Source organism: Perognathus longimembris, chromosome 1, assembly GCF_023159225.1.
Source record: "Perognathus longimembris pacificus isolate PPM17 chromosome 1, ASM2315922v1, whole genome shotgun sequence".
Classification (NCBI taxonomy): Eukaryota; Metazoa; Chordata; class Mammalia; order Rodentia; family Heteromyidae; genus Perognathus; species Perognathus longimembris.
Window position 1 is genome coordinate 61,815,279 of NC_063161.1, and position 518,646 is coordinate 62,333,924.

Sequence of the window (518,646 nt, forward strand, 5' to 3'; positions counted from 1 at the left end):
ATGATCCTTCCATTCTCAGCCTCCCAAGGATTTGAGATTACAGATGTGAGCCACCAGATTGGAAGCACTTAAATTCTTAAACCTTCCCCAGCAGTGTTCCTTTGCCATGCCAACACCTTATGGTTTGTATATATGTCCCTCACAGGCTTCTGTACTGGAGGTGTGGCTGTCAGCGGCTGGTCTTTTGCCATGTGACTGGCTCATGTGGTCTCTGAAAGAATTCACCCAATGATGAGTGAACGAATTCCCCCATTGATGGATTCCCCCATTGATGACATTATTGTTGATGACAGAAACATAGGATATGGGGCCTGGTTAGGAGGAAATATGTCCCTGAGTGTGTGCCTTTGGAGGATGCATCTGGTCCCCTGCCATACCCCCCTCTGTCACCTATCTCTAACTCCTGTCCACTATGTTGTTTTGCTTTCATCATGGCCCAGAATCAATCGAACCATTCATTAGACTGAATGGACAGAAACCTCTTAAACAATGAACCAAATTAAAAATTAAGTTGTTTCTGTCAGATGTTTTGTTACAGTGATGAAAATGTCTTATCTAATACACTGTATATGTATTGTGTGTGTGTGTGTGTGTGTGTGTGTGTGTGTGTTTAACAGTCATGGGGCTTGAACTCAGAGCTTGAGCACTGTCCTTGAGCTTTTTTGCTCATAGCAAATTATCTACCACTTGAGCCACAGCTTTACTTCTGGCTTCTTAGTGGTTAAACTGGAGGTAAGAGTCTCATAGACTTTCTTGTCCGGGCTATCTTTGAACAATGATCATCAGTTCTCAGCCTCCTGAGTAGCTAGGACTATAGGCATGAGATAGCAGTGCCTGGCTTTCAGAGATTCTCTTACAGTTGGTAAATCATTAAAATCTCTAAAGCAAGAGATGTAGGAGCTGAGGATTTAGCTCAGTGGAAGAGCACCTGTCTGGCAAGTGCAAGGCCCTAAGTTCGGTCCTCAGCTCTGGAAAAAAAAAAAAAAAAAAAAAGCTATAAAAGAGTTGCAGTGGCTCTTTCCTTTCTGAGAATAAGTATTTGTCTTTAGATTTCCCTTCATAAGCCAAGTGTGATAGTATACATCTGTAGTCTCAGCGACTTAGGAGGTTGAGATGAGAGGAATACTGAACCATCAGTTCAAGCCAACATAATTAGCCCATCAATGATAGCAAAGCATCAACAATTAGACATCAGTAATAGCAACAAAAATTACCCTCATAAATTCATTCTCTAAGACTGTTACTCAGAAATACTTCTGGAAGGAATGGAAGAGAAATGAATCTCCTAACTCCTAAAAATAGAGCTTAAAATTCAAATTTGAAAAGGAGAAAACACACATAACATAAAGAGAAATTGAGATGTATTCTATAATTGACTCAAATTCTATGTTTCGGATTATGGAAAGGGGCTTGTAGAGAAATGGATGGACTAAATGGTGGAGCTTTTATTAAAGATCACTTTGGCAACATCTCATCTCAGGAAGCATGAAGAAATTTCCACTACAGATAACTTTCCCTACTTTAATGTCGGTTATAGTATCAGCTTTAGGAGCAAGAGCCAAGCAATTATTATTTTCTTCCACCAGTCTAGAAATGGTACCATGCTCTCTGCCCTCCCTAACACTTGCCATTTGTCTAAACATGCATGTTTGACATGGTTTCCAAGAATTGCCTCTCCATTATTCCCCTATTGAAATGATCTCCAAGTCATAAATGTCGCTCATTCTTGGAACTTTTTGTCAACTTGATGAACAACTTTGAAAAGTATTGAATGTGAATGTTTTTGAACCTTTCACCTAAACATCCTTACTTTACTTTGTTCAGAGTTTACAGGTAGACACTTTACTAGACAACAATAATCCCACAAAAGGTTTTTAGTGCCAGGCAACTATAAAATCATGAAAAATAATCTCCTTCAATATTACTATTCAACAGGAGAAAATGTAGTTACTGTTGCAATAGAATTTTTGGTAAACTATATAATTAGTGTGCTAAGCATCTACTAAGTGAACAATAAATATTGATGAAAGATTTAGCTTATGGGAAAAGAAGGCCATTCATGATAAGAATACACATGTTTGAAGGTAAAAAAAAAATTTCAGGAACTTGAAGAAACAGCCAAATGCTAATATATTTTGAAATCATATACCAAATACACAGTTGAAAAGTTACCTCTTGATTATGACAAGCCAGTTCAAAGAGGCAATGAACCTGTCCAGATGTATCTGGAGATACATTTGCATTGTATGTGTGAGTGTGTGTTTGTACGTGCATGCTTGCCAGCACTAGGGCTTGAACTCAGGGCTTGGATTAGCTTCTTCAAAAATTCAAGGCTCCTGCTCTAATACTTGAGCCACATCTCCATTTCTAGCTCTTTGTGCTTAATTGAAAATGAGAGTCTCACAGACTTTCCTGCCCTAGCTGTATTTAAACCTCCCCCTCAGATTTCAACGTCCTGAGCAACTCAGATTGCAGATGTGAGCCACTAGCACCTGGATTATATCCACAGTTTGATAACATTGTTTTATGACTTTGAGATACAAACAAAAGCAGAACTAGTTTGGTCTACTCAGTATAACAGGGTGGGTTTTAACCCCTTGTACAACTACTTAAGGAGCAAAAATATAAAACTTTTAAAAATAATAATTTTAATAGATTTTAGTAGCCATTGAGAGCTTACACAAAGAGGATCACTTTCAAACATGTCTCCAATCCAATTTCCTGCAAAAGGAGCACAGAGTGAGATTGTGACAGACACAAATCATGGCAGCAACAGTAACAGCTGCATGTGACTATGGCAAATAACCTTGAGCTTTTCTCTTCTTATTTGAAAAATAGAGGCAGTAATATTTACCCATCAGGATTATTTCAGGTTTAATGATTGCTACTAAATAGCAGCTATTCTCAAAATTAATAATTTTGAAATGAGTGAATCTTCAAACTAAGACAAAATTATTGAAAAAGTATTGGCTTAAAAATAATAACACTCGGGGGGTATGAGGGACAAGGTAACAAACAGTACAAGAAATGTATCCAATGCCAACGTATGAAACTGTAACTTATCTGTACATCAGTTTTATAATAAAAACTTAAAAACAATAATAATAACACTCATCCAGGTGCTGGTGGCTTATACCGTTAATCCTAGCTACTCAAGAGGCTGAGATCTGAAGATAGTGGTTCAAAGCCAACCCAGGCAGAAATATCTGTGAGACTTTTATCTCATTTAAGCACAGAAAAAGCCAGAAGAGAAGCTGTGACTCAAGTGGTAGAGTGCTAGCCTTGAGCAAAAGGAGCTCAGGGACAGTGCCCAATCCCAGAGGACAGGCCCCAGGACTAGTAAAAATAAATAATAATAGTAGTAACACTAAAGTTAAGCCCAATATATTGCTACATACCTGTTGTTCCAGTTATTTGAGGCTGAAACAAGAAGATTGCTTGAGCTCACAAGTTCGAGACCAGCCTAGACAACATAGCAAGACCCAGTCTTACAAACAAAAATAAGGGCTGGGGATATAGCCTAGTGGCAAGAGTGCCTGCCTCGGATACACGAGGCCCTAGGTCCAGCACCACATATACAGAAAACGGCCAGAAGCGGCGCTGTGGCTCAAGTGGCAGAGTGCTAGCCTTGAGCGGGAAGAAGCCAGGGACAGTGCTCAGGCCCTGAGTCCAAGGCCCAGGACTGGCCAAAAAAAATAAATAAATAAAATAAAAATAAATAAATAGCCCTCAAGATACTACTCCTGAATATAAAATGTAATCTCAAAGAAAAAAATAATCTTCCCACTCAATATACTGATTTTTCCCTATCTGAAGGGGAACATTCAAGCACAGGTATATATGATTCCTATAGTTAACATTAAAGTTGTTAATGTTTTCTCCTTTTTCTCTGTGAACATTCTCTCTCTCTCTCTCTCTCTCTCTCTCTCTCTCTCTCTCTCTCACACACACACACACACACACACACACACACTCTCACAGGACATTTCTTAAACCTTTTAGGAATACGTTGAAAATATCATGGCAATTCACTCTTAGGTAACTCAAGCCATTTATTTTAATATATAAACTGAGAAAATTAAGTATATACAAATTATAATTGTCATACATGAACATGCATTTTCTTGAGTTGCAAATCTGTGCACTTTTCTCAGAATTAATACATAATCATGGACTTGGATCAATGTAGATGTTGAAGTCCTACTAATTTTTTTGGTCAATTGTGGGGCTTGTACTCAGGACCTAGGCACTGTCCCTGAAGTTTTTCCGGCCAAGGCTAGTGCACTACCACTTTGAGCCATAGCGCCACTTCTGGTTTTCTGGTGGCTAATTGGAGGTAAAAGAGTCTCACAGACTTTCCTGCCCCAGCTGCCACCTAACCACAATCCTCAGATCTCAGCCTCCTAAATAGCTAGGATTACAGGCATAAACCACTGGTGCCTGGCTCCTACTAATTTTATATAATCCAAATGTATGAAGCGTACTCTGGTTTCTCTTCAGATTGTATAAATCTTTCACCTTTTACTAAAATGTACTAAGTAGCCTCACACCTGTTATGTATTAAATCGGGTTTAATTAGCTACAATACCATTTTCAAAGACTTGTGCAGTTTAATATGGTAATATAGTTCCAGGAAGATGTCGGTGACTAATATAGACACACTCAAAGACAGGAAACCCAAAGTTTCAAATTCTGTTCCACATTGCTACTTACCATTGGGCTTTGCCTCCAGCTGCTCTGGGCAGTCAACTGTACTGAGCTCAGGACCGTCACATAATTTCCATCCCTCTAGAGAGGAATTTTAGAGAAACACCCTTTCCCAATATTGTTCTTTCCCCTCTGTCTTATCTCTCTGTAAGTAACTTTATTTTCTTCTTTGGTTGATGTACACAAAATTTCAGTCAGCTGTACCTAAGGCAACTTTTCAATATGCAACTGTCACAAGTATTAGGAAATTTGCTGTCTCTTAGATTTTCTCTCTTCCAACTCTTGCTCTCAGTTATCACAAAAATATTTCACTCATTCTACATCTTTAACCTCTCTCAGTTGTGGGGCTTGAACTCTGGGCCTGGGTGCTATCCCTGAGCTCTTTAGCTCAAGGCTAGTGCTCTACCACTTGCTTCTTATCCTCTAAGCAAACCTACTTGTCACCAAAAGGTCCACTAAGAAAAGGTTCTGAAATATTAAAACAAACACACAAACACTGTCACTGTAAGAAGTGCTTAAAGATACTTTTGCTACAGAAACACTGACTTCTTACTTGGGTTGGTGATTTAAGCAGAGCAGGACAAAAGGTAGGTAATCCTACTTTTTTCCATTATGGTATCTATGTCCTTTAAACCAAGCCATTCTCTCCTGCAGTCACTTTGTAGACATCTTGGTAGAAAAAAGGAGTGGACAGAAGACTAGACTAGCTGCCACCAGCCAATAACTCTTTCTATAGCTAGGCTTCACCTGAATCAACCTGAGTCAGTGAACTGACCACCCCAGTCACCTCTGATCACCTTCCAACATACCCGTGACTTGGAACTGTCTTAACTATGAATGTCTGTTGGCCTCTGTGCCCACTTCCCTGTTTATTTAAGTGTATAGCTTATGTGATAACCTGAGGTGCGGATATCCCTCCCCACACTGACATCATTGCCACGCCCTTCCCCACGTAGAGGGGACAGGAACCACCACTCCCGACTGCAGGCAGTGTGTGTGGGGGCGGGGGGGTGGGCGGGAGGGGGCGGATTTCTGGAAAGGGGAGAGATGCAGAGAAAGCCAGGCGCCAAGATGTACCTCATGGAGCTGAGCAGTGCCTAGGCTGTCCTTGGGCCTGAGCGCCCCCTGCCCCCCTCACCCCCCAGGGCCTACAGACAGAAGAGGCCTGAGCCCAGACCAGCTGCGAGGAGAGGCCGGAGTCCAAGCCTGCAGAGAACCAAGGCCAGAGCAGCCTGAGCTCCGGGCCAGCGAAGAGGAGAGGCCTGTGGTGCTGAGGCCAGCTGAGAGCGGACGTCCAAGGAGAGCCAGAGGCCAGTGGAGAACCACGTGGAGAGTGGAGGACCTCGGAGATAGGAGAGGACTATGAAGAACAGAAGCCTGTGGCGGACAAGAGGCCTGCAGAGAGGCCTGGGAAAAGGAGAAGCCTGTGGAAAAGAAGAAAGGGAAAAAAACCTCACCCCCAAGGAGGCTGCAATTGCTCCTAGTTTGGGGGTATCCCGGAGCAAGGCAGTTGCAGACTATCTAATAAAACCCTTTTGCCACCTTTAACCATGCCTCAGTAGATTTTCTGGCTCCTCAGGTCATAACACTTATAGCTGAGGTATTGTCTTCCCATGACATGCCCTCTTCTCTTCATCATGTATTTTTATTTGGCATGTGGAGGCCAGTGTCTGAACTTAACTTGAGACTTATGGACTTTGGGCATGAGGTCTGAACTCTAGTATTCTAAAGTATGATGAACAGCAACAACAACAACAACAATAACAAAAACCCTATGAAGAAGACAAGGCAGAGTGTTCACTAGAATGTTACTTTGCATGAGACAGGAACAGAGAGACAAGATGAAAGGCGAACTAGGTAAGTGGTTAAAATTGAGTAACTTTAGGTTATCTGTTTACATGTATGGACTGAGGCAGAGGGAACTTCATTATCTTGCCAGTTGAAACTGGTATGTTTGGGATCTTTGTTATCTCCTTAATCCTGAACTCTCTTACTGTCAGATTAAAATTTTTTTAAAGCATAGTTATAATTGGCTGACTTGAAACTTCTAGTATAACTCCATTTTTATTTTAGCCTGGTTTCTTGGGGTGTAGTGCAGAAGCAAACTCCCAAATAATCCTCTTTGGCAATTTATATTAACACCAGCTTCTCATTTTTATCAGTGTATAGATTTCCACAAGTTAAAAAGACATTCTCATAGTTGCCAGGGGCTGTTGGCTCCTACCTGTAATCCTCGCTACTCAGGAGGCTGACATCTAAGGATCCTGGTTCAAAGCCAGCCTGGGCAGGAAAGTCTGTGAGATTCTCCAATAAGCTACTCAGAAAAAAAACAGAAGTAGCATTGTGACTCAAATGATAGATCACTAGCCTTGAGCAAAAGGACTCATGGATAGCTCCTGAGCCATGGATTCAAGGGCCTGGGTTCAAGGCCCTGGATTCAGTCCAGGACTGGCACACTCATACACACACACGCACACACATATATACACAGAAAGAGAGAGAGAGAGAGATTGCGATTGCTAAGATCATTTAAACACTAATCAATATCTTTCAGGGCAATACAGTCAAAACTCTGGGATTACCCTTTCTGCTAGAAAGATAACTTTGATACAGTTACTAGTAGGTGATCTGGGAAGTGTTTCACTAACATGCTATGGTTTTCCTTAAACAACTTAGGCCAGGAAAAAAAAAAGAAAAGCAATTATGTTATACAAAAAAAATAATATTTCCAGTGGTGCTTGCAGAGGTGAACATCCCAGATTCCCAGAGCCTCCAACAAAGCAGAATGCAGAGAGATGCACAAAAGTGTCAAAGCAAAGAGCATAATAGAATGAGAGAAAGTACACCATTGAGGGAAATGGCGGAAATCAACCTGTATCGCTTGAGAACAAACACATGGTTAAGAGTTTTCTGGTATTTAGCATGTGGAAGAAATTTGTAGTAGTGACAGTGGGCTTTCCTTAGTGAAACAAGAAACTATGACTTGGCAGAGTTTGTTTTGTTTTTTTTTTTCAAATTTTTATTATCAAACTGATGTACAGAGAGGTTACAGTTTCATACATTAGGCATTGGATACATTTCTTGTACTATTTGTTACCTTGTCCCTCATACCCCCCTCCCTCCTTCCCCTTTCCCTCCCCCACCCCGGAGGTGTTCAGTTCACTTACACCAAACAGTTTTGCAAGTATTGCTTTTGTAGTTGTTTGTCTTTTTTTTACCCTGTGTCTCTCAAACTTGGTATTCCCTTTCAATTTCCTGCATCCAATACCAATATACACGGTTTCCAATATACTCAGATAAGATTACAGAGATAGTGTAGGTACAACCACAGGAAGGTGATACAAGAACATCATCAATAATAGAAGCTACAGATACACATGGGACGTTGAAAGTAGTTACAACTGTGATATAACAATTGTTTCCATAACATGGAGTTCATTTCACTTAGCATCATCTTATGTGTTCATAAGGGTATAGCTATTGGGCCTTGTGATGCTCTGCTATGACTTGCCTAAACCTGTACTAGTTATTCCCAATAAGGGAGACCATAGAGTCCATGTTTCTTTGGGTCTGGCTCACTTCACTTAGTATAACTTTTTCCAAGTCCTTCCATTTCCTTACAAATGGGACAATGTCATTCTTTCTGATAGAGGCATAAAATTCCATTGTGTATATGTACCACATTTTCCTGATCCATTCATCTACTGAGGGGCATCTGGGTTGGTTCCAGATTCTCGCTATGACAAATTGTGCTGCGATGAACATTGTTGTGCTGGTGGCATTACTGTGATTTTGTTTGTGGTCTTTTGGATAGATACCCAAAAGTGGGGCTGCTGGGTCATAGGGGAGTTCTATGTTTAGCCTTCTGAGGAATCTCCACACTGCTTGCCAGAGTGGCTGAACCAGTTTACATTCCCACCAACAATGAAGTAGGGTTCCCTTTTGGCCACATCCCCTCCAACGATTGTTATTGTTAGTTTTCTTGATATAGGACATTCTCACTGGGGTAAGATGGAATCTCAATGTTGTTTTGATTTGCATTTCTTTTATGGCCAGTGATGTAGAGCATTTTTTCATATGTCTCTTGGCTATTCTCATTTCCTCATCAGAGAAGTCTCTTCGTAAGTCTTTAGCCCACTTGATGAGGGGGCTATTGGTTCTTTACGGTTTTGTTTTGGAAAAAGGCAATTTTTTTAGTTCTGCATATATTTTAGATATGAGGCCTTTGTCTGTTGAATGTCCGGTAAAGATCTTCTCCCAGTCTGTGGGCTGTTTATCTTGTGAGCTATGTCCTTTGCCGTGCAGAGGCTCTGCAGTTTGATGCAGTCCCATTTGTCCAACCTTTCTTTGATTTGTAGCATTTCTGGGTCATTGTTAAGGAAGTTCCGTCCTGCTCCAAGGAGCCCAAGTGTTTCTCCTACTCCTTCCTTTAGTGTTTTCAGGGTGTCTGTTTTGATTTAGAGGTCTTTAATCCATTTGGAATTGATTTTGGTGCAGGGTGATATATAAGGATCTAGTTTTAGTTTGTTGCATGTGTTGAACCAGTTTCGCCAGCACCACTTGTTAAAGAGGCTATCTTTCTTCCATACTATTGTCTTAGCTTCTTTATCAAAGATTAAGTAGGCGTAGTTCTGTGGGTTCATTTCTGGGTCTTCAATTCTGTTCCATTGGTCTTCAGGCCTGTTCCGGTGCCAATACCAAGCTGGTTTTTATTACTATAGCTTTATAATACAGCTTGAAGTTGGGTATTGTAATTCTTCCAGCACTGTTCTTTCTGCTTAGGAGTGTTTTTGCTATTCTAGGTCTTTTATTGTTCCAGATGAATTTCTGGATTGCTTCCTCTATTTCATTAAAAAATGGTGTTGGGATATTAATGGGTATTGCATTGAATTTGTAGATAGCCTTGGCAATATTGCCATTTTGATTATATTAATCCTCCCAATCCAGGAGCATGGGAGATTTTTCTTGGCAGAGTTTTGGAAGGGATCTGTGCATGTACAAGGTTCCCATGCCATAGTTTAAAATATATATTTTTAAAATATAATATATATTTAAATTTTATATATTAAATATATATATATCGTGTGTGTGTGTGTGTGTGTGTGTGTGTGTCTGATGTGAAGCATATGCATGAAGCCTTAAGTAGGAGTTTATTGGCAAACTTCAGGCTAAGGAGTCAAAAGCTTCTATTGTCCAGGTGCCTTAGATTGGCTAGGAGTGACCTCAAGTTTTTCTAGCCCTTGGCAAAAGTCCTAACTTGTGATCACTACACTGGTCTACTGGGTAAAGACCTTAGAGACAGGTGAGAAAGGTGGGCTGCAGTTGGGTCCAGATGTGAGACAAAAGCATAGGCATACTAACTGGGTGTTAGAAGGCTCCTGGCAACTTTTCATCTCTGATTCAATCCTGGAGTAGAATCCCAAGGGAACTGAGTCCAAGAGTCCTCTCTTATGGGAACCATAGGAAAGGGTAGGAGAGGAGTGGTAATTAGAAAGTGGATACAGGACTGGATCAGGTATCATATCCATTACCAGGACCAATAACTTTCCAGGAAGGAATGAAGGAGTTGTGGACCTAGGGAAGTCTTGAGGGACTTGATGGCCAACACCTCAGAGGCAAATTCTAAGACATGAAAATATGGGGCCAAGTTGTGAACTAAGGAAAGGGCCTATAAAGGGACTATCCCTCCTACCAAGTACTCACTCACCACCTGGACTCTGGGATCTTATCGCCCAACCCTGGTCATGAGAGTCTGCAGCACTAGAGGGTCTAGGGCAGTGACCTGACAGTGATTCAGTGACTACAATTGTGTGATGGAGGTCATGGTCATAAAAAGTCTTCCATACAGGGCTGGGAATATGGCCTAGTGGCAAGAATGCTTGCCTCATATACATGAAGCCCTGGGTTCGATTCCCCAGCCCCACATATATAGAAAACGGCCAGAAGTGGCACTGTGGCTCAAGTGGCAGAGTGCTAGCCTTGAGCATAAAGAAGCCAGGGACAGTGCTCAGGCCCTGAGTCCATGGCCCAGGACTGGTAAAAAAAAAAAAAAAAAAAAAGGTCTTCAGTACATCTACATAGGATCCCAGCTGAAGCTGGCCTACCCTGCCCCTGGAGAGGGAGGGACTGAGTAGGGGAGGGGCCACAGGAGTAGCTCTCATCCTGAATGCATCGTGCTTGGATCACAAGATTCTCACCCCTTATCTTTCATGTTTCTCTTTGGCCAATGGGACACAAGATTTGGGGCCACACCCACATTCCATGCTGCCAAGTAACACTGGGATCCCCTCTATTGGCTACACCACTAGAGTAGTTGAGGGAGGTAGAGGTAGTAAGTGGTGAATGCATGAATCGAATTGATTTTGGAGATATAGTTGGAGGTTTATTGAGTTATTTGTGATTGTGAGAACAGAGTTGATTATAGAGAGCCTGGGAATGTGGCCGCCCCACCTTCGCCAGCCCAGTGCTGGGTCTGAACAAAAAAGACAAAAAATATTAGCTGCAGGAAGGAGACTACTGCGAGAATGCCAGCAGAGGAATTGTGGTAGTGGACCTGCAGAATCCAAGAAAAAGAAGAAAATGAAAGAGGGAGGTAACCCCAAGACGAACACCACGGGGACTGTACTTTACTCAAGGGTGTGGCCAAGAACACGCAGACCCTGAGCCTCCCCCTCCCTGGGCACTGTCAGAGCTGCCAGGGTCCAGAGTGTCACAGGTCCCAATAACACCGAGGACATGGAAAGGCACTGTCAATGCCTGGTGCTTGCCCTGGACTCCAGCAGAACACAAAACCAGCAGCTGTACAGTGAGATCCAACAACTGAAGCAGGAAAAGAAAGACCTGCAACATCAACAGGGGAAAGAGAATGAGAAGATGACCTGCTTGCACAAAGCACTGAAAGCAGAGCTGGAGCAGCACAGGCTATCCATACAGATGTTGGCATCAGAAAAACCCAGTTTACAATCTTCCCTGGCCCCCACGCAGCAGGTGGCCAAGGAAAGCGCCCTGGAGCAGGAGGCTCTCACCAGCCACCTGCAAGCTGCACAGCAGTGAGTGACAGAGCTCGAGATGGAGTTGTCTGCAGTGCCCACCATGCAGAAGGGGACCGAGAACAACAACATAGAGCTCATGAAAGCCCTGAACCGCATGCAGCTGCAGCTGCATGCCAGAAGCTATGAAGATCTGGAGGACGAGAACACCGAGCTGCAGGAGAAGCTGGAAGTGCTTCTGACACAGAAGGCTGACATGAAGATCCAAATCCACGAGTGCTAAGAGGCACTAGGGGAGCAAGAAGAGTTGGAAAGACAACTAAACCACATGAAAGAGTTGGTGACAGCATTAAAGGTGGAGAGAGACACCTTTGCGGAGGAGCTGAGGGCAGAGAGCTCTGCGGGGAAGGAGAAAGTGCAGCAGCTCTCAGAGCAGGTGAGCCAGCTGAGAGAGGAGAAAGAGCTGGGGGTTAGGCAGGTGTGGGAGCTAGAGAACAACCTGGTGGAGCTGAGAGCACAGCTGGCAGAGCTGCAGCCCCCCACAGGGCCATCTGAGGCTGAGCAACAGCTGCAGGCCCAGGCCCTGCAGTTGCAGAAGGAGCTCAAGAGCCTGGAGGAGCAACTGCACATGCAGCTGGAGGAGAACCAGAGCCTCGGCCTCCAGAACTTGGAGCAGCAGCAATGGCTGTGGATCCTGGAGAAAAAGGCCGAGGAATGGGACCAGCATGCCAAGGCTCAGCTGAAGATCCTCGAGATGATGGAGAAGGAACAGGAGACCAAGAGGCGCATGCTGGTGTGCAACCAAGAGCTGAGAAACGAGCTGGCCCAGCTGCAGGATGCCGTGCAGAGGCTGAGTGCTGAGAAGGAGGAGCTCGCCAGCCTCCTGCGCTCAGAGCATCAAGAGAAGACAAGCCTTCAGGAGAAGCTGGAGGAGAAGGTGGCAGAAGGCAAAGAGATGGCTGAGTTGGAGAGCCAAGTGGCTGAGGACCTGCAGGAACTGCGTGACAAGTACCTGGCCCAGGTGCAGGAGGTCATAGTCACCCATGAACAGCACAGGGCCTCCCACCAGCAGCTGACCTCCGAGAAGGAGGCCCTGCAGCAGTACCTGCTGAAGCAGAGCCATCTGCTAGAGCAGCTGAATCAGGAGCAGGGGCGGCACGAATTGCTGACCCAGATGGAAAGGAAGAAGTTCCAGGACACTCTGAAGTGTCTGGAAGCCACAAGACGTGAGAATGCTCAGCTGCGGGCCCAGCTGAGCGCCCTCGCTTTCCTGAAGGAAGGGGAAGGCCTAAGCAAAGAAGGAGACAAGGGTGAGGAGGTGACTCCCCCCACTGGGACTGTCGCAGAGGACGTGGACAATCCGCAAAGCATGTGGGATTTTTACGTGGAAGCACTGTCCATTGCAGAGTGCAAGAGGGCGAGGCTCAGCCGGGAGCTGCAGGAGCAGCAGGCCTACTGTGGGTGTCTGAGCCAGCTGGCAGCCCAGTGCCAGAGAAAGCTGGAGCACCAGGCTTCCTTCCCCAAGCGCTGGCTCCATGGCCTGTTGGGCGGGAGGAAGCAGGAGACACAGGTGCCTAAGAGGAAGCTGCACATCTGCTTCCCCGAAGACCTGGCCGACAAGGTGGACGCCATGAGTCCAGTGGATGACCTGCAACATCGCTGCAGCCAGCTGTCCCAACACATGGCTGCAATCGAAGAGACTATCGTGTTCTACAAAGAACAGATGGACGTCCTGGAGTAGCTGTGTCAGGAGAAAGATGAGTGTGTCAACCAGCTGCCGGAGGAGAAGAGGAAGAAGATGAAGGAGCTGAAGGAGCTGCTGCTGCGCCTTGCAGGGGAGGGCACGGAGTGCTGGGACAACATGCTGGCAGCCGCCCAGGTCCCTGCTGCCGTGGCCCCCTCACACCTCTCGGGCCCCCTCAAGATGGAAGTTGTGCAGGAGCAGCAAGAGTTTGAAGACATACATGTTAAAGAAAAGTTGGGACCTGTCCCTGCAGAGGCTGGTGTGCATGTGCCCCTGGAGAACCCTGGAGAGCCTCCTGTGAGGCTGCTGCCTGCCATCCAGCCCTACCAAGAGCCCACAGGCTCGGGCCAAGAGCCCTGCCTCCCTTTCTTCTACAAGACTGAAGGGAAGGATGCATTTGAGATCGTTACCATCTAAAAACATGGACTTCTATTGCCGAAAGTGTACTTTTAGCATGATGCTGGGTGGCATTCTCTAAAGCCTTTAATGAGTGGCATGGGGGGGGGGATATATCCATAGCCCAGAGAGAAAAAGCTGCTGGGAGGTGGTCCAAACTTGAAGGACAGCTAATAATCCATTGGTTGTCATGGAAGGAATCCAGATACTGGTTACCATTAAAAGAATAATATCTATGAAATTGGGAATGATGGTATAGTTTTATATTTCATGTTTAATAGTGATATTACTTTATGAAGTGCTTTGATATTCATATACTCCCTGTAATGTTTTCTGATATGAAGAACTTCTCATATTTGTTTTATTTGTGTAAAAAAGTTTGTTATTCTCTTACATGAGTTATTTCATTATTTAACATTACACGTTTGCATATTTATGCATTTTTCAAAATGAGCTCTGTACCAGCAACAGTGGATTTTCTTCTTTGGATTGTAACATACTACAATGTGATGAACATTGAGGTGAAAAAATAGTAATTACTGAAAAAGAAGAAAACTATTACAGCTGAAAATTTGAAAAAAGGAGAAACTGAGTAGAACAAATTAAGATTTGCTGTAACTGAAAATCAGCAAGGAGGGCAGAAATGGTATACAAAAATTAATACTGAATTATAAAGTATCTATGGCATGTCAACTACCTTAGTAATATTTCAGTAACACATACTGAGATGATATATGTTGGATATCATTCATTGAACAAAATTAAATATTAAAATTCACTTTTCTGGTTCTTTTTAAAATTTGCTGATTGTAGGTATTAAAAACTTAAAAACTATTCTGGGTGCAAGTAGCTCATGGCTATAATCCTAGTAAATCAGGAGGCTGTGGTCTGAGGATTATGCTTCAAAGCCATCTCTGGCTCGAAAGTCCTTGAGACTCATCTTACTAAATTACCCTACCCCGAAGCCAGAAGTGGAGTTGTGACACAAGTGGTAGAGTGCTAGCCTTGAGCAAAAATGCTCAGGGACAGTTCCCGGGCCTGGAGTTCAAGTCCCAGGATCAGTAGAAAAGGAGGAGGAAGGAAAGGAGGTCAGGAAAAAAGAAAGGAGGGAGGAATTAAGAAAAGAAAGAGAAATGAGAGAAGGAAGGAAGGAAGGGAGGGAGGAAATAAGGAGGAAAGAAGGAAGAAAAGAAAGACAAAAAGAAGGAAGGAAGAAAAGAGAGAGGGAGGAAGGAGGAAGGAAGGAAGGATAGAAAAAAAGAGAAAATTACATATGAACCTCTTGTTTGTGATTTACCACTGGTCTAGCTTGTGAGAACATGACACAAAACTCTGGTGATGCAGAAAGGAAAAAATTGTACAAACCTGATATAACCACTGTCACTCCAGTCTTCACACTGCAGAAGAGATGAGACCAGGATTGCCTGTATGCATTGTGATTGTCAACTTCCATGCTAGCCAGAATCCTGTGAATACGCCAGTCTCTCCTCTCTCCAGAAGGTGGAGTCCATTCTTCCTTTCTTTGAATGTGTGCTGGCATTGCAGCCTGTGCTGAACAGAAGGAAGTGTTGGAAATGTTGCTCTTCTCTTTATTTTTCCCCAAACTAGTTTTATTAGTATACATTAGTTGCACAAGGAAGGGGGGTATTTCATTGTGTGATTTCCTATCACACACTTCATTTCTCTCCTCTCTTACCCATTACTCCCTTCTGTAATTCAAAAATGCTACATTGTTCTATTTTTGTTCATGCTGACAATCTACTTCAACTACATTCATCCTCTTTTCCCCTTTTAGACCAAACCCCTCTCAGGAGTTCCTCCACACAGAACCTGTTTTTCTACTCCATCCCTAACCTCAACAGCTTTCAGGGTAGTTCTTTATATAGTTCTCATATGTTTTGTTTTGTTGTTTTTTTTTTGTCAGTCCTGGGGCTTGGACTCAGGGCCTGAGCACTATCCCCGGCTTCTTTCTGCTCAAGGCTAACACTCTATCACTTGAACCACAGTGCCACTTTCTGCGTTTTCTGTTTATATGGTGCTGAAGAATCCAACCCAGGGCTTCATGCATGCAAGACAAGCACATTATCACAAAGCCATATTCCCAGCTATAGTTTTCATATGTATTTGCAAAGTATTTTAAAAATTTCACCCTTTGTTATCTTCCTTTGTTCCTCAGTAGGCCCCTAGTTAGACTCGGTTATCTATATGTGAAATTATGTATACAGGTATATATAAATTTGTCCATGAATATGTGTCTATTTTATGTCCAGGTTCCACATATGATCAAAACCAATATTGTTTGGTGTTTGTGTGTGTGTGTGTGTGTGTGTGTGTGTGTGTGTGTGTGTCCACGTGTATGCCTGCTCATGTACTTGTGCATGTGTGTCTCGGTGCTGGGGTTTGAATCTGAGTCTGTGCTGTTTCTTAGCTTTTTCCATTCAAGGTTTTTTCCAATCTACCACTTGAGTCACACCTCCACTTTCAGGTTTGTTTGTTTTTGTTTATTATGGGTTTTTTTGGTGATTAATTGGAGAAAGAAGCCTCCAATTTGTCTACCTGCACTGGCTTAAAACCTGAATTCTTAGATACTAGCCTCTGGAGTAGCTAGGATTACAGGGATGAGCCATAGCCACCTGGCCCTAGCTTGTTTTAGGAGCCTCGCTATTCTCAATAGAATGTTCTCCCATTTTACCCATTTTCTTGAAAATTACATGATTTCATTTTTATCTATGACTTTGTATAATGTTCACACTTTGCATTAGTATATTTAAAATATATGGTAGTGCATATACATAGTATTAGTATGTAGGTGTACATATGTGTGTGTATACGCACATATATTCTTTATCCACTCATCTTTTGTTGGGTCCTGCATTGCTTCAAGTTTCCCTTACTAGAAAGAAATAGCCTAAGTCCAAATATACAGAAGGAGCTAAAGAAAAAGACAACAAACTCAAAGTTTCAAATGTTCTGACCAAACTAAATGCCTATTCAAATGACAGGAAGGGCAAATCTAATTGTGAACTACTGAAGAGAACATACTGAGGCTGGTTAGCTCTAACAGGACCAGTGCTGCCAGATGTCTCTCATAGTCAACTAGGAGACATTCATGAGTCCTCTATCTTTCCTTGTACCTCCCATAGCCATTGTTCACTGAGGGTAGTTACTGGTCAGTTTGCAGTTAGAACTCCCTGAGGTAGAATAACTCAGGGCTAGTTCTGATGAAAATGATCTGGCTGTGCAGTAGATTCCTTCATATCCTTCACCTGACCTTGGCACAATAGATTCCTTCTTAGGGTTTCATGCCCATGCATTGCATCTCATACATTTAAAAGTATTAAAACTACGGGATGGCAACCTTACATAAGCCAAGATTTTTCCCAAACCCTGCCAAGTCATGACCCCTCATTTCCCTAATATCAGCCACCTATCAATACCATGAATGTCCCCCACACTCTGTAAACTCTAGAAAACTGGACATCTTGACTATGTGTGTGTTCTTGAGTCACCTCTCTGGACTGGCCTTCTGGCTTTGCCACTGTGTGTGTGTGTGTGTGTGTGTGTGTGTGTGTGTGTGTGTGTGTGTGTGTGTTCAGTTCTTTGGTGGAGATCGTAAGTATATGGGCTTTTCACTTCTGTGACCACCCACCAGAACTATACTTGTGAGCCATTCTGGAGATTTTTTTTTGCAGGTCTGATCTCTGACACCTCTGTAACCCAGATTGCTCCAGTGTCTGCTAAGAAATTCCTTTTCTTGAACAGTTTGGTTTTCCTTCAATATTTCCTAGGCCATGCTCTCTGAGGCTTCCTATGTTGGTTATAACAGCATCCTTGGTGATCTTTTATTAAATATTATTTTTCACTTCTTGGATCCTATTGCAACAAGGGAGGGAATTAAGAATAGAAATTAGAGCTGGGCGTCCGTGGCTCACATATGTAATCCTAGCTAATTAGGAGGCTGAGATCTGAGGATTGCAGTACAAAGCCATTGGGCAGGAAAGTCTATGAGACTCTTAATTCCAATTAACTCCCCCCAAAACAGAAGTGGAGCTGTGGCTCAAATGATAAGAGTGCTAGCATTGAGCAAAAAAGGTCAGGAACAGTGCCCAGGCCCTGAATTCAAGCCCCAGGACCAATACAAAATAAATCAAGGAATTGAAGGCTAGGATGTAGCTCAGTGTAAGAGCACTTTTTTATCCTGAGTTAGGCCCCATGTGTGATTTCCAGCACTACAAACAACAATAAAAACAAAAGAGTAGAATGGAAAGAGTGCTGCTTTTGCTGATAATTAACAAGCTACCAAACAGCAAACACCATTTTTTCCCAAAACTGGATTTAAACTCAGGACTTTGTGCTTGCTTAGCTTGCTTACTCTGTTGTTGCTCTATAACTTGAGTCACACCTCTAGTTCAGCTTTATGCTGGTTACTTTGGTGATGGAGAATTGCAGACTTTTCTACTCTACGTCTAGCTTTTATCTACAATCTTCTGGATCTCAGCCTCCTGAGTAGCTATGATTATAGTAGGAGTTTTCATTACTTGCCTAACAGACAATATTTTATTTACTTTATATCTCACAGTATCTAATGCTGTAATTTATGCATGAACTATGATTCAGTATGCGGTTTGTTGAATAGGGCAATTACGAAATACTTACTGTGTAAGCACTTTGAGTTCTACCTTAATCTCATCAAAGATTTTTTTTTCTGAAAAGCACCTGTAATGTCTAACATGGACAGAGAAGTCCTTATTTATTTGTATCTACTTCATTTTCTAATGTAACTAGTTAATTTCATGTAATTACATAGTTTCATTGGCCCAGAGTGCCTACCATAAATGTACAAAGGATAGCTTCAATAGTAAACTGAAGGTGAAAAAATGAAGAGAAGGAAGTAGTAACTCTTACAGAAAAAGGACAATAAACACACACTCACAAAAATACACACTTGCAGCTGATTGATGACTTGTCGTTAAGAATCAATTTCACTCAGGTCTCTTAATGCCTCTGCACTTCATTTCCATTGATTGATTCCATTAGCTATGGAAAAGGTGAATAAATACACTAGTGGTGAGGATGAACTGGTATGGTCTGTAGAAAAGATATGCAGACACTATATTTGAGGCAGCAGCATCTTCATTATTACTATGATGCCAAGACAAGAGAACACTGTGCTGTAGGAAACATCCTATTTACCCACATCTGTGTTTTTGTTTGTTCGTGCTGATAATGGGGCTTGAACTCAGGCTCTTGCTTAGCTTTTTGCTCAAGGCTTGACCTCTACCACTTAAGACACACTTCCACTTCTGGCTTTTTCCTGTTTAATGGAAGGTAAAAGTCTATTGAATTTTCCTAGGCTGGCTTTGCAACTCTTACATCAGTTCTCAACCTTCTGAGTAGCTAGGATTATAGACACAAACCACTGGCACACAGCTAGTTCTAGTTCTATAGAGTGCTATGCCTCCTCCTCCTCCTCCTCCTCCTCCTCCTCCTCCTCCTCCTCCTCCTCCTCCTCCTCCTCCTCCTCCTCCTCCTCCTCCTCCCCCTCCCCCTCCCCCTCCCCCTCCTCCCCCTCCTCCTCCCCCTCCTCCCCCTCCCCCTCCCCCTCCCCGCCAGTCCAGGCAGGAAATTCATGAGACTCTTATTTCCAATAAACTACAAAAAAAAAAAAAAAAGCTGGAAGTAGAGCTGTGGTTCACATGGTAGAGTGCTTGCCTTGAACAAAAGAAGGTCAAGTGGGCTGGGAATGTGGTTTAGTGGTAGAGTGTTTGCCTAGTATGCATGAAGCCCTGGGTTCAATTCCTCAGCACCACATAAACAGAAAAAGCCTGAAGTGGTGCTGTGGCTCAAGTGGTAGAGCCTTGAGCAAAAAGAAGCCAGGGACAGTGCTCAGACCCTGAGTCCAAGCCTCAAGACTGGCCGAAAAAAAAAAAGAAGTTGTTCAGGAATACCACCCAGGCCCTGAGTTCAAGCCTAAGAACCAACACACACACACACATACACACACATACTCTTCTACCTATGATTTGGCATGCTATAGACAGACACACCAAGAAACCAGGGCATGGTATCTAGTCGTTGGCCCATGAGCCAGAGAAGTGAACTTGCAAAATTGTAAAGATCATCTTAATAATTTACAATGATTTTCTTAGACTATGCAAGTTTCCATATTTAAGTTAATGTGATAGTTTGAGAAAATAACAGACGCAAAGAAATGCAACAGGCAATAAGATGAAAATGTAGCATCTTCAGAAGTTCAGTCAAGCCATCAGGAAGAGTTAGAGCTCAATCCATATCTAGCAAAATGAAAAGAAACCCAACAGCTTAAGAGCCTTTCCCAACAGGAACCCTGAAAAACATAGTTGACAATGTGAACATATGCCAAGGTTATATCATCACTTAACAAGCATAACCTAATAAAAAATATACTGATCTTGATGAAAAATTGTGTTTAGATGCAAAGATATGGTATACATTGATATAGATCAATAGATATATATCAATGGAAGACTTGCAGATTTGATCCTGAGCAAGTTAGGGATCATCTCTTAATTCTATGCATTTCATTTGCATAATAATTGCTCTCATTTACATAAATCCATATTTTATAATAATACTATTATATATTGTTGACTACAATAATAAATATAAGGTTATATTAGAATAATCTATACTCAGAAATTTCCAGTAGATCATAACTATTATATGAATTTATTTAAATGACAATAATGCCCCCTACTCTATGCAGTCACTGTAAAGATTTAATTAGCTAAATGTAAGTGAAAAAGCATATTATATTCTTAGTTTTCTTTATATTTCTTCTTTCATGTTTCCTGAAGTTTGGTTAGAGCAATCCTGATTCAAAGGGCCAATGTGTGTATTCCCTTTTGTGGAACTAAGGTCGTTTCTAGTGAGATTTTACTCATTCTAACTCTGTAAGTTCTCTATTCTCATTAAAATATGAAACCTTGTAGCTTGTGACATGTATAATATATACCAACTCCAGGTCTCAAATTCTGACACTGCCACATGAAAAATTCCTTCTAGAAGCTCATTGAATCAGCATCCTTCCCACCCCCTCAGTATCACCTAGGAAGGTAGGAGCTTACATAATGTAAAGTGGTTGCCTAGCAACCAAGTTATCAAACATGTTCATCCCACCTCTTCTAGATTCAACCTCCCAAAAACCTAATGGAATATTTTCAGCTCACAACAGTCTTTAACCAGAGAGAAGCTAAATTTCCAGGCTCCTGATTTGGATTTTTTTTATTTACCTCTATTTTTATATCCACAAGGCTTGTGTGAAAATAAAAACTAAAGTGCTTACAAATGAAAAGGTGATAAGCATGTATGCATACCATATGCCAAGGGAGAAATACTGCTGCAGCCACCCAGTGTTATCTAGGTTATCACTGACAAATGACTTCCTGCAGAACATGAGAAATAGAAGGCCACCTGCTCCTTCTTGGCTGGTAGAAGGAAACAGATTTTATAGTCTACTGGCTCAGCTAGATTGTGAATTACAGGTGAGCCAATGCCATTCTGCCAGTCACAGAAGGAAAGATGTCTTCACATAGCAAGTGCACTCTCTTGCCAACAGAAAGGAAAAAGGACTTCAGAAATCATTCTAAGACCCTCATTGTACAGGGCAGAAATTCAGGTGCAGTGATTTGTCCAAAGTTATAAATAGTTATTTATATGAGCAGAAAAAGAGCACCACTAGGCAATCAGGGCAGAGGTCTCTTCCCATAGAGGCTCTGTAAACATGGGCCTGAGCTGTCCCTTGTGCAGACCCCTAGACATCTCATCACCATGACCCTGAGCAGTCCTGTGTGCAGACCCCGGACATCTCATCACCATGTCCTGGAGCAGTGCTACATGTGAGCCTCTGGACGTCCTGTCAAGACACTTTGTCCCTGGAAGACTTACATGTGACTGGAGACTGATTGGCCCTGAGAGGTGTGTCCTGCAATGAGTATCCAGTCAGAAGGCTCCGGCTGGCTGTGTGGAGCCTCTGATTGGGTCTGGGAACTGCTATGGTTCACAGACTGCCCAATGAAGTTGTGAGTCATGGAGCTCTCTCCCAGAGACAACTTATTAACCACTGTACAATGCACCTCAGGCAGTGCCCTCCTCTGGGACACTTCCTAAGGAGGGCCACTTCCCAAGTAGGGCTTACCTCCTTTAACACATTTTTGCCGTTTTATTTCTCCCTCCATATCCATGTGGAGTCATTCTTTGAGACCCCAGAGACAAAGGACCTGATTGGAAGGACTTGGAAAAAAATCATACTAAGTGAAGTGAGCCAGACAAAAACATAGACTCTATGGTTTCCTTCACTGGGAATAATTAATACACGTCTAGGATAATCCTAGCAGAAGATCATAATAGCTCAATAGCTATGTCCTATGAACACATAAGATGATGCTAAGCGAAATGAACTCCAAGTTATGGAAACAAGTAGTTTATCATTGTTGTTGTTATATTCAACATACCATGTGAAATTATGCCCTTTTTCTTTTATTTTACCCCTGATATCACTGTAACTGGTTTTAGTACCCTGGATATTGTATATATGTGTATTGGAACTAGGGAAGGGAAAGGGAATATCAAAATCGAGAGATAAAGGATGAAAAGACAAACCAATGCAACAGCAATACTTACAAAACTATATGGTGTAAACCAACTGTATAACTCATGGGGGGGAGGGAATGGAGAGGGGAGAGGCAGGAGAAAAATGAGGGAGGAGGTAACAAGTTGGATAAATGTACTCACTGCCTTATGTATGAAACTGTAACCCCTCTGTATATCACTTTGACAATAAAGAAATGAATTAAGAAAAAAAAGGACCTGATTCAAGTGTTGCCATTTTCAGTATTAGCTGCAAAGATAGTGTAGGGGGCTTTCCTACTCCAAGCAGAGACTCTTCCAGGGCAGAGCTAGGTATTGCATTGTATTTTAAGAGCACAGAGAATTAAATAGCCTTTTTTTTCATGTTCCATTTCTGGTGATAAACTAAAGTCAATCTTTAGTGAATGCAATTCCTTTAGTGTTTACATGGTTGTTCTGAAGGGTACCGGAAGCCACTCCACATAATATCTATGTGATTTCATTTGTAAAAGAATTAAGTACATGTTCGCAACTATTATTATTGTGGTGTTGGGTTTTGAACTCCTGGTCTTGTTCTTTCTTGGCTTGCCTTGTTTGCTTGGCTGGTACTCTGCTTGAACCATGCCTCTAGTCTAGCTTTTTACTGATTACTTTGGAGTCAAATTCATAGACTGTCTTCTGGGACTAGTCCTTAACCTCTGTCCTCCAGATCTCAGCCTCGTGAGTAGCTAGGATTAGAATCATAAGCACTGGTACCCAGCAAATTACTATTACTATTATAATAATAATAATTACTATCATTATTATTCAACAGTCTAGAAAATTCAAACCTATCAGTTCCAAAAGCTAATTTATCTATATTTTTAGAACATCAGAACATCCTAAATTCAATGGAACTATAAATTAAAATAATTTTTTAAATTTAAAATCACATCTAGTTCACCAAACATTCTATCACTTTAAAATTCTCTTCTTCCTGTGTTTTGAAAATGAATCCTAAAATTTCAGCAAATGCAGCTGATCCAAACCAGCAATGACAGACTTAAGAAATAAGAGTTTTTGTTTCTACCTAAAATTCCTACTTGAACCTTTAAACCAACTTGACTCTTTAAACCAAATTCTCTTCAAGTGTAAGAGGAAAGAAGATAAAACAAAACAGTAAAGGAACTCAGCCTAATTTGAGGCTTCAGTCAAGGCTCAAACTTTCTTTCTTTCTTTCTTTTTTTTTTTTTTTTTTTTTTTTTTTTTTTGGCCAGTAGGGCCTGAGCACTGTCCCTGGCTTCTTTTTGCTCAAGGCTAGCACTCTGCCACTTGAGCCACAGCTCCACTTCCGGCCATTTTCTGTATATGTGGTGCTGGGGAATTGAACCCAGGGCCTCATGTATATGAAGCAGGCACTCTTGCCACTAGGCCATATCCCCAGCCCCTCAAACTTTCTTCTTTAACTTGTACTTTTACTGGAACTTGAAGTAAGGATCTTGCACTCTCAGCTTTTTCTGCCCAAGGCTAGTGTTCTACCACTTGAGCCACACTTCCACCACTTCTGCTTTCAGCTTTTTACTGGTAATTGGAGATAATTATATTTGTCTTCAAGGAGTGGCTTTGAACTGAGTGTCTAGGATCTCAACCTCCTGAATAGTAGGAATAATAGGTATGAATCACCATTGCCCAGCTAAGTACTTTCTTTTAAGTAGGTTTTGTTTGTTTTGTTTTGTTTTTCTTGGTCCTGGGGCTTGAACATGGGTCTGTGTGCTATCTCTGAGCTCTTTCACTCAAGGCTAGTGCTCTACCACTTTAAGCTACAGTGCCACTTCCAGTTTCCTAGCAGTTAATTGGAGATAGGAATTTCGTGGACTTTCCTGCTGGGACTAGCAGTGAGCTGTGATTCTCAGATTCAGTCTTGAGTAGCTAGGATTACAGGTGTGAGCCACTGGCACCTGGCAGTAGTCTTTTTTTTTTAAATAAAGTTATTGCTTCTAGGTCAAGTCAAAGTCTCTTCTGTAATTGTATTTTTCCTTGCTAATGACAAAGTCTAATCCTTCGTCCTATCTAAAATAATAAATATGAGTGTACATCTTCAGGTTGTGCCTTCCTGACCTCTCTGATACTAACTCTATTTTCTCCAATGATTCCAAGAGTGACTTTACCATATGTGTAACAGCAGGAACCATGAGAAGTGGCTGGGTCCAAGCCACTGAAAGTGGCTCTGTGCAGAATACCTCAGGTGGCTAGGCCAAGCCATTGGTCTGATCTACAGCCTCCAGGGCTTACATCCTTCTTGAATAATTTTCTTTTTTTTTTTTTTTGCCAGTCCTGGGGCTTGGACTCAGGGCCTGAGCACTGTCCTTGGCTTCTTTTTGCTCAAGGCTAGCACTCTACCACTTGAGCCACAGCACTACTGCTGGCTTTTTCTATATATGTGGTGCTGAGGCATAAAACCCAGGGCTTCATGTATAGGAGACAAGCACTCTTGCCACTAGGCCATATTCCCCCACTTCTTGGATAATTTCTTGATATCCTCAAGCTAACCTCATTATACTTACATAATCCTAAAAATTATTTCTTCCGTTTTCTTTTATCTCCCCTTTGCCAGTACTGGAGATCAAACCCAAGACCTGAGTGTTGACACAGTTTTTTGTGCTCAAGGTTGGTGCTCTACCACTGGAACCACACCTTCACTTCTGACCTTTTCCTGGTTAATTGTAGATGTGAGTCTTGTGGACTTTTCTCCTTCAGCTGACTTCAAGACATGATCATCAAATCTCATCCTCCTGAATAGCCAGAAGTACAGCTGTGAGCCATCTGCACCTGGCCTTGCCTTGCATTGCCTTGCCTTTCTTTTCTTTTCCTTTCCTTCCCTTCCCTTTTCTTCCCTTCCCTTCCCTCCTTTCTTTCTCCCTTCTCTCTTTCTTTCCTTTTTTTCTGGTCCTTGTGTTTGAACCTGAGCTTTTTTGCTCAAGGATAGCATTCCACCACTTGAGCCACAACTCCACTTTCAGCTTTTTTGGTAGTTAATTGGTGATATTAATCTCATGGACTTTCCTGCCTGGGCTGACTGAACTGTGATTCTCAAATCCAGTTTTGACTATAGGATTACAGGCATGAGCCACCAATGCTTGGCTTCTTTCATTTTCTTAATGGAAGACTAGACCTCAAAGGATCTGGTATTTTTGTGGTGTTATTTACTTGTCTTTTCTTAATTCTTTTTTCTCTTGTCTATGTTAAAATGTTTACTTCACTTTTATTTTATTCTATTGTGTTTTGTTTAATCCTTCCATCTAAACGGATCTAGTATGAGGTGAGCAAACTCTCAAAAAAACTTTAATCAGACAATGCCACCACCCTTCCTCCCCAAACAGTTATGATTGTTTTATTCAGGTACATTATTCTCTGTTATGTTTGCTTCTTTGTGCTATCTGAGGAGGTGTCTATAACTTGCTATGATGAACAAATGAAATTAGTAAAGAAAGTGGGCTATTAGATGGGAGCTGGTGGCCCACCTATAATCCTAGCTACTCAGGAGGCTAAAATCTGAGGATTATTGTTTGAAGGAAGCTCGGACAGGAAAGCCTATGAAACTCTCATCTCCTATTAACCAGCAGAAAGCCAGATTAGAGCTGTGGTTCAAGAGGGAGAGTAATAACCTTGAGTGAAAAAGCCAAGCAATAGTTCAAGGCTCTGAGTTCAAGCCCCAGTCTGGTATTGGGGAAAAAAAACAGAAAGAAAAAAATAAAATAAATTGGTTGGTAGGATTTGACTTACTGAGCAATGGTGACTCAGTAAGTTGAAGAATAAGTCTCAATCAATAAATATCAAGTGCAAATACAGGCATGCCAAGAGAATGAGCAGATAAACTAAACTGAGCTTTTCTCTATAACTTCTGGTGTTTAGGAAGGTTAAAGAAGATTCCTTAAGAATCATCTAGAACAAGATGAGTGAACTTTGAAAAAATGATACTAAATGAAATATAATCCAGTCCACTTAGATAAGATACCAAGAGTAGTCAATTCCTTGACATCCCTCTCGAATACTAAAATGATGGCTCTCAGGGTTGGGGATGGGGAAAGTGGAGAAATACTGTTGCATAGGTACCATTTCAGTTTGGGAAAAGGGAAGAGTTCTGGAGGTGTATGATAATAACAACTGCACACCAATTTGAATGTACAGAATGTCTCTGTACACTTTGAATGGTTTCAGTACGGTGTTTTATAGGTGTACGTTTTACCACGGTGAAAAATGCAATCACCCAAATAAAGTTAGCAATGGAAGAACCTGATTAGGATGATATAATTGGAGATTTCTTAGGAAAAAGTTAATACTCTATACCCTGACCACAAACTGTTTTTAACCTTAAAATAGGTACAATGGGAACGGAAAAAAGGTAAAGGAAAGATCAGCGAAGTAGTGCCCCCTTGTGGATCTCTTCAAGGAGGCAACATGCATATCAAATAATCCTGGATGGCCCTTTAAAATTATACAGATCTAGCTGTGCACTAGTGGCTTAGGCCTGTAATCATAGCTACTCAGGAGACTGAGATCTGGGGATCAAGATTTGAAGCCAGCCTGAGCAGGAAAATCCTTGAGGTTCTTATCATCAAGTAAGCCCCCCCCCGCGCCCCCCCCTCTCTCTCTCACACACACACACACACACACACACACACACACACACACACACACACAATGGAACTGGCTCAAGTGGTAGAGTGCTAGCCTTGACCACAAAAGCTCGGAGTAAATTTATTAATTTAATTAATTAAATAAAAATTAGACAGCTCTAGGTTTTGTTCATCATTCCTATACTTGCATTCCTTGATGGCAAAATCAGCAAACGCTTCCCAAAAGTTAATATAAGATCAGAGATTAAAAGAACACAGGATGGGGACTTAGCTCAGTGGAGGGGAAGTTGTCTGGCAAGTACAAGCCCCTAAATTCAGGCCTCAGCTCTAGGTAAGGACACATATAATCTGGATAGATTATTCATGTTAGGTTTCTGGAAGAAGGCTCTCTTCAGGACAAAAAAAAAAAAAGCTCTATAAAGGGTTTTGGAGTTGAGAATATTTTCAAAGATAATTTTGTTCTGTTTCTTAGCAAAAAGTACATTTTTACCATCCATTATAGAAAATAAATATATCTGATATTCACACAGCAGTAATACTCATGCAGAGCAGATACTTTTAATATTTTTATTGCAAGTAGCTATTGGTGATTTTTTTGATGATTTTGTAGTTGTTTCTCTACAAGCCCCAGTGGCTCACACCTATAATCCTAGCTACTCAGGAGGCTGAGATCGAGAATATCAGTTTGAAGGCAACCCAAGAAGAAAAGTATGAGGCTCTTACCTCCAGTTAACTAGCAACAAGCCAGAAATGGAGATGGAAATCAAGTGATAGAATACCAGCCCTGAGCCAAAAATCCAAGCAAGAAAATTAAGTCCTGAGGTCAAGGTCCAGTACTGATGAGCATACACACACACACACACACACACACACACACACACCCTTTTTAAATTGACCTCCAATAGTGGCTAAGGAACATTTAAGGTCTTGAAAAAAATGATTAACATTCTGATGTCCTATTTTCCACACAAACATTAATTGATTGCTAACTTTGCTGCTCTAAAATAATGCATCTTCTTAAGTAGAAGCATTTTTCACTGGTATGTTTCAAGGTAACACTGTGATTTGTGAGGGAAAATGGCATAGAATTTAATTTTAAAAATCTGTTGTAGACATAGAGATTAATTGCACTTGCTAACAGCTTTCACTTGACCTTAAAAAGGTTACACCGATGCAGAAATCTCATTAAAAGTGCTATTTAGTGAAAAGTTCACATTCAATATCTTTTTATACTTGGCTTCTGTTTCTATAGAATTAGGGACCTTAATGGGTCAAATAATAACATAATCATAAGTAGCTTAAATAATCTGCAATTACCTGCTCTGAGATGCAATAAAGACCATTCGTTGTAAGTTGATAGTGTTCTAACATTAGCTGGCTGTATTGTTTCCAATTTAACTATGTAGGTATTTTAAAAACTCGTTCTGCAATAGTATTTTGGTATATTTGTGTCAGTCCTGGGGCTTAAATTTAGGGCCCGGGCATTGTTTCAGAGCTTTTTTGCTCAAGACTAGTTCTCTACTGCTTGAGCCACAGCTCCACTCTGATTTGCTTGCTTGCTTGCTTTTTTCTTTTCTTTTAGTGATCAATTGGAGACAAGAATCTCATGGACTTCCCTGCCTGGGATAGCTTCAAACCATGATCCTCAGATCTCAGCTTTCTGACTAGCTAGGGTTCCAGGCATGACCCACCAGCGCTCCATTTGTTCTTGAATAATTTTAAATTTACAGAAAAATTGGAATGACAATATAAGGAATTATATCTATACCTTATTTTCCTATTATATACTTATCAAAAATGAATGAAATTTTAATGGTATATTACTATTAACTGAACTCCAAAATTCATTCAGGTTTCATCAGGTTTGGAGAGGAGGTTGTTTTTTAGTTTGGTGCTTGTACTAGAGCTTCAACTTACAGAAGGCTAGCACTCTACCACTTGAGCCACAGCTCCACCTATGGCTGTTTGCTGTTCTTTGGAGATAATAGTCTCACAACTTAGTCTTCCAGGACTGGCTTCAAACCTGGATCTGGAGATCCAGAAGAAGCTGAGGCTTCTGGAGTAGCTAGGAGTATAAGCATGAGTCACCAGTATCTAGCCAGATTTCATTAGTTTCCTCGTGATTTTTTTCTTTGTATTTATTTATTTTTACATTTTATTTTTAACATCAATTAGTTGTACAAAGGGGTTTGATTTTATTGTATCTATATACAAATATAATGTACTTTGATGAAACTCAGCAATTTAAATTTTTTTTAATTTCAATATTTTGCCAATCTTGGGGCTCGAACTCAGAGTCTAGATGCTGTCCCCGAGCTTTTTTGTTCAAGGCTAGTGTTTTACCACTTGAGCTACAGGTCTACTTCTGCCTTTCTTTTTCTGGTAGCTTATTGGAGATAAGAGTCTCACAGACTTTCCTGCCTGGGCTGGCTTCATACCACAATCCTTAAATCTCAGTCTCCTGAGTAGCTAAGATTAAAGGCGTGAGCCACTGGTGCCCAGCAACTCAGCTCCTTTGGCCATTGTTGTCCCTCATCACCCCACTTTTCCCTCTCAAGTCAGTCTCAAGTCTACAGAAAAGATGAATTTCATTTTTTCCAATACCAGATTTCCATCTGTGATGTGGGTACCCAGTGCATTGAATCACTGAATCTCCTTTAATACCCTTTATTCTGTAATTGTTTATCAGCCTTGCCCTATTTTGTATGACCTTGATAGTTTTGAGGAAAATGTATTTCTTAGCAATGTTCCCAAATTTAGTTTTGTCTGACATTTGCCTTGTGATTAGATGGGAATTCATGGGTAGTTGTGTAGAATATTAAAAAAAGAACAACAACACTTTTTCACCACCATTACAGAGGGAGAATATCTTGATAGCTAAGTTAAGATAGTGCCTGCTTTTTTTTTTTTTTTTTTTGCCAGTCCTGGGGCTTGAACTCACGGCCAGAGTACTGTTCCTGACTTATTTTTTCTCAAGGCGAGCATTCTACCACTTACTTGAGCCACAGCACCACTTTTGGCTTTTTCTGTTTATGTGGTGCTGAGGAATCGAACCCAGGGTTCATGCATGGTAGGAAAGCTCTGTTGCCTTTTTTGTATATGTTTGCTGAACCTTGAGCTTGAAATTGGGGCCTGGATGCTGTACCTGAGCTAGTGTCTACCATTTGAGGCACAGCTCCACTTCTAGCTTTTTTTTCTTTTTTTTTCTTTTTTGGTGTTTAATTGGAGATAAAGAGTCTCATGGACTTTTCTACCAAGCCTGGCTTAGAGTCATGATCTTCAGATCTCAGTCTCCTGAGTAGTTAGGATTATGGACATGAGCAACCAGTGCCCAGCTCAGTTGCCATTGTTTTCTTTCATTATTATTTAATAGATAATCAGTAAGACCAGCCCATACTCAAAGTGGAGCAGAACAGGAGAATTAAGCCCTCCTTCCTCAAAGTATCTTGTGTATTTTATTTTGATATTTTTGTATGGAAAATTGGTCCCTTCTCCCTCATTTATTTATTCATTCAATACTTTATATCAGTATGGACCCAGATGTGTAAAATAAATACTTTTTATTTCATTACTCAAATTGATTCAGTTTGGACCACTGGGATTCTTTCAGGTTTGTCTCTTTGATGTTTTGTTTGGTTTGGTTTGGTTTTGTATTTGAGACAGAATCTTGCAGACTGGCCTGCATCTTACTATGTAGTTTAGGCTGACAAACTTAAAATCCTTCTGCCTCAGCATCCTGAGCATTGGAATTATATGTATGGGCCACCATGCCTGGAAACTAGTTAACATGTGTGTATATGCACGTGCATGCATGTGCTGACATTGGAGCTTGAACTTAGGGTCTTGTGCTCTCATTTGGCTTTTTTGTTCAAGGCTAGTACTCTATCACTTGAGCAATACTTCTACTTCTGGCTCTTTGTTACTTAATCAGAGAGAAGAATCTCTTGGGTTTATTTGCCCAGGCTGGCTTCCTACTGCAATCCTCAGATGTCAAACCTCTTAAGTAGTTAGGATTAGAGGTGTCAACCAGTCCTAAAATCATCATTTCCCCAAAGAGCTCTATTTACTTTTACTGGTAAGTGGTATGTAGAAACCAAGATCTGGATACAATTGTGTGTTACAATTGGCTATTACTGCCTTTAGACTCTTAGTGGACAGAATGAGGGGGAAAAACATATGTGTATATATTAATTCAGACATGTCTATATGTATTTCTCCATCTAGAAATAGAAAATAGATAATAGGGAGACAGACATACAGACAAATAATTGATAGATACATATATACATACATAGAGAGATATATAGATAAAAATACATATATTCATCATATATACATAAAGGCAGATAGAAGAGCAGTTAAGTAGATACACAGATCATCAGAAATTCACATGAAGCCTCTGACACTAATCCAGTACCACAGAGTTTATTGTAGCCTTTGCTGAGCATTTTTAAAATCTTGAATCTTATTTCCTCCTATTAAGAATCCCTTCGGTAGCATATTTTATATGCATAAATAATATTTCCCCATTTGGCTGCTCACAGTGTAGTTTGGGGCACCATAATACTGAGGTATGATTATCTGTAAGTGAACATTTCTTGTTCCATTTGACAGACACTGATGATTTTCTACCCTAATACCTACTTGTTTCTTCCTCATTCTCAACATTTTAGGAGGCCATAATTGTGTTGAATTTTAAAGATCCACATCCCTAGACTCTCTGTAAACTAGGGTTGTTCCTATGTAATCTACAGTTACACAAACAAGAGGAGATTTCTGAGTAAAGGTTTTGGGAAAGCTTTTTTTTTTTCTTCTCCCAATAAACATTCTCCCCTTTGCTTTGCCCTTCAACACAAATGAGATATGCATGTGGCATCCAGAAGTAGTGAAGTCATGTTTTAACCAAGAGGGCAATTAAGAGCACCCATTAAGAGCAAGGCAAGGGAAGACAATGAATGGGTTTCCTTAGAAAATGCCCAGATTTAGAGAACTCACTCTCACATTTCTGTGTTCTTGTTGAACCAGGGCCTCATTTGGTAGCCCAGGATAACCTTGAACTCATGATCCTCCTAACCTAGACATGACAAATTTTAGTATTACAGCCTTGGGACACAGCACCTGGCCCTTGAGACTTCTTGTTGTGGGGTGGGGTGGGGGAGTATTTAGCTAAGCAACTATTGCTTGTTGTCTGGTGATAAAAAAAAAAAAATCTGTCTTAAATGATATGATCCATTTTGAACCAAAGATAATTTTCTTTCATTCAAAAAAAAATTGGTCTACTATTGTAATTCTCTGAGCTGAGAAATGCCAGTTAGTGTTTGTTTGGCATACAATGTTTACACGTAGTGAAGCATATTGCAATTTCAAGAATTGGTTTCAAACCAGGAGCTGCTGGCTCTTGCCTGCACTCCTAGTGACTAAGGAGGATGAGTTGCAGAGGATGGAGGTTTGATGCCAGACAAGACAGACAAATCTGAGAAAGTCTTAGCTCAAATGTATTCTTAAAAAGCCAAAAGTGGAGGTGTAGTTGAAGTGGTAGAGTACCAGCCTTGATCAAAAATACCAGCCTTGATCAAAAAGGCTAAACAAGGGGCTGGGGATATAGCCTAGTGGCAAGAGTGCCTGCCTCGGATACACGAGGCCCTAGGTTCGATTCCCCAGCACCACATATACAGAAAACGGCCAGAAGCGGCGCGGTGGCTCAAGTGGCAGAGTGCTAGCCTTGAGCGGGAAGAAGCCAGGGACAGTGCTCAGGCCCTGAGTCCAAGGCCCACGACTGGCCAAAAAAAAAAAAAAAAACAACACAAAAAGGCTAAACAAATCCTGAGTTCCATCTCTAGTAACAGCACAAAAATAAATAGATAAATAAATAATATTATTTAATTGAAAAGTAGTCTTAACAAATAAAAACCATTTTTAACACGTATGATGAAGGCTTTCTAGTTTGCAAACTGCTTTTGTTTATTCTCAATAGAAATCCACAGTGCCTATTATAATCTATTATCATCTATTATAGATTAACATAGACACTTCTAACTGTTGTCTTGTGAAAATAAAGAATTCTTGAACTGCTTATGGCATCTGTGCGCTGAACTGAATAAATTGCTTAAAATAGTAATTCCAGGTATTGGCAGTCAGAGCAGAGGAATTTTATCTCTGGCAGCAACCTCTGAAATAACATAATTCTTATATCAATATATGGCTATATAAATCTTTATTGATTAGAGAAAATAAGTGACAAGTTTTGCCAAAAATGGTTTCAGCATATGAGTATAGGTTCTTAAACACAGACAGCTATACATCAATACAATTGCAGAAGAAGCCTCTGGGGCAAAAAGATGGCTTCATGAAATATGTATTCTCTATGGCACCCAGGTGCAATGTGGACCTCCACATTGTCTAAATAAATTGTATCCATCATCCCATTCCTTGTGTCCTGTCAGTATAATACTCTTATTATTTTAGAAAAATAACTAGATCTTATATTTTCTTCTTCCTCTCTCTCTCTGTCTCCCTTTCTTTTTTCTTTTCCTTCCTTCCTTCCTTCTTTCTTTCTTTCTTTCTTTCTTTCTTTCTTTCTTTCTTCCTTTCCTTCTTTCTTTCATGTGTGTGTGTGTGTGTGTGTGTGTATGTGTGTGTGTGTGTGTGTGTGTGTGTGTATTTGCCAATCCTGGGGCCTGAACTCAGAGCCTGGACTCTGTCCCTTTGATTTTTCTGCTCAGGGCTGGCATTCTCCTACTTGATCCACAGTTCCACTTCTGTTTTTTGGTGGCTAATTGAAGATAAGTGCACAGACTTTCCTGCTTAGGCTGGCTTTGAATTGCAATCCTCAGATCGTAGACTACTGAGTAGCTAGACATGAGCCATCAGAGCCTGGCTATTTTCTTTCCTTGGTTCATTTGACTCCTAACCTTTGACTTCTTAATTAATTTAGTTAATTAATTCCTTGGGAGGGGGAAGCAGTACTGAGGTTCAAATTGAGAGCCTCCAGCTTGCTTGGGTGACATACCATACCTGCCATGCCTCCAGCTGGCTATGTGGATTCTTGTGGACTTCTTTTTTTGTTTGGCCCAGGCTGGCTTTCAACCTTGAGCCTCAGATCTCGCCTTCCTAGGTAGCTGGGATTACAGATGTGAGCCACTGGGCTCTGATGAAGTTGATCTTCTATTAATGTATTTATGCCTCAATCATCGGAGGAACTTCAAGTATTTTCCTCAGTTTCCTTTGTTTTCCCCTCCCTCAAGTATTCATTTGTACTTCATACACTCTGAATATTAACAGTTTTAATTATATTTCTTGAAAATATCTTCCTTTATTGTGATTTGTTTGCCATTTTTTGCTATCTTTTGATAGATGCTCTTATTTTTTATATAATTGAACTTATCAGTCTTTTTCTTTGTAATTTAAGTATTTTGTTTCTGAAAACTCCTTAAGACTCTATCTCCAATTAACCAGTGAAAACACAGAAGTGGAGCTGTGGCTTAGAAGCTATGTGCATAAAATAATATAAAATGATCTTCAAGTAATAGAACAGATTCTCTATTATACACTTTGCACTTCTTTTTTATTTTTCTTTTCTTTTTTCCTTTGGCAAATTCACTCTGTCACTGCTTTTTATTTCTATACCCTTTGTCCTGTATATAAGTTTATCTGATTTGGGGAGGGGGAGGGGAAGCACAGAAACTGTGGGACAAATGGTGAACTAATTCAGCAGTGAAACCCACTAGATACTATGTTGGAAATGAACTATGCAACTTTGGGGAGAGGGAAGGCAGGAGGGGAAAAACTGGGGGAGAATGAGGGAGAGGGTGACAATGTTCAAAAGGAAATGTACTCATTACCTGAATCATTTAACTGTAGCCCCTCTATATATTATCCTTACAATAAGTTTTTTTAAAATAGTGTTTGACTTCTGAGCTAAGGAACTGAGAGCTGTGCAATTTCCGCCTTGCTTTCTCTGTTGTACAACCTGCTCCAAGGGAGCCAACTTCCATGCCCTGAAGACACTCAGGGCAACACTGTAACAGCCTCTTGAGCCAAGCACTACTGAGAAATTGAAAGAGAAGAGCCAGCCAGGAGAAGGTCCACTCCAAATTGGACCCTGAAATCACAGTAAGTCCTTCTAAAGATGCAGCATCTTGGCCGATATCTTCCTTGTAGTTCCAGAAGACATCCACAGCATCCCAGACAGCATGCCCCTGACTTCCAGACCACAGACTTCTGGGTGCCATGGCTCTCACCTGTAATCCTAGCTACTCAGGAGGCTGAGATCTGAGGATCAAAGCCATCATGGGCAGGAAAGCTCACGGGACTCTTATCTCCAATTAACTACCAAAAAGCTGGAAATGGTGGTATGGTTCAAGAGACAGAGCTAAATGCTCAGGGACAGACCCTGACTGAGTTCAAGCCCCAGGACAGGCATACATGCACGCACATGCACACGAGCATGTGTGTGTACACACATGTACACACACACACAAACCAGCAGACATATGAATGGAAAATAAATAGATGAACTGTTCTCAGGTGACCAGTTTATAATCTGTAAACTATCCTTTGCAAATATCATTCTATCTAAATACTCAATAATCCCAATGGATTTTTCCCTCCATCAGAAGATATCTTGATGTTTCTTGTTCTTCCCTCTGTATGTTATCAACAGAGTAATGAAAGCTTGAAAGAGATGCAACTCGATGTTATCCCAAATAGCATTTTTGTTTCCCATGACTCTGTTTTGTTTGTTTGTCTGATTGGTTTTTGTGCCAGTCTCTAGATGTGAACTCGGGACCTCAGCCTTTTTCACTTGCAGCTGGTACTTCTTAACTGGACCCACATAGCTACTTTCACCTTATTGCTGTTTAAATAGAGATGAAAAGTCTGCTTTGTATACCTGGGCTGGCTTTGAACTGTGATCCTCAGATCTCAGTCTTTTGAGTAGCTAGAATTACAGGCGTGAGCCACCAGTGATTTCTATGTTATTTCTTGCATGTATAATTGAGATCTGCGGACAATTACATTTAATTAAACCTATTGTGTTTCACTGAAACCTTCAAACTCTTTTTTTCAATTTTGATTGTTATTATACTGATGATGTACAGAGGGGTTACAGTTATATAAGTCAGGTAAAGAGAACATTTCTTTTTGGACAATGTCACCTCTTTCCTTGCTCTTTCAAACTTTTATTTGTGTATATGGAAAATGCAAATTGAATCTTCTTTTATCTATAATTTATTTCATTGTTGTTATTATTGCTTCCTTTTTTGTTATTTACATCAACCTCTTAGTCAATGGAAAATATGATCCCAATAAAGTTTCCAGAAATGACAGTCAAGCATCATTATTGCCACAATAATGACTGGACTTACTAGGAATGAAATGTCTCAATATTTCCACATGCTCCACCCTAGACATAATTTCACTGGTACTTTTTAAATGTTTCTTAACTTTCTCAGTAATTTAACAACTTCTCTTCTACTTCCAAATCTTATTAAGAGATAATGTAACTGGGCCAGTAGTGTATGTTTCTCCTGTGGATGAGCAGAATTTCATAAAAAAAAGATCCAAGCTGATGTTCATCATGCAACTTCTAGAAAAAGCTCTGGGAATCACCATGATGAAAAGAAAAATCTAATGTTTGGGAATTTCTCTGCCATATGCAGACATTGTGTCAGTGTGTGTGTGTGTGTGTGTGTGTGTGTGTGTGTGTGTGTGTGTTAGTTCTGGGACTTGAACTCAAGATCTCATGCTCTCATTCAGCTGTTTCACTCAGAGCTGGTGTTCTATCAGTTGAGCCACACCTCTACTTCCAGCTTTTGGGTGGTTAATTGGAGATGAGTCTCACACACTTTCTTGCCTAAGCTGGCTTCAAGCCTTGATCTTCAGATGTCAGTTTTCCAAGGAGTTAGGATGATAGCCATGAGCCCCTAGCACCTGATTAGTATCCCATTGTTTTTGAAGTATTTTTATAATATCCTAACCTTGATGTAAAAATACTTTTGGAATCTTGACTGATTATTAGATGTCTAATATGAATTTTGTGGGAAATAGGAAGTAGATTTGGACTTTTATTTTCTCCTTTAATGAATCACACATGTGTATATATATATATATATATATATATATATATATATATATATGGGATCTGCTGAGACTCAGTCACAGCTAATTTCTTGTCACTTCCTTCCTGAAATCCTGTTGTAATCATATAAATTGGATGTATCTTAAACATGCTGTGTTAATTTCTACCTCTGTGCCTGCACCCTTTCCCCCCTAGAAGACTCTTCTACAGCTCCCAGTACGAAGATCCACCAGGCAAATACAAACTATGTTTGTTTTCAGATTAAGCTAACATCACTTCCTGGGAAACCTGCAATGACCAGCCATTCCTATCCTACAGGTAAAGTGACTATTTTGTTGATGGTTCTGTCCAATCTAGGTCTTTCTATCCTGGTATCTATGATTATATTGTTTTATTTGCACAGGTGTTTCCAACTGAACAATCCAGAAATATTTGTAATCTGGACACCAGTTGCTCACATCTGTAATCCTAGCTACTGAAGAGGCTGAAATCTGAGGACATCCAGGTTAAGCAAATCCAAGATACTCTGATTAACCAATAAACAAATTTACCAATAAATAGCTGGACTTGAGGCATAAATCAAGTGGTAAAGCATCAGCCATGAGCAAAAATGTCAAGTTAGAGGTAAGGCCCTGAATTCAAGCCCCAGCACCAGCATAAAAAAAGAAAAACTGTTTTTTTTTTTTTAATTTGGAAATGGTATTGCTCATCTTTGAATTACTAGCATCTAATAGCCAGGCACTAATGTCCCATGCCTGTAATCCTAGCTACTCAGGAGGCTCAGATCTGAGGATAATGGCTCAAAGCTAACCCAGGCAAGAAAGTCTGTGTGACTCTTATCTCCAACTAACAATCAGAAAACTGGAAGTGGTAGAGCACTAACCTTGAGTGGTAGAGCACTGTACAGTGCCCAGACCCCAGAGTTCCAGCCCCACAAACGACAAAAAAAAATAGCATCTAATAATGTATAATTCAGAGGCTACCCAATAAATTCTTCTTGGAAAATGAATGAATGAATGCCTGAATGACTACCACTGATTCACTACATCGTTTATATATCAATAAATTGTATTCTCTTATATTCCGATATTCAGACCTTTTAAAAATTATTCATGTTATACGCATCAGATATAACATTTTCACTTCTCCCTAGCATTTATAGGATGTATCACACCTCTAAGACAAAGGTAACACATTGACATAAAACACAATAAAAGCACTTCTAACAAAATAAAGGCATATCTCACACAATATGCTAGAGTTCCTTTATTTCTAATGTTTTAATGTTTCTAATGTTTAATGTTTCTAATGTTGATGATGGAGTCAAATTTAAAAAATCTTGGAATTGCTTGGCACAGGTGGTTCATACCTGTATTCCTAACTCTACTGAGGAGGCTGAGATCCGAGGATACAGGTTCAGAGACCACGTGAGCAGACAAACCCATGAAACTCTTATCTTCAGTTAGCTTCAGAAAGCTAGAAGAGGAAATGGGCTCACATGGTGGAGTGCCAGCCTTCAGCAGAAAAGCCAAGTGAGAACATGATGCTTTGAGTTCAAGTCCCATGATTGGCACACAATTTTTTTTAAAAGGCATCTGTGGCTCATATCTGTAATTCTAGCTATTCAGGAGATTGATATCTGAGTTCAAGACCAGCCCATACAGGAAAGTCCATGGTACTCTTATCCCCAATTAGCTACCAAAAATCCAGAAATAGAGTTGTTGCTCAAAGTAGTAGCATACTAAACTTGAGCACAAAGGAATAGCACCTAGACCTTGAGTTCAAGCCCAGGACTGGCAGGTACACACACAGACACACAGACACACAGACACACAGACACACAGACACACACACACACACACACACACACACACACACACACACCTCGAAAAACAGAAATACTTAAAGATATTACTAGCCTAGTGGTGCACCATTTATATTCCCGTAACTGTATGGCAATTGTTACATTATTTATTTCTATAATTAATTAGTCTTGGGGTTTTTTTGGTTTTTGGTTTTTTTTCCCCAGTACAAGGTCTTTAACTCAGGGTCTTGCACTTACTCAATTAGCATTCTACCACTTGAGCCATGTGTACATCCCTACTCTTTTGCTTGTTACTTTGGAGATAGAGTCTCACTGAATTTTCTGTCTAGACTGGTTTCAAATCATTATCCTCATATCTCAGCTTCCTGAGTAGCTGAGATTAGAGGCATGATATCAATCACTCAGGCCCAACTACATAATAGGCATGCAATGAGAATATTTGGAATAAATGAATAAGCTGTACTCCAGTAGGCTCACCTAGGCAAATTCAAAGGGAGCATAGAGAATCCAGTACATCTTATGAAGCTTCTCAAATAATTTAACTCAGGAGATTTTTAAAAAATTTATTGTTATTATAAAAGTGGTATACAGAGGGGCTATGGTTACATAAATAAGGCAATGAGTACATTTCTTTTTGGACAATATTATTCCTTCCCTCTCTGGAGATTTTTAAAGAGCCAAAACCTAGGCCCGACTCCTACAGATTGTGATTCAGATTAAAGAGAAAAGAGAAAACAAAAATATATATTTAAAACTTCTCGGGGTTGGGGATATGGCCTAGTGGCAAGAGAGCTTGCCTCCCATACATGAAGCCCTAGGTTCGATTCCCCAGCACCACGTATACAGAAAATGGCCAGAAGTGGCACTGTGGCTCAGGTGGCAGAGTGCTAGCCTTGAGCAAAAAGAAGCCAGGGACAGTGCTCAGGCCCTGAGTCCAAGGCCCAGGTCCAGAAAAACAAAAAACAAAAAAACTTCTCCCATGTTACTTTAAAGATTTATTATTTTGGCGGGGGGGGGGGGGGCACTGCTAGTGGATTTGCAGCTAAGTGAGTTCATTAATGAGATGATGAAAATAAGTTAAAATTTAACAGATGTTAACAAATGCCTGGCTATTATTGCTAACCAAAATTCTACTACAATCCTCTGTCTCCAGCGCATGATTTCAAATCCTAAGTGTGCCAAATGCACGTTCCATTTGTTTGTGTGTGTGTGTGTGCGCGCACGTGTGCGTGTGTGTGTGTGTGTGTGTTTCTGTGCCTACACTTCTGCTAGAACTCAGAGCTTTTTGGTTTTGCTTGGCTTTTTTCCACTCAAGGCTAATACTCTACGACCTGAGACATCTCTCTACTTCTGGCTTTTTGTTGGTTCATTGGCGATAAGGGTCTCTCAGATTTGTCTTCCCACACTCGCTTCCAATTGAGATCCTCAGATCACAGCCTCCTTCCTGAGTAGCTAGGGTTCCAGGCAGGAGCCATCAGGGCCTTACCCTTGCTGATAAATTTCTGACATTGCTATGTTGGGAACAGTATTTAAATGTATACTATACACTTGTATTTTCCTTTTAAAACCCAACAATTTCCTTGAAGGTTTCATACTAATAGTAAATGCATTGATCCATCATGAGGCAGATTATAGATTAAGAATATTAAATGTTGGGCTTGCTACTCTAGTTTTATCTGAAAAAAAAATTCTCCTAAGTCTGAAACAGATGTTGATAAGATAACAGCAGCTTGTGTGTGTGTGTGTGTGTTTCTGTGCCTACACTTCTGCTAGAACTCAGAGCTTTTTGGTTTTGCTTGGCTTTTTTCCACTCAAGGCTAATACTCTACGACCTGAGACATCTCTCTACTTCTGGCTTTTTGTTGGTTCATTGGCGATAAGGGTCTCTCAGATTTGTCTTCCCACACTCGCTTCCAATTGAGATCCTCAGATCACAGCCTCCTTCCTGAGTAGCTAGGGTTCCAGGCAGGAGCCATCAGGGCCTTACCCTTGCTGATAAATTTCTGACATTGCTATGTTGGGAACAGTATTTAAATGTATACTATACACTTGTATTTTCCTTTTAAAACCCAACAATTTCCTTGAAGGTTTCATACTAATAGTAAATGCATTGATCCATCATGAGGCAGATTATAGATTAAGAATATTAAATGTTGGGCTTGCTACTCTAGTTTTATCTGAAAAAAAAATTCTCCTAAGTCTGAAACAGATGTTGATAAGATAACAGCAGCTGTGACAGAGAATATATTTTCATTAAGGAAAAATAACAATATGTTCTTTAATAGGTGAGATTATTAATAGCTGTTTGGTAATATAACACAAAAAATGTTATGTGATTTCTAAAGCAAATCTTTGTAATCAATAACCCAACTACTATGTTTCTTTCTTTCTCTCTTTCTTGTGTAGTACTTGGGCTTGAAATCGGGGTCTTTTAGCTTTTTCACTCAAATAGAGTTAGCACTCTACTTCTTGAACCATAGCTCCACTTCTGGCTTTTTGCTGGTTAGTTGAAGATAAGAGATTCAGGAACATTTCTGCCTGGGCTAACTTCAAACTCTCAGATCGCTCAACGTTCTGAGTAGCTGGGATTACAGGTGTGAGCCACGAGTACCTGGCTCCATGTTTATTTTTGTGGTTCCACTGCTACTATGTGTTTTCTCTTAAGAAGACGCCAATTTCCATTTCTACCTAGTCATATCAGACTGATCAAAACGTAGTGTTCCATCTACTAATAGAATTATTCAACAAAGACATCATCCTTGGTTTTTCTTTTCTGTGCCTCCTTCTTTCTGCCTCTCTTTTATCTGTCCATCTTAGACCTAAGGGGATTCCTATTTACACATATTCCTTTCTGGGTTTTTATCTTCAAACTTATATTTTCTGCCCCACAGTTTGTAAAGAAAGAATTTAAAAATTCCCCTTTCCTGTCACTCATACTCAAATCTAGTGTGTGTGTGTGTGTGTGTGTGTATGTGTGTGTGCACATGCACACGAGTGTACCCACTGAACCTAGGAATTTATGCATGTTTGCAAGCACTCTACCTGTGAGATGTGCCAACTAGTATTCTAGTATTTGATTCTCTTTCAAACTAAACAACTCCTCTTCCTTCTTCCTCCTCTAGCTTGAATTCAGGGCTTGGGCCCTGCTCTGAGCTTTTTTGCTCAATGATAGCACTCTACCCTTAAGCCACAGATCCACTTCCACTTCTGGCTTTCTTTCTTTTTCTTTTTTCTTTTTTGGTAATTTATTGGAGATAAGAGTCTCATGAACTTTCCTACCCTGGCTATCATTGAACCTAGATCCTCAGATCTCAGCCTCCTGAATTGCTAGGATCACAGGGATGAGCCACAGGCACCTGGCTTATAACTAAACTTCTTTGAAGAAAAATTCACATTCCTTCCCATTTTCTCACCATGACTCACTCCTGAATTATGTTTTTTTCCATTGAAATGGCCTTTGTGATGACAATTAAGACCAAGGCACATGCTTTTGTCTCCATCTGGCTCTCTGACTCTTGTCTTTTCTTGGACTCTTGCTCTTTAACCTTCTTCACTGGCTATGTAACATGACTCAATTATCCACATTTCTTACTCCTTTCCTTTCCTTGGGAATCTGCCATCTCTGCTATTTGCATGGCTATGTTTTTCATATATCCAATTATTTACTAAGCATTTATTAATGGGCACCATATCTTAAGCTCTATTACAAAACTCATGATTTTTTTTTCTCCAATCTCCTTCCCCTCATTGGGTGTTTTCTATTTTAATGAGCTACACCACCACTGATTAGTCCTCTCCTCATGCTGGGCCTCATGTTCAGAAGTGACTTACCAAATACCTAATAAACTATTATCCTGTTGCATAATTCCATCTTTCCCCATATTTGGTGACTCATTTTTCTAGTATTTAGATGATTATGTCGGTCCTTGTCCTTAAACATTCATCAATAAGCTGTACCATGATGGCTCAAGTATGCAATCCTAACTATTCAGGAAGCTGAGAGTTGGAGGATCCTGATTTGAAGCCAGCCCTGGCAGAACAGTTCACTAGACTCCATCTCCAATATAACCAGCTAAAAATCAGGGTTGGAGGTATGGCTCAGGTGACAGAGCATCAACTGAGCAAGCACAAGGTTCTGAGTTCAATTCACAACATGGATAAAAACAAAATGAAACGACAGCAAAAACAGTAACAGAAGAAGAAAATAAAATACAAACTATCCTGTAAGCTCTAATGTTATTTGGTTCCTACTTTTATATCTTACCTTCAATACAATTTTCTAAGTACTCACCCTTCCCTCTAGCCAAGTGGAACTGAATGGATTTTCCCACCTACAGGGCAGTTTTCCTTTCATTAGAATATCCTTCTAACTGTCCCCTCATCCCTTCAAAATAACTGAAGTGCTACTTTCCCCCAATAAAGTATTCTTTGGGCCTATCTTACCTTACCTCAGCTAAATTCTTAGTCCTAATTAGATGCATTTTATTTATTTGCCTAAAGTTGCTTCTCTGTACCTCTTCTTATTTAACCATATATTGCGATCCTAGATGTATTTTTACTTTCTCCATTACTTCTATTCCTCTCTTGGTGTGTGTGTTGCACACACATGTGCATGAACACCATCCTGGGACTTGAACTCAGGGCTTGGGTGCTATCCTTAAGCTTTTTGTGTTCAAAGCTAGCACTATACTACTTGAGCCACAACTCTACTACCAGCTTGTTGGTGCTTTATTGGAGATAAGAATCCCATGAACTTTCTTTCCTGGGCCTGCTAAATCAGATCTCATCTTCCTGATGAGCTAGGATTCGAGGCAATAGGCACCCAGCTCTCTATTAACTCTTCTTTTCCTCATGCATTTTTTATTGTTATCATAAAGGTGATTACAGAGGAGTTACAGTTACATAAATCAGGTAACGAGTACATTTTTTTGGACAATGTCACTCTTTCCCTTGCTCCTCCCAGTTTTTCCCTCCCACCCCTATCCACAAGTTATAGCTCATTTTCAACATAGTATCTAGTGAGTACCACTGCTGCACTTGTTCACCCATTGCCCTTCCATTTCTGGACTCCCCTTACCCTCCCAAAGAAAGATAAATAAGACAAAAGGGAAAGACAACCAAAACAACAACAAAGAAAAAAAAAAACCTCTTGTTGCCACCTCCTGGAACTCATGTTGATAAATATTTTATATGATCAGATGCACATAGGTATTGCACCTTCTAGAATGTGCCTATAAATCTACAAGTAAATGCGTTGGGTGGTAAGAAAAAATACACTGGGACATGATAAGTTACACAGGTCTCTAGGCATACTGTTAGAAGAACACAAAAAGTGCAATATCTGCATTAACTCTTGAAAGAAAAGAATATGTCTTCTTGCCTCTGCATTCCTAGAATACTGTTTGGCCAAAGCAGTGAGAAGTAAATTTGCTGAATAGGCAAATAACGTAATCAAATCTGAAAGTTTTGACATAAGTAAATAGCCAATTACACTAGAATATAAGAACTCGTAACTATTGTTCACTGATGAAAATATTTTGTAAGAATATCATGATCTCCTTCTAATACACTTAAGTTTAAGACTTTTTTTTGCCATTTATTGTGCCAATACTAGAGATTGAACTCTCACTTGATTTTTTCCATTCAAGGCTGAAGCTCCATAACTTGAGCCACATTATACTGCCTCCTGGTTTTTGCTGGTAAATGAAGGATGAAAGTCTCTTGGATTTGTCTTGCCCAGGCTGACTTTACACCATTATCTTCAGATCTCAGCTTCTTGAGTAGCTAGGATTACAAGTGTGAGTTTCCAGAGTCCAGCCCTATTTGTTTTTTGAGCTTTAGACACTTGCTATTCTAAAGGACTAAACAATATGTAAATGCAAGCCACCAGGAGGGCCAAAAGAGAGGGTGAATGAGGATGACTATGGACGAAGTACTTGATATGCATGTATGAAAATAGAATGATGGGACCTATTGAAATTGTTTTAAAAAGGAGAGAGGAGAATAAGACAGAATGATAAGGGGATGAGGTTTATGGAGTATATTGTGTGAATGAATGAAATATCAGAATGAAATCTCTCTTGTACAACCAATATATACTAACAAAAGTTCTTTAATTAAGTAAATAAATAAATACAACCCACAATGGTGCTCTTCAAACACATGGCACGTGAAGAGTCCACACCACACAATTCAGTGTCAATGTTCTCTCCTCCTACTGGGAATGTGGACTCCCTGGCTTGTGAACTACCTGGGTGTTCTTATTATAACTTTTTGGTATTCCTCTCATAATACAAGACTCATATATGTACAATTAACTAAATACGTGGATATGTTGGAAGGTAAATTATCAGAGAGGCCAAATATTGAAAGATCGAATCTTGGAGTCTTTATTAGAGCGTTAGCAGTCTGCAGACAGCCAGTTGTTACCACAAATACACTTAACACTGTTAGGAAACAGGCCAGAAAGGAAAGAAAGAACAAAAACAGGAGAGCTGAATTGGGACACCATGGTGACTAGAGACGAGCCAGGAAACAGGACACAGAATGGAAACATGGAGACATGTGGCATGGCATAATGGCACCTGATCTGGTCTGTGCCAAATTGGGTCAAGTAAGGGGGCAGGGTCACAGGAAGCTCCCAGGCCCAGGCACTGGACTGACAGGTTCAGTAACCTATAGGCCAAGGGCTCACCCCTGTCTCCAGGGATTCAGGTACACCCATCACCTGGGGGTGGGACTTCCCTTCCTCTAGGAATTTGGGCACACCCATGAAGACAAGATACTAGATCTTACAATTCATCATGTAGCCAAGATGGGGCCAGCCAGATCTGACATCCCTATTTCAGATAGACCTTTAAAACATATCAAGACGCCAAGGGCCAGTGGCTCATGCCTGTTATCCTAGCTACTCAGGAAGCTGAGGTCTGAGGAACATGGTTGAAAGCCAGCCAGGGCATAAAAATCCATGAGACTCATCTCTAATTAACCAGCAAAAAGCCAGAAATGAAGGTATGGATCAAGGGGTAGAGTACCCACTTTAAGCTCAAAAGCTAAGTGAAAGCACAAGGCCCCAAGTACAAGCCCAATACTGGCACAAAATAAAAACAAAGTGACATAAAAATAGTATCTTCTTTTTACCAGCACTGTTTATTAAAAGTATCAAGAAAAGTACCAAGAAGAGAACTATAATTTCTTGTTAGATGCTGTCAATGTAACATTTGCAACAGCTTGAAAATTGTAGTTCAATGGCCTCTTTTTCTCTGCTTGAAGAATATAAACAGTTCATTTCACAAACACTCAGTAGGGAAGGGTGATTAGTTTTAGTATACTGAACCATCCAAGGAGAGCCTGTTGAACTGCTGGAGTCATTCTGAAATTTGAATTAAGACAATTGATTTGTTATTTTCAAGTCATAGCTGTTCTTTACTAGAATATTGAGCAAAAGAGAAAGAAAAGTTCTTCAGGAGAAATGTTGAGAATTTTAGAAAATAGTAACCATTCAGGTTGAATACTGTAATGTCTACTGTTTTCTCTTTGCTTTGATCCACCTAAAAGCCTTCATTTTAACAAATACAAAAGGAAAGATCACTCCATCCCCAAATCCCTACTGTGCTTTCTTTCATTCTTATGATTTTTTTACTGAAACTTTTCTTAAAGAATGTCATTATGATAAAGTACAGAAAAATAACTAAGCTAAGCATACCTTTGAAATAACATTTTCTGAAAGTTGTAATAATTATCTGGGAAGTCATTTCACTTTGAAGGACATTTATGATGTAAATTCCTACAAAACATTGTTAAAAGCTAGGCATGGTGGTGTATGTGTGTATTTATGTATATGTATGTATGTATGTATGTATGTATGGTGCTGACATGGGGCTGGGTACAGGTGGAGACTTGAGGATCATGGTTCAAAGCCAGCCCAGGAAGAAAAGTCTGTGATACTCTTATCTCTAATTATCCATAAAAAAAAGCCAGAAGTGGAGTTGTAGCTCAACTGGTAGAACACTAGCCTTGAGTAAAGCTCAGGGACAGCATCTAGAGTTCAGACCCTGAGTTCAAACTCCAGGACTGGCACAAAAAAAATAAATTTCTGTCATGAATCCCAGTGCTTATCATGGAAGGCCTGGGTTAAATTCCCAGTATCCTCAAACAAAACCAACAAAAAATATCTACATTAAAATTATTTGAAGTCTGGGTGTTGGTGACTCATATCTATAACCAATCTTAGCTACTCAGAGGCTGAGATCTGAGGATCATGGTGTAAAGCCAGGTTGGGCAGGAAAATCTGTGAGACTCATATCTCTAATTAATCAGCAAAAGATATCAGAAGTGGAGCTGTGGCTCTAGTGATAAAGCATTATTTTTTTAGCAAAAAAGCTCAGGCAGTACTCAGTCTCAGTTCAAGCCCCAGGTCCAGCACACACACACACAAAAACCCAAAATATTTGAGGAAGCAGGCACTGGTGGACCATGATTACAATCCGGCTGAGACTTTAAAATTTATGTTTCAAAGTCATCTTGTGCAGAAATACCTTTGAGACCCCCACCTCCAATTGACCAGCACAAAGCAGAACAGAAAGCATGGATTAAGTAGTCCCATCATGGAACAAGAAATCTCAGCAACCATGCAAGGTCAGAGTCCAAGGTCTGATGCTGCCCCCCTAAAAACATTTGCTTGAGAGGTTAATCCAGGAAATAGAGAAATATCAAAAGGAGCTGGGTTAGACTATGGAACCAATAAAAATTTCAACAGCAAGAGAGAAATCTTCCCTTGCCACCACCCCTTAAAAGGTACCAGGAAAGGCCATGCCATAAAAATATAATTTTGGATGGCTCTACTTCTTCTTCTCCTCCTGATCCTCCTGCTGCTCCTCTTCCTTTGCTTCCTCCTCCTCCTCTGCCTCCTTCTCCTCTCCTTCTTTGTCCTTGCCTCAGATATGCTCAATTTGCTTGCTCCTGGCTGGCACTCTATCACTTAAGCCATGCTTTCAGACTGGTTTTTGCTAACTAATTGGAGACAGAATCTCATGGATTTTTTTTTTATGTCCAGGCAAGCTTTGAAATGCAAATCTCCAGATCTGAGGATCCTGAGTAGCTAGGATTCTGAGCATGAGCCACCAGCACTTGGCTCTGGATAGTTTTCTTAAAAGTATATCCTTCTGCTGGGTGCTGGTGGCTCACACCTGTAATCCTAGCTACTCAGGAGGCTAAGGTTTGAGGACCACAGTTCAAAGCTAACCTGGTCAGGAAAAGTCCATGAGTCTCTTATAGACAATTAACCAACAGAAAATCAGAAGTGGAGCTGTGGCTCAAAGTGGTACAGCAGTGGCCTTATGCACAAAAACTCTGGGGCAGCATTCAGGCCCTGATTTCAAGCTCTGTGACTGACAAGAAAAAAAAAAAGTGCACTGGAAGTGCCGGGAAGCTAGAAGTTCTTCAGCTGTAAGATAGATCCATGCTTGGTTGCACCTCTAGTAACTAAAACCAGACAAATTTGTCACTGCATGCTTTTGGAGGATAGTCTTGGTAGAAATAGCAGGGGTGCTGAGTAGGAAAGAGTGGAGTATGTGCTTTCCATTTTCACCCTATGCATACCTTATTTTCTATAAGTAGCAAGAATTAATATACAAGTTATTGATCAACATACTTTTCTCTCTTCCACACATACAAATCTGCATATCAAAGATTTATACTGTACAAATGTACAGTATAATATACTTAGTACATTAGTCAATGACTGATGACAATTTTTACTTTTCCTGCAGGTATGTATTTGTTGTGTTTGGCCCTACATTACAAAATAACAGAAATTCCACCTGGAAAGGCACTAGTGCATAAAGTAACAGAAAATTGAAACATCTGGCATTCTATTCTCGTCCTTAGAAAGAGCAATTACAGAAAGCATTCTCAGAAACACAGTGCCATTAGGAGGATGCTTAAGAATAAAGAAGTATGGGCTAGGTTACTGTGGTTTATTTCTGTAATCCTAGGTATTAGGAGACTAAGACTTAAGGGTCTTGGTTTGAAGCCAGCTTGGGTGGACAAATATGAGGATAGAATCTTATTTTCATTAACCAGCAAAAATACAGGCTGGAGTAGTGTCTCAAGTGGTAGATCACAAGTTTTCAATAATAAGTCCAAGAGAAGAGATCCTGAGTTCAAACTCCAGTACCAGCAACACACACACACACACACACACACACACACACACACACACACAATCTATTTCTCATATTTTCTCTTCAAAGTTTTTTCTTTCTCAATAAAAAAGTCACGATTCTTATAATAGAATCTCTGTAGTACTATAAAAATAGGGTTTTGCTCCTGTAGAGAGCTAGCAATATCATTTGTAGGTAGATGTGTTTATGAGACTGCTGGCAAGTAAGAAACCTACTTGTTTATGGAACTGTTTCAAAGTCCTCAGCAAGATAATATACTGTACTTTTTTTTTTCCAGATAATTGGGTGGTTCTTTACTTGCACTGAAGGAATGCAGCCATAAGCAAACTCTAACTCCATGGAAATATATAGGTCAACCATTCCCTTCTCAACATCTAAGAAATATCACTTCTCTTAACTTCTCCTCAGGCACTTTTCTTTTTTCTTAATAACAGATTGGCTGACTAACAGCAATGGAAATGCTTGGACACAGTTAAAGTATCACTAGGTCATCCAAAGATTGAAACTGGAAAGGTCAGGCTTGCCAAATTAAGCAAAATGACAAAGGAAGACACAGATTTCCCTTTCTTCCAGGCTTGGGTATGAGCAGATGAGCTGGAAGCTTCCAGCTGCTGACTGGGAAAGTCTTATCCTCAGGGCAGTTTTGCAAAGGATTACAGGGAATAAAAGATTGCCTAAACTAATTAAGAAATGCAAGCGGTAAACCAGTGTGAGCCAGTGGCTCCTATCTATAATCCTAGCTACTCAGGAGGTTGAGATCTGGAAGACTATGGTTCAACACAAGCTAGGGAAAGATAAAATATTGTGGACTTTATCTCTAAAATAAACACTTTAAAAAACTAGGCTACATTCATGGCTCAAGTGGTAGAATGCCAGCTGTGCAAGTATCAAACTGAATAAGAACAAGGTCTTGAGGTCAAACTCTGATACCAGAAAAAAGAAAGAAAAGGGGGGCTGGAAGGAAGGAAGGAAAGAAGGAAGGAGGGAAGGGAGGAAGAAAAGAAGGAAGGAAGGAAGGAAGGAAGAAAGGAAGGAAGGAAGGAATAGGAAAATACAAGTTTCTGCTCATTTTGTTTATTCACTACATTACATATTTCTATGTGAATGGTTAATATCATAATGTTTTATTACTTTATTGAATTGAATGTAAACTTGGTATGAAAATCATGCAGAGAATAAATCTGTTTAACTGGTAGTTTAGAAATGATTAACACTCAGGATGTTTTCTTAATTACTATTTTATTTTCAACTTCTGATGCCCACTGATCTTTATAAGTTATTATGAAAAGTTAAACCATTTTATTTTATTTTAAAGTAGAAATACGTTTGTTAACATGAAGTAAAGCAAAAGGGGGAAAACACACCTTGGGTAGGCGCAAGGAGAGCTGTACTGAGGGTACAGACCTCAGGATTTTATGGGGTTTTTGTGGACATGGGGATCAGTTTTTGTAAACTTCACTAGTGTGTCATTTATTATTATACATCATGACTTTTCCCATATCAGATGGAGGAGTTCTTGGCCCTGGATGGTCCAATTGTGTCTGTCATTTCCACAGGCTATAAAATGTCAAGAAATCTAGGATGTGATTCTTGCATGGTTTGTTTTGGTTTGCTTTTGACAGTATTGGAACTTGAACTCAGAGCCTTGAGCATGCTTGGCTGCTGCTCTATCACTTGAGGCACACTTCTAGCTCAACCATTGGCTGGTTATTTTGGAGACCATCTCATGGACTTTTCTGCTCAGGCTAGCAGAAAATAACCAAATAAAAGGGCTGATCTTTTTCCACTCAAGGCCAGTGTTCTACCACTTTGAGCCACAGGTCCATTTCCAGATTTTTGATAGTTAATTGGGGATAAGAGTCCCATGGACTTTCCTGCCCAGGCTGGCTTTGAATTATGATCCTCAGATCTCAGCCTCCTGAGTAGCTAGGATTATAGGTGTGAGCCACTGGAAAAGCTACTAAGACAGTACATCTCTTTTCTAGGTCTCTGTGGAGTTTAGAGTAATTTTCCAAGATGGCAGAGTATTGATAGATAAGTATATTGACTTTAGGTTTTAACTTCAAAATTGTCCAAGTTTGCATTGATTAAGTACTCCTACTAGATGTTTTGGGCTTTATACATTGTTTTCTATGTGACAAGTTCTCTTTAGAATAATGTGCAGAATTTCAGTGTGATTGGTGGTTTGTGGCTGGATAAGATATCTATTAAAATATGAGGTAGAACACATAAACATTCTGCTTCAGCACATCACCCATAGCTTTCCAAGTTGATGACAAAATCACTAATAAGCCAAATAAATGTAGAAATAAAGTAGATTATAATCCCCAACCAGATTTAAGTTGTTTACTCTTTAGTATGACTAGTTGGTATTTCAAAAATCATTTTATTATCAATTAGGAACAGAATAAATAATCTCATAATTTTTATATTGTCTTATACTGTAGAGAAAAAATATTACTTGTTTAATGGCTTACTTTTGCCAGTACTGGGGTTTGAACTCAGGGCCTCATGTTTAGCTTGGTTATGTAGCTGATGCTCTACTGCTTGAGCCACACCTCCAGCCTGGCTTTTTACTGGTTATTTTGTAGATGAAATCTCACAGACTCTTCTGTTTCAAATAGTGATCCTAAATCCAGGTGCCTGTAGCTCATGCCTATAATGCTAGCTACTTAGGAGGAAGAGATTTGATGATTGCAGTCCAAAACCAGCATAGACAGAAAAAAAATCGTTGAGACTCTAATCTCCAATTAACAACCAAAAAGCCAGACAATGAGCTGTGGCTCAAGTGGTCAAAAACCGGTCTTGAGCAAAAAAGCTAGGGGGCAAATGGATAAGCCTTGAGTTCAAGCCCACAAACAGCACACACACACACACACACACACACACACACAGAGAGAGAGAGAGAGAGAGAGAGAGAGAGAGAGAGAGGTCCTCACAATTTCAGACTCCTTACTAGGAAGCAAAAGCACCTTTCTACACAGTTTTGCCAATGCTGTGTCAGTTAATGTACAGTGATAGCTGTGAGCGACCAGTGCCCAGTTACAAGTTTTAAATTTCAATCAGTCAGGAACTAGGATATCTCCTATATTTCAGTGGAAGAGGGCTTGCCAGGGTGTGTGAGATGCTGGGTTCTGTTAGCAGGATTCAGGGGCAGGAGGGAACAATTCACCCATTCAGCCACCTTCCCCTGTGAACTCAACCAGACTTCATCTACTGTGACCTGTGGAATCTACTAGAATTTTGTGTTTAATCAATTGTTTGGTATACAATGACTTATAATGATCAGTTGTTTTTTTTTAAAGTAACAGCTTTATTTAGAATATAATCCACAAATTATATAGTTCACCCACTTAAAATATACAACTAAATTATTTTAGTAGATTCACAAAAAATTTTCAGGTGCATGTTGGGATACAGTGTTTTCCTAATAAAAAGAGAACAATTGATGAAAGTGCAAAGTTGCCTTTCATAAAGTAATCACTTAGAGATAGTATATTAATTTTTACTAAACCTGTAGTCTATGCTATATGTTTGTTACAAAGAAACATGCAGTATATGTACACCATATGTGATCTTTGCTTAAGCTATATATAAGTAGGGTCAGAGAGCAAGCTACATAGGCACTTGCTATTATGTCAGCCTTAGGTGTGGAAAGCGATGACTTATATACCCAAGTCAAACACATTCCAGACTGATGCCTCTTGTTCATTCATATGTTCTGCAATAAATATTTGTTGAATGCTGTACTGGAATTGAGGGACATACTGTTGGACATAGGACATGCTGTCATGTACTAAGGACACATTCCTTTAATGATATGCTGAGTTGTTGATAAAACCTCTGTAATTGCATTTATGAAGAGAGGTCTTTAAGGACTGAAGAGATAGCACAGTGCTAGAGCAAGGGCCTAGAGATTGCATGGTCCTGGGTTAAATCATCAGCACAGGAAGAAAGTATACTTGAAAAGAACCTCATTTTAAGAAAATCACAGTAAAACAATAGTGAGTACTCCTATATTTCTTTCCCCATACTCAGCGATTCTGAATAAGAAAATAAAATGTGAACACTAAATATTGCTCAAAGGACATTTAGTATATTTTAAACATGAAAATAAAGTTGCATTGTAAAGTTGGGCCAGTTGGGAGGGAGGAAGCAGTGTTCTTTTGAAAACATTGACGCTAGCCATGCTTGTGGAAGTGTTCTTTATGTATAAATTTAAATAAATAATCATTATATTTTGCATATGTAAATACTAAAGGCTGGGAAGCCAAAGCATCCTTCCAAAGAGGGAGATTGAAATGCCACAACTCATTCAACCAACTAACTTATAAATGCCAGGAAGTTGCAATGTATATTGTCAGAGGTAGAGGAGGTCAAGGGGAAGGAGGGAAAATGATTGGAGAGAGGGAAGGTGGGCAAATATAGTCATAATTTTAAATGTACATATGTGAAAATGGAACCTGATAACATGAGTGGATAGGTGGAGTTGGGACAGAAAGGGGAGAATGATTTTTTTAAAAAAAAGGTGACATTGATCAAGATGTACTGTACTCATAAACTGACATGTAGAGTCAAAACTTCTTTGCATAACTACTTAAAGACAATAAATAAACAAGAAAAAAAAAAACTCCAAAGAATGGTTGTCAGATTCATGTCCCTCCCTCCCTTCCCTCCCTCTCTCTGTCTCTCTTTCCTTTCTGTCTCTCTCTTTTCTGTCTCTCTCTCTCCTCTCCTCTTCTCTCTCTCTCTCTCTCTCTCTCTCTCTCTCTCTCTCTCTCTCTCTCTCTCTCTCTCTCTCTCTCTCTCGCCAGTACTGGGGCTTGAATTCAAGACCTGGGCACTGTCTTTTGCTCAAGGCCAGCACTCTACCACTTGAGCCACATTCCCAGCTCAGTCTGGACAGTGAGTTACACAATTTATGTTATTATAAAATCAAACATTTTGCACAGAAATGGAGGGGAAGAGGGTGAACAAATGCAGCAGTGGTACTCATCAGACATTATGTGGAAAGTGAACTATACAACTTGTGGGTGGGGATAAGAGGGAAAAACTGAGAGGAAGCGAAGGGGAGACACTGTCCAAAAAGAAATGTACTCATTACCTGACTTACATAACTGTACATCACCTTCATAATAATAAAATTAATCTTTAAAAAGATAAAAAGTAAAAAAAAATTTGAGTTCTCTTGAGTTGAAAGGATAGTTTAAGAAAGCAGAAATTTATTAATTTATCTGACATCATTAGTCAAATAAGGCTGTTTGTTTCAGTTGCACATTCTGCTTAATTTGATCAATTGAGGACAGTGCAAAATAAATTGCTTCTCACAAACCACAATCTTAGAGAGACTATACTAATTTCTACTAAATCTTCAGTTTCTGTCATATGTTTGTGAGGAACACACACATACACACACTGTATACATGACACATCCACTCAGTTTGACAAAGCAGGGTCAAAACTGTGCCATGCTTATACTTTCAGAATTGATGTTCCAATTGACTTTATCATTTGCACACAGAATACAAAGCTAAAGATAAATTGTTTCAAGCAGAGTGATTATCTAGGGCTTCATCATGTTCCAAGATCCAGTTGAAACATACTCTCCAGTAACTAGCCCAAAGATTGGAACCTCACACCCAACTGATTACTTGTTAATTAAAGAGAGTGTGTTGTTAGTTTCTTTAGTGACTCTGCTTTGAAACAAATACTTCCCACTGGTCTCATTCCAGACTACCTAATCCTGCTTACTTTAAGGATTTCTTGGACTTGCAAACACAATTTTTTCTTGTTGTTTGATTTCCCCCCTTCCCCCCTCCACCCGGCCCCCCAGTCCTGGGCCTGGGAACTGTACCCAAGCTTCTTTTGCTCAAGGCTAGTGCTTGACCACTTGAGCCACAGTGCCACTTTCAGCTTTTTTTTGGTTTTGTTTTGTAGTTTACTGAAGATAAGAATTTCACAGAATTTCCTGCCCTGGCTGGCTTTGAACTGTGATCCTCAGATCTCAGCCTCCTGAGTAGCTAGGATTACAGGAGTGAGCCACTGTCACCCAGCTTTTTGCTTGATTCTTATCATGTACAGTTATTCAGTAAGGAATATTTAAAACTGTTGTTTTTAGTAACCATTTGGCACAAAATGCTTTATACAAGTAGGTTTAAAAAAAAACCACATATAGTCCTGTGATCTTTTGTTACTTGTAATGCATTATGTTCAAGGATACAAGACTTTCCTTTGTACACCAGTGATGTCTAGAGGCCCTCTTATTTAAAAGACAATTAAGCGCAAAACCAACACTGTAAAACTACCAGATGAAAGTATGGAACTTGGATTCTTGGTGTGTGTGTGTGTGTGTGTGTGTGTGTGCACATGTGTGAGTGCTGCTCCTGGGGCTTGAACTTGGGGCATGAGTTCTTTTTGCTTAAGGCTGACACTCTACCATTTGAACCACATTTCCACTTTTAGCTTCTTGCTGGTTCATTGGAGATAAAGCTCTCTCAGTCTTGTCTATCTGGGCCGGCATTTCAGTCTCCTGAGTAGCTAGGATTACAGTTATGAGCCACTGGGTTTTGTTTTTATTGATTTTGCCAGTTCTGGGGCTTGAACTTAGGGTCTGAGCACTGTCCCTGGCTTCTTTTTGCTCAAGGCTAGAACTCTACCACTTGAGCCACATAACCACTTCTGGTTTTTTCTGTATATGTGGTGCTGAGGAATTGAACCCAGGGCTTCATGCATGCTAGGCAAGCACTCTACCACTAAGCCACATTCCCAGCCTACCACTGGGTTCTTGATAACATTTGTTTCTCTGAAGTAACCATACGTTGATGCTGCCCAGCATCTGGTCAGAATTGTATAGTCATATATGTCTACAATGTTTCTAGCAACAATTTAGTAATATATATCTACAATGTTTTTAGCACTTGGAATGCATTATGTCCAAAGACAGAAGGAGGTACAGTGCTTTTCTTTGAACACTGGAAACAGTGGTGTCTAGAAATGCCAAGGCCCTCTTATTTATTACTCAGGAAGACAATGAAGGGCAAAAACCAATTCAGCAGACTTTCTGTTGGCATTGAAATCACCTAATCATAGGCATGAGATTGTTATCCCCTTTTTGTACAAAGCTTATGAAGAATAAGTTGCTAAAAATAGCATAGCTAAGGACAAAACAGAAGAAAGATATGAACTTGAGACATTCTGGCTCAGATGAGGCTTGACCAATCCCCCATACCAATGGAGCACTCTCTGTCTCATATATACTTTTTGCATATGTGCCAGTCCTGGGGCTTGAACTTAGGGCCTGGGTGCTGTCCCTGAACTTTTGTACTCAAGATTATTGCTCTACCACTTGAGCTACAGCTCCACTTCTGGTTTTGTTTGGTGGTTAATTGGAGATCAGAGTTTCAAGGACTTTCCTGGTTGGGCTGGTTTTGAATTGTGTTCCTTAGAACTCAGTCTCCTGAGCAGCTAGGATCATAGATGTGAGGCACTGAGGCCCAACTGACTTCTTTTAAATCTCCCAGGCTCTTGAATTTCTAGTTTCTTTTTACTTTAACATCTGAATAAATTCCAATCACACCTAACTTCTGCCCTCATCTTTTCTCTTGATCCTGATAACTCCTTAAGCTATTGTTTCTTTTATTATATCTGCCTACACATGCTATTGGCACTCATTTGCTTTTAATTGAAATGACTTTCTTAAAACACTAGGAGGGAGAAGAGGAATCTCAGCACCCTTTTCTAAGGGAGGAGGAGGTGATGTTAGTTGGGCCTTCTTTGTCAGTGGGTAAGTCAGTGTGTTTTAATATGTCATCCATGCTGGGGGATGGGGGCTCAAGCCTATAATCCTTGCTATTGAGCAAGCTGAGATCTAAGGCAGTCTGGGAAGAGAAATCAAGAGACTCTGTACTAATAGACATTAGTAGCAAGAGAATAAATGTATAATAGCATTCATATTTAGGAGGGTAACTTTTGTGTCCCATGGTTTGTTGATGTATAGGAAGTGTTTAGGTAATCAGTATTGCCCTCCAAATCTTACCTCCTTTTACCTCGCTCTGAGAAGGAGAAGGAAAGAGATGGGAGGAGGCAAGTTAGAGTGGAGGAAAAAGAAAAGATGGTCAGTATATTAGGTGTGGAAGTTATCTTTTTTTTTTTCTTGTGCTGATACTAGGGCTTGAACTCATGACCTTGGGCTCTTGTGCTTTTTCACTCAAGCTGGCACTCTACCACTTGAGTCACATCTTCACTTCTGGTTTTCTGTTAGTTAACTAGAGATAAGAATTTCATGGACTACTCTGCCAGGGTGACTCTGAACCAGGATCTTCAGATCTCAGTCTCATAAGTGGTGAGGCTTATAGGCGTGAGCCACTGATGCCTGGAATTACCTGGTTTCTGGTTTCTTGAAGGCAATATCATCAAAACATTCTAATTATTATATTTTTTTTGGCTGTCCTAGGGCTTGGACTCAGGGCCTGAGCACTGTCCCTGGCTTCTTTTTGCTCAAGGCTAGCACTCTGCCACTTCTGGCCATTTTCTGTATATGTGTTGCTGGGGAATCGAACCCAGGGCTTCATGTATACGAGGCAAACACCCTTGCCACTAGGCCATATCCCCAGCCCCTCTAATTCTTAGTAGTTACCACATGCACTGACTTTTTAGTAGACAAATTCAGTGATTTTTTTTTAAATGAGTCTAAATTCTCTTTGCTCTCTGGGTAATGAAGTTGATTTTGCTAGCCAGCTACTCCTCAAAATGCCCCACTTCTTCTTTATCAGATACTTGTTACCTCATAGCTATGTGATTTTTCAGCATTTGTTTGGCTTTCACTGGCCAATTAATACATTGAATTTTTTAAAATGGGAACTGCCCTATAATCTGTGCTCAAGAACAAGATGAGGGCATTGATTGGTTCTCAACTCTATCATCTTCTAACTGAAATCTATCAGCCACAGTAACTGGGTCAGGAATGGTCATATAATTGGCAGATTCAATTAGATACAATAGGAATTTGGCTAGAGTTTTAGAAAAATATGTTCTTTTTTCACCAGCACCCCCACTCCCCTGCCCAAGACTTGAGTAAAGGATATAGTTTGGAATATGCTATATAGTATTTGGGGGACCATAGGAGGTTTGAGAATGTCACTTAAGTTGCAAGAAGCAAGGTGAGTAATGGTGAATAATGTCTTGATGATATCCATTTTGTTTTCAAGTTAGTTTCAAATAGACTATCCAGGGGCTGGGGATCTTGCTCAGCGGAAGAGCCCCTGCCTGGGGAGTGCAAGGCCCTGAGTTCGGTCCTCAGCTCAGGAAAAAAAAACCCAAACTATAAAAGATCAAATAGACTATCCAGAGATTATAAACAAACCAAACCAAACAATAATTACTTCCTTCCCCTCCCCCCACAATACTGCCTTAAACCCATTTGATTTGTAATTTTTATCTCTAGCAACCAAAACTATAAAGAAAATAACCTATTTTCCTGTATATGCATGCAGATGTGTATATATATATATGTCAAGAAAATTGTGGACAGGAATCTGAAAGTGGATATTTCTGAGCAAAGGGGTTTAATATGATGGGAAAGAAGACTGGAAAGTTTTTTGCATTGTCTTTAATGTCAAACTGCTTTAAACATTACATTTACTCATGTAATTAAAAAAAAATCATCCGATAAGCACAAAGAAAATATTTTGTTCCCAACTCCTCCATCCATTCCTCCAAACAATTTTCTTCCTCCCTTTTCTTCCTTTTAATTAATTATTTTTTTGTGCATTACTGGGCCTTGGGTTCTCACTTGGCTTTTTCATTCAAGGCTAGTGCTCTAACACTTGAGCCACAGCTCCATTTCCAGCTTTTTGGTAGTTAATTGGAGATAAGAGTCTTACAGACTTTTCTGCCCTGGGTTGGTTTCCAACTATGATCCTTAACTATGATCTCAACCTTCTGGTTAGCTACAGTTACTGGTGTGAGTCACCAGTGCCAGGCTTAATTTCTTTTTAGATGCAACCCAATACAAAGTATATAAATATTCTGATATGGGACTAAACAATTTCAAATAGACAGTTTGTGTTCCGGCCTCTTAGAATTGAATTTCTAGGTCCTGATGACTGGAAGCCATGGAGTTTATGCACAACTCCAGCTAGGTTTGAATCAGTCTTTCTTCCCAGCTGCTTCCCCTTCCTGGGGAGCTCAGCCCTTCCCTTTCAAGCCACCGGAGAGGCTCGCCACGAGGAGGCGCAGGCTCGCTACAGTGGGCCAGGGAACAGCGTGCTCACCTCAAACTGTTAAATCGGATTTTTTATTTCATCGCCTCTGGTCCCTAGAAATGGCGGTAGAGACACTCCAAGCTCATCAATTCATTTTTTTCCTGAAAAGTGCTCTGTTAGGGAGATAATCGCGACTGATAAATCTAAATGAAAGAACTTGACAGATTCTAATCTAAATTTTATTGGAACAGGCACGACAAAAATCACTTTCCCTAAAGGTGAAAGTTTGAGACTGCATAAAAAAAAGGCCCAGGCTAAGAAACCTTTTGCTCAAATAAGGAAAATAAAATCACACTGGAATTATAGACGAGAATATACCATGATGTTTTACCTGTGGCCCTCAGCCTGAAGAATGAAAACATCTCAAAGAGAGGTGTCATCGTTTTCTCGTGGAGTGGAATAGTATTAAATAATTTGCAGACTATTCAAATCAGAGGGGATATTCGCCTTCAATAATGTTTGTTTCAAGTGAATTAAAATATTTTTTCAAATACAGGGTGACAGTGATTTTCCAGGGACAGAAGGTATTTTTCCATCTGGGTGGATCATTGAAGAAAAGATTATCATCACCGGTCAAGCTACAAAGCAGGTATCTCACACACTGGCTAATGTTACCATACTATTAAAGGAAGGTTGCCTGCTACATACATGTCATACAGAATAATTTGTTTTTCTCCTAGGTCTGACTTAGAAATCAGGTCAGTTGGGCTTAGGGGGCTCCTCCATCCTCTTCCAAACCCCACAAACATAGTGATCAGTGTATCTGGGTTAGATTAGTTATCAGCATCCTCCTTTTTTCCTTCCCGTCCCCTCTGCTTCCCCAGGTGCAACCCATAAACTATACTTAATCCAGCCCATTTTCCAGAACTCTCACTCACTCAGCGGTTGCCTTTCTTAGTGGGGTGGGTGGAGCTTTGGTGCCAAGGCCACGCCCACAGAGGAGGAGGAATGTTCCGATTTCCCCACGCGCAGACGGGGCGGGGCGTGAGCTCTGCCCCTCCCACTATAAGGCGGGGACCCCGGAGGTTCCGCCCCCGCCTGGGTGCACGTGACCCCGGCCCCGCCGCCCCCCCCGCCCCCCCCGCCCCTGGTCGCTCGGCAGCGCCAGCTCGGCAGCTGAGAGAGGCGTGAGGTGAGCTGGGCGGCGGCGGCGGAAGCTGTAGCGGCGCGCAGTGGGGCGGCCCGCGACGAGGTGCTGCAACTTTGTCGCCTCGGACCGCACCCGCGGCAGTCGCAGCGGGGACCGAGAAGAGGGAGACAGCGGCAGCAGCAGGGGCGGCGGCTGTTCCCGCCCGCTCGGGCCGTCCGGTCCTCGGAGCCCATCTTTCTTTCACCGTTCCGGGCCACCCCGGGTCCCCTTTCTCGCCCTATGTCCCGCAAAGCGAGCGACAATGTGGAGTACACGCTGCGGAGCCTGAGCAGCCTGATGGGCGAGCGTCGTAGGAAGCAGCCGGAGCCGGACGCGGCGAGCGGGGCGGGGGAGAGGAGCCTCCTGGCGGCCGAGTCCACCGCGAGCCTGCAGAGCGCGGGCGGCGGGAGCGGCGGGGCCGGCGGCAGCGGCGGCATCGGCGGCAGCGGCGGGGACCTAGAGCGCGCGGCGCGCAGGCAGTTCCAGCAGGACGAGACTCCGGCGTTCGTGTACGTGGCGGCCGCCTTCTCCGCCCTGGGCGGCTTCCTGTTCGGCTACGACACCGGCGTGGTGTCCGGGGCCATGCTGCTGCTCAAGCGGCAGCTCAGCCTGGACGCGCTGTGGCAGGAGTTGCTGGTGTCCAGCACTGTGGGGGCGGCCGCCGTCGCGGCGCTGGCCGGCGGGGCCCTCAACGGGGTCTTTGGCCGCCGCGCCGCCATCCTCCTGGCCAGTGCCCTGTTCACCGCCGGTTCGGCTGTGCTGGCCGCCGCCGCCAACAAGGAGACGCTGCTCGCCGGGCGGCTGGTGGTGGGATTCGGCATCGGTGAGGTGGTTTTTTAAATTTTTTCAGGGAGGGGGCAGGGTGCGCGGGACCCGGGCATCCCGATGCATGAATCCTCCACCGCTTCGCGGGCCTCCGGAGCCCATCTCGTAGCGAGGTCTTAAAAGCTGTCATGTTGTGGGTGGACACCCAGGGTTGCAAAAATTGTATCCTGGCTGAGAACTTCCAGATCACCAGTTTGTTCCTCAATCCAGCCTAACGCGATGCAGCTTCTTGAGCTGATGGAGGTCTTTCCCCCGGCGCGGCGCCCACTGATTCCTCTATTTCCAGGGTCTCTTACCCAGCACCCAGCCAGCGGTAATCACAGTACAATTTTGAGTGAAGTAGTTCTGATTTTTTTTTTTTTGGTCCGTCGTGGGACTTGAACTCCTGTCCCTGAGCTTTTTTTTGCTCAAGATTATAGCGCTTTACCACTTCGAGCAGCAGCTTCACTTCCAACTCGGAACTCTTTTTAAGACCTTTTACTTTAACACTCGTTCCTTCTGTAGTCATTTCCTATTTCTCTTTTACAGGGATTTCTTCCCCTCTCTTTGCTATTTGTGTTTCAACTTTCACCCTGCTCCAAAGTGTATTCACAGACCTCTTGTTTTTATTCCTTAAAAAATCTGTATTTTTCCTTCTTATGCTTTCTAACTAGTGACTGAATTATCTATAGAAGGTCATGTTAAATTCCTAAATTCATTTATGAGCTACTTTCGTGGATAAATGGATCCATCCCAGTGGTGGGGGTTTGCAATTTACTTTTAAAACTAAAAGATTAAGCATCCCAGGGCATTGATTTTTTTTTTTCCCACCCTGGTTGCTGAGCAGGGGAGGGCCAGTTGGCAAGTTCTTGGCGGATGGAAGCTATTTGGAGTCTGCCCAGTATTATTAGAAAGCACTTCTGAGGGATGGAGGAAGGTGCAACTTAAATCTCACTAGTGATTTTTTTTTTCTAAGAGTCTTGGTGGATATTTTAAATGTTTCTCGTTTTTCAGTGTGTTTGTGTGTCAGTCAATCCTGGGGATTGAAGTCAAAGCCTGTGTGCTGTCCTTGAGATTTTTGCTCAAGGCTAGTGCTATACCACTTGAACCACAGCTCTCCTACTGGCTTCTGGCAGTGTGTGTGTGTGTGTGTGTGTGTGTGTGTGTGTGTGTGTGTGTGTGTGTGTGTGTTTTGCTGGCTAATTGGAGATCAGTCTCCTGGACTTTACTGTGGGGTCTGGCTTCAAACCTAGATCTTCAGATCTCATCCTCTTGAGTAGCTAGAATGACAGTGTGAACCATTGGTACCCAGCATAATTCAGTTTTTTTACATTGCCCTTAGGGCACTGTTGAAGTGTTTCTCATACTGTATGGGGCTTGTTATTTTATTTCTTTTGTGCCAGTCTCTGGCTTGAACTCAGGGCCTGGGTGCTGTCCTTGAGCTTTTTCACTCAAAGCACTGTACTACTGGAGCCAGAGCTATACTTCCAACTTTTTGATGGTTGATTGGAGATAAGACTCTTGTCTTGTCCAGGCTGGCTTTGAAACATGATCCTCAAATCTCAGCCTCCTGAGTAGCTAGATATATGGGCTGCTGCTGTGGACTAGATTTGTTTCATGTGAATGTTCTGACCCCTTCTCCAAGGTTCTGAGGAAAAAGCAAAGAACCTTGCTCAACTCTTCATGCGGAAAAAGCAAAGAACCTTGCTCAACTCTTCACGCAATGCTCTGAGCCTGACACCTACGTTGAGCCTAATACCTGGCTCACTGTACTTGATATCTTAAAGCTGTCATTACCGATCTCCCTTTTGTGTGTATATTGCACTGCTAATTGTTGAAAATAGAGCCAGGCTCTAAGTAAAATGTGAATTTGGCAAATAAAGTTCAAAAATGATCAAGAATAAAACAAAAAATACATGTGTTTTTATAGGAGAATGAACCATTTGTGCCATTAGGACCCCTCAATCAATAGCCTGCCTTCAGGTCAAAGGACCAGAGTGGTGGTGGTTATTATTTTGTGCTGCTACAGGATCTTGAACTCAGGGCTTAAAGGCTCTTGATTTGCTTTTTCACTCAAGGCTGGTATTCTACCACTTGAGCTATACCTCCATTCCCAGATTGTTTTTTTTTTTTTGCTGGTTATTTGGAGATAAGGGTCTCACACATTTTTCTGCCCAGGGTGGCTTTGAACCTTGATCCTCAGATCTTAGCCTCCTGAACAGCTAGGGCTTACACATGTGAGCCACCAACTAGGACCAAGATTTTTTCCAATCCCCAGGTTCCAATGCATCCGATATCTGAGTGTTTTGTTTTCTTGTGTTGGAGGTGAGACACATGGCTTTGGCCATAGTAGGCAAGTGCTCTACTACAGATCAACATTCTCAGTCTTGCTTTTTGTTTTTCTCTGACAGAGAAGTGACATTTTAAGGTAGCAAGATTTGTTCAACACAAGACCCCCTTGTGGTTTTGAAAGTGGTATTTTGGAGAGGGCTCTCAGTGAAGCGTCTAAGAACTGAATGGACATTTCAGCACTGTTTACTCTTTCCTAGCTGGAACACTTGAACTTGTGTTGTGCATCAGGTCCTCATCCAGTGTGTGCAGAATGATGAGGAGAGGATAATGGCTGTAAGACCAGGCAGGTGGAACCATAGTCAAGTGGGGCCACAGCCAGATGAGACTAACTTCTCCTTAAGGGAGGCTCCTAGAGATGGCCAAAGAACTCAGGGGTACAGTTATTTTCAAGAGAGTGATATATTAACTGGGGGTCGGGGGTGAGGCAAGCACTATCTAAGGAAAGGAGTGAATACAAAAGGACAAGGTGGATGCAGCAAAGAAATTGAAACAGAGATTGGAAATACAGACCTATAAGAACTGTGGTGTCTGGGTTTAAAGCCTCTTTCTGTGGTCTGGTCTCCAGAATAGGACTGATTCTTATCTCCTCTGGTCTTTCCCACTTCTGAAAGAAAGCATTCCTTCCTTCTTCCCCCCCCCCCCCCATGCCTGGATACAAAGTTTCATAAAGCTCTCTGCTGTTTATAAAGGAACAGTATTCAGTCATAAGCAAACCAGCACAGAATACATTAAATAACAAAACCAGTTAATTTCTTATTTGTGATCAGAAAAACCACTTCAAATTAGGATCAGTGGTGAGTATGTAGCTGTGTACATAAATAAAATCCTTACAAACTTTCAAAACATCAGCCTTCCAAAAGAGAACTGTTATTCCTTACTACAGGGAAGTGGATTCCTAGCATAAACATTTTGTTTGTTTCTTTTGTTATTGTTGTTTGGCCCATCCTGGAGCTTGAACTCAGGGCCTGGGTTCTGTCCCTAAGCTTCTCAATACTCAAGGCAAGCACTCTACCACTTGAGATACAGCTCCACTTCTGGCCTTTTCTGTTTATGTGGTACTGAGGAATCAAATCCAGGGCTTCATGCATGCTAGCAACACTGCCACCAAGCCACAATTGCAGTCCTGTTTGTTTCTTTTTGAGAGATGCTAAACCATTTTTGTTTATTAAAGACACTAAATTTCATGCAATCCTTTTTTTCTTTGGAAGTGGTTAACTTTTATGTGGGGTCTGTTTTTTTTGTCCTTTGATAATTTAGTCAGTGTTGGTTAAGAAAATATGACTGGTGGTACTTTTTCAGATGTCTGTGCTATCACAACTTATTTCTTCCATAAGTTTTACCTTGCAGGAAGAAGGCTTATTAGGGACAGGGAGTTTTGTTAATTTTGTTTATTTCCTAGGACATAGCTGAAACTTGTTGAACATATGGATGAATATAGTATGAAGAAATACTGCAAAAAAGATCAGTTGGTGGAATAGTCTATTAAAACCAAAAATAGCCCTCCCAAAGAGCACATTATTGAAATATTTGAAAGGCTTTCTAAAGGTTCTAATTGTAAGAATTTAATGCAATCATTTACCTCTTCAGCAAATGCTAATTAAGTTTCCCTCACTGGCTGATTCTGCTAGGTTTGAGGTAAGCAGTAATTAGATTGGGTAAAAACCCTGGAGGTGTTCATTCCAACACCTGCTAAAGAAGCAATCAAATGCAATGGAGAATTCTCTCCATTTCTCTGCTAGATTCTCTGCTAGAGAATTTTTCTAGAAGATCTGCTAGAGATTTCTCTGCTAGAGAAAATATAGGTGATTGTTTCTTTTCAGGGGAGTAAATAGGACACTGGATTAGGGAAGGTTTTATAGAAATGGATATTTCTGCTAGGTTTTGAAGGTTAAATAGGAGTTTGGCAAATGATGTAGAGAGAGCCAGGGAAAATGCATGGGTGTGTGGTAGGCACAGTCAGAATACTTGATGTTATCATATCTCATCTTTCTGACTAACCAGGTCTCAAAGTGGAAACATTTTACAGCAGCTAAACAGGTCACTGATACTGTGTCAAGATTCTGTAAGCAAGACTTTTAGCTTGGTAGGGTAGCTCCTACTTGTAATCCCAGCTGCTGGGGAGGTGGAGATGAAATGGCTCGCAGACAACCTGGGTAAAAAGTTAGCAAGAGTTCATCACAACCAGTAAGGTGGGTGTGGTGGTGTATGCCTATTTGAGCTATTTGCAGCAAGTGGAACTATTAGGTAAATGTAAATGTGGAGTATATTAGGATAATAACTAATGAAAAAAAGGTCTAGAGGAGTGATGCAGGTGTAGCAGGTACAGGACCCAGAGTTCAAAGAAAGAAGAAAGCAATACCCCAAAGAACCTCTTTTTTTTTTTTTTTTTCTCTCTTATTTTACTGGGCATTTAGGGAGCTAACAGCAGGCAGGGAAGGAGACATAGCTAGGGTATTTGGGGGTTGGTAAAGCTTAGGGGGGCTTATTTAAACCATGTCTATCCAGGGACATCCTTGGGAAGTTTTTAACCTCTGGTAACAAGTGTAATTACATTAAACATCCCTTGAATTCGACTTGACTTTTTTTGGTCTTTTTTCCAGTCTGTTTTTAAACTCTTCTGCCTTCCTCCAAACATTCATAGGATCCGTGTGTGTGTGTGTGTGTGTGTGTGTGTGTGTGTGTGTGTAAAAGCAATGCTGTGGCTGTGACTTCCTCATAGGAAGAGCTGCTAGGGCCTTCAGTTAATAAATGGAGCAGTAGTGTGCTGTGGTGAATCCATGTTAAATGAGTCATTCAGTGAAAGACAGAGCATCTGAAATGGTGACCATTTATGTTTGTGTTGACTTCTGGATTCCATTTTCTTCACCAATTGCAACAAAATAGTTCCAGTGACTTGTGAGCAGGGGTTAGCTTAGGTTTTGTTTTTGTTTGTTCTTTGCTATTGTTTTATTTTGGTGGGAAGATGTTATTGGGGATTTTAAGTTATGGCTTTGTGCTTGCTAGGCAAGAAATCTTACCATTCGAGCCACACCCCAGAGCAATTTTAGTTTTCTTCATTTTGCCTCTGTTGGTCTTGAGAACAGTTTTTATTCATTGTCTCTACTAATTACCACTACCAACTGAACTTTTACAACTTGAAACTTCAGATCTCAAATAGCATTTTTAACCCTCGAAATTATAATCTCACAGGTTAATCTTATTTATTTAATTTATTTTTTAAAGCAGATGTTATTAAAACATCTTTTTATTTGTTTGTTACATTATTGGGGTTTGAACTCAGGGCCTTTTGCTTGGCTTTTGCTCAAGGCTGGTATTCTACCACTTGAGCTATACCTCCACGTCTAGCTTTTTGCTGGCTAATTGGAGTTTGAAGAGTATCTTGGATTTTTCTATCTGAGTTGGTTTCGAACCCTGATTCATATCTCAGTCTTTTGAGTAGCCTGAATTACAGGCATGAGCCACTGGTGCCGGGCTCAAATACCATTTTTTATCCTAAAAGTTATTATTGATTTTATTTTATTCTTTAGAAGACTTTTCCTATATTTCTTTAAAAATCTGGCTAGTTATTGTAAGATTGAAGAAATATGAGTTTGCTCAAGTTTGCTGTAATTATTTTCTGTGATTCTGTATCTCTGGTGACTAATACCTAAAGCATGCACAGAAAGGGCAGAGTATAAGAACACAGCCATTGGTATACCTGTTGTTATGCGCAGTCAGGAAAAAGGCACATAAATGAGCCCCACCTCCCTGGCATTGGCATTTAGTGCTCATTACAAGTGGTAATTGTAAGGTCCACCCCAGGGAGGGTGCTATGCAAATCCTGCTTAAGTCTACCTGGCCATATCTCCCACCTTTTCCTATATAATCCGGCTCGACACAGTCCTTGCTCTTTCCTTTTCTCTCTTGCTCTTTTCTCTTTTTCCCTTCTTCCTTTCCCTCTGACTCCCCATGCATCCATTATGTGTGGCTGGCAGTTTGCTTTCTCCCCAATAAACTCTTCTTACCCTGAAACATGTGGTGGGTTTCCTTTCTGGTGAACCTTACAGTAATTCAGTGGCTTCATAGGGAAGGAACGTCAGGGTGTCTAGATTCTGGTATTCACTGGTAACAAACCTTTCCTTAGGATTGACGTATACATTCTGCATCACTAGATTTGCCAGAATCATCTTATATTCACATCAGTTGCTGCTGTCAGACTCTGCTCAGTACTCCCTTCACTGGCACACAATTTACAGCTACTGATCATGGCTTATAATTGACATATTAAAATCTGCTGGGTGATTCTTTAAGAAATACCACAATAAATACTACAAATTTTCAAATCCTTTAAATCTTATTTAAAAAATAATATTTATTTTGCTGTTTCTGTGACTTGAACTCAGTGCCTTTTACTTTTGCTTAGCTTGCTTGGCTGGTGCTCCATCATTTGAACCAGGTCTCCAGTCTAGTATTTTTGCTGGTTAGCTGGAGGAAGCTCATAGACATTTCTGTCCAGAATGGCTTTGAGCCTTGAAGGAGGTCTCAGCCTACAGAATAGCTAGGCCTCAGGGACAAGTGCTTGCCTCATCAACTAGTTCTTTAAATCTTACCTTTTAATGTAAAGCAAATGGAAAATCTTATTTGATTAAAAATTCATACAATATTGACATTAATATCAATAAGGACTTTAACATAAATGTAGTTAGAAGCAGTCAGATTTTCAAATGAGCAGTTAATGTGAAATTTCTGGGAAAAGAGAAATAATCACATTGTTCGCTCTGCTCTCCCATTTCCATTTCTTTGTGCTTTGTTCTTTTATAAGCAAGGCTTTTGAACTAGATTGGTACTCTGTAATGATATGAAACTGGTAGGTAAAATGAACCTTCCTTTGATTTTTGTTTCCGTGTTTTGCTCCCTTCCAACTGGTACTAGAAGGGTTACCTGTTGAGGATTTATGGTGTGGACTATGACCCTTCAGTGAGTTATCAGGCCCATGACTGGCTTCTTCATGTGACTTCTGTAGAACACATTGCCATGTTTCCCACTTCTGTGTTAAAGATCAAAGAACTCCAAGTTAACTAATGGTCTTTGATTTTAATACCTTTTAGTAGAGCCTGGGACTCTCACCAGTGATGCTCTCTAGGGGTATGGGTTTGTTTCTCTGCCAGTTAAAGAATTAAGAGGCAGTGCAGTGGATGTGCATATGATCATGTGAAATATTTTATGAAGAAAAGAAAACAAGTTATTTAGTTGCTGTTGTTGCTTCTTTTTCCTTTTATCTTGTTTGTTTGTCTTTGGGAGGGTAAGGAGAGCATAGAAAAGGTGGAACAAAGGGTGAACAAATACAACAGTGGTACTCACTAGGCAATATATGGAAAATGAACTGTACATTTTCTGGGTGAGGATGGGAGAGAGGGAAGGGGAAACATGGTTCAAAAAGAAATATGCCCATTATGTGACATGTAACTGTAATCCCTCTGTATATCACCTCTACTATAACAATAAAATAATGTTTTTCGGAAAAGAGGCAGTAGAATAGTGAATTGCAGTAAAGCTCAAGTTTATTAAAAGTAAAAGAGTAGCTATATTAGACCTAGAGAGGTCCCAGAGCTTGGAATCTGTTGCAGTCTTTTTGGAGGGTGGGTGTTACAGCTTTGTGCTGATTGCTTGATAACTTGTGCATGCACTGCCTTGGTTCTTTTTACTGGTTGAGTGGAAGCCCGGGGCATTATGGGAAAAAGAAACACCATGAATGGCCACTGTGAAGTGTTTTGTCTGCTTGCACACTCTCTCTCTCTCTCTCTCTCCATCCCTATCTACCTGAAGGAGGAGTCCTAATGGCAAGCAATCTTTATCTCATCTTTACCTTTTTATCCTGTAACCATCAGAGATAATAAATAGCCACACTTCTAAGAGTACCTGTTTAACTAGTATCAGAACATCCCTTTGTGCCAGCCTACCCCTTCCCCCCCAAAAAAACCCCTCAAAACTTTATCTAAATCTTCAAATGTTCCCCATATTAAGAATTTGCTTTTCCCAGGTAAAGAGAGAAAATATAATACAGGTGCTTTTTAGCAGCCTTTTATTAAATACTAGCATCACTATGTGGATTGGTTTGGTCTGCAGTTCATTGTCTTAAGCCACATGGCAGAGCCAGGTGTCAGAGCAGGGCAGTATGATGTGACAGTGTGTCACCAGTGGGCACCATCCTTGTCGTGGAAGTGATTTCTGTATCTCAGTGTTCTGATGTAGGTGTAACTGATTGCTCAGCGGTTCAGTTGCCAATACTTCAGCCTGCGAGTATCTCAGATTTGTGGAAGTTGACATATGCTAATGAAGCCTTCACAGTAACCCCTGGGTAGGTGGTGAGTACTCATTTCTAAGTGAGGGAATATTGAGGCAGAGAGCTAAAGTAAGTTTTTCATGGATGCGACAACTCCTGGTAAGAACATGGTTGGCACTCAGGAGGTCTGATTTAATGATTCTTCTCCCTAACTAGGTAGGAGGATTGTCCTGTGCTATAATATATTATAGGAACATTACTCTTGGTTTGAATAGAGCCTCCCTCTCAACTCCCCCTTCCCCTCCCTCTCATTTTTCCTCCCTATTCTTCCTCTTTCTTGTCAGTATTCGAACTTAAACTTGGGACTTCATGATCTCACTTGACTTTTTCACTCAAAACAGGATCTATACCACTTGAGCCACAGCTCTACTCCTGGCTTTTTGCTGGCTAGCTAGAGTTGTCAGGATTTGTGTGCCTAGGCTATCTCAGACCCTGGATCCTCACATCTCAACCTCTTTAGAGCTATTGGAAGCCAACACCACCACTATGTTCCTTTTCTCTTCTCTCTCTTCTACCTTTCCCTTCCCTTTTTTCCTTAAGTAGTTGTATAAAGACATTTTGTTTCTTACTGATTAAACAACATTGAATTTACTATGTCAGCCATTTCTAGTCATGTTAATATGTTGTACAAGGTATCTCTAGACTTTTCTTATTGTAAAACTAAAATTCTGTATGATTTAAACATGACTTTCCCCTTTTACTTTCTCCCTTGGCCATCACCTTTGCACTTTTTATAATTTTGAATCCAAATTGTTGCTTGAGATAGAATTTTCTTTTTTTCATCGTCTGTATGCTATTCCTCTTACCTTGCCTTTGTCTATCTTGTCTGCCGTGTGTGTGTGTGTGTGTGTGTGTGTGTGTGTGTTTTGTGCATGTATGTGTTTACACTGCATTTTATTTATCTGATCACCTATTGATATGAGTTGATCTTCCTGGTGTGGGTAATAATAGAGGGCAGATATCTCATTGAGAACATGCCTTGTATTTTTTTTTTATATCTATTCATGAGTAGAGTTGCTGGAACATTTTTAATTTTTTGTAGGATCTCTATGCCCTTATCCACAGGTGCTGTACCATTTTACCTTTATACCAGCAGTGCACAAGAGTTCTAGTTTGCATCTTAGCCCTTCTATTTTCCTCTGTTTTAAATTATGGCCTTCTGATGGAGGTGAGGGAATACCTCATCATACTTTGCATTTCTCTTACACTGCACTTCTGAGCTGAGCATCTGTGTATCTTTTCATATGCATGGTGGCCATTTGTGTACCTTTTTGGGATAATTATGTAATCTAATTAGTTACTATTCCTTTTTAGGGAGTGGTGGTGATGGTGGGGGTGGTGGTGGCTTGAACTCAGTGCCTGGGTGCTGTTCCTTTATTTTTTTTTCCACTCAAGGCCAGCACATTACCACTTGAGCCAGAGCGTGAGATAAGAGTCTCATGGTTTTTTCTTCCCTGGGCAATCATCAGGTCAAACTTCAATCCTCAGTCTCAGCCTCCTGAGAGTAGCTAAAATTATAGGAATGAGCCACTAGTGCCTAGCCCCAATTCTTTTTATTTTATTTATTTATTTTTGATCATGGGGCTTGAAATCTGGGCCTGGGCACTGTCCCTGACTTCTTCAGCTCAAAACTAGCGTTCTACCACTGGAGCCACAGCACCATTTCCGGTTTTCTGGTAGTTAATTGGAGATGAGTCTCATGAACTTTCTTGCCAGGGCTGACTTTGAACCTCTATCCTCAGGTCTCAGCCTCCTGAGTAGCTAGGATTATAGGCGTGAGCCACCAGCGCTTGGCTCCCAAATTCTTTTTAAAGCAAGTTATTTTTGTTGTTGTTTTTTTGTTCTGTATTCTGAAATTAATATTGACCTGAAATGATATATATATCATATATATGATTTGCAAATATTTTCTTGAATTCCTTAGGCTGCCTTTTCACTGTTGTTTGCTCCCTTTAATATGTAGTTTTTAAATTTGATATTGCTCCCAGTTGGCTATTTCCTTTTTGCTGCTTAAGCTTCTGGTATCATAGCAAGAAATCGCATCCAGTCCAATATGTCTTGGTGCTTTTTCCTAATGTTTTTAATTTTATTTTTTGCCAGTCCTGGGGCTTGGACTCAGGGCCTGAGCACTGTCCCTGGCTTCCTTTTTGCTCAAAGCTAGCACTCTGCCACTTGAGCCACAGCACCACTTCCGGCTTTTTCTATTTGTGATTCTGAGGAATTGAACCCAGGGCTTCATGCATGCAAGGCGAACAATACCGCTAAGCCATATTCCCAGCCCCTCCTAATGATTTTTGTAGGAGTTACATGGTTTTAGATCTCCTGTTTAGACCCTTAAAGCATTTGGATTAATTTTGTATAAAATGTAGGTAACATAGTTTGCATGTGCATATGCACTTTTCCCACCTAATTTCCCATCTGATTGTCAGATACATTTTCTTTGGAACATTAAAATATGAACTTTCATTTGGGAGTCAGTAGCTCAAGTCTGAAATCCTAGCTACTCAAGAGGCCGAGATCTGAGGATTGAGGTTTGAAGCAAGCCCAGGCAGACAAATCTGAGTGATTCTTACCTCCAGTTAATCAGCAAAAGCCAGAAGTGGAGCTGTGGTTCAAGCCTTGAGCAAAGGCCCTGAGTTCAAGATCCAGTACTTGCATGTGCATGTACATATACACACAGACCTTTAGTCTGTTTTGGTAATATTTCTAAAATCTCAGCTACAGGGGAGGCTGAGGTGGGAAAATGGGTAGCCTCAGCCCAAGGGTTCTAAGCTGGCTGAAGTAGTCACTAGCCTTCTGTGTCTATAAAACAAATGTTAGCCATCCAAACAAATAAATAAAACCCCTGAATCTTTCAAAGTTTAATTAGCATTTCAATATACATGGATTGTTGAGAAGAAAAGTAAAATTATTTAGAGCAGTCTTGCCATTGCTGCGGGCTTCTGTTCAGGTGCCTATAATCAGCTGCAGGAAGATCCATATATTCTATACCTATCATTCATCAAATATGAATGCTGCTCTTACTGTTTTTCCCTTGTAAGCCTGTGTTTTTTCTCTCTACTTGGAATATGCTTTGCCATAATCTCTTTACCTGTTTTCCCACCACTATTTACTCAATGACGCCTTTGTTGGGTGCTTGATAAAATAATAAAATTCAGTTTCTGTTTTTGAAAGGTCTTAGTGTGGCAGAGGGAGGTAAATAGTACTGCATTGTGTGGATGGGCCTATGATAGGCTGATGAACATACTAGAGCTAATTCTTTCTGGGCCATCTCAGTACCTTTGCTGAGTCACATGCCTGTCAAAGGACCACTCATTCTTTCATTCATTCATTCATTCATTGTTCATTCATTTGTTGGTTGATAAGAGTAGTAGTCTGTAGTCTGTGCGTCCTTCCTCTGCTCTTGGATATTAAGCTCTAAAGAATTTGTGAAAGTTAACACTCAACAGAATACCACTATAGTTCAATATTAAAAACTTAATTGCAGTCTGGGAATGTGGCTTAGTGGTACAATGGTTGCCTAGCACGCATGAAGCCTTGGGTTTGATTCCTTAGTACCACATAAACAGAAAAAGTCAGGAGTGGTGCTGGGGCTCATGTTGGTAGAGTGCTAGCATTGAGCTAAAAAAAAGGGGAGCGGGGGCTGGGAATGTGGCTTAGTGGTAGAGTGATTTCTTCGCATGCATGAAGCCCTGGGTTCCATTCCTCAGTACCACATAAACAGAAAAAGTCAGAAGTGGTGCTGTGGCTCAAGTGGCAGAGTGCTAGCCTTTAGCAAAATGAAGTCAAGGACAGTGCTCAGGCCCTGAGTCCCAAGCTCCAGTATGGTAAAACCCAAAACCAAAACAAAAACTTAATTGCTAGGAACTTAATTGCTGCATGGTTAATGGAGAGGATGGAGAAACAAGGTGATGGTGTAATTAAGTCTCAAGCTGAGTGTCTTGTCTTTAGAGTGTCTGGCCACTTTCTTAGCTGGTGAATGCATAGCAGGTTAATCTCTAGTGCTTCAGTTTCCTCCTTTGTACATTGGGGTAATATTTTCTTGGCAGGGTAGTTTTGAACATTTATGTGCCTCAGTTTCTGACTGCGTCAAGTGAGTGTTACAGAAACAACTAAAAATGTTGTCTTGGGAATTAAATGAGCTAAGGCATGTGAAAATGTCTCACCCTTAATAAGGGACAGATGTCTGTCAGTGCTTCAATACTTTTTTTTTAACAGATATATGAAGTCTTTAAATTTCAATGTGTATCCTAATGAGTTATTATATTTATATTAATCCACAATATAAATTGAATAAAATTGGAAGACAGAAGTTAGTCATTTAGAAGCTAGACAGTGCTGTGCTGTCTTTCAGGGTTCAGTTTATATCACATATAAGGTTTACTTCTATCAAAACAGATGGAAGTTTCAAATGAATCTTGGAAAAAGTTATAAGCATAGGTGGAGTGAGGGGAGAATATGGTTCTGGGGGATGTGGGGTTGGAGCTTTACCAGAAAAGCATCGAGGTATGCACACAGTCCCTTGGTGATATGGAGGACTCAGAAGTAATGATGTGACCATATTTATCAGAGAGTCATGGGCATAGGAGATAGTCAGGCCTGTGATATTCTACCTTTCCTGTCCTGTACTTGTTTAATATGTCTGTTTATAAGCAAAGTAGTTCAGCCCTTCACTAGAGAAGATACATTTCCCTTTTAATAATGACCTTAGCAAAAAAAAAATTGAAAATAATAGCTGAAGAATAAAGAGAGTTTTAGTAGTTGCTTTCACACATCAGCCTACCTCCATATTTGAAGTTTATGACTTCTAGTCAGGAACTCACTTTAAAGAGAAAATTGGAAACCAAAATTATATGTTGATATTGAGGGACTAATCAATAACCGTTTAATATTTGAATAGAAGCTACTTGTAGTCCTCTCCTCTCCCCCAGGGTTTGAACTGAGGTTCCTATACTGTTCAGCTGCTTACCTGGTGGGTACTCTGCCACTTGGGTTACATCTCCAGCCTCACTTTTTGCTGGTTATTTTAGAGATGGAGTCTCCTGGACTTTTTTTTTTTTTATTCATTCATTTGTTTATTTTGCCAGTCCTGGGACTTGGACTCAGTGCCTGAGTACTGTTCCTGGCTTCTTTTTGCTCAAGGCTAGCACTCTGCCACTTGAGCCATGGCACCACTTTTGGCTATTTTCTATATGTGTGGTGCTGGGGAATCGAACCCAGGTCTTTGTGTATATGAGACAAGCACTCGTGCCACTAGGCCATTTTCCCAGCCCCTCTCCTGGACTTTCTGCCTGGACTGGCTCTGAACTTTGATCCTCTGAATTTCAGCCTCCTAAGTAGCTAGGATTATAGGTGTGTGCCACCAGTGTCTACCTCTAACTGCTTGTAGTTTCTGAAAGAAACTTACATAAGTTTCTGAATGAAACTTACATAAATTATATATAATCATATAATGCATTGGAAGTGAGTTGGAAGCATTGGACTGTGGCTTTTAAAAGATTCTTGAAACATAGGTGTCATCTTAAGTTTATATTAGGATAACATCAACATCTGGTTCAGTAATTGGCTTGCTCAGTTAATTTTAATATTTAGGTGCATGTATGAAAATAGAACAATGAGATCTTCTGAAATAGTTTTAAGAATCAGAATTAGGGAGGTATGATAGAAATGGAAATGATGCTGAGTGCCAGTGGCTTACGCCTGTAGCTACTCAGGAGGCTTGAGATTTGAGGATTGTGGTCCAAAGTCAGCCCAGGAAGGAAAGCCCATGAGACTCTTATTTCCAAGTAACCACCAGAAAATTGGAAGTGGTGCTGTGGTTCAAGTGTTAGAGTGGTAGTCTTGAGCAAAAGAGCTCAAGGACAGTGTCCAGGCCCAGACTTCAAGCCCCATGACTGACAGAAAAAAAAAAGAAAAAGAAATGGAAATGATGCATTTGATTGGGGCTACATTGTATGCATATTTGGAAATGTCACAATGAAACATGCCCTTGTACAACTAATACATGATAGGAAAAATCTTGAGACAAAATTTACTAGATGGATATAAAGAAAGTAGCTTCTAGTCTGAGACCAGTGGCTACTCAGGAGGCTGAGGTCTGAGGATAGGATCAATAGGCAGGAAAGTTCTGGAGACTCTTATCTCCAATTAAGTAGCAAAAAGCCAGAAGTAAAGATATGGTGTAAGTGTTAGAAGGCCAGCTTTGAGCAAAAAACTAAGTGAGAGTATGAGACCCTGAATCCAGCCCCAGTAGAGAGAGAGAGAGAGAGAGAGAGAGAGAGAAAGAGAGAGAGAGACACACACACACACACACATACACACACACACACACAAATGAATGAAACAAATTTCAGTAGTGGATCTATTTTTAAATGTTGATTATTATTTAGTGTTTACTTATTTAGTTATTTCGTATTTAGTTATTAGTGTTGACAAACCAATACAACAGGAAAAGGAAAGAATGATTAATGAGTTAAGATGGGAATGAGTATGAATAAAAATAAGTGAAATTTAGATGTCATATTGTTAGTAATACACTTAAGAAAATGAAGTGATTTTCTTTTTATCTCTATAGGTGGTATCTTCTATGTCATTCATATCTATCTACCTATATTTGTTTTAATTTTTTTTTAATTTATTTTGTGCCCTCCCAGCTTTTGAACTCAGGGCCTGGGCAACTGCCCCTAAGCTTTTTAAAAAGTTCAAGGCTAATGCTCTCCTACTTGAGCCACAGCTCCATGTCTGGATTTTCATTGGTTAATTGGAGAAAAGAATCTGACAGACTTTCTTGCTTGGGCTAGCTTCAAACCTTGAACCTCAGATCTCAGCTTTCTGTGTAGCTAGGGTTACAGGTGTAAACTACAAGTGCTCAGCTCATAATTTTTAAATTATCTAAGCAAGAGTTCTTAAAGCTAGGTGAAATAGACTATTAATAACAAGAGAAAAAATAATAAAAAGAATTCTGGAAAAGTGTTTTATCCATGTTAATACTTTCAAGTGAGAATTAAGAGAACATCCTACTTAGCAAATTAAAAAAAAAATCAGACCTAGTTTTTCCCTAGACAAACGTGACAACAGATTTTCTGGTTGTAAAATGGAAAATATTATAGATACTATGCCAGATAATAACCAGACATATTTAATATGCTCTGTTCATTTGGTCTTTATTCAACAAACTGAATTGGAATTTTTGGTGCATATTAAATACTTGGATATGGAGGTTAACATGGGAGAGGTCTAGGCTTCTGAAGTTCATTGGTAAAACTAAGATTATTTGGCCTAGAAATTTCATGGGAGGATTATAATGCAAGGAAATAAAAACTCATTTTGCATAGATGCATTTATTGCTATATAATAGTTCTAAAAGGTTTGGAGAAATTGTCCAGTTGCTAGTGGTTGAGAAATGATAAGGTAGACCACACAGTGTGGTAGGACATCCTAACTGTCTTTTAGCTTGATCTGTAGACCTTAGAACCTACAAAATTCACAGTAATCCTGGAGAACAGAACCCAGTTTTGTGGGCACATTGACAGCACTGACCTAAGAAAACACAGCTGGACATAGCATTTGGAACAAGGCATACATTTGCATATGTGATTTCCATGTGGTAGAAGGGACTCTCCCTGACGTTTTTTGCTTTTTTATATTGGCCATTATCTTTTACTTGTAGCTCAGATTTTTTTGTTTTAAAATACACAGACATGAAACAAAGGACTGAAAGAATGGATTCTTTTCCACGTTAAATTTTGCCTGTTAATCTATATGGAATGAAGTTTTTTTTTTGGCCAGTCCTGGGCCTTGGACTCAGGGCCTGAGCACTGTCCCTGGCTTCTTCCCGCTCAAGGCTAGCACTCCGCCACTTGAGCCACAGCGCCGCTTCTGGCTGTTTTTCTGTATATGTGGTGCTGGGGAATCGAACCTAGGGCCTCGTGTATCCGAGGCAGGCACTCTTGCCACTAGGCTATCTCCCCAGCCCTGGAATGAAGTTTTTAAGAAACAATAGAGAATCTAATTATATGAAAGCTGTGTAGGTATATTTTCCCCCTTGAATTTTAATTCATTGCCTGAACTAGTAAGGCATCATGAATGAAGTACTGTTCTTGGGGTTTATTATTATTTTTAAGTTTATCTCAGGGTAGTATCTTGAATTGCTTTAAAACTGAAAGTCTGAGCTTCCAAAGCCCAGGCCCCTATCTCCTTTATGTTTCCTTAGATGTCCCTGTCTGTGCCCCTTCTCCTCTAGCTTGTCTGCTCCTGGCTAAGAGTAGCCTTCTTGTGCTAGTGCTTGCTGTAATTGTGACAAAATACATAAGAGAGCTGGGTGCCTATGACTTACATCTGTAATCCTAGCTACTCAGGAAACTGAGATATGAGGATTGCAATTTGAAGCCTGCCTGTGTAGTAAAGTTTGTGAAACTCTTATCTCCAGTTAATCACCAAAAATCTGGACAAGGAGCTGTGGCTCAAGTAGTAGAATGCTTGTTAGCTTTGAGCAATAAAGCTCAGGTATAGTTGCTTAGGTCCTGAGTTCAGGCCCCAGACTGGCGTGCACGTGCACACACACACACTCACACACACATTCACGTAAACACACACACATGTATATACACACACTATAGGAGAAATCGTTCCTTTGGGCCAGGGGTGGCCAGAGTGTTAATGGTATAAGGAGTGCATGTTGGAAGTCTGTTCATCTCTTGATAACTGGGAAGCAGAGGCATAGGGGGCCAGGGTCACAGTAACCCCTTTAAGGGCATGCCCCCATTGACCTAACTTGTCACCACTAATAGACAACCACCACTTCCTGACTTTTCCATCACTTTCCACTAGTATGATAGGCTAGTGACCAAATCTTTAGTACATGTCTGTGTGGTATTATTTAAAATGCAACCTACAATACCCTTCTCTTAAACCTATCATTCTGTGGCTACTTCTATTTTATAATCATAACAGTTTCCCTGCTTCTGGCTCATTCTCCTAAACATCCACCCATATTGTTATTTTTGCTGTCTTTTGAAAAGGAAATGCCTTTTAGTCAGCTTCATGTTGCTATGACCAAATTGCCTTAGATCACCAACCTAAAAGGCAGAAAGGCTTTTTTTCAGAGCTCTCAGTCTATGGTTGCTTGACCCCATTGCTTCAGGCCTGTGGTGACACAGTATATCATGGTAGAAACATCTGTGGAGGAGGTCTGTTCATTTCATGGGGGCTTGGCAGCAAAGATAGAGATGGTGGTTGTGGTCCCAGTGTCCACTTGAAGGGCATACTCATGATGACCCAACTTCCTCCAACTGGGCCTTATTTTGACTTTATCTTTGATTGGAAGGGACAATGGTTCCATCACTTCCCAGCCACAACCTGATGATGGAGCCTTTACTAATTTGCTTTTGGGAGACACTGAAGGTCCAGATTAAGACTGTGCTTGGTGGCCAATTCCTGTAATCCGAGCACCTGTACTGCTGAGGTAGAAGAATGAAAAGTTTGAGTTCATCCTGGACTAAACAGACCCTGTGGAGAGAGAATGGGGGAAGGGAGATAGAGATGGAGATATCCAAATTATAGCACATCTTTTACCTCCCATTTCATCTTTCAGTTACTGTCACCAATATCCTTTTCTTTATATAATACAGTGGCCTATAGTCCTTTCCTTCCACCATCTCCTCTATGCTTTTCTCCATCCTTCCCTGAATAGGTTTCCTTCTGCCACTCAACCAGCATTGCTTGTGTAATGATCACTAAGCCCAGTGTTGTTCAGTCCTCCTCCTGTGGTCATACCAAAGGCAGCTGACAGCTTAGCAGCCCTGCTGGAATCACATTCTTGGCTTCCAGGCCACCATACTCCCTTGTGTTCTTCCTTAGCTTGCTCTTTCTCAGTCTCCCATGCAGATTCCTTCCTCATTTGCAGACCACAGCCTGGACAGTCCCAATGACCATGTTCAAAGCTGTAGCCTCTACACTACCACCTTTGCTGATCTCACCCTATCTCATGGCTTGAAATGGTTGTGTGTGCTTGTGTGTGCATGTACTGATGCCCAAACCTAGATTTTTGGCCTAAACCTATCTCTGAGTCTCCAAATTCTTGAGCCCAACCCTCACATAGGATGAGCCTCCTTCCTTGTGTTCAGAACAAAAACCATGGAGCCATTTTTGACTGGTTTCCATGTCTGCCCCAGCCAGTCTGCTAGGAAATAACTTAATCTAGCTTCTAACTCTCTCTAGAATCCATTTCTCATAGTTATTATCCTGATCCAAAATGGATCATTGGCTTCCTTCCTATTTCTTTGTCTTCTCTGCTTTTCCATCCACCTTGGCCTCTCAGAAAACACCAGGCATCCTTCTAGGCCTTTATAAGCCTTTGCTGTAAAAGGTATCCCAGATATCCATAGAATTCTCTTTTATTTCCAATGTGTTTGCTCACACATTTCCTCTTGGTGAGGTCTGCCAGCCTTCCTCCCCTCCTCTCCTCTTTCCTCTGCTTCTCTTCCCCTTCCCCTCCACTTTCCACCCCTCTTTCTCTCTTTGCCTTTCTTTTTTTCTCTTTCCAAGGGGTATTACTATTTAAAAAATTTAAATATATTTATTGTCAAAGTGATGTACAGAGAGGTTGCAGTTTCATACGTAAGGCAGTGAGTACATTTCTTATCAAACTTGTTACCTCCTCCCTCATTTTTTCTCTCACCTTCCCTCCCTTCCTAGTCCCCCCCCCCGAATTGTACAGCTGATTTACAGCATATTGTCTTGAAAATATTGCTGTTGCATTGGTTTGCCTTTTACCTTTTGTCTCTCCATTTTGATGTTCCCCTTCCCTTCTCTAGTTCCAGTAAATGTATATATAATACCTAGTGTGCCAACATCAGTTACAGTGATATCAGGGGTAAAACCGTGGGGAAGAAAGACAAAAAGGCATAATTTTACATGGCACTTTGAAAATAACAACAACAATGATAAACCACTTATTTCTGTAACTTGGAGTTTATTTCACTTAGCATCATCTTATATGTTCATGTGTACTAGCTTATTAAGCTATTGTGATCTTCTGCTAGGACTGTCCTAGACATGTACTAATTATTACCAGTGAGGGAAACCATAAAGTCTATGTCTCTTGGAGACTGGCTCACTTCACTTAATATGATTTTTTCCAAGTCTTTCCATTTCCTTACAAATGGGTTGCCTTTCTTTCTTTCTTTTCCCCTCTCTTTACCCTTTCCTTCCTTTTTTTTCTTTTTTTTTTTTGGGTCTTGAACTCAGGGTCTAGACACTGACCTTGGTTTTTGTGCTCAAAGCTAGCACTTTCTACTACTTGAACCACAGCTCCATTTCTGGTGTGTTTTTTTTGTTTATTTTGTTACTGAGGATCACACTCAGGACGTTGCATTTGCTAGGCAAGCACTTTGCCATTGAGCTACATCCCAGCTCTCTGGGTTTTTGGTGGTTGATTGGAAGTTCCCTCCCTTAGTTGGGTTTTAACCACAATATTCAGATCTCAGCCTCCTAAGTAGCTACTATTAAAAGTGTGAGTCACAGGAACCTGACTTTGGTGAGGACTTTCTTGATTCCTATGTTTAGTTGGAGCCCCACCACTGTCATTCCTGTTCTCCCTGACTTATTTTTCTCTACAGCACTTGTTGCTAGTTGATAACTTTTTCTACTGGAGTGTACTCTGAATGGAGGCAGAGTTTTATTTTTTGGTTTTGTTTTCCTGGGTTCTTCCAGTGCCTGATGCAAAATGGATATCCACCAAATATTTAATGAATAAAGACAGAAACAGTGTAACTGTGGGGGGATTAACTTTTGAGATGAGATGTGTGCCTCACAGATGGGATAGGTAATTGATGTAGATGTTGGGGACAGTTAAATTTTCTAGGATTTCTTCTGATTTGTTGTTGTAATTTACTACTTTCTCAAGTAGTTGGGGATAAAGACACTGTTTTTAAGTTCAGTTAAGATATTAAGTCTAACATTGTTCTTAGCATCTTGGGAAAAACATCTTCAGTCTTTCTTAGAGGTTTCAGCAAAGGAAGTTGACTTATGTATGAAAAACAGATATTCAAGGAGAGACAAGAGTAATTATTCTTACACAACAGTGGAGTGGCTGGAATGAAAAAATACCGTGTGTGTATCCTTTCCAAATGCGGCCAGTGCTCCAGTGTCTCCTTTCTCTTTCTGGACAGGGAGAGAGCTTGCTGTTCAGATAGCTGCATGTTTGAAGCTAACTTGGCATTGAAGGTGGAGGGATGTTAGAGTAGGATTTCACCTGGTCTGGGAAGAGGCCTGATCCATTACCGTTGGCATTTCCTTCATCTCTCTAATGACTCACCTCACACCACAGTGGTAGGTATAGCAGCCATGCTGGTAGGGTATCCTCTGATACTGGCTATCACATCACATCACATCACTGAGAGCTTATGCCTTTTAGGTACCAGTTTTTTTTTAATTAAATTTTATTGACAAGGTGAGGTACAGCGGGGGTACAGTTACATAATAAGATAGTGAGTACATTTCTTGTCATACTTGTTATACCCTCCCTCATTTTTATTTCCCTTCCCTAGTTCAGGTAAGCATATATACAATATCCAGTGTACCAGAATCATATACAGTAACCACATGGGGTACGCCAAAGGAAATTCACCTAGTACATTAAACGTAACGACAACAATAAAATCCTCCTGTTTTCTTTTCTTGGAGTTCATTTTGCTTAGCCTCATCTTATATGATCATATATACATAGCTGTTGAGCTATTGTGAGCCTCTGTTAGGTCTATCCTAGACCTTTTTATGTTTGTTTGGTAATTGTTTTTAGATACATAATATAAATCCGCTGACCCAAACATGTGGAAATACCATTTGAAAAGAAGTTTGTTATTTTGCAGACCTGGTCTCTATTGTTCTCCCTCGCCCTCTCCCCTCTCCCCCCCAACAATCATATATCAAGGAGACCACGTGCCTTTGTGTTCTAGGCTTGTCTCACTCAACATTATTTGTTCACGATCTGACCATTTCCCTGCGAATACCATTATTTTATCATTTCTAATCGCTATGTCATATTCCATTGTGTACAGGTACCACATTTTTTGGATCCATTCAATGTAGTGGGGCATCAGGGTTGTTTTCATATTTTGGCTATTGTGAACTGTGCAGCGATAAACATGGATGTGCAGATGTCTTTATGGTATCCTGGAACCTGTTTTTTTTTTTTTTTTTTTTTTTTGCCAGTCCTGGGCCTTGGACTCAGGGCCTGAGCACTGTCCCTGGCCTCTTCCCGCTCAAGGCTAGCACTCTGCCACTTGAGCCACAGCGCCGCTTCTGGCCGTTTTCTGTATATGTGGTGCTGGGGAATCGAACCTAGGGCCTCGTGTATCCGAGGCAGGCACTCTTGCCACTAGGCTATATCCCCAGCCCCATCCTGGAACCTGTTGATGCCTAGGAGTGGTATGGCTGGGTCATAGGGTATGTCTATGCTGAGTTTTTTGAGGAACCTCCATACTTTTATCCAGAGTGATTATATTAGTTTACACTTCCACCATCAGTGGAGAAGGGTTCCCCTTTTTCTGCATACCCTCTAGCATTTGTTGTTGTTTGAATTCAGAATATAGACCATTCTAACTGGAGTGAGGTGGTATCTCAGGGTTGTTTTTATTTGTATTTCCTTTACTGCCAGGGATGTTGAACATTTCCTCATATGTTTCGTTGCCATTTTTATCTCTTCTCCTGTGAAGTCTCTCTTTAGCTCCTTTGCCCATTTCATAATTGGTTTACTGGGTTTGGAGGGGGTAGTTTCTTGAGTTCTCTATAGATGATGGATATTAGGACTTTGTTGCTGTGCTGGTGAAGATCCTTTCCCATATGGTTGGCTGTCTTTCTAGTTTAATGCCTATGTCTTTAGCTCTGCAGAAACTTATTTATTTATTTATTTATTTATTGCCTTTTCAACAGTCTATTTTAACTTCCATTATAAAAACATTGTCATATTACAGATTTCCTGTTTTACTGTTTGAGCAAACTCTGATTGCTTCCAAGATAAAAAGTCTCTAACCTAATAAGCACAAATTTATTTTTTTATCTGAATACATTTTTTAATGAAGGTCCAAAATATGAATTTACTCTTCAGAGGGTATAAGTAAAAATTGTGTATCTATTCCTTTTAAACAATGAAGAAGAAAATGCCCAACCAAGTGGCATGTAAATTCAAATTAAAAATATATTATATATTAAAATATTAGAAGTTTATAATAAATTATTTTATAAAAAGCTGAACGCATTCCAGAAATGATCTTAGAAGAGAACAAGGCCAAAGAGCTAAAATAATTTGTTTTACCAATAGGACAAACTATGATAAATTAAGGAATACTGTATTTCTGAATCACTTAAATACATAGCTGGATGGAGTTACAAAAGATTTCTGAGTGAACAGTAGAGAAAATACAGACATAAGGAAGCTACAGTACTGGCATGTTACTGTGCTATCGAAAGATAACACTTTCTGATGAGGTTGAAACTAGTTTGAGACTGCTCAGCCTGAAATGACACATGGACTCCAGACTGCAACAGCAGTGGCAAGCTCCACAGACACTTCTGCAAGCTCCTGTAATTTTTCAGAATTGCTTTTTAATTATGAAATTCCATTTGGTCTAATTTTTAAAGTTTCAGGGAAAATATTTACTCATAACTTTTAAAAAGTCTAAAGATTAAAAAAAATTAACTTAGGATGCTTGTAAGAGTGAAGACCAGGGATGTTTTCAGGTGAGCTGGCTCACAGGTGTGAGTGTGGGATTGAATCCTGAGCAGCAGTTCTGCTGGGCTGAGCTGCTTACCCATAACATATTCATGTAGTCTGTTACAGAGCTTAGAAAATTCACCAGTTGATGGTTATCTTCTGAGGAAACTTAATACACCCATCTGTCTGAAACGCAAAAGTATGGATAAACACCCCTGTTTAAGATAATAAATTAGTGAAAATAGAGCACCTTTTAATTCATGGCGTTTTATGGGAAATGAGGAAGACTCACGATTTCTTTGATAAGAACATCTATTAAAGGAGAAATGACTCCACTTCAGGAGGAACAGCAATCTCCAAAAGCTGTCTTCTCTAGCTGTGCCAGGGAATGTGGTTTTCCTGTTTTTGCCAGACTAGGTCAAAATGGAAAGCATTTTCCTCTTAAGAATATTAGCAAACACACTTTTACACTGACAGTTACCAGAAAAGAAAGGTGCTTTTCTCCTAAATTATGTATTTTTATCTCAATTTTGACTTCTTGATTTTGGTTTGTCCTACCATTTTTCCTATGATCAGTATTATGAGTGAAACAATCCACTTTTCTGTACTGAACAGAAAACAAAAGAATGTTTTCTATGTATTACTAAGACTATAAATGCAATTCTTTTCCTGCATACTATTTTATATTTGCAGATATGAGATACTTTCCAAATTTACAAAGGAGGTAAAAACCAGAGAAAGCATAATCCAATGAAAGCAAGTGAGCTCTTCACACTTACAGTTGCTTTTTACAGTGTTTAGAAAGGTAGAATTAAGTTACTTCGTGAGTTCTAGTCATAGTTCCAAGTTTACATGTCAAAGTGAACATGCCCAAATAACGCCTGCCTGCAATGGAATGATACCCTAATGAATTCACTGAAAAGTTAATAAGAAGTTGGAGGTGTGAAAGTGTCAGATACTGAGTTCTAGTCCCAGTCTTAGAACAAGCCAAAAAAAGTGAACACAACTTAAATTTGCCACCAAAAAGTGTATGCCAGCTGTCATTCCCTAAATCTATGAAACACCATCAAAGCAAATGGCTCCTTACCATTCAATTATTTTAAATAATAGAATCAAATGTTAATTGGATTGACATTTATATAACCTCAGTCACTTGTTTTGAACCTCTCAGTTAAGACAAAATTTAAAAGACCTTAACTCCCATTTCATGTTTCTTTTTTGCTTTGTTTTAAATGTTATACTAAGATAAATCCTCCCTAAAATGTAAAAAAAAAAAAAAAGATCTTAGCAAAGATACCATCTCCTAACCTCTTAGGTTTATACTAAAGCTTTTTTGGCTCCACCAAAAGATATATACCATGAAACTGTGAACATAACTTTACTTGGGAAGAGGTCTTTGTATAAAGGATCTCCAGATGAGATTACAGGAGGCCCAGGACTAGAATGGGCCTCAAACTCAATGGCACTGTCCTATTAAGAGAAAGAAAACATGGAAGACCATGTGAAGGTAGAAGCAAAGTGGAGCGATGTGTCTGTCCAAACTCAAAGCCAGCCACACAGAACATTAGCTGGAGGAGACTCTGGGAACTCTGTGTGTGCCTGCCAGCCCAAGAGCTTCAGCACAGGAACTGGGCGCTGACTCTGAGCTGGTTTTTTTTTTTTTTGTTGTTGTTGTTTTTTCACTCAAGGCTGGCATGTCAGTATGTGTGCCACAGCTCCACTTCCAGCATTTGGGTGGTTAGTTGGAGTCTCATAGACTTTACTGGCTGGGTTGGCTTTGAACTGTGATCTTCTTATCATAGCCTCTGGAGTAGCAAGGATTACAGTGTGAACCACAGGTGCCTGGCTGAGAAGTTGGAAGTTTTTGTTAAGCCATCAAGTTGGATTACATTTTTTCACAGCAGCCTTAACTCACACAGTAATACTATTTCAGAAAGAAAATCTCTTTAAGATATATAATCAACATTACATTACTTATCTTTGGCCTTTATACTGTTCATATTAGGAATTAGTAGAATAGTTTCATCATTTCTAGATTTTAAATAAAACCCCCCAACTTGATCCCTAAACATAATGAGCTTCTGGCTTATATTTTTCTATGCATGCAAATCTATTCTAACTTATGATTGAAATTATATTGACCAAATATGTTAAACAACTTTTCCATCAGAAATATTGCTGGATCATTTGTAAGTATTTTTCAAATACTATTCCTTTTGAAGAGAATTGGTTACATTAGGTCCGGTGCTATGTGGCATACTCACTTTCCTAAATTTTTGCATATAAAAAGTTTCCAACCTTTTGGAGTAGTTAGCAGTATCAGAGATAAAATGAGATAATTGTAAACAATTTTATTTTCCAATTATTCAGGCTTCTCAGGTAGGACTAAAACGTTTCTGAGCTCTTTATAACTAATTACTTTGTATTTGTTAGTGTGCTTATTTAAAACATATGTAAAAAACCTGATATGGTCTGAGAATTACCGTTATGCCTAAAAAAATTCTGCAATGTCTATGTATTCAGTTATTTGTTGTGGAAATAGTCTAAATATTAAGTCTACTTCTAAGGTTCAAAACATCCTTGACATTACCACATAAACCTTTGAATGTCCTGATTATCTGGCCAGTGAAAAGTCTTATTCAGAAAGATATAAAATGTCATAAAATTAACAACTGCATAGAAGCCCAGTTCACAAACAAGTCTGGGCATAGATGGTAGAGGTATGTTAAGTCCATAAATAATGTAAGGTAAAATGAAGTAACGGAATTCTAGAAGTTTCTGAGGAACTGCTGAAGTGACCAAGCATACAAAAAACATTAAATTCCAGAAAACTGATTTAGATCTCAAAGAGTCAGCTATAGTCCAACCAGCAAATATATACATTGGTACTAACAAATATTTTACAACTTCTTATCTTTGAAAAACTCTTTTCCACACATAAAATGTGTAATGTTGATTGTCTGCTAGCAGGTACTGATGAACATAAGTGAACTTCCACACAAAAAATACTGAGACTAAAGTAATCAGAGCAAAGTGAACCCTCCGTTTTCACCCTAAACAAACACCTTAATTTTGGTAGGAGACAGTAAGTGTGGGAAGGAAAAGAGGAGAGTAAAGGAGAGAAAGTAGAATAACTGGGGAAAATGAAGACAGGCTTCATGATTACTACAGTCCCCAATAACAATTCCTCCATTCACTACGATGAAGGTACAGAACACAAACACTAGAAGGACGTAGGGCTGCGTTAGTAAGAAGAGCACGCTCAGGTTCTTAAATGATATGGCATACACCAACAGAAACTGAAGGACTTTGCTGAATTCAGAAAGTGGTCCTTTAATAAGAGGAAGTCTCTCCTTCTTTTGTAGCTCAGTTTTCCAAGGTTCAGTCAACTTATGTGCAATTATGTGCCCTTGTTTCTGGGTTGGACTTTTCAGAAAAGCAAATAGAGTAAATAGAAGTTGCCAACACTGAAGAGAAGATTGACAAATCTGAGCATCCCAATGGAGCAGAGGACATGTTCTGACCATCCGAAGATCCAGCTGGCAGGCTTGACCACTTGAACAGACACCAGTTAAAGACAAGGCAGTGTGGTTAGCATGGGATCCCACTGCGCAGGGGAGAAGCGGCCCTTGCAGTAGCGCTGCGTCTGCGGCAGGTGGAAGATCTCGTCCATGTAGGGCTCCCGCAGCGCCCGGCTGAAGGCAGAGAAGAGGAGGCAAGACACTAAAAAGGTGCACCTCATGGCGGCAGAGAAGTAGTAGCCCTCTACCTGCGCCCCCCGGACCCCTAAGGGAGCTGGAAACCAGCATGCAAGGCGGGACCGGCCGGACTAGACAGTGAAACTTTTTATTTATTTTATCCCATTTGTCCAGTCTCTTCCCTATCTGTTGTGCCCCTGGGACTCTGTTCTGGAAGTTCCTTCCTGTGCCTGTTGTAGTGCCTTTCCTACTCTCTCCTTCAGTCGTTTCAGGTCTGATGTTTGGTCCTTAATCCATTTTGAGTTGATCTTGTTGCATAGTGATAGGCTAGGGTCCACTTTGAGTTTTCTACATATGGCTGCTCAGTTTTCTCAGCACCAGTAGTTGAAGAGGCTATGTTTTATTTTTCCATTGTATGTCTTTAGCTCCTTTGTCAATATCAGCCAACTGTAAGTATGCGGATTTATTTCTGGACCAGTTGTAAATTCCCATCTCTTGAGGGTCTTGCCATCTGTCAGAGAAGAGAAGCCAGTAACTCCAAGTGGGGAAGGGCTGAGTGGAGTTTCTATGACTTATCTTGGTGAAGGGAAAGTTTTGTGTGTGTATGCATGTGTATGTGTATGCATGTTTGTATGTATGTGCCTGTCCTAGGACTCAGGGAGTTGGCACAGTCCTTAAGCTCTTTTTAGCCCAAGACTAGTGATCTGCCACTTGAGCCACAGCTCTACTTCTGGATTTTGGTGGTTAATTGGAGGTAAGCATCTCATGGACTTTCTGCTCAGGCTGGCTTCAAAGCTCAGCTTCCTGAGCAGCGAGGATTATAGGTGTTAGCCACCATCACTCAGCTGCTTTAAAAAAATTTTTTTTAAATGATAATGGTATCTGCATTCAGACTCCCTGTTTGGCAGGTAAGAACTTTTATCTCTTGAGCCACATCCCATTCCTTTTTTGCTCTATTTTTCAAGTAGGGTCTCTAGTTTTATTCCATGGTAGCTTCAGATCAGTAGAGACCACCATCAGCACACTCAATGAGAAAGTCTGCTTTGGTAGCCTGCCATGTGGAAAGGAAAAGGTGAAAGGAGGTCAGGAGAGACTGTTTCCTGAGGCTAAAGCACCCAGCATTCTGGCACATTTCATGGCTCGTAGGTTTAGACATTTAGGAAATAACATCATGGGAGTTAAAAGCCAGGAGCCATGGATGATATATCACAATATTACACCGTGATTCTGAGATAAGTCTGATCCTTCAGTGTTCTAGGCTTTAATTCTAGATGTGAATGAAGTTTCAAGTAAAGGTAGAGAATAGAATAGCACTTTAGTAGTCCCAATTGTCACCACTAAAACACTGATCTATGTATTACATTATTAATTTATATTTGAATGTGAATATGTGTGTGTGTGCATACTCAGAGAAAACCATTAAATTATGTGTGAAGACTGGATTTGAGCCAGATTTTGACTAACCTATTTTCAGATCTAGATTCCAATTCTTCATACCTGTGATACCATCCCTGCCCCCTCAGACCAACTTTACCATTTGTAATGGCACCGACTTGGTGCCATTTGTAAGCTTGCCCACATGTGACACTCATCTGTCACGAACACAGTTGGTAACAGGAACATATGCAGGTCCCAGTGGTACAGAGGAAGACTGCAAAAGTACTTGGCAAAGATTTCCCATAAAAAATCGACCTCATACAGTACTCACATGGATTAATTAATGGAATGTTTTCCATTACAGTTTAGCATAGTTCGTGGTACTGGGTCAAGTACTGTTTTCTGAACATATAGTAAGTCCTCTGAAAATATTTGCTATTGTTATTGTTGTAGGTATATTTTTACTTACTTGTGTTTTCTACCAATTACAAATTTAAACTTTTTTTGTGTTTGTGCCAATTTTGGGGTTTGAACTCAGGGCTTGGGTGTTGTTCCAAAGCTAGTGTGCTCTACCACTTGAGTCACAGCTCCACTTTAGGCTTTTTGGTGGTTAATTGGAGATGAGTCTCATGGACTTTTCTGTATGGTCTGTTTTGAACCACAGTCTTTAGTTCTGAGCCTCCTGAGTAGCTAGGATTACAGGTGTCAGTCACTGGTGCCTGGCTATGAGTCCCATGGGCTTTTTCTGCCATTGCTAGCTTCAAACATTGATCTTCAGATTGCAGCCTCCTGAGTAGGTTTTCAGGCATAGGCTCCCAGTGCCTGGTTAGAATCATTTCGAAAAGAGTTGGACTTAGATAGGGCTTTTGTGGGTTCACTAGGAATTATTAGGATTATTCTGATTACCCAGTAAACAGAATAATCAAGCAAATAAGTTTTGTGGGTAATATTGATATAATAATCTGAGAATTGGTTATATGCACATGTGTATATTATGTGTATGGCTTGTGTGGATTGAAAAGTAGCCTAGAAGAGGCCTCTGATGGGTCTAAGCAGAAGCTTAGGACTTCAAGTTCCATATAGAAGGCAGAGCAGGCCAAATGGGCATTATAATGGTTGAATAAAAAAAAAAGGTAAATTAAAAATTTAGTTTTAATATTTTGAAATGCTATTAAAATAGCAAGAAAATTGAAATGGACACATAATATATTTATTTATTAAATTGACATGTAATATATTTATAATACATTGTATACTTCTACCTTATATTTCACATATATTCTTACTATTTGCTTTGATCCACATGTAGAACTGACTGGCAGAGAGACAAGCTCCTTCCAGAGAATGTCCAGGATAGAATTTATAGAAGTCTACACAAGCCAGTAGTTTACTCAAGGACAGTATGACCTCTGTGTAGGAGTTCTGACTGGAAGTTCTCTAGTATCTTGAATATAAAACTGTAAGGATTTCTTTCCTGATTACAATTAAGTAATTGGTTTTACCATTCCAAATCTGGTAGGAAACTTGACCTTTGAAGTGGTGGAAGATCACCACTATTACACCACGATCACCACTATTGTGAGCTATCAAGAAGAGGAGTGTCCCTTTTTCCTTTCACTTTCTGAATGTTTAGTAAATGCTGCTTGACATATGTTTTATTTTATTACTTTTATTCTATTTTATTACTGCATCATTTTATTTTTATTACTTTATTTTATTTTTTTATTGTCAAACTGATGTACAGAGAAGTAACAGTTTCATACATTAGGCATTGGATACATTTCTTGTACTGTTTGTTACCTCCTCCCTCATTCTCCCCCCTCCCCCTTTCCCTCTTCCCTTATGAGTTGTTCAGTTGGTTTACACCAAACAGTTTTGCAAGTATTGCTTTTGTAGTCGTTTGTCTTTTTATCCTATGTCTCTCGATTTTGGTATTCCCTTTCACTTTCCTAGTTCTAATACTGGTATACACGGTTTCCAATGTACTCAGATAAGATACAGTGATAGTGCAGGTACAACCACAGGAAGGGGATACAAGAGAATCATCAACAATAGAAGCTACGGTTTCACATGGGATGTTGAAAGTAATTACAACAGTGATATAACACTCGTTTCCATAATATGGAGTTCATTTCACTTAGCGTCATCTTATGTGTTCATAAGGGCATAGATATTGGGCTCTTGTTATCCTCTGCTGTGACTAGCCTAAGCCTGTGCTAATTATTCCCTATGAGGGAGTACTTTTGTCTCCTGCTTTTAAAAGTAACTTTGCTTTTCTTGAACTTATTTGGGGTCTGTTCTGAAATGGAGAGCATAACTTTATGTTGTTCTTTTTATGACAAGAGTAACAAACAGTACAAGAAATGTATCCAGTGCCTAACGTATGAAACTAATCTCTTTGTACATCAGTTTGACAATAAAAATTAAAAAAAAAGAATTTGTAAAACATGAAGATGACCATTCTGAGAACCGTATGTCTGCATGCTCTCTGAGGAGGACTTTTGTCCTCTTTTAACTCCAAGTGATTCATTCTGCTGCTCACCTGATTCCTCTCCAGAAAACCAATTAAGTAATGTTCTTGTGGTGATCGACTTGCAAATAGTCCCATGCTCTGAAGCATGGGTGAATTTTCCAATTTCTGAAAACTAGAAATTATTTCTTCACTCTAGTTGTAATTGAGTTTTTTAGAATCAGATGTTTAGAGATTAATAAGACCCTCAAAATAAGTAAGGGCTTATCTGTACTACATAATTTATTATGCACATGCATCTTTAATTTTTTGTTGTCAAAAATGAGTTCTTCTGGGACATTATTACTCTCAGGAACACAAATGCTAGATAGTCATTTTGTCCGAGTTTTCTTGTAACACAGGCTTCCAGACCTCCCCTGTCTTCTTCCCTTTCATCTTCTCTTTACCATCCTGCCACATTTGGTGTTTTAATGTTTCTCTTGTCTCCTCCTCCCCTGCCCTTCCCTCCCTTCCTTTCCCCTCCTCTCTTTTATTGTTATTATTATGGCATCGTAAAGAGGAATTACCATTTGGTAACTCAGGTTATGAGTACATTTCTTTTTGGACAATGTCATCCCTTCTTTCACTTTCCCTCAGTTTCCCCCTCATACCCCTGCCCACAAGTTGCACAGTTCATTTTCAACACAGTATCTACTGAGTATCATGGCTGCATTTGTTCGCCCTTTGTCCCTCCATTTCTATGTCTCCCCTTGCCCCCGTCAAGACTCTTGCCATGTGTTCTGGTATATAACATAAAACATATATAGTGTGCCTTCCATGTTAGCATACCCCTTTAGCGTTTCTGCAACTAGACTAGCACCTCCTCATCCTACTCCACACAAGGTGGGAGATGGGGCAGCTGTGCCTGTTCTCAAAAGGCAGCTTTAGAGCCAGACATGGTGGGACACACTTGTAATCCCAACACTCAGTAGGCTAAAGTAGGAGAATTAATTGCAAGTTTGAGGCCAGCCTGTGCTATATAGTAAAACCCTCTTCTCTTATCAAACAGTCACATGAGAAGCCACTTTATTGATTATTGGATTAAAAATGTATTTAGAAAAATTATGTTTTATATGATTCAGGTGTAAGTTCTTCTTATCTTTAATTACTTTTAAGCTTGTGATATTGCAGTCAGCCAGAAAGGTAGCAATTTTAAAATGAAGTGGTCTAATAAAAACTGGTATTTAAATATCATCTTTTTAAATGTTGACAAAGTGTTCAAGTCCTAACAGGCAAGTTTTGGAGTAAGAACACCCTGTGCTTTTTTTTTTTTTTTGGCCAGTCCTGGGCCTTGTACTGAGCACCATTCCTGGCTTCTTCCTGCTCAAGGCTAGCACTCTGCCACCTGAGCCACAGCGCCCCTTCTTGCCATTTTCCATATATGTGGTGCTGGGGAATCGAACCGAGAGCTTCATGTGTAGGAGGCAAGCACTCTTGCCACTAGGCCATATTCCCAGCCCACCCTGTGCTTTTGGATAATAACCTTTAGCTCAACCTCTTTGAGCTTCATGTCCTAAAACACATATCATACTGTTTTATCTTAGCAAATAGATACCCTCTTTCATCATTCCTTCCTTTACACAAAAATTTTTTTTTTTTTTTTTTTTTTTTGGCCAGTCCTGGGCCTTGGACTCAGGGCCTGAGCACTGTCCCTGGCTTCTTCCCGCTCAAGGCTAGCACTCTGCCACTTGAGCCACAGCGCCACTTCTGGCCGTTTTCTGTATATGTGGTGCTGGGGAATCGAACCTAGGGCCTCGTGTATCCGAGGCAGGCGCTCTTGCCACTAGGCTATATCCCCCAGCCCTACACAAAAATTTTTTAACACACGACATTCCGGGGGGAATAGTGAAGGGCTGGGCAGAGATTGTAGATTTCTTTCTGTCTGTAGTGTTCTGATAAATCTGTGTTGTCTCCTCCTCTTGCAAAGATGCTGTACATTGCTCAAGTACCAGGCATCAAATAATACATGATTTCTCTCTTTGCACGGGTGGCATTAAACAACTAGCTTTAAGGACTAATTTTTGGGAGGCTGTCCAGTTATCTTAGCCTCAAAGTTGGGGGTCTTTTTTGTGTGTGCTAATACTAGGGCTTAAAATCAGGGCCTCCCAGTCTTTCTTGGCTCTTTTGGTGATGCTCTACCATTTCAGCCACAGCTGTGCTTCTGACTTTTTGTTGGTTAATTGGAGATAAGAGTCTTACAGACTTTCCTGTCTGGCCTAGCTTTGAACCATGATCCTCATATCTCAGCCTTCTTAGTAGCTTCATCAAGTTTTTTTGTTTTTTTTTGTTTTTTTACAAACTCCATTGCTGCTTCTCACAGTGGTAAGATTTCCTGCCTTACATTACCTGACCCTTGTAAACATGCAGTACATGTTAGTTGCAGTTTTATTCAGTGTATCCAGAGTATACTGTCTATTTTGAGCTCCTCCTTGAATTTACATAAATTGTTAACCATTTCTTAAGTTCAGGTTCTTTAATAGTAGGGGAAATTGTGTCTCTTTCCTTGTGGTTTTCTGAGTATGAAATTAGGTAGTATTGTGCAAGGGTGACTGGTCCATATACATTTTTGTTTTTCTTCCTTATTGTCAAAGTGAAGTACAGAGGGGTTACAGTTTCATATGTAAAGCAAGTACATTTCTTATCCAACTTGTTACTGCCTCCCTCATTTTTCCCCCATCTCCCTCCTCCCCAGTTCCCTGTCCCCCATGAGCTGAATGGTTGGTTTATACCAATTGGTTTTGTAAGTATCACTATTGCAGTGGTTTGTCTTTTTTATCCTTTGTCTCTCAAATTTGGTATTCCCTTTTCCTTCCCTAGTTCCAGTACATGCCTATACAGTTCCTGGGGTACTAAGATCAGTTACAGTAATAGTAGGAATAAAACCACAAGAAGGTAATACGAGAGAAAAAAGATTTGGTTTCACATGGTATGTTGAAATTAATTACAACAATGATATACCACTTATTTCCATAACATGGAGTTCATTTCACATAGCATTGTCTTATGTGATCCTACAGACATAGCTATTGAGCTATTGTGATCTTCTGCTATGTCTCTCCTAGAGATGTACTAATTATTCCCTATGAGGGAAACCATAGAGTCCATGTTTCTTTGGGTCTGGCTCACTTTACTTACTATGATTTTTTCCAAGTCCTTCCATTTTCTTATGAATGGGGCAATGTAGCTCAGTGGCAAAGCACTTGCTGCCCAGCAAATGCAATATCCTGGTTTCGATTCCCAGTACCAAAAAGAAAAGATGGAAAAAAAATATCTTTCAAGAATTTATACTGGATAAGTGACCACCATATACATTTATACTGAAAGTGTTGGCTTTCTTAATAGGAATCCTTAATATCAGGGGCAATGTTTTACTATCTTGTATTTTGTTCCAGAATCTGTCACGGCTCCTGGACTACAGTAGGTATTTTAATAAATGTTGATAGGATAGGTGAGTGTGAGAATTGAGGAGAAAGAACAGAAGGCAGGAAAAGTTGATGGAAATTTTTTTCTAGAGGCAGCTTTCTTGTGGGGGGTGGTATTTGAAGGCTACACAGATGTAAAACAAAATCTTTTTTTTTTTAACTTAAAAATTAAAATGTGAGCCACATGCCAGTGGCTTGCACTTATAATCTCAAGAGGCTGAGATTTTAAGTCATGCCAGGCAGGAAAGTCCATGAGACTCTTATCTCCAATTAACTAGAGTAAAAACTGGAAGTGGAGCTGTGGCTCAAGTGGTAGAGCTCTAGGGAAAGCTCTAGTCTTGAGCAAAAAAGCCAAGAGACAAAGTCCAGGCCCTGAGTTCAAGCCTCAGGATGGACACAAAAAAATTAAAATGTGATATTCTGAAGTGCTACACAGCTGATATTGTGGCATTTAAGGACAGAAGATTGGTAGACACAGGATGATAAAAGGGCTGAAAGAGGGAGAGGGAAGGATTAATAAGAAGTAGGGAAATGGAAAACATTTAGGATTTAGTAAGCAGGAAAATGGAAAACATTTCCATACTTTCGTAGTTTGGGTAGCTTCAGCATTTATCAGGGGCTCTTAAGAAACTATAGATAATAAACTTGTCTAGCACTGGACATGGGGTCTCTACATGCTTATTAACCTGCAGGCTACACTCACCCCCTGATTGTCTTTTGTTTTAAAAAGTCACTTATCACTTTTCCTTGAGACTTTAGAGAATCTTTCCAGAATGGAGCTGTATTTGGGAGTGAGGGACATGGAAGGAGGGGAGGGAAGGGTAGATGATAGTCACATCACCTGTAGCCAGAGCACACAGGCTGTTATCTGCTGAAGTCTGTCTGAAGACTATATTCTTCACCTCCACTGTCAGTGCTACACAATAGTAGGAGGGAATGTACATTGCATTGCTATAGTTGGTGGTGATGTTTATCTTAAGACCTAATTATGCTTCTTGGGAGGAGTTAGGGAAACTGTGCTTCCTGAGGTTGACCTGGTATAACTGCATTAGAGAAGACTGGCTTGACAGGCCATTCCCTCAAAAGGGCCATTTTTCTAGAAAAATGCTACAGGGTGTAGTCAAGAGCACAAACTTAACATCCATCTTTGGCCTTAGAGGCAACACCTAATCACATTCTTCATCAGCGGGGTCCTGTCACCTGTAATGTGCAGGTCCTGTTACAGGTTACCTGCTTGTTAATAAGAAAGAGTGCCTCCTTGTTTCTTCTCTTAGTTTATAACAGATAAGTGTTTAAGATAGTATTATCTGAAATACTCGCACTGCTGATGTAATAAAAATGTGATGTTTTTCTTTTGTTTGATTGCAGAGCTGGCTTAGTGAATGGCAGACAGGCTTGTATTATCCTACTCTGAGCTGTGCCCTTAGCTCTGCAGTGCTTGTGTTAAACATTGGGGAAACTAGAGTATTTCTTATCCATAGAGAAGAAACATGAGACTGGATTTTTGTTTGAGACTGTCTGGTTTCTCAGTTCAGGTGCGTGTATGTGTATGAGAGAGAGAGAGAGAGAGAGAGAGAGAGAGAGAGAGAGAGAGAGAGAGAGAGAGAGAGAGAGAGAGTGTGTGTGTGTGTGTGTGTGTGTGTGTGTGTGTGTCTTGGTTCTGGGCTTGAAAGGGCCTGGCCACTGTCCCAGGGCTTTTTGCTTAAAGCTACTGTTCTACCACTTGAGCCACAGCTTCACTTCCAGCTTTTTTTTCTGGTAGTTAATTGAAGATGAGAGTCTTATGGACCTTACTGCCTTGACTGGTTTTGAACCATACTTCTTAGATCTCAGCCTCATTAATAGTTAGAGTTGTAGGCATGAGCTACCAGCCCCTGGCTTCACCTTTATTTACTGATTTATTTATTTATTTTACAAGTCCTGGGATTGAACTCAGGGTCTGGGCACTGTGCCTGAGATTCTTTTACTCAAGGCTAGTACTCTACACTTGAGCCACAGCACCACTTCCAGCTTTTTCTGTTTATGTGGTACTAAGGAATTAAACCCAGGGCTTCATGCATGCTAGGCAAGCACTCTACCACTAAGCCACATCCCAGCCTTGTTTTTACATTTTGTAATTAAGTGTCTACATGAAATGCTCTACTGTCTTAAAATAATTTAGTTCATTGGGTCATTTTAGGTTAAAGTAGAGAATTTATAAGCTGTTTGTTTCACCCAGAAGTTTTAGAGCATCTGAGGAGATAGCTAATAGCAGAATTTTTTTTTTTTTTGGCCGGTCCTGGGCCTTGAACTCAGGGCCTGAGCACTGTCCCTGGTTTCTTTTTGCTGAAGGCTAGCACTCTGCCACTTGAGCCACAGTGGCCCTTCTGGCCATTTTCTATATATGTGATGCTGAGGAATCGAACCTAGGGGGCTGCATGTATACGAGGTAAGCACTGCTGCCACTAGGCCATATTCCCAGCCCCTAATAGCAGATTTTTTTTTTTTTTTTGGCCATTCCTGGGGCTTGGACTCAGGGCCTGAGCACTGTCCCTGGCTTCTTTTTGCTCATGGCTAGCACTCTGCCAGCTGAGCCACAGCGCCACTTCTGGCCATTTTCTGTATATGTGGTGCTGGGGAATTGAACCCAGGGCCTCATGTATATGAGGCAAGCACTCGCCACTAGGCCATATCCCCAGCCCCATAATAGCAGATTTTTAAAAGGCAGATTTTACAGGTAACAGCAAGATTTGAGTAAGTTAATAATCTAACCAGAATGCTCTATTTTTTTATAATTTTAGCAGTAACTTTTCATGTTGATAAGTCTTGCTGATGAAGCCTGCCATTGACTAGTTACCTTTTTGACTGGTTGTGCTTTTTGCTCACAGATGTTGATGGTCAGACTTTTCATTTTAGTAGCTGGCCTTGAAGTTTTTCAAGATGAGGTATAACTTTCTGCTGTCATAGGCACAGTGTATACATAGTATTTGCTGAATTAATTACATTTTCTTTGTGTTCTTATGTGTTCTTATGTTAATATGACATTAATTTGGGGTAACATATTTATGTACATAATTACATATATCAGCATGTGTAATTCATGTGTTATTAGTTACGTTTTCTTTGTGTTACTTGGAAGGACATCAATATTCTATTTTAAAAGTGTTTTTGCTGGTCCTGGGGCTTGAGCTCAGGGCCTAGGCTCTGTCTCTGAGCCTCTCTGTGCTTAAGGCTAGTGGTCTACCACTTGAGCCACATGCCACTTCTGGCTTTTTCTGTTTACTTGGTACTGAGGAATCGAACCCAGGGCTTCATGCATGTCAGGTAAGCACTCTACCACTAAGCCACATTCCCAGCCCCTAAAGTATTCTTTTTAATTCATATTCAGTTTTAAGAAAAATTTTTCTCTGGAAAAAATTTATATTGAATTTTAACTTACTTCAATTTTATCATTAGTGTGCAGGTTTTGATGCATTAAATAATTTTGTACTTATCATAGTACCTACTGTTACTTCACACCACTATCTTCCAGCACCCCTGAAAGTCTGTAAAGAAGTAGTTTTGATGAAATATTTTGCTATTTGTTATGGTGGAAATAATCACTGGCTATTCCTGTTACTGTGAGATGATATTGGCTTGTGAAGGATTATTTCCTTTTTTTTTTAGTCAGTACTGGATTTGAACTCTTGGCCTCATGCTTGCTTGGTTTGCTTGTTTGGCTCACACTTTACCACTTGAGCCATACCTCTACTGTGGCTTTTTGCTCGTTAATTACAGATGAGAGTCTCACAGACTGGTCACCTAGGCTGGCTTTTAACCTCATTCCTCCAGAACTCAGCTTCATGTGTACCTAGGATTACAAGCACAAGTCATCAGCATCTGAATTTTGATAATTTTAATAAGGCAGGCCTGGAGGTGTAGAATGCTGTTTAGCCCTGAGTTCAAACCCAGCACTGTCAAAATAAGTAAATGAGTAGTGACCTTTGGCATTTTACTTGTTTGTCATGATGTTCCTTTGATCATGAACAGAAGTCTCTGCACGGTGGGATGGTCTGTTAGTGTTCTTCAGAAATTATTGCCATATTCTTTCTTTCCTTTTACCAATATGCAATTGCTCTATAGTATATAGTTTTATTATTGAAGTATATTAAAATAGCATTTCTACTTGTGGAATCTGATGAAAAGGTCACTCAGGTGTGACAAATGAACATTTCTGTTTAATATGTATTTATATCCTCAGGAAACTGAGATCTGAGGATCACAGTTCGAAGCCAGCCCAGACAGAAAAATTCTCGTGAGACTCTTATCTCCAATTAACCACTCAAAAATTGGAAGTGATGCTGTGGCTCAAAGTGGTAGCAGCACTAGCCCTGAGTAGAAGAGCTCAGGTACAGCGCCCAGACCCTGAGTTCAAGCACCACAATTGCAAATACATATATATTTGAAAATTTTCCCAAAGTCCATTGTCGGGGTCTGGCTATACCTAAGAGACAGGCCCCTTTTCCCGCCCTGGGGCTGCTTGGCTGATTATCCCCTCCTACTCCCTTCTGGGTTCTACTGGAAGAGATGCCAAACCAGCCCTGCCTCTCCTCTGGGAGCACATGTCTCGTAATAGCACCGGAGACCCCAGAGGCCCGGTCCTTGGGGAGCTGTGGTCTCCGCCCATAGAGGAAGTTCCGGAACATCACCGTGATGGAAGTTCACTAGCCAATCGTTAATACCCAGTTAGTCCCTCCTCTTCCTGCTGCCATTACTGTTATATAAACCCTGCCCTTGAATAAAACCCTTGGGAAGCCGGTAGACCATTGGATGGCTCCCCCAAATCTCTGTGTGCAGTGCCTTCTCTTAAACCTAAGGGGGGCTGGGGACACGTGGGGATTTTGCCAGCCCTATCTCTTCTCAGCTTGGCCCGACCGGGACATGCTCTGCCCTCCCGCTGGCATGAGCAGCCTGCAGGGCCAAGTGTCCCCCACAATTAGAGGCTTGACGTCTCCCCAGGGGGGACATGGAGATTAAGCACGACAGTCCATGGGAGAAAAATTACCTGATGTTTATATCTTATATAAGCACTGTTGTTTGGTTTTGACAAGAGAGAAAATAGTGAAATTATGTAGTCACTTTTTCTGCAGTAAGCAGCATGAAGCAGCAAGTTCTGTCTTTAATACTTTTGAGCTTAGATTGATTAATCTGCTCTCTGTGACTTTATCACTGGAGTCCGTCTTCCAGTTACAAATAGCCCAAGCTTGGTAGTCCAGATGAGCATGTGTGGCTATTGTAATTTCATTGTTATGGCAATTCTGTAATTAGTGTGGAGTTGCTGGCACATTTCTGGGTGAGAGTTTTGATGGACTGACTTAATAAAAGTAGACAACACTCTTCTCCCAGCTTGATGGGTGATTCTGAATAGACATAGCAGCTGCTTTTTTCAGTTTTTTTTTTTTTTTTTTTTTTTTTTTTTGGCCAGTCCTGGGCCGTGAACTCAGGGCCTGAGCACTGTCCCTGGCTTCTTTTTTGCTCAAGGCTAGCCCTCTGCCACTTGAGCCATAGCGCCACTTCTGGCCATTTTCTGTATATGTGGTGCTGGGGAATTGAACCCAGGGCCTCATGTATACGAGGCAAGCACTCTTGCCACTAGGCCATATTCCCAGCCCCCAGTTTTTTTTTTTTTAAACTGATTTAGATGTAGCCATTATGCTCTATGAGTTTTGGCAGGAATATCTCTTTGTTCACCTGTCCATCAAAGGGAAAACAAATTTCAATTTCAAGTAAATATTGAAAGTAGCATGTGAAAGTTCCAGAAAGCAGTCCTAGAACTTATTTTTGAGTACCTCTTTCAGCCTTAAAAACAAAATATCACAAATTGTGAAACAATCAAAACTTAAAATTTTCTTTTCTTTTTTTGGTGTCAATCTTATGTTTGTTCTATTTTTTTTGTAAAAAATTAGATGATTGGAAGGATAAATGAAAGGACATGTATATAGGACTTCACATGAACTGGTAAAATAGATTCTGTGAAAAAAAAATAGACTATAATCCTAGCTAATCAGGAGACTTGAGATTTGAGGATTAAGGTTCAAAGCCAGCCTGAGTAGACAAATCTCATAGACTCTTTTCTCCAATTAACCAGCAAAAAAAACCCAACAAAAATTGAGCTGTGTCTCAGTGATAGAGTGCCAGCCTTGAGTGGAAAAAAAAAGATAAAGAAAGATGAGAAGTCTTGAGTTCACAACTCAGTAGTGGCACACACAAAAAGTGTGTGTGTGTGTCTGTCTGTCTGTCTGTGTGAATCAGCTTTCCATTGCTCTAACAAGTTAGCTGGAGGAAATAATAAGAAATCATGTTTTGTCTCAGAGGTTTCATCCCCTGGCATAAAAATTTCATTGCCTTGTGAAAGTGTGGAAGTGGAAGGATGTGCAAAAGAAAGCTTACCTAATGACCACTAAGAGCAAGAAAAAAGAAATGGGCTGGAGACAAGATAACCCTCCTCAAGGTCATACCACCAGTGACCTACCTCTTCTAAGTCCCTGATTAATCTATGGACTCATAAGTGGTATAAGTTACTGATAAAGTTGCCATCCTCAGGATCCAAACAACTCTGAACACTGCTGCATCAGGGGCCAAGCATTCAACACATGAGCCTTTGGGGACCATAGTATCTTATCTGTTGGGTGCTGGTGGTTCATGCCCGTAATCCTAGTTACTCAGGGTGCTGAGATCTGGGGATCAAGAATCAGAGCCATCCTGAGCAGAAACAGCCAGGAGACTCTTTTGTCCAATTTACCAGCAAAAAAGTTTGAAGTGGAGGTGTGACTCAGGTTATAGAGTGCCAGCCTTGAGTGAAAAAGCCAAGTAATAGCATGACATTCTGAGTTCAGGCTCTTGTACTGGTACACTCATGCATGCACATGTGCACACAGTCATGCACACCAAAGTGAAAAACATGAAAGTAAGTGGCCATTAGCATTTTTTAAAATGGCATTTGGGTTGATTTTTTTCTAGTACATAAAGTTCTCATTAAATTAGAGAAAGCAAGATAAATAATTCAAGCTTTCAAAGTGAAGATTTTGATCTAGTATTTTCACTACTCTTAGTCTATAGTCTTACCCAGAGCAACTAGTCAAGAGGAGGAATACACTCAAATACAAAAGGAAAAGGTAAAATTTTCCCTGTATGATTTTATATATAGAAAAATTTAAATTTCAAAGATACCTATAATAATAATTGAATTCAAAAATGTTGAAGGTAACAAAAATTTACATAGGAAAATCAGTGACATTTTTATACGTCAATAATGAATTAGATAAAAAAGAAATTAAAAGAAACCTATTGACAAAATACCTAGGGAAAATTTAACCAAGGAAGTGAATGATTTGTACAAAGAAACACTAATGAAAGAAATTAAAGAAGATATACAAAAAAGACAATAATATAAGCAGTGATTTTTTTTTATATGATTCTCTCCCCCAAAAGGCAACAGAAGCAAAAATAGACAAATGGATTGCATCAAATCAAAAGCTTTTGTACAACAAAGGAAACAATCAACAGTGAAGAGAACTTACAGGATAAGAGAAAATGTTTGCAGAGTACCCATTCCATTAAGCCGTCACGATGGGAATCTGCTTTGATCTCATAACACCATGTTGCATCCTTCTCACCCCAATCTTTTTTATGTATCCAAAGACCCTATATGAAGGATTTATCTCTCCCCTCTCAGCCCATTCTTTTTAGGTATCTAAAGATGTAATATGGAGAATTAACTCCCACGTATTCATCCAGGTCAAGCATAGCACCAGGTCGGGCTCACTTGCTTATCCATGGGCAGGTCACTCCAACTTTGGCTTAGCTGAAAGACCCCCTCAATCTAGGTGGAGCATTCCACTCTGGGCCTTGCCAAGGATACCGCCCTTGGCCCCCAAGATAGCATAGCCAATTTTTCATTTTCTGCTTCCTTGTTAAGACCCATATAAATCCAGCCCCCAAATCCAGTCCCTTGCACAACCCCCAAACCTGTGGGCAAGTCTGTGCCCCTTGTTGGCAATAAACAGTCCTAGCCTGTTGATTGAGTTGGACTATTCCTTTTCCCTTCTCCTCCATTTTCCTAACACTTAATACCCCAAATATGGAAAGAACCAACAAAAACTCTAAACAAAAAGTCCTGGTGGTGTAGGTGTGGCTCAGTTGGGAGAGTGTTAACCAATGAGCCAATGTGTCAGGAACTGAGTTTAAGTCCTGTTTTTGTACAAGCAAAAAGCCCAATTACAAATGGATAAACTAAGCCATGTGCCAGTGGCTCACACCTGTAATCCTGGCTACTCAGGAGGCTGAAAGCTGAAGATCATAGTTCGAAGCTAACATGGGCGAGAAGTGGAGGTATGCTGAAGTGGTAGAGCACCAGCCTTAAGCAGAAAAAAAGTCGAGAGACCATGGGAAGCCCATGTTTCAGCACGAAGGGAAAAAAAAAAAAAAAAGAAGAAAGGGTAAAGTATTTAATGAACATTTCTCAAGAGAAAACATAAAAATGGCCAAAGATCCTATTAAAATCAAAATAACAAGAATGAACTTTTAAAGGCAATAAACTGACCTGCATTTTGACCAAGAGGGAGTATATTCTTTTGAGGCTATATGTAAAACTCTGTTCTGGCAGGAGACACTATCTCTTTTTTAAATGAAGAAATAAAATGTATGTAACGAAAAACATAAAAACAAACAACAGCAATATCTTATTGTATAAAAGTGCAAACTTAAAAAAAAAATCACAATACCTGACAATAGAAGTTGGGAGATAGTTAAAGAGAATTCAAGTGCTTTAGATGGAGAAAAAAAGATGTATAACTTCAGATTTTGTTATTTTAAAAGTTCATGATTAAAAGTTAGTAAAAAACAGGAAAATGAAATACAATTTTCAAAACTAGCTGAAAGATATATAAGGGAAAAAAGGAAAGATACATATATATACATACACTTACAAATATGTGCATATATATATATATATCCGTGTGTGTGTGGGTGGGGGGGGTGTAGGGCAATTCAAAATAGGGGAAAGGAAAAGCATTAAGTGGGAATGTGGCAGTCATGGATGTGTAAATAATAATTATATGCTTTATTGACAAAGAGAAGGCTAGCTGAATAAACTTAATGATTAATTGGAGAAAAAGCACAGGAGTTTATTACATGCATGTTGACCATCACAACTGTGATTAGCCACTAGCTGGACATGACTCAGAAGCTTTTTTTCCTTTTCTCTGGAGGGGAAGGAGGAAATAGGGGATGAAGACTATTTTAAGGAGTTCCAAATGACCATCACTGGGCTTGGAATATGGCTTAGTGGTAGAGTGCTTGCCTTGCATGCATAAAGTCCTGGGTTCCTCAGCACCACATAAACAGAAAAAGCCAGAAGTGGTGCTGTGGCTCAAGAGGTAGAATGCTAACTAGCCTTGAGCAAAAAGAAGCCAGGGACAGTGCTCAGGCCCTGAGTCCAAGCCCCAGGACTGGCTGAAAAACAAAACAACAGAAACCAAATGACCATCAGGGTAGAAATTAGCTTGTTTAATATTCTCTTTGTAATGTGAATGAGTCCAAGACACATGGATTTTTTATTTTTTATTTTTTTATTTTTTGCCAGTCCTGGGCCTTGGACTCAGGGCCTGAGCACTGTCCCTGGCTTCTTTTTTTTTTTTTTTTTTGCTCAAGGCTAGCACTCTGCCACTTGAGTCACAGTGCCACTTCTGGCCATTTTCTGTATATGTGGTGCTGGGGAATCGAACCCAGAGCTTCAAGTATACGAGGCAAGCGCTCTTGCCACTAGGCCATATCCCCAGCCCCTACACATGGATTTTTTATGGTGACCTTTCTCCCTCTTGTTCTGATTTTCTGCAATAGGTAATGGGATTTCAGGGTGAGGATGGAAGTAAATGTTGGTGACTGTTATAGTCCCTCCCCTCCCTTCTTCTTCCTTTCTTTTGTTTTCCTGAGATGTAGCCCAGGCTAGCCTCCAAGTTGTGATCCCCCTGCCTCAGCCTCCCAAATGCTGTGATTATTATTTTCTTTTTGTTTTTTTTTTAGGTGTGACTATTTCCTTGAAGGAGTTAAACTTTTTTTCTTGTTGGATTAAGAAACCTAGATTGATAGTTATTTTTTGTTAGTGTTACAAGTTGGGAACTAATTTTGAGGCTGTCTGTAGGAATCAGGTTTGTCCTGTGGCTGGTGATGTTGAGAAAAGGAATGACTCCCAACCTAAAAGCTTCATCTTGAAGGACAAAGAACTGAGGGCTTCTGCAACCTAGGGAAGTAGGGGAAGAGTAGGGAGGCTACATGCTGAGCAGGGCCTTTACTCTCCCAGGTGTTTCTTTTCTTTCCCCCAGTATGTGACAATCTTAGCCCCAGGAGGGCTAGCTTCTATAACTCCTGCACACATTACTTTCTTACTTGTGTTAGTTGATTAATGCATTAAAATAGGGACTGAAAGCATAGGTATTGGCCATCCCAGAGGACCATGCGGAGATAATCACAGGCCGGAGAAGAAGGTTCATAAGGAGGTTTATTAGTGGGGCCATAGTTCCCACGGGAGAGGGAGCTACATGGTGTCTGCACCTAATCCAGGTGGCAGCTTCTCTCTCTGGGGGTAAAGGGGAAGTAGTTAGGTAGTGAGTAGGGGTGGCTCATTAGGTATGGGTGGATCTGGGGGCTAGTGGGAGGAGCTGAGGACCTGAGGCTAGGGAAATGCTAAATGTGAGCATTACAAAAATGATCAGGGGCTGGGGATATGGCCTAGTGGCTAGAGTGCTTGCCTCGTATACATGAGGCCCTAGGTTTGATTCCCCAGCACCACATATACAGAAAATGACCAGAAGTGGCGCTGTGGCTCAAGTGGCAGAGTGCTAGCCTTGAGCAAGAAGAAGCCAGGGACAGTGCTCACGCCCTGAGTCCAAGCCCCAGGACTGGCCAAAAAAAAAAAAAAGTCTAAAAAAAAAACAAAAAATGATCAGATGTTTTGGGTTCTATAAATCTAAAGATTTATCCATTAACATAATAACTTTTTAGGGGGGGGTTGCTTTGCTTTAGAATGTGGGACACAAAAGGATGTGGGGCGGGGGAGAGGGACAACCTTTCAGCAGAGTAAAAGGAACCCCAAAGGGGGCTGGGGATATATCCTAGTGGCAAGAGTGCCTGCCTCGGATACACGAGGCCCTAGGTTCGATTCCCCACCACCACATATACAGAAAACGGCCAGAAGCGGCGCTGTGGCTCAAGTGGCAGAGTGCTAGCCTTGAGCGGGAAGAAGCCAGGGACAGTGCTCAGGCCCTGAGTCCAAGGCCCAGGACTGGCCAAAAAAAAAAAAAAAGGAACTCCGAAGTGGTAACTCCTTGTGTTAACACAGTGAATATGCCTTATCTTCTGGGTCCCATTGTTACCATGGAGAAGTCATCTATGATTTAATAGCTTTCTTGCTCACATCTAAACCCTTGAACCACACTTCTAGTCAGGCATTTTGCTGGTTAATTGGAGATGGAATCTTGAGGACCCTAATCTTCCAGATCTCAGCCTCCTGTGTAACCAGGATTACAGGTGTGTGCCATTAGTGCCCATGTTTAATAGAGAAATCCCAACAGGAATTATAAGATTGAGGTTGACTAAGATATAAAAGATTCCAGAAATATTTCCAAAACACAAATATGCATGGGATTTCTTTTGTGATTTTGGATCCTTGCCTATAAATGTGAAGATCAAGTCTTAAGTGTTGGAACATACTCGGAGAAAAGGAAACTTCTGAAGACTGGGAATCTTTTCCAATTTGCCACCATTTTTGCATTTAAAGCTCTCCATTGAAACCATTTTTATCAAGTTTCTTTAGCCATTTGAAAATGTAGAATACAAATTATGTTTAGCTATACATCTGTCATCTTACCATTTCCCCACATTTGATTTCTATTTAAGATGGTGAGCTAGATATTTCTACATTTAAATCATTGAAATTATGCCCTCCTAAAAGCTATTACCTCATCACTTGTCAGAATAAGTCACTATTTCTGTTCTGGTTGTATCAGTGTCTCCAAATTCCCAGAGCAAAGTCAATTAATGCCAGTGCCATCAATGCCTAGGTAGTTGGTGTCAGAGCTCACTTCTGTTGGCCGAGTGATGTACAGGTAAAGAGATGTTTGTGAGCCATGGGAAGTAACATACAGGTTCATTTGAATCACTTTATTGCACAATCCACTGGAGAGAGATAACACGGACCTGTGTAGTCATCTGGCTTGTTCATGAAGTAGTTGTTACAAGCCACATACATGGTTAGCCCCTATAGGGAAAAGCAATGTGATTAATTGTAGTCACATGTTTCCCCATGCTTAGTAGGTCCTACCATGTCAAACATTCAGCAGAGCAACCTTAGATATGTGTACTTGGTGTGCTGGAAAACAAAATAGGACCTCAGTTATATCTTCAACTTTAGTTGCATAATGAAGATCACCTACTACTAATGCAAGTAGCAACCTGAACAATGCTCTTTCTGAGCCACGTTAATTGACTAGAAGCTCCCGTCATCGTATCTGTGCCCTTTGATTTGGTCTGGAAGGTAAACTATGCCTCAAACAGGCAATGCCTTATCATTTGAAAGGAAAGAGCCAAACAGGTGCTCACTCCACTTTACAACTTTCATTCTTGTCTCAGTTGTCTCAGTGGCAAAGGACAAGGATAACTTCTCAGAAGTCCATTTCCTCAGACTAAGACTAGATAATGGTCAACCAGGTCATGCCTTGACCCTCTGCTCCCATTTTTTGTGGCTTCTCATTTTTCTTGTGGCTGCTATGTAATACCCTTCACCATGTTATTTTATTTGTCATACAGGAATAGAACAGCTAAACTTAACTCGGGACTCCTAGATTTTGGACCTGGAAACTAAAAGCTGGGTTTCATTGGTGTACAGTTGGAGCTCCTTGAAAGCAGACTTTTCCTTTTGTAGTAGGATGGTTGTTTCAGATTCTTAACACTGTAATTTAACAAACTTTCTATTTTCTTCTGAAAGTGTATTAGAAAATAAGTGCGAAAACTTACATGTAGGGTGGAGGTGTATGTGTCTTTAATTATGTGCTTAGCATACAAAATGAGTCTGGGTTGAATGTTTACCTGCAAAGTCCAACAAACACAACTCTCTTTCTCTGTGTTTTTACTTTAAACATTTTACTAATGATTTTTAAGTGGAAGCAGCCATTCTGTGCCCTGCATGGGAAGATAATTTCTGCTAGTGGGTAGCTTTATTATTTTTACCACATTCCAAAACTCAGTGACCAGTGTCATTCAGTCAAGGTTTTGGAATCATAAGAAATCATTAATGGGCATCTTTGGCCATTCTATTGCTCTGTGAATCAGTGCCTCTTTGAGCATTAAAAAGTGAAAATAACATAATTATTCAGGCATGTTCCAACTAAGTAAAATATTTGGCCATTGCTGTCACATACTAGCGCAGAAACATTCCAGCTAATGCTTTGGAGTAGTTGTCAAGTCAAGGAATTCTATGTAGCTTAAGAATTGTGTGACTGAGAAAATAAGCGACCCATGGCAAGGAAGTTTGAAGTAGGTGGTCCACTTAGGGAACTGGAGCTCTCTGCAAACCGAGAGACTGATCTTCTTAATGAAATTTCCCTAGCCTGGAAGCTGTCATTAATGCTGACATTGGCTTAGAGGTAGTTCCAAAAATAGTAGATGGCTAGCTGATCTTTGATTTTTTTTTTCCCCCTGTCTGAAGGTGACTTTCAGCTGCTCACACCTGAAAGTCAACTAGGCTAGGTATAAAACACTTGTCATAACATTTCTTCGTATATCTAGAACTGTAGCTCCATGGCATTTATCTTGCCTGTTTTCTTTTTTTAAATTACTTTGTGGATAAGTTGCTTTTGTCATCCAGCCTTACATGTAAAATAAGAAAAATCAATTCTGTTAACCTTGAAAGTCATGAATGTTCCTAAGTATTGTATGTTGCTCTTAGCGTTTAATGTGGGCCCGGGAATTTCTCTTACAATGATTTCCTTTTGTATAGTGTATTTTAAAATTTATTTTAATTTTCTTTGCTTCTTAATCCTGGAAAACATCTCAAATTGAAGTTCTGTATTATTGATTCAGATATCACAGATTAATTATAGCTCCTTATTGCAGTGTGATAGTTATTTCTGTTTGGCTTTTCTGCTGCAAAGTTTTTAGTGTTCTTGCAATAACCTATGCATTTCCTGGTTTAACTTCATTCTGGTTGTTGTTGTTGTAAATGTGATTCTCTCCTCCTGTCTTTCTCTCCTTTTTAGGAAAGGTCAGATCTTCCATCGGAGAATAACTTTTAAAAAGTTTGGGGAAGAGAGCTGTGTTTGTTTTTCTATTTCCCTCCGTAATGCTTCTATTTTGCTAACAAGTCCCTTATGTATTGTGTGAATATTTCTTAAGCCAGGTTCTAGTCCTGGGCTCATTTTTTTCCCCTATTACAGCATTCCTTCTACATTGATTTCACTGATACCTATTCAATTGTAATCTGTTTTCAGGTGATTCACAGCCATTTAGCACCTGTTTAGGTCCACGCTGTTTATTTTCCTTAGAGCATTTTACTCTGGGTGTCAAATAGAGTTAAATATGACAAAGTACCTCTAGTGTTCCTGCTTGCTGAATTCACTCCTTGGGGAAAACATATTGATTTCTTATTAACCTTCGTGCATTGCATTTGTCAGGTGGAACGACATACTGCTGCTCTTGTAGCATTTCATATTACTCTCTTCTGCTTAGGTATAGAGAACCTCTTCCACTCTTAACTGTAGTACATTTCTTGAATATATATTAATTTATTTTCTGTCTCTTCCCATCCAGTTCTGTCCTACTGCCCTCCCTAATCTTTGTCTTCCAGGAGCACATCTCCACTCATTCTTCTTGGTGTCTAAATCCAAAATTACTTTAATTCATGAATAAGTCTCCACAAAAGGTAGATCTTCCATATCTGAAAATTTCTGGCTTCTAATTCTATTGTGTATATAAGGGTTACATGTGGAATGAAAAGGATGTGATTACATAAAGTATGTATATCTGAATATTGGAATACTGTACTGTTATTTAAGTTGATTTTATACTGCATGTTCTCAGAACAGTGACCGGATGGTTATATAGCTGTGCAGGAATGTGTCTTGTTTGGCTGTTTTCTTTGGCCTGCAGTGACTGTTAAACCTTAATTGTTTTGCAGACAAGTTAGCATTTGACCTTTTAACATCTTACATTTGCTTCCTGTATTTATAGTTCTTGCCTAGCTGTGAGTCTGTATTTTAGGAAACAATATTTTGAAGAAAAGAAATGAATGTGACATAGTGAGTGAAAGTTACAGACTAGTGTGAAAAAACACTTAAAGTTGTAATGCAATTTAAGTAGTGTAACATGGGTGATTAGAATTATTTTTGGATCTATGTTGTTTGTCTCAGTACAGGGGATTGAACTCAGTAATTTTTTTCTTTCCTTTAGCTTTTTTGCTCAAGGCTGGTGCTCCCTTACTTGAACTATACCTCCAATTTCTTCTTTATGACAGCTAACTGGAGATAAAAATCTCATAGACTATTCTGCCAGGGCTGGTTTTGAATCACAATTCCTCCTGAATAGTTAGGATTATAGTCTCCAGTGCTTGGCATTAGGGATGATTTTAATTTGGGCTTAATTATGTTTTTCCTAATTGATGTCATTTGCAGTTTAAAACCAATCAGTTGACACTAATTTAAGAGAATATGATTTTTGAATATGTGTCGTATAGTACTGATAAATAACTTGTAAGTGCTTCTACCATGCCCAGGCCAGAGCTTGACATTTAAACAAGTCATATATAGTAACTTAAGTACATGAGACAGAATCATTACATTAACAAGCTTGTAGAAAAAACAAACAAAAAACCAACCCTTTTTGTTGGAGGCATGGCTCGGGTAGTAGAGTATCAGCCAGTGAGTGAAAAGTGTCAGATACCAAGCTTGAGCCCCTGTCTTGGACAAAAAACAAAAAAGAACTGCTTGTAGTTCTGTGCAGAGAAACAAACGTGATAATCTCCATTGAGATGTTTCCAGGAAGGGGAGATTTGGGAAGATCAATAGCGTGTCAGGAGAGGTCATTGTAGGTCAAAAGAGATTGCAATGAGCAAAAAGACTAAGGGCATGCTTGTAGTGCTTTGTTAGGGGTGTTTTAGTAATGAAAAATATTAACTTTGCTTGTTACCTTCTAAGACAATGTTTCACATAACCTGATTCTGTTGTAGGTATTTTGTGTTATATTTGGGCTTAGTGCATGTTGAATTGTTTATGAGTATTCCAAGCCTTGTTAGAATAAAGTAAAAGCTAACCTCTAAGCTGGCAAACTCTATACACTTAACTATTTAGAAGAATGTAAACATTTCATCTGTGACAAGACAGCCCAATGGAACCATCCGAGAGAGGGATATGTTTATTGAGATAGATTCTGTTCCTTTCTATTAAAATTTCTTCTTTAGAGATAAGGCAGTAATTTAGAAAATAAAATTAGAACATTATAATCCTTTTTGTTCAAGAAGCTTTATTAGAAGATGGCTTCATGTACTTCTAAGAAGCTAATTAGTTGCTGCATGGCCTTTCATGCTGTGAGACTCCTGTGATTCATGGGCATTTATCCATCACAACAGGATTTTCTTAATGCTGGTTGGTTATGGAATTACTTATATTTCTGACTCAGGCTTTTAAAAAGGGCTTCCAGCAGTTCTTGAAAGCCATCTCCAGTACTCAGGAGCATTTTGGACTGTGGAGATGGTGAATCAGCTTGGCAGCATGGTAGCTGGTGTGTGAATCTGATTGTCTTGTGGTGTCTGAGGTACAGTTTCTAGTGAATCTCAAAGCCAGGCATGATAATGAGTTCTCATTATGTAAGTACATTATTTTGTAAGACTCGAAACTGTGTGTGTGCGCGCACATACACACTTGCACGCAGTACTCCTGGGGCTTGAATTTGGGCATTGTTCTGAGCTTAACTGCTCTAGGTTAGTGCTCTACCACTTGAACCATAACTCCATTTCCAGCTTTTTCTTAATAGTTATAAATAAAAGTCCCATAGACTTTTCCTGCTCTAGCTGGCTTTGAAACATGATCCTTAGATTTCAGCTTCCTGAGTAGCTAGAATTACAGACCTGGTGCCAGGCCAAGAACTCATTTTTAACATCAGAAAATAGTACCAACACATTATTTTTTGTAAGTGTGTATTTATGTGGTTTACTCTAGTAAGCTATTAACAAATTGTGACTGTATATATGTGTAGTACCAGCTCTGAGGCTTGAATTCAAAGCATCACACTCTTACTTGGCTTTTTCTCTTAACGCTGGTGCTCTACCACTTGAGCTACATTTCTACTCCTGGTCCTTTGGTGGTTAATTGGAGATAAAAGTCTCAGATTTGTATGTCTAGGCTAACTTGGAACTGAGACCCCCAGATCTCAATTTCTTGAGAAACCAGGGTTATAGTGCAAGCAACCAGTGCCTGCCTATTTATATTCTTTGTTACTTTTGAATTTTTATTTGGTTAGTGATTGGAATAGGAAAGAAAAATTCCCCACAGAGCCTTTCTAAGCCATACATATTGTTTGTTACATACATTTATGAAACTTTTAACTCTCACAGATTCTGTATTTTTGGTTATAATACCAGAGCCAAAAAAGTGAGTCTAGATAGATTTATTTCCTTCCTCTCTCTCCTCTCTTTCTCTTTCTTCCTCTCTCTCTTGTTGTTTCTCTTTCTCTGTTTCTCTTTCTCCCTCTCGTTTACCTTCTGTTTCTTTCTCTCTTTTTCTTTCTTTATCTCGTTTCCTCTCTTTCTTTCTTACTCTTATTCATTTGTGTTTTCATCTTGGTTCTGGGGCTTGAGCTCAGGACTTGGGCATTGTCCCAGAGCTTTTTTGCTCTACCACTTGGGATGAGTCTCAGGGAGTTTCCTCCTGAACTTCCATCTTCAGATCTCAGCCTCCTGAGTAGGTAAGATTGCCACCATGAACCACCAGTGCCTGGCTTATTTTCTTTCTGTATAATCAAATGGACTTTAGGTGAATAATAAGGAAAGTTATTGCTCATTTATTTGAATGCTCCTGTAACTTAATTATCCAGGGCAGAGTTACATAGACCTAATAGTGATTTAGGCCCTAATAGCTGGTGGTTTTAATTAACCATCTTTCCTCACAATGGAATTTAGCCTCCTCTTCCTTCCCCTCCTTTCCTTTTCCTTCCTCTTTTTTTTTTCTCCTCCCTTCCTCTCTGGCTTTTCCAGTCTGGCTTTGAATATAGATGGTAAGATCTCAGCCTCTTAAAGGTATGAGCTGGGAAGGGGTGAGATTGGAATTGAAGACCACTGATTCCTGAGCATCCTCTTATTCGTGGCTTGACAATGGGTTATGGAATCTGTCAGCTTTGACTTTTCATTCTTCTGCTTTTTGGAGTAAGGTAGTTCTCTATGAAATGGGGATAACTACATGCTTTAATAGAGATACATTGTGACTTACGTAAGTTATCTGGCCTGTTTATAATATCTAACAACATAGGTGCAGTGGTAATGGTATTTGTGTAAACATTGATTGTACAAGATCTTTTGGGGCCCTTTCTAACCCTAAATACAGTGGCCATGGATTTTATAGTGCCTCAGTTTTTTACCTTTTGATTGGCTGCTAGTGTTCGTGTGTGTGTGCGTGTGTGTGTATGTCTGTGTCTGTGTGTGCATGTATGTGCACCAGTATTGGGCCTTGAACTCATGGCTTTGCACTCTCATTTGTTTCTTTTGCTTGAGGCTGACCATTTGAGCCACAACTCCACTTGGAGATTTTTGCTAGTTATTGGAGATCAGAGTCTCTTATATTTTTTTGCCTAAGCTGGCTTTGAAACTCAGTCCTCAGATCTCAGCTACCTGAATAGCTAGAATTACAGTTATGAGCCACCAGTGCCCCAATTTTATCTCTTATTTGAATGCAGTGCTTTGAGGTTCATTTTGGAAATGCACCAGGCTTACTTTACAATTTATTTATTGATCTTCTTTTTAAGGGATGGAGTACATGTCTACATTTCCAGTCAAGTAAAATCTATGAGTTTTGTGACAACCATTTTTGCCCCAAACCACAGTTCCACTTTTCTCAGCTCACTTTTGTGGGTTAGATTGCTGAATAGAGCTAACTGTTTAAAGAGAACAACTTATTCTTTTTTTTTTCTCCAAATTTTTATTATCAAACTGATGTACAGAGAGGTTACAGTTTCATACGTTAGGCATTGGATACATTACTTGTACTGTTTGTTACCTCATCCCTCATACCCCCCACTCTTCTCCGCCTTTCTCTTTCCCCCCATGAGGTGTTCAGTTCACTTACACCAAACAGTTTTGCAAGTATTGCTTTTGTAGTTGTTTTTCTTTTTTTTTACCCTGTGCCTCTCAATTTTGGTATTCCCTTTCAATTTCCTAGTTCTAATACCAGTATACATGGTTTCCAATATACTCAGATAAGATTACAGAGATAGTGTAGGTACAACCACAGGAAGGTGATACAAGAACATCATCAATAATAGAAGCTACAGATACACATGGGACGGAGAACAACTTATTCTTTAAACCTAGAACAATGCATATAATGAAATCCAGATTACAAATTAGTGTTTGATTTTTGAAATCATATTGAGATGTTCACATAGTAAAAGAACAGAAAAGACCGTTCAATTGTCAACATAGGGAGCCACTGTTTATTTTGATTAATCTGATTAGTAGTCAGATGGGACTTTTCAGCTGCTTAGGTAATGATTTTATTTAATACTCATCCTATTGTATCCAACACTTCCTTATTCTGTGTATCTCATAAAATTTCATAAGATGATTATCTCTATAAATGTTGACAGGGACAGTGGCAAGAAATAGTGGAGAACTTTAATAACAAGTAGTTTTGCAACACAATGAATTTTTCATATAAATGTGTGTTACTTAAGTACAATGTGTCTGTCCTTATGTTTATCAAGGAATTAACAAATGTTGGTAGGGGCATTGGCAAGAAATAGTGGTGAATTTTAATAACTTGCAGTTTTAATAACAAGTAGTTTTGCAACACAATGAATTTTTCATATAAATATATATTACTTAAGTACAATGTGTCTGTCCTTATGTTTACCAAAGAATTAACAAAACAAAGTGAATAATTCTTAAAAAAAAAACAGTAGAATTGGAAACTACTTTGGCAACAGGAGAGACTTGAGTGCCCAGAATAAATACCAGGAAGCCTAAAACACAGAGTTGGGCCTCTGTGTCATATAGGAAGGAAGTAGCAGTGTTATTCATACTGGCTGGTTTACTGGGCTTGTGGTTCCAGGTAGAGTATCCAATCTACCTGAGGCTCTAGGGTATCTATCCAACACTGCCAGAAACACATCCACCACTGTTACTGAGAATGTGGAGTAGTAACATGTGTTGTATTTTGTGAGACAGCTATCACCATCCCTTATGCAGAAAACAGAGCATCAGGTTTCTCAGTACTCTCCAATTTTTGGTATTATAAAATTAAGTCATTAAAAGCAATTCTATACGGGCTCAGTTATGCACACTCTGCTTCACAAAGGTAATTATTCATAGTATCAACAAATACTAAAAAGCTTAAATTATTCATTTATTTTTATACCAGTACTGGGCTTGTACTTGGCCTCATACTCAGCTGTCTTGCTCTGCACTGGCAGTTTACTGCTTGAGTAACATCTCTTGTCTTGTTTGTTTGTTTTTTCTGGTTAATTGGAAATGAAGTCTTACAAATTTTTCTGTCCAGTTGATAAGGGAGCCCAAGCTGTCTTGGCCTTATGTATTGCTAGGATTATAGATATGAAACACCAGTGCCCAGTTAGAAAGCTTTAAGCTTTTATGAGTAACCCTGTTTTTTTTCCACTGAAAATTTGGTGATCGTTGGTTAGATCTTTGTTTTAATCTGAGTAATTGGATGTTCCTAGTGAGTGAGATAAGAGGTAGCCACCAGGGATGAGAGTTTCTTTAGGAAATAATTTTGGATTGTCTTGAAGATTTGCATCATTTAACTTGAATTTCTATAATACCACAGTGAGCATCAGGATCACCTCTGGAGGATTTAAATAAAAATTAATAATCTAATTTAAAAGTTTGATGAACTGTGGGAAATGACTTTAAATAGTGTATACTCTGGGAAATGTTTATTCTCCCCATTATCTGATTATATTTCCATATAGAATAAAAATATTTTAGTAATTAAACTTTTTCTAGAGAGCAGTTTTGTTACTTTTAGCCCTTGGAAATTATAAAATCCATTTAGACATGATCAAGTTATCCTAGGTCTGCAGATTTATTAGGGCTGAGCTTTCTGTTTCACAGCTAGTGCTCCACCACTTGAGCTATGTATCCAAGTCTAGCTTTTTTGCTGGTTAATCAGAGATGGAGTCTCTCAGACTTTTCTGCTTGTGCTGGCAGAAAATTTTGCTATCCTCTGATTTCACTCTTCTGAGTAGCTAGGAAGACAGACATGAGTTATTGGTACCTGGATTATTACACAAGACTTTTAAGTAATAGTATAGAAAGTAGAACTCAAATATTAGAATCTCCCACACATTTTTATTTATATTAGCCCCAATGAATCACCAACAAAATCTTCGGGAATGTTGTCTTAGTTTAAAGCAGAGAACCATGAATTAATCAGTATATTGTGTCTAGTATGTTGTAATATGCAAGATGAAAGAACGTCTCTTATTTTCTTTCTTGTGTACTCTCCAGGTATTGCTTCCATGACTGTACCGGTGTACATTGCAGAGGTTTCACCCCCCAATCTAAGAGGCCAATTAGTCACCATCAATACCCTTTTCATCACAGGAGGACAGTTCTTCGCAAGTGTTGTTGATGGAGCCTTCAGCTATCTCCAGAAGGATGGATGGAGGTTTGTAAATAGTTCCTTTGAATTTCTCTGATGAATAATGGGTTTGAGGAATGGGAAATAAAATTGAGAAATCATAGACAAACTATAATTGGCTCTTTTGAATCATAGTTAATTTGTAAGTAGGTGGCATTCAACAAAATTGAGAGGAGATAGGAAGCTGATATTTGTTTTAATGATAGACATGGAACCTACCATTAACTGATATTTACAGTTTTTTTAGCATTTAGGTGACATTTCTCTCACTGTGTGTAATCGTTAGCAATATTTGTTTAAAAATAAATGCAGTAATATGCATGGAGCTCTTGAATTACAGGAAAGATTGACATACTGTTTATCAACTATGGATATAAGTAACATTTTTTTTTTTTGGACTTAGGAAGGTACATTCTGATTTGTAAGAAATTTAGCTTTCAAAGGTACAGATTTAGTTACAGAAAAAGATATATATGTAAATTTAAAACATACAATTTATTCCTTGACTATTTGACTTATCTTGAATTCTGAGTAAATGAGAAAGATGGAATTAAAATCCAGACAGAATATTCTAAATAAATTAGTCTAACGTTAAAGCTTAAAAGTAGAGATTTTGATTTTTTTTTGCTTTGTATTATTCAAAACAACAGAATTATGAAAGTATCCTAAGGAAAATTTTATTATAAGGGACATATTTTTTTGTTTTGTTTTCTTACCAGTGTTCATTATAAAAAATACTTTTTTATTCATCATCTGCTGTCTAAGTCCTAGAGACAGATACTGAACAAGGAAGACTCCAGCCCTTATTGGCATAGTATTTAGTGCAGTTAATCTTCAAAAGCTGAAGGAAATGGGCTTTTTGTGATGGGGATGTAGGAAATTTAACTTCTCTATAACAGCACAGCAAATCATGTGGCTTAGTATGAACTACTGAAGAATTTAAACTGCTAAAGAAGCTTTATGAGAAGTCATTTGTGAAACTTGTTGAAGCCAGCAAGGCCCTGCATTGTCAGGTACATAAAAGAGACCACCATTGCTTCTTTCATAAGCAGAAAATTTCATTTTTTTGTACTCCAAATGTAGGAAAGAGAAAGATACTAGCTGTTAATTGTTATTGCCTGGTATTTTGAGTTTGTCTCACAAACTCAGTGGAATTCACTACACCCATGTGTCCTAAATCCATATGTCTTTGAGACAACCTATGCTACCGAATATAATTAATATAAATGTGTGTATATTTAAACACACAATGCTCAGTGCATAAGCTACATTTCTCAATTTTGAATAGTAATTCAAGTTTTTTAAAAATCAGTTCCGTAGCCGGGCACTGGTGGCTCATGCCTGTAATCCTAGCTACTCAGGAGGCTGAGATCTGAGGATCATGGTTCAAAGCCAGCCCAGAGAGGAAAGTCTGTGAGACTCTTATCTCCAATTAACCACTGCAGGGGTCCCTGCACCCCGGGTGCTCTCCCAACCAGCGGGAGAGGCAAGGAAGCGCACCCTGCTGAGTGTGAACCCAGAATAGGTAACGAGCCGAGCGAGTCGCCCCCACCCAGCCCAACCCAACCTTTCGCTGGCAGTTGGACAATCAGACGACTCCAGAGAGGTTCAAGACTGCTCTCAGTTTTAGTAGGGTAGACCCGATCTTAAGTATGAGCAATGGCAGCAGGAAGAGGAGGGTGTAACATACCTAGCCAGGGGCGATGATTGGCGGTTCAAGCTGTCAGTCAAGGGCGGAAGGCCATGGGACCTCCCTAAGGGGCGGCCTAAGTACTAGCAGGACCACCCCCAGGTTACTGCCGGCAGCCATCTTGCTGCACATGGTCTTAAGGCTGGGAGGCGTGGCCAGCTAGAGCCGCCTTTCCAGTTCCCCAGAAGGCAGGCTGGGCGGGATCCCTCTTCAGGGAGGCGGTGCAAGCAAGCACACCCCCAGGGACTGAGGCAGGTGGGGATCTTCAGGGCCTCACTCCCGAGGTGCAACAACCACACACCTCCGGGGCGCGGACAGGCGGGGCCAGTCAGTGTGCCCCACAAACCACTGGAAATGGTGTTGTGGCTCAAGTGGTAGAGTGCTATCCTTGATTTGAAGAGCTCAGGGACAGAGCCCAGACCCAGAGGTCAAGCCCCGTGATCGACCCTCCCCCCCCCCCCCCCCCCCCCCCCGCCGCCCCACCAAAGAAAAGAAAATGATATTTTTGTTAAGAATCCAAGAAGAATGATATATAAAGTTATGAATATGGTGTATCTGTGTAGGAGGTTGAAGGGGCTTGTCTTAGGACAGGCTTTAGACCTCTTTTTAGATACAGGATGACAGAATCATAGATAGATCCTGAACCAAACCTTATATAATTCATTACTTACAAAAATCATTTAGCTTCATTTTTTTCTAAAAAAATTAGTACCCAAAATACTTTATATGTTTATTGTAGGAGCTAAGTTAATGTACATAAAATGTTTAGCACACCATTTCACACAAACATTTCATAAACAGTAAGTCTGTTGTGATGAATGAGTCCAAGATGGTTGTTACTGTAGTTATGTTGTCGGGGAAATGGAAGGAAACTCAACATTCTGTGGCTTCTTATTTCCTTATTGATAAGTGTAGGAGTTGGAGATTATATATCAGAGGTTAAGAAAAGAAACATTAAATTTTGTCTAGTTGCAATAGGAAGTATATCAAAGCAAACACTAGTCACCAGTGGATTTTCTGGATGCTGTGTCTTCTACTATTTATCATCCTTAGCAGTGAGTTTTCTCATCTGATTCCAAGGCCAACAATAATGTGGTTATAAGCCAATAAAAATTGAAGTGCTACCTTAATATTTATTTTAAACTGTGGAATGATCAGCAGTAGCTAATTGATTAATAGCTAATTAGTCACTTTTGTGGCAACATGTTTCAAACTTTGTAAAATATTGGTCTAAATAGTTCATGTTTTCGTGTATCAAGAGGCTATGTGAAATGCTTTCTAGATATTATTTAAAAGGGAAGTCTATTTGTAAGTACAGTCATACTGAAGAAGTTGTCCATATAATTTAGTGTTAATACTAATTTAGCAATACTGTTCAGTAATACTTGATTATTATGAAGTATTAGATGAAGTTATTCATATCTTAAAAATTATGTAGTGACCAATTTAAGAAAGTGATTTGGACAAAACATACTCTTTAGTGTTTAACAGCCTAATAATGTATAAATATATCTTAATGCCAAAGATTCATCATTGTACTGACACAGCATTTATAAAGATATTTTAGTATAATGGAAGAATAGGTTCAGACTTACTTTCACAGCAGATGAATTAGTCTCCCATCAAATTTTTTTTCTTGTTGGAAGACTATTAATTCCTCAATCTCATTGTGTATCATGGGTCTGTTTAAGTGGTTTATATCTCCTTGGTTCAGTTTAGGCAGCTTGTATGTTTCTAGAAATTTATCCATCGCTACTAGATTTTTCATCTTGTCTGCTCTAACATTTTTATGTAGCTAATGCCCCAGCAGCGGTACACTGTTGTTACAAGGATTAAATAAGCCAATAGGTAGGAAAATACTTAAAAAAGGGTTAATTACTGCTATTCCCCTCCCCCCTAAATATTTCGGTTCACGCTCTATATTTTGTATTTGAGATTGGCAACAGAACTGCCTTTCCCAGATAAAATATAAATATAGTTTGATATAACAGACAAGTTTGCTTAACTATCCTCTTTGATGATGACAGTATGTACAGCAAATTAAAAAAGAATACACACAGCTTCTAAGGGATGGCGCATAGAGGATGTGTAGGGCAGTGAAAATACTGGTGTGATACTTTAGTGATAAGTATGTTATTATACAGTTGTCCAAACTCATGAACTAGTTATATAAGCCCAAGGGAGAACCTTAATGTAAGAACTGTGGGAAGCCAGGCATTGGTGGCTTATGCCTCTAATCCTAGCTATTCAGGAAACTGAGATCTCAGGATTGTGGCTTGAAGCCAGCTTGGGCAAGAAAGTTTGTGAGACTCCAATAAACTACTAAAAAAAAGCCAGAGATGGCTCTGTAGCTAAAGTGGTCGAGTACTTACCTTGATCAAAAGAAGCCCAGAGAGAGTGCCCAGGCCCAGAGTTCAAGCCCCATAACTGACAGAAAAAAAAAAAAAAAGAACTGTGGATAATGCTGTAGGCCCATCAGTTATGAATAGTATTTCTTTGGTACAGGATACTGATTATGGGGAAGACATGCATATGTGCAGACAAGAGTGTGTATATGGTAAATCTCTCCTTCACATCAATTTCAAGGTGAAAATAGAAGATAAGTTGGAAACAATAAATGGAATTACACATTTGTGAGGTGGTACATTTTGTCTCTGGTTAGAATGATAAGTAAAACATGCATGATTTTATCTTTAGAGCAACCAGTAGAAAAGAAAGAACTAAGAAGCCACTAGGAGAACATTGACAGTAGGTTGATAAGCTGAATAAGTTTTAAAAAGGTAAAATCATGGAGTTAGAGAATGGATGGCATAAATAGAGAGCAAATGATAAATAGTATATTTATAACCTAGTTATAGTAAATATAAAACATTAGCATTATATGCCAAGGATATGCTCAAGTCTTCCTTATCTAATAGGTAGATGCTTCTTAAAAATATTACTGTTTTGTAATTCAGGTAACAAGTACATTTCTTCTTGCACAATAGCACCTTTAAAAGGTAAATATCTTTAAAAAATTTTTATTATCAAACTGATGTACAGAGAGGTTACAGTTTCATACGTTAGGCATTGGATACATTTCTTGTACTGTTTGTTTCCTCATCCCTCATTCCCTCCTCCCCCCATCCCCCTTTTACTTCCCCCCCCATGAGTTGTTCAGTTCATTTACACCAAACAGTTTTGCAAGTGTATTGCTTTTGTAGTTGTTTGTCTTTTTTTACCCTGTGTCTCTTGATTTTGGTATTCCCTTCCAATTTCCTAGTTCTAATACCAGTATACACGGTTTCCAATATACTCAGATAAGATACAGAGGTAGTGTAGGTACAACCACAGGAAGGGGATACAAGAAGATTATCAATAATAGAAGCTACAGTTACACATAGCACATTGAAAGTAGTTACAACAGTGATATAACAATCGTTTCCATAACATGGAGTTCATTTCACTTATCATCTTATGTGTTCATAAGGGTATAGCTCTTGGGCTCTTGTGATCCTCTACTGTGACTTGCCTAAACCTGTGCTAATTATTCCCTATGAGGGAGACCATAGAGTCCATGTTTCTTTGGGTCTGGCTCACTTCACTTAGTATAATTTTTTCCAACACCTTCCATTTCCTTACGAATAGGGAAATGCCGTTCTTTCTGATAGAGGCATAAAATTCCATTGTGTTTATGTATCACATTTTCCTGATCCATTCGTCTACTGAGGGGCATCTGGGTTGGTTCCAGATTCTAGCTATGACAAATTGTGCTGCGATGAACTTTGTTGTGCTGGTAGCTTTAGTGTGATTTTATTTGTGGTCTTTCGGGGTCTGTAGCCCCAAACGTGGGGCTGCTGGGTCATAGGGGAGCTCTATGTTTAGACTTCTGAGGAATCTCCATACTGCTTGCCAGAGTGGCTGAACCAGTTTACATTCCCACCAACAATGAAGTAGGGTTCCCTTTTGGCCACATCCCCTCCAACATTTGTTATTGTTAGTTTTCTTGATATAGGACATTCTTACTGGGGTGAGATGGAATCTCAATGTTGTTTTGATTTTCATTTCTTTTATGGCCAGTGATGTAGAACACTTTTTCATTTGTCTCTTGGCCATTCTCATTTCCTCATCAGAGAAGTCTCTTTTTAAGTCTTTAGCCCACTTGTTGAGGGGGCTATTGGTTCTTTGTGGTTTTGTTAGGTAAATGTTTTAATGCTATAGGTAAACTGAAAGTTAAGGAGGAGACTATACAACATTAAACATAAAAAGTGGCTAGATACTAATAATTCTTCACACAAAGTAGATTTTAAGAGAAGCCGTATTATCAAGGATAAAGAAGCCCATTTCATCTTGATAAAAGAGCAAGCTCATGAGAAATACCAGTGATGGACTGGAAGTATGGCTTAAGTGGTAGAGCGCCAGCTGTGTGTTAGAAAGCTGAGTGAGCCCATGTCTCTTTGAGTTTAAGTCCTCAGTATTAGCACACATACACAAAATACCATTGATAATGTGTAACTTACGTAATAGGAGAGTTTCAAAGCAGAGAAAGCAAAAAGGAGCAGATGATGGGTTATTCAATGATGTGAGTACTTAATTCTATACTGTTAAAAATGGCTAAAATGGTAAATTTCATTTGTCTAATTACAATGGAAAATTAGTCAAATTAAGAGGACAGTCCAGCTTTTATGTGAGATGTTCTCTATCCGACCATGACCTGTCCTAATATAAATATTAATAAAGTCCTTAATAAATTAAAAAGTGAAATCTCAAAAAATGTGTTTCTTGACCACAGCAGAATTAAATTATAACTTAATAATAAAATAGTGAGGAAATCCAAGTATTTGGTAAATAAAACAACATGCTTAAACAACCTGTGGTGTAAAGAAGCATCATAAGGGAAATTAAAAGGTAGTCTTAAATGGAAGGAAATGACAACATATCAAAGTTTATAAACTGCAGCTGAAATAAATGAATATATGTAGCTTTAAATAATTATATTTGAGAAGAGGAAAGGTTTAAAGTCATAATCTTTCTTAGGAAGCTAGAAAAATGTTTCTCTGGCCATTTTCTTATTTTAGTTGCTGTCTGAATAAAAAGGAGGTAGGAGGCTCAAATTAAAATTTAAGAATACCAGGACTGTTTGTCACCATCCTGGTGGTGGCAATCAGACACTCTGCACAGCTAAATGAAAGAATCCTAACCCAAAAAATAAAATAAAATTTAAAAACAAACTTTGCACTAAATTATTGTCACTAAATACATATAGGGTGACCATTTACATAAATAATTTTTACTGATATACAATATTCTGTAGAAATAGGAATGGAGGTCTTTATTTTTATTCTGTGTGTGTGTGTTTGTGTGTGTGTGTGTGTGTGTGTGTGTGTGTGTGTTGGTACTGGGGCTTTAACTGTGTCTCCTGCTCTCATTCAGGACTGGTGCTCTTATCATTTGAGCCACACCTTCACTTTCTGGCTTTCTGCTGGTTAATTGGAGCTAAGAGTGTCTCAAATTTGTCTGCCCAAGCAGGCTTCAAGACAGGATCTTCAGATCCCAGCCTCCTGAGTAGTTAGGATACAGGCTCAAGTACCAGCACCAGGAAAGGCTGGAGATCTTTAAAACACCACCATTCATATAGCTATCACTTAAGTATATGAGAAGCATTCCGGGAACTCAAAATGAAAATCCACAGGAAAATTAAACATCGTAGTTCTTATGTAGAATTGAAGGTATGTGATTTGAATGGGGCTTGGTCTCCTCTATTTCTTATTGAAATTCTAGAATTTCCTAGAACCCTAATTTCTAGAACCCTAATTCTAGAATTAGGGTTATTTTCAAATCTTACGCAATCTCTGGGTAAAGTTTACTCATCATCTGTGTGATCAGTTTAGTTCTTGACCTTTAATTCAGGAGATGGAACCAAATACTGGCTTAGACGGATCATAAGGAATTCAGTCATTTTGGTAACTTTCAAGAATCTACTGATACTAATAACTAACACTTTTTTTATTTTCGGTGAATAAAAACAAATTTGCACCTAAAACTTTATTATTTGTAAAAGCATGCCAAATTGAAACTGTAGAGACTGAACATGTAGCTCACTGGTAGTGTGTGCTTAACATGCTTGAGGAGGCCATGTTGTCTCCAGCACCAAACAACAACAAACCCCAAATCCCAACAAAAAGACTCAAAAAAACCTGCAGTTATTGAAAGTAAAGCAAAGCATCTTAATATTTATGAGATTCTTCTAATTCAAGCTCTTTAGAATGGGCTAACATAGAATGCTTTGTTAACCAAAAACAAATGAATATAAATGAGCAAGTTTGGAGCCAGAGAATGGAAATCAAACAACTGGAGATACAAATACAATTTTATGACTTGATTTTCCCCAGTTTATTATAAGACATGTGTGGGTATTATTGATAATAATGCTGTGAAAGCTTGATTATACTTAGGAGGTTGTCCGTGAGCATCAGCTTTAGGGTTTCCAAAAATAACCACTTTTGCTGTGACTAGAAAGATAATAGGCACTAAGTGAAATGAACTCCATGTTATGGAAACGACTGTTATATCACTGTGGTAATTACTTTCAACATGCGATGTGAAACCGTAGCTTCTATTATTGATGATCCTCTTATATGCCCTTCCTGTGGTCGTACTTTCACTATCTCTGTATCTTATCTGAGTACATTGGTAACCGTGTATACAGGTATTAGAACTAGGAAACTGTAAGGGAATACCAAGATTGAGAGACACAGGTTAAAAAAGACAAACGATTACAAAAGCAATACTTGCAAAACTGTTTAGTGTAAATCTACTGAACAACTCATGGGGGGAAAGGGAAGGGGGAGTGGGGAAGGGGGGAATGAGGGAGGAGTTAACAAACAGTACAAGAAATGTATCCAATGCCTAAAGTATGAAACTGTAACCGCTCTGTATATCCGCTTGACAATTAAAACAAACAAACAAACAAAAAAGAAAGATAATAGACAGAGATTTTGTTTGGAAAAATACAAAGTTAAGGTGGAACTGTATTTTCATGAATTATGGGCTAGTAGGATCATTGGACAAATGATCATGGTAAACCTTTTCAGTATCTTCAAGTAAAAGTGTTTCTTTAGTAGAATTTAGCTCCTCCAGAGCTATAGAAATAGTTGCACTTCAAGTATATCCTGTTGTAATAAAGTTCCCTTAGCCATCGTAGTTATCTATTTTAGCCTGCCATACAATTAAAACAATACGTCATATAGACTATACAGTGCCATTGGCAACTTTTTTTATACCATCGAGGAAATTTAGGAGGGAAATAAACAGGAAGAAAAGAACTAAATAGCACATGAAAGCAGAATATAGCACTTTATTCCTAGGCAGTTCCCTTTGGAAGACATGAGGCTGGGGAAGGCCAGTGTGAGACAGAAGTTGAAAAATGAAGTATAGCCAAGAGCTGATGGCAGATGCCTATAAGCCTGACTACTCAGGAGGCTAAGGTCTGATGATTGTGGTTCAAAGTCAGCAAAGACAGGAAAGTCTGTGAGGCTCTTATCTCCAATTAATCACCAAAGAAATGGAAGTGTAGGTCAAGTAGTAGAGTGCAAGCCTTGAGTGAAAAAGTCAAACAGGCTCATGAGGCCTTGACTTAGAGCCCCAATATTGGCACAAAACCCCACCACCACCACCAACAACAACAAATGAAACTGAAGAAAAATGAAATGTAAATAAAAGCAACTTTATATCATGTCTGTCTTGGTAATGTTCCAGTGTTTGATGGGACAAATAGGAGCAGGCAATACTTTCAGAAAGAACATCTGAGTTCTTTAAACATGAAGCCAAGATGAATGAATACTTCTTTTACAAATTCAGAATTAGTTATCAAGTAATCATTGACTATTTCTTGTGGCTTAGCTTGCAATACACATTTTTTATAGGATCAAGACTGCCTGGATTTGAATTGAATATTCTGAAGATTCTTAGGACTCTTAGGAGCTTGGCTTTTTATTTCATTTTTTTTCCCCCTTATGGCAGGCTGCTTTCCTTTGTCTGCCTGGTATACTGTCTTGCTGACAGAACATAAATGTTTTTTTCTTGAAGGTGTGGCCCTTGGGAGTTTGTTGTTTGTTTTTACCCCCTTGGGTGTTTTTTAAACATTTAGATTTGTGGTTCTTGGCTCCAACAGCACATTAGCACCACCTGGAAAGGCTTTAAATGAAATAGAATTCCTGGGCCTGGAGCCCAGACCAATTAATCACAATACTGGCGGAGGGTAGACCTGGACACTGGTGTGTTCATAAGCCCCCTTGATGATTCTCCTGTGGAGTGAGGGTTTAGAATCCTTGATTTAGCTTATAAGAAGGAGATTTCCTATAGCAGGAGGGGCTGCTGCCCTGGTTTATTACAGTATTCCTTATTTATCCAGTTCCTGATTTCCTTGGGTTTGGAAGACTTATCTCTCAGAACTGCTCAGTTGAGTTTCTATCACTCTGCTCCTTTAGTCTCATGTTGAGTTTTTCCTCACTTCTACAGGAAAGCAGCTCTGATTTATACTTCCTGATTCTCATTCTGTACATCAAGAGGAAAAAATATGTTGAGCTACATGACAAGAATTTTCTGGCTAACATACCCTGACCTGGAGTATTAGTTACCTTTCAGTTACTACCTCCAGTAATCCTAGCTCTTCAGGATACTATGGTTCAAAGGCAGTCTAGGCAAGAAAGCCCTTCCGACTCTTAACTCCAATTAAACAGCAAAAAATGCCAGAACTGGAGATGTGGCTCATGTGGTAGAGCCAGTAACTTTGAACAGTAAAACTGAGGTACAGTTCAAGCCTGGGTACGTATACACTCAGGGGAAGGGACAGAAAGTAAAGGAGAAATGGTTTAGTTCACAATTCTGGATGTTTCAGTCCATGATCAATTTCTCTGTGAGGAAGAGAGAGAGAAAGAGAAAGAGATAGGTGAATGGAACCTAACATGTTACTCATGCTAGACTGATGTAAGCCAGTTTTCTTTTTGTCTTCTTTCTTTCCTTCCTTTTCTTTCCTTGCTTTCCTTCCTTCATGTCTGTCTTTCTTGAAATACCAAGGTTTGACTCAGGTCTCTTTGCTCTTGTATTGCTTACTTGCTTGCTGAGCTATACCACCAGTTTAGCATTTTGGAAATTGAGTTTTACAGTCTTTTCTACCTGTGCTGATATTGAATCATGACTAGGTCTTAGCCTCTCAAGTAGCAAGGATTACAGGCCTGAGCCACTGGCCTCCAGCTCTTAAGTTTTTAAGAGAGAACATAATCTTTATTTATAGTAGTACAATCATTGACATAATAGATTTGGCTGTGTAGTTAACAAAGGAAAGGAGAGAAGAAGCCAGAGAGATGTATTTTTTGAGCTGACCTCACAGGTTCTCTTCTAGAGACTTTTCCAGAGAATGTCCAATTTTTGTCTACAGTTCTTAGGCTGAAAGGAATTACTATGCAAACAGGTTTGCAAACCTAACTAATGCAAAGAGTTGCTGCATGAACTATCTCTATGTGAATTTCAATCACAATAATTTTCTCTGTGGCTAATATGCAAACTTAAGATACTTTCATACCACTTCTTAAAACATTTTACTGAGAGCCTGCTGTACAATAGGTACTTTAGTAGGCCTTGTGCTGGTGAGTCAGATAAGTGCATAATTTGTTATTGTACAGTATAAATTGAGGTTGAGAAGCATAATTACATTGACGTTGAAAAACTGAGTTTTGGATGTGGAATTGTGGTTTGGGTGTTAGAGTGTAAACCTTGAGCAAAAATGCTCAGAGACAGCACCCAGGCCCTAAGTTCAATCCCCACAAAACAATAAACTGTATTCTGTGAGCACAGGTTTATTTTGACTCACTATTTCAGAAGTGATAGCCATGCTCTGTTAGTCTGTTGCCTTCGAGGTTTTGGTGTGATGGTATATGGTGGCAAGGGCATGTTGTGGAGGAAATGGTTAGGCATGTTGAATGGCTACCAGGAGAAAGGGACTGGGGTCCCAATATCTCCAGGGCATGTACCCAGTGACCTAACTTCCTCCCATCAGGCCTCGCTTCCTAGAGGTCCATCACTTCCCAGCAGTGCCATAGACTGGCAATCAAGCCTTTAGCACATAGCCTTCACAGGACACTTATCTCAACCATAGCAACCCTACTTTGTGTCTATGAGTATGTGCCAGTCCTGGGGCTTGAACTCATGGCTTGGGCACTGTTCTTGAGCTTTTGAGCTCAAGGCTAGATAGCGTTCTACTCCTTTGAGCCACAGATCCAGTTCCAGCATTTTGGTAGTTAATTGGAGATAAGAATCTCACAGGCACAGGCTTTCCTATCTGGGTTGGCTTTATACTGTGATCCTCAGATCTCAGCCACCTGAGTAAGGATTACAGATGTGAGCCTCCAGCACCTGGCTGAGAATAATTTTAAATTTCAACCAAGTATGAGCTGGGAGAGAGGGCTTACCCAATGTATTTGAAGGTCTATAAGCAGAGTACAGCAGGAAGAAGACAATTCACTCATCCCTCCACCTTCCCCTGTGCACTCAACCAGAATCCATCAGCTGTGACCTGTGGAATCTACTAGAACTTTGTGTCTAATCAATTCTTTGGTATAAAATGATTCATAATGATCAGTTTTTAAAGTAACAGCTCTGTTTAGAAAATAATTCACAAACCATATATACCACTTAAAAGACACAGCTAAATTATTTTTAGTAGATTTACAAAAATTGATTAGCTATATATTGGGATACAGTGTATTCCCATCTTTCAGCCATTTTGTTGCTTAGAGATAAGAGTCTCATGGATTTTTCTGCTCTGGCTGACTTTGAACCACTAATCCTCAGATCTCAGCCTCCTGAATAGCTATGATTATACAGCAGCACCTGGTAACAACCCTACTTTTATATTGTAAAATATAGTTATATTTTGTTTATTTTGTTTAGATAGAGATAGCCAAAGTGGTGTTTTTGTTTTGTTTTGTTTTGTTTTGTTTTTTGTATGTGTGTGTGTGTGTGTGTGTGGTCTTGGGGCTTCAACTATGGGCCTGGGTGCTGTCCTTGAGCTTCTTTTACTCAAGGCAAGCACTCTACCACTTGAGCCACAGTGCCACTTCCTGCTTTTTGGAGAGTTTTTATTGGAAATAAGAGTTTTACAAACTTTGTTGCCAGGGCTGTCTTTCAACAGCAATCCTCAGATCTCAACCTTCTGAGTAGTTAGAATTAAGGGTGTAAGCCACTGGTGCCTGGTTAGAGTGGTGGTTTTTATGTCTTTGGCTTAGAATATGTATATGTAATTGTGACTTTTACCCATTATTTATGGTAATTCATATGAGAGAAGTATTAGATTTTCCTCATTTCTCAATTTTCAACACAGCATGAAAATACCCATTTTGTGGTATGTGTGTACATAATATATGGCAAAAAGAAAATAATTCTAACACTAGATATTGTTGTGATCAACACAACAAATACAAAGGTGTGTGGTAAATATTTACTGAGTGCTTACAGGAGTGTGAATTTCTTGTTTCAGGTATATGTTGGGACTTGCAGCAATTCCTGCAGTTATACAGTTCTTTGGCTTTCTCTTTTTGCCTGAAAGTCCACGGTGGCTAATTCAGAAAGGACAGACACAGAAGGCTCGTAGAATATTATCTCAGATGCGTGGTAATCAGACAATCGATGAGGAATATGACAGCATCAAAAACAATATTGAAGAAGAAGAGAAGGAGGTTGGCTCAGGTATGTGTACTTAGCAGGAAGTACTTTACTTAATATTTGTACATAACAGGAAGTTTAAAAATCCACAATGGTTTTATTTAAAAGTTGTATTTTAGTATTATTTGATATAACTAAAGTGTATATAACTTAGGTATATAACCAAACTGCAGTGAATAACTTTTAGCTTTAAAAGTTACAGAATAATATTGCTGAAGAATGAAGGTAAAGCACTCACAAATGCGACCATAATGCTGCTATTTCATGTAATTACTGTTTTATATTTTTACTAGCTTTTCAGAGTGTAATGATTTATAGCAAATTCTCAGGCAGGGTCTATAATCTGGATAGTCTGATTTGTGCAAATAAGTTTGCAGGATGTAAATATGGATAAAAGTAGAGATTTCAAAAACATTTTTCAGCAGCGAGTTTAGCCTGATTAATTTGTATTCTCTAACTTTCTATTTGAACTACCTGGATCTTCCTTTTGTCTCTATATTAATTGACAGCCCAGATGGAGATACTGATTTATAGTCAGAATTTGTTTTTTATTCTTGAGGAAATGCTAAATAAACCCACCCCTAAAAAGAATATATCATGTCAAACACAGGTGTTAAGTATGTCCACTCATTTTCTCCTACTTCAGTGGACTTGAATGTTGTCTTCTTCCATGGATAGAATGCACACTGCTGAAGCAGATCCTTGTTTTACAGGGTTAGTAGTAGTTACTAAGAAGCTCTGATGGAAAGATCTCTTCAGAAAAAGAGTTCAGGATCAGCCTGAGTACCAAAGTAAAACATCTCCCTGTGTTAGCTACATGTGGCCTGACTTAACTTATGGTATTCAGGTACCACTGTAGCCTGATGGTATTACTTACACACACACACACACACACATACACACACACACACACACACACACACACACACACACGATCATTTTAGCAGGGTCAGCTTTTCTTTCTTCCATTCTTTTTCTTTGCTTCTTTTATCTTTTTAAAAGATATCTTTTTTTAAAAAATTATTTTTCTTTTTATGCTTGTCCTGGGGCTTGAACTTGGGGCCTGGGTGCTGTCCCTTAGCTTTTTTGTTCAATGCTGATGCTCTACTCCTTGAGCCATATCTTTGCTTCTGGTTTTTTTTTTTTTGGCTGGATAATTGGAGATAAGAGTTTCATGGACTTTCCTTCCTGGACCTGTCTCGGGGTCAGCTTGAATTTTGCTTTTCAAAATACTCAACTTACTTCAACAGTCTGTTATTTCTAAGAGTATATAAAGTTATTTAAACTACAAATCATTTTTTGTCCTATCTAAATTCCTGTCTTTGGTAACTCAGTGGAATGAGTTTTTGTTGTTGTTTGGCTTGAAGTTTGGGCCTGGGTGCTGTCCCTGAGCATTTTTGCTAATGCTCTACCACTTTGAGCCATAGCTCTACTTCTGGTTTTATGGTAGTTAACTCGAGATAAGAGTCTTTTGGCTATTTCTACTTGGGCTGGCTTTAAACTGCAATCTTCAACTCTCAGCCTCCTGAGAAGCTAGGATTACAGGTGTAAGCCACCTGCATCCTGCTTGAGTGTGTTTTTCTGTACTCTGTGCTAATTATGTATGAGTCGAAAACCTTGAATTTCACAATATTGAGATAATTCTAAATGTTATTTGGAATTTGGTTTTTATTAATTTATATAAATATGAAGACAGTTTGACTTACTTTTTTAAAAAGCCTGTTTAGAGGCAATGGATATAACTGATCTTTCCTATAGCACATTAAGCATCTAGCTTTATTTCATCTGCTTAAAATACATCTGGCTAATCTAGCCATGCTTTTGTTGACAGGGCGTCATTGAGTTTCATGGCTACTGGGAATTTATAAGCAAATAGACTTTGTAAAAATTTGAATCTCATGAGATGGTAAATACTTCTTTTGCTTTTGTTTTTATCCAAAGTCTTGGACATAGATAATATATTTCCCTATTTACCATTATTGCTTTCTATACACATTTGGATGGTTGGTTGATTTGAGACAAGAATCTTTTTGTACAGCCCTGGGTAATCTTAGTTGTTTCTGTAGCCCTGGTTGGCCTTGAATTCTCTGTGTAAACAGATAGCCTTGAACTCTTAACTCCTCCTTCATTAGCCTCACTATACAGCTATAGTTGTATGTCATCATATACATAGTTTGGACAGGTTCTTAAAATACTATAATCTTGTTTAAATTTTATTATGAAGTAGTTGTACAAAAAGGTTACAGTTTCATAAGTTAGGTCATGAAGATGATGTGTCACCCTTTCTACCATTCTTCCTATTTCTATTTTTCCCATCACTATTTCACCCATGATTTGGGCCCTTCTCCTTTTTTTCTTTTTTGGTACCAGTCCTGAGGCTTGAACTCAGAGCTTAGGTGCTATCGCTGAGCTTTTTTGTTCTAGGCCAGTGCTCTATTACTTCACTTTTGGCTTTTTGCTGATTAGTTTGGAGTTGAATCTCACAGACTTTCCTGCCTATGATTCTCAGCTCTGAGCCTCCTGAGTAGCAAGGATTACAGGTATGAGCCACGAGCACCTGGCCTGGGTCTTGTTTTTATGATTAAGAAACATGGTTAGTATGTTTAGTATGTTTAGTGCCAGTTACTTGGAGGCTGGGATGGGAAGATCTTTTGTTTTCTTTTTTAAATTTTGGCTCCCTCCCCCGCCCCCCCAGTCATGTGCATTTCTCAGTTTGATTGACATGAAGTAAAAATTTGAGGTCATCTCCTGGGCAGTCACTTGAGCAGGGGTTGAAAAGTAGGGGTGTCCCTATCACTAGAGATGACCGAATCTGTTAATTATCTGGGCAAAAGAAGATGGGAGTCATTATCAGGAGCTTTAATTCAGAAACTTGATAATTGTCTATAGCAAGGATAATAAAATCAACCAACTAGAAATAGGGTTTTTCTGAAGGCATCTTGGGGAAGAACCTGGGAATGAAAGTTGTGTGTTCATATACCTTATGCTAGCTTGCTTGATCCTATTAAGTCAACTTCTTCAGTTTCATGGTAGAAATGAAGAATGAATTACTGGTATGACCTGAAAGGAAAGCAAAAGCTGCCACTGCCCTGCCCTGGCCACCATTTTCCCTGGGCTCTGCCATTGGAGCCATTTGAGCAGTGTTTAGGAAAGGCCTCATATGAAATACCACCCGCGCCACCCACTTCTCTGCTTTGCACAGTTTTGTTTTGTTTTGTTTTTGTCAGTTGTAGGGCCTAGTTGCTGTCCCTGAGCTTGTTTTTCTTAAGGCTAGTGGTCTGTCACTTGAGCCACAACTCCATCTTCAGCCTTTTCAGTGATTAATTAGAGACAAGAGTTTCATGGACTTTTCTCAGGCTGGCTTCAAACCCTGATCCTCAGATCTGGACCTCCTGAGTAGCTAGGATTACAGGGGTGAGCCACTGGTGCCTGGTTGCACTGGGGCAGCATCAGAGGAGGAAAAATATGAAGAAGAAACACAGGCCCTCCTATGAAGATGGTAATGTGTGTGACCCTTGCAGAAGGCAAGGGGAAAAGGGGCGAAAGGAGGGTGTCAGGGTAGTACATGTAGGACAGGGAGGGAGGCAGACCTTGGGACAGTAGGAGAGTGTCTTTTACAATCCTGTAGAATTGTTTGTAGCATGTGGTAAATCCTGGGGTGGAGGGGATATTTGAGTTACCTGCCATGTTAAAAAAATATATACATTAAAATTTGTTTTTACAAGAATGCTAGCTAACTAGCTAGAAAGTTGGGCACATTAGAAGCTTAATACAAATAAATATTAATATATTTACTTACCTACATATACATATACCCAATATTTTTGCTTACCAATCAATATATACACACACCAACTGTGTATTTTTTGCAGTGCTGGAGATAGAACCCAAGGCTTCGTGTATGCTAGGCAAACACTGTACCACTAAGCCACACTCTTCCAATCCTCAAATCTTAATAGTTAGGCAATTATGAGAAAGCATGTCAGAAGCAATGTTGGTTGTTGAAATTAAGCCCCATCCTAATATTTGCTAGTTGCTACTGCAGGACATTCAGGTTACCAATAATTTATTTAGAAATATTCACCCCAGCAAGACTTTGGCATTGTGTAATTTTATCAGCTAGTGAACTCAATACACTGGGTGAATGTTGGCTCTGTTTTGCATTTGATGGAGTGCTTAGTTCTTACCCTTCAAAGGAATAGTGTGATAGGGAGAGGAATTTATTCAGGATCTTCCCATGAATTCATTTAAAAACATGATTTCCTTTACCTTCAGCCCTTTAGGGGTCATATTTAACATATACAGGAGCAGAAGGCTGCATCTCTCTTTTATTTTTCTTGTAGTAATTTTGCAATTAGATCATCTAGTCTTCTCATAAGTCATTTTCTTTTTAATTTTGCTTGTGGCCATTTCAGCAAATCCTATTTTGCAGAGTGGTCAGAAAGGGCAAATATTTATCATATTTTGATGGGAATTTTTCTGTAGTTTCTTGAGAAATCCAATTTTGAGTAATGACATTGCAATTGAATGCTCATTGTGGTTGACATCTGTTGCCTTGAGAGGAAAGCAGTCCTTTCCTCCACTCTTTCTCATAGATTGCTTTTATTTTGTTCATGTGGAAGGAAGTGTACAGTATCACCTGACCCAAAAAGCAATGCATATATGTCATTTAGTAGACGAACTTCAGCTTGATATTGACAAGAGAACCCATACGTTTCTGAATATTAGCAAGGAAAACTACAATACAGAGGTTGTTGCAAAATTCCAACGATTATCACAGTGGGAGGTTGTTGCATATGCAGGGTTGACGCAGAAGGTCAAATAGAATAGTGCTTTCATTGAACTGCATGTGTATGTGTGTGTGCGTGTATGTGCGTGTATGTGTGTGTGCATGTGCGTGTATGCTAGACCTGGGGTCTGAACTCAAGGCCTAGTATTCTTCCTTGGGTTATTCACTGAATGCTGATGTTCTATCATGTGAACCACACCTTCATTTTTGGCATTTTACTGGTGAACTGGAGATGAAAGTTTCATGGACTTGTTTGTCTAGGCTTCACACATCTCAGCCTTCTTCATAGCTAGGATTACAGGAGTGAGCCACCAGCACCAGGCCTGGCTGCTTTAATCCTTTAGTGTTAGTTCTATTAAATAGAAATTATACTGAAGTACTAGTAAAGCAATGTATTACTCTATTCAGTTGGTAGTAAAACTTTTTTTTCCCCTAACACATGATGACTTATTTAAAACCAATGGTTTCATCCAATATGGCTTTAAATAAAGGTTGCCATCAACTTTCTAAATCCCCAAGAGGGATTTAGAAATCTTAAGCAGAATTGGAATAGTTCTTTGGTTTTTACATTAAAATGTCACTGAGTCCTATTATATGGGGCTGAAGAACAGCACAGAGATTTTCCATTCAGTGGTCTCATGGGAGAAGGGAATGTTTTTCAGATTACTGGTAGGCTAACAAAACATTTTTTCTTGTCTTATTAAGTACAGAGGTAATACTTCTAGGCTGTGTATTTCTGCTTTCTTAGATGTTCTTAAATCTGAGTCTGATAAAAATCCCTGCTGAAGCAACTTTGATTATGTCAAAGATTTTTTTCTCCTCAATTCACTTTTAATGCTGTGTATTTAATGCAAGCAAATAATGGAGAGGCATAACAATCTCCAGAGGTAGATATTTCACAAAGAATACATAATTCTTGAGTTATTGCTACAGGGTAGTTCATTTGCAACATAACACTAGATCCATTATTCAGTACAGGTAATAGTCTGCTTTGTAAATAAAACCAAGATCTGGTGATTTTTTTTTCCCCCCTCAAGATAATGCAAATGGCTTTGCTCTTTAAAGGTTATCTAGTCTTTGGAGAAGGTTAGAGGAAAATTCTCAAGAAAACTCATTTTCCCCCCACTGTCCAGGGAAAGGGACTTGAGTCAGTCTTTTGGTTGGGGTAATTCTCTTGATGGACCTGACAATCAGTTGTGTTGTGCCCTAGGTGAAGAAACTTGACATGTCACATTTTCTCAAATGTTTCTCAAAAATTCTCAAAATTGTCTCAAGCCTAAAATCCTAGCAACTCTGGGGGCTGTGTGATCTGAGCATCACAGTTCAAAATCATCCAGTACCAACAAATCTAAGACTCTTATCTCCCAATTAATCACCCAAAAGCTGGAAGTACAGGTGTGGCTCAAGTGGTTGAGTGCCAGCCTTGAGCAAAAAAAGCCAAGCCATGGAAACAACCCAGATGCCCCACTACAGATGAATGGACTCAAAAATATGTGGTACCTGTACACAGTGGAATACTACATAGTGATTAGAAATGATAAAATATTGGTATTCGCAGGGAAATAAGAGCTTGAAAAAATAATGTTGAGTGAGACAAGCCTAGACACAGAGAACAAAGGGGCATGGTCTCCATGATATATGACTGTTAGGGAGGTGGGGGTATAGTAGAGACCAGGTCTGCAAAATAACAAACTTCTTTTCAAATGGTATTTCCACATGTTTGGGTCAGTGACTTTACATTATGTATCTAAAACCAAACAACTACTAAGCAAACATAAAAAGGTCTAGGATAGACCTATCAGTGGATCACAATAGCTCAACAGCTATGTATACATGACTATATAAGACGAGGATAAGCAAAAACAACTCCCAGAGAAGGACACAGGAGGATTCTTTAGTTATGAGGTATGTACTTGCCCAGGCAATCAGGAGAAAATTCCTGGTTTCATAAAGCTGCAATTACAATTAGTTTCTGTATTGGTGACTTATATTTTCAAAGTGCTTCCTTGAAAATAAAATGTATGACTGCACATCTTTCTAGATAAACTAACCCTTCAAAATTCTTTCCTTTGAACTGGATGCTGATGACTTAGTGCTTGTAATCCTAACTACTCAGGAAGCTGAAATGTGAGGATCATGATTTGAAGCCAGCTTGAGCAGGAAAGTCCATAAAGACTCTTATCTCCAATTAAACATTGCCCCTCCCCCACCAAAAAAGCCAAAAGTGGAGCTATGGCTTACATGGCAGGCATTAGCCTTTAGCAAAAAGGCTCAGAGACAGTGCCTATGCCCTGAGTTCATTCCCCAAGACTGGCACAATTTTTTATTTTTTTTTTATTGTCAAAGTAATGTACAGAGGGGTTACAGTTACACACATAAGTCAGTGAGTACATTTCTATCAAACTTTTTACCTCCTCCATTTTTCTCCCACTTTCCTCCCTCCCTGGTTTCCTCCCCAACCTCCCCTGAGATGCACAGTTGGTTTACAGCATATTGTCTTGTAAGTATTGCTGTTGCATTGGTATGCCTTTGACCCTTCGTCTCTCCATTTTGTTGTTCCCCCTCCCTAGTTCCAACATACCATACCTGGTGTACCAAAGTCAGTTATATCAGGGGTAAAAGCATAGGGAAAAAAGACAAATGAAAAAGGCATAATTTTTTTTCTTTGAATGGAACCTGATAACCATACTTTCTTGAGACGTGACTTTCAAATCCACTTTATTTTTTAAACAAGATTTCTGTGAGTAGTCCTGGCTAGCCTCAAACTCAGAATCATCCTGCCTCAAGTGCTGGGAGTACAGGCATCTGTTACTGTACCCTTTAGAGCTAACTTTATAAGATAGCAGGGACCTTTTGTATACCTTATGTATTTATCTATGTTTTTATGAGTATATGTATGTTGGTATATATTTGGTGCTAGTACTGGAACTTCAACTCATCTTTTTTGCTCATGGCTGGCACTCTACCACCCAAGTTACACCTCCAGTTATTTTATAGTACTAGTGTAATACTCATTCATATTTGAATAATAATGAGAAGCCACCAGGAAAACTAATTCTTAACTCAGTGCCTGCTACTGTAAATGCTAGACATATTTTCTGTTTCTAATTCTTAAACTAAGTGACTAAAATTGAGAGATTCTGCTCTATATTGAAAGAAGATCATGGAAGGGTGAGCAGGAAGGGGAAGGGAGATCTGAGACCCATGTTCTACCTTGTAGATCTCACTCCATTCCACTCTGCCAGCCCTGGAGCTCCAGCCACATAGTGCTTTGCCTTGTGGATATAAATATTGAAAGAAAAAAAGTAAAAAAAAAAAAAGAGTGAAGGAGCTTAGAATTTATTACCACATGTTCTTAAGGTTATCTTTTTTCTTACAGAAACAAATTCAGAGAAAAGAAGACTTTTTAAAAGTGTATAGAGTAGAATAAACATTAACCTTCCAAGACAGTCGACAAAATAGTTGATTCCATCCTTGAGGATATATTTTCAGTTTCCTTTTCTCTATTCTTCTGTCACTGAATGGATCAGGTATCTGGTGTTTATCCTCCTTGGGTTCTGTGTGGGTTCTGGTGGGTTCCTAGTGTCTGTCCTATCCAATTTCCAATTGGCCTCCAGATTTTTCATCTTAATAATAAAGGATAATATCCTCATTCTTTTGATATACATATTCCTTCACTTCTTATTAAACTACCTTTACCATCCAGTGTTGATAGATTGATAACTAGGGTATTTCATTAGAGTCCAGATCCTTTAACAGACCAAGAGAGGAAAGAAGCTCTCAGGGCCCACTGAAGGCCTCCTGACTCACAGGAAAGAAGTAAAGGATGTGAGTTGGATCTGAGAGGGTGGGATCTTGTCGGCCACACCTTGAGATGCTTCAGAGTTCTTGAGTATCACCATTTAGTTCAGTGAACTCTGCAAAGAAAATGTAATTGTTGTAATTATGGTAATTCACAAGAAGAGTTATATTGAATTTGGGAATCATAATTTATTAATGGTTTTCCATGGGCTAAGAAAGACTTTTTATTTTTATTTTATTTTATTTTTTTGGCCAGTCCTGGGCCTTGGACTCAGGGCCTGAGCACTGTCCCTGGCTTCTTCCTGCTCAAGGCTAGCACTCTGCCACCTGAGCCACAGCGCCCCTTCTGGCTGTTTTCCATATATGTGGTGCTGGGGAATGGAAACGAGAGCTTCATGTGTAGGAGGCAAGCACTCTTGCCACTAGGCCATATTCCCAGCCCTAAGAAAGACTTTTGATACTATTCTCCTTTAGCATAATGTAAGTATTAAGTTTATTTTTGCAATCTTTTTTTAAAGACTGGAATAATAATGTTTAAAGGTTTCTTCCTTCTTAGCTTAATAGATGATGGCATTATATTTTTGTTGTGTTTCCCCAAAGTAGTCAGTCTACAAATTAGGAAAAATCATGTTTCATCGTAAAAAAAACACTGAGAAGGAGCAACAATGACATTTTAAGTGTGCTACTAATAAAATAGGTTTGAAGTTGGCATATAGACATTACTTAATCCTAGGAGTTGGCAAACTTATTTTGTTAGGAGACATGTTGAAAGTACTTAACATTTGACAATGTGCTGTCTGTTTTTTCATTTTATTTATTTACAAAATAATGTCTTTTATGATAGTTATGCAATGTATATAATATACTTTGATCTTAACTCTCCCCACTACCATTCTTGGTTGACCTCTTTTCCTCTCTACCTAGACCCTTCCATCAGTAGTTCTCCATTTAGGTTTGTGTCTTTTTGTTTGTATTTATGGATTTACATTCAGTATATAAGATACATGGAATATTTATTTTTTCTGAGTCTGGCTTATTTTGCTTTAGATAACTGTGTCTAGTTCTATCTATTTTTTTGCAGATGACTAATTTCATTCTTTGTGGCCGAATAAGACTCCATTGTATGTATATTTTCTTAGTTCATTCACATATTGATGGACATTTGAGCTCATTTTGTAACTTGGCTGTTATGAATTATGCCGCAGTAAAAATGAACGGGCAGATATCTCTATTGGTTGCTGACTTAGTTTTTCAGGGATACCTACAAAAGTGGTATGGCTGTGTCTCTGCCTCCCAAGTAGCTAAATAAGTAGGAGTCATTCTACTGGACTATTTTTAAGGAATCTGAGGAACGTCTATACTAATTCTCATAATAGCTGCACTAATTTATATTCCTACCAACAGTGTATGAATTCTCTTTCTCCCAGATTCTCAACAGCATCTGTTGTTTGTTTTCTTGATGGTGACCATTCAGATTGGAGTGAGATGGAATTTCCTGATAATTTTGATTTATATTTCTTTCATAGCTAAAGATAATGAAAATGTCTTCATGTGTTCATTGGTCATTTGTACTTTGCTTTGAAAATTGTCTATTTCATTCTTTTGTCCACTTATTCATTTTATTATTCTATGGCATTTAATTTTCTGAGCTCTTTGTACATAGTGAAAAATTTTTCCCATTCTATAGTCTGTTTCATCACTCTGATAATTATTTCTTTTGGTGTGTATAAGCTTTTTAATTTGATACAATCCTATTTGCTAATTTTTGCTCTTATTTCCTGAAGCTATTAGAGTCCTACTTAGGAATAGTTATCTATGCTTTTGTCTTAACATGTTTCTATTGAGTTTTTCTGCAGTAATTTCTAAGTTTTAGGTCTAATTTTAAGGTCTTATCCATTTTGAATTCACAAAGTGAGAGACAGAGCTAATTTCAGGCGTCTACACATGACTATCCAGTTCTTCACAGTAGTATTTATTGAAGAGGCTTTTTTCTCCATTTTATGTTTTTGGTATATGTCTATGGCCTTATTTCTGGATCTTCTTACTTTATTTCATTAGTCTTTATGTATGTTTTTATGCCAGTATCGTGCAATCTTCATACTTAGTACTTACTATGGCTCTGACTTGTTATTTGAGGTCGTTAATAATATATTGCTCTGATTGCTTTGCCAATTTGGATATTTCTTTGGTGCTTTTATCTTTTGTAGCTCCTTATGTGTGTGGTTTGAGCATAGAAGTAGACATATACAGTATGTAAATGAGTGAGTATGGCCTGCTCAATAAAATGCAAAATTTATTTTGAACTTATTTATGACAATAAGCAGCTGACCAGGTTTAGCCTATATGCTGATTATGTAGTTCATTTTATTTTTTTAATTAAAAATGTTTACTGTTATTCTAAAGATGATGTACAAAGGGGATATAGTTACATAAGTCGGGAAAAGAGTACATTTTTGACGTTACCCTTTTCCTCTCCTGGTTTTTCCCTTCTGTCCCTACCCACAAGTTATATAGTTCATTTTTAACCTAGTGTTTAGTGAGTACCTCTGCTGTATTTGTTTACCCTTTGTCCCTCTACTTCTGTGCCTCCCCTTACATTCACACAGACAGATAAATGAACAAACAAGATCTTTTCTTTTTGCCAGTCCTGGGGCTTGCACTCAGGTCTTGGACACTGTCCCTGAGCTTCTGTGCAAAGCTAGCACTTTAGTCACATTGCCACTTCTGGCCTTTTTGGAGTAGTTTATTGGAGATAGAGTCTCATGGACATTCCTTCCTGGACTGGCTTCATACTGAGATCCTCAGATCTCAGCCTCCTGAGTAGCTTCTGATTACAGGGATCAGCCAATGGTGCCAAGCTTGCTGACTGTTTTTTTTTTTTTTTGCCAGTCCTGGGCCTTGGACTCAGGGCCTGAGCACTGTCCCTGGCTTCTTTTTGCTCAAGGCTAGCACTCTGCCACTTGAGTCACAGCGCCACTTCTGGCCATTTTCTGTATATGTGGTGCTGGGGAATCGAACCCAGGGCTTCAAGTATAGGAGGCAAGCGCTTTTGCCACTAGGCCATATCCCCAGCCCTTTTTTTTTTTTTTTGGCCAGTCCTGGGCCTTGGACTCAGGGCCTGAGCATTGTCCCTGGCTTCTTCCCGCTCAAGGCTAGCACTCTGCCACTTGAGCCACAGCGCCGCTTCTGGCCGTTTTTCTGTATATGTGGTGCTGGGGAATCGAACCTAGGGCCTCATGTATCCGAGGCAGGCACTCTTGCCACTAGGCCATATCCCCAGTCCTGCTAACTGTTTTTAAAATCAATCATTAAATACTTCTAATTGTGCTCCTCAGTTTTACTTTTAGATATCACCTGGATGGTGTTCATTTTTTCCCTTAAAGGCCTTACTAACTTTAGAGCACTAGTGTTTTATGATCACAGTTTGGGACCAATTTGTACAGGAAAATATGTGAGACTTTTTTATTTCCTCCAGTCCTGGGGCTAGAACTCGGAGCCTGGATACTGCCCCTTAGCTTTTTTTGCTCAAGGCTAGTGCTATACCACTTCAGCCACAGCACCACACCTGCCTTTTTCTGACTAGTTTTTTTTTTTTTTTTTTTTTTTTTGCCAGTCCTGGGGCTTGGACTCAGGGCCTGAGCACTGTCCCTGGCTTCTTTTTACTCAAGGCTAGCACTCTGCCACTTGAGCCACAGCGCCACTTCTGGCCATTTTCTGTATATGTGGTGCTGGGGAATCGAACCCAGGGCCTCATGTATATGAGGCAGGCACTCTTGCCACTAGGCCATATCCCCAGCCCTCTGACTAGTTTTTATTGGAGATAAGAGTCTCATGGACTTTTCTGCCTGGGCTGTCTTTGAACTATGATCTTCAGATATCAGTCTTCTGAGTAAGATTACAGGCATGAGCCACAAGTGCCTGTGAGACTCTTATCTCCAGTAGGAACTACCAAAAAGCAGAAAGTGGAGCTGTGGGTCAAGTAGTAGAGTACTAGCCTGGAATAAAAGAAGCTCAGGGACAGTGCCCAGGTCCTGAGTTCAAGGTCCAGGACTGACACCAAAGAAAGAAAGAGAGAAAGAGAGAGAAGGAGAGAAGAGAAGAGGAGAAAGGAAAAAAAAGAGGCATATAATGAAGCCTCTTTACTATTTTATTTACTCATGGTTGTTTCTCTTTTGGCTTCTGTGCAGAAGGTGAAGTTGAATGGATGTATGTGTTCCTCTGCATGTGTACATTTTGTTTAGTTTCAGAAGAACCTATAAGATAGTGCTGCAGGGAAGCTCCTGGTTAGTAGTAGTAGTTGAAGCAATAGTTATTCAGGAGACCACTGCTCAGAGCACACTGCTTCCTCAAAGACTAAGTCATCTGTTTCTGCACATTACTGTTTAACAAGTCAATCACAGTATGCTGACATTTGGTTCTGTGGGCTCCAAGACAGGCACAGTTCTGTAGCAAGAGCTGGATCTCCCCTCATCAGATACTGAGGCTGGCTGCCCTATCAGATCAACTCGATCCCACAGTTCTGTTCACACAGAAACAGCAATTATAGCTCTCTGTCCTTGCATTGTAGTCAAAACAAGGCTTTAAACTTTGTGCAAGACAACATAATATACACTGTATAGTTAGGAAGATGATTTTATAGATGCTACTGCATTAGTAAAGAAAAGATTCATTAATGAGGAGCTTTTCAAAGAAGAGAGAAAAGCCAGTGGGTTTCTGAAGTGGAGTGTGAGAAAAGGTGGAAATGAGTTATGTCAGAATTTGAGGACAGGACACCATCCTTCTGCATAGCCCTTGAGCACATTGCTGATGCATCTCTGTGGCAAGGAGCATCAGCTTGCTATGTCCCTGCCTCCCCTAGTGGCTTGCGCCGCCTACATGTCTTTGTATAGGCCCTGCTCACATTAATATACTCAATGGGTATTTCTCTGACTTTCTGTTTGTGTGGGAGGAAGGGAAGAGGGTTGTTTTGATTCCTGAGGTTTGGAGAGGAAATGGAGTTCTAACAGCATCAGGTTCTTTACTTCTGCATCATTTAGTCATCGTGAAGCCCCAGGAAGTGACTGCAGAGAAGGACGCTGAATCAGTGCACACTGAGTATCTTTCAGATGACCCTGTTTTCAGGGGCATATAGATTTGCTTAGAATCTCACTGGAGTGTCACCAAAATTGTTTGGCATTCATTATACATAGTAGAAGTTATTATTTTCTGAACACTTTCTCTTAGTTGATGACATGTATCCAATTAAAAAACTTAACTTTTGAATCCAAATATTTATATAGATACAATGCAGTTTCAAACATAAAAATCTCATATGATTTGTTCTTGGTCAGAATTAATTTTGAACAGTAAATGTCCACATCTGGGAAATACTGCTTATGAACTAATGAATTAGCCTTCCATTTATAATTACGGAAAACAGATTCCAGTTCACTTTGCACCTTTTTTGGAGGTATGTACCCATCCAGATGTGGTAGGAGCCTGCTTTCTGCTCTGAAAAGGGTGCCTAAGAAATGGCTTTGCATTCAGTAGAGCTACATTCGGCTCAGAACTACCAGGCAAAATGACTGTCTTGATTGTAGAATTGGAGTCAGAATTTGATGCAAAATTATGTTTGTTTTATTTCTGCTACTTTCATCAGACAGACTGCAGGAACAATTAGAAAAGTATTCCTCAAAAATATTCTGTGGGGGCTGGCAATATGGCTTAGAAGTAGAGTGCTTGCCTAACATGCATGAAGTCCTGGGTTCGAATCCTCTGCACCACACAAACAGAAAAAAGCCAGAAGTGTTGCTATAGCTCAAGTGGTAGAGTGCTAGCCTTGAGCAAAAGGAAGCCAGGGAAAGTGCTTAGGCCCTGAGTTCAAGCCCCAGGACTGGCCAAAAATTTGTTTTAAAAGAAAATATTCTGTGGGGGATTATTTTGTTGTATTTTAATTTTTTGGCATAAATGATCAGAGTTTCTGTTCACAAGAATTGCTGAAACACAGATGCCATAATTCTTATAATTGTTGGATTTTCTACCTTAACTCTTAACAGTGCTGCTGAACATTCATATAATTTCTTAAGGAGCAGTTTTATTGAAGATACCTTTTAAGATTATAAAACATATACAATTTCATATGAATAACACAGTCTTTTTCCTATATAGCGCATTTCTGGTTTCAAAGAGGAATTTAAATTCATACTGTTCCTAAAATAGTAAAACTTAAAAAACATGCATATGAATTTCCAGTTTCATGTTTATTAGCAGTTTTTTTTTTAAGGTAGTGTTTTATCTTAGAGTTCTGCATCAATTCTGGGAAATAGTTACTGTTATGATTACATTATTATTTTAGAAATGAGAAAAATAAGGCTTGCTTAATATTTTTGTAATTTGATTTGGCAAATAAATGCATCAGTCTCCTTGGCTAATAATTGGTCAAATTCAAAAATCAAACCAATTTGACTTTATATTCATTTTCTTAAAATATTTAATATTTTTGCATCAAAATATGTTATGTTTTAAAGTTTGCTTTAGGAAGTGTTCATTATAGTTTCATATGTATTGAGTATTTTCCTATGAGGATGTCAGGCTATTATGTTTCTACGGTAGGTTTTCTTGAAGTGTAGAATTATATCATCCATTTTTACTTTTTACAGTACTGGGGTTTGAACTTGCTAGGCAGCCAAACTTCAGTTATTTTAAGATAGGGTCTACCTTTTTGCTTCAGCTAGCTTTAACTGCAATATTTGTACTTATTCTTCCTGTGGAGGTAGGCAGGTGTATACCATCACATCTAGCTTTTAGTTGGTTGAGATCAGAGAGTCTCATGAACTTTTGGCCCAGGATTGCCTTGAACTGCTATCTACCTCTGTATCTCATTTTCCCAGAGAACCTAGAATTACAAGTGTGAGCTCCCACATATGGATAATTAATATTTTCAATAGTAGGCATTGAGTAAATTGAGCCTCCATTTTAATTCTATTACTACTTCATTTATAGTTCATGACATGTTAAATTGAGCTCCCAAGGAAAATTTCTCATGGTTTTGTTTTTCATTTCAGGAACGATTTTTATTTTGTTATGTAAAAGTTGACAAAAAAAAATCACCCACACTGGGTCTGGGAATATGGCCTAGTGTTAGAGTGCCTGCCTCTCACATACATAAAGCCCTGGGTTTGATTCTCCAGCACCACATATATAGAAAAAGCCAGAAGTGGTGCTGTGGCTCATATGGTAGAGTGCTAGCTTTGAGCAAAAGGAAGCCAGAGACAATGCTCAGGTGCTGAATTCAAGCCCCAGGACTGGCCAAAAAAATCACCCATACTGGGGGAGAGGCAGTTAATAATGAAGGCTGGAGGTCATCAGGCAAGAATTATATTTATCCATAAGCTGTTAAAAAAATTTTTTTTTTTTGTCAGTCCTGGGGCTTGAACTCAGGGCCTGGGCATAGGCACTGTCCCTGAGCTTCTTTTGCTCAAAGCTAGCACTCTACCAATTGAATCACAGCTTCACTTTTGGCTTTTTCTGTGGATGAGTTACCGAGGAATCAAACCTAGGGCTTCATGCATGCTAGGTAAGCACTCTACCACTGAGCTACATTCCCAGCCCATTAAAATGTTTTAAAAATACTTACAATTTGTTGAAGTTCTGGGATACAAGTTTTACATTAACAATGGCTACCATTTGTTGCACCATTTCTGCTACTATACTGACCTTATACTATACAAGCCCAATACTGTACTAAGCTTATTATTGGTTAGACAGTAGGACTTAATCTATGCAGTTGTCTTTTATGTGAGCTATAGCCTCTCACACTGAAGTGCACAGGGGCTCCTTTTCTGATGAAGCTCATTGACAGCTGTGCAGTCCTTCACTCATAACAAACAATACATTGTTACCTGGTGTCAGTAAGACTGACATTGCTGGGGGTAAGGGGGTGGGGGCAGGGTGTTGGAAGACCAGGATGGGTAACCATAGACCTAACTCAGAGACAGAGACAGACAGCAATGGGATTACAGTACACATACAGTAATGACAAGACTTAGGTAAAATTTTCATGAAATGAAATCATATAAAATGTTGAGTAGTTTGGTAATTGTAAGCAAATACCATTGTTCTTGTGTAGTCGTGTGTGTGTGTGTGTGTGTGTGTGTGTGTGTGTGTGTGTGTACACATACAGGCATGCCTGTCCTGGGGTGGGAATTCAGGACTTGGACACTGTCCCTGAGCTTTTCTCTCTCAAGGCTAGCACTCTAACACTTGAACTACATACCTGCTTTCTGCTTTTTGAGAGGCAGTTCAATAGAGTAAGAGTCACATGGACTTTCATATCCTGGGTGGCTTCAAACTGTGTTCCTCAGATCTCAACCTCTTGTGTTAGCTAGGGTTACAGACATAAGCCACCAGAGCCTACCTTGTCCTTGCATAGCATTTTGAAAGTAAGTACATTGATACAAATTACAGGGTTTATTTTTTGTGGTGCTGGGGGTAAAATCCAGTCTTGAGTATGTTCGGCAAGTACTCTTATCACTTATCACTTATCAACATCCCCATGCCCTAGTTGTATTTCTCTTAAGTGATTCATTTAAATTTGAATGTTTAGTGGATAAATAAAAAAGCTAATTAAGATAGTGAGGGGAGTTTGTTTTCTTTATTGAAAACCTGATGTGTCCCTTAAAAACTTTGAGAAATCAAGTTTAGGGCACACAATAGATGCAATATATATATATATATATATATACCTGGTGCCAAAATCCTTTCTAGCTTCTATGAAGAAATGATTATGTGAATGGCTCTTTCTGTCCTTCCCTCCCTCCCCAGCACTGGGAATTGTACCTGTGCCTATGCATGCTAATAAGTACCCTACCACTGAGCTACACTGCAGCCCATCATGTGAATCTCTCTATGTAGTCTGCTATGCCCTGTGTGTTTTAAAGGTTGGAGAGAAGGCTTAAGTGGTAGAGCACCTGCCTTCAAAAAGAAGTGGGAGAAGGGAGGAAGAGGAAGAAAACAAAAGTTAAGAGAACTAGCCAAATTAATTAGAACTGAAGCTGGTACATTTCAAACTTGGATCTCCACTGACAGTGGACCTTGAATTTTATTCATCAATTTAGTCACTTAACACATGGGCACCTAGAATATGCTACGCTCTGGTCTCCATGATATGGGATGGATAAATAAAATATTGAATCAATGCATAGTAAAATAGTTCATACACTGAACTATTCAACCAAGAAAAGAATAGAAAGCTGATTTATGCAAAATTTTCATGCTTTGTGGATGAATTTTGAAAAAAAATTATTTGAGTAATTAAAAAAATGCTGTAGCCAGGCACCAGTGGCTCATGCCTGTAATCCTAGCTACTCAGAAGGCTGAGATCTTATGACTGTGGTTCAAAGCCAGCCTAGGCTCCAAAGTCTATGAGACTCTTATCTCCAATTAACCACCAGAAAACCAGAAGTGGCTCTGTGGTTGGAGTGGTGGAGTGTCAGTCATGAGCTGAAGAGCTCAGGGACAGTGCCTAGGCCCAGAGTTCAGGCCCTATGACTGACAAAAATAAGATAAAATAAATAAAAATGAGATGCACAAAAGGCCACATATTGAATGATAAAACATCTGTCTATCTCTGTATATCAGTCAATCATACTTTTTTTTTGGAGGTAAGGTCTTTCTATGTATGTAACCCAGTTTCGTTTTGATCATGAGATCACCTTCTTCTATCTTATAAATGTACAAGTGTGCACTATGAGTATATCTGCGCTAAAACACTTCCTATGAACTACAAATGGACTACATCCTCAATAGAGTATGAGAACTTGATTCTCTCTACATCCTTGACACCACTTAATTTATTTGTAAATCTTTTTGCTAATATACCTTATTATGGTTTTGATGTACATCTTCCTAATGATTAATGATGTTCAGCTTTATTTATCTTTCAGCCATTTGTTTGTCTTGTTTTTGCTTACCCATAGGTCAGGTTGTCCTAGAAATGGCTTTGTAGCCCAGGCTACAAAGTTGTAATCTACCTACTTCCATCTCCTAAATGCTGGGATTATAGGCATATTCATTCATATTTGACTACATGTTGTATTTTCTAGAATAGAAAGTCTATTTTATATTCTTTGCTCATTTTATTGATTTTTTTTTTTTACTGTTAAGTTGATCTATTTATATATTCTTTTTTTTTTTGGCCAGTCCTGGGCCTTGGACTCAGGGCCTGAGCACTGTCCCTGGCTTCTTCCCGCTCAAGGCTAGCACTCTGACACTTGAGCCACAGCGCCGCTTCTGGCTGTTTTTTCTGTATATGTGGTGCTGGGGAATCGAACCTAGGGCCTCGTGTATCCGAGGCAGGCACTCTTGCCACTAGGCTATATCCCCAGCCCTGTTTATATATTCTTTATTCTTTGTAAGAAATACAGTTTGTAAGTATTCTCCCATTGTGTGGTCTATAACTCTTGATTGTCTCCTGTACTGTGCAGAAGCTTTATGTATGTGATATAGTCTTATTTCTTTGTTTTTTGCTTGTGTCTTGGGAGTTTTGCCTTAAGACCAAAACAAAAACTTAGACCAGTGTGCTAGAAATATTCCCCCTATATTTTCTAGTGTTTTCAGGCAGTATATGGAAATATTTAATAGATTTTTCAGTACATTTATATATAAGCTGAGAACTATAGGAATCTTGTTTCATCTCTCATTTGTGGACATCTGTTTTTCCCAGCATCATCTATGTAAGGATGTTCTTGGTATCTTTGTTCAAAATCCGTTGGCTGTAGATGGGTGGATTTACTTCTGGGTTCTGTTGTTTTACATAGATCTCTGCCTGTTTTTCTGCCATTACTATCTATGTTGGTAATATAGCTTTCTAGTATTCTAGTGTGTTTGAAGTTAAATAATGTGACACCTCCAGCCTTGGTGTCTCCCCCTCCCCCCCAATCATTTTGGCTATTCTGGATTCTTTGTGGTTCCATACATTTTTGTTGTTGTTGTTTTGTGTTTTTCCTACTTTTGTGAAGAATGCTATTGAAAATTTGAGGGTTATGTTGAATATGTAGATGGCTATGTCAAGTACCTTAACAGTATGAACTCTTGTACTCCATGAACCTGAGATGCTTTTCCAGTATTGCTATCTTCAGTTTCTTCTATCAGTTTTCATGATAGAGATCATACACTGACTTGGTGGAATGTTTTTAGAAGGGGTGTGTGTGTGTGTGTGTGTGTGTGTGTGTGTGTGTGTAATGTAAATTGAAGTACTTTCTTGATTTTTGTTATCTGCTTCATTATTAGTATGTAAAAGCACTATTGATTTCAATATGCTGATTTTGCATCCTACAGCTTTACTGTATTTGTACATTATTGTATTTGTTTTCTATATTTATAGATGGAATCTCTACATTTTCTCTATGCAAGATATTTTGTTTGCAATTCCTTAAAAATTTAAATTGATTTATTTATTGTCAAAGTGATATACTGAGGGGTTACAGTTTCATATGTAAGGCAGTGAGTACACTTCTTATCAAACCGTTACCTCCTCTGTCATTTTTCTCCCACCTTCCCCCCTCTCTAATTCCTTCCCCCCTTGTTTGCAATTCTTAAGTCTCAGAATTGTATTAGAAAATGTTTCCTACCAGATGAAAAAATGAAGGTTATTGTTATAATATTTTTACATACCCAGACAAAAGTCATAGATATTATAATCATACTAATAAATGATAATAAAATAAGAAATTTATTATTTAAAGCATATCATGCATTTTTCATTACTTGGTAATTTATACCAATAGCAATACGGACATTTTCCTACAAGATATATATTTAATTGTCTTAGATAATTTATCTGTTACCTAAGGCAGTTGTCTCCAAAACTCATTTTTTCCCCAAACATATCATTTGCATAAAATTTTTGTTTTCAGTAATGACCATTGAGATGAAAATTGGATGACTCTACTAGTATGATATCAATCTTACTTCAGATATCTCAGTGGTAATTGAAGAATATCTTCTAAAATCTGGGGTATGTGACACTTGATTTTAAATTATTCAATTGGAATCTTTTTATTTATCAATCCTTTCTTTAAACTTGGTATTTCAGCATACTTGTTTGTTATAAGTTGTAAAATCCTTTATAATGGAAATGTATAGGTCTCCTACTAAGGCAAATTAGGAAGATCTAGGGATCTCCACAGGTGGTAGATTTTGTACTTTGCTTTTTTTGTTCTTGTTCTTGGTTGTGGGGCTTGAACTTTGGGCCAGGGCTCAGTCCCTGAGCTCTTTACCTCAAGGCACTCTCTACCACTTGAGCCACAGCACTACTTCCAGTTTTCTGGGGATTAATTGGAGATAAGAGTCTCATGGGCTTCCCTTCCCAGGCTGGCTTTGAACCTTGATCCCCAGATCTCAGCCTCCTGAGTAGCTAGGATTACAGGCCACCTGGCCAGACCATGTACTTTACTTTTAATTGATCACATCAACATAGCTAGTTCTTTCAGTTTTGCTTATTACTACTGTGCCAGACATACCTAATTATCTGAAATGCATTTATGGAGAGTTTGTAATTGTCTGCTATTGTATTAAATGCAATATGGTATGTGGAACTATTTTTTTTTTTTTAAGATTCCTCTCCAAGAGCTTTCCATCTTCTTTCTCTCTTTTCCTACAGTTGCTATGTGTATAATAGAAGTTATCTAACTTTCTTCATAAATATTAAGTCCTTTCAGGTATAAAATCAGGCACAGAGGTTTTCCCATCATTGTAGGGAGTAGATGGGATGGAGTCTGTGCAGTGCCTGTGTAGAGCTTTGCACAAGAAGAGTTTTTTAAATGTGGCTTCCTTGGTTTTGTGCATTCGTTAATAAGTAAGTCCAAAAGGAAATTATAAGTGAACTTATATTCATTATACCAAAATCTATAGTGTCTGAGTGGTTTATTACCAGTTTTAGGATAGTGAGTTCTTGCATAGCATAATCAGATCAGCTTTGTAGAAAGACAGACGTAAGTGGATTTAAGTTCTGTCTAAGATGCTGTGTGACTTAACATCTACAGATTGCCTGTGTTTTAATCCCAGCTGACCACTTTTAAGGCAATTTGTTTTGCCACTATGCTTCAGTTTCTTTTTGTCTAGTATGTAGTTATATTTGCCTAAAGGAATTACTCTGATGATTGATAGTTTAATATGCAAAGCCGTGAAAACAGCACTGAGCACATTAGAAGCTCTGTGAAAATACTCCTTCAATATTCTACACATGGGGGACAGTCTAGAATATAACCTTCTTTCAAAGATCATAGCCCACCACTTTTTCAGAGTTTTGTAAATTTTAGAGCTCATTCAGTCTTTGTAGAACACAGTTCATGTTAGTAATTTCCCCCTTGTTTACCATTTGGTAAAACCACTTAATGATTGGGGATAGTCTTATTTGCAAAAAAATTTTTGAAGCTGTCTTTTGTATATATGTTTGATTATACAAACTAAAATCTTTAAAAATAAAATGTGACTATTGTTACATATTTCTTAAATATCTCCTTGTATCTGAAGGTTCATAGAAATGGTGAGAGTATTTTTCTTACCAACAAACACATTTGAGCTTAGAAACGTTAAATCAGAGAGTTGAAAGTGACATTTTTCAGATGTTCCTAGTCAGGACTTCTGACATCATTGTCATTGAGGACACGTTTCAGATGTATGCTTTCTTCACTGCCAAAGTGGGATTTCCTGCAGCACTCTTCATTCTGGGGTAGTCAATTCAGATTCTAAGCACTTGCTGGGAAGTTGGTGATTTGTTATTTTGAACATTGCTGAACGAAAGTCAGTAGGTGCTTTGGAAGCTCCCTTTTCTGGGACACTCATTATTGCTGCTTGTTTCCATTTAGAAGAAAGATGAGAATGAAAATGGCCAAGCAGTGAAAGGTAGAGTCAGGTACCTCCCTGTAATCTTCAGGAGGCAGGAACTGACTAATGATATTGGGAAGCACAAAATATAAAAGTATAAACAATACATTCAGCAACTCATACTCTTGACATTTCATAGTGAATGGCAGATCTCCCTGTATCATACTGGAAACAGTACCAGTTTTTATACCTGAAGTTAAAATACTTGCCAAATGGCAAGAATTAATTCAGAGAATTAGTCCAGTGCCAAAGATATTTATTAAAGAAAATATATCTGTTCCAAATGGCAAAAGAACATCATTAACATCTTGTGCATCATTCAAATATAGGCAACAGATGCTACCAATAAAATACTATCTGTTCCTCATGGTTGTTTATGATGAAACATACTATTTCATGGTTCTGTAATTTGAATTGTCAATCTAGTCCAGTAGTTTCCTAGAAAATGGGTTTTAAAAATTAGAGATGAGGGCTGGGAATATGGCCTAGTGGCACGAGTGCTTGCCTCCTACATATGAAGCTCTCGGTTTCATTCCCCAGCACCACATATATGGAAAACGGCCAGAAGGGGCGCTGTGGCTCAGGTGGCAGAGTGCTGGCCTTGAGTGGGAAGAAGCCAGGGACAGTGCTCAGGTCCTGAGTCCAAGGCCCAGGACTGGCCAAAAAAAAAAAAATTAGAGATGAGCAATTTATTCACTATTACATATCCTTTTTTGCTAAGTATCAGAAATATTAGTGACAGGGTAAGAAAGATAAATAAGAAGCCCGAGTACCTAAAACTTCTTGGCTTAACTGACTGTAGTAGAGCTTCATGTGATTGTGGGATTAGTAGTCAGAGGGCTGACGACTCCATTGTACAGCTTCTCACTGCCTGTTGCTAGGTAGCCATTGGAGGACAGCTTCCTGATTGCTCGGGGGCTGCCATTGTCCTGCCCTGTTCACTTATTATTACTGCTTTGCGCCCATAGTCTTGACATTCTCAAATGAGAAGGAGATTCATTTTATATATGTTTTATAGATCCAAAGAAATGGCAAAACTGTGTCTTTTAGTGGACAGTGATGCAGAAATATGGAGGATCAAAGGCTGGGACATCACAGGAAGGCCTGTTGGCTCAGGTTCTTCTTGACTTACACAGTGGACAGGTGTCACACAAGAAAGTTGGTGAGTGGCTTTCCTAGGCTTTATGATCTACTTCAAGTGAAAACAGAAGGGGAAAAATCTAACAGAACATCTGCTATGCTGTTTTCTTTTTTTTTTTTTCTCAAATTTTTATTATCAAACTGACGTACAGAGAGGTTACACTATCATACGTTGGGCATTGGATACATTTCTTGTACTGTTTGTTGCCTTGTCCCTCATGCCCCCCTCCCTCCCCCCCTTCCCCCCCCCCCCCAGTTGTTCAGTTCACTTACACCAAACAGTTTTGCAAGTATTGCTTTTGTAGTTATTTCTCTTTTTTTACCCTGTGTCTCTCGAATTTGGTATTCCCTTTGAATTTCCTACTTCCAATACCAGTAAACACGGTTTCCAATATACTCAGATAAGATTACAGAGATAGTGTAGGTACAAACATAGGAAGGTGATACAAAACATTATCAATAATAGAAACTACACATACACATAGGACGTTGAAAGTAGTTACAACTGTGATATATCACTTGTTTCCATAACATGGAGTTCATTTCAATTAGCATCATCTTATGTGTTTCTAAAGGGTATAGCTATTGGGCCTTGTGATGCTCTGCTATGGCTTGCCTAAACCTGTACTAATTATTCCCAATAAGGGAGGCCATAGAGTCCATGTTTCTTTGGGTCTGGCTCACTTCACTTAGTATAACTTTTTCCAAGTCCTTCCATTTCCTTACAAATGGAACAATGTCATTCTTTCTGATAGAGGCATAAAATTCCATTGTGTAAATGTACCACATTTTCCTGATCCATTCATCTATGGAGGGGCATCTGGGTTGGTTCCAGCTTCTCGCTATGACAAATTGTGCTGCGATGAACATTGTTGTGCTGGTGGCATTACTGTGATTTTGTTTGTGGGCTTTTGGATAGATACCCAACAGTGGGGCTGCTGGGTCATAGGGGAGTTCTATATTGAGCCTTCTGAGGAATCTCCATACTGCTTGCCAGAGTGGCTGAACCAGTTTACATTCCCACCAACAATGAAGTAGGGTTCCCTTTTGGCCACATCCCCTCCAACAATTGTTATTATTAGTTTTCTTGATATATGACATTCTTGCTGGGGTGAGATGGAATCTCAATGTTGTTTTGATTTGCATTTCCTTTATGGCCAGTGATGTAGAGCATTTTTTCATATGACTATTGGCCATTCTCATTTCCTCATCAGAGAAGTTTCTTTGTAAGTCTTTAGCCCACTTGATGATGCTGTTTTCTTAAATGCTGTTGTGGTGTCATTGTTGGGTGGCTGGTCCTGAAACCTGTCAGTAGGCTGTAAGAAGTCAGCCCTGGGGGCAAGTCCCTTAGTGACTGGGGATAAACTGCTCCTGCACCTTAACAAAGTGATTTGTGTTTTTGTATTGACTTGCCCAGTGCTAAAACTATAAGAATAACTGCATTCTTGAAATTCATATATGAAAAAACAGTACATTACTACTCCAAGACTAAAATACTAGTCCACTGTACTGTAGTTTCTTTTTCATCTTACATTATGATTAATATTTATTTGTGTGTGTGTGCTGGTCCAGGGGCTTGAACTCATGGCTTGGGTGCTGTCCCTAAGCTTCTTTTGTTCAAGGCTAGTACTCTACCACTTGAACCACTGCTATACTTCCTACTTTCTGCCTGGACTAGCGTCAAATTGCAGTCCTCAGATCTCAGCCTCCTAAGTAGCTGGGATTACAGGCCTGAGCCACTGGCACCTAGCTAAGAAGGTTTTTATTTTTTTATGGTGTTCAGATTGAACTCAGGGTGTATCACATGTGCTAAACAAACATCCCTGGTTCCTAAATGTGATACACACACACACTATATATATATATACACATACTATATATATATATATATATATATATGATCTATTGTAAAAATATATACATACAAATTTTCTTGGTAATGCAAATTTGGAAAGACAGCAGGATTGATCAATTTGATGAAAGCAGTACTTGTTTCATCTTCATATTTTCTTTTCAATGGTAAAGCTGTCTTTGTGTTTAGCTTATGAGAAGTTGGCTGACAGAGGATATCTTGTAGAGGAGGTACCAACTTAAACGTTGGGTGAAAGTTAAACATTCAGTTATCTGAATGCTTCCCCTACACGATGCCAAATATCTAGACACTGAAAATTGTTCTCAATTTGTATTAAATTGATTTTTATGGGGACCAAACTTAGTTAATAAACATGGCTTACATGAAAACGCCTTTTTGAGCAAAACACTAGCATTTTCATTTTGCACTCAACCCTAAAAATTATGTCCTAAGTGTTGAAACTTAATCTGCATTCCAGAGAAGACAATAAAGATTGTTGCTATATCAAAAATGTGAAATTCTTTGAGTCTCTACCAAGACAAGGACTTAGCAAAGTCTAGGAGCAGCTTAAAGCTCCTGGTAGGCTGTTTGTGGTTCTCACCAGGTGCAGTTTTGCCCCCTAGTGGACGCTTATCAATGTCTGAAGACCATTTTGGATGTCATAGCCCAGGAAATATGCTGCTGCTAGAGTCCTAGAGTCCATTGTTCAGTGTTAGGGATGCACACAACAGCCTCCACAACAAAAAAAGAAAAACTTTTCACCTAAAATGTTAACCCTAGCAATATTGACAAGTCCTATCCTATCACAGATCGAGCATCCCTAATTCCAAATCTGAAGTCCCCCTAATTGGAACTCTTAGAGTATCAACATGCCACAGTGGAATTTTCCACACCTGTCTTCCTGTGATGAGTTACAGTCCAAATGTAAATAAATATGCTAGACATATAAATGTAAATATGCTAGAAGTATTGTATAAAATTACCATTAGACTGTGTTCATAATTTGTGTGGAATATAAATTAAGTTTTTGTATTTAGACATAGATTTTCTCTTAGTATCTCATCCTGTCTATAAATATTCTAAAATCTGAAAAGAATTCAAAATTGAAAATACTTCTGGCCCCAAGCAATGCAGATAAGTGATACTCACCTGTTTTGTGTGTTTAATACTTGGTACTGGTCCATGAGTTATTCAAATGCTCTTTGAGCCAATGAGTGCACTCTGGATTTTAGGTTGTCATATTCTTTAGTGTCTGCAGATTGTAGAACCATCTGGTAGGTTATAAATAAAATGAACATTTTTATGAGGGACAATGCAGAGATGTTCTCCTAAGGCTCTCTGTCACCCACCCTTACTCAATTTAACCCTTTAACAGACCCTAGGCTCTCTTAAAATTCCTTTACCACATGCTGTGTTCACTATTGGTAGATGACTTTGCAGGCCAACTTTTTACTTGTCATGTAGCTTGTTAAGCTCTTGGTTTATCTACCTGTGATCCCAAATATATTTATGTCAATGTATTTGTTGATGTAAATTCATTGTTATCAACTATTATCAGAAAGTTGTAATAACAAAAATATAAAAAAGGGGGAAGTTTTTTAGTGGCATCCTAAGTTGGAATGATTTGAAAAGTACGTCATACATGAGTATGAAAATTATTCCCTGTTAAAATTCTTTAAACAACAATAAGATAAATTGAGAGGACATGTTTGATCAAAGTACATTATATAGATGTATGGAAATGTCTCAATGAAACTCCTTTCTAATGTTTACTGTATACTAACAAAAGGGGGGGAACTGTAGAAATGTTTAAGAGAATAAAAATGATCTGAATATAAATAAAAAGAAAAGATTGAATAAAGATAGCACTAAGATTGCTCTTGATTTAACTCTAGGGAAGATGGTTCCAAATGTATGTCAGAAAATCATTAATATTAGACAGATTCCGTGTAGAATTTGCTAAACTGCCTTAAGTACTTCCTGTCCTTCATGGAGACTTAACAAAAATTGCCTCTGTAGAGTTGACAGCAAAGAGTATTTTGTCAGCTAATTCACACCAAGAACAAATGGCATTTATGTTTCAGTGTCATTTATATGGTATCGGTTGTTTAATTTAAGAATTTAACTTTCACTTACTTTCCTTACATCATTGTACCACATAGAAGAGCTACTACTCTACATTTAATTAAAAGAGGAATTATAAATTTCTCACTTCTAGGACCAAACAAGAGTTATTTAGTCCTGTCTCTGAATGCTATACCTTATTTAATACCATCTTAAGTTTTATGATATCCCTTTATTTGTTGAGCGATAAACACCATCATGAGACCTTCTCTACCTGCATTGAGTAGTGAAGTGTTGGAAAGCTACTTGCTTCCTTTTCAGTTCAGGAATTTTATTCCTTGTGATTTCAATGTTTCTATATTGATTAAGGAGCCTGTAGGACTAATATTCTATTCAGTTCATACTCTTTTAGAATTGAGACAATATAAATAAGTCTGAAGCTATAGCTAAGTACGTTAACTTCAAAATTCTTGTGGAACCTAAGACATTGTAAATCTGAGTTTCAGGATTTTTTTTTACTTTGTGTTTTTACTTTAGTATGGTTTTTATTTAGTCTAATTCATGTTTCAGTTGGACTTGAGAGTAGAATTTTGGCCCTATAGTTGTGTTTGTTTAAAAAAATGAATGTTTTTCTTCTTTTTTCGAGGAGCAAGCAATAATCTTTAAAAAATATTTTAAACTTCTCAAGGTAACTGAATAGTGTGTGTGTGTGTGTGTGTTTTCTTGTTCCAGTCTTGAAGCTTGAGCTCAGAACCTTGACACTGTCCCTGAGCTTTTATGCTCAAGGCTAAGCCTTTTCCATGTGAGTCATAACATAACTCTACTTGGAGTGAGACATGAGTCTCACTGCCTGGGCTATCTTTGAACTGTGATCCTCAGATCTGAGTAGCTAGAATTACAGGCATGAGCCACCGGCTGCATCTAGCCATGAACTTCATTTCTGTAAATTTAGCAGTAGTCTTTGGAACATCAAGAGACAGAGGCTTAGATAGAAACAGATCTGAAATCACTGGTAAGCCATTCAATAAGTCATGTCCCTATCAAGGTATCTTAACAACTGGAATCATTGGATTATAAATTCTCATTTTCCTTTCCATTATGCCTGAGAATAACATGTTTGTTTTTCGTCGGTTATGGGGCTTGAACTCAGGGTCTGGGCAATGTCTAATGTTCTACCACTTTGAGCCACAGCTCCACTTTTGGTTTTCTAGTGGTTAATTGAAGATAAGAGTCTCATGGGCTTTCTGCCTGGGATGGCTTTGAACTGAAGTCCTCAGGTCTCAGCCTCCTGAGTAGCTAGGATTATAGTCATGAGCCATCAGCATCCAGCAGAGTAACATTGTTTTAATTATAGAAATAGAAAGGATACCACAGAGCCTATACACACTCTTCAAGGCTAAACCCCACGCTGCTATCCAACACTTGGGCCACAGATCAAATTAAAGATGAAATCAACGAATTCATAAGCCACAATGACAAAGAAAACACATCACAAAGAAACCTATGGGACACAGCTAAGGCAGTACTGAGGGGCAAGATCATTGCACTCAGCACCCACATTAAAAGAATGGAAGCAGAGCAGGTGAATACCCTCACGATGAAACTAAAACAACTGGAGAAACAAGAAATGACAGAATCTAAAACGACTAGGAGGGGAGAGATCACAAAGATTAAAGAAGAGATAAATCTGATTGAAAATAGAAAGACCATTCAACAAATAAATAAGACTAAAAGCTGGTTCTTTGAGAAAATAAACAAAATTGACAGACCCCTTGCAAGACTTACAAAAAAAAGAAGAGATTCATATTCTTAAAATCAGGGACTCCACAGGAAAAATTATAACAAGTACACACGATATTCAAACAATTATAAGGAGCTATTTCCAAAACCTCTACTCAGCAAAAAACAATAATTTTACAGAAATGGATCAATTCTTAGAGAAGTACAAACTGCCCAAACTGAACCAAGAAGAAATAAATCAACTAAATAAACCAATAACTTATGGTGAGATACAGGAGGTAATCAAGAACCTCCCTACTAAGAAAAGCCCAGGCCCAGATGGATTCACCAACGAATTCTACAAAACCTTTAGTGAGGAGCTAATTCCAATACTCCTCAAACTCTTCCGCAAAATAGAAACGGAGGGAGAAATCCCAAACTCATTCTACGAAGCTAATATCATACTCATTCCCAAACCAGGCAAAGATCCAACAAAAAAAGAGAACTACAGACCAATATCACTAATGAACACAGATGCAAAGCTCCTCAATAAAATATTAGCTAATAGGATCCAGAAACTGATCAAGAATATCATACATCATGACCAAGTAGGCTTCATCCCTCAGTCACAAGGATGGTTCAACATCCGTAAATCAATCAACGTAATTCACCACATAAACAGAACTAAAATCAAGAATCACATTGTTATCTCAGTCGATGCCCAAAAAGCCTTTGACAAAATACAACATCCATACCTATTAAAAGCTTTGGAGAGAACAGGAATAGATGGAACATTCCTCAAAACAATAAAAGCCATATACAACAGACCAACTGCTAATATCATATTAAATGGAGAGAAACTTAAATCATTCCCCCTAAACTCAGGAACAAGACAAGGATGCCCACTCTCCCCACTTCTGTTCAACATAGTGCTGGAATCCCTAGCCATAGCAATAAGGCAAGAGGAGGACATCAAAGGGATCCACATCAGCAAGGAAGAAATCAAGTTATCCCTATTTGCAGACGACATGATCTTATATCTGATGGACCCAAAAAACTCAGTACCCAAACTCCTACACCTAATAAACCAATTTGGCAAAGTAGCAGGATACAAAATCAACCCATAAAAGTCAGCAGCTTTTCTGTACACCAGCAATAGACAAACAGAAAAGGAAATTATGGAAACAATTCCATTTACAGTAGCCAAAAAAAGAATAAAGTACCTAGGGATCAACTTAACCAAGGACGTGACAGACCTATTTAATGAAAACTACAAAAATCTAATAAGGGAAATCAAAGAAGACACAAGGAGATGGAAAGACCTCCCATGCTCATGGGTAGGCAGAATCAATATAGTGAAAATGGCCATATTGCCCAAATTGTTATACAAATTCAATGCAATACCTATCAAAATCCCAGCCACATTCTTCACTGAAATAGAGAAACCAATCCATAAATTCATATGGAACAGCAAAAAACCTAGAATAGCCAAAGCAATTCTAGGCAAAAAAAGCAGTGCAGGAGGTATCACAATACCTGACTTCAAGCTCTACTACAAGGCCATCATAACAAAAACAGCATGGTATTGGTATAAAAACAGATCTGAAGACCAATGGATTAGAACTGAAGACCCAGAAATAAAACCGCACTCTTACAGCCAACTGATATTCGACAAAAGAGCTAAAGACATACAATGGAATAAACATAGCCTCTTCAACTACTGGTGCTGGGAGAACTGGGCAGCCATATGCAGAAAACTCAAAGTAGACCCAAGCCTATCACCATGCACCAAGATCAACTCAAAATGGATCAAGGACCTCAACATCAGACCTGAATCCTTGAAACTACTGAAGGACAGAGTAGGAAAGGCACTAGAACTTATAGGCACAGGAAGGAACTTCCTGAATAGAGTCCCAGGGGCACAACAAATAGGGGAAAGACTCGACAAATGGGACTACTACAAATTAAAAAGTTTCTGCACAGCTAAGGACATAGCCACCAAAATAGAAAGGCAGCCAACGATATGGGAAAGGATATTTACCAGCACAGCAACAGACAAAGGCCTGATATCTGTCATCTACAGAGAACTCAAAAACTAAGCCCCTCCAAGCCCAACAAACCTATTAGGAAATGGGCAAAAGAGCTAAAGAGAGACTTCACAAGAGAAGATATAAAAATGGCAAAGAAACATATGAGGAAATGCTCAACATCCCTGCTAGTAAAGGAAATGCAAATAAAAACAACCCTGAGATACCACCTCACCCCAGTTAGAATGGCCTATACTCTGAACTCAGGAAACAACAAATGCTGGAGGGGCTGTGGGGAAAGAGGAACCCTTCTCCATTGTTGGTGGGAGTGCAAATTAGTACAACCACTTTGGAGAACAGTATGGAGGTTTCTCAAAAAGCTCAATATAGACCTACCCTATGACCCAGCCATACCACTCCTAGGCATCTATCCTAAACAGCAAAATCCAAGATATCAAAAAGGCATTTGTACTTCCATGTTTATCGCGGCACAATTCACAATAGCTAAAATATGGAAACAACCCAGATGCCCCTCCACAGACGAATGGATCCAAAAAATATGGTACTTATACACAATGGAATACTACATAGCGATTAGGAATGGTGAAATACTGTTATTCGCAGGGAAATGGTCAGAACTCGAACAAATAATGTTGAGTGAGACAAGCCTAGAACACAGAAAACAAAGGGGCATGATCTCCCTGATATATGACTGTTAACAAAGGGAGACGGAGAGACAGTAGAGACCAAGTCTGTGAATAATGTATATGTTCTTGATACATTGTATATTGCATATATGTCAACCTGACCTAGACAAGGGATAGAAAAACAGGTCGTAAGATATCATAAGAAATGTACACTCTGCCCTACTATGTAACTGCACCCTCTTTGCACAACACCTTGTAAAAAAATTTATGTCCAATTAATAAAAAAATAAAAAATAAATAAATAAATAAATAAATAAATAAATAGAAAGTTATTTAGACACAGAAATTAGTCTAGCAGCATCAAAAGTGTCTGACTCATTGGCATTTTCTGAGAAAATCAATAAATTCATTTTCCAGTTTTGAGCCTGGTGCACAAAATTCTGTTCTGTTGAGGAGATAGTAAGCCACTGATGGCTTCAGAGTACACAAGTGAAATGCCATGAGAAAGGCCGAATCTGTGACTCCAAAGATCCTGGATGCAATAAAAGATGGGTGATCTGTAGTATATGGTATCATATGATCCCTAAAGTTTGGAGGAAGCAGCTGGCAAAAGCATTCTTCTTGTGTCCACAGGGATGTCCCTCTGGTCTGGCAGGAAAGTCCCACAAGGATGACATAGCCCCACAGCACATCACTGTGCACTGAGTGATGTGGGTCCAGTTCCTTGCCAGATGCCACTGCTATTAATGCTGCAGCTATCACACACCACCTGAGCACCCTCAAAACCCACACATGTCCCCTGGAAAGTTAGAGTGCCTTTTCAGGAGTTGTGTCAGTTGAAGAATGCCGGAAGAAAAGACCTGACATATCACCCTTCCTATAGGTCCAAGCAGCCTAGAGTGGAGACAGCTATCTATATTTTTGGTGGAACTCAGGTTTGAACTCATTCAGGACTTTGTGCTTCCTAGGCAGATGCTCTACTGCTTGAGCCACATCTCCAGATCTTTTTTTGCTCTTGTTATTTTTGAGGTTAAGTCTTAATTTTTACTCTGGCCAGACTGGACTGTATAGGATCCTCCCTGATCTCACCTTCCTAAGTAGCTGTGATTATTTGCATAAGCCTTTGGTGTCCAATGATAATTGTTTTAATGTAAATTGCTCCATAATACTTTCTGTGAACATTTTTATAAATACACATAATCTTACTTTTATTACGTGTCCTAGATATTACCCAACTTATTACAGATATTGTCCAACAGTTTATAGCCAAAGTATTTTAGTAATCAAAGATATGCCTTTTTTTTTCCATGCTGGGGTTTTAAACTGAAGGCCTTGTGCAAGTCTTTTCTTTCTGACAATTTAACATTAAACGTGGAAATACAACCCATTTTCCAAAAGACAAGAACAGTACAGCTAAAACTAAATTCCTTCCCATACCAGTGCATTACTAAATTCCTTTCTATAATAGTACATTACACCATATCCTCCCAGCCTGAGAGAAACTGCTGTTATTCTGTAGTAATGTAGCATACTGTGTTATTAATTTCCACTTTCCATTTTGCTTCAGTATTGATTAGTTCTGTTAATTTATATTTGTTTGACAGGCATTATTACTTCTTTTTAACTGTGCTTGTTTTAGGCTAGTCTTAAAAATAGCTCTTAATTATGTTTTATTAATGTATAGTAATTATACACGTTAGTGGGATTCATTATGACAATTTTACGCACGTATGTAAAGTACTTTGATCATATTTATCCCCAATATGTGTATGATTTTAGAGATAAAACAATGTATATGCTGATTTCTTCTTTATATTTTCCTCATTGGATTGAAATTATACAATCATTTAAGGTTAAGAATTTCAGCACTGGTGAACATTGGAATATGACTCTGGATTAACAAACTATCACATCAGACCCTGAGGTAGGGCACCATCATAAAAGCTTACAGGTCAGGCTAATGTACAGATAAGTTAGAAAACAGTGGACTTCAAATAGCCCTTAGGTGGTAACAGGCCACAGTGTGCATCAGAATCAGGTAAAGAGCGATCTTGATAGAACATTCATTCCAGGGCTCCATGCACAGACATCAGCCAGGACATCTGAAGAAGCGCCTAAGAATTTGTTATCCTGAATAGCATGGCAGTCAACAGGGAATACTCAACTTTCTTTGAGATCCTGAGTGTAGTTCTTTTGAACAAATATCTGGAAGTGATTGCTCAATCATCTGGTAGCTGTATGTTAATTTTTTCAAGATACTCCATTCTGTTTTTCACAGTGACAGTTCCCACCAATGATGTGCAAGGGTTCCTTCTCCCTGAACTTGTCTCCATGCTTTTGTTTATCTGCGTCAAAGGTGAAGTTATTAATTTGATTTTGACGTTCTTTTTTACCTGATGATGAGTGAACTTGAACATCTTATATGTATCTGTTGGATGTTTGTAGATTTTCTTTGGAGAACTGTAGATCCAAGTTATTGAACTCATTTGTAAAATTAGGTCATTAGTTTTTCACTATTGAGTTGTAAGAATTTTACTTTTTATTTTGAATATTTTCACCATGCAAATGTTTCTCCCATTCATTAGGTATCTTTCCCCTCTGCTCAATATTCCTGTTTAGTGTGATGTAGTAGTCCTACTTCTTGATTTTTGTCATGTCTTGTTGATAGGACATTGTGGCTTCTCCATGAAGCCATTGCCAAGGCCAATGTTACAGAGTTTGCTCCATGTTTTCCTTGTAGTTAAGGCTCTTACAATTAAGTTGTAAGTCCACTGTGAGTTAGTTTCCATGTGTGATATGAAATAAAGACCCAGTTTTCTTATTTTTACATGAATTTGCCATTTTCTTGAAAATGTGTGCATTCTTGGCACACTTGTTCACAGCATGTTATAATGTGTTATGCTATAGCTATTTAAGCTACATCTCAGAATTCAGGTATTTCCCCTGTGCTAATCATAAATATTTTAGGGCTATTGGAGAATTAAAGAAATATTACTGAGCTTCCATTTGCCCCTCAGTCAGTTTTACATGTTACTAACATCCTGCATTAGTATGGTAATGTTATTACAATGAATGGACTAATATGTATTATTACCTAAATTTCATAACTTTACTTAGATTTCATTAATTTTTACCTAACGGCCTTTTACTGTTGCCTACATCTATCAAAGATACTACATTACAGTTAGTCATGTCACCTTAGGCTCTTTTGGACTGTGACCATTTTCCAAACTTTCCTTGACTTTGATGACTTTGACAGATAGGAGAACTGGTCACATATTTTGTAGAAAGTCCTTTGGAGGTGATATATCTGATGCCATGATTAATATGAGTCCTAGATTTTGGAGAAGAAAACCAGAGAGATAAAATAATATGGTTTTCATTGTTGTTGTTGCTTTCCAGTACAGGAGCTCTCTTTTGGCTTTTTTATTTATAGCTGTTGTTCCACACTTGAGCCACACCTCCAGTCTGGCATTTTGCTGGTTAATTGCAGATGGAGTCTTGCAGACTCTTCTGCCTAGGCTGGCTTCAAACTTCAGTCCTACAAATTGTAGCTGCCTGAGTAGCTAGGATTACAGACATGTGCCATGGGCACCCAAACTAAAGTAGTATTTTTTTTTATATAATATTAAGTATATATACTGAGAGTCTTCTTATTACTAATGTTGACTCTTACTAATGGTTGTACTCTTTGAAATGATTCTCAGTGCACCCCTCCCTTAAGTGGGATGTGGTGGTCTTCTCCTTAAAGCAGTGTCTACATTAATTTTTAAAAATTCTTCTACCTAGGGCTGGGGATATAGCCTAGTGGCAAGAGTGCCTGCCTCGGATACACGAGGCCCTAGGTTCGATTCCCCAGCACCACATATACAGAAAACGGCCAGAAGCGGCGCTGTGGCTCAAGTGGCAGAGTGCTAGCCTTGAGCGGGAAGAAGCCAGGGACAGTGCTCAGGCCCTGAGTCCAAGGCCCAGGACTGGCCAAAAAAAAAAAAAATTCTTCTACCTAAGAGATTTCCTTCTTTTCCTTTGTTTTTCATTAATTAATTAGGAGATAGGTGGGGATGAGATTGGGGCATTGCACATTAGTGGACATGTTAAATTAAAGCCCATGGAAGTTAATGCTGTCCTAACCCCCTTGGTGATACTTCAGTGGAGCAAACTTTGCTTGCTGAGTTGCTTAAAGGCCTGAGAAGCATTACCAGCATTTGGCTGTGTTTGTTTGCTAGTCAACAACTTCTAGGTCTAACCCTATCCATAGATGATAACAGGAAATTACAATTTCCATTGTGATTTATGTTTTTGCTGATGTGGTAAGAAATGTAAGATATTCTGAAGGCTTACTTCTATGTGGAAAGAACAAAAGTTTTTGTATAGAGGTAATACTGAATTTCAAAATAAAAATTAAGTATGAAATATGTACTACACTTCAGATTATAATCCAATATACTTTATTTAGCTTTAGCCACTGGAAGCTTTTTTAGTCAGTCCATTTGTTCCTTTGGCACACTCTCATTAGTATGAGTATTCTTCATTTTTCCTTGTTTGTTTTTGAGCATTTCCTAAGTTTTGTTTTTTGGCATTACAAAGGTTATTTTATGTGTTTCCCACTTTAGTCCTAGATTTCTATAAATCCTTCTGTTCGAGAAGGGTGGTAGATGCCAAGGTCTTTGGCCTCTTGGTATGTTTGCTGTTTCTGGGTTTACTTTTGTTTCTCATCTGCTTAGCTGCTTTCAGCTGACAGAGAAAGGAATGTGTTCACAAATCCATGTACATAAATATACATCTACAACTATTTCTGCATGTAGCCATATCAGTCAAATCAAACATGTTTTCCCACTGAACCTTTAACACATAGGCTTTGGGGGAGAACATTCCAGATCTCAACTGTAGATCTAGTCTGTATCTTTGAATAAGTCACTTAAGTTTTCTGTTCCTTTTACTTATCTGTAAAATGGAATGATAATTGTTTACATTTTATAGAATTTTTGAATGTGGTTTTATATAATATAATGGAAAACGTTCCCACTGCCCTCTAAATACTAAAATTATAGAGTTGGCATATTTCTTGATGCCTTTTTGGGAAGGAGTTGCTTTTTTAAAAAAATAAACTAAGGTAGAACATAATGGGAACCTGAGGTGTCATTAGCTACTTCAGTAATCTAGTTTGATAGTGAGGTTCAGATTTAGCTACCCTGCCACACAGTATAACCAATGTTTGGATATATAGATTCACAAACCTTTGTATCTATTTTCCTGTGATCAACTCTGACTATAATGTTTCCTATTACTTTCAGCTCCTACTCATTGTTTGGTTAACTGTTCCTTTTGTATTTCCTCTTTTTTGGTCCTTGGAGATAACCATTGCTTGAAGATGCCCAGGTTGCATTAAAAATGACTTTAAGTGGGCTGGGGATAAACCTAGTGGCAAGAGTGTCTGCCTCGGATACACGAGGCCCTAGGTTCGATTCCCCAGCACCACATATACAGAAAACGGCCAGAAGCGGCGCTGTGGCTCAAGTGTCAGAGTGCTAGCCTTGAGCGGGAAGAAGCCAGGGACAGTGCTCAGGCCCTGAGTCCAAGGCCCAGGACTGGCCCCCCCCCAAAAAAAAAATGACTTTAAGTTTCTAGTTGTAAAATAGAGTAAATCCTAACACTGTTGTGTTTGAAGCAAAAGCGGAAGCTGGCATAATTGTTAATTTCCTTCTCTACAGGTATTTCTCTTTTATTTTTTAATAACTATTTTTCTCTCTTTGTATTTTTCTCTCCCTCCTCTCTATCTGTTTCTGACTGTTCCAGTAGTGGGTCTTGAATTCTTGCTTGACTTTTTCACTCAAGGGTGGTGCTGTACCATTTTTGCCACACTGCCATTTCTTGCTTTTTTGGATAAGAACCTCTGATTTGTTTGCTTTGGCTGCCTTCAAACCACAATTCCCAGATCTCAGCCCCCTGCAGAGCTAGGACTACAAGTATGAGTAGGAGAGAGCTGGAAATGACAGATCACAGTGGGGCATGAACACTGGGTGGAAAGCTCTTGTGTAGGCATTCTCTTTCTTGTTCTTGCAGAGAGGGTGAGATGGGACATGAAGCAGGGTAGTGGGCCTGTGACTGTGCCTATTACAGTGAGCAACCCTTTCTCACTTACACATCATCACTTATGTATGTTATTAGTCCCTAGTTTGGATTCTGAATAACAGTGTGCAGATTAGAATCTCATGTGGTATGTTATTTTCTGCTCTGTCCAGTTCTTGAATAGAAGAATGACTTGTTTTTTATGCATTAAATTATATCAACACATTTCAGTTTGATGCGATTTATTTTGAAGTTGGCAAGATTTTGGAGGACACTTCTGCAAAGTTCATTTTATGTTTTCCTTGGTGATTGCAGCCCTCAGAGACCAGGAAATAGATAAATACTGATGTGAGAAATTGCAAAATGAATGAGTTATTTTTAGCTTGTGTCATGTTGGGTGAACAGTTTTGAAGAAAAACCCTAGAATTTCCATAATTAGCTTTGAAGGGCAGAAATATTTCTAACTCCAGTATCTATACTATACAAAGCCCTTTCCTCTTATGCCTCATTATTACAACCTGAAATTGATAATTGCAAAGCATAACATTCTGGGATTCTTTTTATGTATAGTTAATAATGATCTTTACCATTAGAAGAGTCCAAAACATTATGCTCTGTGGATTGCTGTTGGTGTTTAAGGAGATAGCATTTTAATAAATGCTGTTAGAACTTTCATTGTAGGCCAAGAATAAAAGATGTTAATAGCTGTCACAATTTAAAGTTCTTGGAGCTAGCATCAGGGATTCATCTATTATGAAAATGTAGAATTACGTATTTGTAATTGAAATGTAATGGCCCTCTTGTAAAAGTTCCAGATAAGGTAAATTTTTCATCCACATATACACACAAAAACAAGAATTATATATTCATATATATATATTACATGAGAAAAATAGACATATGTAAAGTGATATAAGCATATGCTTAGTAGTATTTGTGAATCATAAGTATGTTAGCTTTTTAAAAGCCTTTTTTAGAACAAAGATTTATAAATAGCAAAAAAAATCAAAATGGTTGCTAGAAAGAACAAAATATTCTTTCTTTGTTGCTTAGCCATTTTTTACAAAACATACAACCAAAAGCAACAACAACCCTCCAGAAATTTTGCTCCTGAAATGTCTATCATAGGTTTCCCTTTGAAAGATGCAAGTTCAAGTCAAGGGATACTGTGATTTGTAAGGCTGAGGATGTTATAAAAATGTCAGTGGTTTATTCTCAACAGTGGTTTACAGTGTTCCATCTTAGTGCAGAAAAGTTAGCCCACGACCAGTGATTTCTTTAGTATGAAATGGGTATTTGTGAGTGTCAGCTGGTGAAATGGAATAAGGCAAATAGGTAGCTGTTGTGCCATATGGTGTTTCATATTGAAAGTGTTTCACTGTGTAAATTGTTCAAAATTGTCTTTCCCCATGAAAATAGCTTATTTTGGTTGGAATGCAGATGATTCTATAGACACGAGTAAATAAATGTGAACAAGATTTTTAACTAAATGATTTCAAGAATGTAGTAAATGTTTGTCTTGTTCTTAAGTATAGTTATTTGAGCATTTGGGATTCAAACTGTGCGACAAAGAAACCTGAGCAGTATCTTATTTCTAGTTGTATAATGCAGTATTCACAGTGTAAACCCTACATGTAGATGTGCCCTCTGTCCATATTCTTGAATAAAAAATGCTGATAAAACATGCAGAAACATATGTTTCGTTTTTATTCCCAATAATAGTACTTGGTCCAACATAATGTAATCATAATATTTTACCCTAATAAGAGTGTTTTGATGATCTTGTTATTGAAACACATATTTGGGTCAGATCAATGATCCGTATAAAGTTGTGGTTAGATTTGGGGTCTTACATTCGCTAAACAAGTGCCCTGCCATTTGAGCCATGATTCACTCCATTCCTGAATTCTGTTCATTTTAGTTCATTTTTGAAATGAGCTCTTAGGAAATTACTCAGGGCAACTGTGGACCATTAGTCTCCTTTCTCTGCCTCCCAAATAACATGTAGTACTATGTCTGGCCTGGATTTTTTTTTTCTTTAAAGCATGACATTGAGACAAATTTTGGTGTTTTATACCTACAATCTTAGCTATTTTGGGGAGGTTATTAGGAGTGGCCTATGCAGAAAACTTCATGACATACTTTCTCAACCCATTGCTGGATGTAGTGAGTGTGCCTGTTATTCCAAGCTACGCAAAAAGCTTAAGGTTGGGAAGATTGTGGTTACAGGTTAGCCTGGGCAGAAATGTCTGAATCTCTAATCTTTCTCCATGAGAGGAAGCTGGTCACAGTGGTGAACACCTGTGATACCATTGAAGATGAGACCTTGAAGTTAGGCATATTACGGTGGAAGCAGGAAGTGAAACCCCATCCTAAAAATAATCTGCAATACTTAGAGCTGGAAGCATAGATTATAAGGAGGTACAGAATCAGCCCAGCAAGCATGAGGTCCTGGGTGGGGAGAATACACAGAGATGTTGACTTATTAAAAAAATAAAAAGCTGGCAAAACTCTGTGTTTCCTTTGATACTGGGAAAGTCACTGCCTGCTGTACATCAGTACCTGTGGCCCACATTAAAACAGAGGACAAGTTAAGCATGTAGATGGGGAGATCAAGTATATGTTCTATCAGGAAGCAGTTGGGTGTATATGCAGGTAGTTAAAAGGACATGTCACCTCCCTCACACAGACCTTGCACGTGCCAGATTTCACCCCAGGTTTTTATGTTCATGGATGTTAATGGAGCTGACAGATTCTGTTACCTAGAGATGGGTCTGCTGCAAGCCATGATATGTTATGTGTTGTGCATATCACTTTCTCCACATAGACCCCATCTCCAAAGTGATGCTGCTGTAGTTGCATAATTATTGTCAGTACATAATGTGACAAGGATTATAAAGAACTATATTACTAATTGTGTATTTACTGTATTCTCTCATTATTTTCTATTGTATTTCTACTTGTGAAAAGAAAATACTTGCCATAGAACATCATACCTTGTTGATATTAGCACCAAACTTATATATCTTGAATTTACTGCTTACCTTGTTTGCATCATTTTGTTTTGTGCCTGACTTAAGCTCATGTTATGCTCTTGGCCCTAGATCATCTGTATTACACATGTGCATATCATACAGATGGTGCATAGGAAGCTTTATTGTATAGGTATTTGTAAGTGCACTTCATGATTTTTAGTGACAAAATTCCCTTGTTACCCATTTCTTAGGACATCCCTGATGTTAAACAATGCAAGACTATATTTGTAAAAACATCTTTGCATTCTGCTGTGTGTGGTAAACGTATGCTCACACATGTACCTATGTGCACATACAAGGTAGATACAAATAAATTAAAATTTAATTATCTAAAAATGTAAACAGCCAGAAACTAGGAAAAGATGATCACCTTATTCATCATGCACATGTGATTTAAGTTTATCAGTTTGAGGCAATTGTGTGTTTTTCCTGATAGGGAAACCAGAGATCCAATTTTCCTATCATACCTGTGCAGAGGTGCTGTAAGATAGAAATTGGCTTGTCAACAAGAGTCTTGTATATATAACTTGAGTTCTCTATTTTCAAGTGTAGTTTTAAAATTATGGTTTTAGGAAAACTCTCGAGAATTATGCAATTTACTTATTAAGTTTTAAAAAATCAAACTAAAATTCACCCTTATCCATTGATGTATTACTTGTTTTTCTCATCATTGTGACAGAATGCCTGAAATCAGCAACAAAAGGAGGAAAGAATTATTTTGCTTATGGATTAGAGATTTTTATCCATCATCTTCAGAAGGGGTAGCTCACTTCATAATGAACAGGACATAGATTGGAACAGTAAAAGGACAGTGCCCAAGGACACACCCCAGTGACCTACTTCCTCCAACCTGAGCCTGTCTGTCCAAATAGTCTGTTTAAATATCAAGTCCATCAGTGGATTAAGCTTTCAGAGCCCTTGTGATCTAGTCATCTCTCATCCTCACATCCTCACATCTTCACGCACTCAGAGCTTTGCTCTGCTAATATCCTAGGCATTTCTCAACCCAATCAAGTTGACAATCAAGATGAACTAACATATAGTTAGGATAAATGGATTAAATTTTATTCGTGGAGTAAATCTTACTATCAAAGTTACTATATTTGTTCTACATAATTCTGAGCCATCAGAGATTTGACTTTTTTATCTAATGAAGTTATCATTGTGTCACTAGCTTTTAAGGAGAGTGAAATAAAATCTGCTTTTTGAAATTCCTTCTCATTTTTTGGAGGCATGTATCTTATACTTAGCTATGTTTTACAAATCAAGATTTCCATAAAAGCTAAGAGATTTTTTTTAATAACCCTAATCAGTATTGCCCATACTGATGCCTTTTGAATTTTCTTTTTCCTTTTGCTGGTCCTGGGGCTTGAACTCAGGGTTTGGGTGCTGTCCCTTAGCCTCTTTGTGCTCAGGGCTAGCACTCTACCACTTGAGCCACAGTTTCACTTCTAGCTCTTTTCTGAGTAGTTTATTAGACATAAGAGTCTCATGGACTTTCCTGCCCAGATCTCAGCCTCCTGAGTAACTGGAATTACAGATGGGAGCCACCAGTGCCTGGCTAAAATATCTTTTGCATATCCACCTTTTTCCATAGACTTTGACTTTTTAAGGCCATAGATTCTGTGCTTTTTTATTCATAAGCTCTATATCCTGGAAAGTAATTCTTGACATATCCTCAACAGTATGCTATGCAAGAAAAAGAATGAATGAATGGAGATAACATCATGTATAGGAAATTAGTATAATACCATTCATCCACTTCATGTTCATTTCTATATTCTGTATGCTACCTTTTGTCGCATTTCTTGGCCTGTTTTCAGTTACCACAGAAACATATCATTCTCTGTATTCACAATCAAGGCAGAACAGTAGAAGATTGGATTCTGGGACTTAGTGTGAATTGGGTTACTGGGTATGTTAGTTTTGCTTTTGTAAAATAAAGGTGGAATAGCACCTACTTCATAGGATAGTTTTCATGACTCTAGAGTGCTCTGTACAGCAGGGTTCTTATCATAGTTGATATTCAGACAAGTTTTTTTTTTCTTTTGTTATATAAACCTGGTTTCATTAACCTGACCAGGCAAAAGTCTTGTCCAGTGGTTCTGGACAATTCCCTATGATTTCAGTTACTACAGTAGATGAAATTTTTAGAACCTACAGAAATTACATGTGGTTAATCAATAAGATCATTTAATTGCTTGATTAAATTACTTTGTATTCATTATGGAAGTTGCTTTTCTTTCATTGACACTTTCTTATGTATGCACAGTTAATTAGCCTCATGAAATAAACTTTCACCTAAAAATTTCCTCTAAAATTTTCACCGAAATAATTGATATCTTACACTTGTTAAATATAAATGTCAGAATTCTCATTTTAGGTTAAATTCATTCTGTGATTTTTGTACAGAATTTCAGAGTCTAGAATTATTGGAGACCTTCCCATCTCAGGGGTGTTAAGTGAAGTAAATTTGACAAGATTGTAGTTTCAGTGCCTTCAGTGTTACTACATCTCAGGAATGAGGATTGCTGACTTAGAAGTCAAAAGATGTGAATTCTCATTCTGATTCTGCTCATGACCTTGACCTGCTTCATTTACCTGTCTTCTTTGTACAGGATAAAAGAAGAATGGGGAATGAGGAAATATATTAGTTTTTCTACCAGACAACATTTAGTCAAGATCATATTATGTTGGCTAACACAGTGAAAATACATCTTACTTTTTATTCCAAATCAGTTTGAGAAATAGGAAGTATTTCTAATGATTTTTTTATGGCTCCCTTTGAAAGAAATTCAAATTCATCATATAAAGGCTTGTTATTTGCATCCTCCCCAGTGTTTGTTGTCAATTCAAATTTTAACAATGCAGTTCTTTTTGTGGAAGGCACTCTTTCAGAAAATGCCAATCCATAGAGTTGAGGAAACTTTCTGAAAACAGCTGAACATGCCAATGTTTATTTTTCTATTTGAGTCCAAGACCCTCTGCTTCCTTGGGCATGTTGATGTTTATGTGTATTAGCATCATTTCTTGTGTATTCCTTACTGTTTCTTCTCTTGATAAAGACTAGGAGCTTTTAGATGTTAGGAAATACGATACCACCAGGTGAGACTAGTAGCTTATTTAATTTAGCTTAATGTTTCATTGAGATCAGCCAGCAGTAGAAATTGAGGAGCTAAATTGTTAACCCTACAAATCCTAAACCCCCAAGTACCTAAGAGTGTGACTGTCTTTAGAAGCCCATTTCTTTTAAAGAGTTTATTACAATTGTATTTGTGTGAGTCCTTATCTAATGTGGCATTGTCCACAGAAGAGGACATATCTGTGATGCATGTGCACAGACAAAGGACCTTGTGTTGTCACAGCAGGAAGCTATCTTCAAGCCAAGGCCTCTGGAGAAACCAAACCCGCCCTCACCTCCATCTTAGATTTCCAGCCTTCAGACCTGTGAGAAAGTAAACATCTGTTGTTTAAAGCACCGAGTCTGGACTTGTGGTTGTAAAACGGAGACTTGACGATCCTTAGTGCTTGGGCAATTTTAGGGACATTGAACAAATTCACACTTTTTTAGAACTTGCAAGTTTGTCTGAAGGTAGATGTGATTGCAAAATTAAGTGTGCAAGACAAGGAGGATAATATGTGAGATACCATTTATGTTTCCTTTATAGCTTTGGTTATTTTTTGCCCTGAAAATTAATACAGTTGCCCAAGATTTTTTTTCTTTTTTGGCCAGTCCTGGGCCTTGGACTCAGGGCCTGAGCACTGTCCCTGGCTTCCTTTTGCTTAAGGCTAGCACTCTGCCACAGCGCCACTTCTGGCCGTTTTCTGTATATGTGGTGCTGGGGAATTGAACCCAGGGCCTCATGTATACGAGGCAAGCTCTCTTGCCACTAGGCCATATCCCCAGCCCCTGCCCAAGATTTTTTTAAGAGACTTCCATGATATAAATTCTTCTGGTTAGTTTTTGTTTGCTTAAGTCCATCTTTATTGACTCAAACTAAGCATTGATTGCATAATAACATTAGAACTGTTTAATTTACAAGTATTTTGCCTTTTTTCAGCTTACTCTTGCATTTCAAATACTGAGTCCTATTTGTATGCCAGTTCATGGAAGTATGCATTTATTAGACACATAAAATAATTGCATACTACCTTAAGTTTGTTTAGCATTATAATATGTTAAATTCTTCTACATGCATCATCTCATTCCATCCTCTGAGGAGATTAGGTGGTTAGCCTGCAGAGGTTAGCATTACTCTTTTAGTTTTCATATGAAGAAAATGATTCTCAGAGATATTCTGAGTCACCTAGAGAGTTTATGAATTTATGTTGTATTTTCTGACACCCCGTCCAGAACCCATTTTCTACTTAACATTTCCTGGTAGACCTAAACACCAAGAATGGAGAAATGTATCTAAGATGTAGAAGGTGTGTGTGTGTGTGTGTGTGTATGCATATGTTTGTGTATTAGTCATGCATGTATGTGTCATGAGAGAAATTGTATGCTTCTCAATTTCTTTCTAGTCTATATTTTTCTTATAATTATGTAGCAAATATATTATTATATTCCTGGTGTGTTTTGTCTTTTTCTGGCTTTTATGTGTCCAGCAATATCAAAATATATAATATATGGAAGCAGTGAGATGAGCTTGTATTTATCTGTAAGTTTGATAGCAAGATAGGTATAACTTCTTATACGGATAAAAAATCAGCTTTGAGATGACTAGTTCCTAATGTATTATAATGAAAACCAGAATCTGTTAATTACAGTTAAAGGATTAGACTTTACATCAAAATCTTCCCTGGAAAACATCACATGTAATCCTTAGCCTCCTAAGGTAGACAACAGTTCATGAAGGCTGTGTGTTACTATTTAGATAAGTATTAGACTAGCTCTTTGTTTCATAGATCTAATACTAAATCCATGCCTTTTGTGTTTCCTAGCAACTGACTGACACATGAAAGATGTAGAAGTAAAGCCATTAGGGACTTGTTCTGGATCTCTCTCAAAGAGCATCTGAAAATTGGTATCCAGACCACAATGTTTCTCTTGTCTTTTATGTTTACCAGCTTCTAAAAGAAGAGGTTTATAAAAGTTTAGCGTGAAAAATTGAGTAGTGGTGATAAAACATTAAAGTCAAATATTAAAGTGAAATTTTTATCACAGGCAATATTTCCTGAATAATCATCGCTATTTATGGGAATTTTGAAATGATAGTTACTGGGAAAAAAAGATGAGATGAATTCTGGCTTATATTTAAGCATTAAGGCATTTTATTATTAAAAGGACATTTTCCTAGATGCCTATGAATTTCATTTACCAACATAAGATGCATCTTATATAGCAATGAACCTTAAATATACATATATACAAGTACATTTAGCTAGACTTGGATTTGTGACATTTTAAGCCTTTAGATTGAAAAAAAGCGACAAATTCTTTCTGAGCAAAACGATTAATTTCATGTTTATGGAAAGAAAAAATAGCAATTTAGTGCCAGTTCTCTTTATCATATAATTTGATGTCAGAATTAGTATATTTTTAAGGGAAAGTATGGATTTGTACTTTTTGTGCTGTTTTTTACTTAATCATGCTACTTAATTTAAATGTAAATTTGTAAAATATACCTGTGCCCACCAGTACTAACTACCACAACAATGTATCTATTAGAAAATGCTTGTTTTCTAAGCTGTTTGGATAACATTTGAAGTGATATCTTTCCATTCTTGACTGTCAGTGTTCCATGTACTATCCTTGACTCTAGGAGAAAAGATGCAAAGGAAGAAAAAGAGTTTTATTAAGCAGCCAAAGAGAGAAAATTGGAAGGAAAGATGAAGAAAGAGTACAGGAACTTGGCTGTAACCAGTACGAGGTAAAGAGGTGGAGCTTAGCCAGGCTGCTGTATCTTTCTCCCTACCCTCACTGTAAAAACAGCATTCCTTCTTCCCCTGCCCAAGAGTGAGTTTGCTGATCAGGCTAAGCACTTACCCATAAGGAAGAACTGATGCTATCCATGGACCATTCAGAGTGAAAACAGAGGAAAGATAGAAAACACAGCATAATCACTTGAGGGTTTCATTTTTTCGGGGTGGTGGGGTGGGTACTGTTCCTGGGACTTGAACTCAGGGCCTGAGTGCTGCCCCTGAGCTTTTTCTGCTCATGACTAGAGCTCTACCACCTGAGCCACCTCCACTCCCAGCTTTGTGTGACATACGTACGTGTGTGTGTGTGTGTATGTGTGTGTGTGTACATGTACACAAGCGCATGCGGGGAGGAGGGGTGGTTAGTTGGAGATAAGAGTCTTTTGGACTTTCATGCCTGGGGGGCTAGTTTTGAACTCCATTTCTCAGATCTCATCCTCCTGAGTAGCTAGGATTGTAGGTGTAAGCCCCCAGTGCTTGGTCCACTTGAGTCTTAAAGTGTGAGCTGAACATCAGTTTCTGTTGTGTGTCAAATGAAAACTGAGCTTACATCAGATATTTTTGAAACCCCATTTGTATGCTTCTATGGTCCGTGGTGAAGTTTTACCTTGAACCATTTGGAAAAGTATTTTGTTTTAATCGAGGTCATTGATTAGTCTTAAATTCATGGAGTTCAATTATGAATAATTTTATTTTTCTCACTGAACCCTGAAAGTTCTTTGTATAGTTGTTTGACATTCTACAGAGATAGCAGACTTCAAAAATTCTGTTTTTGACATATCTATTTTAAAAGTTTATTTTCAGTTTTTATTTGAGTTAAAGCTAATTATTTATCTTAAATGGGTTCAAAGAGTCATGATGGCCCTTTGAAGTGATGATGCAGGATACTCCATTGTTCTCTACTTCTACTGCTTCCCACCTAACCATCACTCTCCAGACATCTTTCCTTCTCAGGTAGACACAGAAGACAGATAAGCTACGATACCTTATAAATAAATACTTGTCCAGATAGGCTAGGAAATACTGATTTTCTAGTGCTTCAGACACCTCCCATTGTTATGGGTTATTTTCTTGGTCTCTTATTGGATGGTTTGGGATATGAGAAAGCTCCTTTCTTTACATAGGTGCTCTATTTACACTGTAGGCTACTCAATTGCCTCTGCTCTACCACAGTTTTGTACCTTATTACTGGCATCAGTTCACGGGGAAACAAAAAGCAGGCATCCCTTTCCAGATGTGTTATGATTCACTGGTAACATATTTGCTTAACATGTGAGAGGCCCTTGGGTTCAGTCCCAAGCTCTGATGATGATGATGATGATGATGGTGATAATGGTGGTGGTGATGGTGATGCCTTTCAAGGATCCTTTGGTTATTTTCATCTGTAGTGGTCTAAGATTGCATGATTTACTTTCTTTGAAATTGCTGTTTCTTATGCTTAAATTCTTTCTGTTTATCTGTCTATCTGTCTTTTTTTTTCTGATCTTAAGGCTTGACCTCAGGGCCTGGGCATTATTCCTGAGCTGCTTTAGCTCAGGAGGGTACTCTACTACTTCAACCATAGTTTCACTTCTGGCTTTTTTGGTAATTTATTGGAGATAGGACTCTTCACAGACTTTTCCTGCCAGGCTGACTTTTGAACCATGATCCTCAGATCTCAGCCTCTTGAGTAGCTAGGTTTACAGGCATGCACCATTGGTGCCCACCATTCTAATAATTTTTGTCTTTGAAAAGTTAAATCATGATAGAGAATATAGTAGTTGCCATATTTTTGTTTCTGAAGAAAAAGTTAAAAGATACAAGATTGCTTATTCTGATTTGCTGAGGCCAAATAGTCTCTAGACATCCTATTTTCTCTTCTTTGACTTTGATTATACTTAAAATTTAAGTGAGACACATTTTACTGTTACCCGAACATTGGTTAGTAAAGGAAAGAGAAATAACAATGTGGCAAAGATTATAACATTGTTCAAAATATAGATCCCTACTAAAATTCCTTAATCTGTGGCTTGTCAGGCCTACATGGTCTGTGCAATGGTGGTACTGTATCTGTCACCTTGTTCCAGGCTGGCTGATGTGCAGCAAGTGGGAGTGAAAGCAGTATGAAAGGGTGGAGTGCTTTGTTTCCCAAAGCTTGCTAGAAGCCCAAGGGGAAAGAAAAGGTACCTGGTCTCTGGATCTTCACAGAAGAAAATCTTGGTAACTGCCTGCTGTGTAACTGGTGAAATTGGTAAGAGTAGAATTTTTCATTAACCATCAATCATTATTTCACAATGTTTAATGTACAGAAAATGCTTTTGGATGATGTTGATTACTGTTTATGAAATGAATACCTTAATGAATGCATAAGTACACAAATGAGTGAATTTTTAGAGTAGGGCACAGAAGATTGAAGGATCAAGGGATACTTGGGTGAAAAGAATAGGATTTGGCACCATGATGCTTGGTTTTCCATATCTAATACAATTGAAACTGACTTGAGATTGTGAGAATTGGGTTTCAGAAAGCTCTATTATTTTGGTGCTGATGACAGCTTTTGTTGGAGAGACAGTGACAATGCTTAACGTTTCTACAACTGTGAATATGTGTAAATTAAATACGGAGTTGAACATATTGAAATTTCCCAATTGCTGCTATCATTTCTGACCCTATGGATGCTATGAGAAAACAGATAAGTGTCTGTTTTAGTAGAAACACTTTTAATAGGAAGATTCTGAGAAATACATTCACATGTGTAAAAACTCCTTCATATAGTGTGAAGAGAATATTTGCGATATGGAATGTACAACCATATGTGTCACTAGAGGAGATGTGCTAAAATAGAACTCTGTTTAATAGTAATAAATCCACCTGGGTGTGGTGGTGCTACCTTGTAATCCTAGCTATACTGGAGATGGATATTGGGAGCATCACAGTTGGAGGACAGCCCAGGCCCAAAGTTTGTTCATCTCAACCAATAACAAGCTATATGGTGACATACAACTGTCATTCTAGCTCTGTGGGAAGCATAAATAGGCAGATGATTTGGGCCAAAAGCAAGGCCCTATTGGAAAAATAACAGGTGCAAAATGAGTGAACTCAAGTGCCTTAGTTCAAAGCCAAGTACTACTAAAAATTATCAATCAATAAATGTATATATGCAAGCAAGTTAGATTTTGAATATTATTTTCTTTTTATTGGCTTCCTTTTAAAAGTCACAGTTACCTTCCCATCATGGAGAATTTCCTGAAGAATGAAACTGAATACTGGGATCATGTTGAGCATATTTACCTATTTGGGAACTTGGTGTATTTTGCAGTAGTTTCTCATATATAAAGCTTCCTGACAAACAATGGCAATTTTCTTACTTTTTGCATACCTTGATCTTCCTCTGTATCATGTGAATTCTCTCAGCTAGAACAATAATAGTCTGTCACACAATGAATTCTTACATTGCCAGATTTTGTGGAAAAAAGTGATGCATATGGCAGTGATATTTTCAGCCCTTTCCATGTAGGGATAAGCTTAATCTTCCTTGAAGACCCAGTTTCATTGTGGCCTGTTTTGTATAAATCCTTCCTTGACATTCTTTATAACCAACATGAACAAAGCCACCCATCTTTAATTACTCACGTCTTCAAAAAATATTTACTGAATGCCTATCAAATAGCAGCACTTTTCTGAGCACCGAGGCTTTGACAGTGAAAAGAGGAGGAAGCCTTCTAGTTTTACCTGTGGGAGTTGGTGGCATATGAATGACAGGTGGTTATAAAAGTTCTTGAACAACAGTCATAAAAAGTCCACCCTGATGAGCAGGTAAAGAGGGTGAGTGATCATGGGACAGTAGTTGCACTTATTTATGGGTTGGTCTAGAAAAGGTCAGAGATCTCTAGGGTAGCCATGCAATTATTTGGGATAGTATGACTAAAGCACAATGACCTAGGAAGTTTCTGGATGTAAGGATAGAAGAGTTTCTCTACAGAGTCTGTATGGATTTGGCTTTTATTCTAGAATGAGAAAGAAAGACAAAGCACAAAAAGTTAATAGCAGCAGACTTTGGTTTACAGTGTTTAAAGAAAGTTGAGCCCGAGTAGCTCATACCTATAACCTTACCTACTTAGAAGGTTGGAATCTGAAGATCAGTCTGAATTAGCCCCAGCAGAAAAGTACTTGAGAATCTGACCTCCAGTAACCAACAAAAAGCCATAAAGAATGGTGTGGCTTAATAAGTAGAGTACCAACCTTAAGCAGAAAAGCCGAGGGAGAGTATGAGGGAAGCCCTGAGTTCAAGCCCCAGTATTTCAAAGGAATGAAAGAGTGAAGGAAGGGGAAGGGAAAGGAGGAGTATTCATCATAGGCCAGAGTGAGGTAGTGGCACCACTGGAGCACAGTCACTAAAAGCTACTGGAATAATCCATGAAAAAGATAATGTTGATGATGTGCATATACAATCACCTAGGCTGCCATGACTTCATGTGATGTGGCAGAACACAGAGCTGACAGTATTGACTGGTGGATGAGATATGTAAGAAAAAGGGATTGAAGATTACCTCAGGTGTTTTTATGTTTTGTTTTGTTAACTTTAATATCTAGAGACAATGAAAGGTTAAGCTTTGACCCTAAAGTATATACTTTATCACTTGCTTTCTCCTTGGACAACTTTTTAAACTAAACTTTCATTTTGAAAGAAGCACAACAAAAACAATGTTCAAAGGTCAATGATCCCCCAAACCATCTACACACTGTTGATTTCCGAACTCTAGAGTTGAGCCTGTAGAAGGATGGGGTAGACATTAATTGAGACTGTGGGAGAACCAGGCTGTTCCTATTATTTCAGGAAAGGGAGCCAGGAGCTGGGATTTGACATATTTAAGAAGTCTTTCACACACCAAGTGAAGAGGTTGAGCAGACAGTTGGGTGAATACATTTTTTTTTTTTTTTTTGGCCAGTCCTGGGCCTTGGACTCAGGGCCTGAGCACTGTCCCTGGCTTCTTCCCGCTCAAGGCTGTAGCACTCTGCCACTTGAGCCACAGCGCCGCTTCTGGCCGTTTTCTGTATATGTGGTGCTGGGGAATCGAACCTAGGGCCTCGTGTATCCGAGGCAGGCACTCTTGCCACTAGGCTATATCCCCAGCCCCGTGAATACATTTTTGGTTCAGGAGTTGGGACAAGTTTGTAGATGGGAATTTAGCAAGCAACTGTATATAGACAAATGATGGTCGTTATAAATGTCTGAGCTATAGCACTTACTTCATTAGTTTGTCATTGCTTGATGACATATCTGTCTATCTACATTAAGATCCTTGAGGAGACAGCATCTTCCTTGATAATTTAATACTTTTCTCTTAGCAGCCTGGCCATGGAATGAAGCTGAAGGTTTGTTTTGTGTGGGGGGAGGAGGGAGGAAAAGGGATGTGGTTCAAGCTGGGCTTAATTGGTAACTTCTCCTGGGAAAGCTACTTTCTTAAAACCAAAAGGTTACTGTTTTAAATTGTCTAAGAGGAAACTAGGTTGTAAAATTTATAATTTATGGCCAAACCTTAAGATTTTATCATCTCAGTGCATTTAAATCTTGCTCTATAAACTGCTTTTATTTTGTGTCTCTAGAAAATACATGCGTTTTGATAGCCGAACTCATACATAGTCATGATGTAGGCATAACTAGGTTTAAGGATTTATTTCTGGATATAAAGCTCATAAAAACTCAGACATATAACTTGATGGTATGGTTTCAGGTATATTTGAGTTTTATTGCTTTTGCAATTGCTTCACTTGATCATTATGACCCAACTATAGTCCAAAGACACTTGCCCATCCCATACATCTTTTTGTTGTTTCCCGTGGATGACAAATATTTTAGAAACCTTTATAGCAAAAGGTTAGAGTAATTTTGCCTGTTTAATTAAATACTTGTTTATTACTTAGTTCCAGTGGTCCATGCCTATAATCCTAGCTACTCAGGATGCTAAGATCTGAGGATCAATGTTCAAAGCCAACCTAGGCAGGAAAGTTTGAGACTCTGATCTCCAGTTAACTACCAAAAAAATCTGAAAGTGGAACTGTGGCCCAAGTGGTAGAGCACTAGTTTGGAGCAAAAAAAGAAATGCTCAGGGACAGTGCTCTGGCCCTGTGCTCAGTCTCCAGGACTCGCGCGTGCACATGCTCGCTTATGCGTGCGCGCACACACACACACATAAATTTCTTCAATAAAATTATTTTGTGTGTCTTTAACAACTTTTATTTTCCTGGTAATTCAATTTACTGTATATAACAGTATCAGTCTGCAACAAACTGGAAATTTTTAAAATGAGGGAGGACCACACAGATAATTTGAGATCACTTTATCAGCAGGCCTATCACTAATGTAGAACTCTGTTAAGTTACACTGTGCTATGAGCATAGTACATAAGCATTCCATGGTCCTATACTATAAAAAAATGGCTATCATTTGAATGTTTGTGTCCTAATTTCCAAAGACATAGAGCCATTAGGAGGTGTTTAGGTCATGGGGTGAACCCATATCAATGTCACTAGGGTCTTTGTGAAAGAGGCCCACGAGGGACCATCACTTCTTAGACATTGTGAGAAGCTGCTGCCTGTTAACAAGGAAATGGCCCTAGTCTCCCAGAAATGTCTTAGATGCCCTAGCCTCTAGAATTTTGAGAAATAACTAGTTGTGTGCATGTCACCCAGCTTGGGATATTTTGTTAGATTATAACCAAACATTTTTCATATAATGATTCACTGATGAAGAAATGCTGTTAAGAGCAGTAAAAGAAGAAAAACCCACTATAAGGAACAATAAAAGATGAGAAACATTGTTTGGATTTCGTTGACTAAAGTGGCAATGTTGTCAACTTTGATATTTTGGTGAGTAGCCTGTACAGTATTCCCCTATTATCTGAGATCTGTACAGTATTCCCCTATTATCCGAGATACTGCTTTTCTGAGACTTCAGTTACCTGTGATTAAATAGAGTCCCCCCAAAATTAAATGGAAGTGAGAGAGAAAAAGAGACCACCTTAATTTAACATGTTACAATACATTGTAATTGTTCTGTCTGCTCAGCCAATATTATTACAATTATTCTATCTCTTACTATGCCTAATTTATAAATAAATCTTTGTTATAAGTTTGTATAGGAAAAACAGTATGAACAGAGTTTGATTAAAAAAAAATTGAGGCATCCACTAAGAGCATAAGAGCATATCCTGCATGGACATCACATATGGTCACTACCACAATAGATAATAAAGTGTGTGACCACTGGCTAAGTATTTCTTATGGTATATCAGTTTATGATTAGTTTTCACATGTTAGTACATTATTTTATGGATTCCTAAAAGCAGCCTCAGGTCTGTACTTAATCTGTGTATCAAATACTTTATCTTCTTAGCCTCTGGAACTTCTTTGTCCCTTTATCATTTGACACTTCAAATAGAAGCTAGGAGATTCCATGAAATAATAATTATTTTGCTCAGATATTGAATACTTAGCCATTATTACCTCCTATGAATAATTTTATTTCACTTTTATTAAATAAGCAGAACTAATCTGCATTACAGTATGCTAACCTCACAATTTCAGAAATAAAAGAAATGAGCAGACACGAGAAACAGAAGTAAAGCAAGGCTGTGAGAATTCTGTCAGACCATTTGATACTAAAACAAATAACATTAGGAATAATATAAAAATACCACACCTAGGAATAGAAAGAAGACACAGTCTTAGTGTATTCTTCAAGACTGAATTTTGTGGTTATTTTCTCTCCAACTTCTCATTTTTCAGAATGGAATTTTTCACTTATCATTTCTTTTATCAATACTACCACGTTTCTATAATACGAATTCTTCACATATATCCTCCTCTCAAAGATAAGTCATAGAGGCAGGTTGGGAGATGTGGTATTTTTGTTATCATGCTGTTCCTTAAGAATGATTGTCAAACTCTTCCTTCTTGTTAATTTCCCCAGTGCCCTCGTACAGATAAATTCTTACACCTTTATAAAGCGGTATGACAGCAAATCTCTTGCCAGTTAATGAGCACGTGAAAGTCTGTCTGTCTAAGGGCTGTTTGTTTTGCTACTTACTAAGCCATAACAAAGTTGACAACATTTTTTAATCCTTTTGAATAGCCTCAATTTTAGTCAGCAGGGACATGAGCTTCTTTAAAAATATCTGAAACCATCAGCCAGACTTTATGTGACATCATCAAGAAAATTAATTTAATTTTAAAATTAAATTTGATATATTCACTGAATGGTACTAATAAAATTTGTGTATTAAATCTTCATAATTATTGATAATGATTTAATAATAATTCACTTATATGTATCATAGCATATGGCACAGATATACTATTTTTAGCACCAGAAATTGAGAGTTAAATTGGAAACACTTTATTTCTTGGAGATAGAACAATGAAATTCTCCCTCCATGTAACTAGTACGGAGTAAAATAAAAATAAAATGACAAATACCCACTTGCATATATAATTATTTTTGTTAAACCTATTGTTACTCTCTACAGACATTTATTATAGCTTTATTAGCATATTTGTAAACAGATATACTGTGAGTGTAAAAGTCAGATTTTTTTCTGTTTTTGATGCTGGTACTGGGGCTTGAAATCAGATCCTCTTCCTCTTGCTCTCTCCCACACCTTACAACTGGTTCTCTGTCACTTGAACCATACCTCCTTAATTGGAGATTAAGAGATAAGATCTTTTTTTTCTGCCTGGGTGTTTTAACCACAATTTCCAGATCTTAGCCTCCTGAGTAGCTGTGGTTGCAGGCCTGAGCCAAGACACCTAGCAAGCATTGGTTTCCTGACCAACCAATAGGTGCTATTCTCTTATGAGAAGGATGATGGAATGTTCTTGGTGATGCTGCCATTTGTGGTTCTGAGGACTCTTAACTTTCATTAGACTTGCCTTGAGAGCCAGTTCTTGAGTCACAGAAAGTATGTTCTCTTCATTCAACAGAAAATTATTTGGACATTAGCCTACATCAGTCCAATGTAAAAGTCATACATAGTTGTGAGAGTGACTACATGGTTACTGAGCTCACTGTGTGTGTGTGTGTGTGTGAGAAAGAGAGAGAGAGAGAGAGAGAGAGAGGAAGAATGCTGCAGGAGTCCCTGCACCCCAGGTGCTCTCCCAACCAGCGGGAGAGGCGAGGAAGCGCACCCTGCCGAGGGTGAACCCAGAATAGGTACCGAGCTGCGATTCGCCTGCACCCAGCCCAACCCAACCTTTCACTGGCAGTTGGACAATCAGACGACTCCAGAGAGGTTCAAGACTGCTCTCAGTTTTAGTGGGGTGGACCCGATCTTAAGTATGGGCAATGGCAGCAGGAAGAGGAGGGTGTAACATACCTAGCCAGGGGCGATGATTGGCGGTCCAAGCTGTCAGTCAAGGGCAGAAGGCCATGGGACCTCCCTAAGGGGTGGCCTAAGTACTAGCAGGACCACCCCCAGGTTACTGCTGGCAGCCATCTTGCTGCACATGGTCTTAAGGCTGGGAGGCATGGCCAGCTAGAGCGCCTTTCCAGTTCCGGACCCGGAAGGCAGGCGGGGCTAACTGGGATCCCTCTTCCGGGAGGCGGTGCAAGCAAGCATGCCCCCAGGGACTGAGGCAGGCGGGGATCTTCAGGGCCTCACTCCCGAGGCACAACAACCATACACCTCCTGGGCGCGGACAGGCGGGGCCAGTCGCTGTGCCCCACAGAATGCTAATGAAAATAGGCTCACTAAAATCTTACAGTAGGTATAAGACTGCTGAGGGTAAGAAACATGTTCATGAAGGATAGTAATTTACCTGGGAGAGGATAGGATGTACAAGGTATGCTTTTTGGATGAGTAGAAAAACCAGTAGCTGGACATAGCTCAATAATTTATAGTCATCTTTCTGTTTCGTCTGAAATGATTTTGCTAAACTTAACCAGTCCTTTTATATATCTCTGTCTGAATTAGGGAAGCGAAGGGGAACATTAAAATGGTGAGACAAAGGGTAAAAGGCAAACCAATGCAACAGCAATACTTACAAGGCAATATGCTATGAAGTAACTATACGACCGGGGTGGGGGAGGGGGAAATTGCCTAGGAGAGAAGGTAGGAGAAAAATGAGGAGGGTGTAACAAGTTGGACAAGAAATGCACTCACTACCTAGTGTGTGAAATTGTAACCCATTTGTACTTCAATTGACAATTTAAAAAATAAACAAGGTGAGAAAGTAAAAAAAAAAAAAAATCCCAAACCACCAAATCCTTTTATAATAAGATTTGCTTCTGGATGCCTCTACTGTCACAAGCCAAATTCCCTTGAAAAGGATGAACATTGGTAATCACTGAGGAGACTTAGAGCATGCTACTGGCTCTAAAGATAGTGGTGAGACAATTTCAGATACAATTTGAGATGGAACAACATTGCTGTAATATGCCTTACCTCCCAAGGAGAGAAAACAGGTTTATAAGTTCTGATGTATTTCTTCAAAAATTAGCCTTCTTATTTACTAAGTATTTTCAATATAATGAGAATAGAAAAGCTGTACCTTTTGAGAGAGGCCTGATGCACTTCTCTCTCTCCTTGGCAAAGTGATGTTTAAGAAAAAATAATCAGTGTAATCACAAGTTCAGATGGTTCAGTTCCTCGTTCATTGATGGAAAGAAATCAGTATACTGTGTAGAAAGAGTAGGAACTTTGGGGTCTTAAATGCTTAGAGAAAGTATTGACCTTGTCTTACTACTCTTCATTCTTTGAAAAATTACTTACCTTTTTTTTTTAATTGTCAAGATGATGTATAGAGGGGTTATAGTTACATACTAAGATACTGAATATGTTTCTTGTCATACTTGTTACCCCCTTCCTCATTTTTCTTCCCCCAACCCCCTCCCCCTTGCTTTCATCATTTTCTTTAACCTTCCTAATGATGGACGTTGTCATTCTAGCCTACAACGCTTATGAAATGTATGAATATTAACAACAAAACAATTCATTCCAGGTCCGGTGATGTATACATTTCTTTCCTTTTGCTTAGTGTAATCTGTTCCTTCTTTTTCTCTCATTCCCTCCCCTCCCCCACTGTCCTTGAGTTTGCTCTCATCCATGCCCATTGCAGCTGTTGGGCCCCCTCTCCTGTATTTTTTTTCACCTTCTTTCCACTCATTTTGTGCCCTTCTCCCAACATCCCTCAGTTGTGCACATGTATACACCATACCTGAAGTAAAGAATGTAGGTCCTTTAAATATTATAAGACTTAATAAGAAAGGTTCTTTGCTTCCTTGTCTTTGGAGTTCTTTTCTAACTGAAGTAGTGTTTGAGTTTTGCTTTTTGGTGCATTTCTCCTTAGACTGTCCTTTTTTGGTGTTGCTGTGAATTGGGATCTTGGGTCCTGTTTACTTTGTCATGTCTCTTCACTATTTAATTCTAATACCCGCATATCAGTAAGACCATGCACTGTTTGTCTTTCTGTTCAAGGCTTGTCTTACTCAACATGATTTGTTCTAGTCCTGTCCATGTCCCTGCAAATGCCGTTATTTTATCATTTCTAATAGCTGTGTAGAATTCCATTGTACACAGATAACACATTTTTTGGATCCATTCATCTGTAGTGGAGCATCTGGGTTGTTTCATATCTTGGCTATTGTGAACAGTGCGGGGGTGAACATGGAGGTGCAGGTGTCCTTTTCTTATCCTAGATCCTGTTGCTCAGGGTAGATGCCTAGGAGTGGTATGGCTGGGTCATAGGGTATGTCTATGTTTTGTTTTTTGAGGAACCTCCAGACTGCTTTCCAGAGTGGTTGTACTAGTTTACATTCCCACCAGCAGTGCAGTAGGATTCCTCATTCTCCGCATCCCCTCCAGCATTTGTTGTTGCCTGAGTTCAGAGTATAGGCCATTCTGACTGGGGTAAGTGGTATCTCAGAGATGTTTTAATTTATATTTCCTTTACTGCCAGGGATGCTGAACATTTCCTCATGTGTTCTTTTGAGAAGTCTCTGTTTAGCTCCCTTGCCCATTTAGTGACTGGTTTATTAGGTTTGGGAGGGATTCGTTTCTTGAGCTCCCTACAGAGAGGCCTTTGTTGCATTGCTGGTGAAGATATTTTCCCAATTGGTTGGCTGTTTTAATAGTTTACTAGATATGTCTTTAACTGTGCAGAAACTTTTTGTTTTAATGTAGTCCCATTTGTCAAGTCTCTCTCCAATCTGTTGTGCCTCTGGAACTTTGTTCAGGAAGTTCCTCTGTGCCTATAAGTTCCAGTGTGTCTCCTACTCTGTCTTGCCATAGATTCAGAGTTTCAGGCCTGATGTTGAGGTTTTTAATCCGTTTTGAGTTGATTTTAGTTAATAAAGCTTGAAATCTGGTGTTGTGTTACAATGCTTCTTTTGGTTTGGCTATTCTAAGTTTTTTGTTGTTTTATATGAATTTTTGGAGTTTTCTCTATTTCAGTAAAGAATGTCATGGGATTTTGATGAGGATTGCGTTGAATTTGTATATCATCTTTGGCAGTATGTCCATTTTCATGATATTGATTCTCCCTATCCATGAGCATGGAAGGTCTTTCCATATCCTGATGTCCTCCTTGATTTCTCTCTTTAGATTTTTTATAGTTTTCACTAAGTAGATCTTGTACACTTTTGGTTAGGTTAATTCCTAGGTAGTTTATTCTTTTTTTCAACTATTGTGAATGGGGTTGTTTTCATGATTTCCTTTTCTGCTTGTACATTACTTGTTTACAGAAAGGCTACTGATTTTTGTGGGTTGATTTTTTTTTGTATATTTTTTTCTTATTTTATTTATTTTTTTGGCCATTCCTGGGGCTTGGACTCAGGGCCTGAGCACTGTCCCTGGCTTCTTTTTGCTCAAGGCTAGCACTCTGCCACTTGAGCCACTTGAGCCACAACGCCACTTCTGGCCATTTTCTATATATGTGGTGCTGGGGAATTGAACCCAGGGCCTCATGTATATGAGGCAAGCACTCTTGCCACTAGGCCATATTCCCAGCCCTGATTTTATTTTTAATCCTGCTTCTTTGCCAAAATATTTTATTAGGTCTAGGAGTTTGGGAGTGGAGTTTTTGGGTCCTTCAGGTATAAGATCATGTCATCTGCAAATAGGGATGGCTTGGTTTCTTCTTTCCCTGTGTGGATCCCTTCAATGTCCTTTTCTTCCCTTATTGCTCTGGCTAAAGATTCCAGCACTATATTGAATAGGAGTGGAGAAAATGGGCATCCTTGTCTTGTTCCTGATTTTAGGGGAAATGTTTTTAGTTTTCCCCATTTGATATGATATAGCTTTTGGTCTGTCGTACATGGCTTTTATTGTTTTAAAGAATATTCCTTCTATTCCTATTTTCTCCAGGGCTTTTAACATGAATGGGTGTTGTATTTTGTCAAAGGCTTTTTGAGCACTGACTGAGATGATGATGTGGGGCTGGTGATACGGCCTAGTGGCAAGAGTGCTTGCCTCATATACATGAAGCCCTGGGTTCAATTCCCCAGCACCACATATGCAGAAAATGTCCAGAAGTGGCACTGAGGCTCAAGTGGCAGAGTGCTAGCCTTGAGCAAAAGAAGCCAGGAACAGTGCTCAGGGCATGAGTCCAAGAAGGAGAAGAAGAAGGAAGAAGAAGAAGAAAGGAGGAGGAGGAGGAGGAGGAGGGGGAGGAGGAGGAGGAGGGAGGAGGGGGGGGAGGAGGGGGAGGGAGGAGGGGGAGGGAGGAGGGTGAGGGAGGAGGGGGAGGAAGAAAGAAGAGGAAGAAAAGAATGAGATAACAATGTGATTCTTGGCCTCTGCTCTGTTAATGTGGTGAATTACATTTGTTGATTTGCATATGTTAAACCAGCCTTGCATTTGTGAAATGAAGCCTACTTGGTCATGATGTATGATTTTTAAATTTATTTCTGGATTCTGCTGGCTAATATTTTATTGCGGAGCTTTGGATCTGTGTTCTTAAGGGAGATTAGTCAGTAATTCTCTTTTATGTTGTTGGGTCCTTGCCTGGTTTGTGGATGAGTATGATATTAGCTTCATAGAATGAATTTGGGATTTTTTTCCCTTTGCTTCTATTTTACAGATGAGCTTGAGGAATACTGTTATTAGCTCCTCTTTAAAAGTTGTATAGAATTCTGTGGTGAATCCATCTGGGCCTGGGCATTTCCTTATTGGAAGACTTTTGATTGTTTCTTCTATCTCATTGTATGTTATTGGTTTATTTAAATGATTTATATCTTCCTGGTTCCATTTGGGCAGTATATATTTCTTGAAAAATTCATTCATGTTGGTTACATTTTCCTTCTTTAGTGAGTGTAGGTTCTGGAAATCGTTGGTTATGATTGTTTGGATGTCCTGGATATTTGTTGTAATTTTTCCTTTGGAATCCCCAATATTACAGATTTGAAGCTCTTCTTTTTTTTTGTTAGTCTTGCATGAGGCCTGTCAGTTTTATTAATTTTCTCAAAAAAAACCCCAGTTTTTTGTTTCGTTAATTTGTGTACAGTGTTTTTTTAGTTTCTGTCTCATAAATTTCTGCCCTAATTTTTGTGATCCCTCTCCTTCTAAGAGCTTTATTTTTTTTCCTTCTTTTTTTTTCTAAGAGCTTTAGATTTAAATTTTTCTTGCTTTTCTAGAAGTTTTAATTGTGTCATGAGGTTGTTTACTTGAGCTGCTTCTGTTTTCTTATGTGTAAGCTAAGGGCAATGAACTTTCCCCTCAGCACTGCTTTTGCTGTGTCCCAGAGGTTCCTTTGTGATGTATTTTGATTTTCATTGGATTGTAGGAACTCTTAATTTTTTCTTGAATTTGTTCTGTGATCCAGGTGTTATTCAGTAATGTGCTCTTCAGCCTCCATGTATTTGAATAATTACTGTGGTATCTTTTGTTGTTAAGGGCTAGTTTGCTTCCACTGTGGTCAGATAGAATACAAAGGATAATGTCAATACTCATGTATTTGCTAAGGCTCTTTGATATGATATGATCTATTTTGGACTATGTTCCCTGGCCTGCTGAGAAGAATGTGTATTGAGTCATTGTTGGGTGGAATACACTGTATATGTTATTTCTATTCGGGATATGGTGTTATTTAGTTCTGAGGCTTCTTTGCTTATCCCCTGTGTGGCTGACCTATCTGTTGATGAGAGTGGAGTATTAAAGTCTCCCACTACTCTTTTATTTGAGTCTATTTCTATAGTTCTGAGAGTATTTGTTTGACATATTTATGACATATTTATGTGGTGAATATAAGTTGATGACTGTTATATACTCTTCAGGGATTGTTCCCTGTACTAATATGACCTTCTTTGTCATTTGAACTGATTTTAATGAGAAGTCTAGCTTCTTAGAAATCAGAATGGCTACTCCTGCCTTCTTGCTAGATGCATTTGCTTGGAAGATCTTTTTCCATCCTTTTGTTCTGGTATTCCTCTCTCTCTTTGATTCCAATTATATGCAGGTTTTATCTCTTGGCTTTGTTTTTCATTTCTTGAACTTCCCTTTGGTGAATTGGAGTGAGTGTTTTTTCCACTTCTTTGAGTTTTTTTTCCAGCTCCTCTGATTTATCTTCTACTCCTGATATTCTATTTTCTATAGCACACATTCTGTTATTGGTGGCTTCCATTGTAGTTTGCATTGTGCAAATTGAACCATTTATAGTTCCTACATAGGTTCTCAAAGTGTTAATTTCATCTTTTAATGAGTTGAACTTCGTATCTATTTTTATTATTATTATTGTTTTTTTTTTTTTGCGCCAGTCCTGGGCCTTGGACTCAGGGCCTGAGCACTGTCCCTGGCTTCTTTTTGCTCAAGGCTAGCACTCTGCCACTTGAGCCACAGCGTTTTCTGTATATGTGGTGCTGGGGAATTGAACCCAGGGCCTCATGTATACGAGGCAAGCACTCTTGCCACTAGGCCATATTCCCAGCCCCTCGTATCTATTTTTTTCCTGCATTTTGTCTCTCAAGGTGTTAATTTCTTATTTTAAAGAGGCACTTGCTGTATCTATCTTGGTTCCCTCTAGGTGACTGGGAGCTCTGATAGTGGGACTGCTGTGAAAGCTGAACTGGTTGTGTTCGGGCATCAGAAGGGCTGGGCTTCCAGTGAGTGTGCTGTGTTTTTTATGACATGGCCCCAGGTTGTTTCTCTCTTAGCCTGTGGCCGGCACTCCATCTCTTGGACCACCTGTCCTATGCGTGTGTGTATGTGTATGTACGTGTGTGTGCATGTGTGCATGTGCGCATGCTTGCACTGCTGCTAGGGCACTCACACACTCCACACTTTTTGGATGAGCGGTAGAGTTAGTGGCTTTCTCTGTGGGCCAGTGCCTTGCCACCACAGTGTGTTGTCTCTAGTGAGCCCCCTGGCAGGGACTAGCAGGTTGCCTATTTGGCAAGACCTGGCCGGTTAGGGACCTTCCTCCCGCTGGCTACTGCAGCGGGAGTGTTCCCTGAGTGTCCCACTGGGGAGCGCCCCACCAGCCACTGGCCCTTGTGTGCTCCAGATAGCCAATACTCTGGGAGATACAAGGTCCTAATGACCACTGTGTATGGGATCCTTTGCCCTCCTTCCCCTGCTGGAAGCCAACCTATGGGCTAGAGGGAGTGGGGGAGGGCTCTGGTCTCTTTGTTCCCTTTTAAGGTGTTTCTTTTTGAGTGGAGGTGGGAGGGATCCAAGTCAAGTTCTGAGGGCCTCTTCCAGAGCTGGTCTTTTATTTGGGGGGGTGGGGGGAGTGGTCCTGGTAGGGTACTTCCTGGTCCTGGGAACTGAATGTGTCCTGATGTGCTATGAGAGCTCTCTGCATCTGGGTGTGGCTGTGCTTCCCCTCAGCTCTCAGTCTCTGTGCTGTCCAGCCCCTGCACTGCTGTCTGGCTCCTGTGCCAGGGGAGTTTTCTGCTCTGGATTCTGCCATGTCTCTGAGTTCCTGAAGTCCCCGGAGGCTGGGACGCTTACTTGTCTTCTTTAAGCCTTTGTTTTCTAATCTGCCCAATGAAATTTCTATGCCTAGGGAGGAATGCTGGTTAATTTACATGGAGCTTGAATCTGGTAGGGTGGGAGAAATAGGAGCTCATGCTTAACATCCTGTCCAGTTTCTTTATCCTAGCCTTTTATTACACCTGACAAACCCCATGAAATCCAATCACTTAACTTGAAATATCTACATTGTTTATATGCTTTCTTTTTTGACTTTAAAGTTTTAAATTTAAGGAAAATAAGTGCATTCTTTGCATGAAATGGAGATGGTAGAGGAAGATAGTACATTTTTTTCTCTCCGAGTTTATTTCATTCTCTAATGTCAGAAGGTAGCTTTGGTAGGTAGAAAATACGCAATGAGAATATCCTACATAAAATATGTGATCTCTTCCTGGCTGCCTAAAGGGGTTAAAAAATCCCCAATTATAAATAGAAATACAATGTTTGTAGCTGGAAGTGAACCACAGAACCAAGAAACTAGTAAATGTGTTTGCATATGGTACCCTTGAGCTGGCATAAGTCTCTAAATTTGGAGGTCATGACTTCACCCCTGTAGTGCTTACTGCTATCTTTCCAAGTCTGTGCCTTCTACCACATAAGTTTCTTGAGGGCAAGCACCATGTGTAATTTTTCTGAGTCCACTAATTTATGCAGAATTCTGGCAATGCTATCAAATTTCATTGATGGTAACTAGAAAGTTGGTGGCCTCGGGGAAAGATAAATAACTCGCCTTCTCTCCCAAGCCATGAATGTATTTTATGGGTGGCTGTGCCCCTGAACTAGTTCAGGGCTGTCATTATGGGTAGCTGGGGTAATTTTTTTTCTTAAGAGAACAGCTATTTTAAGGTCTGTTTTCAGACCTATTAGAAGATTAAAAAAATGAACTCTTCAGCAAAGCTGACACCTATGACAATGGTGCTTTCTCTGTGATTCACATCTCAAATGCTGTTGTTACTGCATAGAGACCTGAGTTACTGTATTCGTACCCATAGCTTGCAAGGGAGCACACCCAATCTGCTGTTCCTACACAGAGCTATTTACTGTTCAAATTTAAGAATATGGTTTGATATTTGTTTACAACTGAAGGTTCACAAGCAAGTGTGCATTAACTGAACATTTATATCCATCTGTTCTTTAGAGTTGTAGCCATTTGTGATGTCTATTAATAGAAAGTGAAATAAAACAGTTGCATTTAAAAAGCTACATGTGCTCTTTGCTGTTTGTTTGACTTTGGAAAGCTATTCTGATCAAATAAATTGGCAAACAGGAAGCTTACTTAAATATTTAAATCTTATTTTGGATTCCCTCTGGGAAGTCTTACAATTGGCTACAATTTCTAACCTGTTTTGTCTGCCACATATTAAGCTTGGTATGGGAAGCCTCAATTAGAATGGATAGGACCTGCCCTAGGAATATTTGAAAACGGGCCCTACCTTTTAGCAGCACAAATACTGTAAAAATGTAGACATTTTCTAAGTATCACTTGAATTAAGCTGTGACATGGACATTTTATTTACTTATTTTACTATTCTTTAAATAATTATACAGAGGAGTTTCAGTTGAACATTTCAAATTATGAGCATAGCGCATCTAGATCAGTGTCACCCTTTCTAATACTTTCTTCATCTATCTCAAATCCCCTTATCTCTTCAAGTTATCAAGTTTCATTTTCACATGTTCATTCAGTCTTATGACTGTATTCACACACCATTCCTTTCTCTGATAATCTATTTCCTTCAGATAAGAATATGGACATATTTTTGTATGGAAACTCAGAGTATAAATAGGTGGTCTTTTTTTTTTTGGCCAGTCCTGGGCTTGGACTCAGGGCCTGAGCACTGTCCCTGGCTTCTTTTTGCTCAAGGCTAGCACTCTGCCACTTGAGCCACAGTGACACTTCTGGCCATTTTCTGTATATGTGGTGCTGGGGAATTGAACCCAGGGCCTCATGTATAGGAGGCAAGCACTCTTGCCACTAGGCCGTATCCCCAGCCCCTAGATTGTCTTTTAAGGATACATGGAAGTAAAATAATTTGTTAATTTACTATTAGGGAATAGAAGGTTTTCTTCCTTGAGTATTATTTTTTGCTTTCTATTTCATAGCAGATTGACAAAATAAATTATCAAGTGTCAAGGGTGATTTTTTTTTTCTTCAACTAGAATTTACCAAAAAGTTTGCCCAATAGCATTGGACATCCAAGTTTATATGCTGTGTGCTAGTCTTTCTAAATTGAAGGCATTTCAAAAAAGCATCACCGTAGTGATTAGCATTTAAGCCCTTTCCAGGTACTGCAATGTGATTTGGCCATGTTGTTTAAATGTAAAATATTGAAGAGAAAGAATACATGCTTTTGGATGCTATTGAGAACTTTAAAATTTTTGGATGGTAGAGTGAAATTGAGTATGTAGATATAATACATCAAATACCTCCATGTAAAACATTTAATTAATTGAAAAATTGGGAAAATTTTGGCATCAGAAATGAATTTTGCCAGAGGCTTCTTTGCACTATGAACAATGTTGTACAATTTATTTAATTGTGATTTCAGGAAAATGTGTTGTTTGAAGAGAGCATTGGAGTATGATTTTCACCTAAGTTTAGAGCTTGGAGTTAGCAGTTCTGTGATCTGTAAGACAGGAATGGTAATACCAGCCCTAGTTTTTGCTGTGAGAGTTAAATGATATATTTAAAGAGGTTAGCCTGGCTTGTGGAATATGAGTGCTGGATAAACGTTGATGTTGTGGGTTGTAGTAGTAGGTTTAGACGAGTAGTGTTGAAAGCTCCTGTAGACCCGGAGCAATGTAATTTCACAGCTCCATGTATTGTTTTCCAGAGATCAGACCAAACATTCTAGAAATGTCCCTTGCATCAAAGTTCTTGTGGTTTTTGCAGGAAAAGAATTCATTCGGCAAATAAGCAAGTTGTAGATATTCTGAATATAAGGAGGTAGACTGGAAGACCCAAAGTGTGAGGAAATTAGAGTCTAGTGGAAAAGGTAAACAAATCAAAAGCAATTCTTTTGGATAGACTTCATTGACCTATGTGAGGAAAGGAGGAGTCTAGTTCTTTATATATATATATATATATATATATATATATATATATATATATATATTTTTTTTTTTTTTTGTTTTTAGTGTTTAAATAGGAGTCTAGTTCTTTAAGCATCTGAGCGGACTGAGGGGCCTGATGTACTGAAAAGTGGAATGAAAAAAGCTATGTGGATTCAACACTACTCTTGTGGTCAGTATGATTCATGTGTGAAATGTAAATGTGGAGTAAGAAGCTAACTGTGAGTAGGTAGCTGGAGGAGAGGCTAATATGACAGTTTTGATTTGGGAGTCATGAGGTTGGAGGATTCCTCAGGGTCTGCTCTCCTATCCTAGCAGAAGAGAGGGCTTCTAGGCCCAGGAACATTCTGAAGTATTTAAGCTGGAAGAGGAAGTAGGTCCAGCAAAGGAGACTGAGCAAAGACCTCCAGTGATACAGATGGAAAACCTAGAGAAAGTGGCTCTTGAAAGTTAGTGGAAGCAGAGGTAGGTAGAGATTTTAATTTTGTGTGTGTGTCCAAGTCCTGGGGCTCAGGGCCTAGGCCCTGTCCCTGAGGGTTCTTTTTTTTTTCCCCTCAAAGCTGGCTCTCTACCATTTTGGGTCACAGCTCCACTTCTGGCTTTTTTGGTAGTTAATTGAAAATAAAATCTCCTGCCTGCCTGGGTTGGCTTCAAACCATGACCATTAGATCTTAGCCTCTTGAGTAGCTAGGATTACAGGCATGAGCCATGGGTGCCTGGCTGAGGATAATTTTCATGGAAACTGCTTAAATGGGATTGAGGAGGGCTTAAGAGGTAAAGGAAATGTATGGATTAATTTAAATGGCTTTTCTATAAACTAGGCAGAAAAATAAGGTCCAAATCAGAGAATGATATAGATGTTTGACCTTTGTTTTATAATGGTTGAACTTCATCAAGACTAGATACTAATAGAAAAGTTCCAGTAGGTAAGGGGCACTGACACTGAGTGGAGACATGGATAGATGATTTTTATAAGACCACTGTTTTCCACAGAAAGAGACAGATCCAAAGTTGAAGAGGTTGAACTTAACAGTTGAAGTGCAGGAAATGAGTCAGTTTACATGGACTTGGGTGTAAAGACTTAGAGAAGGCCTATGTTAAGGGTCTCAAGAACAGAATCTAGCAAATCATTGAAATTTAACAAATTAGAGGAACACAATTCTGTAGTGTCAGGAAAAGGTAAAGAATGAGTGAGTTTCTAAAAAGAATTGGCCTGTGGAATGAAATGTAAAGATCAAGGAAAGTGACGACTTCTTTACTGTATCAATTTAATTAATCATCTTTTGAGAATAATTTTGGTAGGATAGGTGGAGTGAGGAGAGCTTAGAAGTAAACTGATAGCAAGAGAGATTCTGTGTAGGTGTAGGTGGTTGAACTGTAGTTTAGTATAACTAGGACATAGATATTAATCCCAGAGAAGTAGAGTAGACACTGTAATGGACAATACAAATTAAGTTTGGAGAGGAAAGAAATCTTGCATTGAGCTAGACGATGAAGACAGGTAGATAAAGATGCTGAAAAATTCATGCTGAAATGGAGGGAAGATGCAGGAACATACATGATATGAATTCAAAGGTGTTCAAGATTTTAAATTAAAATGCAAAGTGAGGTGAAATTATATGTGAGTAGGAATCTATTTAAGTCATGACCTTTAGGTCAAAATAACATGAATATAATACTTTAAAGGTAACGCAGATGCCCTTTTTTGTCTTAAATATGTTCTTTTTTATTTATTAGAAGTCATTTAGCTTCCTTGCCCTTTTATAAAAATCATTTACCTCCCACAGGTAAAATTTTTCTCTCTTCTTTCCTCCTTTCATTAACAAATGGATTTATACAATGGATTTATAACAATACAGAGAAAGGGCTTTGTACCAGTAGGCTTTTTAGAAAGTACTAGACTTTTAGAAGACTTTTTAGAAAAGTACTAGAAAATGGCTCTTCACTGTTTTCCTAAAACATTTATAGTAACTTGATGAATAATGAATGGGAATAATTTATGATAGCCACATGCTTCATTTGCAACAGAACACTTGTTTATGCTTCTACATCTCAGTTACATCATGGCTGTATTTCACACAGGAAGCTGTTGCTAAAAGTTTCATTCAGTGGAGTCACAGAATTCTTAGTGTTTTAAGGGCTTTGAGAGGACAGTATGTTCTAGAACTTCCTTGGCAGCCATCCATGGAGTTATTTGTTGTTTGTCTAAACTATACATTCAAAATGTCATAAAACTAGAATATAAATTATATAACCTATGAACAAGTTGAATAGCAAAGTAGAATCATTTCTACATCTCTGGTAATGAATATAATTTTTTACTTTAAATAGGTCTATGTATAACTAAGATTCAGCTAGTGGAAATATAAAAAAATTAGTTGTGTTTTGCAATTGATTTTGGAGGACAGTGCCCAGAAAGTATTTTTCAAAGACAACATAAGATTTAGAATTCAGAAAAGGCTGGATCAAAGCATTTCTAAGTGGAAACTCAAATTTCAGTCAGTATTTTAAATAGACACATCCAGACTCCCATCACAGATTGCCATTGACCATATGGTAACTGCACATATGTCTTAAAATAAAACTGCCATATGTAGATTTTCAAATACTGACCTCATTCCCAGAGAGCCATATTTATCTAGAAGAGCATCACAAATCATACCAAATAAAATTTTGATTTGTGTCATCTTGGAAGATTGGAAGAATCTGCCTAATGAAAAACAATCACAAGTTGTTAAAAACCAAAAAAATGCCAAGGAAATAGTGTTAGAGGCCTACAGACATTTGAAGGCAAGGCATCCGAAGGAAGGATTTTTAAATTACTCTTGCTCAGTTCTGTATACTGTTGGAATACCAAAGCAGTGTTAACCGTTCTCTTCAATGGTTGTCAGAATGGAGTTAGGAAAAACATTTAAAGGATGATCAATAAGAGGGCTTGGCATGTGTATCCATCCCTTTGCAGACTAGCAGCCACTGAATGCAAATATTTTCTGTTTTCTAGATGTGCTAATTACAATCCAATATTACTATTTTCTGATTTTTGTTGTACATTATCTAGAGTAGGATATGTGGAATTTGCATTTCCTTGTGGAACTCCTCCTATTTCCTGTTTTAATCATTCTCAGTTGAAATTCTGCCAATTTCTAGATCATTTACATTTGTAGGCCCAGGTCTCTGAATTAAATAAAAACACATTTGGAACAAATGTGTTTGTGTGTTCATGACACCTCTATTTCCTTACCAAGGTGAAGTGGTCCGAAATGGTATTTAGGCAAGTAGTAATAGACACTGTATTGTAAATACCCTCTGTGTGTAATATGTATATTTGTGTATATATATGCACAGTCATGTATGTGTGTGCAGGCATGAATTCATTTGATTTTAATAAAAAAGGAGATTTTAACATCAGCATTGTGGACACACAAGTCCTACTTCCCATACGTGTTTTATTGTTCTAGGATTTTATTAATCATTTCTAAAATTTCTTTGAAAGCTTCAGTTTTCTTTTGCTTGCCTTTTGGGGTAGTATTTTATTGGATTCTCCTCCCTGATGAGTTTATGTTTCAAATACAGTGCTATATCACAGGTCTGTCTTTAGATCAAATGCAGTTGTGATACTGAAAGAAATGACCCTCTTCCACCAGGAACTCTGAAATGGCACTCTCTGTAAAAGATCACTGAAATTTGTGAACTGATTTTTATAAGGCCACTTGTAATCCTGAACTTGTTTTATATAAATCATGGCCTTTCCCCAACATGTGGCACTGGATCTATGAATTCAAAGTTTGTCAAAGTTTATTTCTGAAATCATATATTTGTTTCTTAGTGAATGTATTATAAAATTATTTGCTCTAAGTTAGGTTTATTGGTAGTTTTAAAAAATACATATTTTAATATCTTTAGTTGTATAAAGGAGTTGCCATTCAAAAAAGCAGTTTATAAATACAGTACATCTTGACCAATGTTACCTTTTAATCATTCTCTCCTATTTTGGTAGTTTTAAAATATAATTTGAATCTATCTAGATTTATGTTTCTCCTCTACCTTCTATCTTAATTTGTATTTTTTTCTTAATATAATAAGGTAAGCCTTTAACAGAAAAGCTTACAAGTGTCTTCAATAACATTGGCCGACTGTATGGAAATCCAATGGCATTTTAAGTGAAAACAAATGTACTAATTCATTATAGTTAATAAACTTGATTTTCAGTGCTGATTTATTTTAATTATTGATCTTATTAGAAAGCACTTAGTTAATCAAGTGTTTCAACCATAAAATGTTTTGGAGTAAAGAAAAACAAAAGGTATTACCCTGATATCTAGCAATTTTTACCATCCTTCTGAATAAGTGAAGTTGTGTTTCTGCCAGTTAAATGAAATCTTCCTGCAGTGTAAGTTGCATTATCTGATTATTTTATTGATGATTGTTTCCTAAAAGTTTCTAAGACAAAAAACTAAAGGGTTTATTTTATATAGTTTTCTCTTTCCATCTCTCCCCACCCTCAAAATATAGATTTTGAATCACATTCTATGTAGATCACCCATTCCTTATAGTCTGCAGAGGAAAGAAGCATCCTTTACTAAAGGATAGCAAGATCAGCACCCACTCATAACTTCAGTAGAAAGAGCCTTTTCCATGATAGCCAGTATATCATGTCAGACTTCCCTCCCTCCTGAGAAGGAAGGTTTGTTTAATTTGATAAATACAGGATATTTTGCGATGGCCATGGTAAGAAAGATGGATCAGAATCCACCCTTTACCTTGTGACTCTAGAATTCTGCTACCATTCCTCTTGCTTAGTAGCCAGCTATGCTTAGTGGATCGCTCTTGTAGAGTGTCTAGTCCATTCATGGCATAAAAGACATCTCTGAATCATGGGCCTACTGTAGCTAAACAAGTAGAAGATATAGCTATTGTATTGCTCCCTTTTCAACAATGTTTACATTCTACCACAAGTGTCCCAACTTCTTACCCTTTCTATTTTAAAATTTAATGTTTTTCTAAGGGAAAAAAATGCCTGTACCAGACAATCATGCTCATATCAAAGTACATGCTCATCATGTGCTTTAGTATCTATAAACCCAATACTATACTGCTATATCTTGAAGTATGTAGCAGAACTCCTTTTAGAGAAAATCATTACTTCTTACTTTGTATTTAATGAAAAGCAATGATATATTCTAATATGAAGGAGATGATGCTGTTCTTATTCCTGCTGCTGTGATGGAACTGGTGATCCAGTGCAGGGCCTCACACAGCAAAGGCAAGCACTTGAGCACTGAGCTACACAGCAAGCCCAATACCATACTTTTGTGTTTGTTTTTCTTTCTTGTGCTGGAAATAATTAGAAGAATCAGAAATGAGAATTGAGGCAGGAAAAGAACTACTTTATAACTAAAGAATAAATTTATGACCTATGTATTTGATTGATTTTTTTTATATCTTGTGTCTGCATATTTTTTGAAAAAAATGATTTTTCTGAGGATCATGCTATCAGAAAAAATACTCTCATCTTTAAAGTGTTACTTTTTAAAGCACTTCCTATATTTACAGCAGAATGACCTGTGGAATCTGGGAGACAGTCAGAAATATTTGCATATTCTAATCTACTGCAAGATAATGGGACATTTTATTTATTCTGCTTGATTTTATTTTTTGTACCAATCCTGGGACTTGAACTCAGGGCCTGGGCACTGTCCTTCAGCTTTTTTGTCCTAGGCTAGCACTCTACCATGTTAGCTACAGCTCCACTTCTCATGGACTTTCCTGCCTGGGTTGGCTTTGAACTGTAATCATCAGATTTCAGTCTCCTGAGTAGTTAGAATTACAGGCATGAGCCACTAGCACCACACTTTATTGTAATTTTAAAATTAGTTTTACTTTGATTTTAACTTTTTGCTACCTTTATTCCTGGTATCAATCACATGTAAAACCAAATAAAAGATGATTATGATTAGGTTTTCACTTTAATTCCCAATAGTGTTTATTAAATGCCATATGCTAAAAAGGGATATGCTTGCTAATAGAATATTGTTCAAATATTTACATAAAATTCAGATGTCCATATATTTTTTTAACTGAGCAAGTAATATGTTTAGAAGCATAACTAGTTTATCTCAAAAATAGTAATCTGGGCCTGGGAATATGGCCTAGTGGTAGAGTGCTTGCCTCGTATACATAAAGCCCTGGGTTCGATTCCTCAGCACCGCTTGTATGGAAAAAGCCGGAAGTAGCGCTGTGGCTCAAGTGATAGAGTGCTAGCCCTGAGCAAAAAGAAGCCAGGGACAGTGCTCAGGCCCGGAGTTCAGTCCCCAGGACTGGCAAAAAAAAAAAAAAAAAAAAAAATATTGTAATCTAATAGAGCTAGATGTAAGACCACTCGATATCTTCGGGGTTTAAATGTGATTTAAATGAAGGCAAGGGGATAATTCTGGTTTATCAGTGGTTGTATGAATTGTTTGGTGGCATATTAGCTAGAACTGTGATTAATTACAGAGCCTCTAGTACAGGTCTGATTGATTTATCACCTTGTGGCTTATTAGTAATCTGGATAAGCATATTCTGATCACTATAAGTGAAATAAATAGTAAATAAGCCAAATCTACTAATTTTTCCCATTAATGAAGCTATTGAAAATTGTTTAAGGAATCTTAAAAGTAAAAGGCTGTTTATTAGCTTACAGAGAGGGAAAAACCTATGTGATTTTTTTGAGACAGGTTCTGAATACATAGTCCACCATGCCCAGTTTAACCTATGTGATTCATTGAAATTTCTATTTTAAAACTTAATTCATAGCCACCTTTGAAGACATTTTACCAGAGAGCTGATAATCAAATAATAACTTCAGTGTTTGATTGGGATATGTTTCACGTACATTACTGCTCTTAGCTAGCACCATGCATGTTTCTATGAAATACAATACATCACAGGTAAATTACCTTTCTCAGTGTCTCTCAGACAGGCACTCAGTAGCTGAATTCAGTTCAACCTTAGGTTTCTCTGACTGGGAGAAATCATATCTTTACAGATTGCTTATCATGTAGCCTTTAGCAAGTGGAAGTCATGCATATTCTTCCTAACATGCAATATCCATTGAAGACTTTAGTTGGATATTTTTACCTACTCAGATTTCATAAAATACTGAGAATGACAGATCATGAAAATATAGCACCAGAATATTAGCAAGTATAGAGTACCTAACTTTTCATTTACAAATTACTTTGTCCATAGACAATTAAATGTTCAAAATATAGTTATTTAAGAAACAAATTCTTCAATTTCTTCAACAAAGATTTTTTTGGGCAGTAATTTCATGTATGGGGAGTATGTGTCCCTTTTCCTTAGGAACACACCATCCCTCTTCACTATTTCCTCTACCCATGAGCTTATGAAATTTGGGATTTTCTCATTTGAGCTGATTGGAGGAGTTTTGTGACTGCCTCATTTAGTCAGATACCTTTGGCAAAAATTAATACCTTCAAATTTAGGAGCCTTGGGTAGTAACAGAACAAGATTTTTGAAAACAGTATTTCAACCGTATTAAGGCCTGTCATAATCTATCCTTAAGAAGGAGGAAAAAAACTTGACTTCGACAACTCGCAAGAATAATGACTAGATTTACACAATCCTTGTAAACACAAACCCTAATATACCATGATCAGCTCAGAAGCACACATCTATAGACAACCCATCACAGCATCTTGGCAAATCGACCATCTTGGTGGCTTTCAGAATGTATTGGCATAAGGCAGGAAAGGCCATGAGACTCTGCAATTAACCACTAAAAAGCTGAAAGTGGAGCTGTGGCTCAAGTAGTAGAGCTGTAGCTTTGAGCACAAAAGCTCAGGAACAGCACGCAGACCCTGAGTTCAAGCCTCAGTACTGGAGCACCCGCACAGACAGACATTCAGACAGACAGACAGACAGACACACACACACACACACACACACACACACACACACACACACACACACACACAGTGATACTGATAAAGTAAGGGGAAAAAAACCTGTTCTTCATGCTTGAACAACCTCCTCAGTATTATAGAACTTGACCTTTTGTTTTTATTGGTTGGAGGTATCAGCATAGAATGAATCTTTAGGTGTTACACATGTGCTGGTCAGTATTACACATATAAATGCTTGTTTCTTTTTTTTTTCTTTTTCTTATTTATAGTCAAAGTGATATGTACAGAGAGATTACAATTTCATACGTTAGGCATGGGATACATTATTCCTCTCTCCCCTTTTCCCTCTTCCCCCATGAGTTGTTCAGTTGGTTTACACCAAACAGTTTTGCAAGTGTTGCTTTTGTAGTTGTTTGTCTTTTTATCCTGTGTATCTTGATTTTGGTATTCCCTTTCACTTTTCTAGTTTTAATACCAGTATATACAGTTTCCAGTGTACTCAGATAAGATACAGTGATAGTGAAGGTACAAACACAGGAAGGGGATAAAAAAGGTACATCACTAATGGAATTATACTGGAAGAATTACAGCTATTGCAATGTGATATTAAGTTACTTGTTTCTCTTCCAATGTAGTTTATGCACGTGTCAGTGATAGAAAAAAAATCCGAGTATAGAACTTTAAAGACTGCATTAAAGTATGCTCTTTGGGAACTTCTGTGGTAAGTGAATGAGTATTCAGATACTTCTGATGAGTTTCTGTAAGTTAACTGGAATGTAGAGCATATTTACACATTTGCAACAAAATAAATTACAAAATACATTCTAAAAATGGAGGAGACACTGTAAGAAAACTTAATTGCTTAAATATGAATAAGGGCTTCTACTTTATGAAGCAACTTGTCAGGATCCTGTGAACATGTTTATCTTGATTTCTCACATGTGAAGGTTGAGTAGAAGGAATTTCTCTAGCCTGTTTGATAACAGGTAGACTTATACTTCAATGATTCTTACTGTGATATTTAGTAATGAATTGGAAGGCTATTTCTATAATTGGATTGAGAGCTCCTGCAAACATTAAATTGCTGATATGCATACATACAGCAATGTGAAAAATATCCAAATTGGAATCAATTACAAGACTTTTTCCATTGAATTATCACCTCATGAAAAACCATACTTTTGGTACAGTGTTCATGTACCTTAACTGTATTCGAATATTTGTACAATGTTAATATTTTTAATAAAATTTAACATGTTCAAAAAAAAAAAAGAATGTACTGGCATAAATGCCAGACTGTGAAGAAATGACCGAACCACATGGGGTTGAATTTATCAATAGCAGCAGTCCATTCTTCCAAACAGCACGTGTGCCAAGCACCAGTTTTTAATCACATAAACCATTATCTGCTGCATATTGAAGTGGAAAACAGCATGGGTGTGTTCAGGATCTTAGTCATGGTTTATAATTAATTACAACATTGTTTAGCAACTTGGAGTGCACTCAGATTCCTTCATCTATGAGTTTTTCACCACCAGATTTGCCCTGGTATGTCTTCCTCCCTCGGTTACTTCCTTATATTCATTGAGCCAATATTTACTGAATGCCTTCTATTTGCATGATCCCAGATTGAATAAAATGAAGGAGAAAAAAAGGACAAAACCTGAATCAGCCACCCAACAAAACTCAATACAAAGGAGAGATCAGGTACATAGCCAACAAAACAAACTAGTTAGGAGTGAGCATACAGGAAATCTCCAGCCATCCCAAACCAGAAGAATAGAATCCCAGGTAGAAGGAACTTGACAAGAGACAGAGTTGTAAAACATGTTACTTCTTTGGGAAAAACACATCATCCAGTGATAAATAAAACATTGCTTTCTTCAGGGATATTGTGTGAAATAAATCTTAAAAGCTAGGCTGGGGCATCAGGATGTGTCCCTCATGAAACAGACTCATCAAGGTCTGATCAAAGGTTTTGAGCAGAAAAGAGAAGTAGCAGAGATAGGTGTTCATAATGGGGTGGCAGCAAGGTGGAGAGATACAGAGCAATGATTAGAGATGTAGAGACCATGTATGATGCTTTTTATTGAATACATTGTATATCAGGACCATCATAATCTCTAACTCTTATAACGGGTAGCTTCAGTACTATAAATCCTCTTTAGTGAAATGGAGGTGGAAGTATAAATGGGTCAGAGTGAGCATTGTCTGTATGGACACTTCCTTCCTCACCTGTATACTGTTTACTGCAGAAATAGATAAGCTCCCAGCCTCAGCAGCAGAGATCTGAGAGGCTGAGAGAGTGCAGGTACGGAGTAAGAGAAATCTTTCTGACATTTTGTGGAAGAAATTAGACACACACATTAGTTCTAATTAAAAATTCATGATTTATTAGATACAAAGAAGAAGGAAAAGAGAAGGAATAATCAAAAGCCACAATTGAATTACTTTGCAATTTGATAATGCAGGGTAAGAACAAGTCTAAGGTGAGAGTGATAGTGTTCATTTTGTGTATATTTGACCCGTGGCCCTTGCAAGTCCCCCCTGGGACCTAATGCCATGCTTTATACACACAACTCTGAGAGTACTGAAGCCATGGCAATACAGCTTGTTTTATTCTCCTCACTTTCAATATTACAAGCTCCTCAAGGCTAGGGCCACTTTTTGTTTCTGCAAAGTTGACTCAAGGAGTCAAATTTTGATGTAAGCTTTCCAGGTATAGCATATAGGACAGGGAATACTCAGAGATGCTGGAAAAAATGACAGAAAAGAATGGAAATCCAAGGAATGTGTTACAAATAAAATGAACGAAGTATGGCATACCCAGGGGTGTATCCCTTTGAACAAGTAACTTACTGTTTAACAAAATGAATTCAAGAAGCTGAAATGTGTTTTGTCAGAGGGAAGTAAGGCTTAAGGTCAGGGGGACAGACGACTGGAGAGAGGAAGGGTGGGTGACTATAGTCTTAATATTCAATATACATATGTGAATATGGAACTAGATAATGAAGTGGTGAATAGGGTTGGAAGAGTTGGGTGAGAACAATGGAAGGAGTGACACTGATCAAAATGCATTGTACTCATAAACTTACATATGGGTTGGGAGCCCTTTGTACAACTACTTAATGATAATAAAAATTAAAACATTTTAAAAAGGCAAATTGAGGGGCTGGGAATTGGGCTTAGTGGTAGAGTGCTTGTGTAGCATGTGTGAATCCATGGGTTCGATTCCTCAGCACCACATATACAGAAAAAGCTGGAAGTGGTGCTGTGGCTCAAGTGGTAGAGTGCTAGCCTTGAGCAAAAAGAAGCCAGGGACAGTGTCCAGGCCCTGAGTTCAATCCCCAAGACGGGCTTAAAAAAAAAAAAGTGGGGCAAATTAAAAAAAAAAGAATGGAATAGAATTGGAAGCCAATTAGAGATGAGTGGAAGAAAGACTTCTCTGGCAATGAGGCAGGTCTCACAACTCACTGAATTTCTTCCAAAGTCAGTATGGACCATTTTTCTAATTGTGTTTAACAAATGCTCTACTCAGTGGATATAAGAATAGAGAAAAGTGGTGAATTTCACTGCATATTTTGAAATCAGTCATTCTAGAGTTGAAGCTGGTGAGGTTGGTGCAGATGTGGCCAAGAGAAAGAAAAGTTGAACAATTGAAATCTTGATGAGCACAGTCTGTTTTATCTCCATATCCCGGATGTGCTTTCGTTTTGTGGGCCATTTACTTACACTAGTCACATTGGGTTATTTTATGTTGAGAGAAGTCAGCTTATTTGGGTTTATGGGTTTATTATGGTTTATTTGGGTTATGACCTGTGGAGAACAAGATGTTAGGTCAACCTCCAATTCTATTCACATAGTAGTTAGTGATCTGGGGAGAATCCTTTGCAATATCCATATGGCTTTTCCTCATTTTTAAGACAGGAAAAGCAGTACAAGTGCAGTCTTACATGCTAAGACTTTGGATCACTTAAATTAAAAAAGGTTCAGAGGGCATGAAGAGCTATCGGGATGTTAGATAATATACTCATTGAGATTTGAATAGATGCTTAATATTCAGCCCTACGTGAGTATTAAGCTTCAAGGTAAATTTAAAATATGCTTAGTAACTATCAGATAGCAGGATTCTAATCTTTTTTTGGCTACTAAACCTGAATGGAGGCAAAAGGAAACACTATCATGTGCCTACTGATCCTTCTTTAAAATTATATTAATATGTTTATTTGTTCATATTAAAATAGACTATACAGAAGTTCACTATGCCACCCTCTTCTATTTGGATCCCTGCAAAATACAGTCACAAAGCACTTTATCTATCAAAATTTATTTATTGTTATTTTAATGGTGATGTACAGAGGTACATAAGTCAGTTAAAGATACATTTCTTTTTGAACAATGTCACCCCTTCCCTTACTCTCCCAGATTTTTTTCTCTCATCCCCACCCACAAGTTGCATAGCTCATTTTTGATACAGTGTCTAGTGAGTATCACTGCTGCATCATTCTTTTTTTTTCTTCTTTATTGTCAAAGTGAAGTAAAGAGGGATTACAGTTTCATATGTAAGGCAGTGAGTACATTTCTTTTTTTTTTTTTTTTGGCCAGTCCTGGGCCTTGGACTCAGGGCCTGAGCACTGTCCCTGGCTTCTTCCCGCTCAAGGCTAGCACTCTGACACTTGAGCCACAGCGCCACTTCTGGCCATTTTCTGTATATGTGGTGCTGGGGAATCGAACCTAGGGCCTCGTGTATCCGAGGCAGGCACTCTTGCCACTAGGCTATATTCCCAGCCCGTGAGTACATTTCTTGTTCAACTTGTAACTTCCTCCCTCATTCCTGCCTCCTCCCCTCCTTTCCCCCCACCCCCATGAGTTGTATAGTTGGTTTAGGGATATGTATATATACCACATTTTCTTGATCCATTCATCCACTGAGGTATATCTGGGTTGATTCCATATCTTGGCTATGGTAAACAATGCTACAATGAATATGGTTGTGACGGTAGCTTTAGTGTGGGCATTGTTTGTGGTCTATTGGATAACTGTCCAGGAGTGTGATTGCTGGGTCATAGGAAAGTTTTATGTTTAGTCTTTTGAGGAGCTTCCATACTGCTTACCACCATAGTGATTAAACAAGTTTACTTTCTTATCAACAGTGTATTAAGAACTCCCCTACAGCATGTTTTGAGAACTTATGTTTTTAATCTTTGTATAGCCTATTGATGGTTTGATGTCACTGTGGCCTTGCCATATGTGTGAAGGTCTACAGGATGTGAGAATGGCCTCTGTTGGCTGTCCCCCAAAGGGACCATGATGTTGAGGAAACCTTGCTGAGCTTGATTGCAATTCAGTGTAAAGGCTCTAAATTGGAGTGTGGGGAGCGTAATGTTTGAAGCTGAGCAGTGATTACAGGTTCCCAGGAAAACACTTTGGTTTTTCCGCAGGGGGAATACATCCTTCTAATGAAGATATCTAGACTTATAAGGAATCTAGACTTATAAGAATTTACTGTGCAGATTGTCTAAAGTGGGGAATACTTCAGTTTTCATCTTCTAATTCATTAATCATAAAATGTCCTTATTTTCTTTTTTATATATATATATAGAGAGAGTGAGTGTCTGTGTGCATGCATATGTTTGCACACTTACTTGTGGAGATGAGGTTTCCCTAACTTTTCCCCTAGTTGACCTCAAACCATGATCCTCCCAACTTCTGCCTCCAGAATAGATGAGATTATAGGCTTAGGCTGTCACATGTTTGTTGTTGTTCTTTGTTTTAGATTACTGTTGAGATTATTGCTATAAAATTTCCTCTGTTGTACTTTTACCTCCATTTCACAAATTTTTACATGCAGTATTTCCATTTATCCTCATATTCTTTCTAATTTCCATTATTTCTTAGATCCTTAGAAATGTTTTATTTTATTCCAATCTAGGCATTTTGGAGTTACCTTTTAGTTGTTGGTTACAGTATAAATGTCATTGTTTCTTTTTGAGTCATGTACTTACTGGTAATGTAGCCCAGGTTGGTGGTCCTTTTGCCTTAGCCTCTTGGGTGCAGGCAGTGGTTAGTGGTAGTGACCAAGCCCAGCAAGGGAAAATATTCTCTGTATGATATTAATTCTTTTAAACTAGAATAGTTTTAGAGCTTTGAATATATTCTAGCGTTGGTTAATATTCCAAGACGTTAATTGTACTTTTTTTTTTTTTTTTTGGCCAGTCCTGGGCCTTGGACTCAGGGCCCGAGCACTGTCCCTGGCTTCTTCCCGCTCAAGGCTAGCACTCTGCCACTTGAGCCACAGCGCAGCTTCTGGCCGTTTTTTGTATATGTGGTGCTGGGGAATCGAACCCAGGGCCTCGTGTATCCGAGGCAGGCACTCTTGCCACTAGGCCATATCCCCAGCCCCTAATTGTACATTTTTAAAGAATGTAGATCCCACTCTTGTCTGGTGCACTGCTGTTTAGAGGTCAATTACCAGGCCAGAGTTGTTGATACTGTCAGTTTCTGGCCTATTTGTGCTATCAACAACTGATAGGGTAATGAAGCAACAGGGTATAATTGTGGGTCTTTCTGTTTCCCTTGGGAATTTTGTCTGGTTTTGTTTCAAGTATTTTGAAGCTCTTTTTATACATAAACATTTAGGATTGGTATGTTCTCTTGATGAATTGATTATCACCACAAATTGTGTTATTCCATTTTTTCAAGCCTGACAATTTTTCTCTGTATGTTGGATGTTACACATTTTATGTTATTGTTGAGCTTTGTCTTGGGATGCATCTCAGTCACTTGGAAACAGTTGAATCTTGCTTTCTAGTTGTTTTCAATGCTCCCTGCACAGTGTTTAATCTAGAACAAAATCTGCACAATTGCTAAGGTGAATCCCTTTCTTTATGCTCCCAACCTTTTCACTTTGGTGGTCCTATAGGCACTGTCTTGGCCCTGAGTAAACTCCTGCATCTGGTTTCCCTAGTTCTGCTCTGTAGTTCTTTCCACTGGTTGGTTAAACTCCTCTCATAGTAGATCCCACTGAGTAAACTCCCGCATCTGGTGTCCCTAGTTCTGCTCTGTAGTTCTTTCCACTGGTTGGTTAAACTCCTCTCATAGTAGTGCTCCACTGAGTAGTGCTCAAGTTTTATACTCAAAGGGATCTCTATAGAGTCCCAGTTTTTCTGAATCTCGATTTTCCTTACTCCTCTTGTGTCCAATCTTAGCTGTACCTTTCCAACTCAAGACCACTACATCAGGTCAGTCTATTCTCTTCTTTGTGCTGTGGCCTAGAATTTTTTTTTTTTAAACTAAATGTGCTTCTTGGGGGGAACGTGGGAGAAAATGAGGGAGAGAGTAATAACCCTGTTCAAAAAGAAATGTACTCATTACCTTACTTATGTAACTGTAACCCCTCTGTACATCACCTTTACAATACAAAATTTTAAGTGTGTTTCTTATATTTAGGGAGGTCACTTTTTATGCTTCTTATCCAGCCTCATGAGAAGTGTTGTTTCACACAATTTTGCCTGTTTTTTGGAGTGGGGGAGGGGAAGGTGCTGGTACTGGGGTTTTAACTCGGGCCTTGAGCTCTCCTTTCTCTTTTTTGCTCAAGGCTGCCCCTCTACCACCTGGAGCCACATCTCCATTTCTGGCTTTTTGCCAGTAAATTGGACATGAGTGTCTCACAATCTTTCCTACTTGGGCAGGCTTTGAATCACAATCCTTATATCTCAGCCTCTTGAGTGCATAAGCACTAGAGCCCGGCTTCTAGTGCATTTTAAATTGTACTCAAAGAGGCTTCTGGAAGCCAGCTAACATCAGCCTTGGAGGAAAGCCTGAACGCTAAGTAGGACTGTCACATCTCCCCCGCCCTCGAACTCCCGCCTGCCCAACTCTGGGAAAATGATTAAACAACCAAGTAGCACAGGGTGTTGAGAATGAAGTGATTGGCTCCACACTGTTGTCTTGACTCCAGTGCTTTACTAGGTGACATTTGGAATGTTTAATTTCTAATTTAGCTTGGTTGGCTAGAAAATTTCATTTTTATTGTGTGGAAAAAATTCTCATGTTTCTTACTATGTGTCTACTCTTTTTATTTCTTGTGCCAGTCCTGGGGCTTGAACCCAGGGCTTAGGTGCTGTCCCTGAGCTTTTTGTTTCAAGGCTCGTGCTCTACTACTCTACCCCTTGAGCTGTACTTTTGCTTCTGGCTTTTCTGATGGTTAGTTAATTGGAGATATATCTCACAGACTTTCCTGCCCAAGCAGGCTTTGAGCTACAATTCTCAGATTCCAGCCTCCTGAGTAGCTAGGATTACAGGTGGGAGCTGCCAGAGCCCGGCTTCTGCATCATTTTGTATGAGTAGATTACCAAGCATCATATTCTTCCATAACTTGAAGATTCTGGACTTGAAGCTTAATGGCCAAAAAAGTACAATCTTCCCATCCTCAGCTTCCCAAATAGCAAGGATTGCAGGCATGAGCCACTGGTGCCTAGCTTATTCTGGCTACTTTTAAGGGCATTAGATTTTATTTGAGCCAAGACTTCGACATATTTTGATGGAAAAGATCACAGTAATACAGAAAACAATTTTATTTTTATAGAAGCTTTGCCTAAGACATAAGGTGATAAGTATGTCTTAATTTCATTGCATTCAGAGAACAGATAAGACAAGCTTAGAAATAACGGATACATTCCATTTTATTAGATAAACTATAAAGTTAGTTCTGCTTTCAACAATATAAAAATATAGGCATGTGATAATAATATATAATGCTATCCAAAATGTATCCCAGTGACATATGCCATTTTCAGTTTGTTATAAAGTAGATGTTTACAAGTTGGTGCTGGTAACTTTCCTAATGTATTGTGAGCATCTTTGGCAATGAAGGGGAAAAAATCTCCCATGTTTCAAAGACACAAATGTCTTGAAGAAAATTTAAGGTGAAGCTTTCATATATAAAATTTGTTTTAAATTACAATAGCAAAATAAACTAAGTAGAGCTTAACATTTAAAAATTTTCCTTATAAACAAATATTTAAACAGTTAATACATCTGAGTTTTCCCTTGTTCTTCTTAGCTTCTGTGATATAAAGATTATTAATGGTTTTTTATTTTTTAAGTCAACATTCCTGTTTTATAAATTACTATTATAAATTAGTCCAAACCAAAAGAAAAAAAAATCCTGGTTTTTCAAAAAGTTATAAAATTTATATGCAATCACTCTTCATAATGAAGCAAGTCAAATTTTGAACATAATTTTATCTTTTTTTTTGCTCTCCCCAAACCCTAAAATCTTATCTTTTAATCATCTCATGAAACAGTTTAATAGTGAAAGTGGTTGCATCTCTCTAAAGATAATAATAGAATTTTTTTTTTTCCAGCACTGAGCCCTGTCCCTGGCTTCTTTTTGCTCAAGGCTAGCACTCTGCCACTTGAGCCACCGCACCACTTCTGGCCATTTTCTGTATATGTGGTGCTGGGGAATTGAACAAGGGCTTCATGTATACAAGGCAAGCACTCTTGCCACTAGGCCATATTCCCAGCCCTTCCCAGCCCCTATAATAGAATTCTTGCAAAACAAAATGGCTAGTTTCTCACCTATAGATGTTATTATTTGTTGGTTTAGTTATCATTTAAAAATATTTCCCATGGTACACAAGGTAAAATATTTTCTATCTTCTCTGTCTGTTTGTCTGTCTGTCTAAAACTAAACTGTGTGTGTGTACATGTGTACATGCATACCAGGCTTTGAATTCAGCTTTGTGCTCTTGCAAGATTTCTTGCTTATAGCTAGTACCCTACTACTTGAGTTCTGCCTCCAGTCCAACATGTTGCTAGTTAGCTGGAGTTGGAATCTTGAGCATTTTTCTGCCCAGGATGCCTATGAACTATGATCCTCTAAATCCCAGCCTCTTGAGTACCTTTTATTACAAGGTTAAGCCATCAACTCTCAGCAGTATTTTCATTTGAAAGTTCTGGTTCCTGGGAGCAGGCAGATGTTTGCATGATTCTGCATGCATTCCTTCTGGTGTCATTTATTAAGAAGTACCTGGATTCTCACATGAGCAACTAATTCTGTTACAGTTAAACATTGTTACAGGAAAGCTGTCAGCTTATCCCTGTTTCATAAAACCTTTCTGATTATTTGGCTTTATTATAGCTTATACAAATCTAAGGCAATTTAATACTTACAGTACTCTCAGCCTTTTTTCTAAGTCTGTTGTCATTTTACTTAGCTTTGAATAGCCATCAGTGATTCTCTAATTTAACTTGCGATCTATCTTGCCATTTGGAGATGAAAATGTTTGCAATAAGTCAGGCTTTGTGATTGTAATCACACCCCTGGAAAGACAATATTCTCAGTTTTATAATGTTTAGTTCTAATGAATTCTCAGGCTTGATATCCAATAGTACCATTTATCACTGAGACAGCAGTCTATTCCATTGTGTTTTTGTAAACCATAATATTAGATTTGTAAAAAGATTTCTGAAATAGTGAAACTTTTTTGAATTATAATTTTCTTGACTTAGTTTAGGGTTGAGAAGCAATATGTTGCCTCCAGGAAAAAAATGCATTTAATCAGTTGGCTTTGTGTTGATCACAAGACATCTTTCCTAATAACAGAGATACCTTAGATTTTAGGAGTGGACCACAGTTCCACAAACACCAGATAAAATATTGTTAGGTCTAAGCTGGCAGTGTATGTGGAACCTTCTAAGAATACAAGGAACACTTAGGTAACTGTGCCTCTGCAGTGGGCAGTAGCTAGATTAGTCATCTTATTGGAAGTGTTGGTGATACAGACCCACAGCACTCTAGAACTGCTGCAGAGTGTAACTCCAGAAGTGCTCCAGATCCACACCTCTCCAAAACTGCTTCAAGTCCATATACTCCAGCATGAAACCAGCTAGACCAGTGTTCCAGAACAGTTCCAGAACACTGCTTCAGAATGGATCCAGACCCACAGAATTTCAGAACTGATCCAGTCTTGACATAATGACCAGGAGATCTGTGCCATTTTGAAAACCCATGTATACTTTAAAATGACCACTGAATGCTTCTTAAGGAAGTATTCAAAATCTAAACATGTACATATGTGTATGTAGACACAAAATAGGCATTCATTTGTTTCTTTTATTACCTCATTTTAGTAACTTTTATAAATAATTAGCAGCGTGATTATAACCACACCTAATATTGAGCTCAGATTCTTTAATTTTAGTTGAATAGAATGGAACGAATTTTGTTTCCTGTTTGTTTGTAATACGTGGTATTCTTCTGGTTGATTGAAGCAATTTTGCCAATGGCTTTCTAAGTGGACCCACATAGATACACTTGAAATAATATTTAATTGCAAACACAGAGGAAGAAAAAAGGAATAATTAATAATTGAAGCTAGATTTAAGGCAGAACAATTTTTGACAGTTTCAGCTATGTAGTTTTCCTTATTCCTATAAACTTTTAACTTGAATTCTCTCACTTTGCTATTACAGTGTTTTAACCAAAACTGGTCTGCTTTAGGAATAATACAATTGCATCTAGGTTTTAGTAAAAGTATATTGTTCTATTTTTAAATGCCTAGTAATGTTGATTTTACAGATTTGGGGAAATTTATCCTAATGGGAACAATTCCTATGAAAGCTAAAAGTAATAGATGTGTCATTTTTTTCTTTCTTTCTTTAAAAAAAGCTGGACCTGTGATCTGCAGAATGCTGAGCTATCCCCCAACTCGCCGAGCTTTAATTGTGGGTTGTGGCCTACAAATGTTCCAACAGCTCTCAGGCATTAACACCATCATGTATGTATTTCTTTCTGGCTTTTTACTGAAAAGATTTTAAAAGGATTATTTTACACGGAAAAAGCAATAGTGATTTAGTTATTATTGAGTGAATAGGAGTCTCCTTTGGTGATATGCCTTAGGATATTTAAAATCCTATTGTTTGTAACTTAGAAAGAGGTAATCTATTGCATTGGTTATATAGTTGGATTTGTTTCAAATAATTTTTCTTATTCCATCCAGTACTTCTGTATATTATGAACGAATATGTAATTTTTATAAACCATTTCTCAGTAGTGGTTTGAAGGAAGTCATCTTGCATTGTCAGAAATTATGGGTGATTGAATGGAAGGGATAGAGAAGACAAAAATAGTCTGGTACTTCCTACTTTCCAGAGTAATTGTGAAAGTATTCTCTGTGATGAGGGTATAGTGAATAATTATGTTTTGTTCATTCAGTATTAAAGCCTGTTTTGTACCAGATACACTATTACTAGGATAGAATGTAGCCTTGGTCCTTGGTCTTAACAATATATATATAGGTCCTGGGAGGAAACACGTTATATAAACTCGGTTAAATATAGAACTTAAAATTGGGAGAGCATTCTACAGGACTTCTGTATCTCTACAGAGTAGATTTAAGATCCTAGATAAAAGAAGGCAGGGTAGAGAAGGCCATTCATTTGTGTGTGTGTGTGTGTGTGTGTGTGTGTGTGTGTGTGTGTGTGTGTGAGTGTGTGTGATTCTTTCATTTTTTTGTCTCTTCAAGTTATTGACTTTTTTCCTTTGCATCTGTAACCAGAAGAGAGTTGCTAGATTTCATGGTAGCATTTTTTTCTTCATTTATACTTTTTTAACTTAAAATTTTACTTTATTATCTTTTGTTACACAAATGGTTTCTACTCACATAACTATGAGTACAGTACATCTTGATCAGTGTCATCCTTTCCATAGTTCTCCCTTATCTCTCCCAGTCCCTCGTTAGTTTTCTGAGAAGCCATTCATTGGATGAAACGCAAAGCCTACCTGTTGGTTAAAATTTCTCATCAGTAAAATAGAAATTATATAAAATTAAATATTTCCTGGCAAGCCATTTGTATTTGCAACTTTGATACTTTCCTTTAAAAACAACTCTATATCGTTAAATAGTGATCATTTAAGAAGAATCAATTGGTGAAAATATTTATTACAAAATAAAGGTTAGAAACCAATGTCCCATTAGATTATGTCAAGATTTGCTAAGGCTATAACAGGAATGTCAGACTATAATTTCCTAGACTGTATTTTTTTTAATGTTTTCTTCCCCCTTCTTCTGTTACTACTTTCATTTTTTCCTTGCCTTTCTCAATTCTGTGAAGTCCCAACTTTTGGCATAATGCCAGGTATGTTTGTTTGTTTTCTCTGTGTGACACATTCTGCCCTGTTCTGAGATGTCATACCCTCCCTCACGGTAGTGACACTATAGAAATATAACAGAGCCAGCAATGACCTTTCAAATGATTCCATGCAGTAATAACACAGTATCAGTATTCTAGCTGACCACCCTGATGTGTGTTCTGTTTCTGTAAATACTTCGAAATAATTGTTCTATGTTTTTTTATTTGAGTATAGACACTCGAAGCATTTCCAAGTGGAAGTACTTAAAACTTACAAGCATTTAAACTTCCAAGCATAGAAAGGGGCCAAGGATGTGGTCAAGTTGTAGAGCTTCTGCCCAGTTAGCTTGAAGTCTTTAGTTCAAAACCAGGACTGCCCCTCAAAAGCCTAGGAATGAAGAATTTTTATATGACTCATAATCCTCTTAAACAGGGATCACAAACACAGCCAACTCTGAAGTATATGGTGGATGCTATTAGGTTCCTAGTTAAAATTATTACCATAGCCAATTTGTGATATCCAGTATAAATTATAAGAGCTTTTTCACTATTTAGTGATGAATACTCACTAAATACTAGTACTTAAAAGAATCTTTAAATCCACAAGCTTTTCACAGAGATCAAGTGATTTACGAATCCTAATATTCCTTAAGATTTGTGGAGCCAGTAATAAGCCTTGTTCATCATGAGCTACATGTGTTATATGTAATATTGTGATGGACTTTTTGCTTGCTACTGAGTTTTAATGATGTAAAATAGAATGATAAAATAAATGATGGTTCAACATGCATTGGGTATGGGATGCCAAATACCAAGTCAGTCACCTGAAGATGTTTGATGTGATATTAGTGTCCAGAAGTTAGGGAGTTAGATATGCAAACAGTATAACTGGGTCAAAAAACTGTTGGTGATTCAAAGTACATAATTTCAGACAGAATATAAAACTTCAGTGTCATCATGAGAGATTGTAGTACTGTTTATGATCAGGACAGGAAATGACTGGTATGGTACTGTCATATGGTAGGTGTCTTCTCCCTCTTGCTCTAGTCTGCATGTGTGTATCATGCTCATTTCATTTGTGCTTAGGATTTAGTATACACCTTCAGAAATTTTACTTTTAGTTTAAACTAGTCTCTGTATTAGACCTTAAAGTTTGTGGATTATAGTTGGAAATATTACTGTTTTTCTTAATTTTAAGAGTATTGCTTGGTTATGATTCTATTTTTATGCTTATTTCATCATTATAACAGCATAAAATGTTAATCTCTCTAGCCTTTTCCCTTTTAATCTGAAATGAAGTATGTAGTCCTCTTCATTATTCTAACTTAACCCCAATAAATTGAAATAAGCAAATTTCACACTAAAGTCTTTGTACCTCAGATAATTTTAAAATAATTATATTAATATATCTTATTTAAGATATGTTCATGTTTGTTTTTTTGTTTTTGTTTTTTTGGCCAGTCCTGGGCCTTGGACTCAGGGCCTGAGCACTGTCCCTGGCTTCTTCCTGCTCAAGGCTAGCACTCTGCCACTTGAGCCACAGCGCCGCTTCTGGCCGTTTTCTGTATATGTGGTGGTGGGGAATCGAACCTAGGGCCTCGTGTATCCGAGGCAGGCACTCTTGCCACTAGGCTATATCCCCAGCCCTAAGATATGTTCATGTTAAAATAATACTTTAATTGTATTTCTCACCAAGAAAAGTTCATAGAATGATTATATGGAAAATATTAGATGGGTTACTCATAGTTATGTAATCTTACTATAACTTATCCTTATACCCTATTTAATATCCTATCTAAATCAAGGAACTAGGTACTCATTTTGAAATAAGTTTCCTGTTTCTGCACTCAAGTGTTTTGACTGCATGTTACTTTAAATATGTTCTGTTTGAATAACTTAATTCTTGATATCTCAACCCAGACTTTTCTCATCTACTTTTTGAACAGAGGATTTCTAAGTTCTGGCAATAATGACATACAATGCCAGGAATAGTGGTTTGTACCTATAATCTCATTTACTTGGGAGGTTGAGGCAGGTAGAGACTTGCCCAAGCAGAAATTTGTGGCAAGATCCTATCTCAGAAAATAAAATCCCAAGGGTTTAAGAGTCATAATTCAAGTGATGATGTACAATGGTTGCTTAGTGTACACAAGATCATGGGCTTGGTCCTTTGCACTGAATCCAAAACATACTTCAGATGCTACATTTAACTTTGAAGAGAACCAGTTTTCTAATATCCCTGTGATTACTTAATAACTTCAAGTATGCAGCTGAATAGATTAAGAGATTATTCTCTTCTGGTCACAGAGAAGTAGACCAGATGAAGTACCTTGCCAAACCAGTAACTATGTCACATGTGTCAGTGTAAGGGAAAGAAATGCTGAGATGATGCTTAATGTAATGTAAACTCCCAAGGAACTCTTACTGTGGTCTTTTCTGAAATCTAGATGAATAGTAGTAATTTTCCATATAAGAAAATTTATCTATGATTGCAGTAAATGGATGTTTGCTACATGGTCTTTAGCATAACCAGTATGCATATGTTCATGTGTATATGTTGTATATGTGTGTGTGTGTGTGTGTGAGAGAGAGAGAGGGGGAGAGAGAGAAAGAGAAAGAAACAAAACAAGAGATAGAAAACAGGTAGATGGAAAGAGAGATGATATATCCAGTCCTCTGTGGATTTATTAGCACCTTTGTATTTTGGTTGGTACGCATGTGTGATACTGGAGTTTGAACTAGGATATTACACTTGTTATGCAGATGCTTCATTATGCTTGCCCTTTATCCTTTTTTGCTTTAGTTATTTTTTTCAGGTAGTGTCTTACATTTTTGTCCCAGCCAGCCTCAAACCAAGATCCTCCTACCCATGTCTCTCCTGCACTGGGGTTACAGTCCTATACCACTACACCCAGCCCTACTGTCTTGCTTCCTGTAAAAAAAACCCCATATATATATGTATATGTTCTAATAAATATATAATGAGTCCATCTTGGACAGATATAAAATAGCATTGTTTTTGCCATGAAAGACTAAGTAGTTGTGACTGAAGCACTGAAGGGTAGAACCCAAAGGCATAATGTCTCTGAACATTTAATACTGTTTATCAAAATGAATTCCAAGAAATGGAAACATGGATGTTATCGTTGGTTGTGGTGGTAGTTGTATTGATACTGTTTGTTTTTGTTTTAGTCTTTTATCTGTCTATTGGCGGGGAACAAATGGAGGCACAGAAATGGAGGGAAAGAGGGTGAACAAATTCAGTGATGATATTCAGTTGATACTGTGGAAAATTAACTATGCCACTTGAGTCACAGCGCCACTTCTGGCCATTTTCTATATATGTGGTGCTGGGGAATTGAACCCAGGGCCTCATGTATATGGGGCAAGCACTCTTGCCACCAGGCCATATCCCCAGCCCGCAGTCTTCTATTTTTAATCCACTCTTCTTTCAGAGTAATGGTGCCAGTTTCATCTTTTCTTTGCATTTTCTTGCCATTCCTCCCACTGCTTTTTAAAAAACCAAGTCACAATAAGAATGGGAACAGACAGTGGCTGTGATAATATACAGAACATTGTTTTCTCCACAGTTGCCCCACCTGAATACAGGAGAGAAACTTCTTTCTTTGATTCTATCAGAGAGAGCAAAGGTGTCTGGAAAATACCTCTTACAAATAGTGATGTTATAGCAATCATTTATTGAGCATTAAGTACCAGTTGCTGGCACTTGACAAGCAGATGCAGGAAGAATGTGAGTCAGTCTGGGCTACATAAAGAATTTACTATGTGAGTTCTAGCAAGACCCTGCCTTGAATGAATGAATGAATGGATGGATGGATGAATGAATGGTGCTACTCTTTCTTATAATCTCAATAAATTTCCAAAGAAAAAGGAAGAAGTAGGAGAAAACTGCTTTGAGCAATCCTCTGAAATGTGCTTGTTATGTCATAACAAATACTTTTCTGCTTCACATATGTACATTTGTCATGATTTTTTGAATGTATATTTACACATATAGTATGAGATGTCTTAGATATGGTACTGTAACTCAAGCATGAGTTTCACTGTTTTACATATACTTGAGACTTAATCTATAGTTAATTTTGTACAATTTTTAGTGCACTTGTGTTTTGACTGCTACCTGGCACATGAGATCAGGTGTGACATTTTCTATTTGTGATGACATGTTGGTCCTTAGAAAGTTTCTGATTTTGGAGCAGTTCATTGTAATTTTTTAAGTTGAGATGCTCAACTAGTAATAGAAGTGCAGCTTGCTGGGCTCGTGTCAATAATCCTAACAACTCAGGAGGCTGAGATCTGAGGAGCAGCCTTTGAAGCCAGCCTGGGAAAACAAATCTCTGAGATTCTTTTATCTCTAGTTAGCTGGCAAAAAGCCAGAAGTGGAGGTATGGTTTAAATGATAGAATGCCAGCTGTGAGTGGGAAAGGGTGAGATATTGAGTTCCAGCCTCAGTACACACACACACACACACACACACACACACACACACACACACACACACACACTGCATCCTTCTCAAGAATTATAAAGCTCATCAAATTCTTAAAGGTTTTTGTTTGTTTGGTTTGGTTTGGTTTTTGTTAGTCCTGGGACTTGGACTCAGGGCCTGAGGACTATCTCTGGCTTTTTTTTTTTGCTCAAGACTAGTACTCTATACCTCTTTAGCCACAGTGTCACTTCCAGCCTTTTCTGTTTATGTGGTGCTAGCTAAGGAATCAAACCCAGGGCTTCATGCATGCTAGGCAAGTACTCTACTGCTAAGCCACATTCCCAGCTCCAAATTCTTAAGTATTCTGATACCTAGTTAAGGCTAAGTGTACATGTGTGTGTATGGTGTGTGTGTGTGTGTGTGTGTGTGTGTGTGTGTGTGTGTGTGTGTGTGTGTGTGTGTGTCCTGGGTCTGGAACTCAGGATCTGGGCATTATCCCTGAGCTTCTTTTGCTCAAAGATAGTGCTGTACCACTTGAGCCACAGCTCCACTTCTGGCAATTTGGTAGTTTTTATTGGAGTAAGCACTTCATGGTTATTCCTGCCCTAACTAGCTTCAGGCTGTACCCTTAGATCTGAACCTATTGAATAGCAAGGATTATAGGCTTGAACCACTGGTGCCCAGCTACAAGTCTTTTTTTTTTTTTTTTTTTTTATGACCCTGATCTAGACTTCTTAGCCAAGCCAGCCCGATATTTGAATGAGTCATTTATGTTGTTAATCCTATTTAATTAATTTAATTTTCTAAGTGCAGTATTTCTGGACCTGTTCCATTCACTTATTTTATCATCAACAATTTCTCTTAGTACAAAAAAATATTACTACACAATCAGGAAGCAAGGCACTTGCAATCATGGCCAGATGGTGGGAATTGTAGAGAAAATAATGGTGACAGGAAATAAGGAAAAAGAATGAGTTTAAGGTTCTTAAATCTGATCTGGGGCTAAGGTTGTAATCCCGCTTCCAGTTCTCATCAAGTATTATGAGTAGAGGGAATGAGGGAGGAGGTAACAAACAGTACAAGAAATGTATCCAATGCCTAACGTATGAAACTGTAACCTCTCTGTACATCAGTTTGACAATAAATAAGAGAAAAAAAGGTATTATGAGTAGACCCCAGCAGCTCACTACAGTGATGCATCCCCTCTCTTGATCTCCTCAGTAGGGTTCTAACCAGGTCGAAGAATTTATTGAAAGACAAATTTCTTAGCTTTCTTGACTGTTTCAAGATTAGTATATTTCCCCTGTGTTCATTGGATGAAAGTTTTTGTGTAAGTGAAAATGTTAGGATGAGTATAATACAATGGGAACTCTTTTTTTTTAATTTATTTTTTATTTTTTTGCCAGTCCTGGGCCTTGGACTCAGGGCCTGAGCACTGTCCCTGGCTTCTTTTTTGCTCAAGGCTAGCACTCTGCCACTTGAGCCACAGCGCCACTTCTGGCCATTTTCTGTATATGTGGTGCTGGGGAATCGAACCCAGGGCCTCATGTATATGAGGCAGGCACTCTTGCCACTAGGCCATATCCCCAGCCCCAATGGGAACTCTTAACAGTCAAGAAGATTGCTTTCAAGTCTGTCTTGGAACTTTGGGCATGCAATTAATTGACTTCAGTCAAATGCCCTACAGAGTAAAGTAGATGGACTTTTAATGTGCATTTGAATGAGAAAAAAAGTGAGCTCAAAGTCAAAGCCCTAACATTTGACATAGTAATACTTTCAACCTTTCTTAGATGCAAAACTGCAAGATTGCAGATGATTCATTCTCATCTTAAAAGAAACATTTTGTTTATCATAATTTGAAAAGATTTATTCAATAGTTACCGCACACTGGTCATTGTCCTAGATTCTTAGTTTCATATATATTTAGACCAGATATTTATTTCCCAAGACTACATATGGTTATCCAAAGATTCTGGGACCTTTCACTTGAGGTAATTGAACTTTCATATCATTTAATAACTTGTGCTCATCATCTCTGCAGTCTAGAAGGCCATTGAGCACAGGATCATCATGGTTTTGGTAGCAGCAACAATAAAGGCCCTATCTAAAAAATAACTAAGGCAAAACAGAGCTGGGAGTGGCTCAAGTGGTGGACTACTTGCCTAGCAAGAGCAAAGCCTGAGACCAAATGCTAGTACTGCCCCATCTCAAAAATGAAAAAAAAAAAAATCTGTGTCTTGAGATTTAAGTTAACTTAGTCCGGGACTCACTTCCTTGCCACATTTCATGATTGTAGCAAATTCAGTTCCATGAAAAAAAAAACAAAAAAGTGATTATGGGGGCTAAGCAGTAAAAGTGAGAAATGCATGATAAAAAAGGTGAGAGTATATTTTCTTGAATATTTACATCTATTTTCTTTGTGTAATAAACATATAATTTTTTTCTTGTCACAGAAATCTTAACAAGTTAGAGTATCCATTTATGCCTTCAGACAAAATTTACCACATTGTTATTGTAAGTTCAAAGGTTCATATGCTATAATTTTTGTTACTGAGAAGTCTGTGTTCTACCTAAGGGGAGAAAGATACACAAATAATTATACTGTCATCTCATAAAAGCCAAGTTAATATGCTGTAGGAATACAGGTTAATGAAGAGCAGGGAATACACATAATTTTTGTTACATTCTAAAATTTTTCTTTTGTGGGCATAAATGTGCATGAAATTCTAATATAACTTTTGGTATGTGGTCTAGATATGAATGCAAACCTATCCACCTATGCTGGGTGTGTGAACTCCACAGCTATGAGACTCAGGAATTGTCAGATTCTTAGCATGATTCAGCAAGATAGAATGCCTCATTTAGGCCCATGAAAGGACCAAGTCCTTGTAAACTACCCTCTGCTCACTGTGCTTTGAGTATTAGACATCCCTGGACATTTATGGAAGGCAGAAACATTCCACAGTTAACCTATCCTCTTTGATCGTTACTCAGTCAGGTCAGGATTTAAAGTATCCTCTGTAGATCCTCATTTGCCCTATTTTTGCCTCTCTGTTTTCATAGGAAAGAATCACGGCAGTATTTTTCTTCTAATTTGTAGATATTTGAATAGCATTGCCCCTGCTAGTATTAAGCAAGGTCTTTTCATCTTATATTTAAGTCAGTGAGAAAAGTCCTCACTGACCTTGGAATGTTAAAGCTAATGTTGCTCCATTAAGAGGTGAGTGTCTGAAGCTAAGTTTATCCCACATGTTTAACTTGCACCTTTTGTCAAAAGATTGTCAGATACTTTGGGCATGAATTCCAAATCATGAATTTTAGGGCCTTGGTGATAATTAATGGCAGTTCATCTATCTCCATGGTTTATAAAATGTTAGCAACTCAGGTTTTGGCATTTCCAGGAAACAGCAAGACATAATTTTCTTGCCTGCTCTTTCATCTGGCTCCTAGTTTTACTGAAAGTCAAGAATAATAAAGGAAGCTGGTGCTAATATATTGAAACCGCATGAAATCCAGGAAATGAAACCCAGGAAATAGACTTGCTGTTTCAATAGAGCGGAACTTTGTCCCTGAAATCATATGTAAATTTGAGAATAGCACCATGCTGGGTGATTTCAAGTGGACTATTTTAACCTGGTAGAACTGCTTATGTCTGGAATCTCTTTTTCCACCAACCTGTTTTGAGGACATAACAAGGTACGCAAGTCCCAGCCATGTAAGAGATGCTTAAAAGATGTTGGGAGTTCTGTTTTTCTCTTCCCACATTCACGGTCATCATCCTCTCTTGAGTCAGTTGTCCAGGCTCTAAGCACTTGGCCATATTGTTTCTTTTCTTTTTTTTTTTTTTTTTTTAATGTTTCCCTCCTCACAGCATTTCATGTTGAGTCAGCTTCATACCTTTTCCCACTCTATTTGCAGCTTAGTGATGGATTTCTCCAGGTGTTGTTTCACAATCTCTTCTATTACCATGGTTTCAGTGATCATCTATCTCCATGCTGAAGATAAAACAGTCCACAATACAGAGCAGAACAAACCCCTCTTTGATGCTTTTATGTAACTAAAATTTCTCTCAACAAGTTTGTAGGGAGTAGAGGTCCTCACAAGAGAGTGATCCAAACAGTCTTGCATTGAGGCCAGCTAAAGATAGAGATAGAGAGAAGCACTAAGTTCCAGGATGATCAGTCAGTCCATAGCAGTTACTTAGAGAACTTACAGAATGAAGCAATGTATCCTGAAGACAGTCTGTTGTATCTAGGTATGTCCCAACCAGGGATGTCAGGGTTAGAGTTCATATGTTTAAGGAATTTGGGATAAAAGTTGCTTCCTTTGAGTATTTGGACTCAGAGTCAGTTCCCTAGTTCCCTTTGGGCAGCAAATTAAATACCTTCTTGGGATGCTGGCTTGGACTCAAGCTTGGAGGAAAACCATGCAGCTGACTGGCTCTCAGAGCAGTCAAGGTGTACGTGTGGGAACAATGGAACCTTACACATACACACCTGTATCCAACCCTGGCACATTTCTGCTTGAATATATCCCACTATCACCAACCTCAAAATGCACAAACATGAATCCTTGTTATCCCATCAGTTCTGTCCCTTGCCCTGTAATCCTTGGTTCAATGTATCCACTTTAGTGAGTGGTCACTGTGCTGACAAGCACAAAATCCCACTCACACCTCAGAAAGAGATCAGTTTACCATACACTCAAAGTTGGAAATAAATCTAGTCCTGGCCAAAAGGGGAAACTAGAGAGTCACTTAGTTAGAGAGTCACTTAGTACCCAGCCTTGGTGTCCACAGGACATCTTTTCTTTCCTATTCTCTTTATTCTCCTATTCACTTTATTTTCTTCCTTTATTTTTAGTCATATCAATCATATTGTTACTATAACCTAGGTGATAAAAGACTTTTAAGTCTAATCAGCTACAGTAGGTTGACTGGAATTGTTCCAATTCCCAAGAGAATAAACATGACTATTTCTTAGCTGAAGTAGGTGGGGCAAAGGGGCTGGATGATACTATAAATGGAAGAGTTTTCTCCTGTAACTCTTCCCTCAGTTTGTCCTTCATGTCTCATCTTCACTTAAAATCACGGAATGGCTCTCAAAGCTTTCAGCAGAATTCAATCCTTTCATCCATGGGCAGCTCACAGAACAGTCAACTTGCAAACTGTAGAAAACCATTGTATAATTTCTAGTATTGAATAAACTATCCATGATTTTTGTTTGGTTTTCAACCCTGAAGATTAAAAAAATTCAAGTCATGCCAGACACTGGTAGCTCATGGGCTCATGCCTATAATGCTAGCTACTCAGGGAGTGAGATCTGAGGACTGTGATTTGAGGCCACCCTGAGTAGAAAAGTCTCTGATAATCTTATCTCCAATTAGTTACCCAAGAAAGCTGAAGGTAGAGCTGTGGCTCAAGTGATAGATCACTGGCCTCGAGCACAAAAGCTCAGGACAGCAACCAGACCCTGAGTTTAAGCTCAAAGACTGGCACAAAGAAAGAAAGGAAAGTACCTTCAAGTCAGATCTCTTGGTTCTATCTTTCTTGAGACAGCCAAAGAACTATGTTAGTGTGTTCTGTCCAAGTTGTGATTATGTTCCCTGTGCCTGATAGAATTTGCAGGATTTCAAATGCTATTAAACCACTCCATGCTGAGACAAGTAGTATGATGATATGTCATCCATGGCCAGGAGAAAAATGAACAGTGTCTTTTGCTAGAACATCTTCATTTATTTTGGTGAGTTTATTTTTATGGGGTGTATTGAAATTTAGAGAACTAAATATATGAGGCTCCTTCCTATTTCCGTTTCTTGAGAAAAACTCACTGCCAGAAAATTGAAAATTTATAAAGCAGAGTTAAGCATGCAGTTTAAACTTTCCTGCACAGAATTAACAGCCTTCTGGATTACTGTGAGGATTTCTCTTTAATTTCCCTGACATTCTCAGCTTCTTACCCCATGTATGTTTGAGAAATTAATCAATTATCTAAGACTGTTTGTAAGGACCAAATTCAGCTTCTGGGCACATTGCCTTTAGTGTGGGTAGTTTTAAAAATTCTACAGCAGTGTCTAAATTTTAAGGGTTTGATTGCTTCTCAAGAGTTGACTCCATACACTAGTGCCCACAATTTTTGCTACTTCCCTCGGCCTAGGAGCTTATGCCACCTACTCCAAGGAATGGTCAGTCTGCTTAGAACCTGATATATACATGTCCTGTGGATGGCCAGTTTTGACATAAGAGTTGATAGTTTTGTTGATCTGAGTTTAGGAATGGATCTGTAGTCTAGTGGCTACAACAACAGCCTTGGTCATTCGTAAAGTACTCACTGTCATATTGAAAAACATTATTAGGCACCTGTGATTCATGCCTACAAGCCTACCTACTCAGGAGGATCATGATTTGAGGCCTCTCCAAAGGATCATGTTTGAGGCCAGCCTGAGAAGAAAAGTCTATGAGACTTCCATTTTTTTCTTTTGTTTATGTGGTACTGAGGAATTGAACCCAGGGCCTCATGCATGGTAGCCAGCACTTTGCCACTAAGCCACATTCCCAGCCCTTATGAGACTTTTATTCCCAAAATAATTAACAAAAAGATGAGATGAAAGCATGATTCAAGATTTAGAGTGAGTGCTAGCTGAGCAAGTGTGTAAGGTCCTGAGTTCAATCACAATACTGTCCATCTGTCCATCATCTATCTATCTATCTATCTATCTATCTATCTATCTATCTATCTATCTATCTACCTACCTACCTACCTACCTACCTACCTACCTACCTACCTACCTATCTATCTAATCTTTGAGGCTAAGAAGATTCTGCTGTCATTTCCCACCACCTTGCAAGTCAGCAGCTAAGGAAGACCGAGTTGTAGAAGACTGTGGAATCAGATATTCCTATCTAATATAGTAATATATTAGAATTAACTGAGATAAGTTAATGCAGCCTAATGGCCACCCTGTTATTTTATCTGGCATCAGAAAGTTGAACTCACATTTCTTCTAGTTTCTTGACCAGTTTATATTACCTGAAGTGACTAATGTAGGCATTCTTAAGCCTCAGTTTTCCCAAGGGCAGATGGGGTGATGAAGCATGCCGTTCACAGGAGTAGTTGTGTTTCTTTCTCATTCATACCTTCTCATTGATTGGTTCTTCTGTCTGTCTTGTTACAGAGGCCCCAGATCCTTGAATTACTTATTCCCTACATGTAGTTTTCCATGTCTTAGCTCTAAAACTGTGTCTCCCAGACAGCACAGAGGTACAGGTCTACCTTCACAGGAGAAATACCACCCACTCAAGCCATCAATTACTACAGTACCAGCTTCTTGCTAGTCTTACTTTGATACGTATCCTCCATAAGTTTTCCCCCACAGAACAACCAGAATAGTGCTAAGTAAGGCCATAAAGCTCCATTATTCAAAACCTTGTGAGCTGGTTACTGGCAGCTCACACCTTGTAGGTGTAGCTACTCAAGAAGCTGAGATCTGAGGACTGAGGTTTAAAGCCAGCCAGGGTAAATGTATCTGTGAGGCTTTTATCTAACTAACCAGCAAAATGCTGTAAGTGGAGATGTGGCTCAAGTGGTACACCTAAGGCTGGTTTACTGACTTTAAAGTGTAAAGGCCAAATGAGAGTAGGAGGCCCTGAGTTCAAGTTTCAGTACTGTCACCAGGAGAAACAAACTTGTCACAGGCTTCTGCCATACTTTAAATCAACTCATCTCCACATAGTCCACAGACTCTACCACTTTCCTGCACTCTTCTTCTCACCATCCTCACCTCCTCCCACTCTTCCTTTACCCTTATTTATTGAGACTTAGCTACTCTGGCTTCTGACTTTCATTTCTTTCTCCTCTAAGCCTTTCCTTATGTTAGACACTTGCCATTGCTTTTCTTTCTTCCCAGAAGACTTACTTCCATATTATCCCTGTAGCTGGTCAGTTATCCCAGGTGCCTGAATTAAAGTGTTACCAACTCAAGTAAGGCCTTGACATCATGTGAAATGGTTATTTTCTTCATAAAACATACAACCTCCTGTACTTACTCATTTGTTTGGTTGTATATTAATTCCATGTGTACCTCTTTGACTTTTGTCTAGCACAGAGTAAGCATTTAGAGATATCAGTTATGTGATAAATTGAGGGAAGTGTTAATTCTGTTTCCTTTTTTTAAATGTGTCATTGAGGAACATGCTCTCTTTCTTGCTTTTTAAATAGCAAAGTAAGCCTTGCTGAAATTTTAGAAGATGGGAACTAAATGGGATGTTCTTTGAAACATTGGGTTCTTTGTTTACTTTGCTTTGATAGTCAAGAAAAGATGTGGAGTGATATTGTACTCTTCTTTCATTTGAATTACTTGAGTCTTCCAGGTCTTCAGTCACCTGATTAAACAAGTGAGAGAGAAAAAAATCTCCTATTTCCCACGTTGCTGGAGTAATGTAGTATAAAATCTGAATCACTTCTGTGCACCACTCATCCTGTTGAAACACAAACCTGAAAACATCATGGAAGAAAAGCTGTTAAAAAGTGCTGTTGAGAGGGGCTAGGGATGTGGCTTAGAGGTAGAATGTTTGCCTAGCATGCATGAAGCCCTGGGTTCGATTCCTCAGCACCACATAAACAGAAAAATCTGGAAGTGGTGCTGTAGCTCAAGGTAGAGTGCTAGCCTTGAGCAAAAAGAAGCCAGGGACAGTGCTCAGGCCCTGAGTCTCAAGTCCCAGGACCCGCAAAAAAAAAAAAAAAAGCACCCAAAAAGTGCTGTTGGGTTTGTTTTTTACCTTGTCCCAGGAAGGGATGGCCAGATGGTCAAGTTATATGTTCAAGGCTTGTTTGCAGTTCAGAGAAAAGGAATTTTGTAACAACTAGTGAAGAAGGAAGAAAAACAAACCCATAAGTAACAAAATAAGATTTCAATGCATAGACCTCAATAAAATTGCTAGTACTTTTTATAGAGAAAGAAGTGTGAACATACTATTTTAGTAATTATATTTTATAGATAACACAGCTATAATAATATTTTAGTAATTAGTCCAAAATCCAAACAACTAATTATATTTTATAGATAACACACTTAAACTGTAATAATATTTTAGTAATTAGTCCAAAATCCAAGCAAGTACATTTAGCTATGTTTATGTTCTGGTAGTTCTTAGGGGAAGTTATTTTTCCCTACCACTAGCTCTTAGGGAATCTTTTCTCTACTTTACTAATTGGTGATTTTCTAGTTGGTTTAAAGGATAAAACTTAAAGTCCAGTTAGAAATTGAGAGCCATTTTCGAATAGAAATTGTGTGGATCCTAGTACATGTGTCCAGAAAAACCATGGTATAGGAGAACTTGCCACCTTGGAACTCAGGATTCACGGTGTATGTTCCTCAACTGCATCTAAAGCAGTGACTTCAGATGAGAGTAGAATAAAGGACCCAAGTGCTCAGGAGGCTCACACTTCCCTAAGTGCTGGTATAGGGTGGTAGTTGTCTCTCTGGTCTCAGAATGGGTAAAAGGTTGGTTAGAAGGATGTAGGGGAGGAAGAAAGTAGATGATGTAATTCTGATGGAAGAACGATGTCCGTGTGTATCACTTATTAGTAAGTTCCATATTTGTAAATAAATGATTACCTCTAATATGCATATGTTGAGAAGCCAAGTGATTTCTAAAATCAGAAAAGTAGTCATGGAATTTCTCAGCATGAATCCTACAGAAATACAGTGTTTGTTAATACATATTCATTAGCCAATTTGTTCATTAATTTGGTTATTAAAATTGGGTTGCTAACTCTACTTACATGTTTATAGTGAATAAACAACCAGATGGAAAATGTTGACTAGCTACTTACTTGAATTGTAGAGATTGAATCAGATGACTTGATGGATTGGAAGATCAATCTATTAAAGCACATTGAAACAAATTTGCCTATTTTTCTGATTTTGACTTTCATTAATAATATAGGTAGTTCATGTGGTCAGTCTCATACTTGTTTTGATATCTTCATGTTTTTAGTTTGCATTTAATTTTTACCACAGTATTCCATTTCCAAATGTCAAGATACTATAAGATTTGTTGGGAAAGCATTCTCTCTGACCCTTCCATCTCCTGCTTCAACTTTTGCAGTTACTTTCATTTCTGGTAGACATTTCTTTCAGTATTAACACCTATAACTTTAACTCAAAGACATATAGTTTCAATTGTTGATATTCTGAATTGACTTTCAGTTATATCTCTGTTAAATCCCCTCCTCCCCATCCCCATCAAACACATTGATATTCACCTATCATTCCTGCCCCCATATAATTGTATCTCAAGCTTCTGGCTTAGTCCTGTTCATCATTGTGACTATAAAAATAATGTTGACCATTGTGCAATGTGCTTAGTGTGTGGTGATTCCTTCCTTGTGGTACTATATGTGTTCTGTTTGCTGATATAATAAGCCTCTCCCTCCTACTCCACCCCACTTCCTGTCTTCCCAATTCTTTGGCGGATAGAAATGTGCCAACACTAGATGCTCACCAGTAGTGCAAATGCATTAGCAAAATGCCTCTTGCTAATCTTTTCCATACGTGTTTCAATGGTTTAGCCTATCTTTAAAATTTTTTTATTGTTATTATAAATGTGATGTACAGAGGGGTTACAGTTATATAAGTCAGGTAAAGAGTAAATTTCTTTTTGGACAATGACACCCTTCCCTTTCTATCTCCCAATTTTTCCCTCCCACCCCTATCCACAAGTTGTATAGTTCATTTTCAATATAATATCTAGTGAGTTCCACTTCTACATTTGTTCACGCTTTGTCCCTCCATTTCTATGTCCCCATACCTCCCCCCCCCCAATAAAAACAGATAAACACACAAGAAAAATGCAAAGAAAAATGTCAGCAAAGGTAAAACCTCTTGTTTCCATTTCTGGGAGTTCATTTCAACAAATGTTATTTTGTATGATCAGAGGTACGTAGGCAATGGGTCCTCTATGTACCTTCCTCACTTTTCTATAGTTATACCTAATAGGGAACCTTAGAAAAACCCACCTCAGATCTTTGTCCTATGCCCATTGCCCTGTTCACTCCTCTGATCTGATTCCTGCTCACTTCCAGGTAGATTCCCAGTTTCTGAAACCCTATGTCCTCTTTTCAGCCTTCTCTTTTTAAATTTTTTCTTATAGTAGTTTCTTCATAAAAAGCTCAATGGGAAGAAAAATAACCTGTAGGTTATTATAATCTTATAATACCTCAGACTTGATTTTTAATTTGTCACAGAATTCTTTAGACCATCAATTTTCATTTTTGTTCTCTGCCATTGTACTGGCCATCATGCCTACCCGCTTGGCTTCATTCACTCTTAGAGTTCTGTCACTAGACACACAAAAAATAAAAACCCATCTCTTCCCTGTGTGTAGAAAAGGGCAAGGGAGCACTGAAGACCCAGAAATGAACCCGAAGATTGATGGCTACTTAAATCTTTGATGAAGGAGATTTAAAAAAAATAGGATGGAAGAAAGACAGCCTCTTCAACAAATGGTGCTGGAAAAACTGGTTCAACACCTGTAACAAATTAAAACTAAATCCTTATATCTCACCCTGCACCCAAATCAATTCCAAATGGATCAAAGATCTCGAAGTAAAATCAGATATCCTGAAAACACTATAAGAAGGAATAGGAGAAACACTTGGGCTCCACGACACAGGACAAAACTTCTTTAATAAAGGCTCAGAAATGCAATAAATCAAAGAAAGGTTGGACAAATGGGACTGCATCAAACTGCAGAGCTTCTGCAGGGCAAAGGCCATAGCTTGCAAGATAAACAGAAACACAGATTGGGAGGAGATCTTTACCAGCCATACAACGGACAAAGGCCTCATATCTAAAATATATGCAGAACTAAAAGAATCAAATTCCTCCAAAATAAATCTCTAAAGAACGAACAGGCCTCTTAACAAGTGGGCTAAAGACCTAAAAAGAGAGCTCTCTGAAGAGGAAATGAGAATGGCCAAGAGACACATGAAGAAGTGCTCGGTATCACTGGCCATAAAAGGAAATGCAAATTGAAACCACGTTGAAATTCCACCTCACCCCAGTAAGAATGTCCATTATCAGAAAAACTAACAATAAATAACAAATGCTGGATGAGATGGGGCCAAAACGGAACCATACTACATTGGTGGGAATGCAAATTTGTTTAACTACTCTGGAAAGCGGTATGGAGGTTCCTCAGAAGGCTAAACATAGAGGTCCCCTACAACCAAACAGCCCCCCTTTGGGGCATCTACCCAAAAGATTACAAGCAAGGCCACACTAAAGCCACCAAAATCGAGAGACAAAGGATAAAAAGGCAAACAATTACAAAAGCAAGTCTTACAAAACCATTAGGTATAAACCAACTGTGTAACTCATGGGGGAGAGAGGGAAAAGGGGAGGAGGGCAGTGGGGGAAAAATGAGGGAGGAGGTAACAAGTTGAACAAGAAATGTACTCACTGCCTTACATATGAAAATGTAACCCCTCTGTACTTCACTTTGACAGTAAAGAAAAGGGTAAGGGAACTAGGGCTGAGGAAACTTCTCTAGACGAAGTGTATATGACTAATTGATTATTGTGCAGATTTTCAAACAATGGCTTTGCCTCCCTCAGTGTAGTACTAAGGTTTGAACTTAGGGCCTTGTACTATGGCTCAGCTTGGCTTGCTTGCTTATGGCTGGTGCTCTAGCACTTGAGCCACACCTTCAGCCAGCCTTTTCTAGTTAGAGATAGATTGTTCTAAACTTTGAACTATGATCCTCCAGATCTTAACAACCTGAGTGGCTAGGATCATAGGCATGAAACATTGGATCCAGCTCCTATGCTTGTATTTTACTGTCTGGGATAGTTGGGACCTCTTAGTCTTGAACTTTTCCAGACATACAAATTCTCTTTGTTCTCAGTAGATTTCCATTACAAGTAGATTTTGATTCTACTGTGTTTGGTCATTTACCACTGTTCCATCTTTTTTCCCTTGTCCAAATAGTCTAGTCTATTTTTTAAATTTCTGAAACCTTTATTACTTTACATTACGTAAGTAGATAGATGGAATAAGCCTGTTGGTTTGAACTAGATATCTTTCATAAATCATTTAAAAATCTTGAGACAAGACATAGGCCTGTTGATAAATGAAGTGCTCTCTGAAATTAAAACATTTTTAAGAAGTTCTGCATTTAATATCTTGGGAAGTTTTTTATATTTTCATTTTTGAGCAATTATCTGGGCAACAGATAATTAATTCTCCTTGTGCTTATTTGTTCTTTATGTAGGAAAAGAAGGGCGCTTGGTCCCCCTCACACAAAAAGCAAAATCAGAGCCTAATTGGAAGATTGACAGGCTCTCAAATAAGTAAATTTGCATCTTAGAAGTAGTATGGGTATATAAACATTGTAGACTCCTCTCATATGAATGTGTGGGATTATTCAACTACATTTCTAGGCAAGAACTGGTCCAAAGCAAAGCTACTATTAGTGTTGCTTAACCTTAAGTTTGTGGTTTTTTTCCTCTCTGGGTATAAAGTGTCTAGCATTTTGGTTAATTTAATTATCTGTTTTCCAGGAGCATTAGTACACATATCGTTTTGTCTTTTTACTTTGCCAATTCCATGAGAGCTCCATCTATATGAAAATAAAACAACCATGTTTTGTGTATTGCACATAGTTATTTTGAACATAGTGAAGCTTAATATATTTGCCAAATTAAAGTATATCCTTCAGTTTTCCTGGGTATCTTATAAATCAGAAAAACCTTTGAACTTTAGACAAACCAGACATAGCATCATAAAAACAGTTCTTGGGTTAACAATAGTGATGGCTCATGCCTGGTGAGGCGGAAACCATAAGGATCGTATAGCTCAAGTCCATCCCAGGGGAAAAAGTTAGTAATCTCAACCAGTAAGCTGGATGCTATGGCACTCAGCTGTGATCCTAGCTCCTAGGAGTCCATAGGTAGGAGGATCACAGTCTTAGGCTGGCCTTAGCCAAAATCTTGAGGGTCTACCTGAAAAATAAAGCCAAAATGGGCTGGGGGTATGGCTCAAGTGGTAGACTACCTACTGAGCAACCGGGAGGCCCTCACCTTCAACCCCTATATCCCTCCCCCTCAAAAACTATAGTCTCGTTTGATATTTTTTTGAGGAAAAAGATAAAGCCCTGCTTAATTTAGGCCACATATAATAAATACATAATTTGGAATAGTAAAACTTTCATTACTTTTAATAGATCAGAAAATCCTTTAGTAACTTGTATTATTATATTTAGGGTGTTGTATTTTTGAGAAAGTTCGAAAAAATGTCAAGGTTATGCTTTGAGATGTTTATAATATTTCCAGGAAACATTTTCCCTCATACAACTTAAGTTTTACTTTAGTTTACTTTGAACTTCTATGACTATTTGGTACCAGGAAGAAGATTCTTAAGCATTGGAAGTAGTTTGGTGTCAAGTAGATGTCACGTTGCAGAGTTACGATTTCAAAAATGTTTACAAAGTGTGCTAGAAGTATTTCACAGAGAATGGGAAGGAAATATTAGTGTGCAGTTCATTATGATGCATGAATTGTAGGCAAGAAGGTGACAGGATTCTTAGCTGTTAAAATGCCTAGAGCAAAGCATATAACCATCCTATTTATATGTGAACAAACCAAATGCTATCATTCGAAAGGTATTATAAATTATGTGCAGATACCTTGATGAATTGCTTTACCATCTGGGAGCCTTTCCTCAAGCAAATAGTATCAAAATAATTTTTTTTTGTGAGTAGATGAAACTTCTAGTAAGTTAGAACTCTATTCATCTTGTGGTGGTAAAGATAGTTTACCTGCCATGCCATCTCTTAGTTAATAAACCTATCAGCAGGAAGTATGCCAAATACCATTACAATGTCCAAAACACTGTTTTGTTTGCATCACATTGCAACTATATTCATATTTCTCCTCTCCTTTTTATAGATATAGTCTTCATATATAAATCTCATTTGAACTTTAAAACTTTATAGTGAAAATTTGTTCAACTTCCTTGATGACATGTGCTATTACAGATGATTTGGGTCTTTCTGAGCCTCTGGACTTGAAATTTATATATAACATGTTCTTTTAAAAAAATGACAGAAGGGGGCTGGGAATATGGCCTTATTGGCAAGAGTGCTTGCCTTATATACTTGAAGCCCTAGGTTCGATTCCTCAGCACCACATATATAGAAAACGACCAGAAGTGGTGTTGTGGTTCAAGTGGTAGATTGCTAGCCTTGAGCAAAAAGAAGCCAGGGACAGTACTCAAGCCCTGAGTCTAAAGCCCAGGACTGGCAAAACAATAAAAAATGACAGAAGGGGAACTGGGAATATGGCTTAGTGGTAGAGTACTTGCCTAGCATACATGAAGCCCTGAGTTCTATTCCTCAGCACCACATAAACAGAAAAAGCCGGAAGTGGCGCTGTGATTCACGTTGTAGAGTGCTAGCCTTGAGCAAAAAGAAGCCAGGGACAGTGCTCAGGCCCTGAATTCAAGCCCTAGGACTGGCCAAAAAAAAAAAAAAGAAGGGACCCCAATACCTTGTAAGAACATTTTTCACTCTTTTCACTGCCCATCTCTGAGTGAAAAGAATGATTTAAGTGCCAATGGGTATTGTTTTCGCCTATTTTTAATAGTTTAATAATATCTTGTGCTATAAGGGACATTCTTCTACTTTGCTTTACTGTTATAAACATTGAGCTCTCCATAAAATTCCAAATATTTTTTGCTTCAGTGCTATGAGTATGTTGTTAACCAAATAAAGAGTTCAGCAAATCTATGTCCTAGGAAGAAAATGGGCCTCATTCATAACTTTGAATCTATCTCACTACTGAATGTCCACCTAGGATATACTAGCACAACTGGGTTAGGATCACTAAATAGGTAAACTACATATATATGTATATATAGTATATAAACTAGGTATACATTATGTATTTATATAATGGGAAATATCTAAAAGTTGTGGGATCCTCTATCATTATTGAATTAAAATTCTGCTCTTCAGAAATGATATTGTTTTGTTTTAAGTAAGTTAAGTAATTGATTGAAGTATTGGTGTCGTATAGAAAATCCAGAATGACCCAGTTGTTGGCAGGGATTGTTGTTATTATTATGCCTACTATTATAGTTATTAAAATTACTTGTTATAATTTTATTCAAAGAGATATACTCTTTTTATTCTTCCTTAGAGAAACAGAAATGTTGAAGAAAAGCCCAATGCAAAAATGCAGTATTAGAACTAGGAATTTGTACTGGAAAAGCAAGCAGAATGAAAACAATAGAAATTATTTACTTTCACTCAGGATGTGACAATAGTAGGATCATGGTTCAAGGCTTGCTAGGTCAAAAGCTTGAGACCCCTTATAAAACATAAAACTAAAAGCCTGGTGGGGCTGGTTTAAGTGGTAGAGGGATTTTCCAGAAATTTCAAGGCCCTGACTTCAATCACCAGTACCAAAAAGAAAAAAAATAATAATTCAAGTTTGAAGATGAGAGAAAAAAAGACTTCAAATGAAGTAGAGCCTCTAAAAACACAAAAGCTTTTAAAAAGGACCAACATGTAGGTAAATGAATTCCTAAGACAGAGGTTAGTTGTGCTATATAGCATAAGATAATTATTTCAGGTGATGGGAAATTATGCCAGTTAAAAATTCAAATCTTTCCAAGTTGAAAAGAGCACTGGACATAGTATAGATGTCTAATTACCTTTAAAACACTGATTTCTTTTGAAAATTGGCATTACTGTTTGGAGCATAATAATAACATTGCCATGGGAATTCTATAATGCACTACTTGTATTGTGATGAACGGCACTAAGTGGACATACATGGCAAGGTCATGACCTTTTCCAAGAAATGGTAATGAGTTGAAACATGAACTGAGAATTGACAGATGCAAAGTATTGAGGAAATCCTCAACAAATGATGATAGAACAAATATTTGTGATTTCAGCATACAGGATAGAATCAGTATTCATCCATACAGTATAAGACTCACTTTCTGTGTGTGTGTGTGTGTGTGTGTGTGTGCGTGTGTGTGTGCACTAGTACTAGGACTTGAACTCGGGTACTCATGGTATAGCTCAGCTTTTTTGTCTAGAACTGGTGCTCTACCACTTGAGTAACATCTTCAGCTTGGTATTTTGCTGGTTGGTTAGAGATGGATCTCAAATTTTTCTGCCTGATCTGGCTTCATATTACAGTTCTCTAGATTTCAGTCTCCTAAGTAGCTAGGATTATAGGCATGAGCCACTGGTCTAGTATCACAATTGCTAGATTATAGCCCTTATTGTTTTTATAATTTATGTTAAAATATTTGTAATCTATAATCATATGAGAATCACATTCAGCAACTCATCCCATAGACAACCACTGTCTGAGAGAAGTGTTGGGGGAAAGAGCAATGCTTTATTCATTGGTAAAGAATGGATTATCACAAATCAGCCTCTCAACCCAGGAGGTTTCAGGAGTTTAGACATCGGTTTTGTGCTGCTTCTGGGGCTTGAACTCAGAGCCTGGGTGCTGTCCTTGAGCTTTTTTACCCAAGGCTAGTGCTCTGCCACTTTGAGCCATAGCTACACTTCCAGGTTTTTTTGTTTTTTGTTTGTTTGTTTGGTTGGTTGGTTTTTGGTTTTTTTTTTTGTTGTTGTTGTTTTGTTTTGTTTTGGCCTGTCCTGGGGTTTGGACTCAGGGCTGGAGCACTGTCCTTGGCTTCTTTTTGCTCAAGGCTATCACTCTACCTCTTGAGCCACAGCACCACTTCCGGCTTTTTCTGTTTGTGTGGTGCTGAGGAATCAAACCCAGGCCTTCGTGCATGCTAGGCAAGCACTCTACCGCTAAGCCACATTCCCAGCCTGTGGAGTTATAGACATTGGAATAATGAAGAAGACTAGACTTTTTAAAGGGAGTAATTCATGTCTATTTGGGGAAGAAGTAAAGATCTTTTGGGAACTCACGTACTATCTTTTGTAAGGTGAGAAGTACTGTAGCAAAAAGAAAATGGTGAGGTGGTAGGATGGGGAGGAAATTAAGAGTGCATGGGAGAGCTTAGATGATGTTTGAAGGAAATCTTAAAAGAATTGAGAGAATTGGCTACTAGTTTGTGCAGTGGTAGAACATTCTTCATGGCGAGTGAATGTAGAGGCCCTAAGGAGAAATGCCTGATGTGTTGATTAGTAGAAGACCAAGATCAGTTAGGCCAGTGATGAGTGAACAAATGGGAGATGAGGTCAGCCAAGGTAAAGGAGTTGAGTATACAAACTGAAACATACAAGACTGGCTAGAGTGTGTTTAAGGGAGCATGAGGAAATCAGTTTTGCAAACTTAAAATTTCAGTTGCCTGTATGTAATTATCTAAATTAGCAAGGATAAGAGACAAGATAATGAAGTTAAGGGAAGCTGTCTAGACAGAATATGAAGAAATGAACAGTGGTATTTAATGTACTTAAAAACATGAGGTAGGTCACAGTGGTATACACAGTGAAGTTTGTGGTACAAGGAAGGTTTGGGCAAAAGCACAATACTCCATTCTCTCTCTTTTTTTTTTTTTGGCTAGTCCTGGCCCTTGATCTCAGTCAGGGCCTGAGCACTGTCTTGGCTTCTTTAAAAATGTTCAAGACAGCTTCCCTTACTCACTACCTGACTTATGAAATGGTAACCCCTCTGTACATTACCTTTATAATAACAGTAAAAAAAGAAACCAGGGGAACAAAAACAAAAGTTCTGAGAGTGTGGCTCAAATGATAGAACACCTACCTAGCACATATAAAGTTCTGATATCAATCTCTGCTACTACAGAGAGAGAGGGAAGGAGAGAGGGAGGGAGAGACAAGGGGGGGAGGAGGAGGAGTCAGTATAGAAGTAAGTCCAGTGTGAAAAAGTAAGTCCAGTGAAAAAGTCCAGTGTGTCCTGGAGTGCAGTGGATGAGATGAATACAGCCAAGAAGTAAAAGCTTAGAAAGTGCTATGTCATGCAAGTCAACTGAGAAGAAAGCTTGCTGCAAGGAGGAGTTGCTGCTAAGTCACTGACTGAAGGAGTAAGAGGACTAAGAATTGACTGTCTCATTTAGCAGTGTGGGCAGTGGGAATCTTTTTTTTTTAATTTTATTTTTTATTTTTTATTTATTTATTTATTTTTGGCCAGTCCTGGGCCTTGGACTCAGGGCCTGAGCACTGTCCCTGGCTTCCTTTTGCTCAAGGCTAGCACTCTGCCACTTGAGCCACAGTGCCACTTCTGGCCATTTTCTATATATGTGGTGCTGGGGAATCGAACCCAGGGCCTCATGTATACGAGGCAAGCACTCTTGCCACTAGGCCATATCCCCAGCCCGGCAGTGGGAATCTTGATTTGTAATTGTGCAGCAAAATCACTGGGGATGTAGGTTACCTTAAACACAGGAGACCCAGATTTAATTCTCAGCACTAGGAGTGGGGGTGGAAACACGAACTAGAGAGGATAAGAAGAACCAGAAATAAATACAATCAGGTCAAAGACCTGATTATTTTTTTTAATGAGAAATGATATCAAGGTAGGCACATGCATGTGTGTGCATATTTGTGTATGTGTAAATGTTTTATTAGTAAGTGGAATGTTCCACACCAAGAGAACAAGTGATTTAGAGGAAGGATGTGCTGGAGTGATACCTTGAGTAGGTAGAGTGTCTGAGTTTCTTGTCATAAACCAAGAACATTCTTCATGGAGAGAGGATGTAGAGGAGAAATGCCTGAACTGTTGATTTATCAAGAACAAAAAGGCCATATGATAATATATAAAAATAAAAAGATCTAAATTTTGTTAATCAAATGATGGGAGCATGTTGACAGTTTGTGAGGAAGACAAAAGTTTGACAAAAGACTTCTTTGAGCAGTGGCTGTAGCTCAAGTGGACAAGGGAATAGGACAGCAGAGAAGCTGTAGATGCAGGCAGAAAGGAGAGGCACATTGTGAATGGAACCTTGAACTGTGAGAAAATGGTCAGGTTCACATAAATGGAACGGAAATATAAAATACTTTATTCTCCGCCCCAAAAGACAATATCTGGAATTACATAGAAAGATTGGTAAGAATAAACCAGAGGTGAATGAATTTTGTAGCCTAGTACTTGACAAATGAAGCATTAGTCCTAAAGATTGTTTGTAAGAAAGAATACCAGTAAGCAGTGTGGCACAAATAGTAATCAGCCTTGAGTGAAAAAAGCAAAGGGAGAACATAAGGCCCTGAGAGCCAACCCAGTATAAGCTAAAAATAAATAAGTAAAAGTATTTTGATTTAAATAAAATATGAACTATTCTGTAAATAGCCATTATATCAGTAGCATTGACCTAGTCTAGTTAGTAGTTTCTTTTTAAAATTTTTTATTTTATTTTATTATAAGGGTGATGTCAGAAGGGTAGTTAGTAGTTTCTCTCCTAGTCTTCTCTGATGACCTCTCTATTAATATATATCTTGGTTCTTTTAACTAATTAATTTGAATTCTGGTGTCCACTGTATTACTTTAATTGCCTTTAAATTTTTTTATTGTTATTATAAAGGTGGTATATAGAGGGGTTACAGGTAATGAGTGCTTTTCTTTTTGGACAATGTCACCCCACCCTTTGCTCTGTATTTATTGCCTTAATTTTTTTAAAATTATCTTGAAATAGTTGTACAAAGAGGTTTCAATTCAACATGTCAATTTATGAGTAAGTGGATCTTGGTGTCACTCCCCATAATTCGTTCCCAATCCCACCTATGCCCTCATTTTTACGTATGTGCTTTGAATATTATAACTGTGTTTACCAACCCTCTCTTCACTTGTTTACTTCCTTCCTACCCTCCTAACAACACGTGTTTCAGTTACTTTTTCAAAGGAGTTACACTACTGGAATCCTCCCCTGCATATACCACACATTAGTCAAGTTTTTTGTATATGTGTGTGTATTGTGTTTATTCTGTGTCTTCTAAGTAGGGTTGATCTTGGTTTGCAATTCTTGCATTCATGTGGTAGTAGAAAGCTTCACAGCAGCAGGGCAGTGAAAATGCTGCATAGCTTGTCTAAGTAGATCTAGGACATGACATCAGAATGGAGCTACTTCCCCTGTCAACTAAGCTACATAGGTCTTTTCCCTCTCACTTCTTTTTTTTTTTTTTTTTTTTTTTTTGGCCAGTCCTGGGCCTTGGACTCAGGGCCTGAGCACTGTCCCTGGCTTCTTCCCGCTCAAGGCTAGCACTCTGCCATTTGAGCCACAGCGCCGCTTCTGGCCGTTTTTCTGTATATGTGGTGCTGGGGAATCGAACCTAGGGCCTCGTGTATCCGAGGCAGGCACTCTTGCCAGTAGGCTATATCCCCAGCCCCTCCCTCTCACTTCTTAATTTTCTGCCTTCTCTACAGAAAGAAGTTGAATTGAATTGTGAATACTGATAATGGGAGGGTAGAAAGCACAGACATCAAATAGGAAGTAAGATTATTTACTTAGATGAAAGGTGGATTGATTGGGAATAGGTTTACCTCACAGACACATAATTTTCTCCTTCTCAGTATGCAGTGTGCTTTGTTGTCTTTTCAGAATGTCAAGGAGATCTTTTCACATGTTTACAGGGAAGTGGTAACACAATATAGTACAGTAATAATAGTACAAATACTACATAATACTACATAATACATATATACATAATATGTAATACATAGTAATACATAATAATACTAATAATAGTATAGTAGATTTTTGTCTAAAATGGTTTTCCATGAAGATACTTGCTTCATACCACACATACACACAAAAGTAAATCTTACATTCCATTCTGTTGCAGATTCATGTTTATTCTAAGTCATTCACCTCAAAAAATGAGTCAAATGGAATCTTTTTTTTCCAAATTTTTATTATCAAACTGATGTACAGAGAGGTTACAGTTTCATACATTAGGCATTGCATACATTACTTGTACTCTTTGTTACCTTGTCCCTCATACCCCGCTCTCCCCACCCCTTTCCCTTTCCCCCCATGAGGTGTTCCATTCACTTAAACTCAAATGGAATCTTAATTATACTAATTCTTGGGCTTTTATGCTATCTAAAATAAGGTTGTAACCCTAGGGTGAGATTACCAACACTTATGATTATCCTTATAGCCATGATCAGTAGATGTGAAAGCTACCAAGCATGCTGTAAAGTTGGTCTTTAGCTTTTAGATACCCAAGGACAGTGTTCTAGTTTGTGAACCCTAAGAACTTTGCACTCAGAGTACTCTGAATATTCAAGTAGATTGCCTAGCTGTCACTTAAGGTGTTTTTGTTTTGCCGTATCAGCTGCTTTTTTCAATCTTTTCAATAATTCAGAAATGGCAAACAGATTAGTGAGAAAAAAATTGAGAAAAAGAGGATAAGAGAGAAGAGAAAATGATTGAAGGAGACTGTAATGGTCAGGGTGCTTCAGAGAAATAAACAAATAGGAGATAGTTCTGAAATGACTCACAAAATTATGGAGACTTGAAAATGTCCATTGTCTGCTGTGTCCCAGTTAGAGATGCAGAAAAACAGCTGATCGAATTCAGTGTGAGGCTGAAAACCTGGAAACCTGGTAAGACAATAATGTAAAATCTAATCCAAGGATAGAAGAGAGTGAAATAAGATTAAATGTCCCATCTCAACCAGTGCAAAAAAGAATAAAGTCCTCAAGGGACTAGATGCTGCCTTGGCCACACTGGAATATTTCACCAACTTCACCCTGTCACTCAACAGGTAAACCCAGATGTGCTGTTGATTCTGGATCCCCATTGGCCTACTCAGATTGATACATAACAATGAGAGGAACCTTCACAAAACTGCCTTGCTTCCCAGCCTCACTTTCACTTTTTACCTTAGTTCTAAATACATTTTCTTAACATGCTTTCTCTTCTGAATAAAGGTCCAAACTCCTAAACTCTTCACTCATTCTTTCTTCATGGAGGAGCTTTCTGATGACCCAGATGAGATTATATTCTCAAAGCTTCTCTGCAGTCCTTCTCACATTTTCATGTTAGAGTTATTTGTACAAGTTTGACTATATTCTGCCTGTATTCTGCCCTGGACTAGGATCTCTCAAAGGACAGGGAACTTATTTGGTCCGACTATAGCATAGTGGATTAACCATAGCAATGTGTGATATGTGTAATAAAGGCCTGGTATAAGTAAGGAAGTACATTTTCCTTCTCAAGCTCATCTGAGAAGAAGTGATTATGTATGTATTTCCTTGTCTTGTATGCTGATTGATGTACTTGATAATATTTTTGCATACTCCAGTGAGAAGAACAAACTGCCTTGTTTGCCACTTTGCTTCTTTAAATTATATTCCTCCCCCAACACCAGGGCTGCTGAACAGGGAGGCAAGAGATGCTAAGTTTGTTTCTTAAACACACGAACTTAAATTCATATCAAAGCCAGGTTGTTGCAGTATGTGCTATTGATAGATGTTTTTAATATATAATAGTACAGCCAAAGCTGACCCAGATGCCTGGTGCAGTGTAGTAGTTTTGTGTTCCCAGGGAACATTTATGGAGATTGAGATTAACTTTATTAATTTATCTTGACATAAAGAAGGAAAATAATGAACTTTTATTGTTACTACCATTTAGTTTAGAATGCCAGTGTATGTGATACTGGGACACATGAATCTAATTAATCTAGCGGCTAAGGCTTTCATATTCAGAATTAAGGTTTTAACAGTTGCTGAAAGAAAATCATTTTGACTCTCTCCTTCCCCTTCCTTAGCAGCCAGTGAACAGGAAACTTAGATGGGTTTCTCTTCCTCTTGATATCTGAAAGTCAGGAGAAAATGCAGTAGATTATTTTGTTACCTGGCTTGTGTTCAGTGATTTATTTTTTATTATGTACTGGCCCACTTGACTCGTATCCATAATATCACAGAACTTTTCCATTCTTTTTAAAAAATAGTCCTTCAAAGTAGAGAGTATGATCTTCTGAAAATTTGTACTAAAGACTACCTCATTTAGCTAACTAGTATTCTAAGACCTGGTAGAACAGTGAGTCAGCCTGTAAATATCCAACGAACTTTAGAATCTCTGTGTTGTTTTGTCTCCATTTGAACTCAAGGCATCCTTGGGAAAGGTAGGTGATATCTTAGTTTAGAATAAACTATACATGTCATATCCTATAACAAATGTATGTATTATTACCCATCTCCATTAATAAATTTAGGTGTCAATATAGATACATTTTTGCAGAAGTTTCTAAATAAGAGATTATGACTGCATTTTACAGGTATTAAAGCTTATTAAATTTTTCTTGTAATCAGTGAGGGATGCATTTAAACAGATTTTTTTTTAATTTGTGATTTAGATCACTTTGTAAATTTAGTTCTAATCTTTAAAGATGAGCTTCTAAACTTAAAAACTTTAAAACCACATCTCATTACACTGGTTTACTTATCTCAACTTTCAAGCAATTCTTTCTGCAATCAACTTTTTTGTTGTTGTTGTTGCCAGTCCTGGGCCTTGGACTCAGTGCCTGAGCACTGTAGGGGGCTTCTTTTTGCTCAAGGCTAGCACGCTGCCACTTGAGCCACAGCGCCTCTTCTGGCCATTTTCTATATATGTGGTGCTGGGGAATCGAACCCAGGGCTTCATGTATATGAGGCGAACACTTTACCACTAGGCCATATTCCGAGCCCCTGCGACCAACTTATTTAAAAACTTAAAAAGAAGAACCCCCAGAAAAGATAGTCTTTTTTTTCTTTCTTGTTACATCTAGGGGCAGAGAAATACCCCCAAATGAAATTCCTTGATGGAGAGGACCTTAGAAGGACAGAATATGCTACTAAAATGTCAAATTCTAGCAAAACTTTATAGTAGGAGCAGTCCTTTAAGATGTCATGTTCACTATATTAAAAGAATCCTCACAACTGAAATGTACAGAAATGGAAAATTTGCACTTAGGGATATTTTCAGATTTTCTTTCATTTCTTGAAATGTGTGCCATAGGCAACAAATCTTGTTGCCAAGAACTCCCTGTCATTGCATAGCTTAAAAAAAAAAGTAAGTTGAATTAACTATCACTTGGCCTTCACAATGAATTTTGTTTGAAACTGATACTTCAGTTCCTTTCATGCAAAATACCATAAACTATTTGACTAAAACCATTCCCTTTACAGGAATGATCTACTTTTTCTGTACTGTGCCTGTTTAAACCTTTTTTTTCTCCATTGGCTTAATGTATAATGCTCTTGCAGATGACTTGGACCTGTCAAAATTAACTTTATTTAAGCCAATCCATTAACTGTGTACTGATAACTGATGCTGTGTTTTATTTTTTAAAAATAGATTTTATTCCAGGTGAACTTTTTTATATATAATGTTCATCTAAAATAAAAACTACATAATGAAAAAAAACACATTCTTCAGTTTATGCTTGTAAAATTCACTTGGCTCCTTGGTGCTGTTTATCTTAGTTGTCTAGATCATGCTGACAGAGCTGATTTAAATTTATTTGTTTTTCAACTCATAATGCAAGTTCTTTTGAATATTCTCAGTGGTATAGCCTTATCCTTTGATGATTAGATTCTTAGGAATAGGCAGGAATAAAAGACCTTTCCAAGATATTCTTTGTCTTTTAATTTAAGTAGATAAGCTTCCTTGATTTATTTTTTTATGGACAAGGTACAGTGAATCAGAGATTTGTTAGGATAGAATCACTCACTGAGTTCTTTATGTCACATACATGCTTGAGTTTAAATTTTTATTCACAATAGCTGTGATTAATGCTGGGCTTGTGAAATGTGGCATTACCTTCTTATTTTTAAGTAAGCAATGGCCTCAGTTGTCACTTTGATGAACCAGCTTGGTTTTCATATTTATAACCTTAAACTTTTGTGCTTTTCTTCCATTTAATACTCAAAACCCCTACTTTATCACTGGCTGTTTTTAAGTTCCCTGTGAAAAATGATAATAAATATCAAGTCAATATGAGGGCTTGTAGCTAGGTGATGGCTCATGTCACTAATAGCTACTTAGGAAGGTGAGATCTAGAGGATTGTGGTTTGAAGCCACCTTAGGTAGAGAAGTCTTAGAGACTCCATCTCCAAAATAACCAGCAAAAGGTAGTACTGGATAACGTATGAAACTGTAACCTCTCTGTACATCACTTTGGCAATAAGAAAAATAAAAGGAAAAAAAAAAAGTAGTTCTGGAGGTATGACTCAAGTGATAGTATGCCAGCCAAGCAAGTAAGCTTGTAAGGCCCAGAGTTTCAAACTCCTGTATTTCCTTTCCACTAAAGGATTAATATTTCAAAGCTTACTTCCATGAAAGTTTTCCTTTGGAAGGTATCTGTATATTGAACTTCTCCACCATGACTTATCTCTGTGAGTAAACATGATCTCTGACCTAGGAGGAGTCTACTTATTCCTGACAATATTCATAAGGCTGTTTCTTTATTGAGTGCTCAGTGGAAAGCTTGCTCTTGACGTTCCATGTCATTTTTCCTTTTAATTCACTTAAGAAAAATGATCAACTTTACTGAGAATTTGATGTTGATTCTGATTCCTTGTTATGCTGTTACGAAACACAATAAGAGTATGTCTTTGTGTTTGCACTTGATCTTTACCATTCCATGCATAAGCCTTTTTATTTATTTGATTTTTCCATCTTTCTACTAGAAGATTATATTGAATATACCTTTGCATTTAATATTCATTGATTGAGTATATACTGATATTTTAAAATGCTTACTTTGTTTAATTTATTATATTATCCTAAAATCTTATTCACATTTTACCTAATGTTAGGTTTTCATTTAGAATCTTAATTGTTTTGATAACCATATTTCATTGTATTATACTTATATAATACAATTACCTTGCCTATTTTCTTACTAATGGAGGATCTTAGTGTCTCCACATTTTAGCTTTGATAAACAATCTTGCAATGAACATTCTCTTACATAGCTCCAAATAAACCTCAGTGTTTAGTTCTTTGTCATATATACCTGAGTATAATTTCTGCATTATAGCATGTTCTTAATTTGAAACAAGGTTAAATCTCAGTGTAGTTATCAGTTTCTGAGTTTCCATTTCTTATTCCAACCCATCTTAAGAATCTATATTTATTAACTTTATATATTTGAGCAATCTTGTGAATATATCTTTTTTATTTATTTTAGGTGTGCATTTCTCTAGTTATTAAAATTGCTATCTGTTGAGATTTCCTCTTCTGACCATACACTGATTTTGCTTATTTCTCAATGGTTGTTCCTGGACTGTTCTTGACAGTGTGCCTCATGTGATGTCTCTATTAATCCCTCATAGACTTGACTCCTCAAGGTATTTATTGCCTCTTGACTCCATATGGTCTTGTATTTACACAGTTTTGAAAAAAGTGTCCTTTTATACCTCATGTATTTATCTTAAAATCTGCATTTTACTAAATTGATAGAAGATATTTACTCACATTTCTTTCTTTTTCTATTATTTTATAAAATTACCTTTAAGTAGCTGTACAAAGGGGTTTCAATTCAACATGTCAGTTTATGAGTTCAGTACATTGTGATCAATGTCACCTCTTTCATTGCTCTCCCCTATCTCTCCCAGCCCCATCTAACTCCTCAACTTACCTGAAGGTAACATTCAACTTTGGAATAAATATCATTTTCACATATGTATGTTGAATGTGATGATTGTTCTTCCTTTCTCTATTTATCTGCCCTCCTTTCTCTTTGACCTCCCCCATCACAACAACACATTTTAGCTCCCTGGTATGCTTTTTGTTAAACTGTGAGTTAGTTCAAAGGAATTATCTACCCTATTGGAATTCTCCCTTGCATATACCAATTTGTTTGTGTGTACATGCATATGACCCTTTATATGTCTTCAAATATCACATTTCTTCCTTGTGTTTCAACCAAACATTTCACTATGCTTTCTTTTGGGTTTTTTTTCTCTGACATGAAGTAGGGAATCTGGTTTTGTAGGTATGTTTTTTATTTTTTTTTCTATTACCTCTCTGTCATTTCCCACTAGCTCATTACCTGATTCATGCCATTTGTGTTTATGTACATTGGGATTACTTAGTACTTTATTCTTCTGCACCATTAATAGAGTTATCCAAACTTCTCTAAAAAGTTCTATTCCCAAATACTTTGTACTTCTTCTTGTTACTATATATATTATCTTATAGCACATGTTCATCTATGAACAAAATGTCTAAGACAGTTCTTCCTATTCCATCCTTAGTTGTTAGCCACAGAGTCTTCCTCTTTAGATTATAACTTTCCCATATTATATAACCTTTTTATATTAGGACAACATTTCCCTGATTCTCCTAAGGTTTGGCGGTTCTGGCAGTGTTGCTTCTGTTTGCAAAATAGGATTCTGAAAATATCCAAGACCTAACTTAATTTGTAATATCTCTGAGATTTGTCTTAGGAAGAAATCCAACAGCACATATTGATTCTCTAGTACATCCATAATTGACCTGGGTGGCATTGTCTATATCAATAGTTTCAGGAGTCTGGTAAACAGGCTAAGGTTCTATTTCAATCTCATCTAAGCAGTCAGGATGAAGGGAGTTTCCTCTGCTCAGAACCATGAGCAGTGCTGGAGAAGCAATAAGGAGCTCTTTTGATTACCTGTGAATATGCAGGCTGGGCTGTCCATCTTTGAGCATCCTGTCAGTACATGTGTGTTCACCTTCTTTGGTTCTGGTTTTCCTCCTTATGTATGTCCCATAAAATACCTTTAGTACCCTTGATGCTTTGCATTATTAACTAAAGAACATTATTATTATTATTTTTTTTTTTTTTTGGCCAGTCCTGGGCCTTGGACTCAGGGCCTGAGCACTGTCCCTGGCTTCTTCCCGCTCAAGGCTAGCACTCTGCCACTTGAGCCACAGCGCCACTTCTGGCCGTTTTCTGTATATGTGGTGCTGGGGAATCGAACCTAGGGCCTCGTGTATCCGAGGCAGGCACTCTTGCCACTAGGCTATATCCCCAGCCCAAGAACATTATTTTTAATTTTAATTTTGTCCCAAGAATTTCATCAGACCTTGTTTCAGGGAAAGGGTACCACTATTCCAGAAGGCAGTAGAAATGAACTTTGTATAGAAGTAGCCAGCAAAGGGGAAACAAAAGAAACCTGGGGTACTAGTCTTAGATTTAAAAAAAAATCAGTGATAGTTGACTCTAGAAAAAAAAGACAAGAAAGGGTATGGCTCATATAAAATCCCTCTTTGTGTAATTCCTCTTGGACTCTTTTTTTGTTCCCTAGCCTGCATGAAATATAGTTATTACAAAGATAGACAACAGGGCAAGGTCACAGTATTCTAAAACAATAATAAAATATCATATAGGCCTAAAACAAAACCAGTGTTTAGTGCCAAACAACAAATAATTAATCTTAATAAATGAAAAAACTCAGGATCGTGATGATGTTCCAAAGAGAGCCCAGTTAAATAAAAGACAGGTGTTAAGGAAAAGCAAACTTGTATTCTTTTCATCTAAATAAATCCATGTTCTTGCCAAGGACAATGTTTACACATTTACTCTATTGTGGGCTACATATGTTTAACAGGAACACACTTAATACTAAGCTCATAACAGATGAATGGAATACCACTTCTGATTAAAATAAAAGCTGTTAGGCATGTTCTTCCTCTTCTAGCCAGATTAAGCCATGGTTACACTCACACATATGGCCTCCTCCAGGTTGTAGTAGTGCGTCTGTTTCCTCTCAGAATCAGTGAGTCATAATTTCTTGAAGTTGGAATTTGAGTCCTGCAGCTGTCACATGTTTTCTCTAGCTTCCCAGGGCTGTTGATTTCCTCTGTTATAACAGATGGAGTGCAAAAGAGCAGAAGAGAATATCTAACAAGAGCTTAGGCATAGTGTTCCAGCTATATTCTCAGAGGATGGTTGAATCTGGAAAGTTATGTTAGACCTACCAATGTATCATCTGAAACACATAGACAACTTGACAGTGATTAAAAATAAACAAATGGAAAAATGCTTTTGAGGCTTTTTCCAAGTGTTAGCTGTACTATTTAGGTGGTTAGATCATAAATACAGAGTTTATTGTACACTAAGTATAGGTAAAATCACCTTTCACTTCAAAGAAATTGTTATAAAGAAATAGACACATATTAAGATATGGTAATTTTGAAAAATTGACCTACACCTAGAATGTAACTACTGTTACTTCTATTACTGCTGCCATTTCTGTACTTCAAACATGTTACTCAGCAAGGAAATTGTTTCCTTGGAACACCATGGTGAGCACTGCGCAGGGAGCAGATGACAGGGTCACAAACTGTGTTTCCCAAGGCCCTTGAGAAAATTGAATAGCTAATAGGTTAGTTATTCCCCTTTTTGAAAAGCAAGAATTATACCCTGATAAGTCCCAGGTAAAATGCAAAGCCAAGGCTCTATCGACTCATTCCTCATTGTCTCATTATCCTGACTGTCATCTATGAACAAAATGTCTATAAGACATTCCTAAACCATCCTTAGTTGGTAGCCACAGAGTCTTCCTCTTTAGATAACTTTCCCATATTATATAACCTTTTTATATTAGGACATCATTTTCCTGATTCTCCTAAGGTTTGGTGGTTCTGGCAGTGTTGCTTCTATTTGCAAAATAGGATTCTGAAAATATCCAAGACCTAACTTATTTGTAATATCTCTGAGATTTGTCTTAGGAAGGAATCCAACAGCACATATTGATTCTCTAGTACATCCATAATTGACCTGGGTGGCAGAGCTCCTTAGAACCCACCTTTTATCTTTCCTTCTCTCTCTGTCTTGTTTGCTCACTCCCACCCCCCTCTCTATCTCTCTTATAATTGATTTCTTGAATACTGATCTCAGGAACATAGGAGAGGAGAAAGAGCCAGACATTTCTCAGTTTCCTTGCTTGTAATTTACCTCCCTCAAAATAGAAAACAAACCTGAAAGAAATGAAATGAGAAAACAGATACAGTCATTGAGCTCCTATACTGTGCAAATAATACATATTTTCTCATTTAATTCTCAGTAAAATCACCAAAGCGTTAGCATTATGTAAACAACATTGACAACTTATTTAAGTTGTCTAATACAACCTAACTAAATATGAGGCTGAATTCAAAATCACGTTCCTTGGCTACTCTGCCTTCATGGTCAAAGCTGTTATAAATTCACCTGATTTCTGCCTTAAAAATATCCATTGTACCTAAAGTTCATATTCATGGGCTTGGCATGATGTTTGATTTGTGTCCTTGGACTGACCATACCCTGTCTTTCTTTGTGTCCTCAGTACCAATTGTATAGCAGTACATTAAAGATGATTACATTGTGAAATATTCATGACAGGAAAAACAAAACACCCAGATGAGAAAAATTGAAAGGCTTTTTTAAACAATCACATTCTTAACAAAAAGCTGTTTGCACTTTCTTGTTGGATGAATTTGTTAGTCCCATTGTAAATGCCATATTTTCAATCTATAAAGCTTATTTCAGAAAAGCATGTTTGAAATAGAATTTAGAAATAAGGAGAAAAGATTTTTAAAAGTATGCATATGACTAGGAAATACATATTTAGCCCTCACAATCATATGTGAATGGTTTTATATACTCTTTTTATACTTATTTGAAAATAAATGATGGCAAAATACAGATTTTCTTCTAACAGCCCTCTGAAGAATATACAGACTATCCATGTGTCTATAACTACATATTTTTTTTAAAAAAATCTTTATTGTCAAGGTGATGTACAGAGGGGTTACAGTACATACAGAAGGTAGTGAGTACATTTCTTGTCAAACTTGTTACCCCTCCCTCATTTTTCTCTCCCCTTTCATCCTCCCCAATTCTCTCCCCCCCTAAGTTGTACAGTTAGTTTACAACATATTGTTTTATAGGTATTGCTGTTACGTTGGTTCACCTTTTTTACCCTTTATCTCACCATTTTGATATTCCCCTTCCCTTCCCTAATTCAGACAAACATATATTCAGTACTCAGGGTACTAAAATCTCAAATACAGTGACAACAGGGTAAAACATATGGAAGATAAACAAAAGAAAAAAAATAATTTCACATATAAACATAACAACAACAACTGTGGCTATGGTGAAGGAAGTATTGATGTTGATACTGGTTAAGAGTAAATACCTACCTTGCTCTCCTGAGACCCATATCTAGCACCATGTGCCTAGTATTTTTGCATCTCTGGTTTATCCTCAGTTGTATCTTGGCCTTACCTGCTTTGTTATCTCCTTTCTGCTGTTTCTTTATCTCCCTTCTCAGGAATTAAGGAACAGAATATAACCATATATAATTTTCTCTTTACCTCAGCTAATCAGTCCACAGTGATGTAGATGTGTGCAGATTTTTGTTACTATGAATCATGAGGGAACTAGGCACCAGTGGCTCACACTGTTAACCCTAGCTACTTAGGAGGCTGAGATCTAAGGATCATGGTTTAAAGCCAACCAGGAAATTTGTTGAGACTCTTTTTTCTTTTTTTAAAAATATACTTATTATCTTTTAAAGTAATTGTATAGAGGAGTTGTCATACAACAAAGCAGTTTATGAATATAGTGTGTCTTGATCAGTGTCACCCTTTCAGCTTTCTTACCCACCCCCACCACTCCAATCCACCCCTTTTTAAATGTTTTAGGATATATATTGAATTTTTTTTACCGTTTAACAAAGCAGTTTATGTATACAGTGCATCTTTTTTAAAAAAAATTCTGTGTGCATTGGCCTTTTCCTCCTCTGGGAGTGTGTTGTTTTTTTTAATTAAATTTTATTGACAAGGTGATGTACAGTTGCATAATCTAGTGAATACATTTCTTGTCATATTTGTTACATCCTCCCTCATTTTTTTCTCCCTTCCCTATTTCAGGTAAGCATATATGCAATATCCAGTGTACCAAAATCATATACAGTAACCACATGGGGTACGCCAAAGGAAATTCACCTGGTACATTAAACATAATGACAACAATAAAATCCTCCTGTTTCCTTTTCTTAGAGTTCATTTTGCTTAGCCTCATCTTATATAATCATATGTACATAGCTGTTGAGCTATTGTGATCATCTGGTATAGGTCTATCCTAGACCTTTTTATGTTTACAGTGCATCTTGGTGAGACTCTTATCTTCACTAAACTGCCAGAAAAGCCAGAAATGGATCTGTGGCTCAAGTGGTATAGCATTAGCCTTGAGCAAAAAGAAGCTCCAGGATAGTGCCTAGTCCCTGAGGTTAAGCCCCAGGGATGGTACACACACGCACACACACACACACACACACACACACACACACACCACAAATATCATAAGGTAATAATTGAATAACAGATAAAAAGAAATTCTCATTTTGTGATGTATTACCTTTCTTACAAACTTGTGGGCTTAGGTGGTTCTTCTGATACCCATAGATCAAACATTAGATTCTGTATTAACATCATGTAACTTTCTCTTTTTCTCAATTAAGAGGATAAAGTGAAATTTAGGGAAATGGAGATAGCTGTATCTGTAGTCTGTGCAGTACATTCTAGTTGTTCTAGTTCTGAAATCATGATTCATGATTCATCTCCCACCGCCCTGGGTGGTTCCCATGTGGCCTCCTACCATGACTCCTACACCAAACTTTATGAAGGTACAGTTATGAGGTGGAATGAGCTAGGAGAGAAAAACCCGTACTGTCTCTGACTGTCTCTCTAGTACCCAGGAAAACAAAGTAGAGAAGGACTTAGGTAGGTTAATAAAACAAATTAAGCCAGGACAAGAGTCTACCCATTTACTTCATAGCTGTTTATAGTTTTCTGTTTTGTGGTCAGAGGCTTCTGCAAGAGGAAGGTAGGTAGTGAAAAATGACTTAAACCATCTCTGTGGTATGTGTAGGGATATACAGTCTTAAGACTCAAAACGTGGTGAACACATTTTCCCACCCAAACCTTACTCTACATTAAGGGCAGGTTCTATATCCTACCACTACTATCTGTCAAATACATTATGGGCTCAGCATCCCTGGGCTTCTAATGTCCACATTTCTAACAAGAAAGTCATCACAGATGCAATGCAAGTCATTTTTGAAATCTTACATAATATCAATTAGATTGTAAACTAAATTATATTGTGTTTCTCAACTGAAAATTTTAAATAAGAAAAAGAAGCATAGGAAATAAAAATTTTCTTGATATTTCCATAAATAATAGACAAAGGTTCCGTTTCATTATTTTATACCTTGATGGTCTTCTATGACTTTGTAAGCTCCCATTAATTAAGCATTTGGTGATACCATATAGATATAATCACACTTCTACTTTTGTATTTGGTTTATGGGTTTGTTTGCTTGGCTTCTATAAAAGAGCTCACTTAGATATAATAGAAGAAATCTAAGATAAAAAATTGACACAATTGGTACTTTTCTATTTATAAAAACAATAAAGTGGGCCTGGGAATGTGGCTTAGTGGTAGAGTGCTTTCCTAGCATGCATAAAGCCCTGGGTTCAACTGCTCAGCACCACATAACCAAAAAAGCTAGAAGTGGCGCTGTGGCTCAAGTGGTAGAGTGCTAACCTTGAGCAAAAGGAAGCCAGGGACATTGCTCAGGCCCCAAGCCCAAGCCCAAGCCCAAGGACTGGCCAAAAAAAAAAAAAAAAAAAAAAAAAAAAAAAAGAAAGAACAAAGTAAGTATACTTACTAATGCATGATGCAAGACAGTTTTATTTGATCTGTGTTATCAATCCTCATAGTTGTTCTGCCTGTTTTAATACTTGAAAGGAGGTGGGAGAAAGTACACTTCTGCCATCATCCACACTTTATCATCCTTTAATTTAAAACCATCTTGGGATATTGTGATCTTCTGCTATGACTAGCCTAATCATGTATTAATTATTCCCTATTAGGGACACCATAGAATCCATGTTTCTTTGGGTCTGGCTCACTTCACTTAGTATGATTTTTTTCCAAGTCCTTCCATTTCTTTTTTTTTTTTTGGCCAGTCCTGGGCCTTGACTCAGGGCCTGAGCACTGTCCCTGGCTTCCTTTTGCTCAAGGCTAGCACTCTGCCACTTGAGCCACAGCACCACTTCTGGCCGTTTTTCTGTATATGTGGTGCCAGGGAATCGAACCCAGGGCCTCATGTATACGAGACAAGCTCTCTTGCCACTAGGCCATATCCCCAGCCCCCTTCCATTTCTTCACAAATGAGGCAGTATCATTCCTTCTGATAGAGGCATAGAATTCCATTGTGTATATGTACCACATTTTCCTGATCATCTACTGAGGGGCATCTGGGTTGGTTCCATGTTTTAGCAATGACAAATTGTGCTGCGATAAACATAGTTGTGCTGGTGCCTTTAGTGTGGCCTTGCTTGTATTCTTTTGTGTAGATGCCCAAATGTGGGTGGGTCATAGGGGACCTCTATGTTTAGCCTTCTTAGGAGATTCCACACTGCTTTCCAGAGTGGTTGAACAAGTTTGCATTCCTACCAACAATTTAGTAGGATTCCCTTTTGGCCCCATCCCCTCCAACATTTGTTATTATTAGATTTCCTGATAATGGACATTTTTACTGGGGTGAGGTAGAATCTCAATTGGTTTTGATTTGTATTTCTTTTATGGCCAGTGGTGTAGAGCACTTTTTCATGTGTCTCTTGGCCATTCTCATTTCCTCATCAGAGAAGTCTCTTTTTTAAGTCTTTAGCCCACTTGTTGAGGGGGCTGTTGGTTCTTTGGGGATTTATTTTGGAGGAATTTAACTTTTTGAGTTCTATGTATATTTTAGATATGAGACCTTTGTCTGTTGTATGGTTGGTAAACATCTTCTCCCAATCTGTGGGCTTTTGTTTATCTTAACCCAATAACTATACCCTTATGAACATATAAGATGATGCTAAGTGAAATGAACTCCGTTTTATGGGAACAAGTGTTATATCATTGTTGTAATTATTTTCAACATGCCATGTGAAACTGTACCTTTTGGATAATTTTTTTAGTTATTTGTTTTGTTTTGTTTCTCTCATATTCCCTCCCTGTGGTTGTACCTCTGCTATCACTGTATCTCATCTGAGTACTTTGGATACTGTATATACGTGTATTAGAACTAGGGAAGGGAAAGGGAATATCAAAATTGAGACACAAAGGATAAAAAGACAAATGATTTCCAAAAACAATACTTACAAAACCATTTGGTGTAAACCAACTGTGCAACTCATGGAGGAGACAAGGAAAGGGGGTGGGGGGGAGGCAGGGGAAAAACGAGGGAGGAGGTAGCAAGTTGAACAAGAAATGTACTCACTGCCTTACATATGAAACTGTAATCTTTCTGTACTTCTCTTTGACAATAAAGAAAAAAATTTTAATTAAAAACTAAAACCACATTGGAAGACATGTGAGTCCCCTACCCCCTTCATTTAAGCAGCTCTCACTTTAATACACATTTTAGTAATTTATTTAATATTTACTTGGCCCAAATTATACAACTGAGACTTTCTACCTCCACCCTATCCTCATCCTTTTGGTTGCCCAGCAACAAAGAGCAGACTAGACTCAGCGGGATAGAAAAATAGGTTCAGCTATTATAGATGCAGATGAGATGGAACTATTTTGAAACTATTTCTTTCAGTTAAGATAAAACCCTGAGGAAATCATCTACCCTCTTATGTATATCTTATGTGTGTAAGTTTACATGCACATAGAGGTATATGTCTATATCCATAAATAGTAGCTATACTGATAGCTATGGAATATAAGAAAATTCAGGGGGCTGAGAATATGGCCTAATAATAAATAGAGTGCTTGCCTCATATACATGAAGCCCTGGGTTCGATTCCTTAGCACCAAATATATAGAAAAGGCCAGAAGTGATACTGTGGCTCAAGTGGCAGAGTGCTGTCCTTGAGCAAAAAGAAGCCAGGGACAGAGCTCAGGCTCTGAGTTCAAGTCCCAGGACTAAAAAAGAAAAAAAAAAGAAAATTCAGTTGAAAAGATGCTTAGTTACTCAAATAGTGACTTAGTTGGAATTCATATTTGCCTATAACCTCAATTTCTCATGTAAGACAGGAAATGAGCAAAAGAGTTACTGACATCATGTTGGTGTGTGTATGCATATGAGTGAGTTCTGGAGCTTGAACTCAGGACTTGGGTGATGTCTCTGAGCATTTTTGCTCAAGGCTAACACTCTACCCCTTGAGCCACGCCTCTACTTCTGGCTCTTTGGTGGTTAATTGGAAATCAGACTCTAATAAGACTTTCCTCCCCAGGCTGACTTCAAACCAAGGTCCTCAAGTCTCAGCTTCTTGAGTAGCTAGGATTACCAACATGAATCATAGGCACCCAACCATAGATGAATTTTTATCACAAGCAGATTCTTCCTCCATGATAATATTGTTGTGTTCTTAGGATTTAGGATATTTTACAGATTGCAAGACTCCTCTTAACCAGCTGTTTAATTTCACTTGAAAAATAAAATCATGAGTATAGTGTTTTTATACAGTTTAACCTAAGAGGAATTTTTATTAGTCAAAACCATAGGTGTTGGTTAAAAATTTTAAAGGAGAGCTCATCTGTGAGGTACAGAGAAATAAGTTACCCATGGAATGATGGAAAAATATTATGAGCATTTTAATGAAGGCCCAGTACCATATAAACAACTGTTTTAAGTCTTGGCAAGGTATTTTTTTTTAGGTTAGGAAGATATACATGATTACTTCCTGTGATATCTTGAGCTATATGATTCCACAGTGTTTTATAATATTAAAACTTAGATGTACTAAAGGATAGTCTCATATATTAAAATCAGCAACATTTGTAAAGTAATACTAAAGGAAATTCACTCATTCACATTCCCTGTACTTTGACTTAAAACGCCATACAGATTATATTCTTAAATCATATTCATAAATAAGAGGGGAAAAAGAAACTCCACCAAATAAGGCCCATCGTCCTGAAACTTAATTAAAATCATGATGATACATTCAGCCTGGAGTTTAGTTTTATTTTCAGCTAGTCATCTGCAGCCGTGCTTCCCACAGAGGGAAGCTGCCAGGCTCACAGCACACTGTGCAACTTGGATGAGCCATGGTACAGGCTGCTTATGAGCAGATTACATCTGGGATCTGTGGAGAGCAGCCAGAGCAGCAAGACAGAGATGCTGAGTGCACAGGGTTTTCTAGCCACCAAATTGCCTCTCTCTTTTCTTCAGTATAGTGTTCAGTATATTTAAACAAAAAGGGAGGGGTGCTGGTCATAGTGGCACTTGTAATTCTAGCTACTTGGGAATTTGGAGATCAGGAGAGAGAAGATCATCCTTTGAAGTCATCCTAGGCAAAACATTGGCAGGACCTCAGCTCAACCAACAGCTGGGTATGTAGTGACCCTATCCAAAAATTAACTGAAGCAAAAAGGGCTAGGGATGTGGCTCAGGGGGTATAGCCTCTGCCTCTGAAGCATGAGTCCCTGAGTGAAATTGTAGTACTAACACACACACACACACACACACACACACACCCTTCCATCAGAAGAGGGCAGATGACAAGACATCATAGATTGATCTGCATTATTGTGAGGACATCCAGTAAACAAGAGCACTTTTCCATGGAATGTGGCAGGTGGTGCTTGGCATGTGGAAAGAGGGCATCCTGCTTTGAAACCTCAGTTAAAAAACACCACAGAGGGAGGCTGCTGTCCTTAGAGGTGCTGTTTACAAGCCTGGCCTTTGGCTGGTGGTTGAGAAGTTGAGTGATCAACACAGATGAACAGAGAACATCAGTTGTCTACACTGCTGTAGAGCCTTCCATAAATGGCAAGAATGGCCCACTGTATCCATACTTCACACTGTATGTTTTTTTGTTTTTTATTTGTTTTTTTTTTTTTTTTTTTTTTTTTTTTTGCCAGTCCTAGGCCGTAAACTCAGGGCCTGAGCACTGTCCCTGGCTTCTTTTTTGCTCAAGACTGGCACTCTGCCACTTGAGCCACAGCGCCACTTCTGGCCATTTTCTGTATATGTGATGCTGAGGAATTGAACCTAGGGCCTCATGTATATGAGGCAAGCACTCTTGCCACTAGGCCATATCCCCAGCCCCTCACACTGTATGTTTTTTTGACCCCTGTACTTCTGAAAGTCTGGAATTTGAGTGCTCACTACATAGTCAATGTCTGTGATGTTGAGCATCAACCAAAAACTCTAGGCACTAAGTCCTTAATGAACTTCCCTGGTAGACAACAATTCACAGGTATTGTCTCAAGTGTGTTCTTTGTGTAGCTCAATGATAGAAGATGCTAAGAAGCTTGGGCCTGACTTCCTTCAGATACCACTCTGTGAGCCTTTTCTCTCTGCCCTTTATCTTTTTCCTGAATTAAATCAGTTACATATTTTGCAGATTCAAAGCAATCAATGAGATAGGTGATCTTAGGACCCTCAATACAGACAGATACCAGGTTTTAAAATGGGAAGTAGAAACAAAAACCCTGAAAGCTAGCAACATGTTGTATGTCATTCTTCAGCCCAAAAAATGAGACTATAGAAAAGACTGGTGCAACTTACTATGAGAATGCAGTCTATTCTCTTAACTTCCTACCCACTAGTGATAAGGGGTGATGGAAACCTGAAACTCAATGAGAATTTTTTTTTTTATTCTCATATTATTTAGGAGTAGAGCTTGCTTTAGTTCCACCCACAGCTCAAATGATGTCTCATTTCTGGGTTCTGCTCCTGCTTTTTAGGTTCTGCACATATTTACGTATTCTTGTTCTCCTAAGACAGCTGTGCAAGTGCAAATTCTCATTTTTCACTACAATAGGGAAAAGTCATAGTTGAAAATTGAGTTCATAAGTGTAATTTTTGCCATGTGCTCTCCCTGAATCACGTATGGAAGTCCACCAGGATTCTGGCAGGCTTCCCTTTTCTATTTACCTAGCCTCCCCTATTCTGTCTACCTCCCCAACAGCTGGAATCCTTCAGAAGTTGGTTGAGGAGCATCTGGAAGACCAAAATCGCAACAGATATTTATCATTCCCATGACCCTGACCACTTCAGAATCACCAGCACCTGAGAAATTTCCAAAGTGTTTCTTCAATGTCTGTGCAACTTTTGGGAAAGCCAGTCCTGAGGCAATTAATCTCTCTACAACAGCCACTACCTCCACCTCCAATCTCTTCCTCCTCCCTCCTCCTTTTACTCCTCTTTTTCTTTACTAATGTATTTGCCCTGGTACTGGGGCTTGAACATAAGTCTGTGAGCTCTCATTTAGCTTTTTCTGCTTAATGATGGAACTCTACCACTTGAGTCATACATGCACTTCTGTCTTTTTGTTGGTTAATTGGAGATAAGGGGCTCTCAGACTTTTCTGCCTGGGCTGGTCTTGAACTCCAGTCCTCATATCTCAGCCTCCTAAGTAGGTAGGATTACAGGTGTGAGCCACCAGTGCCCAGCTTCAGAATACATTCCTTGTATTCCTATTAAGACCTATACATAAATGAATGGGAGAGATGCTGTGTTCCAGTTCAGAATCTTGAACTCATTATCTTACAGTTTTGTTCATTGGCTGTTCCTGAGCCATGCCTGTAACCCCAGTTCAGAATATATTTCAGACTTTTTGTAAATAAATGATATCAAGTTACATCTCTTAGATCAATTTAGATTTTATCCTTCTTTTTCCAACCAAACTTCTTAGTTTATTCCTGTGGCCTTTTAATTCTCTCCTTTCCCCTATTACTTATCACCTAAGCAAATAATTTAACTTTCTATCACTTTGAAGAAAGGAAATGACTTATTGATGAACAGATACACCAACCTTTATATTCCACTCAATTAGGAATAAGATTCCGTCTATAAAGGCATTGATCTCATGAGAGAATTTATTTCCAAGTTACTGAGTCTGACCTTCAACCTCCTGTAGATAACTGAAACTATGAGCTTGGTACTTAGAAAACTGTATTAATATTTTTACATATTGTTTGTTTGGAATGTGTGAGTTTTAAGGTTAGTGCCAATATCTAGCTCTGAAATGTTAAATCTACATTAGAATTTTTTTCCTAGATTTCATTTTAGTGAGTGAAAGAATATTCCTTTCCTCTTGTAGTTTTAAATGCACCTGGAAGAACTTAAAAAGAAGTTGAGAAATTTTGTGGCATGTACTGGAGGTAGCCCACTGTTTAATTTATTACAAGCAATATGAACAGTTCATTGAAACAATACTGCACACCTTAGGGAGAGAAGAGAATGCATTTTAGGTGTAAAAATAGTTCTCTTTTATTGGCATGCACATATTTTCACTATATTCCTGTCCTCTTTCCTTCATATACATCTTTTATATACAGAGATAAAAAACATGTTCAATATCCTACTTAAATAGCCTAAATGGATAATCTCACCCCATTTGCGCATTTAATTTGTTCCTGCTGAGAGAATAATCAAGAGAGAGATAAACAGCATGGGTGGCTTTGGTTCCGTTCCATGATCATATGCCCCCACATTGAGCAGTGAGATGGGAAATTGCAATATGTGGTTTGCTCCCATTCCCTGCACGTCTCCATAGTTTGTGTTTCATCCTGATTTCACAGTGGCTCCTCAATTTAGAGACACACATTGCAGATAAAATGTTCCTAAAGGCAAGCCAGCTATTTTTGCCTGATGTTGCGCTGAAGAAATAGTAATGTGTTCTGTGATGAAGGGGTAAACCTGGTTAACTGTGGAGCTATTGAGATGGAGGAGGTATGTTCCAATGAACATACAATTACCATTTATTGTTACTTACGGCAAAGCTTAGAATTTTCTAGACTAATTATGAGATTTTCAGATACTGCTGTGTGGTATCTATCACGATCATCTCTTCTACCCAGTAGTTTGTATATTAAGTGTACAAAGCTTTTCTGATACTTTTTAGTTTTGTATTTTTATTGGTTCTTTTCTGTGTGGTAATTTGATAACAGGAAACCTCTACAGTCTGAAAATATGAAAATATTTGATCCATCAATCACAGCTACAAATTCAGTCTAATAGAATTGTCCTACAAATAGAACAGATATACCAATATATACTTTAGGGACTTATATAGGAAGGAAAAAACTTGTATCTTTAGAAGTCTTAATTATGTAACCATGTCTCCTTCATACTGTGTACTATTGGGGGATTAGTAATACTTGATATTGTTAACAAAAACCAATGTCTATGATCACAAAAATAATTCAGGGAAAATAATATTGTCTATTTTGATTCGTTATGTTTTTGAATGATCTATTAGTCAAATTAATTATGGAGATAACCACTACTCTATGCATTTAAATTATACAAAATAAAATAAATTCAAATAAAATTTGAATTGCATTTAAGCTTGCTGTATTTTCTTTTCTTTTCTTTTTCTTTTTATTTTTTTGCCAGTCCTGGGGCTTGGACTCAGGGCCTGAGCACTGTCCCTGGCTTCTTTTTGCTCAAGGCAAACACTCTACCACTTAAGCTACAGCGCCACTTCTGGATTTTTCTATATATGTGGTGCTGAGGAATCAAACCCAGGGCTTCATGTATATGGGTCAAGCACTCTTGCCAGTAGGCCATATTCCAAGCCCTGTATTTTCTTTTTTGACACTTAAATATAGTTTAAAACTTTCAGAATCTATTTTCAGTTTAGTTTATTGGGCTTTGTGACGTAATACTACAGCTGACTGAAGGCTGCTTTGGCCTTCTTTACTAAAATATTTTCAGAAGTATTTGCTAAAATGTACTAAACATTTATGATGTTCTACTCCATTACAGAATATACTAAGATGTTTAGTATTAGTATTATTATAGTTTTATGGTTTTTATATTACATTTATTGTTTTATATTATAGTATTAATAGTTTAGTAGTACTACTAGTAGTTCTTGAAATATTGTGCCTTTTTCCATTTTTCAACATTTGTTACTTACTAACATTGTTTAGTTGTACTAATTAATTTATTGTTGCTTTTATTAATCTGTTTTGTTGACTCAGTGTAGAAATTTAGAGTTTTTATTTATTGATAGAATTTTAAAATATTTTATGCTAATATAAATTACAGCAAATATATATTTTAAGTGTAGTTAATAAGTAACTTGGAAATTAAGACCTTACAACAAGGTCCTGTGTATTTCCCCACACCCACCTTTCTCTTTCTCTCTACAAAGTAGACATGGACAAAATATGTTATTGAACAATTCCAACTTTCCAATTAGGACATTGCTATGTGTTTTCTTTCTAGGCCATGTTGAGTGACTTAGTATTTCAAATGATTGAATATGGTATTTTTTTTTTCTATTCTTGCTCATTCTTATTTGTTTCTCTTAACACTGTCTTTCCCAGTGGAGAATAAGCAAAAACTAGATTTATAATGACCTGCATTTCAGTAATGAAGAAAGTCCTTAATTTAGAGTAGCCTAAATCAGATTATTATATCTAAAGTTAAATCTAGCTAAATTTTGAATGTTTTCCTTATTGTGTATTTTACTAGATTACTGATATAAATGTCAGGATTTTCATTCCTTTTCTCCCTGCATGATAATATCACCCTATAACTGGTTTATAAACAAAGATTAACGTGACTGTGGTTGATTTTTCATTTTTTCTATTCATCTTCTGTCAGGTTCTTCATATTTGAGAGATATTTTTGTCTCCTCTGATATAGAAAGTGTACCCCGTTTTTTTCTTTCTTAGGTGGAGGGGAGGAAAGACATTTATGCAGAGTCTGGATATGTAGCCTACATTGGCCTAGAGCTCATTATTCTCCTACCACAGCTTGCTGAGGCTACAGGTTTGTACCACTACACCTAGTGCAGAGGGCTTTTCTGTTACCACTTTGGGGCAAATATGATACTTTTGTTTGTTAGAAAAGAATTGAGTAGCTTTATTTATTGCCCAGGCTGTTATATTGTTTATTATTTTCTATGATTGTCTTTTCTGTCACAGATTCATAAAAATCTGTTCAAAGGATGAGTTTATCATTCAATGCACTCAGTTTATCAGTTAAAAAAAGCAATGGAAATAGAAATTAGGATTGTAGTTAGACAAAGTACTGTGCTTCTCAGTAAACATTCTTTAAGCCTCAATAGTTATCCAGATAATGATGAAACCATAAGCAGTATAGGGTCACAGTGGTCCTGTGTCTGGAACAGACTGCTCAATGGGCCTCCTTGGGGAGAAGCAAACACATGCCACATCATCTCCTCTGTCTCTGGGACCTGAACAAGTGGAAAGGGTAAGGATGGTGGCCTTGTCAATCTGCTCCACGACATGTAGATTAATGAGACAGACAGGCTAAGTGACAGTCTTATTAATTACAGAAATGTGACTATGGCTTTATCTCAGCTCAGATCTTTTTAATACTTTAAGCAGACAGTGCAAATGTAAACTGATAGATGCTTAGTAAGTAGAGTGCATGTTCTTTGGAGGCTTGCAGGTGAGTATATGTGCATGGTGCACATGCCCACATGTGTGTACCATTCCCGGGGCTTGAACTCAGGGCCTGAGAATTGTCCCTGAGCTTTTTCACTCATGCCTAGCACTCTACCACAGCCACACTTGTGGATTATTGGTGGTTAGCTGGTGGTAATAGTCTCATGGCCACACAAGTTGGCTTTGAACTATGCTACTCATATCTCAGCCTCCTGAGTAGTTAGGATTGCACAAGAATTTTGCACCCAGTGATTTGCATACTTCTGAGGCCAGAATTACATGACAGTTCTCTTGTCCTTGGGGAAGTGGAAATAATGTATGAATTAACAGATTTGACTTAACCCACCAATGAACCCATAGTCAGGGGAACTTATTTACTAAGAATTATTCGTCTTTTGTAGTATCTACAGATTATAATATTTGAAAGACAGAACCACAGATAGCTAATAATAGGGATCAAACCACATACAAGTATTGTAATTTTATAGTGAAGAAGAAAGATGATATTAGCTAAATGTCGAGAGAAAGTTGTAGATAAATGTTGAATCTGTATAGATTTTAGCAGCAGTAAGATCTTGTGGCAATAAGCCATGATCTTAGTCCATCTCTACCTCTAACATTCACACATCTCCAATCTTCTTCAGCCTGCAGGATTCTAACATATAAAATTGGAGTAATGATGCTTACCTTCAGGCTTAGCAGCAATAATAGGTCTACAGAAAATGATATCTATTATTTCCAAGTTTCTGGTTACTCTTTATTACAGAATTCTGAATTCTGAATTTTCAGGGCTTTAAATAGTTTATTAGCTGAAGAAGCCACAGTTTTGAGCAATACATTAGAGACATTCATATGCTTTCTCAAAATAAGTTACAAACTCCCATCTTTTTTGGCCTAAACTAGTCTTACTTTTTTTTTTTTTTTGGCCAGTCCTGGGCCTTGGACTCAGGGCCTGAGCACTGTCCCTGGCTTCTTCCCGCTCAAGCCTAGCACTCTGCCACTTGAGCCACAGCGCTGCTTCTGGCCGTTTTTTCTGTATATGTGGTGCTGGGGAATCGAACCTAGGGCCTCGTGTATCCGAGGCAGGCACTCTTTGCCACTAGGCTATATCCCCAGCCCCATAAACTAGTCTTACTTTTGAGCCAAGAATTGAAGACTAGTTTTATCCCTTCTGTCAAAGTGTTCTCCCCCATGTAGCACAGACATGTTTTACTTATGGTTATCACAAGCACTCATGTAGCGTAGCATCCTGATAAAAATGGCATCAGGACACAAATGGAGGGACAAAGAGTGAACAAATGCAGCAGTGGTACTCAGTAGACACTGTGACAGGAGGAAAAACGGAGACAGAGTGAGGAAAGGGTTGACCTTGCCCAAAGAGAATATACTCTTTTTATCTGACTTATGTAACTGTAACCCCTCTGTACATCACCTTTATAATAACAATTTAAAAAATGGCAGCAGCATCTGGGGAGTGGTTACAATGGTTTCCCAACAGATAATAAATCTGAAAATTAGATCTAAAAATTAGATCTAAAATATACATTTAAACATTTGTGGCATTCTCTGTAATTTAGTATGGCAAAGCATGAAGAAATAATTAAAATGATTCATAATCCCTGCTGTTACTTAAACAGATTACTTAGAAAGTTCCTGCTATCAGTGAGAGGTTACAAAATCCTTGTTACTATATGTGAGGAGAAGCTCTATCCTCTGTAAAATAATTCAGTCACCAATACTAAGTAATGGAGACACTTTACTTTTAATCGTGTGTGTGTGTGTGTGTGCGCGCGTGTGTGTGTGAGGGAGAGAGAAAGGGGGAGAGAGAAAGGGCGAGAGAGAGAGGGAGAGAGACTTACAGAATTAAAATCACATAAGTCAGCATTCTTTTGTAATAGACCATGTTTTTAATCTCCATGTAGAATTCTTTCATACAGCTAATCTGTAATCCTATAATGGTCAGTTTATCTATTAAGCATTTTTTGTTATTGTTGCTGATGCAAAATACCACCAATATAGTGGTGCAGAGAGCTTACTAAACTAAAATCAAGATGTTTTCAGGAGTGCATTCCAGGTTGGAGAGACTCTTAAGGGAAAATGTAGCTCCTGACCTTTTCTCTCTAGTGAAGGCCTCCCGCCACCCTTGGCTCCTGCCTCCTTATTGCTGTCTTCATACAGCAGTGTGGGTCGGAGGTCTGCATCTCCATGCATTCTGATCATCATCTTTATAGGAAGGGTCATCTGTCTTCATCCAGCAGTGTGGGTGGGAGCTCTGTGTCTCCACTCATTCTGATCATCATCTTTGTCATCTGACTGTCTTCTGCCTCGCTCTTAAGCCTATAAGACCTCTGGGATACCTAAAAAAATTCAAGATTGTATTCCTATCTCTGGGAAATCACCTGATCCTCAACCTCAATTCTATCTATAACCTTAATTTTCATTTTCCATGTAACATAACATATTATACATTTAATGGGACATAGAAATAGATGGGAGAAGAGCTATACTTTGCCTGCTGCAATGTAGTCTATAAATAATACTCTATAATAATAATGATGATGCTCTAATGTACATTCTACATGAATCCTAATTGCATCTTTCTTTTTTTATTAAATTTTATTGACAAGGGGGACTTTATTTAATTAAATATATGGTCAACATTTCCCTGTAATTTGAATAATATCCTGTTCTATTTATTCCATTATATATAATTCTATATTTAATGTATTCCCAATAATTGCTCAATTTAGAACCAAAGGAATAATTCAGATTTGTATTACTATCAGTGCCAGAGGGTTCTTTTTTTTTACAGACCATTTTAAAATTTAAATTCCCCTGAAAACCTGCTCTTAAGGTTTATTTTCACTGGTGCCAATGCTCCCAGAGGAGAAGAGAGTTTAGTTGGCTTTGAGCCTTAAGGAGTAACTGTCCTCCTGTCTCCTTGAGCACCAGGGCACTTCTAGGCTTTTTCCTGTAACCGACTGATACCCTTTCGTCAGCTCATCTCTACAGGTCTCTAACTCGCTGCTTTTATGATTGCTATACTCTATTACATTCGCTATTAATGACAACTTAGTTGCAAATGATGAGCTAGACAAAAGCCTTCAGCTATAGAAAATGGAAATGCTTTTTATGTAGAAAAAAGTATATAGTAGAAAGCATGAATAAAGTTTTGGATTTTGGTCTGTACATAGAATAAATAAACTGAGGGAGATTTCCTAACCATCTATTTGGGATCCTTTCTGTATGAGTAGGGGATATACAGCTTTGAGTTAATTATATCCTAAAAAGCTTAGCATTGTGCCAGGTCTCAGTGGCTTACACCAATAATGCTAGCAACTCTGGAAGTTAAGACCTAAAGGATCTTGATTTGAAGCTGGTCGAGTCAGAAAAATCTCTGTGAGACTCCATCTCCAAACTTACCAGAGAAAAGCAGGACCGGAGATGTGGCTCAGTTGGTATGGTGGGAGTCTTGAGGAAAAAAAAGCACTGTGAGAATGTGAGGCTCTGAGGCTCTAAGCTCAAACCAAGGTACCGAGTGTGCGCGTGCACACAAACACACACACACAGAGTTTAGCATTGTCTTATTACTAAGTGTGCATTTTCTTTTGGTATGGACAATGATTAAATGGTATGGAAAACACATTTAAATAATTTGTATACTATTTGGCATTTGGTAGGTATGTGGTAAGATACTACTATAGATGTTTCTCCATTTCTTCTGTCATCCAGGGAAAAGTCTCCAAGACTCAGCATACCAATAAATGTTAGCTATTGTTTTTGGTGTTTTTCATTTTATGTTTGTTGGGGGATTGGTTTTTCGGTTGATGTTTTAGACTTTCATTTTTTTTGTTTCTTTGTGAGACTGATTCTGCCTTATGTTACTTAGGCTAGCCTCATATGGTCCTCCTGCTTCTGCCTATATTCTAATAGAAATAACTTTAGTGTTATGTCATAAGAAAGACGAGGGCTGGGAATGTGGTTTAGTTGTAGATAGCATGCATGAAGCCCTGGGTTTGATTCCTTAGTTCCACATTAACAGAAAAGGCAGAAGTATCATTGTGGCTCAAGTGGTAGAGTGCTAGCCTTGAGCAAAAAGAAGCTCAGAGACAGTGCCTAGGCCTTGAGTTCAAGTTCCAGGGCTGAGGGGAGAAAAAGGAATAGGAAGTGCAAAGGTTGATTCTAAAATGAATTCTATGTATATAAAAGAAAGCAGACAGCTAAGACCAATTGAAACATTAGAAAATACTTATCTTTGATCAAGTTGCATTGTACTCATAAATTGAATACTCTTTATGTGACTACTTAAAATAAGAAAAAATTTTAAAAAAAATACTTAAAAGCATTTATCTAATTCTCCTGAGTTTTTAGGGTTAATTCTGAGATTGAAAGTGAATGCCCCCCATAGGTCTTGGGCAGTGAAAGCTGATTGATGGCTGTTTTTCTTCAGATTACACTTCATTTGCCAACATGTCTACTATTGTTTTCTGTCTCATATGCTAATAATTGAGCAACATGTGCTGGTACTCTGTAAGAAGCGGATCAAGGACATGCAGTTTGGGGATTTGGGAACATCTAAGGGTGTGGTACTGTCACTTTTCCCACAGCAAGCCCGCAGCCTAATTTACTCTTTAATAATTCATCAGTATGTCAGCCTTTCCTTTCCCCAGGGCTGTTACAGCTCAGCTAGTTCCTCTACTATTAAAAAATTGATCAGCTTTCTTTCTCTGATATTTGGCAAAGGAAAAAAATTATCCATATTAACTCAGTCTTTATTCACTTCCCTCCTTCCCTGAGTTGATGTTTAAGGGAGCTTAGTTAAATATATAGAGAGATAGTACTAGAGTTTGAATTCTGGACCTAACACTTGCTAAGCCGATACTTGTACTGCTGAGCCATGCTTCCAGTCCTCAGTTTTGCTTATTATTTTTGAGAGAGGGCTCAATTCTTGACCCAGCACATGCATATGTTAAGCTTGCTGTGTAACGAGGGTAATAGGGATGGTACCATTGTGTTTGGTCATCATTTGAGAAAGGGTCATGAATGTTTTTCTGCCCAGGCTGGCCTCAAAACTATAATCCCAAGAATCTCAACCCCCTAAGTCACTAGGATTACATGCAAGAACCACAGGCCCTCATTACCACTTCTTGACTTGAATCAACATCTCAAATGAGAAGGTTGAGGGTGGACAAAAGTTCTGCCTTCCTTAGTGGCTACCACATAGTTTACCCTGAATAAGTATATTTGAATTGTATCTGATAAAGACACTTTGCCATTATCACTTTTCTTTTAAAAGGTCCGTGACCATCACATCTTAAGTATTTTTAATTTAGTCATTCAGCTAAGATTATTACTGTCATATTCTTAGTATGTAGGCACCAAGTGATAAAGGCCACAGGTTATGTAATATTTCCCAAAATGCAAAGTTTGTGAAAGGAAAGCAAAACTTTCTCATGTTCACAATCCTCGCTACTCAGGAGGCTGACAACTGGGGAATCACAGTTCCAAAATAACCTGGGCAGCAAAGCCTGCAAATTTCTTCTCTAAAATGGCCAGCAAAAAGCCAGGCTGGAGGTATGGTTAATGTGGTAGAGGACTTTGCCTGGATGAGCAAGTACAAGGTCATGCCTTCAAACTCCAGTACTACCAAAAATAAATAGATAGATAGATCAAAAAGGAAAGTCTTTTTTCCCCTCTGAAGACATGAACATCTAAGGTTCTCAGTATCATATCATGTTTGCTATATTTACATAGTATTAGGTTTAGTTAAGAGTTGGAAGCAAGTAGTACCTGAATATACAGTATATGACATATTCTAATCTACATATTTTAACATTTGACACAAAACATTAAGTACTATGTACTTATTACAAAAAACTGGAAACATGAAGAAAAGACATGCCTAAATTTCACCACCTAAAAGTAGCATGTCTGATATGTTCATTTGTCTTACTTTTATAGAGTAGGATTCCACCCTCCATGGACTTCTTTATTATTTTTTCCACTTCCTTCTGAATTTCTTCCTCTATTTTCTCAGTGTGTGATTCCACTGAGGTGCAAAGTTAAAATAATGTGCATAAAACCTCATATCTTTGCATAAACATATTTTTGTGAATATGTTCTAAAATGATGCTTTTAGATAGAATTGAAAGTTTGGCAAATTTTCTTAAAAACCTTTGAGGCCATCATGGCTTAAAATTAAATACTGTTTTAATCCTTTATGATAGTCAATGATGAAGACTGTTTTTCCTGGACAAAATGCCATGACCTGCCCTTTTCCCACACCCTGTCTAAGCCTCTGGAGAAGAATTTTAAATAGACTGTCATCTTTTCCCTTCCTGTTTGCTTTAATGAGCTGTGCTAGTTGGATACAAACTGAAAGAGATAATAAATGATGAAAGGAAAGCATATAGTGTATGTCATTATTAGAATAGAAATATCATAATCCTTTACAGTCATTTTGAGAGGTTTTTTGTTTGTTTGTTTGTTTGCCTAGTACCAGTGGCTCATGCCTGTAATCTTAACTACTCATGAGGCTGAGATCTGAGATTGTAGTTAAAAGCCAAACCAGGCCCCCCCCCCCCAAAAAAAAAAATCCATGAGATTCTTGTCTCCAGTTAACCATGAAAAAGACAGAAGTAGAGCTGTTACTGAAGTAGCCTTGAAACAAGCTAACAGATAGGACCTAGGCCCCAAATTCAAGCCCCAGTACTGGCACACACACAAAAATATTTTATCTACTTGCTTAACTTCTTAGCTGCTTTTTTCATATGTCTTCTATTCATCTGTGATATACAAAATTGTAGTTTTCTTTTCAAACTGAATAAGAACTGAAAGATACTTGAGAAAAAATATAAGGGTAGAATCTATTAGGACTTTAACTGTCAGGACTTCTCATCTAATTCCTTAGGATTGTACTTTACAGTTGTTTAAAAACTCACCTTTATTGACTCTTTTCAAAGCATTATAAATGTAACTCTCTTTTTTCATTTATGCTGTGTTGGTTCATGTATGATTTAATTAAATTACATAATTACAGTATAAACAAGCTTATAAACAGTCACACTTAACTCAATATCCATAAAGTTCAACATTCAAGAGATGTGAGCTTAAAAGAAGGAGCCAGATTGAGTCCCAGATGTCTAGCACCTGGTGGAAGTGTATGTTATAAAAGAATGAATAGGCTAATCTGGCAAACTGATGAATTGAAGGGCACATTAGAGAACTTCTCTCATTATTCTCAGTGATTCTTAAAGGAAGATCAGTAATCTGCTGCAACTGTTGAAAGCAGTCAGTGCTCTTCCCTGGGGCGGAACTTGGGCCAAATTCCCCAGGTCCTGAGCCAAGCGCCCCTGTGCCTGAAAGTGTGGCGGACAGGCAAGATGGAGGATGGCCTCTGCCGTGCCCCTCCCCCGCTGGAGACTCCCCGCTGCAAGTCTGGGGCCTTGCCGCTGCTGCCGCCACCGCACTGTGGCACCGGAGGCTTCCCACCTCCTCCTTACTCCTCCTCCACCAGAGGTTTCCCACCATGCTTTGTGGACTGGGGAGAGGATGGCTTCTGAGGCGGCCTTAAAGAGCCTGAAAAACATTTGCTAAAAAGTGTTTTGGATGGAGGGGAGACAGCCCCCTTGCTGCCCCGGAGGAAAAAGGGCTTACTTGCTTAACATCTGCTTTAAAAGACTCAAAGAAAGGTTTTCTATTCTTGTTATTGGTGTTAAGTTTGGAGACTCAGTTAAATTCTGCTTGTTTGGCTAAATCGTAAGTTTTCTCTAGTAAACACTTTTAAAAGTACCTTTGTTGCAGTTGTTCTGGATATCAATCTAATGATTCAGGTACTAAATTCTATGTGTATACTGTGATGTAATAAGTAAGACTCCTAACTATCTTAAGCTACATATAATCAGGCAAATATTTTAAAGTATGTAAAATAAACTACTGGGGATAAAAGTAAATTCTCATTAACTCTGCATGTAAAAAAAATGGTTCTTTTAAAACAGGCAGCCAGGAGGCTAGATGCACCCAGGGTTTCAGAGTTTTTTCGGATGCAAATAAGGCTGAGGAAAAGATGTAAAAGCCTCTACCTTTAAAGGCTTAAAATACATTTCTAGATAAAGGATTTGAGCAGCCAGAGTACTCAGAGCAACCAACCAGGAAATTTTGGGGGATTTCAAATGTCTTTAAACAGTCTGTGTAGAATCTTGCAGGAGGTGTGCCAGTCTATCCAGAGGATTCCAAGAGATGCTACTACAGCCTTACTCAGATGCAACCCATCTCTCCTGCTAGCCTGCTAATTTTGGATGGAGGACACAGCCACTTCAGATCCACTGAAGCTGAGACTTTTTCATTGTCTTAACCTTGCCCTCTTGATTATTATTCATTTGTGCTTTCTTCCACCTGCCAGTAAGGTTAAATGATGATTTGATTTGATGGCACATGGATCACACTCAGTCTGCTGTTTTCTAAGTGTTACAGCAGAACTCTGGTCAATTCTGAACAAGTTACAGGTGAGCTCTATTTCTCTTGTTCTCCTTGTTGCTTTAATTGGATATAAAAAGGGCTTTTATGGCTAAAACTCCTCGGATTGCAGTTCAAAGCCAGCCCGGGCAGAAAGTCTCTCTAAAACTCCATCTCCCAACTAACCAGCAAAGAGCCATACTGGAAGCTTGGCTCAAGAGAACCAGCGTAATGCTGAAAGTGGCACCGTGGGTCAAGTGGTAGAGCACTAGCCTCAAGTAGAAGTGCTCAGGGACAGTGCCCAGGCTCTGAGTTCAAACCCCGTGAATGCCAATGGGAGCATGCTATCCAGCAACAAGCACCTAGACCCCTGGGACTCAGCCAGTCCAGGGAACAAGGATCATGGAGAGGAGTAAGAGGAGAATGATGTCACATCCTATATGGAGTCACTTTGCCTCGCCCTTTCAAAATTAATCAGAGCCGGGAGATCAAGTGGAATAGTTGTTTACCCACCTAGAGGAATAGTTGTTTACCTACCTAATGTCCATACTTGTCCATTTTCCATCTGGACAGAAACTTGAATTCTTGCCTTTGTTACTTGCTATTTGTAAAAGTCTCTTTTAACAGGATAACATCCCTCACTGAGGTTGCCACCTGGGAACTTGCAGTTCAAGGCCATCCTCTTACTACACTGCTGTGCCCAGCGCAGATCTGGACCCTGAGGACCCCAGTACCAGGGACTCCTTGACGTGCCCAAGCTGCAGGAGGTAGCCAGAGGAGACCATGACACCCTCTTGCCCTGATAACCATTCTTGTGGAAATGATGAGGACTTTTACCAACCAAACTGGACTGTACCAGGCCAAATGATAAATCAGCGACCACTGACTACTTCGCCCCTTTTCAGCAGGAAGTAGTTCCAGAAGAGACAACCTCCGCCCATACTCCCAGCCTGGTACCCCTCCTCTATTAATAACAAACAAAAGGGGGAGATGTGAGGCAAGCCCGCCCGATGCCTTGCATCATTAAGGGGTGGTTCTAGCTGGCCCCGTCTCCCAGCCTTGGGATCACATGTAGCCAAGATGGCGCCTGGTGGTGAACCCGGAGGCAGTCCACGTAGATGTAGGCCCCTTAGGGAGGTCCCTCGGAGCTCCACCCTGATGGACAACTCAGGCATCAAATCCCAGCCCTTACGTAGGTGCATGTACCCCTCCCCTTCCACTGCCCTCCGACCCCTTTAAAAGAACAGCTCATTGCTGCCATTAAATGAGTCTTAGCGCTGACTGGCTCCCAGACTGTCTGTGTGTCCTCCGACAAAAGGGGGGCTGGGTAGCAGTCTGTCAGCCCTCTTATCCTCTTCCTGGACCCGTCCACGTGGGGTGTGCTATCCCATCTCTCCTGCAGGACAGGAGAGCGCGGGAGGCTAAAAACCCCCGACACCCTTTGCTGGGCAGAAATTTTATTTCGATATAATCCCATTTGTCAAGTCTTCTATCTGCTGTGCCTCTGGGACTCTTCAGAAAGCTTCAGCCTATGCCTTTACATTCTCATTGTCTTTTCTTTTTTAAGACTGTTAAGCATATCATTTTCTGCTTCTCTTTGGCAGGAAATGTAGAGCTAACTTGGAGAGATTATACAGCTGTTTTCTTCTCTTTAAAAATTGTCTTTACGTAGTCTTATGAAGGAGTTTCAGTTGATACCACAATGTGCCTTGACAATGTCACCTTGATCAATGCCATCATTCTTCCCCATCTCTCCCAACCCACTCATACCCTCAACTTATCAGGTTCTACTTTCATATATTTGATTGAGTATTATGATTTCATTTGCCCACCTTTTTCTCTCTAATGTTTTCCATAATCTTAATCATCTTCTATCTGTCTTCCCAGTATTTAGTATTTGTTACAGCAAGTCTACGTGTTACCTCCATAATTTTGGTAGTAGCAGAAAAGATGAGTTGTGACCTCAAGGGGTGTGTGTGTGTGTATGTGTGTGTTTTGTGTGTGTGTGAGAATGACAGAGACTTTTTAAAAGAAATTCCCAGGAAGTGCTTTGTTCAAAGCAAGAATTTAATGGATACATTTCCTAAGCATCTAGAGTGCACTTGTATATTCTTTCATTACTTTTTAAAACATGATCATTAGGACAGATTGACATTCCAAAGCCTATGTGATTTTATGTTCAGAGCTGGAAGCTACATACCCTATCATTTCAAAGAAAGCAATGCATATTCAATGACCTCAACTCTCTGTATTCTCCAGCCTTTGCCCAAAGCTGTGGGATTTCCGTGAGAATACACTGGTCCCGGGGCTTTCAACTTCACTCATAGGACAGATGACCAAAATTGCCCAGAGAATCATTAAAGAACATTGATCCATAATGTGAATTGACCTTGAAAAGAGAATGCATTCCTGTTTTGAGGCTAATAGGAAAAGAAAGACTTTTTAAATAATTTTTTATATTCTTTTTTTTCCTTATTTATTGTCAAAGTGATGTACAGAGAGGTTATAGTTTCATACATTAGGCCTTGCGTACATTTCTTGTACTGTTTGTTACCTCCTCCCTCACTCCCCCTCCCTCTTTCCCTCTCCCCCCATGAGTTGTTCAGTTGGTTTACACCAAACGGTTTTGCAATTATTGCTTTTGTAGTCATTTTGTCTTTTTATCCTTTGTCTCTCAATTTTGATATTCCCTTTCACTTTCCTTGTTCTAATACCAGTATATACAGTTTCCAAAGTAGTCAGATAAGATACAGTGGTAGTGCGGGTACAACCACAGGAAGGGGATACAAGAGGATCATCAACAATAGAAGCTACGGTTTCACATGGCATGTTGAAAGTAATGAGGAAGTGAGAATGGCCAAGAGACATATGAAAAAGTGCTCTACATCACTGGCCATAAAAGAAATGCAAATCAAAACAACATTGAGATTCCACCTCACCCCAGTAAGAATGTCCTTTATAAAGAAAACTAACAAAAATAAATGTTGGAGGAGATGTGGCCAAAAGGGAACCCTACTTTATTGTTGGTGGGAATGTAAACCGGCTCAGCCACTCTGGCAAGTGGTATGGAGACTCCTCAGAAGGCTAAACATAGAGCTCCCCTATGACCCAGAAGCCCCACTTTTGGGCATCTACCCAAAAGACCACAAACAAGAACACACTAAAGCCACCAGCACAACAATGTTCATCGCAACACAATTTGTCATAGCTAAAATATGGAACCAACCCAGATGCCCCTCAGTAGACAAAAGGATCAGAAAAATGTGGTACATATACACAATGGAATTTTATGCCTCTATGGTGTTGTTCTATATATAGAAAGTTCTCTAAGGCTTTGTGGGACTCCTGAAAATTATACTAAAGGAATAAAAGGTTGTAAATACATTTCTTGAAAAACTTGACTGAGCTGGTGCTTTTGGCTCATGCCTGTTATCCTAACTACTCAGGAAGCTGAGGTCTGTGGGGTCAGAGTTCAAAGCCAGTCTGGGCACACAAATCTTACCTTATCTCTGATGAACAGCAAAAAGCCAAAAATAGAGGCATGGCTCAAGTGGTATAGGACCATGCTTGAATGAAAAAGCAAAGGAAGAATGTGAGGCCCTCAATTTAAGCCCCAGTTCATCCCCCAAAAGTTGGCTGATATCAGTTACAAAAACATGGGAATTCACACACATTAAAATAAAAAATTAAATGTATTCTACTAGGATCTGATTTTTCAGAAATCAAGTTTGCGAAGTATTCTGAGTTCAAAAAGTCCTCCTTTGCCCTATGAAAAAGAATATAGTTATTTCATGACTTTTCCTGGAATGGCTTCCCCTTCAAGTAGATGTCTTGTCTTTCATGAATCATCTTCCTCTTAACCTTTTCTTATTTTACTGCTTCCTAGTACCTTTATTGTGAAAAATTACCATCCTTAAGACATACACATCTTAATGTGTAGAACCTGTAAATACCTTCTATTACTCAACAAAGGGAATTTAAGGTTACAGTCTGAATCACATCTGCTGACTAGTCAGCATGAGCTGTTCTTTAACCATAGGAGAAAAGGGAGGCAAAGAGATCAGATGGAAGCCATTAAGTGAGGGGCCAGGAACCTGTGAGTGTAGGAAAACTCATTGAGAGCTGAGTTTCAGACAAGGAACATGGCCCTACTGACATCTCTAGGTATTTTGTTTGTTTGACTGATTGTTTAGTTGGGGGGTGGGGTGTGATTGGTGCTAGTGGTGTTGCTGCTGCTGTTTTTGTTTTGTTTTACTTTGTTTTGCAGTACTGGTATTTTAACCCAGGACTTCATCTATGCTAGGAACTACCTTATCATTATTGTCATGTGCTCAGCCTTTTATTTTGGTTTCTAAACAGACTGCTCTCTAGTGATTCTGCTGTCCCCTGACTGGTACTACTTAGCTAAATCTGAATATTTTAGATCACCAAGCTTGTGGTGATGTGTTATGGTAGCAGTAAGAGATGAATACTTTTCTCATTGTGAGAAAAGTCAAAATGAACATGAAACTCAGACTATCCATTCAGAAAAAAATACATTAAGGTTGACAACTCTTGCCAGCCCATCAGAGAATTTCAACTCCTGCTCATTGTCCATGGCACAGAAAATCCACAGCTCTCTATTTCTGTGGTAATGGCTTGGATAGACATTTGGTGTTGGTGCAGTCTTCCTGGAATGTAGCAGTTCACTTTGGCATCTGAGCCATCTTTATAGGACAGATTTTTTTCCCCTCTTACTTCATTCCAAAACTCATTTCATGACTGTCCATCCTGACAAAATGAAGTCCAAGTTTACAGCACCTCACCTGTAGCCCTTCCACCACAGAAGCTGTGCACCAGCCTCAGGTCCTGCTTCTGTTTTTATATGTACTTTATGTTCAGCCAAAGTAAAATATATGGGTTCTCTGAACCCAGCATGCTATTTTGGACTTTTGTGTTCTGTGTGTTACATCATCCACCTCTGCCACCATTCCAGATTGTCCTATCCTCTGCTAACCCCTCATGGGCTTTCAGGACTCAACACAAACTGCAGTCAAGGAGACTTCCATGTCAAATATCAAATGTAATTGGCATACAGTAATTTGTACATCTAGTGTCATTCTAAAGTGATTTCTTTCCATTCCATTCTCTTAATACTCAACTCTGAGCCTCTCAAAGGCAGCAGCATCTAATAACATTTATGAGCTCTTTGTAACTCATGGCTTCTTATACAGCAAACGCTTAATAAATGGAATATAACACACCAAAGACATGTTTTTAGAATTCACATTTCACATCCCAATATACTATTTGGCTATACCCTGCCTCAAAAACATTCATAATAATTCATGATTTTTCATTTTAATTAAAAAAACAACTTAATTTGATACCATTACCTTTGTGTTGTCTATTTCATGTGTAGAAATTATAATTTTATTGCATCTCAACTTAAAAATGTAAAAATAGTCTACTTGAGTGTTTCTATAGGTATGTGTGTGTGTACGTGCACACACATACAGTAGTTCAGGGGCTTTCACTCAGAGCCTCACATTCTCACTTTTTCAGATGCTTTATCATTGGAACCACAGCTCCATTTTTGGCTTTTTGCCAGTTAATTGGATAAAAGAGTCTCACAGACTCCTCTGTCTAAACCAGCTTTGAACTTTGATCCTCAGATCTCAGCCTCTTGAGTATCTAGGATTATCGGTATGAGCTACTGATGCCTGACTCCATGTTCTTTTTTTTCTTCTTCTTTTCTGTGCAATACATCTGGTCTTGTTGGTAAAACAAGAAGTTCTGAAATTTAGTAACATGGCAAGTATTTAGTCTTTTTTGTCTTTAAATATTTGGTATTTTTTCCTCAGTGTTTCCATTTTGCCTTTTTGGAGTATATATTTATGTTACTTAGTGTTTACATGTAAGTTTGCTGCATAGCTGTTTATAAAAAGATGGTATGGATTGTTATAATTTTTATCATTTTATATTCTGTCTATAAAATTGTACAGTTTTTATTGGGATAGGAATAACTACATAAATAATTTCTCTTTTTTTTCAATTCTTATCAGAGTTCATTCTTAGCCAAGTATAGTGGTACACACCTTTAATTCAAGCTACTTAGGAAGCAAAGATAAAAAAAAGATCATGGCTGACAGCCTGCCCAGGCAAAAAGTTAGTGAGAATGCTTTTCAGTCAACAAGGTGAACATGGAAATAGATGCTTGTCATCCCAGCCTGGGTGGGAGACCCATAAACAGGAGAATAATAGTTTTAGGCCAGAGCAGAGCAAGAAACTGGTACCCTATCTGAAAATAACTGAACTAGTGATGGGGCATAGCTCAAGCAATAGATACTTGCCTACCAAAACTGCCCTGCATTCAAACCCCAGTACTATCAAAAAGAAAAACAAATCTCAAAATGGATGGTGTAATTTTTAGTCTACCAAATACATTATTCATGCCACATAGTAATTTATAAATTTGTTTGACTGTTTTACAAAAAGGAAACACTTTTTTTATCAAGATGAATGGGGTCCATGACATTAATATTTTACATGAGCTCAGTCATTAAGTTAAAAAGTAGTAAACAAGTCATTGATTAATCAATATGACGTAAGCATACTGAAAATAGATTTTGTTTTTTAACTGTCATAAAAGTGTTGGTAAATATCTGGAAAACTATAGATGTATAACTATCCAGACTTATAAATATCCAGGTTTAGGATAGGCCAAGCCAAACCTTTCAGGTTTGGTTACTATCATATTTCATCACGAATCATTTGGAGTGTTTTGCTTTCGTTCACATCAGTTTTAAAAGCAATGAGCTAATATAGGTACTAATATATCCACCAGAGTAGAAGTGTATACATCCTTACATGTGCCAGGAATTCTTACATTGTGTATCAGCAAACAGGCCTTAAGGTCTTTAAGATCTAGTCTCTAGTGAACTTATTTAGCAAAAAATGTGGAGCCTGGCTCTGCAAAATGTTCTGGATGAGCACAAAACCATTCTAATGTATAAATGTCTGTTTTCCACTTTACACAATGCTAAATATATCCTGACACATTCTTATTCTTGACTCTGAAGAGTTTTTGTTTGTTTGCTTTTTTCTAATGGGATTTGAAATCAGGGCCTTGCTCTTGGTCAGCTGGTCCTCTTCCACCTGAGCCATGATGCAGCCTAACTTTTTTGCAGATTAGTTGGAGATTGAGTCTCTTGGACTTTTTTGCCAGGGATAACTTAAACAGAACATTAGATCTCAGGCTCCTGAGTGGCTAGGATTACAGGTAGACACAACTGGCTGGCCCCCAGCTCTAAAGAGATTATCCATTTGTTCCATTTCCACCATTGTATTGAGTTTCTAATTGTATCAGTGAGTCACTTTATTCTTCCAAGGACATTGGTTTACAGTACATGATGACTTCTTATTCATACCTTGGACTTGGAACTTGATGGCTTTAGTGAAAAATACCATTGTCTCTGTCTCCAGAGGTGAGAAATGTTTCCCATTGGAAGTTTTCAATCCTGCATCCTCTTATTTGGGGATCTTTTAAAATTATACACAGTACAAACAACTCAATTCTTTCCTGTTCTTCTGCTTCTCTGCAAATTACATGTATTTTATTCTTGATCAATGAATAAAATTCCTGTGTATGTACCTGCACACACACACACACACACACCACACACACACACACACACACACACACACACAAACACCATTTTCTTATTCTACTTATCCATTGTAGAGCATCTAGCTATTTCTACAATTTGGCTATGGTGAATAGTACAACAGTGAACATGGGTGTGTAAGTGTCTTTACTATATCCTAACTTGTAATCTTTTGAATAAATGTATTAAATGGTTGAATAAAGGTACTAATGGATCATAGAGTTTTGTTTAATTTTTTAAGGAACCCTTAGGGTGTTCGTTGTTGTTGTTTTCTTTGAGGATTCTCAAAACTGCTTTAGTGGGTGCACTAACTTAGTCCCACCAGCAGTGTAATAGGGTTCCTTCCACCACCTATCCCTCCTGCACTTATTGTTGCTTGTATTCTTGATGATGGCCATTCCCACTAGCATTACATGGAATCTCAGTGTTGTTCTGATTTGCATTTCTTTATGTCCAGGGATGTTGAGCATTTCTTCCTGTGCTTACTGGCCATTTTTATTTCTTCTAAGAAGTCTATCTCATTTGCCCATTTATTGAGTTTATGATTGGTTTGTTTGGGGCCTATGTGGACTCAGTGAGACATGTTTTCTCTCAGACATGGAAGTTAGGTCTAAATTATAAATATATAGAGAAACATGCATGGGATTATTTATATATACATAAGAACAAATTGACAGAAATATTTTTGGAGAATTAAAGTGGTGTAATTGCTTTGAATAACTTAACAGTTTAATAAAATGAATAACTGAAAGCTGGAACATGTGTTGTCAGAGGAAGGGTGTAGGGAGCAGAAAAATGGAGAGAGTAGGTGAATGCATTTAAGGTATTCAATGTACATATGTGAAAATGGAGCCAGGTAACTTGAGGGGATAGGTAGGGTTGGGAGAGATGAAGGTAGAATGATGTAAGAAGTGGCATTAATTAAGATATATACTAATAAATTAACATGTTGAGTTGAAAACCCATTGTACAACTATTAGAGGACATAAAAAATAAAATGAGGGGCTGGGAATATGGCCTAGTGGCAAGAGTGCTTGACTTGTATACATGAAGCCCTGGGTTCAATACCCCAGCACCACATATATAGAAAATGGCCAGAAGTGGCACTGTAGCTCAAGTGGCAGAGTGCTAGCCTTGAGCAAAAAGAAGCCAGGGACAGTGCTCAGGCCCTGAGTCCAAGGCCCAGGACTGGCAATAAATAAATAAATAAATTAATTAATTAATTAATTAATTGAATGAGTTCTGATGATTGAGAAAAAAAGTAGAAAGTAAGCATATTTGAATAGGATTTCTGTATTATGATCCTTTAAACTGCTTGTATGGTAGGCTGTTGTTAGCCATGATTTTTATGTTAAAGGGGCTGTATCTTTTTGTCTCTGAAACCCATGGGCAACAACCAGCGCATTCTTTGCCTTGCAGGTACTACAGCGCCACCATCCTACAGATGTCTGGTGTGGAAGATGACAGACTTGCAATATGGCTGGCCTCAGTTACAGCTTTCACCAATTTCATTTTCACACTCGTGGGAGTCTGGCTTGTTGAGAAAGTGGGTCGCAGGAAGCTTACCTTTGGTAGTTTAGCAGGTAGGTGCCAAGGTGAAGAATTCAGTTTGAAAGATGACAAGGCCAACACTGGGAATCACTTTGAGGATGACTTATAAACCAAGCAATATACAATTGGAGTGACAGACAAAAAATACTAACTTAAATGTATGTACTGAGAACTTTTAGTCATTTCTATATGTTCCTAGAAACTAGTTTATGAGCAGAAGTGAATTGTAAGAATAATTTGTACATATTTTTTTCTGTTATTATTTGGAACATGCCTCAAAGACACAAAAGTGAAAAAAAATTTTTGTTCTATCTTTCTTTTTGAAAAACTTCATGAAGTATTTAATAGGTGGTATTTTTATGTTTAGAATAATGTAGAAAGGAATTCAGGGAGGTTTTTCAAAACTGAAAGTGGACTGGTAGAAACATAATTTCTTAGAAGTCTTTGGGTTAGAAACTGGCAATAGTAGAGTGAGGTGATCAGGTTTGTTAAATGTGTTTTCTAAGAGAGCTAATAAGGCAAAATCTTTCTTGCTGACATGTGGCCTTTTGTGTTACAATTCTTCCCATTTTGTTGGTTATTTTTCTAGCTTCTGTAAGGAACCTTTTTCTGGCAATGGCCATTTGGATATGTATAACAACACTCACAGGCCGTACAAAATTACAGAAATCACAGCTGACCATAGGCATATGTCTGTCCTATCATGTACCAAATGATTGTTTGGGCCTTCAGGCTAGATGAGCCCCACCATTCATTGGCAAGATGGGACCCATCTTTGCATTCTCTTCACATGACTGCATCATACAATTTCCTGTTGTTGTTGTTGTTGTTGTTGTTTCAAATGTAGAAGCACATTCTTACTTAGTAATTAGCTGTAATTTAATAGTACTCTTTTCTTATACATAAATAGTACATATTATTATTATTTGTAAAAATACAGTTTCCATTAAAAGAAAATTTTCTAGGGTATTATTAACTAAGTTCTATTTTAGTCAAATTAAACCTAAAACAGACTGTTGGTGGCATTTGTCCCAGATTTCCTGATAGCAGTGTTTGAGCTCAGGGCCTGCTTAGTGCCTGCTGGCCTTGTTTGCTCTGCTAGTCTTTTTTACCACTTGAAGCATGCCTCCAACCCAGTTTTTGGTTAGGTAAGTGAATATGGAGTCTCACAGACTTTTCTTCCAGGGCTGCTTCAAATCTTGATTGTCTGGATCTCAATCTTCTGAATAACTAGGATTAGAGCCATGAGCACCAGTGTCCGGCTTACTTGTCCCAGATTTTGATGAGAAATATCCCTCTTACAGAGGAATGGAGGGATGCTTCCACCACCTGCTTTCTCCTAAGCAGTGGAAGCCCTTGCAGCTAGAAGTAGAGCCCTCTGCAGAATTAACATGAAGACAAAAGAAGGATCAAGGGCTAAGGAAGTTGCCATAGCCAGAGTATGTAGGGAAGCACAAGGGAAAGGGATGCATGATAAGGGCTTCATAAAAGTGTGAAGCCCAGGCATGTATAAACCAGCTACAAAAAGCAAAAGTGTTTAGCCTGGAGAAAAGACTAAAGAGAAGCCTAGTAGGTACTTCAGTCCAACAGCCAGCATCCACTGTGACAACATACATTTTACTTAATGTAAGAAAAATATTGCTAATAATCAGAGCCATCTACCAATGGATTGAGCTCTCTCATTAGGATGGTAAACATAAGGAGAATGGTAGACAGAGTTTTGTGCTAAAAGTACATTCCTAAACACAGCGTTGGCTAACCTCTGAGGTCAGTAGCTCAGAGATAACAGCTGCTTTTAGATTTTTAGATGGGGGCCTAGCATATTGCTGCCTCAAAGGGTCTGATTTTAAATAGAACTTAAGTGCTGAACATTGCGGTTTGGCTTTTGATATTTGGTGAAACTGCTGTTTAGAACATATTTTTTTTCTTTAAGCAGCCTCTGTCTTCATCTATTGTAGTCCAGTAAGATGCTAACATTCTTATCAGTCCTGCAGAATGTCTGAGACATTCTTCATAGAGAGCCAGACTATTTGGGGTTTGAATTATAACTAGAGGCAAAGTTCTATTTCCCCATCTGTGCAGAGATTAATTATCATTCATACTTTATAGACTTCTAATAAGGATTTATAGCGCATTTATGTCTGACATTTAAAATACCGCACAGCACAGATTGTAAAGAACTCAAAACATTCTAGCTGCCACAGCATTCCTGTTTGAAGGACTTGGCTCTTCCTGTGTTAACCACACTGTGAATTCAGCCTTTCTCCAACAAACTAGCCAACACTTTTCTAGCTGAGATTTTGCTTCACCTCTAAGTCTTCTGTCCCAAGCGGACCAGCATCTACCCTCACCATGAAGAAAAAGTAGTATGACAGTTCTTCGGAAGAAAATCCAACAGATTTCAGGGGCTCCTTCTCAGAGCAGCCTGCCATCATTTTTTTTTTTTCACCTTACGTTTTTTCATTCACACCCACTACCACCACAGCTCTGCCAAATTGCAGTGATCCCTCTTGTGGGAAAGTCTTCCATTAAGAGAGCATCAGATTCCCTGGTGTGACATAGCAGTTAAAGTGGTTCAGTAGATACTGTGGTTATTTTGGAGGTAGAAAGCTTGGTTTCTTGTCAAGGCTTTCCTCTTTTACCTGCACATGTAGATGCAAGGAGTGCTGTTTCTGCAGGTCTCATTTGTAATTCTATACACAGGTCTTATAGTGGAAGCAATACATTCTGAATAAGACCTAGGGCCACAGAGCCTTGTTAGTATGCTACTGTCACTCCAGTCTGACCCTCAGAATATATGGTGTCTTCCATACTTCAATACCAGTTCAGTGTATTTTTATCTGAATGATTTTTTTTTGTTTAACTTGTCTCTGTGTGTTTATAAATACAAATAATATATACAATATGGATATATAAATAATATATATGTATACACACATACACACACATATATTGTGCAGGGGTGAGCAGTACTGATTTTGAACTCATGACCTTGTATTCAGTATGCTTGCTTTTCTTTTTTTTTTTTTTTTTGCCAGTCCTGGGCCTTGGACTCAGGGTCTGAGCACTGCCCCTGGCTTCTTTTTGCTCAAGGCTAGCACTCTGCCACTTGAGCCACAGCGCCACTTCTGGCCATTTTCTATATATGTGGTGCTTGGGAATAGAACCCAGGGGTTCATGTATACAAGCGCTCTTGCCACTAGGCCATATTCCCAGCCCCGTATGCTTGCTTTTCTAATGGTTGGTGCTTGGCCCCTTGAACAGGCCTCCAACTTGGCTTTTTGCTGGTTATTTTGGAGATAGGAGTCTCATGGCCTTTTTTGAGGGGGATAGCTTTGGATCTTGATTTCTACATCTCAGCCTCCTGAGTAGCTAGGATTGTACACCAAGCCACCACTGATTATATTTGATATTCTAATAGTATTATTTTAATATTGTTCTATTTTAAATGTTTTAAACTGGTATAGTATAGAATTTTTCAACCTGTGATTCAATATTATTCCTTACTTATGGAGAGTCTTACATCAAATTAATTTTAATATATATTTGTCCTTTAAAAATTACTGCCAAGTCAGGTGCCAGTGTCTCATGCCTGTAATCCTAGCTACTTCAGAGGTTGAGATTGAGAGGGAGGATCATGATTCAAGGCCAGTCCATGCAGGAAAGTTGCAGGTACCTCTTTTCAGCCAATAGCTTGGCATGATGGTTCTTGCAATTTATCCTAGCTACATAGGAGGCTGAGAGCAGGAGGATTGTAGTTCTAGGTATAGAAACATTTGCAAGACTCTATGTCAACAGAGGAAAGCTGGTCATTGTGGCCTATGCCTTTCATCCCAGCTATCGGGATGTTCAGGGCACTCAGGCAGGAAACAAGACCCTATTTAAAAGATAACCATTGGAAAAAAGGGCTGGAGGTGTAACTCAGCTGTAGTAGACAGATACTTACCTGTCTAGCAAGTTACAAGTTCTGAGTTCAAGCCCAGTATTGGGGGGGGGGGGGAGCAAAAAATACTGAAAATAATATTTTTAAGCCTGAACAAAGAAACTTTTTCTACAAGGAAATATGTAGTCTATGAAAGGTAGAATTATTTTCTGGTTTTGAATATTTTCACAGCTTATAGCTTTCTCAGAGAACTATTTTTCTTTTTTTTAATTTTTGTAGTTGTACAAAAGGGTTGCCATTTAATGAAGCAGTTTATGAGCACAATATAGTATTTCTTTACAAGTTTAGTAACACGTTCTTGTTCTTAAATAGTAAGAAGTTTATAGTTTATGGCTGTATTGTTAATAAATTTTACAAAGCCAAGGCAAAAATACTTGTGTCTTTTTCCATGTTGTATTTTGTTAGTTGAATAGTTTAAAAATAATTCTCATGTTTTTTCTCAGAAAATTTCAAGGCTCCTTTTTTGGGGGAGGGGGGGGCAGTCCTGGGCCTTGGACTTAGGGCCTGAGCACCATCCCTGGCTTCTTCCCGCTCAAAGCTAGCACTCTGCCACCTGAGCCACAGCACCCCTTCTGGCCGTTTTCCATATATGTGGTGCTGGGGAATCAAACCGAGAGCTTCATGTGTACAAGGCTCCTTATTTTAAAATGCGGATTCATGGATCCTGTCTGAGCTCTACTAAGTGACAATAGTATTTTACTCATCCTTTTGGAAGAATGATATCATTTGCGAACAAATGCATGGACTTGGAAAAATTATGTTAAATAAAGTCAGGGCGGGAATGTGACTTAGCTGTACTTAGTACTTGTCTAGCATGCGTGAAGCCCTGGGTTCGATTCCTCAGCACCACATAAAAAGAAAAAGCCGGAAGTGGGGCTGTGGCTCAATTGGTAGTGTTAGCTTTGAGCAAAAGGAAGCCAGGGACAGTGCTCAGGCCCTGATTTCAATCCCCAGGACTGGCAGAAAAAACAAAAACAAAGTAAGTTTCGAAGAGAAAAGGACTTATGTTTTCTCTCATATGTGAAAGTTCAACCTAATTTATAAATATGCAGGTAAACATGGAGGTACATGTACACAAACGTATTAACTGAAATATGGTATGTGCAGGGGAAGAGTCAAACTGAGTACCAGGAAGCTGGTAATCTTGTGGTATGTGTGGACTGGGATAAATGAATGAAAAGAGAGGAGGGGAGGAATGAAGTCATAATAATGTATACCTTATGAAACTAGGAAAATTGATGAGATATGGGTAGGGTTGAGAGAGCTGGGGAAAAGGATGACACTGATCAAGTTGCATTGTACTCAGAAACTAACACGTTGAATTACAACACCTTTGTGCAACTACTTAAAGCTAACAAAAAAATCTTAAAAAAATCTCTGAGCATAAAATCTGGAACACAAATATCTTAATAGGATAACCCTTCCAGCTTCCAATGGTTCTTAGGAACTGTGTTGTAAGAAAGAGCTAGAGAAGAGGAATAATTTTTTTCTGAGTATTTTCCAATTATCTAAGCCCTATATTAGGTACTTAATGTAATTTAATATAATAGCTATTTTTAAGAATCATATTTACCCAGAATACCTCAGTTTATGTAGGGAATACCTTTACTGAGAATTATTTTTTAATCAAAAGTCTACCAGTATGCTTGGTTAAAAGAGACTCTTGTCCTGAAATGTTAAAAATGTGTCCAGACTACACAGTTGTATAACTGAAGAAAATTCTTTCATTCAAACACTCCTATGATACTCACATCTAGGTGACAGAATTAGTCACTTGACAAAAGCCATAATAATTTTGAATATTATCAAGTTACTCATAAAACATCTGTATCTTGTTAAATGGAAGAAAAAGGAATTCAAGCAGGCTCCTGCTTTGCAAATGCATGTAGAAGAAAGGACCAGATGATCATTTTAAAACTTATTCTGTAAGTGAAGTCATTTAAGGCAAACTTTTCCTCTTCCATTGTATTTTCTTCTGAGGGGCTTTGTACCTTTCCAGGCATCACACTCACACATAACACTCACCTGAAGTTTCTCTAAGGTCTGGCATCTCTTAAGTCAGTCAGGAAAAGTGACATAGTAAAGGAAGGTATAATGCTAACTTTTACAATTCTTTCATCCAAAATGGAATAGAGTAAAAACAGCTGTTATTGCAGCTACTTCTAAGAATACTTAGAATTGTTAGGATCAAAAAGAGACAAGAGAAAAGCCAGAGCTCAACACCAACACAGTTTTAGTGAGGAGGAGACTCTATAGCCAGAGCTACAGACGCATTCCTTGATTACATGCTTGGGTATATGTAGTAGGTGTGAAGGAAGGCTAGAGTTGTTGTCAGATTGAAGCTACTACAAAGGTAACTAATGGTGGGACATAAGTAACATGTGCAGAGAGTAATAGCTGTAGGTAAGGAGGAAGCCAGGTGGAGTATCTGCTCAAAGCCCATATTAGTTCATCTGGTCATAGAGAGCAGTTAAGAGGGACTGCTACTAATAGTAGTCAAACACAGTGGTCTGGGGCCTGGAGATGGATGCCTGGCCATTTGGACCTAACAATATTTTTTTACATTTCATAAAAATATGAAAATGTTTCAGCAAGGCATCAATGGCTCCTGACTGTAATCCTAGCTTTATAAGGAACTGATACCTGAGAGTTATGATTTGAAGCCAGCCAGGGCAGGAAAGTGCATGAGACTCATATTTCCAGTTGACCAGCAAAAACCTAAAAGTAGACTTATAGTTCAAATGGTAGATCACCAGCCTTGAGTAAAAAGGACAAGGCCCTAGTTATAGCATGCACAAAAGCATTCATGTGTGCAAGCATACACACACATGCGTGCGCACACACACACACACACACAAAGTGTTTCAATTACATAGGAACATTGGAAATTTAATAATTCTATGAAGTGAGTATTTGAACTAAGCCCCACAGAAGACAGTTGAGTTTTGGAAAGGTTTTAGGGCAATTCAGTTCCAATGGGGAACTTGACTGATCCCAACAGATATTTCACCTCAAGATGATTTGTTTATCTGTACCTTTGATATTATTGTTGATCATCTTTGATCAGTTACAATCACATAAGTGTCCACCTTAAATTCCATAGTTTTTAAATCCACTGTCTACTTTAGATCCACCACTGTACAAGTGAATCCAACCATTTCTCCTTTGTTCCTGTTAGTGTAGACTCACTGTTCTGTGGTGACTTTGTGGTGACATTGTTCTGTAGACTCACTGTACAATGGTGAGAAATTTGAAAAGTTTCTTATTTACCATCAGAGTATCTATCTAGCACTCAAAAAAAATGCCCTTTTGTGTGTAGTACTGGGGATTGAACCCCAGTGCATGCTAGGAAAAGTGAACTACCACCAAGCAGTATCCCCAACCCTTGGGTTTTTGAGAGAAGCCCAGGCTGATCTCAAACTCTGAATTCTTCTGCCTCTACCTCCCTAGTATTGGGATTGCAGGAATATGTTCACAATGCCTAGCAAAACTTAGCCTTTTAGTTAATAGACCTAATTATGAATCCATTCCGTAAAAATCAAGAATAGGATTGGGAATGTAGTTTAACAGTAGAGTGCTCGCCTAGCATGCATGAAGTTCTGGATTCAATTCCTCAGCACCACATAAGTAGAAAAGGCCAGAAGTGGCTCGGTGGCTCAAGTGATAGAGTGCTAGCCTTGAGCAAAAGGAAGCTAGGGATAGTGCTCAGGCCCTGAGTTCAAGCTCCAAAATGGGCAAAAAATAAAGAATAAACATTTACTTCCAAATACTAATATGAAAAGCTAATGAATATGTTTCATCATTTCTAGTATCTTAAAGACTGTTTTTATTAAATGTCATTTTATTTTAATGTTCTTTTACCTGCTTTAGAAATAGTTTATTTAGTTCACTAATTTAGGTCTCCTGATAGAATGCCATTAGAGCAATTTTCTTGTCACTAAAAGAAACGCTTAATATAAATCTGTTGCCCTTTATATTTTCTGACATGTTAGACACTCATTAATGTTGGTTACTTCAGTTGATTTTGAGATTACCAACTCTAGCTGTTGTGTTGTTTGTCGTGTGTGTAGGGGTGGGAGTTGTTTTTAGAAAAATCATTACCAATATACTCTGCAGATTTGCTTTGAAATTGACTCCTTGTTTCTCACAATGAGTGTAGATCATTTGTTTGTAGAATGGAAGCACTTTTGAACTCAATGACAATAAATCAAGGTATTTTATGCAGACATGTGGCTAATCAAAACTCTTCTGTTTTGAAAGAATAGTGTCAACTACTCTGATAAAAAAACTTTTTATTTCCTTTTAGGTACTTTTGTAGCACTCATTATTCTTGCCTTGGGATTTCTGCTCTCAGCCCAGATTTCTCCTCGAGTCACTTTCAAACCTACGGTTCCATCAGGTCAAAATGCTTCTTGTACAAGATACAGGTATGATTTCATTGTGTTCATTCTCTTAGACTAATTCTGATAGTTTTAAATTTGCTTTAACTTTTATAAACTTTGAGAACTAAGTAGGAGCTTGCTAAGTATCTAGGCTTAGGTTGGAAGGAAATGCAATGTAGAAAGGTTGGAGGGATGAAGAGACACCAAAAGGAAAAAGGAAGTAATTAATGATGTAAAAATGACACTGGGGTTTTAATAGGTATTTTGCATGGAATTTGTACAATACCTGTGGTAATAAGGCTACTTTGATGACTGATTCAGAGTTCTTGCTACTTCCTGGTATCTTCTTCAATTTCTTTTTGCAAAGTTTTATCATTTTTCATTGTATAGATGCTTTATCTCTTTGGCTTGATTTATTTATGCATATTTATCTTATTTTTGCATATTTTATTTATATTTTAAATGGAATCTTTATCCTAATTTCAACCTTCATTTTAACTTGTTACTATATAGAAAAGCTGATTTTGTGGGTTTTTTTTTTCTTTTTTAATGTATTTTCTGCTACCTTGTTGAAGTTGCTTATCAGCTCTGAGAGTTCTGAGATGGAGTCTTCTCATTTTTAGGGTCCTTGAGATTTAGGATCATATTGCCAGTAGAAATAGTTGGCTTCCTCCTTTCCTATTTGGATCACATTTATAGCTTTTCCTTGCCTTATCGTTCTGGCTAGGAATTCCAGTACAGTACTGAATAAGAATGGAGAGAAAGGATACTTGTTTCATTCCCAATATTAGAGGAAATGGGTTTCAGTTTTCCACTTAGCATGATGTTGGGCGTAGGTTTCTTTTTTTACTGAATAATTACTTATTTATTGTCAAAGTGATTTACAGAGGGGTTACAGTTTTATACGTAAGGCAGTGGGTACATTTCTTGTACAATTTGTTACCTCCTCCCTCATTTCCCCTCCTCCCCCTCCCCTTTTCCCTTCTCCCCCTATGAGTTGTTCAGTTGCTTTACACCAAATGGTTTTGTTAGTATTGCTTTTGGAGTCGTTTTTCTTTTTATCCTTTGTCTCTCGATTTTGATGTTCCCTTTCCCTTCCCTAGTTCTAATACCAGCATATACAGTATTCGGGTACTCAGATGAGATTACAATGATAGCACAGGGACAACCATAAGCAGGGGATACAAGAGGAGGTTTCTTATATATAGTCTAGCTATATATTCCTATTCCTAGCCTTCTCCAGAGCTTTTATCATATTATACCATATGTACACTTGCACACACATATGTACACATGTACACACACACACCATCAAAGTTACCAGACAGTTTAACAAAATGAATGTTATGAAGCTGAAATATGTTTTATCAAAGGACATGCGCTTAAGGAGAGGAGAGCAGACAAGCAGAAGAATGGTGGCTGGTAAGAATAGTCATAATACTCACTATACATATGTGAAAATGGAACTAGGATACTTGAGGCCATGTCTAGAAATAGAGATAGATGGGAAGTATAGGATAGCATTCATCAAGATACATTTTACACATAAATGGACTTTTTGTAACTATTTGAAGATAATGAAAAATAAGATTAAAAGGATGTAAAAAATTAGGGAGGATGTTAGACCTATTTTGGTGATGTTACTTTGGCAATTAAAATTGAAGATTATGAGTTAGTAACAGAGTTGGGTACCCATGGCTCGTACCTGCAATCCTAGCTATTCAGGATGCTGAGATCTGAGAAATGTGGTATGAACTCAGCCCAGGCAGGAAAGTCTGTGAGACGCTTATCTCCATTTAACTACCAAAAATCTGGAAGTCGAGCTGTGGCTCAAGTGGTAGAGTGCTAATCATGAGCAAAAGTAACATGGCTCCACATTAAGGAGAGAAAAATAAGTCCCTGGTTATTAACTGTGGACATTTGGATGAGGAACCAGCTAGCCCTAGCCTGTAGCTTGGAAATTAAATGGCATACTGAATCTTATATGTCCATGAAACAACTTGGGTGGTGTCGTTACATCATGGAGATTCAGAAATTCTTGCCTGTAATTGGATGAGAGTTCTGGAGTGGAAAATGAAAGTTCTGGGCATCCTTTGTAATTCCACCAGTAGTTCAGTTTCACTAATAAGATGCACAGTACTTCTCCATTCTTCATTTTGTATTCAACTATTCATGAGGGAAGGTGTTTAATATAGAGTAAATGAAGCTTTTCATCCTACAATTAAAGAAGCACAAATCCAGATAAGCTATGCTATTTTCTTAAGTCACACTGGCCGAGTGCTTACTCTTCAGGTTTCTCTTCTCTACTCCCACATTATGCATCCTCTCTAAGCTCATATAACTTCTATAAGACTTTGTTACTCTAAAACCAAACACGTATCATCTTTCCTTTTGCTTCCTTTCAGACCTTGCACTTGCCTGTGACCAGGGAGGCAGTTTGCTAGTTAAGAGGACTAGCGAAAACTAAGTGGACTAGGAGGTAGTTTTACTACTTTAATAATGGCTAGAACCTAGTACAGTGGTTCATGTCTATAATCTAAGATATTTGAGAAGCAAAGGTAGGAAGATCAACCTGGTACAAAGTTTGTGACACTATCTCAAGAAACAAAGTGACAACAGAAAGGCACAGTGTAGCTCAAGTAGTAGCAAGCACAGGTCCTGGTTCAGTCCCCATAACTGAAAAAAAGGTGAAGGAAGAGTGCAATGTGTTTTGCTCTCTGTAGTTTATATTAATTTTAGGCCCCTTTTTATTTTAACTTTTTGTTATTATAAAGGTGATGCACAGTTCTATAAGTCTAGTAAAGTATACTTTTCTTTTTGGACAATGACTTCTGTTCCCTTGCTCTCTCCCCATTTTTCCCTCCAATTCCGACCCACAAGTTGAATAGCTCATTTTCAACATAATGTCTACTGAGTACCTGAGGCCCTTCTTGAGTAGAAACTTCCCCTAGAAAGTTTACCTCTAAGCCAGACACTGGCAGCTCACACCTGTAATCCTAGCTACTCAGGAAGCTGAGAGCTGAGGATCAGGGTTTGAAGCTAGTCTGGGCAGACAATTCCAAGAGGATCATAGCTCCAGTGATCCAGCAAAAATCTGGAAGTGAGAAAATGACTCACAGGTAGAGTACTAGCCTTGAGTAGCAAGCTAAGCAAAAGCAATAGGCCCCTGAATTCAAACCCCAGTACTGGCTTAAGTGAGCATGCGTGCACTTGCATGCGTGCATGTGCACACACACACACAAACAGTGACATCTTTTCTTTATTACACTGTCCTTACTTCTCCTTCCCAGCTTGTATCATTTATCACATATCCTTGATGTGCAACTACACAAACATAAAACTTTAATGCAGTTTAGAAATGTGCAAAAAAAAATTTAGCCGTTATATTTTGGCAATTTTGACATGTAGTATGTTTATTTTCAGTAATTCTTAACAATTTGAAAAATATAATACCATACTATGAATTAAATTTTCTCATTTTTGTAATATTTTACTTAGTCCTTAAAATTAGCCAATTTTAATTTTAAGCCTGCAGATACTAATATGTTTTCAAGTTAAACTGATTAAAAATATGTGTTAACTATTATGTAAACCCACTTGAGATAAAGATAAATATATATAAATTAGTTGAGAAGGGAAACAAAAATTGAAGAAGAAAGCCAACATAATCTTTCTAAGCAATGTTATCTCCAAATAAGTATTATGTAGACACAGACACACATGTATATGTTTGTATAAGTGTGTGAGCACATATATATGTATATACACATAGTAAATGAGAGTATAGGTCAAAGATAGGCTGTATAGGAGACTCACAACATAACACACCAAACTTTCATAAACCATGACAACTTTGAATGTCATCTTGGACTACACAAAAATGTCAAGGGGGAATAGGATGAAAATGACATAACTAAAGTTATGAGTTCTTTTTTATAATTTATAGAAGTTGTAGGGATTGGTCCTGCCTGCTTAGCACACTCCATTTTAGAAAATGATGAGCTACAGAGTAGGGAGTTGATTAGAAAAAGGGCAATGAGTGAGGAAGGGAGATAAGAACCTAATAGTTAGGTAGACACCAGTGGGTCAAACCCATAATCTAGCTATTCAGGAGGCTGAGATCTGAGGATCAAGGATTGAAGCCAGCCCAGACAGAAAAGTCTCATATGAGAGACTCATCTCCAGTTGACTACCAAAAAAATTGAAGTGGAGGTATAGCTCAAGTGGTAACATTCAAGCCCTGAGATAAAAACCTGTACAAGTGTACAAGGCCCTAAGTTAGAGCCCCAATGCAGGCACACCAAGAAAGAAAAACAAAAATCCCTAGTAGCCAAGGCAAGGTGTGCAGTCTTGCTTGTAGCGATGGAGAGAAACTTATGAGATAGTTTATAAGGGCTAGACAAGAACAAATGCTTTGTAAACAGCACAGTCCTTGAGGTGAGAGGATTCTTGGGTCTGAAATCTCACTATAGTCTATTTCTTAGGAATGTTATTTCAGGGCTATAAAGCTGATGACCCATTACCATACTTTCCAGTTAAATCAGAAATTTCTACTTTTTCTGACATGTATTTTTACATGAAATGTCCTTTTCATTGTTTTTGAACTCAAAAGACATTTGAGCAAAGGTCTTCTGAACTGGCTCTGTTAGGTCTGAAGTAACACAAAAAGGTTAAATAAAATGTAGCTCAGATAATTCATTGGACCTTTATGTACCATTCTGGAACTCTAGTTATTGCAGTGGGTTTTGACTGTCATTACAAGTAAGTCCACTTAAAATAGCACCACCATTTTGTTTTGGATAAACACATAGCCCCCAAATGACACACTGGAGTAATGACTGCCTCTTTGACAAATGGTTAGGAAATGTATATAACTTCGTGTAAGACTGATGCTACACCCCTGTCCTTCACTGTGCAAGTAACTCAGAATGGACCGAGTTCTCAACTTAAAGCTTGGAATGGAAGACCATGAAAGAAATGTATAACCCAGGGAAGATCATTTAAGAGATAGTGATAGGTGATGCCTTGCAGTATAGGACTCTTAATTGCTCATAAAATAAGAGCAAGGATTGAAAACAGGATCCTGTCAATGAAACGCTTCTGTGCAGCAAAGGAAGTAATCACCAGAATCAAGATATAACCTACAGAATGGGAGAACGTCTTTGCCAGATATTCATTTGATAAAGGGTTAATATTCAGAAGACATAAAGAACTCCAAAAATTTAAAGAACAAATAATCCAAATACTAAATGTTCAAATAAGTTGAACAAACAGTTCTTAGTAAAAGAAGTCCAAATGACCATAAAGAAATGGTCATTATCTTTAACCATAAAGAAGACAAAGATCAGTACTAAATGAAGCCAGGTTCTAGTGACTCATGCCTGTAACCCTGAAGATCACAGTTCAAAGCCTTCCCAGGCAGGAAAGTCCATGAAATTCTCATCTCCAGTTAACCACCAGAAAACTAGAAATGGATCTGTGGCTAAAAGTGGTAGAGCACTAGCCTTGAGCAAAAGAGCTAAGTGACAGCACTGAGGCATGAGTTCAAGCCTCATGATTGACCAAAACAAACTACTAAATGAATCAAGTGATGGTAGGTCACACCTAGGGTCCTACTAAGGCAGCTGAGATCTAAAGATTAAAGTTCAAAACCAGCTTGGGCAGAGAAATCTAAGAGGCTCCTATCTCCTATAACTTATGTGGTGGAGTGCCAATAGCAAGTGAAAAAGCACCACTGGCTCAACTCAGGAGGCTGAAAATCTGGAAGATTGTGATTTAAAGCCATCACAAGAGAAAGTCCTTGAGACACCATCTCTAAAATAACCATTAAAAGAGAGGACTAGAGTTGTGGCTCAAGTAGCAGCATTCAAAGAAAGCAAGCTCATAACTTTGAGTTCAAACCCTAGTACTGGCAAAAAAAAACCACCAAAAATCGTAAACCTAAATATCGAGATTCCATCTCAGAATAGCTGTTGTCATCAAGAAAACAACAAATGTTAGGAAGGATATGAGGAAAATGAAACCACTGTTGTAGGAATGTGAAATTAGTCCAGCTATTGTGGAAGTCAGTAGGGAGGCTCCTTAAATACCTAATATTAACATTCACTCCTAGACATATAACCCAAGGAATTGTAGGTCATCATATAATAGACAGCAAGCAGCACACTCATATTTATAGCAGTACTATTCACAATAACTAAGCTGTGGAACCGATCTAGGTGTTCAGTCAACAGATGAGTAGGTAAAAAAAAAGGTCACTTACACATACTTAGTCATAAAGAAGAATGAAATTATATCCTATGTCCTAGAACCAGACTGAGAAAGACCAGTACTACATATTGTTTTCATATGTGGAATCTATACCTAGAAAAGAATGACACAAGTGTAAATCAAGGGACTGTTTAACAGTGAGGGAGGGGCAAAGTGATGAGAGGGTGAATATGATCAAAGTAAAGAGGAGGAAAATTGATCAAAGTATATTATATGCACATGTGGAAATATTACAATGAAATCCACTTATGCAGTTAATATGTGTTAAGAAAAAAGAACAAGGAACCTAGGTTTTGAAAATACATATAGTTATAGTGTATTTTTATAATCAAAACATTTTTGATAATTGCTGTCAGTCAGGGTATATTGAGAATTTATTTTTTAGCCTGAGTCTTCAAGAAGCTCATACTTGTAAGGGAGAAAAATGAAAATAAATCATTGTAAAGCATTGGTGAAGGAGTTATCAGAGTGGGTCCCTGTGTGGTTTACTACTGCTAAATCCATCACACACATGAGGATTCTGAACATCCACATAATGCTAGTCCTCTTTACAGACTGGTGTTTTAAATGTATGAGAAATGCATAGCAATACAGGGAAAATTACATTAAAACATGAGTTTTGAGATGCTGCAGATGGAACCTGGGGCCTCAAGCATGCTAGCTAAGTATTCTGCCATTATGCTACATCATCACCCCCCTCCCATTATTTCATTTTGAGATAGTATCTTGCTAGTTGACCACGCTTGCTTCAGTTAATTACTGTCTTTCTACCTCAGCATCTGGAGTGGCTGAAATTATAAGCATGTGTCCCCACAACTGGTTGAAAATACTTTTTTTTGTAAAGTTTATCTTTAAGTAGTTGTACAAAGGAGTTGCCATTTAGCAAACATGACCCCTTTCAGCATTCTCACCCATCTCTCCCAAACCACCCTTTCCCTCAATTTTCTTAATTTTGTAGGCTACACATTGTATTCTTGATTGCATTCTCCTCTTTATTCATCTGCCTCTCTCCCCTTGGCCCCTCCCCACCCCTTTCAAAGTACAGTTTCCTGGTGTTTATTTTGCTGAACTTTGATTGTGCGTTTCTAAGGAATTAACCTGTTTGAGTTCTCCTTTGAATCTACTGTATTTCACCTAATACATTTGTTTATACTTGCATACCACCCCATGGATTTACTTAACTGTTAAACTAATTCTAGCTTGTACATATAAGGGAAAACATACAACTGTTTTAAAATACTTCAAAAAGTAAACTAGTTATATCCAAATGTATTTACTTCTTTATTAACATATATAACAAATTTAGCTGAAAGTCTAATACCATAGTTTTAAAACTCATTGTATGTTGTCTCAAGCCTGTAGTCCCAGCTACTTGAGAGACACAGATGGACTCTTGTGTCAAGACGAGCACAGCCATAAAAGTTCATGACACTCCATCTCAGTCAATGGCTGGTTCACATAGGAAGCACAGTGCCTGGACAAGGGACATGAACTTGTCATCCCCAGAGACACCAGAAAACACAAGTAGTATGATCACAGCCCAGGCGTGGGGCTTGCCCAGACATCAAGGAGACCCTACATCTAAAATAACCATCATATAAAAGGATTGGAATATGTATCAAGTATTAATTAGAGTGCCCCTTTGCAAGCTTGAGCCCCTGAGTTCAATTTCTTCTGCCACCAGAAATAAAATAGAGCCCAGTGCCAGCTAGTGTTATCTAGCTACTGAGGAAACTGACAGCTGAGGATCATAGTTCAAAGCCAGCCTAGGTGGTAAAGTCCATGATTATCTTATTCTCAATGAATTGCCAAAAAAGGAAAAACTGGAAGTGGAGCCATGACTCAAGTGGTAGAACATTAGCCTTGAGTATAAGCTCATGGACAGCATCCAGGGCCTGAGTTCAACCCTCAAGACCAGTGCACATGCACACACACACACACAGACACACACACACACACACACACACACTCACACATTAGAAAACAATAGAATAGAAATACCCATTGGAAATGTAAATGCTAGTTGAAGAGTTCTATATGTTTCATTATGGAAAGTGAAGATATTTGATTTCTATTGTTTCTATTAGTTTATTTTCTAATTTCATTATTGAAGGAAATGCTCAATTTAAATTAAAGTTAATGAAATATACATGCCATTTTTGTTCTTCAGTTTGTGGGTTCCATGTTAAAGTACTCTCACAAGGGTGAGCTTGATGTATTTTTCCTGGATAGAAGTTTCTGAGGATGAGAAGGGAAGAAACCCCAGAGCATGAAAGCACCTATCTTCTCCAGGAAGTGCAGTTTGGTGCTACTAAGGGACAGGGACAGGTCAGGGGATGAGACTGAAGGAATGACAAGACTTCGCTACTAAGCTAGGACTTGGGTAGGATGGATAAACCATTCAACCGCATTTAGCGAGGGATAAAATAATACTAGAGCTTTAGAAAGGGTTTCCTACATGATGCTGGAGTATGGATTGAAAATGAGTCTATAGTTACTCTAAGAGTGATAAACAGGATGAAACATTGGTTTAAGGCCAACGACAAAGATCTGCAGGGAAGATAGTCGGCCAATTCAGTTTCACAGATACCCATGGGTTTACCTGATCCCTGCTGATATTCCTAAAAGTATCCATGAACCATAATGTTTTGGTTTTTTTTAATGGTCATGGTTCTTGGTAATTAAGGCATCCGTTAACATTTTTTTTTTTGGCTCTTTTACATTGCCTTTAAATCTTCATAGAAGGAAAACACTAATATGATCCAATTTTATGGAGAATGCACATTTATATAACTTGCCTAGTTATGTATAATTCACATAATGTAACTATAACTCACACAGACCCTGATTTCTGTCCACCTCCCTTCTTTAGTAAAGCTAACAGCCTTTCTCTGAATCTGTGTCAGGGATACTCTGATTCTACAAGGATTATAAAGCGATGGCTTATATCAGTTGCCCAAGAAGCAAAAAGGAAGTTTTAAGTTCTACAGCTTGAAGCTCCAGGCACTTAAGCATTTTTATTTTTAATGAAACTCTCACCTGAAAACCAATTACCAAATGATGAAAATCACTGAAACTAGAGACACCATAATGATCTATCTACATGCAGCATGCCATTTAATTAAACTAACTTTAGAGCTCTTTCAGCATTTTCTATAGCCAAAATTCATTATGTAATGGAGATGCAGTTCTGTGCTTATACATAGATTCATAAATAGATACTCTTTTATCCTTTAAAGATAGAACTCTTTAAAATTACTTTCAATCACTTTACCTTCTAAGTAACTTAAATTCTGGCAAAGTGAGAGATACCTTGATTAGACACTATTAGAACCTTTTTTCTTCCAAGGGCCCTATGGCTATTTATAATGTCATTCACAGACATGTAAAATTATCAATACAGGCAGGTGGACATGGTCAGTCGAGGAGACACATACCTGTTTAATGAATTTATGGGATGAATGTTCCCCACAGGGCCTTGAATAAAGCTCTTAGAGCTTTGCAGGAGAATCATTAATGAAAGAAATTGATCACATTTAGAAGTCCCTATGTTTGTCCCTATTTTTGACTGCCTTTATTTTCCCAGGATTACTTTTGATCCTTTTTAAATGGAAATGTTATAGGTTTGGGGACATAGATGCCACACTAGTTTAGCTTTCTGCTTGTAGGGCTGGTGTTGTTTGTTTTCCAAACTGTTTGTTCTGTCCAGAACCCCCATAGCAAAAGTACAGAAGACACAGTGGGTGTTTCCTGTGACTCATCACAGGTCAATCAATGGAAGCACACATAGGCAGCTGCTTCAATGAGCAAAGCATTCTTGCCTTTTTCCTTCCCTCCTAGAAAACATCAATTGTTAGCCAGTGGGCACCCACTTTGATCAACATCTAATACAAAAGTCCCTATATTATCTAAAGCAACACTAACATTTTGAGTAAGCCAGTAATTTCTGGACACAGATTTTTCACAGCAATTTTGTAATCACTTTAATGTTTTATTTGATAGCACATGTAGATTTCAGATTTGCAATGGATTATAGTCACATATGTCTGTGTAGTAATGTTAGCCCATAAAGATTAACTTGGCCAGAGTCTCCCACAATAATACCAGAAAATAGTCATTTTTATTTTTCCTCTATGGACTTTGTAATGGTGAAAATACCAGCTCATGTGACTGAATGTGTGATCTAGAGACTACTGTTAAGGAACCTCATTAATTCACAACAGCTTGGTATCCATAAGTATTGGATGCCTCTCCCCTACTCAAACTCATAGGCCATTGTAGTCCTTTCTACATCATGCTTTCTCCTATACTGAAAACCAATTCATAATGTTTTCCAACATTCCATAGGTAAGGGATGACTGCATTAGAGATATGTAAGGCCTTGTTCTCATTTTCAGAGAAATTTGCTTATAAACTGCCTGCTATCTATCTATCAATCTATATGTATGTATATATATATACATATCTGTGCATATATAGATGAACAAACTTTTAAATTTTTATTTATTCTGCATTGATTAGATTTAACCAATTCCATGCTAAGTCTGTGCTTTACCACTCATTCTACAGCCCAGTCTTAGTGATATTAGTTTCTGTGTACACGTACATGTAAAAATATATGCACTAAACAGGAATATCACATGTAAATAGTCCTTTCATCCCATTTTGTAATAATGCAGTCTATATATTAACATAAGATTAACATATTCTTTTTGATTCTATATGCGTGTGTGTGTGTATTTACTACTGCTTGAACTCAAGGCGTCTCACCCTCACTTGGCTTTTTCTTTCTTTTTTTTTTTTTGGCCAGTCCTGGGCCTTGGACTCCGGGCCTGAGCACTATCCCTGGCTTCTCCCCACTCAAGGCTAGCACTCTGCTACCTGAGCCACAGCGCCCCTTCTGACCGTTTTCCATATATGTGGTGCTGGGGAATCGAACCGAGAGCCTCATGTGTAGGAGGCAAGCACTCTTGCCACTAGGCCATATTCCCAGCCCCCTCACTTGGCTTTTTCACTCAAGGCTGGCCCTCTACCACTTGAGCTACTTGAGCTGCTGGTTAATTGGAAATAATAGTTCCTCAGATTTGCCTACCTGGGCCATCTTAAACCTCAATCCTCAGATCTCAGCCTCCTAGGTGTCTTAAGTTTACAAATGTGACCCACTAGTGCCAGCTCCTTTTGACTCTAGAGCTATGGAAACAGATGATTTTGTCATTTTGTAAGATAAATTTTGAAAGCTTATTTTAAATTCTGCAGGAGTGCTTGGTTGGTGATTCAAAGCTCATCATACCTTAAATATTCCATATTATGGTAGCTAGTGACACAAATCTAGCTTCATTCCTTGCTTTTCACTTGACACATCTGGCATGACTAGTGGTTTTCTACAGGTACACCTGTATGTGGAGTTAACAGTCATCCAAAAAACCAGCTACTCCCTGGTGTTTAGCACTGATGATTAAGCCTATGGTGTAGAACTGTCATCTTAGGATAGATTTCTTGGTAATGATACTGAACACAAGGACCAACCTGAAGATAGATTAATAGCCTATCTAACTTTTTTGACAAATGAAAAGAACACTGCTATTTTTTGTAACTATCAATATAACAAATAAAATTATTGCCAGTAATTGAGTTGAGAGGTAGAACTTGCTTTTACATTCTCAGTTTTCTTTTAGCCTATTCTGATTTTTTAATAGTATAACTCCATGGTCATTCATTTTCTAAAAAGCAGAAATAAAAGTTATTTCCTAGAGAGAACTTAGTAACATTTTTCTCCTCCATCCATTGTGGAATCAAATAGAATATTTGCTTTTCATATTTAATTGATTGGTATTTGTATAAATTTGACCTGGTAAGGGCCTAAATAGTTAGCTGATTCTGATTTTTTATCATTCTAAGCTTAATAATGTTATGAATGGCAGTAAAATGGTTACTTGCCTCCCAAAAACCAAATCCCAACTTTCGTGATCAAGATAGGCAGAAATCATTCATATGTGTTATACATTTTCATGTGGTACTAGGGACATAAATACATGATTTTTAAAATTCTATTTTGTTGGTGGTGGTGGTTGTGAGGCATGAACTCAGGGCCTGCATGTCCCAGAGCTCTTTTGCTCAAAGCTAGTGCTCTACCACTTTGAACACAGCTCCAAATCCTGTTTTCTAGTGGTTAATTAGAGAGTCTCATGGACTTTCCTGCCTGGGCTGTCTTTGAACCACAGTCATCAGATCTCAGCCTTCTGAGTAGCTAACATTACAGGCCTCAGCCACCCCCGCCCAGCTTTATAAATGCTTCACAAATAGCATGTACTAATGTTGACAAAGTTATAGTTCATTGCTAACTTGACTTTCTCTTTTCATATTACATTTGCATGGTAAGTTTGCTCTTAGGATTTGAAACTCCAAAGCAATCAACATGGTCTTTCCTTTGTATGTTACATGATAGGGTCATAGCTCAGTTCAACTTGAAAGAAGAATCACAAAATAGGCTAGTGCTCTGCTTTTTTGAAAATTTAATCTCTAGAGGATGCCCTATTAATACTTAGATTACAAGTAATTTATCAATGCAATAGAGGAAATTGGTATATTTAAAAATATTCATATAATTATATATTAAAAGTAATATCTTTTTAATGACCATAATTAATTTATTGATCAGTCCATTGACTCCTGGATTATTCTGGAAGCTCCCCCTAGCTGAACATGCTGCACGTTGATTGGAGCTAGCAAAGGCAAAGCACAAATATGACATCTGTGAGTTTGGCTCTTGTCAGAAATAGGCGAAATCTTTAAAGCCTTTTATTTGTGTTTTGAATCCATACATAAGACTCATATTTTTAGAGACATATTGAGATTAGAAGAAAAGTTAGTATTTCCAAATACAGTTTAAAGCAAACAAAAATAGTTCTAAATATTTATAAAATGAGTAGTTATCAGTTAGGACTCTCATTAAGTTTTTTGTGTATTTTCAAGGAAAAATGTAGAATGACATGGGAGCCCAAAGATCTTAATCTGCAGGGTTAAAGTAAAACACTATGCACCACTAACAAAAACTGAAAAAAAATAGTGCAAGTCTGGGATAATATTTTTAAAATATCAGTAGGGCTTTGACCTCTTGTAGTTGGGTGGAGGGAAGGGGAAAGTAGTCATATACTTCCAAAATTAACTTACTCTTTTTGACATTTGCTGATTTTACAGTGTTAAAAGACAAAAGCCACAAATTGAACAAATACTAGAAAAGGCTAAGAAATTTACACATAAATGAAATTCAATGAACATTAATCTCTGAGCCTCTAAGAGAGACTTGGGAGATAATCTTTACAGAGAAAAATCAGAGTAAAAGAACTGGTAGCTCTATTTTTTTTTAAAAAAAGGAAGAAGCTTATCTGTTCTGGTAGCCTACAAGGAAGACTCACAGAGGAGCGATTCACTTTCTTTTTTTTTTTTTTTTCTTATTTATTGTCAAAGTGATGTACAGAGAGGTTAGTTTCATATGTTAGGCATTGGATACATTTCTTGTACTGTTTGTTACCTCCTCCCTCATTCCCCCCTCCCTCCTCCCCTTTTCCCTCTCCCCACATGACTTATTTAGTTGGTTTACACCGAACAGTTTTGCAAGTATTGCTTTTGTAGTCATTTTTCTTTTTATCCTGTGTCTCGCGATTTTGGTATTCCCTTTCACTTTCCTAGTTCTAATACCAGTATATTCAGTTTCCAATGTACTCAGATAAAATACAGTGATAGTACAGGTAAAACCACAGGAAGGGGATCTAAAAAGATCAACAATAGAAGCTACGGTTTCACATGGCATGTTGAAAATAATTACAACAGTGATATATCACTCGATTCCATAACATGGAGTTGATTTCACTTAGCATTATATTATGCATTCATAGGGGCATAGCTATTAGGCTCCTGTGATCCTCTGCTGTGACTAGCCTAAACCTGTGCTAATTATTCCCTATGAGGGAGACCATAGAGTCCATGTTTCTTTGGGTCTGGCTCACTTCACTTAGTATAATTTTTTCCAAGTCCTTCCATTTCCTTACGAGTAGGACAATGCCATTCTTTCTGATAGAGGTATAAAATTCTATTGTGTATATGTACCACATTTTCCTGATCCATTCGTCTACTGAGGGGCATCTGGGTTGGTTCCATATTTTACCTATGTCAAGTTGTGCTGTGATGAACATTGTTGTGCTGGTGGCTTTAGTGTGTTCTTGTTTGTGGTCTTTTGGGTAGATGCCCAAAAGTGGAGCTGCTGGGTCATAGGGGAGTTCTATGTTTAGTGTTATGAGGAATCTCCATACCGCTTGCCAGAGTGGCACTAGTTTACATTCCCACTAACAGTGAAGTAGGGTTATTAGTTTTCTTGATATAGGACATTCTTAGTTGGGTGAGATGGAATCTCAATGTTGTTTTGATTTGCATTTCTTTTATGGCCAGTGATGTACAGCACTTTTTCATATGTCTCTTGGCCATTCTCATTTCCTCATCAGAGAAATCTCTTTTTAAGTCTTTAGCCCACTTTTTGAGGGGGCTGTTGGTTCTTTGCGGTTTTGTTTTGGAGGAATGTAATTTTTTTAGTTCTGCATATATTTTAGATATGAGGCCTTTGTCCGTTGTATGGCCGGTAAAGATCTTTTCCCAATCTGTGGGCTTTCTGTTTATCTTGCGAGCTATGTCCTTTGCCCTGCAGAAGCTCTGCAGTTTGATGCAGTCCCATTTGTCCATCCTTTCTTTGATTTGTAGCATTTCTGGGTCTTTGTTAAGGAAGTTCCGTCCTGTGCCAAGGAGCCCAAGTGTTTCTCCTACTCCTTCCTTTAGTATTTTCAGGGTATCTTTTAATTTCGAGGTTTTTGATCCATTTGGAATTGATTTTGGTGCAGGGTGATACATAAGGATCTAGTTTTAGTTTGTTGCATGTGTTGAACCAGTTTTGCCAGCACCAATTGTTAAAGAGGCTGTCTTTCTTCCATCCTGTTTTTTTAGCTCCTTTATCAAAGATTAAGTGGGCATAGTTCTGTGGGTTCATTTCTGGGTCTTCAATTCTGTTCCATTGGTCTTCAGGCCTGTTCCAGTGCCAATACCAAGCTGTTTTTATTACTATAGCTTTATAATACAGCTTGAAGTTGGGTATTGTAATTCCTCCAGCACTGTTCTTTCTGCTTAGGATTGTTTTTGCTATTCGGGGTCTTTTATTGTTCCATGCGATTCACTTTCTTAATCAGAGAGGCACTGAGTTAAGATGCATACAGTCTGGAGCAAATCAGGAAAACAGATTCACAAAACCTTGTAACCCTGACATGCTGGAGGAGTCCTTGGCCCTGTCAGTCTTGAGCTTTCATTGCCTAGATGAGAGGCAGCCTCTGGGCTTGGTAGTCCAGAAGTTCTCCAGTGGGTGAGATGAATGGAATGAGACATTAACTCTGATACTTTCAAGCCACCTGTGCTAATGTCCAAGTAACACAATGGAGCCAGCATGCTTGCTAAATACTTTGTTCACGCCTGGACATTGGAACACATTGGAAAATCAACATTACCATTTTTCAGTCAGATGTACACAGAGGCCATTAGGCCATTTCGTTGAGCACACATTAAAGAACACATGTTGGCTCTTTAAGAACACAAGGCATGTGAAAACCACCTCTCATCAGAAGTAGGCAATGTATTTTACAGGTGTTTTATTTGCATTTTTGAACCCATACATAAGCCTCTTATCTTTGGAGATATGTTAAGATTTCAATAGAACTTCATATTTGAGAGCATAGTTAAAAATGAGAAATATTAAGCGTTTGTAAAATTAGCCAGGAGCTGGTAGCGCATGCATGTATTCCGAACTACTCAGGAAACTGAGACTTTGAACATCATAGTTTGAACCCAGTCTGGACAGATAAATTCGTGAACTTTTATCTCCAAGTAACCAGTGAAATGCCAGGTGGAGATGTGGTTCAAGTGATAGAGTGCCAGTGTAAAAGAAATCTAAAGAAGAGCTAGAAATCCCCAGTGCCAGCACCAACAAGAAACGGCATTTGTAAAATTACTACTGTCAATTAGGAATTGGTTTAGGTATCATATGAGAGAAATCGTTAAAGTAACAGTGGCTTAAGTGAGGAAAATGTTTCCCTCTCTCCATGCACAATAAATTTGAAGAGCGAGAAGTTTAAGACCACTGTGCCACACGTAGTGTCATCAGGGGTTCAAGCTTCTAGCTTGCTGTCCCCATACAAATGTCCTTCATGAATTTAACACACAGTCTAGGATAGCCACAGAAGCTCCACCATCATGTCTGAAAAACAAGCTGGGAGAGATTATAGAAAGAGCAGCACTTCCTAACAGAACTAGGTCCCACGCAGTGCTCCTCACAGGGCCACATGTATTTGTAATAGGGTCTGGGAAATGTATTCTTTTATTTAGGAGTGAGAGTTGGTCCTATAATGAGCCCAATTAAGAATCAGAATTCTCTCTAACAATGGAAAAAATGAATTCATACAGGGAGGAAATCTATTTTTTTTTTTTTTTGCCAGTCCTGGGGCTTGGACTCAGGGCTTGAGCATTTTCCCTGGCTTATTTTTGCTCAAGACTAGCACTCTACCACTTGAGCCATAGCACCACTTCCAGCTTTTTCTGTATATGTGGTGCTGAGGGATGGAACCCAGGGCTTCATGTATACGAGGTGAGCACTTTACCACTAGGCCATATTCCCAACCCCAAAATCTACTAATTTTATAGGATAGTTATGTGTGGTTCTGCTTAGTAAGAAGAGACTAATCTCCCTGTTATCATTCCACATGCCTTCACTTTATCATTGGTAGAAGTCAAAAGGTCACCTTTGCAGGTGGCAAGTAATGTCGCTGCCTTAAATATTTTACCTCCAGCTTGGTAAAGGAAAAACATTAAAATATCTTTCTTTTGCCCTACTGCCTAGTCCTTTAAATATCTTTCTTTTGCCCTACTGCCTAGTCCTTTAAAACCAGTGAAAACATCTGCCTTTCATTGTGATTTTCCAAACTGGTGATTGGAAGGAATGAGTGAATCATTTGCTCACTTGTTCAGAAGAACCATCCTGGAAGCTACCACTTATTATGCAGATAACATTGTGCTAATAACTTTACTGAACTTTAATGGAGTCTCTCTTTAGTCTTTCATCAAGACTGAGGTAGATTTTCTCATTTCCCTCACTGTAAAAATGACTCCAGAAGCCAGGTGCTAGTGACTCATGCCTGACATCCTACTACTCAAGAGGCTTAGATCCAAAGATCATGGTTAAAAGCCAGCCAGTGTATACAGACAAATCTGTGAAATGCTCCAATTAACCAGTAAAAAGCCAGAGGTAGAAGTGTGGCTCAAGTAGTAAAGCAAGCACCAGTCCTGAATGAAAAAGCTAAGGAACAGTGCCTAGACCCTGAGTCCAAGATCCAGTACTTATACTGAATACACACACACACACACACACACACACACACACACACACACACACGACTTTAGGGTCTAAAGAAGCTCATTGAATTTAGATCACATGCATTGGCCTATTTTAGAATTGACTCATCTGTCTTTCTCCAGAACCCAGCTCTTATTCATTGTCCCCTATTCCTGTTGTTGTTGTTGTTGTTGTTGTTCTTGAGACTTGAACTCCACCTGGGACTTGCCCTGAGTTTTTTTGCTCAAGGTTAGTACTCTACTACTTTTGGCTACAGCACCAGTTCAAGTCTTCTGGTGGTTAATTGGAGATAAGAGTCTCCTGGAGTTTCCTGCTTGGGCTGGCTTCAAATGGTTATCCTCAGTTCTCAGCCTCCTGAGTAGCTAGGATTACAGCTGTGAGCTACGAGTGCCCAACATAGAGTAAAGCTGTGAAAGCAGGGAGATTGAAGACTCCATCGATCCAGACAGGTACCTAAAGAGGAGTCATCACCCCAATCTTTTTTTTTTTTCTTTTTTGGTCAGTTATAGGGCTTGCTTGAGGTCAGGACTTGGACTCTGCCCCTAAGCTCCTCTACTTTGAGCCACAGCACCACTTCTAGTTTTCTGATGGTTAATTGGATATAGGAATTTCATGAGGACTTTTCAGCCTTGGGTAGCTTCAATCCATGATGCTCAGATCTCAGCCTTCTGAGTAGTTAAGATGTGTGGTGTGAGCCACTGGCACACGGTTCCCACTATTTATAAATATTAACACATGCAGTAATTTTCCTACTGTCAGGAGAGGTATCGTGTGGAGTAGACTGTTATTCCCATCAAGGACCAGTGAATCTACAGATACCTACTTTAGTATTCCATTCGTTCATTGAACTAATTTTTTTTCTCACATTGGGTGGGGGGAGACTTATGATCACTGTGAAACTTTTTGAGTTTTGTTAATTTTGTTCATCTATTTTCATTTGCCTATATTCATTTCAGAATATTCTTTCTCCTCTGTTGTAAGGAGCATGACGTGGACATCTTTAATCCAAAAGTATTGTGTAAGCCAAAGTAAAATCATTTCAGAATTTAGAATATTCTCCTCTTTGAGTTCTCCTGAGAGCGCAGTTATCTGATTCACATGGCTTTGAATATAAGTATCTCTTCTAAGTTGAATTGTTATTACTATGCTTTGCTTTGTTTATTTCGGGTAGTTGTTTTTCTTTTTTTAATTTTAATTTTAATTTTTTTAATTTTTATTGTCAAACAGATGCACAGAGAGTTTACAGTTTCATACATTAGGCATTGGATACATTTATTCTACTGTTTGTTATCTCCTCCTTCATTGCCCCCTCCCCGCTCCCCCTTTCCCTTTCCCCACCATGAGTCGTTCACTTCATTTGCACCAAACAGTTTTGTAAGTATTGCTTTTGTAGTCGTTTGCCATTTTTACCCTGTGTCTCTCGATTTTGGTATTCCCTTTCAGTTTCCTAGTTCTAATACCTGTATACACGGTTTCCACTGTAATCAGATAAGATACAGAGATAGTACAGGTACACCACAGGAAGGGGATACAAGAAGATCATCAATAATAGAAGCTACAGTTTCACATAGCACATTGAAAGTAGTTACAACAGTGATATAACAATTGTTTCCATAACATGGAGTTTATTTCACTTAGCATCATCTTTTGTGTTCATAAGGGTATAGCTATTGGGCTCTTGTGATCCTCTGCTGTGACTAGCCTAAACCTGTGCCAGTTATTCCCTATGAGGGAGACCATAGAATCCATGTTTCTTTGGGTCTGGCTCACTTCACTTAGTATAATTTTTTCCAAGTCCTTCCATTTCCTTACGAGTAGGGCAATGCCATTCTTTCTGATACAGGCATAAAATTATATTGTGTATATGTACCATATTTTCCTGATCCATTCGTCTACTGAGGGGCATCTGGGTTGGTTCCATATTTTAGCTATGACAAATTGTGCTGTGATGAACATTGTTGTGCTGGTGGCTTTAGTGTGTTCTTGTTTGTGGTCTTTTGGGTAGATGCCCAAAAGTGGGGCTGCTGGGTCATAGAGGAGTTCTATGTTTAGTGTTATGAGGAATCTCCATACCGCTTGCCAGAGTGGCTGAACCAGTTTACATTCCCACCAACAATGAAGTAGGGTTTCCTTTTGGCCACATCCCCTCCAACAATTGTCATTGTTAGTTTTCTTGATATAGGACATTCTTACTGGGGTGAGATGGAATCTCAATGTTGTTTTGATTTGCATTTCTTTTTTGACCAGTGATATAGAGCACTTTTTCATATGTCTCTTGGCCATTCTCATTTCCTCATCAGAGAAGTCTCTTTTTAAGTCTTTAGCCCACTTTCTGAGGGGGATATTGGTTCTTTGCGGTTTTGTTTTGGAGGAATGTAATTTTTTTAGTTCTGCATATATTTTAGATATGAGGCCTTTGTCCGTTGTATGGCCGGTAAAGATCTTTTCCCAATCTGTGGGCTTTCTGTTTATCTTGCGAGCTATGTCCTTTGCCCTGCAGAAGCTCTGCAGTTTGATGCAGTCCCATTTGTCCATCCTTTCTTTGATTTGTAGCATTTCTGGGTCTTTGTTAAGGAAGTTCCGTCCTGTGCCAAGGAGCCCAAGTGTTTCTCCTACTCCTTCTTGTAGTCTTTTCAGGGTATCTGTTTTAATTTCGTGGTTTTTGATCCATTTGGAATTGATTTTGGTGCAGAGTGATACATAAGGATCTAGTTTTAGTTTGTTGCATGTGTTGAACCAGTTTTGCCAGCACCAATTGTTAAAGAGGCTATCTTTCTTCCATACTATTGTTTTAGGTCCTTTATCAAAGATTAAGTAGACGTAGTTCTGTGGGTTCATTTCTGGGTCTTCAATTCTGTTCCATTGGTCTTCAGGCCTGTTCCAGTGCCAACCAATACCAAGCTGTTTTTATTACTATAGCTTTATAATACAGCTTGAAGTTGGGTATTGTAATTCCTCCAGCACTGTTCTTTCTGCTTAGGATTGTTTTTGCTATGCTGGGTCTTTTCTTGTTCCATATGAATTTCTGGATTGCTTCCTCTATTTCATTAAAAAATGGTGTTGGGATATTAATGAGTATTGCATTGAATTTGTAGATAGCCTTTGGCAATATTTCCATTTTGATTATATTAATCCTCCCAATCCAGGAACATGGGAGGTTTTTCCATTTCCTTAGTTCTGCCTTAATTCGTTTTTCATATTTTTAAAGTTCTCATCATAAAGGTCTTTCACTTCTTTGGTTAAGTTTATTCCTAGGTATCTTATGTTTTTTGAGGCTATTGCAAAATGAGTTGATTTCCTGATTTCAGCCTCCGCGTTCAGGTGATTAGTATATAGAAATGCCATTGATTTTCGAGGGTTTATTTTATATCCTGCAACATTGCCAATGTTTTGATCAGCTCTAGTAGCTTGGGAGTAGAGTCAGTGGGGTTCTTTAGGTATAGGATCATGTCATCTGAGAAGAGAGAAAGTTTAACTTCATCTTTTCCTATTTGGATCCCCTTTATGTTTTCTTCTTGTCTAATTGCTCTGGCTAGGAATTCTAATACGATGTTGAAGAGGAGGGGAGAGAGCTGACATCCCTGTCTTGCTCCTGATTTTAAAGGGAATGGCTTTAGTTTTTCACCATTTAGAATTATGCTTGCTGTTGGTTTGTCATAAACTGCCTTGATTATATTCAGGAGTGTTCCCTGGAATCCCAGTTTTTCTAGGGCTTTTAGCATAAATGGGTACTGGATTTTATTATACGCCTTTTTCGTGTCCAGAGATATAACCATGTGGTTCTTTACCTTGCTCCGGTTGATGTGGTGGATTACATTAATTGACTTGCATATATTGAACTTTGCATCCCTGGGATGAATCCGGTTTGATCATTGTGTATGATTTTTTTGATGACCTGTTGATGTCGATTGGTCAGAATTTTGTTGAGAATTTTTGCATCAATGTTCATCAGGGAAATCAGTCTGTAGTTCTCTTTCCGTGATGAGTCCTTGCCTGGTTTTGGGATGAGGGTTATACTGTCTTCATAGAATATGTCTGGTAGTGAACTTTCTCTTTCAATTTCATTGAAGAACTTGAGAAATATTGGTGTGAGTGCTGTTTTGAAGGCCTTGTAGAATTCTGCTATGAATCCGTCTAGACCTGGGCTTTTCTTGGATGGGAGATCACTTACTGCCGTTTCTATTTCAATACTGGTATGGGTCTGTTTAGAAGGTTTAAATCTTCATGGTTGAGTTTGGGGATATGAATTTTTTCTAGGAAATCACCCATTTCTTCCAAGTTCTCGTATTTGTTGGCATAAAGGTTTGCAAAATGGTCCCTTATTGTGTTCTGAATTTTGATTGTTTCTGTGGTGATGTTACCTGTTTCATCTCTGATCTTGTTTATTTGAGTGTGCTGCCTTTGTTTTTTGGTCAGGTTTGCTAGGGGTCTGTCTACCTGTTGATTTTTTCAAAGAACCAATCTTTATTTTGTTGATTCTTTCGATGTTTTTTTTTTTTTGTCTCTAATTCATTTAATTCTCATTTGATTTTAATTATTTGCTTCCGTCTATTGACTGGGGGTTTGCCTTGTTGTTCCCTTTCAAGATTAACGTGCTTCCTTAAATTACTGAGTTGCTGTTTCTCCAGTTTGTTGGTGTATGCACTCAGAGATATAAATTTTCCTCTGAGTACTGCCTTTGCGTGTCCCAAAGGAGCTGGTACTTTGTGAACTCATCTTGGTTGAATTCCATAAACATTTGCATTTTTGTTTGAATTTCTTCAATGACCCACTGATGGTTCAGCAGTGTGTTGTTTAATCTCCTCCCCTGTTAGTGAAATCCTGGGGCTCTGTGGTTCACACAGCTTGCAGGTAGGCCTTGGGTGTCCTCTGTAGATCGGGGATGTGAACAGTCTTGGGAACCGTGCTTACTCCTGTCTGCTGTGGGGCTGCTGCTTTTAATGCCTGGCTTTGAATAGGCTGTGGACTCAGCAGGGCGAGGCGCCTCTGGGCCTGGTTTACCTGGCTGAGAGTCGCTTCCCTGGGGGAGGTTCCTTCCTCCTGGGCAGCGCAGCCTCCTGGGCAGAGCTGGCTATGGAATTCAGCTCCATTTTCTGTTGGGAATTGGGCTTCCTCTGTGATGGGACTGTTTATCTGTCTCGGGAACTGTTTGTGCTCCGGTCCGGTTCCGTGCCACCGGTAGCTGCTTGCCACTTTCAGTTTTAATTTAGAAATTTTAGTGGGCAGGGCGGGGCTCCTCTGGCTGAGTTCACCTGAGTGTCTGAGCCATGGCCCGGGACGAGCCTCCCACCTGGGTAGGGGTCGTTCTCCTGGGCGCAGCTGGCTCTCAGTGGTCGGTCCCTTTTGCCCTTTTCAAAGATGGCCCCTTTGTCCTTGCTTTCCCCTGGCCCCCTTTAGTTCTAGTCTGGTCTGACTCTATGCCAGTGTCAAAGATGGCACTTTGCTCTGGGGGTGGGGGAAGGGCTACCTCCCAGAAGCTGCTCTGTGGGCGCAAGTGAGAATGCCTTTTGTGGGGTACTCATGCTTTCTCTGGGATTTCAGCCTGTCCATGCTCAGCCTGCGATCTGCGTCTGTCTGCTGCCGTGTGGAGGATTTCTCCCTGGTCGCCGCTGTGTGCTTTAGGTGTGCAGAGTGCAGGGCGCTGTGCCAGCACTGGCGTGGCATCGGGATGCTGCCCAGAGCTCAAATCTGTGTTTTCAGGCCAGCAAAGTCGATTTTTCCTTTCTGGCCAGAATCCCTGTACTGCTATAACTTACTAGGGCTGTCTTTCTAGGAGTAAAAGTTTCTGTAGAGTGGTAAAACTGCAATGTCTGAGGAAGCTCAGCTAGGGTTCTGCTGCTCCTCAGCTGTCTTCCCAGAAGTCTGGGGTAGATGTTTTTAAGAACTCTGTTACACAGGTAGATGGACAGGAAACAAAGTCAATTAAGGTATGAAGCAAATATAGATGAGATCCACTTACATTGCTCTTTGGGCAAATTAAAGTATATCTGTGAAGTTAGAACTGAAAATGAAGACCATGAAAGCTGTTTTGTTCTAAACTTCTCCCTCTAGTTAGTGATGAATTATACATGTGCTCCTGAACATCTCCTGAATGAGAAGTATCAGTATGTGCTGACAAAAGTATTTTGATTTACCCATAGTACCACTTTACTTATTACTACAAGCTTCATTCACGTTGAATTCTTTTCAGTTTTGGGACGTTATGTCATCATGGCAGGGTCTCAATTTCAGAGCACATGATGATTAGATTATTTGAAGTGACTGACATTTTAGGACATGCCAAATGTCCAGTGGCATGACTACTTCATTTCATCACCATCGCATGACAAGGCTTCCCAACCAAACATCAGTCTAGAACTCCAGAGCTGACGATTGTTTTTTTCTCAACTCTTAAGCAAAATTCACTTTGTTATTCACTGCCAAACATCATTTCCTGTGAAAAGCACAAGGCCTTCCAAGACACTGTGAAAGAATGATAAGCAGAGTGGTATTAAGGCCACATTTGTTTTTGTCCTTAACGATTTCGCTGACTCTCAGTGAAGTGCTCAGGTATGACAGGCCTATTGCCACGTATTACAGTGTTTAATTTAAAATATTTAAAAGATTTGGTCATAAAGGTATTTTCTTGTTGTGTAGAAAGATTCTTATGGAGCACTTAGCTGTAGAGCCATCTGTTACTAAACAAACTAATAAAAAAATGTATCCCCAGAAGAGAGACAGTTTTAAGAAATGTTTACTGAGATAGGTTTAAAAACTATGGTTAAAAAACTTTATTTAAAGGAACTTTGTTTTTACATTGACAACATAAACACACTAAAGAGAGAATAATGCTGTCCATTCTCAAAGAGTGCTGAAACTAGACAGATTTGAATCTGTGACATGCCACAGATTGTTTCTGAGTAAAAACTGACTCCTTTTTCCAAATGTACAATGTATGAATCATTTTTAATTATATATTAGTGTATTTTGATTTTCCTATTTGAATTTTAATATTCACGAGCTTATATTATGTTAAAAACTCTGAAGTATTTTAAGTCAGTTGATCTGAGGAGTGTTTCAAAAGTGTATTTTGGAAGAGGGTAGATAATCACTTGTACTCTAAGAAAAACTAACTGCTTAAGAACTAAGTACTTTCTTCTTAATACATTTTTATTTACTTACTTTTGATAGCCCAGGGATTTGAACTCAGGACGTTGTGCTTGCCAGACTGGCACTCTACCACTTGGGCCACATCCTTACAGATAGGAGGCTCCAACATCTACCTTAATTATTATTTTGTTAAAACTAAAAAGTTCTCTTCTGAGTTCAAGTGGGAGGAAGAAATCTCCTGATGTATCCTCTAGGACAAAAGTGTTCTCATTCTGTCACAATGGGGGTGTGAGGAATGATACCTACAGAGCAGCAAAAGTTTGAGATATGTTAAAGGCAAGATGAGGGTCCAGAAATTATTGCCCCAAGAATGAGATCAGACTTTTGTCCTTGGAGTCTAGTGTCTATGTATGCCATCAAGAATTTTCTGAAATTTAGATGATAACACAGGCAAGCATTTTAAGACAAGATACTACTCTTGATGCCCCATCTCATTGGGCTTATTGAGACATAATTAAAAGCAAATGGACCAGTTTCTGTAAGGCAACATTCACACTTAACTTCACAGAGTAGACACTAAAAAATGCTCTAAATTAAATCAGTTTTACAAAGATTTTTCTGAGAAGAGGATGCATTCAGTTAAGACCCTGGTTACCGTGTGGATGATTATTGAATGGAAATAGGCCACCTTTTATCTCCCTTCGACATTAAGATGCCTTTTGTTTTGCTCTCCTTTACTTGAATGGAAGGCATTTTATTTATCTTTTTTACTAATAAAATAAATATTTTATTAACAAATTCTGAAAAATGTGTACAGCAGAATAAAAGTGGTGACCAATGTCTAAAGACCTACAAAGGATGTACACCACATGATTTTGTTTTTAACACTTTATATAAAAACTGTATTATAAATTCTAACTTAAACCTATTTGAATACTAACACTAGCACTGTTTGTATAAAGAAACTTAATAGTAAAATACAGATACAGAAGACATTTAGTTTTGGTCCTTATGGAAAAAAGAATAAACATGTTTTGTTTGTTTTTTCATCATGGCTCCAGGCCCAAAAATCAGAATATAAGATGGTTATTGCAACGTCCTTACTGTTTATCCTTGTAATGCTTGTCACCAGTCATAATAGCAATGAACTCCTCTTGGTTAATTTCTCCATCACCATCTTTATCAAATTCTTCTATCATAGACCAAAGTTCTTCATCACTCATATTTTCACCCAGTTCTCTAGCAACACATCGCAAATTCCTCAAGCTTATTTTACCTGAATCATCATCATCAAATAGTTTAAATGCCTTAAGTATTTCTTCATGTGGATCTCTTTCTAATATCCAGTCTGTCACAACTTCATTAAAATCTTCAAAGGTGATTTTCCCTGTGGCTTCTCAGTCTTAATCTTTAAGAATTTTCAGTACACCAGCTTTTTTTTTTACATCAAACCCCAAGGCTCTCATTGCTACCTTTAATTCATGATAATCTATTGCTTTATCTTTGTCTGTATCAAATAGCTCAAAAGCATCTTTAAATTCTTGTTTCTGTTCTTCAGAGAGTTCACGTCTTTTTTTTCCTCTTTGTTTTGTCTACTACCAGCTCATTTCTCAGAGCTAAATTCATATTCTCTGCGGATGTGGAAATGTTCCACTCAAGAACAACTTTAACCCCATAGACAGTGCTGGGCCCCTCCACATGCAGTTCAAGAGACTCTGGGAACCCCTGGCCGTCCCCAGCACCACCCACTGCCCCCAAATTCCTGAGCCGAATGGAGGACATTTTAAAGTTTTAAAAGCAATTTTGTTCTAAATATATGAATACTTGTCCCAGTTTCTAAAAAGAAAGATCAGAGATAGAAAGGGTAAATCCCTTCCCTAAACCAACAAGAAGAACCGTGCAGTTTGGCTTTCTGCTGTAATTATTGTTGGATTGTGTGATTTCCAATGTGCTGGTTGCTTGTGAACTCAAGCACTTCCCCCCAGCATTACCTGTTCACCTCCTCACATTCACCACCACAGAGTCTCTATACATTGCAGTGGCATTTTACTCTGAATTTTTGCAGGCTCCTGTAGGCTCTGAGGAAATTGGCCTTTGTAGTTAGTGTATCTTTCTGAAGTAAATTATCAATAATACTAACCTTTTCCATTTTGGTTATTGATTGAATGTTTGCAAATGGCAACTTTTGCCTGTGGCAATTTAAAAACAAGTTCAATTTGGCAGTACCCTGGACAGTGAGTTTTACTTTTCTCTCCCCTTCCCTTCTTTCCTACCTGCCTTCCTCCTTCCCTCTTTCCTTCCATCCTTCCTTCCTTCTTTCCTAAAATAATAGAATTATTTACCTCAAGCACACTCTCCTAAGATTATTTTCATAAATGGGCAGAAAGAAGCTCAAAGTGCCTGATTTATGAGGTGTTTATGCAGTGTCTCACCCAGTAAACATGTATTGGGATCCAGAGGCCAGTGGTTGGAGCCTGCTCTGCACAGCCAGAGGGAGTAGGATCTCAGCCAGAGGTTTCCCTCCATAGTCTGTTTTGTAAGCCAGATCGTAACATCATAAGTTCTACAATAGATATATAAAGAGGAAGACCAAGCCTAACTTTACTACATTTACATTTGTCTGAAATTCCAAATACTTTACATCAGTAGAAAGAAATCCACATATATTTCTTTTAAGAATCCATTTTATAAAGCATAATAGTTTTATAAATTCCTTCCTAATTTATCTTTTGAAAATGTAACATTTCTTTTTTTTATTTTTTGATGGTAATGGGGTTTGAATTCAGAGGCCCAAATTTGCTAGGCAGAGGCTAAACCACTTAAGCCATACCTTTAGCGTTTTTTGCTCTGTTTTTGTTTTTTGGGGGAGGGTCTTCTGTTTGGGGGGGCCTTCTGTGTTTTGGGGTGGGGCACAGATGTTGTGTGTATGTGCCCATCATGGGGCTTGAACTCAGACTCTGGGCTCTGTCCCTGAGCTTCTTTGGATCAAGGCTAATGCTTTACCACTTGAGCCACAGTTCCACTTCCAGATTTTTGATGATTCATTAGAGATATGAGTCTAAGGGACTTTCTGTCCCTGGCTGGTTTTGAACCATTGTCTTTACATCTCACCCTCCTGAATAGCTAGAATTACAAAGTGTAAGTCACTGGTGCATAGTTCTTCTGTTACTTATTGAACAGGGTTTAATTTTTGCCTGGGCCAGCCTGGACTCCTTCCCATGGAGCAACAGCACCACACTCAGCTTTTTATTTGTTGGAATGGGATCTAAAAATCTCTTTGACTGGGATGGCCATGAGCCACAATTCTCCTGAACTTGCAGTAACCTCAGAGTTGAGAAATCCATGGAGGCACAAAGGTGACAAAGGAGTCTTTATTAGCCAGCCGGTGACTGCCTTGTCCTGGACTACAGCGTTTCAGAACTAAGAGCAGCCGTGACCTCCATTGGGGCAGGGTTTATAAAGACAAAAACTACTTACAGGTGGTTGTCTGACAAGAAAGCAAGCTGGTTTACTGAAACTGCATCAAAGGTCATTAGGGACAGGGATATTCTTCAGCTGCTGGACATTAAAGATAGTTAGGACCTGGCCGACAGCACTCTGCCCACACAGCTGGAGGCTAGAGTTTCACGCAGTTTCACGACTGAGGATGGAGTTTAACAAGAAATGGAAAACTGGCTTCTTACAATCTCAGCCCCCCAGAAGTAAGGATTACAGGTGGGACCCACCAGTACTTGACTTAAATTTTCTTAAAGTAGGGCACAAGTATACATTTTTCTCTTGAAATCAGTATATAAAATACTTCTCAGATTTTCCTGTATGCTAATATGTTCGTACATCGTTAAAGTTGGGTGCATTTAGGGTTATGTGTACTTTTTTTCATATAGACATGTGAAATTGTGTGGGTTCACAGATCTAGGTCTAACATATTCTCTTGAGCTAGCTAGAAAACTTTAAGTCTAGAATTTAGAATTTTTCCCACATCATTGTAAAGGTAGAAAATAGACCTAATGTCTGCTTTTCACAAAAGAAAAAAATGAATCTTGCAATCTGTATTTATGTTTTTTACAGGCATTGATTTTTGTACCAATATTCTTATATTCTCACCTTTTAAAAAATTCTTTTTTTTTTTTAATTTGGCCAGTCCTGGGGCTTGGACTCAGGGCCTGAGCACTGTCCCTAGCTTCCTTTTGCTCAAGGCTAGCCCTCTACCTTTTGAGCCACAGCGCCACTTTCGGCTTTTTCTGTTTATGTGGTGCTGAGGAATCGAACCCAGGGCTTCATGTATACGAGGCAAGCACTCTACCACTAGGCCATATTCCCAGCCCTTAAAAAAAATTCTGTGGGCTGGGAATATGGCCTAGTGGCAAGAGTGCTTGCCTCCTACACATGAAGCTCTAGGTTCGATTCCCCAGCACCACATATATGGAAAACGGCCAGAAGGGGCGCTGTGGCTCAGGTGGCAGAGTGCTAGCCTTGAGCAAAAAGAAACCAGGGACAGTGCTCAGGCCCTGAGTCCAAGGCCCAGGACTGGCCAAAAAAAAGAATTTTTTGAAAGGTGAGAATATAAGTATATTGGTACAAAATCAATGCAAATTGAAACTGCAGTGAAAAATAGTTGGTTAGTTGAAGAGTTGCTCTTTTTTTTAAAATGCCATTCGTTAAAGTCAGAGTTATGATATAATGCTTTCTGTAAAAGGTCAATTAGAAGTTTCCAAGGAGATTTAAAGTTTTGTGATACCTTCAAAATGTCAAGTTGAAGTTAAGCCAGGTTGTTATATTTGGAAGAATTTTTCTGTAAATTGGTATATATGGTGGGAAAAAAAATGTCCAGGTCACGGATAAGGGAGTGATAGGAAGTCTTGTGATGCCTGAAAACTCTAATTCCAGAAAAGGAATGACAAAGAAATTGAACACATTTTAAAATATAGCTCCCTGCATGCCAGGTTGTTGGGTTCCTTCCCCAGGACTGCACATAAATAAATAAATAAATAAATAAATAAATAAATAAATAAATAAATAAATAAATAAATGTTGTTGGGTTCCTTCCCCAGGACTGCACATAAATAAATAAATAAATAAATAAATAAATAAATAAATAAATAAATAAATAAATAAAATAAAATAAAATAAAATAAAGCACAAGGGCTTGAAGTCAGGAACTTAAGCTCTCACTGGGCTTTCTTTCTCCTTGCTGAGTCATATCTGCAGCCTGGCTTTTTGCTGATTAATTGGTAAGTCTCTGGTCTCTCAGACTTTTCTGCCCAGCCTGGCTTCCAGTCTCAGCCCACTGAGGATTACAGGCTTGAGCCACCAGTGGAGCTACCTGTGAAGTTTTTTAACTATTTCTAATCTGTAACTTCCCCCACTCACACTACCCAAATCCCCAAACCCACCACTCTCAACCACTTATTCCTCTACACCTTGCTTAGAAGATGATCTGTCTTTGTTGAGAATCAGAACACACTTCATCTCAAAGTATGAGATGTTGAAGGTCACACTTTGACCTTTTTGTTTTTAGTTTTTCTCCCTTGAAGTATTCTTTTAATAACAATAATAATAAAGAACATCTCTACTTCTGTAAGTCATAGACCTCATTTCAGAGACACCATATCCTAGACTAGAAGGCCAAGAAGCAGCAGAACACACATGTCTCTCAAAGATCCCTCAAGTTCATTACTCATTTCTTTTTCTCCCCTACACTTTTCTTTACAGTGAGAACAGAAAGTATTAAAGGATAAACCTGCTAGGCATTGGAGGCTCACACCTGTAATCCTAGCTGCTCAGTAGGCTCAGATCAGAGGGTTGTGGTTCAAAACCAGCCCAGGCAGGGAAATCCATGAGACTCTTTATCTCCAACTAACCACCAAAAAGAAGTGGAGTTGTGGCTCAGGAGGTAGACCAAAAGCCTTGTGTGAAATAGCTCAGGGATAGCACACAAGCCCTTGAATTCAATCCCCAGGACTGGTGAGTGCACACTCGTGTGCATGAGCACGCACATACAGATATACAGACATACACACAAAACAACAACAACAACAAAAAACCTTTACCAGCTTTAACATCAGGAATAAAGCTCTATTGTCTTGATTTCTTTTTCCCTAGGAAAAAAAAAGAAGCTTAGATTCTCCTGAAACCAGAGCTTTTCATCCCATGCCCTCTGGCTTTCGCCAAGATATAATACTTTGTCCCATGGATTATTTCCTTTTCTTTATACTTGCAAACCTCCCTCAGTACATACATCACGCAAACCTTCCACATGTTAGGCAGGTGCTTTATCACTGACCTACAGCCCCAGCCCACTTGTGAACAGTCTTGAATTTTTTAAACCAATATTTCTGTTTGTGTTACATTGTATGCTGACTGCCAAACCATGTTGGTCTAGCAGATATCTGTAGAGCCTTCCATCTGAGGAAAACAATATATAGCCTTCTCAAACACAAAATAACACTGCAGGACAGAGTGTGTCCTGAACTATTGCCAAACCTTGTACAGTAAGAGGATTTAGATCATGAAACATACCATGTCAACCCTTGCTGTGGGTGAGTATTTGGTTCAAAGATGATCACCATTAAGGAAAATCCCCACATGCTCAGAAAGCATAGAGTTTAGAACTATACAGTTACTAACATTTACCTGTAGTGTACATACAGTAGCTCTGAACATGTGTAACTTGGAACTACAAGTATATAACTATCACAAAATTTACTGTTACATACCTTAATATTGTCCACCAAACTAGATATTCATAGTTTTCATCTCAATTACTGAGGATGCTTGAATCATTTTCCCTATAATGCCATCCAACTTATGCTAAAAATATACCACTTGCCAACAAATCTAAAATTTTCACTTTATCACACAATGAGCACATTATGAATTACCTTCCCAATTCAAAGTGCACGTAGTGTGTACCTTGATTTTTGGGCACCACTTTCTTAAGACCAAGGAAACAGCCAATTACAGAATGATCTGAACAAAACTAATAAGGTGGGACTGACTGAGGGTTTCATGATGCCAGTTTAGGAATTTAAAAGTTCTGTTTTAGGGGCTGGGAATATGGCCTAGTGGCAAGAGTACTTGACTTATATACATGAAGCCCTGGATTCAATTCCCCAGCACCACATATATAGAAAATGGCCAGAAGTTGTGCTGTGGCTCAAGTGGCCATGTGCTAGCCTTGCGCATAAAGAAGCCAGGGACAGTGCTCCAACCCTAAGTCCAAGGACCAGGCATGGCAAAAAAAATACAAAAAAAAATTTTTTCTAAGCTTTGTTTTAGAAACTCTATTTTTTTCTAATAAATGATTAGAATATGATAGGCCTACTGGAGTCTTTTTTTTTTTTTTGTATAGTCCTGGGGCTTGAACTCAGGGTCTGAGCACTATACCCGAGCTTCTTTTTACTCAAGGCTTAGCACTCTACTACTTGAGCCACAGCGCCACTTCTGGCTTTTTCTGTTTATATTATGGTACTGAGGAATCGAACTCAGGTTTTCATGCATAGTAGGCAAGAACTCTACCACTAAGCCACATTTCCAGCACTGGCTTACTAGATTCTTAATCTAGTCATAATAGAGTAATATTAAATATTACTAGCAGAAATTTGGGGAAATCACAAATAAGTTAAAATGACTCCTAAATGGCCAACAAGGCAAAGAATAAATGAGAACAATTAGAAAATACTTTGAGATGAGTGAATACTTAGAGAAAATACTTTGAAGTATTCATTACAGACAGCATTGTTTACCATAGCCAAGATATGGAATCAACCCAGATGCCCTTCAATGGATGAACGGATCAAGAAAATGTGCTATATATATATATACAATGAAATTCTACACTTTCATTCAAAAGAATGATATTGCACTATTCATAAGGAAATGGAAAAACTTGGAAAAAATTATATAAAGTGAAGTAAGCCAGACCCAAAGAAACATGGTTGCATAGTTTCCCTCATTTGGGGTCATTAGAATGTGCCTATAAATCTATAAGTAAATGCGCTGGATGGTAAAATCCACCCCCCCCCAAATGCATTTGGACATGATCAATTATACAGGACTCTAAACATTCACTGAGACCAAAGGAAGATATTCTTAGGAGAGGATCATAAAGGCTCAATAGTTAGGTTCATATGATCATATGAAATGTTTATCAAAATGTACTCCAAGAAATGGAAATGCAGATTTTTGCTATTTTGCTGTTTTGTTTGTTTTCTCCTTTGTCTGTTTTTTCTATACCTTTTATTTTATATGCAAGTTTATCTATTTGGGGTAAGGTAAGGGCAAGCACAGAAATGAGGGTCAAAGAGTAAAGACACTATGTTGAAAATGAACTGTACTACTTATGGGAGGATCAGGAGGGAAAAAACTGGGAGAAAATGAGGGAATACACTGTTCAAAAAGAAATGTACTCATTACCTGACTTATATAACTGTACATCACCTTTACGATAACAATAAAAATATATTAAAAAATACTTTGAGGTTTGCTGATATAAGATGTAGATAAAGACATAGCATGCAGATACAGGATGTAGATAAACCAGTGCCTAGAGAGAAATACATATCTGTACAGTATGACATTTGAAAAGATATCAAGGCTGGTAATGTGGCTTAATAGTACAGTGCTTGCCTTGCATATAAGAAGCCTCTGGTTCAACTCCTAAGTACCACATAAAAAAGGGCAAAGGTGGCTCTGTGGCTCAAGCGGTAGAGTTGCTAGCTTTGAATAAAAAGAAGCCAGGGACAGTGCCCAAGCTCTAAGTCTAAGCTCCAGGACTGGCATAAAAAGTTTTTAAAAATTAAAAAAAAAAGAACAAAGATAACCAGTGACTTAAACTTCTTCCTGGAGACACTGGACATATAAGAAAAATAAAAGGCAAAAAATGTCATACGTCTGAGATGGAATGGAAAGGGAACTCAAATTGGATGTTAGGATGGGTGGTTTATGTGTTTTTGTGGAAACACAAGAACCACGCTCTGTAGGAATGGTATACAGTCATAAAATTCAATGTACGTATGTGAAAATGTAGCCAGGTAGCTTGATGGGGATGAGCTTGGGAGAGATGGAAGAAAATGATGGAAGGGGTAACATTAATCAAGCTGTGTTGTACTTATAAACTGATATGCTAAATTGAAACTGTTAACTAAAGGTAATTCTTTAAAATGTTAGAGGGGGGAATAAGTAAATGTATCAAACTCACTACAATTATCAGCCAGCCTTCTGAAGAATTTCTCCTGCTCTCCTTTCCTTCCTCTCTCTTTTCTCCCCATCTTCCTTTCTCATCTCTCTTTCTCTTTTTCCCCTCCCCTCTCCCTCCTTTTTGTCTCTCTTCCCTCTTCTCTCTTCCTCTCTCTCCCTTCCCCTTCCTTCTCCCTTCCCTTTGCTCTTTCCATGTCCTCATTTTGTCTGTGTCTCTGTCTGTCTGTCTCTCTCTCTGTGTCTCTCTCCCCTCCCCCTCACCTCCCTTCCCCAACTTTGTCTTTCTTTACCTACCTTCTACCATTAGCAGCTATTTTTTTGCCTGCTTTGGGGTCACAGAGCACTTGTAGTCTTGTCCTTGCAGTGTAACCTGTGCTAATTTGTCAGTTCATTGACAATGAGTATCCAAAAATAGATGTTTATTCCAAGATTGGAAACCGAGAGAGAGGGAGAACAGATTCCATGATCTAAAATTTTATACCCAAAGACAGAGCAAGAGAGGAAGGAGGTTGAAACAAAGACAAGCCTTTGACCTTTGACCTTTTCTGTAAACCTGGAATTCAAGTTCAGGAAAATGGAGCATTGGAACTTTGAAGAAACTAAAGAGTTGAGATCATTTTCAAGTAGAGTGATTGGTTAGTCCTATGTACAAGTGACAACAAATACAAAAAAAACGTTAGGTTTGTTGAGAGTCCATTTGAGGATGGTAATCCATTTTCTGAGGCAGGGTCTTACTGTATCACCCAGGCTGGACTCAGTATCCTTCTTCCTCATCCTCCTAAGTGCTAGGATTTCATGTATCACCACACTTAACAGTAATTATGAATTCTTAAGGGAACTCCTTCTGCTTCATGTGCTTCTCTGTGAAGGCACAGAAAAATATAAATGTTTCTATTCTATGTAGAGTTAGGGATAGAATGCTACAAATGCAGGGAGATTAATTCTACTGAAATCATCAGCCATGATCAATAGCCTAATAAGGAAAATGCTAAAGAAAGGCTAAAACACAATGGATAGTGAGCCACTAGAGGGATCATTAAACCAATAATCACCAGGAGGTGTAGTATCCATGTCCAGCTCCATGAGGGCAGGGAAATCATTTTGTTTACAATCAGTTCAAAGTTGGCCCCTGGGCAGTCATTTCATAAGCAAGCCAAAAGGAAGAATTGGAGGTTAGGCTTGAATGAGTGACAGAAGATGCTGTAACTCACATGGACCTTGTCTGGCATGTGTGTACAGCAAGGTCTCAGTAACTATTAGTCTTTATTATTCAACTGTTTGGACTTTGATAGGAACTATATATTTTCATAAAAATAAAGAGTTTAGAACCAAATTGATCTTTTCTAAGTGAATATTAAACCATTGTAATAATTAGGATTTATATATCCAACCATATTTGCATGGGATAGACAGACAACACTAATGCAAATTATCTTTCTTTACACATGAGCCTAAAATGGTTCCACAAGCCGAAGTGCAGGGTCCTCACTTTCATTGGCTGAAATTCGTTTTTTTTTTTCTACTGTGCTTATCACTACGGTGGACTATTTTATATCACTGAATCTTCTCCTTAAAGCATATTGACATTTTAATGGGCTTTTAAGAACCATTCTTAATATTTTCTGTCTAGGATTCAAGTCATATTCAAAAATAGGGGTGAGTGTTTATCAACAAAATGTTTACAAGAGGAAGCTAAAATGACATAATTTTTAAACAGTTGAGGTGTTTTCACATTTTGTTTTGACTCTGAGGATTCAGACATACAGTCCTTCATGTCTTTCAGGATGACTTGCCTGTTTTTAGATATCCTTTGCTGATGACCCTTTTCTTCTTTTTCTCACATGCCTCATAATGTAATTCCTTGTACAGAGTAGATCATTATGAATTCTGTGCCACTTGAGCTTTGGTAACAAAATAAGTAGTTCTCTCAAGTGTCCTTCCCTCTCTCCCTTTATGGTAAATTTCTTTCATGTTTAGTTCAAATTTCACCTCTGAAATTCCCACTTCTTGCAGTCAAAGCAAATAGGCCTGTCTGCTTTCCACATAGTTCATATCTATTGCATTTGCATTATTTACTAGTACATCTGTGTCTTATTCCTGCTTTTACCTGCCAAGAACAGAGGCTTTCGTCTTACTCCACTCTCTCCAGTGCTTTGTATGTACTAGCAATGTATGAAGTGCTCCAAAATTGTCTTGGACATTGTGTCTGACTGCAAGTGTATAAGCATGTTGTAGACTAAGGCAGGGAAACTTTGCTGCCAAGTGAGCACTGAGATGCAGCCAGTAGATGGGATGAAGTTAGAGGATGGTAGCTTTTTGCCTTATACCCAGTTTTTGTTTTAATTGCATTATTAAGGAGTTGAACAAAGACATTAGAGTTCCGTAAGTCAGGTTATGAGTACAGTGCATCTTGATCAGTGTCACCTGGGCCTAGCGCCTGGGTGCTATCCCTGAGGGTTTTTTATTCAAGACTAGCCCTGTACCACTTGAGCCACTACTCCACTTATGACTTCTTTTGGTAACTAACTGGAGATAAGTTTCTCACAGATGAGCTGGCTTTGAACCACAGTCCTCAGATCTCAGCCTCCTCAGTAGCTAGGATTACTGGTGTGAGCCACTGGTACCATTTTTTGTTTGTTTGTTTCTTTGTTGTTTACCAGTCCTGGGGCTTGAGCTCATGGCCTGAGCATTGTCCCTGAGTTTCTTTTGCTCAAGGCTAGCACTACTTCTGGCTTTTTCTATTTAAGTGTTACTGAGGAATTGAACCCAGGACTAAATGCATGCTAGGCAAGCACTCTACCACTAAGCCACATTCCCAGCCTGGTTTGTATTTTTTTAATTAAGAAAAACACATGGGCTGGGCTGTAATCCTAGCTACTCAGGAGGCTGAGATCTGAGGATCAAGGTTCAAAGCCAGCCTGAGCAGGAAAGTCTGTGAGACTCTTGTCTCCAATTAACCACTAGAAAACCAGAGCTCAGGGACAATACCAAGGCCCAGAGTTCAAGCTCCGTGACCAACAACAACAATGCAAAAAGCAACCACATGCTACTCAATATACATTTGTTAAAAGTGTAAATGGTTAATAAGATGTTAGCAATAGTCATATTTGGGTATATGCTTTCTAGATGTTTCTTTAGGCATTTTTTCTTCATTGCTTGAATTTTCCCTTTCAGGGTGTGTGTGTCTGTCTATGGGAGGGGATATTTCCGTTTTAAAAAGACAGTACATGAAAGTGACAGTTATAATAAATAAGTGCTTTCAATGCAGTTAGGAACCCATTGAGGTTGAGTCAAAGTGGACAAACCCATGCTTTGGTACTGAATATCCATATATGGTTTAAGAAAGGAAATTTTATGCTCTACGTCAACTGAGAGTCTTATGAGATCCCAGCCCCCCACCTCAAAATATCTTTCCGCATTGCACATCCAGGAGATGGAGGAAGGAAAGTGATCAGCCAGCTGTCACCTGGCTCCACACAGGACTAGCCTGGGCCAAAACTAGCCCCGAGGCCCCAAGCCTGCTGGAACCTGGAGTGGGAAGTGCAAGGAAACACCTGGAATCTGGGACATGGTGAAAATCAATTGACTCCACCAACCTGACTAGATGCCATTCATTTTTCAGTTACTGTAATGAATGCATGCTGGATCCAGACTGCGGTTTCTGCTACAAGATGAACAAATCAGCTGTCATTGACTCATCCTGCATTCCAGTTAACAAAGCATCTACCAACCAGGCTGCCTGGGGCAGGTATGTCACTGTTGCCCATAGTGAAAACACACCATGCAATTTCAAAATGAGGTACATATTTAAGTTTTCAGTGTACAGTTTGCAGGTCTTTTTTTTTTCTTTTGCAAGTCCTGATGCTTGTCATTCATTTGTTTAGTGTATATTAGCTGTAGCAAGACATGTGATTATGTAATGCATATATTATACTTAAATCAGAATAACCCTTCTGTTGCCGTCTTTCTCCCATATCCCTTCCCACCTACTGTTTAACAGCTGTACTCCTTGAGGCATGCTTTTTGCTGGTTATTTTGGAGATGGAATGAATCTCTTGGACTTTGCTGTCAAGGGTGGCTTTGAGCAGTGATTGTCTGGATCTCAACCTCCTAAGTTGATGGGATAACAGACATAGGATGCCAGTGCCTAGCAGGGCAGTAGTTCTTTTAAAATGGTATTCACTACATTACCTTGCAGCATGTTTGGGTATAGCAAGAAAAGACAAGGTGTTGGCATCTGTGTGCCCCAGCCTTTGGAAATCAAGATTCCATAGCCAACTGTGCCTGAAAAGCAAGAGGAGTGTATTTTGAGGTTTTGAGGGATCAAACACGGGGCTAACAAGAACTCTACCCTTAACTTTTCATCCCAGCCCACTTTAAGAGTTAAGATCTTTAGTTTTATGAAGATGTTCTTAAAGACTACCAAGGTAGTACATTCCATTGAACCATTTCCCCTGTGATTTCCAAACTGTAATTTTCTGGACTTTGGTAAAAAACAGTTTTAAAGTGAAAATAAGTTAAAGTCCCTATTCATTCTTTCAGAGAACAATTTGGCTTTTTCCCTTGAGTTCTGAGAGTCAGTGAAAGTAAGAAAGATAAGAATAAAAGTTGGTACTCATGGGCATGCATCCTGTCCAGAGGCCATAAGATTTTGTCTCTGGCAGAACATGTTGAATTGTTTTGTTTTGTTTTGTTTTGCAATACTGGAGTTTGAACTCAGGGTCTCACACTTGCTAGGTAGCCACTCTATCATTTAAGCCATGCCATCGGTCTAGACATGTTAGTTTACTGTGAACACATAAATGAAATATTTATACAGAGTAAATGTATGAACTAATATTCATATCCATGAACTCAAAATGCCTAGATGTTATTTACAATGGCCTTAACCTCATTTGTGTTTTAAATTCCCATGAGAAAGGCTAATGCACTCTGATCCTGTTTACCTCCCAGTACTCAAAAAGCTGTGCAAGCAGAGTCAGGGACTTGTGTCTTCTAAAAGCTTCAGCATTGGTATGAGTCACTGTATGTCATCACAAATCACTTTATTAGGAAATTAATCCAAAGATATGGAAGCAAATTTTATGGTACTTGAGTATATGTCCACACTGCACAGAAATATAGGAATCACAAGGAGATAACACTTAAACTTCACATATAAAAGAACACATTTTAGAGATACCAGCATGTAACTTTTACCAGCCAAACCTCATTAGTGAGCTAATTGCTTGATATTCTGGATGTGCTAGTTTGCAGTTTATAAACATTTAGGAGATGGAGCTACTCTAAAGGGAGGTGGCAGGAAAGCCACTTCCTTCCCATTATCCCCTGCACCTCCAACATCACATACACACACACACACACACACACACACACACACACACACACACACACACAAATGCAGGTTTAAGGCACAGTGAAACTTGAGAGAAATCCTCAGATGCAACAGTGAAAGAGATAGAGAGGTGATCTCACCTGGGATGATCTAAGAGGGCACAAGCATGTAGCATAAGTCTGGGGTGTCAGTGCTGCCAGAGAGAATGCAACAGGCCTTGCCTCTCCTATAATGCAGTGATATCAAGGCCCTGGAATAGGAACAAGTCAAGCTTTACCTGATCAAGCTAAGCTGAGAATACTACCCATTTTTGCTATCCTCAAGAGATAACAACTGAAAATTCTATCTCCCATAAAGAATTTCTTCTTTAGGAGCTTTTTCTGTGAGGAACTATGGGTTCCCATTGCATACTGCCTTTATATAGTACAATCACAGGTTAAAAACTTGTTAAAAATAAATTAGCAGATCTGGGTGCAGTGATACAAGCCTGTGGTTTCAGCTACTCAAAAGGTGGAGGCAGGAGAAGCTCATGAAGCCAGAAGTTCAGAAGCAGCCTGATCAGCACAGTAGGGCTGTTGAATTAATGAATGAACGAACAGTGGGTTCTAAGCTGGAGACATCCATAGATCCATCTCAGGAATAAACATAAAATTGTCAGTACCCAGGATGTCTGGGATTCCCATGGGAAGCACCGTTTTTGTTTTCATTTTATTTTTGTGAGACATGAACTCCCTATGTAGCCCAGACTGGCCTTAAACCTGAGATCTCCTATTGCCTCAGCCTTCTGAGCATTATGGCATGTGCCATTATGCATAGCAGAAAGCAACTCTTCCTAAGTATGGGAAGACAGTACAAAGTATAAACTAAACCAGTTAATGAAGGTGCAAAGTCTACCACATGTGACAAATGAGAGCAAATGAATACCTAGACAATCTGCATTCACAAAACAATTGAGAGACAAGAATGTTATACATTCAAATATATATATATATATGTTAATGTGTATGCATGACATATATATTAGGACTCAGTAAATTTTGCCAGAAAAACTTAAGCTAAAATTCTAAATAAATAACAGTATATAATGCAGTATGCCACCTTTAAAAAATTATCTTGTACAAGGGAGTTTCAGTTCAACATATCAATTTATGAGCAAGCCTCTTGCATCCTTCTGCCACTTTTCCCAACCCCACCTGTGGAATGTCAAGTTACTGTACTTATTATCTGTTTAAAATATGAACCATTAAAGAGGGAACCAAGAAAGTTGAAATGAGGGGAAAAATGGTTACTGGTGGCTTATGCCTGTTATCCTAGCTACTCAGAAGACTGAGAACTGAGGATCACAGTTTGAAGCCAATTCAGTAGGAAAGTTTAGAAGGTTCTTATCTCCAATTATCTCGTTAACCAGCAAAAAATTAGCTCAATTGTTTAGAGTTCTAGACTTGACTAAAAAAGCCAAATGAGAATAAGATGCCCTGAGTCCAAGCCTCACTACAGGCACCAATCAATCAATAAATGTGGGAACAATTGTATAGATAAAACACAGAACAAAATTAAAATGTCACTGCAATAAAAGTTAAACCAATTAAGCACAGCTATTAAAGATCTTTAACCTGAATTCTTAAACTATTGTTTGTACACTGCTTACAACAATCTCAGCAAAGTTGGAAATAAAAGAAGTGACAGAAATTAAGTGAAGGCCAAAATTTTTAAAGTGGAAATTAGAGAATTTGTAGAAGTTTCAGACTTAACTTAAAAGTTAAATAGTGAACTTAACAGAGTATTTCAATTTTTTTCAACATAAGATTTATTTCTTTGTCAAAATTTGTGTGTTCAATCACAAAGAAGGAATTTCATAAATTTGTGTATATGTATTACAATAAATTCTGAGTCAATCTACTCATGTTTATTTTGGTCATTCTGGCCAAAATGCGATAAATTTGCAAAACAACATATTTTACCACTTAGCTTAGTTTGGAAACTAAAATTTCATATTGATTGCATTAAGACAAAGTCAGTGAGAAACAAGGTGCCAAGATAAACAAGTGGGTCCCCAAGAATTTAGAATAAGAAGTTAATGTATGCCTGCAGAGTAGAGGATGGAAACTAACACCTAAAGGTGATAGGAATAATGCAAAAATGGCAGGATCAAAACACACACCTGTTTCTCTTAGAGAAGTTGAAAACAATGTAGACACTTCTGAAAATACTGACCAACAAGAAAAAAAAGAAAATGACCAACTGTTTAAAATAAATGTATGCCATGTAGAGCAAATATCTTTTAAATTACCAGAGAACACTAGGAATCACATTCTCTGGATCATTTTCTAGAAAAAGTACAGCTTTTCTAGACTTAACTGGGAACTCCTTTACATTGTCCCCATTTTATGGATGAGGACAGTGGTATCTTGAATGGGTTCCTCATACAAAAAGCCAGAAGTCCGTCTTCTCCAGAACATGCACAGGTAAGTAATAGAAGGATGCACATTTTATAATGAGAACATTAGAGATTGAGCTTTTATTTCATAAGTGGCCCTGGGACAGTCTGGATTACGCTCCTGGAAAAGAGGCAATAATGTAATGTTGGTTATATAACACAGCTGTGCTAGTTTTAAAGACAAAGGAAGAGCATCTTGAAAAACAGTTGCCATCAAATAATGCTCGAGGGTGGGTTTTTCTTTACTTTGTACACTTTTCCATCATATACTTTATAGAGTAGAATAAACATTTCCTAATAGACAACTGCGCTAGAACATTTTTTTTAAAATCTGTGTCTGGTCATCCGCCTCCATACCTCTGGTCTGCCAAATATACTCAAAACCATTAAAATACTCTAACCTGGAACTTCAAACCTCCTGACTAAAAATACTGCTAATGAGGGACACTTTCTTAATGTGCTGGTTCAGTATTTGTTTCCTTTAATGCTGCCAGTTAGCTCTGTAATTAGAAACCCTAAAATAGCTGGATAAATTCCCTGTTTGGCAATTCATTGTTCTGAGCATTCTGTCAGCAGAGACGATTTTCTCATGGCTGGACTATGAGAAGCAGGGACTGTGTTCTCTGTATTTTTCCTCCAGTTGCATGGATTCTAATCAGTCCAACCCCCCCCCCCCCCCGCCACTGTCTGCATACCTATGGTGCCCTTAGGCCTATACTTAGGACTGACCTCCTTCTTTTCCATCTCTGCTAGATTCCTGTTATATTTGTGCTCACATCACAGGTCAATTTTTCCTTACAGAAAACAATGCTTATTATTATTGCGTCTTGTCTTCTAATGCTACCCTTATGTGGCACACCTTTAAGAGGCACAGCCTGGCTACAAGATTAATGATGCTCAAACACTGTGTTAACACCCCAAGTCACTTGGATACCACCTGGTCCAGGAGTTCCCAGGAGACAAGATGGAGCTCTCAGAAACCTTGGCAAAAATGCCAGGCATTGGTGGCTCACACCTAGCCAGTTAAGAAGCTGAGATCTGAAAATTGTGGTTTGAAGCAGCCTGGGCAGAAAAGTCTGTGATGAGACTCTTATCTCTAGTTAATCAGCAAAAAGCTGGAAGTAGGGTTGTGGCTTGAGTGGTAGAATCCAGTCTCGTTTAAAAAAAAAATAGAGAGACAGTACCCAGGTTCTGAGTACACGCTCCAGTACCAGCACTCACTCTCTCTCTCTCTCTCTCTCTCTCTCTCTCTCTCTCTCTCTCTCTCTCTCTCTCTCTCTCACACACACACACACACACACACACACACACACACACACACACACACACACACACAAAACACCTTGGTACAAAGCTGACTCTGATGAGCAATGCTAAGCCACTGTGCTGGACACATTGTAGCAAAGGGGAGAATAATCTCTCAAGCTCAGCATCATCTGCAGTGCAGACCTCCACACACAGTCCTGGGAGCCCTGGCTGCTCTGTCCCATGCTCCTAGCCTACTCCCACTGTCAGACTTTGAAACAATGCTAGAATAACCTGGACATCAGATAGTTGTTCATGACTTGTCCTTAATGTGAACCAAGCCAAGGGGGAGAAGTTGCCTTTAGAGAAGCTGATTCAACTAGGGCTAAGCCAGGACCTTGACAGTGACACTTAAACGACTTGCATGATAATTATCAAGTCTTAAGTGACAGTAATTTGTGTTCCTATTTCTCTCCACCCACCCTACACTAGAAGTTCCAGTGTCTGTGTCCTGCACTACTTAAAACCGTGGTGTTTGTGCACATAAGTAATTGAAAACATGTAAATTCATCATAGTTCCAATTGAGAGGTTCTACTGTTCTAATCATTGCATTTCTTTCTTTTTTTTTTCTTTTTTTTTTTTTTTTTTTTTTTTGGCCAGTCCTGGGCCTTGGACTCAGGAGACCTGAGCACTGTCCCTGGCTTCTTCCCGCTCAAGGCTAGCACTCTGCCACCTGAGCCACAGCGCCCCTTCTGGCCGTTTTCCATATATGTGGTGCTGGGGAATCGAACCGAGAGCTTCATGTGTAGGAGGCAAGCACTCTTGCCACTAGGCCATATTCCCAGCCCTAATCATTGCATTTCTGTTACCTCCTCGCATCCATGCTTGTTTCCAGGAAAAGAAACTTGGAAAAGAAAAATGATAGTCATACAATTTAGATGAACACACAACCTAAGTGCTTACCTTAGAACTATTTGGAACACTAAAAAAGTTTTAAAATTTTAACTACATTACTGCATATTGTATATAAACAAAGAAGCCTATTGCTGGTAGACACCCTACATAAAAATCACTTTTTACCAGTTGTTTAAAGAAATACTTAACATTTCAAAGCACTCCTCAGCATGCCAGGCACAGAATATTTCTATGGTGATGTATTACAAAACAATGCCAAATAGCAAGAAATTGAGTTTTTCCTTGGTAACATCTTGATACAGAGAAGGTAATTTGCCACTACAAAAATGTGTCAGCATCTGCTGGATTCTGCATATAAGATTGATATATTTTTATTATTCCTATGGAATAATAAAATGGAGGTGGAAAAATTCTAGCTATATTACTAGTATCAGTAAAATTCAAAATTTGTTTTGTCATTTTATGTTTTAGAGACAGCACAAACAGTTTAGCAAAATATCTTAATCCTGTTTATTTTTTAAATTACACTTTGTTTCAGCTTGAATACAGTCACTATTCTTGTAAGATTGGTCGTTATTCTATTAGATTGTTACAATTCTCCATCTATAAACCATTTGGGGGATCACATCTCTGGGGTTTGCTTTTATTTTGGTTTGAGTTCTGTATTGTTTTATTTGTGTTGTTTGGAATTTAAACTCCAGATTTCATACTGGCTTGGCTTTTTTGCTTACCACTTGAGCCACACTTCCACTGCTTTTTGCTAGATAATTAGGGATGAAGTCTCAAGGACTTTCTGCTTGGGCTGTCTTCAAAGTGTGATCATCCAGGTCTTAGGCTCCCAAGTAGCTAGGTTTATAGGCATGAGCCACAGCATCCAGCTGGAATGCCTCAATATTTAGTCAATGATTATAACCCCTTTCTTACCATGGCAACACTGAAGTTGAACTTTCATGAGAGTGGAAGAATATCCTCCGACCATTGGCTACATTGGTTTAGTCCTATAAAACATCATTCATTCCTTAACTAGTAAGAATATTTATTAGTATTAAAATCTTATTTTGTTTTATGTTGAGTCACTGGCACCCAGCCTATGTTATTTTTTTCAAGTACATAAAACTGGACTCCCTTGGATTTAGCTACTGTCTATATTACAAACTCTACTATTTATGTTGCAGAGGGTACAAATCAGAAAATCAAAACATAATTTGGGTAATTTATTTCTCTCTGTATCAATTTCTCCAAGTTCTTAGTTGGTATTTCATTGTAACAAAAGAGCACTTTATAACATTTTTATCTAACTAGTAATACTCACAGTACATCTAACTATCTTCCTGTTTGACCAAAACTTCTATTTCGATTCAATCCATGTTTCTATGCTTATACTTTTAAAATATAGTCTATGAGTTATTTCTCACTAAAGAACATTAAAGAAGCTGGACACTAGTGGCTCAGGCCTATAATCCTAGCTGCTCAGGAGGTTGATGAGCAGAAATTTTTATGAGACTTCATCTCTAAAATAGCCAACAAAAATGGAGGCTAGCGGCATGGCTCAAGTGGTAGAGCACCAGCCGTAAGCAAGAAAGCTATGCAAGTAAATAGCCCTGGGTTCAAACCCAGTACTAGCAGAGAAAAAAGATTAAAGGAGAGAGTAAGTAGTCATTTTGTTAGTAGGATAAAAAAGAAAGCTTGTGCGTGGCTGGTTAATATAATGCCAACAGTGGTGAACCTTGGATCACCAAACATGGATGGAACGGATCAGCTGAGAAGTTGTCAACAAGAGAGAACAGGAGCAACAGGAACAAAAGGAAAGAAGATAGTTGGCTGGATCTGATACTATAAATCTGAGTTTGGATCATATTGTTTTATAGCCCTAGTTAGGAAGGTAATTAGGTTTTTGTGGATGTCTTTTCATAGGTGTGAGAGTCACGTGGCATTGGTTTAGGTGAATGATGTCATAGGATGCCTGGACACGGATATGGCATTATATCATCTAGAGAGCCATAGTTGTTTACTTATTTTTATTGTTATTATAAAAGTGACATAGAGAGGAGTTACAGTTACATCAGCCATGTAAAGAGGAGCCATAGTTTTCTTACATATTCTGAATATAAAAGGAAGAAATCATGCCAGGTGCTGGTGACTGATGCCTGTAACCCTAGTTACTCAGGAGGCTGAGATCTGAGGATCACAGTTGAAAGCCAGCCTGGGCAGGAAAAGCTACGGGACTCTTATCTCCAATTAGCCACCTAAAAACTGAAAGTGGAGCTGTGGCTCAAAGTGGCAGAGCTCTAGCCTTGAGCAGAAAAGCACAGGGACAACACACAGACCCTGAATTCAAACTCCATGACTGATAAAAAAAGAAAAAAAATGAGTAGCATTCCTGTTTTTGTTCCATTTTTAATATAACTGTCTCCCATTTCTAGAAGGGGTGGTTGATTGTGTTATTGCTCATAATGTCTGTCTTTTATCCCCTGTGGAAGGATTGGATTTGCTGGTTTCATTCAGCCTTCTCCAGGTGACTTTCCCTGGCCTAGTTGATGAAAGTAGAACCAGTGTGTCATTTCTGAACCTCGGCTTTAAGGCTCAGGCTGTTAAGCCAGAACTTTCCACGTTATTTTTTTTTCTCTCTGAGATGAAGCTGGTTTTGTCTCAGAATATAAGATGTAGTAGAGCAGAATCTTAACTGACCTCATATAGACCTGTCCCATAAGCAAGAACATAAGCCTGGGTTTTCTAAATCCCACTGGAATTTGAGTGCCTTTGTTACTTCCATATAATCTGTTTTTCTGTGGCAAGGGAAACTGGCTTCTACTGTAAAAAGAACACAGAAATGTCCTTAAGCCACAAAAAACAAGCTCATCTATTAAAGAAAACAAAAGTGAACTAAATAATAGTTATAAGACAAATAAAAATATGAAAATTTGTGAAAGGAGTACCAGATGTCAAAAATTGAGGAACATTCCCATAGACTGTAGGGAGCTATGAAGGTTTTTTATTAGGAGCTAATAGGAATGGATTGAGGGTTAGAAGGTAGAATTCTGAGAGGAAAAAGGTAGCATTTTATAAAGAACAGGTACAGGCCAGGCACTGGTGGCTCATGCATGTAATCCTACCTACTCAAGAGGTAGAGATCTGAGGATCATGGTTTGAAGTCAGCCTAGCCAGAAAAGTCCATGAGACTCTTATCTCCAGTTAACCAGAAAAAAGCCGGAAGTAGTTCAAGTGCTAGAGTACCAGTCTTGAGTGATAAAGCATAGGAACAGCACCACTGAGTTAAGCCCCAAGACCAGCACATAAATAGACAGACCGACAGATCTCACAAGTATAGTCTAAGGCCAGACATTTGATAATACATTACTATAAAGGGATGTAGAAAGATGGTTCCTACATTTAAGTGTTATACGTTTTATGAAAAAAATGCAAATAAGATTATATTTACTACCATAATAAGTAATGGCATTAGACATCCAAATGCTTTCAGAAGTTCTTTAGCTAGATTCATTGTGAACTAATGATCACCTAGTTATTCCTTTATTCCTGATTTCAGTTTGAGCTTTAGAAAATAACAAAGTAGTTTCTCCATTACATGCATGGTAAAGGGAAAGATTTAATATAGAGCTCTTCTTCACATATAAACCCATAAATATTATTAATCTTATGTTTAATTATTGGAAAGGCTGGGTTTTATAACAGAATGTAAACTGTTTGCATTGGTATGGCATTTATACTTGGAAATATTATTTTCTGAAGTAGTTTTATGACATTGAAAATTAACATTGTGTTACATGGTATTAAAAGTGTATTTAAAAAGCTGGGTGCCAGTGGCTTGCCTGTAATCATAGTTACTTGGAAGGCTGAGAGCTAGACAATTGTAGTTCAAGGCTGCCCCAGGCAGAAAAGGCCAAGAGCCACCATCTCCAAAATAATCTGCAAAAACCTCACTGGAGCTATGACTTCAATGGTAGATCCCCAGTCAAATAAGCAAGCTGAGCAATCTCAAGGCCCTGAGTTGAAACCATGGTACTGGAAAAGAAGAGGAAGGAGGGGAAAGAGGGAAGAAAGGAGTTGAGGTGAGAGGGAAATGTAAAGAGAGGGAGGGAGGAAAGGAAAGAAGGAAGGGAGGGAGGAAGGAAGGATCAGAGATTACCCCCTAAAAATTTATAATCTCAGATAGCAACATGTATACATGTATACTTTGAAATTACTATTTTGTGCTGGTCCTGGAGCTTGAACTCAGGGCCTGGATGCTGTCCCAAAGCTTCTTCGCTCAAGGCTAGTGCTCTACAACTTAGCCATGGTTTTCTTGGTAGTTAACTGGAGATAAGCATCTCACAGATTTTCCTGCCTGGGCTGGCTTCAGATCATAATCTCAGATCTCAGCCTCCTTAGTAGCTGGGATGACAGATATGAGCCACCAGAGCTGGGAACTTTGAAGTTATTTTTAACAAAACATTTTTAACAAAATCTATATACCGCCTAGGGTGAATAACATGGGGGAAGAAGATGAATGAAGTCTGAGTTTTAGAAACCAGCCCTGTCTTCTAGGAAATGCAATTAGTGGAAGGTTTGAAACTCAAAGTTTATGAGAGGAAGCTGAAAGGAGATTGGTTGGGAGAGGGCAAGGGGGAATGGCAGGGGATGGATGAGTGGAAAAGGGAATAAAGACCAAATAAAGCCAGAATACTCAACATGCATGTGTGATACTGTCAGTAAAACATGTGAAATGAGTCTAGCAACAGAGCAGATAGGAGAGAATGATGGCGGGGTGACGGAACAAGAAGTACTGGACACTTAGATGCACAGGTTAAATTGGAACCTCTTGACACAAACTTTTGAATTTCAAAAAGAATAGACCATACGTACTCACAAAATTATATATATATGTCCATATTTTAAAAGCACTTTAAAATAATGTTGAATTGTCCCATCAACAGCAGGCCTCTTTTCCCTTTCTACAACGTACATGAGAAAAGACTTCTCCAAATTCTAAAACCATTTATATATCATTCATGAGTTTTATGGGCTCTTAAGCTTAGCTCATAAAAATAATTGGCAAATATTTTTCTTTTTATTTTATTGCAGCCTTATTGAAGGATTAAAATGAGATTGTGTATGTGACACATGGAGTCCATTGACTAAAGCTTCTGAATTGGGTTGGGAATGTGGCTTAGTGGTAGAGTGCTTGCCTACCATGCATGAAGCCCTGGGTTCAGTTCCTCAGCACCACAAAAACAGAAAAAGCTAGAAGTGGCGCTGTGACTCAAGAAGTAGAGTGCTAGCCTTGACCAAAAAGAAGCCAGGGACAGTGCTCAGATCCTGAGTTCAAGCTTCAGGACTGGCAAAAAAAAAAAAAAAGCTTCTGAATCATTAGAGATGGAAATCAAGGATCACTATACTGTTTTGTTTTCTGTTGTGCGTAAGGGAAAACTATGACTGACAATAGTAAGTCACCTTTCTGGCTTTAACTGAGAGCTTTTGGAAAGTACTTGATCAAGCAGACCTTTGTTGCTGTTAAATTATCTAGTGTAAGAAACAAGCAATTAGAATTCTGCTAGAAGAGTAGAGGGGTGAAGGACAGAGGCATGGCAGAATGAAGTTCACATTTCACAGACCAGCTTTGTCTGAAACTTGTCTACATCTGTCCTGTCAAGCTGTACTTGTCTGTCATTTGTGTGACCCCTCCACACACATTTTAATTGCTCAGCAGGTGTGGATGACAAGCTTTGCTTAGAACCAGATGAATAGAAGAGCCTGTTTTTGTTTTTTTTTAATCTGAAGAAGTTCAACTAGGACAGAAAATATACTTGGAAAAGAATTTCAAAAGTGGTTGCAAAGCACAGATATGTGCTTGGGAGCAATATTTAGGAGCATTAAACAAAGACCGCGTTGTCCAGAGTATACTTTTCCCTACTGAGGTGTTATTAAAAGTTCCTGTATGTCTAAAGCCACCAGCACAACTATGTTCATCGCAACACAACTTGTCATTGCTAAAATATGGAACCAATCCAGATGCCCCTCAGTAGATGAGTGGATCAAGAAAATGTGGTACATATACACAATAGAATTCTATGCCTCTATCAGAAAGAGTGCCACTGCCTCGTTCGTAAGGAAACGGAACGACTTGGGGGAAAAAAAATCATACTAAGTGAAGTGAGCCAGACCCAAAGAAACATGGATTTTGTGGCTTCCCTTATAGGGAATAATTAGTACATGTCTAGGATGGTCCTAGCAGAAGATCACAATAGCTCAACAGCTATGCCCATATGTAAGATGATTCTAAGCTAAATGAACTCCAAGTTATGGAAACAAGTGGTATATCATTGTTGTAGTTATTTTCAACATACCATATGAAACCCTACCCTTTCCCCCCCCCCTCTGGTATTCCCTTCCTGTGGTTTTACCCTTACTATCACTGTAACTGATCTTAGTACCCTGTAGTGTGTGTGTGTGTGTGTGTGTGTGTGTTGGAACTCCGGAAGGGAAAGGGAATACTAAAATGAAGAGACAGAGGATAAAAAGACAAACCATTACAACAGCAATACTTGAAAAACCATTTGGTGTAAACCAATTGTACAACTCATGGGGGAGACAGGGAAATGGGGAGGGAGGAATAAGGGAAGAAGTAACAAATTGGATAAGAAAAGTACTTATATATGAAACTGTAACCCCTCTGTACTTCACTTTGACAATAAAGAAGAAAAAAAGCTCATGTGTGTATGTATGTGTGCACGTGGACATGCATGCATATACCCATAACTTTGGGCCTGTCTCTCAGTCTCACAGATTTTCCTGCCTGGGATGTCTTTGAACTATGATCCTCAGATCACAGCTTCCTGGGTAGGCCCACAGGCATGAGAAACTCTTAGAATCATTCAAACTCTTAAAAATGTAAATGTTTACAATTTTATATTACGGAGAGCTTTGCTTCCCATACCTTCAGGAGCTAAGGACAAAGAAAGTGAATAGTGAGCATTTCAGGCCAAGACACCCATGAGAGGACAGGTATATCTATCTGTATTTTAATCTAGTGTTTTATTTGTAAGATTGATATGACATCTCTTTTGCACTCTAAAATATAGCCGGTTGAGCCAAATAGTTGTGTTAGTTTTCTGCCACTATAACAAGTAATGTGCAAATTTGCTTAAAAAGAGAAAAGGTTTATTTGGGCTCAGAGATTTAGAGCTTTCAGTGTGTGATTGATTGGTTGGCTCCATTGCACTGGGTCCATGACGGCCCATCATGGTAGATATCATGTGTGGTAGAGCCAGATCTGCTCACCATTGCCAGGAAGTGAATGGAGGCAGGGGCAGAGGTCCCACTCTCCCCTTCAAAGACACCCCAGCCCAGTGACCTGAAGACAGTCCATTAGGCCCCTTCCTCCCACCTTTCCAAAAGTTCTTCTGCCTCCTACTACTGGGCATTTCTCTAACATCAGGCTCTATACTTCCAGCCATATAACACCAGGCTCCTTACTTCCAGCCATTTCCTTTTTTTTTTTTTTTTTTTTGCCAGTCCTAGGGCTTCGGACTCAGGGCCTGATCACTGTCCCTGGCTTCTTTTTGCTTAAGACTAGCACTCTACCTCTTGAGGCGCAGTGCTACTTCTGGCTTTTTCTGTTTATGTGGTACTGAGGAATTGAACCCAGGGCTTCACACATGATAGGTAAGGATTCTACCACTAAGCCACGTTCTCAGCCCTTCCAGCCATTTTCTAAGTTCTTATTACTCATCTTTGATATTTCTGGACAATCTTAACATCTCTTTTCTCATTCTTTAACCCATCTGTGAGGTAAAAACAAATTTATTTACTAGAAAACTTCCTATCTTTTTCTTTAGCATACCAATACATCGGCTAGAGAGCCATGCCAATAAAAAGAGACCAAATTCATAAACACACCCCAACTCCACAGAAATTAAAAGGCGACAGGGAAATCCTAGGGTAACTACTACAGAAGGAAGTTAACTGTCTATGCGACCAAGTATGTGCCTCATGGGTTTCTCTGTCACCACCAGGATTTTGTCAACATGGTAGGGATACACAATAGCTGAGCAAGACTAGAAAATCTAAAAACTATTGAACACAATGTCTGTTAGAACAGAAGGGAAAGGACTTCAGAGACCCACAGTTCTTACTAGCACAAACTCACTCTGAAACTTGTAACAAATGAATTTGTTTCTCCAAGTTTTTTTTTCTACATCTATTTAATAGCAGTTCTGTTTTATGGAATGCTGGGCTGTCTTAAAACCTAACAACTAAAATTGCAGTTATTTTTCCCAGACTATAAATGTGAGATTTGTTTCACTGTAGCTAGTATATTTGAAGACATTTCTCACTCTGTGCTTCAAAATACCCTAATCGTTCTTACATGTCAGTTAAGTAGAGATGCTCTGTAGTTCATTATACATAATCAAGTCCTTATTTTCTTACATTATATATGGCTACATTTGCCTGTAAAGGTGCCCGAGTTAGAAAAACTCTCAAGGGCAAAGTGAAATATCTAGCACAGAAAACTCAACATGGGAATATTGCTGAAGAGAATATATTATGTCCAGCTCCCCAGTCATCTAGTATTTTCAGCAAAGAATCTGTCAGATTCTTTGTTCTACCTCATTCTAGGTTATGCAGAGAAGGCCAGACTTATATGAAAAATGTGTTCTGGACAAGGTGTTAGTTAACAGTAAAACAGAACATAATGGCATGCTGTACACATCATGGTGTTCTGTTCCTTCTCTTAGTTCCTTTTCCTAATTCTGACTTATTTGTGTACAAGGAATTCAGGACCTTTCTCAAGGTTAGAGCTGTTCTACTTTAAGCCACAGCAACACTCTCAAGATCTTTCTTTCAGAAACTGAAATCAGTGGGCAGTTTATCTTTGGCATAGCAGAAGAAGGGTGCCTCCTATTGACAGAAAACTGTGGTTCGTATCTTCTACCAGTTTCTAACTAGATTTCATCTCAAACCCTTTATTTCAGTACTTTATTTCATCTGTACCACTCTTGTTTTTCTGGTCTGTGAAGTTGGAGAAAAGTAACAGTAGAACTCCTTATCAGACAGAATTGGTGAAACACTCAAATAAAAAAAATAGGAAAATAATTTGTATACTTGATATTTTCAAAAGAATCCTACTTAGGGCTTGGGAATGTGGCTTAGTAGTAGAGTGCTTGCGTAGCATGCAAGGAGCCCTGGTTCAGTTCCTCAGCACTACATAAACAGAAAAGGCCAGAAGTGGCACTGTAGGTTAAGTGGTAGATTGCTAGCCTTGAGCAAAAGAAGGACAGTGCCCAGGCCTTGAGTTCAAGCCCCAAGACTGGCAAAAAAAAAAAAAAAAGAATACTACTTCCACAATTTATCTTATGCTTTTGTCTTTAGCTGGATAACATATTCAGAATTGGGGGCTGGGAATGTGACTTAGCAGGAGAGTACTTGCCTAGCATGCCCAAAGCCCTAGGTTCAATTCCTCAGCACCACATAAACAGAAAAAGCCAGAAGTGGTGCTATGGCTCAAGAGGTAGAGTGCTAGCCTTGAGCAAAAAGAAGCTAGGGACAGTCCTCAGGCTCTGAGTCCAAGCCCCAAGACTGGAAAAAAAAAAAAGGTAAGAGTTCATTTTTCCTACAAAAATATTCCTTAAGTTTATAATAACTGTAGTCTGCTCATTTTAATTAAATTTTGTAAAATTCAGGCCTGGCGATTGACACTTGTAATCCCAACTACTTTGAGGCATATATCAGAAGGATGGCAGTTCAGTGCCCATTCTAGCAAAAAGTTAGGCCCTATCTCAGCCAATAAACCCAGTGTAGTTGCCATGGAAGGACAGAAGGCACAAGTAGGAGGATCATATCATGGTCAAGGCCAGCCTTAGGCAAAAATACAAGATCCTCTCTGAAAAATCACAAAAGGTAAAAGAGCTGGAGTTTTGTCTCTAGTAATGTTCCTACTGAGCAAGAATCACTAGTTTCTTTCATGACAATATGATCTCTCTCTCTCTCTCTCTCTCTCTCTCTCTCTCTCTCTCTCTCTCACACACACACACACACACACACACACACACCTTCTTATGTTTTTATCCTTTTTTATGTGGTACTGGGAATTGAACTCAGGTCCACATGCTTGTTTAATAGGCCTTCTATCACATAACCACACCCTCTAGTCCTTTTGCTTCAGTTGGAACTTCAAGTAGGGCCATGTGATTTTATGGTTATTGTTGGTTGGATTGACCCAAGACCATGCTGATTGATCATCCTATGGCCTATGTGTAGCTGAGTATCTTTTTTTTTTTTTTTTTTTTTTTTTTGCTGGTCTTAGAATTTACACTCAGGGCCTTGGCACTGTTCCTGAGCTATTTTGCCCAAGGCTAGCACTCTACCACTTGAGCCATAGTTGAACTTTGAGCTTTTTGATTGTTAATTGGAGATAAAAGTCTCACAGATGTTTTTCCTGCCTGGGCTGGCTTCAGACCATGATCCTCTGGTCTCAGCTTCCTAGGATAACAGGTGTGACCCACCAGCACCCAGCCTTGTAGCTATGATCATATATGCACATCACCATACCCAACCTATTGGTGGAGATTGGGGGTCTCACTAACTTTCTTTTACCTGCATGGCCTAGAATCATTATCCTCCCAGTGTTTACTTCTCACATAGCTGGGATTCCAGGATGGAGTTATCATGCCCCAGTCTTCTCTTACATTTTTTCCTAATGGAATAAATATTCCCATTTTACAATCTGGAAAAAGTATAGACTAGTTTTTGTTTTAAAGTGAGGAAAGTGTTAATAATTCATTAAGTTTCTTTGATGTGTTAAAGCAGTGTCATTAAAACATCAGCACCACAGCCTCTCTCACACTGGCTGATTGTGTTTGAAAGTCCTGACACGGACTCCATATCTTAAGTTAATTTAACTCTAAGATCATCAAAATAGGTAAACAGTGCAGAGAAGATTGAAAAGAATATTCATGAGCAGTGTTCATTCTCTGGGGAGATGTGAGTTCTAGCTTACAGACTTTGCCAGTATAACATAGAGGAATTAGTTAAGAAATCACTCATTCCAGAAATTTCCCAAAATTGAACATTTTACCTGTAAAACAGCCCAAGATGTAGCCAAGTAGTTTTAAAACAATTTCTAAAAATGACTCTCTTCAAAATAACTTGGAAACTCTTAATATCAAATGATTTTGTAATATAGAACTTTTATGTAATTAATATTAGAAATTACATATTTGAAACTGCTACTTTAAATTTTAAATTATTTGGAAGTCACATAGGGATTTGTGAAAGGTAGTGGCAGAAATTTTTAAATTGCCATAAAATGCCTTCTCCCTCTGCCACCCCATTAAAAGCAGACATTGGCAAAGAATGCATTATGTGAGTCCTAATGCCAACAAACTAAAGCTAATCCTAAGAAGACAATCAGAAAAGCTGATCAATAATTGGCCCTCTGATGGGCCTAAGAAATTATTGTTAATTTCAGAGATGTAATAGTCACATTAGTTTTAATTTTTTACAAGACATTGTAGAGATGCATACTGAAATCGTAAGAGATGAGATAATGCTACACTTGGAATTTGCTTCATAATTGGGGAGGGGAAGGAAGGACCGTGTGTGGGGGGGTGACCCAGGTGAACCAAGATTAGCCTTTTGTGTATAGGTAAAGTTTATTATTGGTACATTCAAGGCAATTATACTATCCTCTTTTAAAATGTATTCAAAATGCTTACTAAAAATTTAATGGTATATGAGAATAAATGATAACCTGAATCAGGGACCAAAAACTTTGACAGGATAGCTGAGAAGCAGAAGAAATAAAATGAATTAAAAATATGTAATCTAAATAAAAACTATTTTAAAGGGAAGAGTAGCCAGCTGGACAATGGTGATTTATACCTGTCATCCTATTTACTCAGGAGGCTGAGATCTGAGGATCAAGGTTTGAAGCCAGCATGAACAGGAAAGTTTGTGAGACTTATTTCCATTTAACCACCAAAAAGCCAAAAATGGAGCTGTGTTCAAGTGGTGGAACACTAGCTTTGAGCAAAAAGCTCAAGGACAGTATACAGAGCCTGAGTACCAATCACAGGACCAATGCAAAAAAAAGACAGAAGGGGAAGAGTAAAATGAAGTTGATAGAATGTTTAACCCTCACACCCTCACCCTTAGACAAATCCTCAATGTTACAGTGTTAAGGAGTAAGGGAGTTAGAATTTCTTAGTCTCCATGATGCTGAGACAGACATTTTTTCTGTCTTTTAGCAAACCAAACAGATTGTGACACATATCCAAGTCCAAATGATATAAACAAAAGCAACATATGACACATCTAAGTGAACTATAAGTTATATTAAATATAAATGGTCTAAAAATCTAAGACAAGTAGAGGTTACTCAAGTCAAAAGAATGAAAATGAAATTATTGGCTAGTGAGAAAAAATACAATGACATGTGTTTCAAAAATTTTAAAAATATGATGGAAATGTAGTTTAGTGGTAGAGTGCTTGCCTAGCATGCATGAAGCCCTGTGTTCGATTCCTCAGCACCACATAAGCAGAAGAGGCTGGAAGTGGCTCTGTGGCTCAAGTGGTAGAGTGCTAGCCTTGAGCAAAAGAAGCTCAGGGACAGTTCCCAGGCCCTGAGTTCAAGCCCTAGGACTGGAGAAAATAAAAATAAAATTAAAATCAAAAGAATGAAACATAACACACATGCACTAATTATATGAAGGCTGGTGTATCTCCATTAATATTAGACAAACTCTGAAGGAATATTATTGGAGATATGTACACTTAATAAAGTGACCAATTCATCAAGACTTCAAAATATGTATTTCTTAAATATGTATTTAATAATGGAGCTACTTACAAGTTTCATAAGAAATCCCAAATGTTTAAATATTAGATAACATTTCAAAACAATCCATGTTCAGGAAAAATAACATGATAAATTAGAAAATATTTTAAATTCAATCAAATGAAATTATAAATATGTCAGAAGTTTTGCTATGCCAATAAAACAATGCTAGAAAATGGAGATCAAATAAACCCAAAGTGAAAATAAATCATTGTAGAAATCAGTAAAACAGAAAGGAGAGGGCTGGAGGCATAGCTTAAGTAGTAGAGTGCTTACCTAGCAAGCACTAGTACAGCTCAATAAAAAAAAAAAAAAGTCGGGGCTGGGAATATGGCCTAGTGGTAGAGTGCTTGCCCCATATGCATGAAGACCTGGGCTCGATTCCTCAGCACCACATATATAGAAAATGGCCAGAAATGGTACTGTGGCTCAAGTGGTAGAGTGCTAGCATTGAGCAAAAAGAAGCGAGGGACAGTGCTCAGGTCCTGAGTTCAAGCCCCAAGACTGGCAAAAAAAAGAAAGAAAGAAATTAGGAATCAGTATATGAAGAAATGAAATCAAGTTATTACTCAAGAAATTGATAAAAGAGATAGAGTTATATAGCTGGCCTCATCTAGAGGACAAAGAGAGGATTTCATTCTCTATCAGAATTTTATCTATGTATTTATTTTATCTGTTATTTTTGCTAGTTCTGGGCATGTACTCATGGTCTTGCTTGGCTTTTTCGCTCAAGGTTGAAAGTCTACTACTTGCACCACAGCTCCACTTTCTATCAGAATTTTAATAAGGTATTTCAGTGAAATCGTCAGAATTCCTGTGACCACAAATTTTTAAGCTGACACAAAATGTAACAGAAAAGTCAAGTCATGTTTTAAACAAAACCAAGACACAAAGCAATCTAAGTATTTGTTAAATATCTGACAAAAGACCTTATGAAGAAATCATTTTTACATCTCAGTAAAAAGATAAGGGGTGAGAATGTTGAGGGGGATAACACAATCAAGATGCATTTTATTCATAAACTCCTATAGGTTAAATGGCACCTCTTTAGGCAATAAAAGTCAATAAAACATTTTAAATAAAAATGAAATAAGATAAAATAAAAAAAGGCAAGCACACTTATGGGTACACACAGGGGCCAAAGTCTTGGAACAACATTTTAAAGACAATAGAGAGAGAGATGACAAGTAACAGTATAAAAATATGCTGAGCACCATTAACCATTAGAAAAATGCTGATGAGTGGATGATAGAAAAGGCTCCCAGTACGAAGTATGGTGAAGTTGTCAAGCAACGGGGAAGTGAGAACATGAACTGGCACAGCACTTTAGAAATCAATTGGGAAGTTTCTTTTCGTTAATTTTTTATTGGTGGTGGTGGTTGTGGGGCTTAAACTCGGCCTGGGCTCTGTCCCTGAGCCTCTTTGTGCTCAAGGCTAATGCTCCACCAATTGAGCCACAGAGCCACTTGCCACTTATGGTTTTTTTAGTGGCTTACTGGAGATAAGAGTCTGATGGGGACTTTTCTTCTCAGACTTGGCTTTAAACTGTGATCCTCAGATCTCAGCCCCCTGAGTAGCTAGGATTACAGGGGTTAGCCACCAGCACCCAGCAAGTTTGGAAGTTTCTTACAGAGTTTATCATATATTTTCGGTACAATATGGGTAATTCAACTATATTACTCACTTAGTCAAGTGAAATAGAATGTTTCCAGCAAAGATTTCTATGTGGTTTTTTTGGTTTTGTTTTATTGTGTTTTTGTGGGGTTTGTTTTGTTTTGTTTTGTTTTGTTGCCAGTCCTGGGGCTTGAACTCAGGGCCTGAGCACTGGTCCCTGGCTTCTTTTTTCTCAAAGCTAGCAATCTGGCACTTGAGCCACAGTGCAACTTCTTGCCATTTTCTAGATATGTGGTTCTGAGGAATTGAACCCAGGGCTTCATGTATATGAGGCAAGCACTCTTGCCACTAGGCCATATTCCCAGTCCCTGTGTTTGTTTTTTTTAATAACCACTTTGTTCCTTACAGGACAGACCTCAAAATTTTCCAGGTGTTGCTTCAATAGGTGACTTGGTCATTGTGAACCTGTAAAATACCATCCAGAAATGAGTCATCAGCATGTTCGTTGTCCTGATAGACTCTCAGAAACCAGACTCAAAATAACACAGACTCTCCAAGGCTTTGTGTGGAAATTGTAGAATGTCGATCCTCATCTTTAGTTCCAAAATATGAACCAGCCCTTGAGAGGCCTGGGAGTTATGGCAGTGTGAAACCTTACTGCTGCGGATGCTTATTTGGTGGTCAGGATGCACTGGAGTACTCAGTTCAAGTACCGAGTTATGTTTTAGGTGTGTTACACCAGTAATTAATGCTGGATTACTTGGCTTGTTTCATATTAACTCATATTTTTCTAGCTACTTTCAAAGGACTACCTAATGCTATTTTTAGCCAGCTGAATTTGGCAATATTAACCATATGAGATTTACCTGGTAATGCTAATAAAAGCCAAATTCTGAATGGCTTTGTACAAGTTCATCTTTGGAAATCAGTGAAATATCAGGTCTATGTTTACCAGCATGAAAGCACCTTTTACAACATTTTACTTACTTGTTTTTATTTTGAAATAATTACACACATATTTTCAGTTTTATGTGTGATTCAGGAATCCTCTGCAATTGTTATCCAATTCCCCTCAGTGACAGCATCTGGCTTAGTATAATACTGGGTATTAACATTGATTCAACCCAGTGGTTCTCTTCAAATTGCATGTTTTTCGTATGCTATGGCTTGGAACTCCTCTATTCCCAGCCCTAGGGAGGCTGAGACATTTTAAATAAAATATTGAGCATTTGCATAACTAGAGTTATTTACATATCCAGTTGAAAAAACTTAGTGACACCTTGTGTCAAAAAACATAATGCATGCATACACACATGCATGCATTATATATACATATATAACAATAGACGATACATGTAGATACGTACATGTACACATGCACATATACGTATTGTGTGTCTATTATATGTGTATGTATTATATGTATATATTAGTGCCATCACCACTAGGATCCCAGATAATGGTCTTTTATAGCCACACTTATCTTCCTCTCTCCCACTCCACTCCCTCCAGTCCTCAGAACCCTGCATTTAACCCTTCACAACATTATTATCTTTTATTGTAAAACTTATGTAATCTTGAATATCTCAACCTTATGGAGGCTGAGGCAAGAGGATCATGAGTTTGAGGCCAACCTGAGCTACATAGGGAGACCATGTGTCATACAAGAAGAGGAAGAGGAAAAAGAGGATGGAGAAAGGAGGAAGAAAAGGAGGAAGGACAAGGATGACGAATAATCAGTACACCAATGGAATTGTGTGAATGTCACCTTAGGGATTGATTGTTTTCTTGACCTAATTTTCTCAGCGATGGAGGCTGTGTGAAGGCACAGTCTGCCCCTCTTGTGTTCAGTGGTTTGTATTGTCTAGTATAAATATAGCACTGCTTCCTTACCCATTGAAGGACATCTAGATTGCTTCTAATTTTAGCTTCTAAAAGTTATTGTCAAGTGTCTGGATTTCATCATTTTATGAAAACACATATAAATACTGTTTTCTATATATTGTAGAAAACCTACAAATAGTAAGGTAGAAACTTTGTGCACACTGTTGAAAATACTTTTACGATTTTTCCAAGTCTCTTACTATGAGAAAGTTTGTTTTAAAAGGTTGTGTCTTTCAGAGATGAGGAAATATATATATATATATATATATATATATATATATATATATCTTCTTGGATTAGATTTTATCACAGTCAAGAACATGCTGTTTAATGACCATCTTGTGGTTCACAGATAATAAATGTGAAGAGTAAAAAAACTATATGCCTTCTGATAGCAGCCTAGAAGAAAACATACACCGTGTCTTAAGAGAAAGGAAGCCCTAGTCAAGGGACAGAAGTCATATGCTCTTGTTTTTTCATTGTCAAGGTGATGTACCAGGGGTTACAGTTACATAGGAGTCATATGCTCTTGTTGGTAGGAAAAGATGGTTCATCTGGTACCCAGGGTCACATAGATACTATTCTTAAGAATACTTGACAGTAGAACCCTAGACTTGAGTAGAAAAGCTCAGGGTCAGCACCCAGGCTGAGTTCAAGCCCCAGGACTGGAACCAAAAAAAAAAAAAAAGGAGGAGGGACGAGAGGGAGGGAGGGGGAAGAGGAGGAAGAATATCTGATGAAAGCTAGGTGCTGATTGCTCACACCTGTATTTCTCGTTACTCAGGAAGCTAAGATCTGAGTCTTGAGGTTCAAAGTCAGCAAGATAAAACATTCTGTGAGACTCTTCAGTTGACCAGCAAAAATCCAGAAATAGAGATGTGGCTCAAGTGGTAAAGCACCAGCCTTAAGCCAAAACAAACAAAAGCATCTAGCAAGAATGTGAGGACCCTAGTTCAAGCCCAGTACACACACACACACACACACACACATACAATCTGAGAACTAAGTGGACAGAAGTGTGGGTTCTAACAGATCCGTCACTCCCTTTGCAAGTGGATTAAGCCCTTCATCTGTGGCCCTTCATCTTCCAACCTTCCAGGTGAGATGGAAGGAGTCAACTCCAAAATAGGAACTTGTCCTCCATTGTTGCCATAATTTTTAGTTCCTAAAATCAAATTCCCTAAAGCACTTGTGAAACATCTACATATTCCTATGCAGATTGGAGTTTATGGTTTTAAAATGATCAGTTCTGCCATCTCTAAGGTTTGGGTCACTGTAAGCATTTTTTTTTTTTTAGACAGCAATCAATATCAGAAAGAAGGTTGTTAAAATCACAGGGAATCTGCCGTTGCTAGGGAAAGTTGTTAATGAATAGACAGCCTACTAATTGTCTCTTGCTGGTAGGTCCAATTACCTGTGAAACTAGGCAGTTCCTTTCTGTAGCTTCCTGCTGTGCTTGTCTGTTTCCACAAGGTCTGTGTCAAACAAAGGATGAAAATTTTGGAGATAAATCTTTACCTGGCACCTAGCAGTGGGCATATCTGGCCTGTTGGCTGTATACAGCCTGAGAGTAACTAATTACATGATGTAAGTGACACCTAGTTGATCTGCTGCCCTTGGCCTGTCTACTGGCCTGTCTATTGATAATTCTATGGGGTGTGTGTGTGTGTGTGTGTGTGTGTGTGTGTGTATGTGTGTGTGTGTGTGGATGTGTGTTCATCCAGATGTCCCTGGACAGAATAAAGTTCCCTGGAGTAACTAGACAGACTTGCCCACTCGTGTCCATTTCTTGCCCCCCACCTTACCAAGGAGCTGCCATCTGCAACCTCCTTCAGTGTGCTTTGCCCTTTTGAGGTCACTGAAATCGAATGTAAGGGATATTAAGAGGCTTCTCCAGTATTTACAAGTCTTTCAACCCTTCAAAAACAGTTGTAACATGTGTTTTAGTGCAGTTAATTAGGGTCTTTTGTTTTGTTTGTACAGGTCCTGGGATTTGAACTCAAGGTCTGAGTGCTGTCCCTGACCTTTTTTCCTCAGAGTTAGTGCTCTACTACTTGAGCCACAGCTCCACTTCCAGCTTTTTGATGGTTAATTGGAGATAAGAGTCTTATAGACTTTCCTACCTGGGATGGCTTTGAACTTTGATTCTCAGATCTTGGCCTCCTGCCAGCACCCAGCTAATCAGTCAGTTTTTAAAAATAGTTGTTTCAGGTACTTAGTCTGTGGGAATAAGGTCTCCAAAAGAAAAGCCAATTAGAAGCAATAAGATCTTAAGGGAAGAGACCTAATGCAGGCTGACAAGACTTTTATCAGTTCACATTATTTATTGTAACCATTGATTTATCCTCTCTACTCTCCTATACCCTGTACCTACAGTCCCACTGCATACTGCTTCTGTGATTTGGATCCTTGACAGCCCCTCCCACTTCTCCCAGGATAAGCACAGAAACCTCCTAACTGGTCTCCAAGCTCCAATCCTGGCCCATGTTTCTGCACACAGAGCAGCCACACTGACTCTTACAATGGAAGGCAGGCAAATTGCACCACTCTTCTCAACAATCTGCAATGACTTCCCACATTGCTTTCAATGCAGACCACCCCCTGCAGCCGGCCTCATGGGATAGGTGCCTCTGCCTGATCTCCCCTGGCTCTCTCATGGAAGCCTCTGCTGACCCTGGTGTTTCACAATATCCCAACACTGCGCTTTGCCCTTACACTGGCCTGCAGCTCTGTCCAGGGGCATCTGCAGAGCCTGAGCCTTCTGTGAGGCCCTGTCAGAGGAGCTAAGCACTCACCCAACTTCTGGACATTGCTCACCTTCCTGGGTTGTTTGCCTGCACTGTTGTACTTCATTGTATTTAGCATACAAAGAGAAATGTATGTGCGTGTATATCTATTTATGTCTGTGTGCCTAGTGCTAGTGCTCAGTGATAGCAGACAGAACTGCACAGCTGTGTCCCCATTGCTTTCTGTCCCCTTAGCAAAACTGACAGCACAGCCTGCAGGCAGAGGAACCAAGGAATACCAAAGCTAATTAATGAGCATTCCAGTCATTCATATAAATGGGTTTTGACAGGAAGGTTATTGTTATTACTAATTTAGCAGCCTAGGAAAATAAAAGTTAAACTCTACCATTATGACTGTGGACTTGCAGCTTTTCTTGCCAAATTCTACAGTCTCACATGTTAGAGCTTGAAAGAGATTACCAGGTGTTGAAAGCAGGTGTTTAGACCCTAGGCCCAAGCATCAGGAATCCCATGGTAAAGGGCAGAGAAAGGAGATTTATTTTATGGTAGCTATGGAAGGCAGCACTTTATTGCATCTGGAGACATCCTCTGGGATCCAGACATTGGGCTTGTGTGATGCTTCAGTCACAGACACATAGGGCACTAACCTCATAGACATATATAGACAAGTGTTTTCAATAAATGGATTCAGTTAGGGTTCCGCTTTAAATACATCTTAAGATATATCTTTCCTTTCAGCCCATTTTACAAACATTACAGAAAGCTGAACAATATTTTAGGACAGTATGCTGATGCTACAAGGAGTATGGTGGGGCGGGTAGGGCAGGGTGGAAAGTGGTGGAGTTGGGGCAGGTTGAGGTGGGGTGGGATGAGGTGAGGGGGATGGGGTGGGGAGCACTGGGGCAGAGAGCAGTGGGGTGCATTGGGGCGGGCAGGGTGGGGAGTAGTGGTGTGGGGCGGGGAGCAGTGGTATGGGGCGGGGAGCAGTGGTATGGGGCGGGGCAGGGAGGTGGGGTGGGGCTGGGAGCAGTGATGGGGGAAGGGGTGGGGTGGGGCCAGGTGGGGAGCTGCAGGGTGGGGCATTGGTGTGGGGAGCAGTGGGGGTGGGGCGGGGTAAAGTTTTGATGACTTACAAGCCATTTTTTTATTGTTGCTGGGTGGGGTGTTTGTGTATGAAAGTCTTGAACTCAGGGCCTGAGAGCTCTATCCGAGCTTCTTTTGTTCAGGGCTCACTCTCTGCCACTTGACCCACAGCTCCACTTCCCTTGGTCTGGTGTTTAATGGAGACAAGAGTCTCACAGACTTTCCTGCCCAGGATGGCTTCATACCTTGATCTTCAAATCTCAGCCTCCTGAGTACTGGCTGTGAACCACTGGTGCCAGCCACTGGTACCTGGCTGTTTTAACTAAGTGTGAATTAAGATGATTGGCCTTGGACGTTCTCTCCATGTTAATTGATCTTCATTTAATTTTCTCAAGTTTTTGTATTCATAATCTACCCTAGAGTTTAGCAATCCCAAACAATACACAGTTTGCCTCACTCAGCTCCTGTGAGTCATTGGTGCAGGCATGGCCTAGCTGAGTCTCAGGGTGGGGGGAGGGTTAGGGGGGCCACTGGGGTCCTCTAAAGTGGGACATGATTCCACGGTGGCTTGCTCACATGCCTGGGAAGCTACAAGTGTTGTTGTTTCTCCTCCAGGGGTTGTGAGTAGCCAACATGGCAGCAGGCATCCCCCAAAGTGACATCTGACCCAGAAGATAGAAGTAACTCCCCAGTATTCCACTGGTGACTAGGGTTAGTCCTGTTCAGGGGCAGTGACAAGGGTGTGAGTGACAGGAGGTGGAGCCACCTCCACAGGAGGTGGAGGAATGTCTGCTTCCCTGCCCTGAAGGAAATCATGTCCGAAGTTGGTTTTAAAGCAATTTGCTCTGTGTACATGGATAGATTTGTGAATTGAGTTGTCAGTGGTTTCCACCGTGTGTGTGTGTGTAGGTGTATATTTTCATCTTCAAAGATGATTGAATTATCTGCTGTATATTTATCATTGTGTCAGGATAAAATCTGCCAGTATGAACGCCCACAAAGAGGATGCAGTTGCCTCCATAATCTCCATGACACTGACTGAAATATTCTGCTATTTAGAAGAGGGGAGTTATTAGATTACCTCCTCATTTTGTATCAAATCCATTTCCATATTGCTATCATGTAGGAAAACAAAACCATATTGTGATAAGAGAACTACTGCTATATAAATGAGAAAAATACAAATCTGAAATGGGAAAACGGCATTACCATTAATAGCTCAGGAAATACACGCCAAAATAAGCTTATTGTATGCTGAAATTGTTACCACTTTATAATGCACATGAGGATAAGCCAATGCAATTTTTACCCTTATTTCCCATTGAAGGGATCAGAAATACATGGATGCTCAAGTTACATCACCTGCAGAGGTATTTTGATTCCATAGCATCATGCTGTACAAAAAGAATAAAATTCAGCTTTCATTATCCATTATTTACTGCTGTTTACACTAAGAAAGGTTCATATGTCTTAAATTTTTTTATATATATATAAACTTTTTAGTGTCAAAGTGTGGTACAGAGGGGTTACAGATTCATATGTAAGGCAGTGAGTACATTTCTTGTTCAACTTGTTACCTCCACCCTCATTCTTCCCCTTCCCCCTACCCCTTTCCCTCTTCCTCCAAGAGTTGTGCAGTTGGTTTACACCAAATGGTTTTGTAAGTATTGCTTTTGGAATGGTTTGTCTTTTTGTCCTTTGTCTCTTGATTTTGATATTCCCATTCCCTTCCCCAGTTCTAATACCCATATAAACAGTATCCAGGGTTCTCAGATGAGATACAGTAGTAGCTGGGGTACACTCACAGGAAGGGAATACAAGAGAAACAAAACAAAACACTTCAATCAAACAAACAGACAGACAAGAAAAAAAAAGGTACGTGTTCACATGGCATGTTAAAAATAATTACGACAGTGGTATAACTCTTGTTTCTCTAAGGTAGAGTTCATTTCACTGGGCATCATCTTATGTGATCATATGGATGTAGTTATTGGGGTATTTTGATCTTCTACCATGATTAGCCTAATCATGTACTAGCTATTCCCTATGAGGGACACCATAGGGTTTATGTTTCTATGGGTCTGCGTCACTTCACTTAGTATGATTTTTTTCCAAGTCCTTCCATTTCCTTATGAATGGGGCAGTGTCATTCCTTCTGATTGAGGCATAAAATTCCATTGTGTATATGTACCACATTTTCCTGATCCATTCGTCTACTGAGCGGCATCTAGGTTGGTTCCATGTTTTAGCAATGAAAAATTGTGCTGCAATGAACATAGTTGTGCTGGTGCCTTTAGTGAGGTCTTGCTTGTAGTCTTTTGGGTAGTCAAAAAGTGGGGCTGCTGGGTTGTAGGGGAGCTCTATGTTTATCCTTCTTAGGAACCTCCACACTGCTTTCCAGAGGGGTTGAACAAGTTTGCATTCCCACCAACAATGTAGTAGGGTTCCCTTTGGCCACATCCTCTACAGCATTTGTTATTATTAGATATTCTGATAATGGACATTCATACTGAGATGAGATGGAATTTCAATGTTGTTTTGATTTGCATTTCTTTTATGGCCAGTGATGTAGAGCACCTTTTCATGTGACTCTTGGCCATTCTCATTTCCTCTTCAAAGAAGTCTCATTTTAGGTCTTTAGCCCATTTCTTGAGAGGGCTGTTGGTTCTTTGATTATTTGTTTAGGAGGAGTTTAACTTTTTGAGTTCTGTGTATACTTTAGATATCAGGCCTTTGTCCATTGTATGTCTGGTAAAGATCTCCCAATCTGTGGGCTTTTTGTTTTTCTTGGAAGCTATGTCCTTGGTGCGCAAAAGCTCGGCAGCTTGATACAGCCCAACTTGTCCATCCTTTCTTTGATTTGTTGCATTTCTGCGCCTTTATTGAGGAAGTTCCTACCAGTGCCAAGGAGTCCTAGAACTTCTCCTATTTCTTCTTGCAGTGTTTTCAGTGTATCTGATTTTATTTCCAGGTCTTTGATCCATTTGGAATTTATTTTGGTGCAGGGTAATAAATAGGTATCTAGTTTTAGTTTGTTACAGGTGTTGAACCGATTTTGCCAGCACCATTTGTTGAATAGGCTGTCTTTGTTCCAACCTATATTTTTAGCTCCTTTGTCAAAGATGAGGTAGCCATAGGTCTGTGGGTTCATTTCTGGGTCTTCAGTCTATTCCATTGTTCCTCGGGTCTGTTCTTGAGCCAGTACCAAGCTGCTTTTATTACTGTAGCTTTATAATACAGCTTAAAGTTTGGTATTGATATTGCTCCTGCACTGCTCTTTCTATTTAGGCTTTTTGCTATTTGGGGTTTTTTATTGTTCCATATGAATTTCTGAATTGTTTCTTCTATTTCATTGAAGAATGGTGCTGGGATGTTGATTGCATTGAATTTGTAGATAGCTTTTGGTAATATTGCCATTTTCACCATGTTGATCCTCCTAATTCAGGAGCATGGGAAGTTTTCTCATTTCTTGAGTTCTGCCTTAATTTCCTTTTTCAGGTTTTTAAAGTTCTCATCATAGAGTTCTCTCACATCTTTGGTTAAGGTTCTTCCTAGGTATTTTATGTTTTTTGAGGCTATTGCAAAAGGTGTTGCTTTCTTCAGGTTGTTGGAATATATAAAAGCCATTGATTTTTGAGGATTTATTTTATATCCTGCTACTTTGCCAAAGTTTTGGATCAGCTCTAGTAGCTTGGGAGCAGAGTCTATGAGGTTCCTTAGGTATAGGATCATGTTGTCTGCAAAGAGACAAAGCTTAATTTCCTCTTTTCCTATTTGGATATCCTTTATGTTTTCCTCTTTCCTAATTGCTCTGGCTAGGAATTATAGTACTGTGTTGAAGAGGAGAAGAGAGTGGACATCCTTGTCTTGCTCCTGATTTTAAAGGGAATGGCTTTAGCTTTTCACCATTTACAATTATACTCATTGTTGGTTTGTCATAGACAGCCTTTATTATATTCAGGAATTTTCCCTTGAGTCCCAGTTTTTTTCCAGGGCTTTTATCATAAATGGGTGCTGGATTTTATCAAATGCCTTTTCCTCATCTAGGGATATAACCATGTGATACTTTACCTTGCTCCTGTTGATGTGGTGGATTACATTAATTGACTTGCATATATTGAACCAACTTTGCATCCCTGGAATGAATCCAGTTTGATTATAGTGTATGATTTTTTTTATGACTTGTTATGGTCAGTTGACCAGAATTTTGTTCAGAAGCTTTGCATCGATGTTCATCAAGGAAATGGGTCTATAGTTCTCTTTCCTTGATGAGTCCCTATCTGGTTTTGGGATTACTGTTATACTAGCATCATAGAATGTGTTTGGTAGTGAACTTTTACTCTCTATTTCGTTGAATAGTTTGAGGAGTGTTGGTGTGAGAACTGTTTTGAAGGCCTTGTAGAATTCTGCTATGAATCCATCTGGACCAGGGATTTTCTTGGAAGGGAGATCTCTTATTGCAGTTTCAATTTCATTGCTGCATATGGGTCTATTCAGTAGATTTAAATCTTCTTAGTTAAGTTTGGGCATATCAATTTTTGTTAGGAATTTGTCCGTTTCTTCCAGGTTCTCAAATTTGTTGGCTTATAGGTTTTCAAAGTAGTCCCATATTATCTTCTCCAGCTTTGTTGTTTCTGTGGTGTTGCTACCTGTTTCATGTCTGATCTTGTTTATTTGGGTGTGCTGTCTTCGTTTTTTGGTCAGGTTTGCTAGAGGTCTATCTTGTTAATTTTTTTTCAAAGAACCAACTCTTCGTTTTGTTGATTCTTTCTATAGTTTTTTTTTTTTTTTAATTCTAAGTCATTTGATTCCGGTTTGATTTTAATGATTTGTTTCCCTCTATTGGCTTGGGGTTTGCCTGGTTGCTCTCTCTCAAGGAACTTAAGGTGCTTTGTTAAGTTGTTGAATTGAATTTTCTCCAATTTGTTGATGTAGGCATTCAGGGCTATAAATTTTCCTCTCCGTCCTGCCTTTGCTGTGTCCCAAAGCTAGCTAGTAATTTGTGTGTTCATCTTGGTTTAATTCCATAAACATTTGAAATTCTGTTCTGATTTCCTTGATGATCCATGGGTGGTTCAGCAATGTACTGTTGAGTCTCCATGAGTTGTCGGGTTTTCTTTGGTGGCCTTTGGCGTTGAGCTCTAGTTTTATCCCGTTGTGCTCTGAGAGAATGCAAGGAATGATTTGAGTGTTTCTGAATTTGTACAGGTTTGCTTTGTGCCCCAACTCATGATCTGTTTTGGAGAATGTTCCATGTGCTGCTGAGAAGATTGTATATTCTGGTGTTGCTGGAAGGAATATTCTGTAGATTTCGATTAAATGTAGATGGTCTAAGCAGTTGTTTAGTTCTGAGGTTTCTTGCTCCGTTTTTGGCATGTTAATCTGTCCAGAGGTGACAGTGGTGTGTTAAAGTCTCTAACAACCAATGTGTTTGGGTCTATGAGTGTTTTTAGAGTCAGTACTGTTTGATGAAGTTGGGAGCTCCTGTATTTGGTGTGCAGATGTTTAGGATGGTTATGTCCTCCTATAGGAGAAATCCCTTTATTAGTATGTAGTAACCTTCTTTGTCTCTTTTTAATGTTTTTAGTTTGAAGTCAATTTTATCTGATACTAAGATTACAACTCCCACCTGCTTGCGCGGGCCCTTTGCTTGATAGATTTATTCCAGCAGTTCACTTTTAGAATATGTTTGCTTTTGTTGGATAGATGTGTCTCTTGCAGGCAACAGGAAGATGGATCTTGTTTTTAGATCCAAATTGTCAATCTGTGTCATTTAATTGGAGAGTTAAGTCCATTAATATTGAGAGGTAGGATTGAGAGGTGATTGCTTGTTCCTTTCATTGTATCTAACTTTGTAGGGGCTGTGTCTTCCCTTTTTTCTCGACACAATCTAGAGTTTTATTTAGGGATGTTTTCCTGTCTGGATGGTGGTCTTGGTCATATTCAATGTGGAGGACATCTTTGAGAATATTCTGTAATGCTGGTTTAGTGGAGATATATTGGTTCAATTTTTCCTTGCTATGGAAGATTTTTATTTGACTTTCGGCTATGAATGAGAGTTTAGCTGGATATAGAATTCTTGGTTGATAGTTATTTAATAGGATCTTTAGGATGTTGCAAACATCATTCCAGACTCTGCTTGCTTTCATGGTCTCCACTGAGAAATCTGGGGTAATTCTGATTGGTTTTCCTTTATATGTGATTGTTCTCTTTTCCCTAATGGCTTTAAAGGTTCTTCCTTTAGCCTCTATTGATTCTATTTTGATTACAATATGTTGATGGGAAGTCCTGGTTTTGTCTGGTCTGGTCTGGTGCATTTGGGGTCCTAAATGCTTCTTGTATCTGGATGGGCCTATCCTTCTGGATGTTTGGGAAGTTCTCAGCTTATATTCTGTTAAATGAGTTGCCTATTCCATTAACTTCCTTCTGTACATTTTCTTCAATACCTATTAGCCTTATGTTGGGCTTCCTGGCTATATCTTGAAGCTCTTGAAGTGATATGTCTTGCTTTTTGGATTGATTGTATTTGTACTTTCTCCATGAAGTCTAGACTGTCCTCAATTCCTGAGATTCAATCTTCCACGTCATCCAGTCTGTTCCCTAAACTTACAACTTGGTTTCTTGTCTCCCTAACTTCTGACTGATCTTTCTTGATGGATTCCATATCTCTGCTGTAATTATCTCTTGGATCCTGTATGGACATCCTTACTTCATTAATGTGGTTCAAGGTGTTGTCTGTAATCTCTTTTAGCTGAGTAGCTATCCTTTCATAGGACTCTTTATCTTTCTTTTGGAGTTGTATATCATTATTTGTGGAGGCCATGAAGTCCTCTATTAACTTACCATTGGATTCACCACATTCACGAATTATTCTTTGGTTCATCTCCTCACACTCTAGAATACTTGTCTGGAGAGACTCAAACTTTTCATTTATCATTTTTATCAGCATAGTTGGTAGAGCATTTTGAGAGCTCTCCTCTGGGATTTCAATTGAATGCTCTGTTTCCTGTTTGTTTTGAGTGGGTGATGAGGTTCCCTGTCTTGCCATAATTTTTGTGTTTCTTCTGCCCATTTGGATTTGGAATGCTAGTCTGCTAGCCCCCTTTGTCACTGTTTAGAACCTGAACCAAACCCTACCAAGTCCTGTTGTGCTGTTCTTATAGATACACAATCCTAGACAGGTAAGTTCCCTCTTCTTTTGTGTATAGAAGCAAATTTAGTGTCCCCACAAATTGCATGATATAAGTAAAAACCAACCCTGTGCCCTGTATTCAGTAGCTAGATTATATACCGTTACAATCTTGTTCTTATTTCTTTTTGGGTTGATAAAATTGCTCTAGGAACCCTTTTGACTCACTCAGATTGTCCGCAGATGCCTATTATCTTGCCTACCTATAATCTGGGCTCAATGGAATCTGGAGGTCCTAGGCAGTGGTGACTGTGTGGTTCTCTGAGGACTTCAGATAGAAGTTGGTTGCCCTCAGTAATTGGGGGACTGTGGTCAGCCTGGGAAACCAATCCGCTGTTCCCAAGGTGTTAGCAGTGGTTGCGTTCTACCTCGGAGGCAGTGGGGACTGTGGCACCCAGGTGGGACCTCTGGGCCGCTGAGGTCAGCAACAGGCTCCTGTTGAGATCCCTGAGCTGCCTGCAGCGGCCTGGGCTGAAACCCCTGGGTTGGTAACAGTGGGCGGTGGGTTTCAGCTGGGACTCCTGGGCTGTCAAAGGCAGGTGGCAGACTCTGGCTGAGACCCCTGAGCTGCCTGTGGCACCCCGGCCAGGACCCTTGGGTTGGCGTCAGTGAGCAGCGGACTCTGCCTGGGCCTCCCTAGCTGCTTGCCAAGGCCCCAGACGGGCCTCCCGAGCTGCCTGCGGCAGGCACTGGGTGGGACCCCTGGGCTGCTGAAGGTGGGTGACAGGCTCCGGGAGGGGCCCCAGAGCTGCCCGTGGCTGGCCCAGGCTGGGACCCCGGGGCTGCTGGCACAGCGTGCTCTGGATGGAATGATGGAGCTGCCTGTGGGGCAAGTTCCTGCCACCTAGCCAGGGCTGCCTTCTCCTGGGCAGGTCTGGCTGTTTCATTCCCTGGGGTTTGCTGGTAGAGGCTGGGTGCTCCCAGTCACTGGTGGACAATGTCTGGCCTGGGAAACCAGTCTGCTGTTGCCTCGGTGCAGCGGCAGTGATGGTGGCCTGGAGGCATGCCTCTTGTTGTGTTTACTGATGTTGAGGGGCCGTTGCCCCTCCCGCCTAGGCAGAGACTTCTTCCCCTGGATGAGCTGGATCTTTCTATTCCTGCACCTTTGCCCTTTTGAAGATGACCCCTTTGACCTTACTTTCCCCTGGCATGCCTTATTTCCGGTCTGCTCTGGTCAGCTATGCCAGAGACAAAGATGGAGATTCACTATGGTGGATGGAGGGATGACTAATTTACGAATAGCATTCTGTGGATGCAGACTCGAGCAAGACTGTCTTTTTTGGAGTACTCACGCTTCCTTTTGTTCTCCAGAGCTTTCTCGCTCTGCTTGCAGATTGCATCTGTCTGTTGACCATTTGGCGAATTTTTCTCCTCATCTCAGGTGCATGCTGGAGGTGGGTGTGGCTTTGGTTTCGCCAGGTAAGCGGGTAAGTGGCAGGCCAACAGCATCGCCACCTACTGCTGAAATCTGGATTCTTGGCTCTGCTGTCTTGTTTTTTTCTTCCTGGCTTGAATCTCTATACTGTTATAACTTACTTGTGCTAACTTTCTAGAGTTAGAAGTTTCCCTGTGGAAGAAAAACTGGGTTCTTGGAGAGAGCTTAGATAGGGATCTGCTGTGCCATCTTCTGTCTCCCTGTCTTAAGTTTTTAAAATAAAAAAGTCTTATTCAAGGATGTAATGACTTAAATTATCTTCTTACCTAGAAATTTGGTGGAATGTTTCAGGATAGCATTAATGACCTATGATCAACAGCCCCCAACCCATAGAAATATAGGGGAAATGACTGGAGAGAAAGACAACACCACCACATGCTCAAGACAGCATTGGCATTATGGAAAATGCTGGCAGCCTTTCCCCCAGTGTCCCATAGGCTAACCCACTCACTGTGACCAGAAATCCCAGTTTGTCTGAGTCATTCAGGCTCCCAGTATTCAGCAGCTCTGCCACGAAACTGTTGGGAGCTCAGGTTTGGTTTTTTTTTTTTTTTCTTTTTTTCCTTTTCAGCAGTTCTTTAAAGTCTGATACTTTCCCACACATTTCAGCCAGCATGCCATCACTAAGACCTTATTATTTCTGTTCATATACCAGTGGCAAAAATTTAGTAATTCTAAAATTATATAAACAATATGATATGACCATCACCTTGGATTGGCTTAGAATCATTATGTCACACCCAAAAGCCAGCTCTAGAAAACCATAGACTGTGTGATCCTGGTTGTACTAATTGTACATAAAAGGCAAATCCATAGAGACAGAGGGTAGATTAAGGGCTGTCAGGGATTAAAGGGAGAAGAGACTGGCAGTAATTACTAATGGATATGGGGTTTCTTTATGATATGCTGAAAACATTCTAAAATTAGATTATCATAATAGTCAGAGAACTCTTAGAAATCACTGAATGATATACTTTGAAAATATGATTTTTCTGGCTATAAAAGAAGAGGGCTGGGAATGTGGCTTTGTGGTAAAGTGCTTGCCCTAGCATTCGTGAGCTCTGGGTTCCATTCCTCAGCACCACATAAATAGAAAAAGCCAGTGGTGTGTGGCTCAAGTGGTAGAATGCTAGCCTTGAGCAAAAAGAAGCCAGGGACAGTGCTCAGGCCCTGTGTTCAATCCCCAGGACTAGCAAAAAAGAAAAGAAAAAATTATAAAAACTAGTCTCTGTGCATAAAAGCCAACAGGAGGCTTTTCATTTGCTGTTCTTGGAATGGGTGAGGGGCTGCCCATGCAAGTGTAAGCAGAAATGAGCACTTGTGTGGACCAGCCTGAGCCTGTGCACCCTGTGTGTAGAATGCCTCAGCTACACACATCCACCCATCTGCTCTTCCCAAAGACCTTCAGGGTTGATCCACAGACAACAGAAGTCCTCTGTGCCCAGGAAGCTCTTTAGTGTAATGAAAAGTCTGTCAAGAAATTTCATGAATCCAAAAATACAAGAGAACAGACTTTCCTTAAACAGCTGCAACAGAGAAAACATTTCCTTGGCCTTGGGGCTGACAGAATATATGCATTTTATTACTAACAGTAATCACTGCTCAGTCATTTCATAGCGTTTGGTCTTCAATACAAAGAAGACAGATACAAAGAAGACAGAGAGCAGAGTGGGATGGAAATGGACAGGAAGGAAAGAGGAGGGAGAGAGGGAAGGGGAAATGATTCATTTGTTGTTAGAACTATTTATTGGTCCCCACTGTATATGTTGTTTTATGACCCATCACTGTCCTGATGCTGGGTGCACTGCTGCTGGTATGAGCGATGGAGGGCAGGCAGCTCAGCCAAGGCAAGCATTCCTGGAGCCATGCTGTTTCTATGGTTTGGGGAGGCCGGGTGGGTTTGTGGGTGTGGACTGATTACCCAGGACAAACTACAAGAAAGAGGGTGAATTTTAACAGAACTGTTATGCTATTCATTTACCCACATGGTAGAATAACCAACTTTCACTTAAAGAACTGAGATCTTCTCAGTTGTATGTTTTGTTGCTGATCATCAGCAAGGTGTTTCAGAAGTTCCTATGCAAATCAGGAAGTAAGAAAAACGACAATTGCAGTTAAAATGATTAATCTGGGAAGCTATTACGCTTTCACATAGTAGTAATTTAGGATGAAATCATGTGGCACTGCTTTACAGCTGGGTTTTGTGAGAATGGCTTTCCCTCTCCTTTGCTGATTACAAAAATCCTTTTGTCAACAACTAATGGCACAGTTTAAAAAATAATTCCTACAACCTTCTAGTTTTATTTTCTTTCAGGTTCTAAGAAACTTCTAAGGAAATGTTTGGGGTTTTTTCTCATAATTCCTCCTTGGCATAATTGTATCAGAAAAAGTCATTGTGCACCTCCGTAATTTGGAGTATGTGTTCTTCAGGACTGCGGATGGGTGAGAATGCCATGCTTCCTGCCTGCCGTTCGCAGTGTTGACATCCATGTGACATCCGTGCCCTCCCATGACTCAGGCACTTACTGAGATCCATGTGTGGTATCTTCCAGCCCCAGCCAGCCCCTTTCCTGTTCTAATGTGTTTTGTGCACAATGGACACAGAGTCAAAACAGAATCTGGAAGGCACAGAGACCTGGATCTGCCATGATATGGTGCAGTTTAATTCCTCCCTGCTCAGAGAGAAGAATTTTTATTCCACTCACTTTGGATATAAATTTTATTGTCTCTCTTTTTGCTAAGTGTAAGACAGTCCTTTTTCCCTTTGCATCCCTAAAGAGCAAGGCATCATGGAACCAAGAGTTCCATCCATTCTTCTGTGCTGCAGGTGAAGGAAATGAAGTGGAGCAGGCTCCCATGCTACCTCTGCATTCAAGTCTTTGCTATGCAAGCTGGGAAAGTCACCATGTGTAAAGAAAATAAAGTGGGAGCAATGATGCTGTTGCTCTGGATTACCAAAAATTAAATTAGCTCATATATATTAAGGTACTTCTGATGATAAATATGTACAAGCATTAATCCCATTGTGTCCATCCATTCAGTGATACTGTTGCTGGGCTCACAGCTTTCCTACAGAAGCCATGAGATTCACACTGGGTGGAAAGCAGCTGTAGAATGCAGAATGAGAAGAATTTTTAAAAAATAGCATATCATTGTTTTCCTCAGCCAGTCTAATGTGGCACATACATCAGTCTGTATTCATTCCCACACACCTGCAGACAAGACTGTCACATTCTCACAATGAGAAGCAGGCAGAATTGGAGGACTTGAAATGCGTAAGGCTTACAGTGGTACACATGGATTGCACAGTGCTGCAGTTTGGGATAATGTCTCTGCTTACACTTACCAGAGCTATGTAAGTGTAACAGGGTTTTTAGAATCTGAGATATTCCAACAGCAACCAATACCTTTCTTCTTAGATGCTTACAGCGCAGTGAGAAATTTGTGTCAGATGGCCATAACCAGCTTAATGGGAACTGATCAAGGTATTCTATTTGACATGACAAACATTTATTGAGCAGTTGGCTGCGTGAGAAGTATTGTGCTAAGTGTTGGCCTAGGGAACCTAGGATAAGAAGAGGGAGGATAGCAGTTTGTGTCCTGATGGGCATTTATCAAGTCCCTCACTTAGCCCAGAGGAGCACAAGAATTGAACCATTCTGCATGGAGAAATCTCTGAACGGGAACTTGGGAATGATACAAGTGGTCTTTGCCACAGCAAAGGAATCACTTTGGTCCTTGGTAAACTATGATTAGTTTCATTTATTTTGGTTATTTTGGCTTAAAAATATTTATGAAGTTGTTGTTGTGTTAAATTACTGACAGCCAGTAAAGTAGGTCCTATGGAATTCTCTGCCTTTTGTTCATTTCATCACCAGCACTGTGCCACAATGTGCAAAAAAGAAAATAAGGTTAGTTTGCATGACAGGTGTCTATGAGGAAAACCATTAACTGTGTGAGTGAATGAGTGTGGGTGGGTAGGTGTACATATGCATGCACACTGATCCTGGGGCTTGAACTGAGGGCCTGGGCACTGTCCCTGAGCTTCTGTGCTCAAGAATAGCACTGTACCACTTGAGCCACAGCTTCACTCCTGGTGGTTGCCTGGAGGTAAGCATCTCTTGAACTTCCTTCCCCCAACTTGCTTAGCACCCCAATCCTCAGATCTCTGCCTCTTGAGCAGCAAGGATTACAAGGGTGAGTCACCGGCACCTGGGCATCCTAACTCTTATTTTCAAAACTGGAAGGAAAAAAGACTATGGCAAAAATGGAGCCATGCCACTACAGGTCCAGTGTCGGAGGATCTATGGGGTTTAGGACTCAAAATCAGGATGAGTACTCTGCCTTGACCTTAGCCATCATTTTGGTAAAACTTTTAAGATTCTCACCATTTTCTCTGATAATAAAGTTTTGTGGTAAGAAAAAAGGTGCTTTGTGGAATAAAGGTAAGAAAACTGGATCAACTGCACCAGTTGGTGGCAGTATTCCCGCCCTCGCTGCCCCGCTGGCCTCTGTTGACCCTCTCTGTCTGTCCTTTCACTTCTCAACTACTTAATTTTTGAATGTTTCAAATTCTGATTTTCAAAGAGGAATTATAAACCATTTGCAGTTACGCTCTAGTGTGAAGCATCGCCCTATGTGTACAGAGTCGCTCACTTGTAGGCACCGTCCAGCTGTGAGGCAGGCAGCAAAAGGCAGTCATTTTGGTAAACAGCACATTAGTTGTTCAGCAGTTAGCCCTTTTGACTTATTGCTACATATATGTACCGTTAGTCAGTTTGTGTGTGTGTGTGTGTGTGTGTGTGTGAGATCATGAACATTTGTATTTTAGATTTTGCTTTCACATGAGAGAAAACATGTGCCTTTTGCCTCTGAGCCTGACTTATTTCACATAACATAATTTTTTTAAATCTATCCATTTCCTTGCAAATGACATACTATTACAACTTTAATTTGTAACACTGCCTTTATTATAGGAAAAAGTTGTAGAGGAAAACATAAATAATGGGAAGCATTGTCCATGAGCCACTGCAGGCTTTCCATGCAGTCAGGTTCTGTTATCACAGTGTAACTCAGAAGTGAAAACTGTGATCATCTCAACTACCTGTTCTGCATTCTGGCATGCAGTGTGGTGTCTGTGACTTTGTGCCCAGAGTCACTGTGACTTGGGCACTATCCTGCCTTCTTTCCCCTGCCAGTTTCCATACTTCCAGGAAGTCGTGGCAATGCTTGCTGTAAATGTGATGGTGCTATAAGGGAAACAGAAACATAGTGTTTTCTTAGGAAGAAGTACTATATGGTGGAGAAGCCTCCATGAGGCAGGGATCCAGGCTCCTCTGACCTGCAGATTCTTTAGGGAGGGTTTAAGAGGCTCTGGAGAAGCCACAGGGGCCGTGTGCACATGTGCTCATCCTGAGTTTAACACACACATATTGTACCGCTTGTTTGTAATTACTTTGATGGCCATTTACTTTCCAGTTGTCTTAATTGATTTAACTGCCCTGGCATTGCACTTTACTTCTGTTAATCTTGAGATAAAGAAAAGTACAACTTTCAGTAAGAAGCATGGTCCCATGTAGATGAATTCCCAAAGATAAGTTTTACAGAGTTTGGGCCATCAAATTCCTTTTCAAAGGACATAGCACCAATTTAATCTGATACACATTAGAGACTGCATCGTGGGCTCCTCATTGCCTTTAGGTATTGTTTTCATTTGACTGTCCATCTCTTTCTCAAAGTGTAAGAGGACCCAACATACTAATAAACAATTACATACTAATAAAGATGCAGGGACTTACAAAGCTTCTTGAATTAGGAAATACTGGCTTTTAGCCCTGACCTTCTAATGTTTTGAATTTTATTCATGTCTGTGATTGAATTGCCTCAGTAATTCCAAACAAAGGTTTTCTTTTTACCAGGAAGTAGTTAACAGAAGATAATAGACTTTTCTAAACCTACTCTTAGGACAGACTTCTTTAGGACAATGACACATCCAGGCCCATGGGTAATTAGCCGGGGCCAAGCCCTTCTGCATGGCCTTGCCCATCACAAGCTAGGGGTCACATAACAAGCTAGAGGTAGCATCACAAGGTAAGGGTCACATGCTCCTGGGGTCCCTCACTGTGGATGTGTTGCTCAGGCTTCCATGTAATGTTTCTGCTGTTGACATAGGTGATAGTAACCAGCTCTGTGCACAGGAGTGTGTCCAGGTGGTAATGAGCCACATTTTTAATGAGAACTTTTCCTGGTCCCTCTGATGGAATGCTACCGAGAAAAAGCCCCTTCTGGCCTGGGTTGCTTGTAGTAAATCAACATCATCTTGGTCCTCTGATTAGCTGGCATTTGTTTCTTTTCCTTAAATGAGAGTAAAGGCATCCTTTCCTGGGAGATTTTCCCTAGCTACAACCCCACTACCATTTCCTACTGGAATTGTGTCAGCAGGATAGTCAGCTCCACAGATGGAAAACAGGGAGTAGCCCATCCTGATAGGCATCTTGCCTGCAGTGTTTGGCTGAGTGGCCGCCACCATGGATGTCACAGTACTCTAGGAACTGACTCTGTTCAGGCACAGTTCTCAGGAGTAAAAGAGTGAATCAGCGTCAGTGGTGAACCCAGCAAGAGGGAGAACTGTTACCCACAGCCAATGCAGTCCAGGAGAATAGAGGGTGGGCCATCATTCAGTGGTAGGAGCTTGCCTAAGTGCCTGAGGCCCTAGGTTCAGGTCTTTAGCACTGCAAAACCAACACAAAGTCTTCTTCCCATTGTAAGCACTCTCATTTTGCAAAGTATTATTCCATAAAGTCTTTGGGAGGGGAACAAATTGTGTATGTTGGAGAGAGAAAAGATGGCACCGACACAATAGGGAGGCACCCCAACTCGCTCCAACCAAATATATAGTGAGCTGGGAACTTCAACACGTAACACCCCATCAAGAGACTGGCAAACCCAACAACCAGAACAAACAGAGAAACACAGGAAATGAAAAAGAACAAAGAAAGAAAAACCTATAATTTGCACGAAGCCAGAAAATCTCCGGCTTTTCCCACCCCGTTTGAACAGGGTCAGGCTGGGAAAGTGGTCCTGGCACCAGTGATGGGACCACAGATCTTCAGCGAGCACAGAAGCAACAGCAGAAAAGTCCTGCCCCAAGTACAGAGACAGACAGCAGAAACTCCACAGGACGCAGACCGCACGCAGACCAGGCCGAGCCAAATGGCAGCGCAGGACCAAACAGGCCAGGACCAGACAACAGGAAGGGCACTGGGCACTGTGGACATGGAGAGCAGAAGCCACCACGGCCACAGCACCGCCACACCCCACACCGGAAAATTCCACAGCATCTCGGGACACACACACACACTCCAGGACCAGTAAGTTCCCCATTGCCCCCCACCCCCCTAAAATGGGAGATCAGCTCTGGAAGAGACCCAAAACCTGACATGGACCTTGTGGCCAGGGGACAAAGAAACCAGAGCTCCCTTCCTCCTCCTCGCCCTTGGGAACAAAAGAGCCCCATATCTGGTGGCTCTAGGACCCTACAGCTCCTGGGAGAACACAGGAGCTAGCAGCGGATGGAGCAACTCCCAACAAAGTTGCTGGGGAGACACATTATGTCCATCCCCCAAAGCCCCAGCTGGGGATCCTGCATCTGCATGCACCAGCACCCCTAGCAGGGACCTGGGGACTGGTGGGCATTTGACCTCTGCTTGAGGCACTCGGGTTTTTGTGGACTTTTTGAACAACAATTGCACTCATGCTCATGTGCAATACCAGCCCAGCAGGTTAACCTGGACCCAAACACACACCCCTCTCACAGCAGAGGCTCAGAGAGGCCGTAGGCACCAACACCCACCCTGACACGTGAACCTGCTTGGGGCCACGCATACTACCCCAGAGCAGAATTGCAAGAGGGCACAAGCACCCTCCAACAATCCGGGACACCGCACCCCCAAAAGAACGAGCGCTCACACGCACGCACCCTCCAGAGGGCCCACATGGGCCAGCATTCAAGCCCTCCAGCAGGAGGACCTGCACCCCCTCCCTGTGGGAGCGCACAGGTGGGCAAACTGCCCCTCAAAGGCAACACTCACTCCAATAGGCACACCACGTACATGAGGGCGTGCCACCCCTCAGTGGCGACACTCACTCTGAGAGGCGAGCACTCTTGATCCACAGCAACTAGCAGGGAAAGAAACAAAAAAGAGAAAAGTTTCCACACATGCTGAATCTGCAACTCACGAACCCCCAACAGGGGCTCACAAGGGTCATGACGCACAGCACGGCAGCAAAACACGAACCTGCAGAGAAAGCCACAGAACCTACCCACACCTAACTGCAGCGAGCGTAACCGCATTGGCAGTAACCGAGATGGTCACACTCAACCATAGGACAGTAAGGTTCAGGATTCAGGATACAAACAAGTCCCTGCTGGTTAACCAGCAGGAACCAGCATGAAGCCAAACCAAGGCCACCACCTACAGGCCACCAAAAAGAAATACAGGATCGAATCAAAAACCAATGACTCCTTCATCCCAGATGCGTAAATCACAAAGAAATGTTACAAATTTTATGAAAAGTCAAGCCAACTCTCCAGCTTCAAAAAACATTATGACCAAAGAGGAGATGGAGAATAAAAAAACAACACTTGAGGCTATGATAGCAGAAGTGACCAAAAGCCTCAGGAACAAAATCAAAAAACAACTCCAGGAATTTAGAACGGAATACTCGAAGGATCTTCAGGAAGACAAGAAAGAAATGGAAGTAAAAATAGTCCACTCTTCACTTAAAGAAGACCTTAACATCCTGAGAAACGAAATGCATGAAAAAATGGAATCAAAATGCAACTGATTAAGAGAAGAAATGACCACACTGAGAACTGATCTGGCAACCATAAACAGCTCACTAGCCTCGATGCAAACCACACTCGAAGCCATGTCACAAAGAATTGAACTACTTGAATATCGTGTCTTTCTCCTGTATGATGATTCAGCTGATAAGGACAAGAAGATTATCGAACTCCAAGAATTAGTCAACCTCCAGGGCAGACTAATCCTGGAGATAGTGAACAGGGAGAAGAGATATAATCTGCATATAATTGGAATAGATGGAGGAGAGGAGTATAAGCAGAGGTATACAACACATACCCAATAGAATTATTACAGAGAATTTCCTGAATCTCAAAAGGGAAAATCTCACCCAAATAACAGTAGAAAACTCAAAGTGGACCCTAGCCTATCATCATGCACCAAGATAAACTCAAAATGGATCAAGGACCTCAACATCAGACCTGAATCCTTGAAACTACTGAAGGACAGAGTAGGATAGACACTAGAACTTATAGGCACAGATAGGAACTTCCTGAATAGAGTCCCAGGGGCACAACAGATAGGGGAGAGACTCGACAAATGGGACTACTACAAATTAAAAAGTTTCTGCACAGCTAAAGACATAGCTACCAAACTAGAAAGACAGCCAACCATATGGAAAAGGATCTTCACCAGCACAGCAACAGAAAAAGGCCTAATATCTGTCATTTACAGAGAACTCAAAAAGCTAACCCCCTCCAAATCCAGTAAACCAATTATGAAATGGGCGAAGGAGCTAAAGAGAGACTAAACAGGAGAAGAGATAAAAATGGCAAAGAAACATATGAGGAAATGTTCAACATCCCTGGCAGTAAAGGAAATGCAAACAAAAACAACCCTGGGATACCACCTCACTCCAGTTAGAATGGCCTATACTCTGAACTCAGGCAACAACAAATGCTGGAGGGGATGTGGGGAAAGAGGAACCCTTCTCCACTGTTGGTGGGAGTTCAAATTAGTACAATCACTTTGGAGAACAGTATGGAGGTTCCTCAAAAAGCTCAGCATAGACATACCCTATGACCCAGTCATACCACTCCTAGGCATCTATCCTGAACAACAGGACTCAGGATATCATAAAGACATCTGCACATCCATGTTTATCGCTGCATAATTCACAATAGCCAAAATATGGAAACAACCCAGATGCCCCACTACAGATGAATGGATTCAAAAAAATGTGTTACCTGTACACAAGGGAATACTACATAGCGATTAGAAATGATAAAAATATTGGTATTCACAGGGAAATGGTCAGAGCTTGAAAAAATAATGTTGAGCGAGACAAGCCTAGAACACAGAGAACAAAGGGGCATGGTCTCCTTGATATATGACTGTTAGGTGAGGGGGGACAGCAGAGACCTAGTCTGCAAAATAACAAACTTCTTTTCAAATAGTATTATCACATGTTTGGGTCAGCAACTTTACATTATGTATCTACAACCAAACAACTACTAAACATAAAAAGGTCTAGAATAGACCTATCAGTGGATCACAGTAGCTCAACAGTTATGTACACATGATTATATAAGACGAGGATAAGCAAAAACAACTCCAAGAGAGGATTCTATTGTTGTTCCAGGTGTTGTTAATGTTCCAGGTGATTATGAACACATAAGATGATGCTAAGTGAAATGAACTCCATGTCATGGAAACGACTGTTATATCACTGTTGCAATTACATGTGAAACAGTTGCTTCTTCTCTTGATGATGCTCTTGTATCCCCTTCCTGTGGTTGTCCCCATGCTATCACTGTCTCTCATCTGAGTACCCTGGATACTGTATTTATTGGTGTTAGAGCTAGGGAAGTGAAAGCAAATATCAACATCGAGAGACAAAGGATAAAAAGACTTTTGCAATACTTGCAAAACCATTTGGTGTAAACCAACTGAACAACTCATGGGGGGAGAGGGAAATGGGGAGGGGGGAGGGGGGAATGAGGGAGGAGGTAACAAATAGTACAAGAAATGTACCCATGGCCTAATGTATGAAACTGTAACCCCTCTGTACATCACTTTTTTTTTCCAAATTTTTATTATCAAACTGATGTACAGAAAGATTACAGTTTCATACGTTAGGCACTGGATACATTTCTTGTACAGTTTGTTACCTTGTCCCTCAAACCCCCCCTCTTCCCCCTTTCCCTTCCCCCCCCCCCCACGGAGGTGTTCAGTTCACTTACACCAAACAGTTTTGCAAGTATTGCTTTTGTAGTTGTTTGTCTTTTTTTACCCTGTGTCTCTCAAATTTGGTATTCCCTTTCAATTTCCTACTTCCAATACCAGTATATATGGTTTGTACATCACTTTTACAATAAATAAGTATTATTTTTTTAAATGTTCCAGGTGAATTTCCTTTGGCATACCCTACGTAGTTACTGTATATGATTTTGGTACACTGGATATTGTATATATGCCTACCTGATCTAAGGAAAGGAAAGAAAAATGAGGGTGTAAGATATCACGAGAAATGTACTCACTACCTTATTATGTAACTGTACCCCCTTTGCACAGCACTATGTCAATAAAATTTAATTTAAAAGAAATTGTGTATGTTTATCAATAATTAGGAGTAGAGAGCTAACACATGGAGTTTTGCTTTCCATCTATGGGTTGCATTTCTTTAGTCAGTTTCCCATATGAAATGAGGCACACGTGACAACCGTTGGGCGTAGAGTAGCCGTCCAAAAAACATGTGCCGCATGGGGGAGTGGGACCGCACCCCTGCGGGCATCGGTGGGTAAGCATCACTGTGTGTGGAGTGGCACTGCGCCCCTGCGGGCTTCGTGGTGTGAAGTGCAGTGTATGGGGTAGGACTGCGCCCCTGTGTGTTCACTGCTCAGCTCCTTCAGCGATTTCTCTGGTTTAATATTCCTAGATCTCGATTTGTTGGTGAGGTGACACAAAAGGAGAGAGGCAGGGCTAGCTCTGCAGGTGAATTGGCTGTGTGCTGGGCGGATGTGGACATCTATTTCTGGGTGTGCTGCTGAGGGAGGTTGTGGGCCCTGGGTGGTTCAGAGGGCTCCTGTTTACTTGACCCTCATGGTGGCCTTCAGGGCACTGGACAAGCTATGGTGAGGATGAAGATGAAGACAAGCTCTCACACTACCCAAACTAGATGTGTGCCACCTTCCTTTTTATTTTATTTTTTTTTTTTGGTTGCTCATGTGGCTTGAACTTGGGGCCTGGGCACTGTCCCTGAGCTTTTTCACTCATGGGTGGTGCTCTACACTTTGAGCCGCTCCCCTGTGCCCCTTCCTGACAGCACTCTCTGGCTGTCTGGCTGTCCATCCACACAGGTTATTTCTCTTGCTGACATTTTCTGGTTTGGCAATCAGATTCCATGAAAAGGTGCTCCACTGGAGAGCATGACTTTTTCTAATCCCAGCCCACACAGATGTCCAGATATTCTTGTTCCTTCTGGGGAGGTTTTGTTCTTCCCCAGCAGTCACTAAGCCAGGAAAGCACATGACATTCTGCAAGAACATCTGGAATATACATCTATAGTTTTTAGCTGGGATTTCTAGCATTTGTCTTTTGAAGGTCAAGAGTGATATCAAATCTTAGTCATTGGCTCTCTGTTTTGGAGTATGTGACTTGGCTAAGTCACTGGCTGAAGTGTTTTCCTCTGCGCAGGAATTGCTAGGCCTTTCTAGAACATACAGAAATGTACTCATGGGTAAGGCTATACAAGCATACATACTGTTTACCTTAAGATATGGTTCTTACCATTATCACAGCAGGACTCTGATTGTGAGGAAAATATTAAGTAGATTCTTTTCATGAAATTTTAGTTAATTGTAAATATTTCTTCTCTCTGGAGCCCACCTACCTGCTTTACTTTTGGTGGTGGAGGGAGGCAGTAACATGGTTTGAATTCAGGCCTTATACTTATTCAGTTTGTGTTTGCTTAATCCTTTGGATCTGTCTTATATCGCTAGGACTATAATCATGAGCCACCAGTACCTGGTGAGAGAGACAGATAGACAGACAGGAGAGAGAGAGAAAAAAAGAGAGAGAAAAGAGAGCGAGAGAACATGAGAACAACAGTACTGGGAAATAAACTCAGGACCTGGGTGTTTTCTCCACTCAAGTCTGATGTTCTACTAATTGAGCCACAGCTTTACTTCTGGCTTTTTGCTGGGTAATTGAAGATAAGTGTCTCACAGACTTTACTGCCTGGACTAGATTCCAACTGTGATCCTCACCTGAGTAGCTAGGATTACAGGCATGAGCCACCGGTGCCCGCTTTTTATTTAAGATTTTAACAATGCAATCTATTTTTATCTTTTGAACAATTAAGATGATGTGTTATATGTGTTACTGATCTTGGGGAGCTATCAGGATATGTCTGTGTCTAATGCTGTCTTCTCACATACTCATAAAAAGGCTTCATTCTCCATTCGGTAACCTTTTAGCTCCAGAGTATTGTGATGTACTACAGGTTAAAAGTTGTAACTTTGAAAAAGAATACAAATTGAGTACTTTTTCCCCCAGAACCAGGATTTGAAATCAAAGCCTCATACTTGCTTAGCTGGTACTCTACTTATTTGAGCCATATCTTTACCATGACTTTTTGCTGATTTTGGAGGTGATGTCTCACAGACTTTTCTGCCCAGGCTGGTCTCAAACCAACCACAGTCATCTAGATCTCAGTCTCCATAGGGTTACAGGTGTGAAACATGGTACCCAGACAAAATCACTATGGATTCAGGAAACAATTACCAGTGGCTTTCTTTGTACTAGGCATTTATCACCTTAACAACTTGATTGGGACCTCTTCTTTGGTAATACCAAATTGAGACAGGAAGACATTACATAATTTGCACAAAGCCACACAAACTGCATGAACCTTGTTCCAGTGAGCCCTGTGGCACACTGCAGAGCCCAAGAGAGACCTGCCTAAAGAGTGGGTGAGGAGTACTCGGCAGGTCCCCAGAGCCCTGTGTGGCCTGCTGTAAAGAAGGCTGAGGAGAGGAGGAAAGAGGGGAGATGACTGAGGCTCATTTTGAGGGTAGGTAGTAACAGGAGTTAATGGAAGCAGCATGAGCAGAAGACACTAGACCTGGAAGATATGGTTGGGAAACAGGTTTTGTTTACTTGAGAAGAGATGCAGGCTAGAGGCCAGTTTTGCAGGCTCTGTTTTGTAGTAGATTTTGAGCAATGAGGTAGCTCAGACAACTCAAAGAAAGGGATGCTAGAAGCAGGGAAAAGAAGACTATATTATTTCATTTACCCCTTTCTGAAAACCTAAGTTACCCAGGCACACCTTACCTGGTTCTCTGCCTAGAGGACCGGTGTAGCTGAAGCTGTGGTTTCCTGAGGCTCAGCCTTTGTTAGCAGAATTCAGTAGCTCTGGCCCTGTGTCAAAAACTGAGCACCCTTCCTGCTACTGATGCTCCCCCCATGTCCTCCCCTAGCCAGCCTGCAAGGTAAGACAACACTTGAGCCAAGTGTCATCTCACACACATAATCACGATATCCTGTTGCCTCTGCTGAACTCCACTAATTAGAAGAAAATCATGAGCCTGAAGGGAGGGGCCATCAGGAATAGATAATGGGAAGTCTGAACTAGGGTCGGTCTGATGCAAATAGTCAAGAAATTATGTCTAGGAGCATATGTGTGTGTTTGTGTGTCTGTCTGTCTGTGTGTGTCTGTGTATGTATCTTTGTGTCTTTGTAGTTATATTTGAGGCTGGGAATCAAACCAATGACCTTAACATCCAAGGCATTCTACCACCAAGCAACATTCCCAACCTATATGAAATGGAACTGTAGTTTCCTGTCTGTACTAGGTGAAATTCTTGGAATTCATTCATTCAAAACTCTGTGTATTGTGCCAGGAATATCCTTACTTTGCAGAGGACAGCAAAGCTTTTAAAAACACTTTGGTCACATACATCCTAGATTATTAGTTATTATTATTACAGTCCTAGGGCTTGAACTCGGGGTCTGTCGTGCACTTGCCTGGCATGCATGCTACCACGAAAGTCCCACTCTTGCCCTTTGCTTTACTGATATTTCAGATAGTCTTGTGCCTTTTTCTCAGGTTAGTCTCAGACCACAGCCCTCCTACTAACACACCCTGGGATTAGAACAGGCATGGAACACCGCATGTACATGTTGCTCAGGGAAAGGGACTAACAATTTGCCCAGGTTTGCTTTGAACTACAATCCTCTCAATCTCTACTTCCTGAATAGCTGAGATTACAGGGATGAGCTACCACACTGGGCTGCAACCTAAGTCTGTGTAGAAGTCCACACTTTTTGCCACTGTGCTTTTTTTACTCAGATTTCAAAAGTATTTAGGGTTCATTTCACTTAGCATCATATTATGCGTTCATAAGGGCATAGCTATTAGGCTCTTGTGATCCTCTGCTGTGACTAGCCTAAACCCGTGCTAATTAATCCCTATGAGGGAAACCATAGAGTCCATGTTTCTTTGGGTCTGGCTCACTTCACTTAGGATAATTTTTTCCAAGTTCTTCCATTTCCTTACAAATGGGGCAATGTCATTCTTTCTGATAGAGGCATAAAATTCCATTGTGTATGTGTACCACATTTTCCTGATCCATTCATCTACTGAGGGGCATCTGGGTTGGTTCCATATTTAAGCTATGACACACTGCTGTAATTACTTTCAATATGCCATGTGAAACCGTAGCTTTTGTTGATGATCCTCTTGTATCCCCTTCCTGTACCCACGCTATCACTGTATCTCATCTGAGTACCCTGGATACTGTATATACTGGTATTAGAACTAGGGAAGTGAAAGGGAATATCAAAATCGAGATACAAAGGATAAAAAGACAAACGACTCCAAAAGCAACACTTGCAAAAACCATTTGGTGTAAGCGAACTGAACAACTCATGGGGGGAGAGGAGAGGGGGGAAAGAGAGAGGAGGTAACAAACAGTACAAGAAATGTAACCATGGCCTAACATATGTAACTGTAACCCCTCTGTACATCACTTAGACAATAAATAATTATTTATTTCTAGAAAATCTAAAACAGAAAAGTATTTGGGGCTCACTAATGGCTATGAAAGTGCTGCAGATGACTCAGTATTTTTAAGTCATCCAACTCAGAGAATGGTGACGTTAATTAAAATATAAATGTCATAGGGATGGGCACTAGGAGTATAATAACTTACGCATATGCCACCTGGCAGGCAGGCTGCACACGCACGCAGGCAGAGGCAGTGTTCACGTGCGGATGGGAGCATTCACTGTTCCAGCAGCCCGTGCCAGTCTTCTCCCATTTGGCAGATCAGGAAGCAGGCACACAATTGTTCCCACCAAACAACACTCTGTAAATAGAGTAGTGGTTATTTTGCCTACAGATGTTCTACTGTCTGACACATACAAGAGCTAAATGAATGAGCACAGCCGGTAAGTGATCCACAGATTGAACTCAGAGCAGCCCCCCATCCCACCTCTGAGAGAAGACATTTCACTGTGGCCATGTTGTCTGGGCTGCCACTGTAGGTGTATCTACGCATGCACATGCAGATCCCTAGATCCTATCAGTAGAGTTTGAAAAAGTCAAAGCTAGAGTAAACTACCGAGGCCATCCATCTGGAGAGTAGAGTCCTACAATTAAATGGGATGATGAGGAGACAGGTTATAAACCCAAAATAGAACCTTAGAGGAGGGAGGGGGGTATGAGGGACAAGGTAACAAACAGTACAAGAAATGTATCCAATGCCTAACGTATGAAACTGTAACCTCTCTGTAAATCAGTTTGATAATAAAAATTTGAAAAAAAAAAAAAAAACCTTAGAGGATACCTATATATAGAAATGGAGATGCAGAAGAGGAATTTTCAAAAGCAGCGAAGTTATGAAACAAAATAAGCCAGTCCCACAAAGGCAATTATCCTGTGTCCTCTCATTTGTGAAAGCTAGGGGAAAACAACAAAGCCAAGGTTGTGACAGAAGGGAGACTACTAGGGAGGTGGAGAGGAAAGAGTGATAGACAGAATACAGTTCCATAGGTATGTATGGGGATGTCATCATGAAATCCCTGACTATGCACAATTTGTCTTTTTGTTGTATAAATTGAAGAGAGAGAACTAGGTATAAAAGCAAAGAGGAGAAAGAAGGAGAAGGGTTAACACAGAGTAACAGGCCAGTTGTACATGACTTGGTATAAGCAAGTTCAGGATATAGCACAAATGCTTCACCGGCCTACGAGGAGCCCTGTAGGTGCCGAGTGTGCAGAGCTCACGAGTGTGGACCTCTTTGGAATTTGGGGAGTAGTCTCTGGTGCTGTGGAGAGAAGGGAAGGCTCAAGCAGAAAGAGAGCAGACACTTCCAGAAATCAGCTCCAGAGGAAGCAGGGCGATGAACCGCCATGGGTAGGAAGGGAATCAGAGCTGCCAGTGGACATCAGAGGAGAAACAGAAGAGTAGAGGTTGAGGAGAGAAAGATAAACATTGATGGTTGAATTGAAGATCCTCAATTCTTTAAGAAAGAAGCAAGTTCATTCACTTTAGAAAATAAAGGGAACAACTTTAAGAGTTTTAAGGTGTCAGGCTTAGCACCTGTCCTGTAGCATTTTTTCGCTCAAGACTGGCACTCTACTCATTAAGCCATAGCTCTAAACCCAGCTTGCTACTAGTTAACTAGAGATAAGAGTCTCACAGACTTTCCTACCCAGGCTGGCTTGGAACCATGATCCTCATATCTGAGCTTCCTGAGTAGATAGGATTACAGGCTTTAGTGGAAGATATTTTAACAATTTGAGGCTATAGCTGATAATATGTAATTCAGTAGGGAAGACAATCCAGGCCATGTGGTAGTGACAACCTGTCCCCCAAAACAAAGGAGCTCCTCCAAGACCCAACTGTTAAAACGGTCCAAAAAGAAACCTATCTGGACATGGCAGGGGATGAGAGGAGATGGATCTTGATTTTTGATCCAATTTATGAGCCTATGTCATTTGATTGGAGAATTAAGTCCATTAATGTTGAGAGTTAGGATTGAGAGATGATCGTTTGTTCCTTTCATTATAGCTATCTTGTTAAAAGCTGTGTCTTCCCAATTCTTGATCTAATATTCTGGTTTTCTATTTAGTGTCCATTTCTCTGTCTGTATTGTGAGCTTGATTATTTTCCCTGTGTAGTAACTCTTTGAGGATTTTTTGAAAGCTGGTTTGGTGGAGATGTATTGTTTCAGTTTTTCCTTACTGTGGAAGATTTTTATTTGACCTTTGGCTATGAATGAGAGTTTAGCTGAGTACAGTATTCTTGGTTGATAGTTATTTTTATTTAGGGTTTGGCATACCTCATTCCAGGCTCTCCTTGCTTTCATGGTCTCTGCTGAGAAGTCTGGGATAATTCTGATTGCTTTTCCTTTATATGTGATTATTTTCTTCTCCCTAACAGCTTTAAGGATTCTTTCCTTGGACTCTATTGATCTTGTTTTGATCACAATGTGTTGGTGGATGTCCTATTCTGGTCTGGTTGGTTTGGGGTTCTAAATGCTTCTTGTATCTAGATAGGCCTATCCTTCTGGATATTTGGGAAGTTCTCGGCTAATATTCTGTTAAATAGGTTGCCTATTCTATTGACTTCTTTCTCTAGGTTTTCCTTGATACCTATTAGCCTTAAATTGGGCTTCCTGATTGTATCTTGGAGCTTCTGGAGTGATCTGTTTTGCCAGTTGGATTGGTTTTGTTTTGATTTTTTTGTCTTTCTCCATAGATTCTAGGGAATCTGCAGTTCCTGAGATTCGATCCTCTGCTTCATCTAGTCTGGACTGTGGGCTAGCAATTTGATTTCGAATCTCTCTTCCTTCTGACTGGTCTTTCTTGATGGTTTCCATGTCTTTGCTATAATTTTCTCTTAGGTCCTGTGTGGACTTCCTTACTTCATTAATTTGGTTCTGAGTGCTGTCTCTCAAATCTTTTAGCTGGGTAGCTATCTTTTCATTGGACTCTTGAAGTTCATTTATCTTTCTGTTTGTGGAAGCCATGAAATCCCCTATTACTTTATGGACAGATTGGTATATTGATTCAAACTTTTCATTTAACATTTTTATCAGTAGTGTTTGTAGAGCATTTTGAGAGTTCTCTTCTAGGTCTTCGATTGACTGCTTTGCTTCCTGCTTGTTTTGCGTGGGAGATGAGATTCCCTGGCTTGCCATCTGTTTTTGTGCTTCTTCTGCCCATTTAGATTGGAAATGGCAGTCTACAATTACCTGTGAGCACCATTTAAGACCTAAAGCAGACCTTCCCTTCCCTCTCTTTTTGTATATAAAATCAAATTTGGTGTCCCCCAAAAATACAATTTTAATATAACAACCAACCCTGAGCCCTGTATTCAGTAGTTACTTATTTACCGCTATAATCCTATGAGCAATGTTTGTTCTTATATTAAATTCTTTTTGGACTGGTGGGATTTCTCTATGAACCCCTTTGATTTACTCAGATTGAACAGGGATACTCTCTATCTGATAACCAGGGGTCAGTGGAGTCTGGAGTTCCTGGAAGTAAATTTAGGAGGGTAAGTTAGGAGTAGTGAAGAGAATAGAGTAAAATGAATGGGGGTGATGATTTTGGTTTAGTTTCAGTGATGTGGAAAGGTGGAGAAGAGTAGAATTGGTAGAAAGAAGGAGGTTAAGAGTGAGGTTAAAATGATAGACAATGGAGAGTCTGCAGAAAATAGTAAAGGTATTAGTCAAAGGAAAGTAATTTTAAAGAAAGAAAATGTGAAAAGAGAAACAAAGCAAAAAATAAAGGAAAACAAACACACACAAAAATATTACCAAAAAGAAAAAAACAAATAAAACAAATAAAAACAGAAAACAAAAAACAAACGACAACTCAAAAATGAAAAATAAAAAATTTTAAAAATGTTTTTAAAATGGAGTCTTCCCTGTTTGGGTAGGCTCTCTCCAGTGTCTGGTTTCCTTCCGATGATTTACAGTCTTTTTTCCTGCTGCTTGGCTGGTTTGACTTGCTTTCAGTTTGCAGGGGTTGGATCTGCTTTGACCCTCCTCCCCTGTTAGTTAAATCCTGTGGCTCTGTGTTTTGCATAGCTTGTAGGTAGGACTTGGTGTGTCCTCTGTAGATGGGGGATGCAGAACAGTCTCAGGAACCATGGCTCCTCCCATCTGCTGTGGGGCCTCTGCCTTTAATGCCAGGCTTTGTACAGGCTGTGGACTTAGCACGGCGGGGTGCCTCTTTCCTACTTTACCTAGCTAAGAGTCACTTGCCCCTGGGGAGGTTCCTCCCTCCTGGGTGGGGCGGACTCCTGGGCAGAGCTGGCTGTGGAACTCAGCTCCATTTGCAGGTGGAAATTGGGCTACCTCTGTAATGGGGACATTTATCTTTCTTGGAACTGTTTACTCTCCAGTCTGATTGTTCAGTGCCACCAGTAGCTGCTTGCCACTTCCAGTTTGATTTTAGAAATTCTGCCTGCTGGAGAGTCGGTAGCCACAGCGTCAGTGGGGCGGTGCTGAGCCGGGCAGCTCTGGCTGAGTTTGCCTGAGTCTGTGAGCCAAGGCCTAGGAATGATCTTCCCGCCTGGGTGGAGCTGGCTCTCACAGTTCAGTCGCTCTTTCCCTTTTCAGAGATGGCCCCTTTGTCTTCGCTTTCCCCTGGCCCACTTTAATTCCAGTCCGGTCTGACCAGGTGTATGCCAGTGTCAAAGATGGCGCTTTGCTCTGGGGGTGAAGGGAAGGGCTAGCTTCCAGAAGCTGCTCTGTGGGTGCGAGTGAGAATGTCTTTCATGGGGTGCTCACGCTTTCTCTGTGATTTCGGCCCATCCATGCTCAGCCTGTGATCGGCGTCTGTCTGCCAGGATTTCTTCCTAGTCGCCGCTGTGTGCTTTAGGTGCGTGGAATGCTGGGCGCTGTGCTGGTGCTAGCATGGCAGTGGGACGTCGTCTGGAGCCCAAATCTGTGTTTTCAGGCCAGCAAAGTTGATTTTTCCTTCCTGGCCAGAATCCCTGTACTGTTTTAACTTACTTGGGCTGTCTTTCTAGGAGTGAAAGTTTCTCTGGAGTGATAAAACTGGGATGTCGGAGGGAGCTTAGCTAGGGCTCTGCTGCTCCTCCGTTATCTTCCTGCAAGTTCCTCAATGCATTCTTAACAAGCAGATGGTTGGCAAAGAGCGGGGCATCGGTGACGCAAGCCTGTAATCCCAGCTACGCTTGGGGCTGAGACCTAGAAAATCAAGGTTTGAAGCCAGTCTGATCAAAAATGCCCATGAGACTCCATTCTAATCAACCAACATAAAGCTAGGCCAGAGGCATGGCTCAAGTATTAGAACACCATTATGAGCAAGAAAGCTAAGCAGGAGTGTGAGGCCCTGAGTTTAAACATCAGTACCAGTACATACAAGAAAGTTGACAGGCAGAAATACTGTCTACACTCACAACAGGGTTAACAGTGTTTGGGAGATAATAAGTAACATCTTTTGAAGCAATGAAGGTAAAAAGCATTAAGTTCTGTGTGATGGAAAGGAGATGTTAACACAATGAACTATAATCATTCTTCCTCCCTTTTACATGACCCTTCTATAATCCTTAAAATAGTCGATAAGATCATCTCTACCTTCCAGACAGAAAAGGTCTGGTTCTCAGATTTGGGTCTTTTGCTGACTGTACAGCCGATGACTCAGGTGTGCCTGAGGAGATCTGCATAGCTTCCACATTACAAATTAGCTCCGATGGATATGAGGTGGTATCTGGCTGTGTGATTTGCTTGGATAATATTTAACTCTAAAATATTCTCTTTGCACATGTATACTAGTTAATTATCTAGTTAACTAGTATTATCATACTAACTCATTATTTCTTTTAAAGAAAAATATTTTGGAACCTTTTTCTTAATGTCTTAAAAGATGTCCAGATACAGTCAATATAACCACATGACTTTCTACACCTCTGTCCTAACACTAGATTACTAATTACTACAATACTTCTTTTTCAGGTGTGAAAATGAAACCAGGTTCAAAACAGAAGAAGTGTTTTGGGCTTATAATTTCTGCCCCACTCCCTACTCCTGGACCGCGCTTGTGGGGCTCATTTTATATCTGGTTTTCTTTGCACCTGGTAAGCCGAAGCTCTGTTGTTATTTTTGTGTTCAATTGTCTCCTTTTGGAGAAATATGCTACTATTTTTCATATTCTTTACATAATCTTTCCTGAAGTTCTGTTTTTATTTCTCAGGAATGGGACCAATGCCTTGGACTGTGAATTCTGAAATATACCCACTGTGGGCTAGGAGCACAGGCAATGCATGCTCATCTGGAATAAACTGGATTTGTAATGTTGTGGTTTCACTGACATTTTTACACACCGCAGAGTATCTTACATACTATGGTAAGAGCTTAATTTCTCCAACATACTTACTTTAATTTTTACTATTTTATCATTTGTTATTGGTTATATTTTGCTGTTGGAAATAGCTTGTTCTCCAAAGGGCTTGGCCTTGCATCTGAGGAAAGATAAGGGGAATTCTTTCCTCATTAGCATGGAGTCTTTGTCTCTGAATGTGTCTGGCTTGCTTAAGCACACAGACATCCAGGCTTGGCCTGTGCTGTGGAGGCCTCGCTGCAGTCATTTCCATGTCCCTGGAGACCAGCACCACCACTTCCAAAGCTGGGTGAAAACGTGCACTAACCTGAGTTCAGAGCAAACAATAACAGAAACGACTAGGTTAAAGAAGCACTTTGCAAATCTACTTCAAATCTCATTTACGAAGGGCACAAAGAAGGTTCCTGCCTTGTCCACGTGATTTTCTAGGTTGGGACAGTATTCTTGAAGGGGGAAGTGTAAGGTTCTCACTCTTGCCTCTCTAGTATATGTGGAATGTGTAGACCCTACCTCACCCCATGCTTGGAGCACTGAAACTCCTTCTTACCAGAACAGGTTTTCTGGGTGTCCCCTCCTGCCTCAGGACTAAGTCCCAGGGCTGTGCCTTTCTCATCAGGGATTCTGCCAGATGAGCAAACACATTTGTTGAAGACTATGAGAAAACATTTTAAAAAATCTCTTTTCTCTCTCTCCTGGACATGCTAGGTTGGCTATTTGCTTTTAGTTAATATTATTTGTTCATTGTTTTCATCTTTTTAAAACTCTTCACTGCCAATCACCACTTAGAATATGAAGAAATAATGATTTTCTTGGAAAGGAAATGCACTTTAAGCCACATACATAAATAGAATATTACACTTTATCCCAGTTTGCAATTTATTTTTATGTAATCTCATGAGTTTATCTTCATGACATGCTAAGTATAAACAGAATATTATTTACTTATATTTTCTGATTCTGGAGAATGTTGAACTATTTGAAGGCTTACATAGACACTAACAATCCCAAGGGGCTGTTTTTATATCAAATGGAAACTCATAGTCCAAATAATGAAGTCGACATGATAGGTAGGTAGCAAACCACTCCTTGAGTCTATACTGCTGGAAGAGCTGGGGCAACAGTGAAACTTGTGTGGCACATAAGCAAGCTCTCCTCAACACCCAACCAGAAATCTTTGGCTTTATGGACTTTCCTTCCTGCCAACACAGTGGTCTACTCAGTGTGTAACTCTCCAATGGGGTAAATAGTTTAATTCTGGTTAGTCCCTTCTCTCTTCTGAGTATCATCTTAATCTTACATGCTGTATTTTTATATTCCATAATATAAGAATATACCTTTTTGGTGTGCCAGGTAGAGCTTGATCTCAGGGCCAGGGTGCTCTCTTTCCGGTTTTTTGCTTAAGGCTGGTGCACTATCAGTTGAGCCACAGCTCCACTTGGGCTTTTTTCTAGTTAATTGGAGATAAGAGACTATTGGACTTTGCTGCCCAGCCTGGCTTTGGGTCTCAGCCTCTCAGGTAGATAGGATCTCAGGTGTGGCCTCCTGGCACCAAGCTAACAATACATCTTAGGGATCTTTTTCTCTTCAAATGTCAATGTCTTTTTTTTCTCTCCTTGTTGATTGTTTCCTAAGAGCTCAAGTATTGATCCTTTCTTTCTAAACCATAGATCTGCCTTGAATGTCCTTCAACAATGTTTACTGCCAACATACTATTTTCTATATAGCATGGGTGGCTAAAAATATTACTTGGAGACCAATAGATCAAAGTTCCCGAATTGTGGTATTGAAATTCTATCAAACATGGTCTTTTATTCCTCATTTGTATAAATCAATTAAATGTTTATTTTAACCTAGAATATAGCTAACAGGATTTACTGCTTTCAAAAAAATGCTAAGAAATCTTTTCACTGTTTAAATACTTTGTAGCACATTTGTTACAGACATTATTTCTTTTTCCCTTTCCCTCCAAAGAGGAGTAAATGGGGGTGAGAGTCCAGTGTTGATGGCTATGAGGCAGAGCAGGCCTGCCCACACTTCTCTGTGGTGTGGCCAGAGGTCTCACAGGAAATCCCCACTTCACTTGCACTTTGGCATTTGCTTGCTTTGCAGTCTTCAGAGCTTATTTGTCTTGTGTTTAGTCACATTGCCTTGATAGTGGATGACATTGGGAATCTAGGTTATAAGCAAAAATCTCTCATCTCTAACAGTTGTCTTAATTCATCTGTTTTTATAGGAGTTTAGATGGTTTGGTAGATTTTGTTACTTCCAATTAAGCAGTGGCATAATTTCCAAAATTAGGAAAGATAAAAATGATTACGTAAAGCCAAACTAGGTTTGCTTGTTATACATTTTGCAGCTTAGCAGTCAGGTTTAATCCAAAATGTTTTCCTATCTGCACTTACTCTGTGTAATCATCATGATCAACCATCTTTTCTCTGTCCCTCATTGCTAAAGATTCCATTTCTGAGCCATTGCTCACACATGTAATCCCAGCTGCTCAGGAAGCTGGGGTATGAAGATCATGCCCCAAAGCCAGCCTTAAGCAAAAGAAAGACAAACAAGATCATGAAGCCCTAACTTCAAGCTCCAGTACTAGCAAGAAAATAAGAAAGAAGATTCCCTACCTATTATACTTGCACTTCTCTGTCCCTAGAAGACAGTTTCCTTTTTTTTCTTTAATGGAGTAGAATTCTGACATTTTCTAAGCTAGCCTATCAGCATCACCCTAGCATGAAAACTTACCCTAATCCTACCTTGTACTGTCCTTAGAAACCACTTCCCTTCCCTAACCATTTAATAGTTGTTTAAAATCATCACAGCATACTAAGTTCTAACACCCAAACTTCTAATGGGCTTATGACACACATTACTTCTTTTCTTTTTCATTCTAATTTATCTGTACCCTTGTATCTTCTCACAGCTTCTCTTCAGAGCAGATTATTTTGGATGGTCTTTTCAACAGCACTCTTCCTCCATAGTTTTGTGTCAAGACATTTCTGTAGCTGATTAGTAAGTAGTCTTAACAGTAAGACTTAGGGCAAGATTGAGAAAATTTAAGTCAGTTCTTTAACATCTATGCTTGTTTAGTGTATATACTGACTTTGAAATATGCTTTATGTTGTTTAGCATTTTATTTGAGATCTGTTACCCACGTACACCAAATTCTGACAGATGGCTCTCCACTCCCCAAGCTCTGCCCTAAGGAGATGACAGAAGAGCAAGTCTCCTTCTCAAATAGCTCTTCATCAACTCTCCTATACCCGCTCCTGACTGGGGATAAATTATTCTAGAACCCTAAACTGCCAGCAATTGAACAGGAACTGAGAAATCATCTTATTTCACTTTATAGGGAGCTAAATCGGAGGGGTTAAGTAACTCTCCAGAAGACACACTGATAAGACTCACTTAACAAGAGCTCCCTTCTCCAGTCATTTGTCACACAAGTCTTTTCATTGCCCCATTTCATATGCAGGAGGAGCCTCTGGACTAAGAGCCAAAACTTATGCAGGGATTCCATCCTAGTTAGTTGTTCTCCAGCAGAGAGGAAATATGTGCTTATGTTTTAACTGGGAATTACATTATAAAGGAAAGGCCATCTTAGAAATATGTACAGACTCACCACACCTTCATATACCTCATCCATCCAGGGTTACTGCACTGACACAGAAAACACAGCCAGGTAATTCTTCCTCTTGGTGGCTGTGCCACCCTTACTGCATAATCTTTCCTTTTTTTTTTATTGTCAAACTGATTACAGAGCAGTTACAGTTTCATACTTTAGGCATTGGATATATTTCTTGTACTGTTTGTTACCTCCTCCCTCATTCCCTCCTCCCCCATCCTCCTTTCCCGTTCCCCCCATGAGTTAGTTGTTCAGTAGATTTACACTAAACAGTTTTGCTAGTATTGCTTTTGTAATCGTTTGTCTTTTTTACCCTGTGTCTCTTGATTTTGGTATTCCCTTTCAGTTTCCTAGTTCTAATACCTGTATACACGGTTTCCAATGTACTCAGATAGGATACACAGATAGTGAATGTACAACCACAAGAAGCGGATATAGGAGGATCATCAATAATAGAATCTACGGTTTCACATCGCATGTTGAAAGTAATTACAACAGTGATATAACAGTCGTTTCCATAACATGGAGTTCATTTCACTTAGCATCATCTTCTGTGTTCATAAGGGTATAGCTATTGGGCTCTTGTGATCCTCTGCTGTGACTAGCCTAAACCTGTGCTAATTATTCCCTATGAGGGGGACCATAGAGTCCATGTTTCTTTGGGTCTGGCTCACTTCACTTAGTACAATTTTTTCCAAGTCCTTCCATTTCCTTACAAATGGGGCAATGTCATTCTTTCTGATAGAGGCATAAAATTCCATTGTGTATATGTACCACATTTTCCCGATCCATTCATCTACTGAGGGCCATCTGGGTTGGTTCCAAATTCTCGCTATGACAAATTGTGCTGTGATGAACATTGTTGTGCTGGTGGCTTTAGTGTGTTCTTCTTTGTGGTTTTTTTGGGTAGATGCCCAAAAGTGGGGCTGCTGGGTCATAGGGGAGTTCTATGTTTAGCCTTCTGAGGAATCTCCATACCTCTTTCCAGAGTGGCTGAACCAGTTTACATTCCCACCAACAATGAAGTAGGGTTCCCTTTTGGCCACATCCCCTCCAACATTTGTCATTGTTAGTTTTCTTGATATAGGACATTCTTACTGGGGTGTGATGGAATCTCAATGTTGTTTTGACTTGCATTTCTTTTATGGCCAGTGATGTAGAGCACTTTTTCATATGTCTCTTGGGCCATTCTCATTTCCTCATCGGAGAAGGCTCTTTTTAAGATTAAGTAGGCATAGTTCTGCGGGTTCATTTCTGGGTCTTCAATTCTGTTCCATTGGTCTTCAGGCCTGTTCCAGTGCCAATACCAAGCTGTTTTTATTACTATAGCTTTATAATACAGCTTGAAGTTGGGTATTGTAATTCCTCCAGCACTGTTCTTTCTGCTTAGGATTGTTTTTGCTATTCTGGGTCTTTTCTTGTTCCATATGAATTTCTGGATTGCTTCCTCTATTTCATTAAAAAACGGTGTTGGTATATTAATGGGTATTGCATTGAATTTGTAGATAGCCTTTGGCAATATTGCCATTTTGATTATATTAATCCTCCCAAACCAGGAGCATGGGAGGTTTTTCCATTTCCTTTGTTCTGCCTTATTTTCGTTTGTCATGTTTTTAAAATTCTCATCATAGAGGTCTTTCACTTCTTTGGTTAAGGTTATTCCTAGGTATTTTATGCTTTTTGAGGCTATTGCAAAAGGAGTTGCTTTCCTGATTTCAGCCTCAGCATTTGGGTCATTAGCATATAGAAATGCCATTGATTTTTGAGGGTTTATTTTATATCCGCAACTTTGCCAAAGTTGTGGATCAGCTCTAGTAGCTTGGGAATAGAGTCAATGGGGTTCTTTAGGTATAGGATCATGTCATCTGCGAAGAGAGAAAGTTTAAATTCATCTTTTCCTATTTGGGTCCCCTTTTTATTTTCTTCTTGCCTAATGGCCAGAGGGCTAGGAATTCTAGTACTATGTTGAAGAGAAGGGGAGAGAGCGGACATCCTTGTCTTGCTCCTGATTTTAAAGGGAATGGCTTTAGTTTTTCACCATTTAGAATTATACTTGCTGTTGGTTTGTCATTCACTGCATAATCTTACATCAACACTTACCTGAACTCATAGTAGGAACATTCGTAGTGTGTATCAGTTTAAACTAAGTGCTCTGAAGAAAAACTGGAATATATTAAAAGAGAAAAAGCAGAGAGGGCTACTAGGGTTTTGAGTGACTGGAAAGATAGTGTAGCTATGGGCTCCAGTTAGGTCTTACTTCACCAATGTCATGATTGCACTTGGTTCTCAAAATGAAGAAAGATATTCTCTCCTGCCTGCCAAGTGCCTAGGGTCTTAGTGGGTAAGATACAGACTTGCAGGCCTACAGTCAAAATGCTGCTAGGTTATTATGCTATGACACTTGTAAGAAAGCCCCGCCCCCAGTCATGGGAGTGAGGCAAGGTCTCACAATGGAACTTATCTCTTCGCCCCTTATTGCTAGTAAATGATTTTGAGTTTTGAAATATAAATTTCATTATATTTACAGGGATAACCCAGGTGGCAGTAGTGTCTCAGTCTCCTTTCACACCCTGGTTGTAAATAATTGACTTCGGGAGGCGGGGGTGGGGGGTGGTTGTCAAGATCATGTCTCTCTAACTTTAGCCCACACATATATATATTCACATTTTTTTCCATCTTGCAGGAGCCTTTTTCCTCTATGCTGGGTTTGCAGCTGTGGGACTTGTTTTTGTCTATGGCTGTCTTCCTGAAACCAAAGGGAAAAAATTAGAGGAAATTGAATCTCTCTTTGACAACAGGCTATGTACATGTGGCGCATCTGATTCGGATGAGGGAAGATACATTGAATACATTCGGGTGAAGGGAAGTAACTACCATCTTTCTGACAACGATGCTTCTGATGTGGAATAACTTTCAGCTGATGATAGTTGCATATTTAAACAAATGTAGGGGAGAAGAACAGCAATTGGTGACCTCACAACCTGCTCTAACCTGGTTCTTTCCAGTCTCATGATGAATGACTTCATATTCTAGAATATTTGATAGAAGGAAAAGTCAAAGTACAATCATAATAATGAAATGTAAAAATACTTATAGAGATTTTAATCTAATAATTCTTAAGCAAATGTGTATAATTCCTTCCTGAGGTAGTCTAAACTGAATATTGTAGCCAGTGACTCCAGTGGTACCCTTTATTCCTAAGACCATATATAATTATTAGTGGTAATAACAAGTCAGTGACAATCTAGGCAGATTACCTATGTATATGTATAACAAATGTTTGGGATGGTCCAAGGGTGTTTTATGTCCAAAACATGGCTGATTGGCCCTAAATTTTTCTCTCTTCTCACCTGTTAGAAAGTAATTCCATTTAAGCTTTCATCAACAAATTCATACGTGTCCTACCAGGCCACAGCTGTCCTTGCCATTGGGTTCTCTGTTTGATTTTTCTCTCTCTCCAACTCAGATACTGAGTTCTTTAGAGCCTGACTCCACACAGGGTCTTTGAACATTATCAGAAGCAGGTATTCTAGGAATTATTTTCATACTTTATTGCATCATATATTTACACAGATACACTAGCACGTTTTGATAAGAATATTTTATTGTCAGAGCAAGAAAGATGAGATTTTTATAGATTCCTCATTCATTAGTCACTTAGGAATGCAATTATAACTGCAAAATAGCACCAGATCTATAACTGTATTTCAGGGTGTGTTTTTGTTCATGCCAAACTCAACACATCAGCTCCTCCTCTCCTGTGCCTTCATTGGTGTTATGTAGATGGATCTTGGCAGATTATTTTTTCTTTTGTTTAATCAAACAGTAATTTCTGCAACAAAAGAGATGGAAGAAACCAGTGCCCGAAATAGTTCTGTAGTTCTTGATGTTTAGTTAAAACCATTCCACTTATTTTTCTTGGGTTTTATTAGTTCTTCCTAAGAACCGTGTCACTTTTCTGGCCTTGACCTTCTTGTAACTCTAGAAATATAAACTAGCTTTTATTTTACATACCTTTTCTCATTTTCTCTGACATTTGCCAAAAGCCCAAGGTACATAAATTTGTTTCCCTTTTTTCTCATGGTTGGTTTTTTACCTTGTCTAAAAATTGATTGTTCTAATATAGCACATCCATAAAAAATGTTGACTTTTCCAACGATGTCTTTCCGAAGTGTTGACTGATTTCTGTATACATCATGGAATTCATAATTCTTGTCATGGTGGTTACTAAATTCACAAAATCATTTGCTAATTCTCACAAAAATGTGAATGAATGTTCTGTGGCAGAGAGGAATACACCAGTTGATGTGATTTAATATGCTCTAAACATGTAAGAATAAGGTACTATCAGTATTTGATAAGTGAAAAGTGCTTTAGCTGGTCCCCAAGATGCTGTGTTCTTCTCAAGTCTCACTTGTTCCTATCACAATTTGAAGGCTGGGAATTCAGTCAAGCAAGTTTCACCAGAGTACTTAACTAGTCACTTTCGTGCCCTAAATATCCTTCAACCAAAAAAAAAAAAAAAATGTTTTCTCTGTTTGGTCACTCATGTTTTAATGTAGTATTTTAGAGGTTTCCCTTGAGTTAGGTGCTTTGACAGTTGATTTCTAAGAGGATATTAATGTTTCTTGCCAGAAAAACAGATAGAATTTAACAGAGTAAATTATTTCTTAACCCATGAGAAATTTCTTACTCGTAACATTTCATACAGGTAAAGTGAAAATGAGCTATTATGTGATACAATCAGAATATTGTGAATAAAAATATACTTGAGAGCAGTAAAGTGCTCTAAAAATTTATTTTCCTGATTTGTTCAAATAATTGCCTCAATTCCTCTCTTTATCCTAGCCTTAATATTCTTACCCTGAGCTGTGCTATTACTGCACATCAACTTTATTAAAGGAGCAACTGGACTCACTGTTTCTTAAGGCAGAACGTGGCCTGCTTTCCCTGACATAGGAAATGAGGTTTTCAGGTTTCTATTTATCAATGTGCATAACAGGGAAAATGAGCCTCAGTCCTCCTAGCTCCGCCCCACATTCACAGTGCTGTTAAGATTCTGCATCTCTGCAGGACATGACAGGCACAGCATAAAAATTATAACTTTTAAAAACAAAACTTGAAAAGGAGCCTTATAGAGCATTAGGGTATTTGCAGGTGGGGCGGGGACAGCCCTGGGGGCTTGGACTCAGGGCCTGAGCACTGTCCCTGGCTTCTTTTTGCTCAAGGCTAGCACTCTACCACTTGGACCACAGTACCACCCCTGTCTTTTTTCTGTATATGTGGTGCTTAGGAATTGAACCCAGGACTTCATGTATAGGAGGCAAGCACTCTACCACTAAGGCCACATTCTCAGCCCGGGTATTTATTTTTTTAGATTCAAGCATTTATAGCACATTAAAGATTAACCATTTGAATTTTGTAAGTTTTTTTTAATATAGTGCACCTTTTAAGTTCTGAGTATCATTGGCTACCATTATCGACTTTCAAAATATCAAACAGATTTTAAGGATAATTTCTACATGGGATGATGTGATGTGACATATTCAAACAGATACAGATTTTATTCATCATGCTTTTGACAGAAATTGCAGGCTGATTTCTAAAGTCATTGCAGTCAGTATGGGTGCAGTATGTTTCAGGAAAATGGAATGAAGAAGGCTGTGGTGGTGCTGAGGCCTGCAAGATGGCTGATCTGCTCCAGGACTAAGAGAATAAAGCACTTTATTGTCTACGTATAAATTCATATGGTAAAATGTGATGTCAGAAAGTTTGTTTACATATGAAGGAAAATACTAACACTCAATCTAATTTTGATTGTTATACCTTTGTCATTAGCTAAAATATTTTAATATGAAAGACCTAAAGATAATGCTTCCATTTTAGATTTTCTTACCAGCCATATTATATGAGAATAGCACTAAAGTTTATTTCATTATTGAATTTTATCACTGAGCCAGATTTAAAACATCGTCTTAAAATATTTTTTGTTCTTCATTCTAAACTGAGAAATCCATTAAAGCAAAGAGTTTGTAATTGTTTATTGTAATTTGAGTATCTACTATAGAGCCGAAGGAAAAAAATGAGGCAAAATTTTTGGCACCTTATCCTTTGCTATTTAAATAACAAAGTAAAACTGAAACAATAATTCATAAATCCTTAGGGTGGGGATGAGATGCTACTTTAGAAAAGACTGCCCATATGTTGTCCGCATTATACTAACAGATCCATTGACACTGTGATGCAGTAGGGAAATTGGAGGATTGTGATTGATTACATTAGCACAAAAATAATAGTGAACTGTTTTATTTTAGTCAGGTTTTAAAATTATTTTTCAAGTTACTTCAAATTATAGTAAGTTCCTAACAACTGACTTTGTGATAAGTTTTCAGTTGCTGAATTCAGACCTTTTCACTGAATTAGGAATAAAAGAATGAGATGACCTAGCCAGGCCAGAGGCGGAGAATTCATAGCATGCACTTTATTCAATACCTAGTAAGTTCTCTGTGTGAGCAATGAAATATGGCTTATGTGTAGTTGCTGCCTACAAAAACACTTAGAATTGTCCTTTGGATTAATTTTAGTGTTCTTCATTCTGTCACATCTGTCAGTCTTCTAAAATGGGATATTAGGCTTCTTTAATGAGTGCTTGAGCTAGTAGCAGTGTTAAATTGTTGGTACATTTCAGTTCTCCGAGGTGACCAATATTGCTGCTATTTTCTGGAGACAGCAATCATTTTAAAATGCTAAACAGCTAGCTGTTATCAAGTCTTTCTTGTATTATCTCTTCAGAGAAGGAATTTTTTTGTGTGCCAATAATCATCCTCTGAGAGGTGTTTTTTTTTAAGAATGTTGTTTTTGAAGCACATGAAAGTATTTTATCATAATTTACTAGTGAGTGTAAAAAATATAATTCCTCTGAATCTTTATATGTATAAAGGAGAGCCTGTTGTATTACAAAATTTTAAATATTTATAAGTAATAGTCACACTTTATTTTAGATAAGTGAGTGTGTTTGATTTTGTCACATCAACCTAAGAAAAAGAAATGGACCATTCAGATAAATTTTAAAAATACATTAAAAAGTACATAAATTTAAAAAATAAAATTGTAAAGTTCTACAATTTTAGTAAGTATAACATCATTCCATCTCATTTAAAGGTTAGGAAAGATCAGATTTAATTTTCACCAAAATAATAATTTATGTTTGCTATGTCAACTGTTTCCTAGCTGCTTTTATAAGATCTTACTTGATGTTGTATGTATCTTTCTTTGTAAAAGTATTCAAATTCCTACTTAGAAACTCTAATATATATCTAAGTTAAACAAAAAGTTTGATGCTTTTAAAATGTGTGTTTTAAATTGTATATTTTAATTTCTGAGTGCATGTTATATAAGTGTTTAATGCTTCTCCTATCTTGGCAGTTAAATAGATTTATTCCTACATGTGACATATGGAATATATCTCTTAAAAATCATGAGTATGTATCATATACTTAAAGTCCTCCTATCTTATTCTGTATCAAAATATTGTATTTTTATGGAGACAGTGTTTTAAGTTATTTTATTGAAGTTCAATCTTTATGTAAAATTTAAATCATTTTTTAAGAAAATGTGTCAGTGCCAGACTGTATGAAAATAAAATTAAAATAATTCATTGCTCATGTATTTCCTTGCACTTTTCTCTTTAAACCTCTTCATTGGAATTTGCATCTTGGTTACATACTAGCAGTATCTTCAATCTACCTCTAATACATTAATGTAGTCCCATTCATTTTAATGTTCACTTATTTTGATCATGGATAATTACTTTCAAACATTTTCAGTTTTTTAAAGTGGAAACATAGTGCTTGCTGATAACTCTTTTATTAATACACACACATGCTTGAAACACAGTCCCTAGACTTTGTCTACAAAGCATCTGTCATCCTGAGCCTGACCATAAATTTAGTCCAAAGAAGTCCTCGGATGATACACGGAGGCTTGTATGACCCTTAACATCAGCAAGTGTCCTACAGACACCATGCCTCTTCCCTAGCCCACAGATTACACAGAGTGATCCACTCGCCTGAGTGATGACAGGAACAGTGAGTACTACATGGCGATCAGTGGCCAGAAAAGTCCTTGCTTACTGTACAGTCCTATGGGATAAACTGCTATCCTTTCCTGATCCTAAGATTTAAATGCAGAACAGTTTAGTGACTTGTCCATGACCACACACTGGAAACTGTCATAAAACTTAGTCTCTCTAGGTCCTCATCTAGAATGTCATCACATCTAGGCATCAAGGAATTCTTGAATTATAACTTAAAACCATATCCAGAGCAGTCAGGTGCCTGGACTCCAAAACAAATCCTGGGAACCCTGGATTTTGGAGTTCAATACAAATATGAGGCAATAATAAAGAATAGTGGTAGTATAGCTGTATTATCTATCAGTGGTATTACTATTACAGAATATTATTAGAGAGGTCAGACCAAATTCAAAATTGTCTAGAATTCAATCCCAGCTTTTAAGTGGTGCTGTGGCTCAAGTGGTAGAGCAGTAGCCTTGAGCACAGAGGCTCAGGGACAGTCCCTAGGCCCTGAGTTCAAGCCCCACACTGACTAAATAAAATAAAATAATAAAAACAACACTCAATCCCAGCTTTTGTACTTACTGTCTGATCTTTAAACCAGCGTTCCAGACTCTAGGGCTTCTCTAGGTCATGCCAAATTAAGAAAGGGCAGAGAAAAGGGTAGTCAGCGCTTCAGTTTCATCTTCAGACGGACCTGAGCCATAGGTTTGAATATACAAAAATAAACTGGGAGCAGCGAGTAAAGGTTTGCAATTAAACAGTCCCAGTTACAAGTACTTAGAGTAGGGAGCTGATAGTGCTGACAGCACATGAGGAGAGCAGCCTGGCTTCCATGAAATGCTACCTCTTGCTCCAAGGTGCAGTCCTATCAGTTCAGTTAACTGTCCTCACTTAGAGGGCTGCAAGGCTCTGTATACTGTGCCTGTAACTTTAGTCTCTTGTCGTAAAAATGGTGCTGATCAATTCTGCCCTTCCTGGGTTCTGTGGTGACTGCAAGAGAATGGCTTAGAATAACAACAACAGATACAAAATAGAGGCCAGGCTGACAAGCTTTCCTTATGTAGTGCTCTTCAGAAAAGGTAGCCATTAAACTCCTGTGAGATCTGAACTACCCTTTGTCTCACTTTCTCTGTATGTAAAAAGGAGAAGCAGCAGAAGGACCAAGGACTGGGTAACTGCCAGACATCATCCTGGTGTGGTGTTCTCTCAATGCCAGAGATCAGGGCATGCAAAGCAATCTGCTTAGACAGTCCCTTCTTGTGAACAAATGCTAGCAACAGGAGGAGCTACACAGGCCTGACATAGGTTCACTCTGCTGCCTAGAATGATCTAAGGTGGCCTGGCTACTAGCTTTCTTCCTCTGAAAGGCACAACCTTCCCATTCTCTGCCAGTTCACATGATTTGAGGCATCATTTCTACTTATTTGAACTCATAGTCAAGAAATAATAGATTTAGAAAATCTGTCAGTAACCTATCACTCAGAGCCCTTTCATTATTAGCAAAAGGAATTTTTGAAATCCACACCAAATAAAACAGTAACCCCTTGTTGGGCACTGGCTTGCAGCTTTAAGAGGCGGTCCTAGCTGGCCTGCCTCTTCTCCAGCCCTGGGGCCTCGTGGCTGCTAGCCCCGCCTGCCTTCTCCAGGTCCAGAACCAGAAAGGTGGCGAAGGCGGCTCTAACCAGCCCCGCCTCCTGCCTCAGACCTCGTGTGCGCCAAGATGGCCGCGGGTGATCAACCCAGAGGCGGTCCTGTGGGCCGTGATGTCCGCCCTTAGGGGAAGTCCCATGACGTCACCCTTGATGAACAGCCTAACCAGCCTATCACAGTGCCTAGCTAGCCGCTCCAAATTCCTCCCCTTCCTGCCGCCATTACTGCTATATAAATCCAATCCCGGAATCGTCTGTGTGTCCTGTGTCCTGCCTTAAAGGTAAGAGGGGTTCAGGGCGGGCAGTTTCGCAACTCTACCTATTCTCAGCTCTACCCCCCCGGGACACGCCCCCTGCTCCTCCTGCCAGCGGGAGAAGCGCCTGGAGCCGAGTGTCCCCGACAACCCCTTACTGTGCTGAGATAAAGCTCTAATGATTATAAACGCTATGAATGTGCTTTCCCACTGCACTTAGAAAAACTAATTTCAAATGACCAGTACACAGGCTAAGTTAGTTGTTTCATATAAGGAGAATTTTAGGCATGCTTTATTTTAGCAAATTGATACTACATTCACCAAATACTCCTAACAGCAGATTGGTCCTCAGACTAGCACCCCTGACATCAAGTAAGCTTGTGACAAAGTGCAATTTTGTGGCTTCACCTGGACTAACACACCAGCATCTCCAAGGATAGAGCCCAGGAAAGGTTTTCTCCTCACTCCTGGTGATTGTTACTGTGATTGTGATTGTGATTGTGTGTGTGTGTGTCCTGGTGCTTGAATGTCTACTTACTTATAACTTCTTTTTGTGCCATCATGCCCTATAGCATTCCACCAACCGTATCTCAGCATAAACCCTATCATAATCCTCTGTGACATAGTTTTACCTACTGGCTTTGCCCTTAGCTATTCCATTATGGAATAATTCTTTGCTTTTAGTACAAAACTATTCACATACAAAATCCTCTTCTATCCAAACAGGTTCCTTTGTGTATTTTATTCCTACTTCTTATCTTAGTTTTTTTTTTAAACTCAAACTATACAAACTATATTTGCAACAGAATAAAACAACGATCACCTCTTCACATATAGCTGTAGAAAACTTGTTAACTACCAGAAAACCAGAAGTGGCACTGTGGCTCAAAGTGTACGGACTAGCCTTGAACTGAAGAGCTCAAGGACAGAGCCCAGGCCCAGAGTTCAAGCCCAACAACCAGAAAAAAAAAAAAGAAAGAAGAAGAGGAGTGGGAGGGGAAGGAGGAGAAGGAAGAAGAAAGAAACACCTCCCAACAACTTTGAACAGCAAAACTACCTTAGTCCAAGCAAGAAGGCAGAGGAGAGAGAATTCACAAAAGCCCCAATCTTTACACATGAACGCCATCCAGGTAGCTGCAGTTTGGGATACAATTATCTGGTGTTCCCAGACACAGGTGCCAGGATGAATACCCCCACTGTTGTTCAAATTTAGCCAGATACCATCCCGTTAGAGAATAACACTAAAAAGGCACCCCCCTCTCCCTCCCTAATGATTCAAGTAGGAGTCAAATGGGCTCATCAGAAACTGAGGAGAATACATTACTGGCTTCTTCCCATATCAGGTCTGGAGGTCCTGAAAGATGCTTTTCTCACTAGAGAAAGAATTCAAGGACCAATTTAGGTTTGTTAATGGAAATCAAGTGGAAAGAAGGGGGAGGCTCATGGGATGACTGCACTGGGGGTCCCAAGATGTCAGGTATTTACTTGAGTCTGGACATGGGTGGTCAGTCCTGGAAGCTAGGAACTGTGCATGTCAAGTGGAGGAGCTGTAAACTTAGATGGTCAGACTGCAGCTGGTATTTTTGTGAGCTGTGGGTCAGCAAGACCCAGCTGTGTGTCATGAGTCATTCTATCAATATCAGCAGGCCTGGGCAAGACTCCTCCTAACTCCTAGCCTATACCACACCCTAACAATAGCATCCAGGCACCTTATGATTCTGTGTTCAAAGTTATATATGGTGTACAATTGTAAAATGGCCTTGGGTGAAATGCCTGATGTGGAGATACCATTCTACAACTTTATGATTAGGTCCAAATCTTTCAGTGAGCCTGTACTCTTGATCTGTGAACTTCTCTCCCCTTGTGTGGCAAAGAACAGAACTATTGGGAGGATGAGGGTGCCCATCCTCCACCTCAAGCCCCTAGAAAGCTTGAGCCTGTTGTAGGTGCAGTTATACGTAAAGTTTTGGTGACTTTTTCAGATTTCTGAATGGTATTCACCACCCCTGACCTACCCTGCCCACATACAGAAAAGTATTGACTTACTGTAAGTCTGTTAGGTCATGTGGAAGTAAGACTCAAAAAGTCTGGGGGAGCAAAGAGGGTATGGATCTTCAAGGGTGTTTTAATTAGGTTCCCCTGGAATATTTATAACTGAATCATTCACACAGAGACCAGCAATTTATGGATTCTAGTTTAGAGTTCCAGGTTTTAGTTCAGTTCCTATCTGTCTCTCCACATTCTGGGGGGCAGAGTTTGCCCTATGACCTTAATTTCTATACAGAAGAGTTACTGATGTCTGGGTTTTGTTCAGCTTTTCACTGGTGAGGACAGAGTGTGATTTCCCAGTTCCGTCAATGCCAGGCTGGGAACCTAACAAGCTTCCTCAACTCTAAAACACTAGCTGTGACCAACATAACACCTTTCTGTAAGATTTAAGATGTTTTTTCCCTACTAAGAGAAACTACTGGGAAAATGGCCAGAAGACACCAGAGCCTTGTCCTAAGATGTCCACAGACAGATTATTGTTAAAGTTCACCACAGGTTTACCTTTAGAAACCAAAAATCAAAAGTTTATTTTTATTGCTGAAGTTGAATCAATAACTTGGGTTTTTTTTGTGGTGGGGGGGAAGGGTGGTGATGAAGTTAGGACCTGGTACATAATAAGCACATAATAAATATAACATAAATATAGCAAATATAACATATGGCAATTGCATGAGCTCTTCCCCCCCTTCAAAGGAAAGGGTGTTTAAGGGGAGGAACCTGACAGCACCCACCCATTTCACAACCATCAGGAAATGCTCCATCACAATGCTGTGCCACTCTCCATCCTTCATATCCCATGTCCTGGGACATGAATCAGAGAAGAGCCTGTCTGCTCAGCAGCTCCAGTCCTCAGGAAAAGGAGCTACCACATCCCCATATGCTTAAATGATGTCAGGCTTCTTGAGGTCTGCTGAAATGCCTGTGTGGCTCCAGAACTGTGGGAGATCCTCAGAAAAGAGGACAGGCAGGTGTGCATATGGATCCAAGGACAAGCCAGAGGTTCACGCAATGAGTACATGGAGAACAAAATAACCATTTCATGGAGAAAAATACACATTTTAATAATTTAAGAATATAAAGGGTCCCTACTCATGGAATGGTTATGCAGTTGTATTACATTTTAAAATAATATCCATAACACAAGTCTAAATGGGTTTTAACTTCAGAAAGAATGGATGAGTTTTTAAAATTAGGATACACTGGTGATACACATGGGTTCCATTGTGTACATTTCCACCATGTACACAATGCTCCCCATTACCCCTTCATCACTCCCTGACCCCACTCCCGACATCGTAATTTTAAATGGCTTCACTGTTCTATTTTCATACATACAAACAAGTTTTACACAGACCATATTCATCCTAACTCACACTCTTTGTTACCTCTCCCCACAGAGCCCAAACAGAGCTCAGCTGTAACATGATCTGTTTACTTGGGGAAGGAAAAAAATGTCCAGAAGAGAAAAAAAAAATTCATCTAGAAATGCCAAGGAAATTGTATTCTAAACAGATACAACTGTTTGTGCTTCAAGTCTTACCTTCTTCCTATTTTTAAACTTTTTAAAAATTCTTTTCTAATTTTTTCCTACTGCAAAGACCAGAGCTCACTGATTCTCAGACATGCCAGGCGGCAGGGGATTCCAAGATGTGCCAAGTAAAACCTGACCATACTTACAAAGACCATAAAAACCCATTAAAGTTTTACAACACATTTAGTGAGATAGATACCTACTCCATATTGGGTTAACACGACCTTTAAGGAAAGCAAGATGGTGTATATACACGTATGTATACATACTTGTATAGAGGGAAAAATGTATGTGTAGGTATATGTGTGTCTAGTATTTTCTAAATCCTAATTCCTAGTTTGCCATAGAGATTCACCACTTGAATATTTGGCTTACTAAAAAAATTTCCAAAAACGTATATACCATACAAATGATATTAAAGGCTTGGTAATTATTCTTTTCCACACACACTTCTATAGTTTAACTTTGCTAATCCCTTCAACTCCAAAGCATTAGAAAGACTGGGATTAACTGTATTAGTAACTAGTTATTGTTCTATAAAAAATCACCTCCTTAAATGCAGAGACTTAAGTCAACAAATTTTATTTGACTTTTAATCCTGGCTACTCAAGAGGTTAAGATCTTCAGGACTCAGATTCAAAGCCAGAAGAAAAGAAGGGCTAGAGGCATGCTTCAAGTGGTAGAACACCATCTGAGCAAGTAAGCAAAGGAAGTTCAAATCCCTGTACCTGCAAAAAAAAATCTGGATGCTGGGAATATGGCCTAGTGACAAGAGCGCCTGCCTTATGTACATGAAGCCCTGGGTCGATTACCCAGCACCACATATATAGAAAATGGCCAGAAGTGGCGCTGTGGCTCAGGTGGCAGCGTGCTAGCCTTGAGCGAAAAGAAACCAGGGACAGTGCTCAGACCCTGAGTCCAAGGCCCAGGACTGGCAAAAAAAAAAAAATCTGGAAAACATTTTAGTATCTTCTTCATCCTGCAAAGTTGTCGGGGTTTTTAGCCCCCCCCCCCCCCGTGCTCTCCTGACCTGTGGGAGAGATGGGGAAGCACTCCTCGACCGGACAAGCCAACAAAGGAAAGGGTCGACAGACCGCCCGCACCCAGAGGACAATCAGAGGCATTTGGGAGCTAAGTCAGTGCAAAGTCTCATTTATTGAGGTAGATCCCACCATTAAATAAGGCACAAGAGCCAATCAGGTCAAAGATCGGATAGGTGCACCTATCTAGGGACTGTGAGGGGAGGCCTGAGCTGTCCATCAAGGGTGGAAGAGCTGAGGGACCAATCCTAAGAGGCAGCCTAATTTTACCTCACAGCCCACCCGCCTTTCTGGGTTCCAGCATAATAGCCACATGTGGCCCAGGGCTGGGAGACAATCAGGGCCAACTAGTTGCCTCTTTCTGATGTAACATGCCCTGGCATGTCACAGACAAAGTTTTTTTTTTATAGTACTGTGGCTTAAACTAAGAGTCTGAGCATCCCTTAACCTTCTCCACTCAAGGCTGTGCTCCAACCACTGAACCATTCCTCTCCTTCTGGCTTTTTGAGGGTTAATTGGAGAATCTCACATTCTTTTCTGCCAGGGCTGGCTTTGAACCACAATCCTCAAATTTCAGCTTCCTGAGTAGATAGGATTACAGAAGCCACCTATGCATGACTGCAGCAACTTTTAAAAATATATTCAGACTATGTATGTGCTCGAGAGTACAGTACACATGGCATGAAATTGTATTTCTCATTTGGCAGTAGTTGCCAGTCTCCTTGATAATTACTTGCCTGGAAATGCTGGCTGCAAACATAAAACTCATACAATGCAGGAAAGAATAAAGAAAATACAACCTTGGAACTATAGATAGAACTTGTAAATTAGAAGAGATTCTGCAATAATAGCATGCCTGCCACAACTCATAGCTCAGAATCTCTATTTAATACCATGAATTCATCAGCTGTTTTATCACAGAAAAACACAGTAAAATTATGTTTTTATTTTATAACAGTATGACTGAACAAGATATATATCCATGCTATGACTCTTTCACACTGCAATTTTCAAATCTACTATATGTCAATGACATTTGAAATACACAGTAAATCTGGTTGTGAAATTCACAAAAGACTTCCAGATTAAGTTATATACTAAAATAGGTACTGAACAAAGAAATCATTACTCAGAGTCATTGGAAAAATGGTTTAAGACATGCTATGTCGAAAGTCACTTGGTATAAAGTCAGGTATTTCCCAGTAAAAGCAGCCTTGGGAGCAAATACCCCATAGTCTCATCTTAACTGCAACAAGGAGTTCCTCTTTACCAGTTAAATAAAATATAGAAGTGACCCCATCAAACAGAACAAATTGTCATTGTATCTGTTATGATAGGAAAAGAAAAGGTAGGTTTTACTCATCCTTTGAATTTTCAAATATTCCAAACTGCTTTTGCGGGGCTAGCTTGTTCACTGTGTTTACTTTTAAGTATCAATAAAAATTCTCATTATTCACATACATGTTCAATGATTTTAAAAGCTGAGGAAAAATGGCCACTGGCAGGTAAGAAAAAAAAATTGTACTAGGACTTGAATTTAGGGCCTCAGGCTTGCTGTGTTTGCTTACTTGGCTGCTGCTCAACCACTTGAATCATGCCTCCAACTCTGCTTTTTCTAGTTAATTGGAGATAAGAGTCTTATAGACTTTTCTACCCAGGATGACTGTGAACAGTAGCCTCCTGAGTAACTAGGATTTCACAGTTATGACTCACTGCATCTCCCTAGAGTTAACTTTTACCAATGCAAAAAAAAAAAAAATTCTTAAAATTAGCAAGAAGATTTCACCTCCAAAGAATAAAAAATTTGCTTAAAGTGTTAAATTTATAAGACTGGGACATCTAACATCAGAAAAGAATTGCCAAACGTCTTTTATAATCTTTATCTCAATTTTTTCAACCATGAATAAAATTTGATGACTCCTGATATTTTGGATCTTTTGGATATTTTCCATCAGGACATGTTTTTTTTTCCTAGGTTACTGAAACAGGTGTGCTTAGTTCACACTCTTTGGGAGAAAGGGGCACAGATTCTTGTTATGCAGGCCAGGCTGGCCTTGAACCCTTATGTATCCAGGAGTATGGATGAAGCTCCTAATGTCTTCAAACACAACACTCCTGCCTCATGCTTCCCAGTGGTGGGGTTACAGTATGCCCCACAACAGCTGGCTATATGCATGTTTCATGAAGCCCAAACCTCCTGTATCTCCCAGATGAGAGTTTAGTATTTAGTAAACACTAAGTAATCATTTGGTGAGACAGAAAAAAAAATGTGCATATAGATATATGTAATCTTCACAACAGAGTATGAAAATGCTATCTCCATTTTACAAAAAAGGAATTTGAATTTAAATTCCTCAGATGATTTTCCTAATGTAGTATAGTTAACAGAGTCAGGTCACAACTCTGATTCCCAAACCTAGGTTCCTAATATTTCATCTTGATGTTTTTTCCAGTTGAACTTGATATTATCCATTGACTTCATCCTCAGTATGAATTAAACTCCTACTCAACCATTTTTTCTCCAGAACTCCTGACTCGTGTGTGATTTGTGTCTTGCTGCATTCTTTTCTGTGGCTTGAGTTTGAGAGTTCATGGAAATAATTTTCCACTAAAAATGTGATTTTGCACATAAAATTCTGTACTAGGGATGACACATGTGATGGACCACAGCTGTAACCCAAGCCATAAGAAGACAGGAAGGACCTCAAGTTCAAAGCCAGTTCAGTGCTATGTAGTGAGACCTTGTCTCAGTTACATATATTTCAGTATATTATCATAGTTAGTTACCATCATTATCCGGTTGTGAGGTGAAGTTAAGACAAAAGAGATATGAGTAGAATTATAAAGTAGAGCAACAGATGGAAACAAAAAAAAAAAAGAAAAAAAAAAGGTAAGCAAGTAAAACAAACAGAGGTCAGGGAAATGTGAAATGATCCCACCGGAGTGTTAGAATGCAAGGCTTTAGAACAAACCGGGTGCATATACTCCACTTCTCATCTGATCAGACTAGCAGCCGCTCCCTTCGAGATACCACTGGATGAGGTGGCTAGTGGGATGCTGGATTGTTCACTCAGGTATGTGGTATCCAGGCTAAGAAGACTCAAAAGGGGATGGAAAAGCTAAGGTTCCCTGTGATGTCTCACTCCTAATGGACATGTGATGGCTACACCTGGTTTTTCTACCATGGAAGATTTACACCAGACTTCTACAGTAGCAACTTAGAACACCAAAGGCATGTGGAAAGGGGTTGGAAGAAAGAGATGGAGAGGGAGAGGAGAAAGGAAGGGAGGGGATGAGAGAGGAAGAGAGAGAGAATGATTAACTATATCACCTTTATCAACACAGCCTTGAAGTCTTTCCTGCTAGATCATCTCCATCTCATGCTGCTTCTAAGAAGCAAGTCACTAAGGCTTGTGCATAACAAGGGCAAGGCAGTTATACACCTCTGTGGAAGTACTGTCAGAGAAACTGCAAACACAACTTCTGCCCACAAATTGTTTCTGTTCTTTTCACATGCTCTCAACACCTGTAGCAACTCTACCCTTGAAAAAGAAATCTTACGGGGCTGGGGATATAGCCTAGTGGCAAGAGTGCCTGCCTCGGATACACGAGGCCCTAGGTTCGATTCCCCAGCACCACATATACAGAAAATGGCCAGAAGCGGCGCTGTGGCTCAAGTGGCAGAGTGCTAGCCTTGAGCGGGAAGAAGCCAGGGACAGTGCTCAGGCCCTGAGTCCAAGGCCCAGGACTGGCCAAAAAAAAAAAAGAAAAAGAAATCTTACCTCTTACATGGTAAGGGGCAGGCTCACAGTCCAGGACTTCCTCCAGCTGGGTTTGAGACTCCTCAGAAGCCATTCATCACTTCCACAAAACATAGCTCACAAAGCAAATCTATTCACAAACTCACATCGCAGTCATAGGCACAGGAATTGGATATCAGACAGTTTATATTATAACTAAGTACAGAATCACCAACTTTTTATATTGTTTCCTCTAAGTAGAATTTAAGATTTACTTTATTCTACAAACCTTAAATTACAAAACAGAAAACTCTTTATTTTAACTTTCTATTTATATTTTCATCAAATGGTTTCACCTAGAAAAAACCTTAACTAGTATTTTGAGATATAGGTTATAATTCACCACATAATGTTTATATTGCAAATCCATATTCACTTTCTTTTCTAAATATATCCATCTCCTTAAAGCACCTAAGGAGTTAACACCTATAATAGAAACAGGCCACAGAATTGCCTTTATTTCTGACATGATTTGCAAGTTTGGAAGTCAAAGACTACCCTGCACAAGGACACACAGAATTCATCAAAAGATACTCTACTCACAATTGTGGCTTATTTCTCGAGGAAAGAAATTGGTTAAAATCAGTAAAGGTAAGAAACATATACCACAGAATGTAGGAAAATGCCCAATGCAGAGCCACCAACAATCCTCTCCTATGGAGAACTACACAGCATTCCTTTCCTAGCAATGCTGCTGAAATGCACATGGGCTAGACAAGTTCACCTGCAGCATGGTGGCCACAATCTCTGCTAGGATTCCAGTACAGAGGCATGGAGATGGTATACTTGGATGGTCCCATTTTCTAATCCCATCAGGAAGTAAAACTAATAATAATCAAAACCTTTCTACTATTGGACTTAACACAACCTTTCCCAGGCAAATAAGCATAGCATCCCTTCTTTCTAGAAACCTATCCTCTTACCAGACAAGATTAAACTACCTCACTGCAAATTCCCTTGCTCTCACACTTGTGAGGTGACTACATTTATGAAGTCCTGAAATTCTGAACTTAAGTGTAACTGATACAGATCAATAAAGACAAAACTAGCTGTAGTGCTTTCAATATTAAGACTGTGGTTTATATTTGGGAAGAAAACATGTATCTGAAACTTAAAACCAACCCAAGATTCATGGTTCATTCTTATCATAATATCATCAGTATATTCTTTTTCCATTATCAGTCTTTACTTCTCTAATATGTCAGCCATAGTTTTGCAAAATAATGCCTGAGTAATCAATCCATAATGGAATACCTTTAATTTAATATCATGATAAACACTTTTGGGAAACTATGGATACACATAAGAAATCATAATCTCCTTTCTTGAGATAATCATTAGATTTACAAAAATTACAAATTCTTGGGCTAGGAATATGGCCTTGTGGTAAAGTGCTCACCTCGTATACATGAAGCCCTAGGTTCAATTCCTCAACACCACATATATAGAAAAAGCCAGAAGTGGCACTGTGGCTCAAGTGGTTGAGTGCTAGCCTTGAGCAAAATGAAGCCAGGGACAGTGCTCAGGCCCTGAGTTCAAGCCCGAGGACTAGCAAAAAAACAAAACAAAACAAAAACTTACAAATTCTTAAGACTACCTAAAAGTTTGAAGATTGTTAGTAATTATTAGCTGTAAGTATTTCTGCAGTTATCTGTATTGGTATTTCTGATCTACTAAATCAAATTCAAATCAACTGAGCAAACAATATATTGAGTAACATCTCTGTATAAGAATTCAACATCCAATTGCTCTTTCTTTAAAGGCATAGAAGCCTCTAACAATTTTATTTTTGATTAACTGAATCAGAATGCTGTGAGCTGTGCAATATAGTCTTTGGCATCATAATTTATCATATACATGATTTGACAACTCTTGGAATTTTGATCTTCTCTTGGATTATCTATACATACTGTCCTACTTCATGCTGCTGGACACGAGCCAAGCCATGGCTCCCGGTCAGACATGTAACCAAAAGGGTTAAACTAAAACAGCCAATACTTATCCAGCAGGCAGCTGGCTACTAGGGAAGCAAAGATGAGAAGACCACAGTTGAGGGCCATCTCTAGTAAAAGAAGTTCAGTCTACTCTATCTCAACCAACTGCTCGGTACAGAGGCCTACGCTTGTTAGGAATCAGTGTCTGAGTGCCATGGTGCATGGCCATCATCTTTAGCAATGCAGGGAAATGTTAAGTAGAAGAAGAGCAGCCCAAGCCATCCCAGGCATAAATGGAGAACCCCCCCTACCTAGGTAATAACCAATCCAAAAAAGAAATAGAGGTGTGGGTCAAATGGCAGAGCACCTGTCTGGCAAGTACAAGGCTGAGTTCTCTCCCATGTACCAAAAAAATACAATGAACGAAAAAATAATCAATACTCTTACAGTCCTGTGCAGTAAGGTATGATGTTTGGTTAACTGCGATGTATTAAAACTTTTTTTGATTTACAATGCCTTCAATTTATGACCAGTTTATTGGAATATAACCAAATCATAAACCGAGAAGCACCTGTATATCAAAATATATACTTATTTTAGAGTACAATCATTAGAGATTTTGGCACAAAATAAATTGTGTATTAGAAAAAGTGCAGATCTAGTCACTAAAAAGCCAGGTATTACATATCTGTAATCCTAGAGTTAGGAGTCTGAGATCTGGAGTCACAGTTCAGTGTCAGCCCGGGCAGAAAAGTTTTCATTGGACTCTATCTCCACAATAATCAATTACTTTAAAAAAGAGAAAAAATGAGGGAAGGGGTGGTTGGGAGGGATGAGAATGATGAAAGGGGTAACATTGATCAAGACACATTATATTCACAAACTGCTTTTTTTTTTAAAGTATGTATTATCAAACTGAATTACAGGCAGGTTACAGTTTCATATATTAAGCATTGGATACATTTCTTGTACTGTTTGTTACCTCGTCTCTCATTCCCCTTCCCCCTCCCCTTTTCATTTCCCCCCTTCCCCATGAGTTGTTTAGTTCCTTTACACCAAACAGTTTTGCAAATATTGCTTTTGTAGGTGTTTGTCTTTTTTTACAATGTGTCTCTCAATTTTGGTATTCCCTTTCAATTTCCTAGTTCTAATACCAGTATACACGGTTTCCAATATACTCAGATAAGATACAGAGGTAGTGTGGGTACAATCCCAGAAGGGTGATACAAGAAGATCATCAATACTAGAAGCTACAGTTACACATGGCACGTTGAAAGTAGTTAAAACTGAGATATAACAGTCGTTTCCATAATGTGGAGTTCATTTCACTTAGCATCATCTTATGTAACCATAAGGGTATAGTTATTTGGCTCTTGTAATCCTCTGCTGTGACTTGCCTAAACTTATGCTAATTATTCCCTATAAGGGAGACCATAGAGTCCATGTTTCTTTGGGTCTGGCTCACTTCACTTAGTATAACTTTTTCCAAGGGCTTCCATCCTTACAAATGGGGCAATGTCATTCTTTCTGATAGAGGCATAAAATTCCATTGTGTATATGTACCACATTTTCCTGATCCATTCGTCTACTGAGGGCCATCTGGGTTGGTTCCAAATTCTCGCTATGACAAATTGTGCTGCAGTGAACATTGTTGTGCTGGTGGCTTTAGTGTGTTCTTCTTTGTGGTCTTTGGGATAGATACCCAAAAGTGGGGCTGCTGGGTCATAGGGGAGTTAGTTCTATGTTTAGCCTTCTGAGGAATCTCCATACCGCTTTCCAGAGTGGCTGAACCAGTTTACATTCCCACCAACAATAAAGTAGGGTTCCCTTTTGGCCACATCCCCTCCAACAATTGTTACTCTTAGTTTTCTTGATATAGGATATTCTTACTGGGGTGAGATGGAATCTCAATGTTGTTTTGACTTGCATTTCTTTTAAGGCCAGTGATGTAGAGCACTTTTTCATATGGCCATTCTCATTTCCTCATCAGAGAAATCTCTTTTTAAGTCTTTAGCCCACTTTTTGATTGGTTCTTTGCGGTTTTGTTTTGGAGGAGGGTAATTTTTTAGTTCTGCATATATTTTAGATATGAGGCCTTTGTCCGCTGAATGGCCAGTAAAGAGCTTCTCCCAATCTGTGGGCTTTCGTCTTATCTTGCGAACTATGTCCTTTGCCCTGCAGAAGCTCTGAAGTTTGATGCAGTCCCATTTGTCCAACCTTTCTTTGATTTGTAGCCTTTCTGGGTCTTTGTTAAGGAAGTTCCGTGCTGTGCCAAGGAGCCCAAGTGTTTCTCCTACTCCTTCCTTTAGTGTTTTCAGGGTATCTGTTTTAATTTCGTGGTTTTTGATCCATTTGGAATTTATTTGGGTGCAGGGTGATATATAAGAATCTAGTTTTAGTTTGTTGCATGTGTTGAACCAGTTTTGCCAGCATCATTTGTTAAAAAGACTATCTTTCTTCCAAACTATTGTTTTAGCTCCGTTATCAAAGATTAAGTAGGTGTGGTTCTGTGGGTTCATTTCTGGGTCTTCAATTCTGTTCCATTGGTCTTTAGGCCTGTTCCGTTGCCAATACCAAGCTGTTTTTATTACTATAGCTTTATAACACAGCTTGAAGTTGGGTATTGCAATTCCTCCAGCACTGTTCTTTCTGCTTAGGAATGTTTTTACTATTCTGGGTCTTTTATTGTTCCATATGAATTTCTGGATTGCTCCTCTATTTCATTAAAAAAAATGGTGTTGGGATATTAATGGGTATTGCATTGAATTTGTAGATAGCCTTTGGCAATACTGTCATTTTGATTGTATTAATCCTCCCAATCCAGGAACCTGGGTGGTTTTTCCATTTCCTTACTGCTGCCTTAATTTCATTTTTCATGTTTTTAAAGTTCTTATCATAGAGGTCTTTCACTTCTTTAGTTAAGGTTATTCCTAGGTATTTTATGTTTTTTGAGGCTATTGCAAAAGGAGTTACTTTTCTGATTTCAGCCTCAGTCTTCGGGTCATTAGCATAGAGAAAGGCCATTGATTTTTGAGGATTTATTTTATATCCTGCAACATTGCCAATGTTTTGGATCAGCTCTAGTAGCTTGGGGGTAGAGTCTATGGGGCTCTTTACGTATAGGATCATGTCATCTGTGAAGAGAGAAAGTTTAACTTCATCTTTTCCTATTTAGATCCACTTTATATTTTCTTCTTGCCTAATGGCACTGGCTAGGAATTCTACTACTATGTTGAAGAGCAGGGGAGAGAGTGGATATCCCTGTCTTGTTCCTGATTTTAAAGGGAATGGCTTTAGTTTTTCACCATTTAGAGTTATGGTTGCTGTTGGTTTGTCATAAACTGCCTTGATTATATTCAGGAATGTTCCATGGAATCCCAGTTTTTCCAGGGCTTTTAGCATAAATGGATGCTGGATTTTATCAAACGCTTTTTCTGAATAAAGTGATATAACCATGTGGTTCTTTACCTTGCTCCGGTTGATGTGGTGGATTACATTAATTGATTTATGTATATTGAACCAACTTTGCACCCCTGGGATGAATCCAGTTTGATCATGGTGTATGATATTTTTGATGACCTGTTGAAGTCGATTGGCCAGAATTTTGTTGAGAATTTTTGCATCAATGTTCATCAGGGAAATCGGTCTATAGTTCTCTTTCTGTGATGAGTCCTTGCCTGGTTTTGGGATGAGGGTTATACTGGCTTCATAGAATGTGTCTGTTAGTGACCTATCTCTTTCAATTTCATTGAAGAGTTTAAGAAATGTTGGTGTGAGTCCTGTTTTGAAGTTCTTGTAGAATTCTGCTATGAATCCGTCTGGACCTGGGCTTTTCTTGGATGGGAGATCACTTATTGCCGTTTCTATTTCAATACCGGATATGGGTCTGTTTAGAAGGTTTAAATCTTCATGGTTGAGTTTGGGGATATGAATTTTTTCTAGGAAATCACCCATTTCTTCCAAGTTCTCGTATTTGTTGGCATAAAGGTTTGCAAAAAGGTTTGCAAATGTGTTCTGAATTTTGATTGTTTCTGTGGTGATGTTACCTGTTTCATCTCTGATCTTGTTTATTTGAGTGTGCTGCCTTCATTTTTTGGTCAGGTTTGCTAGGGGTCTGTCTATCTTGTTGATTTTTTCAAAGAACCAACTCTATTTTTTTGATTCTTCGATGGTTTTTTTCGTCTCTAATTGATTGAATTCTGATTTGATTTTAATTATTTGCTTCCGTCTACTAACTTGGGGTTTGGCTTGTTTGTCTGTTTCAAGGAAATTAAGGTGCTTCCTTAAATTATTGAGTTGCTGTTTCTCCAGTTTGTTGGTATATGCACCCCGAGATATAAATTTTCCTCTGAGTACTGCCTTTGCTGTGTCCCAAAGGACTTGGTACTTTGTGTCCTCATCTTGGTTGCGTTCCATAAACATTTTAATTTCCGTTTTAATTTCTTCAATGACCCACTGATGGTTCAGCAGTGTGTTGTTTAGTCTCCATGAATTGTAGGATTTTCTGTGGTGGCTGTTTGAGTTGAGCTCTAATTTTATTCCATTGTGGTCTGAGAAAATGCAGGGAATGGTTTTGATACTTCTGAATTTGTAAGATTTTCTTTGTGCCCTAAGATGTGATCTATTTTGGAGAATGTACCATGTGCTGCTGAGAAGAATGTTTATTCTGTTGTTGCTGGGTGGAATATGCTGTAGATGTCGGTTAAGTCTAGTTGGTCTATGCAATTGTTTAGTTCTGTGGTTTCTTTGTTCAGTTTTTGGCGTGTTGATCTGTATAGAGGTAATAGTAGAGTGTTAAAGTCCCCAACTATCAATGTGTTTGGGTCTATTAGTGTTTTTAGAGTCAGTATTGTTTGATGAAGTTAGGTGCTCCTGTATTTAGTGTGCAGATATTTAGGATGGTTATATCTTCCTGTAGGAGAGATCCCTTTACTAGTCTGTAGTAACCTTCTTTGTCTCGTCTTACCGTTTTTAATTTGAAGTGAATTTTGTCTGATAGTAGGATTGCAACTCCAGCCTGCTTATGGGGGCCATTTGCTTGGTAGATTTGATTCCAGCCTTTCACTTTTAGAAGATGTTTACTTTTGCTGGATAGATGTGTCTCTTGGAGGCAGGAGAAAGATGGATCTTGATTTTTTGATCCAACTTATGAGCCTATGTCGTTTGAATGGAGAATTAAGTCCATTAATGTTGAGAGTTAGGATTGAGAGCTGATCATTTGTTCCTTTCATTATCCCTTTCCTGTTAAGAGCTGTCCTCCCATTTGTTGCTCTGATATTCTGGTTTACTATTTAGGGTTCATTTCTCTGTCTGTATTGTGAGCTTGATTATTTTCCCTGTATAGTACAACTTTGAGGATTTTCTGTATAGCTGGTTTGGTGGAGATACATTCTTTCAGTTTGTCCTTACAGTGGAAGACTTTTATTTGACCCTCGGCTATGAATGAGAGATTAGCTGGGTACAGTATTCTTGGTTGGTAGTTATTTTTTATTTAGGGTTTGGCATACCTCATTCCAGGCTCTTTGTTTTCATGGTCTCTGCTGAGAAGTCTGGGGTAATTCTGATTGCTTTTCTATGTGATTATTTTCTTCTCCCTAACAGCTTTAAGGATTCTTTCCTTGTACTCTATTTATCCTGTTTTGATCACAATGTGTCGATGGGATGTCCTATTCTGGCCAGGTCTCTTTGGGGTTCTAAATGCTTCTTGTATCTAGATAGGCCTATCCTTCTGGATATTTGGGAAGTTCTCGGCTAATATTCTGTTAAATAGGGTGCCTATTCCATTATCTTCCTTCTGCAGGTTTTCCTCAATACCTATTATCCTTAAATTGGGCTTCCTGGTTGTGTCTTGAATATCCTGGAGCGATCTGTTTTGTCAATTGGATTGGTTTTGTATTGATTTTTTATCTTTCTCCATAGATTCTAGGCAATCTTCAGCTCCTGAGATTCGATCCTCTACTTCTGTTAGTCAGGACTGTAGGCTAGCTACTTGATTTCAAATCTCTTTTCCTTCTGACTGAACTTTTCTGATGAGATCCATGTCCTTGCTATACTTATCTCTTAGGTCCTGCATGGACTTCTTTACTTCATTGATTTGGTTTTGAGTGCCGTCTCTCAAATCTTTTAGTTGGGTAACTATCTTTTTCTTGACTCTTGAAGTTCAATTGTCTATTTGTGGAGACCATAAAATTCTCCATTAATTTTTGCTTTGCCTCCTCATGCTCTAGAATAGTTGACTGAAGAGATTCAAACTTTTCATTTAACATTCTTATCTGTAGACTTTGTAGAGCATTTTGAGGGTTCTCTTCTATGTCTTTGATTGACTGCTCTGCTTCCTGCTTGTTTTGAGTGGGAGATGAGCCTTCATTGTTTGCCATCTTTCTTGTGTTTCTTTTGCCCATTTGGATTGTGAATGCACTTGTGAGCATCGTTTAAGACCCAAAGCAGACCTTACCAAGCACAGTTGTGTAAATCTTAGAAGTTCTCAATTATATACAGTTACCTTGTATACCTGTATATAAAATTAGATTTGATGTACCTAAAGAATACAATTTCGATATAACAACAAATCCTGAGCCCTGTATTCAGTAGTTTCTTATTTACTGTTACAACCCTATGAGCAATTTTTATTCTTATATAAAGTTTTTTTGGACTGGCTTTCTCTATGAACCCCTTTGATTCACTCTGATTGTGCAGTGATATCCTCTATCCAATAACCAGGGGTAAATGGAATCTGAAGGTCCTGGAAGTAAATCAGGAAGGTAGGTTAGAGGTAGTGAAGAGAATAGAGTAAAATGTATGGGGGAGGGGTGATGATTTTAATTTAGTTTCAGTGGTGTGGAAATGTGGAGAAGAGTAGAATCAGTAGAAAGAACAAGGTTAAAATGATAGTCAATGGAGTGTTAGCAGAAAAGAGTAGAGGTGTTATTCGTAGGAAAGTAAATTTTAAAGAAAAAGAATGTGAAGAGAGAAATATAAAAAAAAACTGGAAGACAAATTCACAAAACAAAGAAAAGTTATTTTAAAAAAAAGAAAAAAAGACAGTAAAATGAACAACCAAAAAAATGTTTTTGATAAAACAAACAGGTATAAACGGAGAACCAAAAACCAATGATGTTTCAGAAATGAAAAAAAAAGCTTAAAAATGTTTTGAAAAGAAAAGAAAAAAAAATAGAGTCTTCCTTGTTTGGGTGGGCTTTCTCCAGTCTCTGGTTTCCTTGTGATGGTCTGCAGTTTATTTTGCTGCTTGGCTGGTTTGACTTGCTTTCAGTTTGCAGGGGGTGGATCTGTTCTGACCCTCCTCCTCTGTTAGTGAAATCCTGGGGTTCTGTGGTTCACACAGCTAGCACGTAGGCCTTGGGTGTCCACTGTAGATGGGGCACGTGAACAGACTTGGGAACCGTGGCTCCTCCCATTGGCTGTGGGGCCGCTTCCTTTAATGACTGGCTTTGAATAGGCTGTGGACTTAGCAGGGCGGGGTGCCTCTGGCCTGGTTTACCGGGCTGAGAGTTGCTTGCCTGGGGGAGGTTCCTCCCTCCTGGGCGGGGCAGCCTCCTGGGCGGAGCTGGCTATGGGATTCAGCTCAGTTTCCTGCTGGGAATTGGGCTTCCTCAGTGACAGGACCATTTATCTGTCTCAGGAACTGTTTGTTCTCGTCTGGTTGCTCTGTGCCGCTGGTAGGTGCTTGCTGCTTTTGGTTTTAATTTAGAAATTCTGGCGGGGAGGGCCGGTACCTCTGGTTAAGTTCACCTGAGTGTGTGAGCTGCAGCCCAGAACAAGCCTCCCGCCCGGGCAGGAGGCATTCTCCTGGGCGGAGCTGGCTCTCACTGATTGGTCCTTCTTGTCCTTTTCAAAGATGGCCGCTTTGTCCTCGCTTTCCCCAGGCCCATTTTAGTTCCAGTCTGGTCTGGCCCTATGCCAGTGTCAAAGCTGGCACTTTGCTCTGGCGGTGGGGGAAGGGCTACCTTCAAGGAGCTGCTCTGTGAGCATGAGTGAGAATGTCTTTCGTGGGGTACTCACGCTTTGTCTGCAATTTTGGCCTGTCAGTGCTCAGCCTGCAATCTACATGTGTCTGCCACCATCTGGAGGATTTCTCCCTGCTCGCAGCTGGTGTGGTTTAGGTGGGTGGAGTGCGGGGCGCTGTGCCGGGGCCGGCACTGGAGTGGCGGAGGGCCACCGCCTGGAGCTCAAATCTGTGTTTTCCGGCCAGCAAAGTCGAGTTTTCCTTCCTGGCCAGAATCCCTGTACTGTTATAACTTACTTGGGCTGTCTTTCTAGGAGTAAAAGTTCCTCTGGGATGGGAAAACTGCGATGTTGGAGGGAGCTCTGCTAGGGCTCTGCTGTTCCACCATCTTCCTGGAAGTCCTGAACCTCAGTTTTCTTAAGTGTTAGATGAGAACTTTTATCACTGTCATTTCTGATGTTCTTTAAATCTTGTAATTCTCTAATTCTTTAACCACAAGTTAATTTTTTAAATCTTATTTTATAGCAACATTCAGCTTTTTTCTAGTGTGGCAGAAAACCAGATAGCTAAAAGTTTAAGGTGCTACAGACTGGAGGAATGTTCTATTCTAGCTGCTAACTCCAAGAGTAATCTCACAAACTGCTTTATTCAATGCCAATTCCTTGGTACAACTACTTGAAGATAATAAAAAAATATTTCTTATAAAACAGGTTTAAGAGTAAATTTCTTTATCTGACATGTAATTGTAACACTACTGCACATCATCTTTATAATAATCATGTAATTTTTTAAAGACATGGTTAAAATTATATGAATGGCCCAGATGCCCTACATTGGATGAGTGGATCAAGAAAATGTGACATACATACACATGCATGCACAAACACACACATACGAACAAACACAAAAAATGGAATTTTACTCATCCATCTAACAGATGTCATTTTCAGAAAATGGAAAGATCTAGAGCAAAATATGCTAAGTAAAGTAACCAGGCTCAGAGAGACAGACAATGCATGTTGTCTCGTATGTGGAAGCTAGATCTGAAATATAAATAGGCATGATAACATATACAGGACTCAATGCACACCGACACACACACACACACACACACACACACACACACACACACACACACACAAACTGACTAAAGTATGTTATACTTAGGGGAGGCATCCGGAAGTATAACCCCTCTGAATAACTAATGTACTATTTATCAAAATGACTACAGAAAGCAGAAGCATGTTTTTGGAGAGAGGGGAAAATGGAGGAGGGACCTGACAGGAAGAGTGAGTAAATGCAGCCATTATTTTCAATATATATCATGTCAAAAATGAACTACAGAACTTGAGGGTAGGGCTGGAGGGAAAATCCCACTGCCACAAAAGGAAAAATCTTGATATGATCTTATGACAAGAATTTTAACAGCATTAGAATAAGTAACATAAAGAACTCTTGCAATTTCAAACAATGCCCTGAGCATTAATGCATTTTTTATTTTAAAAAGAAAAATAGTTTTCTTTGAACTAATACAAGCAATATCAAAAATGTTATCCAAATAAAATAGAAGATACATTTTATTTACAAGTTAATTCATGTGCTGGGGGTAGGACTCAATGACAAAGCACTTGCCTAACATGCATAGGCCTGGGTTTGGTCCCCAGCACTGCAAAGAGAGAAATAAAGAGGGAGGGAAGAAGGGAGTGAGGGTGAAAAAGAGAAACAGAGATTGTGACTGTTCAGAACTTTGTAAAATAATAAAATGGAGTACAGTACTAGAAATAGCTAGTAAAGTGCTTACAATAAGGACATAAAATATAATGTTGTTATTTATTTTCTATCTTAAAATCTTGAATGAGAATATTATTTCCAGCAATATGCCACAAGGAATAAAGCAACTAAGTGTATTTTAATTAACAAATAACAACATATCAGTTCAACATCACAAATAGTAAACAGAAGGATGATGCTATATTTAAAAGTGTATTTCCTAAAAACTTGAAGACATATTAAAATATTGAAAATACCTACATAAGAATTAAATGCATAAACAATGTTAAACCATCTTAAAAGAACCATAAATACACCTTTGCAAATTGATCTTAGCTCTAGTTTCATTCCTCATTATGTTAAATTCTAGACATTCACTATTGCCTTCCAAAGTCCAATGAAATGAAGTTCTGAATTTGGAACACTACCTTGGCTGAACCTCACATTCAGAACATCACCTGGGGCTGAGTTTAGAACATTATTTACTAGGAAGGCTTGCCTGCCCTCCAGTGGTATCTTCCTTAATATCTTCGCTGCAGTGTTAGTTAGCTGCAGTAGAGAGAAGAGGCACGACTTCTACACATACATTCTGCAAGTATGATGCACTGGATGGCAGCATCTACCTTTCTTCCCACTGCAGGCTCTCTCTCGGTTTGCACCCCAGCATCACACTGTAGAACCTGCACAATGCAGTTATTATGCATGGGGGTCTGCACTGTGTGTGTGGAATTGCACTGAGACCGTGGACGTTCACCTGTATTATTTGTCAGTGACATATGGTGAGAATTCCCATTCTGTGTGTGAACTTTGTCATTATCTTTAACAATCTGATCACCTAAATATTTTCTTATCCCTTCTGGATAAGAACTTTTGTCTGTTTCTGTAGTCTTCAGGGATATCTTATTTGAGTCTTCAATTTGCTGTGATATTTGATCTTCATCTTCAGATAGCTAAAAGCAATTAAATAATTTTACTGTAAAACAGTGCTTAAATTCTTCTAAAAATAATTCAATCAATTCACAGTATAGGATACCTAAATACACAAATAATCTTCAAACATTTCCCAAAAGGTTACAGATTTTAAAATACCAATAAAAAGCCAGAGAGCAGGTAACTCAAGCATGGACTCCTACCTGAGAGGCAGATACAGGAGGACCATAGATCGAGGTCAGCCTAAGCATAAAGAAGTTCATAAGCATCCATGTCAACCAAAGGCTGTGGCAACGGTGCACAATCCAGTTACTAGGAAGCACATGGCTGAGCATGCACCAGGGAAGTACAGGTGTCATCATATGCGATCACACAGATACTAAGAAGGCACATGGCTTGGCACACACAGGGAAGTGCAGGCATCATAATATATGTGAACATACGGTTACTAGGAAGGCACATGGCTGAGCATACACACAAGGAAGTGCAGGCGTCATAATATATGTGAACATACCGTTACTAGGAAGGCACATGGCTGAGTAAGCACACAAGGAAGTGCAGATGTCATCATATATGTGAACACACTATGAAGGCACACAGCTGAGCATGCACACAAGGAAGTGCTAGTGTCATCATATGTGATCACACAGATACTAAGAAGGCACATGACTGGGCACACACAGGGAAGTGCAGGCATCATAATATATGTGAACATACAGTTACTAGGAAGGCACACGGCTGAGCATGCACACAGGAAATGCAGGTGTCATCATATGTGAACACACAGCTACAAGCTGAGGAAAACATTACAAAGAACAACTAGGGGTATTTTGAGATAATAATAGATTAGACCTGGTTTAGACCCTGGGAGCCAGTAAGGCTTTTTGAGTGACTTATTTAAAAATGATACCTTAAGGGGCTGGGGATATAGCCTAGTGGCAAGAGTGCCTGCCTCGGATACACGAGGCCCTAGGTTCAATTCCCCAGCACCACATATACAGAAAACGGCCAGAAGCGGCGCTGTGGCTCAAGTGGCAGAGTGCTAGCCTTGAGCGGGAAGAAGCCAGGGACAGTGCTCAGGCCCTGAGTCCAAGGCCCAGGACTGGCCAAAAAAAAAAAAAAAAAAAAAAAAAAAATGATACCTTAAAAAGTTAAACAGAAGTGAGGATGAGCAAGCAGATTGTATAAAGCCTACTGAAAAAAAGAGGCTGATAAAATCAAGAGAGAAATGCCAGAATACAGAGAGCAAAAGAGTCCTAGGTGTTAGCCAGCAGCCATGTTCCACAGGACCAGTGGTCACTACAGGAGTCCAGGATAAAAAGTCAAATGGGAATCCATGGAATCACTGGAAAGAAGTATGGGAATATCACAACTCAATTTAAGTTCACAAAAGGTCAGGACCAAGAATAAACTGGACCAAGAATAAAAAAAGAAAGATCTCTTAGGAAACAAAAACAATAGTTCAAAAACATAATGGGGTAAGTCAAAGGCTTAGAGGACTAGATACATTTATGATTTATCTGGAGGGAGAAGTGGTTAGATAAAGTGGTTGGAATGAATGTGGTTAAAGAAACAAGATGAGACACAACAAGAAATACTAACTCTTCTGATATGAACACCTGCTAAGTATCTACTGATATAAAATATATCAGAAAAACTGAGCTGAGAAGAAAGCCAGGAAATGTTTAGTGCTAAGGCAGGAAAAGATGGAGGTTTTGTAAATTCTAATAATATGTTCAGTAAGAAAGTGAACATCTAGGATTGGGGCTAACGTCATAAAGCTGGGAACATATACTGAGAGTATATCACTGGAGTAGATAACATCAATAAAACTTTAGAGCACAAGGTTAACAGAAGAGGGTTCTACATAAACCCTAGACATTACAACATTATTATAGAAAGAAGGGTAGAAGAAATGATGGCAAAGGCATAAACTAGCATTTATAGGGATAGGAAGGAAATGAAGAGAGTTGTGTTTAAAACCATAGACCATAAAATGTGTTTTATTGTTTGTCATGATAGAATTGAACCTAAGACTTCATTCACACTAGGACAACACTCTACCACTGAACCATTAATCCCCCAAAAATGTCTTAATGAAATCAAATGATAACCCAGGTATAGTGGTAAATATCTATAATTGAGCTACTTGGGGCCAGAGACAGAATAATCACCATTTGAGTTCAGCTCTAGACAAAGTGAGAGTATAGCTGAAAAACAAACTAAAGGCAAAAGGATAGGGCATGGAGGGTGGCCTAGGTAGTAAAGTGGTTGTGTACAAAAAAGATTTAGGTTCTGAATTCAATTCCTAGTATTGAAAATTTAAGGAAAGGAGCAAGGGAGGGGAAGAGGGACGTCTACAAGGATTAGGAGTCTTTATGATATAAACACTGAAAAGTATCCACTAAACTGGGCAACACAGAAGTCTCTGGTGTCCAGCCAGGCACCAGTGGCACATGCTTGTAATCCTAGTACTCAGAAGCCTGAAACTTGAGGATTCTGGTTCAAAGTCAACCCAGGCAGAAAAGTCTGTGAGACTCTTATCTCCCATTAACCAGCAAAAAGCCAGAAGTGGAGCTCTGATGCAAGTGGTAGAACACCAACTCTGAGTAAAAATGACAAGCAAAAGCATGAAGCCCTGAGTTCAAGACCCAGTACTGGTGCATTTGCACATACATGCACACACATGTGCACACACATGCATGCACACACACAGACATATGTATACACATGCATGGACATGTGTACACACATGTGACACATGTACACACACACAGTCTCTGGTATCCTTACCAAGAATACTTTATAAACAAAAGGAAGGATGAAGAAGATGGAAAGGAATTCTCTACATTTAGTCAGATATGTTATTTTTAAGAAATGTCCTACCAATTATTTATACTTGTCTTTACTACTATATAGTTTTCATTTTATAAGCCATGAGACTACATTTTTAATGTATACTTAGGTTCCCAATTATTTTAAGTTCTTTTTTAAAAAAAATCTTTAAAGTCTATGTATAATATGTAACCATAGGTTTATATTTATGTCATAAACTGTATGCATATATTCCCAAAGTATCTACATTTGTTTATGTTGACAAAAAACTTTTGCAAATAATGTGTAACTTAAAAAACAATTTTTATAAATGTGAATGAGTAATGCTTAGACATGTTTACCTTGTATTTCTTTCACATTTTAAACTATTTCTTACATTTTTTGCACCCCTTTAAACTTTAATCTATTTTTTATTCTGACCATTTATTGATCAACAATTGTTCTTAGTGGTAAAGGAAAAATAGGATAAAAGCAAAATATTCTAAATTCACATGGGATATATTGATAAGTAAATACTTGTAACATACCATGTCTGAACTAGAACTGAAAGAACTATCTGTTGGCCTTGGAGAATAACTGGCAGACAGACTGCTCTGTGAAGAATCAAAACCTGAAAAATAAAGGTTTAATTCATAAAGAATAGGTATGTATTAATATCCTACAAAATATACACAGGGAGAAGTTAACTGCTCACAATATAAACTTAATAACATAATAAACTTAAAAACAGTAGTTTAAAATATGCCAAAGTTAGTTAAAATTTTGGATACATGGCACTTTGCACTTCTAACAACATATACAGTTTATTTTCCCCTTAAAAGATTCATATCTACAAGAAAATACAGGTACATAGGAAAGGAAGAAGAAAAGGCAACATTGGCTTAAATTTTCCAATATGTGAACTACTTTTATGAACAAAAAAGGGTCAACCTGCAGGAAGGAGGACTAACCAAGTTTATGAAGTCCCAAGGGATCAGATATTGTTGCTAATTGTCAAATACAACTTCATTGAGTAGCCAAAACTTCATTTAAAGTACCCAGTACTACCTTCTTTCATTTTCTGCTACATTACCACATAATTGAAAACAAAGCTTAAAGATAAGCCTGGGAAGTAGGTCATGAAGCCCTACAATCCTCAACACCAATAGCTACAACGACTGTCCTTCCTGTTCTTGATGAAAATGGGTTTCCAGCAGAAAAGCACAAGACAGTGGAAAGCAGAACAACCATCAAATCACTTGCTCAATAAGGCATAAGCCCAAGCTGTATGTCTCAAGTCAGACCTGATGCTCGCTGTAATTCACATCAGTCAGCTTTGCAGAACTACTCTTTCATTACATTAGAAACTTGCATGCTCACCAAATATGCTGTGACAGCAGTGTAGACCTAAGTAAAAAGTATATGGTATATTTGCTACCACTACTAACATAAGGAAGAGCATTTCCTTCTGTACTATAAGCCCACAGTTACCAGCAAGGAAGAAAGAAAAATGAGGATTCCATGAATTTCTTATCTATTCATACCTAACAAAATGGCATGCTGGTGAAAATGTAAACTTAATTCAACATGTATTGAGTAACTATGTAAGGTAGTGGGATAGTTTTTAAGGATCCATGGCCATACATCTTGTATTAGAGGACAAAAATTTCAAACAAAAATGAGTCACAAACCCAATATGAAAATAGCAATCATAGATGGTGCAAACACTGTCAAGAGCGAAGGGTGATGTACTCCAGGGAGAAAGATTTAAAAGTGTACAGAAAACATGAGCAGAGAGAAGTTTCAAAAGATAAGTATTTTCAGAGAGACAAGATGAAAAGTAGTACATGAGATGACTATAAATGGGTACTCCTGATTACAAAAGGATGTTAGGTTTTAGATAGCCAACAAAGGTACCCAGGTAAATAAGGATTTCCCAACAGTGAAACTTAAGAAAAACAAGTCCATTAGAAGTGGTAGGGAATGTGGCTTGGTGGTACAGTGTTGCCTAGTATGCATGAAGCCCTGGGTTCAATTCCTCAGTACCCCATAAACAGAAAAATGCAGAAGTGGCACTGTGGTTCAAGTGGTAGAGTCCTAGCCTTGAGCAAAAGAAGCCAGGGACAGTGCTAAGGCTCTGAGTTCAAGCCCCAGGACTGGAAAAAAAATAGATTAACCAAATAATCTAGGTACAGAGTAAGGAGGTTCTGTGATGATGCAAATTATTCAGAATAGCAAGAAAGCTTTTCATTTGCTTCAATTTTTGCAGGTAACTTGTTAAATTTCTTGAGTCTGGTATAACATCAAAATCTGATAAAGATTACACACACACAAACACTCCCTGCCAAAAAAACAAACAAACCCAGTCATGAGTATCACGGCAAAAGCCTTATAAAGAAACAAATTAAAAAATAGAACAGAAGGGGGAGGGAGGAGGAGGGAATGTAGGACGAGGTAACAAACAGTACAAGAAATGTATCCAATGCTTAACGTATGAAACTGTAACCTCTCTGTACATCAGTTTGACAATAAAAAATTTTTAAAAAATAGAACAGAAGAGCAAACAGTATCCAAATATATCATAACTTATTGGGATTTATTGTAAGAAGACTAAGATGGTCCAAACAATAAAATCCATTAGTAATAGTTATCCTCTTAGGAGATTTGTCTTGCAGATGTCATTTTAAACCTGCTGTAGTAAAAGAAATCCAGACTGGGTACCAGTGGCTCATGCCTGTAATCATAGCTTCTCAGAAGGTTGTGATCTGAGGATTGAGGTTTGAATTGAGCCCAAGCAGGAAAGTCTGTGAGACTCTTATCTCCAATAAACTACTAAGAAAAACTCAGAACTCAAGTGGTAGAGTAGTAGCCTTGAGCAAAAGAAGCTCAAGGACAGATTCCAGACCCTGGGTTTGAGCCCCAGGACACTCACACACACACACACACACACACACATACACACACACACACACACAATATCTTGTGATGTGGCTCAGGAAGTGCGAGGCTCTGAGGTCAAACCACATCAAAACAAACAAAAATAAAAACAGAACAGATGATAGTGAGGAAGTAGAAAAACTGTAACTGTTTTTGCAGAGTTTGTAGAAATGTCAAACAGTACAGCCACTATGTAAAATAGTATGAAGGTTCCTTGGGGGAAAGATAGAACTAGTAAATGATCTAGCAATTCTATCCTGAATATATATTCAAGGAATGGAATGCAAATGTAGAGAAAACATTTTCCAGTCTTGTGGTCATTTCAGCATTATCCACAACAGCCAAGAGACAGAAGCAAGTTCATAACCAGTGAATGGATGGAGAAAATAAATATGATACATATACATATTTGAATCTTATTCATTCATTTGAAGAAGGTATCATTCTTGATACATTAAAAAATGAACAATATACTACAAAATGGGTGAATCATGAAAACATTATGCTAAGTAACATAAAATAACGAAAAAGATAAATACTACATGATTCCATTTATATGAGGTTATCTTCACCACTCCAACTCATAGACACAGAAAAGCAAATGGTGTTAGGGTGAAGTGCCAGACTTTGAAGTCAGGCCCCACTTTACCATGCGAACCCCACTTTACCACGCGAACCTGAGATAAGCAGGCCCTGTGAGCAAACCCAGGACAAGCCCATTAGGGCCCAGTCGGTCTAGAACTCTAACCGCTGGGAATGCTTAACTCTGACTGCCCCCAGAGTGCCTCGAGCCCTGAGCCAATCAGATTTGTACCTGTGTCCTAATCTTGCTTGCTTGCACACCTGATTGTTGTAACTTTGTTTTTTGCCTTTATAAGCCCTGTGTAATCACAGCTCGGGGCTCCCTACTAACCTCCACTGTGTCAGTGGGGAGGATGGGGCCCGAGTTGCAGCTCACTTGAATAAAGCCTTGCCTTACTTTTGCATTTCAGAATGTCTGAGTCTCTGTGGCCTTCTTGGTGGTCGTCTCGCGACTTGGCACAACATTTGGGGTTTCGTCCGGGATTGTCCCAGAGACCCCCAAGACCCCAGACTCCGAAGGTAAGGAAACAGCGCTGTTCATTTGTTTATTTGTCTTGTCCTGTAATTTGTCTGTTTGTCTGTTTTGCTTTTGCTTAAAGGGGTTGTTGAAGCAGACGCGCTTACTGGGCAATCCCGAGGAGACTGGGGAACGCTCCAGACTCTGAGTCCACTTGGGTCCACTCCTCCTGCACCCTTGTGGGAGGTTGGGCCAACTTAGGTCTGCTCCTGCTGCTTAGCAGGAGGAGGCTTGTGGGCCAACCTAGGAGACTCTCCACTCTTACCTGAGTCCACTTGGGTCCACTCCTCCTGCACCCTTGCGGGAGGTTAGGCCAACTTAGGTCTGTTCCTGCTGCTTAGCAGGAGGAGGCTATTGGGCCAACCTAGGAGATCTCCAACTCATAACTTTTCTTATTCTCGGACCTGTGTGTCGTGTGTGGTTTTTTTTTTTTTATTATTAGCCTTCTAAACTAAACATCTGATCAGAGCTATGGGTAACATTCTGTCTTGGGGATCTCCATCTAGCCCCCTAAATTTGACCCTAGCTCACTTGAGGGAAGTCAAGGAAATAGCTCAGAACCGAGGTGTGACCCTTAAGGAGGAAAAATGGATCACCCTGTGTAAGTCAGAATGGCCCACCTTTGAGAGAGCTACTTGGCCACCTGAGGGGAGCTTTAATATAGTTAATATCAGTACTTTACAAAGCCTAATTGAAGCCCCTCGTTCAGGCTATCTAGACCAAATTCCTTGTATAGACACCTGGAGGGAACTAGTTGACAGGGACACTCCAGCATGGGTTCGACCTTTCTTACCGACTCCCTCCTCCACTCCTTCCCCTACCCCAATATTCACTCAAAAGACACGAGGTGACAAGAGAAACAAAGAAGGAAAAGAAGAAATTGTACCCACCTGTCCTCCAGGGAGGAAGCATGGAGGAGGAAATACTCCCCCCCCCCATACTCCCCACATCAGTTAACTCCAGAGGAGGACTCTGAGGAAGATGTTTCAGCTGTGGCTCCGGAGGGCCCCGCCCAGTCAACTCGCTGGCGTTGAAGAATTACATCTCTTAATTCTGTTGCCCTTCCCCTACGTCCTATAGGTACTGTGGATGCAGATGGTCGACAACAATTCCAATACTGGCCATTTGCTACTAGTGATCTTTACAACTGGCGTGCCCAAAATGCCCCCTTTTCTGAAAAACCCCAGGATTTAATTCACTTGCTTGAAACCATACTTTTCACTCACCAGCCCACTTGGGATGATTGTAGACAGCTTTTACAGGTCCTTTTCACCACTGAGGAGAGAGATCGTATCCCTGGCCCCACCAGAGCACCCATCACGAATCCTGCCTTGATTGACACCTATTTTCCCGAGACCCAACCAGCATGGGACTACAATACGGCTGAAGGTAGGGAGCGACTCCTTGTCTATCGCCAGGCTCTGCTTGCAGGTCTCAAGGCAGCGGCTCGCCGACCTACCAATATGGCCAAAGTTTATGATATCAGACAGGGAGAAAGTGAAAGTCCGGCAGCATACCTTGAGCTGCTCATGGAAGCCTTTAGTCAATACACCCCGTATGATCTTGAGACCCAGGAATTTGCTCAGATGATTATACTTGCCTACGTAAATCAAGCCGCACCGGACATAAAGCGGAAAGTGCAGGCTTTAGACAGGCTTGATGAAAAATCTGTTAGGGATCTAGTAGCAGTGGTGGAAAAGGTTTATAATAAGAGAGAAACAGGAGAACAAAGACAGGAAAGGAGTCTGGCTAGACAACAGGCACAATACAAGAAGGACCTCAGGAAAATCCTGACCTCTGTGCAGGCAGGAAACTTTAAACAGTCCTCCTCTCTAAGTAAGGAGCAGGAACCCAAACCCCAATCAAGAATGGGGAAGAATCAATGTGCCTATTGCAAGAAGGAGGGGCATTGGATACGAAACTACCTAGAGCTAGCCAAGAAAACGGAAAAACAGAAAAGAGTGTTGGCAGCCTTAAAGTTGGCTGAGGACAGTGACTGAGGGAGTTGGGGATCAGACCCCCTCCCTGAGCCCAGGATAACATTGAAAGTGGAGGGGAATCCAGTCATGTTCATGGTAGATACGGGAGCAGAAAATTCAGTATTACGAGCCCCGAAAGGGCCGATATCCACTAAAATAACATAGGTCCAAGGTGCGACGGGCACTAAACCCTATCAATGGACTACTCAAAGAACAGTGGATTTGGGAACAGGCCAGGTAACCCACTCATTTTTAGTCATCCATGACTGCCCCTATCCATTGCTTGGACGTGACCTCTTAACAAAAATGAAAGCTCAGATACAGTTCACAGGCAATGGGGCTTCTGTGACGAACTCAAGAGAAAAGCCTGTTAGTGTACTAATAACTAGCAAGTTAGAAGAAGAGTATAGGCTATACCAGCATCCCAAGCCTTAATCTCCGGAAAATGAGTGGCTACGGGCGTTTCCCCAAGCATAGGCAGAAACTGGGGGAATGGGACTGGCAAAACATCATCCTCCAATCTTTGTGGAACTCTAATTCTAATGATTACAGACCAGTGCAAGACTTGAGAGACGTTAACAAGAGAGTAATGGACATTCATCCAACAGTCCCAAATCCGTATACCCTGCTGAGCTCCCTGTCACCGAGCCATGTGTGGTATACTGTGTTGGATCTAAAAGATGCTTTCTTTAGCCTGCCTTTAGCCCCAAAGAGCCAAAGCTACTTTGCATTTACTTGGCACGACCCTGAAATTGGGATAAGCGGTCAATTGACCTGGACCAGGCTGCCTCAAGGATTCAAGAATTCGCCTACCATCTTTGATGAGGTGTTACATGAAGACCTGAGTGAGTACTGCTCCAAAAATACTGGAATAAGTCTATTGCAATATGTAGATGACTTATAAATAGCTGCTCCAGACAAAAATAGCTGTCAAAAGGGAACAACTAGGCTCTTAAAGACTCTTGGCAATTTGGGCTATAGGGCCTCCATTAAAAAGGCACAAATTTGTAAACCTGAGTAGTCACCTATCTGGGCTTCATAGTGAAAGAGGGCAAGTGTTGGCTGTCAGATGCACATAAAGAGACTGTGCTGAAAATCCCTGTGCCTAAGTCAGCCAGACAAGTCAGAGAGTTCCTGCGAACAGTGGGCTTTTGCCGGCTGTGGATACCTGGGTTCACTGAGATGGCCAAACCTCTATATGAAGCCACCAAAAACCTCCCAGAATTTCATTGGACTGAGCAGATGCAGAAAGCCTTTGAGACAATCAAGAAAAGCCTTCTGGAAGCCCCTGCTTTAGGCCTACCTGACGTGAATAAACCATTCACATTGTTCGTGGCTGAAATGAAAGGAATAGCAAAAGGAGTGCTCACCCAGCTAATTGGGCCCTGGAAACGACCAGTCGCCTACTTGTCAAAGAAATTGGATCCTGTCGCTGCTGGGTGGCCTCCGTGCTTAAGAATAATAGCAGCAGTAGCCCTCTTGGTAAAAGATGCAGGTAAGTTGACTCTGGGACAGAACCTGACTGTGGCTACTCCACACGCTCTAGAGGGGGTGCTAAAACAACCTCCTGACCAGTGGATGAGCAATGCCCGCATGGTCCATTACCAGACCTTGTTACTTAACCCGGCATGTATCAGCTTCTGTGTACCTACAGCATTAAACCCAGCAACTCTGCTGCCAGATCCAGATCTGGAAGCGCCTCTGCATGATTGTGAGCAGATCCTGGCCCAAGCACATAGCCTCCGGCCAGACTTGCTGGATTTGCCGCTATCACATGCCGAGCACACCTGGTTCACTGATGGCAGCAGCTTCATTTGGGATGGAAAAAGGTATGCGGGTGTGGCAGTTACTACGGACACTGAGATAGTGTGGGCGGAGGCACTCCCCCAGGGAACTTCTGCACAAAGAGCAGAACTAGTGGCACTAACAAAAGCCTTACAGATGGGAAAAGGAAAGAGACTAAACATCTATACAGACAGCCAGTATGCTTTTGCCACCGTACACGTCCATGGAGCCATCTATCAAGAGAGAGGGCTACTGACAGCCGAAGGACAGACCATTAGAAACAAGCAGGAGATTTTAAGCCTCATCCGGGCCCTATGGGAACCAGCAAAGATTGCCATTATGCACTGTCCGGGTCATCAAAAGGGAGTTGATTCAGTGACTAGAGGGAATAATCTGGCCGACCAGGCAGCTAAGGAAGCAGCCCTTCAGCCCAGAGCAGAAGTATTGACTTTAGTAAACCCAGGGCCACGAGCCTTGCCTCCTGTGCCCCAGTATTCCCAGGAAGACTTGGAGTGGAGGATTCCCATGGCCCATAAAACCCCAGACAGAGAAGGAAACAATGACTGGTGGAAAACTTGTGAAGGGAAACTTATCTTGCCACAAGGGCTGGGTAAAGGGATCCTTAAGAGAATCCACCGAGCCTCTCACATGGGAACCCGAAGAATGCAAGACTTGCTCCGACACTCCAAAGTAAAAATTAGACAAGGAGACCAACTTATTGAAGATATTGTCAAAATTTGCAAGGCCTGTCAGCTCACCAATGCCCTCAATAAACAAGTTACTAAAGCTTTTAGCTCACCTCCGTGGGGATAGGCCAGGAATGTATTGGGAAGTAGATTTCACAGAAATTAAACCTGGAAAATTTGGATACAAATATTTGCTAGTTTTTGTAGACACCTTTTCAGGATGGGTTGAAGCCTATCCAACAAAGCATGAGACTGCGAATGTAGTGGCTAAGAAGATCCTGGAAGAAATCCTACCCAGGTATGGCTTCCCATCCACCATTGGGTCGGACAACGGATCGGCCTTCATCTCAAAAGTAAGTCAGGGAATAGCTGCTGCACTGGGGACGGCTTGGAAATTGCATTGTGCTTATAGACCCCAGAGTTCAGGACAGGTAGAGAGAATGAATCGGACTCTAAAAGAGACCTTGACTAAATTGGCCTTAGAGACTGGTGCAGACTGGGTGTCACTCCTTCCTTTTGCTCTGCTTAGAGTAAGAAATTCTCCCTATCAGCTTGGCTTTACTCCTTTTGAAATAATGTACAGGTACCCCCCACCCATTATCCCTAGCCTTCAGACTGAATTGCTTGCTGATTTGGATGATGCTGAATTTTTGTGTAAACTTAATTATTTGCAGCTCGTGCACAAGAATATGTGGCCCCAACTTAAGGCATTATATGATTCTGCTTCTGTCCCTTACCCCCCATTTATTCAGACCAGGGGACTGGGTGTTCGTCCAGAGGCATAACCCCAAATCCCTAGAACCACAGTGGAAGGGACCATACGTGGTGCTACTGACTACTCCCACCGCCCTCAAGGTAGACGGCATTGCCACTTGGGTCCATTGCTCCCACGCCAGGTCAGCTGACCCCTTTGCCCTTGACGACCACTACCGTGGTGGAACATGGGAGGTCTCCAAGCACCCGACTCAGCCGCTTTGCCTTCGCCTCAAGAAAAGAAAGTTAAACTGAACATTGTTATAATTTACTTTTTGCCTTCTACCCTGGCTAGTGTTGATGTTATTTTGGCAGCTCACTCCAAAGTGAGGTGACCCCCTTATTTTAGGTAGTTTTGGGCTTGTTCAGGAATATGGGTATAGCCACCCGACCCTTAGAGCACAGCCGAGAAGTTTATGTATTATTTTGTTGCTTACATTTGGACACTAAACAGTATACAGCTAATGGGTAAGTCTGTATAGCTGAAAGTTAATTTTCAGTTTGCAGTAATCCTGCAGTCCCTTGGTGAAGTAGACTAAGGCTATAGGTTCCTGGCTAGGTAAGGTCAACACCCCTCAGTCAGCCTGAAGAAGCTACAGAAGATGGATGATCTTCACCCATCAGCCCCTCCTTAAAACCAAGGGACCAGAGTCGCTTTTGGTTACTACTTTGGGCCCTACTGGCCCATGCCTTATCTCTATATCATCCCCTAGACATGCAAGCCATTGAAATGGACAGAATGGAGCCATGATTGGCTCCCAAGGTACCAAAGAGAAAAAGGGAGAAATGAAGTGCCAGACTTTGAAGTCAGGCCCCACTTTACCATGCGAACCCCACTTTACCACGCGAACCTGAGATAAGCAGGCCCTGTGAGCAAACCCAGGACAAGCCCATTAGGGCCCAGTCGGTCTAGAACTCTAACCGCTGGGAATGCTTAACTCTGACTGCCCCCAGAGTGCCTCGAGCCCTGAGCCAATCAGATTTGTACCTGTGTCCTAATCTTGCTTGCTTGCACACCTGATTGTTGTAACTTTGTTCTTTATAAGCCCTGTGTAATCACAGCTTGGGGCTCCCTCCTAACCTCTGCTGTGTCGGTGGGTAGGACGAGGTCCAAGTTGCAGCTCGCCTAAATAAAGCCTTGCCTTGCTTTTGCATTTCAGAACGTCTGAGTCTCTGTGGCCTTCTTGGTGGTTGTCTCCCGACTTCGCACAATAAGGTGAGGTGAAGTGGGAAGTAAGGAATTGTCTGGTGGGTTTAAGAAGCAGGAGGGGTGGGAGGACAATTCTAGCCATCTGTTACCCAACAATATGCCTGTGGTTGGGAACTGCTGGAAAGGTGAATTTGATACCATGTGGTTTAACACCAAAACCATTTTTTTAATCTATTAGGAAAAGTGATCATTTTCACAAACACGAAGAATCATTTTCCCTTAAGCAGCCATTTTCTGAAGTCACTTCAAAAATTTGAGTAAAATAATCAACATGTGCACCTAATCTCAAAACACAGAACCCCATTTAATGTGCAAACCTAGATTTTCTCAGTAAACTTTTTAAAAAAATGATTCTGGTGGTTCTGATTGTAATCTTAGCTACTCAGGACTCTGAGACCAAAAGATCAAGGTTTGAAGCCAGCATGGGCAGGAAAGTCTATAAGACATCTATCTCCAATTAACCAACAAAAAGCGAGAAGTGGAACTCTTGCTCAAGAGGTAGAGTGCTATCCTTGAGTAAAAAAGCTAAGGGACAGTGCCAATGCCCTAAGTTCAAGCCCCACTATTGGCATAAAAAAACTAACAAACAAAAACCTTATAGGTATATTTAAGAAGAAACACCTGGAACCAGTACATTTTAAGTAAAAGTGCTTATAGGTATTTTAAGCAATGATTACAGGCATAAATATATAGTACTGTAGTTCTATTTCTCCTCCTCCCAAGAAAGAGGAGAAACTTTTTTTTCAAATAAGACCATTAAATATATTAATACATACACATTTTAACAGTTCCTGGTGAAAATTTTCCTTTAGGAGTCAGAAAAAAATATTTTAAAGTTGATATGAAAAAATACTCTAGGGGCTGGGGATATGGCCTAGTGGCAAGAGTGTTTGCATTGTATACATGAGGCCCTGGGTTCAATTCCTCAGCACCACATATATACAGAAAACAGCCAGAAGTGGTGGTGTGGATCAAGTGGCAGAGTGCTAGCCTTGAGCAAAAAGAAGCCAGGGACAGTGCTCAGGCCCTGAGTCCAAGTCCCAGGACTGGCCAAAAGAAAAAAAAAAGTAGTCGAAAAAATACTCTAGAGTAGCAAACCAAAAATCTAAAGTCTTATAAAAAGTTCAGAGAGCTGGGCACTGAGACGATTATAGTTCAAAGCCAGAGGGGGCAGGAAAGTCCATCCAACTCTTATTTCCAATTGCAAAAAAACCCACAAAAAAAAAAACCTGGAAGTGGAGCTGTGGCAAATTTTAGAGTGCTAGCCTTGAGTAAAAGAGCTCAGGGACAGCTCTGAGCTCAAGCTCCATACTCCCCACACCCCAAAAAAAGTCTTCCATAAATTCAACATTATATAAAGCAATCATAAAAACTGTATGATATGGCACATAAGAAGATAAGGAAAGAGCATTGGAGCTGTGGAGAAAGACCTGAAACAGATCAGGCAATGAATGCTGGTCCAGTACAAAAGTGGTAGGACCAATACCTAGGGAAGACATGCAGACCAACAGTGTAGACTTTAGCTGAGCCGGCTGATAAGCACCTGTGTAACCTGAGCACTTGGGCAGGAGGATGGTGAACTCAAGCTAACATGAGCAACATAAACAGATTCTGACTAAAAAAAAATTTAAAAAAAAGCTAAAATAAAAATCCAAATCAATCAGGATTAAGCCCAAAGAATCTACTTAAACAGTGTTAGTAAATAGGGAAATTTTATTTATAAACTGGTAGTGCAACATTTCTAATGAAACCTAAAGGGAAAAAATGACTGATAATTGAACTGCATAAAATATCAAGCCAAAGCATGACATACTATACTATAAGCAAAGTAAAACCATAATACACCAAAAGACAAGACTAAATTAGAAGATACTATTTAATTATTATAAATATTAAATAAGAAATATTAGAAAACATTATTTAAGTTAGGATATGAACTATACAACTTGTGGATAGGATGGGAGGGAAAAACTGGGAAAGAGCAAGGGAAGGGGTGATATTATCCAAAAGGAAATGTACTCTTTTCCTAACTTATGTAACTGTAACTCTTCTGTTTTTAGCACTTTCAATAAAAATAATAAAAAAGAAAATATTTGTGTCACAAAACATACATGTCTTTATAATATAAAGAGCTCTTTGGGCTGGGGATATAGCCTAGTGGCAAGAGTGCCTGCCTCAGATACACGAGGCCCTAGGTTCGATTCCCCAGCACCACATATACAGAAAACGGCCAGAAGTGGCGCTGTGGCTCAAGTGGCAGAGTGCTAGCCTTGAGCGGGAAGAAGCCAGGGACAGTGCTCAGGCCCTGAGTCCAAGGCCCAGGACTGGCCAAAAAAAAAAAAAAAAAAAAAAAAAAAAAAAAAAAAAAAAAAAAGAGCTCTTAAGAATCAAGAAAAAAGCTCAGCCGGGCCCTGTTGGCTCATGCCTGTAATCCTAGCTACTCAGGATGAGATCTGAGGATCACAGTTCAAAGCCAACCCTGACAGGAAAATCCATGAGACTCTTATCTCCAACTAGAAAACTGGAAGTGGCACAGTGGCTCAAGTGGTAGAGCGCTAGCCTTGAGCTGAAGAGCTCAGGGACAGTGCCCAAGCCCAGAGTTCAAGCCCTACAGCCAACAACAACAACAAAAAAGCTCAAAACTCTTTGTCAAAACACATGTGTGGGGGTGGGGGGAGTTCATAGAGAAAAAAAATCCTGTCAATTTTAAAAGATGTTCAACTTCAGACAGAAAAAGGAAGACAAACTAAACTGTCTATCTCAGAACCCAAAACAACATCCTAAGTTTATCCACAGCCACTGTGAATGAGATAGTAAAACAATTTGCACTTGCTAGTGTAACTGGCAAACAATAAAAACAGAATTTGGTAACATCTATTAAAATAAAAATACCAATATAAAATATCAATGTAGTTGACAATACCCATCAAATACCACACTGCTTCCTTTTTTACTAACCAATTCCAGTCTTACAAATTATTCCCGATTACATCTCTCATCTCCACAAATAAGAAATAAATGTGTAAAGTTGTTTACTTATTGCATTTGTAAAACCAAAACAGTAGCAGCAGCCCAGGGTACTGATAAGTCTGCTAGCACAATGGATCATAAGTCCTAAATAAGGCTGAAAATAACTACCCTATCATGAAGAATTATAGCATATATCCTAAAGGATATTATATTAAGTAAAGTAATTCACTTAATTTACTTTTAAAATATAACAGTACTTTCGGAGTAAGAAAGTTAGAAGTCTAAGGTTCACTAGTAATCATGTTTATATGTGTCAGCTTCAATTTCTCACTACAGTGATAAACCACTCAACAAAAAAAATAATCATTTCTATGTAGCAGAAGGAAATAGTTCAGGGACAGTAGGAATAAAAAACAAACTAGTATTTTATGTATTTAAATTTTAAATGAGGAAAAACTCCACAAAGAATTTTAGGTATCTTAACAGATTAGATAACCTGAAGAAGGATTCTAGGACAGAATATTACCAGGTAAATATAAACCATTTGTCCATTTTAAAAAAATCAAAAAACAACGGAAAAAAAGTGCTTAGATACAAAGTACTTGCTATATACAAGCATACAATGAAAATCCGAGAATCAGGAGCAATTTTTAACGGAGATAGTTAGATACAGATATAGATGTATAAAAATATCTTATAACTAAAATCCACCTTTCCTTGGGCAGTAGGGCATGGTAGATCACACCTGTAATCTCAACACTAGGGAGGCTGAAACAGGAGGATTAAGACCAGCCTGAGTGACTGGTAAGATCCTATCACAAGAAACAAAACAAACCAAGAAAATACAGCCAAGAGACAAAAAGGCATTTCAGAGATAAAACCTGGATGGTTAATTATCAGAGAAATAATTGAAACTACAGTGTGATATCAGAAAACAATGATAAAAGACTTAGAATTTAAAGTATGTGACTAAGATCTTACTTAGGCTAGTAAGAGGTTAAATAATTTTGGGGTATCTTGAAGAGGTAAAGATGTGTCTACCATATGAACCAATGACTCAGTTCCTAGATATATACCTTAAAGAAAGTTTTTATCATGTGTCTCAAAACAAATGTCAAGAATGGCCAAAAAAGCTGAGTAAAATATTCAAAACAACCTAAATATCCATTTCCAGAAGATGCACATAACAGAATGCTGTATAGCTGTATACCAATCAGAAAATATTGAAATGTATTAGAGCTACAAGTATCAAAGTAAATGAGATTCAACATATAATAATGTGCATAAAATAAAGGTGCAGAAAATACAGATACTTTAGAGTGTTGCAAATGTGAAATTGAGCAAGAGCAGTGAGTGTAGTCACAGCACACAAAACAAATTCACAGTAACAGCTACCTCTAGAGGGCAGGAAAGGAAATGCAATTGAGGATATTTATAAAAAGTGCAACATTCACACAGTATTTCTTAAACTACATAGCTGAGTACAGAGTATTATTTTTTATTATTCATTAAACTTCACGTTAAAATATTCATTGTTTATACTTTATAAACAATAGATGTAATGGAAGAACCAGTTCTATTAACTAATATATCCTAAGGTATCTATAAACATCATTTTGAGGTAAAATTTTTCAAAAGCATTTAAAATTTAATGAATCTCTAATTTTTATAAAATAGAATTAATTTTTATAATCATACTAACATATTTTCTTAGTAGATACTGGCTTCTCTTGTAAAGAACACGTTCCTCCTTCATCCATCAAATTCTAGAATAAAAACAAAGTTTTAACAATTCCTAAGTGTTCATAACATCCACTTGTATTTCTCCTATCTATAAAATTAATTCATTCCATAATACTTTCCTATTATTAGCCTGTAGTGAACAATGAAATGAAATTTAAATTGGTTTAGAAATGAGAAATAAGCCACTGAAAAAAAGAAAGGCTTTAGGCAATCATATTCAATTCAAGTTAAAAAGATAAGTGAAAAAAGTACTTTGAGGATTTATTCTTTTCCTATTTATTATGTTAAATATCCTAATTCATTTTCACTTTTCAAAATGCCAAAGCCTAGAAGTACAAACTTTCTACAGAAGATATTACTGGTTTTAATTTTCTTTGCTTTTCTATGTATTTTGATTTTCTTTATGCAGTTGTACAAAAATGCTGCTATTCATCAAAGCAGTTTATGAATACAATTGGTCTTGATCATTGTCACTTCTTTCCATAATCTCAGCCATCCCTCCCAAACCACCCCTCCCCTCACTTTTCTTAGTTTTGTAGGATATATATTGAATTTTTTAGTGCACTCTCCCACTCTTCATCTTTTCCTCTACCATCCCCTTCCTTGACCTCACCAACCTCTTTAAGTATCTGATTCCTGGTGTGTACTTTGTTGAACTTTGATTTAGCCTTTCTAAGAAGTGCAGCTGTTTGAGTTCTCCCAGAATCCACCATATTTCAGTTAATACACTGATGTACAGATGCATACCAGTGGCATTTTTACTTAGATATTTATAAATTATAGCTTCCACATATAAGAGGAAATATGCAAACTTGTCTCTCTGGGCATGACTTATGTTTCTTTACTTTTTAAAATAGTGTGGTATTTCCTTATTTCCCCCAAATCTGATGGAAATTAAGGACCATTTATATTTGTTTCTATCAAATTTTACTAAAGTTTGTTTAGAAAACATGGCTATGATTTTCCTCTCTGCTAATTACTGACAGGGGGTGTATTGGGGGGATGCTAGTGAACTCAGGATGTGGGTGCTGTCCCTTAGCTTTTTCTACTCAAAGCTGATGCTCTGCCACTTGAGCCACAGCTTCACTTTTGGCTTTTTGATGGTTAATTGGAGATAAAAGTTTCAGAGACCTGCCCTGGCTGGCTTTGAATTAAAATCCTCAGATCTCACCCTCTTGAGTAGCTAGGATTATAGCCATGACCCATTATTGCCTGGCAGGAAACTTACTGATGGCTTTGCAAACATAAATAATGTTACAACTTAAAGAAAATATATATCCTGTGGTGGGATATAGATTTATATGCAGGAGAAAAAAGAAACTAGAAGCTTGCCAAGGTTGTTCTGTTTCCTCTTGGTCATAGAGCTAGACTGCCCTTCCAAGCTCTTCTGGAAGTTGATCTCAAACATTTAATTTCTGGTCAGAGGAAAAAGTAATGTCCACTTCCCCCAATCCAATACATCTTCTCCACAACCCTCTACTTTTTCCTCCTTGTTATCTAGTATCAGTATACACTACAATAAACACCACCAAAAAGCAAATTCCCATCCATTTGAGGCCTTGAAATGGCCCTACAGAGTAATGGTTTCTTAACCCTACCATTTCAGCCTTAAAAGTCCTTCCTATTCAACTCCTGACACATTCAAGCTCCAAATGTGCACAAAGAAAAAAAAAAGGAGCCGTGATATCACATTAGGAACCCTAATAGCCTGAGAAAGCTATATCCATATATTTCAAGGAATGCATGCAGAAATTTGCTCCTCTTTTCAATTAGTTAAATCTAATGACAAGTATTCTGAAACAAAAATATGTATCACAAAACATGTAACATTCAACTCATGTAGTAAAGTGGGTGCCCCCAATAAGCAGGGTTTGTTTTTTTTTTTTTACATGTTAGAGACTGTACCCTTTCCATTCTTAGAGTATCCCCCCATCTAACCTTCTTGCCTTCAGAAGAAAGACAGCAAGGAAAAGGACTTCCCATTACTAACAAGCCAACATCTAAAATGATGCACATCACTCCGCTACCTTGTCACTAGTGAGTTCTAGCCATGGGGCCACACCTTCATGGGTGAACTATTAGGAAGTTTGTTCTTTGCTGGAAAATTATTTCATAGTGGCATATATATTTTATAAAACAAATATGTCAGCTGGGAATATGGCTTAGTGGTAGAGTGCTTGCCTAGCATGCATGAAGCCCTGGGTTCAATTCCTCAGCACCAGGTAAACAGAAAAAGCCAGAAGTGGCTCTGTGACTCAAGCGGTAGAGTGTTGTTAGCCTTGAGCAAAAATAAGCCAGGTACAGTGCTCAGGCCCTGAGTTCAAGACCCAGGACTGGCAAAAAAAAAACCCAAACAAACCAAATATGTCAGATGTATCATCCTACCAACTACCCACTTATATAAGTCATGGGTCTTGTCTTTCTTTATTTCATCCTTGTTACTTAGCTAATGGCAAATCATTGAGTCCTTTCAAAATCTGTATTTCAACCTCTTTTCCATCCAAATTGCCACTGCACAACTTCAAGCCCTACCTTCAGATTTTCTGCTTATCAGCTATCCCCTCATTTTTGCTCAAGTTGGCTTTTTAATATTCTCCTGTCATCATACTCTTCTGCTAGAATTTTCTCTGTGTGCATGTGTGTGTGCACATGCCGGTACTAGGGCTTGAACTCAGGGCCTGGGTGCACTGTCCTTTAGCTTTCTCACTCAGGCAGGTGTGCTACCACTTGAGCCACAGCTCTACTTCTGGCTTTTTGTGGGGGATAAAGAGTCTCATGAATTTTCCTGCCCCAGATAGCTTCAATCTTTCCATCCTGAGTAGCTAGGATTGCAGGCATGAGCCACAGGCCCCGTCTGTTAGAATTTATTTAGTAGATCTGTTTGGAGATAAGAAATTAAACTGCTAAATATTACACATTTATTATCTAGACCTTTATAATTCACACAATTCTCTCTTGCTACTTATGTCTTTTTAAGTAGTATTCGTAACAATAATAAGAATGACTACATTCACCTCTACTTTCCTTTCTTCATTCATCTACCCCTTTCCCTTGACCACTTTCAAGTATGAGTTTCCTGGCATTCATTTTGTTCAACTGTGAGTTTTCAACTGTGTGTTTTCTAGAGAATTATACCTACAAGTAGCTCCTAAAAATAAAATATTGTCTTTTCACATCTTATTGTTTATGCTGCTCTTTCTCATACATTTCATCCATTCAGTAAACTGAGTGCTACTATACCCAGAAGCCATCTCTTCCACCATATTTTCCAGTTACTTAGCCATAAAATTTATAATTTTTAAAACTTCACTCCCAGTACCATCTGCACAAAATTCAATTGCATTAACTTATGTAAGTGCATTGTATTTTCTGTTTCTCTCTAGCTACTACTAGACAGAGGCATCCTAAAGACAGGATTCCTGCACTTTCCTCTCTGTATCTTGTGAAATATATGTAGAACAGAATTATGAGCTTCAAGGAAGAAAAACTATTTTTTCACTATTTTTTCCTCAAGAGTCTAGTATATAGAAGGCACTGAATACGTGCCCATTAGATACATAACACTCAATACCTGTTTATCAAGAAACAAAAGAAAACAGTATAGTTGAAAATATCAAGTCAGAAGCCCAGCTTATGTCTATGACCTTGAACAATTTACCCAATCTCTTTGACATTCAGTTTCTTTTGCTCTGAAGCCTACCAGATCAGATGTGTATAGATCCAAGTGTAAAAAGATTTTTATATTGTTATATAACAATATTGTTAAGAATAGGGAATATAATGACATTGTATGTTCTTATATGTTTCAATATTCTTAAACATATGACCTTCACCAGAAGTATGATGAAATATAAAGCATTTTTGTCTTGGAAGAAATATTATATAGAATGTACAGAAAGTACTTTAAATATATTTAGGTTGATTCGATTTGTATCAAAGAATGAACATTATAACTTCTGTAAAGATATTTCTATTTGTAGATCTAAGCTATAATTTCCGTAAGAAAATGCAATCATGGATAAAAAGAAAGTTAAGAATAAGAACAAAGCATAAATCAAAGTAAATAAAAATATTAAAATATGATAAAAAAAGAACTAACTAGATTAGAAAGAGATATGTTTTACCTCACCAAGTCCAAAGGCCCAGGACTGTGAGTCTTCCGAAGGGAAAGCACCACTAAGTTTAATAGAAAAAAGAGAATTAATATTTGTTTTACTCTCTCCAAAAGTTATTATGGTAAATTCTAATTTCAAAATTTGGCTTCAAAAAACAAGAATGTTACAAGTTTTGTAAAAATACATATATTCCAGGCTTAGAGTTCTGCAGTTTTAATATCACCCCCTTATGTGACTGTGGTTTGAATCTAGAATTGAAAGATAAACTATTTTCATGACATAGATTTCAAACTCAAAGCCTAACCTACAGTTTAAAATTCATAAATTCCCAGATTTGAGGAAGATAATTTGCTAATTTTAACAAAATGAATTATGTGTCTTCATGTATTCTTTTTTGTTGTTGTGGGTTTTGAGTGTGAGTGTGTGTGTGTGTGTGTGTGTGTGTGTGTGTGTGTGCATGCACGTGCTGGTACTGAACCTTGAACTCAGGGTCTGGGTGCTTTTCCTTACACTTTTGCTCAAGGATAGTGCCCTACCACTTGGATCACAACTCTACTACTTGCTTTTTGCTGGTTAACTGGAGACAAGAAATTCACTCACCCTCCTATCCAGGATGGGCTTTGAACTGTGATCCTCAGATCTCAGTCTCCTGAATAGTGACAATTGTAGGCATGAGGTTTGGGGATTCTCTTAAATCAATATTTTAAAGATGTCCCTAAGCCAGTTTCAAGACAAAAATCTAAATATATAGATTTCTAGTTTCAAAGATTTATCTAAATTACAATTAGCAAAGAAGTTGGTACTATTCCAAAACTACTGGCTAACGTGAAGTTCTCTTTAAAGATCCATAACAGGAAGTTATGCAGAAAGATCAGTAAAACATCCTCAAAACTCTAAAGAAGAAATTAAGTATCAAATTACAAAGGATTTGATTACAAATTTCCTTGAATCCAGAAGATTTTCTACACCCCTAGCATGTAGGCACAAAATCAGGAGTCTGAGAGATAAATGCTGGCAAGAGGGCAAATGCCCTATTCCTAGAACACATGATGTCCCATGAATGCCTGGTAGGCTTGCTTTTGCCACTCACAAATGCAGCTTTACTCCCTGTTCTTGCTTATGGTACCTAGGTTTGAACTAGGGTTCTTTAACTTGCTAAGCAATATCTCTAGCACCATTATTTCTTGTTCTAATTCAATAGAAATGTATTTTCTTATGGAAACCCTAAAGTAAGAAAATATGCTTGTCATGTTAATAAGCATTCCTATATACATGACTCTTCTATTCTTTTTTTACTGCAAATAAACTGACATTCTGGTGAATACAATAATTTCTTGAACATATATATGGATGTATTAATTTCTTCAAAATACAATTTTCTTTAGTGCCATGAACACTAATATCCAATTAAGAAGATATTTCAGGGCTGGTTGCTATAAGTAACATACTCTCAACTAGAAATTTTTATAAGGCTTCACCTGGCTCTTGCCCTCAGACAATATGCTTATCTCACTGCCTTGGCTCAACCTGATACACACATCATTCTGATATATAATCCACAGATATATATCCTAATATATGTTCTATAGATTTATATGAAAACTTACCTAGAATTCTGGGTATTTTTCTGTGGCATCTTCTCTTGGTGATCATTTTTAAGTGTTCCTTAAAAATAAAAGTATGCATGAGTACAAAATCTAGCATAATTTCTTTTCAATTTTTCACTTAAGACATGAGCATGACACATACAGCAGAAAATCACTGATACGCATTGTCATATAACAGAAACTCACTGTAGTTTATGGTTTTGTATTTCTATAAACACATAGATAAAATTTATACACTGTATCATCATCCTTTGGTATAGTACAGGGATACTTTCTCCCACTACTTTGACATCTGCCTCAAACATGTCAAAATCTATGGATGCCCAAGGCTCTTTCATAAAATGGCTTAGGATATGCATGCAGAGTATGCTCATCCTCATCTGCTTTATGTCATTCAAAGTCATATAAATAGCTGATAAATACCGGGCACTGGTGGCTCATGTCTGTAATCCTAGCTACTCAGGAGGCTGAGATCTGATGATCATGGTTCAAAGCCAGCCCAGGCAGAAAAGTCCATGAGACTCTTATCTCCAACCACCAGAAAACTGGAAGTGGTGCTTTGGCTCAAAGTGGCATCCTTGAGCTGAAGAGCTTAGGGACAGTACCCTGGCCCAGAATTCAAGCCCCACAACTGAAAAAAGAAATAGCTGACATAACATTGTTTCTGGAATAAACACATACAAAAAGCTGTACATGTTCAGTATAGGCACTAATTTTTTAATTAGTTTCATTCTATGGTTAGGTGAGTATCCAAATAAAGAAATCTTCAGTTTTGAAAAGCCAACTATATAGTATGCCTATTACATATATAAAATATACCACTATTAAAGCTGAAAACAAAAAGTATTATATTTTCTATTTATAATACCAACCTATTTTTCCAGAGGTGGCTGAGTAGCAATTCTTCTCAAAAGATGTATTAACACAATCTATTTCATCACTGTACTCTTTCTGATAGTTTTTGCTTGATTGACATGTTTCTGGGTAACAGATAAAAGCTGGCTCTGGAACCGTAAAAATGCCTTTAATGCATCCATCAATAGAATGGCTTTCAGAATGAATGACTGCACAGATATCTCCCAAATTATCATGACCACACTTGTCAAAGGTTTCTTTCATTCTTTGTTGGTCTATGTTTAATAAGTCAATGATATTTTGATTAACAATAGAGTCCTGATTCTCTGACACAAACCCATGAGTTGGCTGGGTCTTGTCTGCAAAAAACCTTGAAAATTCTTTTCCATTATCTCCCAAAATATCTTGCACAGGTTGTTTTTTAATAATGAAGTCTGCCTGTCTTCTTGTATCCATGCTTCTACAATCCTCACTCATAGTTTTAGCAGGTGTAAGAAATTTCTCATTTCCTAGACTTTGGGACAAATAAACATTTATAAGCATAAAAAGTACAACCATTTTCATCTAAAGTTAGTAAATAGCATGTGATGTTTGTGGGTTAAATTTATCAAATATAACCATATGTAGTATAAAAATAATCTATACTGTTGTGTAGTTCACATGAAAAATTTGTTCAGTTTGTTACACAATCAAAACAAAATGTAACTGATTATCTCTTCTACAGTAAAGTCTAACAAATAATCCAGTTGGCCACTGCATGTCACTGCTGTTCCATTTTCCCAGAGAAGATATCTTCAATACTGGAAAAAAGTTAGCCTGTATAGAAATCAACTAAACCAAACAGTTATATCAACATTTTGACCAAACAAAGATGTTCAAACAGCTACTAAGTTCCCAAAGAAGAAAAATGTAAGCAAGAAATAAGATGAATTGGATGAAAATCAGGAGCATTAGAAGACTTCTAAGTTTGTTTCTGACAAAGAAATGGTAAATCTAGATAAAGTCCAACTTGTGGACAAAAATCTAGGAATAATAAGAAATAAAGATGCTTTTTATTTTTATTACCAGTGACTGCAATTTTACTTGTGATTGAGTGGTTTCAGAGGTCAGAGGTATTAAAGAAATTTTAAAAAGAAACATATGGACTGACAAAATTCTGAATTCTAACCTTATTTTCAAGTTATTCATCAAATATTCAATAAATCCCTACTGTGTTATAGGCATTAGCTAAGAAAGAAAAAGAGGTATTAAATAGGTATTAAGATAGGGAAATTAATGTTTTGCTCATAAATGTTCATAATTTATAATCCCACAATATTTCTCTATAAAGACCTTATTAATGTTTATACTAGTTTTTTATCTTAGAAGACATAATCTGATTAACACACACCATGAGTAGCACAAAGCTGAGCACGAGTGTGAAATACTGTAATCTTAGCATCTACAACTGAGAAAAGAATAGTGCATGTCTGAGGTCAGCCTGCTCTATATAGCAGCACCCTCTCGCTCAAAAAGAACAAAAATACCAGAAATATTTTTATTGCTCTAAATGAGAAGCAATTCTTGACTCATAAAGCACATTATGAGGTTAAGGTATCATTTTCTAAAAGGCATTCTAAGCATTCTAAAATTAAAAGAAACAAGAAGAGACCTGGACAATGTAACTGTATAATGTACAGTTATTACCAATTAGAAATTTATAGCTTGGAAAAAGGAGGAAAAATATAAACTGCTTATAGTCAAGTATATACTATTATAATCAATAGAAGATTTTTTCTTTTAATTTTTTTGGCAATAAAGGTGCTTGAACTCAAGTCCTACCATGTAGCTGGCAGGTATTAAACCATAAGAACCTTCTGCTTTACTTTTCAGATATGGTTTCATGTTCTTTCCTAGGCCACATCCTACTTATTTTTCCCACATGGATGGGATGATAATCACCACAAACAGCGTTTTTGTTGGGATAAGTCTAATATTTTGCCCAGACTGTCTCAAACCATGATACTCCTCCTAAATACTTGGGCTTACAGGCATAAGCCAAGCCACTTGCAAAAAAATCAGCCAGCCTAAGTGAGTAAAGCCAAGCTCAGAGAGAAAAAAAAGGCACATGTTTTCTCTCATATGAGCTAGATTTAAAATATACTGAGACATGATAAATTATACAGGACTCTAGGCATTCACCCAGTGAGACCAAAGGAAGGTATTCTTAGGGGAGGAACACAAAGGTACTTCTGATGATGTAAAATAACATTTATTTAAATGAACTCCAGGAAATAGAAACAAGAGAATGTTTCTTTGTTTTTTCTTTTCTTTTGTTATTGTTTATCTGTCTGTAGGCAGGTAAGGGGAGCAATACAGAAAAGGACACAGGATGAACAAATGCAGTAGTGGTACCCCTATATATACTACATTGAAAAATGAACTCTACAACTTGTGGATGGGGATGTGAGGGAAAAACTGGGAGAGAGCAAAGGAAAGGGTGACATTGTCCAGAAAGAAATATAGTCATTACCTGTCATATGAAACTTATATAAAGTACATCACCTTTACAATATTAATAAAAAAATAATTAAAAATAATTATCCAGGTGGCATCTGATTTGAGTGTGAATGTTAGAAAAGATTACTTGTAGAGAATACAGAGAAGTGAAACTAATGAACTTCAAAGCCTTAAAACAATCAATCCAATTTAGATTGAGTTTTTCTGTAACTGTAATATTAAAAGTTGTGGGTTAAAATATAGGCAAGTTATCTAAACAAATAAGATTACCTAGTAAGTGCAATGGATAAAAAATATTTTAAAAAATAGAAAAGTCTCAGAAATGGTGAAAAATTAGCAGGGGACCAACAGTGCTTTCTCCAAAGCAGCAGAATTTTAGGGTCTCACTGAATTATCTGCATCTAGAGAGTTACACCAAGTAAGCTATAATTACACAGAGATTTATGCCTCAGAACAAAATGACAAGCAACCTGCTTAAGAATACAGATTTAAGCACCCACTGGTGGCAGCGGAGGGAACTGAGACAAAAACAGAAGAGGCAGTGTGTGCTGGCTTTCCACTCACCTCCAGCGCCAACTTCAAGAGCAAGAACAAGAATTCACAGACCAGCTGCCCACAGACTGACACAGAGACAATGCATCAAATTGTAGATGGCCTGAATCACCAAGGGAAAGTGTGATACCCCACAAAAGCCAACTTCCCTCCCTCCCAGACAACAGCATCTAGAAGGAAACCCTCCCTCTACCCAAGAAAACCATCTCTGATACTGGCACAGAGCCTGCCAGAACAGCTGGTGGGTGACAAGGGCCAGAGTAGGGAGACATCTTTCAATAAGGCAAAGGAGTATGATTCCCTTGCACCACCACCACCCCTGGTAGAAAATAAAAATCTTGCTCAGGGAGAGCCAGCTCTGCCCAGGGAAAGGCAGCCCTGTCCCTCTGCCATGAACAAAGTCAAGTTCATCCCTCCTGACAGAGGGCTGCCCAATCTGCAGCTAGTTGGGCACTCTGGAATTACAAAACCAAAAGTCTGTAAAATCTCAGGATGGGGAGGAGAATGGACAGGCCTTGAAAACTGGCAGAGATTACAAGCAATCAAAACCAGCCACATTCTGCTTGCTCTATCACACAATGCAAATCCTCTGTCCCACTAAGGCTGGGAGGAGGGGTACAAAGACTCCAAGTTTGTGAGGCAGAACTTTTTTTCTGCCCTCTCAGACTGATTTGAGAATTCACCTGCTGACTTTGAGTTATAAGGCAGGTTCAGTCAGGCATGACTGTGAGAATCTAGCTAACAGCCACAGTCCCATATTAAGAAGGCTTCTGAATCCAACTAAGCCACAGGAAAGCTGACCAGTGCAAAGGCTCCATCAAGAGACCAAGAGACCAAGGACATAAGGGAAATAGAAGCTCCCCCAAACAAACAGGAGATTTTTTTTCTTCTTTGTTTTGCTTTATATTTTTTTTCCTTCTTGATTGATGTTCTGTTTAGACCTGCATATACAGTACAGGGTGATTATTAGTCTTCTTCCTTAATTATGTGCATACTTAATTCAGGCTATATTTTTGCTTACCCGATTTTCTATTTCTATATCCATCTTAGTATTTATAATTTTAGTATTACTATTTTATACATATATAAGTTCTTTTTAATTTTTTTCTGAATGTAGGTCTTAGTTTTCTTTCTTCTGTTCCTTTCCTTTTCTAAATTCCTCTATTCTTATTTGCTCCCCTCGTTCTTTTCCATTAGATTTCTTTTATTTTAATTTCACTTTAACCCATTTTCCTTGAGTTTTGGTCCTTCTATTCTTCTCAGATCATTGACCCCTAATTGTCTGAGTTAGAATGTATTTGTTTCCATTTTGTCTGTGTCTAAGTGGTTCACTTTGTTATCTTTTTGGTTCAAATTGTTTTATTGCTCACAACAGATCTGTTCAGTGGTTAGAATTATATATAATCCCCACTCCGGAACCACAATACCCCTCCTCAAACAAAGAAAAGGAGAAGTAGATAGAAGAATATGGTTTGGAACATCTAAAGTTTGTGCAATTACAGGGTGCAGGGTTAGTTTTTATCTTAAAATTGTGTTCTGCTGTGGTTTTCTTGGATTTGCTTTTGTGTCCAAACAGGAGTAGATAGGTGAATATCTATCTTCGATTTTGAACCTTTAAAGCTGTGCAATTATAGGGCTCTGGATTGGTTCTTGTTTTACAACTGTGTTCTCTTGTGGTATTGGATTTGTTTTGTTTCCAAATGGGCAGAACAAACCATAAAAACACAAGAAAAATGGCAAGTCAAGGAACCTCCACTCACACTGAAAATAAACAGGCAATAGAGCACTAATGAGAGTCCTAGAGGATAGTTCTCAAAATGTTTTTAAAATGCTAGTGGTACCCTGCACATGGCTATGTATGAGTGTGATGAGGCTGACCAAAGATTAAAACAGAATTCATGGAATCCACAAATAGAAAGCTGGATGAATTCCAAGAGAAGGAAAAAAAAATCCAATGGAAAAAAACAGCCACTCAGCTAAAGGATATGAACAATAAAAATCAATTCAAGGAAGTAAAGAAGTCCATGCATGTTCTAAAACAAAGCTTCAATAAAGAAACTGAAGCCATTAAAAATGACCAATCAGAAAGCATGAAATTAAAAACAAAGCAGGGCTGGGAATATGGCCTAGTGGCAAGAGTGCTTGCCTCCCGTACATGAAGCCCTGGGTTCAATTCCCCAGCACCACATATATAGAAAATGGCCAGAAGTGGCGCTGTGGCTCAAGTGGCAGAGTGCTAGCCTTGAACAAAAAGAAGCACCAGGACTGGCAAAAAAAAAAAAAAAAAAAAAAAAAAAAGAGCAGAAAGTCTTGACATCAGATTAGATGATGGTAGGATCTCTGGAATTGAAGACAGTCTAGACTATCTACAGTCAAAAAACAGATAATTATTCAAAACAAAACCAAGAAACAAGATAGTCCCTACAATAGGTGCAAAACACAATCACAAGGCCTAATTTAAGAGCAATAAGCATGGAGGAGGATACAGAGAAGGATGCTAATGGGATAGGAAACATATATAACAGAATTCTAGGGAAGGAAGAACTAAACATCCATGACTAGAGGCCCACTAAATTGAAAGAGGCATTTAGAACTGCAAACAGAACAGACCAGAAAAGGAAATCCCACCCCCACAGTGTAATCTGCACAAGACCAATAGAGACAAAGGAAAAGGATCCTTGAAGTTGCCAGGGAGAAAAGATCAATTACCTATCAAGGAAAACCAATCTGAATAATCACAGATTTCTCAGAGACCATGAAAACAAGAAGAGCCCAGATCAAGGAATGAGGTATGTCATGTCTTAAAGGCAAATAACTAAAAACCAAGTATAGTGCAGGAAGCTAAATTCTCCTTCATAACCAAGGAACAAATAAAAACCTTCCACAGGAAGAAAAAGTGAGACATATATTTCCACCAAACTAGCATTAAAGAAGATACTCAAAGAAATACTACACATAGAAAACCAACAAGAAGAACACAATGTTGGCAGAGAAATGGCTCCTAACAGAACCAAATAAATATAGTAAAAATCAGCAAAGGTGATTTTTAAGAAGCTGGATAACATGGCAGAAACTACCAAATACCTCTCAGTCCTAACACTCAATATTGATGGAATTAACTCTTCAATAAAATGACATAGATTCACTAGTTGGATCAAAAAGCAAGATCCATCTATCTGCTTTCCTCAAGAGACACATCTTGCTCTCAAAAGCAAACATATTCTGAAAGTGAAAGGCTAGAATAAAATCTACCAAGCAATGACCCCCATAACCAGGCCAATGTTGCAATCCTCATATCAGATAAAATAGACTTCAAATTAAAATTAGTGAGAAGAGCCAAAGGATATTACATACTAAAGGGATCTCACCTATAGGAGGATATAACAATTCTAAACACCTATATACCAAATGCCGGAGTATTCAACTTCTTCTTTTTTTTTTTTTTTTTGGTCGGGCTTGGGTCTTGAACTCTGGACCTGGGCACTGTCCCTGAGCTCTTCAGCTCAAGGCTACTGCTCTAACACTTGACTACAGCGCCACTTCCAGGAACACTCAACTTCATCAATCAAACAATAAACAATATTTACCATAAACATACACATACACCCAAACATATTTATTGATAGTGACTTTAACACACCACTATTGTCTCTGGATGGAGCAACACATCTAAAACTCAGAAACAGAGAAACCTCAAAACTAAACAACTGCATAGGCCAACTAGACTTAACAGACATCTACCGAATATTTCACCCAGCAGCATCAGAAGAGGCATTCTTCTCAGTAGCACATGTATTATTCTCCAAAATAGATCACATTTTAGATCACAAAGAAAATTTGTACAAATTCAGAAATATTGAAATTATTTCCTGAATTCGTTCAGATTCCAACAGAATAAAATTAGAGCTCAACACTACAAGCCACCATAGAAAATGCTGTGAGCCATAGAGATTGAACAACACATTGTTAAATCACTAGTAAATCACTGAAGAGATAAGAGTGGAAATGCAAACATTTATGATAGCTAACAAAAATGAACATAGAAAATACCAGTTCCTCTGGGATACAGCAAAGGCAGTATTCAGAAGTAAATTTACAGCTCTGAGTGTCTATGTCAATGAACTGGACAAATCTCAATCCAACAATTTAATGATGCACATTATACTATTTGAAATAGAGTGACAAGCCAAACCCCAAAACAGTAAATGGAAACAAATGATTAAAATTAAATCAGAATGAAATGAATTAGATTCCAAAAATAAAAAACACACATAAAAAAAATCAACAAAGCTACCAGCTTGTTGATCACAAAAGCTACCAACGCAACCATGTTCATTGCAGCATTATTTACCATAGCTAAGATATGGAACCAACCCAGATACCCCTCAGTAGATGAATGGATCAAGAAAATGTGTTATACATGCACAATACATTGTAGGCATCCAGAAAAAAGGAATGGCATTGCCCCACTCACAAGGAAATGAAAAGACTTAGAGAAAAAAAATATACTAAGCAAAGCAACCAGACTCAAAGGAACATAGGCTTCATGGTTTCCCTCATTTGTAGTAACTAGAATATATCTATGATATTCTTAGCAGAGGACCATAGTAGCTCAATGGCTAGATCCATAGATCATATAAAATAAAGTTTATCAAAATGAACTCCATGTTTTTATAATGCACTGTTTGCAATTATTACTTTTATTCCTTTGGTTTATGCCTAGTTGTCACTGTTGTTTTTTTTTTTTATTTCTTTACCCTTTGACTTGTATATAAGTTTATCTGATTTGCAGAAGGGAAAGAGAATCACAGAAATGGCAGGACAAAGGGTGAACCAATGAAACAGATACAAAATATACACTATGTTGGAAATGAACTTTACAACCTTGCAGGGAGGAGAACAGGGGATAAGGGGAAAGTGTGAGAAAACAAGGAAGGGGATAACACTGTTCAAAAAGAAATGTACTTATTACCTTACTTATATAACTATAACCCCTCTGTACATCACCTTTATTTTTTTAAAAAAGACCTAAAGAAAAAACAAAGAAGAGAAAACCCAAAATAATTACAGGTGCTATAGATAACATGCTAGAGTAGTTTGTGTTGGACGTAGTTATGTTTCAAATAGTTTAATCAGGAAAAACCCACATAGGCCAATAATAAATGAGCTGGAGATAAGAAAGACTCAATATATAAAGAAGAGCAAAACATATTGCAGAGAATAATAAGCCTTATGCTTATTATTTGCAGCATATTTGAGAAAGAGATGAAGAGATGAGCAGTAAGGCTGGTCAAACACTGGAAGTATATGTACAATCAGACAAAAAAAAACTACCAAAGAATGAGATTATGCAGAGTCTGATTTTTAAAAAGAACAATTAAATCATTCAAAGGATCTTCATCCAGAAGTAAAACTGATTTTTTTTCTGCCTTAGAAAATATCAGTTTGAGGGGTACTTAGAATAAATCATACTTAGTTGCACTCCTTTTTAAGAAACAAATTATGGGAGGTGATAAAGAGGTGAAACAGACTGGAATTATAGTATATATTCAGAGATAACAATGAAATCTCTGTTTAACTAATAAAATCCGATGAAAAAAGAAAGATGTGCATAGTATGCTGGATAAAAAATGAAATTATAAATTTCCATCTGAAAAATGAAATAAAAAACTAGATTTAACTTCCTAATGTAAGTGAAAAGTGGAACCAAGGATATAAGACAACGGTATTTAAGATACAATACAATAACAATCCCTGACAAAAAGAAATAAGAACTCACTTGTTTACTTTATGGAGAAAGTATTCAAGCTACTGCACAGGGAGGGAGAAGAGCCAGAGCCAGGTGACTCCCTTTCTTGAGGAAGCAATGCTGGGTACAGGGGCACTGCAAAAGACAGGCTAAAGTACAATAAAGGAGACTGCTTTAAAGAGAAAGAACTCTGGAAAGAATCTTCTCAAATCTTCCTCTAAGTATGGATCAGCACTTACCCAAGGTTGAAAAAGAATCACCCAAAATAAGAAGGGGGAAAAAACCCAGGTTTCTATTCAATAGAATGGAAAATGTAATTCAAAAGTACTCAATTCGGCACTTGTGGCTTATGCCTGTAATTCTAGATTCTCAAGAGGCTGAGATCTAAGAATCATGGTTCAAAGCCAGTCCAGGAAGAAGAGTCCATGATACTTTATCTCCAATTAATCACTAAAAAGCCAGAAGTAAAACATTAGCTCAAGTAGTAGAGAGCCAGCCTTGAGTGAAAAATACTAAGAATAGCACCCAGGCACTGAGTTCAAGCTACAGTATCACCTCTACACACACACACACAAACACACACACACACACGCACACACACACTCACAAGCATATTGCTTCAGCAATTGGCAAAATTAGAATGAAGGCTAATAGGTCCTTCAGCTTCTCCAAGTTTAAAAGCTGGCCTCAAGAAAAGCACAATAAAGTGGAAATGGTGGCTACAACCTATAATCCTAACTAGTCAGGAAGTGGAATGGAAGGATCACTGTTCATGGCTAGCCCAAGCAAAAAAGTTCAAAAGATACCATCCTTATCAATAAAAATGTAGGTGTAATAGCATATGCCTGTTATCCCATCTGGAAGATGGTTCAGAAATAAGCGAGAGGCCTTCTGTGGGGGTGGGGATGGGTAAGATCACACCACTTGCAAGTAAATAAACTGGATTTACACCCCATGGGTAAAAAAGCTTGCTTTAACTCTCAGTCTTCTTCCCTCCACCACCGAAAAATTCTAAAAGGCAAGTTAAATTAGAAATATTTAGCCCCACTAATCAAAAAAGAAAATAAAATATGAATCTGTATTAAGGAAGAAACACACCTATCATACAAAAATTAAAAGATCATAAAACCTCATGATAACAAATATGAAAGTTTAAATTAAATGGATAAAGTCCTAGAAAAGTCCTGACCAAACAAATTTCATCTTAGGAATATAAAGTGGCTTAACATCTGAAACATAAATATATTTATTAAGGAGGAAAGCCCTATAAGACCATTTCATATATATCTGAAAAAAATCTGTGATTAAAGTTCTCAATGAGCTAGAAATAAAAGGTAACTTTGTAAAACTCATAATAAATGCCTACAAAAAAACCAGATCTTAGAGTTTTTGACACAGATAATGGAATATATTTATTGCTGAAAGGCTGAGAGCTTTCCCTAAGACAAGGGACACAAGCATATTTGCTCTCACCACTACTATGCAGTATCTCAATCACTGTAGAGGTTCCTGTCATTGCGGTCGGGCAAGAAAATTCAGATATACAGATTGAACAAGAAGGGGTAAAACAGAGCTAAAATATGGCACCAACCCAGATGCCCTTCAGTAGATGAATGGATCAAGAAATTGTGGCATATATACACAATAGATAAGAAAGAATGACATTGCCTCACTCATAAGAAGTGGAAAAACTTAGAAAAAGTCACACTAAGTGAAGTGAGCCAGACCCAAAGAAACATAATCTCTATGGTCTCTCTCACTGATAATAGTGTATTTCTAGGATAGTCCTGGCAGATGATCACAACAGCTGAATAGCTATGTACATATAATCACATAAGATGAGGCTAAGATAAATGACCTCCAAAATATGTAAACAAGAGGTTTCTCATTGAGGTTGTTATTTTCTTTTTCTTTTTCTAATTTCATTGTCAAGGTGATATACAGAGGGGATCAGTTACATAATAAGGTAGTGAGGACATTTGTTGTCATATTTGTTACACTCTCCCATATTTTTATTTTCCCTTCCCTAGCTCAGATAAAGATATATACAATATCCAGTGTACCAAAATCATATACAGTGACCACAGGGGGTACACCAAAGAAAATTCACCTAGTACATTAAACATAAAAAATTCCTCATGTTTCCATCTATTGGAGTTCACTTTGTTTAGCCTCATCTTATATAATCATATGTACATAGCTGTTGAGCGACAGTGAGCCTCTGATATACCTATCCTAGACATTTTGTTTATTTAGTAATTGTTTGGTTTTAGAGACATGATGTAAAGTCGCTGACCAAAACATGTAGAAATACCATTTGAAAAGAAGTTTGTTATTTTGCAGACATGATCTCTACTGTTCCCCACCCCCAACATCCACTTATTAGGGAGATCATGCACTTTGTTCTCTGTTTTCTAGGCTTGTCTAGATCAACATTATTTGTTCAAGATCTGACCCTTTCCTGCAAATCCCATTATCTTGTCATTTCTAATCACTGTATAGAATTCCATTGTGTACAGGTACCATATTGTTTTAATCTATTCATCTGTAGTGTGGCATGTGGGTTCTTTCTATATTTGGTTTTTGTGAATTGTGCAGCGATAAACATGGATGTTCAGGTGTCTTTGTGGTATCCTGGACCTTGCTGTTCAAGATAGATGCCTAGGAGTGGGTCTCCATACTGTTCTCCAGAGTGGTTGTACTAGTTTGCACTCCCACCAGCAGTGGAGAAGGGTTCCTCTTTCTCTGCATCCCCTCCAGCATTTGTTGTTGCCTGAGTTCAGAATATAGGCCATTCTAACTGGGGTGAGGTGGTATCTCAGGGTTGTTTTTATTTGCATTTCCTTTACTGCCAGGGATGTTGAACATTTCCTCATATGTTTCTTCGCCATTTTTATTTCTTCTTCTGTGAAGTCTCTCTTTAGCTCCCTTGCCCATTTAATAATTGGTTTACTGGGTTTGGAGGGGGTTAGTTTCTTGAGATCTCTGTAGATGGTGGATATTAGGCCTTTGTCCATTGTTTTGCTAGTGAAAATCTTTTCCCATATGGTTGGCTGTCTTTCTAGTTTAGCTGCTATGTCTTTAGCAGTGCAGAAACTTTTTATTTTGTAGTAGTCCCATTTGTCAAGTCTCTTCCCTATCTGCTATATCCCTGGACTCAATTCAGGAAGTTCCTGCCTATGCCTATAAGTTCTAATGTCCCTCCTACTCTGTCCTTCAGTAGTTTCAGGGCTTCAGGTCTGATGTTAAGGTCTTTAATGTTTTTTCCATTGAATGTCTTTAGCTCCTTTGTCAAATATCAGCTGACTGTAAGTATGCAGATTTATTTCTGGGTCTTCTACCCTATTCCATTGAACTTCAGGTCTGGTTTTTTTTGCCAGTACAAGGCTGTTTTTGTTATGATGGCTCTGCAATTAAGCTTTAGTCTGGTGTTGTGATAGCTCCTGTGCTGCTGCTTTTGCCTAGAATTGCTTTGGCTATTCTAAGTCTTTTGTTGCTCCATATGAATTTATGGGTTGTTTTCTCCATTTCAATGAAGAATGTAGCTCGGACTTTGATGCAAATTGCAGTGAATTTGTATAATATTTTCAGCAATATGGCCATTTTCACTATATTGACTCTGCCTACTCATGAGTATGGGAGATCTTTCCATTTCCTGGTGTCCTCTTTGAGTTCTTTTTAGATTTTTATAGTTTTCATTAAATAGATCATTCACATCTTTGGTTAGGTTAATACCTAGGCATTATTATTTAGCTATTGCAAATGGTATTGTTTCCATAATTTCCTTTCCTGCTTGTATATTGCTGGTATACAGAAGGCTGATTTTTGTGGATTGATTTGTATCCTGCTACTTTGCCAAAATGGTTTATTAGTTCTTGGGGTTTGGGGGCTGAGTTTGTTGTGTCCATCAGGTATAAGATCATGTCATTTCCAAAAAGGGATAGTTTGATTTCTTCTTTCCCAATGTGCATTCCTTTAATGCCCTTTTCTTGCTTTATTTTTATGGCTAGGGATTCCAGGACTATATTGAATAGAAGCAGGGAGAGTAGGCAACCGTGTCTTGTTCCTGATTTTAGGGGAAATGATTTTAGTCTTTCCCCATTTAATATGACATTAGCAGTTGGCCTGTTGTATATGGCTTTTATTGTTTTAAAGGAAGTTCCTTCTATTCCTATTTTCTCAAGGGCTTTTAACATGTATGGGTGTTGTATTTTGTCAAATGCTTTTTGGGGATCGACTGAGATGACAATGTGATTCTTGGTTATAGTTCTGTTAATGTGGCGAATTACATTTATTGATTTGCATATGATAAACCAGCCTTGCATAGGTAGGATGAAGCCTATTTGATCGTGGTGTATAATTTATTTGATCAGTTTCTGGATTCTGTTAGCTAATATTTTGTTGAGGAGCTTTGCATCTGTGTTCATAAATGATATTGGTCTGCAATTCTCTTTTTTTTTGTTGGGTCTTTGCCTCATTTGCGGATGAGTATATTAGCTTCATAGAATGAGTTTGGGATTTCTCCCTCTGTTCCTATTTCATGGAAGAGCTTGAGAAATATTGCTATTAGTTCCTCCTTAAAGGTTTTATAGAATTCATTGGTGAATCCTTTGATTACTTCTGTATCTCGTTGTAAGTTATTGGTTTACTTAATTGGTTTATTTCTTCTTGACTCAGTTTGGGCAGAATTGATCCATGTCTGTAAAGTATTCCTTCCTTAATGAGTATAGGTTCTTAAAACAGTTCCTTATAATTGATTGATAATACTGTGTATTTGTTGTAATTTTTCCAATGGAATCATTGGTCTTACAGATGAGTCTCTTCTCTTTTTTTTATAAGTCTTGCAAGGGGTCTGTCAATTTTATTTATTTACTCAAGGAACCATCTTTGAGTTTATTTGTTGAATGGTTCTTTTAGATTCAATCACATTAATTTCTGCTTTGATCTTTGTAATCTCTCTCCTATTCGCTTTAGATTCCTTTTTGTTTGTTTTTCCAGCCATTTTAATTGCATCATAAGGTTATTCACCTAATCTGCTTCCGTTTTTTTCATGTGTGAGCTGCCCCTCAGCACTGCCTCTGCTATATCCCAGAGGTTTTTTTGTGTTGTATTTTAATTGTCATTGTTTTTTATGAACTCATTAAGTTTGTCCTTAATTTGCTCTGTGACCCAAATGTTAGGTAGTAGTGAAGAGTTTAGCCTCCAATTGTTTGTGTAGCGTCTGCAGTATCCCTTGTTTTTAAGGGTTAGCTTGATTCCACTGTGATCAGATAAAATACATGGGACAATGTCAAAACTCTTGTATTTACTGAGGCTCTTTGTTTGGACTGTGATATGATCTATTTTGTAGTATGTTCCATGGGCTCCTGAGAAGAGTATGTATTGGGTCTCTGTAGAGTGAAATTTATTTATTTATTATTATTTTTTTAACCAGTCCTGGGGCTGGAACTCAGGACCTGAGCACTGTCCCTGGCTTCTTTTTCTCAAGGCTAGCACTCTGCCACTTGAGCCACAGTGCCACTTCTGGCCGTTTTCTGTATATGGGGGTGCTGGGGAATTGAACCCAGGGCTTCATGTATAGGAGGCAAGCACTCTTGCCACTAGGCCATATCCCCAGCCCAGAGTGAAAAACTCTGTACAGGTCTATTAGATCCATGTGGGACATGGTGTTACTTAGGTCTGAGGCTCCCTTGCTAATCCTCTGTGTGGTAGATCTGTCTCTTGGAGAGAGTGGAGTATTAAAGTCTCCCACTGTGATTGTGTTTGGGTCTATCTTGTTCTGTAGTTCTGGAAGAATTTGTTTGACATATTTATGTGCTCCGTTATTTTGTGAATATGTTAACTACTGTTATAGCTTCTTCCTGGATTGTTCCCTGTATTAATATGTAGTGCCCATCTTTGTCTTTTTGAACTGATTGTAATGAGAAGCCTAGCTTGTCTGAAATCAGGATGGCTACCCCTGCCTTCTTGTTCGGTGTGTTTGCTTGGAAGATCTTACTCCATTCTTTCACTTAGAGCTTGTTTTTATCCATTGTGAGATGGGTCTCTTGAAGACAAGAGATGGATGGATCTTGTTTTCAGACCCACTCTGCAATTCTTTTTCTTCTCATCAGAGAGTTGAGGCCATTGATGTTTATATTTACTACAGATAGGTATGGTGTTTTCCGTTCCATTTTCCAATTAACCTGTGTTTTGCTTCTTTCCTTTTTCTTGTGCATACTAGGTTGCTTTCCTATTGGCTTCTATTGAGGTTCCCTGTTCTTAACTGTTTGCTATTGAATGACGTTCTCCTTTTAGTATTCTCTGTAGGGCTGGATTTTTGTGCATATATTCCTTTAATTTTTCTTTATTGTGGAAGGTTTCAGTTTCTCCATCGAATGTAAATTCTAATTTTTCTGGATATCTAAGTCTGGGTTGGCAGTTATTGGTCTTCAGGGCTTGTTGTTCTTCCAGGCTCTTCTTGTGTTGAAAGTTTGTGTGGAGAGGTCTGCAGTGATTCTGATCTTTTTTCCATTGTAGTGTAGCTCTTTCTTTGTTTTTACTGCACTCAGGGTATGTTCCTTGTAAAGATCTGAAGCCTTGACTATGATGTGTCTGGGGTGCTTCTTCTAGGATCTGGTCTGCTAGGTGTTCTGTATGCTTCTGTTATGTGGGTAAGGGTTTTCCCTTTTGAGATGGGGAAATTCTCTGTAATAAATCTATTGAATATGTGTTGCATATCTCTGCTCTGATACTCCTCTCCTTCATCTACTCTGATTATACAGATTATATCTCTTCGCATTCTCCTCTATTACCTGGATTAACCTTTCATGAAGCTTGACAGCTTTTTGGAGTGTGATAATCTTGTGATCTGTATCAGCTGGGTTGTCTTTGATGAATGAGATTCTGGTCTCCATCTGATCCATCCTTTGAGATGCAGCTTCCAGTGTAGTTTGCATTGTGGAAATTGAACTGTTTATGGTTGCTAGATCAACACTCAAGGTGGTAATTTCTTCTTTTACTGACTTATATTTTGATTCTATTTTTTCATGCATTTCAGTTCTCAAGATGTTGATTTCTTCTTTAAATGAGGAGTTGGCTGTATCTATTTTTACTTCTATTTGTTCACTTCCTGAAATTCCCTCAAGAATTCCTTTCTGTGTTCCTGAAATTGTTTTTGGTATTCAATCTTGATGCTTTTGGTCATTTCTGCCATCACACCCTGAAGTGTTTCTTTTTCTTTTTATTCTCCATCTCTTCTTCAGTCACACTGGGTTTTGGAGTTGGTGAGTTGACTTTACCTTTCATGAAGTTTGTAATATTTCTTTGTGATTTACACATCTGGGATGCAGGAGTTATGGAAGCTTGTTTCCTCCTGCACTTTCTTTTGGTGACCTGTAGGTGGCAGCCTTGGCTTAGCCTTGTGCTGGTTCCTGCTGATCCGCTGGCTGGATGTGTCATGATCCCAGCCCGTGCGTGTGTGGGTGCTTGGTGCACCTTTGGCTGGATGGACTGACTTGATTGTATCCTTGCTCTGGTTTGAGCGTCGCTGTTGTACCTTTCTGCCCTGTGCGTGAGTATGCCCAACTCGGCTGATGCCAACGTGGTCACCCTCTCCTCACTTAAGGATGGGTAGGTTCTGCGGGTTTCTCTGCAGGTCAGTGCTCTGCCACCATGGTGTGCTGTCTCTTGTAAGCCCCTGTTGAGGGTTCTCAAGTCACTGATTAGGTGTAACATGGAGACTTTTTTCTTGGTTCTTCCCTGCCTTGCCCCGCTCCGTAGTGTACCTATCAGAAAGAGGGTTGCAGCTGAGGGGTGGGCATATCCACCTGTGCACTCCAGCAGGAGAGCAGGTGTCAGGGCCCTCCTGATGGAGGGCAAGTGGACGCTATCCCACGTGTTCCTACTGGGGACAAGTGCATTTGAACCCCAAGCTGCTCACATGCCTCTGCTGGGGGGCAAGCGGTCCCAGGCTGCTGGGGGGTGCATGCGCCTAACTCCAGTGACTCTGCTGGGAAATGGATATACGCGACCCCAAGCCAGGTCAAGTGTCTGCGGGGGTGGGGAAGGCTGGTGCCCACGACACCACCCCTCCCCAGCGCCTCTGCTGTGCACATGTGTGCTCGGGCCCAGGTGACCCTGCTGGGCTGGTATTGTACATAAGCACGAGCTACTCTGCCATTCAGATAGTCCATGCACACCCAAGTGCCTCAGCTGGAGGTCAAATGGGCACCAGCCCAAAGGGTCCTGCTGGAGGGGCTGGTGCACGCAAATTCAGGTAACCCAGTTGGGGTCAACTCTACTGGAGGGCAAATGTGTCCTCCTAGTGACTTTGTTGGGAAATGTTTTGTCCGCTACTGGTACCTGTGTTCTCCCCATCGCAGATGCTCTGGGAGATATAGGGTTCTAGTTAGTGTACACCACATATAGGATCCTTTGTTCCCTCCCTTGGGGCAGCTACTGGGGTGGGGGGGGAGCTCTGGTTTCTTTGTCCCCTTACAATGAGATACATGTTAAGTTCTGTGGGTCTCTGCCAGAGGTGGTCTCCTGTTTGTTGGAGTTCCTGGTGAGTACTCACTGGTCCTGGGGCCTGTATGCATCCTGCAGTGCTGTGGGATCTCTCCGTGCCATGGTGTGGCAGCAGCTGGCCTCTGCTCTCAGCCTCTGCGGTGCCCAGCTCTTGCGCTGCTACCTGTGTCGGGTCCATTCTGCACTGCGGTCTGGTTCCTGTATTGCTTTTGCTGTTTGACATCTGCACTTGTGGTGGGAATTTTCTTCTCTAGTGTCTGCACTCGCTGGAGTCCTGCAGTTTCCGGCACTGGGACCACTTGCCCGGCCTGGCCCTGATCGAGCTGGGGTGGGGGAGAGTACCCCAGACATTTTCCAACTTGTGAACTTTAAGGGTTTTTTTCTTTGTTCCTTTTCAGTTCCTGTGAATCTCTGATCTGGTTGTTGATGTTGCGGATCTCTTGATGGGGTGGTAGGTACTGGGGCTCTCAGCTCACTGTTTGGTTGGAGCAAGTTGGGGTGCTTCCCTATTGTTTTGGCACTGTCTTCCATCCTCCTGAGGTTGTTATTTTTCAGTGTATTATGTGGAATTATTTCTTTTTGCTTTTGCTCATCTCTATGATTTAGCACCTGTTGTCAGTGTATTTAATTCTGGTACCCTGGTTACTTTATATATGTCTGTCTGAATTAGGTAAAGAAAGGGGAACATCAAAACAGTGAGACAAAGGGTAAAAGACAATGCAACAAGACAATATGTTGTAAATTAACTGTACAACTGGAGGGAGGATTGGGAAGGAAGGAAGGAAGGTGGGAGAAAAATGAGAAAGGGGTAACAAGCTGGACAAGCAATGTACTCACTACCTAATGTATTTAACTGTAACACCACTGTACTTCATCTTGACAAAAATTTAATTTTTTTAAAAGAAGGGGTAAGGGGCTGGGGATATAGCCTAGCGGCAAGAGTGCCTGCCTCGGATACACGAGGCCCTAGGTTCGATTCCCCAGCACCACATATACAGAAAATGGCCAGAAGCGGCGCTGTGGCTCAAGTGGCAGAGTGCTAGCCTTGAGCGAGAAGAAGCCAGGGACAGTGCTCAGGCCCTGAGTCCAAGGCCCAGGACTGGCAAAAAAAAAAAAAGAAGGGGTAAAAATATCACCATTTTCAGATGACACAATTAATAGTAAATATCCTAATAATGCCACTTACATAACTACTAGAACTAATAATGAGTTTAGGAATGTCAAAAACACTTGTTTGATCTATGGAAATTACCTAAACTTTAATCTACTACTACTGTGGGGACAAAAGAAAATTTCCCCTCTATCTTTGGAAAATTAGCAGGAATGAAGTGACAAAAGCAGATTGAAGAGGAGAAAAGGCACACAAATATTACTTTGTAACAACGGTACATCACCATAATAGTGGGGGGCAGAATGGCCACAGACCATCCCAAAGTTATTCAGAAGGTTATCTAGCACATTGATACAGAGATTAGGAGAGAATGGCGGCTACAGGGTACAGGAACTGAGTTAGAGAAAAACTGAATGGACTGACCACAATTTGGCCCAGAAAACAGGTAATACTTTGTTCGTGATTATCTTTGGGACTGAAATAAAGAACAACGGTACCTGACCCCCAAAAAAATCTGCTTAGGGTAAAAGACTTTAGTCTTCTTTCAGTAAGATAGAATTTAGCTCATGAAAGCTGACAGAAAGCCCCAGAGATAATGGCTTCTTGGGAGCTCAGACTTTAGGCAAATAAAAAGCCTCACAGAGCATCTTCCACCCATGGAGTGGGAAATCCTAAGAGAGGGAAGTGGGAATTTAATTCTGCAGAGCATCACTCTATGGGGTTTGTTTTGTAAATCCCAGTACTAGCAATTAACAATCCAAGAATTAAATGAGGAAAATAAAAGTAAAATGTATAAGACAGAAAACCAGAAATATTACAGGCTCATGAATTTGAATATTTCAAATTTCAGCACTGGTGGCTGAAATCTGAAGATTAAAGCTTGAAACCAGCCCAAGCAGAAGAGTCCATGAGACCTTTTTGATCTCCAATTAACCAGCAAAAAGAAGTGGAGGTATGGTTCAAGTAGTAAAGCATCAGCCCTAAAAAAGCCCAAGTAGGAGCACAAAAAAGAAAATTCACTACTATTAATATGACAGATTGAGGTACAGATTCAACACTATCCCAAACAAAACAAGCTTAGTGTAAGTGGCTCACATCTGCAATCCTATTTACTTGGAAGGCAGAGACTGAGAGGATCTAGCTAGGTTCAAAGGTAGTCAGCCAAAAAGTTTTCAAGACCCTATCCTGACTTACTGCTGAGTTTAGTGGTATATGCTTATCATTTCAGACTCCAGTGGGAAGCTTAACTGGGAAGGCTGTGTTTCAGGTGTTTCTGTCCCAGGTAAAAAGTAGGGTCTTATCCTAAAAATAACCAGAATCAAGTAGGGCTGTAGGCATGGCTCAAGTAGTAGAGTACCTTGCCTAGCAAGTGCAAAGCCCTGAGCTCAAACTCCAGTACCACCAAAACAAGAAAAATATCAATTAGTTTTACTTTATGAGTTATATATTTTACAGAACTTAAGCTCATCCTAAAATTTACATAGAAGCACAAAAAATTAAGAACCCAGGGGCTGGGAATACGGCCTAGTGGCAAGAGTGCTTGCCTCGTATACATGAAGCCCTGGGTTTGATTCCCCAGTACCATATATATAGAAAAATCCAGAAGTGGTGCTATGGATCAAGTGGCAGAGTGCTAACCTTGAGCAAAAAGAAGCCAGGGACAGTGCTCAGGCCCTGAGTCCAAGGCCCAGGACTGACAAAAAACAACAACAACAACAAAAAACAAACCCAAACACTTTTGAAAAAGAACAAATTGGAGAAACAATACACTTCTCACTATCAAAACTTACCATAAAGCTGCTATCAAGATAAGTGTGATACAGGGCTGGGAATATGGCCTAGTGGCAAGAGAGCTCGCCTCGTATACATGAAGCCCTGGGTTCGATTCTCCAGCACCATATATCTAGAAAACAGCCAGAAGTGGCGCTGTGGCTCAAGTGGCAGAGTGCTAGCCTTGAGCAAAAAGGAAGCCAGGGACAGTGCTCAGGCCCTGAGTTCAAGCCCCAAGACTGGCCAAAAAAAAAAAAAAAGATAGTGTGATATAGATCAATAGAACTTGAGAACACATGAAAAAAAGCTAACTTATTGGGCTAGAAGTGTGTCTCAGTTTGTTGAATGCTAGTCTATGAGCACTGAGTGCTAGCCAATGAGTACCAAGTTCAAGTCACCATCTTGGATAAAAAAAAAAAAAAACCACTGATTTATGATCAACTTAGTTGACAAAGTGCCAAAATAATTCAGTGAAAAGACAATCCTCCCTATAAATGCAAAAGATAGATTTATACCATCACCTCACACTATAACCTCAAAAGAGATCATAGACCTAAATGTAAGATGTAAATCCATAAAACAATATATAAGAAAATCTTAACAACTGTGGGTCAGACAAATATCCGTTGCTTCTGACACTATAAGCATGATTAATATACAAAAATTTGCAAATCATTATGCTAACAAATTGGAGAATCTGGAAGAAATGTATGAATTACTAGAGAATATTGATCTACCCAAGCTAAGCCAAAAGCTTTAAGCCAACTAAATAGATCCATAACAAGTTATGAAATAGTAATGGCTATAAAAGACCTCCAATCCAAGAAAAGCCCACAACCTGATGGATTCACAGCCAAATTCGATAAGGCCTTCTTAGGAGTACCCAGTTCAATACTGCTCAAACTCTTCAATGAAACAGAAAAGGAAAAATCACTATCAAATGCATTCTGTCCAACATAACCCTCATCCCCAAACCAGACAGGGACTCATCAAACAAAGAGAACTATAAGACCCATCTCTTTGATGAACACTGACACATAATTTATCAATAAAATTATGGCCACCAAAATTCAACAACTAACCAAAATAATCATACACTACAATCAAACAGGACTCGTCATTCAGGGATGCAAAGCTGGTTCAAAAGATGCAAGTTAGTTAATGTAATTCAACACATCAACACAAGCAAGGACAAGAACCACATGATCATCTCAATAGATACAGAAAAAAGCATTCGACAAGATCCAACACACCTTTAAGATGAAAGCTCTGGAGAAGCTAAAAATCTATAGAACATTCCTCAATATAATAACGTCTTTATGTGACAAACCTACAGCCCACATTATACTTAATGGTGAAAAGTTAAAACAATTTCCCCAAAAAACAGGAACAAGACAAGATGTCCACTCTCTCTGCTCCTCTTCAATATAGAACTGAACTTCATCAAAATTAAAACCTTTTATACTAACCTTTGAGAGAAATGTAAAGTTGTGTGTGCTCGCATGCATGCACACATGTGCACACGCATGCACTGAAACTTGGGCTAAACTTCTGGGCTTTAAACTCACACTTATACCTGTATTTTGCAATTAAAGGTAGTGCTCTACCACTTGAGCCACCACTCTACTTTCTGCAAATTAAAATTTATAATGAGATATTATACAAAATATACATATACAAAAATGAGTTCCATTTTAAAGATTAACAAGTGTCAGCAAAGATGCATTGTAAAAAAAAGCCTTCATAATCACTCACTGGATCTGATACACCATTCTAACAAATAGCTTGAGTATTTAAGAGTTATATATTGCTAATTATTCAATTTGTACCCAAAAGAACTGAAACATGTCCATACATAGATTTATACACCAACATTCATAAAGGCTTCATTTGTAATAGCCAAAACTAACACAACACAAAACAACAACACAAAAGTAATAAATAATCTGTGCTAGGTCCATATGTGGAATACTTCTGTGCAAAATAAAGGAAAAATTTTAGTTTGATGTTTGTCAATTAAACTTCAAGAAAATTTTAAAAATTCTCTGAACAAAGAATAAGCTAAAAAAACCACAAAATGAATTACATGACATTACAATTTTCTAAACAAGAGGTAGAGTTAGTTTACACTCTGATAAATCTGTAGAGACAGAAATTTGGATACTTTGTGTGCATGCATATATACTAGTACGCACCAATACCAGGGGCTTGAACTGCAGGTCTGGTGCTCTCTCCTGACTATTCTGCTCAGGGTGGGCACACTACCACTTGAGTCATCCCTCCACTTCTGGCTTCTCATTGGTTAACTGAAGATAAGAAAGAGTCTCTTTTTTTAAAAAAAATTATTAATTAAATTTTGTTGACAAGGTGTTGTGCAAAAGAGGTACAGTTACATAATAGGACAGTGTGTACATTTCTTGTGATATCTTACACCTTCGTTTTTCTTTCCCTTCCCTAGATCAGGTAGACATATATACAATACACAGTGTAGCAAAAACATATACAATAGCTACATGGCATACGCCAAAGGAAATTCACCTAGGACTTTAAATATAATGTCAACAATAGAGTTTGCTTATCCTTGTCTTAGATGATCATACATACATAGCTTTTGAGCTATTGTGATCCACTGAGAGGTCTATTTTAGACCTTTTTATGTTTAGTAGTTGTTTGGTTTTAGTTACATAATGCAAAGTCGCTGACCCAAACCTGTGGGAAATACCATTTGACAAGAAGGTTTTTGTTTCCCAGACCTGGTCTCTACTGCCCCCCTCCCCCCACCTTAACAGTCATATATCAAGGAGATCATGCCCCTTTGTTTTCTGTGTTCTAGGCTTGTCTTGCTCAACATTATTTGTTCAAGTTCTGACCATTTCCCTGAGAATACCAATATTTCATCATTTCTAATCTCTATGTAGTATTCCATTGTGTAGAGGTACCACATTTTTTGGATCCATTCATCTGTAGTGGGGCATCTGGGTTGTTTCCATATTTTGGCTATTGTGAATTGTGTAGCAATAAACATGGAAGTGCAGATGTGTTTTTGATATCTTGGGACCTGTTGTTCAGGATACATGCCTAGGAGTGGTATGGCTGGGTCATAGGGTATGTCTATGTTGAGTTTTTTGAGGAGCCTCCATACTGTTCTCCAAAGTGGTTGTACTAATTTGCACTCCCACCAACAGTGGAGAAAGTTTCCTCTTTCCCCACATCCCCTCCAGCATTTGTTGTTGCCTGAGTTCAGAGTATAGGCCATTCTAACTGGAGTGAGGTGGTATCTCAGGGTTGTTTTTATTTGCATTTCCTTTACTGCCAGGGATGTTGAACATTTCCTCATATGTTTCTTTGCCATTTTTAATCTCTTCTCTTGTGAAGTCTCTCTTTAGCTCCTTTGCCCATTTCATAATTGGTTTACTAGGCTTGGAGGGAGTTAGTTTTTTTTAGTTCTCTGTAGATGATGGATATAAGGCCTTTGTTGCTGTGCTGGTAAAGATCCTTTCCCATATGGTTGGCTATCTTTCTAGTTTGGTGGCTATGTCTTTAGCAGTGCAGAAACTTTTTATTTTGTAGTAGTCCCATTTGTCGAGACTCTCTCCTATCTGTTGTGCCCCTTGGGACTCTATTCAGGAAGTTCCTTCCTGTGCCTATAAGTTCTAGCATCTTTCCTACTCTGTCCTTCAGTAGTTTCAAAGATTCAGGTCTGATGTTGAGGTCTTTGATCCATTTTGAGTTGATCTTGGTGCACGGTGATAGGCCAGGGTCTACTTTGAGTTTTCTACATATGGCTGCCCAGTTTTCCCAGCACCAGTAGTTGAAGAGGCTATGCTTTTTCCATTGTATGTGTTTAGCTCCTTTGTCGAATATCAGCTGACTGTAAGAGTGCGGCTTTATTTCTGTGTCTTCTATTCTATTGGTCTTCAGGTCTGTTTTTATACCAATACCAGGCTGTTTTTGTTATGATGGCTCTATAATAGAGCTTGAAATCTGGTATTGTGATACCTCCTGCACTGCTTTTTTTGCCTAGAATTGCTTTGGCCATTCTAGGTCTTTTGCTGTTCCATATGAATTTATGGGTTGCTTTTTCTATTTCAGTGAAGAATGTAGCTGGGATCTTGATGGAGATTGCATTGAATTTGTATAACAATTTGGGCAATATGGCCATTTTTACTATATTGACTCTGCCTAACCATGAGTATGGGAGGTCTTTCCATCTCCTTGTGTCCTCTTTGATTTCCCTTTTTAGATTTTTATAGTTCTCATTAAATTAGGTCATTCATGTCTTTAGTTAGGTTAATCCCTAGGTAACTTATTCCTTTTTTAGCTATTGCAAATGATATTATTTCCCTAATTTCCTTTTCTGATTGTACATTGCTGGTGTACAGAAAAGCTGCTGACTTTTGTGGATTGATTTTGTATTCTGCTACTTTGCCAAAATAGTTTATTAGGTGTAGGAGTTTGGGGACTGAGTTTTTTGGGTCCTTCAGATATAAGATCATGTCATCTGTGAACAGGAATAGTGTGATTTCTTCTTTGCCAATGTGGATCCCTTTGATGCACTCCTCTTGCTAGGGATTCCAGCACTATATTGAAAAGAAGTGAGGAGAGTGGGCATCCTTGTATTGTTCCTGAATTTAGGGGGAATGGTTTTAGTTTCTCCCCATTCAATATGATATTAGCAGTTGGTCTGTTGTATATGGTTTTTATCATTTTAAAGAATGTTCCATCTATTCCTGTTCTAGAAAGAGTCTCTTAAATTTGTGTTTCCTTGCTGGCTTTGAACTGTGATTCTCAGATCTGTCTTCAGAGTAACTAGAATTAAAAACCTGAGCCACCAGCACTTATCTTGAATAAATTAAGTTTTTAAAGAGTACAGAATTGACAACATTTTGTTGATCATGTAGATATTACTAGTTAAAAGGAAGGAAGGAACCAAGGACAACTTTTATTTTGGCTTTTACAGCAATGTGAATAGTGGTGCCATTTAGTCAGACAAGAATAAGATTACAAGTTCATTACATTAAAAAGTATGGTTGGAACTGTTTTTGCAAGTTTAATGGATTTGGAAATAAGGAATCAAGGTTTACATACAAACATTAAGAAAATAAGAGATTTCACTCAACTAACTACCATAAATGGAAAGAGAAATCAACCTATTATGTGGAAAAAGAAGTAACTCTTAGAGTAAAAAAGAGGTATAAATACTATTATTTAAAATGCTTTTAAGTCTAAATAAATGGAACATATATTCACACTGGAAAACAATTACTTAGGGGATTCAATATGGTAAAACAGACATCTAGCACTTATCTCCTTTTCCACAGAGAAAACAAAGCCAACAGTAGCTAGCTGACTTTTGAGCTGAGAGTCTATGAGAGAACCCTAGAATTCAGCAAGAAAGACAAAGGCATTAAAAAAGAAGCAACGGCTAGCATCTAAGGGTAAAAGAGAATCACAGAAAACTTTATCAGTGTGGATGCTGGCAATACTAGTTATAGGAATAGCTGGGCATCAGTGGCTCATAACTTCAATCCCTGCTATTCAGGAGGCTGAGATCTGAGAACTGAGGTTCAAAGTCAGCCTAGGTAGGAAAAATCTATGAAACTTATCTCCAATTAACCACCAACAAGTCAAAGTGGATCTGTGGTTCAAATGGCAGAGTACAAACCTTCAGTGAAAAACATTAAGCAAGAGTGTGAGGCATTGAGTTCAAGCCCTAATACCAACACACCCATACACACACACACACACACACACACACACACACACACACACACACACACACACACACACACACACACAGACAGACAAAAAGTCCAAGAAATCCAATTAAAAATGAGCAAACTGCGGGATGGGAATATGGCCTAGTGGCAAGAGTGCTTGCTTCGTATACATGAAGCCCTGGGTTCGATTCCCCAGCACCATATATGTAGAAAACGGCCAGAGGTGGTGCTGTGGCTCAAGTGGCAGAGTGCTAGCCTTGAGCAAAGAGAAGCCAGGGACAGTGCTCAGGCCCTGAGTCCAAGCCCCAGGACTGGCCAAAAAAAAAAAAAGACTCCCTAATTTCAGGCTGGGAATATGGCCTAGAGGCACGAGAGCTCGCCTCGTATACATGAAGCCCTGGGTTCGATTCTCCAGCACCACATATCTAGAAAATGGCCAGAAGTGGCACTGTGGCTCAAGTGGCAGAGTGCTAGGCTTGAGCAAAAAGAAGCCAGGGACAGTGCTCAGGCCCTGAGTCCAAGCCCCAGGACTGGCCAAAAAAAAAAAAAAAAAAAGCAAACTAGCTGAACAAAAATTTCTCAAAGGAAAAAATACAAATCTATGAAACAATATTCACCTCTTATTAGCCATCAGAAAAATGCAAATCAGGGCTGGGAATGTGGCTTAGAGGTAGAGTGTTTGACTAGCATGCATAAGCACTGGGTTTAGTTCCTCAGTATCACAAAAACAGAAAAAGCCGGAAGTGGTGCTGTGGCTCAAATGGTAGAATGCCAGCCATGAGTAGAAGCAGCTCAGGGACAGTGCCAAGGCCCTGAGTTAGAACCCTAGGACGGGCAAAAGAGACAAAAAGAGGAAAATGCAAATCAAAAGTAGAATGATTACCACCCTATCACAGTTAAATGGCTATTGTATTTTTTTTTTTTGAAGTCAGGGCCTGAGCACTGTCCCTGGCTTCTTTTTGCTCAAGGAATCTAACCCAGGGATTCATGTGTGCGAGGCAAGCACTCTACCACTAGACCATATTTCCAGCCCAAGCTATTGTATTTTTTAAAAACTATATCCTGAGTAAAATGTAGAAAAACAGCAATTCTTAAACTCTGTGGAAAAGAAATTAGCACTGCAATTATAAAGAACAATATGGATCTTTCTCAAAATATTAAAAATATATGTACCAAATGATCTAGCCCCCAACTTCTTGGTACATATCCAAAAGGAGCCAAATAGCATACAATAGACATACCTGTACAGACATGTTTACCGTAGCATTACTCATAGTAGGTAAGATTAGGGAGTTAGCCTTAGTGCTCAGGAAAATAGGGGTGCATAACAAAGAGACAAAATCCTCTCATTTGCAGTGAAATGATGGAAGTGTAGGACATTATGCTAAGTGAAATAAGACAGCTGCATACACTATTCTTAATATGTGAATGGTAATAAAATATGGTATTAATGGAAATTAGAAAGGATGTTTGGTAGGGTGTTTGGAAAGAGGACAAATTTGATGCAATACATCTGTATGGAAAATCATGCTAGAGCTCATTCATATATACATTGTGTTAAAGCATATTGTGAAGGACAAAATTAAACTGTTTTAAGTAAATGATACATTTTATTGAGTATTTCATTTCTACAAATTTAGTTGTCTGTTTGTGTTCCTAACTAAAAATATGTCCCTTAAAAGCAAATTAACACTGAGAGTACAAAATTCTGTAACTTCTTTATTTCTTTGGCATCTTTTCTTACCTTTGTATTTGTCCAAATAATGTTCCAAACTGTGTTACTTTATATGATGAATGGAAAACACCTTCACCATCATTTAATTTGGAAACCAAGGAATGAGAACAATTAACTTTATTGAGCTGGAAAAAAATGGAAGAAAATGTGAGAATAGTAAATGTACATGCATATATAATTTACCAAAGATGATATTTACATGAACTACATCTATATTAAAAATATATTTAAAGCTGGGCTTGTGCCTGTAATCCTAGCTATTCATGAGGCTGAGATCTGAAAACCACAGTTGAAACGTAGCCCAGGCAGATAAAAGGACTTTTTTCTCCCATTAACCACCAAAAAGTCAGCAGTGAAGTTGTGGCTCACATGGTAGAGTGCTAGCCTTGCGCTTTAAAACAAAACAATGCAGGCTCTGAGTTCAGGCCTCAGGACTATCATAAAAAGAAAGTAATTTTAGTTCTTTTGAAGACCAAAAAAAACATTTTTCTAAAAATAAAATGTAGTGTTTGAATAACTGATAAAGAAGTTTATGGTATGCTGAACAAGATCTTGAGTAACTAAAAGCTAAATTCCTCTAACAGAAAATACTCATTTGTTCTTCCATTAATTCAGTAATTTTGGACTACTTCTTCATTTCTCTGACTACCAATGCAATTCAGTACAAAATGAGCAGAATGTAAGAGGACTGTTAAGAAAACCAGATGAGAATCCACATGGTAAAGTGCAAGGTATCTTGTAACTTAAGATATTGGCCCAATAATAATAATAATAATAATAATAATTTTAGTATTATCAATAGTATATTTCACTATTAATCCATGAAAACAAAAATGTAAAATTAAAAGACAATCAATTGCAAAAATCAGGAGAAAAACAGAGTCAGCTGGTCACAGAGGCACATACTTGTAATCCTTCCACTTAGAGGTAGAATCAGGAGGATTACAAGTTGCTCGCTAGCCTGGGCTACACAAGGAGCTCCTGGCCAGCCTGGACTGTAAGGCAAGACCCTGTTTCAACAACAACAACAAAAAATAAGGAAGTCAAAAAGAGATACTGTGTGCCATTTTTTTTGGGGGGGCAAAGTCAGGAATAGCTGATACTGAAGTCTCAACTAACAAAAATATCTGACTGAGATAGTGACAGAAGTATAAAGATCATAAAGCCAAACTTGGTATGTGAAATAAATATACATCTAACTGAAAGAGATAGAAGGTGGGGGAGCAACGTGCTCAGTGATACAGTACTTGCCTACCAAGCAGGAGGCCCTGGGTTTGGTCCCAGTACCTCCCCACTGTCTCTCCATTTTGAGGAGGCAGTGGGGATTGAGTTACTCTAGTTCATTTTATTTCTTCTATAAATCTCTCCATGTAAGAAATTAAGTACTTCCTTTTATATGATGGTACGATGGCATGGCATCCCTTTCCAGTCTTCTCCATAGAAGACTTAACACTACTGTCCTATCTCGAGTTAATAATTAATCTGTAGTTATATAAACATATACACACACAAACATATACATACATATGAGACTGTTCAACTATATATCACAGTGTTTTTATTTTCTACCTAATACTATTTCACAGAGAAAAGATAAGTTATAAAATATATACAATGTAATGTCTTTAATATACAAATGAAGGTCAGGCACAGTGGCTCATGACTATAACTCCAGCTACTTTGAAAGCAGAGATCGGGAAGTTTGCAGCTCAAGGCCAGCATGCACATGAAATTATGGAGATCTCATCTCAATAAACAAAGCGGGCAAGGTAGCTCAGGCTTGTAATCCCAGATTGATGAGAGAAATAGGCTGGAGGATTCTGTTCTCAGGCTAACATGGAGAAAAAAAGTGGCACTCTATCTACAAAGTAAATAAAGCAAGAAAAGGCAGGGACAACTCAAGTAGTAGCGTACCTGTGTTGCTAATGCTAGGTCCTGAGCTCAAATTCCCTAGAGTACTATTGAAATATCTATGTGTGTGTGTATATATATATATATATATGTATATATATATACGTATACATATGTATTATATATGTATATATAAGCTACATGAGTAGCTTAATAACTAGTTTAATGTCATTTAGAGAAGTGTTCAAAATTTATTGATCCTTAAACTCTTCATGCTAAGAATAATTAGTAACAGAAACTTCTAACAAAACATATATACATCTATTTTCCTAACTGCCATTATATATTACAGCAGTAACCTTTAGTGATCCTATATTTAAACTACATAATGAATAAAAAATAGTTCATATGTATGTTCTAAGACTGATAGATTTAAACTTTTTAAATTGGGATATGTGAGTGAACGTTTGGACAATCAATACATGTCTCTATATAAACTATTAATTGAAGTGATATATACTCAGCTTCAAACCCTGAAAAGAATCCGGCCATCACAATTTTCCTTTAGGAGACTATGACACCACTGGGACAGTATGTTATACAGAATGAATCACCATGACATCATAACTAACCAGTTCAGTGATTGTAAACACGTACAATAAAACAAACTTCAGGATTTTCAACTGGGCTAGCAATAATTTTCTAAACAAATGATCATTTCCACAACTTTTAAAGAACATCTCACTTTTTGGATTCACAATCTACTGCTGCACAAATAATTAAATTTTGACTGAAAAGAAACGATTAACCTTGATCTACCTTCTAATTTGATTTTATCTGTAGAAATTTGGAACTTACAATTTTCAAGTTTGTAAAATGATATGAGATACTATATCCTAGCAATGTACCTGCTCATTCCGAGTGCTTTCATATGCAGCTTTCCAAGGATTTGGTGCTGCTCGGGGAGTACACGTTTGCCTTGGACTGTGTCTGTTACAAGACACTTCTGCAGAAAACGATGGTGAGGGGTAACTGTAGTTTTCTGTTCTGTGGAACTGAGGTTCAAACACACTGCATGAGCCTATATGCTGTGACAACTGTAGGAAACGATTAAAAAATCATTTAAAATACATAAACTAAACAAATTAAAAGAGCAGAAATAAAGTGGGAAAAAAGGCACAGATTACAGGAGTCCAAGAAAAACTAAGTCATCAGTAACTGGTAGAATTTGCTAATATGAGACAGGTAATTAAGTAAAGTTTATTTCAAAGACCCTTTCCTCTTTGCCTTCCCCATCTTTCTCCTCAACCCCCAGGAACCCCTGCTGTCATCCTGATATAAGATATGATTGTCATTAACTCACAATTCAAGTGACAAGATTTCTTTTTTTTTTTTTTTGGCCAGTCCTGGGCCTTGGACTCAGGGCCTGAGCACCGTCCCTGGCTTCTTCCCGCTCAAGGCTAGCACTCTGCCACCTGAGCCACAGCGCCCCTTCTGGCCGTTTTCCATATATGTGGTGCTGGGGAATCGAACCGAGAGCTTCATGTGTAGGAGGCAAGCACTCTTGCCACTAGGCCATATTCCCAGCCCAAGTGACAAGATTTCTAAGGGATTAGTATCACTGCTATCTAAATCATTGCTGATCTAGTTTAACTCTAGCAATTCAAGGTTAAGAGTCAATAACAGACAATAGACATTAAACAAAATTTCAAACTTTATTGTTAATGCACACATATTCGAAGTGATTAAAATTTTATTTGCTTAAAACAATTGTAGCTAGGGCAGTGGATCATACCTAGAATCCTAGCTATATAGGGGGCGGTGAGAGCATGATGGTTTGAGGCCAGCCCAGGGAAAAAATTTACAAGACCCATCCCAACTAATAAAACTCTGGGCATAGCAGCACACACAAGTCATCTCAAATATGTGGGAACCGTAAATAGGAGGACTGAAGTTTAAGCGGGTCCAGCCAAAAACCAAGAGATATGGCTAGAGATATGGCTCAGGGGGCCTGAGTGATGGCCTAGGAAGCAAAAGGCCTTGAGTTCAAACTCCCATTCTGCCAAGGAAGAACAGAAAAGACTATAAAAGTTTTCCTTCAAAGGATAAAACTAATTTTCCCAATGTTCAAAAATTTAGGTCATTCATTGACATGTCATAATTGTTAAAACAACTTACAAATTAAATTTAAAAAGAAACTTACCTGAACTGAATCATGTTCGTCCTTGCTACCCAGTTTCTGAGAGTGTATACTAAAGGAAAGAAAACTTTAAGGTTAAAACTGTATAATAACAGTCATTTTTATTTATCTAAAATGCATAGTGTCCTACTCCACCACACAAAGCAGTATATCCTTCCAGGATCATAACATAATTGAGTTTTTATAAAAATCTTATTAATATGAGAATAATCACTTTATCATAAGGAAAATCAAAGTATGTGTACAAAACACCTAGGTCTTTGATAAAGGTGCTAATACTTCCATAATATCAGACAAACAAAAAGTGAAGCTTAAAGGTAAACCCTTAGTACATTTTTTTCGATGAGCAAGTCAAAGCCAGGTTAGTGGGGGCTCACACCTGTCATTTTAGCTACTTGTGGTTTGAGGATAGCCTAGGCAGAAAAATCTTTGAGACTTCATCTCCAAAATAATCAGAAAACAAAGCAGGAATGTAGGCATGGCTAAATTGGTAGAGTACCAACTGAGCAGACATAAGACTCTGAGTTTAATCCTTGGTACTGCCTCCCCTCCTCCAAAAAACTGATAATAGCCAGTTTAAATACCTAGCAATGTAAGACTCAGCTAAAACTCACTTGTCTTCTGTATCATCAAGGCAGAGTTTAGAAGGTGTACAATCAGGTGACATTGGAAGTTCTAAATCATGCTTTCTTAGAGGAACTTTAATATCTCTATTCATATTCACGTGGACTGGTCTTTTCACAGTCTCTGTAAGATAAAAATATTAATTTAATAATAATTTTAAAATTAGAAGAAAATGCTTTGAAAGTTTTGATAATGTATCATCTTCATTAGATAAATGTGCACATCCTATGCCATAATGATGCTGTATGTATGACTGTCACACTTCATTGAAAATGTCTTTTTCTTTGTCACCTTACCTAACCTCAAGACTGTGCTGTTCCCTCAAGTACATCAGATTTTGTGACATATATTCTCACAGCCATACATATTTTCTAATGTAGCACATTTGAACACTTTATCACACTTGATGAGCTTTAGCTCACTCACTAAATTTTAAACTTAATACTACCTTGTCTCTCTTTATAGAGATAAGCTAAAACGCTCCCATGCTAAATGGTTTTCTTTGTTCAGTATTCTAACTTGTTTCTCCTGAGAAATGTTTTTGTAGCAAGTCTAACTTTATGGTTCTAAAAGGGACTTTCTGTCCATCTATAAAATTTTGGTTTGGACGTAGCCATTAGATGAAAGATAAACCAATAATAGAATGCTAGTAACTGATTATAAGTGAAATTGTTTCACTATTGAAACTAGATGCAAACACTAAAAGAGAATATCCTTCCAATGGAATAAAAAATTGTGAAAACAAGAGAACCACCTGCAGTCTTCCTCTGGTGGCAAACTTAAGAGGCAAGCAATGAAAGTTTCTCAAGACAAGGTTTTAAGCCTTAATGATGAAGACAATGAAAGAATAAAGGTAATTTATTTGAAAGATTCTTAGTAACATTCAAATTCCTGATTAAAATTATCCCTGAGACCCCCTGCACTATCACTCTTCCTTTTAATTAAATGAGTAACTGTATTTCTACTTTGGATTTCTGTCATTAGCAGCTGTTAAAGCATTGCTTTCTATTTCTTTCTCAGTACCCAAATACAGTTCTTATCACAGGCAGTCAATAAACACACTGTTTGACGGGATGAATGTATGTATGAAAAGAACATGAAGGTAGTACCCCTAAAATGATACTTTGGCATTTGAAAAACCTGTTGGATGCAAGAATATCACCTTTAGTTTCTATTGTTCTCTCCAAAGCAAATCACATAATTTAGGAACAATCATAGAGAAAAGATTTCTTTCCTAATGGATTATTTTTAAGCTATCAATTTTGTACTTCTTTTAAAAATTCAATATTAGATACAAGTTTTCTTCAGAGAGGGAAAGTATATTCTGATTTGCTTTTTAATTAACCAAAGTATAATATAAAATGAATTTTATCTTGAAATAGATTACTGTGGATAATACTTTAAGAATATATAAGCCAGATGCCAGTGGCTCATGCCTCTAATCCTAGCTACTCTAGAGATCTGAGGATCATGGTTCAAAGCCAGCCCGGGAAGAAAAGACCAATAAACAACTCCAATAAACAACTTAGACAAAGCCAGAAGTGGTGCTCTGACTCAAGTGATAGAGTGCTAGCCTTGAGCCCAAAGTGGCTCAAAGACAGCACTCAAGCCCCTGAGATCAAGTCCCAGGACTGGCAAAAAAAAAAAAAAAAGAAAGAAAGAAAAGAAAAAGGAAAAGAAAAGAAAAATGAGTATGTAAGAAATAGTTCAAGTTGTAAGATAGGAAAGCAGTCATTGAGATAAAAATCTTTTCTGGTATAGTTTCTAAATATTGTGTGTGTGTGTGTGTGTAGTATATATATGTGAATATATGTAGTATATATACTAAACTATAAATACTGTAGTGCTTATAAACACTATAAACACATTCATTTTTCTCTGCTGTCAAACTAAACTTTGGTGACATCAGCTTAGACATTAAATGACATCTAATAAATTAATTTTAAATATGTGCACAGCTTATAAATAAAATAAATGGATTAATAAAAACAATATTTTAGGCAACTATAACAGCTAATTTAAAAGTACAATAAGTTTTTAAATTAATTTTCCACTGCTATGAGGTCTAAAATTTCAAACTAATTAGAAAGCTAAATGTTATTACAAATCAAGCTCAAAATAAAATGCTATTGGACTTACCAGGTACCTTCTTCTTGCAAGATATCTGATTTACCATGTAGAGGTTAAGAAGGTCTAAACTGACAGCAGAATTTTGGGCAGGAGATAAAACTCCCAGTAATTTCATTTTTGATTTTAACCTGTTCCTTTCAAAATATTCCTAAAATATTTAAAAATTAAAATTAATGTACACCAAGTGATATACAGCAGAATCACAAATAACAAAAATATTGACTGATTGTTTTCATATTTTTGTGACAGCACCTGTATGTTTACATATAAATTTAAATCAATAACTTTTAGCTTGCTTAATGACTCTTAAAATTTATACCTTTTATAATCTTTCTGTTAAAAACCTTTAAAAAAGAACTTTAAAAAGTTAACCCCAACACATCAAAAATTGAAATTACCTGTATATACAGTTAAAAAAGACATTTAGTAGCAAAGTAAGAAATCTTATAAGATAAAAACTTGCAGGGCTGGGAATATGGCCTAGTGGCAACAGTGCTTGCCTCATATACATGAAGCACTGGGTTCAATTCCCCAGCACCACATATACAGAAAATGGCCAGAAGTGGCGCTGGGGCTCAAGTGGCAGAGCGCTAGCCTTGAGCAAAAAGAAGCCAGGGAGAGTGCTCAGGCCTTGAGTCCAACCAAGCCCCTGGACTGGCAAAAACAAAACAACAAAAAAACTTGCTTTTCTGAAAAGCATGCCTCCCTAGTGATATACAAAACCTTAAATATCTGCCTAGCAAAGTTCCATCAACATTCAACTGAAATGAGAAAAAAATAAGTGCTGTGTAAGAATGAATCTGCAACCACTGGCAACTTAGTTTGATGGTCAACTCTCCTTAACTGCTAACTCTTTAAATCCTATTTGTTCAAAACTATTGTTCTACATCCAGTTTGTATTTTCTTCTTGTTTTAACTATAATTGTTACTCTTTGTTTGTGGTTCCTTTTGTCAGATTCTATCTTTCATTTACAAAATTCAGAAGCATTTATTTCACTTTTCTTTATTGAGCAACCATGATCGTGTTTGACACTTAAAAAATTGTCTTAGAAGATCTTGCTGTCCATTAAATAATTCACAATACAATGGCATAAGCTGGCTCATACATGTAAATTATCAAAAGTAACAAGAATCTGAGATAGAAAAAGATTTACTGCCAAAAAGTTTCATTTCCAAGTGATTATGTAGCATGTTTTCAATGTTAAAGCTCTTTTTTTGGGGGGGGGGGTGCCAGTCCTAGGGCTTTGAACTCAGGCCTGGGTACTGCTGTCCCCAAGCTTCTTTTTTTTTTTTTTTTCAAATTTTTATTATCAAACTGATGTACAGAGAGGTTACAGTTTCATACGTTAGGCATTGGATACATTTCTTGGTCCCTAAGCTTCTTTTGCTCAAGGTCAGTGCTCTACTACTTGAGCCATAGCTCCAATTCCGGCTTCTTTTTCTTTTCTGTTTTGCAATTCACTGGAGATAAGAGGCTCACAGACCTTCCTGCCTGTGCTGGCTTTGAACAGTGGTCCTCAGATCTCAGCTTCTTGAGTAGCTGGGACTACACGCATGAGTCACCAATGCCCAGAAAGGCTCTTTTATATTAACATGTTAGAGTACTTCAGAATACTCTAACTATTACTAGCTTTTTTTGGGGGGGGGGGAGCAGTCCTGGGGCTTGAACTCAGGGCCTGAGTACTGTCCCTGAGCTTCTTTTTGCTCAAGGCTAGCACTCTACCACTTGAGTCACAGTACCACTTCAGGCTTTTTCTATTTATGTGTTACTGAGAAATCAAACCCTGGGCTTCATGCATGCCAGGTAAGCACTCGAACACTAAGTCACATTCCTAGCCCCTCACTAGCTTTTAGGATTGGAAAAATTGCAAGAACTCTAAGAGATCTGTCAGATGTCAAGTAAACAGTATGTTCTGCTATACAAGATAAATGATATATATATATTTATATGGGTTTTGATGATTTACAATGTTAAATCAAACTAAAATATCTTTTTCTTTTTTTGGTCATGGGGCTTGAACTCAGCCTGGGTGCTATCCCTGAACCTCTTTATACTCAAGGCTAGCATTCGACCTCTTGAGCTGTAAAGCCACTTCCGACTTTTTGTGAGTAGTTTATTGGAGATTAGTCTCACGAACTTTTTCTGCCAAGATGGCTTTGAACTGAGATCCTCATATCTCAGCCTTCTGGGTAGCTAGAACTACAGGCATGGACCACATCTCGAACTAAAATATCTTGTAAAAGATCACACTCTGTCTGCCATGCCCACCAAAGGCTCACACCTGTAGTCCTAGCTACTCAGCAAGCTGAGATCTAAGGATCCCAATTTGAAACCAGCCAAGGCAGAGAAGTTTGCAAGACTCTCATCTCCAATTAACTACCCAAAAGCTAGAAATGGTGAGCTGTGGCTCAAGTGGTGGGTGTGCTATCCTTGAGCAAAGAAGCTCAGGGATAGTATCGAGGCCCTGAGTTCAAGCCCAAGGACTGGCACAAAAAATCAGTATAAACACACACACACACACACACACACACACACACACAGATCACACCATGTATGTACATTTCAGCAATAACATAACAGGAATTTTAGGATCCAAATACTGAGTCAAATGTTAGTTCATATAATGATTGTGCTTTGGAATTAAGATGTTCTAATTAAGATGCTCTTTCTTTGGGTTGGATAAAATAACAGTGAGGACACAAGTGACAATTACAATAAAGTGTGGTAGGGGATGATATAACATTATAATGAAGAACATGTAAATTACAGTTTGGGGGCAGATAAATGGAAGAAAGATTTCTTGAGAAATAATTTCTAAAATTTGGAAGGTGAATCAGAGTTGCCCAAAGAATAGACAGAAACATAAGTTACCAAGAATATGGAAGAACAATTGAAAGACTGTCAACTGAAAGACTGTCTGCAAAGGGAGTAATCTTTTATTCCAGAGAACACGACAAAGGAGTCTTGTCCTTCATACTCTGATTATCAAGTTAGCTTCTAAACTCTGCATTCCTAGCAAGGACAAAGGATTATGACTAACAAAGAATAAAGTTCCATTTTTTTTATACCAAGGAAGATAGGGAATTTGTACTTAGAGTAATTATTTTTCTATTAATCTAAAAGAATCCATAATAGTAGCTATGTAAGATGACTAGATTCAAGCCTCAAAGTTTTCTTACCTTTAAGATACATCTTAAGGGGTCTGGGGATATGGCCTAGTGGCAAGAGTGCTTATCTCGTATACATGAAGCCCTAGGTTCAATTCCCCAGCACCACATATACAGAAAATGGACAGAAGTGGCACTGTGGCTCAAGTGGCAGAGTGCTAGACTTGATCAAAAAGAAAAAAAAGCCAGGGACAGTGCTCAGGCCCTGAGTCCAAGCCCCAAGACTGGCAAAAAAATAAATAAATAAAATAAGATACATCTTAATACCTGCTTAGCTTTCAATAAGGATGGCATTTGCTCTATACAAATGAGGATTAGGCTAACATTTCTATTATTCTTGGCTTGGCAATGACTAAGGAAAATTTCTTTGTTAAATATATCAAATTATTAAATACATAATATACAAAACTTTGAATAACATCCAACAACATATTTTACAAAGATTATCTATATAAAAACAAAAGCCCTCAATGGAACAAACTTAATATTCCTTTTGGAAGGGGATGTACCCAGAATATTAAATGGAATCTGGGTAAAAAATATTGAAGTATATACAAAGCAGCTGTATTAGAGCTGACTAGAGGGAATAGCTATCTAACTAGAAAGTATGGAGAAAGCACACAGTGAGCCAGGTGCCAGTAGCTCACATCTATAATCCTAGCTACTCAGGAGGCTGAGATCTGAGGATTGCAATTCAAAGCCAGCCGGGGCAGGAAAGTCCATGAGACTCTTATCTCCAATTAACCACCAGAAAACCAGAAGTGGCACTGTGGCTCAAGTGGTAGAGTGCTAGCCTTGAGCTGAAGAGTTCAGAGACAGTGCCAAGGGCCAGAGTTCAAGCCCCAAGACCACCCTCACCCCCCCAAAAAACATGTGTTAGTGCTCCCAGACTAGAACCAAGAGCCAAAGCAAATGCTTAGCACAATGTCAAGGAAGCACAGTTCTGCCTTGCACCAGCACCACAAGCCATCAGAGCAGTGAGACAGGCAACTCTGGGTGAAGAAGACAAAGCACTGCTCTCCCAGCAATTTAACACCATCACAGGAACAGGTTTGTCTGGACAGCTGACTTCTGCTGGAAAGATCTTGATATTTTTGTCAAGTCTCCCTTGCTGGAGAAAACTTTCACCAAAAAAAAAAAAAAATCAAGTTTTAATCTGCAAACAGCTATTAAAAAGAGACAACAACCAGAGAGACAGAAGTAAAATCTAGAAAATGTGTCAAAGCCTGTGAGGAGTTTGTTTCAAATTTTGAATGGAATGGCAGACTATGCAGGAGATTAAAATAAGCAGGAGTAGAAAAAGATACACATTGCAACTGAGAAACTAATGTTTGTTTTCATAACTACCACTCCTTTTCTTTGAATTTCACTACTTCAACCACATTAATATACCATTTTAACATTTTCCCTGTTTATTTTATTTTCCATTTTAGTACTTTTTATAAAAGGAATCCTTCTCGAGGTCTTGTGAGTTGCTTCTTTTGTACACCATTACATTGAGAGTGATGCACACATCATATAATTAAAGGATGTATAATTAAAGCATTTTTACTGCTCTATTATTACTTAGATACAACACCATCTGTTTAATTATTTTACCACTAATGGAAGTTTGGCTTGTTCTCTCCCTTTCTTACTCCTTCTCCATGAAGTTTTCTCCTTTCTGGTTAGTATTTTAGCAATAACACTGCTCCAACCTTATCTATATAAGTACGTACATAAATACAAGTTTCTCTCAGGTGTGTACTTCTCAGGTATTATGCATACATGAATATATTATGCAATCATCCAGACAGAAGGACTAAATAGGAGTAGGATATAGGAAGTGAGAGCACGACAGTACTCTAGGCAATTCAAATTACACTGTTAATACTATGGGTAGTGAAATATCATCAGATATCACCTTGACACTGGCAAGACAGCAAGAATCAAGAGTTGTTTTTAAGTTTCCACTTGAGCAAATGGGGAGTTTATCAATATATCTATAAGGATGCAAATGACTAAAGGAACACAATATTTCAGTTGTATTTAGGGGACTTTAATACAAATGATGAAAAATGTTTCAGAAGGTGACTACTGCATACAACTGATTTAAATAAAAGTAACTTTTGTTCACCTTTTGCTTTCTCCTGTCCTGCTTGATCAGAACTCTGCTCCTAAAAAAGGAATGAAGACAAAATATACAGTGATTAAAGAAACATCTTTAAAATGATCAGTTAAATACAGATGTGAAATTAAAATCCAAAAATGTAGTGATCATGGTATGATTTTCCAAAAACAAAGTCTGAAAAAGGTTTTCCAAGTATTTTAGTACACATTTCACAAAAATTTTCTTAGGAAATCTAATTTTTAAAACACCATATCTATAATGATTTAGCACGAAAATATACCTGAATTTTAAAACCAAGATAAGACAAATTAATGATATGAAAAGAATATGTCACTGAAACATGCTCACCTAACCAAGCAATATTCTTGATCAACACTTCTATTTTCTTTGTCTTTCTATGCATTTGAACATTCTAGTGCAATCAACAGGGGGCACAGACAAGGTGAAAATCTACTTAAGATCTACAGAAATGTTACATTTATTGCTAGAGCAATGTTGGTTATATTAGTACATCAGCTATTTATACTTGAAATCTCAGAGCTGGGCATAATGGTACATGTCTACTATTCTGGCATTCAAGAGGAGAAGGATCAAGCATTTCAGGCTAGTGAGACTGTCTCATAAAAACAAAATAGGTCTGAGAATATGGTTTAGCAGTAGAGTGCTTGCCTAGCATGCATGAAGCTCTGGGTTCGAATCATCAGCACCACATACACAGAAAAAGCCAGAAGTGGTGCTATGGTTCAAGAGGTAGAGTGCTAGCCTTGAGCAAAAAGAAGCCAGGGACTGTGCTCAGGCCCTGAGTTCAAGCCCCAGGACTGGAAAAAAAAAAAAAGAAAAGATACTAAGGGCTGTTGATGTAGTTCAGTAGTAGAGCACTTGCATAGCAAGTACAATCCTTGGTTCACAGAATCTTCTGTGTTAAGCCAGTTCAAGTGGATATAACAGAATACCATAAATCAGGTAGTTGATGTTGGACTCAGAAAACTTTACCATAAAGTATGTCACTTGCACATGCTCAGTATTTTCAACTGCACAGGCCTCATAAGCAGTCTCTCTCTCTCTCTGACCTTCTCTTGCATTCTTTTTCATCACTCTCAAGGTAGGTCAGAGAAACTAGAATTCCTCTTCCCCATGGCAAATGATAGAAACTCAAGTCAGCTACAAAACCTAGAAATGTAATTTTGATATTCTCCTCCCACCATATCTCTCTATATAAGAACTGGTCACAAAAATGGAAAAACTAAGTGTAGACAGTCTGATTTACATAATGTGATAACAGATGATGAGACCCTTCTTACCGGAGAGGTCTTGTCCTATAGTCAAGAAGAAAGAATGCCACAGAGGTAAAGAATACCCTCTCAGTCTATTTGCCATTAGTATATTACCATCTATATGAATGCCCATTCTTTACCAAATCTAAACATAAAAATGAATAATCTTTCCTTCATCTTTAGGTATTCATTTCTTTTCTTTTTTTTTTTTTTTTTGGCCAGTCCTGGGCCTTGGACTCAGGGCCTGAGCACTGTCCCTGGCTTCTTCCCGCTCAAGGCTAGCACTCCGCCACTTGAGCGACAGCGCCGCTTCTGGCCGTTTTTCTGTGTATGTGGTGCTGGGGAATCGAACCTAGGGCCTCGTGTATCCGAGGCAGGCACTCTTGCCACTAGGCTATCTCCCCAGCCCCTAGGTATTCATTTCTGAAGGCTTCTGTGTCACCTAAAATTTAGTCTGTTTATTAAGTACTGCTTATTAAGGATGTTTATGATGAGTACACTGACAACAGAAATTTACTTCTTACAGTCTTGAAGGCTATCAAGTCCAAATTTAAAGTGCCAGCAGATTCAATGTCTGGGCAGGGCCTATTCCCTTGTTCACAGATAATGACTTCTCACTATATCCTCAGCTTGTGAAGGCTGAACTACCTCACTGGATATCTTTTACAAGAGCACCAATCATAGTCATGAAGACTCTAAAAGACTCCCACCTCCTAGCACCTTCACCTCAGGGGTTCAATCTATGAATTTTGGGGAAAAAGACCACAGTATATTCTCTCATAAAGCCCATTCATTGTATATGCTTTGTACCTATGATCCATGTACCAAATACAGCACCGAACACCAATAAAAGGGCAGTGTTTATTGGTTATGAAGTGTTACTCTATTAATAAAGTACAACTTTAAAAAGCAGAAGTGAAGCTGTGGCTCAACTGGAAGACCACCAGCCTTGCACAAAACAGCAAAGAACCCTGCATTTTCTGTTCCATGAAGCATCACAACTACTTCTTATACTCTAACTTTTAAAAAGAAAGAAAAAGGCTGGGAATGTGGCTTAGTGGTAGTGTGTTTGCCTAGCATGCTCAAAGCCCTGGGTTTGATTCCTCAGTACCACATAAACAGAAAAAGCCAAAAGTGGCGCTGTGGTTCAAGTGGTACAGTGCTAGCCTTGAGCAAAAAGAAGCCAGGGACAGTGCCCAAACCCTGAGTTCAAGCCCCAGGACTGGCCAAAAAGAAAAAAAGAAAGAAAGAAAAAGAAAAGAAAAACTGGAAAATAGAACAGGAAGGGGTGACATTGTCCAAAAAGAAATGTACTCATTAACTAACTTGCATAACTATAACCTCTCTCTGTACATCATCTTTATACTAATAAAATTCTAAAAATAAAGTTAAAAAGAAAAAAGTTACATTTGATTGATTCATCAAAAGTTAAGGCTAAGAAAGACATTAAAGGTTATTTCTATTATTTTAAAACTTGCAAAACAGAAGAGAAAACAAAGTAATTCTTTCATGGTTCAGAAATATCAATTGTATAAGCAGGTTCCATGTTACTAATGTTAACAAAATTAGGTCTATCATGTCAAAACCTAAATATATTCCCAATATATGTATAAATAAATTTTATTTCAGATTGATTTTCCACTAAGTAGGACTCAGTTCTTACCAGATTTTATGTACTGCTTACTGCCTATTTCTGTATTTCTGGGGAACAATTATTAAGAACTTAAAACAGGTAGTAATAGCTAAGCCACAGTGAAAATGAAAAAGGAGTATGACATATCTCAAAGTTGATTCTTTTTGTGTGTAGGCGCTGGGGCCTGCACTCAGGGTCTCATGCTCTTGCTGGTACTTTTTTCTCTCAAGGTTGTGCTCTATCACACTTCCACTTCTGGCTTTTTTGTGGTCAATTGGAGATTAAAACCACTTTCAATTACTTGCACTGAAGAAGATCTTGTCGGTCAGAAGGGCCAGCTGTTAACAAGTGAAAACTTATTTGGATAATTTAAACAGGAAACAAATTACTTAAAGAAGTTAGGTAACTGACAGTCTTGCTGAGAAAGTGAGGACCAGGCTTAGCAAATGGCAGGAACGAGGAAGCCTAAGCAGCTGCTCAAAATCATGCCACAATTGAGTTTATGAGGCCAACTCTGATGGTACTGATGAACTCTGCTACAGCAGCAGCAGCATCTCCACCCCTGGATAGAGACCTCCTGCATGCACTCCTTCTGCAGCTCCTACAACTACAATAGATGCTCTGCAGTAGATGCTTCCTGGGAGCACTAGCCCCATTCAGGACAATCACATGGAAGTCTAAGCTTAAGTCACATGCTCCTTCTTTACCTATAAAACCATCTGGGAAGCAGGTGATGAGGGTTTTGTTTTTCTACTTTCTATGAAAGGAGGTGGCTTGTACCTGTCAAAACATATCATAAGATAAGAAATACATGTCAATGGGCTTAAAATGCTAGGCTACTGAAGAATATATCTTCGAAATAACTTGCATAATAAAATTAAAATAGGTGAACTAAAAGTCAATTATATTCCCTCCCTCTCTTCTTCCCCTCCCTTTTATTTCTCTCATCTTTCATTTATCTCTGGTTAAAAATATAACAATACAGTGCAGTGTAGAAAAGAAATCTGCTTGCAAGTTACAGAGAAACAGCTAAATGTAAGCACCGAGGCATCCAGAGGGAACGTGCCTATCTGCTAGGGGAAGCTGAGGAGGCTCAGCACAAAGTCGTGAGGTCAGTAACAATGACAGGTTTTCTGAAATCTAAGAGAAGCATTTTTCTTTTTGTGACAGGAGTGAGGTTTGAACTTGGCCTCACTCTCTGGCTCAACTTTTTTTGCTCAAGGTTGGGACTGTACTACTTAAGCCACAATTCCCCTACCTGCTCTTACCAGGTTAATTAGAGGCAAGATTTGTCTAATCTTGGATTTGTCTGCCTATGCTGGCTTCCAACCTGATTCTCACCTCTCAGGCTCCTTCATAGCTAAGATTACGGGTGCCAAGCTCCAAATCAATCATATATTCTCATGGTTTTCCTTAGATTTAATACAAAAACAAGATAGTAATGATAAGAGGGCTCAGTCCTTAATATGGGAAATTAGCTCAAGCTTTGTACTTGACAAACATATATCATAACCCAAATTTTGCACATAATCAAAAGAAAAGTCATTTGCTAAAAGCATTCTATATAAAATACTGTAATATTCAGTTTATGTCAAGTACAAAAATTAAACTTCAAAGGATCTCTAACTTATTATATAGGTAAAGCACTCTAAGACACAGCTGTGATTATCACTTAGGGTCAAGACTTTCACAACAGGGCCACATCTAGTTTTCAACTTCAGTTTTTGTTCCTCACTTCATAAGCTCACATACCCAACCAAAGTAGAACATAAATACAGTATTATCCTCCATATTCAAGTACTTCTAAGCTTCCATATTGCATTTTCAAAACCTAGATTAAAGTGATAATTCATACAATTTGTATGCACTTTATAAAAACAACTTTTATTAAAGTTTCTTTGGGTTTACCTTTTTCTTTATTGTCAAAGTATAGAGGGGTTACAGTTTCATATGTAAGGCAAGTACATTTCTTATCCAATTTGTTATCTCCTCCCTCATTTTCCCCCACCTCCCCCTTCTCCATTTCCCTCTCCCCACCATGAGTTGTTCAGTTGGTTTACACCAAATGGTTTTGTAAGTATTGCTGTTGCAATGGTTTGTCTTTTTATCCTTTGTCTCTGGATTTTGGTATTCCCTTTCCCTTCCCTAGTTCCAATAGGTTTATCTTAAAATCTGAATTTATCAAACTTGGGTAAGATGGAGAAGGTGAATGAAGTTCATCTTTTAAATTTTTTTATTTATTTTGAAAGAGAGCCTTCTGCTCACTCAGCTTGTTAGTTTGGCTGGCACTCCAGCACTTGAGCCATGTCTTCACCTTGCATTTTGCTCATTATTTTGGAGATTAAAGTCTCAAGGACTTTTCTCCCATGCTGGCCTTCAACTATGTTCTCCCAAATGTCTGCCTCTTGAGTAGTATACATGTGAGCCACTGGCACTCTCATCTTTGTAATAGTAATTATGCCATTCTAGAAAATATATATTTTAAGAACTATATTGTAATTGTCTTACTCAATGAAAATTAGAATGAAGCCGGGTGCTGGTGGCTCCTAACTAATCAGGAGGCTGAGATCTGAGTATCGCAGTTCAAAGCCAGACCAGGCCAGGAAAGTCCATGAGCCTCTAATCTCCAATTAACCACCAGAAAACTGGAAGTAGCACTGTGTCTCAAGTGGCAGGGTGCTAGCTTTGAGCTGAGGAGCTCAGGGACCAGGTCAAGAGTTCAAGCCCCAACATGGACAAAAAAAAAAAATTTAGAATGTGGGCCAGGGCATGGCTAGAAAGGTATGGTGGTGTACCTTCCTAGCAAGCTTAAGATTATGAGTTCAAACCTCAGTATCACAAAGAAAGAAAGAATGAGAGACAGAGAGACCAAGAGAAAACAAGAGAAAGAGGGAGGTGGGGAGGAAAGAATAGAGTGAAAGAAAATTGTCATTGTAGCTACTTAAATGAAAATCAGTAGGTCATAACTTCATGGTTAATTCTAGGTAGTAAGAACATAGTTATTATTTACAAATTCTATTGCTAACAAGTGAAGAAACAGTAAGAGAAGAAAAGATAAAGAAAAAGAAACAAAAGCAGAATAGGGTAGAGGGAAGCCATGTAGACTACCAAAATGAACCAAGATTTTCGTCCTTCCTTATTCTTTCTAGTAAGAAAAAGTCTAAAGAAAACTGGTAAAGAAATATGCCTCCTCATTAGACACTCTATTGAAAATGAAGTATAAAACTTGTGGGTAGGGGCCTTCAGCAGACCCGTGGCAGCTTTGCCCTCGTGTTTGACTGCTTGCTGTTCCCCGTCGGCCATGGTCACCCAGGAGACCGGCCAAATTGTACATCGACCAGAAGGTTGTTTCATGGCAGCCACGAAGAAAGCAGTTTTGGGGCCGTTGGTGGGGGCAGTGGACCAGGGTACCAGCTCGACACGTTTTTTGGTTTTTAATTCAAAAACAGCTGAACTTCTAAGTCATCATCAAGTGGAAATAAAACAGGAATTCCCAAGAGAAGGATGGGTAGAACAAGACCCAAAGGAAATTCTTCAATCTGTCTATGAGTGTATAGAGAAAACATGCGAGAAACTTGGACAGCTCAATATCGATATTTCCAACATAAAAGCTATTGGTGTTAGCAACCAGAGGGAAACCACCGTGGTCTGGGTCAAGTTAACTGGAGAGCCTCTCTACAATGCTGTAGTGTGGCTTGATCTAAGAACCCAGTCTACTGTTGAGAATCTTAGTAAAAGAATTCCAGGAAATAATAACTTTGTCAAGTCCAAGACAGGACTTCCACTCAGCACTTACTTCAGTGCAGTGAAACTTCGTTGGCTCCTTGACAATGTGAAAAAAGTTCAAAAGGCTGTTGAAGAAAATAGAGCTCTTTTTGGGACCATTGATTCATGGCTTATTTGGAGTCTGACAGGAGGAGTCAATGGAGGTGTCCACTGTACTGATGTAACGAATGCAAGTAGGACAATGCTTTTCAACATCCATTCTTTAGAATGGGATAAAGAGCTTTGTGAATTTTTTGGAATTCCAATGGAAATTCTTCCCAATGTCTGGAGTTCTTCTGAGATCTATGGCTTAATGAAAGCTGGGACCTTGGAAGGTGTGCCAATATCTGGGTGTTTGGGAGACCAATCTGCTGCTTTGGTAGGACAAATGTGCTTCCAGGATGGGCATGCCAAAAACACGTATGGAACAGGATGTTTCTTGTTATGTAACACAGGCCATAAGTGTGTATTTTCTGATCACGGCCTTCTGACCACTGTGGCTTACAAACTTGGCAGGGACAAACCAGTTTATTATGCACTGGAAGGTTCTGTAGCTATCGCTGGTGCTGCTATTCACTGGTTAAGAGACAATCTTGGAATCATTAAGAGCTCAGAGGAAATTGAAAAAGTTGCTAAAGAAGTTGGTACTTCTTATGGCTGCTACTTTGTCCCAGCATTTTCAGGATTATATGCACCTTACTGGGAACCCAGTGCAAGAGGGATAATCTGTGGACTCACCCAGTTCACCAATAAATGTCACATTGCTTTTGCTGCCTTAGAAGCTGTTTGTTTTCAAACCCAAGAGATTTTGGATGCCATGAATAGTGACTATGGAATTCCACTGAGTCATCTGCAGGTAGATGGAGGCATGACCAGCAACAAAATTCTTATGCAGCTACAGGCAGATATTCTGTATATTCCAGTAGTGAAGCCCTCTATGCCTGAAACAACTGCTCTGGGAGCCGCCATGGCAGCCGGGGCTGCAGAAGGAGTTGGCGTTTGGAGTCTCGAACCTGAGGATTTGTCAGCTGTCACGATGGAGTGGTTTGAACCACAGATCAGTGCGGAGGAAAGTGAAATTCGTTACTCTACATGGAAGAAAGCTGTGATGAAGTCAATCGGCTGGGTTACAACTCAATCTCCAGAAAGTGGTGACCCTAGTATCTTCTGTAGTCTACCCCTGGGCTTTTTTTATAGTGAGTAGCATGGTAATGTTAATCGGAGCAAGGTACATCTCAGGTATCCCATAAATAAGGCCATCTCCTGTATTCCCAAGATGCAAGCTTTTTACCTAATGAGAGAATCCAACAATGCTGTCTCTTGATATGATGACACTATTTACAGACTCTGATTTTATTTATAAGCCACTTGCTGCATGATTCTCCAAGTAGACCTGTGGCTTGAAATAAAATGCAGCAGAACAAATGCCACAGAAACATTCAGTGTGTTTTTTAACATTGACAACGAAGTTGGACCAGCCATCTTTGCGGCTGACTCCTCCATGGTAATAATGTCCTATTTACTCCCTGTAAGATCAAGGAAGAATTCATATCCTGTCCATTGGAATCTTTCGTCAAATGTGTTCAGATGCTAAGGGACGAGGATTTAATTCTCTGCACTACACATGCATGATGAAGGGATTGTTACTAATCTACTAGTGATGAGTTGCTATTTATTTGTTTTTAACAGACTCCCACCCAAAGGCTCTTTTACATATTAGAAGATCAGAACATCCTCACTAAATGTTTAGTTGGAAACTTCAATCAATTATTAAGATGAGAATTTAGGTCAGGGGCACTGGTTGCTCACATCTGTAATCCCAACAACTCAGGAGTTTGAAATCTGAGGATCAAGGTTGGAAATCAGTGGTCGCTGACAAATCCAAAATCAGTGACACTCTTATCTCCAATTAACCAGAAAAAAGCTGGGAGTGGAAGTGTAGCTTAAAGAGGCCAGAGCACCAGTCTTGGGTTATAAAGCCAAGTGAGAATGAAAGGTCCTTCATTCAGGCCCCGGTAGCTATGTAAACACACAAAGATGATTAGTTATTAGTCTCATAACTTGGATATTTTTCTGGAAAATTGTTTGCCAAAAGTGAAATTAATCCTTTAGACATTTTACATTGTACCACTAATTATCATGACTTTCTGTCTGGATCTTCTAGGGAAGCACATTTCTTTATTCTTTTCCATTTCTCCTTTTTATATTTTTACTTGGTATGTATAACATACACAATTATATATTTTATTTACTGAGAGTAGCCCATTTATAAATCAAGAGCACATTGTATTCAGTAGGTTTTAACAGGGCTGGTCTAAAGTGGACTACTATGTATATAAATATTAGGGAGAAAACAGATGTATACATTTTGGGGCAATGGTTGTGCATATTATTAACCAGGATAAATTTTTGTTACAAAGCTAACATTTAAAATTTACGTATCTGTTCTATGTCAATAAAAGCAAATGTACTTTATACTTTTGCTTTTTATTAAATTGTCTTAGCTGGTAATATGCTTAGGAAGAAAAATAACTATGGAAGACTATAGTCAATATTCAAACATGAGTACTAGTCTAAATATAACTTTTCCTTTGAATTTGTTTCCCTATTTAAGATTCCATGTTTGAGATAATTTTGATGGACTTGGGAATGTCACAGTTTAAAAGCTAAGTAGAAAAAATTAGAGATAAGGCCATGAGGGGAGGGAGGGGGGTATGAGGGACAAGGTAACAAACAGTACAAGAAATGTATCCAATGCCTAACGAATGAAACTGTAACCTCTTTGTACATCAGTTTGATAATAAAAATTTGAAAAAAAAATAAGGTCATGATTATCTTTCAAGCTAGATTATTATTGTTAACAAATGGTATTTTTATCTGATGCTAATGTCATATTAAAATTGAACAAAAAGTTTTGTTATTAGAAATGCCTTCTAGTGAAACCAAAAGTTTCACAAAATATTTACTGTTATATGTTATAGATTCACCTAATTAGCTTCTTAAATACATGAAAGCAAATTTGTTATGCAAGAGGCAAATAAAATATTGATTCCTGATTGCTTTCTTCTATTAGTGCTAAATGGCAAAATATTTATGTTAATAGGAAAAGTTTTGTTTTGTTGGGAATTAATAGTAGCTTATATTTTACTTCTCTGATTATATTCTTTCTAAATTATTGAATTTGCTGGGATTTATTGATATATCTGCCACTTGAATACATAAATGTAGAAAGGTACTATGAAAATATTACATTGTGGCAGGGATGCTGTTAAACATAGTTATGTTTCTACAGATACTTTTAAACATAGTTATGTTTCTACAGAGATAGGACGAGTTAATTGTAAATAATTGTGCAAATCACTGTTCAGATAACTTTACAATTATGTTAATTTTTCTATGAATAGGAAGATTTATAAATGTTTGGAATTGTACACATTGATATTTAATGATAAATTTACTTAAAATAAATTGACCTCTTATCTTTAAAAAACAAAACAAAAAAAAACAAACTTGTGGGTAGGGATGGGAGGGAAAAACTATGAGTTAGGGAAGGGGTGACACTGTCCAAAAGAAATGTACTCTTTTTTTTTTAAAGTAATTTTACTGTAAAGGTAATATACAGAGGGGTTACAGTTGCATAAGTCAGGAAATGAGTATATTTCTTTTTGAGCAGTATTAGTCCCTCCCTCCCTCATTTTTCTCCCACTTTCCCTCCCTGCAACTCCTCTACCACTCAAGCTGTAAAGTTCATTTCCAACATAGTGTCTAGTAATATGCAATATCATTGTTGGATTGATTTACCCTTTGCCCACTGTTTCTATGATACCCTTTCCCTTCCCCAAATCAGATAAATTTACATACAAGACAAAGGGTACAGAAATGAAAAAACAAAACAAAACAGTGTCAACAGGGAATAAACCAAAGGGGAAAAAAGAAAGGAAATAGAAATATCTGCAAATAGTACACTAAAAAATCCTCTTCATGGGGCTGGGAATATGGCCTTGTGGTAAAGTGCTCACCTCATATACATGAAGCCCTGGGCTCAATTCCTCAGCACCATATATACAGAAAAACCTGGAAGTAGCGCTGTGGCTCAAGTGGTAGAGTGCTAGCCTTGAGCAAAAAGAAGCCAGGGACAGTGCTCAGGCCCTGAGTTCAAGCCCCAGGACTGGCAAAAAAAAAAAAATCCTCTTCATTTCTTGGAGTTCATTTCAATAAGCATCCTTTTATATGATGCACGTAGCCACTGAGCCATTGTGGTTCTCTGCTAATAACATCCTAGAAATATTATAGTTATTACAATTGAGAGAAATCGGGGCTGGGAATATGGCCTAGCGGCAAGAGTGCTTGCATCTTATACATGAAGCCCTGGGTTCGATTCCACAGCACCACATATACAGAAAATGGCCAGAAGTGGCGCTGTGGCTCAACTGGCAGAGTGCTAGCCTTGAGCAAAAAGAAGCCAGGGACAGTGCTCAGGCCCTGAGTCCAAGGCCCAGGACTGGCCAAAACAAAAACAAAAACAAACAAACAATTGAGAGAAATTATGCAGCCTATGTTTCTTTGGGTCTGGCTTACTTGGTTTAATATATTTTTTCTAAGCCTTTTCAAAGAAATGTACTCTTTACCTGACTAATGTAACTGTAACCCCTCTGTACATCACCTCTACAGTAACAATAAAAATATTTTAAACAAAGAAATACTCTTAAATTTCAGAACAAAACACGCAAATATTCTAAGGTTGCCAAAGAAATGTTAAAACAACACTAGCATAATTTTACATGAAGTATGCAAAGCAACAGGGAAATTAAATCATTAAGAACTAAATGCTATGGATGTCATATAAATGCTTTACATGATCAATCTTTCATTGCCTTTGGTTGCTGTTGTTTCTTTGGTTTTGCTCTTCTAGTTTCCTGATTTATTTCCCTCAGAGCACAGTGCCACACAAAAGAAACTCAAGATGTTAAGATCTTATAATCAATCATTAAGTACAATTAAAATTGGAAAACATACAATACAATTAAGATCGATAACTAACGATTTGAAAGCTAACATTTCATGCTTTTGGTATAGTGAAATCATCATTAGCCTGAAACATCAAAATCTAACATTACAAGCTAGTAGGCTTATTAAGATTCAAGACCATAGCTAACCTAGAAAAAGTACTTACATTGGCTTTCCACAAAACTAAAGCCGGTCTTCTTGATGTGTTAAGAATAGTAATGATATATGTTAGACTGCTATGGCTTTTAAGTACACTGCTCTTGAGCCATGTATGGCACATGCTATTATTCCAGCACATGGGAGGCAAAAGCACGAACCCAGCTGAGGCTGGATCTCAAAACTAAATAAATAAGTAAACAAACACGTTTACTTTTATAATACAAGAAAAAGGCTTAAAAATTCATGAATTACAAAAGGAAGTTACTCCTTACAGATTGTTGATGAGAACGTAAACTAGATAGCCACTGTGGAAAACAGTATTGAAGTTCCTCAAAAAACTAAAACTAGAAACTATCATATGATCAAGTTATACCACTGTTGGGCACATGACTTAAAAAGTATTTTAAGTCAGGATATACAAGAAGTTCTTGCATACTTTTTTATTGCAGTCCTACTCATAATAGCCAAGTAATGGAAATAACCCAGATTCCCTAGTACTAATGAATAAGGTGGTATATATACACCAAGAAGGATTATTTAGCCATAATCAAGAAAGTAGTCATGCTGTTGGCAAGTAAATGGATAGAACTAAAGATTAAGTAAAGTAATCCAGTTTCAGAATGTCAGAGGTTCACATGTGGAAGCTAAACCTAAAAGATAAACATATACATGCCTGTGAATGTGGCTTAGCAGTAGAGTGCTTGCCTGGCATGCACAAAGCCCTGGGTTCAATTCTTCAGCACCACATAAACAGAAAAAGCTGGAAAGTGGTACTGTGGCTCAAGAGGAAGAGTGAGCAGAAAAAAGCCTTGAGCAGAAAGAGGGCTTGAGCAGAAAGAAGCCAGGGGCATGAGTCCAAGTACCAGGACTGGCCAAAAAATTATGTGTGTGTGTGTACACATATACACATAAGTATGTACTTGATCGTTGTACACACACACACATATATATAGAGAGAAACATGATTGCAATAGCAGGACTGTTTGAGACTAGGGAGGGGGTGAAGGAAAGAAAATGATAAAGGGTAAATAATATCAAAACACATTCCATCTGTGTACTAAGATGGCATAACAAAACTCACTGACAGCTACTGAATTAATGGTATGGAGAAATAGAGAAAGAGTAGTGGAGGAGGCTAACCTGATTAAAGTACAATATATGCATTGTGAAATATCACAGGGAAACCTCCCTGAATAATTAATATACACTTAAAAATGAATGACAGTAAAACAAATCCTATCCATGGGAAAGCAGTAGTGACAAGTGAGTGGGAGGATGTACAGAGGATACATTTATGTACAAAAAAAAAAAAACCCAAGGAAATCTATTGGAATTGTTTTATGAAGGTGAGTGGGGGCTGGGAATATGGCCTAGTGGTAAAGTGCTCGCCTCGTACACATGAAGCCCTGGGTTCGATTCCTCAGCGCCACATATATGGAAAAGAAAAAGCCGGAAGTGGCACTGTGGCTCAAGAGGCAGAGTGCTAGCCTTGAGAAAAAAAAAAAAAAAAAGAAGCCAGGGACAGAGTGCTCAGGCCCTGAGTCCACCTCCCAAGACTGGCAGCAAAAAAAAAAAAAAAAAGAAGGGAGAGTGAGTCTAACCAAGGAGGATTGTAAACATTTTTTTTTTTTTTCTGCCAGTCCTGGGCCTTGGACTCAGGGCCTGAGCACTGTCCCTGGCTTCTTCCCGCTCAAGGCTAGCACTCTGCCACTTGAGCCACAGCGCCGCTTCTGGCCGTTTTCTGTATATGTGGTGCTGGGGAATCGAACCTAGGGCCTCGTGTATCCGAGGCAGGCACTCTTGCCACTAGGCTATATCCCCAGCCCGATTGTAAACATTTTTAAAGTTGCAATAAAACCTTCCTAAAGCTTATGCTAAAAATATTTTTAAAAAACAAAAAGAAATTGAGAGAAAAAAACTGTGAAGCCAACAAGGTAGAAATCTATGTGATACTTGGAATACAGCACTTAATTGAATTCTGAGATTGAATTACAGTATTTTCTCACCAAAAACACTATTACAAGCTAGAATCATAAATACAAACAACCTAAATACCCATTGGGAGAGATTTTAGGATGTGAATGACATTCTAATGTAGACATATATTTCAAAGTATTCACATTATCATAAAATCGAGAAGGGGTTGGGAATATGGCCTAGTGGTAAAGTGCTTGCCTTGTATACATGAAGCCCTGGGTTCGATTCCTCAGCACCACATATATAGAAAAATCCAGAAGTGGCGCTGTAGCTTAAGTGGTAGAGTGTTTGCCTTAAGCAAAAAGAAGCCAGGGACAGTGCTCAGGCCCTGAGTTCAAGCCCCAAGACTGGCAAAAAACAAAACAAAAGAAAACAAAATTGAGAAGAAAATGAGTATATTCATAGTTTCCTAGGTAATGTTTCTATAGTTTAGAACCCTTGACATATGTCCATCAAATTTAATAAACTAGTACTTAAGATATAACTTAGACATACACATACACACACACACACACACACACACACACACACACACACCCCACACACTAAAATTGAGGGGTCATGAAATGGTAACCTCTCTGTACAACACTTTAACAATAAAATTATATTTTAAAAACCCATACCAAAATATTTGTGGATCAAAAAGCATTGACTTTATATTGACAAACTTCAAAAATATTCCATGTAAAAACTATTTTCCAAAATAATTTACTACTATATAAATGTACAGATATCTTCAGGAACACTAAAACAAACAAAAGTTCTTTCTATGAATTATCAGTAAGTTAAGCAAAAAGCCTGAACAGAAAGGTCTGTTTGTACTTACTTGTACTTTTTATACTTATTGGCTTAAGCTGCATTTGTCTCTAATATTGCTACTCACACATTTTGGAAGAAAGTGAATTTACAATATGAATTAATTATATTTAAATTCTTTTAATACTGCCTATAATCTTCTTTAAATTGCATTTGGTAGTAAATTTAAAACTACCAAACCTTTAACCAACACTTCCGTGTAATTGAGAAAATACTCTTTACAGATGAAGTAACAAGCAAGGTTCAAAGCAAGTTTTGCCAAATGGAAGATTGTATGTATTTGTTTACCTTTAATTTCTTTAAAAGATACATTAAAAACATAAGATTTGAATGTTTATAAAGTACTATGTAGTGTTTTAATAATACATTAAATAATGTTAAATCAGGTTAAGTATATGAATCTCCTCAAATATTGATCATTTTTGTGAAAATATTCAAAATCCTTTCTTTTAGCTTTTTAAAACATACAGCATACTCTCATTGCCTATAGTTTCCTTACTGTGCAACAGCACACTGAAACTTTGGTCCTTTATAATTATAACTTAATATCCTTTGTTCAACCTCCTCCCATCCCTTACTTTATTCTAGTTTTCATTTGGCCTTTGTTAAATCATTTTAGAGTAATTTATTATCATTATTGTTACTATTACTATTGTATATGTGTTAGCATTTTTTGTTCAAGGATGGTGCTCTACCACTTGAGCCACACCTCCACTCTATCTTATTTTTTACAAGAAACAGACTATTTTTTACTAAAAGAAGACAAGTAGTCTCTGATTCTTTTACATATTTCTCCAAATTTAGATGCTGTAGAGCTATAGGGTTCTTCATTTCATTCATTAAAAACATCTCCATTAAAACTTTCTTTGTAGCAGTCACATTATTCCAATACATAATCTAAATAACAAATACAAAAATTTAAATTCCCAAAATTACATTCTCTACAGGATCTTTAGAATTTTATTTTTGGTAATTATAGTTTCATGAGTCTCAGAGAGCTGAGGACTTGGTTCAAATGGCAGTGTGCCTGAGTAGCAAGTGTGAGCCCCTGACAAACTCCAGTATCACCAAAAACACTTCAAGATTTTTTGACCACTCAGTTTATGGAATACTTTGCATAAAGATCTCAATTTGTTTTTGGAAAATTATCATCAACATTTAGAGCATTTCTTATAATGATTTTTAGTAACAATATAGTATCCACACAGTGGTTTGTAAAGTAATTCTTAAGACTTAAAGCTGAAGTCTTTTTTTTTTTTTCCTGCCGGTCCTGGGGCTTGGACTCAGGGCCTGAGCACTGTCCCTGGCTTCTTCCCGCTCAAGGCTAGCACTCTGCCACTTGAGCCACAGCGCCACTTCTCGCCGTTTTCTGTATATGTGGTGCTGGGGAATCGAACCCAGGGCCTCATGTATACGAGGCAAGCACTCTTGCCACTAGGCCATATCCCCAGCCCCAAGCTGAAGTCTTAATAAAAACAGCAAAGAGAAAATATAATAACATGTCCAAGTTCTATTTTTGTGTACATCATATTAGTTTTGTCTCAAAAAATCATGTAGTTTTGGGCTGGGAATGTGGCTTAGTGGTAGAGTGCTTGCCTAGCATTCAGGAAGCCCTAGATTCAATTCCTCAGTACTCCATAAACAGAAAAAGCTGGAAGTGGCACTGTGGCTCAAAAGAGTGCTAGCCTTGAGCAAAAGAAGCTCAAGGACAGTGCCTTGGCCCTGCATTCAAGCCGCAGCCAGAACTGGCAAAAGAAAAAACTCATGTAGTTCAATTATATTAATATGTATATATAAAATAATTTGTGAGGGCTGGGGATATAGCCTAGTGGCAAGAGTGCCTGCCTCAGATACACGAGGCCCTAGGTTCGATTCCCCAGCACCACATATACAGAAAACGGCCAGAAGCGGCGCTGTGGCTCAAGTGGCAGAGTGCTAGCCTTGAGCGGGAAGAAGCCAGGGACAGTGCTCAGGCCCTGAGTCCAAGGCCCAGGACTGGCCAAAAAAAAAAAAAAAAATTGTGAGAGTTGACAAGTGTAGCTTCCCTTGAGTAATACATCAAGTTTCCTTGAATGCAGCTATGTTAACTCCAGACAATTCAAACTACAACTCAGCTACAGGTGACATAATTTGGTAAGAACCTTGTTTACCCATAGTGATATGTTCCATCAAAATTTTATTCCTACAATTACAGAAATCATTTTATCATCAATATTGAACTTAACAGAATTTATAACTGAATTAATGGTATCAATGGGATTCATTATATTCATGTCAGGTATTTCACCTTAGAAAAACTTCCAAATACTTCTCTTTAATCCATTAAATTTTAAAAATTATTCGAATTAGCTTATTTTCAACTTGTAACATCTTATCACATTGCAGTAAAATTGGCATTATTTAACTCTTCAACAGCCATTAGTTTCCTTTGGAAATATGCATAATATATTACGCCAAATAAGTAGGACAGTTTTTGATACCAACCTCAACAAAAAGTTATCAAAATCTCATCACAAGTAACAAGCATATGACATGTTCTTGCCCTCTCAGTTATGCAAGAGGGAGTAGGGAATAGGATCATCAGCCATCCCTAGGCATAAAACTCGAGATCCTATCTGAAAAATAACTAAAATGATAGAGTGCCTTTCACTAAAGTCAGGCCTTAGGTTAAGCTTATTTAACCAGTTTATGCAAAAAGTTGCAGGCAACCCAGCAGAAGGTGTGACATTCTACTGAAGCCACTGGGAGACACTGCTGCCTGCCCACTAAATTGCCTTGATGTAGTTGAGATAAACCTGATTCCACAAGCCACCATTTGGGTTAAGATCAAAGATGGCCTGACAGTCATCTGGAAGAATGTACATCTTCAACCCTGAGCACCTCTACCGTGGTAAAAAGCAGATAGGACTCCATCACAAGTGGCTGATTCCTGCTAGAAAGGCTGCTTTGGATCTGCTGAAACTAAGATTTTGGGGGTACATTCTTTTGTGTTGCAGGAAGTAGTGCTGACTCCATCTTGATTAGGGAAACATGGTAGGAAATGTTAAAATGAAGTAAAATATTATGTCAACCTGGCCCCAAAATTCTGCTTAACTTGTTTGTTGCTTGCTCCACCCTCTGAGTCAACCCCCTACATCTGTGCTACGCTTTTACCTTTATAAACCCCAGCTTGAGGACCTTTAGGGGTCACAGTGTTAGCTCCCGATGCAGTGTTGGCTCCCGAATCTGTACTGTGTCCCTGGCTGGTCAGCCTGCACTTTTTTTTTTTAAGTTTAATTTTATTGTCCAAGGGATGTACCAAGGGGTTACAGTTACATACATAAGATAATGAGTACATTTCTTGTCAAACTTGTTACCCCTTCCCTCAGTTTTCTCCCACTTTCCTCCCACCCCCCTAAGTTGTGCAGTTAATTTCCAACATATTGTCTTCTGATCATTGCTCATTCTGTATGCCATTGAAACCTTATCACCTATAGAGTTACTCTCCAATATAATTTATTATTACAAATACTATACTCATACAAATATCAATTGAATACTCTTGGTTCTGTCTTAAATCTTTTTTTTTTTTGACAAGCTGCCCGCAGACTCTAATTTATTACCCACACTTAATACAGTTAGATAACATGAACATACACTTTCCATTAATTCATGTGGCTGATTCCTCCTCATTTTTCCACAGGTAGAGTTCGCTGATTTCTCAAGTTATTAAAAATTAAAATTTATATTAGGGAATGAGGGGAGCCTGGTGTCTTTATGCCTATTCTTAGTTTCAAGTCACGGCCCACACTTTTTTACAGTGGCAGTTTCAGCTCCCGAGTCTGTGCTGCATCCCTGGCCGGTCAGTTCTCCTTTTGCTCCCCCAGTAAATCCATCTTTTTGCTTGAGACTGTCTCTGAGTGGTGGACTCCTGGAGGGACGTGGAATCTCCTCCCGTGGGCCCTGTAACATCATGTGGAGAGAAAACTTTGTTCCACAGAACTGCTGGCCTGCTGCACATGCGGCTGGCTAGAGAGTCACTCTCAGGCAATGCCTGGGGTGAGAGGTGTATCCAGATGGAATAAGGTGTGGCCTCAGAGAAGGGAGGGAGGTAACTGCCTCCAGGTGTGCCAGTTACCTTGGTAACTTGATGGCGATTTAAGCCGGTGGGAGCACCTGCATGGAGCCCTCCTGGGAGTAGACCTTACAGCTATCACTGGCCAACCTTAGGCACTTAAGAGGCACAGGAAACTGGAGAAATCCACTCTAAACAAGTAACATCCTCATGATGGTTGGCTCTGGTCTGGTAATAACCTATTTCTTTCTGGGTACAAGCTTAGGAGCAGCAGTCCCATTGGACTGGCCTTTGTCTCATCTTTGTTCTCCCAGCAGCCTATGGGTGGAGTCACAGTAAATTGCCTTGATATAGTTGAGATTCCATAAGCCAAAGGAAAAATGTGGACAGCTTTAAAATCAAGCTGCAAAAAGCTAAAAAAAAATGTAAAAAAAAAAAAAAAGCCTTGGGAAAGGTATTGAGGAAACAAAAATGTGTTCTTCTGGATAAGAAAGGGATTTGAAGAAAGGGATTTGAAAAGTAAGGATTGTCTTCAATTGCCCCAGAATGTTCAAGCAAGTCGCTGATGGTGTGAGGAAGTAGAAGATGGCATGAGTGGGGATGTGTTGTTTTATAAGACACAGATTATAAAACAGTATAAGGAAAGACTTTAGAAAGAGAATTGGGGAAACAAAAGATTTCCTTTAGGTTAAAGGTTTTGGCGTGTTAAAAGGGAGAAAGACAAGCCCCAGAAAGTTTGAGTATGTCTTAAAATTGGAAATTCTGAGTAAAGTTGGCATGTAATCAAGTTGTCTATAATATAAATAGGGTCCAAATTGATGCATTGATGTAAAACTATATTTATCTGTATCTATATCCGTGGGGTTAAGGGACTTGTGTAAAGTCATCTAAATGTAAACCAGAAAGATCTCCTCATGTAAATGTCTGTAACTGCTTGATTGTTGAGATGGTCCTGAAAAATACGTGAGGACTGGACTTGCTCCTCATAAATTAAGGTGGGCTATGTATAGCTTTAGAAAGAGCTGCTGTTTTTATGCCAGTCAGTCAAAAATTAAAAGCTTAACACTTGGTAAAAATATAACAGAAAGCAAAAAAAGAAACTAAGGGTCTTGGGGGCCAAATACTATCTCCTTCATCAGGAGGACCATGAATCAAAGATTTGGTTCAGGGACATAAAAGGAGGAGGAAATGTAAGGGGTTAGTGTAGAGGAGAGTAAGACTGACTGTATCTTAAATTCACTGAGAACTCATCTGCCCTTGAGAACTGAAAACAACAGCCTAGCTTGTTGCTCAAATGTTATCTCAGTAACCACATCCCTGTTGGAAAACAGCCAGTCTTCATAAGCACCTCAGATTCCAAGAAATGGTGAAACTACCCAAACTGTTTGGATAAGTCACCTCTTACTGTACTAAGACTGTAGTCTGCTTACCCACCTGCATTGTGGTTTTTTCCTTTATAAGCCCAGCCTGTAAACTGATTAGGGTCGCAGTTACAGCTCCTGAGTCTGTGCTGTGACCCTGGCTGGTCAGCTTACCCTTCCCCCAATAAAGATCTTGCATGAGGCTGTCTCTGTGTGGTGGACTCTGGAGGGGCGTGGAATCCCCTCCCCCTGACTCCATAACACTGTTACAACACTAGCCACAATAAATTCCATAATTTCTAAAATACAATGCTAATATATTCAACAGAATAAATGCTCATGCTAGCTATCAGATATAGTTAGAATACTTGTCTAGTATCAAGTAAAGGTGAAGGACTGGACTTAGGCTCCCACCTATAATCCTAGCTTCAGTGGAAGCATATATCTGAAGAACTTTGAGACCAGCTCAAGCTAAAAACCAACATTAGCTGGGTGCTAGTGGCTCACACCCATACATTTAGCTACTCAGGATGCTGAGATCTGAGGATCCCAGTTCAAAGCCAGCTGGGGCAGAAAGCCTATTGTAGTAACCTGAGGGGGAAGCCCCACCCCACGTTGCCATCATTGCCATGCCCCACTGCAGATTATAAAAGGGGATCACACCCCAAATTTAGGTCTGTTTTGGCTCTGGGTTTTCGGTTGTAAACAAAGTTCCTTTGTAAATAAAACCCCTTCCCACCTTAAGTTATGCCTCCATAGATTATTCTCGCTCTGGGGATACAACACTATGAGACATTTCCAATTAACAACAACAACAACAAAAAAAAAGCCAGAAGTGGAGCTGTGGCTCAGGTGGTACAGTGCTAGCCTTGAGGAATAGGCACTCAGGGACAAGACCCAATCCTGAGTTCAGGGCAAGATTGTCATAAAAAGAAAAGAAAACAAGTCCCCACCTCAACAAGTAAGTCAAGTGTAGTCATTCAGACCTATAATCCCAGCTATGTGGAAGGCCATAGGTAGGAGAACTGCAATCAGAGGACCATGGGCAAAAACAAAGAAAAACTGAAAAATTAAATACCTTATTAAAAAAAAGAGGGTTGGGGATATAGCCTAGTGGCAAGAGTGCCTGCCTCGGATACATGAGGCCCTAGGTTCGATTCCCCAGCACCACATATACAGAAAACGGCCAGAAGCGGCACTGTGGCTCAAGTGGCAGAGTGCTAGCCTTGAGCGGGAAGAAGCCAGGGACAGTGCTCAGGCCCTGAGTCCAAGGCCCAGGACTGGCAAAAAAAAAAAAAGAAACTAATGTATAACAGGGCTGGGGCATGAAGTAGGGAATGCCTAGCAAGTAGGAACCCTAAGTTAAAACCCCAGTACCCCATCACACACACAAAAAAATCAGGGAACACAAAAAATAATTTCTCATAAACTCTCTTTTCTGGCAGTTGGGCATAAAACACATGCTAGTCTCTGCTTTTTCACTCACAGCTGGTGCCATACCACTAGAGCTATACCTCCACTTCGGTTTTTTTTTGTTGATTAATTGAAGAGTCTTGGATTTGTCTGCCTGGGATGGTTTTAAACTTCAGTCACCTGCATCTCAACCTGAGTTAAGGTTACAGGTGTGAACTACTAGAAACTGGTGTACAGATTCCCCTCCCCCCTCCTTTTTTTTTTTTTTTTTTTGCCAGTCCTGGGGCTTGACCTCAGGGCCTGAGCACTGTCCCGGGCTTCTTTTTGCCACAGTGCCACATCTGAGGAATCAAACCCAGGGCTTCATGTATGCTAGGCAAGCACTCTACCACTATGCCATATTCCCAGTCCATATAAATTCTTTAAAGTTCACCTTTTTATATTCTAACCACATCACTACTATCCTAGGTGTATCCTAGGTGACAAAAACAAATGAACAAACAAAAACTATGTATAGTAACTTTGTGTTTCAATCAAAAATTCTTCAAATGTTTTTCCAGTGAGGAAAAATAATCAAAGTTAAAAACATGATTTCCTCACTAGTAGAATTCAAGAACCGCAGCAATGATTAGTTTTTATGAAAGCAAGCTATCAATCTTCCATGCCTTCTTTAATTAATCCTGAATACAGAATTGTAAATTATCTTGCAAGTTATCCAAACAAAAATACTAGCTGTACTTCCCTGAAAAAAATAACCAACTATATAAGCTGGACAGTGGTGTCACATGTGTGTAATCCTACCTACTCAAGATTGCTGGATGAGATCTGAGGACCAAGGTTTGAAGGCAGCCTTGGTAAAGTTTGTGACGACTCTTACCTCCAACTAACCAGCAAAAAGGTGGAAGTGGACGTGTGGGTCAAGTGGTAGAACTTTGGCATTGCGTGGAAAAAGCTAAAAAAACAGTGCCTCAGTACCAGGCCCAAACAGTAACAAAAATATATAATGTGGAACCCCGGTGACACGAGTACCCTGGGCAGGCTATGATGCAACACCTTCCAAATACCTGGAAGCCCTCCACCCCAGTGCGCAGGCACATTGGGAGCAGTGGGCCAGCCGAGCTCAGTGCTCCAGGCCTCGCTAAAGGACGGACTCTGAAGCTCATCCACAGTGGACCCTAAAAATGAAGCTTTTAGAAAATGGTTTGCAGAAGCCAAGCTGCTTCTGTTTGGGGTAACCAACTCTTTTCTTCCTCCCCTAAACAACTGAAAGGCCGGCTCCTTCCCGCGGAGACTGCGACTTCCCTTGTGCAGGCCTTGGGAACAGCCGCATCAGGAAATGGGGGACTATACAGTCTAGAGCTCTAGAAGCACCACTTACCGAGAGCCCCCGACCCAGTTCATCTCTCCAGACCCTCCACCTGCCGACCACTGGAGCTCCGAGGGCCTCGGCCCGGGAAAGCTTGACGCCTCACCTTCAGAGTTCACTGCGTGCAAGAACTTCTTCCGGTTCAGGTCCTGATGCCCGCCGCTGTGCATGCACTTCCGGCCAGGAATGCACCTCCGGCCAGGAGCCTCGTTTTGACCAGGTCTGGGGGAGCCACGTGGGGAAGTGGTGCTGTTGGGACGAAGGGGAGCATCAAGGCCCAGGGTTAGGGTTTCAAACCTTCTCCACTGTAATTTTTTCTTTTTTTTTCTTTTTTTGGTCTTAGACCAGAACTTGAACTTTGTATCTGATGTTTTCGACCATTGGCTGGCACTCTACCACCTGAGCCATGCCTCCAACCCTGAGGCTGTTTATTCTTCAACAACCAAACCACACAGTTGAGGCAGGAACAATATACTTTTCCAACTGTTCAAATGTTTTTGTTTTGTTTTGTTTTTTTGTTTTGCTAGTACTGAAATTTGAACTCATCGCATTGCACTTGATAAGCAGGTCCTCTACCTCCCAAGTCATAACCTCAGCCCTCTTTTGCTGTAATTATTATTTTGTGTGTGCATGCATGTGTACCAGTTCAGGTACCCAAATTTAGGGTTTCAGTTCACTCAGATTTCTTTTTCATGGCTGAAACTCTACTACTTGAGCCATGCCTCTTAATCCAGCATTTCTTTTGTGCCAGCACTGGGGTTTGAACTCAGGGTCTCAAGCTTTCACTTGGCTTTTTTGCACAAGGCACTGTACCACTTGAGCCACAACTCCATGTCCAGCTTTTTGATAGCTAATTGGAGATAAGAGTCTCCTAGACTTTCTTGCCCAGGCTGGCTTCGAACCACAATCCTCAGGTCTCAGCCTCCCGAGGAGGAGTACAGGAGGGAGCCACCAGCATTTGTCTTCAAGTCCAGGAGTTTTCTGCCTGATTTATTGGAGATGGAGTCTTGCAGACTTTTCTGACTCAGCTGGCTTCAAATTTCTATCCTTTGAGTCTTACCTCCCGGGTAGCTAGGGTATGTGAATGGACTTGGTGCCTGACTTACTTTAACTAGCCTCCAGCTGGGAGCACTATGGACCCTGACCCTCTTTGTGCCCTGTGATGACTGGGACGTCCAGTTTATCCCGTGAGAGGGGTATCTCCCTAACTCTTTGCTTGGCCAGCCTGGAACTGTGATCCTCCCAATTTCCACCACCAAAGTAACTTGAATTATAGTTGTGAGCCACCTCCTCCAGCCTACTTTCAACACTCTAAAACTTGACTTAATTAACGGGGAGGAATAATTAGCTCCAGCATTTTCTGAAGGCTCAGGAAGATACAATTTGTTGTAGAAGAATCAAGAACTTGAGAGATAAATGGAATCATCTCTTTTTGCCTGACTAGAGTCACTGATTTCTGCCACTACTGGGAGGCAATGGGAGTGATGAATTAGGCTAAGATTAAAATATAAGACACGTTTTCAAAGTATTAAATGTGATTTCTTTCACAGGAAAAGATATTTCCTTAGGAACAAGGAAACAGCAGAAACATTGACCTAAAAGCTCATCTTTGCTTGTGCCTGCAATGAATAGGGCTAACAAGACTGATAATAAGAATCAAACACTGTGCTATTTTGGGGCCAGTATAGCAATTAGATAATCTCTTGGGAAAGGAAATAGTTCAAGAAAATAATACAGTACTGATGAAATATTATTTAGCATTTGTTGAAAAAGGAAATACATTCCAAATTCTTAATAGTTAACACCTATTTATAGCTTTCTGGTGTTTTATAAGCACAATGCATATATGATCTACATTACATGTTTATGTGCAAATATGTTATTCTCTATTACAAAACATTTTAAATGTTTCATTCTTTTTTTTTTCTTTTCTGTTTATGTGGTGCTGAAGAATCGAAACCAGGGCTTCATGCATGCCAGGCAAGCACTCTATTGCTAAGCCACATTCCCAGCCCTAATGTTTCATTCTTTATATAATTTGTGTATACACACATATGTTTCCTTAAATTTTTTTTTTTTTTTTTTTTTTTTTTGGCCAGTCCTGGGCCTTGGACTCAGGGCCTGAGCACTGTCCCTGGCTTCTTCCCGCTCAAGGCTAGCACTCTGCCACTTGAGCCACAGCGCCGCTTCTGGCCGTTTTCTGTATATGTGGTGCTGGGGAATCGAACCTAGGGCCTCGTGTATCCGAGGCAGGCACTCTTGCCACTAGGCTATATCCCCAGCCCTAAATATTTTTAATTTAAGTAGTTCTATAAAGTGTTACACTTTCTAATATATATTCTAATCCTGCTGAAATGGGTATTAATGATAACTGTTTAAATATCACACATTAGCCAGGTGCGGGTTGCTCATACCTAGCTATTCAGGAGACTGAGATCTGAGGATCACAATTCATAGCCTGGCCACTGCAGCAAAGTAAGTGGGACTCTTATCTCCAATTAACCACTAAAATATCAGAAGTGTAGGTGTGGCTCAAATGGTAGAGCACTACCCTTGAGTGAAAATCTCAGGGACAGAACCCAGACCCTGAATTCAAGCACCAGCACAAAACAAAAGAACATCATACTTTAAAGTGGAGTAATTTGAGAATAACTGCTTTTAAATTTATTTTCTTCCAGTTCTTATTCTAAGACTTCTTTCTTTTTTCCTTCCTTTTTTTTTTTTTTTTTTGCCAATCCTGGGCCTTGGACTCAGGGGCCTTAGACTGTCCCTGGATTCTTTTTGCTCAAGGCTAACACTCTACCTCTTGAGCCACAGCACTACTTCTAGCTTTTTCTGTTTATGTGGTGCTGAGGAATTGAACCCAGGGCTTTGTGCATGCAAGGCAAGCACTCTACCACTAAGCCACAGTCCCAGCCCCTAATATTATTTTTCTCCTCTTAAATTTTTAAAATATATTTTTCTACTTAAATACACCCAAAGTAGAGAAGCTGGAGGGGAGTTAAATATGTCTATGTGATAGTGATTTTTCTTTTTTTCCTTACTTGGGAATTCAAAATTGACATCTTCAATTGCTTATTGTCAATATTTTTAAAAAGAAATATTCTAATAATCTCAACTTCTCACTTAAAAAGCATATGTAATCAATCATGTTATTTAATCATGGTAATACATTCTGAGAACTTCATCTTAGATGGTTTAGTTAGTAAGCAAACTTACATGTACCTCACTGGAATGGGCAAGTCACTGCTCTGGTCCTCTCCATGCAGCAGTGAATTTGGTGACATTTCTACTGACATAACATGTCATGTTGCTTTATAACAAGCTAATAACCATGAATATACTCAAAAACAATTATAAAACATACACAATAGTATATAAACCAGTAACATGGTAATTTACCATCAATTATTATGCATATAAGAGTTGTACATAATTTTAGAACCCAGGTTTGTTTACATCAACATCATCACAAACTCATGATTACTTTGACAGGACAATGGCCATGTCACTAGCCAAATGGAATTTTCAGGTCCATTATAATCTTATGGTACCATGGTCATAATCTGTGGTTATTGCTGAGTAGATTTCTTATACCCGCCTCCCCATATGGCTGCTCCTGGTTGTTTGCCACTGATGGGAGTTGCTTGTGACTACTGCAGCTGCAGTCAAACCTAGGCATCCTTCTGTGCACTGTGTCTTTCTTCACTGAACACTCGCCATTACCCTCTGCTGGGCTAAGCTCTACCTCCTTTTTCGTAGAGATCCTGGGCCTATCCGCCTCTCCAGTGTGGTCCTCTATCACTCTCATGCATATCCTCTGGCCAGAAGGAATTAACTGCGGGAGCGAAGGCCACATGCAGCCTCGGTCAGTGTGTGGTCTTGAGAATGTCCTGCCCCCTCCCTATACTTCCCAAGGAAGGCACGGGCATGTGGACTCTCGGAGAACCCTCAAGGGGTGTTCTGGTTTAATAAGGGGAAGTGCAGATACACTTATACCAGCAATGACACGCGAAGGAGAGGGACTGGCCAGGTGCCAACGATAGGCTAATGAGCGTGTCCATCACGGTGATGTCACAGAACTTCCCACAGAGGCGGAGACCTCCTCTGGCTCAACAGGCACCATCACGACACACATGTGCTTGCCACCGAGAGGTGGTAGCTGGTTTGGCTTTTCTTCAGGTCTCGGAACCTGAAGGAGGTAGGACGGGCTAGCTGCTGGGCCAGGTCTTAAAGGCATAGCCATCCCCTACAACCCTCCAATTAGGTTTACCTTGGCTCCCCATCTGTCCTGTTACAGTTAACCCCTCGAGAGTCCCTGTCAGGAGGCACAGCAAAGTGTATTACCATTTACAAATGTGAGGTAGTCTACTTTGCATGCACCACAAAGCATGAGCTGAAAATTCAAAGGTTTTTTTGAATTGTTTTATTTTTATTTATTTATTTTTAACCATAGCCTCAATGACCCTATGATCTTCACATACACACTTGGAAAATCCTTTACTAGGACAGTACAGTGTGCTGCTAATATGGCCCGCTATCAAAGAGACATGCATGAATCTATCACCTATGTTTTAGTAAATCCTATGAACTGAATGCAAATGAAAAAATTCTCAGATTTAATATGAGTATATAGCAAAGAAAGAGGAGTTTTTGTTTTGTTTTGTTTGTTTGTTTTAAGCTTAAAAATGTTGATAGAGCCAGGCACTGGTGGCTCATACCTCTAATCTTAGCTACTCCAGAGGCTGAGATCTGAGGATCCCGGTTCGAAGCCCAGGCAAGGAAGGCTATTAGACTTTTATCTCCTATTAATCAGAGAAAAATCCAGAAATGGCACTGTGGCTCAAGTGATAGAGAGTTAGACTAGAGCAAAAGGAACTCAGGGACAGTGTCTAGGCCTAGAGTTCAAGCCCTGGGACTGGCAAAAAAAAAAAAAAAAGTACTGATATTCAAACAAGGGCCTGTAGCTCACTCCTATAATCATAGCTTTGCAGGAGGCTGAGATTTGTGGATGAAAATTCAAAGCCAGCCTGGACAGAAAAGTGACTGAGATTCTTATTTCCAATTAACCAGCAAAATGCTACAAATAGAAGGATAGCTCAAGTTGAGTGCACATCTTGAATGAAAAAGCTAAGGGAGAGTCCCCTGGCTTGAGTTCAAGCCCAGTACTGACACAAAAAAAATGTATATAAATCTGCAGAGATATAAATATAGATTTATATGGATATATAGAGCCCATATATAACTATAGATATATGCATTTATATAGAGAATATAGATACATATCTCCATAGATACAGATATCTATATTGGTATCTATAGAAGTGAGAATAGTTTTTTAGTCATGACTAAGTGAATCATTAAGATCAGCCAATATTTAGCCATGTTTTATGGCTGGGATGTAGCTCATTGGCAAATCACTTGCCTAGTGAGTGCAATGTGCTGGGTTCTGTCACATTTGCCTGGGAGAACAACTCCCTCCTGCTCCCCTCACCATGAAGGACAGCAGGTATCCTTACCAGAAATCACCTGGAAGTAATAACCTGTAACTGTCAATCACTTGATTGTGAGTCAGCAAAGGATCCCAGGCTCTGAGGTCACTTTGGAATCCACTGTGGCCTCACCCTCCTCCTCACCTTTCCCTATAATATATATTCTCTCCCTATAATAACCTTAAATATTAATGGACTCAATTATCCAATCAAAAGAAGAATAGCAGATTGGATCAAAAGTACGATCCACTCATTGTTTGCATTCTATTTTGAGTTATTTTTGAATTGATTAAAGCATCCACTAATTATGATATATATCTTTTTATTATATTACCTATATGTCACATTTATTGAATACATACGATATTAATCTCTGATCTTAGATTAAAAACTTCAGGTACAGATATTTGCACAAAATAACATACCTTTAGATATAAAGAACTGTCAAGAACATCATAAAGGCCATCAAACTAATGTATAATAGAAAATAGCCATATAGGGCTGGGAACATGGCCTAGTTGGCAAGAGTGCTTGCCTGGTATACATGAAGCCCTAGGTTCAATTCCCCAGCACCACATATATAAAAAACAGCCAGAAGTGGCGCTGTGGCTCAAGTGGCAGAGTGCTAGCCTCGAGCAAAAAAAAGAAGCCAAGGACAGTGCCCAAGCCCTGAGTCCAAGGCCCAGGACTGGCCAAAAAAAAAAGAAAAGAAAAGAAAAGAAAATAGCCCTATTGCAAGGAACAGCAGCAGCAGCAGAAGAAGCTGCAGCAGTACCAGCACAATCCGAAGCACAGGGTCTTTCTTTCCTCCACCACCCCAGCAATTTCTTTTGAATGATCCTGTAAGCTTGGGTCTTCCAGGTTTCATTTCCAGGAAAAAAAAAAAAAAATCTCATGGACTTTCTTGTCAGTCTGGCTTTGAGCCCAGACCCTCATATCTCAACCTTTTGAGTAGTTAGGATTACCTGCATGAGCCATCAGTGCCCAGTGATTTTTTTAAAAAATAATTTTTTTTGTGAGCTGGTAATCTATATGTTGAGGAGGAGGAGGAGGAGGAGGAGGAGGAGGGGAGGAGGAGGAGGAGGAGGAGGAGGAGGAGGAGGAGGAGGAGGAGGAGGAGGAGGAGGAGGAGGAGGAGGAGGAGGAGAGAAGGAGCAGGAGGAAGAGGAGGAGGAGGAAGAGAAGAGGAGGAGGAGGAGGAGGAGAAGAGGAGGAGGAGGAGGAGGAGAAGGAGGAGGAGGAGGAGGAGGAGGAGGAGGAGGAGGAGGAGGAGGAAGAGAAGAAGAAGAAGAGGAAGCTGGGCACTAGTGTCTCACACCTCTAATCCTAGGTACTCAGGAGTCTGAGATAGAAGGATTGAGGTTCAAAGCCACTCTTGGAGACTCTTATCTCCAATAAACTACTCAGAAAAAGCAGGAAGTGGTTCTGTGGCTCAAATGATAGAGCACTAGCCTTAACCACAAAGAGTGACAGCATACTGAGTTCAAGCCCCAGGACTGGCAAAACAAAACAAAACAATACAGGTTTCATATTCTAGCCCAGAGGCTTCTTACTTTCTGTAAAGGGTCAGATAGTTAATACTGCAGTCTGTTCGATCCACTCAGCTCTGCCAGTACAGCTTCGAAGTTGTTGTAGACAAGACTAGAGACGTGTTTCAAGTGGTGGAGGACCTGACTAACAAGTGTAAGGACCTAACTTCAAAACCTAAGCACTTAGAAAATCCTTAGACAAGTAAGTGCATCAGTGTACCTAGGGCTGGGGATGCCGCTCAGGGGTAGAGTGCTTGCCTAGCATGGATTCTATCACATGGTCTAATTTCTATTGACTAGAAATTTGTATGTATGTTGTAGGGGGAAGTGGAGAGAGATAAAAAAAATACTTTTTTTCATATTCAAAAAATACACTTAGTCTTCCCTAAAAGTTGCACTTCATGTTTTTGTGTGTATGTGTGTGTCAGTTCTGGGGCTTGAACTCATGGCCTGAGCACTGTTCCTGGCTTTTTTTTTTTTTTGGCCAGTCCTGGGCCTTGGACTCAGGGCCTGTGCACTGACTGTCCCTGGCTTTTTCTTGCTCAAGGTTAGCACTCTGCCACTTGAGCCACAGCACCCCCTCTGGCCATTTTCCATATATGTGGTGCTGGGGAATCAAACTGAGAGCTTCATGTGTAGAAGGCAAGCACTCTTGCCACTAGGCCATACTCCCAGCCCCTGTTCCTGGCTTCTTTATGCTCAAAGCTAGCACTCTACCACTTAAGCCACAGAGCCACTTCTGGCATTTCTGTTTATGTGGTGCTGAGGAATCTAACCCAGTGCTTCGTGTATATGAGGCAAGCAGTCTACCACTAAGCCACATTCTCAGCCCTTCATGTGTTGTTAAATGTGAAAAAATTTTGCTTAACTTTTGTGTAGTTGAAATCTCCCATTTAGGGAGGTGAATTAAAAAAAATGAGCATGATTTTTATCAAATAGCCAAAACAAAAATTGATTACTTCTAATAAACAAAACAAAGAAAGCAGGAACTTGCAGGAGACACTGGGATTCTTGAAATGAATCCAGTTAGTTACATTTTGATTATAGTGCTACATTTAGAAGTCAAACTTCAGTCTTGTTTACTGGTCTCTGAGTAAGCAAATGCATGTGCTTACCATCTCCAGCCCCTGCTAAAAATAAGAGCTAGGGAGCTGGAAGGTTTTTATGGGAGCCCAGAAAGAGTAGGACAAAAGCAGGAACAGATGCAGCAGTAGTATTCACTA

The 518,646-nt window shown here is 38.9% G+C and overlaps 3 protein-coding genes, 1 long non-coding RNA gene, 1 other non-coding gene and 3 pseudogenes across 6 annotated transcripts; 3 read left to right on the forward strand and 5 right to left on the reverse strand.

Annotated features, from left to right (window-relative positions):
* The first annotated feature begins 60,553 nt into the window (after positions 1-60,553).
* Positions 60,554-397,462, forward strand: Slc2a13 (solute carrier family 2 member 13). 2 transcript variants are annotated; one of them, XM_048366433.1, is made up of 10 exons: positions 60,555-61,360; positions 117,474-117,633; positions 130,812-131,020; positions 217,527-217,635; positions 285,318-285,481; positions 293,699-293,819; positions 331,394-331,519; positions 388,294-388,415; positions 388,532-388,684; positions 394,984-397,462. In XM_048366433.1, exons 1-10 carry the CDS (start codon positions 60,778-60,780, stop codon positions 395,208-395,210), a joined length of 1,974 nt encoding a protein of 657 aa, XP_048222390.1. In that variant the 5' UTR covers positions 60,555-60,777; the 3' UTR covers positions 395,211-397,462. The 2 variants fall into 2 exon arrangements, with proteins under 2 accessions (XP_048222398.1, XP_048222390.1); XM_048366441.1 differs by lacking the exons at positions 285,318-285,481; positions 293,699-293,819 and having other exon boundaries at positions 60,554-61,360.
* LOC125356398 lies at positions 86,446-88,117 on the reverse strand (annotated as a pseudogene).
* Positions 88,129-92,423, reverse strand: LOC125356522 (annotated as a pseudogene).
* Positions 247,631-248,303, forward strand: LOC125366053. The gene is made up of 2 exons (XR_007213777.1): positions 247,631-247,887; positions 248,121-248,303. It is a non-coding gene; the product is annotated as an uncharacterized LOC125366053 (long non-coding RNA).
* LOC125356528 lies at positions 319,674-320,199 on the reverse strand (annotated as a pseudogene).
* Positions 397,463-422,912: 25,450 nt separating the features above from the next.
* C1H12orf40 (chromosome 1 C12orf40 homolog) lies at positions 422,913-491,140 on the reverse strand. The gene is made up of 13 exons (XM_048343059.1): positions 491,025-491,140; positions 487,584-487,623; positions 482,309-482,447; positions 480,160-480,292; positions 479,549-479,597; positions 478,254-478,442; positions 475,504-475,619; positions 447,868-448,364; positions 446,996-447,053; positions 445,398-445,449; positions 441,233-441,296; positions 426,660-426,742; positions 422,913-423,317 (listed from the first exon to the last, which is right to left on the reverse strand). The coding sequence occupies exons 1-13, from the start codon at positions 491,138-491,140 to the stop codon at positions 422,913-422,915; spliced, it is 1,941 nt and encodes a 646-aa protein (XP_048199016.1).
* Positions 486,342-486,546, reverse strand: LOC125341431. Its single transcript, XR_007208978.1, has one exon. It is a non-coding gene; the product is annotated as a small nucleolar RNA SNORA74 (small nucleolar RNA).
* A 2,628-nt stretch (positions 491,141-493,768) lies between the features above and the next one.
* LOC125366071 (glycerol kinase-like) lies at positions 493,769-496,724 on the forward strand. Its single transcript, XM_048366479.1, has 2 exons — positions 493,769-495,400; positions 495,489-496,724. The coding sequence occupies exons 1-2, from the start codon at positions 493,786-493,788 to the stop codon at positions 495,497-495,499; spliced, it is 1,626 nt and encodes a 541-aa protein (XP_048222436.1). The 5' UTR covers positions 493,769-493,785; the 3' UTR covers positions 495,500-496,724.
* The last annotated feature ends 21,922 nt before the right edge of the window (positions 496,725-518,646 follow it).

Bases quoted from the DNA above. Each gene is read 5' to 3' on its own strand.
- Slc2a13 (XM_048366433.1), top strand. From the start codon at position 60,778: ATGTCCCGCAAAGCGAGCGACAATGTGGAGTACACGCTGCGGAGCCTG. The intron at 293,820-331,393 runs GTATGATTTCAT...TTCATTTTTCAG, and splicing joins GCTTCTTGTACAAGATACAG to TTACTGTAATGAATGCATGC. The intron at 388,416-388,531 runs GTAAGCCGAAGC...TTTATTTCTCAG, and splicing joins TCTGGTTTTCTTTGCACCTG to GAATGGGACCAATGCCTTGG.
- C1H12orf40 (XM_048343059.1), bottom strand. From the start codon at position 491,140: ATGGGGCTAGTGCTCCCAGGAAGCATCTACTGCAGAGCATCTATTGTA. The intron at 475,620-478,253 runs GTACATTGCTAG...ATTTTTTTCCAG, and splicing joins AAAGCACTCGGAATGAGCAG to CTCAATAAAGTTAATTGTTC. The intron at 441,297-445,397 runs GTAAAACATATC...TTTTTATTCTAG, and splicing joins GGGCCTTTGGACTTGGTGAG to AATTTGATGGATGAAGGAGG.
- LOC125366071 (XM_048366479.1), top strand. From the start codon at position 493,786: ATGGTCACCCAGGAGACCGGCCAAATTGTACATCGACCAGAAGGTTGT.